The sequence below is a fragment of the Anolis sagrei genome, chromosome 9 (assembly GCF_037176765.1).
Source record: "Anolis sagrei isolate rAnoSag1 chromosome 9, rAnoSag1.mat, whole genome shotgun sequence".
NCBI classification, from domain to species: domain Eukaryota; kingdom Metazoa; phylum Chordata; class Lepidosauria; order Squamata; family Dactyloidae; genus Anolis; species Anolis sagrei.
In genome coordinates, this window is record NC_090029.1 from 26202983 (window position 1) to 26719677 (window position 516695).

The 516695-nt window shown below is 43.6% G+C and overlaps 5 protein-coding genes across 18 annotated transcripts; 2 read left to right on the forward strand and 3 right to left on the reverse strand.

Moving 5' to 3' along the window:
• Positions 1 to 6193: 6193 nt before the first annotated feature.
• PARP6 (poly(ADP-ribose) polymerase family member 6) lies at positions 6194 to 50705 on the forward strand. 3 transcript variants are annotated; one of them, XM_060755332.2, is made up of 23 exons: positions 6196 to 6581; positions 11698 to 11982; positions 12106 to 12183; positions 16169 to 16263; positions 17628 to 17688; positions 19607 to 19697; positions 19918 to 19984; positions 21479 to 21628; positions 23833 to 24010; positions 24983 to 25036; positions 28296 to 28391; positions 30350 to 30442; positions 31429 to 31554; positions 33407 to 33472; positions 33561 to 33628; positions 33902 to 33950; positions 35633 to 35745; positions 40595 to 40667; positions 42323 to 42392; positions 45407 to 45486; positions 45962 to 46025; positions 48201 to 48285; positions 50144 to 50705. In XM_060755332.2, the coding sequence occupies exons 2-23, from the start codon at positions 11980 to 11982 to the stop codon at positions 50244 to 50246; spliced, it is 1863 nt and encodes a 620-aa protein (XP_060611315.1). In that variant the 5' UTR covers positions 6196 to 6581; positions 11698 to 11979; the 3' UTR covers positions 50247 to 50705. The 3 variants fall into 3 exon arrangements, 2 of the variants coding, with proteins under 2 accessions (XP_060611315.1, XP_060611317.1); XM_060755334.2 differs by having other exon boundaries at positions 35636 to 35745; positions 50144 to 50704; XR_009630175.2 differs by lacking the exons at positions 42323 to 42392; positions 50144 to 50705 and having other exon boundaries at positions 6194 to 6581; positions 48201 to 48224.
• Positions 50706 to 53890: 3185 nt separating this feature from the next.
• On the reverse strand, positions 53891 to 249969 carry CELF6 (CUGBP Elav-like family member 6). Of its 11 annotated transcripts, none has more exons than XM_060755323.2 (13): positions 249708 to 249969; positions 233931 to 234013; positions 107762 to 107810; positions 96086 to 96211; positions 93542 to 93621; positions 93175 to 93318; positions 90006 to 90150; positions 88058 to 88207; positions 84459 to 84521; positions 82266 to 82346; positions 71267 to 71410; positions 68728 to 68883; positions 53891 to 61777 (listed from the first exon to the last, which is right to left on the reverse strand). In XM_060755323.2, exons 1-12 carry the CDS (start codon positions 249952 to 249954, stop codon positions 68756 to 68758), a joined length of 1440 nt encoding a protein of 479 aa, XP_060611306.2. In that variant the 5' UTR covers positions 249955 to 249969; the 3' UTR covers positions 53891 to 61777; positions 68728 to 68755. The 11 variants fall into 11 exon arrangements, with proteins under 11 accessions (XP_060611306.2, XP_060611308.2, XP_060611305.2 ...); XM_060755325.2 differs by having other exon boundaries at positions 90006 to 90141; positions 96086 to 96214; XM_060755322.2 differs by having other exon boundaries at positions 82266 to 82343; positions 96086 to 96214.
• A 76284-nt stretch (positions 249970 to 326253) lies between these two features.
• HEXA (hexosaminidase subunit alpha) lies at positions 326254 to 357647 on the reverse strand. Its single transcript, XM_060755319.2, has 14 exons — positions 357340 to 357647; positions 347646 to 347744; positions 346617 to 346682; positions 344886 to 344932; positions 342276 to 342386; positions 340413 to 340514; positions 340098 to 340230; positions 339765 to 339945; positions 338591 to 338677; positions 336692 to 336764; positions 333277 to 333457; positions 333099 to 333189; positions 330966 to 331070; positions 326254 to 330526 (listed from the first exon to the last, which is right to left on the reverse strand). The coding sequence occupies exons 1-14, from the start codon at positions 357596 to 357598 to the stop codon at positions 330463 to 330465; spliced, it is 1599 nt and encodes a 532-aa protein (XP_060611302.2). The 5' UTR covers positions 357599 to 357647; the 3' UTR covers positions 326254 to 330462.
• Positions 357648 to 372668: 15021 nt separating this feature from the next.
• On the forward strand, positions 372669 to 425645 carry ARIH1 (ariadne RBR E3 ubiquitin protein ligase 1). The gene is made up of 14 exons (XM_060755318.2): positions 372669 to 373368; positions 391536 to 391603; positions 392239 to 392383; positions 397747 to 397839; positions 400805 to 400860; positions 402910 to 402976; positions 403538 to 403644; positions 406008 to 406050; positions 408002 to 408073; positions 411234 to 411364; positions 413181 to 413238; positions 415135 to 415395; positions 418222 to 418334; positions 422109 to 425645. The coding sequence occupies exons 1-14, from the start codon at positions 372967 to 372969 to the stop codon at positions 422191 to 422193; spliced, it is 1701 nt and encodes a 566-aa protein (XP_060611301.2). The 5' UTR covers positions 372669 to 372966; the 3' UTR covers positions 422194 to 425645.
• Positions 425646 to 430354: 4709 nt separating this feature from the next.
• On the reverse strand, positions 430355 to 449478 carry AFG2B (AFG2 AAA ATPase homolog B). Of its 2 annotated transcripts, XM_060755317.2 has the most exons (9): positions 449341 to 449477; positions 444363 to 445469; positions 441874 to 442059; positions 440465 to 440620; positions 438971 to 439180; positions 435889 to 436116; positions 433124 to 433258; positions 431290 to 431415; positions 430355 to 431188 (listed from the first exon to the last, which is right to left on the reverse strand). In XM_060755317.2, the coding sequence occupies exons 2-9, from the start codon at positions 445434 to 445436 to the stop codon at positions 431042 to 431044; spliced, it is 2262 nt and encodes a 753-aa protein (XP_060611300.2). In that variant the 5' UTR covers positions 445437 to 445469; positions 449341 to 449477; the 3' UTR covers positions 430355 to 431041. The 2 variants fall into 2 exon arrangements, with proteins under 2 accessions (XP_060611300.2, XP_067327495.1); XM_067471394.1 differs by lacking the exon at positions 433124 to 433258 and having other exon boundaries at positions 449341 to 449478.
• Between the last annotated feature and the right edge of the window lie 67217 nt (positions 449479 to 516695).

Consider the following 516695-nt stretch of genomic DNA (forward strand, 5'->3'; position numbering starts at 1 on the left):
AAATATATACCCACACAAACACATATACAGACTGGGCCACAGCAGTGCATGGCAGGGGACAGCTAGTATATAAATAAAAATGTAATGTTAGTTTGTGGGATTAACATAACTCAAAAACTACTGGACGCATTAAGACCAAATTTGGACACAAGACACCTCTCAGGCCAACGAGTGACCATCACTCATAAAAACACTGAAAAACACAATGGAAGGGACTTCAAAAGCCCCCAAAATAAAACATTATTTATTTATTTATTTATTTGCTTTTCTTCTATACCGCATATATCAGCCTGATACGGCGACTCTATGCGGTTTACAGTGCGATTAATAACAATTACAATAAATAGGACATAACATACACAGACATACAACAAATAATCATCTACGCCTGGATGAAATCAGATCTCGTTCTCATAATCCATTAGCCATTCCTTGTTCAGTAATGCCGTCATTGTGAGTTCAATTGCATTGTTGACCGAATGCCTGTTCGTAGAGCCACGTCTTGGTCCTCCTCCGGAACGCTAGCAACGAAGGGGCCTGCCTGATGTCCACGGGTAGGGCATTCCATAGCCGAGGGGCCACCACCGAGAAGGCCCTGTCTCTCGTCCCCGCCAACCGCGCCTGTGACGCTGGCGGGACCGAGAGCAGGGCCTCCCCGGACGATCTTAATGTCCTTGCCGGCTCATAGGAGGAGATGCGTTCGGAGAGGTAGGTGGGGCCGGAACCGTTTAGGGCTTTATAGGCTAAAGCCAGCACCTTGAATTGTGCCCGGTAGCGAATTGGCAGCCAGTGGAGCTGGCTCAGCAGAGGAGTGGTGTGCTCCCTGAGAGCCGCTCCCGTTAACAACCTGGCTGCCGAACGTTGGACCATCTGAAGCTTCCGGGCAGTCTTCACGGGCAACCCCACGTAGAGCGCGTTGCAGTAATCTATGCGGGATGTGACAAGAGCGTGGACTACCGTGGCCAAGTCAGACTTCCCAAGATACGCATGTGCACAATGTTTGTTTGTGGGATTAACATAACTCGAAAACCACTGGACGAATTGACACCAAATGTGGACACAATAGACCTATCAGGCCAACAAGCGATAATCACCCCTAAAACCACTGAAAAACACGGGAAGAGACTTGAAAAGCCAATTAAAAAAACATTACAACACGTGCACAACTACATATATATACACATACAGAAATATATACACAAAACACATATATACAGACTGGGCCACAGCAATGCATGGCAGAGGACGGCTAGTCATAAATATCTGATATGCAGGATGGATTTTCATTCACTGGACCAAACCCTTGTCATGTTTCCAAAGCAAATAATTGGAGATTGTGTTGTTGAAGGGTTTCAGGGCTGGAAACACAGGGTTGCTGTGAGTTTTCCAGGCTGCCTGGCCATGTTCCAGAAGCATTCTCTCCTGGCGTTTCACCCACATCTATGGCAGGCATTCTCAGAGGTTGTGAAGTCTGTTGGAAACTAGGACAATGGGGTTTATATATCTGTGGAGTGATGTCCAGGTTGGGAAAAAACCTCTAGTCTGTGAATGTTGCCATTGGCCATCTTGCTTAGCATTTAATGGCCTTGCATCCATTAAATTCACAATTGCCTCCAGCAGACAAGAGGTCTTTCTCCCACCTTGGATATTCCACAGATATATAAACCCCATTTTCCTAGTTTCCAACAGACCTCACGACCTCTGAGGATGCCCGCCATAGATGTGGGCAAAACGTCAGAACAGAATGCTTCTGGAACATGGCCATACAGCCTGGAAAACACAGCAACCCAATGATTCCGGCCAACAGACCTCACGACCTCTGAGGTAAAGAGTGAATGTTGTAATTAGGCTTGATTAGCATTGAATGTTCTTGCAGCTTCAAGGCCTGGCTGCTTCCTGCCTGGAGGAATCCTTTCTTGGGAGGTGTTCGCTGGTCATTGAAATACACAAACATGCGGACAACTTCAACAGAAAGGAGGAAACCATGAAAATAAGCAAAATCTGGCTATTGGTATTTAATAAACACTAAAATCGGGGCAGTAAATAAAGACCAACACTCCGAAAACGGGAATTCCAGACAAGAAACAACCAGGGCCATCTAACAGCTTTCATTTTAACACCCATGGCTATGCAATCATGGGAGTTGTAGTTTTACAAGCTCTTTAGCTTTCTTTGCTGCACTGGTGCCACACCAAACTACAACGCCTATTTTTTTTTGTCATGTCAGGAGCGACCTGAGAAACTGCAAGTCGCTTCTGGTGTGAGAGAACTGGCCGTCTGCAAGGACGTTGCCCAGGGGACGCCTGGATGATTTCATGTTTTATCATCATTGTGGGAGGCTTCTCTCATGTCCCCACATGAGCTAGAGCTGATAGAGGGAGCTCATCCGCCACTCCCCGGATTCGAACCTGTGACTTGTCGGTCTTCAGTCCTGCCGGCACAGGGGTTTAACCCACTGCGCCACCGGGGGTAGTAAATAAAATCGGGGCAGTAAATAAGGACCAACACTCCAAAAACAAGGGAATTCCAGACAAGAAACAACCAGGGCCAGCTAACAGCTTTCATTTTAACTCCCATGGCTATGCAATCGTGGGAGTTGTAGTTTTACAAGCTCTTTAGCTTTCTTTGCTGCACTGGTGCCACACCAAACTACAATGCCTATGATGCCATCGCATTGAGCCATGACAGCTAAAAGTAGTGCCAAATGGCAGTGTAGTTGCACATAACATTTCTAGTCCATTGAGCAGCCTTGGTGGGGATGACGGGGTTTGCAGTCCCCTTGTTTTTGGAAGGGTGGCACATCAATGTGTGGGCGCTGGCTGCAAGGCACAGTGAGCCTGCTCTGCTCCGGCTGAGCCTTTCCTTTGAGGCAGGCAAGCAGCCAGTCCCTGTCACGATGCGGCCGCCTACCCGCTGGGATGTGGGGGCCGCGGAGAAGCTGTGAAGCCTTGGAAAGCCTGCCAGTGGTGCTGCCTAGGAAGGGAGAGGCAGGGATGCTTCCAAAGTGAATCATCATCCTGTGGACTGGCACAGAGGAGGACTGACTCTTTTGCTGGCTGCATAACAAGGGTGGGCAAGGGCCTGGATTCGGTTTCAGATGGGGAGGAGGGAAAGGCAAAGCCAAAAATAGCCACACATTTCAACTCCAAAGTTCTTGCTGCCAATAAGGCTCAGCGGAGGCACCGAATCCTTTTGGAATCGAGCCTTGGAAAACACCGAAAGCTTGGAAAACACCAGATGAAGGTATCAATAAGAGGAGGAGGTAGTTGTATGGGAAAGCCCAGAAGGATGGATTCCATCCCATAAGAGCCAGAGTGCATCTTCACTGGAGAACAGTGTTCCTCAACCTTCCCAATGCCGTGACCCCTAGATGCAGTTCCTCGTGTTGTGGTGACCCCCAACCACAATATTTTAATTGCTACTTCATAACTTAATTTTGCTTCTGTTATGGGTCTTTGTGCCGTGACCCCTTAATACAGTTCCTCATGTTGTCGTGACCCCCAACCATAACATTACTTTTGTTGCTACTTCACAACTGTAATTTTGCTATTGTTTTGTATCGTCATGTAAATATCTGATATGCAAGATGCATTTTCATTCACTGGACCAAATTTGGCACAAATACCCAATACGCCCAAATTAGAATACTGGTAGGGTTGGGGGGAATCGATTTTGTCATTTGGGAGTTATAGTTGATGGGATTTATAGTTCAGCTATAATCAAAGAACATTCTGAACTCCACCAATTTATTTTATTTATTTATTTAGTAGTTTTCTATACCAGTCTTCTGACCTCTATGAGGGACTCAGGCCAGTTTACAGCATATATGCAAATTACAATAATATACAAAAACAAAGTACATTAACATTACAGATTAAAATCGTACAGTAAAAACACCATCATCTCATTACCCAAGCCAAATCGTCATACAATCACAGTCATAGTCACAGTTCATCCTCCTCCTTCCATGTGGACGAAGATTATGAGATCAGTCCTTAAAAGCCACATTCCACAGCCAGGTCTTTATTAGTTTCCTGAAAGTCAGGAGGGAGGGAGCAGATCTAATCTCTAGTGGGAGGGAGTTCCAAAGCCGGGGAGCCACCACTGAGAAGGCCCTGTCCCTTGTTCCCACCAGACACGATTGCGAAAGAGGTGGGATCAAGAGCAGGGCCCCTCCGGAAGATCTTAATAATTTTGATGGTTCATAGGGGAGAATCCATTCGGACAGGTAGACTGGGCCGGAGTCGTTTAGGGCTTTATAGGTCAAAACCAGCACTTTGAATTGTGCCCGGAAGCTAATCGGCAGCCAGTGGAGCTGGCGTAACAGAGGGGTTGTATGATCTCTGTACCCAGCTCCTGTTAGCAGTCTGGCTGCTGCTCGTTGGACTAGTTGATGCTTCCGAACAGTCTTCAGAGGCAACCCGACATAGAGAGTGTTGCAGTAGTCTAGACGGGATGTAACCAGAGTGTGGACCATCGTGGCCAAGTCAGACGTCCCAAGGTACGGGCGCAGCTGGCTCACAAGTTTTAATTGTGCAAAAGCTCCCCTGACCACCGCCGAGACCTGGGGTTCCAGGCTCAGCAATGAATCTAGGAGAACTCCCAGACTGCGAACCTGCGCCTTTAGGAGGAGTGTGACCCTGTCCAGCACAGGCTGTAACCCCGTACCCTGTTCGGTCTTATGACTGACCAGGAGTACCTCTGTCTTGTCTGGATTTAGTTTCAATCTGTTGTCCCTCTCCCAGTCCGTTACAGCGGCTAAGCACCGGTTCAGGACCTGAACAGTCTCCTTAGTAGCAGGTGGAAAGGAGTAACAGAGTTGGACATCATCTGCATATAGATGACACCGAACCCCGAAACTCCGGGTGATCTCTCCCAACGGCTTCATGTATATGTTGAACAACATAGGGGACAGTACAGAGCCCTGCGGAACCCCATAGAACAAAGGCCATGGAGTCGAGCAGGAGTCCCCTAGTGACACCTTCTGGGAGCGAAACTCGAGGCAGGACTGGAGCCACTGCAGAGCAGTGCCCCCAAGGCCCATCCCTGCGAGACGTCCCAGAAGGAAGAGAGGTCCAGCAGAACCAACAGGGACACTCTCCCCCCCTGTCCAGTTCCCGGCAAAGATCATCCACTAAGGTGACCAAGGCTGTCTCGGTACCATGCCCCGGCCTAAAGCCAGACTGCACCAGATCCAGATAATCCGTGTCTACCAGGAACTCCTGGAGTTGCGAGGCCACCACACGTTCCAGGACTTTGCCCAAATAGGGGAGATTGGAAACTGGCCGATAGTTGACAAATTGAGTGGGATCCAGTGATGGCTCAACAATGGAATTGAACCAAACACGGCACACAGAACTCCCATGACCAACAGAAAATACCAAAAGGGTTTGGCGGGCATTGACCTTGAGTTTGGGAGTTGTAGTTCACCCGCATCCAGAGAGCACTATGGACGCAAACAAAGATGGATCTGGACCAAACTTGGCATAAGCAGTCAATATGCCCAAATATGAACATTGGTGGAGTTTGGGGGAAATAGACCTTGACATTTGGTAGTTGTAGTCACTGGGATTTACAGTTCACCTACAATCAAAAAGCATTCTGAACCCCATGAACGACAGAATCAGGGCAAACTTCCCACACAGAACCCCCGTGATCAACAGAAAATACTTAAGGCCATCGAGTCCAACTCCCTTCACCAGGGCAAGAAAACGTAATCAAAGCCCTCCTGACAAAGAGCCATCCAGCCATAAATATAGATAGATAGATATGATCCACACACACAGAGATATAGTATCATAGATTTGAAAGGGACCCTTAAAGAAGGACAATGATATGTTGCATGTTCCAGGGTGGGCAAACCAGACAATCTCCACATCAACACTGACAAAGAAACAACAAGGAAGACTGGGCCACAGCAATGCCTGGCAGGGGACGGCTAGTATACCTAAATATAGGTATAAATATCTATATTTCCAATATCTCCACATCAGGATGTCTACTTTTGTGCTTGACCCCTTTTTCTGGTGTTTGTGTAGAACATTGGGGTGCAATATGGGCCTTCCTAAACAGGCGTCCTCGCCATAGCCATTGTCCCATTTTCCAAAGTTGTGCGTACTGATGAGCGCATGTCATTGCAGATTGGTACTGCCTCTGTTCTTTCTCAGTAGCTGTGGCTGGAGGCTTGTTGTGCGACTGTGCGTCCGTCTGGCCAAAGGCCTGGCGGACAGTGCCTTGCATGCCCCCCGTGTGTGCGCCTCCATCCTCTATGGCTGCCTCTCGCAAGACCCATGCTGCAAGCAGGGAGGAATCACATGACGCCAGCCTGGCTCTGCACTGAGCATGGGCAAAGCCATCTGGGCCACAGTGCGCCTTGGTGAGAACAACAAAGCCAGCCGGAGGAGCCAGCCAACCGTCCAAGCCTGCCTTTTGTTTCCTTCCAGTCCACCGGCTTCAATGCTCTTTTTCATCTGCTTCCTTGGACATCAGCAGGCATCTCTTTCCTTCCTCGGCCTCTTGAGAGCAACACCACATCATCCGATCCATCGTCCACTTACCTGGGGCCTTCCATAGCAGTTAGTGTAAGTATTGCACAGTGAAAGCCTTTTGTGTTTTGGCCATTGATGAGAAATGTAGCATTGGGGGGAAAAGGCAGGGAGGGAGAAGGGTTGCATTTGCAGCCATTCACTTCTCTCCCTGACTCTGCATCCGTCAAACCTAGATTTAGCCATTCGTTTCTCTGTTTTGCACCCGCCAAGCCTAGAAATAAAAAAGCCTGCCTTTATATCTTGCCAGAGATTATTGCAGACAGGGGCTGGCTTCTGTAAAAATGCCACTAACAATTCTGTCGCTGTTATTTCTCTAGGATATTCATTGATCCTCGGGCCTGTAATGCTGCATTTGGAAATGTATGTCTGTGCTTGCAGTAGAGATGTTGAGAGAGAGCATATTCAGAGCTCTCTCGGTGTTCCCGAGAAGGCCTCGGTTCCCTGATGGGAAAGCTCTGAATGAAATCTAGGCTCTAGTTGAGAGCAAGGTGTTTTCCATGGCAATCTCTGCAACAGGTGCTTCCTGGAGGCCTCCATCCCCGTCTCGGCTTCGGCCAGGGGCCATCCAAGAGCTGGAACGCACCTCTCCGAATGGGAATTGCAGCAAAGCGCTCTATTTGAATTTTTCTTTGTCAGCTAGCTGTCCCCTGCCAGGCATTGCTGTGGCCCAATCTGGTGATCTGGAAAATAAAGTAATGAGAAAGTGTTGGTTTCTAATATATGTAATGTCTTGATGCTTCTGGGTAAACAGTATTTCTTGCTGTATCTTTGTCAGTGTTGATGTGGAGATTGTTTGGTTTGCTACTCTGGAACATACAACATATCATAGTCCTTCTTTAGGGGTCCCTTTCAAATCTAGGATACTACTAGCCGTCCCCTGCCACGCGTTGCTGTGGCCCAGGCTGTGTATATGTGTTTTGTGTTTACATATATATGTATAATATGTGTGTGCATATATTTGTGTATATGTGTATTTGTGTGGTTATGCACATGCATTGTAATGTATTTTTGTTTTGCTTTTTAAGTCCCTTATGCTATGTTTTTCAATATTTTTATGAGTGATGGTCACTCGTTGGCCTGACAGGTGTCTTGTGTCCAAATTTGGTGTCAATTTGCCCAGTAGTTTTTGAGTTATGTTAATCCCACAAATGAACATGACATTTTTATTTATATAGATAAGGTATCTGTGTGCGTGTGAATCATATCTATCTATCTATATCTATGGCTTGATGGCTCTTTGTCAGGAAGGCTTTGATTATATTTTCTTGACCTGGTGAAGGGAGTTGGACTGGATGACCTTTTCTGCTGGTCATGGGGGTTCTGTGCTTGGCCCAATTCTATCGTTGGTGGGGTTGAGAATGCTCTTTGATTGTAGGTAAACTATAAATCCCAGCAACTACAATTCCCAAATTTCAAGGTCTATTTTCCCCAAATTCCACCAGTGTTCACATTTGGGTGTATTGAGTATTCGTGCCAAGTTTGGTCCAGATCCATCATTGCTTGAGTTCACAGTGCTCTCTGGATGTAGGTGAACTACAACTCCCAAACTCAAGGTCAGTGCCCACCAAACCCCTCAAGTATTTTCTCTTGGTCATAGGAGTTCTGTGTGCCAAGGTTGGTTCAATTACAATCGTTGTTGGAATTCAGGATGTTCTTTGATTGTAGGTGAACTATAAATCCCAGTAACTACAACTCCCAAATGTCAAGGTCTAGATCCCCCAAACTCCACCAGTGTTCACATTTGGGTATATTGAGTATTCGTGCCAAGTTTGGTCCAGATCCATCATTGTTTGAGTCCACAGTGCTCTCTGGATGTAGGTGAACTACAACTCCCAAACTCAAGGTCAATGCCCACCAAACCCTTCTAGTGTTTTCTGTTGGTCATGGGAGTCCTGTGTGCCACATTTAGTTGAATAACATCATTGGTGGAGTTCAGAATGCTCTTCGATGGTAGGTGAACTATAAATTCCAGCAGCTACAACTCCCAAATGACAAGATCAGATTTTTAGTGATGGTCACTCCGTGGGTTAGGAGGTGTCTTGTGGCCAAATTTGGTGTCAATTCGTCCAGTGGTTTTTGAGTTATGTTAATCCCACAAACGAACATGACATTTTGATTTATATAGATGGAAAACCAGACAAGCATTTCCCTTCTCTGAAATTCTAACTGGACATTTACTCTGAAAGGGCCCTGATGACAAAGCAAAGAGGGATCTATCTCAGGGAGGCTGGGTGTCAGAGAAGAGCACTGCCTTCAAAGCGTGCCATTTAGTACGACTGTATTTTTATGGTCCAGGAGCTGGAAGAGGAAATTGTGAGAATTTTGGCTTGGGGTGCCGTAAATCTAGCTAGGATTGTGTTGTGGAGATTGTTTGGTTTGCTACTCTGGAACATGCAACATATCATTGTCCTTCTTTAGCGCTCCCTTTCGAATCTATGATACTACTATCATTTGGGGGTTTCCAGGAAGATTTAGCCCAGTGTTTCTCAACCTGGTAACGACGCTCCATGCAGTCATGCTGGCCACATGACCTGGAGGTGTCTACGGACAATGTTGGCTCTTCATCTTAGAAATGGAGATGAGCACCAACCCCCAGGTTGGTTACGACTGGACGTAATGTCAGGGGAAACCTTAACCTTTACCTTTCTCAGCCTGGGGGTCGCGAGGATGTTTCAGAGGGGTCGCCAAAGACCACCAGAAAACACATTTTTGATAGTCTTAGGAACTCCTTTGGGAGAGAAGATCTCTCTGCCTTTCTTTCTCTTCCTTTTTGGAAACAGATGGCAAATCCTAAATCCCTCCAGTATTTTCTGTTGGTCATGGGGGTTCTGTGTGGGAGGTTTGGCCCAATTCTATCTTTGGTGAGGTTCAGAATACTGGGTTGTTGTAGGTTTTTCCGGGCTATATGGCCATGTTCTAGAGGCATTTTCTCCTGACGTTTCGCCTGCATCTATGGCAAGCATCCTCAGAGGTAGTCAGGATGCTTGCCATAGATGCAGGTGAAACATCAGGAGAAAATGCCTCTAGAACATGGCCATATAGCCTGGAAAAACCTACAACAACCCAGTGATTCCAGCCATGAAAACCTTCGACAATACGTTCACAATACTCTTTGATTGTAGGTAAGCTATAAATCCCAGAAACTACAACTCCCAAATGACAAAATCACCCCACCCCACCAGTATTCAAATTTGGGCGTATTGGGTATTTGTGCCAAATTTGGTCCAGTGAATGAAAATACATCCTGCCTATCAGATATTTACATGACGATTCATAACAGTAGCAAAATTACAGTTATAAAGTAGCGACAAAAATAATTTTTATTTATACATACACTCATATACATATACACATACACACATACATACACACATGTATATATATACACCCAAGCACACACACATACATAAACACACACACACACATATACACATGCACACAGAAATATACATATACACACATACATGCACACACACACAAATATGCATATAGACAAGCACGCACATATACACAATATATATATATATATACACACACATAAACATCTACACACACACATGTGCACACACATATATACACCACACACACACACACACACACACATATACATGCAAACACACAAATATACAGATACACAAATATGTACAGACATATAAACACATATATACACACACAAACACATATATACAGACTAGGCCACAGCAACGCGTGGCAGGGGACGGCTAGTAATAATAATAATGATAGTAATAGTAATAATAATGATTTGTCTCTACCAGTTATCACACCACTGCAAGAGAGAGGTGATACTACTACTACTTAAATATAACGGCGTCACTATCTTATCCCTCCATAGTGACAATTTTGCATTTTGCACATTTCACACAAATATATACACACATATATGCACATCTACATATACACATATGCACACACACACATATATACACAAACACACATATATACACAGATACACACATATATACACACATATAAACACATATCCATATGGACAATTTTGCATTTTGCACATTTCACACAATATATATACACCTACACCTACACATATGCACACACATATATACACCCCCCACACACATATATACACATGGAAATACACATATATACATAGATACACAAATATATACACACATATAAACACATATCCATATGGACAATTTTGCATTTTGCACATTTCACACAAATTTATACACACCTGGAATATTGTGTCCAATTCTGGGCACCACAATTCAAGAGAGATGTTGATAAGCTGGAATGTGTCCAGAGGAGGGCGACTAAAATGATCAAGGGTCTGGAGAACAAGCCCTATGAGGAGCGGCTTAAAGAGCTGGGCATATTTAGCCTGAAGAAGAGAAGGCTGAGAGGAGATATGATAGCCATGTATAAATATGTGAGAGGAAGTCATAGGGAGGAGGAGGGAGCAAGCTTGTTTTCTGCTTCCTTGGAGACTAGGACACGAAACAATGGCTTCAAACTACAAGAGAGGAGATTCCATCTGAACATGAGGAAGAACTTCCTGACTGTGAGCGCTGTTCAGCAGTGGAACTCTCTGCCCCGGAGTGTGGTGGAGGCTCCTTCTTTGGAAGCTTTTAAACAGAGGTTGGATGGCCATCTGTCAGGGGTGATTTGAATGGAATATTCCTGCTTCTTGGCAGAATGGGGTTGGACTGGATGGTCCATGAGGTCTCTTCCAACTCTTTGATTCTTTGATTCTACATATATACACCCCCTATAAACACACACACACACAGACACACACAAATAGACACATATACACACATATAAACACACACAAAACACAGCAATGTGTGGCAGGGGACGGCTGATGATGATGATGATGATGATGATGATGATGATGATGAAGACTTGTCTATACCAGTTATTACACCACTGCAAGGGAAAGGTGATACTACTATGTAGTACTACTTAAATATAATGGTGTCACTACCCTATCCTTCCATATGGACAATTTTGCATTGTGCACATTTCAATAAGGGATGCTCTGTCTGTATCATCAAGGAAGATATAGGTTCCCCCCCCCCCCTCAATCTACCTAAACTATAGGAGTTTTCCACATCACCACAATGTCTCAGATTCGACCCCTCCTTTTTTCTTCCTTCCTTTCTTCCAGGAGGCAGCGTTTATTTTACAAAGGCCAATGAGAACGCCCTGACGTCAGCCATTGTTGCTCTCCATCTTCCTGGGTACCGCGAGTCGGTTGCCGGGGCAACGGGAGAACTTCCTCCCAGGCCAGCTCTCCATCCTGAGACCAAGGCCCGCCTCTTTCTCTCTTCTTCCTCTCTCTTTCTTGGGTGGGAAGGATGTCTGTCTGGCAGCTGCCTGTCTGTCTGGTGATGGCGTGGAGGGGGAAGGCCTAGCCCTGAGCAAGGAACGCCTCGGAAACGCCAAACAAATGGTAAGCCGTGAAAACTCCCCTTCCCCGCTCCTCGGCAGCATCCCACCCACATCTTCCCCATCCACATTTGGGAGCATTTCATCCACTGGACACAGACCTCTCAGCCTCTGCCTTGCCTTTCAGGACATCAAAGGCCAGTACTGGACCGACGATGATTCCGATGGAGAAAATGAGTCGGAGGAATTCCTATACGGAGTACAGGTAAGGCGCTCGGTAGCAAGCAGTCTACTGGCTGAGGCCCCATCTACACCATCTCCGAGTCCAGATTATCTGCTTTGAACTGGATTATAGGGCAGTGTAGACCAGGCATGGGCAAACTTGAGCCCAGCAGGTGTTTTGGACTTCAACCCCCACAATTCCCCTTCCTTTCCCCCCTCAGCCGCTTAATGACTTAATGTCATAATAATAATAATAATAATAATAATAATAATAATAATAATTTATTTATTTGACCAGTCATATGACCATTTCAAAATAGAACACGAATAACAGATGAGGCAAGAAGGAGAGGATTTAATATCCAGGGAAAACCCTTATCTTTACTTATTGATTGGGTAATGTGTTAACTTGTTAATTGTTGTTACATTATTGCATTGAATTATTGCTGTTTTTTATTGGTTGTGAACCGCTGTGAGTCGCCTTCGGACTGAGAACAGCGGTATATAAGCAAAGTAAATAAATAAATAAATAAATAAATCTTTACCTTTAATAATGGTATTAGTATTACTACCAGTGGTGCTAGCACACTAATACACTTTATTAGTAATGTTAATAATAATAATAATAATAATAATAATAATAATGATGGTGGTCTCACTGGTGATCGGCACACTGGGTGCAGTACCTAAAGACCTTGGCCTGCACTTAATCACAATCGGTGCTGACAAGATTACCATCTGCTGGTTGCAAAAGGGAACCTTATTGGGATCTGCATGCATTATTCGCTGATGCATCACATAGTCCTAGACACTTGGGAAGTGTCCGACATGTGATCCAATACAACAACCATCAGAGTGATCTTGTCTGTTGTGGACTCATCTTGTGTTTCGAATAATAATAATAATAATAATAATAATAATCGGCACACTGGGTGCAGTGCCTAAAGACTTTGGCCTGCACTTAAACACAATCGGCGCTGACAAAATTACCACCTGCCAGCTGCAGAAGGCCACCTTTCTGGGATCTGCATGCATTATTCGCCGATACATCCCACAGTCCTAGACACTTGGGAAGTGTCCAACTTCTGATCCAATTCAACAGCCAGCAGAGTGTCTGCTGTCAACTCATCTTGTTGTGTTTCAAATAATAATAATAATAATAATAATAATAATAATAATAATAATAATAGAAAATCAGGAGGCAGAGGGCTTCTGCAAGTGAAACTAATGGTAGAAGAACATGCACTGGCAGATTATGAGAAAGGCAGTCAAGAACCAACATTGAGGGAAATCAATACTAGTAATGTGCTGTCACGCCTGGGCCTATAGCAGTTGGCTTTAGAACAGGATGTGCTCTTTGTGCCCAGCGGGAAGCCGGGGTGCCTCAAGTGAGAGGCCCTAAGGATTTTCCTATACAGAGTCTTTAGAAGCTTGAAAGGTTTAACAAAGTCCTTTATTATTGCTTAAATCTTCAACAAACAATCAAATACTTCTTAGATCTTCAACAAATCAAACAAATGTTTCAAGGCCTTGAATCAACTGGTGGGCACCTTGCTTGGAGAACTATTTCTTTCTTTCACAAGGAAAACCCTTTTTGACCCCTCCCGGGCAATCTGTTTTCTAGGCTCTGCTGGTGTGGGCCCTATTCCCGGCTCCAATTGCTTCTGGTTACCCGAGTAGACCTACCAGCCAAGACTGTGTAGATTTTCCAGCTGGAGTCCTTTTGGATTTTCTCCACAAATGATATGGATCTGTATCTTTAACCCCAACAAGGGTTGTGCTGTAAAACTGTTTTCTTTAGAAGTTTTAGGGCTGTTTCCCCCGATGTTGTGAGAAACGAAGCTTCTCTACAGGTGGGGAAAGCTCACATCCTGTAATTGGGCTTCCAAAACTGAAAGACTGCCTGAAGTCTTTCTTTTCCCTCCCAGAGCCCTGGGGAAAGGGGCAGAACTAAAGAGCATAATGATGACTGACGAGTCATTGGCCCTATAATTGCAGAGCAAGGGAAACCACCTCATTGAAAAATGCATGGAACCTTGGAATACATGCAAACAATAAAAAGAAAATGAAGTACCAGCACAAGTAAACTGCTTAAAGTGCAAAAGACAAAGAGGGAATACCGTAAAAACACATTCCAAAGCAGAAGAGAAAACTGGCGAAAGAAGGCTCTCCATGGACAGTTCCTGGGAAAAATTGAGAGCCAAATTGACAAAGAAAAAAACATGGCTGTGGCTCACAAATGGAACTATGAAAAAGGAGACAAAGGAGGGCCTGATTCTGGCAGCCCAAGAACAAGCCATTCCAACCAAGGCCATCAAAGCCAGAATTGAAAAGTCGACGACAGATCCCGAGTGGAGACTCTGCAAGGAAGCAGGTGAAACAACAGATCACATCCTGAGCTGCTGCAAGAAGATCGCGCAGCGGCACAACACTGTGGCTCAGATGATTCATTGGAACTTGTACCACAAATACCATCGGCCTGCGACAAAGAACTGGTGGGATCACAAGCCAGAAAAAGTTACAGAGAATGAACACGCCAAACTCCTCTGGGACTTCCGGATTCAGACAGAGTTTTGGAGCATAATACTCCTGACCTAACATTTAAAAAACAAAGTATGGATTGTCGATGTTGCAATCCCAGAAGGTGACAGCAGGACTGAAGAGAAACAACTGGAAAAGCTGACACAATATAGGGATTTAAAGTTCGAACTGCATAAGCCAGTCAAGGTGGTCCCAGTGGTGATCGGCACACTGGGTGCAGTGCCTAAAGACCTTGGCCTGCACTTAAACACAATTGACGCTGACAAAATTACCTTCTGCCAGCAGCAGAAGGCCACCTTACTGGGATCTGCACGCATTATTTGCTGATACATCACACCATCCTAGACACTTGGGAAGTGTCCAACGTGTGATCCAATTCAACAGCTAGCAGAGTGATCTTGTTTGCTGTGGACACTTCTTGTGTTTATAATAATAATAATAATAATAATAATAATAGTAATAATAATAATAATACCCCATTACAAAAGCCAGCATGGCAAGCTTGTTTGCTGTGTACTAATCTTATTGTGTTTCAAATAATAATAATCATCATCCTAATCATGCTGCAAGTTCCTTCTGGTCTACAAGAAGCACTGCCTCAATACCAAAAAAGTGGGTGCTAGAAACACTATCATACGAAATCTGACTGGCACAACCTGGGGATCACAACCAGATACAGTGAAGACATCTGCCCTTGCGCTTGGCTACTCTGCTGCTGAGTATGCATGCCCAGTGTGTAACACATCTCTCCATGCCAAAAACAATGGATGTGGCTCTTAATGAGACATGCCGCATTATCACAGGAGGCCTACACCCTATGTTGCTGGAGAAATTATATTGTTTAGCCCATATTGCACCACTTGACATCCATCGGGAAGTAGCAGCCTGTAATGAAAGGACCAAGGCAGTGACATCTACAGCCCATGCTCTGTTCAGATATCAACCAGCACGCCAATGTCTTAAATCAAGAAATAGTTTTCTAAGTTCTACAGAGATATTTGAAGATCTACAGAGATATCTACAGAGATAATAATAATAATATTTGCTGGAACACCTCAGCAAGCAAGAGTCCAAAAGTGGCAGGCTCAAACCCAGAACCTCAATCCATGGCTGATACTAAATGAGAGACTCCCTCCTGAGCACACAGAAGACTGGGTGACTTGGAAGGCACACAACGGAGTGCACTCTGGCACCACGAGGTGCAGAGCCAACCTTAAGAAATGGGCCCACAAAGTGGAATCCACGACATGTGAGTGTGGAGAAGAGCAAACCACTGACCACCCGCTACAATCCAACCTGAGCCATGTCCCATGCACAGTGGAAGATCTTCTTATAGTAACACCAGAGGCACTCCAAGTGGACAGCTTCTGGTCAAAGGCCATTTAATAGAATGCCAAGTTTTTAAACTTTGGGTTTTCTCAAATGCATTGGTTCTCCCCTGATACGATAAACAAATCATAATCATTGTTTTGCATGTATTTCTGCAGGGAACCTGTGCGGCAGACCTGTACCGTCACCCGCAGCTGGATGCAGACATTGAAGCCGTGAAGGAGTTGTACAGTGAGAATTCTGTATCGGTCCGGTGAGTATTGTAGCCTCGATTGGTCCTAATTTAGAAATCCTAAATGAAGCTTGACTATATTTCAGTTGCCCATTTTCCTTGATGTTTAACTGCCACCCAGCTTTTGCCCTTTCTTCTTTCACCTTGATTAGAAAGCTCCTCAGCTCCTTCTTGCTTTCAGCCATCAAAGTAGTATCATCTGCATATCTGAAGTTGTGAATGTGTCTTCTTTCCCAGGTAGAAATACGTAAGATTTCTGGGGACAGGCAAATTTATGGAGGAGACCAGGGTTCGCCTCTTGGCCATGAAAATCCAGCGAGTGACCCTTTGCCCATTACAAAAAGGACAAAGTCCTTCATCTATTCCTCATTTAAAAACATCAGCATTTTGAAGGAGTAGATTTCTCACTCATTGTCTCTTGTATCAACCTCTTTCCAACTTTTTAAAAAAAAACATGTCAGAAGCGACTTGAGAAACTGCAAGTCACTTCTGGTGTGAGAGAATAGGCCATCTGCAGAGATGTTGCCCAGGGGATGCCTGGATGTGTTACCATCCTGTGGGAGGCTTCTCTCATGTCCCTACATGGAAAGCTGGAGCTGACAGACGAGAGCTCACCCCATCTCATGAATTCAACCTTCAGGTCAGCAGTTCAGCTGGCACAAGAATCATAGAATCCTAGAGTTGGAAGAGACCTCATGGGCCATCCTGTCCAACCCCATTCTGCCAAGAAGCAGGAAAATTGCATTCAAAGCACCCCCGACAGATGGCCATCCAGCCTCTGTTTCAAAGCCTCCAAAGAAGGAGCCTCACCACACTCTGAGGCAGAGAGTTCCACTGCTGAACAGCTCTCACAGTCAGGAAGTTCTTCCTAATGTTCAGGTGGGATCTCCTTTCTTGTAGTTTGGAGCCATTGCTCCATTGCATCCTAGTCTCCAGGGCAGCAGAAAACAAGCTTGCTCCCTCCTACCTGTGACTTCCCCTCACATATTTCTCCATGGCCCTCATCATGTCTTCTCTCAGCCTTCTCTTCTGAAGGCTAAACATGCCCAGCTCTTTAAGCCGCTCCTCATAGGGCTTGTTCTCCAGACCCTCGATCATTTTAGTCGCTCTCCTCTGGACACATTCCAGCTTGTCAACATCTCTCTTCAATTGCAATGCCCAGAATTGGACTCAATATTCCAGGTGTAACTTTATAAGGTCTTCAACTCTCGCTGCCAAAGAGTGCTGGTGCCCCACCAAACTACAGATGCCAGGATTCCTTAGGCTTGAATCATGGCGGTTCAAGTGGGGCCAAAATGCATTCATTCTACAGTGTCAGAGCACACTTTGGCTCCAACTAACCAAGCATTTTCTCCTAACTCCCATTTTCTTTTTTTCTTGCACAGAGAATATGGGACCATCGATGATGCCGACATTGACTTGCATATCAACATAGGCTTTCTAGATGTAAGTTGCAGGACGCATTCGTGCACGTGTTTCACAAAGGTGGTCTTGTTGGTCGGAAAGGGACTCTATGGATGCTTGTGGGATTTTGTTCTGCTTTGCATCCATCTTTGCTGTGTCCACGAGCCTGGAACCTGGCCCAAGCATCTCTAGGCTTGGAATAGTGTTGGTCAAGATTTGCTATGTATCGACAAGGCTGTTTTGGTAGCTACCGGCTCCTTAATATCCTTCCCCTCTGAAAAACCAAAAAAATCAATATTCCAAAACTAAAATGTTATGGATTTTGGATGAAACAAGGCAGATTTTTCCTGTTTTTTTTTTACTGGTTGCCAATGTGTTGTTGAAGAAGGAACTATTACAACGTACAGCTTTGATAACTTATATATATATATATATATATATATATATATATATATATATATATATTTACAGTATTTATATTCTATCCTTCTCACCCCACAGGGGACTCAGGGCGGATCACAATGCACATATACATGGCAAACATTCAATGGCATAGATACAACATATATAGACAGAGACACAGAGGCTATTTAATATTCCAGCTGCTTCATGAGGGTATTCTGGCCATCAGGGGAGCTGTCGCTTCACCGTCCATTTGAGACACTGATGGAGAACTTCCTCATTCTTTTGCTTGCTTGCTGGAGATTTTATGGTGTCATAAATTAGTTAAATTAGGCTCTCCGCATAAACATTACCTAAATTTCCTACTTGACAAATGCAACTTTTTGAATCCCGGTCACCAGGGGAGCTGTCGCTTCACCATCCACTTGTGACACCGATGGAGTACTTCCTCATTCTTTTGCATGCTGCTGGAGAGTTTTATGGTGTCATAATTTAGTTAAATTAGCCTCCCCGCATAAGCGGTACCTAAATTTCCTACTTGACAGATGCAATTGTCTTTTGGGCTGCAAAAGTCAACAGCAAGCTAGACAAAATTATTATTTATTTATTTACAGTATTTATATATACATGGCAAACATTCAATGCCATAGACACACTACATATATAGACAGACACAGAGGCAATTTAACATTCCAACTTTTCATGAGGGTATTCCAGCCACCAGGGGAGCTGTTGCTTCACCATCCATTTGTGACACTGATGAAGTACTTCCTCATTCTTTGAAGGCTTGCTAGAGATTTTTATGGCATTGTAAATTAGTTAAATTAGCTTCCCCACGTAGGTGGTACCTAAATTTCCTACTTGACAGATGTAACTGTCTTTCGGGCTACAAAGGTCGACAGCAAGCTAGACAAATAGCCGGAAGATCACTCCAACCCGAGCTGGCTTTGAACTCATGACCTCTCGGTCAGTAGTGATTTTAATGCAGCTGACTCCCAAGCAGCTGTGCTACAACCCAGTCCACTTTTTCTGTCCTAATGTTAAATATTGAATGTTTTGAAAATGAAAATTTCCATTCTGGATTTCCTTATGCCACTATCTCCCCATTTGGCACCCTGGCATAAGATCCTGTTCCAAATATAATGTAGTGTCTTATTAACTTTACCTTGGGCTTGGCCTCATGTTAGCCGCCCCAAGTCCCTTTTGGGGAGATGGTGGTGGGGTATAAATAAAGTTTGTTGTTGTTGTTATTGTTATTATGATCTCACATCAAGGCCTTTCTCCCACTGAGGCCCTCTCAGACTGAGAACTCTCTCAGACTGAGGCAAACTAACTCTGAGGCCTTCTCATACTGAGGCCTACTAACACTGAGGCCTTTCTCCCACAGAGATCTCTCACACTGAGGCCTACCTCAGACTGAGAGCTATTAGGCTACAAAGACACCTGATTATATTATATTGGGTATAAATAAAGATTATTTATTTGTTTATTTATTTATTTATTCTTTGGGTCCCTGGAGTGACTGTAATATCATATGAGTATGTGTTTGCCTTTTCAGGAGGAGGTGGCAACAGCCTGGAAGGTCCTACGGGCCGAACCCATTGTTCTGCGGCTGCGGTTCTCCCTTTCCCAGTATCTGGATGGCCCCGGTGAGTTGGTACCTTTGCTTATCACAAGGAGTGATGAACTGAAGAGGAATTAAAACGAATTCAATATCTGAGCCATCCTTCTCTAACCCTAACCATTGTCCTTGATGGTTGGAGATGGTGGGATGAGCCTTCCAATTCATCCCGAGAATTCCAGGTTGGGGAAGGTTTTCTTGCTATTTTCTGTGCACACTAACAAATGGCTCTGGTCTTTGATTTCCAGAACCGTCCATTGAAGTTTTCCAACCATCCAATAAGGAAGGATTTGGACTGGGGCTACAGCTGAAGAAGTGAGTAAGGTCTTCTGCTGGACCATGAAACTCAGCAATTTTTTTTCCAACCAGGACGGGCATCTATTGTGCGAGACTGATGCCACTTTAACTTCCGAGGCTCCATCCCAGAGACTCCCAGAAATTACAGACTGATTATAGGGCTTGGAAAACTATAGATCTCTCCTCACATAAATCACACAAACAACAACAACAACAACAACAACAACAACAACAACAGCCAGCAAAATTGCCAGCTGCAAAAGGCCACCTTACTGGGATCTGCACACATTATTTGCCGATACATCACACAGTCCTAGACACTTGGGAAGTGTCCGTCGTGTGATCCAATACAACAGCCAGCAGAGTGATCTTGTCTGCTGTGGACTCATCTTGTTGTGTTTCAAATAATAATAATAATAATAATAATAATAATAATAATAATAATAATAATGCCAGCTGCAAAAGGCCACCTTACTGGGATCTGCACACAGTATTCACCGATACATTATTATTATTATTATCATTATTATTATTAAACTTTATTTGTACCCCGCTAGCATCTCCCGAAGGACTCGATGCAGCTTACAAAGGCCAAGGCCTCAACACACAATACAACAATACAACAATACAAAACCTAATTAAAAACAATTAAAGCAATATAAACAACAGGCAATAACAATACACTAAGACACAATAAAACTGGGCCGGGCCAGAGTAATGGGTACAGGATTAAAAGTGCTGATGTGACGGGAGGTATATAAGGCATTATAGGGCAAGTGCAGTGTGCGGTGTGCAGCAATCTTAGTTCTAGTAAAGTGCTTCTGGGACTTGGTATTGGAGATTTCCTAATCCGGGAAGGCACATCGGAACAGCCAGGTCTTCAAGTTCTTTCTGAAGACTGCCAATGTAGGGGCCTGTCTAAGATCTTTGGGGAGGGTGTTCCAGAGTCAGGGGGCCACCACGGAAAAGGCCCTGTCTCGTGTCCCCACGAAACGCGCTTGCGACGCAGACGGGATCACGAGCAGGGCCTCTCCAGATGAACGCGTGGGTTCGTAGATGGAGATGGGGTCACACAGGTAGGATGGTCCCAAAACTGTTCAGGGCTTTGTAAGTAAGCACCCGCACCTTAAATTGGGCTCGGAAATTGGGCTACATCACACAGTCCTAGACAGTTGGGAAGTGTCCAATGTGTGATCCAATACAACAGCCAGAGAGTGTCTGTTGTGGACTCAACTTGTTGTGTTTCTAATAATAATAATAATAATAATAATAATAATAATAATAATAGAAAACTATAGAGCTCTCCAACTGAGAATTATGCATTCCAGGATTCTGTAGCAAGGAGCCATGACAGCTAAAGTGGTATCAAAGTGCTATAAGTGTGTTGTGTAGTTATTCTCCTTCTCTGCCCTTGGTGTGAACCCTACTAGATCAATGGAAAGCTGCAGAGGAAGTGAGCAACCCTTCAGGGTGGGTTTACCCTGCTAACCATGTTTGTGACCTTCCCCATAGGATCCTGAGCATGTTCACATCTCAGCAATGGAAACACCTCAGCAATGACTTCCTCAAGACTCAGCAAGAGAAGCGGCACAGCTGGTTCAAGGCCAGCGGCACCATCAAGAAGTTCCGCGCTGGCCTCAGCATCTTTTCACCCATCCCCAAGTACGGCCACAGTCTTCCCATCTACTTTCCCTTGAGGCTTTATTCCCCCCCCCCCCTTTCCCTTTACCTTGAACCCCAGCTTGGAGGAAAAGGCAGGACATAAATAAAGCAAGAGAGAAGTGGTAAACAAGAAGTATATATAAGGAATTCAGGGTCCAGTTTCCCCCTAGTCTCCGGTAGGCTGTGCATCTCAAGGAAACCCAATTAACTCCATGTATTTTCTGTTGACATTTTGAGAAGGACTGCAGAATGAAATGATTTGTTGTTGAAGGCTTTCATGGCCGAAATCAATGGGTTGGAATGAGTTTTCCGCGCTGTATGGCCATGTTCCAGAAGCATTCTCTCCTGATGTTTTGCCCACATCTATGGCAGGCATCCTCAGAGGTCGTGAGGTCTGTTGGTAACTAGGAAAATGGGGTTTATATATCTGTGGAATATACAGGGTGGGAGAAAGAAATAATAATAATAATAATCATCATCATCATCATCACCATCATCATCATCATCTTTATTTGTACCCCACCACCATCTCCTCCAACGGGGACTCGGGGCGGCTTACATGAGGCCAAGCCCAAACAACAAATTACAATAAAATAAAATACAAATTGCAATAAAATAAACAGCATCACAGTTGACTGCTGGAGGCAAGTGTGACTGTAATGACTGCAATCATAATATTTTGTATATTCATATAATATTATAATATTGTAATGTAATACAAAATAATAATAATAATAATAATAATAATAATACAATATAAAACAGTAAAGGTTTTCCCTTGACATTAAGCCTAGTTGTGTCCGACTCTGGGGGTTGGTGCTCATCTCCATTTCTAAGCCAAAGAGTCGGCGTTGTCCAAAGGCACCTCCAAAGTCATGTAGCCAGCATGACTGCGTGGGGTGCCGTTACCTTCCCGCCAGAAAGGTACTTATTGATCTACTCACACTTGCATGTTTTTGAACTGCTAGGTTGGCAGAAGCTGGGGCTAACAGCGGGAGCTCACCCCGCTCCCCGGATTTGAATTTTATATTTCATATTATAAGTAATATTACTAATAATATTACAATAAAGTGGTATAGTACGATATAGTAATATATAATAATTATATTGTGCTATGCCGATAATATAATATATTGTAAGCCGCTCTGAGTCCCCTTCGGGGTGAGAAGGGCAGCATATAAATGGCATAAATAGATAAATAAATAAATAAGGTGGCCAATTGCAACATTCACACCTGCCTCCAACAGACAAGAGTTCTTTCTCCCACCCTGGACATTCCACAGATATATAAACCTCACTTGCCTGGTTTCCAACAGCCCTCACAACCTCTGGGGATGCCTGCCATAGATGTGGGTGAAACGTCAGGAGGGAATGCTTCTAGAACATGGCCATACAGCCGGGAAAACTCACACAGCCAACCCATGAAAGCCTTTGACAACGTATCTCCATTTCCTTCTGTAGTCCCTTTTGTGGGGTCTGCACAAAAGGCTAAAACAAACACATTGAAAGGTCAAAAATGACAGCCACAAAAACAAAGTTGCTAGAGTATAACAACTACTTTCACAGTAAGTACCGCGAAACGAAACAGGAAATAACACTTTCAAACTAGGAACAGAAAACTTCAAATTTTGTTACGTAGTGTGATTGAACAGGATCAGGGATCTCAGGAGAAATGGCTACGTTGCTTTGCCCTAATCCTCTGCAACTGTAGCAAGGAGTTTCCTAATAGTAGAGACAGCTTTTCCTTTCCTACTAGGAGAAGGAATCTCTGGGTGTTTTTTGTGTGTGTCAGGAGTGACTTGAGAAACTGCAAGTCACTTCTGGTGTGAAAGAATTGGCCATCTGCAAGGACATTGCCCAGGGATGCCCGGATGTTTTACCATCCTGTGAGAGGCTTCTCTGCATGAGAATTGGCTGCCTGCAAGGATGTTGCCCAGGGGACACCTGGTTGTTTTACCATCCTGTGGGAGGCTTCTCTGCATGGAAATTGGATGTCTGCAAGGACGTTGCCCAGGAGACACCCGGATGTTTTGCCATCCTGTGAGAGGCTTCTCTGCATGAGAAGCTGGAGCTGACAGACAGGAGCTCACCCTGCTCCCCGGATTCGAACCTCCAACCTTTCGGTCAGCAGTCCTGCTTTCACAAGGGTTTAACCCATTGAGCCACTGGGGTCCATTTAGTAAAACCTGTTCTTTCACCTCCAGGTCTCCCAGCTTCCCCGTCATCCAAGACTCCATGCTGAAGGGCAAACTGGGCGTACCTGAGCTGCGGGTCAATCGGCTCATGAACCGCTCCATCTCCTGCACCATGAAGAACCCCAAGGTGGAGGTGTTTGGCTATCCGCCCAGCACCCAGGCAGGTGTTGCCCCATTCAACATCCTGGTGAGTTTCTTCTTTGTCCTTGTCTCCAGGTGTTTTGGACTCCAACTCCCACAATTCCTAACAATCTCAGGCCCCTTCCTTTTCCCCCTCGGCAGCTGATTGGTTGAGCATGCCAGGAGCCAGAATTCTGATTGGCTACTGCGTCTAGCTTGCTGTTAAGACTAACGGTTTTAACTGCCACTTTCACCTCGGAGAGTGAAGAGAGCGCTGACTGGAAACAGCCAGGAAAGAAATGGCTGCCAACTCTCTGAAGCCTAATAATTTCTGAGGCATGAAACATGACACTGTTTTAAAAGGACTCTTTATTCCCTCTATTCTCAGTGTGAATTCAGAGAGACTGCTGTATATATTGTAGCCCTGTTTGACTTTTGAGCTGAAGTAAAGTTACTGTTATTCGTTACACAAATCTGAATGATGCATTATTGTACTGCCAGGTATATTTTGGTTCAGATACAGTGGTAAAGCTTCTGTTTATTTACGTTTACAACCTACAACAAACTTGGACCCTCTAGGTGTTTTGGATTTCAACTCCCACCCTTCCTAACAGCCCCAGGCCCTTTCCTTTTCCCCCTCAGCTGCTTAAGCGGCTGAGGGGGAAAAGGAAGGGGCCTGAGGCTGTTAGGAAGGGTGGGAGTTGAAGCCCAAAACACCTGGAGGACCCAAGTTGGCCCAGGCCTGAGATAGACTAATATACACAGGGGATTTTGTTGGATTGGGTGGGCGGGGGGGAAGGTTGACATGGGAGCAATCTGTTATGAGTGTGGGTTCTCATAGAGATTGCCTTAGAATACCTTGAAAGGTAATAGCACAAAAGCTTGGAAAGGTTCCTTTTTTTGGATGACATATGTGTCTATAGGGCTGTGTTGTGAAATTTCTGAGTATGATAGTCCAGAAATAGAAGCTGTTTCAAGGACTGTAGCAGACGAGTTGCGAGTAGCTCTTAACCAGTAGACTCTTGTCTGGTCTCTGCAGGTTGGCGGCCACTGCAAAAACATCCCCACCTTGGAATATGGTTTTCTCGTCCAGGTGAGTACATTTCACTTGGCACATTCCATAATATCTGAGCACCAAAATACTTTAATCGATCATTTTTCTTCCATTTTTTAATTGTTTCAGCATTACAACATCTTATTTACATGCATTTTCCATTGGTGCTCAGACTTATGGACACCTCATTCACTTGTAGCATTTCCTTTATTTGCACCTTATCTTTTTTTAAAAAATATATCTTTATTGTAGTTTTACAAAAATAATTATGCAGAGGGAAGGGTGGGGCAGGGGAGGTTGTGGCTAGGGTGGGGGGGGGAGTGGGTGAGTTACGGGAAAGGGAAAAGAGGGAGGAAGGAGGGGGTGGTGTGTTGACTTCCCGAACGTCCTTTCGGCGTATCCCGTGTCTTTCTTGCTTATCGTTAACTTTGAGTTTTATGTCTCGGCTCTTACTCTTTGCATTCCTCTTTCTTCCATTGTGTTTTTAATTGCTTTTGTGGTTCCAAATGTCTATAAGGTTCTTAGTAATTCTTCATAAAGTCCTCGAATTGTTTCCAGTCTGTTCTTCTTGTTGGGATGCCTGAGTAGTCTTTTAGGTAATACGTTACCTTGTCCATGTTTTTTAAGTCACACAGTTTTAATAACCAGTCTTCCATTGTGCTGGAATCTTTTTGTTTCCATTTCCTGGCGTAAACGATTCTGGCAGCTGTTGAACAGTAGCTGAAGAGTATGTCTTGGTTTGAGTCAAGGTTGATGTCGCTATCTGTGATTCCCAGCAGGAAGTATTCCGGTTTCAACTGGATTTTTGTATTTAATATCTTCTGGATGGTTTCCTTAATTTTTTTCCAATAGTCTTGAGCTATTGGACAAGTCCACCAAAGGTGGTAAAAAGTTCCTACTTGGGATCTACACTTCCAACATTTGTTTGAGGTTTTATTATACATTAAGCTGAGCTTGTGCGGTGTTATATGCCATCTATATATCATTTTGTAATAGTTTTCCTTAAGATCCGTAGCATACATGTACTTCATCTTGTTGTTCCATAGTTGTTCCCATTCGTCATAGTTTATAGATCTTCCGATGTTGACAGCCCATTTTATCATACTTTCCTTTATAACTTCCTTTTCCGTTGCCCAATCCAACAGGATTAAATAGGTGTTTGTAATATTTTTCCTATCTCGTCTTACTACGGTTTCCCAGAATTTGTCCTTTTCGCAGAACCCTAAATCTTTATTTTTCTTGAAATATGCATTCAGCTGTGCATATTGAAACCAGGATATGTTATTGAAAAATGATGAAATTTCTTCTTGCGGTTTCAGGGTGAAAGTGCCGTTAGTTTTCTTCAAGATCTCTCTGTATTTGGGCCAGCATACCCCCCCCCCCCCAAGTAGTCTTCTCTGCTGGGCCTCCAAGGGAGTTTTTGGATATAGTCTATCTTTGTACTTGGCCCATATTTTTATCAAAGCAGATCTTACGAAGTGGTTTTTGAATTTTTTTTCAATTTTAACCTTCGAGTACCAAAGATAGGAGTGCCACCCAGATCTTAGGTCAAACCCCTCCAATGTGAGAATTTTGGTCTTGTCTAATCGTATCCAGTCCTTGATCCAAGTCAGACAACACGCCTCATAGTATAGTTGGAAGTCCGGAAAACCAAATCCACCTCTTCTCTTTCGATCAATCAAGTTTGTGAATTTAATTCTTGGTTTCCGTCCCTTCCAGATGTATTGTAAAAGGTCTTTTTTCCAGGTCTTAAATAGTTTGTTTGTTCTTATTACTGGCAAATTTTGAAAGAGGTATGTCATTTGAGGGAGGATATTCATTTTTACGGCTGCAATTCTCCCTAGCAGCGATAGATCTAGGTTCCTCCATCTCTTCATTTGCACCTTATCTTTATTTTGCACCTTATCTTTATTTTGTTGTAATTACTGGGATGTATAATTCACTTACAATCAAAGAGCATTCTGAACTCCACCAATGATGGAATTGAACCAAATATGGCACACAGAACTCCCACAACGAACAGAATATATATATCAGTGATTGGTTTGGGGGGGGGGGGGCGCGGCAAAATACTGTTTGCTTACTGTTGAAGATTACCTAGGACCACCTTGACAGCAGATACATATTATTCAATACAACCTACCATACTTTTGGCATCTAGTGTTATTTTTCTGCTTATATATATTTTCTAACCCTCACCGGTGTTCCATACTGCTCCAAATTGCTCAACATTGGGGTTTTTTCCCTTCATTTTTCCATCCCCAGGCTATCACTGCTTGTCTTGCTAGGAACATAATTTTGAACAGGTCTTGATCTTTTGTATTGATCTTACTATTCCATAACACTCCCATTAACATCCATTCTGCGCCCCCGGTGGCGCAGTGGGTTAAACCCCTGTGCCGGCAGGACTGAAGACCGACAGGTCACAGGTTCGAATCCAGGGAGAGGCGGATGAGCTCCCTCTATCAGCTCCAGCTCCTTATGCAGAGACATGAGAGAAGCCTCCCACAAGGATGATAAAAACATAAAATCATCCGGGCGTCCCCTGGGCAACGTCCTTGCAGACGGCCAATTCTCTCACACCAGAAGCGACTTGCAGTTTCTCAAGTCACTCCTGACATGACAACAAAACAAAACAAAAACAAACCATCCGTTCTACATTTACTTGGAGCGGTATTTTACGTGTTGTTGAAGACTTTCATGGTCAGAATCACTAGGTTGCTGTGAGTTTTTCAGACTGTATGGCCATTTTCCAGAAGCATTCACATCTGTCCCAGTATTTTAAAAAACTCTAAAATCAGAACAGTAAATAAAGAACAACACTCAGAAGACAGCGTAATTCCAGACAGGAAACAACGCCTCCTAATAAAGAATTCCCCCAGGCAGCAATCAGCCAGGCTTTGAAGCTACAAAACCATTAAATCCTAATCAAGGTGGCCAATTGCAACATTTGCAGACAAGAGTTCTTTCTCCAACCCTGAGCATTCCACAGATATATAAACCCCACTTGCCTAGTTTCCAACAGACCCCTCAAACTCTGAGGATGCCTGCCATAGATGTGGGTGAAATGCCAGGAGAGAATGCTTCTGGAACATGGCCAGACAACCTGGAAAACTCACAGCAACCCAGTGATTCCAGAAATGAAAGCCTTCGAGAACACGTGTCAGACATTTTCCTAAAAGATTAGTTTCAATTGCAGGATGCTTGACACAAAGACCTTTTGTGCGCAAAGCATGCGATGGACCTTTGGATTTAGGCCGGATTCCCAAAAGTCATCGTTTCACCTTTTCCCACTTAGATTATGAAGTATGCAGAGCAGAGGATCCCTACGCTCAACGAATACTGTGTGGTGTGTGATGAGCAGCATGTCTTCCAAAATGGGTCCATGCTGAAGGTACGACATTTACCTTTCTGTGAGTTGATGCAAGTGAGTAGAGAGCAGCAGATTTGAGGAAAGTTCTTCTTTTGGGGGGAATTCTGGGAGCTATAGTCCATAAAAAGCAATATTTTCAAGGTCCTGAGCCAGGGAAGGTGACATTTGGGACAGATTTTGATCACAATGTGAAAAATCCCTGAGCCAACAAGCAACAGACAATTGTGTTCCTTTCATTGGGAGACTTGGTAGGATCTGTATAGAATCTGGGGGTTAAGATCTTAAAGATCTTTTATTAAAGAAGGAGAAGGGTTGGGCTTAGCACAGTGGGTTAAACCGGTAAGTTGCAGAAAATCCTGCCAAGCAAAAGGCAGTTCAAGCCCGGGTTGGAGTGAGCCAACCCGGGCTCACTCCAGCTTCTTTTCACCTAGCAGATCGAAAACAGAAATGTGAGTAGATAAATGGGTACCGCTTTAAGTGGGGAGGTAATAAAGAGGCACCCATAGGATGTGCTGATGATTCAATTGGAAGGACATCTACAGACGACAGAAAACCCTGCTGATCGAAAGGTTGGCAGTTCAATGCTGGGATGAGGTGAGCGCCTGCTTGTCAGCCCCAGCTTCTGCTCAGTCAGAAGATCGAAAATAGAAAGATGAGTAGATAAATGGGTACCACTTTAAGCTGGGAGGTAATAGAAAGGTGCCCATAAGGACATGCATGCGATTTGATCAGGAGGACGTCTATGGACAACAAAGCTCCTCGGCATGGATGATGGAACGACCGCACCTCCCCGTGACTGGAGTTGAGCACAGCCTCCAGATGCTGGAAATGGAAAAAGATGGGGAAACCTTTGTTTATGTATTGTCTGTCCTTGTTAATTATATAACGGCACTGAGCCGAAGAGCCAGGGTTGTCCAGAGACACCTCCAAGGTCATGTGGCCAGCATGACTGCATGGAGCGCCATTACTTTCCCGCTGGAGTGGTACCTATTGGTCTACTCACATTTGCATGTTTTCGAACTGCTAGGTTGGCAGAAACTGGGACTCCCCCGATTCCCCGGATTCCAACCGCCAACCTTTTGGTCAATAAGTTCAGCAGCTCAGTGCTTTAACCCACTGTGCCACTGGTTCAACCTTCAAAAGCCTTTTATGTTGAGTCAGGCTCACCAGACAATATTTTCAAACCATGAAAGGCAATAGATCACCATAGCCATAGATATTAATTTTCATCTTGCTCATGTGGACCACAAAGCGGTTTTCTCTGAAAATCCATAGATTGCAAAGCTCATAGAATAATTGTCAGGAGTCAATTTCTGATGGCATGAAGACATCACAAATTCCCTCTTTGACATCCTGACTGAATCATTCTGGCTGCCTCAATTCTCTCTCTGTGACATTTTGAAGCCAGCAGAGGACGCTGGGAACCTTGTATTGGAACTTGTGAAGCAACCAGCTCTAATAAGGAAACTGAGAAGAGGGGGGAGTTGGGCAGGAAAGGTGTATAAAAGGAAGTGGTGGTGGGAAAAAGTCAGTAGTGTCTTTCTTTGCTGCAGAGATACAAGCAATATATCCATTTCAAAGCAAAACCGGCTTGTGAGTGGTCATTTAATATTGCTATATAGATTCTACAGTCTTACAATAATAGAGTTGGGAGAGACTAAATGGACCATTTTGTCCAAGCCCTTTCTGCTGTGCAGGAAGAGCACAAAGTATCCCTGACAGGTGGCTACCCAGCTTCTGTTTAAAAGCCTCCAAGGAAGGAGCTCCCACCAGACTCCCAAGCAGAGAGTTCCACTGTTGAACAGCTCATATGGTCAGGAAAGGAATCTCTTTTCCTGCCATTTGAACCCACTCCCTGTCTTATGAATTATGGTCCTTCCTTAGTTGGCCTATGATGATGTCAAGGGTAGGTTCTTCTGGCATTCTTGGCCCCCCTTCTCTCTTTCCCATTCACTTTGTGCCTTCTTTTCTTTTCGTAGCCCGCTGTATGCACCCGGGAACTGTGCGTCTTCTCCTTCTACACTCTGGGAGTGATGTCTGGTGCTGCCGAAGAAGTGGCCACAGGAGCAGAGGTAAGCATGATAGGATGTTTCCCTCGTTTTTGACTTTTGTGGATTTAATAATTCACCGATTTGATTAGCATGTAATATGGGGAATGGGATGGGAAAGTTATTTTCCAATATTTCACTGGACTACTGCAGTGCACTCTACGTGGGGCTACCCTTGAAGATGGCCCGGAAATTACAACTTGTCCAACATTCGGCAGCCAGATTAATGACTGGGGCTAATTATAGGGAGCGGTTGATTCCCATGTTTAAGGAGTTCCACTGGCTGCCGTTTATTTTCCGGTCCCAGTTCAAGGTACAGGTTATCACCTACAAAGCCTTAAACGGTTTGGGACCCGCCTACCTTCATGACCGCATCTCTCTCCAAGTACCAACCCATGCCCTTAGATCTTTGGGGGAGGCCCTCCTTTCACCCCTACCAATCTCACAAGCTTGTCTTGTGGGCGCAAGGGAGAGAGCCTTCTCCTCTGTGGCTCCCCGACTTTAGAACTCATTACCTGGAGAGATCAGGAAAGCCCCTTCTCTAGAAACGTTCAAAAAGAACCTTAAAACCTGGCTCTTCCGCTGCGCCTTTGGCGACATATGACACTATTGCACCCCTGAACGCTCTTCCCACTGGAATACACGCCCTCCAAATGGGAAGTTTAGCTTCACAACTCTGTGTGTTTTTATGAGTTCCCTGCAAATTCTTGCTCCTATTTTTATCTCATTAGAATCTTTTTAATCGTTTTATCCTGTACATGTGGCCCGCACATTGTTATTGTGATTGTGCTTATTGGAATGCTATTTTATGACTATGTTTCTTCTTTTATGTAATTTTGATGATGTTTGTTGTTTATGCTCTGGTTTTATTTTGCTGTAATGTTGTCCAGGCTTGGCCTCATGTAAGCTGCTCCAAGTCTCCATTGGGGAGATGGTGGTGGGGTATAAATAAAGATGATGATGATGATGATGATGATGATGATGATTATTATTGGTGGCCTCCCTTTCAGGTAGTAGACCTCCTGGTGGCCATGTGCCGAGCAGCCCTGGAGTCCCCACGGAAGAGCATCATCTTTGAGCCTTATCCCTCCGTTGTTGACCCCAGTGACCCGAAGACCCTTGCCTTCAACCCCAAGGTTGGTTTGAGTCTGAAGCCTATGGTAGGATTTGTCCAAATATTGGGAAAGTTCTCTCAAAACTACCCAACCAGCTGTAATACAACCTCTAACACGTGTTGCAGCTGCTGATCAATTTTTTTAACTCTATATTAATTAATCAATATATTAATTAATATATCAGTGAATGTATATTGTATATTAATTGATATTATATAATATTATATATTTTATTATATAACTAGCCATCCCCTGCCACACGTTGCTGTGGCCCAGTCTGTGTATATATGTTTTGTGTGTGTATATGTGAATATATGTGTGTGTATATGTTTGTGTATAAGTGTATATATGTTTGTGTATATATGTAGATTTGCGCATGCGTTGTAATGTAATTTTTGTTTTTTGGCTTTTTACGTCTCTTCTGCTGTGTTTTTCAGTGTTTATATGAGTGATGGTCACTCGTTGGCCTGATAGTGTCTTGTATCCAAATTTGATGTCAATTGGTCTTGTGGTTTTTGAGTTATGTTAATCCCACAAACGAACATTACATTTTTATTTATATAGACTAGCTGTCCCGTGCCACGCATTGCTGTGGCCCAGTCTGTGTACATGTGTTTTGTGTGTGTGTATATGTGGGTGTATATATTTGTGTATGTGTGTTTGCATATATATATATGTGGTTTTGTGCATGCGTTGTAACATAATTTTTATTTTTTGGTTTTTTAAGTCTCTTCTACTGTGTTTTTCAGTGTTTATGTGAGTGATGGTCACTTGTTGGCCTGAGAGGTGTCTTGTGTCCAAATTTGGCGTCAATTCATCCAATGGTTTTTGAGTTATGTTAATCCCACAAACAAACATTATGTTTTTTTATATGGATGTAATATATTACATATAATATATTAATTATTATATTAATTATTGATTAATTCATATGTTATTTAAGAACTATATGGCCATGTTCTAGAGGCATTATCTCCTGACGTTTTGCCTGCATCTGTGGCAAGCAACCTCAGATGTAGTGAGGCTACCTCTGAGGATGCTTGCCATAGATGCAGGCGAAACATCAGGAGATAATGCCTCTAGAACATGGCCATATAGCCCGAAAAAACCTACAACAACCCAGTGATTCCGGCCATGGAAGCCTTCAACAATACATATGTTATTTAAATTTGTTATCTGGTCCATGTTTATTGTGAATGCAGTAAATTAACTGAGCAGGGGAATTCCAGACAAGAATTAATCAGGGCCAGCTAACACCTCCCAACAAAGAATTCCCCCAGGCAGCAATCAGACAGGCTTTGCAGCTGCAAGACCATTAAATAGTAACCAAGGTGGTCAGTTGCAACATTCACACTTGCCTCCAGTGAACAAGAGTTCTTTCTCCCACCCTAGATATTGCACAGATATATAAACCCCACTGTGTTCAACAGACCTCATATTATCTGCCTGCCATAGATGTGGGCAAAACATCAGGAGAGAATGCTTCTAGAATATGGCCATATAGCCTGGAAAACTCACAGCAACCTAGTGATTCTGGCCATGAAAGCATACGACAACACATTTAACTGAGATCTCTGGTCAGCAAACAGAAACATTATATATCTGGCTGTCTTTGCCGGTATCTCTGAGTCACTGCTTGGAAAGTTACTTTTTGGAAGAACCGATATAATGATATGCTAAGCCATCCAAGACTGAGCAGTGGTGGGATACTGTCTGGAAACCAGACCTCTGATATATGCTAATATGGAAGGAAAATGAACTCCAGAGCATATTTTCCATGTGCTCAGCTCTTCCCCACAGGGGCCACGTGGCTTCCTGATAATGGATCAGTCATTAACCTGTTCACATCCACTTTCCTTCTATTGACCCACAGAAAAAAAATTACGAGAGGCTGCAGAAAGCTCTGGACAGTGTCATGTCCATCCGCGAAATGACTCAAGTAGGTACCAATACATTCATTCTCATTTCTGCTTCTGCTCATACTTTTGGACACAGCTGTAACGTCTTCTGCGGTTCTCTCCCCACAGGGTTCGTACCTGGAAATCAAGAAACAAATGGATAAGTTGGACCCTCTGGCTCACCCCCTCCTGCAATGGTAAGGCAGCAGGAGACGTAGTCATGCAGCGATTACTGGGAGGTTGTTGTTGAGGGCACAGAGCTTTCATTGCATTTGTTGTCAGAGCTTCTGTTGCATCCCAAATGCCACTGCATTCTCACACAGTTGGTCTAATAGTCTATTTCCCTGTATCGGGTAGTAGGATACTCACTCCTAGAAGCAAAGTCATCCTTCTTGTGTAGATTGCTGATGTCCAGGGGCTGCAGAGGCACATCTTCTCCAATGTTTAGATAATCTCTTCATTCTCCTTAGGATCATCTCCAGCAACCGGTCCCACATTGTCAAGCTACCTCTCAGCAGGGTAAGTGGCCACTCCTTCTTTTCCCTTCCCCTTAAACAGAGTGAGAAATTCCGGTAAAACGTCACTGCTCTGCTTAGTGCGCATAACTTAATCCACAGCATCTCGTCTCTGATGAAAAGGACTAAATGTGTCTACTAGGCATGGTTAGGTTCAGTCGGAACCTTCATAATTCGGAATAAATTCGGAAAAATTACCTTTTTGAAGCAATTTTGAACTTTTTTAGGAAACGGGAAGTCCCTTTGCCCTTCTGAAGCTTGTCTCGCCATTTTTCTTCTGACTCAGGAAGTGAGTTGGAAAAGATTCTGGTCCCTGGCCTTGGCTCAAGCCAGAGAAGCCAAGTTAAAACCAGGGAAGGATGAATTTCCTCCCTTTGCTTTCCCCGCTTCTGGCTCAAGCCAGACAAGCCAGTTTCAAACTGGGGAAGGATGAATTTCCTCCCTTTGCTTTCTCTCGCTTCTGACTCAATCCAGAGAAGCCGGTTTTAAACGAGGGAGGTATGAATTTCCTCCTTTTGCTTTCCCTGCTTCTGGCTCAAGCCAGAGAAGCCAGGTTTAAACCGGGGAAGGATGAATTTCCTCCGATTGCTTTTCCCCACTTCTGGTTCAAGCCAGAGAAGCCAGATATAAACCAGGGAAGGATGAATTTCCTCCGATTGCTTTTCCTGCTTCTGGCTCAAGCCAGAGAAGCCAGTTTTAAAGCCAGAGAAGCCAGACATAAACCAGGGAAGGGTGAATTTCCTCCCTTTGCTTTCCCCGCTTCTGGCTCAAGCCAGAGAACCCAGTTTTAAAGCCAGAGAAGCCAAGCCAGAGAAGCCAGTTTTAAAGCCAGGGAAGACAGATACAAACCAGGGAAGGATGAATTTCCTCCCTTTGCTTTCTCCCGCTTCTGGCTCAAGCCAGAGAAGCCGGTTTTAAACGAGGGAGGGATGAATTTCCTCCCTTTGCTTTTCCCCGCTTCTGGCTCAAGCCAGAGAAGCCAGTTTTAAACCGGGGAAGGATGAATTCCCTCCCTTTGCTTTCTCCCGCTTCTGGCTCAAGCCAGAGAAGCCGGTTTTAAACGAGGGAGGGATGAATTTCCTCCCTTTGCTTTTCCCCGCTTCTGGCTCAAGCCAGAGAAGCCAGTTTTAAACCGGGGAAGGATGAATTCCCTCCCTTTGCTTTCCCTGCTTCTGGCTCAAGCCAGAGAAGTCAGTTTTAAACCAGAGAAGAAAGGAATTTCCTCACCTTGCTTTCCCCCGCTCCTGGAGTAAAACAACTACTTTCGAAGTAAAGACCACCCAATGAAACAGGAAAGAACACTTTCAAACCATTAAACGAAAGGATTAGGACGTTTTGAAAGTTTCGAACATTTTTTCTGTGAAAATCGGTATTGACTTCAGAATTGAACCACCAGAGCCCTCTACATCCGAAACATGTTCTGAACCATTTTTTTTAATCAAACAAGCCTAGTGTCTACGTTATTGATTGTTTTTCACGTTCATGAGGGTCTTGTGCCCAGTGGATGTGGAAGGCACTCTGTATTAACACTATGAATAAAAAGGCAGAGTTGAAATGGTTTGTAACATAACTTCCTTGCATGATGGTCCTCTCCTTTCTTTCTTTCTCTCTCTTTCTCTCTCTGCTTTTCTTCCCTCTCTTGCCCCCCTGCCTTTCCCTTTCTTGCGGATCTGTTTCCTTTGGTAGCAGCTGAAATTTATGCACACCTCACATCAGTTCCTCCTGCTGAGCAGCCCTCCTGCCAAGGAGGCTCGCTTTCGAACAGCCAAGAAGTTGTACGGCAGCACTTTTGCTTTCCAGTAAGTCTTCACGGCCTTCGGCAGCCCTTCGTTCAAACAGCACCTCTTTTTTTTTAATGAATAAATTTTATTGAATTATCTACTAAATACAACGAAAGAGGGAGAACATTCAAAAGAAGATAGAACAGTACAGAAGAAAGAAAAATTATAAAAACTATAATAAAAATAAGAAAAAAAATAGAAAAAAAATACAATAATAAAAATAAAAAGGGTTGACTTCCATCTCCTCATCAGGTGTTGTGTCTCCAAAAACCAAATTGTTCTCTTTACCTTAAAATAAAACTCTTAATTACTTTCTTCTTTCTCGTAGTTGTCATAAAGTGTCCAATCTGTCCTCTTTATCGGATTTCCAGTATTTTTTTTCAACAAAAAAGTTAGTTCATCCATCTCTCTTATTTCTCTGATTTTTCCAAGCCATTCTTCCTTAGTAGGAATACTATTCTGTTTCCAAATTTTTGCTAGAGTAATTCTGGCTGCCGTCGTAATATAAGTAAAGAGTCTATCCTCATTTTCTTGTAATTGTAAATCCAAGTCTGTAAAACCTAACAGGTAATATTCTGGTTTCTTCTTAAAGATTCTTTTCAGAATTTTTTGTAATTCTTCATGTACCATAGACCAATACTTCCCTATTTCTTTGCATGTCCACCACATATGGTAAAAGGTACCAATCTGTTGGCAACCTTTCCAGCACTTATCAGAGGAGTTTTTATTCATTAAAGATAATTTCTTTGGAGTGGTGTACCATCTGTGGAACATTTTTATCCAATTTTCTCTTAGGTCTGTTGCATACACATATTTCAACTTTTTGTTCCGCATCTGTTCCCATTCTTTAAATTGTATAGGCCTTCTTATATTTTCTGCCCATTTTATCATACATGATTTCACTTGTTCACATTCCGTTAGCTAGTTCAAGAGTGTATTATAGATAACTGCAATTACTTTTTTCTTTAAATTCAGGATTTTATCCCAAATTGTTTCTTCCCACATAAAGCCTATCTTATTATCTTGCTTAATATATTCTTTCATCTGTAAATAGTGCAGCCATGTCAAGTTAACATTTTTTTCTTTTAAATGTTGATAAGATTTAATCTCCGCTGTCTTCTCTATCAAAATGTCTTTATATGTTAACCATGCTCTCCATCCCAATAGTCTTCTTTGATGTGCCTCCATTGGAGATACCCATAGAGGCGTTTTTATTATAAAAGTAATTCTTGTATTTCGTCCATACTCTTATCAAGGATGCCCTTACGAAATGATTTCCAAATTTTTTTTATTTTTTTTCTCTGTCATACCACGTATAGGCATGCCATCCTACTCGTAAGTCATGTCCTTCTAAATTCAAACCTTTTTCGTTTCCTAACAACATCCAATCTCTTATCCATAAGAGGGCGCATGCATCATGATATGCTTTTAGGTCTGGGAACCCTAGTCCACCTCTTGTTTTTTTATCGATTAAATTTAAATATTTAATTCTAGGTCTTTTTCCATTCCACACAAATTTCAGTAATTCTTTGTTCCAATTCTTAAAAATTACTTGATTTCTGATTACTGGTATGTTTTGAAATAAAAACAATAACTTTGGTAGTATATTCATTTTAACTAATGCTATTCTTCCTAAAAGGGATAGTTTCAGTGATTTCCATTTTTTAAGGTCTTTCTGTATCTTACTCCAAATAAATTCGTAGTTATTTTTCAACAATTGTCCATTCTTTGCAGTTATCCAGATTCCTAGATATCTTAATTTTTTAACAATCTCCATTCCTGTAGCTTTTATTATTTTCTCCTGATGTTCCACCTTTACATTTTTTGTTAAAATTTTGGTTTTTCCCTTGTTAATTTTGAAGCCTGCCACTCTTCCAAATTCATACAACTTCTTTATCCAGCTCTCCAAATTGTTTATTGGGTCTCCTACAATTCCTAGTAAATCATCCGCGAAGGCTTTAATCTTGTATTCATATTTTCCTACTTTTACACCTTTAAGTTCAAACAGCGCCTCTTGATTTTCGACCCTTGTCACTGTTAGGGAAAACTACCCTAAATATAGCAGAGCATCCAGAAAGATAAACAGGATACCAAAGTTTGAGCATCAGCTCAGAGCAAGCAAAGCGTGAATTGCTGTGTGATGCGGCTATAAAGAATTTAGAGCTTAGGCAGGCAAAGATGCAGAGTCTGATCTTAAAAAATCACAAAAGGTTTATTTACAATAATAAGAAACAGCTGCATTTCTTAATAGTAAAGAACTGGGTCCGAGCTACTCTGACACCCATGTCTTCTAAGGTTTGAAAGAGAGGGAAAAACTATCCAAGCACTATATCTCTCTGACACACATGCAGAGAGAGATCTCAAAGCACACAGCACATACAAAGATGTAAGAAACAGAAGTCAGATTAACAAAGGCTTGCTGTAGAAAAGTATCCATTCGACGAGGGTTGAATGAAAAGTAATGCCTCCACCTTCGTAACTTCTCAAGAGATGGAAGTACTGGTATGCGGCAGGTACTGGCTTGCTCAGTAGACTCTCCTCTACAGTTCCATTTTGGCAGGAAACCTTAGCATTGAACGGTTGTGTTGTTAAAGTGTAAAGTATGGAACCCTGCACAAACGGTCAGTCAATGTGACTTAAGCAAGTATGCGGCAGGTACTGGCTTGCTCAGTAGACTCTCCTCTACAGTTCCATTTTGGCAGGAAACCTTACCATGGAACAGTTGTGTTGTTGAAGTGCAAAGTATGGAATCCTGCACAGACAGTCAGTCAATGCGACTTAAGCAACATATGCGGCAGGTACTGGCTTGCTCAGTAGACTCTCTCTACAGTTCCATTTTGGCGGGAAACCTTACCATGGAACGGTTGTGTTGTTGAAGTGCAAAGAAGTGCAAAGCTTCTGTCAGAGTGCAACAGAAGCTTTGAAGCTTAGAAGAATGGACACTTTGAGACTTCAGTAAAAGCAAATGTATAGCTTTACTGAATAGAGCAAATATACAGCACATACTTGCGTTGACGCCCAACCAAGAAAAACAGAAACAAGACAAAAACATCGAAGTAAGAAGGACGAAAAAAAATCTTATCTCTGGATCCTCCCTAAGCATTTCAGGCATACTCAGGGTCACAACTTCACAGTTCATTAGAGGCTTGACTGATTAACCCTTTCAGAGTCAATACGCTCTCTGCTAATGCAATCAGGTTACGTTCACAGGCATTACACAAAATTATATTTAAATATTCACATTACACTAATCTTACATTAACAATATGGAACCCTGTGCAGACTGTTGGTCAATGCGACTTAAGCAACATGCAGTCATTGAATTCTTGACAGCAGAAGGTGTCACCCCAAAAGATTAATCAAAGAATGCAAGCTGTTGATGGTGATTGTGTTGAGTAAGTTTAAAGAGGTTGAGGTGGGAACATCTGACTTGCGTGACAAACAAAGAGTTGGATGTCCTGTGACAGCAACCACTGAGTTTCACAAGCAAAAGGTTGACAGATTGATTCAGGATGATCATCATATCACTCAGAGAGAAATTTCCGGCATAATAGGCATTTCACAAGAAAGTGTGGGTCACATTATTGCTTTGCTTGGCTATCGGAAGATCTGTGCACAATGGGTACCCAGGATGAGAGAACTGTGAGATGCTGGTTGCGGAAACAGAGTGTCAACATCTTATGTGACAGCTTCAGAAAACTTGTTCATTGTTGGCAGAAAGGTATCCAATTGTCTGGTGATTATATGGAAAAGTGAATCGTGGTTGTTCATCGTTGGCAGAAATGTATCCAATCGTCTGGTGATTATGTGGAAAAGTGAATAGTGGTAGTTAAAGAGCACATTCTAAGGATTATTTCTGCGATTGATTTATTAAAATATTCCCATCCAAACCCAAGTAACGAAGGTGGAGGCATTACTTTTCATTCAACACTTGTACACAAGCAATCAGAATGAGAGCAGAAACAGAGAGGAGAGAAGGAGTAGATACATTCCCAACTGTCATACAGGAGGCATGGGGAAAGGGAAACCCTTAGACTATACTAAACCAAGTGCTCCTCATTGAGGACTTAAGACTTGGGCAATGTGGGGTTGAATTCCAACAGTCACTACTGGAGCATTTTGAAATATAAACCATAAAAATGTTGCCATGAGAAGGCATCCCAACCAGTGAGACATGACCAGAACTTAAGGAAATCCCATTATTATTATTATTATTATTATTATTATTATTATTATTATTATTCACCTTGAATCCTCCAACCACTGATGTGGAAGATTCTGTAAGTTGTTGTCCAAAAAGAACAGGTTATTGTCACCTGTAAAGTAGGTCATGCTAAACAGAATGCCATTTAGCGTGTCCTACTTTACAGGTGACAATGTGCTTTTTGATGGGCTGCCAAAAGACAATCTTTTGTTTGAAACGGTTGCAATTTCAGTGGATTGATCCACTCAAGCCGCGCAGATCCATCTCTGAATCACGTAATTCAGAGATGGGCTTTTGAGAGACATATAACCCACCAATGAAGCTTTCTCCCACATACACACATAAAATAAAATATAATAAAATAAAATACAAAACAAAACAATGGGTTTTCTGGGGCTGAGAGTGTGTGACTTGCTCAATTACACTCAGCAAGTTAAATTTTGTTTTGTTTTGTATTTATTTTATTTTATTTTATTTTATTTTATGTGTGTATGTGGGAGAGGGCTTCACTGGTGAGTTATGTGTCTCTCAAAAGCTCATCTCTGAATTATGTGATTGTATAATGTAGGTATGGATTCTGCACATGGATGTGCCTGGTCTTGCACGCCATTCTGTGGTTGGGAACATGAGGGATAAGCTTGAATGATTTCTTTCTCCTTGCAGTGGCTCTCATATTGAGAACTGGCACTCCATCCTGCGCAACGGGCTGGTCAATGCATCCTACACTAAATTACAGGTAAGGAAACCTCCAAACTCCTACCTGTGCTTCAGTTAAAACAATCCGCCAAGGCGCCGAGCTTCCTGGACATTTTTTTAGGTTTCTCCCTGGCACCTCTTGCTCAGGCCAGATTCAGACAAATAAAGGCAAAGGCTTCTCCTTTCATTTCCAGCTTTAGAGCTCATTTTGGCCATGTTGGAGTGCAGCCAGCTTCCATGTAGGATGCCTTTGACATCTCTCTGTGAGCCGATGCCAATATGGTGATGCCCAAAGCCTGCTAATGACTGAACTACTGGCCAACCATATCAGAGACTCATATAATAATAAATACATATTTATATTCCGCCCTTCTCCCTGTGGGGACTCAGAGCGGATTACAGTGTAAACAGATACCTGCAAACATTCAGTGCCTTGTTACGATACAATGCGACACACAAAAACAAACAAAGCAAAGGCTTCTCCTTTCATTTCCGGCTTTGGAGGCAGTGCACATCTCTGACTCTGGGCGAGGTACTGTTCTCCATTTCCAAGCCGAGGAGCCTGTGTTGTCACCTCCTGGTCACGTGACCAGCATGACTGCTTGGAGCGTCTTATGCCTTTCCAGCAACACACAAACACAAACAAAGGCAAAGGCTTCTCCTTTCATTTCCGGCTTTGGAGGCGGTGCACCTCTCTGGCTCTGGCGAGGTGCTGTTCTCCATTTCCAAGCCAAGGAGTCTGTGTTGTCACCTACTGATCGTGTGACTGGCATGACTGCATGGAGTGTCTTATGCCTTTCCAGTGACATACAAACACAAAGGCAAAGGCTTCTCCCATCATTTTTGGCTTTGGAGGCGGTGCACCTCTCTGGCTCTGGGGAGGTGCTGTTCTCCATTTCCAAGCCGAGGAGCCTGTGTTGTCACCTACTGATCGTGTGACTGGCATGACTATTTGGAGCGTCTTATGCCTTTCCAGCAACACACAAACAAAGGCAAAGGCTTCTCCTATCATTTCTGGCTTTGGAGATGGTGCTCATCTTTGGTTCTGGGGGAGGTGCTATTCTCCATTTCCAAGCCAAGGAGACTGCGTTGTCACCTCCTGGACGTGTGACCGGCATGACTGCTTGGAGCATCTTATGCCTTTCCTGCCAAAGCAATACCTATTTATTTACTCACATTTTTATGTTTTTGAACTGCTAGGTTGGTAGGAGCTAGGGCTAACAATGGGAGCTCACCCCATCCCACAGATTCGAACTGCCAACCCTCAGGTCAGCAGTTCAGCAGCACAAGGGTTTAACCCACGGCTCCATAGAAGCATAGAGTTGGAAGAGACCACAGAGGCCGTCCAGTCCAGCCCCCTCCCATAGACAGTCAAAGCACCCTCGACAGATGGCCATTCAGCCTGTACTCCAGAGAGCACCAGTCAGCATTGTGCTCCTCATATTTGGAAGGCATCTCCATGCTTTGTGGGATTATTCTTTTGCACCAATTTGTATTGCCAACTTTCTGATGATCCTACTGACTGGTGATGATCGTATAGGCTGTGAGGGAGATCAGGCTGAAGGCTCAACATTCAGTCCCAACTGGGTAGATACTACAGATCTTGGGGTCAGCCTGTGTCTCCCACGGCCTGCCCTGGTCTTTTTTTTTTTTTTGTGGTTCACTTTGTGGCTCACATTGGTGTTTTTCTGCAAGCTGCATGGAGCAGCCTATGGCAAAGGCATCTATCTGAGCCCCATCTCCAGTATTTCCTTTGGATATTCAGGTAAGCGGCTCTCTCTTCGTCCCTCATCTGTCAGTGCACCCTTTGTCCTGCAGACATGCCTGCCTTGCATCCAAGAGCCGCTCCCACCCACTTCCATCTGTGTTTTTCATCCGGGTGAGCTTCTGACACTCTGTATGGGAAAAGGGGACCATGAATGCTATGTACCTGTCTATCTCATTTCCTGCTGCGGGTCCAAAAACATTGCAAATTGCTTCGATTCAGCTTACCTGGGCTTGTTCAACAGCAAGGATGACTTGTCTTGTTTACCCTCTGTGTACATCTCCATTCTATGGCGAGGGCTGCTTGCCGACATTCATCTTCAGCAAACTGGTGGCACTTGATGTTTCTTCCATCCCTATTATTATTATTATGATTATTATTGTTATTATTGTTATTATTGAGTACAAAAGCACAGTATGTCACAGCAAACGAGATCTATATGCTGGATTTCGTATCACAAAATCACAAGTCGAACACTTCCCAAGCATCTAAGACCATGTGATGTATTTTCGAATGATGCGTGCAGATCCAAGTCAGGTGGCCTTTTGCAGTTGACAGATCGTGATTTTGTCTATGTTTATTGTTTCCAAATGCCAACTGAGATCTTTTGGCACGGCACCCACTGTGCTGATGACCACTGCGACCACCTGGACTGGTTTATGCCAGAGGCCTTTGCAGTTCGGTTTTGAAGTCCTGATAACGGCTGAGTTATATTATTATTATTATTATTATTATTATTATTATTATTATTATTATAAACCTAACAAGATGAGTCCACAGCAGACAAGATCACTCTGCTGGCTGTATTATTATTATTATTATTATTATTATTATTATTATTATTATTATTATTATTATAATAATAAACCTAACAAGATTACTTCACAGCAAACAAGATCACTATGCTGGTTTTTGTATTGGATCACACGTCGGACACTTCCCAAGTGTCTAGGACTGTGTGATGTATAAATAGAATAAAACAATAAATGTAATAGTAACAATAATAAATAGAGTAAAATAATAAATGTAACAATAATAAATAGAGTAAAAAATGTAACAATAATAGAGTAAAATAATAACTGTAATAATAGTAATAGAGTAAAATAATAAATGTAATAATAATAATAATAGGGTAAAATATTAAATGTAATAATAATAGAGTAAAATATTAAATGTAATAATAATAATAGAGTAAAATAATAAATGCTATAAAATAATAATAGGGTAAAATATTAAATGTAATAATAATAGAGTAAAATATTAAATGTAATAATAATAATAGAGTAAAATAATAAATGCTATAAAATAATAATAATAATAATAATAATAATAGAGTAAAATAATGTAATTGTAATCTATATAAATAAAAATGTAATGTTCATTTGTGGGATTAACATAACCCAGGAACCACGGGACGAATTGACATTAAATTTTGACACAATACACCTAACAGTCCAATGAGTGTTCATCACCCCTAAAAATACAACCCCACCCAGCAGAACAGACTTAAAACCCCAAAAATCCACCATTTATACACACAAACACACTCATATACATAAACACATACACACATACATACACATACGTATATATATACCCAAACACACACAAATATACACTCACATACATCTGCATACACACATATATACATATATACATGCACACACAAATATACAAATGCACCCATACATACACACATATATAAACACAAATATGCATATAGACAAGTACATACATATACACAATATACATATACACATATAAACACACATATATATACACACATATATACACATCTACACACACACATATGCACACGCACACACATATATATACAAACACACATATATACACATATACACAAATATACACACACACATAAACACACACAAAAATACATATATGCAGACTGGGCTACAGCAACACGTGGCAGGGGATGGCTAGTCTAACTGTATAAATAAAAATGTAATGTTCATTTGTGGAATTAACATAACTCATAAACCCCTGGGCAAATTGACACCAAATTTGGACACAATATACCTTTAAGGCCAACGAGTGACCATCACGTATAAAAACACTGAAAAAACACAGTGGAAGAGATTAAAAAAAGCAAAAAAGAAAGAAAAATACATTACAACGCATGCACAAAACCACACATATATACGCAAACACACATATATACACAAAACACATATACACAAAGTGACCCGAAATTTGGACACGACACTCCTAACAGACCGATAAGTGTCCATCACTCATAAAAACCCCCCAAAAATGTAGTGGCAAGGACTTAAAATACCCCAAAAGCTAAATGACAATACAGGGCATGTGCAAAAATGACTCCCTTGGCCCCACCCCCTCCTTCACAAGGGTTAGGGTTAGGGTAAGGGTAATCATCCAGTCCAACCCCCTGCCAGGAAGCAGGAAAATTGCATTCAAAACACCCCCGACAGATAGCCATCCAGCCTCTGCTTAAACACTTCCATAGAAGGAGCCTCCACCACACTCTGTGGCAGAGAGTTCCATTGCTGAACAGCTCTCATAGCCAGGAAGTTCTTCCTAATGTTCAGATGGAATCTCTTTTCCTGTAGTTTGAAGCCATTGCGTCCTAGTCTCCAGGGCAGCAGAAAACAAGCTTGCTCCCTCCTCCCTATGACTTCCTCTCACATATTTATCCATGGCCCTCATCATGTCTCCTCTCAGCCTTCTCTTCCGAAGGCTAAACACACCCAGCTCTTTAAGCCGCTCCTCATAGGGCTTGTTCTCCACTTTCCCTTGCATCTCCAAAGTGTTGCCACCGATTGAAGCACCCGAAGATGGTGGGGCCATTTTTACGACTACTTCCGCATTGTTCTTGCTGGGATCTCATTGCTTTCCTTTTCTTCCTCTTTGCTCCTTACCTGCCAATCACACAATATCCCATTGCAAATGGGTAGAGAGCGCCTTGCCTTAAGGCTAGTGTGCCAACCTCACCCAGTCTCCACTTGTCTTATGCTCTTTATTTGTCAACTCAGGGATGGGGAAAGGGCAGCACAGGATGCCTTCGAAGGATGAGCTGGTGCAGAGGTATAATCGGATGAACACGATCCCTCAGGTAATTCTACCATTTCATTATATTTACTAAATTCCACTGAGTCCTTCCCAAGGTCCACGAACCTTCTCTGGGTGCATCTACACTGAAATGAATGCAGGTGGACCTTACTTTAAATACCATAGCTCCATACTATGCGGTTCCGGGAGTTATAGTTTTCCAAGGTCTGCACCCTTCCCTGCTTCAATGTGATGAAGTCCAGTGTATGTGTGGAAACAAATATTTGGGGTTTCCCTCTATTGACATTCAGTGGATGTGGAGGACTTCCTGTAATATTTTGGTTGCTGTGGTTCCAGATGATGGTGCTCTACCGCAGCTTTCCCTAACTTTCAACCCTTGGGATGTATTAGATCACAATTCCCATCATCCTCAGACAGCTCAGGGGAAGATGGGGATTGTAGCGCTAGGCATGGATGAGGTTCCTTCTTGTACTCACAGAAAAAAAGATATGATCCTGGGTTTTCTGATTTCCTTGCAGACTCGATCCATCCAATCCAGGTTCTTACAGAGTCGGAATTTGAATTGCATCGCACTTTGTGAAGGTGAGTGATGGGTGTGGGCATCTCTTCCTCTCTCTCTTTCTCTCACACACTCTTCTCTTGGAGTAATTGTTGCTTTAGACTCTACTTTGGCTTCTGTATTCATGTAAATACAGTGTTCCCTTGCTGTTTACTGGTTCGCTTTCTGCAGACTCGTTGTTTCGCGGTTAGGGCTTAAAATATTAATTCTAAACCCTAACCGTGAAGCATCAAGTCTGTGGAAAGTGAACCGCGAAACAGCAAGGGAACACTGTATTTTCCCGCAAAACAGCAAATCCGCAGGCTCCGTGGCAAGGTGGAGAAGCCAGCCCTGGTCGATGCAACCAGCGGATCAGCCAGGGCCGGCTTCCCCATCTTGCCCCAGCAGCCTTTGCAACACTGCCCTGGGCCTCCGTGGCTGCCAGGATGAGATAGGGAAGCCGGCCCTGGTCGATCCAGGGGCAGGGCGGGGCCTGCCACCAGTTGGCCAGCTGGCCAAGTGGCGGGAGACTTCCCACAGCGCAGGGGGCTTTTGGGAAGAAGAAGCCCCCTGCAAGCAACATGGCCAGAGGGGGCGGGGAGCCCACCGCCGCAATGGCCCTTGCCTGGGAAGTCGGGCAAGGCATTTCTTATAGATATCGATATATACCTACATCACGGTTTTTCACTTCTTGCGGGTGGTCCTGGAACGTAACGCTGGTTGGATCGGCCAGGGCCGGCTTCCTCACCTCGCCCCAGCAGCCATGGAGCCTGCAAAGGCTGTTTTGGTGGGGTGGGGAAGCTGGCCCTGGCCGATCCAGGGGTGGGACGGGGCCTGCTGCCAGTTGACCAGCTAGCCAAGTGGCAAGAGACTTCCTGCCACGCAAGGGGCTTCCAGGAAGAAGAAGCCCCCTGCAAGCAGCATGCCTGGCGATAGGGCGCCCACCACTGCAACAGCCCTTACCCGGTAAGTCAGGCGAGGCATATCATTCATATAGATAGATAGATAGATAGATAGATAGATAGATAGATACACACACACACAGAGAGAGCATCCCTACATCACGGTTTTTCACTTATCACGGGTGGTCTTGGAACTTAATGCTGGTTTGGCCAGGGCTGGCTTCCACACCTCACCCTAGCAGCCAGGGAGCCCTGCAAAGGCTGCTGGGACGAGGTGGGGAAGCCGGCCCTGGCTGATCCAGGGGCGGAGTGGGGCCTGCTGCAAGTTGACCAGCTGGCCAACCAGCAAGAGACCTCCCGCTGTGCAGGGGGCTTCTGGGAATGGCTGGCGAGAGGGCGCCAACCACCGCAACAGCCCTTGCCCGGTAAATCGGGCAAGGCATTTCTGCTATATATATAGTCCCTACATTGTGGTTTTTCCCTTATCGTGGCTGGTTCTGGAACATAACCCCTGTGATAAGTGAGGGAATACTGTAGTACTTTTAGGAAAAATGTCTTGGGGAAGGTATACCAATATAATGCCATTCTTTCCACATCAAGTCAAACACCCAGTTGGGTTTGATCCACAGTTTCCTTCCTACAGACGACAGCTGAATGCTTCAAAGTAAACTGAAATTAGGACAAAACTGGAATGTTAGTGATTGTTCCCAAGGCCTGGGTCCATTTCCGAGCACAATTCAAAGTGCTGGTCTTGGCCTATAAAGCCCTATACGACTCCAGCCCAGCTTACTTGTCCAAACATATCTCCCTCTACGTTCCGCCTCATAGTTTAAGATCCACTGGGGAGGCCCTGCTCTCGGTCCCAGCGGCCTCACAAGTGCATCTCGTGGGGACGAGAGACAGGGCCTTCTTGGTGGTGACCCCCCGCTTATGGAATTCGCTCCCCAGCGAGATTAGATTGGCGTCCTCCCTCCTTTCCTTTAGGAAAAAACTGAAATTGTGGTTTTGGAACCAGGCTTTTGGCAAGCAGGGACAACGGCACTTTGGACATTGAATTGGACCATACGATGATTGTTATGATAATGGAAACGGCTATATAATTAATGTTATTGTTTTAATTTATTGTGTATTTATGGTTTTTATATTATTGTATATTGTGATATTGTGGCATCGAATTGCTGCCAGTGTTAGCAGCTCGGAGTCCCCCCTCGGGGGCTGAGAAGGGCGGGGTAGGAATGTTGTCAATAAATAAATAAACAAACCCTGTCTCCACATATCTCCTTCTGCATTGCTCATTGGCCCTGGCTTCCCTTGCAGTGATCACGTCAAAGGATCTCCAGAAGCATGGCAACATCTGGGTTTGCCCTGTGTCGGACCACGTCTGCACCCGCTTTTTCTTTGTGTGAGTACCTGGCCGTCTTGCAGAGGGGAGAGGAGCTATTCTGTTTGTCAATATGGGCAGCGTTGGCATCACAAATGCCATACTCTCTTGAAAGGTTTGCAGAAAAAAATCAGACGGAAGACCTCCTTTGTCCTGCATCCCACCTACACAGTGGGCAAGCAGACCATGAAGACAAGATCTCCCTCATTCTACTGTTTCCTAGCCAAGGCTAATCCATGATATTTGCTTTCTATGACAGATTAGAGGACAATTATGTCAGAGATAGTAAATATTGAACTGCATAGAAGGAGCTGCAGTTCAATATAAGCAGGTGTGCCTATACCTTAGTGGCCCTTAGTCTGTGAGAGGTCTCTGTGGAAGAAGGGCCTTAATATGTTAGTAGGCCTCAGTATGAGTAGGCCTCAGTGTTAGTTCACCTCAGTGTGACACAGGTGTCAGTTTGAGGGAGCCCTCAGTGTTAGCAGACCTCAGTCTGTGGCAGGCTTTGGTGTGAGAAGGCCTCAGTGCTAGTTTGCCCTCAGTCTGTGAGAGGTCTCTGTGGGAGAAGGGCCTTAGTATGTTAGTAGGCCTCAATGTTAGTTCACCTCAGTGTGACACAGGTGTCAGTTTGAGGGAGCCCTCAGTGTTAGCAGACCTCAGTCTGTGACAGGCCTTGGTGTGAGAAGGCCTCAGTGCTAGTTCACCCTCAGTCTGTGAGAGAAAGGCCTCAGTGTGTTAGTAGGCCTCTGTGTTAATTTGCCTCAGTATATGAGAGGTGTCTGAGAGAGCCCTCAGTGTGAGAGGGCATCGGTAGGAGAAAGGCCTCAGTGTGAGGTAGGTCTCAGTGTTAGTTCACCTCAGTGTGACACAGGTATTAGTTTGAGGGAGCCCTCAGTGTTAGCAGACCTCAGTCTATGACAAGCCTTGCTGTGAGAAGGCCGCAGTGCTAGTTCGCCCTCAGTCTGTGAGAGGTCTCTGGGAGAAGGGCCTCAGTACACCTCAGGCTTAGTTTGCCTCAGTATATGAGAGGCGTCTGAGAGAGCCCTCAGTGTGAGAGGGCCTCAGTAGGAGAAACGCCTCAATGTGAGGTAGGTCTCAGTGTTAGTTCGCCTTAGTGTGACACAAGTGTTAGTTTGAGGGAGCCCTCAGTGTTAGCAGACCTCAGTCTGTGACAGGCCTTGCTGTGAGAAGGCTTCAGTGCTAGTTCGCCCTCAGCCTGTGAGAGGTCTCTGTGGGAGAAGGGCCTCAGTGTGTTAGTACGCCTCAGTGTTAGTTTGCCTCAGTATATGAGAGGCATCTGAGAGAGCCCTCAGTGTGAGAAGGCCTCAGTAGGTGAAAGGTCTCAATGTGAAGTAGGTCTCAGTGTTAGTAGGGATCGGTGTGAGTAGACCTGGTGTGTGAGAGAAGCTTCAGTGAGAGAAGCCTCAGGTTGAAGGCCATTGTGTATGAAGTGCGTACAGAAACAGAGAAGGGCGACTCAAAGGATCAAGGGTCTGGAGAACAAACCCTGTGAAGAGTGGCTTAAAGAGCTGCATGTGTTTAGCCTGCAGAAGAAAAGGCTGAGCGAAGTCACGATGAAGACCATGTATCAAGATGTGAGTGGAAGTCATAGGGAGGAGAGAGCAGGCTTGTTTTCTGCTGCCCTGGAGACTAGGATGGGGAAGAATGGCCTTCAAACTACAGGAAAGGAGATTCCACCTGAACATGAGGAAGAACTTCCCAACTGTGAGAGCTGTTCAGCAGTGGAACTCTCTGATCCCAGAGTTGTACTGGAGGGCCTAGTTATTCCCAGAGAGAGATATTGTCTCAAGTTTTTAAAAAATGGTGGCTTGTATTTATAAGCTCTCAGAATCTGAAATGGCTCTTCTCTCCCTCGCAGGTATGAAGACGGCCAAGTCGGAGATGCCAACATCAATACTCAGGACCCCAAAATCCAGAAGGAGATCATGCGTGTGATTGGCACTCAGGTCTATACAAACTGAGGGGGCGGAGGACCCTCCTTGTTCCAACACCTACCAGCATTGCCCCTCTCCCCTTCCCTGGGCCAAAGGGAGCCAGGTGTCGGAGGCTGCCCGCAAAGCAATGATCACCCTGGCTGGCTGGAGACCAAGAGCCCCAGATGGGCGCGGGGAGCAAGCGGGCAACCAGCGTCCCTTCTGAGTGGCCGAGGTCCGCGGGAGTGGCTCCGACGGGCCGGCGGCTTGTATGTAGAATATATGAGAGACACTCCAAAGAGGGAGGACTTGGACCATTTCCCCGTGAACACTTGGGACGGCTGACTTTGCACTCCCGCGTTTACATCGACGTCATTTTTAATAACGAAAACAAGCAAAAAAACTAAATAAAAAAAACCACACACGAGGGGAAAACACACACAAAAAAACGAGAGCGTGTGAGCAAACGGTTTTAGCATATTAAAATTCTGTTTTAAAAAATTCTCTTGTATTGTCGAAGGCTTTCATGGCAGGAATCACTGGGTTGTTGTAGGTTTTTCGGGCTGTATGGCCATGTTCTAGAAGCATTCTCTCCTGACGTTTCGCCTGCATCTATGGCAAGCATCCTCAGAGGTTGGGAGGTCACAAAATCTGGAATGGATTCAGTGACCCAATGGCATGGAGACGTTATCAGGCCATCACAGTGGGAGGAAGCAATTATAGTGATGGGGCTGTTCTGGGTGAACTTCCTGATCCATTCGCTTGTGTCGGAGGGCAGAGCTGAGTGTGTGGTATGGCATTGAATTAGGAGTGGATATTTTTTTTTTTTTTTTTTGGCCGGGGCTTAATATGGGAGTCACATATTAGCAAAGTAACTTGTTTTTTGCAAGTCAGAATAGAAGAGGAATGTTTTCCCATCGTGGTCAACTGTGAATACGCACATATGGTAGTTTCTGCGCCTGAGCAGACAGCTTCGGAACCTTCTAGATCAGTGGTTCTCAACCTTACTCATGCCGCGACCCCTTAGTACAGTTCCTCATGTTGTGGTGACCCCCAACCATAACATTATTTTCGTTGCTACTTCATAACTGTAATTTTGCTACGGCTATGAATCGTCATGTAAATATCTGATAAGCAGGATGCACAAATGCCCAATACACCCAAATTTGATTACTGGTGGGGTTGGGGGGATTGATTTTGTCATTTGGGAGTGTTGGAGTTGCTGGGATTTATAGTCCACCTAAAATAAAAGAGGCTTCTGAACTCCACCAGTGATGGAATTGAATCAAACTTGGCACACAGAATTCCCATGACCAACAGAAAATACTGGAAGGATTTGGTGGGCATTGACCTTGAGTTTTGGAGTTGTAGTTCACCTCCATCCAGAGAGCACTGTGGACTCAAACAATGATGGATCTGGATCAAACTTGGCACGAATACTCAATATTCCCAAATGTGAACACTGGAGGAGTTTGAGGAAAATAGACCTTGCCATTTGGGAGTTGTAGTTGTTGGGATTTATAGTTCACCCACAATGAAATAGCATTCTGAACCTCACCAACGATAGAATTGGACCAAACTTCCCACACAGAACCCCCATGACCAACAGAAAATACTATGTTTTCTGATGGTCTTTGGTGACCTCTCTGACACCCCATCGTGACCCCCGCAGGGGTCCCGACCCCCAGGTTGAGAAACACTGTTCTAGATAGATTTGAAAAACTTTGGCAGTTAGCCCCGCCCACTCTCCCTTGCGAGTATAAGTAGCAGGTGGGCGGTGCCATCGCCTCAGTTCTCTTCATCCGCCGCTCTGTCAGCAGCTGAGAACCTTTGTGTGACTAGCTTTTTTGGACTGCCTGACTGACTAAACCGGACTGTCTATCGCTCTCTGACTTCTCCACTCTGACCTGGTCTATTTGCTGGATTTCTGACTTTAAGTATTCTCCTTTCAACCGTCATAGCGGCCACTTCAGCCTTTAAGTGGCCGCCATGACGGTTCTTTAGGAGCAAAACATTTTGGGCAGATCAGCCACATTACTAGGAAACAAAGTGGCAATGGAATCGTAACTATACCAGATATGCGTTATGAAGTAGCAACAAAAATAATGTTATGGTTGGGGGTCACCACAACATGAGGACTGTAGTAAGGGGTCGCGGCATTAGGAAGGTTGAGAACCACTGTTCTAATGTAATATCTGCTCCAAATATTCAAGTCTTTTGCAGGAACTTCTAGGACCTACGGGTGAGTTGTCTCACACCAACTGAAGCATGAGAGTATAATCCAGGTATGGGCAAACTTCAGTCCTCCAGGTGTTTTGGACTTCAACTCCCACAATTCCTAACAGCCTTAGGCCCTTTCTTTTTCCCCCTCATACACAGACACACAAAGGATTATCACAAAGAAATCCACTGCCAGAAGGAACAGAGAGTTTCATCTACGCTGACGATTGCCCCATCACCGCTCAAGCAGAGAGCAGAGGGGAAAAAGGAAGGGGTCTGAGGTTATTAGGAATTGTGGGAGTTGAAGTCCAAAACTCCTGGAGGACTAAAATTTGCCCATACCTGGGTTATACTCTCATGCTTCAGTTGGCGTGAGACAACACACCCGTAGGTCCTAGAAGTTCCTGCAAAAGACTTGAATATTTGGAGCAGATATTACATTAGGACAGTGGTTCTCAACCTTAATGCCGCGACCCCTTAATACAGTCCTCATGTTGTGCTGACCCCCAACCATAACATTATTTTTGTTGCTACTTCATAACTGTAATTTTGCTATTGTTATGAATCGTAATGTAAATATCTGATATTCAGTATGTATTTTCATTCACTGGATCAAATTTCTTACAAATACCCGATACGCCCACATTTGGATACTGGTGGGGTTTGGGGGAGGGGGTTGATCGTGTCCATTGGGAGTTGTAGTTGCTGGGATTTATAGTTCATCAACAATCAAAGAGCATTCCAAACTCCACCAATGATAGAATGGAACCAAACTTGGCACGCAGAACTTCCATGTCCAACAGAAAATACTGGAAGGGTTTGGTGGGCACTGATCTTTAATTTTGGAATTGTAGTTCACCTACATCCAGGGAGCACTATGGACTCAAACAATGACGGATCTGGACCAAACCTGGCATGGATACTCAATATGCCCAAATGTAAACCCTGGTGGTGTTTGGGGAAAATAAACCTTGACATTTGGGAGTTGTGGATGTCGGGATTTATAGTTCACCTACAATGAAAGAGCATTCTGAACCCCACCAATGATAGAATTGGACCAAACTTCCCATACAGAACCCCCATGACCAACAGAAAATACTGTGTTTTCTGATGGTCTTTGGTGATCCCTCTGACACCACCTGGTGACCCCCCCAGGAGTCCCAATCCCTAGGTTGAGAAACGCTGGTCTAAGGAGAACAAAGCTCCTTGGCATGGAAGATGGAGGCCACAGCAAGGTGTGGCAGGGGACGGCTAGTAAAATATAAATAAACCCCCAGGTTGAGAAACACTGCATTAGGAGAAGACTTCCCCTCTTGGTACCGATGTAGCTGTTGGGACTTGTGGCTGAATTCTCCCTACTAAAAGGGAACGTTCTTTCTTATCAACTGCTGCAGCAGTAAAGATTAAGGATGGGAAAAAAATAAACCCAACTCCAGATAAACACGGTTAATAAGAAACTCAGGCGTGAACCATCTGGGCAAATTCCCACTGGACTGTGCTTTATTTCAGTCTAAGCAGAATATCATTAACTACAGAGCTACAGAGCTACAGAGATAACATTGTCCATTCGTCTTTCTTTATTATACTACAAGAAATCATAAGAAGGAATCAGTCAAAAAGAATTGTAAATCCACTGGAATGCCAAAACTGCCGCCCCGTCTTTGGGAGGCACAGTGTTCCTTTTGGAATGACGGAAACAGAAAGCCCATTCGGGGAAGGCAAGTGGCAGGGCGAGAGGACCTCCTTCCAAAAAGCCATTCGGGAGGAGGATTCGTTGGGGGGAAAGGAAACGAATGCTTGGTGGCTAGTGGAGCTTGTCCTCCTGAGAACCTAGCTGGGCATGAGCGGTCATCCTGCCTAGGACCAACGTGAGCAATGAGATCCCTCTCTGGCCGGGACAGGCGGAGAAGTGTTCTTTGGGGCTGAGGCTTTGCATGGAGAGCCAACAAGGAGGGAGCCATCAATCCAAGCCAGCAATAGCGTTTGTCCTATGACTTTGGCCATTTGAGTGGGTGGGAAATTGATGCAACAAGGTCTCATGCCCAACTCTTCATTGGAGGTTCCACTTCTTGCTGGGCCATACTTACTTACCTCTTGATAGCTTCCTATTTCTTCTATTGTTTAATATTAGCGAGGCACATATGACATTTTTAGCGACTTGGCGAAGTCCCCAGTTTTAGCTTGTGGTGGAAATGGTAGAAAGAGTCTGATTCAGTCTTTCAAGAGTCTGTTTTTGCTGTGAAGGAACTACCCTCTGTGCAACTGTTCTACACACAATGGCTTTCAAAAGTCACCTGTTGGGTGCAAGATGTTGGCATCTGGCCTCTTCTTCCTTGTCCCATTTGGCACCGTTGTATTTGAAGCGCTCTCCCTTTCTGATGTCCCATTGTCAGGACATGTCCTACTAATTGTACATATATTCTTTCAACACAAATCCTAGATTTGGCTACCAAGACAAAGAGTTTGATCACGTTTGGCATAACAGACAAGATGAGACCAGCTCAAAGTCCATCGGTTTAGAGGACAAGAAGGCTGTTGAGCTAAAAACCGGTTCTTTTGGACTGTCATTACACTCTTGGCTTGCTCTACTCAGGCAAAAGTTGGAGGAAACAGTAAGAAGATGAACATGATCAGTGGTGGTCTCCATGTTGAAGTGGTTCCTACTTCAACAGAAGTATGATGGCAATGATCAGTGGTGGTCTCCATGTTGAGATGGTTCCTACTTCAACAGATGCAGGATGGCAATGATCAATGGTGGTCTCCATGTTGAAGTGGTTCCTACTTTGACGGAAGCGGGATGGCAATGATCAATGGTGGTTTCCATGTTGAAGTGGTTCCTACTTTGATGGGAGCGGGATGGCAATGATCAATGGTGGTCTCCATGTTGAGGTGGATCCTACTTTGACAGAAGTGGATGGCAATGATCAGTGGTGATCTCCATGTTGAGGTGGATCCTACTTTGACAGAAGCGGGATGGCAATGATCAATGGTGGTCTCCATGTTGAGGTGGATCCTACTCTGACAGATGCAGGATGGCAATGATCAGTGGTGATCTCCATGTTGAAGTGGATCCTACTTTGACAGAAGCGGGATGGCAATGATCAATGGTGGTCTCCATGTTGAGGTGGATCCTACTCTGACAGATGCAGGATGGCAATGATCAGTGGTGGTCTCCATGTTGAGGTGGTTCCTACTTCGACAGAAGAAGGATGGCAATAATCAATGGTGGTCTCCGTGTTGCAATAACTCCAACTTTGATAGAAGAAGGATGGAAAAGCCATTGTTAACTGCAGTATTTCTGAACTAATGGAAGCTTTGACTAGATGGTTTCCTCTCTGGCTGATCTGGAACCTTTCGATCTACTGACAGCTATACAAGAAGTGTGGCTAGTGAGATGACCACTGCCCCAAAGCCATAAGAACCCACACATAGAATGGCTTGGAGGCCTCTGGAATGCATTTTTAGAAAACAACACAAGCAAACAGAACTAGGCAGGCACAGTCAATATCTGCATCAGAAGTTGGCATCTGGATTTTGACCATTTCCTCATCTAGGGCAGAGGCTCTTGGGAGAGCTGTGGTTGCTGACCCAGATGATCAAATCCGAAACCACAGAATGAGGGGAGACGTCCGTCGTAAGTGGTGAAGGGAAGGCACTCTTGCTCCTGTGGCCCTCTTTTGAACCATACTGCAGAGCAAAACAGTCCCAGCATACATAGCATTCATACCCCAGAGCCCCATGCTGCCTTTTCAAACCACTTGTAAGCGGTGGGTCTGACTCCAGCAGGTCCGAGCCCAAAATAAAAGCATTGTGGCTCCCCTTCCACCACCCACCATGCAATCCCATCCCAATAACTTACAAAATCATTTTGTTTCAACGGATACAGATTTTTCTCCTACAGAAAGCATTGTAAAAACACCACCAAGCCTTCGCAGATGATACTAAGGGCATCCCAGATTTCATGCCCAACGCAATGAGCGTCTAAGGTGGAGAACGGTCACCTCTTCCTCCCCTCTCCACCCACCCAGATCTCTTCTTTGGAACCTTTCCGCTTCCAGGAAGCCGTGAATGACAACAAAACACCTAAGCCAGTTCGAAGTGATGGCATGTGAGGAAGGGCGGGACAGGTCTGCTTATGACATCAGAGGTAGCTTTGCAAATAAGAACACTCCTACCATCTCCAACCCGTGCGTTCCCTTCGAAGGTAGCAAATAGACTATGGTAGCAAAAAGGTAGTAGCCCTTAGAGAGATGGCAGTTGCTTTGTAGCTGATTGTGCTCTGGGGAAGCCGGGAGTCGCGATGGGAGCAGCAGCCAATGAAGAGCAGGGTGGGACGCGGGGGAGAGACCCTCCATGGACATGGTTAAGTGAAGGCAGTTGGGGAGATGCCACCAAAGGGCTGGGGGCAACCTGGAAGCCTCTCTGCAGACATCTGGACCACAACGCCCATCACCCCTAGGGCTGATTGGGTGCTACAGTCCAAAACACCCAGAGGTACCAGATTGCCCAAGACCCACCTACCGTGTCCCTCCTCTTGTATAGCTCATGCAATGCAGGTAGGGCAAATGTAATCCTTGAACTGAGATGGTCTTCCATTCCTATGTCCTTGGCCTCATTCCTTCTAAACTGGAAAGGGATGTCATCTGTGGACTTGTCAGTTAAGGCTAAGCTCCAACCCTTTCATCTTGACAAGGTTATGGAGACATTAAGATCAGAAGTTTTCCCCCATCCTTTCCCTTGGTTGTTCTTAAAGAGCTGGGCCCTTGGTCTTCTGCTGAAAGCTACATTTACCAGGACATACTTTCTGAGGGTTGTAAAATCAATAGGGCAATCCATCCTTTCTACCAGCTCCCCTTTCCCTATGAACTCTAGGTCTCTCCCTCTCTCCCAGGGCTGGCTCAAGACATTTTGCTGCCTGATATATAAAAAAAGAGTGGCTGATGGGATTCTTAGTGTGTTTTCCCTCAATCATGGCTTTGGGGCAATGTCCTTCTTTCTCTACTCCTGCAGCAAGCTAACTTAAGGGAGTTTGGTGCAAACGGAATGGCTTTTAATACATCTGTCCTCCTTTTCCACTGAAATCCCCAGACTATGATATGAGGCTGAAGGCCAACCATGGTTCTCCTTAGCCCTAGGTTGACCACTCATGAGAAAGTGGGAAGGTAGCATTTGGTGGGATTCATCATCCACACCAGGCATGGGCAAACTTGGGTCCCCCAGGTGCTTTGGATTTCAACTCCCACAATTCCTACTTGGGTCCTTCAAGTGTTTTGGATTTCAACTCCCACAATTCCTACTTGGGTCCTCAAGAGCCGAACCCAACTTCATTCCCTCAACTGGAGTTGCCCCAACATCTTCCTGGGATTTAGGGAGGAGAGCCACATTGACATCTGCAGAAACGACCCCTTTGGATCTTGAGCAATGGGTTAATAATGGTAGCAGGGTGCATGGTCAAAGCTAGTTCCTAGCAAATGGCAAAGAAGGGAAATATCTCTGCAAGATCACGAGGGAAATGCAACAGGACACCCAGCCCTAAGTGAGATGGTTCTTGGTCTGGCTGGCAGACTTGCAAGAGAAAGACAACATTAGAAGGCGAGAAATTGCCTTGTACCAAATCACAGGAAACTGTGCCTCCCAGGTGGGCTAGAAAAGCCACGATCTAGAAGCCTTGTGGAGTTCTGTCATTTCTTGGCTTGTGCCCCACTTTTGTGAGGACATGGTTGTAGCGCCTACTTCTGGCGACATGGAAATGGGCCACATGACTGCTTGGACTGGTTGTCCTAAAGCAGGCATGGGCAAATTGGGCCCTCCAAGTGTTTTGGACTCCAATCACACAATTCCTAATAGCCTCAGGCTCTTTCCTTTCCCCCCTCAGCCACTTAAGCGGCGTGCTGGGCCCATAACCAAAGTTAAGCTGAGTGCTGGGCCCATAATCAATATTATGCTTTGCTGCTATGCGTAATGCAAGCATGCTTCCTCTAAAGCAGGCATGGGCAAACTTGGGCCCTCCACGTGTTTTGGACTCCAACTCCCACAATTCCTAACAGCCTCAGGCACTTTTCCCCCTCAGCCACTTAAGCGGAGTGCTGGGCCTATAACCAAAGTTAAGCTGAGTGATGAGCCCATAACCAATGTTATGCTCTGTTGCCTGTGCAGAATGCAAGGAAGCTTCTTCTACAGCAGGCATGGGCAAACTTGGGCCCTCCAGGTGTTTTGGACTCCAACTCCCACCATTCCTAACAGCCTCAGGCCCTTTCCTTTTCCCCCTCGGCCGCTTAAGCTGAGTGCTGGGCCCATAACCAATGCTAGGTTCGGTTGCCTGTGCGTAATGCAAGAAAGCTTCCTCTACAGCAGGCATGGGCAAACTTGGACCCTCCAGGTATTTTTGACTCTAACTCCCACGATTCCTAACAGCCTCAGACCCTTTCCTTTTCCCCCTCAGCCGCTTAAGTGGCTGAGGAAGGAAAGGAAGGGGCCTGAGGCTGTTAGGAATGGTGGGAGTTGGAGTCCAAAATACCTGGAAGGCCCAAGTTGATCTATTTCTTCCGTAGGGAGAATTTTGTCTATGCTGACGATTGTGCCATCACCACTCAAGCAGGGAGCTTAAGCAGCTGAGGGGAAAAAGGAAAGGGCCTGAGGCTGTAAGGAATTGTGAGAGGTGGAGTCCAAAACACTTAGAGGGTCCAGGTTGGCTCACACCTGTCCTAAAGCATGTAGTCCCCCCAACCCAATGTCTCTTCTTTCCTTGCCAAGAATGGTAAGAAGTGGAGCTCAGCTCCTAGCCCTCTTCCTACTTTGCCATCTCTGTAACTCCCGTATAGGTCTCTGTATGTATGCAGCTTTCCCTCCCTTGCATATAGATAGATATATATGCATATATATGTGTGTGTGCGCGCACATGCCTTTCTCTTTCGTCTTAAAAAAAGTCACTTTCACAAGGTCACTAAAGTCGATTGTCTTTTTTGTTTTTTGTTTTGTTTTGTTTAGGTTTCATCTGTTTCAAAGAGAGGGCTTCTTCTATGTTAAATGCTAACCACTCTACAAAAAGCATTCTGTTCTAAACCGCTAGGAAAATGTTAACAATGAAGCAGAATTTGAAAAGAAGGAAAAGGGAAAAAGAAGAAGAAGAAATCCAGTGGCCAAGCGACCGCATTAGGGAATGTAGACCACGAAGGAGGACAGGACGATTCCTGGTCCTTCATGTACCTTGACTTTCTGTCACATTTATTTGGCACTTTCTCTGATCCTGTTTCCCTTGGCTCTTTCTTGACCTCGTTCTCCCCATCAGATTCCTGAAAGTTATTCTCAAGTTTGGCAAAGATCACACCTGTGCAATGAGAGACACGGATCCAGGTCTGTAATAAACAGATGGATCTCTTTTTGTTGGGATCTGCTGGCAAGTTGACTTTGCCTAATGGAAACCCTATGAATGAAGGACTGCTCAAGTCATCAAGGGCCCTTGCATTGGAAATTTCAGTGGCTGATGCAATAATTTTGCATTGGAGATATCAGTGGCTGATGCAGTAATTTTGATTTAGAGATATCAGTGACTGATGCAAGAATTTTGCATTGGGGATTTCAGGGCTGATGCAATAATTTTGCATTGGGGATTTCAGGGCTGATGCAATATTTTTGCATTGGAGATTTCAGTGGCTGATGCAATAATTTTGCATTGGGGATTTCAGGGCTGATGCAATATTTTTGCATTGGAGATTTCAGTGGCTGATGCAATAATTTTGCATTGGAGATTTCAGTGGCTGATGTAATCATTTTTGAATTAGAAATTTCAGTGGCTGATGCAATCATGTTGCAGTTGAGATTTTAGGGCTGATGCAATCATTTTGCACATCATGACAGAGACATAGCCACTCTGCACAACTTACACTTCTGTAAGAGGGAAAATGGGACTGGGCATTAATTTTGAATGGATTTTGGATTGATCCTGAATGAAGACTAAGGAGGTTGCATCACTATGCATGCTTTCTTAGAAATGTGTCTCTCTTTACACCGGTGGATGTTCACTTTCAGCACATGGGAGAAGCAGATCTGGGACTGAAAATAGAAAAATCTCTCTATTAACCCCCCCCCCCCCCACATACCAATTTCATAACATAACTTTTGAAAAGCCAAGTTTCTGTCCGAAGAGAGGAGGAAAGAGCCGATCCCAAGAGTTTCTCTCCCTCCCCTAAAATTACCCAATTTTCTCCCTTTGTTTCAACCCGACAGCGTTCAATGCGGTCAACAGGCCACGGGCATTGGCTACACTGCTCACAAAGCAACATCTGCTCGTTGCATACTTGCGTCTGCTTCTTTTGGAGACAACTTGCAGCTTTGACATGAAGCTTCCCCCCCCCCCCCCCGTTTGCGTAATTTTTTTTAAAACTTCTTTTGAGTTTTCTTTTTTTCAACCTTTTGTTTTTGTTTTTTAAATTAATTCATTTATATATATATATATATATATATTTATATATTTTAAAAAAGCAATAGTCCTTTGGTCCCTAAACTCTAAGGAATGATATGACTTTGAAAGAAGTTAATCCCATCTCCTCGGACATAGGACTAAGTGGGGTAGAGAAAGCCCCAGCGCCCGATCCGTGGGAGTATAGATATATAGACCTATTTATATATATATCTTCTGTTAAGTTCAACATCCTTTTAGCAATCAATTAGTTTCCCTTTCCTATTCCAAACAGATGCGGAAAAAAACACCCCAAAACACCCACCTCTTTTTTACCCCTTTGGAAAACAAAAAGTGTTACCCAGGTGTAACAACACATAGGCCTGGTCCAAACCCACCGGCTTTGGTTTAGATCTATTTGGCCTCCCTCTTCCGAAATCGAGCATCGGACAAGTGCTTCAGAGAGAGATTGGTCCCACCAGCAGGCTTCGCGCCTGCAACCGTTCTTCTCGCAAAATCCCACTCCTTTTTGCCAGGAGGGATTTTTCCTTAACTTTGTTTGCAAAATAAAGAAAGAAGTCTTCTTCCGCGGCCTCTTCCCGCGTCATCGTCGTGGAGTTTTGCGTTGGGCAAACGTCAACGCCTCTTTCCCTCTTGTCCGATGTGGTCGCCGCAACTCTCTTCGCTTCCTTTTGCTTTCGAAAAGAGACAACTCCCACCCCTCCCAACCGATTTGAAGATTCCAAAGAGAAATGAAAAAGCAATTTAAAAAAATGAAGAAGGAAATCGCAACCAAACTGGCTCCCTGGATTTCGCCAGCGTCTCTCTCTCTCTCTTTTTCCTACTCTTCTGCTTCCACCTTCTCCTTGTCGGTGATATGTTGCAAAGAAAGAGAGTTACAAGTCTGGATACGGCAAATGGGACAAGGGGAATACTCTTCATACGCCGCTCGGCATCCCATCTGCAAGACACAACGGGGAAGTTAAGAAGAGATGAGGGCAGTTATCACCAAACTCAAAAACCAGACACAGTGAAGACATTTGCCCTTGCGCTATGCTACTCTGCTGCTGAGTATGCATGCCCATTACGGAACACATCTCACCACGATAAAACAGTGGATGTGGCTCTTAATGAGACATGCCACATTATCACAGGGTATCTGCGCCCTACACCACTGGAGAAATTACACTGCTTAGCCGGTATTGCACCACCTGACATCCACCGGGAAGTAGCAGCCAATAGTGAAAGGACCAAGGCAGAGACATCTCCAGCTCATCCCTTGTTTGGGTATCAGCCAGCACGTCAACGACTTAAATCAAGAAATAGTTTTCTAAGATCTACAGAGACACTCGTTGGAACACCCCAGCAAGCGAGAGTCCAAAAGTGGCAGGCTCAAGCCAAGAACTTCAATCAATGGCTGATACCAGATGAGAGACTCCCCCCTGGGCACACAGAAGACTGGGTGACTTGGAAGGCACTGAACAGACTGCGCTCTGGCACCACGGGATGCAGAGCCAATCTTAAGAAATGGAGCCACAAAGTGGAATCCACGACATGTGAGTGTGGAGAGGAGCAAACCACTGACCACCTGCTGCAATGCAACCTGAGCCCTGCCACATGCACAATGGAGGACCTTCTTGTGGCAACACCAGAGGCACTCCAAGTGGCCAGGTACTGGTCAAAGGACATTTAACCAGCTACCAAGCTTGCAAACTTTGTGTTTTGTCTGTTTGTTTGTTTGCATGTTTTGTAATACAAATGTCTGGTTGCTCCTGACACAATAAAAAAAAATATAACCAAAGTCAAGACCAAAACATGACTTAGCCTCATTAGCCAGAGCTGCTCAATCTGGGTTTCTCAGCCAAGCCAGTCTGGACCCCTTGAGCTCCCTAAGAGTTTTTCTGGCCAAAATTCAAATTCAAATTTCAACTGTATGCTTATTTGTTTTAATGAGCCTAACCAACTCCATCTTAGAATAATAGAATCCTAGAGTTGGAAGGGACTTCATGGGCCATCTGGTCCAACCCCATTCTGCCAAGAAGCAGGAAAATTGCATTCAAAGCACCCCCGACAGATGGCCATCCAGCTGCTGTTTAAAAGCTTCCAAAGAAGGAGCCTCCACCACACTCCGGGGCAGAGAGTTCCACTGCTGAACGGCTCTCAATCAGGAAGTTCTTCCTGATGTTCAATTGGAATCCCCCTTCTTGTAGTTTGAAGCCATTGTTCCATTGCGTCCTAGTCTCCAAGGAAGCAGAAAACAAGCTTGCTCCCTCCTCCCTGTGACTTCCTCTCACATATTTATACATGGCTATCATGTCTCCTCTCAGCCTTCTCTTCTTCAGGCTAAACATGCCCAGCTCTTTAAGCCACTCTTGTGCCTTCTAACCCTCCAGACCTTGATTTTAGTTGCCCTCCTCTGGACACATTCCAGCTTCTCAATATCTCTCTTCAATTGTGGTGTCCAGAATTGGACACAATATTCCAGGTGTGGTTTAACAAAGGCAGAATAGAGAGGTAGCATTATTTCCCTAGATCTAGACACTATGCTCCTATCAGGCCAAAATCCCATTGGCTTTTTTTGCCACCACATCACATTGTTGGCTCATGTTTAACTTGCTGTCTACAAGGACTCCAAGATCTTTTTCACACGTACTGCTCTCGAGCCAGGCATCATCGTCTCCCATTCTGTATCTTTGCATTTTGTTTTTTTCTGCCAAAGTGGAGTCTCTTGCATTTGTCCCTGTTGAACTTCATTTTGTTAGTTTTGGCATTCATCTCTCTAATCTGTCAAGATCATTTTGAATCCTGCTCCTGTCCTCTGGAGTATTGGCTCTCCCTCCCAATTTGGTCCCATCTGCAAACTTGGTGATCCTGCCTTCTAACCCTTCATCTAAGTCATTAATAAAGATGATGAACAGGACCGGGCCCAGGATGGAACCCTGCTGATGGCACTCCACTCGTCACTTCTTTCCAGGATGAAGAGGAAGCATTGGTGAGCACCCTCTGGGTTCGTCCACTTAACCAATTACAGATCCACCTCACTGTAGTTTTGCCTAGCCCACATTGGACTAGTTTGTTTGCCAGAAGGTCATGGGGACCTTGTTGAAGGCCTTACTGAAATCCAGGTACACTACATCCACGGCATTCCCTGCATCTTGATGCTAGTTGACATGAGGTTTGCCATTGTGTTACACTAGAAACACTGCCGATCCAATTCCGAGCACAATTCAAAGTGCTGGTCTTGACCTATAAAACCCTATACGGCTCCGATCCAGCGTACTTGTCCGAATGTATATCATTCTACGTTCCACCTCGGAGTTTCAGATCTTCTGGGGAGGCCCTGCTCTCGGCCCCGCTTGGCACCTGGAGGGCCAAAGTTTGTCCATGCCTTGTCTATTGACTAATGGCTGTCCCCAAGCCGTTGGCTACTGGTCCCATGTGCGTTTTCAGGAATTCAAAACAATGAGTTGGAGTCACAAATAAGGTACACCGTCTGCACAGGGTTCCATACTTCGCACTTTAACAATACAACTGTTCAATGCTAAGGCTTCCCGCCAAAATGGGCCTGTAGAGGAGAGTCTACTGAACATGCCAGTACCTGCTGCATACCAGGACTGCCATCTGTTGAGGAGTTACGAAGGTGGAGGCATTATTTTCACTCAACCCTTTACAGTTACATCATGGAACTGTAGAGGAGAGTCTACTGAACAAGCCAGTACCTGCCGCATACCTGTGCTGCCATCTGCTGAGGAGTTACGAAGGTGCTGGCATTATTTTTCATTCAACTCTTTACAGTTGCAGCATTTCTATTTATTTCGTTATTATTTATTTCGAACACTTTTACCCTGCCCAACTCCCACAATTCCTAACAGCCTCAGGCCTTTTCTGCTTAAGCGGCTGAGGGTGAGAAGGAAGGGGCCTGCGGCTGTTAGGAACTGTGGGAGTTGGAGTCCAAAACATCTGTAGGGCCAAAGTTTGCCCACATCTTTTCTACAGCGTAGATGTGTCCCAAGTCTTCAACTCAGAAATTGGTCCTGGGTACTATTTGAAATTGCCCACTCCTGCTTAAGCAGTGCAGTGATATACAGACTTATAAATTGGCTCGAAAATAAAACAATTGATAAGTCAATGTTGCTATTATCTGCAACGCCCAAAATCCACGCTCAGTTGCTATGTGGATGAAGGCTGATGGGCACAGCAGTCTCCCAATACCTTGCTCCTGGTTTTGAGAAGTTTCTTAAGGATGTTCCAACCCACTTCCTTCAGCTATGAGGATGCGACAGTCAATATAGAGGGCACACACATCATTGTCACACATCACAACAGAAAGGGAGAAAAAAAAGGAATAGAAGAAGATACAAAGAAGGACAAAGTGGAGTTCAGAAAATCCACAACTAGTAAAAGACTGACCAATCGGCACTCCAAAAACTATCCACCATGAGCATCAATATGGCACTGCACAACCGCCAGAGAGAGAAAGGAGGAAGAGGAGGAAAAGGAAGAGGGAAGGTGGAATCACGGGAGAAGAACCCATACAAAATAAAGTGTAGATATATAGATATATAGAGAGAAAGATCAACGTCAAGTTCATGCAACAAGGTTACAACCGGCCACATGGCGTCATCGAAAAGCACGATGACAACATGAGTTGAAGTCACTTACAGTTTCGGGCAATTTGGGAGGGAGAGCTTTTGTTTGGGCCTCCCATAACAGCGAGAGGTTTGCTAGGCAACTGGGGGTCATCCTTGGAGCTATGATTGGCCTGGTCGGGTTTAGAGACACGGAAGGGCAACGGGTCGGAGGGAAAGAAAAAAAATATAAAGAAAAAGAAATGAATCGGTTGGATGGAGTTGCTGGCTTGGTGGTTATTCCGGTTGGCACAGGACACATTGGCTGCTATGGGAGAGGAGAGAAGGACATGTCCCCTCGCCAACTCAGGACACATCGCACCCAAGACAGATGGAGTGATTTTATCATTTGGGACTTAAAAACAAAAGAGCACCTTTCCTTATCCCGAGTGGTGGAAAAGCAAAGAAAACACAGTCGTAAACACATGGAAATAATCTGCTGTCTTTCCATGGTGAGGTCCAATTGTAGGGCCGGCATGTAGTTGCTGCTTTTTCTGGTGATTCCAAAGCAGAACATTCGATATTTCAGACCTTGAATCAGACACACGGTCGCTTTCAAGGGACATTTATTGCATGAAGGAGGAGAACCAGCATTTTTGGAAATGGTCCCTATTGCACAACACTTTGTGCATAATAATCTATATGAATAAAAATGTAATGTTCGTTTGTGGGATTAACGGAACTCAAAAACCACTGGACGAATTGACACCAAATTTGGATACAAGACACCTAACAATCCAATGTATGTCCTTCACTCAAAAAAAAATGATTTTTGTCACTTGGGAGTTGTAGTTGCTGGGATTTATAGTTCACTTACAATCAAAGAGCATTCTGAACCCCAGAAAGAAAAGAAAGAGGGAGGGAGGGAAAGAAAGAAGGTAAGAGAGAAGGAAGCATGGAAGCAAAGAAGGAAGGAAGGAAGGAAGGAAGGAGGTAGAGAAGGAAGAAAGGAGAGTAAGAGGAAGGAAAAGAAAAAGGGGAGAGGAAGGAAAGAGGTAGGGAAGGAAGGAGAAGAGAGGAGGAAAGAAGAAAAAGGAAAGAAGGAGAGAAAGGGAGGGAAAGAAAGAAAGAAGAAAAGAGAAGAAAAGATGGAAGCAAATAGCAAAGGAAGGAAGGAAAGAGGTAGAAAAGGAAGAAAGAAGAGTAAGAGGAAGGAAAAAAAGGGAGGAAGGAAAGAGGTAGAGAAGGAAGGAAGGAAGGAGAGGAGGAAAGAAAAAAAGGGAAAGAAGGAAGGAAGGAAAGAGGAAGTGAAGGAAAGAGGGAGAGAAGGAGAGAAAGGGAGGGAAGGAAAGAAGGAAAGAGAAGGAAGGATGGAAGCAAAAAGCAAAGGAAGGAAGGAATGAAAGAGATAGAGAAGGAAGAAAGAAGAGTAAGGGGAAGGAAAAGAAAAAGGGGAAGGAAGGAAAGAAGTAGAGAAGGAAGGAAGGAGAGAAGGAAAGAAGAAAAGGGAAGGAAGGAGGGAAAGAAGGAGAGAAAGAGGGAAGGAATGTTGGCTACAGCAATGCGTGGCAGATACAGCTAGTAGTATCAATAATAATAATAATAATAATAATAATAATAATAATAATAATAATAGGTTCTTGTGGGTTTTTTGGGGCTATATGGCCATGTTCTCAAGGCATTCTCTCCTGACGTTTCGCCTGCATCTATGGCAAGCATCCTCAGAGATAGTGAGGTCTGTTGGAACTAGGAAAATGGGTTTATATATCTGTGGAATGACTGGGGTGGGGCAAAGAGCTCTTCTCTGCTGGAGCTAGGTGTGAATGTTTCAACTGACCACCTTCATTAGCATTTGAATGCCTGGCTGAGCCTGGGGGAATCTTTTGTTGAGAGGTGTTAAGATGTGCCTGGTTGTTTCCTCTCTGCTGTTTTGCTGTTGTAATTTTAGAGTTTTTTTAATACTGGTAGTCAGATTTTGTTCATTTTCATTAATAGAGTAAGGAGGTTTGAAATGCAATGAAGAGGATTGTTGGGTGGATAGGAGGGAAGGGTCTGGAGTGGTGGGCCAATACTGTTCTTATACATCGTATATACACACAGAGACATATATACATGTGTGGATATCTTCTCTCACACAGACAGATATGCACACTGTGAAAGTCTTAGGAATATGTCTCTTTCTCTCTAAATACACTTGAATCTGGTTAAAGGCAATGAAAGATGTGAACCTCAACTCACTGATATCCCTCCTGATCAAGCAGTTACGGACAATGTATTTGATGCATTTATTAATTTATTTATTTGATGCATTTATTAACCGCCATTCTCAGCCCCTTAGGGCGACTCATGTATTGCTTTAATAAGAATTGTGCGGTGGCACAATGTGTTAAATTCATGTGTTGCTGAATTTCTGACCTGAAGATTGGCAGTTTGAATCCGCAAGACAGGATGAGCTCCCGTCTGCCAGCTCCAGTTCCTGCCAACGTAGCAGTTCGAAAACATGTAAATGTGAGTAGATAAATAGGTACCGCTTGGGTGGGGAAAGGCAAAGAGACGCTCCAAGCAATCTTGCTGGTCACACAATCAGTTGGTGACAATGCAGGCTATTCAGCTTGAAAATTACTTGGAGTGCTTTACAATCAGATACAGTGCCAAAAATGAGCACCACCTCCAGAAGCTGGAAATGAAAGGAGAAGCCTCTCCCTTTGTTTGTGTTTGTGTGTCTCAATGTATCTGATTGTAAAGCACTCCAAGTAATCTTGCCAGCCACACAACCACACAACCAGGAGGTGACATTGCAGGCTATTCAGCTTGAAAATGGAGAAAGCACCTCCCTAGAGCAAGTGATGAGCACCGCCTCCAGAAGCTGGAAATGAAAGGAGAAGCCTCTGCCTTTGTGTTTGTGTGTCTGATCGTATATGATTGTAAAGCACTCCAAGTAATCTTGCCAGCCACACAACCAGGAGGTGACAACACAGGTTCCTCAGCTTGAAAATGGAGAAAGCACCTCTCCAGAGCCAGAGATGAGCACCACCTCCAGAAGCCGGAAATGAAAGGAGAAGCCTGTGCCTTTGTTTGCGTTTGTGTGTCTCATTGTACATGATTGTAAACACATTGAATGTTTGCCTATGTATATAAATGCTGTAATCTGCTCCGAGTCTAGGGGAAGAAGGACAGAATATAAATAAAGTATATTATTATTATTATTATTATTATTGGCACGCAAACCATGTGTTTTAATTCAGTCAAGTTTCTCATGAGTTGGAAGAGAGGATTTGTTTCATATCCCATTCCTCTGCTTGGACTCTACCTGGACCATCCATCTCCACCTGTGTCTCCTTACCTGTTTTCAGAGCCAAAGTGAACAGGGGTCAGTAGGGTCTGTTGGCATCTTTTGGCCGCTTTAACTGGACTTTTAGCCTCTTCATGCCGATCTGGAAGCCGTTCATGGCCTGAATGGCTGCCTGAGCACTAGTTGGATTGTCAAAACTGACGAAACCTGGAGACAAAAGAAAGTGGGAGGGCGACAGAACGGGGGCAGAAAAGGGAAAGCCATTATTCAATACCATAACCAATCACCGTTTCATTGCAACCATTTCATTGGAGGTAGCTCTTCCTAGACTTATAGGAATCTGCAAGATTAGTGGGTTATTTAAGGACATTATCTATATAAGTGGGGCATTGCTGTGTAACGTATATTCTTAATATAAATCCTAATATATTTTGGCTCTTTTGGAAAAGCTTGCAATGTTGGGTTTGGTACACGATCCAGTTTTTACTAATTCTATCTTCCTCACTTGCCGAGTTTCCAACAGACCTCACAATCTCTGAGGATGCCCACCATAGATGTGGGTGAAATGTCAGGAGAGAATGCTTCTGGAACGTGGCCAGACAGCGCAGAAAACTCACAGCAACCTAGTGTCTCCATGTTGACTCTGGTCTCTTCTATACTGTCATTTAATTCAGATCATCGAATCAGACAATCCACATTATCTGCTTTGGAGTGGATTATATGAGTCTACACCACCATACAATCCAGTTCAAAGCAGAAAAACTGGATTTAGGTTTCAGGTGGTTATCTTTGTTGTTATAGTAGTAGTAGTAGTAGTAGTAAGAAACATCTTTATTTATACCCTGCCACCATCTCCCCAAAAGGAGTCTCGGGGCAGCTCACATGAGGCCAAGCCCTTCTAAAATGTACAATACAACACAGTAAAATGCAAAATACAGGAGAAAACACAATAAAAAAAAGTAGCTGGAGAGATCAACTGTTTCGTAAATTGATATCCTTCAGTCATGGCAATCAAAGGGGTGACAAATTGTGTTATTTCTACAGTGTAGATGCACTCTATAAACTAGAGCAACCTATAAATATAATCATAAAATCATAGGATCCTAGAGCTGGAAGAGACGCCGTGGACCATCCAGTCCAACCCCATTCTGCCAAGAAGCAGGAAAATTGCCTTCAAAGCACCTCCAGCAGATGGCCATCCAGCCTCTGTTTAGAAGCGTCCAATGAAGGAGCCTCCATCACACTCCAGAGCAGAGAGTTCCACTGCTGAACAGCTCTCACAGTCAGGAAGTTCTTCCTAACATTCAGGTGGAATCTCCTTTCCTGTAATTTAAAGCCATTGTTCCGCATCCTAGTCTTCAGGGCAGCAGAAAACAAGCCTGCTCCTCCCTCCCTGTGACTTTCCCTCACATATGTATACATGGCCCTCATCATGTCTCCTGTCAGCCTTCTCATCTACGGGCTAAACATGCCCAGCTCTTTAAGCCGCTCCTCATAGGGCTTGTTCTCCAGACCCTTGATCATTTTAGTCGCCCTCCTCTGAACCCATTTCAACTTGTCAACATCTCCCTTCAAATGTGGTGCCCAGAATTTATTTATTTATTAATTATTTATTTCTCGCACTTCTACCCCTGCCCTTCTCAATCCCCGAGGGGGGACTCAGGGCGGCTTACAAAAAGGCACAATTTGATGCCGGCACAACAGCAAGATAAAAATAAAACATATAAACAGTAATTAAAACAATTAAAACAATCCATTATACATCACAATCCCTAAAACCATCTATTGCTCAACGTTTATCAGCCCAGAGTCCGAAAATTCAAATTCCACATTGTCCAATCCATCAATTCTAGTCGTCGCTTATCCTTTGTCTATTTGCCAGATTACCCGAAGACCTGGTCCAGGCATGTAGCCGGGGGGAGGGGGGCGGCTCGGGGGGCTTCAGCCCCCCCCCCCCGAAATTTTCATGGTGGTTCGCGAAAAGGCCTTATTGGTGCATTATTTAAACTGTTATGTTTATTCATATCATGATCTGATCACCATACTCAATATATCCCATATGCATGGGGGTATTGGGGTAATGATACAAAAGGTTTGCTAGGCTAGACCCTCTTTCACTCAGACTCAGCCCCCCCTGAAACTCAGCCCCCCCTGAAACCCCCCTGAAAAAAAATTCAGCCCCCCCCCCCTGAAACGATATCCTGGCTACGGGCCTGGTCCCAAATCCAGGAGGGATGTTGATGACCTAATTTCCCCGGGGAGTGAGTTTCACAGGTGAGGGGCCACCACCGAGAAGGCCCTGCTCCTCGTCCCCACCAATCTCACTTGTGCTAGAGGTGGGGCCGAGAGCAGTGCCTCCCCAGAAGATCTTAAACTCTGAGAAGGAGATACGTTCGGACAGATATGGACACAGAATTGGACACAATATTCCAGTTGCGGTCTGAAAGGGTTGAAGCAGAACTTATAAACATTACTTTTTCTGGACACGACAACTTCCCAAATCCTCCAGCCAGTTTTGGTATCTATATATTTTAAAAAGTGACATTTAAATGTCCTGTTGGCAAGAGAAGCGAGTGCGTTGGCTACTTACCAAAGCATTTACTTTGGTTGGTGGCACGGTCGACAAAGACTTTGGCAGAGATGACGTTGCCAAAAGGCAAGAACATCTGCATGAGCTCCGCATCCCCAAACTCCTGGGGCAGGTGATAAATGAAGAGGTTACAGCCTTCAGGACCTGGGTAACAGCCACAAACATGCACATACGGGAGGAAAGGGGGGAAAAAAGGACACGCATTATCTGCGGGGATGAACACACCTCTCTCTTAAATGTTTGCAAAGGGAGAACGAAAGCCATTCATATCCAAATGTAAATCAAACAAGATTCTCTTTAGCAGCAGAATCCAAGCATCATATATTTGTTTGCACAATGCATTGTATCTATACTTTCATTTATTTAGCAGCCATCTCATATATCTTTAAAATTATGGTTACCAACTATAGCTGGTAATTTCACTTTTTTTTTGTAAACATCATTAAAACAATAACAACAAATTGCCAAATAACCCAATTCCCCATGACACCGCTCGAGAAAATATCTAATCAAGCCCAGAAATGATATCACACGAGATCAAATATTGCAAGTCATAATAGATTCATTAAAATACAATCCCAGATATAGAATTCGTTATTTGGACTGCGGTATGTTAGAATACGTCAGGAGAGAGACAGAGAAACCTTACTAGAATAACAATGCCCAACTTCCTTCTTCAGTTGCATTCTCAATTTGTTTCCGAACCAACTGCTATTCTGCCAAAGGACTCAAACTCTCAGTTTGAATGTATAAGTCAATGGCAAGTTTTAGGTCAATATTTTGGATTTTGATCTGAGGTCCAGGGTCATTTCAAGGAGAGGGGAAAATACTAATGCTCTCGTGTCATACGAAAGCTGACTGGCACAACCTAGGGATCACAACCAGACACAGTGAAGACATCTGCCCTTGCGCTTGGCTACTCTGCTGCTGAGTATGCATGCCCAGTGTGGAACACATCTCACCACGCTAAAACAGTGGATGTGGCTCTTAATGAGACATGCCGCATTATCACGGGGTGTCTGCGCCCTACACCACTGGAGAAATTACACTGCTTAACCGGTATTGCACCACCTGACATCTGCCGGGAAGTAGCAGCCAAAAGTGAAAGGACCAAGGCAGTGACATCTCCAGCTCATCCCTTGTTTGGGTATCAACCAGCATGTCAACGACTTAAATCAAGAAATAGTTTTCTAAGATCTACAGAGACACTTGCTGGAACGCCCCAGCAAGCAAGAGTCCAAAAGTGGCAGGCTCAAACCCAGAACCTCAATCAATGGTCGGGGGTGTTTTGAAAGCAAATTTCCTGCTTCTTGGCAGAATGGGGTTGGACTGGATGGCCCACGAGGTCTAATCCAACTCAATGATTCTATGATCCCATGTTCCTTCTTTTGGGTTGGCTCTGGATGGAAAAAGCTCTGGCTTTTCATCACTCTGCTAAAATAAAGTTCCTTTTTTGGATAAGAGTTAATTTTGTTGTGATGTAATCTTTCTGTTGTGTTGTATTTTATTGATGTATTATTTTTGGGCTTGGCCTCACGTTAGCCGCCCCGAGTCCCCTTTGGGGAGATGGTGGTGGGCTATAAATTATTATATTATTATTAATTATCATGGCTCAATGCTATGGAATCATGCCACTTTGACTGCCATGGCTCAATGCTATGGAATTATGGAATATGCCATGTTACAAACTCTTTGGCCTTCTCTGCTTCTTGGTACTTCACCAAACTACAACTCCCAGAATTCCACAGTATTGAGTCATGGCAGTTAGAGTGGCATCAAAATGCATTCATTTTCCAGTGTAGATGCATCCTTGGTGTTGAATCCATCCATGGATTCAGGAGGCCTACTCCATCCAGTTGAGCATCTGGATGGAGTCCATTCGCCATTGGTGTTCTCCTAAATCAGTGGTTCTCAACCTTCCTAATGTTGCAACCCCTGAATACAGTTCCTCATGTTGTGGTGACCCCCAACTATAAAATTATTTTTGTTGTTACTTCATAACTGTAATTTTGCTACTGTTATGGATCGTAATGTAAATATCTGATATGCAGGATGTATTTTCATTCAATGGACCACATATGGCACAAATACCCCATACATCCAAATCTGAATACTGGTGGGGTTGGGGGGGGGGGGATTGATGTTTGTCATTTGGGAGTTGTAGTTGCTGGGATTTATAGTTCACTTACAATCAAAGAGCATTCTGAACTCCACCAATGATGGAATTGGACCAAAATTGGCACACAGAACTCCCATGACCAACAGAAAAGACAGGATGGGTTTGGTGGGCATTGACCTTGAGTTTAGGAGATATAGTTCACCTACATCCAGAGAGCATTGTGCATTCAAAAAATTATGGATCTAGACCAAACTTGGCACGAATCCTCAATATGCCCAAATATGAACACTGGTGGTGTTTAGGGAAAATAGACCTTGACATTTGTGAGTTGTAGTTGTTGGGATTTATAGTTCACCTACAATCAAAGAGCATTCTGAACCCCACCAATGATGGAATTGAACCAAACTTCCTACACAGGACCACCCTGATCAACAGGAAATACTGGAAGGGTCTGGTGGACATTGCCCTTGAGTTTGGGAGTTGTAGTTCACCTACATCCAGAGAGCACTGTGGATTCAAACAATGATGGATCTAGACCAAACTTGGGACGAATCCGCAATATGCCTAAATATGAACACTGGTGGAGTTTAGGGAAAATAGACCTTGTGACGGCGTGAGTGGCGCCACCTATATATAAAACTGTTAATTGTAAGATGTAAACTGTTGTATCATGTTTAATCCTGCCCCTTTTGCCATGTTTTTGTATATTTGTATGCATTGGTTACTTGTAGCTGTCAATCAGCACTGTTTGGCTCCACCTCTTCCTGCAAGAGGGGAGAACTTCCTCTTTCTTTTCATTCTACCAAGAGAGTTTCTGCAACATGGACGTGAGTAACAGACTTCATTTTTATAGGACCCTGTGAAGTTACCTCATAGCACCAATTCTGAGGTTTTACCCCTGGGACTCATGCTGTATGTCCAGATCATCCTGGACGACTACTGAGGAGACCCAGGCGCCTTCAAGCCAGTTCTTTTGGCATCAGAGGAAGATCCTGCATCTTCAAAATAGGCCATTTGAACTGGGGCTGTGATTTTGCTCCGGCATTGCCAGCCATTGAGGAAGAGGAAACCTGGTGAGGCTTCTCAGCTTCTAAACCCTTGGACCCAGGACTAAGAGAGACTATACAGTGTGTTTTCCTTCACCCCCCCCCTAGAGTTTCCAGTTTATTGCATTGAAGAAATGACTTTGTGACAAATAAAACTTGTTTTGAGTTATTTACATCGTTTTGGGTTCTTGGGAGTTACAGTTTCCTAAAGGAGGGCAAGAAGCACTCCCCTGGGGGAAAGAAGACACGTCCATCCCTCCTTTGTTGAGAATAATAGCCCCAGGCGCGACGGCACAGTGCTATGAGAAGCCTTCTTTTCCAGAAGTGCAAAAAGGGAAAAGAAGGAGCCAAAGGGTCTTATTTTTGCCAAGCTTATAGTTTTCTAAAGAAAAAATAGAATCAAAAGGAAGCCTGCCTTTGCCTTCAGAGGGGAAGCCCAGCTTTGCAAAGTGGATACACTTCCCTGGGGTTCCCGCCTTTTTTGCTTCTCAAGCAAGTCACAGCAATTGCAAAGCAACCAGCTTTTGCACCAGCCAGCAGCTCTGTGCAAAATTGATACTTTTGCAGAGTTTCCACCAGCTCCTTGCAAGCTTCTGCAGAAGTGGGTAAATTGTAACAACCTGCCTTTGCAGCTGCAGCAAACAAACCTGCAAAGCTACTGTTATTTCTGCACAGCCTCCAGCTCTCTGCAGGATTGATACTTTTGCAGGGTTTTTCCAGCCATCTTCTGCAAGCTACTGTTTCTTCTAAAGATTCCCGCCCCTTTCCAGAAGCAAGGCTTCTACAGTAATTGCAACATCCAGCCAGAAGCAAGCAAGCCTTTGCAAAGTCTCCAGCCTTCTGCACTTCCCGCCTTTTTTGCAGAGCCAGCCTTCAGCCCTCCAGGGTTGAGGGGTGGGAGGAGCCAGCCTTCACTTGAAGTCTGCCCAGCAACAGTTCCTGAGAGCCTTCAATAGGCTAAACAAAGCAAGGTTTACCTTTTAAAGAAAGCAACTATTGTAATTGTCTTTTCAAGAATTGCATTGCCTTTTTGTGTGCCTTTTTCATTGTATGCTTAAATTGTATTGCATTTGTACTGTTTAAAGTGTGGGTTAAGTTTCCTTTGAATTTTGCATTATGGCAAGTCAAAACTTTGAGGTCCCACAAGTTAGAGTCAAATCCCCCCACCCTGTCAGAGAAAGGCATCCCACAGAGAAGGCCATGTTTGGTTTTTTGCAGCAGGAAAGCCAACTTACACAAAGGTTTAAAAGGACTTGGCGAAACTTACCCACCTTATATGAGTCAATTAAGGCTTCTCTTTGCCCAAAGGAAAAAGAAGTTCTTAAACAAGAATTTTTGAAGGCCTTCAATGATGGAAGTGCTATTGCAGAGGAAATAATTTATGTACTGAACAAAATTAATACCCCAGAGTCTTTGGATAGAGCTAAAGAAATTTCTTTTACCCTACAGGAAGAGAGGAGGCGCTACAGCGCGGTTCTATTTGAACCAGAGCCTAGTTCCTTATCCAAAGGTGCAGAGGAAAGGGTTCAAGGCTCCCCATGTGTAAGCCTTAGATCCAGTATGCTTAAGCGTTCCTCTAAGGCTGCCAGCATTAAATCCAAACATTCATCTAGGCATAGCAGTTCCTCCCAATCTGCTCACTCATTTATTAGTACATCTTCCAAGGCAGCCTATTATAGCAGAGAGGCTATTCGTTTAGAAATTAGGAAGGAGGTTTTGGAAGCAGAGGCGTCTGCGGAGATGGCTAAGCAAGGCCTGGCCTTTGACGAGGAGGAGCTCCTCCTTCAACAGGCCAAAGCCCAGCAGGAACTGCAGAGAGAAATAGAGTTTGCAGTGGCAAAGGCCAAGCAGGATACGCTACAACGGGACCTAGCTCTGCTCCAAGCAAAAAGAGACACAGCACAAAAGATAGCCAGGGCCAACGTTTTAGCCAAAGCTCTATCACAGGAGCTAACACAAGAAAACCTTAGCCTCCTGCCATCACAAGAGCCCATAGCAAAGGTCTCAGCACACCTGCATCTTGAACCACCTGTAGTGCAGGGTCATGTTTCTTTTGACCATCCGGAAGATAGTTCACCTGTTCCAGTGTTCGCGGCTTCAAAGCCAGCCTATTCCCCCAAAGTGCGGCAAAGTATGGCCGGGAGGGTGCCATCGTCTCTGTCAGAGTCCATCCCTGCAATTAAGCCTCAAAAATACCACCTGTCCGCGTGGGAACCAAAGAATGACATCTTTCTACAGGATCCAGTGTCCATCGGATTCAATCCAGTCATCCCCTCAGATTGGCAGGGCATGGCCGGGAGTGAACCACCACATCCATCCCTACATGCCAAGCCAACTGTCCCTAGCAGGACGAAAGCTTCAGAGGTGTTGCCTGCCAGCAATCTTCTGAACCCAGCAACTCCTACCATCGTGACGAGACGTGTTCAACCAAAGAACATTGACTTTGTCACACCACAGCAGACTCCTCAGATGTACCCCTACACACCGGATTCACAATTGGGATCCCTCCTGCGGAATCCAAGAAGAGACATCAGAGACAAAGGGGTCCAGAAATTCACTGACCGGCCAGAAGACTACCTTCTGTGGAAAATTACCTTCAAGAGGGCCATCCGAGATTTCAAGCTAGAAGCTGACGAAGAATTGTCCCTTCTTATGGCGTGGCTTGGACCCAGCTCAGCCGAGCAAATAAAGAGACTTTATGCTGCTCATGTGGCAGACCCCCAAAGAGCATTGTCCACAGCGTGGTCTCGTTTGGACCAGCGCTATGGTGCGAGCACCGAAATAGAGGCATCTCTCATGGATCGACTCAACAGATTCCCGTCGCTAAAGATGAAAGATTGTAAACAGCTTTGGGACTTCAGTGATCTTTTGTTAGAGCTAGCTTCAGCCAAAGGAAATCCAGAGCTGCCAGGATTGGCATGTCTGGACCAGCACACGTCGCAAAGTCCCATTCTCTGCAAACTCCCCTTTCCCCTTCGAGAAGCTTGGGGGAAAGAGGTGTTCAAATACAAGGAGGCAAATGCAAATATATACCCGCCCTTCAACTTTTTAGTGGATTTCGTTACCAAAGCAGCTCGTGAGAGGAATGACCCTCAAACAGGTCTTCCTGCTTTGTACCAAGGCCTAAAGCCTGAAAAGACCTCCAAAGAAGACAAAGTGCAGGGCAAAGAACTTAAAAGGAATTTGAGTGTCAAGATGACGGACACTACTTCTCCAGCTTCTGCTCAACCAGTCAGCAACAACAGCATCACCTGTCCCATTCATCAACGGCCACACAGCCTAGCTGAATGTAGAGAGTTCGCGAAGAAGCCCTACAAAGAACGGCTCCAAATAGTCCAAAAGGCCAAGGTGTGCTATAGATGTTGCGGCTCCACTATTCACTTCTCCAAAGACTGCAAGGAGAAGGTGAAATGTCAACACTGTAATAGCATCAAGCATTGCTCTGCAATGCACAACTTCGACTCTACTCAATTCAAAGCAAAATCAAAGTCTTCTGTCAAAGAAGAAACTAAAGATGATCAAAGGCCCGCAGAACCTCAGGTAGCTCTCAAGGCTCCTGCTGTTGCCTGCACCAAGCTATGCCAAAATAGCAACAAGCCCAGGATTTGCCACCCAATCTGCCTGGCAGAGGTGTATCCAGACAAGCAGCCGTGGAACAGAAAAAAGGTCTACGTCGCCTTGGACGCCCAAAGTGATGCTTCTCTTGCAACCCCAGAGTTCTTTGACATGTTCGACCTTCACAGCAAGACAGTGGAGTACACCATATCCACTTGTTCAGGAAAGAATAAAATGTATGGCAGAGTTGCGACAAAGTTCAAAATTTCGCCTTTTGGACAAAAGGCCAGTTATGAACTTCCTGACCTCATAGAATGCAGCCTGATCCCCAGAAACAAAGAACAAATAGCCACAAAGGAGGTGGTACAAGCCCATCCTCATCTCAAAGGCATCCAAGATCTAATTCCAGCTTTAGACTTGGAAACAGACATCGTCATGCTCATCGGCGCAGACTGTCCCATGCTGTTCCGTGTTAGCAACCAGATTGAAGGTCCTAAGGGATCCCCCATAGCCCAGCAGTTGCCTTTAGGATGGACGGTGTTAGGTCCAGTCTGCCTGAACAAGATGTTCCAGCCTGTCACAAAAAGGCCTTCACTAATGCAAGGATGTGCCAGCCACATTTCAGTTTGTTGCCAGGGAGTAATGCCTGATTACTCTTCCATCTTCGAAGTCACAGAGAGAGATGAGCAAACAGCCTTCTCTAAAGATGAACAGAAGTTCCTTGAGATGATGAACAACCAAGTCACTCAAGACCCTCAAGGTAATTGGATTGCGCCTCTACCTTTCAAGCCAGAAAGACCGTCTCTACCCAACAACAGAGATGTTGCCCTTCATCGTCTTCTGTCCTTAAAAAGAAGGATGTTAAAGGATCCCAAGGTGAAAACCCAGATCACCCAGTTTGTGGAAGACCTCTTCAGCAGTAACTACGCTGAGCCAGCCAGTGCATGTGCGGAGGGAGAAGAGCAGTGGTTCCTGCCGTACCACAAAGTGACACATCCTCAGAAACCCGACAAAGTCCGCATTGTTTTTGATGCTAGTGCTGAATGTCAAGGCAAAGCTTTAAACCATGTTCTTCTTAAAGGCCCCGACTTGCTTAACAGCCTGCTTGGAGTTCTTTTAAGGTTCAGAGAAAAGAAGTATGCAGTAATAGCCGACATACACAAAATGTTTTATGCATTTTTAGTTTGCCCAGAACATCGAAAGTTCTTGAAGTTTTTATGGTTTAGAGATACTGAATCCCTCTCTGACGTGACCGAATACCAGATGAGGGTTCACGTGTTTGGTAACACTCCGTCTCCGGCAGTTGCCAATTATTGTTTAAAAAAGACTGCAGACAAATTTGGCCATTTGTTTAGCCAATCAACATCAGTGATTGTCAACCAGAACTTTTACGTCGATGATCTTCTTACGTCCTTTGATTCTGCGCAACAAGCTTCAAAGACAGTTAAAGAAATTCAAGAAATGCTGAGCAAGGCCAACATCCGTCTTCACAAGATAAATTCAAATAGTCCAGAGATACTTCAGGCCTTCCCACCAGAAGACTTGGTGGAAAAGGATGCATCAAAGTTGTTTCAAGACTTGAACACTCAAACCAGTCTAGGTTTGTTATGGAACGTAACTACAGACTGTTTTACTTTAAGAGCCCCCAAATTGGGCAGAGTCACCTCCAAAAGACTTATGTTGTCTGCCATCAATGGCATTTACGATCCATTGGGTATAGTGTCTCCAGTGGTCATCGCAGCCAAATTGCTTTTCAAACAAGCAATTCAGCGCAAGCTCACCTGGGACCAAGAGCTTCCCCAAGATCTCATGTCACAATGGAAAAATTGGACTTGCCAAGCACAAGGCTTAGAAAACATACAACTGCCAAGACAGTACATAGCAAACAGTTCCTCACCTTCAGAGATCATGGAACTGCACATATTCTGCGATGCATCCACCAAGGCCATCGCTGCAGTCGCATATGCCAGACAAAGAGGCATCAGTACCTGCTCTTCAGGATTTGTGATGTCAAAGGCTAAAATAGCACCCATGGACTCTACAGTACCCAGATTAGAACTCTGTGCCGCTGTCTTAGCCACTCAGTTGAGTCAAACCATCAGAGAAGAAACTGGACAATTGTTTCAAAGGGTATTCTTTCACACAGACAGCATGGTTGTGTTAGGTTACCTACAAAACACCACCAACAGATATAAAGTTTATGTTTCAAACAGGATCAACACCATCCTGAAGAGTTCCAACTACAATCAGTGGCATTACATATCCACTTCAGAAAATCCGGCAGATGTAGCGACTCGAGGAACATCAGCCTCAAAGTTGTCTAAGTCATCTTGGATCACCGGTCCCAAATGTCTTCAAAATCCTTCCTTTCCAGAAAGCATCGCAGTGCCCAAAGACACTGTGTTGCCAGAAATTCAGTCTTGCAAATCTACCATCGATGGCCAAGACTCACCAGGACAAGGTTTAAATCCAGCCAAATTTGAAAGATTCAGCAAATGGACTAGACTTCAGGCAGCCATTGCCAGGCTCATACATTACATCACTACCAGAAACAGTGGTGCAATTCAGCCCCAAGATCTTTCTAGAGCCTCAACAGTCATCTTGAGATCCACTCAAAGACATTGTTTTTCAGAAGAAATAGCCTGTTTAGAAAGTAAAACATCCTTGCCCAAAAATAGTTGTTTAAAGGACTTGAACCCCTTCCTGGATAATGAAGGTCTCCTTAGGGTTGGAGGTAGACTAAAAAGAGCAAAGATTAGATCCTGTGTTAAAAATCCTGTAATTTTTGCCACACCATAGCCACATAGCTCTGCTGTTAACACAGCATTTCCATGCAAAGGTTAAACACCAGGGAAGGACATTTACTGAGTCTGCCCTAAGAAACCATGGGTTTTGGATTGTTAATGCTCGTAAACTTGTTGGTAAAGTGATTTACAATTGTGTTAAATGTAGACATCTTAGGCGTGATTGTCAAAGTCAGCTTATGGCAGATTTACCACCAGATAGAACAGCTACAGACCCCCCATTCTCTCACATCGGTATTGATGTATTTGGACCCTGGGAGGTCACTGTAAGGAAAACTAGAGGTGGTAGCGCCAATTCCAAACGATGGGCGGTACTTTTCTCATGCCTTGTGATTAGAGCAGTACACATAGAGATAATTGAAAGCATGGATTCATCTTCCTTCCTCAATGCCCTTAAAAGGTTCATAGCAATCAGAGGCCCCGTTAAGACCATCAGATCTGACCGTGGTACCAACTTCATAGGCGCTACCAAAGAGCTCAATTGTCTGGCCCTATTTGAAAGGGATGAAACCATCCATGATTTCGCAAACCAAGAGCAAATAGTTTGGATGTTCAATGTCCCTCACGCGTCCCACATGGGCGGTGCCTGGGAGAGGATGATAGGTATTTGCAGGAGGATACTCAGCTCCATCCTAACAGAGCACAAGCATCTCACACACGAAATGTTTGTCACATTCATGGCTGAAATCTCAGCCATTATTAACAACAGACCACTTGCCCCGCTTACCAGTGACCCAGACAATCCACAGTTGTTAACTCCAGCTTTAATTTTGACTCAAAAGGTTCTGGGTTGGAATGATATCATGTTGCCTGTTGCAGAGGGGTCATATAGAGCCCAATGGAAACGCGTCCAATCCCTGGCTAACCAATTTTGGAAGCGTTGGAAGTCGGAATACTTGAGTTTACTACAGAAAAGAAAGATTTGGCAACATGAAACAGTCAACGTGAAGGTTGGAGATTTGGTGTTACTTAAACAAAAGGATGCTCCTAGACACCAATGGGCTAAGGGTATTGTGTCTAAAGTATATCCTAGCTCTGACAATAGAGTGCGCAAGGCCCAAGTTAAGGTCGTTTCAAATGAAAGGGTTTCCTTATTTGACAGGCCTATTAGCGATATGGTTGTGTTATTTTCTCAAGACCTACAGTCTTAGAGTTATAAAAGTTAAAGGTGTTTAACTTCATTTTTGTTGAGAATAATAGCCCCAGGCGCGACGGCACAGACCTTGACATTTGGGAGTTGTAGTTGCTGGGATTTATAGTTCACTCACAATCAAAAAGCATTCTGAATCCCACCAATGACAGAATTAGTCCAAAATTCCCACATCCCTATGACCAACAGAAAATACTGTGTTTTCTGATAGTCTTTGGTGACCCCTCTGACACCACTCTCAGGGATCCCGACCCCCAGGTTGAGAAACACTGTCCTAAATGGTGCCCCCTCCCTTCCACAAGTCTCAGCTTTGTTTTCATCTCACCTTCTCTTTGCTGTTGAGGGATGATGGGAGCTTGCTGGGGGAAGGCCTGGCTGATTGGTGCATAGGCGGCTGGATATGCTGCTGGAACACAAAAAAACAGAACGATCAGGGCACCCATAACACCTTGCTCGCTCTTGAGAAAAAGGAAACACAAAGGAAAGCCAATGGCTATGGGTAGGGTGCCCGGTGATGACTCTAGACTCAGATTCAATTGGGAAATTCATGCATCATATACAGAGGATCCTGCTGTGATGTGACGCATCTCAAGACAAATCTTTTACAGCAGCTTGTGGCTCCAGGTGACACCACACTCATCACTGTTTCCTGAAATTCCTCTTGGGATGTCAGTGTCCTGATGTCCTCCCTAAAACTCGCCTGCTTTCGAGGGGAAAGAGCTGTCCAGAAAATGTATTTCATTCTGGGCAATGGATTTCAAGGACCCCCAGTCATTCTGGACACAACAGGCAAGGAGATTCTGGGAATTGCAATCTAAAACTAACTTCCTCAACATCTATGGAGCCCTGTTACATTTTTCTACATCAGAGCTTGGAAGTGGTGCTTTTTGTCCAGAACCCTGGGATAACGGTGGACGTATGAGTTGATAAAAATATAATAATAATAATAATAATAATAATAATATTTCAAGAAAAGAAGCAGACAACTCTAGGTAGAGAAGATGCAGACCAGGGGGCATGGGCAAACTTTGGCCTTGGTTCCCCCCCCCCCCATAAATATTACAAAATTACTAGGTATTTTTAATTACAAAAATATGAGTCAAGCACTGAAAGGCCTAAATGGATGCAATGACTCAGCAAAAGCTGCAGTTCTATATAAGCAAGTGTGCCTTTAGCATAGTAGACCTCAGTGTGAGAAGGCCTCTGTGGGAGAAGGGCCTCAGTGTGTTAGTAGACCTCAGTGTGAGAAGGCCTCTGTGGGAGAGGGCCTCAGTGTGTTAGTAGACCTCAGTGTGAGCAGGCCTCAGTGTGAGAAGGCCTCAGTGGGAGAAAGGCCTCAGCTGAGGTAGGCCTCAATGTGAGTAGGCCTGGTGTGAGAAGCTCCGGTGAGAAGTAGCCCAGGTTGAAGGCCATCAGTTGAGTAGGCCTCAGTGTGAGAAGGCCTCAGTGGGAGAAAGGCCTCAGTTTGAGGTAGGCCTTAGTGTGAGTAGGCCTGGTGTGAGAAACTCAGGTGAAAAGAAGCTCCAGGTTGAAGGCCATCATGTGAGAGAAGTTCCAGTGTGAAGGCTGTCTTGTGCAAAGCTACTGTGTGAAACTCCTGTGTAACTTTGGTGTGAGAGAAGGCTCTGTGAGAGCAAAGCTGTTTATCTGCATGAGAAAGAAGCCCAGCATGGAAGCAAAGAAGGAAGTGTAAAGAACTTTATTTGTGTTATGGAAACCTTGTTCTTGTAAATAGTGCTACCGTATTATTTCGCTATAAAGGAAAACTTCCTATGGAAGAGATAACATTGGTCTGTGCATTTCTGTTCTTTTTATCATTTTGGGGTGATGGGTCAGGCTAATAATAATAATTTATTCTGCTGTACATTTATGGAGAGAGTCCTTTGGTAATAGGCCCACTTGCCCAACGGTTTTGGACTTTAACTCCCACAATTCCTAACAGCCTCATCTCCCTTCATTTTCCCCCTCAGTCGCTTAAGTGGCTGAGAGGGAAAAGGAAAGAACCTGAGTCTGATAGGAATGGTGGAAGTTGGAGTCCAAAACACCTGGAAGGCTGAAGTCTGCCGATGCCTGATGTAGACAGATGGTGGAAGCTCCTTCCTTGGAGGCATTTAAACAGAGGTTGGATGGGGTGCTTTGATTGTGCTTCTCCTGCATGGTAGGGGTTGGACTAGATGGCCCATGTGGTCACTGCCAACTCTATGATCCTATGCTCTTTCCCATATCATCCGGACACATACATAGCCCAGTAACGACTTATTTATTCATCCAGAAGATAGTAAATCCACCTTTAGAAGAACTAACCAAATGCCCCCAAAGGCACTTTAAAGGGCTTCTGGACCTTTAAAGACTGGGCAAAACCCTGGAATGGATCCACTCAATGGCCACCAATGTCATATCACAAAGATGCCGTGAGAAGATGTAAACAGTGGGAGAATGCAGAGAAAGAAGGGGAGATGGAGAGAGAAAAGGAAAGTGGAGGCAGGGGAGGAAGGACAGGCAAAGCAATGTTTGAGACCTGCATAGTGCTGCATGCCTGCGTAGGCTTGTTGGAGGGGATCGGCCACAGTGGGACTTTGAGCTGAGAAGAAAAAAAAAGAAGGAAGAAGAAGGGAGACAGTAAGCAAAGGCAACCAGAGGGGAACGGCTTTCAGTCAGGGGCCAGCATTGGAGGGTGGGAAGGGAACCATCGGAGAGGCCGGCCCTTTCTCCCCATTGCTCCTTGGAACTCACTTCTATGTTATGCCAAACCTTGCCATGGCAGCTAGCAAACATTACTGTATATACTCGAGTATAAACCTAGTTTTTCAGCCCTTTTTTAGACTGAAAAAGTCCCTCTCGGCTTATACTTGAGTCAAGATTATTTATTATTGAATTCTGTTGTTGTTGTTATTATTATTATTATTACATTTATCATTTCTCTTATTATTATTACATTATTTTACTTTATTATTCTTATTATTACATTTATCATGTCACTCTTATTATTATTACATTTATTATTTTACTTTATTATTGTTATTATTACATTTATCATTTTACTCTTATTATTATTACATTTATTATTATACTTTATTATTGTTGTTATTACATTTATCATTTTACTCTTATTATTATTACATTTATTATTATACTTTATTATTGCTATTACATTTATCATTTTACTCTTATTATTATTACATTTATTATTATACTTTATTATTGCTATTATTACATTTATTATTTCACTCTTATTATTATTACATTTATTTTACTTTATTATTCTTATTATTACATTTATTATTTCACTCTTATTATTACTACATTATTTTACTTTATTATTGTTATTATTACATTTATTATTTCACTCTCTTTATTATTATTGGAAGGATACATAAGCTCATTTCCACTGAAGAAGGTTAGAATAGTGGTTTAATCAGAGTTGGACAGTCTTGTCTTAAATTACACTTTTATGTAAATATTCAAAAACATTTAGCCTTCTGATGCCTCAATTAATGTAATTGTATTGGTATTGATTTATATTTTGAAACTGACCAGTAGCTGCTGCATTTCCTGCCCCTCGGCTTATGTATTTTCCCAGTTAAAATTAAGTGCCTCGGCTTATATTCGGGTCGGCTTATACTCAACTATATACGGTACTTATAATGTTATAAGCACTGGCATCAGGTGGCTTTCCAAGTCAATAGGGCAGTGTGTCCATGCTGGACTTCAGCTTTAGGAAAACACTCTGTAGTTCAGTATCTTCCCAAACTGTGGTCCATGGGCAACCAGTGGTCCACAAGAACTACAATATGGTCCGCGGGCTCACAGTTACTACACTCTATTGTCGAAGACTTTCGTGGCTGGAATCACTGGGTTGTTGCAGGTTTTTTGGGCTATATGGCCATGTTCTAGAAGCATTCTCTCCTGATGTTTCACCTGCATCTATGGCAAGCACACAACCTCTGAGGATGCTTGCCATAGATGCAGGCAAAATGTCAGGAGAGAATGCTTCTAGAACATGGCCATATAGCCTGAAAAACCTACAACAAGCCAGTTACTATGTTGCACAAGAGCAACTGTTCTCACAAAACTCTCTTACAGTACAGAGGCTTATTAAATATAGTTTTCTGTGGGCGAGCAGATGGCAACTACTGCATGGCATAAGTTCTGTATCAGAAACTAGAGCTGATGTTGTCTATCCAATGTTATTTCCTGAATCAGCACCCTGAAATAACCGAACTGAATCGAAAGTTGACCAAAAACTGATTTGTAAATCCTTTTGGTACTAATGTTGGAGAGTGGACCCTGGTTAAAGTGGTTACTAGTCAAGTGGTCCCTGGTCAAAGTGGTCCCTGGTCAAAGGGGTCCCTGGTCAAAGTGGTCCCTGGTCAAAGTGGTTCCTAGTCAAATGGTCCCTGGTCAAAGGGGTCCCTGGTCAAGAGGTCCGTGGTCAAAGGGGTCCCTCGTCAAAATGGTCCCTAGTCAAAGGGGTCCCTGGTCAAGTGGGTCCCTGGTCAAAGGGGTCTGTGGTCAAGTGGTCCCTGGTCAAAGGGGTCCCTGGTCAAGAGGTCCGTGGTCAAAGGGGTCCCTGGTCAAAATGGTCTCTAGTCAAAGGGGTCCCTGGTCAAGTGGTCCCTGGTCAAAGGGGTCCCTGGTCAAGTGGTCCCTGGTCAAAGTGGTCCCTGGTCAAGTGATCACTGGTCAAAGTGGTCCCTGTTCAAAGGCGTCCTTGGTCAAAAAAAATGTTGGGAACTGTCAGAAATATTAAAAATTAACTAGGCATTTTTTATTACAAAAGTATGAGTCAAGTACTGAAAGAGTTAAGAGGCTGCAGCTTGTTAGGGTCAGTGGGCCAAAGCTTGTCCCGTCCTGAAGAGTGTGAGGTAAACCTCTGTGTGAGAGAAGCTCCACTGTGAAGGCTACTTTGTGTAAAGCTACTATGTATTTGTTTATTTGTGTTATGGAAGCCTTGTTCTTGTAAATAGTGCAACCATATTATTTCACTACAAAGAAAAGCCTCCTAAGGAAGAGATAACATGGTTCTGTGTATTTTATTCTTTTTATCACTTTGGGCTACTGGTATGGATGGACCTTCTTGCAGCAACACTAGAGGCACTCCAAGTGGCCAACTACTGGTCAAAGGACATTTAATAGAATATCAAGTCTGCAAACTTTGTGTTTTGTTTGTTTGTTTGTTTTGTTTTTTTAATGCAATGCAACTGTTCTGGTTCACTCCTGACACGATAAATAAAATACTGGTATGGATCACGCTGCTGCTAATAAGTTACTCTGCTATACGTTTATGGGGAGGGTCTTTTGTTAATTATTATTGTTAATAATAATAACAGGAACCACTGTTCTTGAGTCACTGCTTTACGATTTGGATTGCAACCTGGAGCAGATTCGCTGCTCCGCTGACAATTTCCCAAATCCCCCCAAAAGCATGTCTGCTGGCTATATTCATCGAGGAAAGTGATACTCCCAGATTTAATTCACCCCCAAATAACTTTCCCATGTTTTGCCCATCGTTCCCTTCTCACATTGCATCCAACACTCGAGGGGAAAGAAATTGGAGACACAAATGAAAGGGTTGTCCCATTCCTCTTAAGTGTTCTAATAGAAGGAGGAAGAGCAAGGAAAACTAGCAAGATGTGAAGAGAAAAAGCAAGCAACAGAGAAAAGCAACTTGGAACTCTTCTGAGAGAATGATTTTATACATTCACCATCTAGGAGTTTGGAAAGTTCACATTTGAAAGGACAGACGGTCCTTCGCATTTATGAGTTTAACTTTTCTGGATCTGATTATGTATTTGCAGAATTAATACATTCCCTGTAGGAACATCTACATCCTCCAATGCTGGAGGACCTAGTGCTGGAGAACTTAGGGATTCCTGGAAAGAAGGCTTTCCATAACATTGTTAAGTTCTCCAGAACATCTCTGTGGGATCTTCCAGATGAAGCCTTAGAGATCCAGTTGCTTCATAGTTTTGGATGGTCTACCTTCTGTGCCAGCTGGGCATCTTGTCTTTCTAACATCTCAAAAGGAGTAGGTCTCCTCTTTTCCCCTCATCCAGCAACAAGGATTTTGGACAGTATGGCCATTGGTTGGGTCTGAACTCATGGCTTTTCTCTTACCTGGGTATGGATGAATTCCATTGGTATAAATGGTTTCTGATGCTGGCTGCCCATTGGTCTGGGGTGGGAGAGGGCTGAACCCATTCACTCCGATAGGCGTGGCTATGCTGGGGACGGGGGCTGTGCTGATCCCTGGAGGTGTGCTTGTACCTGAACCAGACAACACATAGAGAAGAATTACAAACGTGGACATTGCAAACAGCAAATCGAGGCCCATAGAACCAAAACAGAGACTGCAGATATGCATGTGAGACAGTGCATAATAATAATAATAATAATCATCATCATCATCAACATCATCATCTTACTTGGAACTGAGCACATCATTCAAAAAGACATCACGCAATCCTTAACACTTAGGAAGAGTTTGACTTGTGATTTTGTGATACGAAATCCGGCATATATATCTCATTTGCTGTGTCATACTATGTTTTTGGGTCAGAATAACAACAACAACAACAACAACAATACAGTGTTGCCTTGCTACTTCGTTGGCCAGGGGAGTATTCACACAATTAAAACTTGTGTGCCAGTTGCACCTGTACCTTGGGAAGTCAGATTTGGCTATGGTACTCTGGTCACATCCTGAATAGATTACTGCAATGGCCTCTATGTGGGGCTGCCTCTGGAGACTGTTTGGAAGGTGCAAATGGTCCAATGGGCAGCAGCCAGATTGCACACCGGAGTGGGGTACAGGAATCATACAAGCCCCCTGTTATGTCAGCTCCACTGGCTGCCAGTCTGCTGATGAGCACAATTCAAAGTGCTGGCTTTAACCTATAAAGCCCTAAACGGTTCTAGCCTAGCTTACCTGTCCGAACATATCTCCCCCTATGAACTAGCACAGAGATTAAGATCTTCTGGGGAGGCCCTGCTCTCGGTCCCACCTCTTTTGCAGCCGTGATTGGTGGGAATGAGAGACAGGGGCTTCTCAGTGGTGGCCCCTCAGCTGTGGAACTCCCTCCCTAGTGATGTTAGATCAGCCTTCTCCTTACTGAACTTCAGAAAGACTGTGGAAACATGGCTCTGGGATCAAGCCTTTGGAGAAAAACTATAATGCAATGGATGAACTGGAATTATGTGCAAAGACTATCAGAATGACTTGGATTATGTTTTGTCGAAGGCTTTCATGGCTGGAATAACTGGGTTGTTGCAGGTTTTTCGGGCTATATGGCCATATTCTAGAAGCATTCTCTCCTGATGTTTCACCTGCATCTATGGCAGGCATCCACAGAGGTTGTGAAGTCTATGGCAAGCATCAACCTCTGAGGATGCTGGCCATAGATGCAGGCGAAACATCAGGAGTGAATGCTTCTAGAGCATGGCCATATATTATGCTTTTAGTATTCTTGTTATGGTTTTATGTTATGTGTTAATGTTTTTAAATGTTTTATGGTGTTTTTGGGCATCAAATCGTTGCCATTGTAAACCACCCTGAGTCGCCTAAGGGCTGAGAAGGTAGTAAATAAATAAAATAATAAATACACAATACAGCCCGAAAAACCTACAACAACCCAGACCTGTATTATGTTTGTGGATAGAGTAGTTTTATAGTGATTGTAATGTTTTGTAAATGTTTTAATGTATTTCACTCTTGATCTTAATTTTTCATTCAAGTGTTTATTTTAATTGTGTACTGTTGTTAAGACATTGAATTATTCCCACGTTGAGTTCCCTTCAGGGTAGAGAAAGGCAGGATATAAATATAGTAAATACATCAATAAAGAAATAGTACTATACTTCCAGCACCTCATCACACTAAAAAATCCCAGGCTTCCATCCCAATATACATCAAAAGCATCAAATCATCCGGGCATCCCCTGGGCAACGTCCTCGCAGACAGCCAATTCTCTCACACCAGAAGCGACTTGCAATTTCTCAAGTCGCTCCTGACACGACAAAAAATATCTCAATATAGGTCCAACTAAAGACGGTGGCGTGACCATACCTGATGAGGGCGTCATGGGAGCCGCGACCAACCCGCTCACGTTAAAGGCGGCCATTTGCTGCATCTGGGCAGCCGCAATGGCCGCCATGGGGTTGAGGCAAGTTCCTTGTGCTGCAGCCATCAGAGCTGCCTGCTGCTGCATTATCTTAATGAAAGAAAGACAGGCGTGGGGAGAGAGAAAGGAAAAGAAGCCCACAGGGATGGGGATTTGGACAAAGAGAGGTGGGGAAGAAAAGGAAACGGAGGAAGGAGGGAAGGAGGAAGAAAGTACAAGTTAGTTTTGCTTTCATTAGTTTTTTTTTTATTAAACTGCAAAAACTTTGTTTTTGTGGCACTTCCTGCAGCACATCTTGCTCTCGTTTTTCAATGAGTCTCTCATCGAATCTCAACCAATCCAACATAATTGGTTGAAACAAAGTTTCTGGAGAATAATAACTGTTTGCAAAGTAGGTAAAAGGTAACCATTTCCCCTTGACATTGAGTCCAGTCGCGTCCAACTCTGAGGGTTGGTGCTCATCTCCATTTCTAAGCCGAAGAGCTGGCACTGTCCGTAGACACCTCCAAGGTTGGGTTGTTTTATGGCAAGCAGCCTCAGAGGTTGCACAAACTGAGGGGGCCAGGGGACAGTCCAATCTTGTCTCCTGCATATGTCATCAGTTGGGGACCCCTTCTCCCAAGCATGAACTGCTGCTCTGGGCCAGAGTGAAGAGAGAGGGGACTAGGGGACAGTTCCATCTTGCCTCCTGCATATGTCATCAGTGGGGACTCCTCCCCCCAGCACAAACTGCCGCTCTGGGCCAGAGTGAAGAGAGAGGGGGCCAGGGGACAGTTCCATCTTGCCTCCTGCATATGTCATCAGTGGGGACTCCTCCCCCCAGCACAAACTGCCGCTCAGGGCCAGAGTGAAGAGAGAGGGGGCCAGGGGACAGTTCCATCTTGCCTCCTGCATATGTCATCAGTGGGGACTCCTCCCCCCAGCACAAACTGCCGCTCAGGGCCAGAGTGAAGAGAGAGGGGGCCAGGGAACAGTTCCATCTTGCCTCCTGCATATGTCATCAGTGGGGACTCCTCTCCCCAGCACGAACTGCCGCTCAGGGCCAGAGTGAAGAGAGAGGGGGCCAGGGGACAGTTCCATCTTGCCTCCTGCATATGTCATCAGTGGGGACTCCTCCCCCCAGCACAAACTGCCGCTCTGGGCCAGAGTGAAGAGAGAGGGGGCCAGGGGACAGTTCCATCTTGCCTCCTGCATATGTCATCAGTGGGGACTCCTCCGCCCAGCACAAACTGCCGCTCAGGGCCAGAGTGAAAAGAGAGGGGGCCAGGGGACAGTTCCATCTTGCCTCCTGCATATGTCATCAGTGGGGACTCCTCCCCCCAGCACAAACTGCCGCTCTGGGCCAGAGTGAAGAGAGAGGGGGCCAGGGGACAGTTCCATCTTGCCTCCTGCATATGTCATCAGTGGGGACTCCTCCGCCCAGTACAAACTGCCGCTCAGGGCCAGAGTGAAAAGAGAGGGGGCCAGGGGACAGTTCCATCTTGCCTCCTGCATATGTCATCAGTGGGGACTCCTCCCCCCAGCACAAACTGCCGCTCAGGGCCAGAGTGAAGAGAGAGGGGGCCAGGGGACAGTTCCATCTTGCCTCCTGCATATGTCATCAGTGGGGACTCCTCTCCCCAGCACGAACTGCCGCTCAGGGCCAGAGTGAAGAGAGAGGGGGCCAGGGGACAGTTCCATCTTGCCTCCTGCATATGTCATCAGTGGAGACTCCTCCCCCCAGCACAAACTGCCGCTCAGGGCCAGAGTGAAGAGAGAGGGGGCCAGGGGACAGTTCCATCTTGCCTCCTGCATATGTCATCAGTGGGGACTCCTCCCCCCAGCACAAACTGCCGCTCAGGGCCATAGTGAAGAGAGAGGGGGCCAGGGGACAGTTCCATCTTGCCTCCTGCATATGTCATCAGTGGAGACTCCTCCCCCCAGCACAAACTGCCGCTCAGGGCCAGAGTGAAGAGAGAGGGGGCCAGGGGACAGTTCCATCTTGCCTCCTGCATATGTCATCAGTGGGGACTCCTCCCCCCAGCACAAACTGCCACTCAGGGCCAGAGTTAAGAGAGAGGGGGTCAGAGGACAGTTCCACCTTGTCTCTTCCATATGTCATCAGTGGGGACCCGTCCCCCCAGCACGAACTGCCGCTCTGGGCCAGAGTGAAGAGAGAGGGGGGTCCGAGAACAGCTACACCTTGTCTCCTGCATATGTCATCAGTTGGGGACCCCTCCCCCCAAGCATGAACTGCTGCTCTGGGCCAGAGTGAAGAGAGAGGGGGCCAGGGGACAGTTCCATCTTGCCTCCTGCATATGTCATCAGTGGGGACTCCTCCCCCCAGCACAAACTGCCACTCAGGGCCAGAGTTAAGAGAGAGGGGGTCAGAGGACAGTTCCACCTTGTCTCTTCCATATGTCATCAGTGGGGACCCGTCCCCCCAGCACGAACTGCCGCTCTGGGCCAGAGTGAAGAGAGAGGGGGGTCCGAGAACAGCTACACCTTGTCTCCTGCATATGTCATCAGTTGGGGACCTCTCCCCTCAAGCATGAACTGCTGCTCTGGGCCAGAGTGAAGAGAGAGGGGGCCAGGGGACAGTTCCATCTTGCCTCCTGCATATGTCATCAGTGGGGACTCCTCCCCCCAGCACGAACTGCCGCTCTGGGCCAGAGTGAAGAGAGAGGGGGCCAGGGGACAGTCCAATTTTGTCTCCTGTGCTATGCAATAATGCAATATAATATAATATGTTGTATATACATATATTTACAATATTATAATGTAATACACTATACTACTACTAATATATTATCATTATATATTTATATTACATGTAATATTACTAATAATATTACAATATAATGGTATATTACTATATAGTAATATTTAATACTGATATTGTACTATGCTAATAATATAATATATTGTATGTATATCTTGTGAGCTGCTCTGAGTCCCCTTCGGGGTGAGAAGGACAGCATATAAATGCCACAAATAAATAAATAAATAAATAATCAATAGGGTTGTCACCCCATCACTCCCACGCTGCTCCTGCCATGGGTTTGTTGCATTTGGCATGCCTCTGTCACATAGGGATGGGGGCTGTTTGCAGTCTGGCCTGGAAGCACCTCCTACCGCTTGCGTATATGCTCCGTAGGCTCCGAACTGGATGGTCATGGGATTAAAGATCCCCAGCTGTCCTGCCATCTGATGCATTCGCCGCAGGGTCCTCTCCTTGTCCGTGTCAGCAAACTTCACCACCAGACTGGAGGACGCTCCCTAGGAAGGGGAAGGGGGAAAGAGAGAAAGAAAGAGAGAGACAGAAACAGAGAGAGTCGGACAGAGTGTTCCCATTGTTTCGGCATGTGCCGTGATGGCCGCATGCACCAAAGACCATTCAGAACCCATGATGGGAAAAGCCATGTTTCATTACTTCAAAGGATGTCATATTAAACACATAAATCGTCTGCTGTGTTGAGTCAGGCTACTGCCTGGCACTTACCGGCATCGTCTGACTGCCGTGGAGGCTGCTGATAGCCGCTTGGGCCTCCGCATGGCTTCCGTATTTGACAAAGGCACATCCTATGGGGAGAGAAGGTTCCAGCAGTCAACACAGAGCTTCAAAAAAAGGTCCCTTTTCAACTACATCACTTAGAATCCCACCGGCAGCATAACCACTGATCAAGCAAGATGGAGGATCCTGAGAATCACATGATTATTTTGTTCATTTATTTATTTACAGCATTTATTTTCTGCCCTTCTCACCCCAGGGGGGACTCAGGGCGGATCACAATGCACACATACATGGCAAACATTCAATGCCATAGACACACAACATATATAGACAAAGACACATAGGCTATTTAACATTCCAGCTTCATGAGGGAATGCTTTTTGAATTCTGACCACCGGGGGAGCTGTTGCTTCACCATCCACTTGTTACTTTCTCATCCTTCTGCACACTGTTGGAGTGTTTTTATGGTGTCGTAAATTAGTCAAATTAGCCTCCCTGCATAAGCAGTACCTAAATTTCCTACTTGACAGATGCAACTGTCTTTCGGGCTGCATTTATTTATTATTTATTTATTTCGGTTTCTTCTACCCCGCCCTTCTCACCCCGGCTTACAAAGGCACAATTCGATGCCAGCATCACATAACATTAGTAAAACAAAATAACATCAATTAAACAGTTAATAGGTCAACAGCAAGCTAGGTCAACAGCAAGCTAGACAAATGGCTGGAAGCTTCCTCCGACCCGGGCTGGCTTCGAACTCATGACCTCTCGGTCAGTAGTGATTTTAATGCAGCTTTATTATTATTATAACTTTATTTGTACCCCGCTAGCATCTCCCGCAGGACTCGATGCGGCTTACACAGGCCGAAGCCTCAAGACAAATTACAGTAAAACATAACACAATAATAAACAAGCAAATCAAACAATTAAGCAAAAGGCAAATAAAACAGTGAATACATCAAGACACAATTAAAACTGGTTCGGCCGGCGCAATGGGGTCCAAGGTTAAAATGCTGAAAATGGCAGGAGGAACATGGATTAAAAGGTGCAGTGTGCAGTAACATCGGTTGTACTAAAGTGCTTCAAGGACTCGGAATGGGGGATTCTTAATCTGAAAAGGCACATCGGAACAGCCAGGTTTTTAGGTTCCTTCTGAAAGCTGCTAAAGTGGGGGCCTGTCGGAGATCTTTTGGAAGGGCATTCCAAAGTCGGGGGGCCGCCACAGAAAAGGCCCTGTCTCGTGTCGCCACCAAGCGCGCTTGCGACGTAGGTGGAATCACGAGCAGGGCCTCCCCGGATGATCGAAGTGAGCGTGTGGGTTCGTAGATGGAGATGCGGTCACGCAGGTAGGGTGGTCCCAAACCGTTCAGGGCTTTGTAGGTGAGCACCTGCACCTTGAATTGGGCTCGGAAAATAAATGACTCCAAACCTGCTGTGCCACAACCCGGTCCACTGGGTTGATGGAAACATGTATTATTTTAGCTATCAAAAATGTTTTTATTAAAGAAATCCAATAAAATATACAGACTGGTCCAAGATAGAGGAATATGAAAAAACGAGAAAATAATAATAAAAAATCAAAAGACAGAACTTTTTAATGAAGAAATAAGAAGAGCTGATTTTTCTCTACCATTATTATTATTATTATTATTGGTATTTTAATTAAAGATGACAAATTTTGTTCTTTTATCACCCTCAAATATAGAATATTCTAGTATAGACAAAGACAAAACCGCAAAGGACTGGATGGAAGTCACCAGAAGCTTATTAATTAAATTATTATTATTATTATTATTATTGGGTTGTTGTAGGTTTTTCGGGCTGTATGGCCATGGTCTAGAGGCATGGTCTAGAATGCCTCTAGACCATGGCCATACAGCCCGAAAAAACCTACAACAACCCAGTGATTCTGGCCATGAAAGCCTTCGACAATACATTATTATTATTTTCTCCCCCCCCCTTACCCATCTCTTACTATGCATTTCCTACTATCCTATTCCTTTTAATGTTCTCCCACTTTACATGTTATACACACACACACACACACACACACTTTCCTGACCTCTCCCCATTTACCCTTGTTACCCTTAATAAAAATCTATATTTTAAAAAATATATTTTCTGCCCACACTTATTAGTGTAGCCATTTTTGCTCAGTATCAGAAGCCTACTGCACCATTTCTCCAAAATTTGGGCATTTTTTGCTCGGTATCGGAAACCTACTGCACCATTTCACCAAAATTTGGTCGTAAAAACAATCCACATTTCAAGAGCAAACTACAAGAGCAAACACTGGCATGTACACATGTCTAAACAGCTGGAATCAATACTATGAAAACATGGGAGCCAATCTACTGTGTAGATGCACCTTCTGCATCTGCAACCTTGACCAAAGTGTTGAACTAATTCCAAAGACAGGACTGTTTCCAGTTGCACCTGAAAGGAGCAGTCCATGAGACTTCATCTAGACCTCTCCATCCCAGCTTTGACTGTTTCCTGCATCGATGAGGCCTCTCCGAAAGTCCTGCTCACCTTTGCTGGCTCCGTCGGGGCCTCTGAGGATGGTGCACTCTTCGATCTGACCGAAGGGCTCAAAAAGCCGCCGGACGTCGTCCTCGCTCTGCTGCTTCCCCAGCATGCCCACAAAGAGCTTCCTGTCTTCTAAAAACAAGCCATTTTTCATTAGTGGGGTGTGTGGGGTGTCAAGGGGCACCAAAAGCAAGCAGAGGACAATGGGAGCCTTGGTTGAGATGGACAACCAAAGCAACATATGACAGCCATGAGGGCGGAGAAGCTAAAGCCATTCTTATTTTGACCTTGTGGGTAAATAATTGAATTGATTGAATCTCCCTTGTCCAAAATGCTTGGGAACAGAAGTCTTTCGGATTTTGGAAAGCCTGCATTTTCATATCAATACATCATGAGATCTCTTGGAGATGAGATCCAGGTCTAATCACGGAGGACAAAGATAGTTGGCCCCTCTCATCTGCAGATTTTACTTTTTGATTGTTTGCGGGTTTGAAAAATATGTGATTGAAGTGGGCTACAACTTAGTTAAAATACACACACACATTGAGAGATTATATATATATAATTATATATAGTATATGTAATATATATACTATCCGTCCCCTGCCACATGTTGCCGTGGCCCAATCTGTGCATATGTGTTTTGTGTGTATATATTTGTGTTTTTGTAGTTTTGCACATGCGTTGTAATGTATTTTTATTTTTTGGTTTTTTAAATCCCTTCTACTGTGTTTTTCTGTGTTTTTTTTTTTTGAGTGATGGTCACTCATTGGCCTGATACGTGTCTTGTGTCCAAATTTGGTGTCAATTCACCGAGTGGTTTTTGAATTATGTCAATCCCACGAATGAACATTACATTTTCATTTATATAGATACTAGCCATCCCCTGCCATGCATTGCTGTGGCCCAGATTGTGTATATGTGTTTTGTGTGTGTGTATATGTGCATATATATTTGTGTATATGTGTATATATATGGTTTTGTGCATGCATTGTAAAGTAATTTTATTGTTTGGATTTTAAAGTCTCTTTTCCTGTGTTTTTGAGTGTTTTTATGAGTGATGGTCACTTGTTGGCCTGAGAGAGGTCTTGTGTTCAAATTTGGTATCCATTCGCCCAGTGGTTTTTGAGTTATGTTAATCCCACAAACAAACCTTACATTTTTATTTATATAGATATATATATGGAGCCCCTGGTGGTGCAGTGGGTTAAACCGCTGAGCTGCTGAACTTGCTGACCTAAAGTTTGGCATTCAGATCCTGGGAGTAGGGTGAGTTCCAGCTCTTAGTCCCAGCTTCTGCCAACCTAGCAGTTAAAAACATGCAAATGTGAGTAGATCAATAGATACTGCTCCGGCGGGAAGGTAATGGTGCTCCATGCAGTCATGCTGGCAATATGACCTTGGAGGTGTCTATGGACAATGCTGACTCTTTGGCTTAGAAATGGAGATGAGTACCACCCCCCCAGGACTGGACTTAATGTCGAGGGGAAAACCTTTACCTTGCATAAATTTGTGTGTGAACCTCAACTCACACCATGCCAGATTAACTCCGAAAAACTCCACGAGTACTTAAATTTTGTTATGTTGGGTAAATTTGCTCTAGATGCCTCATTGGTGGGGTTCAGTGTGCTTTCTGGATTCAGACTGCATTACTTCTAGGGTGTAGATGTACCCTGGAAAAAGGCACAGGTGGATGTCTGTCTGGGTTCTGGAAATATAAACTGTCATCTGAACATTAAGAAGAACTTCCTGACTGTGAAAGCTGTTCAGCAGTGGAACTCTCTGCCCCTTGTGGATTATGGTGGAGGCTCCTTCTTTGGAGGCTTTAAAACAGAGGCTGGATGGCCATCTGTTGGGGGTGCTTTGAATACAATTTTCCTGCTTCTTGGCCAAATGGGGTTCGACTGGATGGCCCATGATGTCTCTTCCAACTCTATGATTCTAGGTTGGAGGTTCGAATCCAGGGAGAGCACGGATGAGCTCCTTCTGTCAGCTCCAGCTCCCCACACAAGGGCATGAGAGAAGCCTCCCACAAGGATGGTAAAACATCAAAGCATCTGGGCATTCCCTGGGCAACGTCCTTGCAGACGGCCAATTCTCTCACACCAGAAGCGACTTGCAGTTTTTCAAGTAATTCCTGACATGAAGAAAAAAATTAAGTGGGTTTCAAACTGCATTAATTCTAGAGTGTAGATGTATCTGGGGGAAAAAGGCACAGGTGATTGTCTGTCTGGGTTCTGGAAATATAATCTGTCACCTGAAAATTAGGAAGAACTTCCTGACTGTGAGAGCTGTTCAGCAGTGGAACTCTCTGCCCCTGTGGAGTGTGGTGGAGGCTCCTTCTTTGGTAGCTTTTAAACAGAGGCTGGATGGCCATCTGTTGGAAGTGCTTTGAATACAATTTTCCTGTTTCTTGGCTGAATGGGGTTCGACTGGATGGCCCATGAGGTCTCTTCCAACTCTAGGATTCTATGATTTTAGGGTGGAGGTTCGAATCTAGGGAGAGGACAGATGAGCTCCCTATGTCAGCTCCAGCTCCCCATGCAGGGGCATGAGAGAAGCCTACCACAAGGATGGTAAAACATCCAAGCACCCGGGTGTTCCCTGGGCAACATCCTTACAGATGGCTGATTCTCTCACACCAGAAGCAACTTGCAGTTTCTCAAGTCAATCCTGACATGAAGAAAAAAATTAAATGGGTTTCAAACTGCATTAATTCTAGAGTGTAGATGTACCTGGGGGAAAAGGCGCAGGTGGTTGTCTGTCTGGGTTTTGGAAATATAAACTGCCATGTTTTATTGCAATTCTGACTATTAGGAGCAGCGAAAAGCGGGGACCAGGATTATTGGCTGCTTAAATTTGCGTTGACACCAAGACGGAGAGCAAGAAAGAGTCGGCTTGGAGGTCAAGGGAAATCAAAGCAGACACAGATGAGATGGAGAGAGAGACTGTTAAATAAAGTAACCAACAGCTGCATGGTTATGATTGACTACCCGAATAAGCGGCTGTTGTCAGATACGCCCGAGGGACATAAATAACTTAAACATCACTGGTGTGATGGTAAATAATGAGAGTTTCACGATTATTGCCAGCATCTGTCTTCGGCGGCCTGCATGCCAGCTTCGGGGCTGTCATGGCATTCGACAATCGGAAGAAAAGAGAGTTTTTTTCCGGGGGAAATAAATAAATAACAGCAAGGCACAACTTCAGACACAGAGAGAACAAATGGAAGGCCTTGGGTTCATGCTCCGCTTGCTTAAAGAGGAACTGTCTCCTTTCAAAGCAAAACCAATGGTGGCCTTAACACCTGCCCTTGATTGAGCCCCAGGCTTTGGGATGGCTTAAACGGAAGGTCCCAAACTCAATAATGCATGCCCTTCTGCCTCATGACTGGCTTAAGATGGGCTTTGAGTGGCCTGAGCTGCTTTGAAGCAAGTTGTTATGGATCCGTGTCCATAGGAAATGCAGTTTGACACCGCTTGAACTGTGGCTCAGTACCACTACAACTCCCAGGATTCCACAGCACTGAGCCATTGCAGTTAAAGTCCTCTAAAGCAGTATTTCTCAACCTGGGGGTTGGGACCCCTGGGGGGGTCGTGAGGGGTTGTCAGAGGGGTCCCCGAAGACCATCAGAATATACAATATTTTCTGTTGGTCATGGGGGTTCTGTGTGGGAGGTTTGACCTAATTCTATCATTGGTGGGGTTCAGAGTGCTCTTTGATTGTAGGTGAACTATAAATCCCAGCAACTACAACTCCCAAATGTTAAGGTCTATTTTCCCCAAACTCCACCAGAGTCCACATATCGAGTGTTCGTGCCAAGTTTAGTCCAGATTGATCATTGTTTGAGTCCACAGTGCTCTCTGGATTTAGGTGAACTACAATTCCTAAACTCAAGGTCAATGCCCACCAAGCCGTTCTAGCATTTTCTGTCGGTCATGGGATTTCTTTGTGGCCAGGTCTGATTCAATTCCATCATTGGTGGAATTCAGAAAGCTCTTTGATTGTAGGCAAACTATAAATCCCAGCAACTACAACTCCCAAATGACAACATCAATCTCCTCCAACCCCACCAGTATTCAAATTTGGGCATATCGGGTATTTGTGCCAAATTTGGTCCAGTGAATGAAAATCCATCCTGCATATCAGATATTTACATTACGATTCATAACAGTAGCAAAATATTAAGTAACAACAAAAATAATGTTATGGTTGGGGGTCACCACAACATAAGGAACTATATTAAGGGGTCGCAACATTAGGTAGGTTGAGAACCACTGCTCTAAAGGTTCATTCATTCTACAGTGCAGATGCATCCCTCTTCAGCGGCACATCCAATCTGTGTTTCAACCTGCAATGGAAAGGAGCTCTCCAAGGTTATGAACCCTGTTTTAAAGTCAGTAGCAAAATCAGAGGTGCACCTACACCAGGCATGGGCCAAGTTGGGCCCTCCAGGTGTTTTGGACTTCAACTCGCACCATTCTTAACAGCCTCAGGCCCTTTGCTTTTCCCCCTCAGCCACTTAAGTGGCCGGAAGTAAAGAGTGGCATCAAACTGTATTAATTCTACAACGTAGATCGGGCATGGGCCAACTTTAAGCTTAAGTGGCTGAGGGGGGAAAGGAAAGGGCCTGAGGCTGTTAGGAATGGTGGGAGTTGGAGTCCAAAACATGTGGAGAGAGGGCCAAAGTTGGCCCATGCCTGCTGTAGAGGAACGTTCCTTGCATTCCCCACAGGCAACAAATCCTAACATTGGTTATGGGTCCAGCACACACTTAAGCAGCTGAAGAGGAAAAGGAAAGGGCCTGAGGCTGTTAGGAATTGTGGGAGTTGGAGTCCAAAATACACGGAGGGCCCAAATTTGCCCATGCCTGATCTACACTGTAGAATTAATACAGTTTGACATCACTCCTAACTTCCATGACTCAATGCTAAGGCTTCATAGGAGTTGCAGTTTATTGAGATACCAGCACTTTTTGCCCTGAAATGACCTCTCCATATCCACGTCCCTCCCATGACAAGGAATGTGCAACATATCAAAGGTCCTTCTGCCATATTTGAAAGCTCAGAAGCCTTCTCTTGAATATATGAGGGTTAAATGAAAAGTAGTGCCTCCACCTTTGTTACTTGGGTTTGGATGGGAATATTTTAATAAGTCAAACACAGAAATAATCCTCAGAATGTGCTCTTTAACTACCACTATTCACTTTTCCACATAATCACCAGACAATTGGATACATTTCTGCCAATGATGAAGCCGTCATGGAAGAAGTCAACACTCTGTTTCCGCAACCAGCGTCTCACAGTTCTCTCATCCTGGGTACCCATCGTGCACAAATCTTCCAATAGCCAAGAAAAGCAATAATGTGACCCACACATTCTTGTGAAATGCCGGTTATGCCTGAAATTTCTCTCTGAGTGATACAACAATCATCCTGAATCAATCTGTCAACCTTTGGCTCTTGAAACTCGGTGGTTGCTGTCACAGAACGTCCAACTCTTTGTTTGTCACACAAGTCAGATGTTCCCACCTCAACATCTTTAAACTTACTCACCCAATGATGCACAGTACTCACATCAACACAATCACCCTAAACAGCTTGCCTTCTCTGAGGAATCTCCTTTGGGGTGACATCTTCTGCTGTCAAGAATTCAATGACTGCACGTTGCTTAAGTCGCATTGACCAACCGTCTGCGCTGGGTTCAATACTTCACATTTTAACAACACAACCATTAAATGCTAAGGCTTCCTGCCAAAATGGAACTGTAGAGGAGAGTCTACTGAACAAGCCAGTACCTGCCGCATACCAGTATTGCCATCTGTTGAGGAGTTACGAAGGTGGAGACATTACTTTTTCTGCTAAGGCTTCCTGCCAAAATTGAACTGTAGAGGAGAGTCTACTGAACAAGCCAGTACCTGCCACATACCAGTACTGCCATCTGTTGAGGAGTTACGAAGGTGGAGGCATTACTTTTTCTGCTAAGGCTTCCTGCCAAAATGGAATTGTACCTGCCGCATACCAGTATTGCTATCTGTTGAGGAGTTACGAAGGTGAAGGCATTACTTTTCATTCAACTCTCATAGGTTTGTAACACAGGCATTTGCAGATGAAGACATTTAGAGAAGCAGAAGGCAAATGAGCCGCTTCCTTGCAATGGGATCCCTCTTCTTTCTCCTCCTCCTCCTCCAGTCCTGGCCGAGACAACTTGCTTGTTCTTGCCTGTCTATTGATTTTTAATCCCTCACCAATTACATTCTGTAAGTGGGTAATTTATTTCCCGGTTCCCTTTGGGAAACGCAGAGCATTCGCTGGCACCAGCTGAGTCGTGTTTAATAACTACATCTCTCTCCGAACACACCGTTATTTACCCTGCTCAAGCAACGGAGGCCGGGGAATAAAGCGTCGCTGGGCTTAAAATACTGCTCCTGGTGTGCATTTGACTGTAGACAGCAGCCTTGGGGAACAAGCAGAAGGGAGTGAATCCAAAAATGAAAACACAATGGGCCTTCCGCATTCGTGGGCTTAACTTTTGTGGACTGGACCATTCACGTATTCAATTAACATGTTCTCTCTGGAAAAGTTCTTAAGTTTTCCAGCATGGCTTTATGATCAACTTCCACTAGAAGCTCACAATGACTCTATGGCCCTATCTATAATGCCATATAAGGCAGAATGAATTGCATTATAATTGTAAATGTAATAATAATATAGATGCAGGCGAAACATCAGGAGAAATGCCTCTAGAACATGGCCATATAGCCCGAAAAAACCCACAAGAACTGAATAATATACTTTATTTATATTTTACTAGCCATCCCCGGCCATGCGTTGCTGTGGCCCAGTCTGTGTATATGTGTTTTCTGTGTGTACATAAGTTCCATCTTGTCTCCTGCGTATATAATCATTTGGGAGTCCCCCCTCCCCACATCTCTGGCCAGAGTGAAGGGGGGGGGGGGCAGAAGACAGTTCAATCTTGTCTCCTGTGCTTTACTAATAATAATATAATATAATATAATATATTGTATATACATATAATATTTATAATATAATGTAATACAATATAATAATAATAATGCAAATAATATATATTTTATATTGCATGTAATATTGCTAATAATACTAGCTGTCCCCTGCCACGCATTGCTGTGGCCCACATGGGGGTTCTGTGTGGGAGGTTTGGCCCAATTCTATCGTTGGTGGGGTTCAGAATGCTCTGTGATTGTAGGTGAACTATAAATCCCAGCAACTACAACTCCCAAATGTCAAGATTCTATTTTCCCCAAACTCCACCAGTGTTCACATTTGGGCATATTGAGTATTCTTGTAAAGTTTGGTCCAGATCCATCATTGTTTGAGTCCACAGTGATCTCTGGATGTAGGTGAACTACAAATCCAAAACCAAAGGACATTGCCCACCAAAAAACCCTTCCAGTAATTTCTGTTGGACATGGGAGAACTGTGTACCAAGTTTGTTCAATTCCATCATTGGTGGGGTTCAGAATGTTCTTTGATTGTAGGTGAACTATAAATCCCAGCAACTACAACTGCCAAATGACAAAATCATTTTTTTGAATGAAGGACGTACATTGGGTTGTTAGGTGTCTTGTGTCCAAATTTGGTGTCAATTCGTCCAGTGGTTTTTGAGTTCTGTTAATCCCACAAATGAACATTACATTTTTATTTATATAGATTACAATATAATGGTATAGTACAATATAGTAATATATAATACTGACATTGTACTATGCTAATAATATAATATATTGTATGTACGGTATATATATCTTGTAAGCTGCTCCGAGTCCTCTTGAGGGTGAGAAGGGCAGCATATAAATATCGTAAATAAATGTGTTTATGTTTGTTTGCATATATGTATATGGTTTTGTGCATGCATTTATTTTTAATTATCAGTCTTTTCTGCTGTGTTTCCCAATATTTTTGAGTGATGGTCACTCCTTGGGTTGTTAGGTGTCTTGTGTCCAAATTTGGTGTCAATTCGTTCAGTGGTTTTTGAGTTATGTTAATCCCACAAACGAACATTACATTTTTATTTATATAGACTAGCCGTCCACTGCCATGCGTTGCTGTGGCGCAGTCTGTGTATATGTGTTTTGTGTGTGTGTGTATGTGTATATATGTGGTTTTGCGCATGTGTTGTAATGTAATTTTTGTTTTTTTGGCTTTTTAAGTCTCTTCTCCTGTGATTTTTTAGTGTTTTTATGAGTTGATGGTCACTTGTTGACCTGATAGGTGTATTGTGTCCAAATTTGGTGTCAATTTGTTCAGTGGTTTTTGAGTTATGTTAATCCCACAAACGAACATTACATTTTTATTTATATAGATTTAATTTATATTCTGCTCTATCTCCCTGAGGGGACTCAAGGTGGATTACAGTACACATATAGGGAAAACATTCAATGCCATTAAGAAGGACAGACAATACATAAACAGAGGCAAATGCTTCCTAACTATTTCCATCTCTGGCATCTAGAGGCTGTGCTTGACTCTGGCCACAGAGGGTGCTGTTGCTCCATCTTCCATGCCAAAGAGCTTTGTTGTCCTTAGACCAGTGTTTCTCAAACTAAGAATTGGGACTTCTGGATGGGTTGCAAGGGGTTGTCAGACGGGTCGCCAAAGACCATAAGAAAACACAGTATTTTCTGTTGGTCATGGGGGTTCTGTGTGGGAAGTTTGGCCCAATTCTATCATGGGTGGGGTCCAGAATGCTCTTTGATTGTAAGTGAACGATAAATCCCAGCAACTACAACTCCCAAATGTCAAGGTCCATTTTCCCAGTGTTCACATTTGGGCATATTGAGTATTCGTGCCAAGTTTGCTCCAGAGCCATCATTGTTTGAGTCCACAGAGTTCTCTGGATGTAGGTGAACTACAACTCCAAAACTCAAGGTCAATGCTCACTAACCCTTCCAGTATTTTCTGTTGGTCATTGGAGTTCTGTGTGCCAAGTTTGGTTCCATTCCATTGTTGGTGGATTCAGAATACTCTTTGATTGAAGGCGAACAATAAATCTAAGCAACTCCCAAATGACAAAATCAATCCCCCACAACCCCACCAGTATTTAAATTTGAGTGTATTGGGTATTTGTGCCAAAATTGGTCCAGTGAATGAAAATACATCCTGCATATCCTATATTTATTTACATTACAATTCATAATAGTAGCAAAATTACAGTTATGAAGTAGCAACGGGGAAAAATTTATGTTTGGGGGTCGCCACAGCATGAGAAACTGTATTAAGGGGTCGTGGCATTAGGAAGGTTGAGAACCACTGCTCTATGGCCCCATCTGCATTGCCATTTAATGCAGAATGAATTGCATTATAATTGTCAGTGCAATAATAATATACTTTATTTATATTTTTCTAGCCATCCCCTGCCACGTGTAGCTGTGGCCCAGTCTGTGCATATGTGTTTTGTGTGTGTACATATTTGTGTATATGTGTTTTGTGTGTGTACATATTTGTGTATATGTGTATATGTGTGTTTGCGTATATGTCTTGGCTATACTGTATTATGGGCAAAATTTCGAATAGTGGTGCATTGCTGCCCCTAGAGGGCACTAGTCACCCACTGGCAAAAATCTCAATTTCTTAAGGATGGAGATAAAGTAGTTCCACTAAAACTGAATGGCACATCCAAGCAATTACATCCATAAGCAAATAAAAATATATTTATTTACATCTCCACTAGGTCTTGGTAGTCAAGCTTTTACTTGTCGTTGGTGCATTTGTATCCACAGCCATTGCACCACCTGACATCTGCTGGGAAGTAGCAGCTAACAATGAAAGGACCAAAGCAGTGACATCTCCGGCCCATCTTATGTTCGGATATCAGCCAGCAAGCCAATGCTTTAAATCAAGAAATAGCTTCCTAAGATCTACATAGATACACCTCAGCAAGCAAGAGTCCAAAAGTGGCAGGCTAGAACCCAGAAACTCAATCAGCAGCTCAGACTGGATGAGAAACTCCTTCCTGGGCACACAGAAAACTGGGCAACTTGGAAGGCACTGAACAGGCACCATAAGAGGCAGAAATAGGGCCACAAAGTGAAGTCCACAACATGCGAGTGTGGAGAAGAGTAAACCACAGACCACTTACTACAATGCAACCTGAACCCTGCCACATGCACAAGGGATAACCTTCTCACAGCGACACCAGAAGGCTTGAAGTGGTCAAAGGAAATTTAGAATAATGACAAGCTTTTAATTTTGTTTGTGGTTTTTCTATACATTATAACTGTATTCCCAATTCGCTTCTGACACGGGAAATAAATACACTGGGTTGCTGTGGGGTGAGTTTTCCGGGCTGCATGGCTATGTTCCAGAAGCATTCCATACAGCCTGGAAAACTCCATGTTTCATACAGCCGATAAAACTCACAGTAACCCGGTGATTCTGGCCTTCAATCTATATAAATAAAAATGTAATGTTCGTTTGTGGGATTAGCATATCTCAAAAACCACTGGACGAAATGACACCAAAATTGGACACAAGACATCTCTCAGGTCAAGGTGACCATCACTCATAAAAACACTGAAGAACAGAGCGGAAGACACTTAAAAAGCCAAAAAACAAAAAATGCATTACAGCACATGTGCAAAACCACATATATACAAAAACACACACATATACACATATACACAAATATATACATACACAAAAAAACATATACAGAGACTGGGCCACAGCAATGCATGGCAGGGGACGGCTAGTACAAAAATAAATACAGTACAGATGCACCGTTGGCCTTTGTATTACTCTTGGGCCAGAGGCCAGTTCAGATGGGTATCATTTGCTCTAATGGGTCTGCTTCTGTATTTTTTACAAGATTTGCATATTCCTTGGCTTATAAAAAACCTTTGGAGATATATGTCTGCATAGATTTTATATCTATGCCTTTTCTTGCTATAGTGTAATCTAGCCTACTTTTTACAGTCTGGAAATAGCAGAAGCCAGCTTGTTGGTATGCCATCTGCTATATTTATTGAACACGTTATCATGTCTGCAATGGGGAGGGCAAATGAATGCTTGCAATCCTCCTTAGAGGAAAACTAGAACCTCAGACTCCCAGGTTTCTTTCTTTTTAGTGCGGATTACAACATACACAGAGAGGCAAACATTCAATGCCTTTAATGCAGCGGAGTAACAATGACACACAAATACACAGAGCAAAAGTAAAGGCTTCCCCTTTCATCTCCGGCTTCTGGAGACAGTGCTCAGCTCTGGCCATGAGGAGGTGCTCTTTGTCCATTTCCAAACCGAGGAATCTGTTGTCCATAGACACCTCCTGGTTGAGTTGCCGGCATGGATGCCTTAATTATCTTACCACTGAAGCAATATCTATTGATCTACTCATATTTGCATGTTTTTGAACTGCTAGGTTGGCAGGAACTAGGGCTAACAGCAGGAGCTCACCCCAACCCGCATCTTCGAATTGCCAATCTTTAGGTCAGCAAATTCAACAGTGCAACAGTTTAACCCGTTGTGCCACGGCGGCCTCTAGACATCCCTCCACATGGAGACATATATGCTCCTAACCCCACATGGACTGGGGTTAGGAGCATAGGTCCCACATGAAACATCTGGATGCCACAGGTTCCCCGGTCCTGCATTAAAGACATTCTCAGCATCAAAGGTGTTCAAACCAAAGAGTTACCTACCTCCTCTGCCTTCGCTGTCTGCCGGCTTCACTTGGATTGGGCGATTCATCTGTCAATCAAAACAAAAGAACATTCGGTTAGAATAATTGGTTCCCAAAGCAAAAAAATTCCAGAGGTTCAAGGAAAATAATGCTCCAGATTTAAAAAAAAATACAATTATTTTTAAACTCATCCTTATTTTTTACTATGAATGAGCAGGTCAAAAATGTGAACTTTAGACTAATATACAGTCAGTATATTATTATTATTATTATTATTATTATTAATAATAATAATAATAGAATCATAGATTCGTACAGTTGGAAGAGACCTCGTGGGCCATCCAGTCCAACCCCCTGCCAAGAAGCAGGAACATTGCATTCAAAGCACCCCCAACAGATGGCCATCCAGCCTCTGCTTAAAAGCCTCCAAAGAAGAAGCCTCCACCACACTCCGAGGCAGAGAGTTCCACTGCTGAACAGCTCTCACAGTCAGGAAGTTCTTCCTCATGTTCAGGTGGAATCTCCTTTCTTGTAGTTTGAAGCCATTGCTCCATTGCGTCCTAGTCTCCAGGGCAGCAGAAAACAAGCTTGCTCCCTCCTCTCTATGACTTCCCTCACATACTTATACATGGCCCTCATCATGTCTCCTCTCAGCCTTTTCTTCTTCAGGCGAAACATGCCCAGCTCTTCAAGCCGCTCCTCATAGGGCTTGTTCTCCAGACCCTTGATCATTTGAGTCTCCCTCCTCTGGACACCTTCCAGCTTGTCAACATCTCCCTTCAATTGTGGTGCCCAGAATTGGACACTGATTTCATGTGTGTTCTAACCAAGGCAGAATAGAGCATGGGGAGCATGACTTCCCTGGATCTAGGCACTAGACTCCTATAAACGCAGGCCAAAATCCCATTGGCTTTTTTTGCCATTGCATCACATTGTTGGCTCATGTTTAACTTGTTGTCCACGAGGATTCCAAGATCATTTTTACACATACTGCTCTCGAGAAGTACAAGCAATATGTTATAATAATAATAATAATAATAATAATGAATACATAACAAGATTAGTACACAGCAAACAAGATCACTAAGCTGGCTTTTGTTTTTGATTACATATTGGACACTTCCCAAGTGTGTAGGACTGTGTGATGTGTCAGCGAATAATGCAATAATGCAATAATATCTCATACACACACATATATAATTATTATTGGATTGTTTTGGTTTTTCAATCTGTATGGTCATATTCTAGAAGCATTCTCTACTGACGTTTCACCTGCATCTGTGGCAAACATCCTCAGAGGTTGTGAGGATGCTTGCCACAGATGCAGGCGAAACGTCAGGAGATAATACTTCTAGAGCATGGTCATACAGCCCGAAAAAAACCTAAAACAACCCAGTGATTCTGGACAAGAAAGCCTTTGACAATATATTATTATTATTATTATTATTATTATTATTATTATTCCTCCCTCTTTTTCGTTCCATGGTCCTTCCCAGAGACACCTAATCCCAGTCCTCCTGCCAATCACTTTTGCTAATTGATTTGCATATTAGTGGATGTCGTTGTCATTTGGTGGCTATTAAGGTCAATTAAAGCACTTCTGTCTAATTGGGGCGGGTGAGGCAAAGGATAAGGATGACACAAGGTGCATCAACGCTGCAGACCTAATGCAGTTTGGATACCAACTGCCATGGCTCAGTACTATGAAATTCTGGGAGCTGTAGTTTTACAAGTTCTTTAGCCTCCTTGGCAAAAAGTGCCAGTGTCTCAACAAATTGCTACTCCTATGATGCCGTAGCATTGAGCCATGGGCCCTTTCCTTTCCCCCCTCAGCCAATTAAGTTATGGGCCCAGCACTCAGCTTACGGAGCTGAGGGGCAAAAGGAAGGGGCCTGAGGCTGCTAGGAATTGTGGGAGTTGGAGTCCAAAACACCTGGAGGGAGGGTCCAAGTTTCCCCATGCCTACTGTAGAGGAAGCTTCCTTGCATTACGCACAGCAGCAAAGCATAATATTGGTTATGGGCCCAGCACTCAGCTTAAGTAGCTGAGGGGGGAAAGGAAAGGGCCTGAGGCTGTTAGGAATGGTGGGAGTTGGAGTCCAAAATACCTGGAGGATCGCCCAAGTTTGCCCACGGCTGCTGTAGAGGAAGCTTCCTTGCATTGCACGCAGGCAACAGAGCCTAATGTTGGTTATGGGCCCAGCATTCAGCTTAAGCGGCTGGGGGGGGGGGGAAGGAAGGGGCCTGAGGCTACTAGGAATTGTGGGAGTTGGAGTCCAAAACACCTGGAGGGAGGGCCCAAGTTTGCCCGTGCCTACTGTAGAGGAAGCTTCCTTGCATTACGCACAGCAGCAAAGCATAATATTGGTTATGGGCCCAGCACTCAGCTTAAGTAGCTGAGGGGGGAAAGGAAAGGGCCTGAGGCTGTTAGGAATGGTGGGAGTTGGAGTCCAAAATACCTGGAGGATCGCCCAAGTTTGCCCACGGCTGCTGTAGAGGAAGCTTCCTTGCATTGCACGCAGGCAACAGAGCCTAATGTTGGTTATGGGCCCAGCATTCAGCTTAAGCGGCTGGGGGGGGGGGGAAGGAAGGGGCCTGAGGCTACTAGGAATTGTGGGAGTTGGAGTCCAAAACACCTGGAGGGAGGGCCCAAGTTTGCCCGTGCCTACTGTAGAGGAAGCTTCCTTGCATTCCACAAAGGCAACAGAGCCTAACTCTGGTTATGGGCCCAGCCCTGCTTTAATCTATTGCAAAAGCCACTTGTCATGGACCTTGGAGATGCACAAGTGGGACCGTGTCTCTTGGGAGGACGCAGAGTCCCATCAACGGCAATGCCCTTCTGCCAACCCAAATGCCACCTCATTTGGCTGGCGGACAAAATGGACAGATTGGGGACACATGCGTTTTCGCCTAGGGATTGATTGATGTTGTAAAACAGGGAGGCCAACTGAACGTCCTCCTCCCTTTCCTATGTGCGTGGACTGCCATCACACTCTGAACCTTCCAGGGCCGCGGTGGCACCGAATGGGCAGGAGACAGGCTGGAGCCCGGCTTCGTCAACGTCCCCCCTCGGTGGGTGTCAGTTTGACTAATTTGTTAGTCTTATCGCTGGCAGGATCCGACGTGCCCATCATAGGCAGAAGGCCATAAAACTAATGTAGTGAGGAGGCAGCCGGCGAAATGATAGATACGGCCTGCCGCTTGGAACAAGCATTAGCTTTATGAACCGGGGGTAATTGAAAGGAAATATTTGTCATTGGTCTCCGGCGGACAAGAAGTTCACACTGCAAACTTTGCGGTTGCCCATATCGACATGGTGGGGACCGGGGGGGGGGGGGGGGCGTGTTTAACCAGCGGGCCTCCTTGGGTGGTATTTCGATCTTTCCTTAGCCACCCATATTTATTTATTGACGACATTTCTATGCCGCCCTTCTCACCCCGATGGGAACTCAGAGCAGCTTACAAGATATATATATACATACAATGTATTATATTATTAGCATAGTACAATATAGGTATTATATATTACTATATTGTACTATGCCATTATATTGTAATATTATTAGTAATATTACATGTAATATAAAATATATAATGACTAGCCGTCCCCTGCCACGCGTTGCTGTGGCCCACTGTGGTGGTCATGGGGGTTCTGTGTGGGAGGTTTGGCCCAATTCTATCGTTGGTGGGGTTCGGAGTGCTCTGTGATTGTAGGTGAACTGCAAATCCCAGCAACTACAACTCCCAATGTCAAGATTTATTTTCCCCAAACTCCACCACTGTTCACATTTGGGCATATTGAGTATTCATGGATGTAGGTGAACTACAACTCCAAAACCAAAGGACACTGCCCACCAAACCATTCCAGTATTTTCTGTTGGTCATGGGAGAACTGTGTGCCAAGTTTGATTCAATTCCATTGTTGGTGGAGTTCAGAATGCTCGTAATGTAAATATCTGATATGCAGATTGTATTCTCATTTACTGGACCAAAATTGGCACAAATATTCGATACACCCAAATTTGGGGTTGGGGGGGGGGTTATTGATTTGGTCATTTGGGAGTTGTAGTTGCTTGGAGTTATAGTTCACCTACAATCAAAGATCATTCTGAACTCCACCAATGATGAAATTGAACCAAACTCGGCACACAGAACCCAACAGAAATTACTGGAAGGGTTTGTTGAGCATTGACCTTGAGTTTGGGAGTTGTAGTTCACCTTCATCCAGAGAGCACTGTGGACACAAACAATGATGGATCTGGACCAAATTGGCACGAATATTCCATATGCCCACATGTGAACACTGGTGGAGTTTGGGGAAAATAAACCTTGACATTTGGGGATTGCAGTAGCTGGGATGTATAGTTCACTTACAATCAAAGAGCATTCTGAACTCCACCAATGATGGAATTGAACCAAACTTGGCACACAGACCCCCATCACCAACAGAAATTACTGGAAGGGTTTGGTGAGCATCAATCTTGAGTATAAGAGTTGTAGTTCACCTACATCCAGAGAGTATTTTGTGGAACTCATAGCAACCACTCAAAAAACACAAACCTTTTGGGGAACTCTGTCTGAGATAAACCTGAATTATGCTATTGGGAATACCAGTTGAGCATCCTTTATCCCGAGAGAGATGGAGAGGAATGGAATATTCTGATCGGTCTCGCTGGCTGGAGTTCTAAAACAAGAGCCTTTTCCTATTGCGATATTTTTACTTTATGGCCCAACACTATATTTCTATCCTTTTAACAAGTACCATAAGCCACCAGCCAAAGAAGCTTCGGACAACATAATCAATGTAGCACATAAATGAAATAACTCAATCAAGCTTTTTTCCCCCACCCCGTTCAGACCCATTTGTATCATCAACAGTTGTGGCAGTTACAGCCGTGGCAGCTCCCTAAAAACTGGCATTCAAAGGCAACCTGTAATCTAGTAGCCATTAATGTGGTGTCTAGCTGCATTAATCCCACAGTATAGATGCACCCTTTATCATAGTTGGAGTTTCCGGTGCTATTTCGATGCTACTCAGCGTTAATTTGTTACAGAATCCTGGGGATATCACAAACATTTCCAGTTGTTGTTTTATAAGCCTGAGGGATAGAATTATTTATTTATCGTGTCAAGAGCGAAGCAAACAGTTGTATTGCATTAAAAAACAAACAAACACAAAGTTTGCAAACTTGGCATTCTATTAAATGTCCTTTGACCAGTAGCTGGCCACTTGGAGTGTCTCTCGTGTTACTATAAGAAGGTCCTCCATTGTGAATGTGGCAGGGCTCAGGTTGCATTGCAGTACGTGGTCTGTGGTGTGCTCTTCTCCACACTCGCATGTCGTGGACTCCACTTTGTGGCCCCATTTCTTAAGGTTGACTCTGCATCTTGTGGTGCCAGAGCGCAGTCTGTTCAGCGCCTTCCAAGTTTTCTGTGTGCCCAGCGGGGAGTCTCTCATTTGGTATCAGCCATTGATTGAGGCTCTGGGTTTGAGCCTGCCAGTTCTGCACTCTCGCTTGCTGAGATGTTCCAGCGAGTGTCTCTGTAGATCTTAGAAAACTAATTCTTAATTTAAGGCATTGGCATGCTGGCTGATACCCAAACAGAGGAAGGGCCGGAGATGTCACTGCTTTGGTCTTTTCACTAGTGGTTGCTACTTCCCAGCGGATGGGAAGTATTACACCACCAGATTTGCAGGTGGTGCAATACCAGCTAAAAAGTGTAATTTCTCCAGTGGTGTAGGGCATAGACACCCTGTGATAATGCGGCATGTCTCGTTAAGAGTCACATCCACTGTTTTAGCATGGTGTGTTGTGTTCCACACTGGGCATGCTTTACTTTACTTACTTACTTAGGCGATCCCTCGTAGTCTGAGGATGATGGTCCTCCAAGTTCGGTGTCCTGGCGGTGGGCCCGTAGGTGACTATGGAGCCCTATTCTTGATCTGCATCGTCTACCGCAGTGAGGGCATTGGCTTCCAAGTGGAAGGCGGTCTCGATCAGGGTTGACTTCATGTATCTTCCTCTTGGCACATTTCTCTCTTTCACCCTCCATTCGTGCCTCTTCAAATTCTGCAGCACTGCTGGTCACAGCTGACCTCCAGCTGGAGCACTCAAGGGCCAGGGCTTCCCAGTTCTCAGTGTCTATGCCAGAGTTTTTGAGGTTGGCTTTGAGCCCATCTTTAAATGTCTTTTCCTGTCCTCCAACATTCCGTTTTCTGTTCTTGAGTTCAGAGTAGAGCAACTGCTTTGAGAGGCGGTGGTTGGGCATCTGGACAACGGGGCCGGTCCAGCGGAGTTGATGGCGGAGGACTATTGCTTTGATGCTGGTGGTCTTTGCTTCTTCCAGCATGCTGACGTTTGTCCGCCTGTCTTCCCAAGAGATTTTCAGGATTTTCCGGAGGCAACGCTGATGGAATCGTGGGTATGCATACTCAGCAGCAAAGTGCAAGGGCAGATGTCCTCACTGTGTTTGGTTGTGATCCCCAGGTTGTGCCAATCAGCTGAGGGATAGATGGCTACACTTGTAAAAGGCAGACTAGAAAAATAGTAAATAAAAATGTATATTTAAAGCCTTTCCTAATTTCCTCTGAATGCTGGGATTTGCTTCCACGTTCCCACAAATGGACTCTGTGCAGATCTACAGATCCATAGTTTCAGCCCATGGCTAAATTCCATTTCAGAGAAGATTGCAGAGGTCACATTCCAAATGAGAGAGGCCCGAAATGACCGCAGATCTTCGGGTGCATCTACATAGGCATGGGCAAATTTTGGCCTTCCAACACACGTGTTCTTTCTCCCATCATTCCACAGATAAATAAACCCTACTTGCCTAGTTTCCAACAGACCTCACAACCTCTGAGGATGCCTGCCATAGATGTGGGCGAAACATCAGGAGAGAATGCTTCTGGAACATGGCCAACTCAAAGCAACCCAGTGTAAAAGCAGTTTGCCCTTAATTAACTCGGTGATCTGGGAATTGCTGTAATTATGGGCTTGGCGTAAGTCAGTGGGAGAAGTGACAGAACTGTCATGAACACAAAGAGATCTTCAGTACACAAAGACAACATTTCAAGTTACAAATCCCACAATCCCATAGCATTAAAGTGGTGTCAAACTGCATCCATTCTACAGTGTAGACTTGTGTGGCCCCATGAAAACTCCTAGATTTATTGATTTTTTCTTGAACCAAGGCAAGTTTCCACAAAGGCTCTCTCACACATTTATTGGGAGCACCCGGTGGTGCCGTGGGTTAAACCCTTGTGCCGGCAGGACTGAAGACCAACAGGTTGCAGGTTCAAATCCGGGAAGAGTGCGGATGAGCTCCCTCTGTCAGCTCCAGCTCCCCCCACATGGACATGAGAGAAGCCTCCCGCAAGGATGGTAAAACATCAAAACATCCGGGCAATGTCCTTTTGGCAACGTCCTTGCAGACGACCAATTCTCTCACACCAGAAGCAACTTGCAGTTTCTCAAGTCGCTCCTGACACTACAACATTTTTTTCTTTATTCTAGCAAAGGGAGGAAAGAAAAGATTTGCAGGTGGAATGTGACACTCAAAGTAGATTACTCATTTTTTGTCAGCGTGGGACCAGAGCTGATGAAATTACCTAACAGTTCTGTCTACTAACTTTTCATATCTGTGTAATATTATCAGAACAGTCTCGAGCCCAAAGGACATCGCTGCGTGTTTTCTACCAGGCAGTCAAGCAAACACAAGAATAATTCAATTTCCTCTTCAGTTTCCATTTCTTGCTTTTAAACAAAAGAGAAGAGACAGAAACTATAGTTTTTGAAAAAACAACAGCAACAGGGTGCTGAGCAATACAAACAACTCATACATTAATAATAGCATCTTATATCAGAAGTCAGAGACAAGCCAACACCAGATTCTAACCACTCTAACCTGGGTGGGACTACAATTCCCATGACTCCTAGACACATTAGCTCAGCGTTTCTCAACCTGGGGTTCGGGACGCCTGGGGAGGGTGTCGCGAGGCAGTATCACAGGGATCATCAAAGACCATCGATAACACAGTATTTTCTGTGGGTCATGGGAGTTCTGTGTGCCAAGATTGGTTCAATTCCATCATTGGTGGAGTTCAGAATGCTCTTTGATTGTAGGCGAACTATAAATCCTAGCAACTACAATGACAAGGTCTATTTTCCCGCAAACACCACCAGTGTTTACATTTTGGCATATTGAGTATTTGTGCCAAGTTTGGTCCAGATCCATCATTGTTTGAGTCTGCAGTACTCTCTGGATGAAGGTGAACTACAGCTCCCAAACTCAATGTCAACGCTCAACAAACCCTTCCAGTAATTTCTGTTAGTGATGGGGGTTCTGTGTGCCAAGTTTGGCTAAATTCCTTCCTTTGTGGAGTTCAGAATGCTCTTTGATTGTAGGTAAACTATAAATCCTAGCAACTACAACTCCCAAATGTCAAGGTCTATTTTCTCCAAACTCCACCAGTGTTCGCATTTGGGCGTATTGAGTGCTTGTGCCAAGTTTGGTCCAGATCCATCATTAGTTTGAGTCCACAGTGCTTCCTGGATGTAAGTGAACTACAACTCCCAAACTCAAGGTCAATGCCCATCAAACCCTTCCAGTATTTTCTGTTAGTCATGGGAGTTCTGTGTGTCAAGTTTGTCCCAATTCCATTGTTGGTGGAGTTCAGAATGCTCTTTGATTGTAGGTGAACTATACATTCCAGCAACTACAACTCCTAAATGTGAATGTTGCAATTGGCCACCTTAATTAGGATTTGATGGCCTTGCACCTTCAAGGTCTGGCTGCTTCCTGCCCCTTGTTGGGAGAAGATTAGCTGGCCCTCATTGTTTCTTGTCTGGAAATCCCCTGTTTTTGAGCGTTGCTCTTTATTTACTCTCCTGATTTTAGAGTTTTTAAAATACTGGTAGCCAGATTTTGTTCATTTTCATGGTTTCATCCTTCGTGTTAGAATTGTCCACATGCTTGTGGATTTCAGTGGCTTCCCTGTGTAGTCTGACAAGGTAGTTGTTAGAGTGGTCCAGCATGTCTGTGTTTTCTAGCCAGACCTTGAAGCTGCAAGGCCATTAAATGCTAATCTAGGTGGCCAATTGCAACATTCACACCTGCCTCAAACAGACAAGAGTTCTTTCTCCCACCCTGGATGTTCCACAGATATATAAACCCTATTTTCCTAGTTTCGAACAGACCTCACCACCTATAGACCTCACCTGCCATAGATGCAGGCAAAGCGTCAGGAGAGAATGCTTCATGGAACATGACCATGCAGCCTGAAACAACCCAAAAGTCAAAGAGTTATAATATTTCAAAACTTCATACTGGGAGTGGAAAAAGATGTGTCTCTCCCACCCAGTTGTGCTTAACTCTTCCAGCAGAAGGAGCCGAAGGAACTGGATTATTCTGGGGGAGAAAAGCTAGGCTTAGGAGGGAGTCTTATGTGGGAGGGGGAAAAATCTTCTCCCCATTCTGTGGACTGAGAATGGACCCCGAGGGTTTGCAGCTAATAGTTAATCAGCAATATTAACTTCTCTCCGAGTGTTTGTTTCTCCAGCTCTCGTGTTCCCAAAGGAGGCTTCCAAAATCCTGTTGACAGAGATTACATTGGCAGCAAGCGCCAGTCCCCGGGGAGAGGAGGCCGCTTGGCAGCCTTCTACCAACACGAGGCAGCGCATGAACACACCGGGGAACTCAGGTCTCCAAATCGGAGGAGACCAGGAGGCGCCCTGCTGTTCCTTTACGTGGGAGACGTTCCCCTGGTTAGTTAGCCTCGGGTGGCTTCCTGGGGTGGGAAACACTCTTCTTGTGCTAAACCAGGGGTTGGGAAATGTGCTCTGTGGGCTTCCTGGGGTCCTAGAGACCACCAAAACCAATTGTTTGGGTTCAAAAGAGTTGATTAGAGGTCACCAACAGTCTCAATTTACCATGAGAACAAAGTCACCCCTCTGAATCCATGGATTCCACCATCCATCAACACTATCCACAGATTCCACCGTTTATGGATTCCACTATCCATGGATTCCACCATCCATCAACTTCACGAACAACACTATCCACAGATTCCACCATTTATGGGTTCCACTATCCATTAATTCCACCATCCATCAACTTCATGATCAACAGATTCCACCATTCATTGGTTCCATGATCCATAGATTCCACAATCCACTGATTCCAACATTCATAGAATCCACTATTCATGGATTCCACCATTCACCAATTCCACTATCCGTAGATTCCTGGATTCCATTATCCACCAATTTTACTATCAATAGATTCAACCATTCCTGGATTCCACTATTCACTAATTCCACCATCCATAGATTCTACCATTCATGGATTATACTATCCACCAATTCCATTATCCATAGGAAGGAGAGAAGGAAAGAAAAAAGGGAAGGAAGGAAGGAAGGAAGGAAGGAAGGAAGGAGAGGAGAGGAAGAAAAAGGATGGAGAAAGAAGGAAAGAGGTAGAGAAGGAAGGAAGGAAGGAAGAAAGGAAGGAAGGAAGGAAGGAAGGAAGGAAAGGGAAGGAGGGAGGGAGGGAGGGGAGAGAAGGAAAGAAAAAAGGGATGGAAGGAAGGAAGGAAGGAAGGAGAGAAAGAAAAAGGGAGGGGAAGGAAGGAAAGAGGTAGAGAAGGAAGGAAGGAAGGAAGGAAGGAAGGGAAGAAAAAGGGAGGGGAAGGAAGGAAAGAGGTAGGGAAGGAAGGAAGGAAGGAGAGAAGGAAAGAAAAAAGGGAAGGAAGGAAGGAGAGAAAGGAGAGAAAGAGGGAGGGAAGGTTGTCCACAGCATCGTGTGGCGGGTACAGCTAGTCAATTATAAATCACGATTTCCTGCTCTAAACCCTGTATTTTTCCTTGCACCTCGTGGCATATGGAGGGTGGGCGGATATGTTAAATCCCGAGTTCCGATTTTAGTTCTCCACCCAGGTGTTGGTAACATAACAGTTTTATTAGTAGGATTATGTACATCTCTTTAATAAGTTGCCACAAAAAAGACCTGCAGCAAGTTTTCTTTGGGAAAACCTCTGAACTGTAAGGTAAAGGTAAAGGTTTTCCCATGTCATGTCCGACTCTGGGGTTGGGTGCTCATCTCCATTTCTAAGCTGAAGAGCCGGCGTTGTCCATAGACACCTCCAAGGTCATGTGCCATTGGCATGACTGCATGGAGCGCCGTTACTTTCCCGCAGAAGCGGTGCCTATTGATCTACTCACATTTGCATCTTTTCAAACTGCTAGGTTGGCAGAAGCTGGGGCTGACAGCAGAAGCTCACCCTGCTCCCCGGATTCAAACCGCCAACCTTTTGGCCAGCAAGTTCAGTAGCTCGGCGGATTAACTCGCTGCACCACTAGAAGCCAGAGGTCCAATAAACAAATCCAGATATGAAATAATGAGAGAAAGGGGCAGAGTGGTCATACCTCACCAAACTACAAATCCCAGTATTGCATGCATTGAGCTACGGCAGCTGGAATGGTGTCAAACTGCATTCATTCTACAGTGTGGACACACTCTTGGGTATTGAAACACGACAGCATTTTTATTCCACTTTAACTGTCATGGTTGCATCCTATCGAATCCTGGGATTTGGAATCTGGTGGCGCATTTGAGCCCTCTTGCAGGAAATAAAAAATCCCTAAATCTATCTATACACATAATAAAAGTGAAAAAATTGTATGCTTGTGTTTGTTACACAAACAAGCTCCCACTCCCACAAATAGCTATAGCTCCACGACTCAGGAGAAACCAATGGCCCTCCCTCCAATGACATTGCAGGTTATAGAGAGTGCCGTAAACATCTCTAAGAGCCCTGCCAATGTCCTCCACAAACACCATCCTGTTTCCTCCACCACAGACATCCCAGTGTTTCTGACTCTCTCCATTGGTGTGGAATTTGCATGACCCCACCCACAGCCTCTCCCTTGACCCTTTCCTATTCTTTTCTATGGCACACAGCAAACAAAGGAATTGATCAGCAACTGAACATACTACAGAGGTTTGGGAAGAATTCACCATGATTTACCGGAGTTGTAAGTACTGGGATGTATAGTTCACCTGCAAGCTAAGAGCACTCTGAACTCCACCAACGATGGACCTGGGACTAACTCAACCCCCATGACCAACAAAAAATACTGGAGGTCTTTGGAGGGGTTTATAGGAGTTGTAGTTCACGTACATCCAAACAATGATGGATCTGGGCCAAACTTGGCATGCATACTTGGCATGGTGGGTTTCAAGGGGAACTGGCCCAGGCATTTTGGAGTTGGGATTTATGGTTCACCTGTAATCAATGAGCACTCTGAACTCCACCAAAGGTGGAATTGAACCAAACCCCATGACCAGAAAAAAAAGATTACTGGAGGGATTTGGGGGAAACTGATCTTCCTTTCTGGGAGTTGTAGTTCACCCATAACCAGAGAAACTGTGACCGCCACTGATGGTGGACCTGGACCAAACTTGGCACACAAAACCCCCATGACCAGCAAAAAAACAAACAAACACCTGGAGGTCTTTGGGGAAAATTAATCTTGGTTTAGGGAGTTGTAGTTCACCTACATCTAGAGAGCACTCAACCCAAACACCGATGGATCTGGACCAAACTTGGCACACAGAACCCCATTACTAACTCAACCTACTGGAGGGGTTTGAGGGGAGTTGTAGTTTACCTTACAACCCGAGAGCACACTGAACTCCACCAATGATGCATCCCAACATAACAACTTTAAGTACTGATGGAGTTTCTTGGGGTTAACCTGGCATGATGTGAGTTATAGTTCACCAACAACTTTATGCATTCTGGTATAAAGTTGTACAGTTTAAAAATGACTTTTTCGAATAACACAGGCAATGCCAGGGACCCAAGCTAGTATCTTATGCAACTACAAATCCCACAATTCTATAGGATATACAGCCATGGCAGTTAAAGTAGGAGCACAACAGTATAGTTACAAAGCATGTACAAAAAAAACAGAACAAAAACAGAACAGCGCAAGGAATGCAGATGAGAGATTAATCAAAGATCGATCCAAAGAAATGGATCCTTCCCATTCTATGAGTGACAGCCAGTGGTGTTGACAAAGCAAAGCTTTTGGATGATAAATCTCCTAATTCCCCAGGCAGCGTGGCCAGAGCTTGAAAGTTCTAGGAGCTGTAATCCTCCCAAAATAAAACACAGGATATGCACATAAATCCAGTCGTGGCAGAGCTTTTTCCTTCTCCTTTACACAGTTTTATTGGCAGCTGTCAAGCCAGTGCAAATCAGAAGCACCTGTCAATCATTTACAAAACACCGAGAAAGATCTAGAGTAGATCCTAGCCGCTGGCAATAAAGCACCATCCTCCCCCGTGAGCCAGGGAACAACGCGGCATTTTGATCTCCTGTCATTTTCATTCTGTTTGCAATGAGGAGACAAAACCAGGTTGTTATTTCGTGTAGCTCTCCCTCTTCTTGGAACAGTGGTTCTCAACCTTCCTAATGCCGTGACCACTTAATTCGGTTCCTCATGTTGTGGTGACCTCCAACCACAACATTATTTTTTTTGCTACTTCTCAACTGTAATTTTGCTATTGTTATGAATCGTTATGTAAATATCTGATCTGCAGGATGTATTTTCATTCACTGGATCAAATTGGCACAAATACCCAATATACCTCTATTTGAATACTGGTAGAGTTGGGGTGGTGTTTGACTGATTTTGTCATTTGGGAGTTGTAGATTTTGGAATTTATAGTTCACCTACAATCAAAAGCATGGAATTTAACCAAACTTGGTACACAGAACTCCCATGACAAACAGAAAATACTGGAAGGATTTGGTGGTTACTGACCTTGAGTTTTGGAGTTGTAGGTGCTGGGATTTATAGTTCAACTACAATCAAAGAGCATTCTGGACTCCACCAATGATGGAATCGAACCAAACTTGGTACACAGAACTCCCATGACCAACAGAAAATACTGGAAGGGTTTGGTGGTCATTGACCTTGAGTTTTGGAGTTGTAATTGCTGGGATTTATAGTTCATCCGCAATCAAAGAGTATTCTGAACCCCACCATTGATAGAATTGGGCCAAACTTCCCACACAGAACTCCCACGACCAACAGAAAATACTGGAAGGGTTTGGTGGTCATTGACCTTGAGTTTTGGAGTTGTAGTTCACTTACAACCAGAGAGCACTGCGGACTCAAACAATGATGGATCTGGACCAAACTTGGTACAAATCCTCAGTATGCCCAAATGTGAACTCTGGCGAAGTTTGGGGAAAATAGACCATGGCATTTGGGAGTTGTTGCTGCTGGGATTTATAGTTCACCTACAATCAAAGAGCATTCTGGATTCCACCAGTGATGGAAATGAACCAAATTTGCTACACAGAACTCTCACGACCTAGAGAAAATACTGGAAGGGTTTGGTGGGCACTGACCTTGAGTTTTGGAGTTGTAGTTCACCTACAACCAGAGAGCACTGCGGACTCAAACAATGATGGATCTGGACCAAACTTGGCATGGATATTTAATATGCCCAAATGTGAAAACTGGTGGAGTTTAGGGAAAATAGACCTTGACATTTTGGAATTGACATTGCTGGGATTTATAGTTCACCTACAATCAAGGAGCATTCTGGACTCCAGCAATGATGGAATTGAACCAAACTTGGCACACAGAACTCCCATAACCAACAGAAAATACTGGAAGGGTTTGGTGGTCACTGACCTTGAGTTTTGGAGTTGTAGTTCACCTATGACCAGAGAGCATTGCGGACTCAAACAATGATGAATCTGGACCAAACTTAGCACGAATCCTCAGTATGCCCAAATGTGAACACTAGTGGAATTTGTGGAAAGTAGACCATGGCATTTGGGAGTTGTTGTTGCTGGGATTTATAGTTCACCTACAATCAAGGAGCATTCTGAACCCCATCAATAGAATTGGGCAGACTTTCTACATAGAACCCCCATGCCTTGAAGGGACTCATGCAAGCCTCTCTCCAACCTTGCATGCTCTCCCTTGCTCACGCATACGCACCACGCTGCCATGCATCAAGCACGCCTGCTTTCCCCTCCCCGATTGGAGACTCAGAAACAGCCTTGCTCTTCTCTGCCAAAAAGTCCCAAAAGGCCAAAGTTTGCCCATTCCTGGTGTAGATGCACCCTTGGACTCACCCACTTACAATAAAAATGCTATGTTTAAGCTATGCAAATAATTTGGGTGAAAACCAAATTACAGCAAGATAAAAATAATTCAAAATCTTACTTTCAAACAAAGGTTGAAAGTAACACAGGTCTCCAAAAAGTTCAGTTCCCAAAGGCTGAATGAGAACAGTAAGGCCAACAGGACAGCTGAATAAGGCTCCATCCGGGCTTCCCTGGGGAAGGAGTTCCAAAAAATGGCAGCAGCTGCGGAGACGGTCTTCTCCCACGTTCCTGGAAGAGCGATGGGAGAGAGAGAGAAAATGCCTCCACTGCAGATTTTGAAGCTCAGGAAGGGTTGTATGAGAAGACACAGTCCTTAAATAGCCTCCTGCCTGAGCTGCAAAGCAAATTTAGTCACCTTGGGTGCATCTACACCAGCGTTTCTCAACTTGGGGGTTGGGACCCCTGGGGATCGCGAGGGGGATGTCAGAGGAGTTGCAGAAAACACAGTATTTTCTGTTAGTCATGGGGATTCTGTGTGGGAAGTTTGGCCCAATTTTATCATTGGTGGGGTTCAGGATGCTCTTTGATTGTAGGTGAACTATAAATCCCAGCAACTACAACTCTCAAATATCAAGATCTATTTTCCCCAAACTCCACATTTGGGCATATGGCGTATTTGCACCAAGTTTGGCCCAGATCCATCATTGTTTGAGTCCACAGTGCTTTCTGTATGTAGGTGAACTACAACTCCCAAACACAAGGTCAATGCCCACAAAACCCTTCTAGTATTTTCTGTTAGTCGTGGGAGTTCTGAGCCCCAAGTTTGGTTCAATTCCATCGTTGGTGGAGTTTAGAATGCTCTTTGATTGTAGGTGAACTATAAATTCCAGGAACTACAACTCCCAAATGTCAAGGTCTATTTTCCCCAGACTCCAACAGTGTTTACATTTGGGCATACTGAGAATGTGTGGTCCAGATCTATCATTGTTTGAGTCTACAGTGCTCTCTGGATGTAGGTGAACTACAACTTCCAAACACAAGGTCAATGCCCACCAAACCGTTCTGGAATTTTTGTTGGTCATGGGAGTTCTGTTTGCCATGTTTGGTTCAATTCAATCACTGGTGGCGTTCAAAATGGTCTTTGCTTGTAGGTGAACTACAACTCCCAAAGTGAAGGACAATGCCCACCACACCCTTCCAGTTTTTTCTGTTGGTCATGGGAGATCTGTGTGCCATGTTTGGTTCTCTGGATGTAGGTGAACTACATCTCCCAAACACAAGGTCAATGCCCACCAAACCCTTCTGGAATTTTTGTTGGTCATCGGAGTTCTGTTTGCCATGTTTGGTTCAATTCAATCACTGGTGGAGTTCAAAATGGTCCTTGCTTGTAGGTGAACTACAACCCCCAAACTGAAGGACAATGCCTACCACACCTTTCCAGTTTTTTCTGTTGGTCATGGGAGTTCCGTGTGCCATGTTTGGTTCAATTCCATCGCCGATGGAGTTCAGAATGAGCTTTAATTGTAGGTGAACTATAAATCCCAGCAACTAGAACTCCCAAATGACAAAATCAACCTCTCCCCCAACCCCACCAGTATCCAAATTTGGGCGTATCGGGTATTTGTGCCAGATGTGGTCCAGTGAATGAAAATACATCCTGCATATCCGATATTTACATGACGATTCAAAACAATAGCAAAATTCCAGTTATGACGTAGCAACGAAAATAATTTTACGGTTGGGGGGTCACCACAACAGGAGGAACTGTATTAAGGAGTCATGGCATTAGGAAGATTGAGAAACACTGGGTTAAGATCTCGTGAAACTACAACTCTTATGATTCCACGGTATGGAGTGGTACCAAACTGCATCCATCCTCCAGTGCAGATGTGCATGCTTCCTCCACAAGCAACATGGAGGCTTTCTCCCTTCCTTTTTCCTGCTTTGCGGCTTGCTTCCTTGCTTTCCCTGCCACGGCCACTTTGGCCTTCCCTCCCTTCTCCATCCCACAAGGCCTACAATTATATTTGTCATCGCCGGGGCAACCGCCAATGTGCTTCCCTGGCGTTGCCATGGGGACGGGTCCTGGGCTTGATAAGGGTAGCCATGGCAACACTGGGAGGCAGTCACAGATGAACAATTTATTTTGCAAAGAAGCAGCGCCTCATCACTTGGGTGCAGGGAAGGAGGGAGGCACTTTTGGGCGGGGAAAAGCCTGCCCGTTTTTCCGAGACGGTGCATTCAGAGAATGGAGGCTTGGGTGAAAATATCTGAGACCTGCACCTATATTGTACGTGCATCTGCACTGTAGAGCTAATGCAGTTTGACATCACTAGAACTACCATGGCTTGATGGGATCTGTAGCTTGGTGAGGCACCAGCACTCTTTGGCAGAGAAGGCTAAAGACCTTATAAAACTATAATTCCCAGGATTCCACATAATGGAGCCATGGGAGTTCAAAGTGGTATGAAACTGCTATAATTCTTCTGTGTAGATGCACCCTTAGATGTGCTTTGAGATTCAAAGAAAGCTCTATCACATTTCCACTTGTGTGCCCATCATATATACTATCACAGCATATGAAAGTAGCATTATTATTGTATTGTCGAAGGCTTTCATGGCTGGAATCTCTAAGTTCTTGTGGGGGTTTTTCGGGCTATATGGCCATGTTCTAGAGGCATTTCTCCTGACGTTTCGCCTGCATCTATGCCAAGCATCCTCAGAGGTGAGGTCTGTTGGAACTGGGAAAAAGGGTTTATATATCTGTGGAATGACCAGGGTGAGACAAAGGACTTCCCAGTTCCAACAGACCTCACTACCTCTGAGGATGCTTGCCATAGATGCAGGCGAAACGTCAGGAGAGAATGCCTCTAGAACATGGCCATATAGCCCGAAAAAACCCACAAGAACTTATTATTATTATTATTATTATTATTATTATTATTATTATAGTAGCATCATATTACTATTAACAATATTATTAATATATTAATATTGATATTATTGAAAATAATAATTATTTATTAATAATAATTATTAATATTTATTATATTATTATTATAATATTTCTATTATTGATCATTATCATTATCAAACTCCACCCTAGTCATATTTCACCTGTTCATGCTCAGCATTATTTTTAAAATTTTAATTATTACATTTGGCCCAGCCATAGGTTTTTAAACGTCGTTGTGTTACTGTTAATGTTTATTGCTTATCTTCTGTTATGAGTTTTATTTTATTGTTTTGTATTACTGTTGTTATTGCTTTTATTATTGATGTATTGTGGGCTCGGCCTCATGTAAGCCGCACCGAGTCCCTTGGGGAGATGGTAGCGGGGTATAAATAAAGTTTTTTAAATTATTATTATTAATTATTATTGTAATAATAATAATAATAATAATAATAAATATTAATATAATAATATCCACATGCTTCTCTTAACAATGTTCAGAGTGGCCCACAAAATTAAACACAGTTCAACATTAGAATAAACAATGAATTATTATTATTATTATTATTATTAAAATAACCATTATTAATAGTAATATTAATAATATTAAAATATTTTATATATTAATAATAGTATAATATTAATATTATTGATTATAATTATTAATTATTAACAATATTAATAGAATAATATCAAAATTATTATCTTAACAATGCTCAAAGTGGCCCACAAAAGTAAACACAGTACAAAATAAAAATAAATATCACATTATTATTATTATTAAAGTAACATCATTATTAATAATATGAAAATTAACAATATTAATATATTATTAATATAATAATACAATATTAATATAAATTAATAACATTAATATAATAATGTCCAAATTCTTCTCTTAACAATGCTCAAAGTGGCCCACAAAAGTAAACACAGTACAAAATAAAAATAAACATCACATTATTATTATTATTATTAAAGTAACATCATTATTAATAATATGAAAATTAACAATATTAATATATTAATATAATAATACAATATTAATATAAATTAATAACATTAATATAATAATGTCCAAATTCTTCTCTTAACAATGCTCAAAGTGGCCCACAAAAGTAAACACAGTACAAAATCAGAATAAACATTGCATTATTATTATTATTATTATTATTATTATTAAAGCAGCATTATTATTAATAATATTAATATTAACATAATATAATATGAATATTATTGATAATTATTAATTATTAATAATATTGCTATAATAATATTCAAATTCTTCTCTTAACATTGCTCAAAGTGGCCCACAAAACTGAATACAAAATCAGAACAAGCAACTGTCCAAACCAATTCACATGCATGAAGACAGTATATGACCGACAAAACATTACATAATCCAACCCATGTCCCAAAGGCACATGTCCTTTGTTTTATCATAGAGTTAATTATTAGAAGACAGGATAGCAAATGGAATGAGTAATACAGATCTCTAGTGCATCCAAACAGAGACAAACAGGGTGTAGCAATCAGATTTTGGAGCGCATGGATTGCTGCAAACAGCATGGCTTGGGATACGCATTGAGAGATTGACACAGGTGCGATGGGCAGCTTTGCGCAAGATTGGGATTGAGAGGGTGGGCCAGAAGCCTCAAGGAAGAGTGGACACACACAGCCTCGAGGTGGAGTCTCCCCCCTCCCCAAATAATGATGTCATTCTGGCACACTTCTCCATCCATTGATATCGGCGAGAGGAAACGAGAGTAAATCACTGCAGCGAATCCGTTGTTACTCACCTAGGAAACCAGGTTGGGGCTGGATATGGATTCTGCATTTCATTGAATTTACAACAATACACTTGAGTGTTACTTTGGGGGGAACAACAGATCCCAGCATCTCTCCTTCAGCACATACAGAGGCCATGCCTTTGTCCTTTAGGAGAGAACAGATTCCACACGATTCATTTGCAGGAGATCCTTGCAAATAAAAAGTGGAGAAAAAGCATTGGGAGGGATGCTGAATTCCAAAAAGGAAACGTGTGTGGTGAGCACATGACAGTTTCACGAGGTCTTGAGCCTTCTCTGCCAAAGGATGCTTCACTAAACTACAAATCCCAGGATTGCAAAGCACATTAAGTCATGTCAATTACATCAGAGGTGATGTCCCTCAAAGAAAAGCTCCAAGTGCGGTTCCCCTTTTGCTTTGGTTCAGCACTAAGGAAGTTTTCCCACCAGGGCTATAGAACGGAGACCATCCTCCCTGAACTACATGGTTCAGCACTAAGGACATTTTCCCACCAGCGTTATAAAACGGAAACTATCATCTGCCAATTGTCCCATCTGCTGATGCAGAATTCTGAGAAATGTAGTTTAGGGAAGTTGATGGAAGTTGAGCTGAGAATTCCAAAAGCTCTGCCCTGAACTACATGGTTCAGCACTAAAGACATTTTCCCATCAGCATTATAGAACGGAAACCATTGTCTGCCAATCATCTTATCTGCTAATGAAGAATTTTGGGAAATGTAGTTTAGGAAAGTTGAGTTGAGAATTCCAAAAGCTCCACCCTGAACTACATGATTCAGCACTAAGGACATTTTCCCACCAGCGTTATAGAACAGAAACCATCGTCTGCCAATTGTCCCATCTGCTGATGCAGAATTCTGGGGAATGTAGTTTAGGGAAGTTGAGGTGAGAATTCCAAAAGCTCCGCCCTGAACTACATGGTTCAGCACTAAGAACATTTTCCCACCAGCGTTATAGAACAGAAACCATTGTCTGCCAATTGTCTCATCTGCTAAAGCAGCATTCTGGAAAATGTAGTTTAGGGAAGTCAAGGAAGTTGAGCTGAGAATTCCAAAAGCTCTGCCCTGAACTACATGGTTCAGCACAGTGTTATAGAACGGAAACCATAATCTGCCAATCGTCCCATCTGCTAATGCAGAACTCTGTGAAATGTAGTTTAGGGAAATTGAGGACCCTTCTAGCTGAGAATTCCAAAAGCTCCACCCTGAACTACATTTCCCAGAATTTTTCAAAACCAACTCGGGCGATTGGCAGGCGATAGCCTCCATTTTATAACACTAATAGGGAAACGTTCAAAGATTACCGTGGGATGCGAATCTAATGTGCACCCCAATTTTGACAAAGTAATTTTGCCAAAAAAGGTGAGCATTTGATTAGAATAAATAGAGATGCATTACCAATGAAAGCGAATCTACATGGCTGCGTTGTTACTCTTTTTGCAAGGCGGGGAGGGGACCAGATGAGACCCGCCGCTGAGCTGCCAATCATCTTTCCCATCCGAATGGCTTTGGATGGATGGCATCTCTCTCTCCCCGGCCCCTTTGCTATATGCTTAACGAAATAAAACTCCAGTGAGTATGATTTAGAATAACATTTACTGAACAAGCCAATGTCATTTTGATGTGTCGCTTGGCTTTGCTCGCTGGTTATTAAACTCTATTGATTCTCCGGGACTGTCTGATGTTTATAAATGTCAAGCTGCCTTGTGTAAGCTGAACTTTGGGGGATGAGTAACCTCTGGACGAGATGGGGAAATGATCCGGGGGGGGGGGGGGGGCGTTGCCGAAAGGGTACAGAGCTCAGGAAAGTTACTCTCAGTATTTCAGCTTTTCAGCAGCTCCTGTCAAGAGCAATAATTCCAGCTACATTTCCAAAGACATAGAATCATAGAATCCTAGAGTTAGAAGAGACCGTGTGGGCCATCCAGTCCAACCCCATTCTACCAAGAAGCAGGAAAATTGCATTCAAAGCATCCCCAACAGATGGCCGTCCAGCCTCTGTTTCAAAGACTCCAAAGAAGGCGCCTCCACCACACTGTGTGGCAGAGAGTTCCACTGCTGAACAGCTCTCACAGTTAAGAAGTTTTTCCTAATGTTCAGATGGAATCTCCTTTCCTGTAGTTTGAACTCATTGTTCCATTGCGTCCTAGTCTCCGGGGCAACAGAAAACAAGCTTGCTCCCTCCTCCCTATGGCTTCCTCTCAAATACTTATACATGGCCCTCATCATGTCTCCTCTCCGCCTTCTCTTCTTCAGGCTAAACATGCCCAGCTCTTTAAGCCACTCCTCACAGGGCTTGTTCTCCAGACCCTTGATAATTTCAGTTAACCTCCTCTGGACACATTCCAGATTGTCAATATCTCTCTTCAAGAATTGGACACAGTGTGATGCCTATGTGCCAAGTTTGGTGCAATTCCATTGTTTGTGGAGTTCAGAATGATCTTTGATTGTAGGTGAACTATAAATCCCAGCAACTACAACTCCCAAATGTCAAGTTCTATTTTCCCCAAACTCTACCAGTGTTCACATTTGAGCATATTGAGTATTCCTGCCAGTGTGGTCTAGTTCCTTCATTGATTGAGTCCACGGTGCTCTCTGGATGTAGGTGAACTACAACTCCCAAACTCTAGGCCAATGCCTACCAAACCCTTCCAGTATTTTTTGTTGGTCATGGGAGGTCCGTGAGCGAAGTTTGGTTCAATTCCATCATTGGTGAAGTTCAGAATGATCTTTGATTGTAGGCAAACTATAAATCCCAGCAACTACAACTCTCAAATGTCAAGGTCTATTTTCCCCAAATTCCACCAGTGTTCACATTTGAGCATACTGAGTATTCCTGCCAAGTTTGGTCTAATTCCTTCATTGTTTGAGTCCGCAGTGCTCTCTGGATGTAGCTGAACTACAACTCCCAAATTCAAGGCCAATGCGCACCAAACCCTTCTAATATTTTTTGTTGGTCATGGGAGTTCTGTGAGCCAAGTTTGGTTCAATCCAATCATTGGTGGAGTTCAGAATGCTCTTTTAATGTAGGTGAACTATAAATCCCAGCAACTCCAACTCTCAAATGACAAAATCAACCCCCTCCCCACAACCCCGCCAGTATTCAAATTTGGGGATTTGGGGTATTTGTGCCAAATTTGGTCCAGTGAATGAAAATACATCCTGCATGTCGGATATTTACATTACAATTCAGTAGCAAAATGACAGTTGTGAAGTAGCAATGAAAATAATGTTATGGTTGGGGGTCATCACAACATGAGAAACTTGTATTAAGGGGTCGTGGCATTAGGAAGATTGAGAAACACTGTTTTAAGTCTGGGTTGTTGTAGGTTTTTCGGGCTATATGGCCATGTTCTAGAGGCATTCTCTCCTGACGTTTTGCCTGCATCTATGGCAAGCATCCTCAGATGTTGTGAGGTCTCACAACCTCTGAGGATGCTTGCCATAGATGCAGGCGAAACATCAGGAGAGAATGCCTCTAGAACATGGCCATATAGCCCAAAAAACCTACAACAACCCACTGTTTAAGTCCTTTGCTGTGAAGAAAGGGAGATGACTCCAACACTGCTGTCCCCAATGTTCAAATCTTTAGCACAACACTATGTTGGCTTGGATTTCTGCTGCTGTTGTGAAGGCTCCTCACTCTGCTGGGTCTTCCTTTCGTTTTCTCTGCCTTGGCACCACCTGGCGTTCACTATTCCTCCCGTTTCCCTCCTCGGTCCTTGCAGCGCCCACAGCAAAGTAGCCAGACACTTCTCTCTCCTTCCCCAGCGTCCTCCTTTGAATACAAATGGGCTGGATGCTGGGAACAGGCACGGCAACCGGTGCCAGTTTTCTCTCCTTCTCTTTTGTCTTTCTCAAACGGCATCACAGTGATGCCCACTGCTGTGCCCCCCAAAACACCCCCCTTCCCTCCTTTCTGATATTTCGCAGGCGGCAACAAGGGCATGTTTGTGTGACACCCTTATTTTCACACCCAGAGCCGCTCCTGGGCTTCTCGCCCCTTCCGTCCTGCTGGGATTGTTGGCGCTGCCGCAGCTTGTCTTCTTCTGGCAGGAAAAAGATGAGAAGTTGATTTAGGTAAAGGTGTAGCACTTGGGCATTTGGGTAGCGTCTCATCATCCGGCAATAGATCATCGACCGTTCTAAAGAGATGTGAAATATTGGGGAGCCTGGTAGCATCCAAGTAAAGGGGATGGGGAATCAACTTCAGGTTTTCAGGTTTGGTGACCCCCAAACAAAAAATTAGTTCTTGTTGCAACTGTAATTTTGCTATTGTTATGAATTGTCATGTAAATATCTGATATGCAAAATTTATTTTGTCGAAGGCTTCCATGGCTGGAATCACTGGGCTGTTGTAGTTTTTTCGGGCTATATGGCCATGTTCTAGAAGCATTCTCTCCTGATGTTTTGCCTGCATCTATGGCAGGCATCCTCAGAGGTTGTGAGGTCTCAGAGGTTGTGAGGTCTATGGCAGGCATCCTCTGCAGTTGTGAGACCTCACAACATCTGAGGATGCCTGCCATAGATGCAGGCAAAACGTCAGGAGAGAATGCTTCTAGAACATGGCTATATAGCCTGAAAAACCTACAGCAACCCAGAATTTATTTTCATGCACTGTACTAAATTTGGCACAAATACCTGCTATGCCCAAATTTGAATACTAGTGGGGTTTGGGTGCGTGTTTGACTGATTTTGCCATTTGGGAGTTGTAGTTGCTGGGATGTATATTTTACCTACAATCAAAGAGCATTTGGAACCCCACCAATGCTGGAATTGAACCAAATTTGGCACACAGAACTCCCATGACTGACAGAAAATACTGGAAGGGTTAAGTGGCCATTGACCTTGAGTTTGGGAGTTGTAGTTCACCTACATTCAGAGAGCACTGTGGACTCAATAATGGATCTGGACCAAACCTGGCATGAATACCCAATATACCCAAATGTGAACACTGGTGGTGTTTGGGGGAAATAGACCTTGACATTTGGGAGTTGTAGTTGCTGGGATTTATAATTCACCTACAATAAAAGAGCATTCTGAACTCTACAAACAATGGAATTGATCCAAACTTGGCACACAGAACTCCTATGACTGACAGAAAATACTGAAGGGTTAAATGGCCATTGACCTTGAGTTTTGGAGTTGTAGTTCACCTACATCCAGAGAGCACTGTGGACTCAATGATGGATTTGGACCAAACTTGACACGAATATTCAATACACCTAAATATGAACACTGGTGGTGTTTGGGGGAAAATAGACCTTTACATTTGGGAGCTGTAGTTGCTGGGATTTATAGTTCACCTACAATCAAAGAGCATTCCGAACTCCACCAACGATGGGATTGAACCAAACTTGGAACACAAACCTCCCATGGCCAACAGAAAATACTGGAAGGGTTTGGTGGGCTTTGACCTTGAGTTTTGGAGTGTTAGTTCACCTACATCCAGAGAGCAGGATAGAATTGGGCCAGACTTCCCACACTGAATCCCCAAGACCAACAGTAAACATTGTGTTTTCTGATGGTCTTTGGAGACCCCTCTGACACCCCCTCGCAACCCTTCCAGGGTTTGGTGATGACGGGATTCTCCCATTGATTTCAGGAGTATGTCTGGATCTGGATCTGAACCACAGCTTGCTTGCAGGGAGTAGACTGACGGCTGGCCCAGTTCCCAATGAAGCAAAGCAAGCTTTCTCTACCATCTAGGGTTGGAGCCCGGAGACTGTTTTCTCCACTGCAGTACTGAGACGCTGCAACTTTGAGTCATACCTTTGTGCAAGTCCCCCCTTCCTTCCCTCCTTCCCAAAGTCCTGACGGAGAAGTTGCAACCAGCTTACTTTTGCAGCCCGTCTACTTCAAGGAATAGGTCCATTCATTCCTCCCTTCTCATTCATTCTCACTCAGCTTCAGCGGCGGACAGTTCATAATACAGACGATGGACATTTGAAATCAGAATGAACACGCCCTTTCTTCCACGGACAGAAAAGCAGTGGACATTTCTCTTTGGGAAAAGCAGGAGTCAGGTGGCATCTGCAAAGGCTGACCTCGGGCGACACTTTGCCAATTCAAACCTGTTTCTCACTTTGCTTTCGCTCTTTCTCTCTTCCCCCTGAACTCCTCCTTACTGTGAGAAATAGATCGAGGCAGAGACCTTTCCAGAGCGCCCATTAGAGTCTAAATTTCTCCTGCAATACAAAGGCACCACTTTCCATAACACAGTCCCAGTTTGGAGCATAACATGAGCTTTCCTCCAATGCAAGGTGAGATTTTGTCAAGATCTGGGCAGCTAACGAGACGCAAACCTGTGCAAGACTCATAGGGAGAGAAAGCATCTGTCTAGACTGGGCATTGGCAAACTTGGGCCCTCTCTCCAGGTGTTTTGGACTTCAACTCCCACAATTCCTAACAGCCACGGGACCCTTCCTTTCCCCCTCAGCCACTTAAGCTGAGTGCTGGGCCCATAACCAACGTTAGGCTCTGTTGTCTGTGTGGAATGCAGGCATGGGCCAACTTGAGCCATCTCTTCAGGTCTCCAGGTGTTTTGGACTTCAACTCCCACAATTCCTAACAGCCTCAGGCCCTTTTCTTTCCCCCCTCAGCTGCTTAAGCTTAGTGCTAGGCCCATAACCAAAGTTAGGCTCTGTTGCCTTTGTGGAATGCAAAGAAGCTTCCTGTACAGCTGGAATGGGCCAACTTGGACCCTCCCTCCAGGTGTTTTGGACTTCAACTCCCACAATTCCTAACAGTCTCGGGCCCCTTCCTTTTCCCCCTCAGCCGCTTAAGGTCCCTGCTTGAGCGGTGATGGCACAATTGTCAGCATAGATGAAATTCTCCCTAAGGAATAAATAGATCAACCTGGGCCTTCCAGGTGTTTTTGGACTCCAACTCCCACAATTCCTAACAGCCTCAGGTCTTTTCCTTTTCCCCCTCGGCTACTTAAGCTGAGTGCTGGGCCCATAACCAACGTTAGGCTCTGTTGCCTGTGTGGAATGCAAGGAAGCTTCCACTATAGCAGGTATGGGCAAACATCAGCCCTCTCTCCAGGTGTTTTGGACTTCAACTCCTACAATTCCTAACAGCCTCAGGCCCTTCCCTCTCAGCAGCACAAGCTGAATGCTGGGCCCATTACCAACATTAGGCTCTGTTGCCTTTGTGGAATGCAAGGAAGCTTCCTGTACAGCAGGCACGGGCCAACTTGGACCCTCCCTCCAGGTGTTTTGGACTTCAACTCCCACAATTCCTAACAGTCCCAGCCCTTTCCTTTTCCCCCTCAGCCACTTAAGCTGAGGGCTGGGCGGGCCCATAACCAATGTTAGGCTCTGTTGACTGTGTGTAATGCAAGGATACTTCCTTTACAGCAGGCATGGGCAAAAGTGGACCCTCCAAATGTTTTGGACTTCAACTCCCACAATTCCTAAGAGTCTCAGGCCCTTTCCTTTTCCCCCTCAGATGCTTAAGCTGAGTGCTGGGCCCATAACTAACGTTAGGCTCTGTGTGGACTGCATGGAAGCTTCCTCTACAGTAGGCATGGGCAAACTTTGGCCCTCTCTCCAGCTTAAGCAACTGAGGGGGGAAAGGAAGGGGCCTGAGGTTGTTAAAAATTGTGGAAGTTGAAGTCCAAGACATCTGGAGAGCCCAAGTTCGCCCATGTCTGATCTAGATATTTCTAGATGCATTATTAATCAAGTGCATCAATAATCCAATAATCCAATAATTATTAATCAAGTGCATCAATAATCCAATCCGAAAAAGCCCAAATTGCAGATACCCTGTTTCCCCAAAAATAAGACCTACCCTGAAAATAAGACCTATCATGAATTTTCAGGATTTTTGAGCATGCTCAAAATATAAGCTCTATTTCAAAAATAAGCCCTAGCTACAGTTCATTAAAAAGTTAATTTTAAAAAATAAGACAGATCCTGATAAACAAGCCCTAACACATTTTTGGAGCAAAAATTCATGTAAGACCCTGTCTTATTTTTGGGGAAATAGGGTGTAGAGGGATTAGTGTAATAAAAAGTATCAAACCAAGTTCGTAATATAGGTAAATGCTTCTTCAAGGCCAAAATGTCTTACTTGCCTACTGGAAGAAGGTTTTATCAGTTTGAAGAAATGATGAGTAAGGCTGAGAAAGGCAGTAAATAAATATGGTAAATAAATAATAATAAATAAATTCAGCCACAAGTAGGAAATAACTTGAAGGCACAGAACAACAACAACAAAAAGCAATGAATGTTGACCATAGAGTCAAAGGGAGTTGCAGGGGCACAATGGGTTAAACCCTTGTGCTGCTGGACTGCTGACCTGAAGATAGGCTGAACTGCTGACCTAAAGGTTGGCAGTTTGAACCCGAGACAGGGTGAACTCTCATCTGTCAGCTCCAGCTCCTGTTAATCTAGCAGTTGAAAAGCATGTAAATGTGAGTAGGTAAATAGGTACGGAAAAGGCAAAGAGACACTCCAAGCAGTCTTGCTGGCCACACAACCAGGAGGTGACAACACAGGCTCTGCAGCGTGAAAATGGAGAAAAGCACCTTCCCAGAGGCAGAGATGAGCACCGCTTCCAGAAGCCGGCAATGAATGGAGAAGCCTGTGCCTTTGCTTGTGTTTGTGTGTCTTCATTGTATATGCCTGTAAAGGTATTGAATGTTTGCCTATGTGTATAAATGCTGTTATCCACACTAAGTCTCTTAGGGGAGAAGGGCAGAATATAAATAAAGTGTATTCTTTTATTACTAGCCGTCCCCTGCCATGCGTGCTGTGGCCCAGTCTGTGTATATGTTTTGTGTGTGTATATAGGTGTTTATGTGTGTGAATATTCGTGTATATGTGTGTTTGCGTATATATGTGTGTGTATGTGTATATATTTGTGTATTTGTGTGTTTATGTGTATGTATATTGTGTATATGTGTGTGCTTGTCTATATGCATATTTGTGTGTATAAATGTGTATGCATTTGTATATGTGTGTGCATGTGTATATGTATATGTGTATGTATATATAGGTAAAGGTAGTCCCCTGACATTAAGTCCAGTCATGTGTGACTCTGGGGTGTGGTGCTCATCTCCATTTCTAAGCCGAAGAGCCAGCGTTGTCCGTAGACACCTCCAAGGTCATGTGGCCGGCATGACTGCATGGAGTGCCATTACCTTCCCGGCGGAGCGGTACCTATTGATCTACTCACATTTGCATGTTTTTGAACTGCTAGGTTGGCAGAAGCTAGGGCTGACAGCGGAAGCTCACGCCGCTCCCCAGAATCGAACTTGCAACCTTTCGATCAACAAGCTCGGCAGCTCAGTGCTTTAACCCACTGCACCACTAGGGGCCATATATAAAATGTCAGATGATCTAGGGTGAATCTACACTGTAGAATTAATGCAGTTTGATACCACTTGAGCTGGCATGACTCAGTGCTATGGAATCTTGAAGGCGATAGTTTGGTGCAGGGAAGACTAAAACTACAATTCCCATGATTCCATCACATTGAGCCGTGGCAGTTAAAGTGCCGTCAAACTGCATTAATTCAACAGTGTAGATGCAGCCCGAGAAATTCCTCAAGGAGCATTCACTCTGGGTTTTTTTTTAAAGTATGTATTAAAAATCCATTTCTGTGTGAATCCTACAGCCAGGAAAATGGATGTAATTATGGATATCAAAAATCATATGAAAAGAAGCAGATAAAATAACACACTTTCTCCTCTTATAGTGACATATATATATTGTTCCAGGCAAGTAAGCTGTTAGAAGGGATTATTCTGGGATCAAACTCCCAACTGCCTCTGCGGGCAAAGCGAATAAAGCTGTGCCACGCCTCAATAAACTTCTCTTTGTATTCTCCTCTCTTTATTTTTCAGAGATTCTGCACCAACTTTTCAGCTTAGCTGCAATTTTCACAGTCGTTGAAGTGTGCGGGGGATGCATTTCCCCCCGGCAACAGCACATTGTTCAGTGAGCTGCTCTCACTGGAATGGGATGTTGGCCTGCATCAAGAGGAGTCTAGTGCCTAGATCCAGGGAAGTCATGCCACCCATGCTCTATTCTGCCTTGGTTACACCACACCTGGAATCACATTGTGTCCAATTCTAGGCACCACAATTGAAAGGAGATGTTGACAAGCTGGAATGTGTCCAGAGAAAGAGGGCGACTCAAATGATCAATGGTCTGGAGAACAAGCCTTATGAGGTGCGGCTTAAAGAGCTGGGAAATGTTGACAAGCTGGAATGTGTCCAGAGGAGGGTGACTAAAACCATCAGTGTCTGAAGAACAAGCCCTATGAGCAGTGGCTTAAAGAGCTGGGCATGTTTAGCCCAAAGAAGAGAAGTCGCAAAGTAGACATGATGGCCATGTATAAGTATGTGAGAAGTCACAGGGAGGAGGGAGCAAGCTTGTTTTCTGCTGTCCTGGAGACTAGGATGCAATGGAGCAATGGCTTCAAACTACAAGAAAGGAGATTCCATCTGAACATAAGGAAGAACTCTTGACACACAGACCCAACATGATCAACTATAAATACTGGCAGGGTTTGGGAGTGACTGCCCTTGGCATATGAGAGTTGTAGTTCACCCTTACCCAGAGATCACTGAACCCAGTCGATGACGGATCTGGACCACTCTTGACACACAGACCCAACATGACCAACTAAAAATACTGGCAGGGGTCGGAAGTGACTGCCCTTGGCATATGGGAGTTGTAGTTCACCCTTACCCAGCGAGCATTGAACCCAGTCGATGACAGATCTGGACCAAACTTGGCACACAGACCCAACATGACCAACTATAAATACTAGCAGGGTTTGGAGGTGACTGCCCTTGGCATATGGGAGTTGTAGTTCACCCTTACCTAGAGAGCACTGAATCCAGTCGACGACAGATCTGGACCACTCTTGATACACAGACCCAACATGCCCAGCTGTGCATGCAGGCTTGGTTTGGGAAGGATTGACCCATGAATCTGGGAATTGTAGTTCGCCCACATCGTTATGTATTTTCTAATGGGAACATTCATAAAAAGACTGGCATTTTCTCATAAAAACGTATTATTAATTAACTAAATTATATGACTTAACACCCAAAACCAAATAACCCGGGTACCACTAGGTACCCAAACTAATATGTATGCATGTATGTATGTATGTATGTATATATACACACACACACAATATTTAGCAAGTGAGTCCTGAGTTTGGTTCATGAAGAGCAGGAACATGACTTTGGATGTTTTGTCACTCTGTAGCCAAATAAATAAAAGGAATGGCTTCTGGAGAAAGGAGAAGGTAGTCTTTCTCAAGATGTTCCTCAGGCCTGTCATGGCGGTTCGTTCTGGCCCCACATGACGGGAGAACACCGAAAGTGTGCCCTTTTTTGCAAGGATAAAAGGAACAGGCGGAGATGTCCAACAAGCATCAAGCGCCTCGCCAAGATGGAGTGACAGGACCGACTCTGGCGTACGTCAGAGAGTGGCTTTTGGACACCAGCGGAGGAGGATCGTGTGAGAGACAGTCCTGGAATAAGACACGCCGGAGTGGGAGATGTGGAGCCACAGAAAGAACATAAAACATGGGTGGGCGGGGAGGGCACTTTCCTTTTCCCCAAAGTCTTTTTAACTCCAAAAATTAACATCTATCTATCTGAAAATATCTATCATCTATTTATTAATCTAATTGAAAATAGGTATCTGTATCTATCAATCATCTATCTATCTGAAAATATCTACTATCTATCTATCTATCTATCTAATTGAAAATGTGTATCTGTATCTCTCAATCTATCAATCAGTCAGTAATCTATCAATCATCTATCTATCTAACTGAAAATGTGTATCTGTATCTCTCAATCTCTCAATCAATAATCTATCTATCAATCATCTATCTATCTGAAAATATCTATTCTCTATTTATCCAATTGAAAGTATGTCTCTCTTTCTCTATCTATCTATCTATCTATCTATCTATCTATCATCTATCTATCTGAAAGTATTTATTATCTAACTAATAGAAAATGTGTACCTGTATCAATCGATCAATCAATCAGTCATTTAGCAATCAATCATTTATCTATCTGAAAACATCTATTATCTATCTAACTGAAATTATGTATCTGTTTCTGTATCTATCTATCTATCTATCTATCTATCTATCAGTCATCTATCAATCAATCATTTATCTATCTGAAAATATCTATTATCTATCTATCTATCTATCTATCTATCTATCTAATTGAAAATGTGTATGTACCTCTATCTATCTATCTATCTATCTATCTGAAAATATATATTATCTACCTAATTGAAAATGTGTACTTGTATCAATCAATCAATCAGTCATCTTACAATCAATCATTTATCTATCTGAAAATATCTATTATCTATGTACCTCTATCTATCTATCTATCTATCTATCTATCTATCTATCTGAAAATATCTATTATTTAACTAATTGAAAATGTGTACTTGTATCAATCAATCAATCAATCAATCAGTCATCTATCAATCAACTATCTATCTGAAAATATTTTCTATCTATCTATCTAATTGAAAATATGTATGTACCTCTATCTATCTATCTATCTATCTATCTATCTATCTATCTATCTATCTATCTATCTATCTATCTATCATCTATCTGAAAATATCTATTATCTATCTAATTGAAAATATGTATCTGTACCTATCTGTATCTGTATCTATCTTATCAATCAATCAGCCATCTAGCAATCACCTATGTATCTGAAAATATCTATTATCTATTATCTATTTAAATGAAAATATGTATCTGTATCAATCAATCAATCAGTCATCTCTATCAATCGTCTATCTTAAAATATATATTCTCTCTCTCTATCTATCATCTAATATAAATAATTGAAAATACGTATGTCTGTCTCTCTCTCTCTCTCTCTCTCTCTCTCTTTTCCAATATGGCTCCCACTCCCAGAGAGCACTGTGAAACTAAACTGGCGATGGATCTGGACCAAACTTGGCACAGAGATGACCCCCCTCCCCCATATGACCAACAACCCTGAATGATGGGAGTTACAGTGCACCCATATGCGGAGGACTATGAACCCTATCAACGATGGATCTGGACCAAACTTGGCACACAGACCCAGCATTGCCAACTTTACATACTGGTGGGTTTTGAGAGAATGACTCTGGATGATGGGAGTTGTAGTTCACCCTTACCCCCAATATAGGATTTCTGTATGGAGGTGCTATTCAATCCCGTGAGGCTCACACCTGCAGTCTAAAAGGGTAGAGTCTAAGAATAGAGCTTCTCCTCCTGTTTCTTAGAAACAAGAAAAAAAAGGAACAAAGGCTCAGCTTCGAAACATGCTATGCAACCTTTGTGTTGTTGAAGGCTTTCATGACCGGAATCACTGGGTTGCTGTGAGTTTTCCAGGCTGCCTCTCCATGTTCCAGAAGCATTCTCTCCTGATGTTTTGCCCACATCTATGGCAGGCATCCTCAGAGGTTGTGACAGCAACCCAGACAACAATGGATCTGGACCCAAACTTGGCACACAGCACCAACATGACCCACTGTGCATACTGGCATGGTTTGGGGGTGATTGCCCTGGGAATCTGGGAGTTGTAGTTCACCCTTATCTAGATATCACTGAGCCCAGCTAATGTCGGATCTGAACCAAATTTGGCACACAGACCCAACATGGCCAACTTTGAATAATGGCAGGTTTTAGGAAGGATTAACCCATAATTCTGGGAACTGTAGTTCACCCACATCCTTATGCATTTTCTAATGGGAGCATTCATAAAAAACAAAACAAAAGGAAAGCCTGGTTTTTTTCCCCTAATGCATAGTATTCCACATTACTAAACTGTTATTGCCAAACTTGGCAAAGCAAACAATGCCTTTCTCAAATAACCCGGGCACCACGGGGTCCCCAAGCTAGTCATTATATATAACACACATTAAAACGTGTTTCTGCAAAATACATATATTAAAATACACAGAACAAGGATTAAAATACAGCGAGTTTAAAATTCATGAAGAGAACTTTGGGTGAGAAGAGTTTCTCAAGCTACGATGGGCCTCTGAAGAGGCCAGCCACAGATGCAGGTGAAACGTCAGGAGAGAATGCTACTGAAACATGGCCATACAACCCAGAAAACTCCTGCATGGCAGGAGGTTAGACAGGGTAGCCCTTGGGGTCTCTTTGAACGCCATGATTCCACTGAAATAGTCTTTGCAGGCCGTCCATATGCCAGCAAATATGGAAAACACAAGAATGGCCATCAGACTGAAAAAAATCAACTTATATCCCCATACCAAAAAAGGGAAATGCTAAAGACTGCTCAAACTTCTGTACCGCGGCCCTTGTTTCTCCTGCCAGTAAGGTAATACTCAAGATCCTGCAAGGAAGACTCCAGCAAGACATGGAGAGAGAGTGGCCAGATGGACAAGCTGGGTTTAGAAAAGACAGAGGAACCGGAGACCCAATTGCCAATATCTGGATGCTAGATAATGGAGGAAGGCAGGGAGTGTCATAAAAACAACTATTTCTGTTTTATTGACTATTCTAACACCTTGGATTGTGTGGATCATAATATATTGTGGCAAGTTCTTGGTGGGATGGGGAGACCAAATCTCCTTGTCTCTCTCCTGAGGAATGTATATAAGGACCAAGTAGCAACAGGAAGAACTGACTATGGAACAACAGACTGGTTCAAAATTGGGAAAGACGTATGGAAGGGTTGTATACTCTCACCCAACCTGTTGAACTTGTATGCAGAACACATCATGCGACGTGTGAGGCTTGACAAATGCAAGGCTGGGGTGAAAATTTCTGGAAGAAACATTAACCACCTTAGATATGCAGATGATACCACTTTGATGGCCGAAAACGAGGAGGAGATGAGGAGCCTTATGACTAAGGTAAAAGAAGAAAGCTGGGTTGCAGTTAAACATAAAAAACCCAAGATTTTGGTAACAAGAATGATTGACACCTGGGAAATAGAGGGAGAAAACGTGGAGGCAGTGACAGACTTTGTATTTCTAGGTGCAAAGATGACTGCAGACGCAGACTGCAACCAGGAAATCAGGAGATGCTTCTTTCTTGGGAGGAGAGCAATGTCCAATCTCGATAAAATAGTGAAGAGTAGAGACATCACACTGGCAAAGAATATCCGCATAGTTAAAGCAATGGTATTTCCCATAGTCACCTATGGATGTGAGAGCTAGACCAGAAGGAAGGCTGAGCGAAGGAAGAGAGATGCTTTTGAACTGTGGTGCTGGAGGAAAGTCCTGAGAGTGCCTTGGACTGCGAGAAGATCCAGTCAGTCCATACTTCAGGAAATAAAGCCCGACTGCTCATTGGAGGGAAGAATAGTAGAGACCAAGAGGAAGGACATCATGGCCACATCATGAGGAGACAGGAAAGCTTGGAGAAGAGAATGATGCTGGGGAAAATGGAAGGAAAAAGGAAGAGGGGCCGACCAAGGGCAAGGTGGATGGAAGGCATCTTTGAAGTGACTGGATTGACCTTGAAGGAGCTGGAGGTGGTGACGGCCCAAAGGGAGCTCTGGCGGGAGCTGGTCCATGAGGTCACGAAGAGTCGGAAACGACTGAATGAATGAACAACAACAAAGTCCATCCATAAGTCTCAGCCTCGTTCTGTAATTCCATCCGTACCATCAGGCAGAGTGAAGGCAGCAGATTTGAAAGTAACACATGGTTAGTTATTTCGTGTGATATTTCACCGCCGACCAGAGTGAGAGGGAGGTGTGAGATTTCCTTTCTCTGATGCCAAAATATCTTGGCTGGCTTTGGTGAAGATGCGCCACCTCGATGTGGCTGAAGGAGGAGGCCATATGGTCCTCAGCCTCGGGCGGCAGAATGTCTTGACCTGTGGCAGCTCTCCAGGTGGCTGGAGATGGTCATGATGCCTCTTCTTCTCCAGGCAGTGTTTCCTTCGGAAGTCGTTTTCACACTCCTCACCGCCTTCATCACTTCCTCCAAACCAGTTCCAATTGCAGTGAACACAGGCTTGGGATCTGGGATCCATACCATGTTCTATTATATAAGTTCCCTCCACTCACAAAACGTTATTTATCATTAAGTCAACAGTGTAGAGTCAACATTAAGTCAACAGTGTAGAGCAGCCATGGCTGAGGGGGAAAAGGAAGGGGCCTGAGGCTATTAGGAATGGTGGGAGTTGGAGTCCAAAACACCTGGAGGGCTCAAGTTGGCCCATGCATGCTGTAGAGGAAGCTTCCTTGCATTCCACACAAGCAACAGACCATAACATTGGTTATGGGCCCAGCACTCAGCTTAAGCAGCTGAGGGGGGAAAGGAAAGGGTCTGAGGCCATTAGGAATGGTGGGAGTTGGAGTCCAAAACACCTGAAGGGCCCAAGTTTTCCCATGTCTGGTTTACACTGTAGAATGAATGCTGTTTGGGCCCTCTATAACTCCCATGGCTCAATGCCGTGGGATGATGGGAGTTGTAGTTTTACAAGGTCTTTAGCTGCCCCTGCCAAAGAGCACTGGTGTCTCACCAAACTACAACTCCCAAGATTTCATTAAGCGGCTGAGGGGGAAAAGGAAGGGACCTGAGGCTGTTAGGAATGGTGGGAGTTGGAGTCCAAAACACCCGGAGGGCCCAAGTTTGCCCATGTATGCTGTAGAGGAAGCTTCCTTGCATTGCACACAGGCAACAGACCATAACATTGGTTATGGGCCCAGCACTCAGCTTAAGCAGCTGAGGGGGGAAAGGAAAGGATCTGAGGACATTGGGAATGGTGGGAGTTGGAGTCCAAAACACCTGAAGTGCCCAAGTTTTCCCATGCCTGGTTTACACTGTAGAATGAATGCTGTTTGGGCCCTCTATAACTCCCATGGCTCAATGCTGTGAAATGATGGGAGTTGTAGTTTTACAAGGTCTTTAGCTGCCTCTGCCAAAGAGCACATGTCCCACCAAGCTACAACTCCCAAGATTCTACTAAGCGGCTGAGGAGGAAAAGGAAGTGGCTTGAGGCCATTAGGAATTGTGTGAGTTAAAGTGATCATGGGAGTTAAAGTGATGTCAAACTGCATTAAGTCAACAGTATAGATGCACCCTACACTAGGCATGGGCAAACTTGGGCCCTCCAGGTGTTTTGGACTCCAACACCTGGAGGGCCCATGTTTGCCCATGCCTAGTATAGGGTGCATCTACACTGTTGACTTAATGCAGTTTGACATCACTTTAACTGCCATGGCTCGAAACAATGGAATTCTAGGAGTTGTGTTTTGGTGAAGTACTGTACTCTTTGGCAAGTCACTTTCTCAGCCTTAGAAGGAGATAATGGCAAATCTCCCTTCTGAACGCATTGTGCCAAGAATTCCACTATGAGAGAGTCACCAAGAGTTGGTAACAACTCAAAGGCACACAACAACAATAAGAACAACAACAACAACAACAACAAGAAATGTGACTCCATGTTCTAATTCATCATTCTTCTTCCTCGCAGGCGATTCCACAATTAGGTTTGGCGATATCAAAATTCATTAAAATTGACTAGAGGGCTGGCCATGCATGCAAAGCAGAAAAACCCTTCAAGGCTGTGTATTGCAGAGGAACGTAGGCAAAGTCTTCCTGGGAATGGGAAGTCGTTTCAAACTGATCTTCGTCAGTGAGGCATATACGTAAATAAAATACCCAACTGAAATCCCAATGGTCACAGCCAGAATATTTGTGTACCAATTTCCAATTAGGTTGCTGTGTGTTTTCCGGGCTGTATGGCCGTGTTCCAGAAGCATTCTCTCCTGATGTTTCACCCACATCTATGGCAGGCATCCTCAGACTTTTCAAGGTTTAGAAACTAGGCAAGTGAGGTTTATATGTCTGTGGAATTTCAAGATTGGGAGAAAGAACTCTTGTCTGCTTAAGGCAAGTGTGAATGTTGCAACTGGCCACCTTGAATAGCATTGAATGGCCTTGCAGCTTCAAAGCCTGGCTGCTTCTTGCAGCCTCATTTGGGAGTTGTAGTTGCTGGGATTTAAAGTTCACCTACAATCAAAGAGCATTCGGAACCCCACCAATGATGGAATTGAACCAAACCTGGCACACAGAACTCCGATGACCAACAGAAAATACTGGAAGGGTTTGGTGGGCACTGACCTTGAGTTTTGGAGTTGTCGTTCTCCTACATCCAGAAAGCACTGTGGACTCAAACAATACGGATCTGGACCAAACTTGGCATGGATACTCAAGATGCCCAAATGCGAACACCGGTGGAGTTTGGGGAAAATAGACATTGACATTTGGGAGTTGTAGTTGCTGGGATTTAAAGTTCACCTACAATCAAAGAGCATTTGGAACCCCACCAATGATGGAATTGAACCAAACTTGGCACACAGAACTCCCATGACCAACAGAAAATAGTGGAAGGGTTTGGTGGGCATTGACTTTGAATTTTGGAGTTTTGGGTTTTGGACTTTGAGTTTTTGAGTTATTATTAATTAAACTTTATTTGTACCCCGCTAACATCTCCCGAAGGACTCGATGTGGCTTACACAGGCCGAAGCCTCAACACATAATAAAGTTGTAGTTCACCTACATCCAGAGAGCTAAGAAATGCTAAGAAAGCAAGGGTACCTGCATTAAAACGCTAGTCTGATAAAGCCCTTGGACACATGACACTTGTCAATAGTGTCCAGATCCATCAAACAATGATGGATCTGGACCAAACTTGGCACAAATATTCATTATTCCCAAATGTGAACACTGCTGGGGTTTGGGGAAAATAGACCTTGACCTTTGGGAGTTGTAGTTGCTGGGATTTATAGTTCACCTACAATCAAAGAGCATTCTGAACCCCACCAATGATAAAATATCGGCCAAACATCCCACACAAAACCCCCATGACCAACAGAAAAAAACTATGTTTTCTTATGGTCTTTGGCGACCCCTCTGACACCCTCTCGCGACCCCCCCCCCAGGGGTCCTGACCCACAGGTTGAGAAACACTGAGTTAAAGATCTCAGGATGCATCTACTACACTGGCCATCTGTCAGGGATATTTTGATTGTGCTTTTCCTGCATGACAAGAGGTTGGACTAGATGGCCCATGTGGTCTCTTCCAATTCTGTTATTTTATGATTCTAATTAATATAGTTTGATCCTACTTTAATTGCCCTGGCTCAGTGCTATGGAATCCGGAGAGCTGTAGTTTGGCGAGTCTTCCCTTCCAAAAAGTGCTGGCACCTTGCAAAACCGCAACTCCCGGAAATCCACAGAATGGAACCATCACAGTACTGTTAAACTGCATTAATTCTGCAGTGTAGATGCACGCTCAGGTTTGTCCCAGTCTTTCAGGAGAACTATCCAAGGTCCTGAAACCTATTTATCAGTATTGTACTTTCCAGAGACTCTCGATTTGCTGCAGCACTCATAAGGAATGCTGTGTTTCTTTTCTCCGTAGGGACATCCGTAGGGATACCAAGGTGCTTGTTGATAGAGCTATTGTCCTCCCGACCCTGCTATATTCCTGCGAACCATGGACAGTCTACAGACATCACATGCAACTTCTGGAACGATTCCATCAGTGTTGTCTCCAAAAAATCCTGCAAATTTCTTGGGAAGACAGGCGGACAAATGTCAGCATGCTGGAAGAAGCAAAGACCACCAGCATTGAAGCGATGGTCCTCCATCATCAACTCCACTGGACAGGCCACATTGTCCGAATGCCTGAGCACCATCTCCCAAAGCAGTTACTATACTCCGAACTCAAGAACAGAAAACAGAATGTTGGAGGACAGGAAAAGAGATTGAAAGATGGGCTCCAAGCCAACCTTAAAAACTGCAGCATAGACACTGAGAACTGGGAAGCCCTGGCCCTTAGCGCCCCAGCTGGAGGTCAGCTGTGACCAGCAGTGCTGTAGAATTTGAAGAGGCACAAATGGAAGGCAAAAGAAAGAAATGTGCCAAGAGGAAGGCACATTAAGCCAATCCCAACCGGGACCGCCTTCCACCTTCTCACTGCGGGAGAAGATGCAGGTCAAGAATCAGGCTCCACAGTCACCTACGGATCCACCGCCAGGACACCGAACTTGGAGGACAATCTTACCCGGACAACGAGAGATCGCCTAAGTAAAGTAAGTAAGTAAGTAAGTTCTATTGGGACATGCAAACATCTTTGGATTCCCCTTTCCTTTGAAGGCTGAATTTCCAAACGACCAACTGCCATTTTAAATTATTGCGATGTTAGAAATCAGGAAACGAAAGGAACATTTCATTGCAGGGGATGAATTCTTATCTGGGGGGCAGTGCCCTTATCTTGTCCTCTCCGGGAGCTATATCCCTGTAATGAGGCTGATTGAAAAAGTGGGCACGCCATCCCTCCCTCCCTCCCTCCTTTCCCTCCTTTCCTCGTCATCCTGCAATCTGTTGGAAGAAAGGCAGATTGCTCTTGCCAGAGGTCTAAACTGATCACAGATTCTCTCATTCCTTCCATTGGAAGAATACTGTAAACCTGAAGAAGCACGGCAGGAAGCGGAGTCTCACTCAATACAGGCTGCCCTCCACATTCCCTGGGGTTAGGGATACAAAACTCTCACAAGAGTGGAAAAAATGAATTTAAAAATCTGGGAGTACACTTTTCCAGAAATCTCTAGGTCCTCTAACACAGTGTTTCTCAACCTGGGGGTCGGGACCCCTGGGGAGGGGGAGGGTCACAATGGGGTGTTGGAGGGGTCACCAAAGACCATCAGGATACACAGTATTTTCTGCTGGTCATGGGAGTTCTGTGTGGGAAGTCTGGCCCAATTCTATCATTGGTGGGGTTCAGAATGCTCTCTAATTGTAGGTGAACTATAAATCCCAGCATCTACAACTCCCAAATGTCAAGGTCTATTTTCCCCAAACTCCCAACAGTGTTCACATTTGGGCATATTGAGTATTCGTGCCAAGTTTAGTCCAGATCTATCATTGTTTGAGTCCACAGTGCTTTCTGGAGATAGTTGAACTACAACTCCCAAACTCAAGGCCAATGCTCACCTAACCCTTTCATTATTTTTTGCTTGTCATGGGCGTTCTGTGTGCCAAGTTTGGGTCAATTCCATCTCTGGTGGAGTTCAGAATGTTCTCTGATTGTAGGTGAACTATAAATCCCAGCAACGACAACTCCCAAGGTCCGGAGAATGAAAATGCATCCTGCCTATCAGATATGTACATGACGATTCATAACAGTAACAAAATTCCAGTTATGAAGTAGCAACAAAAATAATTTTAGGTGGTCATCACAACATGAGGAATTATATAAAGGGGTCACGGCGTTAGGAAGGTTGAGAACCACTGCTCTAACATGATTCCCGGAGAGATGCTGTGAATCAGATCCATTTCTTTTTAATAGATTTTTAAATAGTTTTTAGAGTTTTTATGGATTTTATATGTATTTATGATGTGATTTCATTGCTTTTAAGTGATATATGTATATGTGTGTGTATATGTATATAATATATATGCCAACTGTTGCCGGTCTGTACGCTGCCCTGAGTCACCTTTGGGCTGAAATGGGCGGGATAAAAATGATGTAAACAAACAAACAAATAAATAAATCCACAAAAGTTAAGTCTGAAAAAGTGGGCGGCAACTGGAATTTCTTTTTGCGGAGTGATTCCAACCCTTTCATGAACAAACAAGAGTATTGCTGCAGGACTCCTTGATCCCATGTTATTTATTTATTGTATCAGAAGCAAATCGAGGGTACAGTTGTAATTTATTTAAAAACACAAGCAAAGTTTGCAAACTTGGCATTATGCTAAATGTCCTTTGACCACTAGCTGGCCACTTGGAGTGCCTCTGGTGTTGCTGTAAGAAGGACCTTCATTGTGCATGTGGCAGAGCTCAAGCTGCATTGTAATAGGTGGTCTGTGGTTTGCTCTTCTCCACACTCGCATGTTGTGGAGTCCACTTTGTGGCCCAATTTCTTAAGGTTGGCTCTGCATCTTGTGGTGCCAGAGCGTAGTCTGCTCAGCACCTTCCAAGTCACCCAGTCTTCTGTGTGCCCAGGAGGGAGTCTTTCCCTGGTTTTATCCTGCCACTTTTGGACTCCTGCTTGCTGAGTTCTCAACCTTCCTTAATGCTGCAACCCCTTAAGGGTGTGGTGACCCCCAGCCAGAAAATTGTTTTGTTGCTACTTCATAATGTAATGTTGCCACTGTTATGAATCATCATGTAAATATTTGATATGCAGGATGTATTTTCATTCCCTGGACCAAATTTGGCACAAATACTCAATTTGCAAATACTGGTGGGGTTGGGGCAGGGGGGTGGATTTTGTCATTTGGGAGTTGTAGTTGCTGGAAATTCATAGTTAACCTACAATCAAAGAGCCTTCTGAACCTCACCAACAATAGAATTGGGCCAGTCTTCCCACACAGAACCCCCACGATCAACAGAAAATATTGTGTTTCCTAATGGTCTTTGGTGACCCCTCTGATACCCCCCTCACAACCCCCCTCAGGGGTGCAGACCCCAAGGCTGAAGAACACTGGCTTAAAGAAAGATTGGATGTAAGATGTCATGTTTATTTAAGCTGCTCATTTTAAATTAGTTTGTTTTTGACTTGTTATATGGTATTCTTGGCATTGAATGTTTGCCATTGTGTCTTTTTTTTTGGTCAGGATTGATTGATTGATTATTGTGATCAGATCTGTGTATATGTAAGAACAAGCCAAGCCCCAATCGCTAAGCTGGAACATTTACATTCAGAGTTATAATAATGTTCCCTGAGAAGGTAGATTTGCCAAAACAATACAGCTGGTTAGGAATCTCAAGATAGGGGGAAAAATCAAATGAGATATTAACACAAATGGATGCATCTACACTGTAGAATCAATGTGATTTAATGCCACTCAGTGCAATGGAAAGCTGAGAGTTGTAGTTTTGTGCTTTCCCTGCCTTGGGCTTTATTCCTAGAATTCCATCATATTATTATAATTATTTACAGCATTTATATTCCACCCTTCTCCTCACCGCAGGGGACTCAGGGCGGATTACAGTGTACACATATATGGCAAACATTCAATGCCAATTTTTAACATACAACATATACAGATATACACAGAGGCTATTTTAACTTTTTCTGGCCGCCAGGGAAGCTGGCGCTTTAATCGTCCATCTGCGACGCTGATGAAGCACTTCCGCATTCCCCGCATGCTTCCCCGCTGGAATGCTTTTGCTGGAGTCTTCTTTATGGCCTCATAAATCAGTTAATTTAGCCTCCCCACACTTTAAGGTGGTACCTAATTTTCCTACTTGACAGATGCAACTGTCTTTCGGGTTGCAAAGGTCGACAACAGGCTACACACAATTGGTTGGAAACCCACTTCAATCCGGGCTGGCTTCGAACTCATGACCTTTTGGTCAGAGTGATCTTAATGCAGCTGACACTCAGCCAGCTGCGCCACAATCCCGGCTTGAAAGTGGTGTCAAACAGCATTTGTTCAACAGCCATTGTATCTTATATTGCTGGAAACCACCCTGAGACCATTCAGAAGATGGGTTACAAATAAAGCATATTATTATTATTATTATTATTATTATTATTATTGTGAACAAACCCTAAACTGTCATCTTTTGCATTCCACCTTAGTATTATAAAGGACAGTAGAATATAGTAAGTGAAGTCACCTTCTCTAGAGGTTTTTAAGCAGAGGCTGGATGGCCATCTGTTGGGAGGGCTTGCATTGTGTGTTCCTCCATTGCAGAATAGGGTTGGACTGGATGGCCCTTGAGTCTCTTCCATGTTTATGATGTAGTGCCCTTGCCATCCCATGCAACTCTGGCTGCCCATGTGCATTCGGTGGCTGCCCAGCGGAGGTTGGCGTTAGCTCGGGGCGCTCTCTTCCGAGGGAAGTGTCGCAGTCAGCTTGCCTCTTTGGATAAATCCACTGCTCTATTAATAGCTGCCTCTGCTGGCGGGGCGCTATGAGTAGGCCGAAGGGAAGGCAATGGGGGGAGAGGAGCATGATGGCCAACTTGGACCACCATAATGTAACAGATGCCCTACACCAGGAGGAGAAGGAACCTAAACACACCAAAGTGGGGCTGGATGGAAAGTATAAGCAGGGAGGGATAGACATGATTTGCAATGCCAACGATCATCTTTGACATGACCTTTGCCATGGCCAAAAACGAAGAGAGGGCCCAAGGCTTGAGAGAACAACAATTGAGTTGGAAATGTCCGCAAGCAGCAAGAGAAATTCCTCAAGAGGTTGCTTTGGGGAGAGCCCCCGGGTGGCCCTCCTCGGAGGGTTTCCCCATTTCCCTCGATGAGCGATCTCATGTCGAACAAAGCGCGGCCTTTTGTTTAAATGACTCATCTAGCCTTCCGTTTGTTTGATTGTCACATAATGATTACACTGACAATTTTATTTTTCCTTAACAGCACAAAATTGGGAACACCCACCAAGAGTTCGAGTCAAAGCCTGAGCTTAGGGACCGTAATCGTGTGGCGGTCTAAGTGGCGTTGGACTACAACTCCCAGCATTCCACAGCACAAACCAGACTGGTAAAGGTTAATGGGAGGTATGGTTGGGGACCCACAAGCTTCCCACCCAGCTCAAGGTGGGGTTGAGTGGAAATTTGCATGGAATGCGTAGATGCTAAGTGATGTGTGCAGATGCAAAAGCGAGAACTGTGGTGTGCCTTCAAGCTGTTTCCAGCGTATGGGGGGTTTCGTGACAAGATTTATTTGGAAAGGGTTTGCCATGGGCTTCCTTGGAGGCTGAGTGAGGATGAAGGGTCTTAGGTCTCACCGTGGGTTTCCATGACTGAACAGGGAAATTTTAATCTTAAGCATGATGACACCACACTATGCTGGGCTCTATATAGTGTGTGCCTTGAAGACACCAGTCAACTTATGTCGACCTTTGAAACTTCATATAGTTTTCTTAGGGAAGGAATACTCACTCGTGGTTCTAGTTCCTTTTTCTGAAATATAACATGTTTTTGGTAATCTCCCATTCAAGAGCTGACCAGAGATGAGTCTGCTTAGCTTCCAAAACCAGATGGGATTTGACACTACTTTCTTAGGCGATCCCTCGTTGTCCGAATAGGATTGTCTTCCAAGATTGGTGTTCTGGCAGTGGGTTCATAGGTGACTGTTGTGCATTCTTGACCTGCATGTTCTCCCACAGTGAGCGCATCAGTTTCCAGGTGGAAGGCGGTCCCGGTCAGGGTTGGCTTGATGTGCCTTCCTCTTGGCACATTTCTTTCTTTCACCCTCCAAATTCTACAGCACTGCTGGTCACAGCTGACCTCCAGCTGGAGCGCTCAAGGGCCAGGGCTTCCCAGTTCTCAGTGTCTCTACCAGAGTTTTAAAGCCTGGCTTTAAATCTCTTTTCCTGCCCAACAACATTCTGTTTTCAGTTCTTGAGTTCGGAATAGAGCAACTGCTTTGGGAGACGGTGACCAGGCATCCAGACAACATGGTCGATCCAGCGGAGTTGATGGCAGAGGGCCATTGCTTCAGTGCTGGTGGTCTTTACTTCTTCCAGCATGCTGACATTTGTCCACTTGTCTTCCCAAGAGATTTGCAGGATTTTTTTGGAGGCAACGTTGATGGAATCATTCTAGGAGTTGCATGTGACGTCTTCAGTTTGTTCCCATGTTCCTCAACATTTTTGGGGTGTTCTATGGGTAGATGGTCCTTGAGCGCTGTTTGGAGAAGGGCTCGTCTAGAGGGCTCCTGAAGGGCTTGGGTGTTCATTTGGCACCTTGTTTTCTTCCTTGGAGCCTGCGCTTGGGGGTGATTTGATAGCCATTGTGGATCGGATTAGCCTGCTGTCTGTCCAGCAGTGGTCAGCACCTGTACATTGAGGGTACAATAGAGTCTTGCTTATCCGACATAAACGGGTCAGCAGAACATTGGATAAACGAAAATGTCGGATAATATGGAGTCTCCTACTGTTACCCATCCAATGCGGCACTAGACACCTAGAATACTAACAACGGGACTCAAAGGGTTATGGCAAGGCAACATCTTGAGGCTAGAGCAGACCAGCAGGAAGTGCCCAGATGTGGAAGAGGAGCATGGAAATCACAGAGGGAAGGAGGGAGGACATTTCTGCTTCTGTTCTTGCCTCTTTCCTCCTATTCCTTCCTTCCTCCTCCTCCTCCTCCTTGTTTTGCCTTTGGGAATGGAGAGAGAATTGGAGATCGCTCCTTTAATTGAAGGGGAAATGCTGAAGGAAAAGGACGTCATCGGATAAGAGCGTTGGATAAGATGGAATGTCGGATAAGCGAAGGTCAGATAAGCAAGACTCTACTGTATTAGAACCATTGTGTGCATAATGTACCTTCAGGTTGCCTTTCGATGTTTTCTTGGATAAGGAATACTCCAAGGTAGTTTTGATTGCTCTTTCCTAGGAAATATAGCCTACAGCACCTGATATTCCCTGGTGGTCTCCCATCCAAGTACTGACCAGTGTTAATTCTGCTTTAGCTTCAAGATCAGATGGAATCTGGTACTTTGATGTAAATAGAAATGTCACTAGGGTGGACTCAATTGGCTTTATCAGTGACCACTGGTGACGGGTCACATTAGCTTGCTTAGCTTCTACCATTGTTTTTTTCTTTCAGCTGGAACTAAATTGGTCAGCTCTTCAAATATAGTAAGTAAACAAATTGCGGCCCTTCAAGTGCTGTTAGTCTCCAATAACCATTACCACAGCATTTCTCAACCTGGGGGTCAGGACCCTGGGAGGGCTTTGTGAGGGGGTGTCAGAGGAATCACCAAAAACACAGTATTTTCTGTTAGCCATGGGGCTTCTGTGTGGGAAGTTTGGCCCAATTCTCTCTTTGGTTGGGTTCAGAATGTTATATGATTATAGGTGAACTATAAATCCCAGCAACTACAACTCCCAAATGTCAAGATCTATTTCCCCCAAACTCCACCACTGTTCACATTTGGGCATATTGAGTATTCATGCCAAGTTTGGTCCAGATCCATAAAAGTGCTCTCTGGATGTAGGTGAACTACAACTCCAAAACTCAAGGTCAGTGCCCACCAAACCCTTCCAGTATTTTCTGTTGGTCATCTGAGTTCTCTGTGCCAAATTTGCTTCAATTCCATCATTGGTGGAGTTCAGAATGCTCTTTGATTGTAGATGAACTATAAATCCCAGCAACTACAACTCCTAAATAACAAAATCAATCCCCTCCCAACCCCACCAGTATTCAGACTTGGGTATATTGGGTATTTGTGCCCAATTTGATCCAGTGAAAGAAAATACATCCTGCATATCAGGTCAACGTCCACCAAACACTTCCAGTTAGTCATGGGAGTTCTGTGTGCCAAGACTGGTTCAATTCCATCATTGGTGGAGCTCAGAATGATCTTTGATTGTAGGTGAACTATAAATCCCAGCAACTACAACTCCCAAATGACAAAATCAATCCCCTCCCAACTCCACCAGTATTCAAATTTGGGCATATCGGGTATTTGTGCCAAATTTGATCGAGTGAATGAAAATATTTACATTATGATTCATAACAGTAGCAACATTACTGTGATGAAGTAGCAATGAAAATAATGTTCTGGTTGGGTGTCATCGCAACATCAGGAACTGTATTAAGGGGTCATGGCATTAGGAAGGTGGAGAAACACTAGATTAGCTCCAGGTGACAATAGCCTGATAGGCGATGATGGGATGGACAATCACTCACTTATCAAGGCCCACTTTGAAAAAAGTATAAAGTAGCCACTCCCTGCTCAGCCTACTATGCAGCACAAAACAAGATCTCCCTTGAAGATCACGGCGCTCAAATGAAGGTTGTTTCCTGCTTACATTCAGAGAATATCTCTCTCCCTCTACGAATGATGAATGCCCAACTAAGGTGTCCTCACCTCTTGGCAGCTGTTTTTCAAAAGGACCAGGAAAGATGTCACAGACCACGTCTGCAAGGCAGCCTTTGAAAAATGAGGCTTCAGAAGGCAATGCGCGTGGTCAGAATCACATTTCAGGTTTGAACCCTCGCCTGAACTCCTTACTCACATCCAAGCGGAAAGATGTAGCACAACAGCGTCCTACCATTCCCTTGAGGATGGAGCGCTTGCTGTGGAAATGAAGGTGAATGGCTGGGACTGTCTTCCGGATTTCACATTTAAAGTTCAGTCTGAACCTGTCTCTTTGCCGTGATGATTTCAAATGGGGTTGGCCAAAACATTTGACCGATGGATTGCAAAACTTCTCAAACTCTATGCTGACTAGTTGTATGGATTTCTAAGTGACTCTGTTCCCAGAATACAACATGGATAATATGAGAGTTATCCGGAAAATAAGGTTACAAGATTTTTTTAATACAAAGAATGAATATATTTTAATAAAACTTACATTGATTGTAGAATAGTTATTACATTATTTTCCCACATAATCACCATTCAGTTCAATACATTTCCCCCCTTGGTGGAAGTTTGGCCTCGTCTGTGAGCATTCAGAAGAAGACCTACAAGCCACTCTAAACACCGTTGCAGAAGCACACGAGAAGCTCGGCTTGTCATCGAACATCGAGAAAACCAAAGTGCTCTTCCAGCAGTCACCAGCCAATCCCTCTCCAATGCCAGAAATACAACTTAATTGTGGAACATTAGAAATTGTTGACCATTTCCACTCCCTTGGCAGCCACCTCTCCACAAAAGTCAACATTGACACTGAAATACAACACTGCCTGAGCTCTGCGAGTGCAGCATTTTCCCAAATGAAGCAGAGAGTGTTTGAGGACCGGGACACCGAGACCAATGTGCTTGTTTATAAAGCTATTGTCCTCCCAATCTCGCTGTGAAATGTGGTCTATCTACAGATGTCACATGCAACTCCTAGAATGATTCCATCAGCATTGTTTCCAAAAAATCCTGCAAATCTCTTGGGAAGACAGGCAGGGAAATGTCAGAGTGCTGGAAGGAGCAAAAACCACCAGCACTGAAGTGATGGTCCTCCGTCATCAACTCTGCTGGACCGACCACGTTGTCCGGATGCTCAAAGATCACCATCCCCCAAAGCAGTTGCTCTATTCTGAACTCAAGAATGGAAAACAGAATTTTGGAGGGCAGGAAAAGACATTTAAAGATGGTCTCTGAGCCAACCACAAAAACTCTGGCATATACACTGAGAACTGGGAAGCCCAATGACCATTGGGACAACCTGGACTGGTTGATGCCAGAGCCTTTGCAGTTCAATTTCGAGGCCTTGATAGCGGCTGAGTTTTTCTTGTTGTTTTTCCTCAATGCAACTGTCACCTGGAATGGCGACATCAATAATCCAGACTTTTTTCTTTTCCACAATCATGATGTCTGGTATATTGTGTTCCAAAACTTTGTCAGTCTGGATTTGAAAGTCCCACAGTATTTTTGCGTGTTCATTTTCCACAACCTTTGCGGGTTTATGACCCCACCAATTCTTGACTCCTGGCAGGTGGCCCTTGTGACATAAGTTCCAGTGAATCATTTGGGCCACAGAGTTGTGCCTCTGTTTGTAGTCTGCCTGTGCAATTTTCTTGCAACAGCTGAGGAGATGATCCATGGTTTCATCAGCTTCCTTGCACAGTCTGCATTTTGGGTCATCCGCTGATTTTTCAATCCTGGCCTTAATGGCATTTGTTCTGATGGCTTGCTCCTGGGCTGCAAGAACCAGGCCTTCTGCTGTCTCCTTCTTCAGGGTTCCATTCATGAGCCATCACCAGGTCTTCTCCTTGTCAACTTTTCCTTCAGTCTTCTCAAGGGACTGCCCATGCGAGGCTTTGTTGTGCCAGCTGTCAGCTCTGGTTTGGAGTGCAGTTTTCTTGTACTGACTCTTTGTCTGCTGTGCTTCGAGAAGTTTCCAATTATTGACTTCAATTAAAGCAGGTTCTCGGCTTTCCTTGACATATTCTGCCAGGGCATCGTGTTTTAATTCTTCGACTGCTTGTTTGACTTGTAAGAGTCCTCTGCCACCAGACTTTCTAGGCAGATAGAGCCGGTCAACATCACTGCGAGGATGTAATGAATTATGAATGGTCATGAGTTTTCTAGTTTTTCTGTCTAAATTGTCCAGTTCTGCCTGTGTCCAGTTTATGATGCCAGCAGTATATCTTATGACATTATTATTATTATTATTATTATTATTATTATTATTATTATCTGGCTCCACCCCTTTTTAATGTGCCTGTCATCTGGCTCTGCTTCGTCTACTGAGTCTCTGTAAGCGATGACCCTGCCAGCTGGCTCTGCAACCCCAGTGTCTGCCTGCCAGCTGGCCCCGCCCACTCTGACTTGGTCTCAGCCAGATGGCTCCGCCCTCTCCCTAAAATCTAGCTGTCTCTGCCCTGCCCACTCTTCTCCTGTCTCTCTTGTTGTCTGACACCTTGCTCCCCTCCATACGGTTGGGGTTGAACATCTGCACTGAGGAGCTTGCGATCTTTTGTGTAGGCCAGCTTTGTGTCAAGCAGATGCCAATTAGCAGCAATGGAAACACTCCGGCTGCTGCTCTCCAAACCCTTTTGACCAATGTTCTCTGCTGGAGAGCAAAGTTCTGAGCTGGCACCAGTTTCATGCACAAACTATCCAGACAGCCAGGCAAGCAACAATGGTGGGTCTGGGGGGCTCCTATTGTGCCCTACATTATATATTTACGACATTTATATGCTGCCCTTCTCATCCTGAAGGGGACTCATCTCGGTTTACAAGATATATATATACATACAATATATTATGTTATTAGCATAGTACAATATCAGTCTTACTGGCATAGACACTGAGAACTGGGAAGCCCTGGCCCTTGAGTGCTCCAGCTGGAGGTTAGCTGTGACCAGCAGTGCTGCAGAATTTGAAGAGGCACAAATGGAGGGCGAAAAAGAGAAACGTGCCAAGAGGAAGGCATGTCAAGCCAACCCTGACCGGGACCGCCTTCCACCTGGAAGCCAATGCCCTCACTGTGGGAGAAGATGCAGGTCAAGAACAGGGCTCCACAGTCACCTAAGGACCCACCAGAACACTGATCCTGAAAGACTATCCTACTCAGCCAATGAGGGATCACCTAATTGGCATTGGAATTGAATTGGAATTGGAATATCAGTCTTAAATATTACTATATTGTACTATACCACTATGGTGTAATATTATTAGTAATAGTACATGTAATATAAATATATAATTATAATATCATATTATTATTATTATTATTAGTAGTAGTAGTAGTAGTATTATATGGGGTATGGTGCTCATCTCCATTTCTAAGCCAGAGCCAGCGTTGTCCATAGACACCTCCAAGGTCACGTGGCCACTGGCATGACTGCAAGGAGCGCCGTTACCTTCCCGCCAGAGTGGTACCTATTGATCTACTCACATTTGCATGTTTTTGAACTGCTATGTTGGCAAAAGCTGGGGCTGACAGCAGAAGCTCACGCTGCTTCCTGGATTCGAATCTGCGACCTTTCGGTCAACAAGCTCAGCAGCCCATTGCGTCACCGGGGGCTCCTTATACTGCATTACATTATAATATTATTCATTATAATATTATACATTATAATATTATAAATATTATATGTATATATAATATATTACATTACATTACGTTATATTATATTATATTATATTATTAGCATATTATTAGCATAGCATATTTCCCCAGGAACCACACAGCCTGTCCAAAATGCCAAAGAATCAACAATATTATTGTTACTCTTGGGCAGTTCTAGGAAAGGCAGTTCACTTGGTCTTAGATGGCCAGGCAAAGAGAGAGCTTTCACTGCCTTGTCTTTGGAAGAAAAGAAGGATAGGCACAGCTCTATTGTGTCTGGGCCCGGAAACAGATGAAAGACCCTCCCTCCATCCCAAGTGCCACTGCCTTCATCCCAAAGGAAAATAAGAGGCTGACACTATGCCTTGGTCTGGACCAGATATGGGCAAACTTTGCCCATGCCTGGTTTAGAACTCCCAAATGTCAAGGTCTATTTTCCCCAAATTCCGCCAATGTTCACATTTGGGCATACTGAGTATTCATGCCAAGTCTGGTCCAGATCCACCATTGTTTGAATCCAAAATGCTCTCTGGATGTAGGCAAACTACAACTCCAAAATTCAAGGTCAATGCCCACCAAACCCTTGCAGTATTTCTCTTGGTCATCGGAGTTCTGTGTGCCAAATTTGCTTCAATTCCATCATTGGTAGTGTTCAGAATGCTCTTTGATTGTATGTGAACTATAAGTCCCAGCAACTACAACTCTGAAATGTCAAGGTCTATTTTCCCCAAACTCTACCAGTGTTCACATTTGGGCATATTAAGTATTCGTCCCGAGTTAAGTCCAGATCCATCATTGTTTGAGTCCACGGTGCTCTCTGGATGCAGGTGAACTACAACTCCCAAACTCAAGGTCAATGCCCATCAAACCCCTTTTCAGTATTTTCTGTTGGTCATGGGAGTTCTGTGTGCCAAGTTTGGTTCAGTTCTATCACTGGTGGAGTTCAGAATGCTCTTTGATTCTAAGTGAACTGTAAATCCCAGCAACTACAAAATGAATGTTCTCCCTCAACTACACCGTTATTCAAATTTGGGCATATTGGGTGTTTGGGCAAATTTGGTTCAGTGAATGAAAATCCACCTACATATCAGATATTTACATGATGATTCATAACAGTAGTAAATTACAGTTATGAAGTAGCAACGAAAATAATGTTATGGTTGGGGGCCACAACATGAGGAACTGTATTAAGGGGTTGCAGCATTAGGAAGTTTGAGAACCACTGTCTTAGAAGTATTTGAAAGTGATGGAATATATACTTGTGCATATCTCTTAAGTGGCTTAGGGGGGAAAGGAAAGGGTCTGAGGCTGTTAGGAATGGTGGGAGTTGAAGTCCAAAAAACCTGGAGGGCCAAAGTTTGCCCAAGCCTGGCATAGATGCCTCCCAAGGTTTTCGTATTCCATTGCTGGTTTTAAATTGCATTGTTTGGCTTTATTGTAAATGTCTATTTTATGGTATGTTTATGTTTTGCTATCAAATTGCTGCCTAATTTGTAACACCGCTGAGTCTCCTTCGGGGTAGAGAAGGGCGGGATATAAATGAAGTCAATAATAATAATATTAATAATCATAATAATAATAAGATGATGATGATGATGAGAGCTTTGGTATTCAAAATTACAAAGAAAGCACTTTTTGCTGCTGTGCATCACATTCAGCAACAAATGTTTCCTTTTGGTTTCAGGGTTTTGAAAATTGATGTGTGCATTAGATTTGATGGTGCATTAGACTCGAGTAAATACATTCATAAACGGGTGGGGAAGGATTGGGGACAATATCTCCCAAGTCCCTGGCCAGTGCTCCAGAATGTGCCCCTTGCTGAAAACCGACGTGAGCATTAGATTCGATGGTGCATTAGACTCGAGTAAAAACGGTCGTAAATGGGTGGGGAAGGGTTGGGGCAATATCTCCCAAGTCCCTTGCCAGCGCTCCAGAACATGCCTCTTGCCAAAATCTGATGTGTGCATTAAATTCAATGCTGCATTAGACTCGAGTAAATACTGTCGTTAATGGGTGAGGAAGGATTGCGAACAATATCTCCCAAGTCCCTTGTCAGCACAACAGAATGTGCCCCTTGCAGAAAACTGACATGCGCATTAGATTCGATTGTGCGTTAGATTTGAGTAAATACGGTCATAAATGAGTGGGGAAGGATTGGGGACAATATTTCCCAAGATCCTTGCCAGCGTTCCTGATCGTGCCCATTGCTGAAAACTGATGTGCGGATTAGATTCGAAGGTGCATTAGATTCAAGTAAATACGGTCGTAAATGGGTGGGGAAGGATTGGGGACAATGTCTCCCAAGTACATTGCCAGCGCTCCAGAATGTGTCCCTTGCCGAAAACTGGTGTGAGCATTAGATTCGATGGTGCGTTACACTCGATTCAATACTGTTGTAAAAGAGTGGGGAAGTATTGAGGACAATATCTCCCAAGTCCCTTGCCAGTGCAACAGAACTTGCTCCTTGCTGAAAACTGATGAGCGCATTAGATTCGAAGGTGCGTTAGATTTGAGTAAATACAGTCATAAATGGGTGGGGAAGGATTGGGGACAATATTTCCCAAGTACTTTGCTAGCGCTCCAAAACGTGCCCCTTGCCGAAAACTGATGAGCGCATTAGATTCACTGGTGCATTAGATTTGAGTAAATACAGTCGTAAATGGGTGGGGAAGGATTCAGGACAATATTTCCCAAGATCCTTGCCAGTGCTCCTGATCGTGCCCATTGCTGAAAACTGATGTGCAGATTAGATTCGATGGTGCATTAGATTTGAGTAAATACGGTCGTAAATGGGTGGGGAAGGGTTGGGGACAATGTCTCCCAAATACCTTGCCAGCGCTCCAGAACATGCCCCTTGCCACAAACTGACCTATGCATTAGATTCGATGGTGCGTTAGATTCGAGTAAATATGGTCGTAAATGGGTGGGGAAGGAATGGGGACAATGTCTCGCAAGTACCTTGCCAGTGCTCCAGAATGTGCCCCTTGCCAAAAACCGACATGTGCATTAGATTCGATGGCACATTAGACTTGAGGAAATATGGTAATAAGTAATAAGTGGGTGGGGAAGGATTGGGGACAATATCTCCCAAGTCCCTTGCCAGCGCTCCAGAATGTGCCCCTTGCTAATCCAGGAAAGCATTTCCTGTGTTGGCTGTATGTATTTCCTGCCCGTTGCTGCCCTCCCTCCATCCTCAGCCACACCTTCACCCCCGGCTTCCATCTTCCACGCCTGGCATATTGTGGAGCGTGGGATGGAGGCTGGGAACACGCCGCCAGATAAAGCGACGGCGGAAAGAGAGCTATTTCAGGCTTGCTGTGTTCTAGGAGAGAGAGCCTCGCTTGCTTTGGAGACGGTGGCAGCTCCTTGGCCCTCCATTTTGACTCTCGGGGGTCCTTAGCGCGTGCCAGCCACACCCACGCGGAGCACGCCTGTGCCAAGGGGGAGGGCTCATGCTCCTCTGGCACAAATGAGCCCCTCAAAGCCCCACCCTGCCAACTTCAATGCCAGCCCCCCGAAAGGACAGCACAAGGGGCATCCTTGTTATCACAGACACAACGAAAACGTGTGCGCCAACGAACAACTGGGCATCTCCCCCACTCACTCACCCACCCACCCATTGAGAAGGAAGGCTGCATCTCTATCTCTTTTCTTCCTATGCAGAAGGGAAAAATATATCAGCTCCACCCTCATACATTGCAAGATTTCTCCCCCATCTTACCCAAATTGTTTTCCCAAAACATACAACCGGTCATGGTCTTTCTCGTCCCTCCTTCCCCCATATATCTTCATACCAAGCTCCATACAAAAGACAAGGGAAGGTCCTCTAGGGAGGGGCTGTGCCATCTAGCCAGTCCAATGCTGACCAAAAAGGGATTGGCAGGGAGCTGAAGGGATGGACAGCGCCAAGAGCCCTGGAGAGGTGGGCCTGGGTTGGGGAAAGGATGGCTCTCCGCTTCCTCCCAGACAAAGGCCATGCCAGACAAAGGCAAAGGGAGGGAGGGAAGGGAAGGGAAGGAAAGAAGGAAGGATGACAGGGAGGAGACAAAGAGAAAAGGGAAGGAAGGAGAAAAAAGGAAGGAAGGAAGGGATAGATGAGTGTATGTGTGTCTGTCTGTCTCATGGGGAGGGGAAGGAAGATTGTGCCTACCTCGATGCAGAGGAACTTGGAGCCGGCTGGCATCCAAACCAGGGGGACCCGGCTGGCAGGGGGGCCCAAGAGTTGGGGCAGCTGCATGGTCCCCACCTCCTTCGCCTGCTTCCACTGCCGCTTTTCGGAGGAGGCTGAGGCACATAGAGACTCTCTCTCTCTCTCTCTCTCTCTCTCTCTCTTGTTCGCTGGCACACAGGCACACGAGAGAGCGCACACACATGCACAGCTACAGAGAGAAAGAGAGAGGGAGAGGGAGAAAGGAAGAAAGAGGGAGACACAGAGCAGGCTGTGCTGCTGAATTCATCACAGTGTCAGCCACTGGTAGGGATGGCTGGGGGAAGGGTGGGCGTGGGGAGGGGATCCCAGCCTTTGCCAAGGCCAATGCAGCTGGCTGCTTAGGGGAAGAAGGGGAAGGAGGAAGAGAAGTAGGAGGGAAAGAAGGAGAGAAGGAGAAGAAGGAAGAAGAGGAAAAGGAAGAGGAGGAGGAGAAAGAGAAAAAGAAGGAGGAGAAGGAGGAGGAGGAGGAGAACAAGAACTAGGATAAGAAGGAGAGGAGGAGGGGAATTAGAAGGAGAAGCAGGAGGAAGAGGAAAAGGAGATAAAAAGAAATAGAAGAAGCAGAAGGAGAATAGAAAGAAAGAGAAGAGGAGAGGGGGAGAAAAAGGAGAAGGAAGAGGAGGATGAGAAGGAGAAGAAGGAGAAGTAGGAGAAGAAGGAGAAAAGGAGGAGAATTAGAAGAACAAGGAGAAGAAGGAGGAAAAGGATGAGATGAAAAAGGAGGAGCAGGAGGAGAAAGAGAAGAATGTGGAGGAGAAAAAGAAGGAGAAAATGAGGAGAATGAGAAGGAGAGGAGGAGAAGGAGAAGGAGGGGATGAAAGAGAAGAGTAAGAACTAGGAGAAGAAGGAGAGGAGGAGGAGAATTAGAAGGAGGCGGAGGAAAAGGAGATGAAAAACAAGTAGAAGAAGCAGAAGGAGAAGAGGAAGGAGGAGGATGAGAAGGAGAAGAAGGAGAAAAATGAGAAGAACAAGAACTAGAAGAAGAAAGAGAGGAGGAGGAAAAATTAGAAGGAGGAGGAAGAGGAAGAGAAGGAGAAGGAAAAGTAAAAGGAGGAGGAGGAGGAGAAAAAGAAGAAGTACAAGGAGAAAGAGAAAGAGGAGGAGGAGAAGAAGGAGGAAGATGAGAAGGAGACTGGCCCTATATCCCAGGATCCGATCTCAGGTTTTCTGCTTTAAACTGCCAGATAATCTGGGATAAACCTAGAATCAGATCCTGGGATACAGGGCCTGTTTGGAAGATCCCTTAAATATCTATACATAAAAAGTGAAAATATATATGTGTGTGTATGTGGCTGGGATGTCCACTTCCACAGACAGGCTCTCACTTCCACAAACAGCTCTAGCTCCCACTACTCAGAAGACACCAATGGCCCTTCCTCCAATGATGTTTCAGGTTATAGTGAGTGCCATGAACATGTCCAAGAGCCCTGCCAATGTCCTCCACAAACACCCCACTGCCCACCATCTAAGTGAAGGCTTTCATACAGGGACAATTCCATCGTAGGTTTCATGTGTTTCCTCCACTACAGACATCCCAGTGTTTCTGATTCTCTCCATTGGTGTGGAATTTGCATGACCCCGCCCACTGCCTCTCCCTTAACCCTTTTCTATTCTTTTCTATGGTACACAGCAAACAGAGGAATTGATCAGCAACTGAACATACTAGAGAGGTTTGGGGAGAATTCACTATGATTTATAGGAGTCGGAAGTACTGGGATGTATACTTCACCTGCAATCTAAGAACTGCACTCAACTCCACCAACAATGGAACTGGAACTTACTTTGCACACAGAACCCCCATGATCAGCAAAAAATACTGGAGGTCTTTGGAGGGATTTAGAGGAGTTGTAGTTCACCTACATCCAGAACCCAAACAATGATGGATCTGGGCCAAACTTGGCATGCATACCTGATATGCCAGTGGTTCTCAACCAGCGGATCCCCAGATGTTTTGGCCTAGAAATCCCAGCCAATTTACCAGGTATTAGGATTTCTGGGAGTTGAAGACCAAAACATCTGGGGACCCACAGATTGAGAACCATGGCAATATGCCCAATATTGCTGGGTTTTGAGGGGGAATTGGCTTGAACATTTTGAAGTTGTAGGTACTGGGAGTTATAGTTCACTTGCATTTAATGAGTACTCTAGAACTCCGCCAAAAATAGACCAAACTTGGCACACAAAGCCCCCATGACCTACTGTATGTCTTGGTGCAGTTTGGGGGAGGACAGACCATGGATGATGGGATTTTCAGTACCATCACACACATCACTCACTTCCAGAGACCACTGCAACCCCCACACATGATGGACCTGAAACAAACTTGGTACACAGACTCTTCATGAACCACTTTGCGTCCTGGTACAGTGTGGGGAAGCATGGACCATGGATGATGGGATTTGAAGTACCTTCACCCACTTCCAGAAACCACCGTGACCCCCACGCATGATGGGCCTAAAACAATCTTGGCACACAGACTCTGCATTAAGCACTTTATGTCCTGGTGCAGTGTGGGGGAGAATGGACCATATATGATGGGATTTGCAGTACCGTCACTCCCTTCCAGAGACCACTGTGACCCCCACGCATGATGGACCTGAAACAAACTTGGCACACAGACTCTGCATTAAGCACTTTACATCCTGGGGGGGGGGGGGGAATGGACCATGTATGATGGGATTCGCAGTATCATCACTCACTTCCAGAGACCACTGCAACCCCCTTGCATGACAGATCCGAACCCACACGCATGACTGGACCTGAACTTGGTACACAGACCCTGCATAAGCCACTTTACGTCCTGGTGCAGTGTGGGGGAGAATGGACCATGTATGATGGGATTTGCAGTACCGTCACTCACTTCCAGAGACCACTGCGACCCCCACGCATGACGGACCTGAACCCTCACGCATAATCGGACCTGAACTTGGCACACAGACCCTGCATTAGCAACTTTACATCCTGGTGCAGTGTGGGGGAGAATGGACCATGGATGATGGGATTTGCAGTACCTTCACTCACTTCCAGAGACCACTGCGACCCCCCATGCATGACAGACCTGAATCCCCAAGCATGACCGAATCTGAACTTGGCACACAGACCCTGAATTAACCACTTTATGTCCAGGTGCAGTGTGGGGGAGAATGGACCATGATGATGGGATTTGCAGTACTTCCAATTTCTAATAAATCTGGAAAAGCCAAACCTGCAGGTCTGGAGGGATGACTGCAATAGATATCTCTCTTTCTCCCCAAAGTGCAAAGAGCAAGGTAGCTTTAAAACTACAGAAAGAGAATATTAAAGTGGAACGAAATTACTCACAATGTTTAAAAAAGGATTCCAAAACTCAAGTTTCTACATTTCAGTGTCTGAAGCTTCCCATCCTTTCCCACTTGGGCTACACAACAGACACGCTGCCGCTGCCCAAGATCTTTCAAATAAAGAATAAATCACCAGCAAAGCAATTACAGCGAAATGTATCAGGCCATCAAACATGCATTACAATGGGAGGGGGGGAGGCACCAGCATTCAAAACGACAACGTCTCTGCCAAAAATGAATAGAAGGCAACCACGTTGTTGTTGAAGAGGGGGTTTCCCGTCACACAAATCTTTCATTGGGCTTCTAGTTGGAAACGTGCCAGACTTTGCTGCTGCTGCTACTACTAGCATCATGACTACAGCTACCAAACCTCTGGATCACATTTCCATACATTATGGAGGTGTGGTCCAAGGGTTAGGAAGGAGAAGTAATGCACCGCACATCCATTGCGAGTTGGCAATATTTGTTGTTTCTGCTTACCTTCAAGCCACTTCCAGTGAATGGAAATCTTATGGTGAACCTATCACAGGGTTTTCTTGGCCAGATGTGTTCGGAGTGGATTTGCCTTTGCCTTCTTTGAGGCTGAGAGAGTGTGATTTGCCCAAGGGCACCCAATGGGCTTCCACATGTCAAAAACGAGATCAGTAAAGTTAAAGTTTTTCCCCTGACATTAAGTCTAGTCGTGTCTGACTCTGGGAGTTGGTGCTCATCTCTGTTTCTAAGCCGAAGAGCTGGCATTGTCCATAGACACCTTTAAGGTCATGTGGTTGGCATGACTGCACGGAGCGCTGTTATCTTTCCGCTGGAGCGGTACCTATTGATCTAGTCACATTTGCATGTTTTCAAACTGCTAGGTTGGCAGAAGCTTGGGGATGACAGCCATCCCCTCCCCAATGCCAGAGATACAGCTTAATGGTGTAACATTAGAAAATGTTGACCATTAGATTCTTGTGGGTTTTTTCGGGCTATAGGGCCATGTTCTAGAGGCATTTCTCCTGACGTTTCGCCTGCATCTATGGCAAGCATCCTGAGGTAAGGCATTTTGGAAAATGGCATTTATAACCTTTTGGAAAAACACCTTCTGGAGATCATACCTTTTTAAAGAAAAGCATGACCTTTCAGAAAAGACCCCAAACCCCTTTAGAGTAGAATCTTCTCATGTGGTATAAACCAGATATAATTATACAAGGCAATGGTTTCAGTTGTTAGACTGAATAACCTGTTACCTCTGATCTGTTAGGAAAATAGCGATTTAGAAGTGTTCTTAGTGCCTAAAATATATATATTCTCCCATAAAACAACTTGTTTTACATCATGCACTCAAGAGACAAAAATGAAGTAGACTTTGATTTAAAAAATTAGCATATTTGGTTTAATGACAAACTTCATGTGTTCAGCATATAAAAGTACAAAACGTATTAGTCCAGTTTCATATATGTTTGAGATGGTTCCTTGTGCCAGGGCATCTCTCTTGTAACAAAACAGCTATCAAGAGGTCACACAGTCAAAAGGAGAGAGCGAGCATGTGGTCTGCAGCCCCTTTTGTATTCTCACAAACCATAGAGTAAAGGAAGCTGCATAGCAGAACATACATACAGGAAACAGTAAGCAACCAGATCATAGATTAAACATTACTAGAGAAGGTTTGAAGAAGGGTTTCCTTTCCCAAATACTAGTGAAAGTAGCACCTGGGAGATAATAATAATAATAATAATAATAATAATAATAATAATAATAATAATTTATTTATATACTACTCCATCTCCTCGAGGGGACTCTGAGCGGTTCCCAAGTAACATCACAAAACATGCAAAGTAAAAAACAACATAACCATAAGATTAACAAAACAAAATATAAGCATAAAAATTGTTGCCATAACACACATATATTAAAAGAATCCTCCCTGTTCAAGGCAATTTAAATGTTTTAAAAGGCTGGGCCAAGATTTGCGCAAGCCCAAAAATTCTAGGGGGGCCAGGAATTAAATGAAATGCTATGGCAGGCAAACATATTAGGTATGGGTCTGTGGCTGTTCATTTTGGGCCCGATTAGAGGAAATGATTTGGGTAATTGGTAGGAAGAATAAGGCCGTATTCGACAATGTGTAGGGCTGATTTCAAACTTGTCTTTTTCAAAGGCTTGTTGAAACCACCAGGTCTTCAAACTCTTACAAAAGGAGGGGAGAGATGGGGCCTGTCTTATTTCCCTTGGAACGGTGTTCCAGAGGCAGGGGGCCACTACCGGGAAGGCCCTCCCTCTCATCCCCACCAACCTTGCTTGAGACGGAGGTGGGACCGAGAGGGGGGCCTCCCCGGAAGATCTTAGAGCTCGTGCCGGTTCATAGAAGGAGATGCAATCGCAGAGATAGACGGAGCCCGAACCGTTTAGGGCTTTATAGGTCATGACCTGCACCTTGAATTTGGCTTGGCAACTGTTTTAATAGGGGTGTTGTATGCTCCCTATAGTTTGTTCCAGTAAGGAGCCTGGCTGCCACCTGTTGTACCAGTTGAATTTCCATCTTCAAGGGCAGCCCCACGTAGAGCGCATTGCAATAGTCCAGTTTGGATGTAACCAAGGCATGGACTACCCTGGCCAAGTCAGACTTCACGAGGTATGGTCGCAGCTGGCGCACAAGTTTGAGTTGTGCAAAGGCCCTCCCGGCCACCACTGACACCTGAGCATCAAGCGACAGCATTGAGTCCAGGAGGACCCCCAAGCTACGGACCTACGCCTTCAGGCGGAGTGTAATCCCGTCGAGCACATATGGGAGTGTAACCCCGTCGAAGATATGGTGTATTTCTACAAAAAAAATTTGGGGTTACCAAATGGAAGACTTTTTTGTCTTTCCTGATCAAAGCTAATGTTAGCTGCAGACTGAAAGCGTGTCTGGTACCCAAAAATACCACAACAGTATAATAAACATAACAAAACATGGCCATACAGCCATAAATGCAATAAAACCCACTAACTGCCATCATAAAAGAGTGTTTGAAAGCACTAAAAGGACAGTAAGATGACTGACCAGCCAAAACATAAATACTCAGATAAACAGAAAAGTTTGAAACTAAAATCTGGGGGGCAGAGACACCAAGACACCACTTTAGCTACCAAGGCTCAGTGCTATAGGGTAAGGCTTGTGCATTCGGGGTAAACCTTGACACGGTTTGTGTCCTGGCTTTTGGTGGGGGGCCTGATCAGTTTTTGGGAGCCTCCCAAAATCAGGAGGACAGATCTCTGCTTTTGCGCTAGGGTACCGAAAGATCCATTTTCTATTGGCCCATTATGGGGGGGGGGGGGAGCATCCCAGGCTCCCCTTCTCGTCATTTTAGCCATTTAAGCTGTTTTACTCTAGAGGAGATGTGCTTGGCTGCAGGGAGGCATGCACACTTTCTCTCCTAGGCCTACATTCCACACATGCTCTCTTTCAAAGGCAAGGAGGCACATTCTGTTTCTTACTCTAGAGGAGGTGCTCAGATGCAGGCAGGTGCACATGCTTTCTGGGCCCACATGCCACACATGAACTCTTTCCAACATAAGGAGGCAAGTGCTGTTTCTTACTCTAGAAGAAACACTTGGATGCAGGCAGGTGTACACGCTTTCTCTGTCAGGCTTACATTCCACACACACTCTTTCCAAGGCAAGGAGGTCAGTTATGTTTCTTATTCTAGAGGAGATGCTCGGATGCAGGCAGCTGCATGCACTTTTGTGCACCTGCAGGCCACACACACTCTCTTTCCAAGGCAAAGAGGCAAGTTCTGTTTCTTACTCTAGAGGAGGTGCTTGGATGCAGGCAAGTGTGTGTGCTTTCTGGGCTTGCACACCACACATGCACTCTGTCCAAGGCAAGGAGGCAAGTTCTGTTTCTTACTCTCGAGGAGGCGCTTGGATGCAGGCAAGTGTGTGTGCTTTCTGGGCTTGCACACCACACATGCACTCTTTCCAACGCAAGGTGGCAAGTTCTATTTCTTACTCTAGAGGAGGTGCTCAAATGCAGGTGAGTGTGTGCACTTTCTGGCCCTGCACACCACACACACACTCTTTCCAAGGCAAGGAGGCAAGTTCTTGTTTCTTACTCTAGAGGAGGTGCTCAGATGCAGGCAGGTGCATGTACTTTCTGGCTCTGCACGCCACACATGCACTTTTTCCAAGGCAGGGAGGTAAGTTCTGTTTCTTACTCTAGAGGAGGCACTCGGATGCAGGCAAGTGTGTGCACTTTGTGGCCCTGCACACCACACATGCACTCTGTCCAAGGCAAGGAGGCAAGTTCTGTTTCTTACTCTCGAGGGGGTGCTCGGATGCAGGCAGTTGCATGCACTTTTGTGGGCCTGCATGCCAAACGCACACATTCTTTCCCGCAAGGAGGCAAGTTCTGTTTCTTGCTGTAGAGGAGGCACTTTGATGTAGGCAGGTGTGCGTGCTTTCTGGGCCTATATGCCACACATACACTCTTTCCAAGGCAAGGAGGCTTGGAGCACTACATGCTCATGAAAAGCAGGTAAGGAGCTGGTATCAGCTCCTGCTTGCTTTTGTGACAAGCTGATTTTTGTACCGAGAGGGGCCTTCCCATTATGTGATCCTGAAGGTGACATAAATAATGAAAGAATGGATGTACCAAAGGAAAACAGTTCCGTTCACAACTCTATTATGGAGTCCTGGGAGCTGTAGTTTGGTGAGGTACTAGAAATCTTTGTCAGAGAAAGATGAAACTACAATTCCCGCGACTGCATACCAATGAGCCACAGCAGTTAAAGTGGTGTCAAACTGCATTCATTCCACACCTTGTTATGAGGGAAGAAGGGTCATCTTAAAACAGGGTTTCAAAATATGTGCAGTAGACAAATTTGTTGCAACCAGCACTTTGCTCCTTTTTTTTTTCCTGGAGTAACCTCCGCTGTACTTAATAGGCTCTTTAAATTAGCATACCTAAACGAATTATGAAATGAATGCAGTTTAAAGGAATTGAGTTATGCAAATGAACAGTGGCCATCAGCACCCTTCCTGCGGCATTAAGAACCACAGCAATATCTTCAAAGCCGTGTCAGACCTCAGATGTTGGCAGCTGTAAATCCCACCTTTTCCCACTCTGGTCTATGTTGCCTAAGCCTGCTGGGATTTGCAGTCCAACAAAGTTTAGCACTTCTTTCAAGTTGCATTCTCCAATCAGTCCTAAGGTTTTGGTTTTCTTTTTTGGGAAGGAAACGATGACCAAAAGAGGTAATCAAGAATGTAGAGTTGCAAGCAAAGGTGCATCTACACTGTCGAACAGATGCAGTTCGAGAGCACAGGAACTGCTATGGCTCAAACTTATGGCATCCCGGGAGTTATACTTTTAGAAGGCCTTTGCTATCCAAATTTGGTGTCAATTTGCCCACTGGTTTTTGAGTTCTGTTAATCCCACAAACGAACATTACATTTTTATTTATATAGATTATTTTGGAGGGTGGTCAACGACACCACCCATCCCACTTTGAGGCCCCATCCACCAATTCAAGACTATTTGAAAGCACTTTTGAGTTGTTATTATAGAAACCTTCCAGTCTTCTCTGCAGGGTGAATATATATATTCATTCCCTGCAGATGGCAACAGGGCTTCAGGACCACAAATGAATGCCTTCTCCGTCTTGTCATGAAGGAACACTTTGCCCTGGGGATCCCTCTGGGGAGAGCAGCAAGGGGGAAGTGCTCACTCCTCTGGTCGCCCGCTGCCTGACTCCTTCCTTCTGGGGCCTGAAGCCAAGGCGTACTTAACATAATGATTAATCTGGGCTCGGAGGAGGAAGACAATGATTATGCATGTTCTCCGTTTCCTAGGATACTGCTGGGGAATTTCATTGGGATCTTTGATTTTAGAGGCTGCCTGGTTGACTTTTAGGGTGGTCTCCATCTCTGCAGAACGGTGCCATAGGAATCTAGTTCCTCCCCCCACTCTCTTTGTGTGGATTGGGGGCTCAACATCCATGTTGACCTTCCTGCATTTCACAAATGAAACCTGCAGGGCATCTACATTGCAAAATCAATGCAGTTTGAACCCCCTTTTTAGGGAGATGGGAAAAGGAACATCTCCACACCTGCTTGTAACTAGAAGATAACTGTACAACAGAGCAGAGGGCGAATCCTGGCTCCATAAAAATTGAGTGGGAAGAAGGAAGCAAACTAAGAGTGGATCTATTCCACACTGTAGAATTGATGCAGTTTGATACCACTTTGACACCCATGGCTCACTGCTGTGGAATCTTGGAAGTTGTAGTTTGGTGGGACACTCGTGCTGTTTTGGCAAGAGGGGTTGTTGGACTGAATGGTCCACGAGATCTCTTCCAACGCTATGATTCTATAGGCAGATCTCTTCCAACTCTATAGGAGACTAAAGACCTTGTAAAACTACAACTCCCATAATTCCAATGCATTGAGCCATGGGAGTTATACAGGGACCAAACTGCATTCATTCTACAGTGTAAACTCGGCTCGAGTTAAAACAGTTCAGTACAATTTAAGGACATAACACATACTAACAATGTTGTTAAACTACAACTTCCAAGATTCCCTAGCATTGAGCTTTTGCATTTTACAAGCAGTCAACAGTCAGTAGAGAAGAGCCAAAAATAAATTAATCCAAGAATTTGGGTTGACTTATCAAAGGGTCAATATAACCACAGTACGTAAACTCATATATATCTATATCTATATCTACCCCCAAATATACTTGAGTATGAGCCAAGCCAAATATAAGCCAAGGCGTGGGCTGAAAAACTAGGCTTATACTCAGGTATATACAGTATATGTGTGTGTATATACACATATATGTGTGTATGTATATGTATGTGTGTGTGTGTGTATACATACATACATATATATATATACACACACATACACATGCATATATATATATATATATATATATATATATATATATATATATATATATAATGTTAGTTTGTGAGATTAACATAACTCAAAAACCACTGGATGAATTGATGCCAAATTTGGACACAAGACACCTCTCAGGCCAACGAGTGACCATCACTCATAAAAACACTGAAAAACACAACCGAAGGGACTTAAAAAGCAAAAAAAAAATACATTACAGCACATGCGCAAAACCACATATAAACAAACACACATATATACACATATACACAAATATATACACACACATATATACACACAAAACACACATATACAAAGACTGGGCCACAGCAACACATGGCAGGGGATGGCTAGTATATATATCTATATCTATATAAATAAAAATGTAATGTTTGTTTGTGGGATTAATATAACTCAAAAACCACTGGACAAATTGACACTAAATTTGGACACAAGACACCTCTCAGGCTAACGAGTGACCATCACTCACAAAAACACTGGAAAGCACAACAGAAGAGACTTAAAAAGCCAGAAAACACAAAATATATTACAACACATGCGCAAAACCACATATATACACAAACACACATATATGCACATATACACACATATACGCATATATACACACAAAAAACATGTATACACAGACTGGGCCACAGCAACGTGTGGCAGGAGAAAGCTAGTAAATATGGAATCATCCCAATCTTTGAAGAGAGTGGCAAGAATTTAGTCCACATGTGTCAACTCAAGACCCGCAGGCTAAATCCAAATTATAATTGTCCCTCTGTATCCACAAATTCTCCACCCATGGATTCCTTTGAAGGCAACCAGAAGGCTCATGTGGCCCTTGAGGAAATGGGCTTGACAATCCTGACATAATTTTTCTTGGAGGACGTTAAGAAGAGCATTGACTCCCCTCCATGGTGCCATTTCTGACCTTTTCAGATGCCTCTCCGTGGAATGACCCTCGACTGATATCAAAATCACATCATTTTGCCCCTCGGCTTAAACAATGAGGTCGACTTATACACGAGTCTGTATGGTACGATGAAACAACGATGAAGCCACACTCTGATCTCTGCCGGTGCGCCAAGTTCAAGCAAAAGCTCCGAACCGCTAGGTTTCGGTGGAGAGTGATTACATAACAAAGTGAGCGAGGCTGTCCCAATAGATCATATGCACACGGAGGAAGCACATGTGTGGACATTTGCCTGTGGCAACGCGCGGGGCCTTCCCAGGCTCCGCTCCGGAATGCATCCGCGGCTGGGTTTTAGTAACGAGAGTGCCGTTGCCCTGTCCTTATGGAGCAGGTTGACATCCAAGGCTTTGCTTTCTCCGACATCCAGACCATAATTGGCTTTTAATGACTATATTTCAATATTAATATCAAGTCCATACAGAGCGGATAGCATAGGAAGGAGGTATAGTACAAGGCCTATTTTTAATTCTAACTCTCAAGCAACCAGGAACTGCATTTATCTGGCATCTCCCAATCCTCATGGGGAACCGAGAGTCTATTATACTTCTATAGAAGTGATGGGCTAACAAGACACCAGGCAGGAGAACTCCGGTCGGTAACAAATTAAAACGGCTTGTAGATATAAATGAGTTTTAAGCAGCCTTCCAGCCTCACAGCTCTCTTGACGGGAAATGAAAGTAAGAAGCAATTTATTGTCAAAGGCTTTTGTGGCTGGAATCACTGGGTTGGTGTAAGTTTTCCGGGCTGTATGGCCATGTTCCAGAAGCATTCCCTCCTGACATTTTGCCTGCATCTATGGCAAGCATCCCCAGAGGTTGTGAGGTATGTTGGAACTAGGAAAATTGGGTTTATATACCTGTGGAAGGTCCAGGGTGGGAGAAAGGACTCTTGTCCGTTGGAGCTAGGTGTGAATGTTTCAATTGGCCACCTTGGTTAGCATTTGATAGCCTGACAGTTTTTAGGTGTGGTTTCCTGCTGCCTGGGGGAATCCTTTGTTGAGAGGTGATTACGACAAGGAGGAATAGTAGTTGGTAATACTACCATTATACCTCTGATTAATAGTTGCCATCCGTATCGGTGCCCTGCTCACCCCACCAGCTCAATAGAGATCTTGAGCAATGATTAATCAGTTTGCCCCAAAGAACTGGGAAATTATTGTTTCCATTCGATGTTTGATGTTTTGTCTTATGTCTGTTATAACAGGCTGTGCTTTTTATTTAATTTTAGTTTGTTAAGTTATTATTCATGTTTATATGTTGGGTTGTATAAATTTTGTTAGTATGGATGTATTTTTGTATTTGGGCATTGAATGTTTGCCTTTTATGTTTGGAATCTGCCTGGGTCCCTTTGGGGAGATAGAGCGGAATATAAATAAATAAATAAATAATGGAGAGCCAAATGGACAAAGAAAAAACATGGCTGTGGTTCACAAATAGAACTCTGAAAAAGGAGACAAAAGAGGGCCTGATTCTGGCAATCCAAGAGGAAGCCATTCAAACCAAGGCCATCAAAGACAGAATTGAAAAGTCAACGACAGATCTCAAATGTAGACTCTGCAAGGAAGCAGATGAAACAATAGATCCCATCCTCAGATGCTGCAAGATCGCGCAGACAGACTCCAAGCAGAGGCACAACACCATTGCTCAGATGATTCATTGGAACATTGCTGTGAGTTTTCCGGGCTGTATGGCCATATTCCAGAAGCATTCTCTTCTGACATTTTTCCCACATCCTGGCTGCTTCCTGCCTGGGGGAATCCTTTGTTAACAACAACAACAACAACAACTTTATTTATATACCGCTCTATCTCCCATAGGGGATTCAGGGCGGTTTCCACAAAGCAAACACACAAAACAGAGTAGCCATTTAAAAATATCGACACAATCTATTAACGCAAACCTATACATTAAAACAAACCGATTCCAACATTATTCCATTGTGCAAAATAAGTTACCTATGGCCCAACTTTCAAGTGGGCCTAGGAGGTGTTATCTGGCCCTGATTGTTTCCATAGTTCTTTCTAAAAGCACTCACTCTTCAATGATTTATATCAAAAAGCGAATGTGCCTTTTTAAAGACTGGTTTATTGACTGTGTTTCTCTTTTTCATCTAGACTCAAAGAGCTGGAAAGGACCCAAGGGCCATTCCAGGCCAACCCCATTCTGCCATTCAGAAAGACACAATGCAAACTATCCCAAGAGATGGCCATCGATAGCAGGCATCCTCAGAGGTTGTGAGGTGTGCTAGAAACTAGGCAAGCGAGGTTTATATATTTGTGGAATAATGTCCAGGGAGGGAGAAAGAACTCTTGTCTGTTGGAAGCAAGCCTAGGCAGTAAATAAAGAGTACTTACTTACTTATTTACTTACTTAGGCGATTCCTTGTAGTCCGAGGATGATGGTCCTCCAAGTATAGTATCTTGGCGGTGGGTCCGTAGTCCTATTCTTGACCTGCATGTTCTCCCACAGTGAGGGCATCGGTTTCCAGGTGGAAGGCAGTCCCGGTCAGGGTTGGCTTGACATGCCTTCCTCTTGGCATGTTTCTCTCCATTCGTGCCTCTTCAAATTCTGCAGCACTGCTGGTCACAGCTGACCTCCAGATGGAGCGCTCAAGGGCCAGGGCTTCCCAGTTCTCAGTGTCTATGTCAGAGTTTTTAAGGTTGACTTTGAGCCCATCTTTTCCTGTCCTCCAACATTCCATTTTCCATTCTTGAGTTCAGAGTAGAGCAACTGCTTTGGGAGACGGTGGTCAGGCATCCAGACAACATGGCCAGTCCAGTGGAGTTGATGGCAGAGGACCATCGCTTCAGTGGTGGTGGTCTTTGCTTCTTCCAGCACGCTGACATTTGTCTGCTTGTCTTCCCAAGAGATTTGCAGGATTTTCCAGAGGCAGCGCTGATGGAATCGTTCCAGGAGTTGCATGTGACGCCTATATACAGTCCACGTTCCGCAGGCATACAGCAGGGTTGGAAGGACAATAGCTTTATAAACAAGCCCCTTGGTATCCCTACGGATGTCCCGGTCCTCAAACACTCTCTGCTTCAATCAGAAAAATGCTGCACTCGCAGAGCTCAGGTGGTGTTGTATTTCGGTATCGATGTTGACTTTGGTCCACGTCTCTCAGGCATATAGCAGGGTTGGGAGGACAATAGCTTTATAAACATGCACTTTGGAGTAATATAAAAAAACAGGGGAATTCCAGACAGGAAACAATCAGGGACATATAACACCTCCCAACAAAGGATTCCCCCAGGCAAGAAGCAGCCAGACTTTGAAGCTGCAAGGCTATTCAGTGCTAATCAAAGTGGCCAATTGCAACACTCAGACTTGCCTCCAACAGACAAGAGTTATTTCTTCCACCCTGGACATTCCACAGATATATAAATCCCACTTGCCTAGTTTCCAACACACCTCACAATCTCTGAGGATTTTTTTTGTCGTGTCAGGAGCAACTTGAGAAATTGCAAGTTGCTTCTGGTGTGAGAGAATTGGCCATCTTCAAGGACATTGCCCAGGGGACGCCCGGATGATTTGATGTTTTAATCATCCTTGTGGGAGGCTTCTCTCATGTCCCCGCATGAGGAGCTGGAGCTGATAGAGGGAGCTCATCCGCCTCTCCTCGGATTTGAACCCTCAACCTCTCGGTCTTCAGTCCTGCCGGCCCAGGGGTTTAACCCACTGCGCCACTGGGGGCTCCATCTCTGAGGATGCATGCTATAGATGTGGGTGAAATGTCAGAAGAGAATGCTTCTGGAACTTACAGCCCGGAAAACTTACAGCAACCCAATGATTCCAACCAGGAAAGGTCCTGAGGCTGTTAGGAATTGTGGAAGTTGGAACTGGAGGGAAGGTTGAAGTTTGCCCACGCCTGCTCTAGATCAAAATGATTTGAATCCCAAGGAAGCAATAGATTAAAACTCTACCTCACGAGGTCCAAGATACGTTTACACTGCCCAAAGTCACGGAAAATCGGGAACAATTGGCTCAAGTCCTGGAGCAATAAAACTAATGGGGAAACTCACCCTGGATGTCCTTTAAATCCTATTAAATATTTTGCATTTATAATCAGCAAACAATGGCTGGAGAGACATAATGTGGCCACTGCTCTAATTGTCACATTTTCCTCCGTGAAATAAGTGCGGCGGCACAGTTTGCACAAGGTGGGTTTTGATCGAAGCCAAGTGGCTTTGAAACTTGGGTGAATGCAAATCTTTTATTTCCAACCTCACACCTTACCATAATACAACTCCCAGCATTCCATAGTATTGAACCATGGCAATTAAAGTGGTGTGAAACTGCATTAATTCCACAACATGAATGCATCCTTAGGGCTGGATTAACTACATCCAAGAGTATTGACGGAACTAGCGGAAGTCATTTCGGAACCACTGGCAATCATCTTTGAGAGTTCCTGGAGAAGTCCTAGCAATGTGGTCCCTGTCTATCTTCAAGAAGGGAAACAAGGACGACCCAAACAACTGCCGTCTGGTCAGCCTCACATCAGAAGCCCCCAATGGTGCAATGGGTTAAACCCTTGTGCTAGCAGGAGGCTTTGAAACAGAAGTTGGATGGCCATCTGCTGGGGGTGCTTTGAATGCGATTTTCCCGCTTCTTGGCAGAATGGGGTTGGACTGGATGGCCCATGAGGTCTCTTCCAACTCAATGAGTCTATGATTCTGGGGAAGCCCCTACAATTTGATCCAAGATGAATAGTCCAAGCCCTTTAGGAGAGGATGATCCAAATGCACTGCTTACAAGATGCAAGCTTTCTTCTCCTTGGATTTCCAACTCCATGATTCTAGGATTAGGCCTAGGAACTGGTTAGCTTGACATGGCCAATTCCCAGTATACGAATAGAGCTGGCAAAGCACCCAATGCACATCTTTCCCATTCCATAACAAGGTTCTTTGCCACTCTTTGCAGTTCACTAAGAGTTTCTTAGTGCCTCTGTTTGCTTAGCTAAGTATACATAAAGTTACATTAAACAAAGGTTGATATAGGATTCCGGCATTTAATTGCAACTATAATTGTTGTCTCTATTTGGGGAGCCTGGAATGATAACCAGGCCTAATTGCTTTTACGAAGTAACTTTCCAAGCTCGAAGCATAAAACGTCAGCACTCGGGAATAAAGCAGGGCTGGAAAGGCAAGCAAAATGAACTCGCATTTCAAAGGCGCCTCCTTTGCAGAGATGTTTCCCCTCCTTGTTTCTTTTGAAACATTCCTGTACTCCAGCTCATTGGATTAGATTTCAGGATGTTGTACAAAGCACACAAATAATTCAATAAAAGCCAGGCCAGAGACAAATGCAATACATAAAACTGCAAAACAGACCAATAAAATGCCTAGAGACGATGACCTTAAAAAAACCACAATTGGTTTTGCCAGATGTCTGAAGATATATATATATATATATATATATATATATATATATATATATATACTAGCAGTCCCCTGCCACGTGTTGCTGTGGCCCAGTCTGGTGATCTGGAAAATAAAGTAATTAGAAAGTGCTGGTTTCTAATATATGTAATGTCTTTATGTTTGTGGGTAAACAGTATTTCTTGCTGTTTCTTTGACAGTGTTGATGTAGAGATTGTCTGGCTTGCCTACTCTGGAACATGCAACATATAATTGTCCATCTTTAGGAGTCCCTTTCACATCTATAATACTTTATCTCTGTGTGTGTGACTCATATCTATCTATCTATATCTATGCCTTGATGGCTCTCTGTCAGGAGGGCTTTGATTATGTTTTCTTGCCTTGGTGAAGAGAGTTGGACTGGATGGCCTTAAGTATTTTCTGTTGGTCATGGGAAGTAGAGTGTGGGAACTTTTCCCCAGTTCTGTCATTTGTGGGGTTCATTCAGAATGGTCTTTGATTGTAGGTGAACTATAAATCCCAGTAACTACAACTCCCAAATGTCAAGGTCTATTTTCCCCAAACTCCATCTGTGTTCATATTTGGGCATATGGAATATTTGTGCCAAGTTTGGTCCAGATCCATCATTGTTTGAGTCCACAGTGCTCTCTGGATGTAGGTGAACTACAACTCCCAAACTCAAGGTCAATGCCCACGAAATGCTGCTAGTATTTTCTGTTGGTCATGGGAGGCCTGTGTACCAAGTTTGATTCAATTCCATCATTGGTGGAGTTCAGAATGTTCTTTGATTATAGGTGAACTATAAATCCCAGCAACTACAACTCCCAAATGACAAAACCATAATTTTTTGAGTGATGGTCACTCCTTATGTAGTGAGACGTTTTGTTGCCAAATTTGGTGTGATTCCGTTCATTGGGTCTTTTGTTTTTAAGGAACTCATTATGCACAGAGCATTTATATATATATAGAAGATTGTACCAATGACTTTTCCACATCTCTCTCTCTCTGATAACACTCAAGACCATTTGTTTTGGTTGTCATTACGTCCTCAAGATCAGATTGCCCTGAGTTTTCCGGGCTCTATGCTCCAGTAGCATTCTCTCCTGACATTTTGTCCACACCTTTGGCAACCATCCTCAGACGTTGTGAGGTTTGTTGGAAATGCTGGACCACTGTAACAACCACCATGTCAGACTACACAGAAAAGCCACTGAAATCCACAAGAAGCATGTGGACAATTTCTAAAGTAAAGAGAAAACCATGAAAATGAACAAAATCTGGCTACTAGTATTTTTTCAAAAAACCTAAAATCATAACAGTAAATAAAGAGCAACTCTAAAAAAGGTGGGGGTGAATTCCAGACAAGAAACAATCAGGGCCAGCTAATCACTTCCCAACAAATAATCCCCCCCCCCAGGAAGAAGTAGCCAGGCTTTTAAGCTGCAAGGCTATTCAGCGCTAATGAAGGTGGCCAATTGCAACATTCACACCTACCTCAAGCAGACAAAGTTTCTTTCTCCTACCCTGGACATTATTCCACAGATATATAAACCCCATTTCCAACAGACCTCTAAGGATTATTTCTGCGTTTGATTTATTAAAATATTCCCATCCAAACCCAAATAACAAAGGTGGGGGCATTACTTTTCATTCAACCCTCATAATAATATACGAGCTGGATATTTCCTTGATCTTGGAATCTAATGAGCAAAACAACCATCCCCTTTGCTGGGCCATGTTGTGGTCAGTTATTTCCAGCCAAGGTATGCCCTCCTCCATCTTTCATGATCTTGTGTCAACAACCAATGGTTTTAATCAGGAGTCAAAAGTCCATCCCATTAACGTTGCTAACCAGGGATGACTTTTGACCATGTTACACTTGAGGAAAAAGGCTTTTAGAGGCCAACCCTTCCCTTTTTCCATTTTTTCACTGTGTTCTGAAACACAGGCAAGCGTGTCACCTCCAGACTGACTTTTCCTTCCAGAAATGACTGCTCCTGTCACTTCATGGTACGGCGAGTCCTGTTTCCAACTCATTAGTGTTGAGATGATCTGACCCAGGCTGCCTCGGATTGCCTGTGATTTCTGGAATTCAGTCAAACAGATTCCTAGGTGGAGTTGGGAAAACCAGGTGATCCGAATCCATCTCTCCTATATTCTCCAAAAAATCATGGCTTCCATCAGTTCAGAGTTCTTCCAGCATTTGGGCAGCTCTTCCTCATTCAAAAAGATTGCAAAATGCATCTCCCCTCAGGCACTAAGAAGGCAGGAGCATCAAGTTTGCAGATGGGACCAAACTGGAAGGGATCACCAATACTCCAGAAGACAGGAGTATCTTAAACGATTAGAGAGATGGTTGGCCAAAACTAACACAATGAAGACAAATGCAAGACCCTCCACTTAGGCAGAAAAAATGAAATGCAAAGATAAAGAATGGGGGACGATGCCTGGCTCGAGAGCAGGATGTGTAGAAAAGATCTTGGAGTCCTCATGGAGAGGAAGGTGAACATGAGCCAACAAACTGATGCGGTGGCAAAAAAAAAGCCAACGGGATTTTGGCCTGCATCAGTAGGAGCATAGTGTCTAGATCCAGGGAAGTCATGCTCCCCATGTTCTCTTGTACCTTAGTTAGACCACATCTGGAATCACACTGTGCCCAATTCTGGGCACCACAATTGAAGGGAGATGTTGTCAAGCTGGAATGTGTCCAGAGGAAGGTGACTAAAAGGATCAAGGTTCTGGAGAACAAGCCCTATGAGGAGCGGCTTAAAGAGCTGGGCATGTTTAGCCTGAAGAAGAGAAGGCTGAGAGGAGACATGATAGCCATGTATAAGTATGTGAGAGGAAGTCATAGGGAGGAGGGAGCAAGCTTGTTTTCTGCTGCCCTGGAGACTAGGACGCAATGGAACAATGGCTTCAAACTACAGGAAAGGAGATTCCATCTGAACATTAGGAAGAGCTTCCTAACTGTGAGATGTGTTCAGCAGTGGGACTCTCTGCCCCAGAGTGTGGTGGAGGCTCCTTCTTTGGAGGCTTTTAAGCAGAGGCTGGATGGCCATCTGTTGGGGGTGCTTTGAATACAATTTTCCTGCTTCTTGGCAGAATGGGGTTGGACTGGATGGCCCATTAGGTCTCTTCCAACTCTATTATTCTATTATTCTAATACTCGAAAGCCCACACGATTTCCACTCCTGCCTTAAATGAAAGCACACTTTTTCCAATGTCAGCTTGAGGCAGATGCCCCGAGTCTCTCGACAATCCCCAGATCAGCAAAGCTGGGAATTAAATTTAGTTTTCCATCTCTGCAGACAGAGAGCAGGCTGGCAGTTAGCAAGCTGTCCATTGCCTTTGCGCAGAGTGTGCCGGCTCCCATGTTGACTTGGAGGAGAGGCACAGTGCAATGTGACGGTCCCCATGTTTTCTAGTCACTCATGAAATCACAGGCGGCGTCTAAATGGCTCCCTTGACATGCTCCCAACTGCATTCCAGAAGGCTCTCATCACAGCAGTGGCCATGACTGCCTTAGGAAAGCTTTCATTTTCCTCATGGCAACACACGTCTTCTTTTGAGAGATGGGCAAAAAATGCAATTCCTCGCCAGAGACATTCCATGACCCACTCTACATCCTGATGCGGTTTGCAGGAGGATGGGCCATGGACAATGGGACTTGCATATGGGAGTTGTGTTCACACGCACCCACTGAACCCATCTGATATCGGATCTAGACTAAATTTGGAGCACAAACAATGCCTTTCTTAGGGGCTACCACTGAGAAGGTCCTGTCTCGCGTCCCCTCCAAACGTGCTTGTGACAAAGGCGGGACTGAGAACAGGGCGTCCCCAGATGATCTTAAAGTCCTCAGTGGGTTGTAAGGAGAGATACATTCGGACAGGTAAGTTGGGCCAGAACCGTTTAGGGCTTTATAGGCCAGAGCCAGCACTCTGAATTGGGCCCGGTAGCAAACTGGCAGCCAGTGGAGCTGGCGCAACAAGGGGGTTGTATGCTCCCTGAGCGCCGCTCCTGTTAACAACCTTTGACTTCACGCTTTGGCTTTTGCAGCTCAAGCCGAAGCCTAGAACGCACTTCGGGTCAGCAAACCAATGCATTTCATGGGAGCGGCTGTCCATGGTGCTGAAAGCAGCTAATCTGAGCCGAGAGGGAGGGTTGATGAGCTGCTCCTGAATGTTTGACCATTGGAACGATGCCTTTGGACACAAACACAGCAAATGAAGGCCGTGAAAGCAACACTGATTACAATATATTGCCAACTCTGTTTCTTCAATTATCCTCTCCCGGTTTTTAAGTCCTGGGCTCATTTGAAACGTTGGAAACAAAGCAAACATTTGCATTAATCTTAATCACAGTGCCGGCTCACACCAAATGACCATTTAGCCCAATATCCTGTTTGCCACCGCAACCAATCAAAGGCCTTTCAGCAGGGAAACTGGCCAACAGCTTTCTCTCTCGATTGCTCTTTGGAAAATAGGATTTAGCGAAATATTGCCATTCAATATGGAAACGCTATTAAGATATCTGGACTTATGGCTTCTCTAAAATTGGGATCATTGCTACATGTTGTAATTTAGGGATGGGAAAGGGTGGCCTTGTGGAATTCTATGATTCTATATCAGGCATGGGCCAACTTTGGTCCTCCCTCCAGGTGTTTTGGACTCCAACTCCCAAGTAGCAGTCCAAAACACCTGGAGGGAGGGCCAAAGTTGGCCCATGCCTGTTCTAGATTATATGACAGCAATAATGGATCCTTCTTCACACTTGGTTTAGAATCATAGATCTGCAAGAGACCCAAGGGACATCCAGTCCAATCCCATTCAGGAAGACACAATCAAAGCCCTCCCAACAGATGTCCATCCAACTCTAAAAAACCCCAGAGAAGGAAATGATTATGACCATAACAATAATAATAGAATCCTAGAGTTGGCCCTCCCTCCAGGTGTTTTGGACTCCAACTTCCACAATTCCTAACACTTGGAGGGAGGGACAAAGTTGGCCCATGACTGATCTAGATTATATGACAGCAATAATGGATCCTTCTTCACACTTGGTTTAGAATCATAGATCTGCAAGGGACCCAAGGGACATCCATTCCAACCCCATTCGGGAAGACACAATCAAAGCCCTCCCAACAGATGTCCATTCAACTCTTAAAAAAACCCAGGGAATGAAATGATTATGACAATAACAATAATAATAGAATCCTAGAGTTGGAGAAGACCTCAAGGGCCAACCAGTCCAACCCTCTGTTGCCATGCAGGAAGACACAATCAAAGCCCTCCCGACAGATGTCCATCCAACTCTATAAACCCCCAGAGAAGGAAATGATTATGACAATAACAATAATAATAGAATCCTAGAGTTGGCCCTCCCTCCAGGTGTTTTGGACTTCAACTCCCAGAGTCCAAAACACCTGGAGGGAGAGCCATATTTGGCCCATGCCTGTTCGAGATTATCTGACAGCAATAATAGATCCTTCTTCACAGAGCCATTCCCAGCTCTGCAAAGGACCTGAACAGATGCGTGCCCAAGATTTGGGCGGAGAGAGCGAGTTGTGCCTCTTCATTTGTGCACTCAAAGAGGCTCTTTATTCCGGCTGTAATCCCCGCACAGCTGCTCCCACTGTGCAGTTAGTGGAAGATTTTATGACCTCGCCCGACGTTATTAGAGAGAGGCCACCCTGCTGGCAGGCACTTCTGCCGCTTGTTAGCGTGAGCCGAGCTAATGAAGGGAACAAGGCCAGAGGAAGCTTTCCAGCAGGCCACCGAAACATTCGGAAGAACTTCCTGGCAGGCTATGGAACACGCTGCCTGGGCGTGTGGCCGAGGCTCCTTCTCTGGAGGCTTTGAAACAAAGTCTGGATGGCCATCTGTCAGGAGGGTTTTGATTGTGTCTTCCGGCATGGCAGAAGGGAGTTGGACTGGTTGGCCCATGAAGTCTTCTCCACCTCTAGGATTCTATTATTATTGTTATTAACATTTCCTTCTCTGGGGGTTTTTAGAGCTGGATGGACATCTGTCAGGGGGGCTTTGATTGAGTCTTCCTGCATGACAGCAGGGGGTTGGACTGTTTGGGTCTTGAGGTCTTCTCCAACTCTAGGATTCTATCATTATTGTTATTGTCATCATTATTTCATTCTCTAGGGGTTTTTTAAGAGTTGGATGAACATCTGTCAGGGGGGCTTTGATTGTGTCTTCCTGCATGGCAGCAGGGGGTTGGACTGGTTGGGTCTTGAGGTCTTCTCCAACTCTAGGATTCTGTTACTATTTTTATTGTCATCACCATTACCTTCTCTAGGGGTTTTTTAAGTCTGGATGGCAATCTGTCAGGAGGGTTTTGATTGTGTTTTCTGGCATGGCAGAAGGGAGTTGGACAGGTTGGCCCTTGAAGTCTTCTCCACCTCTAGGATTCTATTATTATTGTTATCAACATTTCCTTCTCTGGGGGGTTTTAGAGTTGGATGGACATCTGTCAGGGGGGCTTTGATTGTGTCTTTCTGCATGGCAGCAGGGGGTTGGACTGGTTGGCCCTTGAGGTCTTCTCCAACTCTAGGATTCTGTTACTATTTTTATTGTCATCACAATTTCCTTCGCTAGGGGTTTTTAGAGTTGGATGGACATCTGTTGGGAGGGCTTTGATTGTGTCTTCATGAATGAGGTTGGACTGGATGTACTCTGTATGTTTTGTGTGTTTCCTTTGTGGAAACCGCCCTGAATCCCCTAGGGGAGATAGAATAGTATATAAATAAAGTTGTTATTGTTGTTATTATTATTATTATTAACAAAGGATTCCCCAAGGCAGGAAGCAGCCAGGCTTTGAATCTGCAAGGCTATACAGTGCTAATCAAAGTGGCCAGTTGCAACGTTCACCCTTGTCTCCAACAGACAATAATTTTTTCTCCAACCCTGGACATTACACAGCTATATAAACCCCACTTGCTTAGTTTCCAACAGACCTCACAACCTCTGAGGATGCTTGCCATAGATGTGGGCAAAATGTCAGGAGAGAATGCTTCTAGAATATGGCTTTACAGCCTGGAAAACTCACAGCAAACCAGTGATTCTGGCCACAAAAGACTATGGTTTTTACTTGGCACCTCAATGAAGTCCATGCTTCAGCAGCCAGCGCTCAGTAGCCATGTTACTAACAGGAGCAGGACGCAGGGAGCACACAACGCCCTTGCTGTACCAGCTCCACTGGCTGCTGATTTGCTACCGGGCCCAATTCAAGGTGCTGGTGTTGGCCTACAAAGCCCTAAACGGTTCTGGCCCAAAATACCTGTCTGACCGCATCTCGGCCTATGAGCCCACGAGGACTTTGAGATCGTCCGGGGAGGCCCTTCTCTCGATCCCGCCCGCCTCTCAGGCACGCCTGGCGGGGACTAGGGATAGGGCCTTCTCGGTGGTGGCCCCCCGGCTGTGGAACACCCTCCCTGTGGACATCAGAGTGGCGCCCTCCCTTATGACATTCCGCAAGAGACTAAAGACGTGGTTCTTTGAGAAGGCGTTTGTGTAAGTGCTGCAACAATTGGCAATGACGATTAGAACGGAACATGGATAATGAGATTCGGATTATGATTCAACGATGAGACGTGGCGAATGATTTAGTGTAACTGTATTATTGATAGTGCTGTTGTTTATTGTTGATGTGTAATTGCTTTGTTGAAATTGTACCTGGTTTTTATATGTTGTACACCGCCGTGAGTCACCCTAGGGCTGAGAAGGGCGGTCTACAAATGTAGTAAATAATAAATAAATAAATAAATAAATAAATAAATAAATAAATAAATGCTTGGATATTCCCTTGTGTTGTATAACTGTCTCGGTGGATGCTTATTTTTATTTTATTTTATTTTATTTTTATTTTTTTCTGTTGTGTTCTTGTGTTATATTGTTTTACTGTATTGCTGAGCATGGCCTCATGTAAGCCGCCCTGAGTCCCCTTGGGGAGATGGTGGCGGGGTATAAATAAAGTATTATTATTATTATTATTATTATTATTATTATTATTATATGCTTATGCAATCCCAAAACGATATAGGACCTTGGCCAATCTGCGAAACTGTATGTGAATTTTTTCTCCTGGAGCATAATCAAATGTTGTCTTTTCAGTTTGAGTTATTAAGCCTAATTAAGGGAATCGTTATGTATTGTCGTCGAAAGCCGAACCTATTTTGATTGGGGATGTGAAATATTTAGTTCAATGAAAACACCATAAATTGTGCGATTGCTACCACTGGCTGCTGGGACACATATTGCAATGGTCTGGAAACACTTGTCCCAATGCCTTGATGTGATTCAAAAGATCTGGGAGGCAGCTGTTATGGAAAATTGTCTCTTTCTCTGGCCTTCCTCTCTCTCATATATATATATATATATATATATTCACATGAGAAAAAGAAGAATGCATATGGATAAATTTAGCAGCCTGACAACTGTTTGTCTTTGGAAGAAACGGCCATGAATACAGATCGGTAAATATAGATACAACTGGGGGAAAAGAACATTTGGCTGCATCTGATTTTTATTCTGTAAGAACTTGAGCAATAATATGGGTTCTTTACATCATTGGGCAATGATATGGCTTGTGCACACTTTCAAGATGTTTCCAACTTAATAGGGAGTCTAAGGCAAATCAATCCTGATGTTCGCTTGGCAAAATTGGTTCAGATAGGGTTTGCCTATCTGAAGAAAGGCTGAGAGAATGTGACTTGCCCAAGGTCATCCATGGCTGAGCAGGAATTTGAACTCTACTCATCAGAGTCATAGGTACCAACTACACTATGGTTTGGAATCGAATTCCAAGACCAGCGAGTGTTTGGGAGCAGAGTTCTGGGCTCTACTTGGCCTTCGCCTTGTGGCTCTCGGTCTTCTTGGGGAGGCGCATGGCCTGGATGTTGGGCAGAACGCCTCCCTGGGCATCATATGTTCCAACTACACAATTAATGCAGCTCAACACCACTTTAACTACCATTGCTCAATACTATGGAATTGTAGTTTTATAAGGTCCTGGAAACTGTAGTTTTATAAGGTCTTTCACCTTCTCTGCCTGGGGGTTCTGTGTGGGAAGTTTGGCTCAATTCTATTGTTGGTGGAGTTTAGAACGCTCTTTGATTGTAGGTGTACTATAATTCCCAGCAACTACAATTCTCAAATGTCAAGGTCTATTTCCCCCAGATTCCATCAGTGTTTACAATTGGGCATATTGAGCATTCATATTTGGGCATATTGACTATTTGGGGTATTAGGGCCCCCCTGGTGGTGCAGTGGGTTAAAGCACTGAGCTGCTGAGCTTGTTGACCAAAAGGTCGCAGGTTCGATTCCAGGGAGCTGCGTGAGCTTCTGCTGTCAGCCCTAGCTTCTGCCAACCTAACAGTTCGAAAACATGCAAATGTGAGTAGATCAATAGGTACTGCTCTGGCGGGAAGGTAACGGCGCTCCATGCAGTCATGCTAGCCACATGACCTTGGAGATGTCTATGGACAATGCTGGCTCTTCGGCTTAGAGGTGGAGATGAGCACCACACCCCAGAGTCAGACATGACTGGACTTAATGTCAGGGGACAACCTTTACTTTTACCTGAGTATTTGTGCCAAGTTTGGTCCAGATCCATCATTGTTTGAGTCCACAGTGCTCTTGGATGTAGGTGAACTACAACTCCAAAACTCAAGATCAATGCCCATTAAACCCTTCCTGTATACAATCAAAGACCATTCTGAACTACACCAATGATGGAATTGAACCAGTCTTGGCACACAGAATTCCCATGACCAACAAAATATATTCTGTTGGTCTTGGGAGTTCTGTGTGCCAAGACTGGTTCAATTCCATCATTGGTGGAATCCAGAATGGTCTTTGATTGTAGGTGAACTATAATTCCCAGCAACTACAACTCCAAAATGTCAAGGTCTCTTTTCCCCAAACTCCACCAGTGTTCACAATTGGGCATATTGAGCATTCGTGCCAAGTTTGGTCCAGATCAAGTCCACAGTGCTCTCTGGGTGTAGGTGAATTACAACTTCCAAACTCAAGGTCAATGCCTACCAAACTCTTCCAGTATTTTCTCTTGGTCATGAAAGTTATGTGTGCAAAATTTGGTCCAATTTCATCATTGGTGGAGTTCAGAATGATCTTTGATTGTAGGTGAACTATAAATCCCAGCAACTACAAATCCCAAATGACAAAATTCATTCCCCCCAAATCCACCAGTATTCAAATTTGGGTGTATCGGGTATTTGTGCCAAATTTGGTCTAGTGAAGGAAAATACACCCTGCATATCGGATATGTTGGGGGTCACCACAACATGAGAAACTGTATTAAGGGGTCACAACATTAGGAAGTTGAGAAACACTGGTGTAGATGTGCCCATAGTCTAACATTGAAACCATTATATGATCTTATACTATACTATACTATACTATACTATACTATACTATACTATACCACTCTTTGGCCCTATCTACACTGTCATATTATTATTTGAAACATAACATGATGAGTCTACAGCAGACAAGATCACTCTGCTAGCTGTTGTATTGGATCACACGTTGGACACTTCCCAAGTGCCTAGGACTGTGTGATGTATCGGCAAATAATGTGTGCAGATCCCAGTAAGGTGGCCTTCTGCAGCTGGCAAATGGTAATTTTGTCAGCGCTGATTGTGTTTAAGTGCAGGCCAAGGTCTTTAGGCACTGCACCCAGTGTGCCAATCACAACTGGGGCCACCTTGACTGGCTTGTGCCAGAGTCTTTGCAGTTCGATCTTTAAATCCTCATATCGCGTCAGCTTTTCCAGTTGTTTCTCTGCAGTCCTGCTGTCACCTGGGATTGTGACATCGACGATCCATACTTTGTTTGTGAGGTCAGGGGTGTTGTGCTCCAGAACTCTGTCTGTCTGAATTCGGAAGTCCCAGAGGAGTATGGCATGTTCATTCTCTGTAACTTTTTCCGGCTTGTGATCCCACCAGTTAGTTGTCGAAGGCAGATGGTCTTTGTGGCACAAGTTCCAATGAATCATCTGAGCAGTGGTGTTGTGCCTCTGCATGTAGTCTGTCTGCGCGATCTTCTTGCAGCAGCTGAGGATGTGATCTATTGTTTCATCTGCTTCCTTGCAGAGTCTACATTTGGGATCTGTCATTGGGTTTTCAATTCTGGCTTTGATGGCCATGGTTCTAATGGCTTGTTCTTGGGCTGCCAGAATCAGGCCCTCCTTTGTCTCCTTTTTCCGAGTCCCATTTGTGAGCCAGAGCCATGTTTTCTCTTTGTCAATTTGGCTCTCAATTTTTCCCAGGAACTGTCCATGGAGAGCCTTCTTTGGCCAGTTTTCTCTTCTGCTCTGGGTTGTGGTTTTTTTGTGATTATTATTATTATTATTATTATTATTATTATTATTATTATTAAGGAGGAAGTCTTCCATGACATGCCTGGGCTATTAAAGGTCCCTGGATGACTTTCCTGATTGGCTGCCTACATTTGCAACTTGTCCCATTGCTCGTAATGGTTCATATCCAAAATGAAGGTGAGGCCAGTGGGGAAATGGCAATGGAAACTTTTGGACAACCCCAGCTGACTATGCCACACAAGCAACAACCTCGAAATGAAATTACAAATGATGATTGAATCAGATTGGCAAGGTTTGCTCTCGGCGTGAACCTGAAAAATCCATTGACTATTCCTTCCTGTGCCAATAATGAGCAGCGGGTCCCATTCGATGAAACAGCCGGGATGGGAAATCTCATCTAGTTCTTTAAGTCAGAGTGTTAAGTGGGTTTGTATTGCCTGTTTCTATATAAGGTTGTGAAAGCTGAGCAGTGAAAAAAAGGCCGATAGGAGGAAAATCAACTCATTTGACATGTAAGAGAAGAGTTCTATGGATACCAAGGATTACTAAAAAGACAAATAAAAGGGTCCCAAAGCAAATCAGGACTGGACTCTTCCTAGAGGCCAAGATGGCAAGACTGGGGATGTTGTGTGTTGGCCAGATCATGAGAAGACAGGACTCAGCATAAAAAGACAACAATGCTAAAAAAAAAAGTGGAGGATAAGAGATGGCAACTGCATTCCAGATGAATAGAATCAATAGAATTTGCAGCAACACCTCTCTAGAAATCTCTATATCAGTGTTTCTCAACCTGGGAGTCGGGGCCCCTGGGGGGGTTGTGAGGGGTGTCAGACGGGTCGCCAAAGTCCATCAGAAAACACAGTATTTTCTGGGTTGTTGTAGGTTGTTGTAGGTTGTAGGAAGACCATAGAACATGGCCATACAGCCCGAAAAACCTACAACAACCAGGTGATTCTGGCCATGAAAGCCTTTGACAATACACAGTATTTTCTGTTGGTCATAGGAGTTCTGTGTGGGAAGTTTATCCCAATTCTATCGTTGGTAGGTTTCAGAATGCTCTTTGATTGTAGGTGAACTATTAATCCCAGCAATGACAACTTCCAAATGTCAAGATCTATGTTCCTCAAACTCCACCAGTGTTCACATTTGGGCATATTGAGTATTCGTGCCAAGTTTGGACTAGATCCATCATTGTTTGAGTTCACAGTGCTCTCTGGATATAGTTGAACTACAACTCCAAAACTCAAGGTCAATGCCCACCAAACCCTTCCAGTATTTTCTGTTGGTCATGGGAGTTCTGTGTGCCAAGATTGGTTTAATTCCATCATTGGTGGAGTTCAGAATGCTCTTTGATTGTAGGTGAACTATAAATCCCAACAACTGCAACTCCCAAATGTCAAGGTCTATTTTCTCCAAATTCCACCAGTATTCGCATTAGGGTATATTGAGTATTTAGGGCTGATTGAGTATTCAGGCGAAGTTTGGTCCAGATCAATCATTGTTTGAGTCCACAATGCTCTCTAGATGGAGGTGAACTACAACTTCAAAACTCAAGATCAATGTCCACCAAACCCTTCCAGTATTTTCTGTTCATCATGGGAGTTCTGTGTGCCAAGTTTGTTTCAATTGGTGGAGTCCAGAATGCTCTTTGATTGTAGGTGAACTATAAATCCCAGCAACTATAACTCCCAAATGACAATATCAATCCCCAACCCCACCAGTATTCAAATTTGGGCACATGGGGAATTTGTGCTAAATTTGGCCCAGTGAATGAAAATACATCCTGTATATCAGATGTTTACATTGTGATTCATAACAGTAGCAAAATGATAGCTATGAAGTAGCAACAAAAATAATGTTATGGTTGGGGGTCACCACAACATGAGGAACTGTATTAAGGGGTTGCGGCATTAGGAAGGTTGAGAATGACTGATCTGGAGGGTACTGGATTGCCAAGAGTCATGCTTGCCTTTTCCTCTCCAAGAGATGCCCATTGACTTGCCAACTGCGTGTGCTCTGCATCAGGTGTCTCTCTGCCTTCTCCCGAACATGGTCATTGTTCGTTGTATTTGCTCAGCGCCCTGACACAGGATATTGCTGAAGAAGGAGAAAGAAATTGACTTTCTCCCTCCCTCTTTCCTATTGAGAGAGAGAGAGAGAGAGAGAGAGAGAGAGGGGGGCAGCAGATAAAGGTATTCACAGATCTAATAACCGAGCCTCCACCTGAGTGCCTTCCTGTCACTCATGTCAACATCATGGGCAAATGTTATTAAAGGGAAGGTCAGAGCAATCTGGCACTTCACTTGTGTACTCTGTAGGGAGGGGGCAGGGAAGGGGGAGAGAAGCGGGGAGTGAGGATGGCACATGCCGTGTTAAGGATGCAGCAGGTTGTGGCAAAGTGAATAATACAAAGGGACGGCGAAGGCTTCAGGAAGGGCCTAAGTTTGGGTGGCACGCTTGAAAAAGCATCACAATCCACTAATGCAGAAGGTGAGGGGGATGAAGACTACATTCATCATTTCACTCTATTATTATTACATTTATTATTTTGCTTTATTATTGTTGCTATTATTACATGTGGTAGTTTACTCTATTATTGTTATTATTACATTTATTATTTTATTCTATTATTACTGTTATTATTACATGTCATTATTTTACATTATTATTATTATTATTATTATTATTATTATTATTATTATTATTTGAAACACAACAAGATGAGTCCACAGCAGACACTCTGCTGGCTGTTGAATTGGCTCACATGTCGGACACTTCCTAAGTATCTAGGACTATGTGTTGTATTATTATTATTATTATATTATTAACGGTTCTGGCCCAAGCTACCTATCTGACCGCATCTCTGCCTATGAACCCACCAGGACTTTGAGATCTTCCGGGGAGACCCTGCTCTCAATCCCGCCTGCTTCTCAAGCTCGGCTGGCGGGGACGAGAGATAGGGCCTTCTCGGTGGTGGCTCCTTGGCTGTGGAACGCCCTTCCTACGGACATTAGACTAGCACCATCTCTAATGGTATTCCGCAAAAAGGTGAAGACCTGGATGTTTGTGCAGGCGTTTGAGTAATTTAGTGCAATCTGGTAATGGAACATAGGAATGGAACAATGGACGACGAACCTGGACTACGCTTGGATGATGAGAAGATTGGGTACGGTTGTTTTTTGTAATAATTGTGCATTGTAATTGCTTATTGGTAATTTATGGATAATGTGTTAAGTCAATTGTTATATGTTGTATGGAACCACTGCTGTTTCTACTGTTTTTACTGTTTGTGAACCGCTGTGAGTCGCCTTCGGGCTTGAGATACAGCGGTATATAAGCAAAGTAAATAAATAAATAAATAAATTATTATTATTATTATTATTATTATTATTATTTGAAACACAACAAGATGAGTCCACAGCAGACACTCTACTGGCCGTTCAATTGGATCACATGTCAAATACTTCCCATGTGTCTACGAATGTGTGATGTATTGTTATTGTTGTTATTATTGTTGTTGTTGTTGTTGTTATTATTATTATTATTATTAGAAACACAACAAGATGAGTCCACAGCAGACACTCTGCTAGCTGTTGTATTGGATCACACGTCAGACACTTCCCAAGTGTCTAGGATTGTGTGATGTATCGACGAATAATGCATGCAGATCCCAGTAAGGTGGCCTTCTGCAGTTGGCAGATGATAATTTTGTCAGTGCCGATTGTGTTTAAGTGCAGGCCAAGGTCTTTAGGCACTGCACCCAGTGTGCCGATCACCACTGGGACCACCTTGACTGGCTTGTGCCAGAGTCTTTGCAGTTCGATTTTTAAATCCTCATATCGTGTCAGCTTTTCCAGTTGTTTCTCTTCAATCCTGCTGTTGTCTAGGATTGTAACATCGATGATCCATACTTGTTTTTTTAACATGATTGTGAGGTCAGGAGTATTATGCTCCAAAACTCTGTCTGTCTGAATCCGGAAGTCCCAGAGGAGTTTGGCATGTTCATTCTCGGTAACTTTTTCCGGCTTGTGATCCCACCAGTTCTTTGTCACAGGCAGATGATATTTGTGGCACAAGTTCCAATTACTCATCTGAGCAACGGCGTTGTGTCTCTGCTTGTAGTCTGTCTGCATGATCTTCTTGCAGCAGTTCAGGATGTGATCTATTATTTCATCTGCTTCCTTGCAGAGTCTACATTTGGGATCTGTTGTTGACTGTTCAATTCTGGCTTTGATGGCCTTGGTTCTGATAGCTTGTTCTTGGCCTGCCAGAATCAGGCCCTCCTTTGTCTCCTTCTTCAGAGTTCCATTTGTTAATAATAATAATAATAATAATAATTATTATTATTATTATTATTATTATTATTATTTTACTCTATTGTTAATGGAAGAATACCTAAGCACAGTCGGCTTATACTCAAGTATATATAGCATATTCTAGTGGATACTAAAGGCCTACTGTTTTTATTCAGTGTTATATTCTGGTATGAGATGATGAATATAGCAATGATGAAGATGAACACAAAGGAGGAGGAAAAGTGGAAAAGGAAGAGAGTTTGTCAATGCTCCCTAAAGCTGAGGAGGGAGCAACTCCTGCGGTGCAGGAAGACTCCTGTTTCCACCATGTTCTCTGCATTATCTCCCGTCGCCAGAGATTGAAACTCTGAACTTTTGCATGCAACACATGCGATCTGCCGCTGAGCTCCAGCGTCTCCTCTATTAGCAGCCTTGTGTTTCGTTTCAAAAGAAAAGCAGGGTAATTTTGTTTCCAAATAAGCCTCTGTAAACGCACGTCTCCAACACTCTCCCCTGTGAGCAAGCAAGGATGCACATGTACGACTCGTTCGCTTCCTGGTTTGTTGCTTGTACTCTGATGTGTGTTTTCAAAGATGCTCCTGGCAGTTGCAGGGAGCTGCTGTCCATGGTGCTGAATCTCATCCTTTGCTGAAAAGTATGCCGCATATCCCGTTTCCTAATGGTGTAAGAATAGTTGGCCCTCTCGGTATCCACCAAATCAAACAGCTACAGCAGGCATGGGCAAAATTGGGCCCTCTGGTGTTTTGGACTTCAACTCCCACAATTCCTAACAGTTAGGTATAGATCCCATACATCTAATATCACTTTATGATGGTTGCAAGAAAGGAAGTGTATGGACCATATGCAATTCAGCTTTCCCTTCTCCTACATATCCTGTCCCTCATTGCTTTTCAGATTTGTCACTCCTCTTTCACTTCTGCATGCAGCAGAGAACTTTCCGAGACTAAGTTTCGTGGCTCCGTTCCCAGCTGCTAGTCAGGTCACAGCCTGTCTAGGGTGAATGACAGGTAAGCGTGGCAGAGAACTTGGTGAGATTTATCCAACCCTGCTTAAGCTCCGTCAGTGTCAGATTTTGTGATCTAGAGAGAGTCAAGCAGACTTCAAGCTCCGAGGAATAGAGCTGCCATGTCACTGTTTGCTCAATAATTTCTCCCAGTTCGCAGCGATGGGATCATAGAATCATAGAATCAAAGAGTTGGAAGAGACCTCATGGGCCATCCAGTCCAACCCCCTGCCAAGAAGCAGGAATATTGCATTCAAATCACCCCTGACAGATGGCCATCCAGCCTCTGTTTAAAAGCTTCCAAAGAAGGAGCCTCCACCACACTCCGGGGCAGAGAGTTCCACTGCTGAACGGCTCTCACAGTCAGGAAGTTCTTCCTCATGTTCAGATGGAATCTCCTTTCTTGTAGTTTGAAGCCATTGTTTCATGTCCTATCTCCAGGGAAGCAGAAAACAAACTTGCTCCCTCCTCCCTGTGGCTTCCTCTCACATATTTATACATGGCTGTCATATCTCCTCTCAGCCTTCTCTTCTTCAGGCTAAACATGCCCAGCTCCTTAAGCCGCTCCTCATAGGGCTTGTTCTCGACCCTTGATCATTTTAGTCGCCCTCCATTCCAGCCTGTCAATATCTCTCTTGAATTGTGGTGGCCAGAATTGGACACAATATTCTAGGTGTGGTCTAACCAAAGCAAAATAGAGGGATAGCATTTCTTCCCTAGATCTAGACACAATGCTCCTATTGATGCAGACCAGTAGTGTTTCTCAGCATGGGGGTCAGGATCCAAGGGGGTGTCAGAAGGGTTGCCAAAGACCATCAGAAAACACAGCATTGTCTGTTGGTTATGGGGTTCTGTGTGGGAAGTTTGGCCCAATTCTATTGCTGGTGGGCTTCAAAATGCTCTTTGATTGTAGGGGAACTATAAATCCCAGAAACTGCAACCCCCAAATGTTATTTTCCCCAAACTCCACCAGTGTCCACATTTGGCATATTGAGTATTCGTGGCAAGTTTGGTCCAGATCCATCCTAGCTTAAGTCTGTGGATGTAGGTGAACTACAACTCCAAAACCCAAGGTCTATGCCCGCCAAAGCCTTCCAGTATTTTCTGTTGGTCATGGGAGTTCAGTGTGCCAAGATTGGTTCAATTCCATCATTGGTGGAGTTCAGAATGCTCTTTGATTGTAGGTGAACTATACATCCCAGCAACTACAACTCCGAAGTGACAAAATCAATCACCCTTCCCAACCCCACCAGTATTCAAATTTGGGCATATGGGGAATTTGTGCCAATTTTGGCCCATTGGATGAAAATATACTCTGCATATCAAATATTTACATTAAGATTCATAACAGTGGCAAAATTACAGTTATGAAGAAGCAACGAAAATAATGTTATGGTTGGGGGTCACCACAACATGAGGAACTGTATTAAGGGGTCGCGGCATTAGGAAGGTTGAGAACCACTGGCATAGAGGGAGAGAAATCAACTTCACCATGATAATTCTGGACTGAATTTGGATTTGGGGGATTTAGGCTCAAGAATGGATTTTGTGGAGTTGAGTAGACTCTTTCGTGGACCCTGGCCTTCCTGATTCCACCAGAAAACTGTTGGAGATGTAGTCCAACTTTCTGAAGCTCAGGATTTCTTTCAGACGATGGGGATGCTCAAGTCCTATTATATACAATGATATAGTTAAATAGGAGCCCCCGGGGCGCAGTGGGTTAAACCCCTGGGCTGGCAGGACTGAAGACCAACAGGTTGCAGGTTCAAATCTGGGTAGAGCGCAGATGAGCTCCATCTGTCAGCTCCAGCTCCTCATGCGGGGATATGAGAGAAGCCTCCCACAAGAATGATAAAACATCAAAACATCTGAACAATGTCCCCTGGGCAACATCCTTGCAGACTGCCAATTCTCTCAAACGAGAAGCAACTTGCAGTTTCTCAAGTCGCTCCTGACATGAATGAATATATATATATATATGGTAAAATGGTGTCCCTTATATAAAAGGGCCCCCGGTGGTACAGTGGGTTGAATCGTTGAGCTGCAGAACTTGCTGACCGAAAGGTTGGCGGTTTGAATCCAGGGAGCGGGGTGAGCTCCACTGTTAGCCCCAGCTTCTGCCAACCTAGCAGTTCGAAAACATGCAAATGTGAGTAGATCAATAGGCAGGTAATGGTGCTCCATGCAGTCATGCCAGCCACATGACCTTGGAGGCAGCTACGGACAACGCCGGCTCTTCGGCTTAGAAATGGAGATGAGCATCACTCTCCAGAGTCAGACACAATTAGACTCAATGTCAAGGGGAAACCTTTGCTTTACCTTTAAGCAGCTGAGGGGGGAAAGGAAGGGACAAATCTTTGGTTCCAGGAAAACAACCTTAATTTCCTATCGGAACACGATCACAAAAAGATGTAGGAAGTCGAAGGCTTTCATGGCCAGAATCACTGGGTTGCTATGTTCCAGAAGCATTATCTCCTGACGTTTTGCCCACTTCTGTGGCAGGCATCCTCAGAGGTTGAAGTATCTGTTGGAAACTAGGCAAGTGAGGTTTATATATCTGCGGAATGTCCAGGGTGGGAGAAAGGTTTTCATGGACAGAATCACTGGGTTGCTGTGAGTTTTCCGAGCTGTATGGCCATGTTCCAGAAGCATTCTCACCTGATGTTTCACACACATCTTTGGCTGGCATCCTCAGAGATAGTGAGGAGTTCTTTCTCTCACCCTGGACATTATTCCACAGATATATAAACCTCACTTGCCTCGTTTCCAACAGACCTCACAACCTCTGAGGATACCTGCCACAGATGTGGGCAAAACGTCAGGAGAGAATGCTTCTGGAACATGGCCATACTCACAGCAACCCAACATTTTTGTTTCAAACCATTAGCATTGAATGTCCTTTCAGCATCAAAGCTTGATTGTTTCCTGCCTGGGGGAATCCTTTGTTGGGAGGTGTTGGGGATGCAGTAAATAAAGAACAACACCCAAAAGATGGGTATTTCAGACAGGAAACATTCAGGGCCAGCTAACACAAAGGGCTGATAAAAGTGGTATATAAATGAAGTAAATAAATAAATAAATACCAGGCAGGAAGCAGCCAGGTTTTGAAGCTGCAAGGCCATTTAATGATAATCAATGTGGTCAATTGCAACATTCAGACTTGCCTCCAACAGATAAGAGTCCTTTCTCCTACCTTGGACATGATTCCATAGATATATAAACCCCACTTGCCTAGTTTTCAACAGACCTCACAACTTCTGAGGATGCCTGCCATAGATGTGGGCGAAACACCAGGAGAGAATGCTTCTGGAACATGGCTAGACAGCCTGGAGAACTCACAGCAACCCAGATGTAGGAAGATCTTTGCACTCCAAGGCCACTATCCAAAAGATTTGGCAGCACTTTAACCACTAAGACTCAATGCTATGGAATCACAGGAGTTGCAGTTTTACAAGGTCTTGATGCCTTCCCTGCTGTCTCGCTCAGGGATCCATAGCATTGATCTATGGCATTCAAAATGGTGTCAATTTGATTTCATTCTCCAATGTAAATCCAGCCCAAAATGTCCAGCAAGTTATTTTGACACAGATGAGTATGCGCTAAGATTCCGCTGTACTCAGCGTTGGTACAAAGAACGCAACATAATGTTCAACATACTGATGAGGAACATGTATATAAATACTACTAATCGGCATAGATTATATTCAAGACTGAAAATAGAGCTCTTTCTCTCACTCTCGCTGCAAAGACTAGCTCTCTTTGCTTTGTTACAGAATTCGAAATGTTGGCCCCACAGAGCCTGCGCATCCATCTGTATGCTTCTGTATGTATGCTTCCTCGCATGTGGAGATGGCAGTAGTTGTGTCTAGAGCTGCGGATTTATAAACACACCTGGATGAAGCTCTTCCCAAGTATCATTATCCACACTGCCAAGGACCAGGTTGTGGTGTAGCTAGCTGATAGCCAGCTGCATTAAATCACTACTGACCGAGAGCCAGTAGCCAGCCCAGGTCAGAGTAAGTTTCTGACCATTAGTCTAGCTTGCTGTCGACCTATGTTTTATTGTTTTAATGATTGTTTTATTGCTCATGGACATATTTTTAAATTTAATTTATGTCTAGTTGTAGTGTATAATTGTAATTGTTTGTACTGGCATTGAATTTTTGCCATTACTTATGTGTAAACCGCTTTGAGTCCCCCTCGGGGTGAGAAAAGGAGTATACAAATACTGTAAATAAATAAAATAAATAAATGCAGCCCGAAAGACAGTTGCATCTGTCAAGTAGGAAATTTAGGTACTGCTTTAAGCGGGGAGGCTAATTTAACTAATTTACAATGCCATAAAACCTTCCAGCAGTGTGCAGAAGAATGAGGAAGTACTCCATCAAAGGACTTGGTGTCACAAATGGACGGTGAAGCGGTAGCTCCCCTTGTGGCCAGAATTGAGCTGGAATCGAGCATACCCTCATGAAGCCGGAAAAAGCTGGAATGTTAAAATGTCTCTGTGTCTGTCTATATATGTTGTACATCTAATTGGCATTGAATGTTTGCCATGTATATGTGCATTGTAATCCGCCCTGAGTCCCCTGTTGGGTGAGAAAGGCGGAATATAAATACTGTAAATAAATAAATAAATATTTCAAACTAACTGTACCCGCCACATGTTGCTGTGGCCAACCTTCCTCTTCTTTTTCTCTCTCCTTCCCTCCTTCCTTCCTTCCTTCCTTCCTCCTCTGAACACATTCCAGCTTGTCAACATCTCTCTTCAATTGTGGTGCTCAGAATTGGACACAATATTCCAGGTGGGGTCTGACCAAGGCAGCATAGAGCATGGGTAGATCTAGACACTAGACTCCTATTGATGCAGGCCAAAATCCCATCGGCTTTTTTTGCCACCGCATCACATGGTTGGCTCTTGTTTAACTTGTTGTCCTAGATCCATCCCTATCTCCAAGAGCTTGTGTCCACTTTTGTGCTCTCAGTGGATGCAAATGATTTGACTTATGGGCATTTGGACTGTTTTGCATCCCTAATCCAAGATGCTATGGAGCCGGAGAGGGGAAAGGGGGTGAGAGAAACCGCCCGCAGCACGGCTCTGCTGCCCCCAGATACTCCAGCGTTTGACACACGGAGCTGTTCCCATTTGGCTCAGCGGATCCAAGAGGCTTAGGGAGGCTCTTTGATACAAATGTCAAATTTACATAAACTGACACAAATGGGATGTAAAAATGCACCAGATTATCAGAACCCCAGGGTTTACATGGCAGATGGGCACGTGGGCGGAATCCTAAAAAAGAGGGCTCCGGTGCAGCAAAAGCGGGAGCCGGCAGGAAGGCCGTCAACGTTGCAATGCGTCCTTGCATGGCTGCATTTGCACCCATGGAAGTGAACGAGAGACTCAGAAAGCCATGTGAACTCTTTGGGTGGGTCTCCAAACCTCTTTGCTTCCTGAAGAGTACGTAAGCAAAGGATGTCCGCCTTAATCTCATCTCCTACAAAGCTCTATTTAATTCCCTTCACTTTGCTGGCATCTAATTCTACACTGCCAGAATTAGTCCCTTTATGATCACAATGCAGCAAAACACCAAATCTTTAATTTTTGCTTGCAGATTAGACATCACCAAGAATGATGTTGGTTCTCCTTAAATCGAACATATTCCTCGTTTTGTATGCATCTACAGTCTAAATGCAGTTTGCCACCACTTTTGTCGCCATGGCTCAATGCTATTAAATACTAGGAATACTAGAAGACCCACAAGCCACTCTAAACACTTTCGCAGAAGCATACGAGAAGCTCGGCCTGTCATTGAACATCGAGAAAACCAAAGTGCTGTTCCAGCAGTCACCAGCCAATCCCTCTCCATTGCCAGAAATACAGCTTAATGGTGTAACATTAGAAAATGTGGACCATTTTGGCTCCGTTGGCAAATGATATGACTTATGGGTATCCCTTGGCAGCCACCTCTCCACCGAAGACAACATTGACACTGAAATATAACACTCCCTGAGCTCTGTGAGTGCAGCATTTTTCCAAATGAAGCAGAGAGTGTTTGAGGACCGGGACATCCATAGGGAGACCAAGGTGCTTGGTCTCCCTATGGCAGGCGAAACGTCAGGAGAGAATGCTTCTAGGACATGGCCATATAGTCTGAAAAACCTACAACAACCCAATACATTGATTCACTGTCGGATTTCAAAAAGAAAGAGAAGGACAGGCAGGGAGAACTTCAGCCATCTCTTCCAAAGGAGTTTCTAAGTCCATCAGAAATATGTGTTTTCTGATGGTCTTTGGTGACCCCTCTGACACCCCCCTTGCAATCCCACCCCCCCCCCCCAGGTTGAGAAACAAAGTCTCTAACCTTCTCTGATTTTATGTCTCCGATGGCTAAGGGTGCATTGACACTGCAGAATTAATGCAGTTCGACACCATTTTCATTGCTCAATGCTATTGATTCCTGATTGATTTATTAATAATATTGATTTATTATTATTATTATTATTATTATTATTATTATTGTAAAACGTATATTATTATATAAATAATTTTTGTAAAATAAATATATTATTATTATTATTATTATTATTATTATTATTATTATTATTTGAAACACAACATGATGAGTCCACAGTAGACACTCTGCTGGCTGTTGTATTGGATCACACGTCGGACACTTCCCAAGTATATTATTATTATTATTATTATTATTATTATTATTATTATTATTTGAAACACAACAAGATGAGTCCACAGCAGACACGCTGCTGGCTGTTGTATTGGATCACACGTCGGACACTTCCCAAGTGTCTAGGATTGTGTGATGTATCGGCGAATAATGCATGCAGATCCCAGTAAGGTGGCCTTCTGCAACTGGCAGATGGTAATCTTGCCAGCACCGATTGTGTTTAAGTGCAGGCTAAGGTCTTTGGGCACTGCACCCAGTGTGCCGATCACCACTGGGACCACCCTGACTGGTTTGTACCAGAGTCTTTGCAGTTCAATCTTTAAATCCTCATATTGTGTCAGCTTTTCTGCACTCCTGCTGTCACCCGCGATTGCGACATTGACGATCCATACTTTGTTTTTTAACATTATTATTATTATTATTATTATTATTATTATTATTAAACTGGAAAACTGGGGATTTAAAGATTCCTGGGAGATGTAGTTTCCTAAGATCTTTGCCTTCTCTGTCCAAGCTTTCCAGCACCCCAAAAAACTACAAATCCCAGGATCCTATTGAACTAAGTCATGGAAATTAAGGTGCATTAATTCAATAGCGTGGATGCATCCTCATCACCGTTTTGTCCTTCCTTGTTGCTGTTCTTTCCTCTTCCTCCCGAAACCAGCAAAGACAAACTCGAACAAGGCTGCTTCTGTCAACCATCTCCTTATCATCAGGAAAGCATTGATTTGGTGCAACCGAGATCCCGGGATATGGTTCGAAGAGACACAACACAGCGGCCTCGTTGAAGCCAAGCAGGAACTGGATCTATCTACGGACTGTAGGAAAACCCACCTGGGAATCCAATAGACATTTCTCCGAGTTTTATAGGCACAATGGGATTCGAGGCACAATAGAAACGTACGGAATAAATACAAATGGGCTGAGAGCAAACCAAGCGTGAATTCTCCCTAGCAGCCAAAGTGACTCAACTGAGGCTAATGTACTCTGGATATATCATGAGACGGCATGACTCATTGGGGAAGATGATAACGCTCCGCAAAATGGAAATCAGTAGGAAAAAGGCAGCCAGAGGAGTGTAATGATTTGAACATTGGGCTCGAGCTCGGGAGACCAGAGTCTGAATCAACCTGCTCTATGGCCTCGGAGACGTCACACTCTCTCGGCCTCAGAGGAAGGCAACCGCAAACCCTTTTGGGACAAAGCTTGCTAGGTTAGGTTTGCCTCGGGAGTCACCTTAAGCCCAAAATGCCCAACAACAACCTAGGAAAAGAAAAAGAACCAACTGCAATGTATTGATTTATTTAAGGAAATCCTAGCCTCAAATTTGCAATACATGAGCACGAATGGGGTTCAGCTTCCAATGTATAGAACCAGCATAATTGCAAGTAAACCATCGTGAGTCCCATTTGTGGGAGAAAAGGATAATAAAAGTAAACTAATAATATTAATAATAATAATAATAATTATTATTATTATTACTAGCTGTGCCCTGCCACGCGTTGCTGTGGCCCACATGGGGCTTCTGTGTGGGAGGTTTGGCCCAATTCTATCATTGGTGGGGTTCAGAATGCTCTGTGATTGTAGGTGAACTATAAATCCCACCAACTACAACTCCCAAATGTCAAGATTTTATGTTCACATTTGGGCATATTGAGTATTCGTGTAGAGTTTGGTCCATATCCATCATTGTTTGAATCCACAGTGATCTCTGGATGTAGGTGAACTACAACTCCAAAACCAAAGGACACTGCCCACCAGTACTTTCTGTTGGTCATGGGAGAACTGTGTGCCAAGTTTGGTTCAATTCCATTGTTGGTGGGGTTCAGAATGCTCTTTGATTGTAGGTGAACTATAAATCCAGCAACTACAACTCCCAAATGACAAAATCAATTTTTTTGAGTGAAGGCCGTACATTGGGTTGTTAGGTGTCTTGTGTCCAAATATGGTGTCAATTCGTCAGGTGGTTTTTGAGTTCTGTTAATCCCACAAACGAACATTACATTTTTATTTATATAGATTTGAAACACAACAAGATGAGTCCACAGCAGACACTCTGCTGGCTGTTGTATTGGATCACATGTCGGACACTTCCCAAGTGTCTAGGACTGTGTGATGTATCGGCGAACAATGCGTACAGATCCCAGTAAGGTGGCCTTTTGCAGCTGGCAAATAGTAATTTTGTCAGTGCCGATTGTGTTTAAGTGCAGGCCAAGGTCTTGAGGCACTGCACCCAGTGTGCCAATCACCACTGGGACCATCTTGACTGGTTTGTGCCAGAGTCTTTGCAGTTCAATTTTTAAATCCTCATATCATGTAAACTTTTCCAGTTTTATTATTATTATTATTATTATTATTATTTCATAATAATGATTTTTATAATAATAATATAAGTTTTGGGTTTCTGCAGTTTTGTCTTTAAATCCTCATATCATGTAAACCTTTCCAGTTTTATAATAATAATTATTATTATTTATTTATTTATTTTATAATAATGATTTTTATAATAATAATAATGTAAGTTTTGGGTAACATATGGCCATGTTCTAGATGTTTTATAATAATAATAATAACAACAACAACAACAACAACAACAACAAGTATGGACCGTTGATGTCGCAATCCCAGGTGACAGCAAGATTGAAGAGAAATAACTGGAAAAGCTGGCACAATATGAGGATTTAAAAATCGAACTGCAAAGGCTCTGGCACAAGCCAAGCAAGGTGGTCCCAGTGGTGATTAGCACTCTGGGTGTAGCTCCTAAAGACCCTGGCCTGCACTTAAAAGCAATCAGCGCTGACAAAGACCTTGGCCTGCACTTAAAAACAATAACCGCTGACAAAATTGCCACCTGTCAGCTGCAAAAGGCCACCCTACTGGTCATCAAGTTTGTAGATGACACCAAATTGGGACAGGGGAGGGAGGGATAGCTAATACCCCAGAAGACAGAGCAGAATTCAAAACGATCTTAACAGATTAGAGATATAATTGGCGAAAACTAACAAAATGAAGTTCAACAGGAACAAATGCAAGAAACTCCACTTAGGCAGAAAAAAGGAAAGACAAAGAGACAGATTGGGGGACGATGCCTGGGTCGAAAGCAGGGTGTGTAGAAAAGATCTTGGGAGTCCTCGTGGGGAGGAAGATGAACATGAGCCAACAATGTGACGTGGCAGCAAACAAAGCCAATGGGATTTTGGCCTGCATCATTAGGAGTCTAGGAGATCCAGGGAAGTCATGCTCCCCATGCTCTATTCTGCTGTGGTCAGACCACACTTGGAATCACACTGTGTCCAATTCTGGGCACTGGAATTGAAGGGAGATGTTGACAAACTGGAATGTGTCCAGAGGAAGAAGGAGACCAAAATGATCAAGGGTTTGGAGAACAAGCCCTATGAGGAGACAAGAGATGGGCAAGTTTAGCCTGAAGAAGAGAAGCCTGAGAGGAGACAGGATGAGGGCCATGTATATGTGAGAGGAAGTCATTGGGAGGAGAGAGCAAGCTTGTTTTCTGCTGCCCTGGAGACTAGGACGCAATGGAACAATGGCTTTAAACTACAGGAAAGGAGATTCCACCTGAACATGAGGAAGAACTTCCTGACTGTGAGAGCCGTTCAGCAGTGGAACTCTCTTCCCTGGATTGTGGTGAAGGCTCCTTCTTTGGAGGCTTTTAAGCAGAGGCTGGCTGGTCATCTGTCAGGGGTGCTTTGAACACAATTTTCCTGCTTCTTGGCGGAATGGGTTTGGATTGGATGGCCCACGAGGTCTCTCCCAACTCTAGGATTCAATGACTCTAGGATCTTCACACTTTATGTGCTGATACATCACACAGTCTTAGACACTTGGGAAGTCAGCATAGTGATCTTGTTTGCTGTGTGCTAATCTTGTTGTGTATCAAATAATAATAATAATAATAATAATAATAATAATAATAAACCATAAAATATATAGTTTCATGTAGTAAGTACTTAGAATTTTCTGCCAAAGAGACCTAATGCTCAAGAGAGTTTCCTAGGAAATCCCAAATCTGCACACTATAAATGCCAGCTTCCATAGGATGTTTTTAAATGTGTGTGTGTATATATAATCTGAGGTTCGAATTGCCATAATATGACAAATCTAAGATTTGGATTGTTTTTCTATTGTTAATAATTTCACACTATTTTCATGTTCACTTTCTGGATGTTTTCACTTGTGTTCTTCTTCAAATCTGCAATCTACTCTGAATCCCAATTTTGGGAAGTAAACAGGATGGAAATACATCTTTGGAGCTTTAACTTTTGCAGATGTGATCCTTCGTTGATTTGAGGAAGACGCTTTTCTCTAGGGATTTCTGGGTCTCTTCCAGCGTATTTCCATGGTCCACTTCCAATGGAACGGGTCCGATTTGGGTGTGAGCGATCAACATCAGCCTGAAGGGGAAAGCGTGTTTGTCACCAAGGGAGCATTGCGGTCAGGGGCATTTAAGGTGCCGCTGGTGCTCGGGGCTCATATAAATCAGATCACAGTATGCCATGAATATCAAGCAGCTTTTGACCCTGTTTGGCTTCTGTGAGATGAAAGTCCCTTCTTCGTTCAGCCGAGATTGGCTAAATTGCCATCGGATTTGGGAAATAGGATTTCTGGGAAGAAGATTCTGAGTCATGGATGGATGGATGGATGGATGGATGGACAGAAGGAAGGGAGGGAGGGAGGGAGGGAGGAAAGAAGTAAGTATGGAAGGAAGGAAATAAATAAAAAAGTAAAGCAGTAAGGAATCAAGGAAAGAAAAAAAGAAGGAAGGAATCAAAGATGGGAAAAAGGAAGGAATCAAGGAAGAAATCAAGGAAGGAAAGAAAGAAGTAAGTATGGAAGGAAGGGAGGAAGGAAATAAATAAAGAAAGAAGTAAAGCTGTAAGGAAACAAGGAAAGAAAAAAAGAAGGAAGGAATCAAAGATGAGAAAAAAGAAGGAAGGAATCAAGGAAGGAAAGAAAAGTAAGTATGGAAGGAAGGAAGGAAGTAAAGAAGTAAAGCAGTAAGGAATTAAGGAAAGAAAGAAGGAACGAAAGAATCAAAGATAGAAAAAAGAAGGAAGGAATCAAGGAAGGAAAGAAAGAAGTAAGTATGGAAGGAAGGAAGGAAGGAAGGAAGGAAGGAAGGAAAGAAGGAAGTAAATAAAGAAGTAAAGCAGTAAGGAATTAAGGAAAGAAAGAAGGAAGGTAGGAATCAAAGATAGAAAAAAGAAGGAAGGAATCAAGAAAGGAAAGAAAGAAAGAAGGAAGGAAGGAATCAAAGAAGGAAAGGAAGAAGTAAGTAAAGAAGGAAGGAAAGAAGGAAGGAAAGAAGGAAGGAAGGAAGGAATCAAGGAAGAAGAAGAAAAAGAAAGGAATAAGTAAAGCAGAAAGGAATGGAGGAAGGAAGGCAATAACGAAATAAGTACAGCAGAAAGGAATCAAGGAAAGAAGGAAGGAAGGAAGGAATCAAGGAAGAAATAAAAAAGTAAAGCAGGAAGTATTCAAAGAAGGAAAGACATAAGAAAGGAAGGAATCAAGGAAGGAAAGAAATAAGGAAGGAAGGAATCAAGGAAGGAAAGAAATAAGGAAGGAAGGAATCAAGGAAGGAAAGAAATAAGTTAGTAAAGAAGGAAGAAATCAAGGAAGGAAGGAAGGAAGGAAGGAATCAAGGAAGAAATAAAGAAGTAAAGCAGGAAGTATTGAAGGAAGGAAAAATTAAGAAGGAAGGAAAAAAGAAGTAAAGAAGGAAGGAAGGAATCAAGGAATGAAAGAATACGGAAGAAAGGAAGGAATCAAGGAAGAAATAAGGAAGGAAGGAAAGAAGGAAGGAAGGAAGGAAGGAAGGAAGGAAGGAAGGAAGGAAGGAAGGAAGGAAGGAAGAGTGAATCAGGAAGGAATCAAGGAAGGAAAGAAAGAAAGAAGGAAACTGAAAAGACAAAGGGTGCATTCACACTTTCCTGATGCCTCGCCAAACTATAACTCTCATGATTCCATAGCACTGAGCAGTGAAAGTGGTGGCAAACTGAATTCATTCTATAGTGTAGGTGTATCTAGAGATGGACAGTATTTTGAGCTTCAGCCGCGCATTTCCTCCCTCTGCCCTGCTTCCCTGTATTTTTAGTGATTGTTGTTTTTGTGCAGCATCTTTTGAAATGATCACGAAAAGAAGATGGTCATGGTTGCGCATGGGTGGGGGGTGGGAATAGAGGAATTTATGGGCCCCGCGATTTACTTAGCCAACCAGCAGCGGTATTGATTTTTATTTAGGAGAATAATTAAATATTTATTTTCACTTTGTTAAGTGCGGGAGGTCGAAGCCCACATAAAGCAGAACGGCTCACCAGCAAGAGGAGATCAATGGCCTGTGGCTTGGGGAGTGTTTGGCGGTGTGGATGGGGTAAGCTTCCGCTAGGATGCCATTTCTCCTTGCTGATGCTTCTATTTCAAAGGGATGGGGGTGGGAAACACAAAGGCCCCCAATGACTAAGGAGTCTGTGTGGGTTGACATCAGATTGACACGTCACATGGGCTCCTGAAAGGAGCTGTCAGAGGGCAAAATGACCGTATGGACCATCTCAAAGAATTCTTCCCCTGTGAAACTTTCCTCCATGCCCACAATTCTTAGCATTGCAGTAAATTAAAACCTCCATTTAGGAAGGAGACTACAACTTCCATGATCCCCATTGTGATCAATGGGAATCACAATCCCCAGAGTCACTTATCTAAGTTCTGGTTGACTATAGTCAACTCTCAATACTTGATTTGCTTAATTCTATTGTTGGTGGGGTTAAAAGGCCTCTGATTATAGGTGAACTATAAATCCCAGGAACTACAACTTCAAAATGACAAGGTTTATTTCCCCCCAAACTCTACCATGTTCACATTTGGGCATATTGAGTATCTGTGCCAAATTTGACCCAGATCCATCATTGCTTGAGTCCACAGTGGATGTAGATGAACTACAACTACAAAACTCAAGATCAATGCCCCCCAAACCTTTCCAATATTTTCTGTTGGTCATGGGAGTTCTGTGTCTAAATCCCAGCAACTACAACTCCCAATTCTATCATTGGTGGGATTCAGAATGTTCTTTGATTGGAAGCGAACTATAATTCTCAGCAACGACAACTCCCAAATGACAAGGTCTATTTTCCCCAAACTCCACCAGTGTTCACATTTGGGTATATTGAGTATTTGTGCCAAGTTTGGTCCAGATCTACCAGTGTTTGTCCACAGTGCTTTCTGGATGTTGGTGAACTACAACTCCAAAACTCGAGGTTAATGCCCACCAAACCCTTCCAGGATTGTCTGTTGGTCATGGGAGTTCTGTGTCTAAATCCCAGCAACTACAATCCCCAAATATCAAGGTCTATTTTCCCCAAACTCCACCAGTGTTCACATTTGGGTATATTGAGTATTCGTGCCAAGTTTGGTCCAGATCTACCATTGTTTGTCCACAGTGCTTTCTGGATGTTTGTGAATTACAACTCCAAAACTCAAGACCAATACCGACCAAACCTTGTGAACTATAAATCCCAGCAACTGCAACTACAACCAAGATTAATTCAATTCCATCATTGGTGGAGTTCAGAATGCTCTTTGATTGTAGGTGAACTATACATCCCAGCAACTACAACTCCCAAATGACAATATCAATCCTCCTTCCCAACTCCACCAGTATTCAGATTTGGGCATATTGTGTATTTGTGCCAAACTTGGTCCAATGAATGAAAAGACATCCTGCATATCAGATATTTACATGACGATTCCTAACAGTAGCAAAATGACAGTTATGAAGTAGCAACGAAAACAATTTTACATTTGAGGGTCACCACAGCATGAGGAACTGTATGAAGGGATTGCAGCATTAGGAAGGTTGTGAAACACTAATATAGATATACAAAGTCTTCCTTCTATCGTTATTCACTAAGGAAGTAATTCCACTGCTGTTGGTACCTCGGTGGGAAAATTAGCCTTGTTTGTATTCCCCTCCATAAAAGGTTCTCTGCTTTCCACCGGAAGCCAATATTCCAGAAGTTTACAAATTAAAACCAAAAAAGGCTTAGGTTAACGTTGAATCATCACTAGCGTTAAAGCATCCAATTAAAAATAATAGAAAGTAGTTTTAAAGCCGTCCAATTAAAAACAGTATAGTACCCTATTAAAAGCCTTTTTTAAAAAAAGAGTTCTCAAAAGCCTGTTGGAATAAACATTGCACTTAATGTGGTCGCGGTTTGCCCAGTTCATATACAACCCTTTCCTGTTTCTGTGGTTCTATCGTCCTTAAAGAGTGCTCCCAAGTTGATTGGACCAACCAATTTTTGCTAATGAATGAGCCCATGTCCTCATATACATCTAAACTAAGAGGGATCTTTGGGCCAGAGCAGAAAAGGTTAGTGTTTGCGACCACAGCTCCTGGATTTCTCTATAACCATTGGCAGAACCATTTTGGGGGGTGTTTGTGTGCAAAAGTAAATACTCCAGATTGGATACTCCAACCGGAATATTTATTTGTTTATTTATTTACGATATTTAAATGCCGCCCTTCTCACCCCAAAGGGGACTCAGAGCAGCTTACAAGTTACATGTACATACAATATATTATATTATTTGCACAGCACAATCCCATATTGTACGACACCACATTTTGTACGACACCACATTATAATATGAAAAATATAATTATATTGCATTATTATATTGTATTACATTATATTATAATCCATATTATATATGCATACAATATATTATATTATTAGCACAGTACAATATTCATATTATATATTACAATATTGTATGACACCACTATACCGTAATATTATTAGTAATATCATCTGTAATATGGAATATATAATAATATTGCATTATTCTTAATATTATATGGTATTACATTTTAATATTATAATCAATATTATATGTGTATACATTATATTATTACCACAGCACAATATTGGTATTATATATTACTATATTGTACTACACCACTATAATGTAAAATTATTAGTAATATCACATGTAATATGAAATATATAATTATATTGTATTATTAGTAGTATTATATTGTATTACATTATAATATTAAAATCCATATTATATGTGCATACAATATATTATATTATTAGCACAGTACAATATTCGTATTATATATTACAAATTGTACGACACCACTATACCGTAATATTATTAGTAATATCACCTGTAATATGGAATATATAATTATATTGTATTATTCTTAGTATTATATTGTATTACATTATAATATTATAATCCATATTATATGTGTATATAATATATTATATTAGTAGCACAGTACAATATTACTATTATATATTACTATATTGTACTACACCACTATAATGTAATATTATTAGTAATATCACATGTAATATGAAATATATAATTATATTGCTTTATTATTAGTATTATATTGTACTACATTATAATATTATAATCAATATTATATATGTATACAATACATTATATCATTGGTATTGTATATTACTATATTGCATTACACCACTATACTGTAATATTATTAGTAATATTACAAGTAATATAAAATATATAATTCTTATATTGTATTATTATTAGTATTACTAGCTGTACCTGCCATGCATTGTTGTGGCCAATCTTCCCTCCTCCTTTCTTTCTCTCCTTCCTTCCTTCCCTTTTTTTCTTTCCTTCTCTCCTTCCTTCCTTCCTTCCTTCCTTCTCTTCTCTTCCTTTGTCCCCCTTTTTCTTTCCTTTCCCCTTTCTCCTCTTCCTTCTCTACCTATTCTTAGACTGCAACTCCCAGCAGTCCTCCTGATCCATCTACCTACCTATCTATCTCTATCTAATCTATATATCTTATCTGTCTGGAAGATTGCTGGGAGTTGCAGTCCAGGAATAAGAAATTGGAAATACGCAGGGATTGGGCTGCTCTCAAAGAGATCCAAGAAGAAGAAAGCTTGCAGCTTGGAAGCAGTACATTTGGATCATCCTCCTCTCCTAAAGGGCCTGGTCAAGGGGGTGCTGGGAGTTGTAGTCCAAAACAGAGTGTGGATATGCTATTGTATGTTTTGTTTGCCAAGGGAGTTGGCAAACTGCGCTGTAGCATCTTTTTGCTTTTGGGGGGCTTTTTAAGTCCTTTCTGCTGTGTTTTTATGAGTGATGGTCACTCATTGGCCTGAAAGGTGTCTTGTGTCCAAATTTGGTGTCAATTCGTCCAGTAGTTTTTGAATATGTTAATCCCACAAACGAACCTTACATTTTTATTTATATAGATATAGTATCCCTGGACTGGAGCCTTTCTTAGGAATCCAGGGCGTAGGTTTGCTAGGGAGCCGCTTCCTCTCGGCATCTGCCACGCAGACACCCTCTCGGCTTCCAGAGACTCCTTTGGCTATTTCCAGGAGAGGAAGCCCGGAAGCAGCAAAGGGGAACAATTCCCAGCATGGATCCAGATACAGCTGCAGATGCTCCCTGCTTGGAGCCAGAGCCCCGAGGGACAGGGAGATGTTTTGGCAGTAATTTATGGGCCGTTCTCTCATTCCGTAAAGCAGCCATCTGTCAGCACGCGACATAAAATATCGGTAAAAGCCGGCAGATTTTTTTGGCCTCCGAGGCCCAAATGAAGCATGTGCACTGAAGCCACACCCCATAAACACATGAACACCGATATATATAAAGACACACACACACACACTAGCCGTCCCCTGCCACGCATTGCTGTGGCCCAGTCTGGTGATCTGGAAAATAAAATAATGACAAAGTGTTGGCTTCTAATATATGCAATTTATGCTTGTCGGCAAACAGCACTTCTTGCTGTTTCTTTGTCAATATTGATGTGAAGATTGTCTGGTTTGCCTACTCTGAAACATGCAACACATAATTGTCCTTCTTTAGGAGTCCCTTTCAAATCCATGATACTATATCTGTGTGTGTGTGAATCATATATAACTATCTACATCTATGGTTGGATGGCTCTTTGTCAGGAGGGCTTTGATTACGTTTTCTTGCCCTGGTGAAGGGAGTTGGACTGGGTGGGCTTAAGTATTTTCTGTTGGTCATGGGGGTTCTCTGTGGTAAGTTTGCCCCATTTCTGTCATTGGTGGGGTTCAGAATGCTCTTTGATTGTATGTAGGTGAATTATAAATCTCAATAACTACAACTCCCAAATGTCAAGATCTATTTTCCCCAAACTGCATCTGAGTTCACATTTGGGCATTTGGAGTATTCATGCCAAGTTTGATCCAGATCCATCCTTGTTTGAGTCCAGAGTGCTCTCTGGATGTAGGTGAACTACATCTCCCAAACTCAAGCCAATATCCACCAAAGCCTTCCAGACTTTTCTGTTGGTCATGGGGGTCCTATGTGCCACAATTGGTTCAATTCCATCATTGGTGGGTTTCAGACTGCTCTTTGATTGTAGGTGAACTGTAAATACCAGCAACTACAACTCCCAAATGACAGAATCAATTTTTTGAGTGATGATCACTCCTTGGGTTAGTAGGTGTCTTGTGGCCAAATTTGGCGGCAATTCATCCAGTGGTTTTTCAGTTATGTTAATCCCACAAATGAGCATTACATATATGTGTGTGAGAGAGAGGGGGGGAGGCGGACCAAGGATACTAGAAGTAAAATTGACAGAATTGATAAAAGCCTTGTCATGTGGCGGCAGCAAAAAAAAAAGCCAATTGGAGTTTGGCCTGCATCAACTGTGTCCAATTCTGGCCACTGCAATTGAAGGGACATGTTGACAAGCTGGAATGTGTCCAGAGGAGGGCAACTCAAATGATCAGGGGTCTGGAGAACAAACCCTATGAGGAGCGGCTTCAAGAGCTGGGCATGTTTAGCCTGAAGAAGAGAAGGCTGAGGGGAGACATGATAGCCATGTATAAATATGTGAAAGGAAGTCAAAGGGAGGAAAGAGCAAGCTTGTTTTCTGCTGTACTCGAGACTAGGACGCAATGGAACAATGGCTTCAAACTATAGGAAAGGAGATTACACCTGAACATGAGGAAGACCTTCTTAACTGTGAGAGCTGTTCAGCAGTGGAACTCTCTGCCCTGGAGTGTGGTGGAGGCTCCTTCTTTGGAGGCTTTTAAACAGGGCCTGGATGGCCATCTGTCAGAGGTGCTTTGAAGGCAATTTTCCAACTTCTTCACAGGGGTTTGGAATTGATGGCTCATGAGATCTCTTCCAACTCTATAGAAAGATAGAATCATAGAGTGGGAACTCAACTGCCATTTGAGCTCAGGCCCTGGCTTATATAGGTTAAATAGGAAGGAACCACTCACTCCCAGAGAGCTTCAAAGAATAGGAAACAATGAGTCACTAATTGCTGCCCTGCAACTGTCAATCACAGCTGGCTAAAGAATTTGGCCTCGGCTCTCAAAACAAACACTCAAAGCAGCTAATCTTAAACATTCACTCAGATTCCTAATGCACTCTAAGACAAGGCTTATCTGAAGCAGAGGGAACAAGATGGCTTCTTGCTTCCTCAACTTCTGTGGGAACTCAACTGCCACTTGAGCTCAGGCCCTGGCTTATATAGGGCTCAGGCCCTGGCTTATATGGGATTATATATGATTCTATGATTCTATGAAAGAGATCTTGTAGCTCCATTGAGCTCTTTCCAGCCTGGCTGTGCCCTGACCTCCTCTCTGCAAAAAAAGTATAGTGCAAAAGGAAAAGGATCTGCCCTTTTTGCCAGCTCCTGGAGGTAAAAAACAAGGCCGAGCATTATAGATCGGAGTGGCAGAAGCCACCCAGGTCCTACCAACCGAGGCAAGCTGAGCGAAAAGGGGAGGAATAGCTTCCCAATATGCCGACGAGTGCTGTCATGCGGATCACATTAGGAAAATGGCCCGATGGGACTCTCCAATGTTGTCGTGAGCCTGCCTTCGGGGAAACTCTCGTTCCTGGCCATCCCATCCTCCGGCAGCAGCTCAACGTGAAAGAAAGCCGCAGCGCTCTTTTCCTGGCACAGAGCGGAGGGTGGCTCTTCTTCCCCTCTGCCTTCCTCCCTCGTCCCTCCCAGTCATGCCTCATTCCTCCCACGCATCCACACAGGCATCAGGAAATGAAGGGCCCTCCAAATCGTGCTTGAAAGCTGCAGCGGGCGTTTAGACATTATTTTTTATTTGATATGCATTTTTGGAGGTGGTTGCAACCACTTCTATGTGCCGCCGCTGGTTGGATGAGTTTTGGAAGTTGCCAGTGGGGATGGTAATGCGATGATGAGGCAGTAGTGCTGAAGGACAGCTCCTCAGCACAGAATCATAGCATTGGAAAGGCTGACAAAAGCTACCCATTCCAACCCCATTCTGCCATGCAGGAATACACAAACAAACCCCCCCAACAGATGGTCATCAGCCTCAGCTGAAAGACCTCCAGAGAAGGAGATCCCAATGGAGTCCAAATCAGCAGCACATTCCACTGATAAACAACACTTACCATCAGGAACTTTTTTGAACGTTTCAGTGGAATCTCTTTTGTATTATCAAAGGCTTTCATTTCTGGAATCACTTGGTTGCTGTGAATATTCTGGGCTGTCTGGCCATGTTCCAGAAGCATTCTCTCCTGACGTTTCGCCTGCATTTATGGCAGACATCTTCAGAGGATGTGAAGACTGTTGGAAACTAGGAAAATGTGGAATAATGTCCAGGGTGGGAGAAAGAACTCTTGTTTGTTGGAGGCAAGTATGAATACTTCAATTAATCACCTTGATTAACACTGCAAAACCTTGCAGCTTCAAATCCTGGCAGATTTCTGCCTGGAGGTATCCTTTGTTGGGAGGTGTTAGCTGGCCCTGATTGTTTCTTCCAGCCATGAAAGCCTTCAGTAACACATCATTGGGTTGCTGTAAGTTTTCTGGGCAGTATGGACATGTTCCAGCAGCATTCTCTCCTGATGTTTTGCCCACATCTATGGCAGGCATCCTCAGAGGTTGTGAGGTCTGTTGGAGGAAAGTGGGGTTTCTATATTTGTGAAATTTCCAGGGTGGGAGAAAGAACTCTTGTTTGTTGGAGGTAAGTTTGAATGTTGCAATTGGCCAGCTTGATTACAATGAATGGCCTTGCAGCTTCAAAGCCTGGTTTCTTCCTGCCTGAAAGCATGCTTTGTGGGGAGGTGTTAGCTGGCCTTGATTTTTCCCTGCCATGAAAGCCTTTGACAACACATTATATAAATGGGTTTTATATATCTGTTAATTGATGTCCAGGGTGAAAGAAAGAACTCTTTTGTGTTGGAGGTAGGTGTGAATGTTTCAATTGGCCACCTTGATTAGCAGTTTCAAGGTGTAGCTTCTTACTATCTGGGGGAATCCTATGTTGGGAGGTGATTAGCTGGACTTGATTGTTTCTTGTCTGGAATTCCCCCCCCCTTTTTTTTAGTGTTGTTCTTTATTTACTGTTATGATTTTAGAATTTTTTTTAATACTGGTATCCAGATTTTGTTAATTTTTGTGGTTTCTTCCTTCCTATTGAAATTGTCCACATGCTTGTGGATTTCAATGGCTTCTCTCTGTAGTCTGACAAGGAACTCCAGACAAGAAACAATCAGGGCCAGCTAATCACCTCCCAACAAAGGATTCCCCCAAGCAGTAAGAAGCCACACCTTGAAACTGCCAGGCCATTAAATGCTAATCAAGGTGGCCAATTGAAACATTCACACCTACCTCAAACAGACAAGAGTTCTTTCTCCCACCCTGGACATCATTTAAACCTCATTTTCCTAGTTTCCAACAGACTTCACAACCTCTGAGGATACCTGCCATAGATGCAGGCGAAACGTCAGGAGAGAATGCTTCTTGAACATACAGCCCAGAAAACGTACAACAACCCAGGAATCTCTTTTCCTGCAATTTGGATATCACATTATGCAAGGCACTCACCCCATCATGAGTACAGTGAATTTCTTGTCTCCCGCTCTTCATATTTTATGAACAGGGGCCGGTCAGAAAAAGCAGAAGCGATGTCAATGTAGAGAGCAAGCGAACCAAAGACACCACCTCCTTTTGACAGAGCAAATTCCCTGGGACAGGAATAGTGAAGCAAGCCTACCCTAGAACGAGGGAGACTGCAACACCCGAGGTGCAAACTTCCCCACTAAATGGAAGAGAGGCATCACAATGCTTATCTCATGTCCCTGTTAAACCCTTGTGCTGACAGGACTGCTGACAGACAGGTCAGAAGTTCAAATCCGGGGAGAACGGGTTGAGCTCCCTCTGTCAGCTCCAGCTCCCCATATGCAGGGACATGAGAGAAGCCTCCCACAAGGATGATTAAAAAAAACAGCAAACATCCGCGCAACGTCCCTTGGGCAATGTCCTTGCAGACGGACAATTCCCTCACACCAGAAGCAACTTGCAGTTTTGCAAGTCGCTCCTGACACACACACACAATCACAATGTTTAAAAATAATCCACAGCCTCTGCTGCATGCATGTTCAGCCTCCTTAGCAAAGAAGGAACAGGCATCCGAGCTTTCATTTCAAACCCTGTGCATACAAGTTGCCGTCTCGCATCCCTACCTTTCTTCCTGCATCTCCATCACAACTAGATTGGAATGCATTTAGCCGGAGCATCAGGCTTCTGTGTCTTCTTCTACCCCATCATCACCATCACCATTCACTTGACTATGCACATGCTCACTTTGCACACACCCACACTTTAAGGGGAATGTATACAATCCGGATGCGCTCTTGAGAAAACAGATTGATCCAATCTCCGCAACTGGTAGAAGAAGTCGTTGCGGAGATGCTGGTGGGAATAGCCAATGTCAGCAAGGCAGGATCCAGTCCTTTCCCATGTATGTGTCTGCAAGAAAGGGAACCCTATGAAATTCATGGGGTCACCATCATTTCCCAGGTACCTATGGTGACCCCCTAAACTTCACAGGGTTTTCATAGGCAAGGAAAACTCAGAGATGGCTTTTCCAGCTCTTTCTTCTCAAACATAGCCTAGAGCACCTATCCTTCGTCAGTGGTCTTCCATCCAAATACTAACCAGACTGGCCCTGCTTCATTCCAAGATTATGGCAGATCTGGTGCTTTTAGAATATATAGAATATGGTTTATGTTCTCTCTCAGCCTTCTCTTCAAGCTAAACATACCCAGCTCCCTAAGATACTTCTTAAAGCAGGTATGGGCAAACCCAGGCCCAGAGACCGGATGCGGCCCCTTGGGCTCTCTTCTCAGGCCGTCCTCCCTCTCAATATCCTATCCTTCCTTCCCTCTCTCTTCCTCCTTCCCTCCATCTTTCTCCTTCCCTTCCACCCTTCCACCCTTGCTTCCTTCCTTTCTTTCCTTCCTCCTTCCCTCCTTCTTTTCCTTACCTACCTCTTTTTCCCTCCCTTCTTCCTTCCCTCTCTCCCTTTCTCCTTCATTCCTTCCTTCCTTCCACTCTTTCCTTCTTCCTTCCTTCTCTTCACCTCCCTCTTTCCCCCTCCTTCCTTCTCTTCAACCCTTTAAACCTTTCTTTCTTCCCTCTCTCCCTTTCTCCTTCCTTCCTTCCTTCCTTCCTTCCTTCCTTCCTTCCTTCCACTCTTTCCTTCCTCCTTCCTTCCTTCTCTTCACGTCCCTCTTTCCCCCTCCTTCCTTCCCTTCGACCCTTTAATCCTTCCTTTCTTCCCTCTCTCCCTTTCTCCTTCCTTCCTTCCTTCCTTCCTTCCTTCCTTCCTTCCACTCTTTCCTTCCTCCTTCCTCCCTTCTCTTAACCTCCCTCTTTCTCCCTCCCTTTCTCCTTCCTTCCTTCCTTCCATCCATCCAACCATTCATCCTTCCCCTCCACCCTTTCATACTTCCTTCCTTTTTGCCTTTCCTTCCTTCCTTCTTTCCTCCCTCTTTCCATCTTTCCCTCTTTCTCCTTCCTTCTCTCTTTCCTTTATCCTTCCTTCCATCCATCTTTCTCTTCCCCCCTTTCTTTCTTCTTTCTCTTTTTCCTTACACCTTCCCCTCCCTCCCTTCCTTCCTTCCTTCCTTCCTTCCTTCCTTCCTTCCTTCCTTCCTTCCTTCCTTCCTCCCTCCCTCCCTCCCTCCCTCCCTCCATCCATCCATCCCACCCTTTCATCCTTCCTTCCTTTTTGCCTTTTCTTCCTTTCTTTTCGCCCTCCTTCCATCTCTCCCTCTTTCTCCTTCCTGCTCTCTTTCCTTCCTTCCTCCTTCCCTTCCTCCCTCCCTTCACTCGGCAGCCAGTCCGCCTAGCAGGGAGTGCTAGCATACAGCCCCCAAGTTAGAAAGTTTGCCTATGGGTGTCCTAGAGGGATTCATAGTTTCCAGGCCTTTGACCATTTTAGTTGCCCTCCTTTGTCAAGCTACTAGTGTCAAGCTGCACTATCCAGCAACAGCCTACAATCCCAGAAATCGGAGTTTCCTGCAAGGAATTGCTGCAAGTCTCTGTGCATTTTGGCACACTCCACTTGCCACTATTTGCAGTGGGCAAAGGGTGTGGAACGCCACATAAATTCGGCACACAAACTTTGGTGCCGAATCATCCTCTTGCTTCCCTTGGAGTTGCATTGCCCAGAGGCCACGGTGCCACATGAGCATGCCATGTGGGGGGGGGGGGGGTTGCATGTCGACAACGACTGCCTTTCTCCACACATGGCACATGCCATGCGCCGGTGTGCGTTTCCACGGCAACAGAGGCAGCTCGCTGGCTCCCTGTATCAGGGATGCCTGTAATTAGATCCACCGCCACAGCTGTCAATCCTCGTTTAACAGCCTCCTATTTAACTCCTGGCTCCAGTAATTAGGGTTTACTAAACAGAATGTCAGGCAATTAGAACAGCGGGTCAATAGCTTTCCATGTCACCTCTTTTGAGAGAGGATGCAACGCCGCCTCCTCCTCCAATGGGGTCCCATCCAAAGGGGGCAAAGGCACCCTAGGGTGCCACGTGGGAGCAAGGAAACCCATAGGAACAGAACAAGTGCCACATTCCGCCAAGGATTGGCACATAACAGGCTGCAGCAGTCGTGACATTTTCGGGCTGCAGCAGTCGTGACATATGGAAATCTCAGTAATGCCATCCCAAAACAATCTACATGTGTCTACACCAGGCATGGGCAAACTTGGGCCCTGCCAGCTGTTAGGAATTGTGGGAGTTGAAGTCCAAAATACCTGGAGGGCCCAAATTTGCCCATGCCTGGTCTACACTGTTGAAAAGACATCACTTTAGCTGCCATGGCACAATTGGTGCATCTACACTAGGTCCTTCATCCTGACTTCATCCTGACGGAGAGTTTCATCTATGCTTACGATCATGCCATCACCGCTCAATTAAGGAGCTTTGAAATGGTTGAACAGAAGCTCTCCAAAGGATTTGGTCAGTGTTTCTCAATCTTCCTAATGCCACGACCCCTTCATACAGTTTCTCGTGTTGTGGTGACCCTCAACCATAACATTATTTTCGTTGCTACGCCATAACTGTAATGTTGCTCCTGTTATGAATCGTAATGTCAATATCTGATATGCAGGATGGATTTTCATTCACTGGACCAAATTTGGCACAAATACCTGATACACTCGAATTTGAATACTGTTGGGGTTGATGGGGGGATTGATTTTGTCATTTGGGAGTTGTAGTTGCTGGGATTTATAGTTCACCTATGATCAAAGAGCATTCTGAACTCCACCAATGAAACTGAACCAAAATTGGCACACAGAACTCCCATGGCCAAGAGAAGAAGGGTTTGGTGGGCATTAATCTTGAGTTTGGGAATTGTAGTTCACCTACATCCAGAGAGCACTGTGGACTCAACCAATGATGGATCTGAACCAAACTTGACATGAATACTCAATATGCCCAAATATGAACACTGGGGGAGTTTGGAGAAAATATACCTTGACATTTGGGGGTTGTAGTTACTGGGATTTATAGTTCACCTACAATCAAAGAGCATTCTGAACTCCACCAACGATGGAATTGGGCCAAACTTGGCACGCAGAACTCCCTTGATCAACAGAAAAGACCGAAAGGGTTTAGTGGGCATTGACCTTGAATGTTGGAGTTGTAGTTCACCTACATCCAGAGAGTCCTGTGGACTCAAACAATGATTGATCCAGACCAAACTTGGCATGAGTACTCAGTATGCCCACATGTGAACACTGGTGGAGTTTGAGGAAAATAGAAAAGGAAAAGGGGGGAAAGGAAAGGGCCTGGGGCTGTTAGGAATTGTGGGGGTTGAGGTCCAAAGCATCTGGAGGGCCCAAGTTCACCCATGCCAGGTGTAGATGCACTCTTTGTCTTTGCAGTTTCTACTCATTCTCCTTCCTTCCTCCTTTTGAAAAAACAAGAGGAGTCAAGGATAGGATGAAATAATAATAATAATAATAATAATAATAATAATAATCTTTATTTATACCCCGCTACCATCTCCCGAGGGACTCGGTGCGGCTTACATGAGGCTGAGCCCACAATTCATCAATGATAAAGCAATAACAACAATTAATACAGACAATAAAATAAAACTCATAACAAAAACTAAACAATAAACAATAGCAGTAACACAACAACGTTTAAAACCTATGATTGAACCAAATGTAATAATTAAAATTTAAGAATAATGCTGAGCATGAACAGATGAAATATGAACTAGGATAGAGTTTTCAGAGAGGGATGGGGCGTGCAGACATTCCTAGATCAATAGTAAAGAGCATTTCGAGGACATATTGCTGGGAGTTTCCTTATTCTGGGAAGGCACACTGGAACAACCACGTTTTCAGGCTCCTCCGAAGGACTGCCAGGGTTGGGGCATGCCTGATGTCCTTGGGGAGTGAGTTCCAGAGTTGAGGGGCCAGCACCGAGAAAGCCCTCTCCCTTGTCCCCACCAATCGTGCCTGCGATAGAGGTGGGAGCGTGAGCAGGGCCTCTCCAGGTTCGTACACAGAAATGCGGTCACGCAGGTAGGTGGGTCCCAAACTATTCAGGGCTTTGTCGGTAAGAACCTGCACCTTGAATTGGGACTGGAAAATGAACGGCAGCCAATGGAGCTCCTTAAACAGAAGGGTTGACCGCTCCCTGTAAAGACACCAGTTAACAACCTGGCCGCCGCCTGTTGAACCAATTGAAATTTCCGGGCCTTTTTCAAGGGCAGGCCCATGTAGAGTGTATTACAGTAATCCAATCTGGAGGTGACTAAGGCATGGAGCACCCTGGCCAGATCTGCCTTCATGAGGTATGGTCACAGCTGGTGCACGAGTCTTAATTGTGCAAAGGCCCTCCTGGCCACCGCCGACGCCTGAGCCTCAAGCGTAAGTGATGAGTCCAGGAGGACTCCCAAACTGCGGACCTGTGACTTCAGGGGGAGTGCAACCCCGTCCAACACAAGTTGCCACCCTATACCCCAATCCGGTTTGCGATCGACCAGGAGGACCTCTGTCTTGTCGGGATTGATCTTCAGCTTGTTCCTCCTCATCCAGACAGCCGGAGCGGTCAGACACTCGTCCAGCACCCAAGGAGCTTCCTTGGAATTGGGTGGAAAAGAGTGTCCCACCCTGGTCATTCCACAGATATATAAGCCCATTTTCCTACTTCCAACAGACCTCACTACTTCTGAGGATGCTTGCCATAGATGCAGGTGAAACGTCAGGAGAAAATGCCTCTAGAACATGGCCATAAAGCCCGGAAAAACCTACAACAACCCAGTAGTAGAGTTGCGCGTCATCTCCATAGAGATGGCGCCCAACTCCAAAACTCTGGGATGCCTGATGCAGAGAAATGCAACAGAGATGAGTCAGTGATCTCTTTCGCATCCCAGCAACAAAGAAATAGCTAGCTATCGAACCCATGACAAATGATGGACCGTTGTGGTGTTTGTGTACGGCGGTGTATGTGTCTGTGCACACGCATGCATTTACTTTTAGCGCAGTGACGATCCTTGATGCCTATTTGGCACGGGCTGACACTTGTCCACCTTAATAAATATCATAGACTACCAGATGGAATATAAAATAGAGATATTGGATTCTGACGGGTGCTGAGCACAACAGTAAATCAATCAGTGGCGTGCGGAGCAAAGTGACGTTGTAAGGTAAGCAATTTTGCCTTTAATCACCGCAATATCCTGAATGATGCCTTGAGAAGAAGGGGTTTTAATCTTTGGCTTCAGGGGGTCCACAGACCAGATCGAAAAACCACGGGCTGTTCTCATTTGATTTCGTTCCTGCTACTTTGGGAATAATATTCAAACACTGGGTGAGGTATGTCCATTGTTTTACCTCAATTCTCATTGGAGACTAAGGGTTTTGTGTTTTTTTAAAAAAAAGAAAAAGAAAATAATGTGTTGTCACAGGCTTTCATGGCCAGAAGAAACAATCAGGGCCAGCTAACACCTCCCAACAAAGGATTCCCCAAGGCATCAACCAGCCAGGCTTTGAATCTGCAAGGCCAATCAATGCTAATCAAGCTGGCCATTTGCACCATTCACACTTGCCTCCAACAAAAAAGAGTTCTTTCTTCCAACCTGGACATTCCACAAATATTGAAACCCCACTTTCCTCCAACAGACCTGCCATAGATGTGGGTGAAAAGTCAGGAGAGAATGCTGCTGGAACATGGCCATACAGCCCAGAAAACTCACAGCAACCCAATGATGTGTTGTCAAAGGCTTTCATGGCTGGAAGAAACAATCAGGGCTTGGATATTTCAGAGGAAGGAACTGGTGAAACTACTTCTGAGTATTCCCAGGAAAATTATTATTAGTAGTATATTTATTATTATTTATATTATTATTTCACTTGTGCGTCAGTTCGGACGAGCCATTGCCATCTTTTCAATTGAATGATGGCTTCATGGGGAATTTCTGGAATTGGGGTCAGATGATTCATGCCTTTAAGGTCTTCCTTCCTCCAAAGCCAGGTCTCTCCATCTTTTCCTGCACACAGAGCCTTCCTTAAGCGGCGTCCGAGTTGCGTCCAAGTTGCGTATTGCATGTAATTGGAAATCTCCCAAACAGTGGTTGCGTTGATCAAATTGGGGAGATGGCGATGATTTACAACCTTGCTGAGTAAGTGCAGCCAGGAAGAATATACAATGCGCGCGTGCATTTATATATGCGCCTGAGCGAAAAAGGGCCTATCGCTTCGGCTTATCGTCGGCGTGGAAAGCCCATCAAGCTTCCGAAGGCATTCCAATCAGAAACGGCGGCGTATATTTCTTCAGACAGCGATTCAGTTACATAACTTTCAGTTCCAACCTCTTTCAACAGATAGTTATCCTCTTTCTCCTCCAGCTTTTTCAAAGGAACCTGGCAGGAATGCATTAAAAGCAACTGCATTCCATATTTAGGGTTGGGGAAAATAATAAAGCTGGCAACAGTGCCCCTCTGTATCCATGGATTTTGCATCCACAGATTCGGTCATTCAAGGCTTGAAGATTATTTTTATAAAAACCACAAAAGCAAACTGTATCTTTGTCACTCTATGTAAGGGACACAATTTTCCACTCCCATTTAAGTTTTGCTTCAGAGAAGAAAGCTGGGTAACAACAACAACAAGAAGAAGAACAACAGCAACAAAACACAAGCATTCACAGTCAAGCATGACTTTTGATTTACATTCTATTGCTACCATATGCCAATTTTGTATCTGTGTTTGATGCAAGTTTTTTTTAAAAAAAATATGGGTTGTTGTAGATTTTTCAGGCTATATGGCCATGTTCTAGAAGCATTCTCTCCTGACGTTTGGCCTGCATCTATGGCAAGCATCCTCAGAGGTTATGAGACCTTACAACCTCTGAGGATGCTTGCCATAGATGCAGGCAAAACATCAGGAGAGAATGCTTCTAGAACATGGCCATATAGCCCGAAAAATCTACAACAACCCAATGATTCCAGCCATGAAAGCCTTCGACAATGTGTTTTTATCTGTGTAATTAATTGTAAATATTTTATATTCCTATGTTTTTGAATTTGTTGTCATCAGGAGAGGTTAGTAATACATACATTTTATTAATATTTTTACTACTACTACTACTACTATGGAACATCCGTAGGGATACCAAGGTGCTTGTTTATAAAGCTATTGTCCTCACAACCCTGTTACATGCCTGCGAAACGTGGACTGCCTACAGACATAACATTCAAATCTCTTGGGAAGACAAGCGGACAAATGTCAGCACGCTGGAAGAAGCAAAGATCACCAGCACTGAAGTGATGGTCTTCCACCATCAACTCTGCTGGACCGGCCACGTTGTCCAAATACCCGATCACCGTCTCCCAAACCAGCTACTCTGACAGACAGGAAAAGAGATTCAAAGATGGGCTCAAAGTCAACCTTAAAAACTGTGGCATAGACACCAAGAACTGGGAAGCCCTGGCCCTTGAGCACTCCAGCTGGAGGTCAGCTATGACCAGCAGTGCTGTAGAATTTGAAGAGGCATGAATGGAGGGTGAAATAGACAAACATGCCAAGAGGAAGGCATGTCAAGCCAAACCTGACCAGGACCGCCTTCCACCTGGAAACCGATGCCCTCACTGTAGAACATGCAGGTCAAGAAAAGGGCTCCACAGTCACCTAAGGACCCACTGCCAAGACACCACACTTGGAGGACAATCTTACTTAGACAATGAGTGTACCATTTTTCCCAATGTTGTAGAGAGTGTTTGAGGACCGGGACATCTGTAAGGAGATCAATGTGTTTGTTTATAAACCCATTGTCCTCCCAACCCTGCTCTACGCCTGCAAAATGTGGACTGTCTACAGATGTCACATGCAACTCCTGGAACGATTCCATCAGCGTTGCCTTCAAAAAAAATCCTGCAAATCTCTTAGGAAGACAGGCGGACAAATGTCAGCATGCTGGAAGAAGCAAACACCACCAGCACTGAAGCAATGCTCCTACGCTATCAACTCTGCTGGATCGGCCACATTGTCCGAATGCTCAATCAACCATCTCCCAGAGCAGCCACTATACTCTCAACTCAAGAATGGAAAACAGAATGTTGGTGGACAGGAAAAGAGACTCAAAGCTAATTTTAAGAACTGTGGAATAGACACCAAAAACTGGGAAGCGCTCTAACTGGAGGTCAGCTGTGACTAGCAGTGCTGTGGAGTTTAAAGAGGCACAAATAGAGGGCAAAAGAGAGAAATGTGCCAAGAGGAAGGTGCGTCAAGCGAACCCTGAACAGGACCACCTTTCATCTTGAAACTGATGCTCTCACTGTGGAAGAACATGTGGATCAAAAATAGGGCTCCACAGTCACCTACTTATCCATTGCCAAGACCCTACACTTGGAAGGCCACCATACTCGGACAACAAGGGATCACCTTAATTAGTAAATAAGTAAGATGCAAAACAAACTAGTATCACAAGGCATCCATCCCTTAATAAATAAATAAACAGATCCGAATAAAGTAGTAAATAGAGCATGCACTTTTTTTCTGTTCTTAATCATGACTCATTTCATTACCAGGAAAGACAGCATGAAGCATCCTTCGAGTTCGCCGTTTAGTAACAGCGAGAGAACAGTGTGTCCTTTTAAGAAGAGTTTCAGAGGAAGGCAAAGTCAAAAGTCACAGCTAAGTAGTGCTAGGGAAAAAAAACCAAACCCAGATGAAACCGGGTTGTTGTAGGTTTTTTGGGTTGTATGGACATGTTCTAGAAGCATTCTCTCCTGACGTTTTGCCTGCATCTGTGGCAAGCATCCTCAGAGGTTGTGAGGTTTGTTGAAACTAGGAAAATTGGGTTTATATATCTGTGGAAGGTCCCGGAGGGTGGAGAGAAAGAACCCACTCACAGCTCTGCAGGAGTCTCCCAGATACCATGAAACTGTGGGCAAGTCTACAGAGGGACCACCAAACGCAGCAGCATTGTCCAGACACGAATCAAGGAACATGAAAGGCACTCCAGATTAACTCAACCAGAGAAGTCAGCCATAGCAGAGCACCTGATGAACCAACCTGGACACAGCATATGATTTGAGAACACAGAAATGCTGGACCACACCAACAACCACCATGTCAGGCTACACAGAGAAGCCATTGAAATCCACAAGCAGGTGGACAATTTCAACAGAAAGGAGATGAAAATGAACAAAATCTGGCTACCAGGATTTTAAAAACTTTAAAATTATAATAGTAAATAAAAAACAAAACTCAAACACAGGGGAATAATAATAATAATCATCATCATCATCATCATCATCATCATCTTGATTTATACCCTGCCACTATCTCCCCAAAGTGTCTGCGCCCTACACCCAACATCTGCCGGGAAGTAGCAGACAATAGTAAAAGGACCAAGGCAGAGACATCTCCTCCTCATCCCTTGTTTGGCATCAGCCAGCACGTCAACGACTTAAATCAAGAAATAGTTTTCTAAGATCTACAGAGACACTCGCTGGAACACCTCAGCAAGCGAGAGTCCAAAAGTGGCAGGCTCAAACACAGAATCTCAACCAATGGCTGATACCAAATGAGAGACTCCCTCCAGGGCACACAGAAAACTGGGCGACTTGGAAGGCGCTGATCAGACTGCGCTCTGGCACCACGAGATGCAGAGCCAACCTCAAGAAATGGGGCCACAAAGTGGAATCCACGACATGCAATTGTGGAGAAGAGCAAGCCACAGACCACCTGCTGGAATGCAACCTGAGCCCTGCCACATGCACAATGGAGGATCTTCTTATAGTAACACCAGAGGCAGTCCAAGTGGCCAGATACTGGTCAAAGGACATTTAATCAACTACCAAGCTTGCAAACTTTGTGTTTTGTTTGTTTGTTTGTTTGTTTGTTTAAAATGTAATACAAGTGTCTGGTTGCTCCTGACACGATAAATAAATAAGTAAATCTCCCCAAAGGGGACTCAGGACAACAATACATTAAACCACAAAAATGATCACAGTGGGCAGGCCCAGTTCAAAGATTAAAATTTTAAAACACTGGGAGATAAGGCAGCGTAAAATATCAGAAACACTTTAATCGCCCCTCAACAAAGGATTCCCCCCAGGCCCTCTAGGTGTTTTGGACTTCAACTCCCACCATTGCTAACAGCCTCGGGTCCTTTCCTAGAACAGACAAGCATCTCAAGCTCTGAGGATGACCTGGGAAGGAATCCCACTGGAGCATTGCAGCACACCCAAATACCTGGGAGTCACTCTGGACCATTCTATGACCTACAAAAAGCACTGATTGAATATCAAGCAAAAATAAGAAATAATATCATATGAAAGCTGACAGGCACAACCTAGGGATCACAACCAGACACAGTGAAGACATCTGCCTTGCATTTGGTTACTCTGCTGCTGAGTATGCATGCCCAGTGTGGAACACATCTCACCACGCTAAAACCGTGGGTGTGGCTCTTAATGAAACATGCCACATAATCACGGAGTGTCTGTTCCCTATGCCACTGGAAAATTACACTGCCTAGCCGGTATTGCACCACCTGACATCCGCCGGGAAGTAGCAACCAAGAGTGAAAGGACCAAGGCAGTGACATCTCCGGCCCATCCACTGTTTGGATATCAGCCAGCACGCCAACGACTTAAATCAAGAAATAGTTTTCTAAGATCTTCAGAGACACTCACTGGAACACCTCAGCAAGCGAGAGTCCAAAAGTGGCAGGCTCAAACCCAGAACCTCAATCAATGGCTGAGAGACTCCTTCCAGGGCACATAGGTAACTGGGTGACTTGGAAGGCGCTGAACAGACTGAGCTCCGGCACCATGAGATGCAGAGCCAACCTTAAGAAATGGGGCCACAAAGTGGAATCTACAACATGCGAGTGTGGAGAAGACCACCAACTACAATGCAACCTGAACCTTGCCACATGCACAATGGAGGACCTTCTTAGAGCAACACCAGAGACACTCCAAGTGGCCAGATACTGGTCAAAGGACATTTAATAGAATGCCAAGTTTGCAAACTTGTGCTTTTAAAAAAATACAATACAACTGTTTGGTTTGCTCCTGACACGACAAATAGATAAATAAATAAATACCTGGAGGGCCAAAGTTTGCCCATGCCTGCTTTACAGACAAGGACAACATAATGCTAGTATGGGGGACAACTTTGCCAAGGTTTCTCATTGGTATCCAAAGCACGAACGCTTCATCCCGTTCCACAGATCAAACAACCAAGGGATCATTACAGGTCCAGTGCGTCCAGCATGAGGTGTGCTTTTTGGTCACCACCAGCCTCCTATGTGCCTTTCGAAAGAGGCCAACCCACCCACGTAAAACATATTCCTATCACATTTTGGAAACCAGAGCGCTGGAAGAGATACCCGCTAGCTGAGCACTCCACTCAAGCCCAGAACACAGAACAAGGCGCTGTTATGATTATATATTTTGATTTCCAGAATGACTTGGGGAGGAAATGGATGGCCCCCGAGGCGCAAACAAACAAGCCTGGCAGCTCCCTGCCGCTCGGCTGATGGGGCCCCGTGGAAAGCAATGAACCTGGGAAAACATTGCCGTCCTCAGGAACAATGTTGACTTTAGATAAGGAAGACGGTGCACATAACAAAGACTCCGAGATGGAAGGCTGGGGTGACTCAAAAACCATGACCAAAAAAAAGCCTACATTTCTGTTTAAGTTACACTTTGACGCCGCTAAATTTATGCCACACACCCTAGGGAAGAAAAATTAACATCCCTTTATGGATGCCATAATAATTTGTGAACTCGAGTCTACTGCAAATCAGATTGAATGGCTTTGTTTCAGGGCCCTTCCACACAGCCAGAATATCAAGACAGAAAATCCACAATATCTGCTAGAGGCTTTGAAACAAAGTCTGGATAGCCATCTGTCAGGAGGGTTTTGATTGTGTCTTCTGGCATAGCAGCAGAGAGTTGGACTGGTTGGCCCTTGAGGTCTTCTCCAACTCTAGGATTCTATTATTATTGATACTGTCATAAATATTTCCTTCTCTGGGGGGGTTTTAGAGTTGGATGGACATCTGTTGGGAGGGCTTTGATTGTGTCTTCTCCCATGGCAGCAGGAGGTTGGACTGGTTGGCCCTTGAGGTCTTCTCCAACTCTAGGATTCTGTTACTATTTTTATTGTCATAATCATTTCCTTCTCTAGGGGTTCTTTTAGAGTTGATGGACATCTGTCGGGAGGGCTTTGATTATGTCTTCCTGCACAGCGGCAGGGGGTTGGACTGGTTGGCTCTTGAGGTCTTCTCCAACTCTAGGATTCTGTTACTATTTTTATTGTCATCACCATTTCCTTCTCTAGGGATTTTTAGAGTTGAGTGGCCATCTGTCAGGAGAGCTTTGATTGAGTCTCCCTGCATAGCAGCAGGGTGTTTGACTGGTTGGCCCTTGAGGTCTTCTCCAACTCTAGGGTTTTATTATTATTGTTATTGTCATCATCATTTCCTTCCCTGGGGGTTTTTAGAGTTGGATGGACATCTGTCGGGAGGGCTTTGATTGTGTCTTCCCGAATGGGGTTGGACTGGATGTCCCTTGGGTCCCTTGTAGCTCTATGATTCTAAGCCAAGTGTGAAGAAGGATCCATTATTGCTGTCATATAATCTAAATCAGGGATGGGCCAACTTTGGCCCTCCCTCCAGGTGTTTTGGACTTCAACTCTCACAATTCCTAACAGCCTACCGGCTGTTAGGAATTGTGGAAGTTGCAGTCCAAATCACCTGGAGGGGGGCCAAAGTTGGCCCATGCCTGATCTAAAATCACAGAATCCCATAAGGCCAAACTTTACAATCCCTGAATGACAACGTGTAGCAATGTTCCTAGTTTTAGAGAACCCATAAATCCAGATTATCTTAATAGCGCTTCCATATTGAACGGCAACGTTCCGCTAAATCCTATTTTCCAAAGAGCAACAGAGAGAGGAAGCTGTTGGCCAGTTTCCCTTCTGAAAGGACTCTGATTGGTTGCTGTGGCAAACAGGATATTGGCCTAAATGGTCATTTGGTGCCCAAATTTGCCCAAACGTGGTGTAGATGCACCCTTAGTGAAACCCTGCTGAAGTTGTCTTGTACACACAACCATGAAGAGGCAAAGACGCAGGGTCAACCTTGGTTAGTTCTTGGATGGGAGACTACCAATGTATACCAAGAGCTGTAGGCCATATTTCAGAGGAAGGAACTGGTGAAACTACTTCTGAGTATTCCCAGGAAAACCATTATTATTAGTTATAGTAGTAGTAGTAGTAGTAGTAGCAGCAGCAGCAGCAGCAGCAGTAACAGTAGTTGTAGTATATTTATTATTATTTATATTATTATTATTATTATTATTATTATTATTATTATTATTATTTGAAATTATTATTATGTAAACATACAGGTGCCTCATCAAACTGTATGAGCCCCCGGTGGCGCAGTGGGTTAAACCCCTGTGCCGGCAGGACTGAAGACCGACAGGTCACAGGTTCGAATCTGGGGAGAGGCAGATGAGCTCCCTCTATCAGCTCCAGCTCCTCATGCGGGGACATGCAAGAAGCCTCCCACAAGGATGATAAAAACATAAAAAAATCCCCTGGGCAACTTCCTTGCAGACGGCCAATTCTCTCACACCAGGAGTCACTCCTGACACGACAAAAAAAAAAAATCAAACTGTATTTATTCTGCAGTATCAATCCCACCTGATCTTGGAAGCTAAGCAGAGTCCACCTTGGTTAGTACTTGGATGGGAGACCACCAATGTACACCAAGAGCTGTAGGCCATATTTCAGAGGAAGGAACTGGTGAAACTACTTCTGAGTATTCCCAGGAAAACCATATGAAATTAATGGGGTCACCCAAAATCAACAAGTGACATAGATATGCAGACATAACATTGGAAAGAAGCGGGACTTGTGCGTCAGTTCGGGCGAGCCATTGCCATCTTTTCAATTGAATGATGGCTTCATGGAGAATTTCAGGGATCGGGGTCAGATGATTCACCCCTTTGAGGTCTTCCTTCCTCCAAAGCCAGGTCTCTCCATCCTTGCCTGCACACAGAGCTTTCCTTAAGCAGCGTCCGAGTTACGTCTGAGTTGCGTATTGCATATAATTGGAAATCTCCCAAACAGCGGTTGCGTTGATCAAATTGGGGAGATGGTGATGATTTACAACCTTGCTGAGTAAGTGCAGCCAGGAAGAATATACAATGCGCGCGTGCATTTATATATGCGCCTGAGCGAAAAAGGGCCTATTGCTTCAGCTTATCGTTGGCATGGAAAGTCCATCAAGCTTCCGAAGGCATTCCAATCAGAAACGGCGGTGTATATTTATTATTATTATTATTATTATTATTATTTAAAATTATTATTATGTAAACATACAGGTGCCTCATCAAACTGTATTTATTCTGTAGTATCAATCCCACCTGATCTTGGAAGCTAAGCAGGGTCCACCTTGGTTAGGACTTGGATGGGAGACCACCAATGTATACCAAGAGCTGTAGGCCATATTTCAGAGGAAGGAACTGGTGAAACTACTTCTGAGTATTCCCAGGAAAACCATTATTATTATTAGTAGTAGTAGTAGTAGTAGTAGTAGTAGTAGTAGTAATATGGCCAACCTCACTGGAAATAAAACAAAATAGTAATACATCGCGGTCTGAGGCCACCACTGCACCAAACCACATGGCAAGGCATGCTCCAAGCATGACGTCACCACCAATATCTTCCAGAACAACACTCAAAACATGCTTAATCTCGGAGTCTTTAAAGCTCAAGGACCCCCTGTTTGGTTTGCTCTGAGTGCCAATCGAGCCACACTCCCTCGGAAAGATACGGCCCCATCGGAGGAGAAGGCCAAGCCTCACTTACCCCTGGCAACGTCTTCTGTTCGTGCAAAGCGCTCTGGGCTTTGAGGGCCGAGTCCCGGGCACAATACGTAAGGAAGGCACAACCTGGGCAGGAAAGAAATGGGGGGCGGGGGAGAGATGAACAACACATTAATCATATTCAATTGGTCACACCCAGCAAAGGGTCTGCGGTGGGAAAGAAGAAGCAAAGCGATGCGAAACAGCTGGAAACACAAGAGACGCAAGCTGCGACGGCGCTGCTGCTTTCGGGAGCCTCCCAAGAGCAGCTGCTCCCTTTCTGGGCAAACTGCATGTTTACAATCAAACCTTTGCAACCCAAGACAACCCAACCCCGGCAAGGATTCGACTGAAGGCAATTGGCATGGATTAGCAGGGCCCGGTTAATTGGGATCAGCAGGCAGAGGCAAACACACTGGGATTAGTCCCAAAGCCCTCCAGATTAGCACATCCGATCTCCATAGAGCCAGGCTGACGCTTGTTTTGAGGCTGGAGGAGAGGATTCGAGAAGGGGTTTTGTGTTGGATGCTCTAAGATCTTCTGGGGAGGCTCTCCTCTCAGTCCCACTATTGTCTCAAGCGCGGTTGGTGGGGATGAGAGAGAGGGCCTTCTCGGTGGTGGCCCCCTGCCTCTGGAACGCCCTGCCAAGGGAAATAAGACAGTCCCCATCCCTCCCCTCCTTTCGTAAGAGCTTGAAGACCTAGTGGTTTCAACAAGCCTTTGAAAATGACCAGTTCTAACTCAGTCTTACACATTGTCAAATACGGACTTATTCTTCCTACCAATTACCCAAATTCTTTCCTCTAATCGGCCCCGGAATGAACAGCCACAGACCCATTCCTAATATTATTGTTGCCTGCCATAGCATTGCACTTAATTCCCATGGCCTCTAGAATTTTTGGACTTGCACAAATCTTGGCCCGGCCTTTTACATTTTTTAATTGCCTTGAACAGGCAAGATTACTTTTAATATATGTGTGTTATGGCGACAATGTTTATGCTTATATTTTGTTTTGTTAATCTTATGGCTATGTTGTTTTTACTTTGTATGTTTTGTGATGTTACCTGGGAACCACTCTGAGTCCCCTCGGGGAGGTGGAGCAGTATATAAATAAATTATTATTATTATTATTATTATTATTATTGGATGCGGAAACTATGCAATTGCTATCATTACCATTACAAACTGGAGAGGTTTTTTGGTTTCCGCCCTGACATTAAATCTAGTTCTGTCTGACTCCGGAATGTGGTGCTCATCTCCATTTCTAAGCCGTAGACACCTCCAAGGTCATGTTGCCAGCACGACTGCATGGAGCACCGTTACCTTCCCGCCGGAGCAGTACCTATTGATCTACAAACATTTGCATGTTTTTGAACTGCTAGGTTGGCAGAAGCTGGGGCTGACAGCAGAAGCTCACGTCACTCCCCGGATTCGAACCTGAGACCTTTCGGTCAACAAGTTTAGCAGCTCAGTGGTTTAACCCACTGCGCCACCGGGGGCTCAAACTGGAGAAAGTAAATGTAAATACAAGGGAATTCAAGACAGGAAACAATCAGGGCCAGCTAACACCTCCCAACAAAGGATTCCCCCAGGCAGGAGTCAGCCAGGCTTTGAAGCTGTAAGGCCATTTAATGATAATCAAGCTGGCCAATGGTAACATTCACACTTCCCTCCAACAGACAAGAATTCTTTCTCCCACCTTGGACATCATTCCAGTTATATAAACTTCCCTTGCCTAGTTTTCATCAGGCCTCACAACCTCTGAGAATGCCTGCCATAGATGTGGGCAAAACGTCAGGAGAGAATACTTCTGGAACATGGCCATAAGGTAAAGTTAAGGTTTCCCCTTGACATTAAGTCTAGTTCTGAGGGCTAGTACTCTTCTCCATTTCTAAGTCGAAAAGCCGGCGTTGTGCGTAGACACCTCCAAGGTCATCTGGCCGGCATGACTGCATGGAGCACCGTTACCTTCCCGCTGGAGCGGTACCTATTGATCTACTCACATTTGCATGCTTTCGAGTTGCTAGATTGGCCGAAGCTGTGGGAGTTCACATATGGGTAAAACGTCAGGAGAGCATGCTCCAGGCTTTGAATATTTGTTGAAGGCTTTCATGGCCAGAATTCCCAGGATTCCACAGCACTTGAACCACCCTGGCTCAACGCTACAGAACTGTAGGAGCTATAGTTTCCCAAGAACCTTAACCCGACTTCATGAGATATACATTGTAAAACTACAATTCCCAGGTTTCCATAGCATCGAGCCACGGCAGTTCAAGTGGTGTCAAATTGCATTCATTCTACAGTGCAGATGCCCGCTGTGCGCTCTTCCTTTCTTCCCATCTTATCCTCACCACAACCCTGCAAGGTAGACCACGCTGAGGGAAAGTGACTGGTTCATTGTCTTGGACTTGGCACTCCTGATTCAATAGTCTCACAGGTATAACCATACTCACCCCTTACTCAATGAGTAACTCTGTAGGTCGTTTTGGGACTGCAGGGACTCTTTCTCGCCTCCCCCTCTGCCATGACATACAATTGGCTGAGAATCAAAAGGCACCAAGGGGAAGGAAAACTGCCGAGTACTGACTCACTCTCATGTGTTCTTACTCCCAGGAGAAGCTCAATTCAGGTTTTCTTCAGCTTGCACTATGATGAATAAGATCTGCATCCTCCCTCCCTTCCCGATTCATGCAGAGCAAAAGAAAAATACCATTTGGGACTACAGCTCCCAGAATCCACAGAACATGGGGCCAAGGAAGGGCTCAAGCCCTACAGGAATAGATGCCGGGGCTGACTCTCCCTTGAAACTATGTCCTATGTAATTGACCCACCTTTTGCAATAATGATGTATCAAGCATAAGTAAGGAGTACTAGCTGTACCCACCACGCATTGCTGTGGCCAACCTTCCTCTTTCTCTACTTCTTTCTTTCTCTCGTTCTTCTCCCCGCCCTCTCTTTACTTCCTTCCCTTTTTTTCTTTTCTTCTCTCCTTTCCTTCTTTCTCTTCCTCTTCCCTTCCTTCCCTTTTATTTCCCCTCCTCCCTCCTTCCCTCCCTTCCTTCCTTCCTTCCTTCCTTCCTTCCTTCCTTCCTTCCTTCTTTCTTTTCCTCTTCCCTTCCTTCCCTTTCCTTCTCTCCTTCCTTCCTTCCTTCCTTCCTTCTCCTCCTCTTCCCTTCCTTCCCTTTTCTTTCCCTCCCACCCTCTCTCCATCACTTCCTTCCTTCCCTCCCTCTTTTCTTTCCTTCTCTCCTTCCTTCCTTCCTTCTCTTCCGCTTCCCTTCATCCCCTTTTCTTTCCTTCCTTCCTTCCCTTTTTTCTTTCCTTCTCTTCCTCTTCCCTTCCTTCCCTTTTCTTTTCCTTCCTTCCCTTTTTTCTTTCCTTCTCTCCTTCTTTCCTTCTCTTCCTCTTCCCTTCCTTCCATTTTCTTCCCTTCCTTCCCTTTTTCTTTCCTTCTCTCCTTTCCTTCCTTCCTTCTCTTCCTCTTCCCTTTCTTCACTTTTCTTTCCCTTCCTTCCTTCCTTCCTTCCTTTTTTTCTTTCCTTCTTTCCTTCTTTCCTTCCTTCTCTTGCCTTCCTTCCCCCCTTTTCTTTCCCTTCCTCTTTCTCCCCGTTCTTCCTTCTCTACATATTCTTGGACTGCACTCTCAGCAGTCCTCCTGATCCATCTACCTACCTACCTCTCTGCATCTAATCTATCTATCTGGAGGATTGTTGGGAGTTGCACACCAGGATTGGGAAATGGGAAATATGCAGGGACGGGATGCTCTCAAAGAGATCCAAGGAGAAGAAATATTGCAGCTTGGAAGCAGTGCATTTGGATCATCCTCCTCTCCTAAAGGGCCTGGTCTAGGGGATGCTGGGAGATGTAGTCCGGAAGAGAATGCAGATATGCTATTGTGCGTTTTGTTTGCTGGGGGAGTCATTTTTGCGCATGCGCTGTAGCGTCATTTTGCTTTTTTTTTGGCTTTTTAAGTCCTTTCCGCTGTGTTTTTCAGTGTTTTTACAAGTGATGGTCACTTGTTTGCCTGATCCATGTCTTGTGTCCAAATTTGGTGTCAATTCATCCAGTGTTTTTTGAGTTATGTTAATCCCACAAACTAACATTACATTTTTATTTATATAGACTAGCCCTCCCCTGCCACGTGTTGCTGTGGCCCAGTCTGTGTACATGTGTTTTGTGTGTGTATATATGTGTGTATATATTTATGTATATGTGTATTTATGTGCATGCGTTGTAATGAATTCAATTCATCCAGTTGTTTTTTGAGTTATGTCAATCCCACAAACGAACATTACATTTTTATTTATATTAACTGTCATCGACCCCTCCTATGGAAAACATAGGTTGTTGTTTAGCTTATGCACATTGACTTGGGGGGATATACTCTAAACACATGGAGGACACTTGTCAGTATATATTCTGCTTAAAAGGGTTGATTAACAGGCATGAGCAACTTCAGCCCTCTCTCCAAGTGTTTTGGACTCCAACTCCCACAATTCCTAACAGCCTCAGGCCATTTCTTTCCCCCACTTAGCCGTTTACGACTGGCATGACTGCATGGAATGCCGTTACCTTCCCACCGGAGTGGTACCTACTGACCTACTCACATTTGCATGTTTTTGAACTGCTAGGTTGGCAGAAGCTGGGGTTAACAGTGGGAGCTCACCCCTCTGTTCAAAGTCAAACCTGCGAACTTTCGGTAAGCAAGTTCAGCAGCTCGGCACTTTAACCCACTGGGTGCTCCCAGTAAATAAAGAGCAACACCCTGAAAAAAGGGGAATTCCAGACAAGAATCAATCAGGGCCAGCTAACACCTCCCAACAAAGGAAGCAACCAGCCAGGCTTTGAACCTGCATTGAATGCTAATCAAGGTGGCCAATTGCAACATTCGCACTTGCCTCAAACAGACAAGAGTTCTTTTCCTCATCCTGGACATTCCACAGATATATAAACCCCACTTGCCTAGTTTCTCAACCTGTGAGAATGCCTGCCATAGATGTGGGCAAAACAACAGGAGAGAATGCTTCTGGAACATGGCCATGCAGCTTGGAAAATTCACAGCAACCCAGAAATAATGCAGTTTGATACCAATTTAATGGCCATGACTCAATGCTATGGCATCATGAGAGTTGTCGTTTGACAAGGTAACGATACTGTCAAGCTACAACTCCCAGAACTCCATAGTACTGAGCCATGACAGTTGAAGTAGTATAAAAAAGAAACCAATAATAACTGGCCTGACTCAATGCTATGGCATCATGAGAGTTGTCATTTGACAAGGTAATTATATTGTCAAACTACAACTCCCAGGACTCCGTAGTACTGAGCCACGACAGTTGAAGTAGCATCAAACCAATACCAATAATAACTGTCCTGACTCAATGCTATGGCATCATGACAGTTGCCGTTTGACAAGGTAACAATATTGTCAAACTACAACTCCCAGGACTCCATTGTACTGAGCCACGACAGTTGAAGTAGTATCAAACCGATACTAATAATAACTGTCCTGACTCAATGCTATGGTATCATAAGAGTTGTCGTTTGGCAAGTTAACGATATTGTCAAACTACAACTCCCAGGACTCCATAGTACTAAGCCACGACAATTGAAGTAGTATCAAACCGAAACCAATAATACCTGCCCTGACTCAAGGCTATGGCATCATAAGAGTTGTTCTTTGACAAGGTAACGATATTGTCAAACTACAACTCCCAGGACTCCGTAGTACTGAGCCACGACAGTTGAAGTAGTATCAAACCGATACCAATAATAACTGCCCTGACTCAAGGCTATGGCATCATAAGAGTTGATATTGTCAAACTACAACTCCCAGGACTCCATAGTACAGAGCCACGACAGTTGAAGTAGTATCAAACCGATACCAAAAATAACTGCCCTGACTCAATGATATGGCATCATGACAGTTGTCGTTTGACAAGTAACGATATTGTCAAACTACAACTCCCAGGACTCCATAGTACAGAGCCACGACAGTTGAAGTAGTATCAAACCGATACCAAAAATAACTGCCCTGACTCAATGATATGGCATCATGACAGTTGTCGTTTGACAAGTGACGATATTGTCAAACTACAACTCCCAGGACTCCATAGTACAGAGCCACAACAGTTGAAGTAGCATCAAACGGATACCAAAAATAACAGCCTTGACTCAATGCTATGGCATCATGACAGTTGCCGTTTGACAAGGTAACAATATAGTCAAACTTCAACTCCCCGGACTCCGTAGTACAGAGCCATGACAGTTGAAGTAGCATCAAACCAATACCAATAATAGCTGCCCTGACTCGATGCTATGGCATCATGAGGGTTGTCATTTGACAAGGTAACGATACTGTCAAGCTACAACTCCCAGAACTCCATAGTACTGAGCCACGACAGTTGAAGTAGTATCAAATCGATACCAAAAATAACTGCCCTGACTCAATGCTATGGCATCATGAGAGTTGTCGTTTCACAAGGTAACGATATTGCAAACGACAACTCCCAGGACTCCATAGTACTGAGCCACAATAGTTGAAGTCGTATCAAACCGATACCAATAATAACTGCCCTCACTCAATGCTATGGTATCATAAGAGTTGTCGTTTGACAAGGTAACGATATTGTCAAACTACAACTCCCAGGACTCCGTAGCATTGAGCCACGGCAGTTGGAAGTGATCTCAAACTGCATTAATTCCACTGTACAGATGCACCTTCTGCCCTACATTCACGTCACATCTGTCAAAACACTTCTGCTCAGCTTGGTGCCCGTGTTTTTATGAAGCCGAAAGGGAGTGGACCCACTTTGCTCGCCTTTCAACAAAACTGGCGCAACAACAACTACAACAACAAGTCCGTTTGGTTCGTCAGGCGCCGTCTACATCATTAGCAGCTTTTTAATAAAATAATAATAATAAACCCTCCATAAAGCTTTCTAAAAATGATATTAAAACAGCAGCAAAACAGTTTCCCTTTGAAAAGGTAAATATTTAATGAACGAAATTTGACATTGATGCATTTTTAATATTGGCACAATTAAATCTGCCAGATGATTAAGTATTAATAGCTCTTAATAAGTGCAGCGATCTCGAGTTTGAGTGGAAAAAGCTCCAGAACGGGGCGGGGGGGAAAACACAGCGAGAATGAGCCACCGATGGGCAGATGGACCACGGCTCTGGGCTGCGGCAGTTCGGCACGACTCAAAACAAGCCTCAAACAGCCATTTCGCGGAAGAGAGAAGAAGGGACCCAACGAAAAGGACATTTTTGGCGGGGCGGCCCCACATCAAGACTCATCTTAATTAGATGAACGATGGCATGGGTTGGATAACATATTGGAACGGAGTCATGAGCTGAATGTAATTTCAGGCTTGTACAGTTGCGGATCTTTGCCTGAGCAACACATGTTGTTGTGATGACGATGATAATGATGATAGCTTCCAAAACTTTGCAATTGCTATCCCAAAAGCTTTAGGACAGGTATGGGCAAACTTCGGCCCTCCAGGTGTTTTGGACTTCAACTCCCACCATTCCTAACAGCCGGTAAATGAATGCATTTTGACACCACTTGAATAGCCACGGCTTGATGCTATGGAATCCTGGGAATTGTAGTTTTACAATGTATATCTAATGAAGTCAGGTTAAGGTTCTTGGGAAACTATAGCTCCTGCAATTCCATAGCACTGAGCCAGGGCAGTTCAAATCCTGTGGAGTCCTGGGGATTGTAGTTTTACAGTGTATATCTAATGAAGTCAGGTTAAGCTTCTTGGGAAACTATAGCTCCTGCATTGAGCCAGGGCAGTTCAAATGCTGTGGAATCCTGGGAATTGTAGGTTTACAAAGTATATCTAAAGAACTCGGGTTAAGGTTCTTGGGAAACTATGGCTCCTGCAATTCCATAGCAGTGAGCCAGGGCAGTTCAAATGCTGTGGAGTCCTGGGGATTGTAGTTTTACAGTGTATATCTAATGAAGTCAGGTTAAGCTTCTTGGGAAACTATAGCTCCTGCATTGAGCCAGGGTAGTTCAAATGCTGTGGAATCCTGGGAATTGTAGGTTTACAAAGTATATCTAAAGAACTCGGGTTAAGGTTCTTGGGAAACTATAGCTCCTGTAATTCCATAGCATTGAGCCAGGGCAATTCAAGTGCTGTCAAACTGTGTGAATTATTTATTTTTATATTATTTTATTTTATGATTTCAGATTTATTTGTGTTTTGGCATTTGGAAATGCATTCATTGTGGGAGTTGAGGTCCAAAACACCTGGAGGGCCGAAGTTTGCCCATGCTTGCTTTCGGATAATTAAAAAGTGGTAAGAAATATGGATATGTGTGTGTTTATGGCAGTGGTTCTCGACATTCCAAAACTCATCCTTCCAAAACTCAAGGTCAATGCCACCAAACGCTTCCAGCATTTTTTGTTGGTCATGGGAGTTCTGTGTGCCAAGTTTGGTTCAATTCCATCATTGGTGGAGTTCAGAAAGCTCTTTGATTGGTGAACTATAAATCCCAAATGACAAAATCAATCTCCCCCAACCCCACCAGTATTCAAATTTGGGCATATTGGGAATTTGTACCAAATTTGGTCCAGTGAATGAAAATTCATCCTGTGTATCAGATATTTACATTATGATTCATAATAGTAGCAAAACTACCATTACGAAGTAGCAATGGAAATAATGTTATGGTTGGGGGTCACCACAACATGAAGGACTGTATTAAGTGGTCGCACCATTAGGAAGGTTGAGAACCACTGCTCTAGACTCGGTTAATCTTTGGTCCTCCAATGTTTTGGACTTTGGATCCCAGAATCCATGACCATTGGCCATCCTGGGTAGGGTTTCCAAAGTCCAAAAAGTCCAGAATACTAAAGCAGTGGACAACAATGGGAAAGGATGAAGGAAAGCGCCAAAATGTATACAGAAGGGGGAAGGAAACTATACTCAATTAATCTTTGATCTTCCAATGTTTTGGACTTTGAATCCCAGAATCCATCACCATCCTGGTTGGGATTTCCATAGTCCAAAAAGTCCAGAATACCAAAGCAATGGACAACAATGGGAAAGGATGAAGGAAAGTGCCAAAACATATACAGAAGAGGGAAGGAAACTATACTCAATTAATCTTTGGTCCTCCAAAGTTTCAGACTTTAGATCCCAGAATCCATGACCATTGGCCATCCTGGTTGGGGTTTCCAAAGTCCCAAAAGTCCAGAATACTAAAGCAGTGGACAACAATGGGAACGGATGAAGGAAAGTGCCAAAATACATACAGAAGAGGGAAGGAAACTATACACATTTAATCTTTGGTCCTCCAATGTTTTGGACTTTAGATTTCAGAATCCATGACCACTGGCTATCCTGGTTGGGGTTTCCAAAGTCCAAAAAGTCCAGAATACCAAAGCAGTGGACAACAATGGGAAAGGATGAAGGAAAGTGCCAAAATGTATACAGAAGAGGGAAGGAAATGCACTCTCTAGTGATGGCACCTGCTTTCTTATTTGTACTACCCAGTCTCTTAAACTGCTACGAGACATCGCCAACAGGTACACATCTAGGACATCTCCCGTCCCCTGTCGACACGCTCCTTCCTTGACAACCGGCTTTTATCCCTCGCCGAGATGAGCATTAGGATGCTTTATGAGCACTTTCGCTGTCTTTCTAACGGTGTGGTGGGAAATAATTGTATAAAACAATACCGGAGCAGATAAAACATTGTCCGAGTGAATCGGATTTGGAACCGACTAAGAACAAGTAGAATGACACTCCTTATGTGATTCTGCTTTAATGGCCACAGATCTATTCTATGGAATGGGTTCTGAGAGTTGTACTTTGGTGGGGCCATGGCAGTTAAGGCATGGGCAAACTTGGTCCCCCCGGGTGTTTTGGACTCCGACTCCCACAGTTCCTGACAGCCTCAGGACCTTTCCTTTTTCCCCTCAGCCGCTTAAGCTGAATGCTGGGCCCATAACCAAGATTAGGCTCTGTTGCCTGTGCGGAATGCAAGGAAGCTTCCTCTACAACAGGCATGGGCAAACATGGCCCTCTCTCCAGGTGTTTTGGACTTCAACTCCCACAATTCCTAACAGCCTCAGGCCCTTCCGTTTCTCCCTCAGCTGCTTAAGATGAGTGCTGGACCCACAACCAACATTAGGATCTGTTGCCTGTGTGGAGTGCAAGGAAGCTTCCTCTACAACAGGCATGGGCAAATTTCAGCCCTTTCTCCAGGTGTTTTGGACTTCAACTCCCACAATTCCTAACAGCCTCAGGCCCCTCCTTTTCTCCCTCAGCTGCTTAAGATGAGTGCAGGGCCCACAACCAACGTTAGGCTCTGTTGCCTGTGCGGAATGCAAGGAAGGTTCCTCTACAGCAGGCATGGGCAAACTTGGCCCTCTCTTCAGGTACTTTGGACTTCACCTCCCATAATTCCTGACAGCCTCAGGCCCTTTCTTTTTTTCCCCCTCAACCGCATAAGCTGAATGCTGGGCCCACAACCAACGTTAGGATCCATTGCCTGTGCCGAATGCAAGGAAGCTTCCTTTACAGCAGGTATGGGCCAACTTCAGTCCTCTCTCCAAGTGTTTTGGATTCTGACTCCCACAATTCCTAACAGCCTCAGGCTCTTTCCTTTTCCCCCTTAGATGCTTAAGCTCAGTGCTGGGCCCATAACCAACGTTAGGCTCTGTTGCCTGTGTGGAGTGCAAGGAAGGCTCCTCTACAGCAGGTATGGGCAAACTTCGTCACTCTCTCCAGGTGTTTTGGATTCCAACTCCCACAATTCCTAACAGCCTCAGGCCCTTTCCTTTTCCCCTTCTGCCGCTTAAGCTGAATGCTGGGCCCATAACCAATGTTAGGCTTTGTTGCCTGTGCAGAGTGTAAAGAAGCTTCCTCTACAGCAGGTATGGGCAAATTTTGGCCCTCTGTCCAGGTGTTTTGGACTCCAGCTCCCACCATTCCTAACACCCTCAGGCCCTTTCCTTTTCCCCCTCAGCTGCTTAAGATGAGTGCTGGGCCCACAACCAACGTTAGGCTCTGTTGCCTGTGCGGAATGCAAGGAAGCTTCCTCTACAGCAGGGATGGGAAGGGCCTGAGGCTGTTAGGAATTGTGGAGTCAGAGTCCAAAATACCCAGAGGGTCCAAGTTGTAGACCTCTAGATCCTATCTGTTTCGGAGTCGGCATTCTTGCCTCAACCGCCCTTCCCTTGGCACACAACACTCATTTATAAATATATCACAAGGGAGGAAACTTTCAAGGGGGCAAAAGACCCCTCCCTGCCATATCCACATCCTCCCCTCCATCCATTCTGTGTCTATTTGCAAATCCTTCCCCGCTTCCTCCCCTCCATTCGCCGTTTGCACATTTGTTTGCTCAACCATTCACTTTGCACTATTTTTCTCAACATTTCCAAACACTTACTTAGCGCATAGCCTTGTTTTTTATCCATTGGGGGGGGGGGGGGTGGAGGGAAAGACACCTCCAGACCACTAAGCAGATTCTTATGGGTTGTTGTAGGTTTTTCTGGCTACGAGCACTCTCTCCTGACATTTCGCCTGCATCTATGGCAGGCATCCTCAGAGATTGTGAGGTCCTTATGCATTCATACTTGCAGTTATGGTTTTCACAAGGCAAGAAAGACACATATTATTATTATTATTATTATTATTATTTCAGTTAAAGCTGCGAACTATGTGAAAACAATGACAAATGGTGAAAGAAGTATATTATTAATAATAATATAAATTATAGAAATAGTAATAAATTATAATATATATATAATAAATAATATGGGTTGTTGTAGGTTTTTCATGCTCTATGGCCATGTTCTAGAAGCGTTCTCTCCTGATGTTTCACCTGCATCTATGGCAGGCATCCTCAGAAGTCTAGAAGCATTCTCTCCTGACATTTCACCTGCATCTATGATGGGCATCCTTAGAGATCTAGAAGCATTCTCTCCTGATATTTCACCTGCATCTCTGGCAGGCATCCTCACAACCTCTGAGGATGCTTGCCACAGATGCAGATGAAACATCAGGAGAGAATGCTTCTAGAACATGGCCATACAGCCCAAAAAACCTACAACAACCCAGTGATTCTGGCCATGAAAGCCTGATTCTGGCCATGACAGCTTTCAACAATAAATAATAATAGTAATAATAATAATAATACTCCTGACCTCACAGTTGAGGATAAAAAACAAATATGAATTGTAGATGTTGCAATCCCAGGCAACAACAGCATTGATGAGAAGCAACTGGAAAAGCTTACACGATATGAGGATTTAAAGATCGAACTGCAATTTGTGTACCGCCTCTGGCTGAGAAAGGTGGTATACAAATGCAGTAGATAAATAAAGACTCTGGTACAAGCCAGAGGGTGGTCCCAATGGTAATTGGCACACTGGGTGCAGTTCCTCAAGACCCTGGCCTGCACTTAAAAATGATTGGCACCGACAAAATCACTATCTGTCAGCTGCAAAAGGCCACCCTACTCAGATCTGCACACATTATTTGCCGATACATCACACAGTCTTAGACACTTGGGAAGTGTTCAATGTGTGAAAAAATACATAAGATATCTTGTTTGCTGTGTATTAATCTTGTTATAAATTAACAATAATAAAATAATAATAATAATTATTATTATTATTATTTGAAACACAACAAGGTGAGTCCACAGCAGACACTCTGCTGGCTGTTGTATTGGATCCCACGTCGGACGCTTCTCAAGTGTCTAGGACTGTGTGATGTATCGGCAAATAATGCGTGCAGATCCCTGTAAGGTGGCCTTTTGCAGCTGGCAGATGGTAATTTTGTCAGCGCTGATTGTGTTTAAGTGCAGGCCAAGGTCTTTAGGCACTGCACCCAGTGTGCCAATCACCACTGGGACCACCTTTACTGGTTTGTGCCAAAGTCTTTGCAATAATAATTGTAATTATTATTATTATTTGATACACAACAAGATTAATACACAGAGGCTGGGCATCCCTATTACGGTTTGGAAGTGGGCTCCCTTCCAACTCAACTATTCCTTTGAGCTTTCAGAACAGAGGTTGGGCATCCCAATTACGGTTTGGAAGGCGGTTGGACTAGATGTCCTTTGGGGCTCCCTTCCAACTCAACGTTCTTTTGGAGCTTTTAAAACAGAGGTGGGCATCCCCATTATGGTTTGAAAGGGGGTGGAGCTAGACAGCACTTTGGGGCTCCCCGCCAACTCAGTGATTCCTTTGGAGGTTTCAAAAGGAGGTTGGGTGTGTCCATTACGCTTTGGAAGAGGGTTGGCCTAGACGGGCTTTGGGGTTCCCTTCCAACTTAAGGATTCCTTTCTGATTAGAAGGGGGTTGGACAAGATGTCCTTTGGGGCTCCCTTCCAACACAACTATTCTTTTGGAGCTTTTAAAACAGAGGCTAGGTGCCCATATTACAGTTTGGGAGTGAGTTGGACTAGATGTCCTTTGGGGCTCCCTTCTGACTCAATGAGTCCTTTGAAGCTTTCAAAGCAGAGGCTGGGCATCCCTATTACAGCTTGACAACAGAGGCTGGGTGGACATCTGTCAGGAGGGAGTTTTTAAAACAGAGGCTGTGTGTCTCTATTTGTTTGGAAGTGGGTTGGACTACATGGCCTTTGGGGCTCCCTTCCAACTCAAGGAGATTTGAAAACAGAGGCTGCGTGGCCATCTGTCAGGAGGGTTCAGATGGTGTATCCCTGCTTGGAAGAGGGTTGGACTAGATGGCACTTTGGGGCTTCCTTCCAACTCAAGGATTCCTTTGGAGATTTAAAACCAGAGGCTGGATGTCCCTATTAGGGTTTGGAAGGGGGTTGGACTAGATGGCCTTTGGGGCTTCCTTCCAACTCAAGGACTCCTGTGTAGTTTTTAACACAGGATGGATGGCCAACTGTTGGGAGGGCTCGGATGGTGCCATCCTGTTAGGAAGAGGGTTGGGCTAGGTGGCACTTTGGGGCTCCCTTCCAACTCAAGGATTCCTATGGAGTTTTTAACACAGGCTGGATGGCTATCTGTTGGGGTGGGGGTGGGGGGTGGGCTCGGCTGGTGCCATCCTGCTTGGAAGAGAGTTGGACTAAATGGCCTTTGGGACTCTTTCCAACACAACTATTCCTTTGGAGCTTTCAAAACAGAGGTTGTGTGTCCCTATTATGGTTTGGGAGTGGGTTGGGCTAGATGTCCTTTGGGGCTCTCTTCCAACTCAAGGATTCCTGTATAGTTTTTAACACAGGATGGATGGCCATCTGTCGGGAGGGCTCAGAGGGGGTATACCTGTTTGGAAGAGGATTGGACTAGATGGCACTTTGGGGCTCCCTCCCAACTCAAGGATTCCTATGGAGTTTTTAATACAGGCTGCATGGCCATCTGTCTGGAGGGCTTGGATGGTGCCATCCTGCTTGGAAGAGGATTGGACTAGATGGCACTTTGGGGCTCCCTCCCAACTCAAGGATTCCTATGGAGTTTTTAATACAGGCTGCATGGCCATCGGTTGGGAGGGTTTGAATGGTGCCATCCTCTTAGGAAGAGGGTTGGACTAGATGGCACTTTGGGGCTCCCTTCCAACTCAAGTATTCTCGTGGAGCTTTTCAAACAGAGGCTGGGTCCCATGTTCCAGTTTGGGAGTGGGTTGGACTAGCTGTCCTTTGAGGCTCCCTACAATCTTTCTCTGAACCTGGGCTGGCCGGCCATCTGTCAGTCTTTATGGGGAAGAAAATGTTTACCTGTTGGGAGGGCTCGGATGGTGCCATCCTCTTAGGAAGAGGGTTGGACTAGAGGTCCTTTGGGGCTCCCTTCCAACTCAAGGATTCCTGTGGAATTTTTAACATGGAACGGATGGCCATCTTTCGGGAGGGCTCGGATGGTGTATCCCTGCTTGGAAGAGGGTTGGACTAGATGTCCTTTGGGGCTCCCTTCCAACTCAAGGATTCCTGTGAAGTTTTTAACACAGGCTGGATGGCCATCTGTTGGGAGGGCTGAGATGGTGCCATCGTCTTAGGAAGAGGGTTGGACTAGATGTCCTTTGGGGCTCCCTTCCAACTCAAGGATTCCTGTGTTTTTAACACAGCACGGATGGCCATCTGTTGGGAGGGCTGAGATGGTGCCATCCTGTTAGGAAAAGGGTTGGACTAGATGTCCTTTGGGGCTCCCTTCCAACTCAAGGATTCCTGTGGAGTTTTTAACACAGCACGGATGGCCATCTGTTGGGAGGGCTCGGATGGTGTATCCCTGCTTGGAAGAGGGTTGGACTAGATGTCCTTTGTGGCTCCCTTCCAACTCAAGGATTCCCGTGGAGCTTTTCATACAGAGGCTGGGTCCCATGTTCCAGTTTGGGAGTGGGTTGGACTAGCTGTCCTTTGGGGCTCCCTACAATCTTTCTCTGAACCTGGGCTGGCTGGCCATCTGTCGGGAGGGCTCGGATGGTGTATCCCTGCTTGGAAGAGTGTTCGACTAGATGTCCTTGGGGGCTCCCTTCCAACTCATGGATTCCTATGGAGTTTTTAACACAGGCTGCATGGCCATCTTTTGGGAGGGCTCGGATGGTGTACCCCTGCTTGTAAGAGGGTTGGACTAGATGTCCTTTGGGGCTCCCTTCCAACTCAAGTATTCCCGTGGAGCTCTTCAAACAGAGGCTGGGTCCCATGTTCCAGTTTGGGAGTGGGTTGGACTAGCTGTCCTTGGGGGCTCCCTACAACCGGGTCTGCCTGGCCCTCTGCCGGGAGGGCTTTGCTGCTTCCTTCCTTCCCGGAGGAGCCTCCCTCCCTGCCTGCCTTGCCTACCTTTGTGCATGCCGGTGAAGCGGTCCTTGAGGACGGTGAGCTCGTAGATCTTGCCGAACTCCTCGAAGAGGGGCTTGAGGTCTCCCTCCTCGAGGTTGCGCGGGATCTGCCCCACGAAGAGCTTGATGGCATCGTGGTCCTTCATGGCGATGGCGGCGGCGGAGGCGGGGGCGGCGGGAGGCGTCGTCGCCGAGGCGGGCTGCGTCGTCGTCGTCGCCGGCGTCGTCGTCGTCAAGCCGCCGTTCATGCTGCCCGCCGCCGCCGCCGCCGCCGCCGAGGAGGAGCCGCTGTCCGCGGTGCTGAACCTGGGCGCGGAGGGGGGGGCGCCCGCCTGCAGGAACAGCAGCGCGGGCGGAGGCGGCAGCGGCGGGAAGGGCGGCGGAGGGGGGGGCGGCAAGGGCGGCGGGAAGAGCGGCAAGGGCGGGGGCCCCGCGGGGGGAGGAGGGGGAGGCGGAGGGGGAGGGGGCGGCGGAGGAGGGTGCGCATGGGCCAGCCCGTTGGCCACCGAAGCCATGATGGGCTCTGCCCCGCCCCACCAGGAGGAAGCAGGCCAGCCGGGGGAGGAGGAGGGGGAGGAGGAAGGAAGGGAGGGAGGAAAGGGGGGGATGGGGGGGGCCCAAGTCGCCCCCTCCCCCCTCCCTCCCTCCCTCCCTCTTGATTCCAGTGACGTCACTGGGCTGTTCCCCTCCCGCACACACCTCCCGCCCTCCCAATCCACCCAGGATATTTGCATAAAAAAAGATTCTCAACCAATAGGATGGGCGGGAATCAGAAGGGGCGGGGCCAAGTGTAGGGATAAGTACACCAGGAGCAGAGAACAGGGAGGCAGAAGGTGATGCTTACCTGTCCTCAGCATAGCACTGCCTAATACAATGTATTGTATACACATATAATATTGGTCATAGTATTATAATGACATACAATATAATAATAATAATAATAATAATAATAATAATACAATATAATAATTATATAGTGCAATCTAGTAATATATCATATTAATATTGTATTATGCTAATAATATAATATGGTATAGTGCAATCTAGTAATATATAATGTTAATATTGTGTTATGCTAATAATATAATATGGTATAGTGCAATCTAGTAATATATCATGTTAATATTCTGTTATGCTAATAATATAATATGGTATAGGACAATCTAGTAATATACAATACTAATACTGTGTTATACTAATAATATAATACAGTATAGTGCAATCTAGTAATATATAATGTTAATATTGTGTTATGCTAATAATATAATATGGTATAGTGCAATCTAGTAATATACAATACTAATTCTGCGTTATGCTAATAATATAATATGGTATAGTGTATACAATACTAATTATGGTATACAATACTAATTCTGCGTTATGCTAATAATATAATATGGTATAGTGCAATCTAGTAATATACAATACTAATACTGTGTTCTTCTGCCAACCTAGCAGTTCGAAAACATGCAAATGTGAGTAGATCAATAGGTACTGCTCCGGCGGGAAGGTAACGGCGCTCCATGCAGTCATGCCGGCCACATGACCTTGGAGGTGTCTACGGACAACGCTGGCTCTTCGGCTTAGAAATGGAGATGAGCACCACACCCCAGAGTCAGACATGACTGGACTTAATGTCAGGGGACTACCTTTACTTTATCTATAATATTAATATAGTGTTATGCTAATAATATAATACAGTATAGTGCAATCTAGTAATATACAATACTAATATTGTGTTATGCTAATAATACAATATGGTATAGTACAATCTAGTAATATATAATATTAATACTTTGTTATTCTAATAATATAATACGGTATAGTGCAATCTAGTAATATACAATACTAATTCTGTGTTATGCTAATAATATAACATGGTATAGTGCAATCTACTAATATATAATATTAATATTGTATTATGCTAATAATACAATACGGTATAGTGCAATCTAGTAATACATAATACTAATATTGTGCTATGCTAATAATTTCATATATTGGATACACATATGATATTGCTATTAATATAATGTAATACATTATACGAATAATAATAATAATAATAATAATAATAATATTGATATAATATCTGACTTGGCCACGGTAGTCCACGCTCTGGTTACATCCCGTTTAGACTACTGCAACGCTCTCTACGTGGGGTTGCCTTTGAAGACAGCTCGGAAGCTCCAACTAGTCCAACGCTCGGCAGCCATGATTTTAACAGGAGCGGAGCGCAGGGAGCATACAACCCCCCTGTTGCGCCAACTCCACTGGCTACCGATCTGCTACTGGGCTGAATTCAAAGTGCTGGCGTTGGCCTTTAAAGCCCTAAACGGTTCCGGCCCAAGCTACCTATCTGACCGCATCTCTGCCTATGAACCCACCAGGACTTTGAGATCTTCCGGGGAGACCCTGCTCTCGATCCCGCCTGCTTCTCAAGCTCGGCTGGCGGGGACGAGAGATAGGGCCTTCTCGGTGGTGGCTCCTCGGCTGTGGAACGCCCTTCCTACGGACATTAGACTAGCACCATCTCTAATGGTATTCCGCAAAAAGGTGAAGACCTGGATGTTTGTGCAGGCGTTTGAGTAATTTAGTGCAATCTGGTAATGGAACATAGGAATGGAACAATGGACGATGAACCTGGACTACGCTTGGATGATGAGTAGATTGGGTACGGTTGTTTTCTGTAATAATTGTGCATTGTAATTGCTTATTGGTAATTTATGGATAATGTGTTGTCAATTGTTATATGTTGTATGGAACCACTGCTGTTTCTACTGTTTTTACTGTTTGTGAACCGCTGTGAGTCGCCTTCGGGCTTGAGATACAGCGGTATATAAGCAAAGTAAATAAATAAATAATAAATAAATAATACAATATAATAATTATATAGGACAATCTAGTAATATATAATATTAATATTGTGTTATGCTAATAATATAATACGGTATAGTGCAATCTAGTAATATACAATACTAATACTGTGTTATACTAATAATATAATATGGTATAGTGCAATGTAGTAATACATAATACTAATATTGTGCTGTGCTAATAATCTCATATTGGATACACATATGATATTGCTATTAATATAATGTAATACAATATGATAATAAAATGATATAATAATTATATATTTTATATTACTTGTAATATTATTACTAATATTACAGTGTAGTGCTATAGTACAGTATAGTAATATATAATTCTAATAATAATACAATATAATAATTTTATATTTTCTATTGTAATATTACTAATAATGTTACAATATAATAGTGTAGTACAATATAGTAATATATAATACTAATAATACTACAATGTAATAATTATATAATTTATATTACTTGTAATATTACTACTGATATTACAATATAATAGTGTAGTACAATATAGTAATATATAATTCTAAGAATGATACAATGTAATAATTATATATTTTATATTACTTGTAATATTACTACTAATATTACAGTATAGTGGTATAGTATAATATACTAATGTATAATACTAATAATAATACAATATAATAATTATATATTTTATATTACTACTAATATTACTACTAATATTACAGAATACTGCTATAGTATAATATAGTAATATAATACTAATAATGATACAATATAGTAATTATATATTTTATATTACATGTAATATTACTAATAATATTACAGTATAGTGGTATAGGAATACATAATATTCATATTGTGTTGTGCTAATGATAAAATATATTGTATACACATATAATATTGATCATAATATTATAATGTAATACAATATAATACTAATAATAATAAAATACAATCATATATTTTACATTACATCTAATGTTACAGTATAGTGGTATAGTACAATATACAAATATATAATACTAATATTGTGTTGTCCTAATAATATAATATTGTATACATATATAATATTGATTATAATGTAATGCAATATAATTATAATTATGATACAATGTAATAATTATATACTTTATATTACATGTTATATTACTACTAATATTACAGTATAGTGCTATAGTACAGTATAGTGCTATAGTATAGACTAGAGAAGACAATTATGCTGGGGAAAGTAGAAGGTAAAAGGAAGAGGGGCCGACCAAGGGCAAGATGGATGGGTGGCATCCTTGAAGTGACTGGACTGACCTTGAAGGGGCTGGGGGTGGTGACGGCTGACAGGGAGCTCTGGTGTGGGCTGGTCTATGAGGTCACGAAGAGTCGGAGACAATTGAACGAATGAACAACAAAGCTATAGTATAATATAGTAATATAATACTAATAATGATACAATATATTAATTATATATTTTATATTATGTGTAATATTACTAATAATGTTACAGTATAGTGGTATAGTACAATATAGTAATATATAATACTAATATTGTGCTGTGGTAATGATATAATATATTGCATGCACATATAATATTGATAATAATATAATGTTTAGAATATTGTGTTGTGCTAATAATATAATATTGTATACACATATAATATTGATAATAATATTACACTGTAATACAGTATAATTCTAATAATGATACAATATAATAATTATTTATTTTACATCACATGTAATATTACTACCAATATTACAGTATAGTGGTATAGTACAACATAGGAATATAGAATACTAACATTGTGCTATGCTAATAATATCATATATTGTATGCACATATAATATTGATAATGTGATAATGTAATACAATATAATTTTATGTTTCTTATTGCATGTAATATTACTGATAATATTACAGTATAGTGGTATAGTACAATATAGTAAGATCCAACCAGTCCATCCTCCAGGAAATAAAGCCCGACTGCTCATTGGAGGGAAGGATACTAGAGACCAAGTTGAAGTACTTTGGCCACATCATGAGGAGACAGCAAAACCTGGAGAAGACAATTATGCTGGGGAAGGTGGAAGGTAAAAGGAAGAGGGGCCGACCAAGGGCAAGATGGATGGATGGCATCCTTGAAGTGACTGGACTGACCTTGAAGGAGCTGGGGGTAGTGACGGCCGACAGGGAGCTCTGGTGTGGGCTGGTCCGTGTGGTCACGAAGAGTCGGAGACGACTGAACGAATGAACAACAAATAATACTAATATTGTTCTATGCTGATAATATAATATATTGTGTGTATATATAACTTGTAAGCCTCTCTGAGTCCCCTTCGGGGTGAGAAGGACAGTATATAAATGTCATAAATAAATAAATAAATAACTCCAGTCTGTCCAATGGGAAGGCACCAACCAAAGCCCTCCTGACAGAGGCCCATCCAGCCCAGGCTTCAAAACCCACTGTTTTAAAATCTCCAGAGGAATCTTTGCGTTGGAAGGGAGCCCCAAAGGCTATCTAGTCCAACCCCCTTCCAAACAATAATAAGTGCACCCAGCCTCTGTTTTAAAATCTCCAAAGGATTCGGAAGGGAGCCCTAAAGATCATCTAGTCCAACCCCCTACCAGACAATAATATGGACACCCAGCCTCTGTTTTAAAATCTCCAAAGGAATCATTGAGTTGAAAGGGAGCCCCAAAGGTCATCTAGTCCAACTCCTTCCAGAGAGTAATATGGACACCCAGCCTATGTTTTAAAATCTCCAAAGGAATCTTAGAGTTGGGAAGGAGCCTTAAAGGCCATCTAGTCCAACTCCACCAAACGGCAATATGGACACCCAGCCTCTGTTTTAAAATCTCCAAAAGATTCGAAAGGGAGACCTCACAACCTCTGAGGATGCCTACCGTAAATGTGGGCAAAACATCAGGAACATGGCCATACAGTCCGGAAAACTCACAGCAACCCAATTACAACGAATGTTTATTGATATGGATAGTGACAGACTCTTTATCTGTCTTATCCACAATGAAGATGCCACCCAACAACTCCCATCATCCACAGCTCGCAGGGTGAATGGGCATGGATGATGGGCCCTGAGGAGCAACAACAGGTGGAAGGTTTCAGGTTAGGATTAGACATTTGGGTTAGGACATTTTGTTGGACTCCAACTCCCATCAGTTCTATCCAGCATGAGGATGATGGAAGCTGACACCCAACAACATCCAGAAGGCAAGGCATTCCCTTCCCCTATGTATGCTCTTTGCAACTATCTTTTCCCTTTTTTTGTAGCTCTCCAGTGACTAGAATAGATAAAAGCCGCTGCTCTGCATCCAATTTCCTGCAGGATATAAGACGCGCTCCGCCTTGTAAAATTAAGGGGAATGTGGGAAATGCAATCATGACATCTCCTATTAGTTGAAAAGAAAGGACAAATGCACAGGAGACTTCCAGGCCTCCAAGTACTCGCAGGAGGTCTCCAGGGCTGCACAATCTTCATCTTCTTTGGCAAGTCTAATAAAAGACATCATAATTACTCTACTCAAGACTTTGACAGCATTTTTTTGTCACTCACAATAATGAAAATGTACATGTGCGTGTGTGGATGCGCAGACACACACACACATCTCCAGTGTAACAGATTGTTTTTCCAGGGAAAAGGAAACTGCAGCAACCAGAAGATGAAAAATATGGTTGTTGTTGTTGTGTGCCTTCAGCTTGTTTTCATCTTATGGCAACCCTTCCATCAGGTTTTATGCAACTGCACTGTTGCAGTTGATGCGATGGCTCAATACTATGCAATCCTGGGAGTTGTAGTTTGGCAAGGACTTCTGCCTTCTTTGCCAAAGAGTGGTGGTGACTCACCACACTACAACTTGCACGATTCCATTCCACTATCAGGCATCAGTTCCCTTCATATCTGAGTCATAAGTCTGAATATTGCCAGGAATAGTGAAAAACAGGCTTGCAACTGGCACAGCCCCTTCCTGCGTAGGCCCAGAAGTAGAGGAAAGACCCTTGCTTCATCCCAAGTGCCACTGCCCATGGGGAGAAGAGGCAGGCGCTACTCCATCATGCCCTGGCCCAGAAGCAGATTGAAGACACTTCCACCATCCCAACTGCCATGGCTTGAGTGTGCCAGGAGAGAAAAGGGCACAATTCCACCTTTAAGTCCAAAAGAAGATTAAAGGCCCTTCTTTCCAACTGCCACTGCCCTAGCTTTGGAGGGAGAGAATAATAGGCAGGCACAGCTCCATCATGCTTGGCCCAGAAGAAGATTAAAGGCTCTCACTCCTTCCCAACTGCCATTGCCCCATCGTCGGAAGGCAGCACAACTCAATCATGTTAAGACCCAGAAGCAGATTATAGAACACCACCCCCATCCCAACTGCCATTGCCCTATCCTCAGAAGGAGAAAAGATAGCACAACTCAATCATGTAAGACCCAGAAGCAGATTATAGAACATCCCCCCCATCCCAACTGCCATTGCCCTATCCTCAGAAAGAAAAAGGCAGTGCAGCTCAATCACATAAGACCCAGAAGCAGATTATAAAACACCCCCATCCCAATTGCCATTGCCCTATCCTCAGAAGGAGCAAAGACAGAACAGCTCAATTATGTTAAGATCCAGAAGCAGATTAGAGAACACCCCCCCATCCCAACTGCCATTGCCCTATCCTCAGAAGGAGAAAAGACAGCACAGCTCAATTATGTTAAGATCCAGAAGCAGATTAGAGAACACCCCCCATCCCAACTGCCATTGCCCTATCCTCAGAAAGAAAAAGGCAGCACAGCTCCATCACGTAAGACCCAGAAGCAGATTAGAGAACACCCCCATCCCAACTGCCATTGCCCTATCCTCAGAAGGAGAAAAGGCAGCACAGCTCCATCACGTAAGACCCAAGCAGATTAGAGAACACCCCCCATCCCAACTGCCATTGCCCTATCCTCAGAAGGAGAAAAGGCAGCACAGCTCCATCACGTAAGACCCAGAAGCAGATTATAGAACATCCCCCATCCCAACTGCCATTGCCTTATCCTCAGAAGGAGAAAAGGCAGCACGGCTCCATCACATAAGACCCAGAAGCAGATTATAGAACACCCCCCATCCCACCTGCCATTGCCCTATCCTCAGAAGAAGAAAAGGCAGCACAGCTCCATCATGTGAGACCCAGAAACAGATTAGAGAACACCCCCATCCCAATTGCCATTGCCCTATCCTCAGAAGGAGAAAAGACAGCACAGCTCAATTATAGAATAGAATCATAGAATCAAAGAGTTGGAAGAGACCTCATGGGCCATCCAGTCCAACCCCCTGCCAAGAAGCAGGAATATTGCATTCAAATCATCCCTGACAGATGGCCATCCAGCCTCTGCTTAAAAGCTTCCAAAGAAGGAGCCTCCACCACACTCCGGGGCAGAGAGTTCCACTGCTGAACGGCTCTCACAGTCAGGAAGTTCTTCCTAATGTTCAGATGGAATCTCCTCTCTTGTAGTTTGAAGCCATTGTTCCGCGTCCTAGTCTCCAAGGAAGCAGAAAACAAGCTTGCTCCCTCCTCCCTGTGGCTTCCTCTCACATATTTATACATGGCTATCATATCTCCTCTCAGCCTTCTCTTCTTCAGGCTAAACATGCCCAGTTCCCTAAGCCGCTCCTCATAGGGCTTGTTCTCCAGACCCTTGATCATTTTAGTCGCCCTCCTCTGGACACATTCCAGCTTGTCAATATCTCTCTTGAATTGTGGTGCCCAGAATTGGACACAATATTCCAGGTGTGGTCTAACCAAAGCAGATTATGTTATGTTAAGATCCAGAAGCAGATTAGAGAACACCCCCATCCCAACTGCCATTGCCCTATCCTCAGAAGGAGAAAAGGCAGCACAGCTCAATTATGTTAAGATCCAGAAGCAGATTAGAGAACACCCCCCATCCCAACTGCCATTGCCCTATCCTCAGAAAGAAAAAGGCAGCACAGCTCCATCACGTAAGACCCAGAAGCAGATTAGAGAACACCCCCCATCCCAACTGCCATTGCCCTATCCTCAGAAAGAAAAAGGCAGCACAGCTCCATCACGTAAGACCCAGAAGCAGATTAGAGAACACCCCCATCCCAACTGCCATTGCCCTATCCTCAGAAAGAAAAAGGCAGCACAGCTCCATCACGTAAGACCCAGAAGCAGATTAGAGAACACCCCCCATCCCAACTGCCATTGCCCTATCCTCAGAAAGAAAAAGGCAGCACAGCTCCATCACGTAAGACCCAGAAGCAGATTAGAGAACACCCCCATCCCAACTGCCATTGCCCTATCCTCAGAAGGAGAAAAGGCAGCACAGCTCCATCACGTAAGACCCAGAAGCAGATTATAGAACAACTCCATCTCAATCGCCATTGCCTTAGCCTAGGAGGGAGAAAAGAAGAGGAAGCAAGCTTCATTGTGCTAGACCGAAAGAAGATTAAAAGCTCCCGCTCCTTCCCAACTGCCTTTGCCCTAGTCTTGGAAGAAGAGGCAGCATAGGTCCATCATACTTTACCTTTTCTACAATTCCCTATCTGTAGCCTTAAACTGAATGAAGATGTTTTGCTCTGGACAAAAATGACCACTCACTTCCATGGATGAACTGTTCTGAGCATGACAATCCAAGAAGATCCCAACCACTGAATTGTCCCCTGCTTTAAGCCCAAGAGCCGGCATTGTCCGTAGATACCTCCAAGGTCATGTGGCCGGCATGACTGCATGAAGTGCCCTTACCTTCCCGCAGAAGTGGTACCTATTGATCTATTCACATTTGCATGTTTTCAAACCACTAGGTTGGCAGAAGCTGGGGCTGACAGCAGAAGCTCACACCACTCCTCAGATTCGAACCTGCGACCTTTCGGTCAACAAGCTCAGCAGCTCAGTGGTTTAAAGCACTGTGAAAAGGGAGGCAGAAGGGAGGATGTTCTGTCTGCAGGTGATGCTTACCTGTCCTCATCATAGCACTGCCTAATACAATGTATTGTATACACATATAATATCAGTCATAGTATTATAATGTCATACAATATAATAATAAAATGATACAATAATTATATATTTTATATTACTTGTAATATTACTACTAAAATTACAGTATAGTGCTATAGTTTAATATAGTAATATAATACTAATAATAAAATGATATAATTATATATTTTATATTACTAGTAATATTACTACTAATATTACAGTATAGTGCAATTATATAGTACAATATAGTAATATATAATTCTAATAATAATACAGTATAATAATTATATACTTTAAATTACATGTAATATTACTAATAATATTACAGTATAGTGGTATAGTACAATACCACTATTGGTACCTTGGGAAGTCCGACTTGGCCACGGTAGTCCATGCTCTGGTTACATCCCGAATAGATTACTGTAACGCGCTCTATGTGGGGCTGCCTTTGAAGACAGTTCAGAAACTTCAGCTAGTACAGTGGTCAGCAGCCAGATTACTAACTGGGGCGACATACAGGGAGCATACCACCCCCCTGCTATGTCAGCTCCACTGGCTGCCGGTCCAGCTCTGAGCCCAATTCAAAGTGCTGGTTTTGACCTATAAAGCTCTATATGGTTCTGGCCCAGCTTACGTGTCTGAATGCATCCACCCCTATGTCCTACCGTGAAACCTAAGATCATCTGGGGAGGCCCTGCTCTCGCTCCCATCAACAGCACAAATGTGCCTGGCAGGGACGAGGGAAAGGGCCTTCTAGGCGGTGGCTCCCCGCCTATGGAACTCACTCCCAACCGAAGTAAGATCGGCCACCTCCCTCCTGGCTTTTCGAAAAAATTAAAGGCATGGTTTTGGGACCAGGCTTTTGGACAATAGACAGAAGCAGCACCTTAAAGAGATGGATTGGAATGACGACATGACTGACGAGACTGGTTTAATGTTTTAATGATGGCTTGTGTATTTTAACTATGTACTTTAATTATGATGTGTTCAACTGGTGATTTTATTGTAACTGTCTTGTAATAGCCTAATAACGGGGCCCACTGTAAGAGTCCCCCTTCGGGGGTTGAGAAGTGACAGGATAAAAATGCAGGAAATAAATAAATAAATAATACTAATATTGTGCTGTGGTTTTATTTATTTATTTCTCATGTCAGGGCAGCCAGCCAATTATATTACATTTCTAACAGAACAAAGCAAACAAACAGAGAAAATACAAAATGAGTGAGTTTGGTAGTTGATTAAATATCCTTTGACCAGTATCTGGCCACTTGGAGTGCTTCTGGTGTTGCTGCAAGGAGGTCCTCCATGGTGCATGTGGCAGGGCTCAGGTTGCATTGCAGCAGGTGGTCAGTGGTTTGCTCCTCTCCACGTTCGCATGTTGTGGATTCCACTTTGTAGCTCCATTTCTGAAGGTTGGCTCTGCATCTCGTGGTGCCAGAGCGCAGTCTGTTCAGCGCCTTCCAAGTCGCCCAGTCCTCTGTGTGCCCAGGGGGGAGTTTCTCATTTGGTATCAGCCATGGATTGAAGTTCTGGGTTTGAGCCTGCCACTTTTGGACTCTCGCTTGCTGAGGTGTTCCAGCGAGTGTCTCTGTAGATCTTAGAAAACTATGTCTGGATTTAAGTCGTTGACGTGCTGGCTGATACCCAGATACTGGTCAATGGATATTTAATCAACTACCAAACAAGGGATGAGCTGGGGATGTCTCTGCCTTGGTCCTTTCACTATTGGCTGCCACTTCCCGGCGGATGTCAGGTAATGCGATACCAGCTAGATAGTGTTATTTCTCCAGTGGTGTGGGGCTCAGACACCCCGTGATAATGCGGCATGTCTCATTAAGAGCCACATCCACTGTTTTAGTGTGGTGAGATGTGTTCCACACTGGGCATGCATACTCAGCAGCAGAGTAGCACAGCGCAAGGGCAGATGTCTTCACTGTATCTGGTTGTGAACCCCAGGTTGTGCCAGTCAGCTTTCGTACTGTGTGCTGTGGTAATGACATAATATATTGCATGCACAACCTAGCAGTTTGAAAACATGCAAATGTGAGAAGATCAATAGGTATCACTTCTGCGGGCAGGTTTTTATTTCTTGAGGGCAGGTAACGGCGCTTCATGCAGTCATGCTGGCCATATGGCCTGGGAGGTATCTATGGGCAATGATGGCTCTTCAGTGTAGAAATGGAGATGAGCACCAACCCCCAGGGTTGGATACAACTGGACTTAATGTCAGGGGAAAACCTTTACCTTTACCTCAGTTGGCAGAAGAATAAATAAACACGCTGTATATTATGGCTTAGATAACGTTGAAATAATATGATCAAGGTGATAGTTTGGCATCAACTAAGGAAGTTATGGTTATGGCTAAGTTGACCTACGGGATTTAACACAACAGGAGAACCCGTCTAGAGGTGCCTGCATTCCTCTTTCGGTATAGATCCAGCACAAAACGAATAGGCAAAGAAGTGCTCCGTGTCCTCAGCGGATGGAGGGGAGCAGGACACGCAGTTGCCTCCAGCAAAGCTGGTCAGCTCATTAAGTGAATCCGGGCAGTCGATAATTCAATAGGAGAGTTCGAAGTCCGCCCAAGAGCTCTGCAGAGAGATTTGTCTATCGCAAGCCCAAGACGAATTGACACCCTGTCATTCTGAGCTCCTGTTCTGAGATTCGTGACATCAGGGTCAGACTGGCCATGTGACCTTTGGGAGATTCAGGCGATTTTCAAAAACTGGGAACGTCCCTTATTTTCAAGATCTGGAAGAATGAGAAAGAGTCATATTGCTCATTCCAAGCAAATGGCATCTCCATATTAATAGCAGCTTGATACCACTTAAAACTGCCAGTATTTATTTATTTATCGTGTCAGGAGCAACCAGACAGTTGTATTACATTCTTAACAAAACAAACAGACAAACACACAAAACACAAAGTTTGCAAGCTTGGTGGTTGATTCAATGTTCTTTGACCATCCCAGCAGATGTTAGGTGGTGCAATACCGGCTAGACAGTGTAATTTCTCCAGTGGTGTAGAGCGCAGACACCCCGTGATAATGCGGCATGTCTCATTAAGAGCCACATCCCGCCTCATAGGAAACCTGCTACAAAACAGGAGCTTTTTTGTTGAGTTCCAGGGCCAGAGAAGCAGATGGCGGAAACAGAAGAACGGCCTGCCTCAGGGGAGTGTGCTTGCTCCATCCATGTTCAACATTTACACAAATGACCAGCCACGGCCAGAAGGGACAGAGAACTTCATCTATGCTGATGATCGTGCCATTACTGCTCAAGCAGGGAGCTTTGAGGTGGTAGAACAGAAGCTCTCTGAAGCTCTAGGTGCCCTTACCGCCTACTACAGGGAAAACCAGCTGATCCCCAACCCATCTAAAACACAGACATGTCCCTTTCACCTTAAGAACAGACAAGCATTCCAAGCTCTGAGGATTACCTGGGAAGGAATCCCACTGGAGCATTGCAGCACACCCAAATACCTGGGTGTCACTCTGGACCGTGCCTGAATATCAAGCAAAAAGTAGGCGCTAGAAACAATATCATACGAAAGCTGACTGGCACAACCTGGGGATCACAACCAGACACAGTGAAGACATCTGCCCTTGCGCTATGCTACTCTGCTGCTGAGAATGCATGCCCAGTGTGGAACACATCTCACCATGCTAAAACTGCCATGGCTCCACCCTATAGCATATTGGGATTTGTAGTTTACTGAGAAACCCAGGGCACAGCTACCTACACTGTTGAACCAATGCAGCTTGTAACTTTGCTATGGAGTCCTGAAACTTGTAACTTTGCAAGGCATTTTATCTTTCTGTGTCAAAGGTTCCTATTGTCTCAATAAACTACAATTCCCAGGATTCCATAACATTTAGCCATTGATAGTTATTCTCAGCAAACAGAGGAATTGATCACCAACTGAACATACTAGAGAACTTTGGGGAGAATTCACCATGATTTATAGGAATTGTAGGTCCTGGGATGTTCACCTGCAATCTAAGAACACTCTGAATGCCACCAATGATGTACCTGGAACTAACTTGGCATACATGACCAACAAAATGTACTGGCGGTCTTCGAAAGGATTTATAGTTGTAGATCACCTACATCCAGAGTGTACTATGAACACAAGCACTGATAGATGTGGACCAAACTTGGCATGCATACCTGATATGCCCACATTTGTATACTGGTGGGTCTTGGTGGGAATTGGTCTGGACATTTTGGAGTTGTAGGTACTGGGATTTATAGTTCCCCTCCAATCAATGAGCACTCTGAATTTCACCAAAGGTGGAATTGGACCAAACTTGGCACACAGAGCCCCCATGACCAGCAAAAAATACTGGAGGTGTTTGGGGAAAATTAACCTTGATTTGGGGGATTTGTAGTTCACCTACATCCAGAGAGCATTGTGGACTCAAACAATGATAGATCTGGACCAAACATGGCACAAATACTAAATTTACCCAAATGTGAACACTGGTGGAGTTTGGGGGAGATAGACCTTGTCAGTTGGGAGTTGTAGTTGCTGGGATTTGTAGCTACAATCAAAGAGTCCCTTGAACTCCACCAACAATAGAATTAGGCAAAACCCAAACACTGATGGATCTGCAGCAAACTTGGCACATATACAGTAATCAAACTTGATTACTGGAGGGGTTTGGGAGGAACTGACCTTCCTTTCTGGGATTTATAGTTCCCCTCCAATCAATGAGCACTCTGAATTTCACCAAAGGTGAAATTGGACCAAACTTGGCACACACAACTTCCATGACCAGCAAAAAATACTGCAGGCCTTTGGGGAAAATTAACCTTGATTTGGGGGATTTGTAGTTCACCTACATACAGAGAGCACTGTGAACCCAAACACTGATGAATCTGGACCAAACTTTGCACATATACTTGATATCCCAAAATTTGATTACTGAAGGGGTTTGGAAGGAACTGACCTTTCTTTCTGGGAGTTGTAGTTCACCCACAACCAGATAAACTGTGACCTCCACTGATGATAGAACTGGAACGAACTTGGCACACTAACCCCCATGACTAAGTCAACCTCGTGGAGGGGTTTGAAGAGATTGACTCGCTGTTGTGGGAGTTGTAGTTCACCCTACAGCCAGAGAGCACACTGAACCCCACCAATGATACATCTAGAGCAAATTTGCCCAATAACAAACTTGAAGTACTGATGGGATTTCTCAGGGTTAACCTGGCGTGATGTGAGTTGTAGTTCGTCCATAACCTTATGCATTGTGTACAATTAAAATTGATTTTTTTTTCAAATAGCCCGGGCAATACTGGTTACCCAAGCTAGTAAATAAATAAATAAGAGGCAGGTTTAGGGAAACGTGTGCCTTCCATAGTTTTAGGCCTACAACTCCCATCATCCCCACCCAGCATAATCAATAGTCAGGGTCTGTGAGGATGGATGGATGGATGCACGTGCATCCTGCTGCAAGATGCGTACTTGCAGCAAGAGAATGAACCGCTGGCGCAATCTTTGCTCTCCGAAGGTGCCTTGTGAAATAGGGCAGCAGGAAGGAGAACGTGAGCAGGCCTATTTCTTAAGACGCGCTATATCCATTATTTTTTAATTCCCTTCCAATTAAGCTTTATTAAACTTTAACTCGCTAAATATTTCATCTTCTATTGCAGTAATAAACCGTTGCTGACTCTTGTAATATTTGCCGGGGTTTAATATCCTGTTTAACAGTCGCACATTGTTGGCCCATATTTTGGAGAAAGAAAAATTTAAGAGCCTCCTTTCATGGAGCCCAAATGGTTGGACGGGCTTATCTTTAGCGCTGACGCTGGTCTTCCGATCTCATCTGTTTTGATTCCGACAAGGCTTGGGGATACGGAGGAGGGGATATTCCTTTTTTTTCTAATTTAACTTCTCAAACGGTGGTAGGAATTACACCCAAACGCAAGAGATCTAGGCCAAAAACTCTCTAAAGAAATCATTTCTCAAGACTTGAATGAAGAAGTGAGTAAAGTTGCCAGACCATAGGAATTAGTCTTGTGGCTCAAGGCAGGGTACAACAGGGTTAAAACAGAGATAAAGCATGCCACTATTAAAATATATATGAAGGTTGAATGAAAAGTAATGCCTCCAGCTTCGTAATTCCTCAACAGATGGCAGTACTGGTATGCGGCAGGTACTGGCTTGTTCAGTAGGCTCTCCTCTACAGTTTCATTTTGGCAAGAAGCCTTAGCAGAAAAAATAATGCATCCAGCTTCGTAACTCCTCAACAGTACTGGTATGCAGCAGGTACTGGCTTGTTCAGTAGACTCTCCCCTGTGAAAATATGTATGTGTGTGTGGCTGGGGTGTCCACTTACACAGGCAAGCTCCTGCCTCCAAAGATAGTTATAGCTCCCACTACTCAGAAGACACCAATGGGCCTCCCTCCAATGATATTGCAGGTTATAGAGAGTGTTGTAAACATGCACAAGAGCCCTGCCACTGTCCTTCACAAACACCATCCTGCTCACCACCCAAGTTAAGGCTTTCATACGGGGACCATTTCATCCTTGATTCTATGTGTTTCCTCCACCACAGGCATCCCAATGTTTCAATGAGTACTCTGAACTCCACCAAAGATGGATCTGGACCAAACATCCCAGGGTTCCTTGTGAGGGAATTTGCATGACTCGGCCCACTGACTCAAGGGATTTGGGGGACCGACAGCAGTATGATAAATGATATTACCTAACACTCCAAAGCAAACAAGGCCTTTTTCAAATAACCTGGGCACCGCCAGGTACCCAAGCTAGTCTATATAAATAAAAATGTAATGTTCATTTGTGGGATTAACATAACTCAAAAACCACTGGATGAACTGACACCACATTTGGACACAAGACACCTCTCAGGCCAACAAGTGACCATCACTCATGAAAACACTGAAAAACACAATGGAAGAGACTTAAAAAACAAAAAAACCCCACAAAAAGACGATACGGCGCATGTGCAAAAACGACTCCCCCTGGCAAATGAAACACACAATAGCATATCCACACTCTCTTCTGAACTACAGCTCCCAGCATCCCCTAGACCAGGCCCTTTAGGGGAGGATGATGATCCAAATGCACTGCTTCCAAGATGCAAGCTTTCTTCTCCTTGGATTTCTTTGAGAGCATCCCAATCGTTGCATGTTTCCAATTTCCTATTCCTGGACTGCAACTCCCAGCAATCCTCCAGATAGATAGATTAGATAGAGATAGATAGATAGGTAGATACATTGATCTGAGGACTGCTGGGAGTTGCAGTCCAAGAATAGGTAGAGAAGGAAGAAAGGAGAGAAAGAGGAAGGAAAGGGAAAGGGGGGAAGGAAGGGAAGAGAAGGAGGGAAGGAGAGAATAATAATAATAATAATAATAATAATAATTAATAAACTTTATTTATACCCCACCACCATCTCCCCAAAGAGGACTCGGAGCGGCTCACATGAGGCCAAGTGATACATTACAGAAAAATAAAATATAAACAACAAAATAACTTCACAATAAAATAAATAAGCGATTCAAGTAAAATAAAATAAACAGTGCAAAATAACATAATAGAAAATCAAACACATTGGGCGGGCCAAATGCACGGCATAAAATGATAAAACTCTGGATGAGATAGCAATGAAAAAGTGGGGAGAGCTCGTAGGGAAGAAAAGAAAGAAAGGGAAGGAAGGAGAGAAAGAAAGGAGAGAAAGAGGGAGGGAAGGATGGCCACAACAACGCGTGGCGGGTATAGCTTTTTGTCGTGTCAGGAGTGACTCCTGGTGTGAGAGAATTGGTCATCTGCAAGGACGTTGCCCAGGGGACGCCTGGATGATTTGATGTTTTTATCATCTTTGTGGGAGGCTTCTCTCATGTCCCCACATGAGGAGCTGGAGCTGATAGAGGGAGCTCATCCGCCTCTCCCCGGATTCGAACCTGCGACCTGTCGGTCTTCAGTCCTGCCGGCACAGGGGTTTAACCCACTGTGCCACTGGGGGCTCCGGCAGGTACAGCTAAATAAAACTAGAACTTTTAAGTACTATAGCTCCTCCAATCTCCTAGCCGACTTGACCACTAGCATTGGTTTATGGATATGTCACTAACACCCCTCCAAAATTGAAAAGGCTCATCCTTGAGCAGCTGTTGAGGCCTCCAGCCAAGGGGAGCAACGGAACTCCATCTTCTGGCCATCGGTCGTTTTTAATGGGTTCAATGTTCTGTGTAGGAACATTAAATTCCGACCAAGCCATGCATGGAGTTTCCAGGACGTGCACCTGGGCTGAGCACCTGAGAAATGAGCGTGCCCATTTGCCCAGCAAAAGTGAATGGAGGGAAGGAGAAAATAATAATATAATAATAAAACTTTATTTGTATACCACCCGATCTCCCCTAGGGGACTCAGAGTGGTTCCCACATATGCAAAATAATACAAAACTATCTATATAAATAAAAATGTAATGTTCGTTTGTGGGATTAACATAACTCAAAAACCACTGGACGCATTGAGACCAAATTTGGACACAAGACACCTCTCAGGCCACTGAGTGACCATCTCTCATAAAAACATGGAAAAACACAGCAGAAGGGACTTTAAAAGCCAAAAAAAAATTACATTACAGCACATGCTCAAAACCACATATATGTGTATATATGTGTGTTTGTTAATCCCACAAACACACATATATGCACATATACTCAAACATATACATACACATATACACACTGGAAACACAGCAGAAGAGACTTTAAAAGCCAATAAAAATAAAAAATACATTACAACACATGCACAAAACCACACACACATATACACAAACACACATATATACACAAATATATACACACATATACACATACACAAAACACATATACACAGACTGGGCCACAGCAACATGTGGCAGGGGACGGCTAGTCTATATAAATAAAAATGTAATGTTCGTTTGTGGGATTAACATCACTCAAAAACCACTGGACGAATTGACACCAAATTTGGACACAAGACACCTATCAGGCCAACGAGTCACTATCACTCATAAAACCTTGAAAAACACAGCAGAAGAGACTTAAAAAGCCAAAAAAACAAAAAAAAACATTGCAACACACGCTCAAAACCACATATATACACAAACACACATATATACACATATACTCAAATATATACACACACATATACACACATATATATACACACAAAACACATATACACAGCCTGGGCCACAGCAATGCGTGGCAGAGGATGGCTAATAATAATAATAATAATAATAATAATAATAATAACTCCTAGAATTCAAAGGGACCCCCCAAGGGTCATCTCGTCTATATAAATAAAAATATAATGTTCGTTTGTGGGATTAACATAACTCAAAAACCATTGGACGAATTGACACTAAATTTGGACACAAGGCACCTATCAGGACAACGGGTCACGATCACTCATAAAAACCTTGAAAAACGCAGCAGAAGAGACTTAAAAAGCCTAAAACAAACAAAAAAAAACCTTACAAAACACGGACTAAACTCAAATATATACACACACAAAACACATATACACAGACTGGGCCACAGCAACGTGTGGAAGGGGACGGCTAGTACAATATAAAACGAAAACATAGGCATAAACTGTTAACACAACATATACATTATAATCAATTTAAAACCAGTTCCGCTCTCTTCTTCATGCAAGGTAAGCTGCCAGGGGCCAAGGTTTCAATAAGGGGCCTGGACTATTTGGAACGGGCTGGGTCAAGGAGACGGAAAAATGGGGCTGGCTGAATGCTACAGCGCAAGGATCGGTCTCAGCAATGGCCCTACTAGGGGACCGGGGCCACTCAATTCCAGGGCCAATTAAAGGACTATAAAAAAGATCTGGGCTGGAAGAAAAAATGCCCCAGATGACAGGGGACTGGGAAACAGATGGGGTACAAGGCCAAGTCCTAACTGTTGGACCAAGGGCTTGAGACTTGAGACTAATCATTATCGAAGGCCTGATGAAGACTTGGTGGAAGGAGGTGAGGGATGGGGCCAGCCTTATCTCCTTGGGGAGGGCATTCCAGAGGCAGGGGGTCACCACTGAGAAGGCCCTCTCCCTCGTCCCCACCGACCGGGCTTGAGACGGTGGTGGGAGCGAGAGGCGGGCCTCGCCAGTGGATCTTAGTGTCCGCGCCGGTTCATAGAGGGAGATGCGATTGCGGAGATAGGCGGGACCCAAACCATTTAGGGCTTTATAGGTCATCACCTGCACTTTGAATTTGACTCGGCAACTTATCGGCAGCCAGTGGAGCTGTTTCAATAGGGGCGTTTTATGCTCCATATAGTTAGCTCCGGTTAGGAGCCTGGCTGCCACCCATTGTACTAGTTGGACTTTCCGGGCCGTCTTCAAGGGCAGCCCCACATAGAGCACATTGCAGTAGTCCATTCTGAATGTAACCAAGGTGTAGAAAAAGAGGAGGCGCAAGAGAAGTTCGCAGAGGGACCCCCATTGTGCAGATCCTTGGGTTCCTATCTGATGTTTGTGAATATTGTATTATTTGTTCAATGAAGATCAAAACATAAGACCGTTAAGATGCATATGCTCTGTGCATGCAATTTAATTTAGATCTCCTCTCCATGACACTTCCTTCTGCGTAAGCATGCATTTGCTTGTGCCGCACATATAAGAAAGTTCTCCCCGTGTGATAGATCCGAAGCTGTCGCACCTCTCCTACTTTCTTAACCCGTCTTTATTTCCCTCGAACATTACAGAAAATGTTTTTTTAAATGGCGGCAACACCTGGCACCATGGAAACTGCTGAACGCTTCGGTCCTATCCTACTTAAGTGGGAGTAGGTGCCACTGCATTCAGTGCTAGAACTTAATGTCTGCTCTGTGCATATGCATTCGGCATTGCACCGCTCTGTATATAAAGAAGGAATGGCAATCTGTGTTGCTTTTGCACAGTCAGGAAAGGCGAACATAACAGCACGCAGCGGCATTGGACCAGAGAACTATGGCTTTAGGGAAATAATGTTAGATGCTTTTAAGTGGAAACGTCATTTGCTTTGGGAATATTTTGCAACTGACTATTTTTTCTCAAGATCACTTTAATGCAGCATTTCTCAACCTGGGGGTCGGGGAGTTCTGTGTGCCAAGATTGGTTCAATTCCATCATTGGTGGAGTTCAGAATGCTCTTTGATTGTAGGTGAATAATAAATCCCAGCAACTACAACCCCCAAATGTCAATGTCTATTTTCCTCAAACTCCACCAGTATTCACATTTGGGCATATTTGAGTATTTGTGCCAAGCTTGGTCCAAATTCATCACTGTTTGAGTCCAGAGTACTCTCTGGATGTAGGTGAACGACAACTCCAAAAATCAAGGTCAATGCCCACCAAACCCTTCCAGTATTTTCTGTTGGTCATGGGAGATGTGTGTGCCAAGTTTAGCTCCATTCTATCATTGGTGGGGTTCAGAATGCTCTTTGATTGTAGGCGAACTATAAATCCCAGCAGGTGAACTCTAAATCCCAGCAACTACAACTCCCAAATGTCATGGTCTATTTTCCCAAACTCCATCAGTATTCACATTTGAGCATATTGAGTATGCATGCCAAGTTTGGTCCTGATTGAGTCCACAGTGCTCTTTGGATGTAGGTGAATTACAACCTCAAAACTTAAGGTCAATGCCCACCAAACCCTTCCAGTATTTTTTGTTGGTCATGGGAGATCCATGTGCCAAGTTTGGAAACCCTCCTTTCCAACTGCCACTGCCCTAGACTTGGAAGAAGAAGAGGAAGCACAGCCCCATCATGCTTGGCGTAGAACAGCATTTCTCAACCTGGGGGTCGGGACCCCTGGGGGGTTGCAAGGGGTGTCAGAGGGGTCACCAAAGACCATCAGAAAACACAGTATTTTCTGTTGGTCATGGGGGTTCTGTGTGGGAATTTTGGACCAATTCTATCATTGGTGGAGTTCAGAGTTCTTTCCTCTCCTGTTATTCAAAAGTAACTAAAGCCAGTAGTGACCGGGCTGTGGTGCAGCTAGTTAGTAGCCAGCTGCATTAAATCACTACTGGCTGAGAGTTCATGAGTTCGCCAGCCCGAGTCAGAGTGAGCTCCCAACCATTAATAGTCTAAGTTGCTGTTGACCCATGCAGCCCTAAAGACAGTTGCGTCTGCCAAGTAGGAAATTTAGGAACTGCTTTATACAGGGAGGCTAATTTGATTGTAGGTGAAGTATTAATTCCTGCAACTACAACTCCCAAATGTCAAGGTCTGTTTTCCCCAAACTCCATCAGTATTCACATTTGAGCATATTGAGTGTGCATGCCAAGTTTGGTCCAGATTCATCATTGCTTGAGTCCACGGTGCTCTTTGGATGTAGGTGAACTACAACTTCTAAACTCAAGGTAATGCCCACCAAAACCTTCCAGAATTTTTTTGTTGGTCATGGGAGATCCATGTGCCAAGTTTGGTTCAATTCCATCATTGATGGAGTTCAGAATGCTCTTTGATTGTAGATGAACTATAAATCCCAGCAACTACAACTCCCAAGTGTCAAGATCTATTTTCCCCACACTCCACCAGTGTTCACATTTGACATATTAAGTAGTACACATCCCTGGATCTGCCATGGAAATGCCAAACCATGGATAATAGCGAACCCTATTGAAATGAATCTCTTCCAGTGGAAGCATATCCTAGAATTGAGCTGGAGAACTTTGAAAATGCCTAGAAATGAGTGTTTTTTGGACATGGGCAAGTGACCCATGGCTACTGGCTCTGCAGATAAGAGGGTTGAACTGTAAACAGACTGCATATAAATGTCAGTATTGAGGGTCTTTAAGAGAGGCTGAGCATTACAAGGCAGTCACATTTCCCCTTGCTTCTCTGCTTGGCATTTAGAAATATGGCAGGTTAAGCCTTCATCTGGCATTATCGCTATGTCAAGCTAGGATGAGCTTTACCTGAGAGATACCTGGATGGAGCCTTCAACTGATCTTCAAGCAGGCTGTCTCCGCTGTCGCTGTGCTACAGGTAAGATAACTCCAAATCACTCGGCTCCATAAACGCAGGTGAGAGGCCAGGGATTATTTGGGGGTTGCACATTCCACATGGATACCCCAGAAGATGTAAAGACAGAGATGCCGGCCGTTTGCTTCTGACCGTCAGTCTGGGTCATTGGTTCTGCTTGAAAGGAAAGAAGGCAGCATTGCCAAATGAAAAGACAGCAAGCTTTTCACTAAAATGTTACGTCTGAACTAGATAGAGCTTGGAAACATTACACTGTCCATCTCACATTTTAGTACAACAAATGTTAGATCTGTTTCTGGGTCCCCCTGAAGACACAGATTTGCAGCTTGGATTCATCGCTGAGCCTGGAACCCCAAGAACCTGAATATCAAGCCTGAATATCAAGCAAAAAGTGGGCGCTGGAAACAATATCATACGAATGCTGACTGGCACAACCTGGGGATCACAACCAGACACAGTGAAGACATCTGCCCTTGCGCTTCGCTACTCTGCTGCTGAGTACGCATGCCCAGTGTGGAACACATCTCATCACACTAAAATATTAGATGTGGCTCTTAATGAGACATGTCGCATTATCCCGGGGTGTCTGTGCCCTACACCACTGGAGAAATTACACTGTTTAGCCGGTATTGCACCACCTGACATCCGCCAGGAAGTGGCAGCCAATAGTGAAAGGACCAAGGCAGTGACATCTCCAGCTCACCCCCTGTTTGGGTATCGGCCAGCATGTCAACAACTTAAATCAAGAAATAGTTTTCTAAGATCTACAGATACACTCACTGGAACACCTCAGCAAGCGAGAGTCCAAAAGTGGCAAGCTAAAACCCAGAACCTCAATCAATGGCTGGTACCAAATGGGAGACCCCCCCCCCCGGGCACACAGAAAACTGGGCAACTTGGAAGGCACTGAACAGACTGCGCTCTGGCACCACGAGATGCAGAGCCAGCCTTAAGAAATGGGGCCACAAAGTGGAATCCATGGCATGTGAGTGCGGAGAAGAGCAAACCACTGACCACCTGCTGCAATGCAACCTGAGCCCTGCTACATGCACACGGATAGTGAGATCTGGACCGCGGATAGCGAAACCCGAAGTGCAGATATTGAGTCCTGATATGCAGGCCGCCCTGTAGGTCCGTGCGCCTGGCAAGACCAAGAAGCTAAACCAATGTTCCCAAATAAATCTCACCAAGTTAAACATGAGCCAACAATGTGATGCGGTGGCAAAAAAAGCCAATGGCCTGCATTAAGAGGAGCCTAGTGTCTAGATCCAGGGAAATCATGCTCCCCATGCTCTATTTGGCCTTGGTTAGACCATACCTAGAATATTGTGTCCAATTCTGGGCACCACAATTGAAGGGAGATGTTGACAAGCTGGAATGTGTCCAGAGAAGGGTGACTAAAATGATCAAGGATCTGGAGAACAAGCCCTATGAGGACCAGCTTAAAGAGCTGGGCATATTTAGCCCGCAGAAGAGAAGGCTGAGAGGAGACATGATAGCCATGTATCAATATGTGAGAGGAAGAAGGGAGCAAGCTGGTTTTCAGCTGCCCTGGAGACTAGGACACAGAACAATGGCTTCAAACTACAAGGAGATTCCACCTGAACATTAGGAAGAACTTCCTGACCATGAGAGCTGTTCAGCAGTGGAACTCTCTGCTCCGGATTGTAGTGGAGGCTCCTGAACAGAGGCCAAGGGAGTGGCAGCATTTAAAAGGCCCAGTTGCAAAGCTTCCTTGTCTGGAGAAAAGAAGGAATGAAGTCTCCCGGTTGGAGGAGGCGCTTTGCAAACCACCACGGTGAGATGGTTTCTCCGTGGGTAATTGCCTCTTTAGCAGCCCCTCGTCGCCAGTTATCTGTACAATCCTAATTAACAAGCAAACAGATAATTAGGAATTTAATTATGAAAGAAGCCAGGCTCTCTCCAGAAATAGCTGGCATCTTTGGAAAAAGCTGGCTTGGATGGGAGTTTGGGTGGGTAGCAAACGGGTGCTTCGTTGTGACCATTTCCTAAGCAAGAGATCCAGTTCTGTTTTGAGGATGCTAGACCAAGTTATGAAAAGTTACCATCTTTTTTCCCTAGAGTTCCCAGAATAGCAGTGTTTATTTATGAGAATACACTGAGAATCACAATGGGAATCACCATAATCCACTGAAATTTCACCAGTAGTGTCTTCACCTGTTGGTATCGTTTCTGCTCACTCCACTCCTCTGAGATACAAAGTTCAGGTTTTGTTTTCTTTGGAATGAAGTTCTCTTTCAAATATGCAGGCTGAACACAGGTAGAAAGTCCATTGTTCCAAACTAGAGCTCTAGAAACGTAATACTGCACATCCAAAATGCTATTAGCATTACGATGCTCCAACATAGCTCCGCCTTTTTTGAATTTCTAAGCTGATGTCTCCACTACAAAATTACCACTTCAACTTACATATCTTCACTCTATACAATCCTGAGATCTATATTTTGTTGAGGCACCTAGAACTCTCAGGTTGAGAGTTCTAGAATGCTCAGGATGAGTGACAATCCTAGGGCTCTCCACCAGAAGATTTGAAGTGGTTCCCCAAACTAAATATCTCAGGACATCATAGAACGGAGTCATGTCAAAGTACATCTGTGGTTACAATCCTGAGATCTATATTTTGTTGAGGCACCTAGAACTCTCAAGGTGAGAGCTGTAGAATACTCAGGATGAGAACTCTAGTACCTTCCCTTGAGTGACAATCCTAGGGCTCTCCACCAGTTTGAAGTGGTCCCCCAAACTAAAAATCTCAGGACATCATAGAACAGAGTCATGCCAAAATACATCTGTGGTTACAATCCTGAGATCTATATTTTGTTGAGGCACCTAGAATTCTCAGGATGAGAGCTCTAGAATGCTCAGAATGAGAACTCTAGTACCTTCCCCTGAGTGACAATCCTAGGGCTCGCCACCAGATGATTTGAAGTGGTTTCCCAAACTAAAAATCTCAAGACATCATAGAATGGAGCCATGTCAAAGTGCATCTGCACTGTGGAACTACTAGAGTTAGGCACCACTTGAACTACCATGGCTCAGTGCTATGGAGTTATAAAGTTGTAGTTTTACAGGGTCTTTAGCCTTCTTTGCCAAAGAATGCTAGTGCCTCACCAAACTACAGCTTCCAGAATTCAATAGCATTGAGCAGTGGCAGTTCAAACGGTGTCAAACCGCATTCATCTTACAGTGTAAGTACACTCTATATAACCTGTTTGTGTGTGTGTATATCTCAGGAGCAACTTGAGAAACTGCAAGTCGCTTCTGGTGTGAGAGAATTGGCAATTTACAAGGATATTGTCTAGAAGATACCCAGATGTTTTACCATCCTGAGGCTTCTTTCATATCCTGGCATGAGAAGCTGGAGCTGACAGACAGGAGCTCACCCCGCTCCCAGGATTCAAACTGCCAACCTTTCAGGCAGCAGTCTTGCTGGCACAAGGATTTAACCCATTGCGCATCATTTATGTATTTATTTCCAGTATTTATATTCCGCCCTTCTCACCCTACAGGGGACTCAGGACGGATAACAATGTACATATACATGGCAAACATTCAATGCTATAGACACACAACATATATAGACAGACACACAGAGGCTATTTAACATTCCAGCTTCATGAGGGTATTCTGGCCACCAGGAGAGGTGTTGCTTCACTATCTATTAGTGACAATGATGGAGTACTTCCTCATTCTGTTGCATGCTGCTGGAGATTTTTATGGCATTGTAAATTAGCCTCTCTGCATAAGCGGTACCTAAAATTCCTACTTAACAGATGCAACTGTCTTTTGGGCTGCAAAGGTCGACAGCAAGCTACACAACATGAAGCTCCAAGTCCCAGCACAGAGTCAGGTTGACCCAAATCGGCTCAGTCCAACCTTATGGGATGAAGACCTCCCTGTGACCTTTTCCCAGGGGTCCACGAAATGTGTCTACAAGTTATTGTCGAAGGCTTTCATGGCTGGAATCACTGGGTTGTTGTAGGTTTTTTGGGCTATATGGCCATGCTTTAGAAGCATTCTCTCCTGACGTTTCGCCTGCATCTATGGCTTGCCATAGATGCAGGCGAAACGTCAGGAGAGAATGCTTCTAGAACATGGCCATATAGCCCAAAAAACCTACAACAACCCAATGTTTACAAGTTGCCTGTCAACTTATGATGACCCCATGGGTTTCTACCTCATTCCAAAATGGCACTTGACACTCGCCATTCTTTCCAGCCTCTGTCTTACAGAATAGGGACAGAAACAACTGTCGTGTCCTCAATAGATCTTGGCTGGACTATTTGTGGTCATTCAGGAAAGCTCTTTTTTTCATCCCATCCACCAGCAGGCTCTCAAAGAAGCTAGTAACAGAGGTCTAGCTCTACAGAAAAGCACAGGTACAGCATTGTTTGACGCGGGCTCCAGCTGACTCATGCGCTGCTCTTCCGGCAGTGGGATAGTGCCGTTTGGCATGTAGGAAATTAGCCTGTGAGGAGCCCCACTGTGCTCCAGGGAATGCAGAGAGGACAAGACCCAGGGAGTCCAATTAATCTAGCAAAAGGCCCACGCGAGGAGGCGTACAATTGTTCGCAAAAGGGTCTATTGAGAAGCTGGAAGTTGGGTTGGTCGTTGGAGGGGGGAACTTGGTGGCGTCAGTAGAAATTTTCCATTTCAAAGATGAGGTGGGTGTGAACCTGCTTCAGAAGCCACTAAGAACTTTGAGCTCCCTTAAGGACAGCAAAGCAACCTCATGACAACCTGAGCTTTCAAAGAATCCTAGAATCCTAGAGTTGGAAGAGACCTGGTGGGCCATCCAGTCCAACTCCCTGCCAAGAAGCAGGAAAATTGCATTCAAAGCACCCCTGACAGATGGCCATCCAGCCTCTGTTTAAAAGCCTCCAAAGACAGAGCCTCTACCACACTCCGGGGCAGAGAGTTCCACTGCTGAACAGCTCTCACAGTCAGGAAGTTCTTTCTAATGTTCAGATGGAATCTCCTTTCTTGTAGTTGGACGCCATTGTTCTGCGTCCTAGTCTCCAGGGCAGCAGAAAACAAGCTTGCTCCCTCCTCCCTAGGACTTCCTCTGACATATTTATACTTGGCCTTCATCATGTCTCCTCTCAGCCTTCTCTTCTTCAGGCTAAATATGCCCAGCTCCTTAAGCCGCTCCTCATAGGGCTTGTTCTCCAGACCCTTGATCATTTTAGTTGCCCTCCTCTGGACACATTCTAGCTTATCAACATCTCCCTTCAATTGTGGTGCCCAGAATTGGACACAATATTCCAGGTGTGGTCTGACCAAGGCAGAATAGAGCATGGGGAGCATGACTTCCCTGGATCTAGGCACTAGACTTCTCTTGATGCAGGCCAAAATCCCATTGGCTTTTTTTGCCAGCGCATCACATTGTTGGTTCATGTTTAACTTGTTGTCCACGGGAACTCCAAGATGTTTGATGGGTGCTCAGGCTTTCTTTGGATGCATGAAATGGCAGCCTTGAAAAATACCCCCATTTGCTGTTAACAGGACCAGTTAATGCCTTTACCATTGTTGTTGTGTGCTTTCGAGTCATCTCCAACTTATGGTGATCCTAGGTTTCTTGGGATCAGAGTATTTGACTTGTTGAGGTCACTCAGTGGGTTTTCATGGCTGAACAGGGATTAAAATCTTGGTATTTAGAGACATCATCCAACACTGGAACCACAATGCCATGATGACTCTCCCCTTTATTGTGCCCTCCATCATTTCAGAGATTTTTTTTCGTGCCAGGAGCAAATGGAGAAACTGCAAGTTGCTTCTGGTGTGAGAGAATTTGCCGTCTGCAAGGATGTTGCCCAGGGCACTACAACTGAAGAGAGATATTGACAAGCTGGAATGTGTCCAGAGGAGGACGACTCAAATGATCAAGGGTCTGGAGAACAAGCCCTATGAGGAGCGGCTTAAAGAGCTGGGCATGTTTAGCCTGAAGTAGAGAAGTCTGAGAGGAGACATGATGAGGGCCATGGATCAAGATATAAGGGGAAGTCATAAGGAGGAGGGAGCAAGCTTGTTTTCTGTTGCCCTGGAGACTAGGACGCAATGGAACAATGGCTTCAAACTACAAGAAAGGAGATTTCATCTGAACATTAGGAAGAACTTCCTAACTGTGAGATCTGTTAGCAGTGGAACTCTTTGCGTTTTTCTGAAGGAAGCAGAGAGTGTTTGAGGATCAGAACATCCACGGGGAGACCAAGGTGCTTGTTTATAATTGTCCTCCCAACCCTGCTATACGCCTGCAAAACATGGACTGTCTACAGATGTCACACTCAACTCCTGGAACGATTCCATCAGTGTTGCCTCTGAAAAATCCTGCAAATCTCTTGGGAAGACAGGCGGACAAATGTCAGCATGCTGGAAGAAGCAAAGACCACCAGCATTGAAATGATGCTGCTATGCCATCAACTGTGCTGGACTGAATGCCACATTGTGCGAGTGCCCAATCACCATCTCCCAAAGCTGTTATTTATTTATTTACTATTTATTTATTATATTTATATGCAGTCCCTCTCAGCCCGCAGGCGATTCAGGGCAGTTTACTATACTCCCAACTCAAGAACGGAAAACAGAATGTTGGTGGACAGGAAAAGAGATTGAAAGATGGGCTTAAAGCCAACCTTAAAAATTCTGGCATAGACACCGAGAACTGGGAAGCCCTGGCCCTTGAGCGCTCCAGCTGGAGGTCAGATGTGACCAGCAGTGCTGCAGAATTCGAAGAGGCACAAATGGAGGGCAAAAGGGAGAAAAGTGTCAAGAGGAAGGTACATCAAGCCAAACCTGCCTTCCACCTGGAAACCAATGTTCTCACTGTGGGAGAATATGAGGATCAAGAATGGGGCTCCACAGCCACCTACGCACCCACCACCAAGACATCATCTTTGGGCGATGAGGGATCACCTAAGAAAAAGAAGATAAATCCCAGCAACTACAACTCCCAAATGAGAAAATCAATTCCCTGCCCAACCAGTATTCAAATCTGGGCGTATTTGAGTATTTGTGCCAAGCTTGGTCCAGTGAATAAAAATACATCCTGCAAATCAGATATTTACATGACGATTCATAACAGTAACAAAATTACAGTTATGAAGTAGCAAGGGAAATAATGTTACGGTTCTGGGTCACCACAACATGAGGAACTGTATTAAGGAGTCACGGTATTAGGAAGATTGAGAAACACTGGTGTAGATGCATCTTCCAAAATAGAGTGCAGCATATTTCAAAATGGCCACTACCTTGTAATGTCTTCCAGGATCATCAATAAAGACTAAAGAAGTTGGATAGGTCTTTTGGATTAGTGAGTGATACAATCTTTTTTGTCCAAGGGCTCAAAGAGCATCCCACTGACATCCAAGTCAAGATGGCAATTGCAGTGCAGGGGCCTTGCAGTGGCAGAGATTGTTTACCTCTCGCCAGTTTTTCAAGGTGTCTCTTCTCCATCCCTATAGAAGCCCCCACTGCTGGATCCCTCTGCGAGCGTGCACTCTTTGATAGCGAGTAATAGGCCTGCATTGCCGGAAAATGTTGTCCAAGAGAACATATTTATCCCACTTAATTACAGTCCATGGGACTGCTTTGGGCAGCTGTGCCAAGCGGGGCCGGTGCCAAGCGCTCCAGTCAAGGGACGGCTTGTTTGACTGAATCTTCAGAACCGACCGGCCAACGGAGCAGATGGAGGCCTCGTTTCCTCTCCCCGGCTGAGTCATAATGCCTCCTGAGAAACTGGCACGGCTCCCTCCTTCAGTGGCCAGACGCCTTCCTCCTTGCTGGTTTGAGACAATGGCCCAGTTTAAGCTCCCTTCCTCACAAGATGGCATTTGGGAAGCTGGGTTCTTGGGCTGAGTCTGTCTGCCATGGTCCGGCTCAGCTTCTCTGCTGCAGATGCCCAAACCTTTCTTCCAGGATTATCAGAGTGGCAAGGCTGTTGGGTATCATGCCTATATGTTTTCGGTCTGACTTACCTATCCGAATGGTTTCGGTCCAACTTACCTATCCGAACATTTCTCTCCTTATGAAGCTTCTAGGATGTTAAGATCTTCTGGGGACGCTCTGCTCTCGTTCCCGCCTTCTCCACAGATGCATTTGGTGGGGATGAGAGACAGGGCCTTCTCAGTGGTGGCCCCTTATAACGGATCACACCACTGTACCACCAAATTATAAAGATCCGTACAGCAGCCTACCAAATTATAACAATGACACCACTACAGATTAGCTCACCAAATATAGAGGGAGTAATGGTTTATTTATTTATTTATTTATTTAAGTTACTTCTACCCTGCCCTTCTCACCCCCGAGGGGGGACTCAGGGTGGCTTACAAACGAAGGCACAATTCGATGCCTATGTCAATTATACAAACATACATAAAAGCAATTTAAACAATTAACAAATTAAAATCATCAGTACATAATATAATAGTAAACAATCTCATGCTCAGTGTTCAGAGTTCCGAATATCCATTCCGTTCCATCACTTTGTTGGTTGTTGAAACCAACTGTATATTTAGAAGTTAGGAACTGGGAACCACTGGAACTGACTTAAAATGATTCTTTAAAAGGTTTCTGCTGCCACCATATTACCAATGAACAGGCTGAGGTATTAATGAGAGGTTGTTCAGTAACACACTCTGTGTCACTCTAATTTTCTTAGAGGCTGACTTGAATAACACTTTTACCACAAAGGTATTCACACTGAGGCTGGTATAAGTTGGTAAAAATAACAAGAACTTTATTTGAACAGACTTGGATATTTCAGGTACAAATGCTTGATGGTTTCAGTAAAAATCTGGCATACAAAGCTTGTGGTTACATTTGAGAAGAGATCTTAAAAACTTCTGGGTTACAAGTCTTAAAGTTTCCACACAGAAAATTACTTCAGGAAAAGAAACTCTGAAAGTAACTCCCACAAAAAAATCCCTTAGGAATCTAGCCAAAACCTGAACTAGCCTTCCTTAAGGAAAAGACCACTGTCGGGATGCTGCTCCCTACAGTATTCTAGCTATATTTCTCTATAGCTATCCTAAATACTAAACAAAAGACTGACCCAAAGTCCTTCTTCAAAACCCCAAACTGCTCTCGCTAACACCCTTTCAAAGCTCCAACTCTCAACTGGCAAACTCAAGCCTCAGTTTAAAAGTCACTTTTTTCCTTCAGATCACTTAGGCTCCACCACCATCGTTCTAACCAGTCCTAGTGATCTAACTTTCCCTCCAAGACTGGAACGCGCCCCCTTAAGGCAAACCTAACCTCAGATGGCGTCTCCCTGTCTCCCTTCTCTAAAATGGATGCCGTGGCTTTGCCAGGCCCACCTCCTTAGGCCTAAGCTAGCTTGCCAAGGTAAAGGATCCATTACACCCCTCGACTTTGGAATGCTATAAGGGATTGGGGCTTGTTTGTTGTATAAATCCCTGCGCTTTCCGTCAATATAATAGATATGGACTTATTTGGCAATAAATCCTAACCGATGTACACCAAATGTAAAAGGTAGGGACTTATATAATTAAAAATAAAAAGCTGAATAAAGCTGGAACAATCTTCTGGCCGAAAAACCTTTCAAAATAACAGTGACCACCACCACACTCAAGAGAAATGCCAAGCCCTTGGCTCACTTGAAGTATTCTTTAGGCTAGAATGTGCTGGATTTGCACTCAGGCTTTGTTCTCTGAGGTAACACTGAAGAGATTCCTATTTTAAATAAATGCTGTGACCATTAGACTTTGATTTCCCCAATAAACTTGCTTTAAAACTTCGCACACAGAGGCACACGTGAGACAGATGATGTGAACAAATAACAATGTGGTTTATTTGAGATATTAAGTTTAGCTGTTTAAATGTTGAAAAAAGTGCGTGGTTTCTTTAAACAGTTCAAAACTTAGTTGCAATTAACACTCCTCTCTCCCTCCAGAAATTACTGACAAGATTCCTCTCTGCCCAGCAATCCCAAACTCCTCACAGACAGTCCTTTTCCCCTGCATCTGTCACTCTACTCCCCCAGCTATCCTTCCCAATAGCTGTAAATCTTCTCACTAACTATCTCTGCTGGCTAACTGACCAACTTCAGGCTTCCCTAACTTTCCTCTTCTTCAAACTCTAACTCTTTCTTCTCTGGCGCTCAGACCCAATCTGAGCTGTCAGGATTTTAAAACATCCCCTTAAAGCAGTGTTTCTCAAGCTGGGGGTTGGGTCACAAGGGGGTGTCAGAGGTCGCCAAAGACCACTAGAAAGCACAGTATTTTCTGTTGGTCATGGGGGTTCTGTGTGGGTAGTTTGGCTCAATTCTATTGTTAGTGGGGTTCAGAATGGTCTTTGACTGTAGGTGATGGGCTGGAGATGTCACTGCCTTAGCCCTTTCACTATTGGTTGCTACTTCCCGGCGGATGTCAGGTGGTGCAATGCCGGCTAAACAGTGTAATTTCTCCAATGGTGTAGGGCACAGACACCCCATGATAATGCGGCATGTCTCATTAAGAGCCACATGACCTTGGAGGCGCCTATGGACAACACTGGCTCTTCAGCTTAGAAATGGAGTTGAGCAGCAGAGTCCCAGAGTCGGGCATGACTGGACTTAATGTCGAGGAGAAACCTTTACCTTTTATACAATTCCATCACTTTTTGCTTGATATTCAAGCAGTACTTCTTGTAAGTGAGAGCATGGTCCAGAGTGACTTCCAGGTATTTGGGTGTGTTGCAATGCTCCAGTGGAATTCCTTCTCAGGTCATCCTCAGAGCTCGTCACAGGATAGTAACACATCTGGCTTAGTAACATAGTGGCTTAGGGGGGAAAGGAAGGGAGCAGAGGCTGTTAGGAATTGTGGGAGTTGAAGTCCTAAACACCCGGAGGATTCAAGTTTGCCTATAGTGTCCACTCAGGATATTAGGATTTTCTTCTCTATCCTCTTCATCATTGTATTGTCGAAGGCTTTCATGGCCGGGATCACTGGGTTGTTGTAGGTTTTTTCGGGCTATATGGCCAGGGTCTAGAGGCATTCTCTCCTGACATTTCGCCTGCATCTATGGCAAGCATCCTCACTACCTCTGAGGATGCTTGCCATCGATGCAGGCGAAACGTCAGGAGAGAATGCCTCTAGACCCTGGCCATATAGCCCGAAAAAACCTACAACAACCCACTCTTCATCATTGTTTGTATTTGCTCTTTTCCTCAAAACTCAGGCCAGGAAGACATGGAACCATTCGGCTACATTAAAACCCAATCACCTTTCTGTGGGTTTGTGTATGCGCATCCATGTGCAAACAGGACATAATAAATGTAAACAAGTAGGAGGACCGCTTGTCATGTTTTGTACAGAATCTCAAAAACAAGATTTAAAAAATGTAATGACCAAAGAGTGGAATGAAGGACAAATGTATTTCTTAGGGCAACAGGCAGCAGGAATCAATAATCCCCTGCTTAGCTTAAGATGATGAAAAATACACTCGGCCTTTGAGTTTCTCTGGGAATGAACGGCGGCATCGAGCTGCATCCATTCGTTTCTGCTCCTCCGTATTGAGTCATTGTTCCTGCTCTGGAAATAGCAAAGGGTCAAGCAGACCTGGACAAGTAGTGTCAACAACATCTTGAGTTTGGAGATGGAAAATTTGTACATTTATACATTCTGGAAAATGCTACTTTTTTTTTTTATACCCACTCATAGAATTTTCCCAGTGACCAGGTTTGTTCAGGAATTGTGGGAACTATGGTACAAAAGAGGATGGGTCCATTGCATGTTTACAAGAATGCCTCCAAACTTAAGAAGTTACTCTTTTGGATAACTTCTCCAGTTTGGAGGCATTCTTGTACACATGCAATGGACCCATTCTTATCTATATACCATATATACTCGAGTATAAGCCGACCCAAATATAAGCCGAGGCACTGCCCAACCCTCATTAAACGATTATTCTAACCTTCAATGTAAATGTGCTGATGTATCCTTCCAATAATAATAAAAAGAGTAAAATAATGGAAATATAGTAATAATAATAATAATAGAGTAAAATAGTGGAAATATAGTAATAATAATAAATAGAGTAAAATAATAAAGGTAATAACAATCGAGTAAAATAATATAATAATAATAATAATAAATAGAGTAAAATAATAGATTAAATAAAAATAATACTAATAACAGTGTAAAATAATAAACTTGACTTGAGGATAAGCCGAGGATAAGCATTTTCAGCCTAAAAAAAGGGCTGAAAAACTAGGCTTATACTCAAGTATGTACAGTAAATAAAAATGTAATGTTCATTTGTGGGATTAACATAACTCAAAAACCACTGGACGACTTGACACCAAATTTGGAGACAAGACACCTCTCAGGCCAACGAGTGACCATCACTCATAAAAACACTGAAAAACTCAGCAGAAGAGACTTAAAAAGCAAAAAAAAAATACATTACAACGAAACGCGCAAAACCACATATATATACACAAACACACATGTATGCACACATTTATGCATACACACACAAAACACATACACAGAAAGAAGGAAGGAAGGAAGGAAGGAAGGAAGGAAGGAAGGAAGGAAGGAGGGAGGGAGGGAGGGAGGGAGGGAGAGAAGGAAAGAAAGAAAGAAAGAAAGAAAGAAAGAAAGAAAGAAAGAAAGAAGGATAGAGAAGGAAGGAGGGAAAGAAGAAGGGAAAGAAGTGCTTGTGGCCACCTCCAAAAAGAAGACATCCAAGGTTGAGGCAATGGTTGCCGTCGGAGCGGAGTGTGTAATCCCTATTCTGCTACATCTGTCACTCACACAGATAGCTGCCCACCACCAAGCAAAGTCAGATCACATCAACCAGCCTTGTATCAAGCCCATACCGTTCGGGAACGCAGCAAAATCAATACTAGCTTCGGAACAGAACCTGAGATAAAACTCAGGTAGCGTGATTTTCTTTGCAACTGATAACCCCAAAAGTCAAGGCAAGGTCATCGCCAAGGGACCAAACTTCTAGTTTATTTATTTGCCCTGCAACCTACCACTGGCTATGCAGGTTTGGTGAATCCTGGGGAGTGTAGTCCTAAAACTTGTCTTTGATATAAACAAGGTGGAAAACGTTCGTCTGATGTACACATGTTCCCCGCTAAAAATTGGCTGCGGCATAGGATTGATGGCCTAAATTTAACCCAGCGTGTGCTGTCACGCGCTGGGCCTGTGAAAGTGTCTGTAGACAGGACGTGTTTTCTGAATGCCCAACGGGATGCCGGGGGTGCCTTGGCTGAGAGGCCTTTTGGATTTCCCCACACAAAGTTCTTTTAAAGACTAGGAAAGTTCAAAAAAGTTTTTATTGTTGCTTAAATCTTCAATAAATCAAACAAATACTTCAAGGCTTTGAATCAACTGGTGGCTTGCTTAAATCTTGTCCACAAGGGACAGGCAACTTTCTTCATAAACTCTTTCTTCCTCCTACAAGGGAAATCCTTCACCTCTCCTTGGGCAATCTGACTTAAGCTCTGCTGGTGTGGGCCCCTACACCCGGTCCAAATTGCGTTATGGTTGCCGCGAGTGGTCTTTACCAAACTGAGTCCTTTAGTAGATTTCCAAAGAGGAAAGAAGGCTTTCAATTCCCAGCAAAGGCTGTAGAGTTGTGGAACTGTATTTCTCCAGCAAAGGCTATGCTGTAGTTCTCTGTAGAGCTGTGGGACTGGATCCCCCCAGCAAAGCTGGAAAAGACGAAGCTTTCTACAGGTGGAACTGATTCACGTCCTGTACAAAAGGCTTCTCTGTGTGAACTGGAGGTCCCCCTTTTTCCCTCCTTAACTATGTCCTTAATCCTGACTTCATCCTGGCAGAGCGTTTCATCTATGCTGACGATCATGCCATCACTGCTCAAGCAAGAAGCTTTGAAATGGTTGAACAGAAACTCTCAGAAGGTTTAGGTCAGTTTTTCTCAACCTTCCTAATGCTGCGACCCTTTAATACAGTTCCTCCATAGATGCAGGCGAAACGTCAGGAGAGAATGCTGCTAGAACATGGCCATATAGCCTGAAAAACCTAAAACAACCTAATGATTCCAGCCATATAGAAAAGTAAATTTGCTCCCAAGAGCAGGCAGACCAGCTCCGGATCACAGTTGCTTCCCAGGCCGGCCTCCCTGTCTTTTATGCCTTGGTAGTCAGCGTTGGTCTAAGGAACTGGGGTCGCAGTCACTGGGCAGGAACGGTGGGCACGCTTCCGGGTACAATCCGTTGCACGGCAGCCGTTCCGTATCGCACTCCATAACCCTGCCTCTCCGTGATTGTGTCTCTTACCCAAATGTCTTTGCCCACGCCTCATTGGACAACCAACCACAGCCAAATTTGCTGCCTTTAAAAAGTCATTTTTAAGTTATTTGAGCGCAAAAGGAAGACATTTGCAATGAATGGCTTCCCCAGCGGCTGACCTTTCTCCATGGCTGGGAAGCTCCAGCATGGACAAACCGCGAGCACTGGGAAGTTCCTGCACTGGACCAAAGTTGGCACTAACACCTGATATGCCGAATTTGAATACTGGTGGACTTTGGGGGAAATAGACCTTAACATTTGGGAGTTGTCACTGCTGGGATTTATAGTTCACCTACAATCAAAGAGCATTCTGAACTCCACCAATGATGGAATTGAACCAAACTTGGCACACAGAAGTCCCATGACAAACAGAAAGTACTGGAAGGGTTTGGTGGGCATTGACCTTAAGTTTGAGAGTTGTGGTTCACCTACACCCAGAGAGCACTGTGTACTCAAACAATAGTGGATCTGGTCCAAACTTGGCACGGATACTCAATGTGCCCAAATGTGAACACTGGTGGAATTTGGGGAAAATAGACCTTGACATTTGGGAGTTCTTGCTGGGATTTATAGTTCACCTACAATCAAAGAACATTCTGAACTTCACCAACGATGGAATTGAACCAAATTTGGCACACAGAACTCTCATGACCAACAGGAAATACTGGGAGTGTTTGGTGGGCATTGACCTTGAGTTTGGGAGTCTACATGTAAAGAGCACTGTTGACTCAAACAATGATGGATCTGGACCGAAATTGGCACAAATACTTGATATGCCCAAATGTGAACACTGGTGGAGTTTGTGGAAAATAGACCTTGACATTTAGGAGGTGTAGTTGCTGGGATTTATAGTTCACCTACAATCAAAGAACATTCTGAATTCCACCAGTGATGGAATTGAACCAAACTTGGCACACAGAACTCTCATGACCAAGAGAAAAAACTGGAAGGGTTTGATGGGCATTGACCTTGAGTTTGGGAGTGTTAGTTTACCTACATCCAAAGATCAGAAAGAGGGCTTTTGGTGGGAGGATTTGTCATCTGTTTCCAAAAAGGAAGAGAAGAACCAGCAGAGAGATCTTGAGCCTTCTCTACCAAAGGGGTTTCTAAGGCCATCAGAAATGTGTGTTTTCTGATGGTCTTTGGTGACCCCTCTGAAACCCCCCCTCGTGACCCCCTCTCAGGGGTCCCGACCCCCAGGTTGAGACACACTGTTCTAGAGGAAGGACCTATGAAAACCACGTATGAGGATTCATTTTTAAGAGCACCCTATTGAATCTGTGGGATCTCCATAAATCAACAGGTGACTTGGAGTCGCCTGCACTGAAGTTGGAAGAACCTTTTCTTCTAAGGATCCAATGTGCAGCGAAAGGCAATTACAGAGACAGACAAAGCAGGGCAAGCTCAGGTTTGAAGGGAGGAGGGAAACTCAGGAATTCGACCAGCCCAGCTACAGGTGGTGGCCTGATCGCAATCTCCGATGCCGCAGCACGGAGGGCTCTCATTGGATGTTGCTATGGAGACATGCAACTGGTGCATTGCTCCTGTTGCTGTGAATGGCATCTCAGGTTTCTGTCTGCTGTTTCCAGGGTGGTTGGAGACCAAGGGAAGATGTTTGTCACTGCCCTATGGATGCCAGCATCCTAATTGCTGTGCGGCAAGGCGGGGCCGTTGGAGAGCATCTTGCCTTCGCAGCATCGTCCAAAAAATGTCTGCTTATATAAACACAGGCATGCACACGCACACCCAGAAGACATGCACTTGGAGCAGGCTGCCCCGTCTTTTGCTGTAGACACTCTCCGTAGTTCCTTTTCCCCTCCATCACGGAACTCCTCATTATGAGCCATGTCTCCTTGCATTTTGAACTGCTTAATTCAGCTGTTTATCCATTTACAGGCTGAAAAGTGTATCCATCCTGCCTTTCCATCACAGGCGCCACTGCTTAGAGCAGTGCTTCTCAACCTGGGGGTCGCAAAGGGTCACCAAAGACCATCAGAAAACACAGTATTTTCTGTTGGTCATGGGGGTTCTGTGTGGGAAGATGAAGGCTGCGATCCTCTTGATCAGAAATTGGCAACTACCTTGGGTCAAGGAGACATGGTTAAATTTCTGAAAGGACCCCGTATTGAGGAGCGGGCATGCTTGTTTTCTCCTGCTCTAGAGACTGGAAGCAATGGACTCATACAGCAGGAGAAGAGATTCCACGTAAATATTAGGTAGAACCTCCTAGCGGTAAGAGCTGTGGATTATGTCCAGTGGTCTCTTCTTCTCTGGAGGTTTTTAAGCTGGAACTGGATGATCATCTGTCAAGAGTGCTTTGATGGTGTATTCCTGCATGGAAGGATCGGGTGGAACTTGTGATTCCAGAATTCCATGATTCCAAGAGGTGAGGTTTGTTCCAATGGCAAAGACAAGCAACCAAACAGTGCCATCTGGTGCTTCAGGCTATAAAGCAACCCTTGGATGGCTGTAGTGACAATCCTAATTTGACAGCTTAAAGCAGGCATTGGCAAACTTCAGCCCTCCGGGTGTTTTGGACTTCAACTCCCACAATTCCCACAGTTGTGGGAGTTGAAGTCCAAAACACCCGGAGGGCTGAAGTTTGCCCATGCCTGCTTTAAAACCTAGTGGAGTGAAAACCGAAATAATAATAATAATAATAATAATAATAATAATAATACATATATCATATCCTCAGCTGTTGCAAGAAAATCGGTCAGACAGACTACAAACAGAGGCACAACTCTGTGGCCCAAATGATTCACTGGAACTTCTGTCACAAGTACCACCTGCCAACAGTATAGAATTGGTGGGATCATAAACCCGCAAAGGGAGTGGAAAATGAACACGCAAAAGTACTGTGGGACTTTTGAATCCAGACTGACAAAGTTTTGGAACACAATACACCAGACATCATGATTGTGGAAAAGAAAAAAGTCGCCATTCCAGGTGACAGTCGCAGAGAGGAAAAACAACAGGAAAAACTCAGCTGCTATCAAGACCTCAAAATCAAACTGCAAAAGCTGTGGTATCAACCAGTTTAGGTGGTCCTAGTGGTCCCAGTGGTCATTGGCGCACTGGATGCCGTGCCAAAAGATCTCAGTTAGCATTTGGAAACAATAAACATTGACAAAATCATGATCTGTCAACTGTGAAAGGCCACCTGACTTGGATCGGCACGCATCATTCGAAATACACCACACTGTCCTAGATGCTTGGGAGGTAAAATGATAAAACCCTGGATGAGGTAGGAAAAAATATGTAACTGAAGGGAACCCAAAAAGAATAAACAGTGGGGTAGGCTTTTGGTTTAGGACGGGGGAAAATGCATCATAGGGGCAACATTATAGATGGAGCAAGCAGAAATGGGATAAGTGGTCATTCTCCAAAGCCAAGTTTTCAAGTTTTTCTTGAAGGCTGCTAAGGCGGGGGCTTGCCTAATCTCACCAGTCAATGAGTTCCAAAGTCGGGAGGCCACAGTGGAGAAGGCCCTCTCCCTCATTCCCACAATTCTTGCCTGTGATAAAGGAAGGGGTGAAAGGAGGGCATCCCCAGAGGATTGGAGGGATAGTGTAGGTTGGTGGTAAGAGATGTGGTCACGAAGGTAGGCTGGTCCCAAACCGTTTGGGACTTTATAGGTAATAACCTGCACCTTGAATTGGACCAGAAGATGAATGGCAGCCAATGGAGCTCCTTAAACCCTTAGTTGGTGTGAAAGTCCACTTGTGGCCAGCTCCGCAGACGTGGTATCCGTCCTGAGTGGAAGGCGAGTGCAACAAAAGATAAGAGAGACCCAGGGACTGCGCCCCCGGTTGATAATTAATAAATGCATTAGCGAAACAGAAAAGGGGCACTTTAAAACTGATGTATGGTTATGGATTTTATGCCATGGTTACAAAGATATGGATTCACCTTCCCAGGGGCCTGTTAAGAGCCATAAACAGGCGGCTCGGCAAAGTCTTACGAAGCCGTCGTCGTTTCACTTTGCTCCGAATACAGCCCTCGGCGGGGCCATCGGACAACTTGGCTGTTTGCGTTCTTTTATACCCGTTGAACAAACCACAGGGCAGAGTGCCATTGGCAACAAATCACCCGCAGTCACTGGAAGGGTATATCTAGGGCAGTGTTTCTCAACCTTCCTAATGCCATGACCCCTTAATGCAGTTCCTTATGTTGTGGTGACTCCCAACAATAACATTATATTCATTGCTACTGTAATTCTGCTACTTATGAATCGTAATGTAAACATCTAATATGCATGATGTATTCTCATTCACTGGACCAAATTGGGCACACATCCCTGATACGCCCACATTTTGAATATTGGTGGGGTTGCGGGGGATTGATTTAGGAGTTGTAGTTGCTGAGATTTATAGATTTATAGTTCACCTACAAGCAAAGAGGATTCTGAACTCAACCATTGATGGAATTGAACCAAACTTGGCACACAGAACTTCCATGACAAACAGAAAATACTGGAAGAGTTTGGTGGGCATTGACCTTGCACTCTGGAGTTGTAGTTCACCCACATCCAGAGAGCACTGTGGACTCAAACAACAGCAAAGTGATCTTGTTTGCTGTGTTGTTGTGTAAATAATAATAATAATAATAATAATAATAATAATAATAATAAAAGTGAAACAAACAGTAGTAGAAGAGAAACCTGGACTGGCAGATTATGTGAAAGGCAGTCAAGAACCAACATTGAGGGAAGTCAATAGTAGTAAACTGCTTCAAGTGCAAAAGACAAAGAGTGAATGCTGTAAAAACACAATCCAGAGCAGAAGAGAAAACTGGCCAAAGAAAGAAGGCTCTCCATGGACAGTTCCTGGGAAAAATTGAGAGCCAAATTGACAAAGAGAAAACATGGCTGTGGCTCACAAATGGAACTTTAAAAAAGTAGACAAACAAGGGCCCGATTCTGACAGCCCAAGAACAAGCCATTAGAACCAAGGCCATCAAAGCCAGAATTGAAAAGTCGAAGACAGATCCTAAATGTAGACTCTGCAAGGAAGCAGATGAAACAATAGATCATATCCTCAGCTGCTGCAAGAAGATCGTGCAGACAGACTACAAGCAGAGGCATAACACCATTGCTCAGATGATTCATTGGACCTTGTGCCACAAATACCATCTGCTTGCGACAAAGAACTGGTGGGATCACAAGCCGGAAAAAGTTACAGAGAATGAACATGTCAAGCAACTCTGGAACTTCTGAACACAGACAGACAGAGTTTTGGAGCACAAGACTCCTGACCTCGCAATTGTGTTAAAAAACAAAGTATGGATTGTCGATGTTGCAGTCCCAGGTGACAGCAGAATTGAAGAGAAACAACTGGAAAGGCTGACACAATATGAGGATTTAAAGATTGAACTGCAAAGACTCTGGCACAAGCCAGTCAAGGTGGTCCCAGTGGTGATCGGTACATTGGGTGCAGTGCCTAAAGACCTTGGTCTGCACTTAAAAACAATCAGTGCTGACAAAATCATCATCTGTCAGCTGCCAAAGGCCACCCTTCTTGGATGTGCATGCATTATTCATCAATACATCACATAGGCCTAGACACTTGTGAAATGCTGTGTTGTTGTGTATCTCATCATCATCATCATCATCATCATCATCACCATCATCATTCACCTCTCTTTACGGCTCGAGGAGGGAGACAGGAGAGTTAAAACATACCATCATAAAAAACATTGAGATGAAAGGCATGCCTTTCATCTCAAGAACAGAGAAGCATCCCGACCTCTGAAGATCACCTGGGAAGGAACCCCACTGGAGCATTGCAGCGCACCAAAATACCTGGGAGTCACTCTGGACCGTGCTCTTACCTACAAGAAGCACTGCCTGAACATCAAGCAAAAAGTGGGTGCTAGAAACAATATCATACGAAAGCTGACTGGCACAACCTGGGGATCACAACCAGATACAGTGAAGACATCTGCCCTTGCGCTGTGCTACTCTGCTGCTGAGTATGCATTCCCAGTGTGGAACACATCTCACCACGCTAAAACAGTGGATGTGGCTCTTAATGAGACATGCCGCATTATCACGGGGTGTCTGCGCCCTACACCACTGGAGAAATTACACTGCTTAGCCGGTATTGCACCACCTGACATCCGCCGGGAAGTAGCAGCCAATAGTGAAAGGACCAAGGCAGAGACATCTCCAGCTCATCCCCTGTTTGGGTATCAGCCAGCACGTCAACGACTTAAATCAATAAATAGTTTTCTAAGATCTACAGAGACACTCGCTGGAACACCTCCGCAAGCGAGAGTCCAAAAGTGGCAGGCTCAAACCCAGAACCTCAACCAATGGCTGATACCAGATGAGAGACTCCCCCCTGGGCACACAGAGGACTGGGCGACTTGGAAGGCGCTGAACAGACTGCGCTCTGGCACCATGAGATGCAGAGCCAACCTCAAGAAATGGGGCCACAAAGTAGAATCCACAACATGTGAGTGTGGAGAAGAGCAAACCACTGACCACCTGCTGCAATGCAACCTGAGCCCTGCCACATGCACAATGGAGGACCTTCTTGCAGCAACACCAGAAGCACTCCAAGTGGCCAGATACTGGTCAAAGAACATTTAATCAACTACCAAACTCATAAATTTTGCATTCTGTATTTTGTATTTTTGTATCTTGTCTGTTTGTTTGCTTTGTTCTGTTAGAAATGTAATATAAATGACTGGTTGCTGATGACTCGATAAATAAATAAATAAAAAACATTCAGTAAACTGCATATATGAAAACATATGTCTGCAAAATACACATATATATAAAATATATGCTTGGGATTGGAAGGATTGGAAGTGTTTTTGATCTCATATCCCCTCCCCTAAGATCTTAAAGCCCCTCTATTTGCATATATTTGCATAATGAGCTCTCTTGGAGATGGGACCCAAATCCAAACACAGCCTTCATTTATATTTCATATGCACCTCATATGCTGAAAATAATGTTATTCAATATTTGTAGCAAAAGGCGAGCGGAAGGGTGTAATGACTCAGAAGTGGACCGCGTTTGCCATGTTGCCCATTAAGCGTCAGATGTTCCTTAATGAAGCCTCGTCTATTTTTAAGCACCTGGGCCCTGGGTGATTCACGCCGAGTGTGTTCGCACATTTATCCAGACAAGGCGGACATAAGCGAGGCAAATTAAAAATAGGCCTCCTCAAAGGAAACCAATGGATGGGGAGGAGCGGATAAGGAAGGACTCCTTTCCGATTCGGGGTTGCCAATGCTGAAAAGCAAGGCGGTTTCGGACATGGGCGACATCTGGAATGGAAAGACTCCTTCTCAAAAAGTTGTCATGAATAACTTTTCAAGTACTTTAAAGCAGTCTTTCTCAACTTTCCTAATGCCGAGACCCCCTTAATACATTTTGTCATATTATGGTGACCCCCAATCATAAAATTATTTTTGTTGCTACTTCATAACTGTCATTTTGCTACTGTTATGAATCTTCATGGAAATATCTGATATGCAGAAAGTATTTTCATATGCTGGACCAAATTTGGCACAAATACCCGATACATCCGAATTTGAATACTAGGCAGTCCGGCCCAGCGTCTCTGTCCGAACGGATCTCCCTCTACGTCCCACCTCGGAGCTTAAGATCTTCTGGGGAGGCCCTGCTCTCGGCCCCGCCTCTATCACAAGTGAGATTGGCGAGGACGAGGAGCAGGGCCTTCTCAGTGGTGGCCCCTCACCTATGGAACTCACTCCCTGGGGAAATTAGATGGGCGACATCCCTCCTTTCCTTCAGAAGGAAATTGAAGACATGGATGTGGGACCAGGCGTTTGGGCAATCTGGCAGATAAATAAATTACTATGACGATGGATAGGAACAGACAGTGTGGAATGAAGTATGGACTCTGAATTGGTGAACGCTGAGTATGACGTTGGTTATTGATTGTGATATATATTGATTGTTTTAATTGTTATAACTGTTTAATTGCTGTTTTTATGCGTTTTTGTATTACTGTGTAGGCATCGAATTGTGCCTGTCTGTAAGCCGCCCTGAGTCCCCCTTCGGGGGTTGAGAAGGGCGGGGTAGAAGTACACGAAATAAATAAATAAATAAATAAATACCTATTGATCTGCTTGCATTGCTCACTTTTGAACTCCTAGGTAGGCAGAAGCTAGGGCTGACAGTCGGGAGCTCAACCTGACTTGCGGCTTCGAAATGCCAACCCTCTGGTCAGCAGATTTCCTGCAGCTAGCGGTTTAGCCATGGTCCACAGTGGTTGACCAAACCCATATTATCTCTAGACAGAGACAAGAAGCCTAAAGCAGGGGGCAATTCAGTGGTTGGGATCCTCTTGGATGTTCATGCTCACATCAGTTCATCCATTGAAGTGGATGGTCGTTCAGTTTAAGGCCACAGAGATGGAACTGTGTAAAAGGACTAGACATTAAGTCTAGTCGTGTCCGACTCTGGGGGTTGGTGTTCATTTCCATTTCTAAGCTGAAGAACCAGCGTTGTCCATAGACACCTTCATGTGGTCGGCATGACTGCATGGAATGTTGTTACCTTCCCGCAGAAGCAGTACCTTTTGTCCTACTCACATCTGCATGTTTTCAAACTGCTAGGTTGACAGAAGCTGGGCCTAACAGTAGGAGCTCACCCCGCTCCCCGGATTCAAACTGCTAACCTTTCGGTCAGCAAGTTCAGCAGCTCAGTAGTTTAATCCGCTGCACCACCAGGGCCTTCCAAGGAATTGTATATCTGGTGGCAATTCCACATAGGCACAATGATCATTATTGTCCATAGCAAAATATCTCCATTTAGTTTAAGGCTACAGAGATGGAATTGTATAAAAGGTAAAAGGTTTCTCCTCGACATTAAGTCTAGTCGTGTCCGAGTCTGGGGGTTGGTGTTCATCTCCATTTCTAAGCTGAAGAGCTGGCGTTCATAGACACCTTCAAGGTCATGTGGTCACTGGCATGACTGCATGGAGCGCCCTTACCTTCCCGCAGAAGCAGTACCTATTGATCTACTTACATTTGCATGTTTTCAAACTGCTAAGTTGGCAGAAGCTGGGCCTAACAGTGGGAACTCACCCCACTCCCCGGATTCAAACTGCCAACCTTTCGGTCAGCAAGTCCAGCAACTCAGCAGTTTAACCCGCTGCACTACCAGGGCCTCCGAAGGAATTGTACATCTGGTGGCAATTGCACATAGGCACGATACCCAACAGCCTTGCCATTCTGATAACCCTGGAAGGAAGGTTTGGGCATCTGCACCAGAGATCAGAGAAGCTGAGCTGGACCATGGTAGACAGACTCAGCCCAAGAACCCAGCTTCCCAAATGCAGTCTTCTGAGGAAGGGAACTTAAACTGGGCCATTGTCTCAAATAATAATAATAATTATTATTATTATTATTTATTTATTTATTTATTTATTTGCTTCACTTGTATACTGCTCGTCTCAGCCCTCAGGCGACTCAGAGCGGTTAACAACCAGTATCAACAACACAGTACAAAATCATTAGTCATTTAAAACAGTAATATCAATTGTCGAAGGCTTTCCTGGCTGGAATCACTAGGTTCTTGTAGGTTTTTTCGGGCTATAGGGCCATGTTCTAGAGGCATAATATCAATTATGCCTCTATCAATTATGCCTCTGTCGTAATATCAATTAATTAACATCAAAACATCAATACAACAATACAGCAAAATTACAATCCATCACGTTTCATCAATAAAATCAGCATCCGATCTCGTTGTCCATTAATCCATATTCCAGTAATCAATCAATTGCACTGCTTAGTTGAAAGCCTGTTCGAAGAGCCAGGTCTTCACTCTCTTCCTGAATGCCAATAAGGAGGGGGCCGATCTGATGTCTGTAGGATGGGCGTTCCACAGCCGGGGGGCCACTACTGAGAAGGCCCTGTCTCTCGTCCCCACCAGGCATGCTTGTGAAGCTTGCGGGACCGAGAGCAGGGCCTCCCCAGACGATCTTAACGTCCTAACTGGTTCATAGGAGGAGATGCGTTCAGACAGATAGGTCGGGCCAGAACCGTTTAGGGCTTTAAAGGCTAAAGCCAGCACTTTGAATTGTGCCTGGTAGCAAATTGGCAGCCAGTGGAGCTAGAGCAACAGAGGAGTTGTATGCTCCCTGAGTGCCGCTCCTGCTAGCATCCTGGCTGCCGATCGTTGGACCATTTGAAGCTTCCGAGCAGTCTTCAGAGGCAACCCCACGTAGAGAGCATTGCAGTAGTCTATACGGAATGTAAACTAATAATAATAATAATAATCAACATAGTATGGATTGTTGGTACTGCAATTCCGGGTGACAGCAGGATTGAAGAGAAACAACAGGAAAAGCTGACACGATATGAGGATTTAAAGATCGAACTGCAAAGGCTGGCACAAGCCAGTCAAGGTGGTCCCAGTGGTGATCAGCACACTGGGTGCACTGCCTAAAGACCTTGGCCTGCACTTAAACACAATCGGCGCTGACAAGATTACCATCTGCCAGTAAGACCACCTTACTGGGATCTGCACGCATCATTCGCCGATACATCACACTGTCCTAGACACTTGGGAAGTGTCCAACGTGTGATCCAATTCAACAGCCAGCAGACTGTCTGCTGTGGACTCATCTTGTTGTGTTAATAATAATAATAATAATAATAATAATAATAATAATATGGAAGATGTCTGGCCACTGATGCGGCTGGGGGGGGAAAGGAAGGGTCCTGAGGCTGTTAGGAATTGTGGGAGTTGAAGTCCAAAACACCTGGAGGGAGGACCCAAGTTGGCCATGCCTGGTGTAGATGCACCCTGAGATAATAAGTCTGCGAAACAGTCATTCCCGATGCTAAGGAGGCCAAGCCGCAACGGAGAAGGCACTTCCCTGTTACGATTCACAATTGACCCGACAACGTTCTGGAAAAAGGAAAGGGCTGATAACAGAAGGCTGGATTGTTTGAACAAAGAGCCTGCAGATTCTAGACACATCGGGCATATTGGAAGGCAGAATACATTAAGCAAAAGAAGGACTCAGCCTCCTCTTTCTTTATTGTTCTTCACACAGCTGCTTGATATAATATTTGCATTGTCCCCAAGCTTTATTTCTGGTCCTTTTTTACAAGGCTGGGGATGGACCATTAGGAGGTCTTGATAAGGAAAGACATTGATCACAGCGTAGGATTGTCAGTTGCTAGAACAGTGGGATATGGATGTAGTTGATGAACTTTGGCCAAACCAATCAATGCACAGTTGGCCTCTCCATTTGCGGGTTTGGCTGCTTTGGATTTGATTATTTGCAGAATTGATTGCGCGGGAGCTGTCGTTTTACAAGACGTTTAGCCTTATCTGCCAAAGGAAACCGGTGCCTCATCAAACTATAAGTCCCACAATTCCATAACAGTTAAAGTGATGCATTAGCACTCTGGTATAGATGTACCACTGGAATGGAATCACAGGTAAGTATAGCCTCAGAGGAAAAACTCAACGGACCAGATTTCCAGTGCTTGGAACCATTCGCTTTGATGAACATAAAATCATTTTAGAACATTAATTTCTGCTCGCTGTTAAAAGGCTAAGAGTAAATTTATGAGGCCTATTTGCTATGTACATCATTACTAACTTGCTGGGTCATTTTTTTTTTTTTTTTTGTAAAATGGATCCAATTAAATTTATGGAAAACAGTTTAAAACGTCCTGCAAGCCTCACAAATTATCTTCCCCGGCAACAATTAGTGCAAAATGTTAATTGTTGCTCAAACGTTTGATGTTGTTGGCATTTATTAATTAGGAGAGCACCTTTTGAAATTGACGCAGAAATTGTTGGCAAATTGGGATTAGGAGGTTCACCTTAAATCAATTTATTACCAGGCTCTGGATATTTCTGAAGATCACACAGCTGGTAATACACAAAGGAGCCCTGGGTTTTGGCCTGGATCGCTGGGAGTTGTAGTCCGAAACCCTATATGTTCTGGCACGGCTGTGCCAAGGGTTTGAATTCCCTTTTTCTTTCTTTGCTTGTTTGCATGAATTCCTTTAGGGCAGGGGTCCTCAAACGTTTTAAACCGGGGGCCAGTTCACTGTCCCTCAGACCGTTGGAGGGCCGGACTATAGTTTTTTTAAAAAAAAAATCAATTAAAAAAATTCCTATTCACATTGCACATATCTTATTTTGCTGTGTGGAAGGGCCCTTAGAGGGGGTTCTTTCTAGCCCTCTTTAGGCAGTAATTCCAGGAGCAGAGAATGGGAAATCTTCCTATTTCTAGTCTGAACAAAATCTGGCTACCAGTATTAAAAAAAAACTCTAAAATTATAACTGTAAATAAAGAACAACACTCAAACACAGGGGAACTCCAGACAAGAAACAATCAGGGCCAGCTAATCACCTCTCAACAAAGGATTCTCCCTAAAAACTGTCAGGCTATGAAATGGTAATCAAGGTGGCCAATTGAAACATTCATACCTACCTCCAACAGACAAGAGTTCTTTCTCCCACCCTGGATCTTCCAAAATTTTCCTAGTTAAAGGTTTTCCTCTGACGTGAAGTCCAGTCATGTCTGACTTTGGGGTGTGGTGGTCATCTGCATTTCTAAGTCGAAGAGCCGGCGTTGTCCGTAGACACCTCAAAGGTCATGTGGCCGGCATGACTGCATGGAGCGCTGGGGCAGCCTTCCTTGGCTGGCTCACGCTGCCCATCGGGCCTGATGGATAGCGTGAGCCTGCCAAGGGAGGAGCAGCCCCGCACGGCCTACTTGCGCGTAAAGCACCTCACGAGGTGCTTCACGCACGAGTAGGCCACGTGGAGCAGCTGCCCTTGGCTGGCCCACGCTGACCATCGGGCCTGACGGATAGTGTAAGCCTGCCAAGGGAGGAGCAGCCCTACGTGGCCTACTCGTGCATAAATCACCTCGTGAGGTGCTTTACACACAAGTAGGCCACGTGGAGCAGCTGCCCTTGGCTGGCTCACGTTGCCCATCGGGCCTGACGGATAGCATGAGCCAGCCAAGGGAGGGGCACTGTGTGTGGGGGGGGCGCACCTCCTCCGCAGGCCGGATAAGTGCCCTTGGCGGGCAGGAAGTGGCCTGTGGGCCGTAGTTTGGGGACCCCTGCTTTAGGGAATTTCTCCCACCTGTAGAAAGCTTCGTTTCTCACAGCTTCTGGGGAAAACAGTCCTACACCTTTTGCTGGGGAATACAGTGTCGCAGCTCTTGCTGGGGGAATATAGTTCCACAGCTCTACAGCCAGCCTTGCTGGAAGGAAAAGGACTTCCTTAGTCTTGGAAAATCTAGACAGAGACTTGCCTGGTAAGGACCACTCGGGCTAGTCATAAAGCAAATTGGAACCGGAGTAGAGGCCCCACACCAGCAAAGCCTAAAAAGCAGATTGCCCAGGAAGGGGTCAAAGGATTTCCCTTATAGAAGAAAGAAACAGTTCATGAAGCAAATTGCCTGTCCTTTGTGGGCAAGTTAAGAAAACCACCAATTTTCCTGAGTTTTAAAGTGTTTAGTGTGTGTTGAAGATCTAAGAAGTATTGGATTGATTTGTTGAAGATTTAAGTGCCAATAAAGAACTTTGTTAAACTTTCTAAGCTTCTAAAGACTTTGTATAGGGAAATTCATAGGGCCTCTCAGCTGAGGCACCCCGGTGTCCCGCTGGGCATATAGAGAGCACGTCCTGTTAATAGACAATTGCCATGAGCCCAGCGTGTGGCAGCACACTATATTTTCCAAGTTTGACCATACATGGTGCCGCATTGCATTTTAAAATTTGACAGATGGCCAGGCCAGTCTCAGTTGCATGGAGAATGTTGGTGTGAACTAATTGAAAAAAAATGAACCAATTCCTATGCACACTGCACATATCTTGTTTGTAGTGCAAAAAAAAAAAACAAAAAAAAAACACCAATACAATGTTTGAAATGAAGAACAATTTTAACCAACATAAACTTAATGGACTCAAACAACGATGGATCTGGATCAAACTTTGCACAGATACTCAATATGCCCAAATGTGAACACTGGTGGAGTTTTGGGAAAATAGAATCTTGACATTTGGGAGTAGTAGTTACTGGGATTTGTAGTTCACCTGCAATCAAAGAACATTCTGAACTCCACCAGCGATGGAACTGAACCAAACTTGGCACACAGAACTTCCATGACCAATAGAAAATACTGGAAAGATTTGGTGGGCATTGGCCTTGAGTTTGGGAGTTGTCGTTCACCTACATCCAGGGAGCACTGTGGACTCAAACAAGGATGGATCTGGACCAAACTTGGCATGAATACTCAATAGAATTGGGCCAACCTTCCCACACAGAACCCCCATAACCAACAGAAAATACTATGTTTTGTGATGGTCTTTAGAGACCACTCTAACACCCCCAGGTTGAGAAAGACTGATCTACACTGTAGAATCAATGCAGTTTCGCACCACTTTAGATGCTATGGAATCGAGGGAGTTGTCATTTTATTAGATCTTGAGTCATCTCTGTCCCACCAAACTACAGCTCCCTTGAAAATAAGAAGCCTGCATGAAAGAACAATGGGATGGATGGTTGATAGAAATTTCAACAATGGTCCAGACTCCTTCTTCCTCTTGGCCAGGCCCTAAGATGGCCCCTTGCGAGCTCTGCACTCCGCATTGCCATTAAGCTAACAAGGGCAAATTCCCCCGCTGTTGACCTTTAAGACTGCAGTAATTTATCTGATGTTTACCCAGAGTGACATGCGATCCCTGCTGGGGATTTAATTATTAACCCAGATTGCTCCAATAAAGCTGCAGGGTGGCAATTAGTAGGTGGTATTTATGATCAGGTATGCACATCTCTCTCCCGCGCCCCATTTGTTTGCCTTATTTTACTCCTCCTCTTTCATCCCAGGCTTCTCTCCAGCTTCTTCAAGGCCAAGTGGGTTGGAGAACAAGGAGCCACTTTCTGGAGATAGGACAACCTGTCGGGATGAGGACTTCTCAATGGGGTTGCCAACCGACCTTCAAGTCGTTCCTATTTATTGAAACCTTAAGGTGGATCCTATCACTGGGTTTTCTGGGTCCGAGAGTGTGTGACTCACCCAATGGGTTTCCATTGCCAAGCGAGGAATCAAACTCTGGTCTCGAGTTATAGGCTGCATCTACACTGTAGAATTAACACAGTTTGGCACCACTTTAACTGCCTTGACGGAGCCCCTGGTGGTGCAGTGGGTCAAACCCTTGTGCCAACAGGACTGTTGACCGAAAGGTCGGCGATTCAAATCTGGGGAGTAGAGTGAGCACCTGTCTGTCAGCTCCAGCTTCCCATGTGGGGACATGAGATAAGCCTCCCACAGGATGGTAACACATCCGAGCATTCTCTGGCCAACATTCTTGCAGACAGCCAATTATCTCACACCAGAAGCTGTCAGGACTCGGTTTCCTGGCCTTGGATGGTGGCGCAAAAAACCAGATTCCTGACATGGAGGACTGATAAGGGTGGCAGCTGGTGGCCTTGGGAAGGGCAGTTGGTGAATTGGCGGGGAACATTGAGCGGGATCTTGGTCGGCGGGAAGAGGGGATTCGAATGTGGGGGAGGGTATATAAGGGCTGGCTTGTGTCTGTATGCCAATCCTGGCTTTCATTGTGTATATGCATCCAGTAGTAAAAGAATCCTGTTTGATCACGGATTGGCGTCCTGTGTCCTTTCTGGGAGCGGCTGCTGTGAGCTTACATTAAGCCAGGATTCTTCGGTGCCATCCCACGGCTGTGGTGAGGTACCCCTATGCAACAGGAGGAAGATCCAACGGAAGGGGGAGAACCAGCCTCCCCTTTCGAGAATGCGGAAGAGGAGCTGGAGAGAGTGAATGCCTTGGCTTCGTCGACTGCATACGCCCAGCCCAACGGAGTCACACAGAGGCGAGTGAAGGGGGCAGGGGCAGCAGCGAGAGAAAGCAGCGGGCTAGACTTTCCCTCCCCGCAGAGGTTGGATTTCCTGGAGGAAAAGATGGCATCCATGGAGACCACCCTCGCAATGATGTCAAAGGTGATGGAGCGGCTGGCCCCCCTGTTAGAGGAACCACCACCCCGAGGGGAATCGATGTGGAGCGCGGAGGAGAGGAGTGACCGGGGACCCGGGGCACGTCCTAAGATGCTGACGAGTTGGAGGGCCGCTGCGGAAAGCGATGAGGAGGAGGAACGACCCCGGGGACTGGCGTCCCAGCAGACGTTCCTGGTGCCCCCGGCCGGAGCCGGGCGCGGCACAGGGCGTCAGGAATTGCCCCCGGAGCAGCGAGGGCTCCAGGGAGGGCCACCGCGAGCGGAGAACCGGGAGAGACAGCCCCTTCTCTACCAACCTAGAAGGGAGGAGCTGAGGATCGAGTTCGGAGGAGAAGCCGGGAACCTCGCGTACTTCCTAACTATGGTGAGGGGATATCTAGAAGACAACGCCCTTACCTTCGGATCGGAGGCAAGCAGAGTGCGAGCAGTGGGCGCAGCACTGAGAGGGGGAGCAGCGGAGTGGTACGTCCAGCTCCACGCCAGGCACGACCCATGTTTGGGATCCACGAGGCGATTCCTGGCTGCGATGGAGGCACGCTTCAGGGATCCGCTCGAGAGGATCCGGGCGAGGGAAAAGCTGCAGACGATAACCCAAGGACATCGCTCCGTGTCCGAATACGTGGAGGAATTCCGGTTGAGGGCGGAGAAGGTCCCAGAGTGGTCCAACACCACCAAAGTCCAGATATTCAAAGAGGGCCTGCGGAAGGAAATCTTGACCTGGGCGCTGCACCGCGACGACCCGGAGGAGATAGGCGGATGGATTGAGCTGGCCGGCCGCGTCGAGACGACCTTGGCACAGGTCAAGAGGCATCAAGGAGCGGCGCCGCAGCAGACGAGAGCGAAGGAGGAGAGTCGGAGGACGGAGAGAGGCACGGTCGGGAAAGCCCCAACCGGAGGGCCCAAGGAGCAGAGGGGCGGTTGTTATGTATGCGGTCGCCTAGGCCATCGGGCCGCCGATTGCCGACAAAGGAAAGGGGGAGAGTCCCATTTCCCAAAGTTCAAACCGGCTGCAGGGAAGAGAGCGGAGGAGGACCCCCCTTCTAGGGCCCCAGTGGGAGATCTGGTGAGTCACAGCCCAGGAATGCTAGTATTCCCGATCAGGCTAGAAGGGGAGGGGAAGTGGGCCAGCTGCAAAGCTCTCATGGATTGCGGCTGCTCAAGGAACATTATGGCCCCAGAGTTAGCAGATGAACTGAAATGTGAGAAAACCCCCTTGCGGAGCCCCATAGCATTCTCGCAGCTAGATGGATCAGTGGCGGCTGGAGCCCCGGCGCGATTCGAAGTGGGAGAAGTGAGATGTAAAGTGGGGAGCTGGGAAGGAAGCATAACCTTTGTGGTATCCCCTATGGCTACTTACAATATAATACTGGGGATGCCATGGTTAAAGGAAGCCAACCCACAAATCAATTGGAGGGAAGGCAGCATAACATTCCAGAGCGAAGAAGGAGGGGAGTGTTGCAAGGGGGAGGAAGGCACGGCAGGCAATGTGCAGGAGATTCCCCCTGAGTACAGAGACTTCGGGGATGTATTTGACGAAAAGGAAGCAGATCAGCTTCCCCCTCCTAGGAGGGTCGAGGTGAAAATTGAACTCAATGAGGACGCTAAGCTGCCCAGGAGTAGATTATACCCCATGTCGGTCAAGGAGATGGAGGAACTGAGGAAATATATTGATAAAAACTTGGCCCGAGGGTTTATAAGGCCCTCCGAATCACCCTTGGGGGCCCCAGTGCTGTTTAGGCACAAAAAGGATGGCTCATTAAGACTGTGCGTGGACTATAGGGGGCTGAACGCAGTGAGCACCACCAACAACTACCCCATGCCACTGACTAAGGACTTGCTATCGAGACTGTCAGAAGCAAGGGTGTTCACGAAAATTGACTTGATCGAAGCTTATCATAAGCTGCGTATAAGGCCCGAGGACAGGTGGAAAACGGCGTTCACCTGTGCGCTCGGCCATTTTGAATTCTCCGTTTGTCCCTTCGGTTTAAAAGGCTCTGGATCAGCATTTATGCAAATGATCAATGAGGTGTTACATCCATTATTGTATCGCGGGGTGTTTTGCTTTGTGGACGATGTAATTGTATTTACCCGGGATAGGCGATCTCATGTCAAATTGGTGAGAGAGGTGCTCCAGAAATTGAGGGAGGCAAAATTGTTTGCAAAGCTGCCAAAATGTGAGTTCAATAGGGAGCAGATAGATTTCCTGGGATACCGAATCTCCAAGGGAGGGATAGCAATGGATCCGGCAAAGGTGGAGGATGTCAGGGGGTGGAGCCCTCCCCAAACGCGCAAACAGTTGCAATCTTTCCTCGGGTTTGCAAATTTCTACCGGGGTTTCATAGAGGAATTTGCTCAGATAACAGTGCCCTTAACCGATCTGCTAAAGACAAAGGGAAAGGGGGAAACGGTAAAGGTACGATCCCCGGGAGCAAAGTTAGATTGGTCAACTGAGTGCCAAAGGGCTTTTGAAGAACTGAAACGCAGATTCACTGAAGAACCAGTGTTAATCCACCCCGATTTAACCAAACCGTTCGTGATCCATTGTGACGCGTCAGATTGGGCTTACGGAGCGGCCCTGATGCAAAGGGACCCAGAAGGGAGGCTGCTGTGAGCTTACACCAGAAGCGACTTGCAGTTTGTCAAGTTGCTCCTGACACACACAAAAAGCAACTTTTAATTACAGTCCAGTAAGCAGGCATTGATTTAGTCATTTCAGGCCTCAATACTCATTGCAGGTGGATCCTATTACTGGGTTTACTGGGACAGAGAGTGTCTTACTCACTCAGTGGGTTTCCATTGCCAAGTGAGGAATCCAACTCTGGTCTTCTGAGTCTTAGACAATTGGATACATTTCTGCCAACCATGAATAAGTTTTCTGAAGCTGTAACGGAAGAAGTCGACACTCTGTTTCCGCAAGCAGCGTCTCACAGTTCTCTCATCCTCAGTACCCATCGTGCACAGATCTTCCGACAGCCAAGCAAAGCAATAATGTGACCCACACGTTCTTATGAAATGCCTATTAGGCTTGAAATTTCTCTCAGTGATACAGCGATCGTCCTGAATCAATCTGTCAACGTTTTGTTTGTGAAACTCAGTGGTTGCTCTCACAGGACATCCAACTCTTTGTTGTCACACAAGTCAGATGTTACCACTTCAACATCTTTAAATTTACTCACCCAACGATGCACAGTACTCACATTAACACAATCCCCATAAACAGCTTGCATTCTCTGATGAATCTCTTTTGGGTGACATCTTCTGCTGTCAAGAATTCAATGACTGCACATTGCTTAAGTCGCATTGAGCGATTGTCTGCACAGGGTTCCATACTTTGCGCTTTAACAACACAACTGTTCAATGCTAAGGCTTTCCACCCAAATGGAACTGTAGAGGAGAGTCTACTGAACAAGCCAGTACCTGCCGCATACCAGTACTGCCATCTGTTGAGTTACAAAGATGAAGATATTACTTTTTCTGCTAAGGCTTTCTGCCAAAATGGAACTGTGGAGGAGAGTCTACTGAACAAGCCAGTACCTGCCGCATACCAGTACTGCCATCTGTTAAGGAGTTACGAAGGTGGAGGCATTACTTTTCATTCAACCCTCGTATGTTGTCCTTAAGAAAGAACAAGCTGCTTTCTCTCCAAAACTGTTCCTGGCGAGATTTCATCTGACAGCAGAACATGTTTTATTGTGTGTAAGACTTCTTCTCAAAGTTGTAAAGAAACCGCAAATACATATTATACAAGGCACATATATAATCGTTGACCACTTCCTTCTTGGTTGTCGAAAAGGCATTAAAATGAAGCCGCTTGGAACTAATGGTACGTCCTTGGACAGACTGCTGTTTCCTCTGAATGGCTTTGGAAATTGTTTTGTACCCGCTGAATTATAATCCTGTTGTTTTGCATTTTCAAGATCCAGACGCAGTGTTGTTTAAGGGCGATTTTGTGTTTATCGCATTGTTTGCTGCCTTGGGCAGACTTTGCCTGACAGCAGGCGATCTATCCCCTTAATTTACCCTTAATCCTGTGGAAACTCCCTGTGGAGCTCGCAGTCGAAGGGAATCGGGGAGAAGGAGCTTCTTGAAATCACTTTTGCAGGTTGATTCGATCAAGAGTCCTGCATCAATAAGTTTGTCAATACGGCATGACCCCTGGATCCATGGCCTTCGCAATGGCTTCACGGAATCGTGGATAAGAGCAAGCCTCGTGATTTTTCATAGGAGGAATGATGGAGTGAGCGAGAAAAAGGTTTAGCCGGCACAGGGAGCAATAAGCTAAATGAATAGATGGAAAAGGATGCATCTACATTGTAGAATTAATTTATTTTGGCATCACTTTAACTGCCGTGGCTCCAAGCTATGAAATCACAGGTGTCTCATTGACAGAGAAGTCTATAAGCCTTGAAAAACTACAATTCTCATGATTCCATAACATAGTATGAGGTGGGGTTTTTTTTGTCTGAAAAGCAAGCTATTTTTCTATTAATGTTTCTTTCCTTCCTCTGTTCCCTCATACACTTTCCCCTCTTTTCTTTTCTTTCCTTTCCTTTCCTTTCTCCTTCCTTCCTTCCTTCCTTCCTTTCTTCCACCTTCTCCCTCTTCTTCCCTCCCTCCCTCCCTTATCTCCTTCCTTCCTTCCTTCCTTCCTTCCTTCCTTCCTTCCTTCCTTCCTTATCTCCTTCCTTCCTTTATTCCTTCCACCTTCCCCCCTCTTCTTCCCTTCCTTCCTTATCCCCTTCCTTTGCTTTTCCTCATGCACCTTCCTTCCTTCCACCTTCTGCCTCTTCTTCCCTTCCTTCCTTCCTTCCTTCCTTCCTTCCTTCCTTTCCTTCCTTCCTCTCCTTCCTTTGCTTTTCCTCATACACCTTCCTTCCTTCCTCCCTTGCTCTCCTTCATACACCTTCCCTAACTTCTTCCTTACCTTCCTTCCTTCCTCTCTCCCTTCTCTGTTCTCACAACTTTTTCCCCTTTTCTTTCCTTCCCTCCTTTCTTTTTTCTTTCTTCTCCCCCTCTTTCCCTTCTTTTTCCTCCCTGCTTCCCTTCCCCTCATACATATCACCTAACAGCAGCCCTCCTCCCCACCCCTTCTACACTGCCCTATAACCCAGATTATCAAAGCACACAATCCACATTATCTGTTTTGAACTGGATCATCTGAGTCTACACTGTCATACAATCCAGGTAAAGGTAAAGGTTTCCCCTGACGTTAAGTCTAGTCATGTCCAACTGGGCGGTAGTGCTCATCTCCATTTCCAAAGTGAAGAGCCAGCGTTGTCCGTAGACACCTCCAAGGTTCTGTGGCTGGTATCACTGCATGGAGTGCTGTTACCTTCCCACTGAAAGGGTACCTATTGATCTACTCACATTTGCATGTTTTTGAACTGCTAGGTTGGCAGAAGCTAGAGGTAACAGTGGGAGCTCACCCCGCTCCCCAGATTCTAACTGCCGACCTTTTGGTCAGCAAGCTCAGAGATTTAACCCTCTGTGCCACCCCGAGGGCCCTGCCCTTCACCTAACCACTTTGCTCCTTTTCTTCCCTTCTGGGCTCAAAAGAAAGGGGCTTTTTTGAGTTCACACCCCTAAATTATTTTAAGTTGGATAATGAAAGGTATGTGTTCCAAATCTGGTCCAGATCCATCAAGCCATGTAGGAATCTTTGTGATACAAACCAACCAACCAATGAAATAACAAACATAAATACTCATACATATGTACATAATACTGTAACTTTAGACAGATAGATGTTGGATGTTCTGGAAAACACATGTAAGCGCACTTTCCAAGGCAATTCTCCCACCCTGAGATTCCTTCCTTGGAAAATATGAATGTGTGATCTAGAACCCTATCCATCTCCTCTTAACATTAAAAACCTCTCTTAAGACAGATGTTTATGCTACAGCAGGCATGGGCAAACTTTGGCCCTCCTCCAGGTGTTTTGGACTTCAACTCCCACAATTCCTAACAGCCTACCGGCTGTTAGGAATTGTGGGAGTTGTAGTCCAAAACACCTGGAGGAGGGCCAAAGTTTGCCCATACCTGTGCTACAGTATAGATTTTTGGGGAGAACATATTAATCGAATAGGCAAAGGTGAAATCTGCAAATATGTAAGGCCGACTGTACTTTCTAACATAGGTCTGACTAGAGCTTTGCCTCCAGGTTGCAACCTGGCTGGGAAACAAAGGCTACACTGCAAAGGGTCTGCAAAGGACCCCCACTCCTCCTCCGCCTTGCCACTCCATCTGCCACCCTGCAAGATCTCAGCCTTTGCTGCCCAGACGCCCGTCTGCCTCCGAGAGCAGGTGCAATGCAGAAAGGTGTTTGCAAGGAGGAGGAGGCTTGCAATGACTCACTCCAGCAAGTCCCCAGCCAAGCCCAGCACTGCAGGGGAAAGGAAAGCAGCCAAGGCCTCCTGGCAACTCCAACAACAGATCCGTAGGTCTAATGCCATGTGCTTCAACGAAGAGTGGCAACTAGGTTGCTTATTGAGGCATGACCCCAAAAGAGAGAACATATCACCAAGTCGGGTGACGAGAACACTGATTGACGTAACGGATCCATACTTACTTAGGCGAGCCCTCATTGTCTGAGTAGGATAATCCTCCAGGGTAGGTCGGTAGTTGACTGTGGAACCCTATTCTTGATCTGCATCTTCTCCCGCAGTGAGGGCATTGACTTCCAGGTGGAAGGCGGTCCCGGTCGAGGTTGGCTTGATGCACCTTCCTCTTGGCAGCTTTCTCTCTTTCACCCTCCATTCGTGCCTCTTCAAATTCTGCAGCACTGCTGGTCACAGCTGACCTCCAGCTGGAGCACTCAAAGGCTAGGGCTTCCCAGTTCTCAGTGTCTATGCCAGAGTTTTTAAGGTTGGTTTTGAGCCCATCTTTCAATCTCTTTTTCTGCCCTCCAACATTCTGTTTTCCGTTCTTGAGTTCAGAGTAGAGCAACTGCTAATTTGATTGTAGATGAACTATTAATCCCAGCAACTACAACTCCCAAATGTCAAGGTCTGTTTCCCTCAAACTCTATCAGTGTTCACATTTGGGCATATTGAGTATTGGTGCCAAGTTTGGTCCTGATCCATCACTGTTTGAGTCCATAGTGCTCTCTGGGTGTAGGTGAACTACAACTCCCAAACACAAGGTCAAAGCCCACCAAATTCTTCCAGTATTTTCTGCTGGCCATGGAAGTTCTGTGTGCCAAGACTGGTTCAATTCCATCATTGGTGGAGTTCAGAATGCTCTTTGACTGTAGGTGAACTATACATCCCAGTAACTACAACTCCCAAATGTCAAGGTCTATTTTCCCCCAAGAGCACCTCAAGAGCTTTTTACAACCATTTCATATACACAGAAGAAGGCAACCAAGCTTATGAGGAATTCTTTAGAGAGAAGTGCTCTCTGGATGTAGGTGAACTACAATTCCCAAACTCAAGGTCAATACCCACCAAACCCTCCTGGGCAAAATCAACTATACTGCGAATGGAGTATAGTGGAGCCCTGTTCTTGATCCCCATCTTCTCCTGCAGTGAGGGCATTGGCTTCCAGGTGGAAGGCGGTCCCGGTCGGGGTTGGCTTGATGTGCCTTCCTCTTGGTACGTTTCTCTCTTTCGCCCTCCATTCGTGCTTCTTCAAATTCTGCAGCATTGCTGGTCACAGCTGACCTCCAGCTGGAGCACTCACAGGCCAGGGCTTCCCAGTTCTCAGTATCTATGCCAGAGTTTTTAAGGTTGGCTTTGAGCCCATCTTTCAATCTCTTTTCCTGCCCTCCAGCATTCCGTTTTCCATTCTTGAGTTCGGAGTAGAGCAACTGCTTTGGGAGACAGTGGTCAGGCATCAGGACAACATGGCCGGTCCAGCAGAGTTGATGGCGGAGGAGCATCGCTTCAATGCTAGTGGTCTTTGCTTCTTCCAGCATGATGATATTTGTCCACTTGTCTTTCCAAGAGATTTGCAGGCTTTTCCGTTGGCAGGCTGTTGGCAGGCCTCTCAGCCAAGGGGAGGGCTGTTTCTGAGACTCCAAGCAGGGAGGGGAGAGCAGGCATGTTCAGTGAATGGCAGCATGGAGGCGTGCAGGCGAGGGAGAGTGTGCAAGGCTGGAGGGAGGTTTGTGCCAGCATGTCCCTTCAAGGCATGGGAATGCTGTGTCGGAAGTTTGGCCCGGTTCTATCATTAGAGGGGTTCAGAATGTTCTCTGATTGTAGGTGAATTATAAATCCCATCAACTACAACTCTAAAATGTCAAGGTCTATTTTTCCCAAACTCTGGCAGTGTTCACGACAACCCGAAACAACTCCAATGATCTATTTGCTGCAGACGCTATATGGGTAGTCGTGAAAGACTCTCTGGCTACCTGTATAGCCACGGTATACACCTTAAGAGAGGCTTTAGCCCGTGCTTGATCAGACACGTCTCAAGATTTCCTCCATTTGCGCTCTAGCCCCCTTCTCGTGTGTTTCAACACAGTCAACTCCTCGGTGAACCAGGGAGATGGCCTGTCTCGACGCAACGAGATGGGGCATTCGGGAACGATCGTATCTATCGCCCTGGACATCTCCCTGTTATAGAGATCAACCAAGGCGTCGACAGGATCGCCAGGCTCCATGGAAGGAAAAACCCCAAGATTCCTCAGGAAACCATCCAGATCCATCAGTCTCCTGGGGTGGACCATCTTGATTTGTCCTCCACCCCTGCGGATGTTAAGGGTCGCAGAAAGTCTAAAACTGGTCAGATAGTGATCAGACCATGACAAAGGATGGATGTTTTGTTCTTCCACTCTGATCATTTCGTTGTCTGCCACAAAAAGGAGGCCCCTTGAGTGCTGGACGAGTGCCTGGCCGCTGTGGCTATCTGGATGAGGAAGAACAAGCTGAAGATCAATCCCGACAAGACAGAGGTCCTCCTGGTCAATCGTAAACCGGATCGGATTATAGGATGGCAACCTGTTCATACTCATCAGTCACCATGTGCCCACAAAGAGGGAACTCATCAACCTTCCCCTTCTTCCTGCCCAAGTCAAAAATCTTGATTTTGGGATCAGGAACACCTCTGCAGAAGCGGGACTTGGGATAAGGCTTATTCTTGCAATACCAATAGCAACGAGCGAGTCTTCAACAGTATTCAAATTTTAGCGTATCAGGTATTTCTGCCAAATTTGGTCCAGTGATATACATCCTGCATATCAGATATTTAAATTATGCTTCATAACAGTAGCAAAATGAGAGTTATGAAGTAGCAACCAAAATAATGTTATGGTTGGGGGTCTCCGCAACATGAGGAACTGTATTAAGGGGTTGTTGTGGCATTAGGAAGGTTGAGAACCATGGAACTAGAACTTCTTATGTGGAAAAGTAATTTCCAAGCTCTGTCCTCAGTTCCTTCCTTCCATTCATGCTGTGCTTCTTGGTTTTGAAGCAACTTCTCAACGAGAACCCATTTGGCTATTTTTATCTTCTCTTTGGTCATCCACCATCTGCAAGTCACAGATTTCCAGCACACCTGCTGCTTTAATTCTGTCCAGTCTCTATGTACTTGCTTCTTATTGCCGTTTCTTTCTCTTTTGGCCGGTCTCTGTGTTATTTTTACACCTACAACGCCGTACACCTTGAGGATACCGTCCAGGAGGGTGGCCATTGATGCCTTGCCAAAACGGATGAAATGCACCATCTGCCCCTGTCCCCAAAAGCAGACGAAAAGAAGGCACAGATTGGCATCGACTGGCATCGACTCTGTTAACAAAGCCTCTGACAAAGAAGTGGCTTTTTACAAAATCTTTCTCTGGGAGCCGGATTCCAGCCCTTCTGACTTTTCTCGTCCTTTGCCAAGCTGAAAGGTTTTTTATTTTTTTTTTCAGACTTGCTTTAGAGAAAATGCTGAAGGAGAATGGGAGCAAAACAGATTTCCGGTGCTGGGTTGGAGCAATGTATTTGCAGTAAATGATACAATATTGTATAGCTTCACCTAGGAAAGAAGGCAGCTATTTACACTTATATGTATCTTTTATAGAAATAATGTTTTTTACATTGTTTATGTGTTCTAATTATGCTGTAACCCGCCTTGAGCCACAATGAAAGGCAGGTAAGCAATATCATAATCATTATTATTTTACTGACACAAAAGCACAGTATGTCACAGCAAAAGAGATCTATATGCTGGGTTTTGTATCACAAAATCACAAGTCGAACACAAAGATGGTCGCTCTGCTGGCTGTTGTGTTGGATCACACATCGGACACTTCCCAAGTGTCTAGGACTGTATGATGTATCAGCAAATAATGCGTGCAGATGCCAGTAAGGTGGCCTTTTGCAGTTGGCAGATGGTAATTTTGTCAGCACCGATTGTTTTTAAGTGCAGGCCAAGGTCTTTAGGCACTGCACCCAGTGTGCCAACCATCACCTTGACTGGCTTGTACGAGAGTGTCTGCAATTATTATTTTTACAAAACCACAGTATGTCACAGCAAATGAGATCTATATGCTGGATTTCGTATCACAAAATCACAAGTCGAACACTTCCCAAGCGTCTAGGACTGTGTGATGTATTATTATTATTATTATTATTATTATTATTATTATTATTATTATTATTATTATTTGAAACACAGCAAGATGAGTCCACAGCAAAGAAGGTTGCTCTGCTGGCTGTTGTGTTGGATCACACATCGGAGACTTCCCAAGTGCCTAGGACTGTGTGATGTATCAGCGAATAATGTGTGCAGATCCCAGTAAGGTGGCCTTCTGCAGCTGGCAGATGGTAATTTTGTCAGTGCCAATTGTGTTGAAGTCCAGGCCAAGGTCTTGAGGCACTGCATCCAGTGTGCCGATTACCACTGGGATCACCTTTACTGGCTTGTGCCAGAGTCTTTGCAGTGAGATCTTTAAATTCTCGTATTGTATCAGCATTTCCAGTTGCTTCTCGTCAATCTTGATGTCACCTAGGATTGCAACATGGGCAATCCATAATTCCCACCCTCTCCCCCCCCCCCCCCCCCCCACAATCGTGAGGTCAGGAGTCTTGTGCTCCAAAACTCTTATCAGTCTGAATTCAGAAGTCCCAGAGTAGTTTGACGTGCTAATTTTCCATAACTTTTTCAGGCATGTGATCCCACGAAAGCTCATGGTGAAATAAAGCATTCTGAAAAACACCTTCCTAACAATGGATTCCCCCAGGCAGCAATGAGCCATGCCTTGAAACTGCAAGGCCATTAAATGCTAATCAAGGTGGCAAATTGCAAAACTCCCATGTGCCTCAAGCACCAGTATTTTTTTTTGAAGCCCTCTAAAATCAGGACAGTAAATAAAGAACAACAGTAAAAAAAACCAGGGGGTTTCCAGACAGAAAACAATCAGGGCCAGCTAACACCTCCCAACAAAGTATTGCCCCAGGCAGGAAGCAGCCAGGCTTTGAAGCTGCAAGGCCATTCAGTGCTAATTAAGATAGTCTATTGCAACATTCACACTTGCCTCAAGCAGACAAGAGTTCTTTTTCCCACCCTGGACATTCCACAGATATGAGGGTTAAATAAAAATTAATGCCTCCACCTTCGCAACTCCTCAACAGATGGCAGTACTGGTATGCGGCAGGTACTAGCTAGTTCAGTAGACTCTCCTCTACAGTTCCATTCTGGCAGAAAGCCTTAGCAGAAAAAGTAATGCCTCCAGCTTCGTAACTCCTCAACAGATGGTAGTACTGATATGTGGCAGGTACTAGCTAGTTCAGTAGACTCTCCTCTACAGTTCCATTTTGGCAGAAAGCCTTAGCAGAAAAAGTAATGCCTCCAGCTTCGTAACTCCTCAACAGATGGCAGTACTGGTATGCAGCAGGTACTGGCTTGTTCAGTAGACTCTCCTCTACAGTTCCAGTTGGGCGGAAAGCCTTAGCAGAAAAAGTAATGCCTCCTCAACAGAAAGCAGTACTGGTATGCGGCAGGTACTGGCTTGTTCAGTAGACTCTCCTCTACAGTTCTATTTTGGCGGGAAGCCTTAGCATTGAACGGTTGTGTTGTTAAAGTGCAAAGTATGGAACCCTGTGCAGACAGTCGGCCAATGCAACTTAAGCAACGTGCAGTCATTGAATTCTTGACAGCAGATGGTGTCACCTCAACATCTTTAAACTTACTCGCCCAACGACGCACAGTCCTCACATCAACACAATCACCATAAACAGCTTGCATTCTCGTATATATACCTCTCTTACTTAGCTTCCAACAGACCCCTCAACCTCTGAGGATGCCTGCCACAGATGTGTGCAAAATGTCAGGAGAGAATGTTTCTGGAACATGGCCAGACAGCCCGGAAAACTCACAACAACCTAGTGATTCCAGCCATGAAAGCCTTTGAAAACACAATCTGAAAGATGTGACTAGATTCTCCTCTTCCCAATAAGTTTCCTTTCTATACTGGGTTTCATGGGACCCCAGAACCCTATTTGGAGACCTGGAGCTTTCTCCGTTCCAGGCATCTACGTCCCTTTCGAGCATCTTCTCCTGGTTACAGCCCTCCTTGGCACCGAGTATTTTCCACTTTTCAGAGAGACATTTAAGCCAGGTGCTTGGAAATCCAATTCCTGCCTGTCAAAATCAGCCAAATGACCATCAGTTAAGAGTTAATGGGCTTCGGATGAGTACAGGGGTATTGACAGGTAGCTTGTGTCTCTTTAAAAGCCAGCTAATGAATTGGATTGTGGGTATTGATCCTGCATTTCCTCTTTGCACCTGTTATCCCTCCATTCTTCATTATAGGTCTGTCCAGCTTCATTAAAAGCGACTGCGCGTTTAATCTTGGCAAAAAAGGTGGAAAGGGAACGGAGCGCGATTTATTCGGAGGCGCCCTTCTCATCTGGGTAGGACCTGGGGCCAAAACTGGCATTTTGACATGGGTGAAGTAATGCATTTTGCCATCTCCATCTTGCTTCGCTCCCAAAATCAGATGCGACCAGAGCACTGGGGTTGACATTTTAAGGTGAACATTTGGTAAAAAGGAAATGTATTTATGGTTGGGTTGCTGTGAATTTTCCAGGCTGTATGGGCATGTTCCAGAAGCATTCTCTCCTGACGTTTTACCCACATCTATGGCAGGCATCCACAGAGCTTGTCTGTTGGAAACTATTTCAACAGAAAGGGGGAAATCATGTAAATGAAGAAAATCTGACTACTAGGATTAACCCCCCCCCCCCCACTAAAACCAGGACAGTAAATAAAGAGGAACACTCAAACAACAGGGGAAATCCAGACAAGAAACAACCAAGGCCAGCTAAAACCTCCCAACAAAAGATTCCTCCAGGCAAGAAGAGAGGCCGGATGGCCATCTGTTGGGGGTGCTTTGAATGCGATTTTTCTGCTTCTTGGCAGGGGGTTGGATTGGATGGCCAATGAGTTCTCTATGATTCTAAGAAGATGCCAGGCTTTGAAGCTGCAAGGCCATTAAATGCTAATCAAGCTGGCCAATGGCAACATTCAAACTTGCCTCCAACAGACAAGAGTTCTTTCTCTATGATTCTAAGAAGCAGCCAGGCTTTGAAGCTGCAAGGCCATTCAATGTTAAGTAAGGTGGCCAATGGCAACATTCACATTTGCCTCCAACAGACAAAAGAGTTCTTTCTCTATGATTCTAAGAAGCAGCCAGGCTTTGAAGCTGCTAGGCCATTAAATGCTAATCAAGGTAGCCAATGGCAACATTCACACTTTCTTCCATCAGACAAGAGTTCTTTCTCTATGATTCTAAGTAGTAGCCAGGCTTTGAAGCTGCAAGGCCATTCAATGGTAAGTAAAGTGGCCAATGGCAACATTCACATTTGCCTCCAACAGACAAAAGAGTTCTTTCTCTATGATTCTAAGAAGCAGCCAGGTTTTGAAGCTGCAAGGCCATTAAATGCTAATCAAGGTGGCCAATGGCAACATTCACACTTGCCTCCAACAGACAAGAGTTCTTTCTCCCACCCTGGACATTATTCCACAGATATATAACCCCCACTTGTCTAGTTTCCCACAGACCTCACAACCTCTGAGGATGCCTGCCGTAGATGTGGGTGAAATGTCAGGAGAGAATGCTTCTGGAACATGACCAGGCAGCCCAGAAAAGTCACAGCAACGCAGAGATTCTGGCCATCAAAGCAACATTGTATTTATGGATTTCCCAAAGACACAAAATAATTGGGATAGTAGCACAGGTTGCAAAAATTAGGCTGCAAAAGACTGCAACTAAAGCCAGAGCTGGAGGAAGGACTTCTTTGCTTTTGACAGAGTAGATAGGAAACAGTTTGAGAGATAGACCCATTGATTTACTCATCGATACCTTTGACGTTTTCCATTGACAAGAATCACCAAGCCGCTTGCCATCTCCGATTCCTTGAAATGGTCAAAGCGGAAAGGTTCAGCGAGTGAGAGAAAATGTGAGTCCTAGCTGAAAGGCAGCAGAATAAATCAATTTGAGGCCTGGACTGCCTTGAAGACTCCCAAGCGATAGCGCAACGTGTCTTTTGGATACCTTTGAAACAACAACAAAAAATAGTATTTCCAACCCAAGCGAAAAATGCAAACAATGAAAGCAAAGCTGGAAGTCAAAATCTAACTCAATAATCGGGTCTCCTTTGTAACTGAGTTAGTCACTAGCTGGCCAAATGTCAGGTGTCAATATAACCTAGTTGTTTTTTATATATATATCTTGGAGATGGCACTCAGGTGTAAACAGTAAACACAAAATTCATTTATGTTTCAAATCCACAACATAGCCCAAAGGTAATTTTATACACAAGGTTTTAAATAATTAGATGAATGAAACAAAGTTTTTCGAAGGGAAGTATCAGAAAACTATCTAAACTATGTGTTGTCAAATACTTTCATGGCTGGAATCACTAGGTTGCTGTGAATTTTCTGGGAATGTATGGCTATGTTCCAGAAGCATTCTCTCCTGACATTTTGCCCACATTTACTTAGAGGTTGTGAGGTCCTCCCTTAGATCCTTTGTTGGGAGGTGTTATATATCTGTGGAATAACATCCAGGGTGGGAGAAAGAACTCTTGTCTGTTGGAGGCAAGTGTGAATGTTACAATTGCCCAGTTGGAATGGCCTTACAGCTTCAGAGCCTGGCTGCTTCCTGCCTGGGGATCCTTTGTTGGGAGGTGTTATACATCTATGGAATGTCCAGGTGGGAGAAAGAACTCTTGTCTGTTGGAGGCAAGTGTGAATGTTGGAATTGCCCAGTTTGAATGGCCTTACAGCTTCACAGCCTGGCTGTTTCCTGCCTGGGGGATCCTTTGTTGGGAGGTGTTATATATCTGTGGAATGTCCATGGTGGGAGAAAGAACTCTTGTCTGTTGGAGGCAAGTGTGAATGTTGAAATTGCACAGCTTGAACTGCCTTGCAGCATCAAAGCCTGGTTGCTTCCTGCCGGGGGATCCTTTATTGGGAGGTGTTATATATCTGTGGAATGTCCATGGTGGGAGAAAGAACTCTTGTCTGTTGGAGGCAAGTGTGAATGTTGCAATTGCCCAGCTTGAATGGCCTGGCTGCTTCCTGTCTGGGGGAATCCTTTGTTGGGATGTGTTAGCTGGCCCTGATTGTTTTTTTTCCTGGAATTCCCATTTTTTGAGTGTTGTTCTTTATTTACTGTCCTGATTTTTTAGGGGTTTTTAAAATATTGGTAATCTGATTGTGTTCATTTTCATGGTTTCCTCCTTTCCGTTGAAATAGTCCACATCCCTGTGGATTTCAATGGCTTCTCTGTATAGTCTGACATGGTAGTTGTGAGAGTGGTGCAGCATTTCTGTGTTCTCAAATACTATGCTGGGTCCAGGTTGGTTCATCAGGTGTTCTGCTATGGCTGACTTCTCTGATCGAATTGTCTGCAGTGCCGGTCATGTTTCTTGATTCGTGTCTGGGCAATGCTGCATTTGGTGGTCCCTATGTAGACTTGTCCAGAAGATGAGCTAGACTTGCAAGCAGTGGTCTTTAAAATATATATAATCATGTCTTCTGGAGTTGTGTAGCATCACAAAGAGGAAGCGATCCTGCAGCGTGACCATAGCAACTAGTGGCTGGCCCACCTGCAGCAGCCTTGCTTCTTCCCTTCCGCTTCTCCTGGCCACCAGCACCCTCCCTCTCCATCTCAGGAAGAGCTGTATCATGGCAACGGTCCTTAGCAACCAGGAGAGTCCCCGCTAATCCGATGGGCAAACAGTTGCTAAGAGACCAGCTTGACCTTTCCTTCTTCCGGCTCTTGGTACCTGCATGGATGAGATATTATGGACACTTGGCGGAGTGGAGGCCGGAGAGCCTCTCTGGGTAGACCGAGAGATACGTCCACCAAGAAAGCAAGAGCAGGGCTCTTCTGGGTTCCCATTCTTAAATCCCTGCCTAGGCAAAGATTAACACCCCTGTCGCATTTGTTTTGCTGTCTGTGCCCCTCTTTGGAAGACTTCACCACTCTTTCTATCCCTGTGATAATTGGATTTTGAAAAAATTAGGAAGTTTGGGAAGTGGTCCACGCTCTGGTTACATCCCGTATAGACTACTGCAACACACTCTACGTGGGGTTGCCTTTGAAGACTATTCGGAAGCCTCAAATGGTCCAACGGGCAGCAGCCAGGTTGTTAACAGGAGCGGCACTCAGGGAGGGCACAACTCCTCTGTTGCACCAGCTCCACTGGCTGCCAATTTGCTACCAGGCACAATTCAAAGTGCTGGCTTTATTTATTTATTTATTTATTTATTTCTTGCATTTATTGACCGCCCCTCTCAGCCCGAGGGCGACTCGGGGCGGTGAACAACCACAAAAAAGACAGTGTACAGTGAGCCGTGACGATACAAACCAGACAAATACAACATAACATACACTTATACTAAAAATCCGCTTCGTCAAGTCCTGGGGTCATAGCCAAATTCGTAGTCCTAGTTCATTCCATTGTCATTCAATACACTCAGTTGAAGGCCTGCTCGAAGAGCCATGTTTTCAGGCCCCTACGAAAGGCCATCAAGGAGGGCGCCTGTCTAACTTCAGCAGGGAGGGTGTTCCACAGCCGGGGGGCCACCACCGAGAAGGCCCGCTCCCTCGTCCCCGCCAGACGTGCCTGTGAGGCAGGCGGGACCGAGAGAAGGGCCTCCCCGGATGATCTCAAGGCCCTCGTGGGCTCGTAGGCCGAGATGCGGTCTGCAAGGTATTTTGGGCCGGAACCGTTTAGGGCTTTGTAGGATAACACCAGCACCTTAAATTGGGCCCGGTAGCAGATCGGCAGCCAGTGGAGCTGGGACAGCAGGGGCGTTGTATGCTCTCTGCGTCCAGCTCCCGTTAACAACATGGCTGCCGCGCGCTGGACTAGCTGGAGCTTCCGGACCGTCTTCAAGGGCAGCCCCACGTAGAGAGCGTTGCAGTAGTCGAGGCGGGATGTGACCAAAGCGTGTACCACCGTGGCCAAGTCAGACTTCCCAAGATACGGGCGCAGCTGGCGCACGAGCCTAAGCTGTGCAAATGCTCCCCTGGTCACCGCTGAAACCTGGGGCTCCAGGCTCAGCGATGAGTCCAGGGTCACACCCAAGCTGCGAACCTGAGCCTTCAAGGGGAGTGCGACCCCGTCCAGCACAGGCTGTAACCCTATACCCTGTTCGGCCTTGCGACTGACCAGGAGTACCTCTGTCTTGTCTGGATTTAATTTCAGTTTGTTCGCCCTCATCCAGACCATTACAGCGGCCAGGCACCGGTTCAGGACTTCGACGGCCTCCTTAGTAGCAGGTGGAAAGGAGTGACAGAGTTGGACGTCATCTGCGTACAGGTGACACCGCACCCCGAAACTCCAGATGATCTCACCCAGCGGCTTCATGTAGATGTTAAACAACAAGGGGGACAAGATGGAACCCTGAGGAACGCCACAGGTCAACGGCTGCGGCGTTGAACAGGAGTCCCCCAGTAACACCTTCTGAGTACGACCCTCCAGAAATGACCGGAGCCACTGCAGGACAGTGCCCCCGAGGCCCATCTCTGCAAGGCGCCCCAGAAGAATACCGTGGTCGACGGTATCGAAGGCCGCTGAGAGGTCCAGGAGCACCAACAGGGACACACTCCCCCTGTCTAGCTCCCGGCGCAGATCATCCACTAAGGCGACCAAGACCGTCTCGGTACCATGTCCCGGTCTGAAACCAGACTGTGCCGGATCCAGATAATCCGTGTCTCTCAAGAATACCTGGAGTTGTGAGGCCACCACGCTTTCCATGACTTTGCCCAAGAAGGGAAGATTGGAAACAGGCCGAAAGTTGTCCAATTTAGTGGGGTCAAGTGATGGTTTCTTCAACAGCGGCTTTATAACAGCCTGTTTTAGGCTTGCTGGAATCTTGCCTTCCCGAAGGGAGGCGTTAACCACCACCGTTACCCACTCGGCCAATCCCCCTCTGGCCTCCTTAAGAAGCCAGGATGGGCAGGGGTCTAGGATGGACGTGGTGGGTCTCATTCCTCCAAGTACCTTGTCCACATCCTCGGGTTTCACAAACTGAAAAGAATCCAACAAAATCTGACAAGCAGGTGCTTGAGTCACATCCACGGAGACTGCATCTAATGTGGCGTCCAGCCCGGAACGGATCAAAGCGACTTTGTCTGCAAAGAACCGAGCAAATGCTTCACAGCGCGTTGCCGAGTTGTCAGGGCTCCCACCAGTAGGGGGAGTTAAAAGACCTCTGACAACCCGGAACAACTCCGCCGGACGGTTCTTTGCAGACGCAATAGTGGCCGCAAAGAAAGTTTTCTTTGCGGCTTTTATTGCCGCGGCATATGCCCTCAAAAAGGACACAAACCGTGCTCGGTTTGACTCGCTTGGGTCCGATCGCCACACGCTCTCTAGAACCCTCTTCCTTCGCTTCATCGCTGCCAGCTCCTCGGTGAACCAAGGGGCTGGTTTAGCTCGGTTACTTGAGAGGGGACGTTCCGGAGCGACCATGTCAATAGCCCTGGTCATCTCCCCATTCCAGAGAGCGACCAAGGCCTCGACATTGTCGCCTACCGCGGTGGCGGGAAACTCCCCAAGAGCCGTCAGGAATCCGTTCGGATCCATTAGCCTCCTGGGGCGGACCATCTTAATGGGTCCCCCACCCTTGCGGAGGTTAGGGGGCGCAGTGAGCCTAAATCTAATCAGGAAGTGGTCGGTCCACGGCAACGGAGAGATGGACAACTCCTCCACACCGCCACCCTGCTCCCATCCCTGGCAGAAAACCAAGTCCAATGTGTGTCCAGCACAGTGGGTGGGGCCAGTTATTTGTTGGGACAGCCCCATGGTTGCCATGGCGGACATGAAGTCCTGAGCCGCACCTGTGAGGGTTGCCTCGGCGTGGATGTTGAAGTCCCCCAGCACAAGAAGCCGTTGGGACTCCACCGCCAGACTCGAGACCACCCCCGCTAGCTCAGGTAGGGAGACTGTAGTGCAGCGAGGTGGACGGTACACTAGCAGAATCCCTATTCTGTCCCGGTCACCCACCCTCAGGTGGACGCATTCAAAATTTGTGGTCTGCGGGATGGGGCTCCTGGTTAGATGGATGGTATCTCTATAGACCACTGCGACCCCGCCTCCCCGTCCTCCGGCTCTCGGTTGGTGTTGCACGGAGAAACCTGGAGGACAAAGCTGGGAGAGATTTACGCCCCCCGCTTCATCCAACCAGGTCTCCGTGATGCACGCCAGATCTGCCCGCTCCTCCAGGATTAAGTCCTGAATCCAAGTTGTTTTCCCGTTGACAGACCTGGCGTTCAACAACACCACCTTCAAGCCAGAGGGCCCGCTCACCTGGTTACACCAAATTACCTTAGGAGACCTATTGGGAATAGTTAATTTGGAAAAGCGGTCCGAATCAAGCCGAATTCGAGGTCTCCTTCTAACGCATCTCCTCCTTCCCACCACGACCTCTATGGGGGCCCCTCGGCTAGTGGAACACCTCCCCCCACAATTTAGGGCCTATAAAGCCCTAAATTGTTCCAGTTCAGCTTACCTGTCCAAACATATCTCCTCCTATGAACCATCTAGGAGCTTAAGATCATCTGGGGAGGGTTGCAAGAACAATAGCTATATAAACAAGCACCTTATTCTCCCTACAGATGTCCCAGTCCTCAAACACTCTGCTTCATTGGGGAAAATGTTGCACTCGCAGAGCTCAGGCAGTGTTGTATTTCAATGTTGACTTTGACATGGAGTTACTTACTTACTTAGGTGATTCCTCGTTGTCCGAGTAGGATGGTCTTCCAAGATTGGTGTCCTGGCGGTGGGTCCGTGGGTGACTGTAGAGCCCTATTCTTGACCCGCATGTTCTCTGCCGCCACCACTATAACAGATCTTGGTATTATATCTCCTAATATATCCCACCTGCTGGCACCACTCTAACGAAACCAGGGGGTATAATAACTCATGAATAAGTCAAGCCAAGAGGAAAGCTTGATGCGCCTTCCTCTTGGCACATTTCTCTTTCACCCTCCATTTGTGCCTCTTCAAATTCTACAGCACTGCTGGTCACAGCTGACCTCCAGCTGGAGCGCTCAAGGGCCAGGGCTTCCCAGTTCTCGGTGTCTATGCCAGAGTTTTTAAGGTTGGCTTTGAGCCCATCTTTCAATCTCTTTTCCTGTCCTCCAACATTCCGTTTTCCATTCTTGAGTTCGGAATAGAGCAACTGCTTTGGGAGACGGTGATCAGGCAACCGGACAATGTGACCGGTCCAGCGGAGTTGATGGCAGAGGACCATCACTTCAATGCTGGTGGTCTTTGCTTCTTCCAGCACGCTGACATTTGTCTGCTTGTCTTCCCAAGAGATTTGCAGGATTTTCTGGAGGCAGCACTGATGGAATTGTTCCAGGAGTTGCATGTGATGTCTGTAGAACATCGTTGGGAGAGGAACAGCTTTATAAACAGGCATAGAACATCGTTGGCTTTATAAGCAGGTGTATAGCAGGGTTGGGAGGACAATGGCTTTATAAACAAGCTCCTTGGTAACGCTACGGATGTCCCGGTCCTCAAACACTCTCTGCTTCATTCAGAACAATGCTGCACTTGCAGAGCTCAGACGGTGTTGTATTTTGGTGTTGACTTTTGTGGAGAGGTAGCTGCCAAGGGAGCGGAAATGGTCAACATTTTCTAATGCTACACTATTAAGTGGCATTTCTGGCATTGGAGAGGGATTGGCTGGTGCCTTTTGCTGGAAAAGCACTTTAGTTTTCTCAAGGCATTATGCTAAATGTCCTTTGACATGGAGTGCCTCTGGTGTCACTGCGAGAACGTCCTCCCTTGTGCATGTGGCAGGGCTCAGACTGCATTGTAGTAAGTGGTCTGTGGTTTGCTCTTCTCCACACTCGCATGTTGTGGACTCCACTTTGTGGCCCCATTTCTTAAGATTGGCTCTGCATTTCTTGGCATTTAGTATAATGCCAAGTTTTTAACCTTGTGTTTTTAAATATAACTGTACCCTCAATTCACTTCTGATACAGTAAACAAATAAATAATTTTCCCGAAAGGGTATGATTTCTAACAAGGTCATGCCTTTCCAAAGATCATAACTCTCCAAAAATACAATTTTTAAAAAAGTGGAATACAGAAACAATTGGGAGGGGAGAAAACATTTTTGGAGCGAAGTGCTCAAAGCAGTGACCTGGGTGGCCATGTCTGTTTTGCCTTTCTGGCACATAATCAAATTCTTTATTTTGAAGATAAATCATGGAATCTTATGCATTTGTGGGATCCATGATTTCCAATTATCATCTGAGCATTGCATCCCATATTGGTCAATTCAAATGAAAGCAAATATCATGAAAAAGCAGACATGCAGTGTTCCAGATCTGAAGGAAAAAGAGGCCATTACCAGATCAGTGCTGCCACTTGCTGGCATTACAACCAACATGCATGCCGTTGATCTCAAGCAGCACTAAATAAACAAACAATAAGGAGAGTGTCTGGAAAGAGTTAGCAGAACAACTCCTGTAAAAGAATGGAAAGCTGAACATATGCCATTAACATATGCAATATACTACTACTACTACTAATAATAATAATAATAATAATAATATAATTATATATTTATATTACATGTAATATTACTAATAATATTACAATATAATAGTATAGTTCAATATAGTAATATTTAATACTGATATTGTACTATGCTAATAATATAATATATCGTATGTATATATATCTTGTAAGCCGCTCCGAGTCCCCTTCAGGGTAAGAAGGGCAATATATATAATACTACTACTTATAATAATATATTATAATATATAATAATAATATGATATTATAATTATATATTTATATTACATGTAATATTACTAACAATATTACTATATAATGGTATAGTACAATATAGTAATATAGTAGTGTGTGTGTGTGTATATATATATAGCAAGCCGCTCTGAGTCCCCTTTGGGAAATGTTGTAATTCTATATAAATAAAAATGTAATGTTCGTTTGTAGAATTAACATAACTCATAAAAACACTGAAAAACACAGCAGAAGGGACTTAGAAAGCCAAAAACCAAAAAAAATACATTACAACACATGCACAAAAGCACATATATACACAAACACACACATATATATACACATATACACAAACATATACACACACATACATATATATATATACACAAAATGCATATATATAGCCTCGGCCACAGCAACAGCTGGCAGGAGACGGCTAGTCTATATAAATAAAAAAGTAATTTTAGTTTGTGGGATTAACATAACTCAAAAACCACTAGATGAATTGACACCAAATTTGGACACAAGACACCTCTCAGGCCAACAAGTGACCACCACTCATAAAAACACTGAAAAACACAGCAGAAGAGGCTTAAAAAGCCAAAAAAGCAAAAAGACGCTACAGCGCATTCGCAAAATGACTCCCCCGGCAAACAAAACACACCATAGCATATCCGCACTCTCTTTCAGATTACAGCACCCAGCATGCCCTAGACCAGGCCCTTTAGGAGAGGAGGATGACTCAAATGCACTGCTTCCAAGATGCAAGCTTTCTTCTCCTTGGATCTCTTTGAGAGCATACCAATACCTGCATATTTCCTATTCCTGGACTGCAACTCCCAGCAATCATCCAGATAGACAGATTAGATATAGGTAGGTAGGTAGATAGCTCGATCAGAAGGACTGCTGGGAGTTGCAATCCAAGAATAGGTAGAGAAAGAAGAAAGGGGAGAAAGAGGAAGGGAAAGAAAAGGGGGAAGGAAGGGAAGAGGAAGAGAAGGAAGGAAGGAGAGAAGGAAAGGAAAGAAGGGAAGGAAGGAAGGAGAGGAAGGAAGGAGGAGAGAAAGAGGGAGAAAAGGTCGGCCACAGCAACGCATGGCGGGTACAGCTATTAAATAAACAAATAAATATGCTGACGGGCTACCATTTCACCTCTGCCAAGGTGCATTAAACTAACCAACTTTCCACTATTAGCATGAAAGAAAGTACAGACATGTGAACGTTCCAAAAAGTGTGCCAAGTTTTATTAAAGCAATCTTACAATCCCAATCTAACATTCATTATTATCTGTATTATTCATATGGCTGTAGATCCAGACAGATACATGGAACATATGAAAGGCACAGTGCAATATATCTCTTTCAGAGAAGTCTTAATATTCTTTGTCATTAGACAAGAGGAAAGGAGTAGGCTTATGTATTTGGAATGTTTTGAGAACTGCCCAACTGGCAATGCCCAAGGAGAGGAATATATGTGTGTGTGTGTGTGTGTAATGAAGTGATTGAAACCACAGGTTGAATAAGAAAAACAAATCTCAGCCAAAGTTCCATCGCAATATTTGAATGTTAACATCCAGAAGTCAAAGCAATCAAGAGAAACAAAGGTAAACATGATTCTATGATTCTATAAAATACACATTGAGAGCTGAAATCACCACTGGAAGAGAAGAGCCTTAGCCTGGCATCTTCTGAAATGGATTTTAGTAGATTGGAGGTCAATACAGAGTGAGCTATATTGATAGTGGCATTGGACAAAGCTCCTCAAAGTAGTTCTTATATCAGAAGCAGTGAATCTGTTCTGGGCTTCGTAGAGCAACGCAAAGCAATCCAAGGCCTCAAACAGTATTTCTCAACCTGGGGATTGGGACTCCTGGAGGGGTTGTAAGGGGGTTTCAGAGTGGTCACCGAAGACCATCAGAAAACATGTATTTCTCATGGTCTTAGGAGCCCCATTGGTAGAGCCAGGCCTTCTCTTCTTTTTGGAAACATAAGGCGAATCCTCGCACTAAATATTCTCCTTTGCTGTGATTGCGGAGGGCTATTTCAGAAACTCTAAGCAGGGAGGGGAGAGCAGGCATACTCAGAACATGGCAGCGTAGTGCCCGTGTGCGGGTGAGGGAGAGCATGAGACAGGAGGGAGGTTCGCACCAGGGTTCTGTGTGGGAAGTTTGGCCCAAATCTATCATTGCTGGGGTTCAGAATTCTCTTTGATTGTAGGTGAACTATAAATCCCAGTAACTACAAATCCCAAATGTCAAGGTCTATTTCCTCCAAACTCCATCTGTGTTCATATTTGGGCATATGAAATATTCGTGCCAAGTTTGGTCCAGATCCATCATTGTTTGAGTCCACAGTGCTCTCTGGATATAGGTACTACAACTCCCAAACTCAAGGTCAATGCCCACTAAACCCGTCTAGTGTTTTCTGTTAGTCATGGGAGTCCTGTATGCCACGTTTGATTCAATGCCATAATTGGTAGAGTTCAGAATGCTCTTTGATTGTAGGTGAACTATAAATCCTAGCAACTACAACTGCCAAATGAGAAAATCAAAATTTTTGAGTGAAGGACAAAATGTATGCTGTCCAAATTTGGTGTTAGTTGGTCCACTGGTTTTTGAGTTCTGTTAATCCCACAAACGAAAATTACATTTTTATTTATATAGATTGATGGGCACCAAACAGCTGGTAGCTGTCCTGAGTCCTTCTTTGGAGGCGAGAAGGATGGGATAGAAATGCTCTTAATAATAATAACAATCATAATAATACTAAAAGCACCAGTGTTCAACAGAACTTCAGGCTCCCAGGGACCCTCAAAACCCTTTTATTCTGTCAATGTGATTATTATTACAAATGTAGTGGCAAAAGAATGCGTTGTACTGCGTGCAAATATATTGAATTATCATTGATTATCCGTCATACCATTCAGAAAGCCCCAATCTAATGGATTCAAATGCTTAGGAGAAATCTCCCAGCAATAACGAGTCAAAATAGAGAAAATGTAAGACTACATCTAGATCCAGGTAAAGTAAACACCAAGAAGGGTAGGTAAGTATCCAATTATTAAGTATACTTTGGCTAAAGTAAGGCAGGGCATCGACCAACGAAGTTGCAATGGAAATAGAAGTTCATCAATGTTTAAGAGGCTGACTAAAGTATAGGGCAGAAGTAAACAAGTGATCTTCCAGATGTGGAAGTGGGAGTCCACCAATATTGACAAGGCCATGCATCCCCCACTCCCGACATACAGGATACACTAGAATGATCATTCAACACTTTCCCACCAAAGGAATTGCTGCATTACCCGTGTTATTTGATCCTTTGATGTAGCACCACTAAACACTTGATGACAAAGCCTAGAGACATGGATATGAGCCATGTGCAATCCATTAAAACATGGTTCAAAACTTGGAGGCCTTGGCGCTCCATTTCTAAAGTGTTTCTAAAGTTTCATTAGTTACTATAACAAGACTTTTGTTACTATAACAAGACTAATGAAATTTCGTTACTATTTCGTTCTACTAATTGCACATGCGCATTAATGCAGTAATTACTACCATCGGGGAAGGTTCAGTGACTCCGATCTCCCTCATTTTTAAAGCTATTGAGTTGAAACTTGCAAAAATAGTAGAACACACTTACCACTGTCAGCTCACCAAAAATCAGGACGTTTCGCTTATCCATTGATTTTTGGGGAATTGTCTAAGTTTTTATAAAAACATTTTTTTAATATTAAAGAAAATCTGTTCCTGGTTTGAAAGTGTTATTTCCTGTTTCATTGTGCGGTCTTTACTTTGAAAGTAGTTGTTCTACTCCAGAAACTTTGTTTTTGTGGCAGAAACTTTGTTAAATTGTTGGCAAAGGAAAATGTGCTATAGGACAATGTGCAAAGGGTTTTTGCAGCATAATAAACTTTCAGCATGTTTATTTTTACAGAACCAATTAGGAACTGCCATTTATAACCCAGGAACAGAAATCATAGTACAGACACCATAAAGGGGCATCTAGACTGACCCCCCTTCTTCCAGGCAGAAAGGCACCATTCAAACTCTCCTGACATCCAATTAAGAGCTTGTATTTTATTTTATTTTTGATATTTTATTGTTGTATTCTTATGTTGTACATTTGCATTGGTGTTCTGCTGGGCTTGGCCCCTTGGGGAGATGGTGGCGGGGTATAAATAAATTATTATTATTATTATACTTCCCTTATTGAGTTGGAGAGGACCCCCAAGACCTATCCATTTAGGTCATATTTTTTTCCAGCCCAGCACAAAGATTGGCTTACTTATTAGAGAGAGATGTATCTGTTAATCCTCCTTTTTGCAGATTGTGGCTGCTATTAGGGAGAGGCAGACCTCTCTCCCTGCTATCTTGATTGGTGCCTTCTGATGCTAATGCAGTCTGGGAAATGTAGTTTAGGGCAGGTACATAGCACCTCGCTTCCCAAACTACTTTTGCACATGTACATACTTAAATTACTATAATTTTGAAACTTCAGGGGCTCCTATCTCCCTCATTTTAAAAGCTATTGGGGTGAAACTTGCTACAGCGGTAGAACACATTTACCACTCTTTGCTCATCAAGTTTCATAACATTTCACTTATACACGGATATTTGAGGAATTTTCAAAGTTTTTATAAACAAGATTTTTTTTAAAAAAGTACTAGTTCCTTGAGTTTTCTACCCAATGACACAAGATAACAGAGGATCATTCCTCCCAAGTTTCAGAGATATTCATAAATCTATTCATTTTAGGGATTTTTTTTTAGTTTTGTTAAAAACCGACTGTTTAGGGAGGGACAAATATCTATCTCCTCTCCTGATTGGTGCTTTCTCATTCTGATGCATACTGGGAAATGTAGTTTAGGGCAGAGCCTTTTGAATTCTTTGGCATAGGGCTCCTCCCCTTCCCAAACTACATTTCCCAAGTTCTGTGAGGTTCCCAAAATGCAATGCTCCCTGTCTTTAAGCCGAGAGGCAAGTCATTAAGCCTTTACACGGAGAAGACATTAATTTGCAGGGAGATGAATGGCAAAGGAGGCAGGTACAGTAATTTACTATCTGTTCTTATGCTTCCTTTCGCTAGTTTAGATAGCTTTCTTGCCTTGCACGGAAGGAAACTCACTTTGGGTGCCTTCTGAGCTTTACAAAACAATAACAAAAAGTATTGGGGGGTAAGTTTCGAGTCTTAAGTCTTTGGTGCGGGCCACGCAGATACTTTGGAATGGCTTCCGACTTACAAAACTTACGATTTCCAATTCATCCAATTTTTTTGCACACCTCTAACAGATGTTACTTCTGAATCTATCAAACTAATGGTCCCTCATTTTCATAAAGTGCTTCTTTAAGAGAAAAATAAAATATCTGCAGTCACTGTGGACTCACTGCATTGAAACTTTTGATTTGTTAGGAACAGATTTTTCCATAAATCAAAATATGTTGTATTCGTGGTCACAGTATCCTGTGAAAAGTGGCTCAGCCCGGATTCCACGCCTGCAACAAGAGAAGAGAGGAATACAAGGGGTCAATAGATGACTATATGCAAAGAAACCTTTTTAAATAAAGTACAACACTTTTGAGCTGCTGCTTTGCAAAGTGTGCCTTGTGCCCTTTAACGCTACTCACGACTGCACAATTATGCAAGAGCCCAGATAAATCTATGGATTAGGATGGAGAAGTTCCAACAAATACAAGCTAGATGTGTTGACTTAAAGAAACCCAGTGCATACTGTCAAATTGGCCAATTGATTCTGCTTGCCATGGCTGATGGGTGTTGAAGTCAAAATACTTTTCAACTTGAGAACACCCGGATAATGAAAGATGCCGTAAAGCAGTGGTGTCCAACTTTTGGTCCTCCAGATGTTTTGGACTCCAACTCCCCAAAAGAGCATTTGTTTTTGTGTTCTATTTTGTTAAGAAAAGGTGACGTTACCTGAGCAGAAGGCACCGGAAGTCTGCCAGCCTCACATAGGCATCTTGCAAGTCCCTGACCGTTTGGTTGCTCCATAATCTCTCTGCTACGGCCCCAGCTCTAGGCCTTAAGGAAAATAAATATCTTTAAAACAGATTTTTATTATTTACTACCCATCCCCTGCTACACGTTGCTGTGGCCCAGTGTGTGTATATGTGTATATATGTGGTTTTGAACATGCGTTGTAATGTATTTTTTTAATTTATTGGCTTTTTATGTCTTTTCCGCTTTGTTTTTCAGTGTTTTTATGAGTGATGGTCACTTGTTGGCCTGATAGGTCTCTTGTGTCCAAATTTGGTCAATTCGCCAAGTGGTTTTAGAGTTATGTTAATCCTACAAACTAACATTACATTTTTATTTATATAGACTAGCTGTACCCGCCACGCGTTGGACACTAGGCAAGTGAGGTTTATATATCTGTGGAATAACGTCCAGGGTGGGAGAAAGGATTCTTGTCTGTTGGAGGCAAGTATGAATGTTGCAACAAATCACCTTGATTAGCATTGCAAAGCCCGGGGAAATCCTTTGTTGAGAGGTGATTAGCTGTCCCTGATTTTTTCTTGTCTGGAGTTCCCCTGTCTTTATTTACTGTTATGATTTTAGAGGTTTTTTTTAAATACTGGTAACCAGATTTTGGAGGCCCAAAAACCTTTCAGGGTGTCTCTCAGGATATTAAAAATGCAGCTCAAATGTTAAGGGCAATTAGACCTTGAAAACGGTTGCATTAATACCGAGATTTCAATGTAAGGCTGTTAAAGACGTTGTTAACTGATTTACTAAATCACCAAATTATAGGAAGGTTTTTTTTAAAATGGCAGAAATGACCAATCATGACTTGAACCGACAAGAAGTGGCAACCTTTACTCAAAATAACACCACAGGTGCCTCCATATTGAAATAATGAATTTTTTTAATTGTTGAAAAATTAATGAATTGGGGGGAAGGAAGCGAATTAATTTTTAATGAATGATTTCCAAGCCCTGTTCATAATTGGGATTATGAATATTAAAATTTAATAATAGGATCGCATATTGGTTCCTAAAAAAAGGAACTGCTGAACATTCTCATTCTTTTCCAGCTGGGACGGAAGACGTGAAATGGGAGAAATGTGTGCGTTGACCCGGCAGGAAATGGCGTCTCCCGAAGAATCTATCACGCAAACCAGACATTATCTGCCTACATATAGAAACATACTACGACCCCCATATCCATCGAAGATGCATTCCCAAAACCACAGATAATCGTGAACCATTTTTTAGGACTTCTGGCCTAAGAACTCCTAGAAAATGCTTAGGTAAAGGTAAATGTTTCTCCTGATATTAAGTCTAGTCGTGTCCGACTCTGGAGGGTGCTGCTCATTTCTATTTCTAAACTGAAGAGCCGGCGTTGTCCATAGACACCTCCAAGCTCATGTGGCCAGCATGACTGCATGGAGCACCATTACCTTCCCGCAGAAGCAGTACCTATTGATCTACTCACACTTGCAGGTTTTTGGACTGCTAGGTCGGCAAAAGCTGAGGCTAACAGTGGGAGCTCACCCTGCTCCCTGGATTCAAACCACCAACCTTTCAATCAGCAAGTCCAGCAGCTCAATGTTTTAACATGTTGTGCCACCGCAGCCCCTTCCATGTGGACTGAAACCTATTCCCAAGCCGGTTCAGCAACTTCTCGAGTTCCTTCAAAGTTGGACTACACCCCATAACAGATTCACTTTCACAGAACAACAAGCCTCCATGACGGCATGGAGTGCCATTACCTTCCCACAGAAACAGAAGAGGTTGGACTGGATGACCCATGAGATCTCTTCCAACTCTATGATTCTATTGATCTACTCACGTTTGCATGTTTTCGAACTGCTAGGTTGGCAGAAGCTGGGCTTAACGACGGGAGCTCAGCCCACTTCCCGGATTTGAACCGCCAACCTTTTGATTGGCAAGTGCAGCAGCTCAGAGGTTTAACCCACTGCACACTGAGAGCTCCCAACTACCTGATGCTCCCCTTACTAACTTTCAATGGTTAGGTTGTGTTATTACTGCTTCATTTGGAATATTATCTCACTACAGGGCAGCATAGTGCAATGGTCACTGATCTCACCAGAGTCTCGGGGTCAAGTTGGTCACATCCACGTATTCGCCCCACATACAGGCCTCCCCGCCGATTACCAGTTCCTTCTGCTCTGGGGTGCCTGTCCGGAAAAGTCAAAGATGTGTCGTTCAGTCAGTGAGTCTCATTTATATTGGCCACCCAGGTGAGCAAACACAAGCGAACGCACCTTCAAAGGCGAGAGGCTCCACCTGGTAAACCCCGACCCAGTCCTGGCCATAAGAGATGTGGTTTAGATACCAAGGCGCGGAGAGCAGAGCCCGGTAGCCGGCTTTGGTGACACGAGCCGTCTCCTCTTGGTATGATCCACCATTCTCCTTCCACACATGAATAACCGTCTCGGGCTTCACCTAGTCAAAAGAAGGAGTGCATGAGATATTGGACCTTTCTGGCATGTTTTAGATCCAGATTAGTCTGTTATTTTCCCAAACTATAAGGCTATAGTCCCTCCACATTTGCTGGGTACAGAAAGTGGGAAAATAGACTACTGCAATGCGCTCTATGTGGGGTTGCCTTTGAAGACTGTCCAGAAGCTCCAAATGGTCAGCAGCCAGATTATTAACAGGAGCGGCGCCCAAGGAGCATAGAACTCCCCTGTTGTGCCAGCTCCACTGGTTGCCAGTTTGCTACTGGGCACAATTCAAAGTGCTGGCTTTAGCCTATAAAGCCCTAAACGGTTCTGGCCCAATTTATCTGTCTGAACGCATCTCTCCTTATGAACCTTCCAGGGCTTTAAGATGGTCTAGGGAGGCCCTGCTCTTGGTCCCGCCTTCATCACAAGTACGTTTGGTGGGAATGAGAGACTGGGCCTTCTCAGTGGTGGCCCCTCAGCTATGGAACACCCTCCCCTAAGGATATCAGATTGGCCCCCTCCATTTTGACCTTTCGAAAAAGAGTCAAGACTTGGCTTTTCGAGCAGGCGTTTGCAAATTCAGTGTAACAGACTGTATTTGCAAATGGAATGGTTGACGATATGACTGGACAATGTTTTAACAAGGAGACCCGAATGATATGTGTTTTTAATTGACTTTGCTATGGTTTTATATTCTCTGATTGTTTTTATGGTATTGAAATTGTATTATATGGTCTTGGTACCAACTGTACACCGCCCGAGTCGCCTAGTAATTAAATAAATAAATAAAACAGTGACTCTGTGGCAGGCATGGGCAAACTTGGGCCCTCCAGGTGTTTCGGACTTCAATTCTCCCATTCCTTCCCCCCCCCCCCCTTTTATTTGATACATCCCAACAATCAACAAATTTTTGCCATACAGGACTTATTTCAATATACATTATTCCAAAAATAAATATTCCTAAAATGACATTCTATACATTCCTTAGTTATGTATCACCCAACAACCCCCCTTCCCCCCATTCCCCCCACCCCCCTGGAGCAGCAATTCTAAATCATGTCATTGCATCAATTTAACCATGTGGAAAGCCTGGTTCATAATGCTGTATCTGTTGTCTCCGTCTATTTTGTCAATTAACACAGACCATTTCCTAAAGCAGTCTTGTTCTATTTGTCTATTTATATACTTGTTTTTCCTTTGATTGATAAAATCATTAATTATATTTTCTGATAGATAGGTCCACCAGGTTTCCAAATCCCATTTTGTATCATCTCTCCATCCCCGGGCTATTGTGGCCTGTATTGCGGCTGTCATATTTTTTTTAATTTATTTATTAAATTATTGATTTATTTACTTTATTTATATACCTCTTTTCTCAGCCCTCAGGCGACTCATTTTAGGATTTCTGTCCAATTATTGTTATCTTCATTTACCTTTATGGTGAGGGACATGAACCTGGCTTTATCCCACATTAGTTCTTTCCCTATTATGTCTTCCATCACCATCCTTATTTTACCATAATAGTTCTGAATTTTGATACAATCCCACCACATGTGGGAGAATGAACCGAGCCCCCCACAGTTGTGCCAACATTTGTCTGAGACATTTACCATAATGTGTGCTAATTAAGTGGGGGTTCTATACCATTTGGAGATTATTTTCCTTTGGGTTTCTTTGATCCTCAAATGTTTAATTTTATGAATTCCCCCATGAATTCCTACCAGATTTTAGGAATTGTGGGAGTTGAACTCCAAAACACCAGGAGGGTCTAAGTTTGCCCATGCCTACTCTAGGGAGTGAAACCGCTTTCCGAAATCCCAGAGAGTGAAATCAGGCAATGGTAATTCTTTGGAATGTGGCACAAAGGTCTTCAATTTTCAAATCATTGTTAACGAAAAGATTTTTAGTTTTCGGAGGGCCTTTTTTGTGGAATTCCCGAAAACCAAAAGGGGAAGAGAAAGATGAAAAAAAACCAGCAAAACGAATTCAGAGAGGATATTTTCGGAAAGAGTTGAGTCCACAAAATACGTGAAACGGGGAATCTGTGATGTCTTTTTCTCGGAGCATGACCAGAGTTGAAGCTTTTCTGTGTGTCTCTCAGCCAATAAAAAGCCTGGTGGTGTCCGTGCTCTGATTGGCCGAGAATGGACACCGGCGGCAACTACAATGCCCAGAACCCTCTCTTGCGGTTTGTCTTATTTAAAAAATATATTATGTTTAAAACTTAAAATAATTCTAAAAAAATCAGAAGATTGGTGAATTGTTTTGAAACTTGGTGAGTCTACAGTTCCAAATGGGGTCTATAAACTGAGGGAGGTTCATGCAAATAGACCTTAAAATGGCTGAGGATTGAGCCTTTAAAATTTCCCATTGTAACCAATGAGCCAAATCTCTGCCAAATCAAACAGGAAACACCCCTCCCCTTTTGGGTAACTTTCTGATAAACGAAATGAAGAGTCAGATGAAAACAAATCTGAAAACAGCAGGCCTTTTGGCCTAAATGCACATGACTAATATTTTTTTCACATGTGGTGGATCTGTCATAAAGCCCATGCATATTGGAGAGCTGTTAAGGAAATAATCCAAAGGATTTTGCAACAAAATATATTGCTTTTACCAGAGATATTTTTTGTTGGGATTAGCAAAAGATGACATCAATAAGAAAAATATGGTTTTCTTTCAAAATGCTATAACAGCTGTATGAATAGGTTATGCCATACACTAGGAAACATATATTATATACCAACATATTCTATAAACTGAATTCTGCAAAATTTAGTAGTTTGCTCCACCATTCACTTACAGATGAAATAATAATCTGTAAGTGAATAGTGGAGCAAATTACTAAATTTTGCAGAATTCAGTATATAGAATATGTTGGTATATAATATGTATGCTTTGGAAATAATAATAATAATAATAATAATAATAATAATAATAATAATGAGGAATCTCAAGGTCCTCCAGTGTGACTATGAGGTGAAATAGCTTTCTGAAATCCCAGAGAGTAAAATGAGGCAATGGTAATCCTTTCTATTCTCCTCATGGACTAGTGTTTGGGAGATCAAGGTTCTAGTCCCAATGGAGCCATGACACTCACTAAGTGGCCTTGACACAGTGTGACCTACTTTAAAGGGTCTGTTGTAAGAATAAAGAGATGAGGAGGGTAGTCATATTTATGTACTGATATCAATACAGCAAGGGAGAAATAACAAGAACGCAACAAACCCACCTTCACTTCGTTATCAAAGACCTCCTGCCATACCACATAGCCCTTGTCATAGGAAGAGACAATATCCAGCAGCCTGAAATAAAGAGGATTTGCTAAATGCAAGGATTTGTTTCCCATTCATTCCAAATCCTGGGTTCTCCCCCTCATTGATTTCCCCTTGCCCTAACATTATTATTTTATTATTTATTATTATTTACAGTATTTATATTCTGCCCTTCTCACCCCGCAGGGGACTCAGGGCGGATTACAATGTACATATATACATGGCAAACATTCAACGCTATAGACACGCAACATATATAGACAGACACAAAGAGGCTATTTAACATTCCAGCTTTTTCATGAGGGTATTCTGGCCACCAGGGGGGCTGTCGCTTTGTGACACTGATGAAATACTTCCTCATTCTTTGCATGCTTGCTGGAGATTTTTATGGCGTCGTAAATTAGCCTCCCCGCATAAGCAGTACCTAAATTTCCTACTTGACAGATGCAACTGTCTTTCGGGCTGCAAAGGTTGACAGCAAGCTACACAAATTGGTCAGAAGCTCACTCCGACCCAGGTTAGCTTCAAACTCATGACCTTTTGGTCAGTAGTGATCTTAATGCAGCTGATTCCCAGCCAGCTGTGCCACAGTCCCAGTGCTGAAAGCTTTTAAACCAACCAGGAGCATCTCCTATGGAAATCAAGATTTACATATATCACCAGAAGTGGAGGACAACCAAGATGCAGAATGAGTCACCTAACAGCGCAACCTGATAAAAGATTATTTAGAAAAATATCCCAGTGACCTCAAGCCCCTATCTTTTCATACACAGTGAGAGCAACATTGCTTGGAAGACTGGCAGTGTCACTCTGGAAGATCTTGGAGCTAAAATCAAGCTCACAACAACAAAACACTGGAGACAAGTGGTTTATTCCTTCTTTCCACAATCCTGAAAAGACAGTTCTAAACTTTTCCTACTCAAACCCCCAACTCCCATCCACCCCCTAGTGGCCAAACACTGTGCCCACAGCCTGTTAATTGCAATTTCAATTTCCCTCACAAAACAGATGTTTTATCTCCTTCTATGAACCAACACAAACTCTAAGATCTTCCGGGGAGGCCCTCCTTTCGTTCCCACCACTGTCACAAGTACGGTTGGTGGGGACGAGAGAGAGGGCCTTCTCGGTGGTGGCCCCCCGCCTTTGGAATACCCTTCCAAGGGAAATTAGACAAGTCCCATCCCTCCCCTCCTTTCGTAAGAGCTTGACGAACTGGTGGTTTCAACAAGCCTTTGAGAATGACCAGTTCTAACATTGGTGAATATGGCCTTATACTTCCTACCTATTACCCCGGTCATGCCTCTAATAGGCCCTGGAAATGAGCAGTCACAGACCCGTACCGGCTATTGCCATTAGTCTGTTATAGCACGGTACTTAATACCCAGTCCCCTCATATTTTGAGTTTGCGCTAGCCTCGGCCCGGCCTTTTAATTGCTCTGAACAGGCAGGATTATTTTATATATATATGTGTGTTATTGTGATAATGTTATGCTTATGTTGTTTTGTTAATTTTATGTTATGCTGTTTACGCTGTATATTTTGGTGATGTTGCTTGAAAAACACCCTGAGTCCCGCTCAGGGAGATAGAGCGGTATATAAATAAAGTTTATTATTATTATCTACACTACCTTCCCTAACTGTATCCAGCCTCCCTTCCCCGCACCTCCCTTCTTTATGGCAGAGAACCAAAGCAGCCAGTCCCAGGCTGATACAATGATCCTTCCTCTAGAAGGCAGCTCCTCAGTTGCCCTAGGATGATGGGCATTGTAATCTAGCACCGATAGGGATAGTTTGGTTTGGGAGAGAAGGCTTTTGCAGCATGCACGCTCCTGGCAATTGGTAGGAAGGGCCATTACCTTTGGATGTAGAAGGACTCCAACATGGTGAAGTTTGTGCCAAACCCCATTTTCTGCATGAATTCCTGGATGTCTGGATTAGACTTCCTACATGATAAAGATCAAGGCAGAAATAGGCAATGAATAAACCCAAGCCCTTGCGCAACAAACCTTCTAAGGCCAAATCCTCCAATCCTAAGCACGAATGGCAGTTATGTAGACATTGAGTATTACATAAAGCAGAATTCCTCATGTTCACTTCCTCTTAGAGACCATGACATCAAAATCCACTTCTCAAGAGCACAAGGAGGAAACTACTAGCCACTGAGAAACAGGACAGTCAGCCCTTCACATTTGCTGGCGTTAAGGGTTTGGGACGCCCAACAAAAGTGGAAAAAGCACATATTTATAGGTAAAGGTAAAGGTTTTCGCTTGACATTAAGTCCAGCCATGCCCGATTCTGGGGGTTGGTGCTCATCATTTCTAAACCGAAGAGCGTGTCTCATCTGCACTAAATGTCATTACTAGAGGTGCACAACTCGACTAAAAGGCATGCCATTTCAGACTCTGGGGGTTGGTGCTCGTCTCCATTTCTAAGCTGAAGAGCTGGCGTTGTCCATAGACACCTCCAAGGTCATGTGGCCGGCATGACTGCATGGAGTGCCGTTACCTTCATGCTGAAGTGGTACCTATTGATCTACTCACATTTGCATGTTTTCGAACTACTAGGTTGGCAGAAGCTGGAGCTAACAGGGGAGCTCACCCTGCTCCCTGGATTCGAACTGCCGACCTTTCGGCCAGCAAGGTTAGCACCTCAGCGGTTTAGCCCACTGTGCCTCCGGGGGCTCAAATTTATAAGGGCTACTTATTTTAACTTGTGGTAACACCTTCCTAGGAATCTCTGGCTCCTTCAGCACAACGTGATGGTCAAGTTCTGGAAAAGTTACTCTGAAGGAGCTAGAGGTCCCTAAATACTTTATTAATTTTTTTATTTATTTACTTGCTGTATTTTTATACCGCCTTTCTCAGCCCGTAGGCGACTCAAGGCGGTTAACAGGGCAAAATTCAATAATAGAATATTCAAAATAAAATCAAAAATCAAAAATAAAACTATCCCTCGCTCTCCCTGCAGCCCCCAACACCTCATGTCTCCCCTCTTTCTTCTCCACATCCTTTCAAAAGAGGCAAAACCAACCAGCACGTGAAGTCAACCTCGTCTCCTCCCAGGTGTATGTAGAAGTCCGGAAACACTAGACTAACTTCGTCAAAAAACTTGGTCATGACCTCATATGTTGTATTGAGGATTGGGTTGACGGGCCCATAGGCTCCAGAGAGCTTCTGGCCTGCGTAGCAAGGAGTCAGCAAGCCAGGAACACCTGATAACAAAACAAAAACGCTGCGCTTCAGTTCTAGGCCCCAAAATCCAAGAAGAATATTGATAAACTATGAAATAAAGAGCATCAGAAAAGGGCCAGAGGGAGATTCTTGCAAAGTACGGAAAACATTCATTCACCTGATCATCTCTTACCTGGACCCCAAGACTGGGTATGGCCAGGAGTGTCAAATTCCGGGATCACCCTGATCCCACGCAGCCGGGCGTGCTCAAGCACGATTTTGACATCGGTAGGTGTGTACACATGGGTGGCAGGGTTGTAGGCCCCCTGAAAAAACACAGTGTCAATGGTGCCTTGTTTATTCTTAACTGCTGCTGACTCTGGTGCCCGGCGGGCAGAGTAGCGCCCCCAGGCGAGTGGCACTCTACGCAAATGCTTAATCTGCCTAATGGTTCAGCCACCCCTGCTGATGTTTCAGAGGGATCAGAGAGGAGAGATGTACAGTTTACCTTCCTACTGAGGTCCGGGAATGCCACACTCTCATAGGGAAAGGAGGGGTCGTCCACTATGTGCCAGTGAAACACATTGAACTTGTTGTAGGCCATGGCATCCTGGGGATTCGGAGAACAGCTGTAAGTCACTCCTGCCAGACTCAGAGGAGACATTTATTAACCATTTATTTACTGATTAGCAATTACTGCTGGAAGGTGTTGTTAAGGGACAGTCCTGCCAAGTTCACCTAGGGTTCAAAACAAACAGGCTGTATACAACCCGTTCTGTGCATACTGATGCTTTCACATCAGGCATGGGCAAACTTGGGCCCTCCAGGTGTTTTGGATTCCGACTCCCACAATTCCTAACAGTCTCAGGCACTTTCCTTTTCCCCCTCAGCCGCTTAAGCGGCTGAGGGGGAAAAGAAAAGGGCCTGAGGCTGTTAGGAATTGTGGGAGTCGGAGTCCAAAACACATGGAGGGCCTAAGTCTGCCCATGCCTGTCTAGATGATAAAAGTGAGTATGGATCGCTAGACATTCTATACAGGAAGTTCCCAAGTTATAAACAAGATAGGTTCTGTAGGTTTGTTCTTAAGTTGAATTTGTATGCAAATTGCTACAGGAATAATTTTTTTTAAGTGTAACTAATGTCACGTATGTATATATGTATAGTATATATAGAGTGAGAGAGAGAGTGAGAGAGAGAGAGAAGAGTGTGCTTTGGCTAGCATAGGGAGGGTTAACTCTCTTTCAGGAGTGAATTTTCTTTCTGAGGGATAGATTTCTCTCACTTCCAATGGTCTCGCCCCCATTCTTAACTATAAGTATCGTATATTTGAGTATAAGCCAAGTTTTTCAACCCTTTAGGTTGAAAAAGCCTCCCTTGGCTTATACTTGAGTCAATGTTATGAATTATTTTATTCTGTTTTTGTTGTTATTATTATTACATTTCTTACTTTACTCTATTTATTATTATTATTATTATTATTATTATTATTATTATTATTATTACATTTATTACTTTTCTCTATTATTATTACATTTATTATGGACCGGGCTGTGGCGCAGTTAGTTAGTAGCCAGCCACATTAAATCACAACCGAGAGATCATGATTTCGAAGCCAGTCCGGGTCGGAGTAAACTCCTGACCATTAATAGTCTAGCTTGCTGTTGACCTATGCAGCCCAAAAGACAGTTGCACCTGTCAAGTAGGAAATTTAGGTACCGCTTTATGCTGGGAGGCTAATTTAACTAATTTAGAACACCATAAAACCTTCCAGCAGCGTGTGTATGAATGAGGAAGTACTCCATGAAGGACTCCGTGTCACAAGTGGACGATGAAGCGGCAGCTCCCCCTGTGGCCGGAACTGAGCATATCCTCATAAAGCCGGAAATTAGGTGCCTTCACTTATATTTAGATTGGCTTATACTCAAGTATATACAGTAATTTGTAACTTGGGTACTGCCTGCACTTCATTCCCAATCACCAAAAGTACAACTTTCAGACTTCCTGTAGCCACAAGAGCCATTTTTGCAGCTCACAAATCCCACTGGAGGCCATACAGGACTATCATTATTGTTATTTTATTTATATTCTGCCTTTTTCCACCAATAATAATGGATTTTCTCTAAGTGGAGTTATACATTATTAAAACAAATACCAAAAAATCAGTAAAACAAAAGCATCAAAACATAATTTATATAGGAAAGTAATTTACAATTCATGATAGAGAGTACTTAAAAAAACCAAAAAAATAGAACACTACAATATCACATTATTTTCACTGCTCTTCCCATTCTCAGATTTCTGTTTGTGAACAATCAGAAGAATGAAATTCTTGACAAGGCCTTTGAGATGGGGCTACTGCCCTCTAACTTACCAGGGTCTCCAGAATGGCACTCAAAGGCAGGTAATGGCGAGACGTGTCCAGCAGAAGACCTCGGTGAGGAAAACGGGGGAAGTCCACAACATCGGTCTTGTTTACATAGAACTTGGCAGGGAAGAAGCAGAGAGTATTTATGAGCTCAAGGTGTTCCAACAGCAGATTAAACCAGATCTATAGCTGAAGTAGTTGTGAACCTGGAATCATCAAAGTTGAGTTTGCTTTCTGGTTTCAGAAAAGATACTGTGCTCAAGTGCATAAATATAGAAGACTGACAGTCAAGACAGGCAGGGTAGATCAGGCATGGGCAAACTTTGGCCTTCAAGGTGTTTTGGACTTCAATTCCCACAATTCCTAACACCCGGGGTAGATGATACATAGACAGTCACGGTCATGGAAAAATACTGTATCCCTCATCTCTAATGCACAGTATTTTGTAATGATACATAGGCATAAAAATAAAGGGAGCTGGACAGGGAGAGTGTGACTTTGCTGGTTCTCTTGGACAGCTCAGCGGCTTTCGATACCATCGATCATGGTATCCTTCTGGGACGACTCTCCGGGATGGGCCTTGGAGGTACGGCCTTGTCGCGGCTCCGGACCTTCCTGGAGGGTCGATCCCAGATGGTGAAGCTGGGTGACACCTGCTCGGACCCCTGGCCTTTGACCTGTGGGGTCCTGCAAGGCTCCATTCTGTCTCCCATGCTTTTTAACATCTACATGAAACCGTTGGGAGAGGTCATCCAGAGTTTTGGAGTTGGGTGCCATCTCTACGCAGATGACACACAACTCTACTATTCTTTTCCACTTAACTCCAAGGAAGCTCCTCGGGTGCTGGACCACCATCTCCCCAAGGGGACTCGGAGCGGCTTACATGAGGCCAAGCCCGACAACACATCAAAAAAACAAAAAGCAGTAAGCGTATAAAACAATACAATTAATATAAGTCACATATAAACAATAACACGCAAGGATTTAGAAAACCTATGGCTGGGCCAAATGTAATAATTTAAAATTTAAAAAGCACTGAAAGGGTTAAATGGATGCAATGACTCAGCAAAACCTGCAGTTCAATATAGGCAGGTGTGCCTGTAGCTTAGGACGCCTCAGTGTTAGTTGCCTTCAGTCTGAGAGAGACCTCAGTATGAGAAGTCTCCAGTGTTACGAGAGGCCTTGGTGAGAGAAAGGCCTCAGTGTGAGAGGCTTCAGTAAGAGAAGGCTCCAGTGTTAGTTTGCCTCAGTATGAGAACGTGTCAGTGTTAGATATTAGGCAAGCCCCCACGCTAGCAATCTTCAGGAGGAATCTGAAAACCTGGCTATTCCATTGTGCCTTCAGTAATTGAATGTAAGAAACTCCCTGGCCAAATTTTGCACTAAATGTCCTTAGAAGCACTTTATTTAAGGTTTGTGCAATTGGATCCTCCTTCATTCTCGGATCCTCATCCTGATAATTTACATTGCCCTGTCTCCCAGTGTTTTTAAATTTTTAGCCTTGAATGTGGCCCTGCCCAGTGAAATCCTCTGTTTTTAATTGCTTGTTTTATATTGTTTGTGTCATTTATTTTATTTCATTGCATTTTATGTATGTTATTTTCTGGTATTGTTTGTGTTTCTATTATAATGTATGTACTGTACTGACGGGCGTGGCCTAATGTAAGCCGCACCAAGTCCCCCTGGGGGAGATGGAGCGGGGTATAAATAAACGTTTATTATTATTTATTATTAGTTACCCTCAGTATGAGAGACGCCTCAGGATGAGGAGGTCTCAGTATGAGAAGGTTCCAATGTTAGTTTGCCTCAGTATGAGAATACCTCAGTATGAGAGAAGCCTCAGGATGAGAAGGTCTCAGTATTATTTTATTATTTACTGTATTTGTATACTGCCCTTCTCAGCCCTCAGGCGACTCAGGGCGGTTTACAATGGCAACAATTCGATGCCCAAAAACACCATAAAACATTTAAAAACATTAACACATAATATAAAACCATAACAAGAATATTAAAATATAGATCACTTGCGTATGAGAAGGCTCCAATGTTAGTTTGCCTCAGTATGAGACTGCCTCAGTGTGAGGTAAACCTCAGAGTTAGTAGGCTTTTAGTGTGTGAGAGGCCTGATAGAAGGCTTCAGTGAGAGAAGCGCCAGGTTGAAGACCTCGTGTGTGAAGCCCCAGTGTGAAGGCTGCTGTGTGTAAAAAGCTACTGTGTGAAGCTCCTGTGTAAGTTCGGTGTGAGAGGAAGCTCAGTGAGTGCAAGGATCTGCATGAGAAGTATCTGCATGAGAAAGAAGCCCAGCGTGGAAGCAAAGAAGAAAGTATAACGAACTTTGTTTGTGTTGTGTAAACCTTGTTCTTGTAAATAGTGCAACCATATTATTTTGCTATTTTAAAAAGCCTCCTATGTAAGAGATAACATTGGTCTGTGTGTTTTTGTTCTATTTATCAGTTTGGGCTACTGGTGATGGGTCACGGTGCTGCTAAGTTCTTCTGTTGTGCATTTATGAGGAGGGTCTTTTGTTAATAAGCCCACTCACCTCACAGATTGCAATGGAAAGTGTCCATGCAGGATTTTATCAGTATGCCACCAATATATAATGCATGTACTTACCGTCCCATACTCATCCCTCCATGGAAGCTGGGTGAAGGTCTCCAATCCTGTGGAACAAGGGCGAGTCCAATGTAATGCATTGTTGGGGTAGGAAAAGTAAGGTCTGAGAGATAACAAAAAAGGGCAACTCCCACTCTCAGTCCCAAGAGTCTGATTCAGAACATAAAGTTCAAAATTAGTTAGAAGTATTGTAAAATACAGTGTTTTTGCTCCCACAAGCCCACACTCCCATTCATCTGCACCATCCATCAGCACCAATGAAAAAAGTTGTGCTTGGTCTGGCAGGCCAGAGGATTGTGGACAGAAAATGTTCCGTGACCATTCTGATGTACCCGTATATATTTGAGAATAAGCCAACCTGAATATAAGCCGAGACAGCTAATTTTACCACAAAAAAGTGGGGAAACGTATTGACTGGAGTATAAGCCGAAGGTGGGAAATGCATCAGCTACTGGTCAATTGCAAAATAGAAATAGATACCAATAAAATTACATTAACTGAGGCATCACTAGGTTAAATGGTTTTTAATATTTACCATATTTCAAAGAAAAACCGTAAACTACCTCTGTAAGTGGAAAAGTAAGGTAAAAAAAACCAATATGGTATCAACAATAACATAATAATAATAATAATAATAATAATAATAATAATAATAATAATAATAATAATAGAACTTCATTTGTATCCTGCCCTATCTCCCCACGGGGACTCAGGTTGGCTTCCAACATAGTAACAGGCAAATATTCAATGCCTATATAAACAATACATAGCTAGATATAGATCTATAATTATATATACTAATTTCACATATGCATTTCCCCCTGAAATGTTTGCAGATCTTCTCTCTATATATGTGCATTTCCCCTGCAATATCTGAAAGCCCTAAATATCTATGTTTATATCTATGTAGACACTGCTCTCTCTATGTGTGTGTGTGTGTATGTATTTCCCCTGCAATATTTGGAAACCCTATATCTCTATATTAATCTTGATGTAGACATATCTATATATATTTGTGTGTATATTTCCCATTGTAATATTTGCAAGCCCTATATATATATTCATAACTATCTATCTAAATATCACTCTTTATATAGATAATTATATCTATATAGGATTTGCAAAGACTTGCAAACATGTGAAGGGAAGATTCATACATAAAATTATACATACATACAGAGAGAGAGAGAGAGAGAAATAGACAGATATATAGGTACTTAGATAGATGCAGATATATAATGTATTTAGATAGATGCAGATATATAGGTACATCGGGATTGCAAAGGCTTGCAGGGGAAATGGCTATATATCTGTAGGAGAGATTAACAAATATTTCAGGGGTAAGTGCTTTTACAGGAGTGATGGATATTCCTGACTTGCAAGGGCTTCTCTTCCTCTCCCTTTTCAAGAGATTCCCTTCTTCTCTCTCTCTTTTAAAAAAGTTTCCAAAATGGGCAACTCCAGCCTGGGAGGAGAAGCGGAGCGAGCGAGGCAGGCTTTGGAAAAGAAAACACACTGTTAAGGGAGGGGAAGAGGAGAGAGAACTATATCATATATTCCAAGCAATGGTCTCCAGATCCCACTGCATGGCTTGACCCCATTATAAGCCGAGGGAGGCTTTTTCAGCCCAAAAAAGGGGGCTGAAAAACTCGACTTATTTTCAAGTATATACGGTATGTATGTGTGCAAGCATTCGGAAGGTGAGACAGTGAGGAAACCCATCCATCTTACCTCGGAGGGCTCCCCAGACAGTATCTGCTGTTAGCAGCATCTGCGCCTCTGAAACTGTCAGCTTATCTGTAAAAAAGAAGCATCATATGATTTGCAGCAGGCCAGGAAGTACTTTGGACTCCCAGATGGTTGATGAATAGCAACAATATAAAAACTCCCCACCCACACAGACCCAAGAATTAAGACTCTCTGGTCTCTCTCAGGAGCTGGAGTTGTACTACGAACCTACACAATCCCTTTGCTCTTCCGGAGAGGCCCTTCTCTTGCTCCCGCCCCCTTCACAAGTGCGACTTGTGGGGATGAGGGAGAGGGCCTTCCCTGTGGTGGTCCCCCAGCTCTGGAACTTGCTCCCCAGAGAAATTAGGCAAGCCCCCACCCTGGCAGTCTTCAGGAAGAGCCTGAAAACTTGGTTGTTCCAGTGCGCCTTCAATGAATTAATGAATAATAATCCCCTGACCTGACCAATCTCTGCATAAATGCCCTAGGAAGCACTTTATTTTGCCTGTTAGTGCAATTAAACCCTACTTCATCCCTCGCTTCCCCCCTTTCCAGATACATTATACTTCTTTCTCACCCAGTGTTTTTAAACTTTTAATCCTTGCAACCAGCCCTGCCCACTATGATTAATTCTGTGCTCAAATATTGTGATTTTATATGGTTTGATCTGTTTATTTCTAATGCTCTATATGCTGGATTTCATATAAAAAATCACAAGTCGAACACTTCCCAAGCATCTAGGACTGTGTGATGTATTTTCGAATGATGCACACAGATCCAAGTAAGGTGGCCTTTTGCAGTTGAAAAATAATAATACTAATAATAGTAATAATAATAATAATAATAATAATAATAATATGCATGCATCCTATCCAGGGCCACCCAGATAGGATGCATGCACTTATTAATACGTCCACATGGTCACTCTTGTTCCCTCCTAGTATTCTAACACAGACGCAATTCTTGGACACTTCTATTGCGAAAGAACACAGCTACGCCAATACAGCATTGCAAAAGGAAAACTTTACTTACAATTCTCTCGGGAGTCCAGCGAAGGATAGCCATCGCAACCTGGCTCTGCAACAGAGACGAGAAGATTGGGGCAGACGGGGACGTCAGAGTGGTCCTTGCCTGCAAAACACAACTGGGAAATAAGCAAGGAAGTTCAAAGTATTGTCAAAGGCTTTCATGACTAGAATCACTGGGTTGTTGTAGGTTTTTGGGGCTGTAAGGAAGTTCAAAGTTTTCAATGTCCCCTCTTCTTTTGCCCAGTCAATATCTCAATTCAAAAGGGCTGTATCTGATCTTTAAAAGACCCGAAGAATTGCCTTCCATGCAATACATTTGCAACCTTGAACCCTCCAGATGTTTTGGCCATCTACTCTTCAAAAGTCAAAGTCATCTTCGGTCAATGATCAGGAGATTCTGGGAGTTGGAAATCCCAAATATTTGGAGGGACAAAGGGTGAGAACTATTGCTGCATGCATCATCTCAGACCTTGTTCTGCTTAATGATGGGATGGACACAAAGGAAGTAGTGTTCCCTCGTTGTTTCGTGGTTTGCTTTCCGCGGACTCGCTGTTTTGTGGTTAGGGTTTAGAATTAATATTCTAAATCCTAACTGCAAAACAGCGAGTTTGCGGACTCTGTGGCTGCCAAGTTGAGGTGGGGAAGCCGGCCCTGGTCGATACAGGGGGGAGCCTACAGGCTTCCACACATTGTCCCAGCAGCCATGGAACCCTGTGGAAGACCAGGGCAGCCCTGCCAAGGCTGCTGGTGCGAGATGGGGAAGCAGGCCCTGACCGATCCAGGGGCGGGGCAGGGCCTGTCGCCGGTTGGCCAGCTTGCCAAGTGGTGAGAGACTTCCTGCCGCACAGAGGTTTGTGGGAAGAAGCCCCCTGCAAGCAGCATGGGGGGAGGGGCATCCACCGGTGCAACAGCCCTTGCCCAGTAAGTCGGGCAAGGCATTTCATACACATACACACACACACACACACACACACACACACGACAGTTGAATGAAAAGTAATGCCTCCACTTCCGTAACTCAACAGATGACAGTACTGGTATGCGGCAGGTACTGGCTTGTTCAGTAGACTCTACTCTACAGTTCCATTTTGGTGGGAAGCCTTAGCATTGAACGGTTGTGTTGTCAAAGTGTGAAATATGGAACCCTGTGCAGACTGTTGGTCAATTCGACTTAAGCAGCCTGCAGTAATTGAATTCTTGACAGCAGAAGGTGTCACTCCAAAGGAGATCCATCAGAGAATGCAAGCTGTTTATGGTGATTGTGTTGATGTGAGTACTGTGCGTCATTGGGCAAGTAAGTTTAAAGATGTTGAGGTGGGAACATCAGACTTGTGTGACAAACAAAGAGTTGGACGCCCTGTGACAGCAACCACCGGGTTTCACAAGCAAAAGGTTGACAGATACGGTTGTCGTATCACTCAGAGAGAAATTTCAAGCATAATCGGCATTTCACAAGAACATGTGGGTCACATTATTGCTTCGCTTGGTTATCGGAAGATCTGTACACGATGGGTACCCAGGATGAGAGAATGGTGAGCCATTGCTTGCAGAAACAGAGCGTTGACTTCTTCTGTGTCGGCTTCAGAAAACTTATTCACCATTGGCAGAAATGTATCCAATTGTCTGGTGATTATGTCAAAGTGAATAATGGTAGTTAAAGAGCACATTCTAAGGATTGTTTCTGCGTTTGATTTATTAAAATATTCCCATCCAAACCCAAATAATGAAGGTGGAAGCATTACTTTTCATTCAACCCTCATAGCATAGTGTGTTTGTTTAAGTACTGGTTCAAATTCCTACTCAGTAGTGGAAGCCCACTGGATGACTTTTGGCAAGTCACACTCTCTCAGCTTCACGGGAAGGCAATAGCAAACCCTTTCTGGACAGATCTTGCCAGGAAAATCCTGTGAAAGGTTCACCTTAAGGTTACCATACGTTAGGAGCAATCTGATAGTTCAGAAAAACAAGAGAACGCTCCCGTCCCTTACTTCCCCACCCATTGTCCTCTATATAAACCTATTAGTCATTACTGGACTTTGGTTGAAACAGAAACTCTGTACAGCTGTTATGTTTGCAACAACAGCAAAATAATCCCAAACCACCCTGGCCAAGGCGATTCTTTTGCAATTAACAGGAAGCCATCCAGAATAAAATTCTTAAAATGCAATTTCAAAACAGACATCTGCATTTATCTGTTATTTGAAGTCAGCTTAGAATCAGAGTTGGAAGAGACCTCATGGACCATCCAGTCCAACCCCATTCTGCCAAGAAGCAGAAAAATCACATTCAAAGCACCCCCAGCAGATGGCCATCCAGCTTCTGTTTAAAAGCCCCCAAAGAAGGAGCCTCCACCACACTTCAGAGAAGAGAGTTCCATTGCTGAACGCCTCTCACAGTTAGGAAGTTCTTCCTCATGTTCAGATGGAATCTCCTTTCTTGTACTATGTATGACTATGTGCTAATTGTGTTGTGTTAAATCTTTTGATACGGCCAATAGGCCAATCAATAAAACGTATCTATCTATCCTTTCTTGTAGTTTGAAGCCATTGCTCCAAGTCCTAGTCTCCAAAGTAGCTTGCTCCCTCCTCCCTATGACTTCCTCTTACATATCTATGTGTTGTTCATTCGTTCAGTCGTCTCCGACTCTTCGTGACCTCATGGACCAGCCTACGCCAGAGCTCCCTGTCGGCCGTTACCACCCCCAGCTCCCTCAAGGTCAGTCCAGTCACTTCAAGGATGCCATCCATCCATCTTGCCCTTGGTCGGCCCCTCTTCCTTTTGCCTTCCACTTTCCCCAGCATAATTGTCTTCTCTAGGCTTTCCTGTCTCCTCATGATGTGGCCAAAGTACTTCAACTTTGTCTCTAGTATCTTTCCCTCCAGTGAGCAGTCGGGCTTTATTTCCTGGAGGATGGACTGGTTGGATCTTCTCGCAGTCCAAGGCACTCTCAGCACTTTCCTCCAACACCACAGCTCAAAAGCATCGATCTTCCTTCGCTCAGCCTTCCCTAAGGTCCAGCTCTCACATCCGTAGGTTACTACAGGGAATACCATGGCTTTGACTAGGCGGATCTTTGTTGCCAGTCTGATGTCTCTACTCTTCACTATTTTATCGAGACTGGACATTGCTCTCCTCCCAAGAAGTAAGCGTCTTCTGATTTCCTGGCTACAGTCTGCATCTGCAGTAATCTTTGCCCCTAGAAATACAAAGTCTGTCACGGCCTCCACGGTTTCTCCCTCTATTTTCCAGTTGTCAATCATTCTTGTTGCCATAATCTTGGTTTTTTTGACGTTTAGCTGCAACCCGGCTTTTGCGCTTTCTTCTTTCACCTTGATTAGAAGGCTCCTCAGCTCCTCCTCGCTTTCGGCCATCAGAGTGGTGTCATCTGCATATCTGAAGTTGTTAATGTTTCTTCCAGCAATTTTCACCCCAGCTTTGCATTCATCCAGCCCCGCACATCGCATGATGTGTTCTGCATACAAGTTAAAAAGGTTGGGTGAGAGGATGCAGCCTTGCCGTACGCCTTTCCCAATCTTGAACCAGTCTGTTGTTCCGTGGTCAGTTCTTACTGTTGCTACTTGGTCCTTGTACAGATTCCTCAGGAGAGAGACAAGGTGGCTTGGTATGCCCATCCCACCAAGAACTTGCCACAATTTATTATGATCCACACAGTCAAAGGCTTTAGAATAGTCAATGAAGCAGAAGTAGATGTTTTTCTGAAACTCCCTGCCTTTCTCCATTATCCAGCGGATATTGGCAATCTGGTCTCTCGTTCCTCTGCCTTTTCTAAACCCAGCTTGAATATCTAGCAACTCTTGCTCCATGTATTGCTGGAGTCTTCCTTGCAGGATCTTGAGCATTACCTTACTGGCATGAGAAATAAGGGCCACTGTACGGAAGTTTGAGCAGTCTTTCGCATTTCCCTTTTTTGGTATGGGGATATAAGTTGATTTTTTCCAGTCTGATGGCCATTCTTGTGTTTTCCATATTTGCTGGCAAATGGCATGCATCACCTTGACAGTATCATCTTTTAAGATTTTAAACAGTTCAGCTGGGATCCCGTCGTCTCCTGCTGCCTTGTTGTTAGCAATGCTTCTTAAGGCCCATTCAACTTCACTCCTCAGGATGTCTGGTTCTAATTCATTCACCACACCGTCATAACTATCCTCAATATTATTATCCTTCCTATACAGATCTTCTGTATAGTCTCGCCACCTTCTCTTGATCTCTTCAGCTTCTGTTAGGTCCCTGCCATCTTTGTTTTTTATCATACCAATTTTTGCCTGAAATTTACCTCCAATGTTTCTAATTTTCTGGAAGAGGTCTCTTGTCCTTCCTATTCTGTTGTCTTCCTCCACTTCCATGCATTGCTTATTTAAAAATAGTTCCTTATCTCTTCTGGCTAACCTCTGGAATTGCGCATTTAACTGGGCATATCTCCCCTTTTCACTGTTTCCTTTTGCTTTCCTCCTTTCTTGGGCTACTTCCAGTGTCTCAGCAGACAACCATTTTGCCTTCTTGGTTTTCTTTTTCTTTGGGACGTACTTTGTTGCCGCCTCCTGAACAATGTCGCGGACTTCTGTCCATAGTTCTTCTGGGACTCTGTTTACTAAATCTAGTCCTTCAAATCTGTTCTTCACTTCCACTGTATATTCGCTAGGAATGTTAGTGAGATCATATCTAACTGGTCTGTGTATTTTCCTTGATCTCTTTAGTTTTATTCTAAGTTTGGCAATAAGAAGTTCGTGATCTGAGCTACAGTCAGCCCCAGGTCTTGTTTTCACCGACTGGATGGATGTCCGCCACCTTTGGCTGCAAAGGATGTAGTCAATCTGATTTCGGTGTTGACCATCTGGTGAGGTCCATGTATAAAGCCGTCTTTTAGGTTGTTGGAAGAGAGTATTCGTTATACACAGCGAGTTTTCCTGGCAAAATTCTATCAGCCTGCGTCCCGCTTCATTTTGTTCTCCCAGACCATGCTTGCCTGTGATCCCAGTTGTCATTTGACTTTCCACCTTGGCATTCCAGTCTCCTGTAATGAGAATAATGTCTCTTTTTGGTGTATTATCCAGTAGGCCCTGCAGATCCTCATAGAACTGATCTACTTCTGCTTCTTCAGCAGCTGTGGTTGGGGCGTATATTTGGATCACTGTAATGTTGAAAGGCTTTCCTTGCACTCGAATTGAGATCATTCTGTCATTTTTTGGGTTGTATCCAAGCACCGCTTTAGCGAATTTCTTATTAATTATGAAGGCTACTCCATTTCTTCGATGTTCCTCTTGTCCGCAGTAGTAGATCTGGTGGTCATCTGATGTGAAGTGGCCCATTCCAGTCCATTTCAGTTCGCTGACCCCCAGAATGTCTATCTTTAGTTTTGACATCTCACCAGTAACAACATCCAATTTGCCCTGGCTCATAGATCTTACATTCCAGGTTCCTATGGTGTGTTGATCTTTAGAGCATCGGATTTGTCGTTCACCTCCAGTACCGTCGGCCGCTAGCCTTCCTTTCGGCTTTGAGCTAGCTGCGTCATCACGTCTGGGGCTAGTTGAACTTATCCTCTGCTCCTCCCCAGTAGCATTTTGGCCATCTTCCAACCTGGGAGTCCCATCTTCCAATGGCATACCGACATATCTCTGGTTGTACTGGTCCATTTAGTTTTCTTGGCAAGGATACTGGAGTGGTTTGCCATTGCCTTCCCCAGGGATCACGCTTGGTCTGACCTCTCTGCCACAACCGTCCCGTCTTGGGTGGCCCTTCACGGTTTCGCTCATGACATCATTGAGGTGCTCAAGCTCCAGCGCCCCGACAAGGCGGTGATCCTTTGCTGGAGTACATATCTATACATTTATTTATTTTATTTATTTATTTACAGTATTTATATTCCTGTAAATAAATAAATAAAATGTATAAATACATGGCTATCATGTCTCCTCTCAGCCTTCTCTTCTTCAGGCTAAACATGCCCAGCCCTTGAAGCCGCTCCTCATAGGGTTTGTTCTCCAGACCCCTGATCATTTGAGTCACCCTCTTGCTCTGGACATGTTCCAGCTTGTCAACATCTCTCTTCAATTGTGGTGCTCAGAACTGGACACAGTGTGATTCCAGGTGTGGTCCAACAAAGGGGAGCATGACTTCCCTGGATCTAGACACTAGACTCCTATTGATACAGCTTCTTAGACTGGACTGTGCTCCCTCCTCCCTACTTTCCCTTGACAATATGCCTGAAGCTGAAAGAGAGAGACATTGAGAAACAGAAGGATGAACTAATGTCAAATTAATACAGTATGGCATCACTTTCACTGCCATATCTCAATGCTACAAAATCATGGGAGTTGTATTTTTATAAGGCCTTTAACCTTTTTTGCCAAAGCGTGATGGAGCCTCACCAAACCATAACTCCTAGCATTCCATAGCAGTGAGCCACAGCAGTTGAAGTGCCATCAAACTGCATTAATTCAATAGTGGTGTCAGGATCTATGTTGTACACCGCAATGAGTCGCCCCTGGGCTGAGAATTGCGGTATATAAGCGCAGTAAAAAAAAAAAAAAAAGGATCAGCTTGAGAAACTGCAAGTCGCTTCTAGTGTGAAAGAATTGGTCCTTTGTAAGGATGTTGCCCAGGGAACACCAGGATGTTTTACCATCCTGTGTGAGGTTTCTCTCATGTCCACACATGAGAAGCTGGAGCTGACAGATGGGAACTCACTCCGCTCCCCAGATTCAAACCACCAATCCTTCGGTCAGAAGTCCTGCTGGCACAAGGGTTTAACCCAGTGGGCCACCGGGAGCTCCAAATTCAATAGTGTAGATGTGCCTCTACACATCTATATAAATAAAAATGTAATGTTTGTTTGTGGGATTAACATAACTGAAAAACCACTGGACGAATTGCCACCAAATTTGGCCACAAGACACCTACTAACCCAAGGAGTGACCGTCACTCAAAAAAATTCATTGTGTCATTTGGGAGTTGTAGTTGCTGGGATTTATAGTTTATTTACAATCAAAGAGCATTCTGAACTCCACCAATGATGGAATTAAACCAAACATGGCGCACAAGATTCCCATGAGCAACAGAAAACATTAGATGGGTTTGGTGGGCATTGACGTAGAGTTTGGGAGTTGTAGTTCACTTACATCCAGAGAGCACTGTGGACTTAAACAATGATGGATCTGCACCAAACTTGGCACGAATATTCCATATACCCAAATATGAACACAGATGGAGTTTGGGGAAAACAGACCTTGATATTTGGGAGTTGTAGTTACTGGGATTTATAGTTCACCTACAATCAAAGAGCATGCTGAACCCCATCAACGACAGAAGTGGGACAAACTTCTCACACAGAACCCCCATGACCAATAGAAAATACTTAAGGCCATCCAGTCCAACTCCCTTCACCAGGGCAAGACAACGTAATTAAAGGTCTCCTGACAAAGGGCCATCCAGCCATAGATATAAATAGATATGATTCACACACACACAGATAATAGATTTGAAATGCGCCCCTAAAGAAGGACAACTATATGTTGCATGTTCCAGAGAAGGCAAACCAGACAATCTCCACATCAACGCTGACAAAGAAACAGCAAGAAATACTGTTTACCCACAAGCATAAAAAAATTACATATATTAGAAACCAACACTTTCTCATTACTTTATTTTCCAGATCACCAGACTGGGCCACAGCAACGTGTGGCAGGGGACCACTAGCATGTATGTGTGTGTGTGTGTATCTGCCCCATAGTTTTCCTGGCAACGAAGTCTAATAGGTGAATGGAGACTGGAAAATCAACACTTTTTCATTGCTGAAGTAAAATGGAGCCATCTTGAGAAACTGAAATGCTTTGTCAGTGTCACCACCCAGAGCGAGATAGAACCTCATCTGGAAAAAGGGGAATGAGGAACTGTAACTAAGTTTAGCTGAAATAACTGCTCATCTCCCAGACCAACCTCTTGCCACATCCACACTTTTGTTGCTTGCATTATGTCCTCGGTTGCTTGTCAAACAAAGCTTTGTGTATTTTCTGGACTACAGTATCAAGAATCCTCCATAATCCATGGCCCATAAAAATATTTTTCCCCCAAGCCCTGGTACAAATCCCTTGAGGGCAATGTGATAAGGCAAGTACTTTTACCCATGCAACTGTGCAAAGTATCAAGGACACCAAGGGTGCAGTAAAAAGGTTATATAGAAGTTGAGTTGCTTTCCTCTGCAGCTGAGTAGAAGAATCTTTGAAAGGAAGGACGGCTCAAAGCTAAACAAAACACCTTGAGTAGGAATAGGGGCAATCTGAAACTTTATTGCAAGAGGTAAACAAACAGATTGCTCTGAGGAGGGTGCAATATATCAATAATAATTCATAATTGGAAGCTGTGAAGGATGGACACATATGGGGAGGGGAGGGAATGCAATATATATATACATACACATCTATCTACTTATTGATCTGTAGGGCTTATTTCCAAAAAGTACCAAATCCACTTGAACAGATTTCTCAGGAATTACAAACAAAATGTGCAGAAGATGATCATGCTTGGCTATAAAATGCATTTCTTCCTTCAAGCCCTGTCCCGAAGGGATTTGACATATTCTGAGAGCTCCGCACATAATATTCTACTCACTTGCCCACAATGTGCTGCCACCTATAACTCAATGCTCAGTTTCTACGGATCTGGTACCTTTCGGGAAACCAAACTCAACACACATGTCTACACAACACACACAAGCTATCCAGAATTAGTAGCTGTGAAGGGTGAGTGTGTATTTACATATATATATTGTATGTATGCATATTGTGTATATGTGTGTGGGTGTATATAGTATGCATATGTAGTGTGTGTATATACATATTGTAGTGTGTGCATATATATTGTATATGTGTATATATATTGTATTGTATTGTGTGCACACATATATATTGTGTATGCATATATAGTGTGTGTGTATATATATATAGCGTATGCATACATGTATGTGTATATATGTACGTATGCATATGTATTGTATATGTATGTGTGCATATATTGTATTTTTATATTGTGTATGCATATATAGTGTGTGTGTGTATATATATAGTGTATGCATACATGTGTATATATATTGATGCATGTATATATTGTATATATATTGTGTATGCATACATAGTGTGTGTATATATATAGCGTATCCATACATGTGTATATATATGTATATATATGCATGTATATATTGTATATATATATTGTGTATGCATACATAGTGTGTGCATATATATGTATTGTATATATATTGTGTCTGCATACATAGTGTGTGTGTAGATATATATAGTATATGCATGCATGTATGTGTGTATACATACTGTTTACATATGTATGTATATAGTGTGTGTATATATAGTATGTATATATGCATGTGTGTGTGTGTGTATATAGTGCATGCACACACGCTATTTCGTTTACATATATATATAGTGTGTGTGTGATATATATATATATATATACACACACACACACACACACTGAGTGGGACAAGCCTGTATAGAATGACAGAAGAGACCCCCAAGAGCCATCCAGTCCAACTCCATTGTGCCAGGCAAGAAATACACAATCAAAGCCCTCCCGAGAGATGGCCAGCCAGCCTCCAGAGGGGCAGACTCGTTCTTAAACTCCAAGGAAAGGTCTGGAGGAGGCGCCCCTGGCCCTGTCTTTCCTACCGGCCTGCCTGCGTCCGAAGGGGAAGAGGAGCTCCCAGTAGCGCAGGAAGGCCTGGTCCAGGACGGAGCAGCCGGGCCCCACCGCCGAGGCGCCGCCGTAGCCGAAGCGGAATCGTCCCGCGCTAAGTAGGCAGCCTCCCAGCGGAGCCACGCTCAGGAACTGCGGCTGGGGCCAGACCGACGCCCCGGAGCCCGAAACCCAGAGGAGGGAGACCAGGAGGAGGAGAGGCAGGCCAGGGAACGCTCCCAGTCCCGCCATGGCTGAGGAGAATGAGCACGAGCGGGAAGGGGGAAAAGGAAAACAGGCAGCGCCGGTCACATGACGCACAGGCTAGGTCATGTGACATTGGCAGCCCGGCAGCTCGGACCAATCAGCTGCCTCTGAATGGGGAGGGGGGAGAGGCAGTGACGTCACTCGTGCTGGAGTCACCCAGGGCAGTCATTCATAAAAGTTGCCCTATCTACCTATCTACCTATCTAGCTGTTGTTGTTCATTCGTTCAGTCGTCTCCGACTCTTCGTGACCTCATGGACCAGCCCACGCCAGAGCTCCCTGTCGGCCGTCACCACCCCCAGCTCCTTCAAGGTCAGTCCAGTCACTTCAAGGATGCCATCCATCCATCTTGTCCTTGGTCGGCCCCTCTTCCTTTTGCCTTCCACTTTCCCCAGCATAATTGTCTTCTCTAGGCTTTGCTGTCTCCTCATGATGTGGCATTCAAAGGACTTCAACTTTGTCTCTAGTCTCCTTCCTTCCAGTGAGCAGCCGGGCTTCATTTCCTGGAGGATGGACTGGTTGGATCTTCTCGCAGTCCAAGGCACTCTCAGCACTTTCCTCCAGCACCACAGCTCAAAAGCATCGATCTTCCTTCGCTCAGCCTTCCCTAAGGTCCAGCTCTCACATCCGTAAGTGACTACAGGGAAGACCATGGCTTTGACTAGGCAATGGATCTTTGTTGCCAGACTGATGTCTCTACTCTTGACTATTTTATCGAGACTGGACATTGCTCTCCTCCCAAGAAGGAAGCGTCTTCTGATTTCCTGGCCACAGTCTGCATCTGCAGTAATCTTTGCACCTAGAAATACAAAGTCTGTCACGGCCTCCACATTTTCTCCCTCTATTTCCCAGTTGTCAATCATTCTTGTTGCCATAATCTTGGTTTTCTTGATGTTTAGCTGCAACCCGGCTTTTGCGCTTTCTTCTTTCACCTTGATTAGAAGGCTCCTCAGCTCCTACCTATCTAGCTACCTACCTACCTATCTATCTCATCTATATATATAAATCTGTTAGGTTGGTTCAACGGGACAGCAAAACTCCACAGCCCCCCAACGAAACTTAACCAGAATTCCCATGCCCATAACACAACCCACAAGGTACAAACATATCTACTCAAAATGAAAAACAACATAACAACACACTCACAAAATGGCAAAACAACAAAACTCAAAAAAACCCAACAAAACTTAACCAAAATTCCCATGCCCATAACACAACCCACAAGGTACAAACATATCTACTCAAAATGAAAAACAACACAACAACACACTCACAAAATGGCAAAACAAAACTCAAAAAACCCCAACGAAACTTAACCAAAATTCCCATGCCCATAACACATCCCACAGGTACAAACATATCTACTCAAAATGAAAAACAACACAACAACACACTCACAAAATGGCAAAACAACAAAACTCAAAAAAACCCAACGAAACTTAACCAAAATTCCCATGCCCATAACACATCCCACAAGGTACAAACATATCTACTCAAAATGAAAAACAACACAACAACACACTCACAAAATGGCAAAACAACTGAGCATGCGCATTGGCGCCCAGCCGCAAGTTCCTGGCGCGCGCACACAGCCTTCCAGCCAACGTTCCCGCTGCGGAAGCCATGCCCACTCCAAGCCCCGCCGCACCGCTTCCTGCACACACACACACAACCCCACGCTCCATCACTCCCCCCACCGCCGCGCACACACACGCAACCCCACGCTCCATCACTCCCCCCGCCTCCGCACACACATACACAACCCCGCGCTCCATCACTCCCCTGCCGCAATCTTACCTCCTTTTACTTCACGCCACCTCCAAACCCCACCCCGCCCCTTCCCGCCCTGTCAAAATCCAGGAAAGACAGGAAAGAAGGAAAGAAGGAAGAAAGAGAAAGGGAGGTAAAGAAAAAGGGGGAAGGAAGGAAAGTTAGAGAAAGAAGGAAGAAGAAAAGGAAAGATGGAAGGAAAGAAAAGAGAGACAGCAGAAGAGAAAGAAAAAGGGGGAAAGAAGGAAAGAGGTAGAGAAGGATGAAATGAGAGACAGAGGGAGGGAAAGAAAAAGGGGGAGGGAAGGAAGGAGAGAAGGAAAGAAAAAAGGGAATGAAGGAAGGAAAGAGGGAGTGAAGGAAGGGCGAAGATGTAGAGAAAGAGGGAGGGAAGGAAAGAAGGAAAGAGAGAAGGAAGAAAAGAGACCAGAAGAGAAAGTAAAAGGGGGAAGGAAGGAAAGAGATAGAGAAGGAAGAGGAGAAGGAAAGATGGGAGGGAAGGAAGGAAGGAGGGAAAGAATGAGAGAAAGAGGGAAGGTTGGCCACAGTAACGCGTGGCGGGTAAAGGTTGTTATTTCTATTATTATTATTATTATTATTATTATTATGCTATTATTCCTATTAGACCCTTTTAGGGGGAATGGGAGAGGTGTCAGGTCCCGGAGGCAATGCATTGCATTATTGTTATTGTTATGATGGTGGTGAAATAAAAGGAAATAAAAAGAGAAAGAAGGAAGCAAACAGGGAGGGAAGAAAGGCAAAGGAAGAAAGGGGGAGGGAATGAAGGAAAGAGAGAAGGATGAAACTGATGCAGAGCATCTTCCCCCCCCCCCCCCAAGTATTTGTAGTTCACCAAGGGCCGGACAATGGATTCTGCTGCTTCCTGGCCCAGATGGGACATAACTGGGTTCCTGTTTCCTCTCTGTGAATTCTCTGGCTTATGCACTGGACCCTGGCCCCTGATCAGGGAAATGCAGTTCCCCAAAGGACATTGCCCCACTCTCCACTATTTGCAGATTCTTTTGCGGACCTTTTTTGCCCTTTCTGATTGACTTGGTGCCCTGGCATCACGGGCTTCCCCCATGAACTCAAAACCAAGCCGCTTGGGGAGAAGGAGCTCCCCGCCTGTGTGTGCATGCTCTTGTTGCAAGGATCAAACCTCAAGAACTCTGCTGGTTGCCCTTATCAAATTGCTGTGGTTTTCTAATAAACTATATGGGGATGGGACGGGGATCTTTTATATGAAATCTATGAGTTATAAGAATCTATAAAGAATATGTGCATGAAGTATATGATATGTAATGAAATGAAATGAGATGTACCCTCAACCCCTTTTCTTTGCCTTTCCCCCCTTGAACTTTACCCTATAAAAGAGTATGTGACCTGGGATTACAGTTAAGGAAATCCAATTTCCTTGGAAGAGACTCCATTCATATTTACATTGCATGGACAAATACTGGCAGATCTATGGCTTTGTTTTCAGAGTCAGACGAACAAAAGCCAGAAATCTGTCAGCCAAAAGGCCCGGAAAAACAGACTGATTAACCCAATCAAGGTGTTTTGTGTACGCTCCCCTGTGACAAAGGACTCCCTTCGCCACAGGGTTGAGATCCAGACACCACCCATAGCCACCCTTATTTTCCTATACACATCTTTTATCGGAACCCAGGAAATCCCTTGTCTCCCCTTCCGCCTCCCTGCCGTGCGAAGAACAAAGGGTGTTCAATCAGCTGGCGGACACCTCCAGGCAAATCCGCCCCTCTGCGCTGTCAAGATACATCCCGCCTCCTGGCCGCTGATTGGACAATCTCCGGAGGCGCTCCGAGGGCTCTGATTGGCCCCCTGGAGGCGACAGCGGCCGGCGATTGGAGGGAAGGCGGGACCAGCGGCCAAGCCTCCTCCCAGCTGTTCTGGAGCCGGCCAATCAGGACAGAGGGAACTGACAGGAGGCGGGCGGGAGATTCAAACCAGGATTTCTTTGTTTCTTCTGTATAAATATGCCTGAAATTCACTGTACTGTATGCTTATTGTGGATTCATCCCTTTAATGCATCCTTTTCAGCTGAATCGCAAAATAAACGCCTCGATCGCAGATCTCCTCTTCAGCCTCTGGTGAGATTGATTTTCAACGTTTTCGTGTCTTTTTGAATTGGCATCCGCTGGCAGCTCACCAAGGTCGGGACCCCTTTCGCGGTCCTTAGGGACTCTCCTCGCTGGGAGTACCCCCCAAGAGAGCTCGATATCAAAACCAAGTAGTGAAAGAAGGAAAGAAAGAGGTAGAGAAGGAAGAAAGGAGAGAAAGGGGGAGGAAAAGGGGGAAGGAATAGGTAGGTACCTCTCTTTCATAATAGTCCAGATATCTACCTCAACTTTGATAAGTTTTACTATAGGCCACAGCAACGCGTGGCAGGGCACAGCTAGTAAATAAATAAAGTTTGTTTGTGGGATTAACATAACTCAAAACCCACTGGAAGGATTGACACCAAATTTGGACACAAGACACCTATCAGGCCAACAAGTGACCATCACTCATAAAAACACTGAAAAACACAGCAGAAGAGACTTAAAAAGCCAAAAAAAAATTACATTTCAATGCATGGGCAAAACGACATATATACACATATACACATACATAAACACACAAAACGCACGTACACAGACTGCACCACAGCAACACATGGCAGAGGATGGCTAGTCTATATAAATAACGATATAACGTTCGTTTGTTGGATTGACATAACTCAAAACCCACTGGACAAATTGATTGTAGGTGAACTATAAATCCTGCAACTACAACTCCCAAATGATAAAATCATAATTTTTTTTTAGTGATGGGCACTCCTTGGGTTAGTAAGTGTCTTGTGGCCAAATTTGGGCACAATACACCTGTCAGGTCAACGAGTGACCATCACTCATAAAAACACAGCCAAAGGGACTTTAAAAGCTAAAAAATAAATAAATAATACATTACAACGCATGCACAAAACCACATATATAAATGCGAACTCACATATATACATAAACACAAATATACACACACACAAAATGCATATACACAGACTGGGCCACGGCAACGCGTGGCAACGCGTGGCTTGTCTATATAAATAAAAATGTAATATTAGTTTGTGGGATTAACGTAACTCAAAAAAACACTGGAAAAATTGACACCAAATTTTGACACAATACATCTATCAGGCCAACTAGTGACAATCACTCACGAAAACACTGAAAAACACAACAGAAGAGACCTTAAAAGCCAAAAACCAAAAATTACATTACAACGCATGCACAAAACCATATATAAACAAACACACATATATACACATATGCACAAATATATACACACATATATACACACACAAAACACATATACACAAACTGGGCCACAGCAACGTGTGGCAGGGGATAGCTTGTCTATATAAATAAAAATGAAAAGTTCGTTTGTGGGATTAACAAAACTCAAAAACCACTGGAAGAACTGACACCAAATTTGGACACAAGGCACTTCTCGGGCCAATGAGTGACTATCACTCATAAAAACACTTGAAAAGCACAGCAGAAGAGACTTAAAAAGCCAAAAAAAAATTACATTTCAATGCATGGGCAAAACCACATATATACACACACAAAACACACATACACAGACTGCGGCACAACAACACACGGCAGGGGATGGCTAGTCTATATAAATAAAAATGTAATGTTCATTTGTTGGATTGACATAACTCAAAAGCCACTGGACAAATTGCTGCCAAATTTGGCCACAAGACACTTACTAAGCGACCATCACTCAAAAAAAAATTAATTTTGTCATTTGGGAGTTGTAGTTGCTGGGATTTATAGTTCATCTACAATCAAAGAGAATTCTGAACTCCAACAATGATGGAATTGAACCAAACTTGGCATACAGAACTCCCATAACCAAGAGAAAGTACTGGAAGTGTTTGGTGGGGATTGACCTTGCGCTTTGGAGTTGTAGTTCATCCACATACAGAGAGCACTGTGGACTCAAACAATGACGGATCTGGACCAAACTTGGCACAAATACGCCATATGTCCAAATATGAATGCAGAGGGAGTTTGGGGAAAATAGACATTGACATTTGCGAGTTGTAGTTACTGGGATGTATCGTTCTCCTACAATCAAAAAGCATTCTGAACCCCACGAACAACAGAATTGGGCCAAACTTCCCACACAGAACCCCCATAACTAACAGAAAATACTGAAGGCCATCCAGTCCAACTCCCTTTATGAGGGCAAGAAAACGTAATCAAAGCCCTCCTGACAAAGAGCCATCCAGCCATAGATATAGATAGATATATATGATCCACAGAGAGAGAGAAAGAGAGATAGTATCATAGATTTAAAAGGCACCTCTAAAGAAGGACAATTAGCCAGTAATTATAATTGACAATGTTGACAATGGCTTGGAAATGGATTATGGATAAGTTATACTCAATCATAGTATACTGCTAGATAAATCACTACCAGACTAGTAATAGCTCAGTGGACTGTAAGTATATTGCTTTCATGTTTTATGTTGTAATGTTTTTATGCTTTTAACTATTATATTCATTGGTGTTTTGTATTTTATTATGAGGTATCGAATTGTTGTGAATTGGAAGCTGCCCTGAGTCCCCCCAGAGGTTGAGAAGGGCGGGGTCAGACATGTAGCTGGAGGGGGGGGCGCTTTGGGGGCTTCAGCCGCTCCCGCCCCCCTGAAATTCTCATGGTGGTCTGCGAAAAGGCCTTACTGGTACATTATTTAAACTGTGATGTTTATTCATATCATGATCTGTTCACCATGCTCAATATATCCCATATGCATGGGGCTATTGGGGTAACGATACAAAAGGTTTGCTAGGGTAGACCCTCTTTCACGCAAACTCAGCCCCCCCCCCCCCCCGAATCAAAATCCTGGCTACGGGCCTGGGCGGGGTAAAAGTGTTCAAAATAAATAAATAAAATTCTATGTTGCATATTCCAGAGTAGGCAAACCAGACAATCTCCACATCAACACTGACAAAGAAACAATAAGAAATACGGTTTACCCACAAGTAGAAAGAAATTACATATATTACTGTTCTGATTTTATAGTTTTTCTGGTAGCCAGATTTTGTTCATTTTCATGGTTTCCTCCTTTCTGTTGACGTTGTCCACATGCTTGTGGATTTCAATGGCTTCTCCGTGTAGTCTAACATGGTGGTTGTGAGAGTGGTCCAGCATTTCTGTGTTCTCTAATAAAATGCTGTGTCCAGGTTGGTTCATCGGGGCTCTTCTATGGCTGACTTTTCTGCTTGAAGTAGTCTGCAGTGCCTTTCATGTTCCTTGATTTGTGTTTGGGCAACGCTGCTGCGTTTGGCGAGTCTCTATGTAGACTTGTCCTCAGCTGCACGGTGTGTGGTAGACTCCTACAGATGTGAGAGGATCCCTCTTGTCCTTTGCTGAACATAGCATTTTCTGCTGTGGCTCCCCGACTCTGGAACTCACTGCCTGGAGAAATTAGGAAATCCCCTTCCCTTGAGGTCTTCAAAAGGAACCTTAAAACCTGGCTCTTCCGCTGCGCCTTTGATGAGTAGGTATATAATCCCACATGATTGCTCTGACTCAGGGTCCTGTCATTGGAGTATACGTCCCGTCCCGCCCCCCAATGAGAAAGCTTGCTTCCACAACTCCCGTTGGAAGGAGCCCTCCTCCGTAAATTACCTGCTTCCCTTTTTTTATCTCGCCCGACTTTTAAATTAGTTTTAATCAGTTTGTCTTCCTGGTTACTACATGTCGCCCGCCCATTATTATAGTGCCTGTGCATATTTTTTTATTTTAAATATTGTTATGTATTCATGTGTTTTATTTAACTATGATGTTGTTGTTTATTTTCCGCGTTTTAGATTTGTGTTTATTATTATTATATTATATTATAACTTTATTTGTACCCCGCTAGCATCTCCCGAAGGATTCGATGCGGCTTACAATAGGCTGAAGCCCAACACAATACAACAATACAACATCTAGCAAATAAAAACAGTTAAGCAGAAAAACAATAACAATGGCAATACAACAAGACATTATTAAAAACTGAGTCGGCCGAAGTAGGGGTACAAGATTAAAAGTGCTGATGTGTCGGAGGGATGTGAGATTATGATATAAGTGCGGTGTGCAGTGTGCGGTGATTTTGGTACTAAAGTGCTTCTGGGATTTGGTACTGGGAGAATTCCTAATCTGAAATTTAGATTTTCTTTATTGTAATGGTTGTTTGGGCTTGGCCTCATGTAAGCCGCTCCGAGTCCCCATTGGGGAGATGGTGGCGGGGTAACAAAGTTTATTATTATAATTGGATTTTCTTAGTTGGTCTGTAGATCGTTTGTATGCTGTGCATCTTCACCAGCTTCCCTCTGCGGTCAGTGGTTCCCTTGATGTATGGCAAGAACCCTTTTCCTCTGGGTGGATCTTTGTCTTGACTCTCGTGGCTTGTTCTTGGTTGTCTTGCAGCTCTTCTGATGTCTGTGGTGGAGTCTCCATTGGCCTGTAGAGCCCAGTTGAGGTGGTTCAGTTCACCTTGCAGAAGGTGGGGTTCGCAGATTCTTTTTGCACGGTCTGCCAGGGCTTTAATGGTGCTTCATGGACATGTGATAGGTTAAAAATCATAATTACCAGGAAGAAATCCACAACAGAGTAAATAGGCAAATAACAGCTGCATTGCCTCCTCCTTATATCAACGAAAACAATCATCCATTATTATAATTTGTTTAATCAATTTCCATGGTTGCTCCAGCCTAGCACACATTTTCTCTTCCTGGCTTGCTCTCATAATTGGACTTAATTTAATTAGAGCTGTGAAACAGCCTGATCTAATATATCATGTTGCCATTCCTGGAATTACACCAAATTTCTAGTACTTTGTGTAGACTATTCTAGCAGCCACAGACCAATTAAAAATGGAATCCAGATCTACATTGTCACCTAAACTGTGCCTTTTTGGGTGTGTCTGCACTGTGGAATGAATGCAGCTTGACACTACTTTAATTGCCATGCATGAATGTGATGGGATTATGGGTGTTGTAGTTGTCCAAGGTCTTTCACCATACAAAACGACTAATCCCAGAAACCCTTTGCATTGAGCCATGTAATTAAAGTGACATCAAACTGTATTAATTATCTGTGTAGTTGCACCCTAAGTTTCCTTTTGGGTCTTGTAGATGGTCTTATAAAAATAAATGTTTTTATAAAGTTAAATAAAAAGGCCTCAAAAGTCTGAAACTGCATTATTTATATATATATTATGTTTTTGTTTATTTTATTGATTCTGCTATGGTTTTATTATTCAATTGTTTTATAATAATAATAATAATAATAATAATCTTTATTTGTACCCCGCTACCATCTCCCCAAGGGACTCGGTGCGGCTTACATGAGGCCGAGCCCACAACACAGCAATAACAAAAGCAAAAACAACAATAATACAAGCAGTAAATAAAACTCATAACAGAAAATAAGCAATAAACATTAACAATAGCACGATGACATTTAAAAACGTATGGCTGGGACAAATGTAATAATTCAAATTTTAAAACATGCTGGACATGGCAGGTAAAATATGATTAGGGTAGGATTTTCGGAAAGTGATGGGCGTGCAAACAATCCTAGGTCATTAATAAAGTGCATTTAAGGACAGATTGCAGGGCACATTGGAATAACCACGTTTTCAGACTCCTCCTAAAGACTGCCAAAGTTGGGGCATGCCTAATGTCCTTAGGGAGTGAATTCCAAAGACGAGGGGCCACCACCGAGAAGGCCCTCTCCCTCGTCCCAAGTCGCACCTGTGACAGAGGTGGGAGCATGAGCAGGGCCTCTCCAGATGATCGGCAAGATCGTGTGGGTTTGTACACAGAAATGCGGTCATACAGGTAGGCGGGTCCCAAACCATTTAGGGCTTTGTAGGTAAGAACCTGCACCTTGAATTGGGTCTGGAAAATGAACGGCAGCCAGTGGAGCTCCTTAAACAGGAGGGTTGACCGCTCTCTGTATTGAAATGGTATTTTATGGTCTTGGTACCAAGTGTAAACCATCCTGAGTCGCCTGCGAGCTGTGAGGGATGGTATATATAGTAAATAAATAAATTATATGGTCAGTCTGTTGAATGCCATTCAATGCAGTTAAACTGCATTATGTGAAATGACACTGACCACATAATGCAGTTTCAACCTGTATTATATGGCAGTGCAGATGGGGCCAAAATCAGACAGTTTAATTGCTTCACATAGGCTGCTGCAATGTAGAACTGTTTTTAAGAGGCAGATAGATGTCTTATTAAGGACTAATGAAGCCTGCCTTGCTAAATGCATTTTCTATGGTGTGGACATCAGTAAACCACGTCAAGCATAGTCCTATTTCCTTCTCAGAAAATCTGCATCTATCGTTATAGAAATGACTCAGCTTCACCTTGCTCTCAAGACCCAATACAGTTCCTGCCAGTTATGAAATGGCTCAGAACCAGAAAGTGAGTGGAAGTGTATAGGGAATGCAAGAATATAATCACATGGTAGAAAATGCAAGAGCACAAAGGAAGCGGAGAATAATGGATGGGACGCTTCTGAGAATATTTTGGTATTTGGCTCCAATAAATTAGATATAAGTTAGATATAAGTTCCAGTTCCAGTTGTTTGTGTAATTGGTGACTAGTGATTTGACCGCTGGTCATCAAGGTACATACAGACTCGTTCTTTACTATCAAATCATGGTGGTCGTCTCTTTACATTCTAGAAAACAAATAAATCCCTCCATTATGGATCTAGTTGAGAGTTTTCCTTTCTTGAAAAGCAGTAGTCCTTGATCACCACCTTATTGCTGAATGTCTCTGCGAACACACACAAACACACACACACACACACACACACATGCATGTGTACTCAGTGTCCCAAAAGTCCCCATGCATAGGAAAAATTAACACTCAGATTACATATTTTAAGTATATTATATGTACTGGTGTGTGTGTGTATGTATATGTATATGTGTATGTGTATGTATATATATATATGTGTGTGTGTGTATATATATATAAAATTATTATACACATACTATTTATATACTTTGTATGTAAATACTATATGTATAATAGTAATATACATTTAGTAAATATATACTATATAAATATACATATAGCATTTATATAGCTTGTATTTATATATATATTATGTTGCATATCCTTTGATGCAAATATTAAAATAACTATATTTATATTAGCAAAAGACTGCAATCAATATTTTGTAAATTGACATTTTGCTACAATTTCCCATATGTATGTGAACTTTTGGGACTCACATACTATGTGTGTGTGTGAGCATATATATATATACATATATATATATAGAGAGAGAGAAAGCATCAAATAAATAATTGCAACACTCACAAAAATAGAAATATATATATATAGTTTTTCATACATATAGCTTTATATAAATATAAATATGCAATATATTATACATAAACACACATATATACTATACACAACACACACACATATACACATACACAACATATATAGTGCACTGCATATTTATGTCTATATATGTCTCTATATAGACATATATATGAAAAATAATGTGTTTGTGTGTATATATGAGGTGTGTGTTATATACAACATATATATGCATAGATTATGTGTATATATATATATGTATGGTATACTGCATATTTATATTTATATATAGACATATATGAATAACTATGTTTGGTGTTGTGTATGCATATATATATATATGTTGTGTGCATATATAGGTATGTATAGTATACTGTATATTTATATATAGACATAGATATAAATATAAATGTCTATATATAGACATATATATTAAAAACGATGTGTTGTGTGTTTATGTGTGGTATAGGTATGTATATATACACAAAACATATACATACATATACACATAACACAAATATCGTGCTTCTATATATATATAGAATACTGCACTTATATAGACATATATATGAAAAGCTATGTGTTGTGTGTATATGCATATATGTTGACTGTTTATATAGTTATGTATAGTATTTTGCATATTTATATATGTGTATATATGTGATATATGTGTTGTGTATATGTTGTGTGCTCAAGTATATATATCTATATACACAAACATATATACGCACATGAGAAACTAGGCCAACCCGAATTGCCTTCGGGCTGAGAGAGGCGGTATATTATATAGTTTTTCATATATGTCTATATATAAATATAAATATGCAGTATACCATATGTTGTTGTTCATTCGTTCAGTCGTCTCCGACTCTTCGTGATCTCATGGACCAGCCCACGCCAGAGCTCCCTGTTGGCCGTCACCACCCCCAGCTCCTTCAAGGTCAGTCCAGTCACTTCAAGGATGCCATCCATCCATCTTGCCCTTGGTGGGCCCCTCTTCCTTTTGCCTTCCACTTTCCCCAGCATCATTGTCTTCTCCAGGCTTTGCTGTCTCCTCATGATGTGGCCAAAGTACTTCAACTTTGTCTCTAGTATCCTTCCCTCCAGTGAGCAGTCGGGCTTTATTTCCTGGAGGATGGACTGGTTGGATCTTCTCGCAGTCCAAGGCACTCTCAGCACTTTCCTCCAACACCACAGCTCAAAAGCATCGATCTTCCTTCGCTCAGCCTTCCCTAAGGTCCAGCTCTCACATCCGTAGGTGACTACAGGGAATACCATGGCTTTGACTAGGCGGATCTTTGTTGCCAGTCTGATGTCTCTACTCTTTACTATGTTATCGAGACTGGACATTGCTCTCCTCCCAAGAAGTAAGCGTCTTCTGATTTCCTGGCCACAGTCTGCATCTGCAGTAATCTTTGCGCCTAGAAATGGAAAGTCTGTCACGGCCTCCACATTTTCTCCCTCTATTTTCCAGTTGTCAATCATTCTTGTTGCCATAATCTTGGTTTTTTTGATGTTTAGCTGCAACCCGGCTTTTGCGCTTTCTTCTTTCACCTCGATTAGAAGGCTCCTCAACTCCTCCTCGCTTTCGGCCATCAGAGTGGTGTCATCTGCATATCTGAGGTTGTTAATGTTTCTTCCAGCAATTTTCACCCCAGCCTTGCATTCATCAAGCCCCGCACATCGCATGATGTGTTCTGCATACAAGTTAAAAAGGTTGGGTGAGAGGATGCAGCCTTGCCGTACGCCTTTCCCAATCTTGAACCAGTCTGTTGTTCTGTGGTCAGTTCTGACTGTTGCTACTTGGTCCTTGTACAGATTCCTCAGGAGAGAGACAAGGTGGCTTGGGATGCCCATCCCACTAAGAACTTGCCACAATTTATTATGATCCACACAGTCAAAGGCTTTAGAATAGTCAATGAAGCAGAAGTAGATGTTTTTCTGAAACTCCCTGCCTTTCCCCATTATCCAGCGGATATTGGCAATCTGGTCTCTCGTTCCTCTGCCTTTTCTAAACCCAGCTTGAACATCTGGCAACTCTCGCTCCATGTATTGCTGGAGTCTTCCTTGCAGGATCTTGAGCATTACCTTACTGGCATGAGAGATCAGGGCCACTGTACGGAAGTTTGAGCAGTCTTTCGCATTTCCCTTTTTTTGGTATGGGGATATAAGTTGATTTTTTCCAGTCTGATGGCCATTCTTGTGTTTTCCATATTTGCCGGCATATGGCATGCATCACCTTGACAGCATCATCTTTTAAGATTTTAAACAGTTCAGCTGGGATCCCGTCGTCTCCTGCTGCCTTGTTGTTAGCAATGCTTCTTAAGGCCCTTTCAACCTCACTCCTCAGGATGTCTGGTTCTAATTCATTCACCACACCGTCAAAGCTATCCTCGATATTGTTATCCTTCCTATACAGATCTTCTGTATAGTCTCGCCACCTTCTCTTGATCTCTTCAGCTTCTGTTAGGTCCCTGCCATCTTTGTTTCTTATCATACCAATTTTTGCCTAAAATTTACCTCCAATGTTTCTAATTTTCTGGAAAAGAAATTGTCCTTCCTATTCTGTTGTCTTCTTCCACTTCCATGCATTGCTTATTTAAAAATAGTTCCTTATCTCTTCTGGCTAACCTCTGGAATTGCGCATTTAACTGGGCATATCTTCCCTTATCCCTGTTTCCTTTTGCTTTCCTCCTTTCTTGGGCTACTTCCAGTGTCTCAGCAGACAACCATTTTGCCTTCTTTGTTTTCTTTTTCTTTGGGACGTACTTTGTTGCCGCCTCCTGAACAATGTCTCGGACTTCTGTCCATAGTTCTTCTGGGACTCTGTTTACTAAATCTAGTCCTTCAAATCTGTTCTTCACTTCCACTGTATATTCGCTAAGAATGTTAGTAAGATCATATCTAACTGGTCTGTGTATTTTCCCTGATCTCTTTAGTTTTGTTCTAAATTGAGCAATAAGAAGTTCGTGATCTGAGCTACAGTCAGCCCCAGGTCTTGTTTTCACCGACTGGATGGATGTCCGCCACAGTGATCCAAATATACGCCCCAACCACAGCTGCTGAAGAAGCAGAAGTAGATCAGTTCTATGAGGATCTGCAGGACCTACTGGATAATACACCAAAAAGAGACATTACTTTCATTACAGGAGACTGGAATGCCAAGGTGGGAAGTCAAATGACAACAGGGATCACAGGCAAGCATGGTCTGGGAGAACAAAATGAAGCGGGACGCAGGCTGATAGAATTTTGCCAGGAAAACTCGCTGTGTATAACGAATACTCTCTTCCAACAACCTAAAAGACGGCTTTACACCTGGACTTCACCAGACGGTCAACACCGAAATCAGATTGACTACATCCTTTGCAGCCAAAGGTGGCGGACATCCATCTATATACATACAATAAGTATTATATAATATATTATATATATTATATATATGTTATTATATAATATAAAATAATATTATATATAAGTAATAAATATTGTATATACATACAATATATATGTATACACACACACACACACATATATGTATATGCATACAATATATATCTATATACATACAATAAGCCAACTCGGCTGGCCCTTCCCCCATGCCAATTTATAAATGTCATCCCCTTTCGCTGTGCCACACCCAAGATGGTGGGCCGCAGCCACTCCCTTCCTGAGAGTCGGTTGAAGAAGGCGCGCCCTCCGGCTCCACAAGATGGCGGCGGCAAGGCAGGCTGGTGGTTCCCTTTCGTGCCACACTCAAGATGGCTGCCGACGGACTGCGCTTGAGGAGGCGAAAGGGGGCGGGGCGTGTTGCGTTCCCTTCCCGCCCTTCGGCGCGGCGGCGGCGTCGTGACGCCACACGCGGCGTGGGGTTGCGTCCCCGTCCGCGCTGACGTGCGTGCGTGGAGGTGACGGAGCGGGCCGGACGCGTCCCTTTGTTGGCTCAGCGGCGCCTGGCAGAGGAGGAGGCGGCTTTGGGGAATCGCTCCGCCGAAGGAAGGCAGGCAGGCAGGCAGGCAGGAAGGAAGGCGGGCTAGGCCGCAGCCCTCCCTCGCGTCCCTCCCTCCCATCCTCCCGTCAGTCCCTCAGCCGGGGCCTGCCCGGCGCCTTCGCTCCTCCTCCTCGGCCTAGGCCTCAGCGGCCTCCTCCTCCTCCCCTTTCTCGCCGCCACCATGGACTCGGACGAGGGCTACAACTACGAGTTCGACGAGGACGAGGAGTGCAGCGAGGACAGCGGCGCTGAGGAGGACGACGACGACGACGACCCCGACGACGACCCCGACGACGGCAACCTGGACCTGGGCGAGGTGGAGCTGGTCGAGCCCGGCGTGGGCGGAGAGAGGGACGGCCTACTCGGCGGAGAGACCGGCGGGGGAGGCCTCGGGCCCGGAGGAGGGGGAGGCGGCGGCGGAGGAGGAGGAGGCCTCGGGGGAAGCAGCGGCCTGGGCGGGCCCGGCTCCGGAGGGGGACTAGGCCACGACCAGGAGGAGGACTACCGCTACGAGGTGCTCACGGCCGAGCAGATCCTGCAGCACATGGTGGAGTGCATCCGGGAGGTCAACGAGGTCATCCAGGTGCGCGCGCAGGGGCGGGCGGCGGGGGCGCGCTCCCTCGGCGGGAAGGAAGGAGGGATGGAGGGGTGGAAGGAAGGAGGGAGGCCTCCTCCTCCTCCAGGCATGCCTTTCTTCTCCCTCCAACCCTCCCTCCCTTGCTTTCTCTTCACCTTTTCCTGCATCTCTTTCCTATCCTTCTAATTCTTTCCATCCAACTCTTGAATCAGACTGATAGGAATTGTGGGAGTTGTGGTCCAAAACACTTGGTTCCTCCCCCTCCAGGCATGCCTTTCTTCTCCCTTGCTTTCTCAACTCTCCTCTTTCTGCATTCTTTTCCTATCCTTCTAATTCTTTATATCCAACTCTTGAACCAGATTGATAGGAATTGTGGGAGTTGTGACGCTCAACAATTCTTTATTGATTAGTCAATTTTGACCATATCAAAACATACAGAGAATTGTGGGAGTTGTAGTGCAAAACACATGGTACCTTCTCCTCCTGGCACACCTTTCTTCTCCCTCCCTTGCTTTCTCAACTCCCTTCTTTTCTCCTTTTCCTGCATCTCTTTCCTATCCTTCTAATTCTTTATATCCAACTCTTGAACCAGACTGATAGGAATTGTGGGAGTTGTAGTCCAAAACACTTTGTTCCTCCTCCTCCAGGCATTCCTTTCTTCTTCCTCAAACCCTCCCTTGGTTTCTCTACTCTCCTCCTTTTCCTGCATCTCTTTCCTATCCTTCTAATTCTTTATATCCAACTCTTGAACCAGACTGATAGGAATTGTGGGAGTTGTGACACTCAACAATTCTTTATTGATTAGTCAATTTTGACCATATCAAAACATACAGAGAGTTGTGGGAGTTGTAGTCCAAAACACTTGGTACCTCCTCCTGGCACACCTTTCTTCTCCCTCCCATCTTCCCTCACTTTCTCTACTCTCCTCTTTTCTCCTCCTCTTTCTTCATCTCTTTCCTATCCTTCTAATTCTTTATATCCAACTCTTGAACCAGATTGATAGGGTTTGTGGGAGTTGTAGTCCAAAACACTTGGTACCTCCGCCTCCTCCAGGCATGCCTTTCTTCTCCCTCCCACCCTCCCTTGCTTTCTCTACTCTCCGCTTTTCTCGACCTCTTTCTGTATCTCTTTCCTATCCTTCTAGTTCTTTATATCCAACTCTTGAACCAGTCTGATTAGAATTGTGGGAGTTGTAGTCCAAAACACATTTTTTAATTATTATTATTAACTTTATTTGTACCCCGCTAGCATCTCCCGAAGGACTTGATGCGGCTTACAAAGGCCAAGGCCTCAAAACACAACATAACAATACACAACCTAAAGCAAATTAAAAACAGTAAAGCAATATTCAACAACAAGCAATAAGACAATACACCAAGACACAATAAAACTGGGCCAGGCCAGAGTATTGGGTACAGATCAAAAGTGCTGATGTGACAGGTGATATGTAAGGATAATGGGGTAAGTGCAGTGTGCCAGCAATCTTAATTTCTAATAAAGTGCTTCTGGGACTTGTTGGAGGATTGCTATTCTGGAAAGGCACATCGGAACAGCCAGGTCTTCAAGTTCTTTCTAAAGACTGCCAACGTAGGGACCTGTCTAAGATCTTTGGGGAGGGTGTTCCAGAGTTGGGGGGCCACCACGGAAAAGGCCCTGTCTCGCATCCCCACCAGACGCGCCTGCAATGCAGGCGGAATTGCGAGCAGGGCCTCACCAGATGAATGAAGTGAGCGCGTGGGTTCATACACTGAGATGCGGTCACACAGGTAGGATGGTCCCAAACCGTTTAGGGCTTTGTAGGTAAGCACCTGCACCTTAGATTGGGCTCGGAAAATAAACAGCAGCCAGTGGAGCTCCTTGAACAGGAGGGTTGACATGGTACCTCCTCCTCCAGGCACACCTTTCTTCTCCCTCCCATCCTCCCTTGCTTTCTCTACTCTCCTCTTTCCTCCTGTTCTTCCTTCATCTCTTTCCTATAAATCATATAAATCTAATTATTTATATCCCACTCTTAGACCAGACTGATTGGAAATGTGGGAGTTTTAGTCCAAAACACTTGGGTGCCTGTTCGAACCTCTCCCTCACCACCTTCTGTTTCTTTCTCTCCTCCTCTCCTCCTCTTCCTTCATCTCTTTCCTATAAATAATAGAAATCTAATTATTTATATCCCACTCTTAGACCAGACTGATTGGAATTGTGGGAGTTGTAGTCCAAAACACTTGGTGCCTGTTTGAACCTCTCCCTCACCTCCTTCTGTTTCTTTCTCTCCTACTCTCCTCTTTTCTCCTCCTGTTCCCGCATCTCTTTGCTTTCCTTGTAATTATTTATATCCCACTCTTAGACCAGATTGATAGGAATTGTGGGAGTTGTATTCCAAAACATCTGGTGCCTTTTCTAACCTCTCCCTCAGCTTCTTCTGTTTATTTCTCTCCTACTCACCTCTTTTCTCGTCTTCCTGTTCCTGCATCTCTTTGCTCTCCTTGTAATTATTTATATCCTACTCTTAAACCATGTTGATAAGAATTGTGGGAGTTGTTGTCCAAAATACTTGGTGCACCTCAGCTCCTTCTGTTTATTTCTCTCCTACTCAGCTCTTTTCTCCTCTTCCTGTTCCTGCATCTCTTTGCTCTCCTTGTAATTATTTATATCCCACTCTTAAACCAGATTGATAGGAATTGTGGGAGTTGTTGTCCAAAATACCTGGTGCATCTCATCTCCTTCTGTTGTTTCCTTTTGTTCCTCTCTTCTTGTATTGTTCTTTCTTTGCATCTCTCCATTCAGCCTTCCTTCCCCTTTCACTCCCCTTTCTCTTTATCTGTGGTTCCCAAGCTGTGTTCCATGGACCACCAGTGGTCCTCAAGAACTGAAACATGGTTCGTGGCCTCACCATTACTACCCCGTTGCAACAAGAGCGACTAGTCTTGAAATGCCCTCTTATAGTACTGTAGTTTATTAAATATGGTTTTCTGTGGGCAAGCAGATGGCGAGTACTGTATGGTATATGTTTTGTATCAGCAACTAGAGCAACTGGTCTCGCGAAACCCTCTTATAGTTCCAAGGCAACAGTGTTTTTGTTTTTAGGCCTGTTCCTGGGGTTATTTGGGGTGCTGATTCAGAAAATTGCATTGGATAGACCACATCAGCTCTAGATTATTCCACAGTGAAAATAATAGGGGGAAATCAAAGAAGTCCATGTCAGACTTGGATTTTTCATTAGATAGATAGAAGATAGATAGATAGATAGATAGATACAGTTTTTTGTGGGTGAGCAGATAGCGACAACGGGATGGCTTACTTTTTGTATCAGGAACTCGAGCTGATGTAGTCTATTCAATTCAGTTTTCTGAATTAGCAACCCAAATAACCAAACCAAATCTAAAGTTGATCAAAAACTGATTCGTAACCCTTTTGGTACTAATGTTGAAGAGTGGTCCCTGTTCCAAAAAAAAGTTGGAAACCACTGCTCTTTATTCTGTTACTTCCTAACATGCTTTTTGCCTGTCCAGTCGTTCCCTTCTTTTCTTCTTCTTTCCTCTTTTTTCATCTCGTCCTTCCCCCCTCCCTCCCTTTTTTCTTTTCTTCTTTGGTCCCTTCTCATCATCTTTTCAATATAATTATCTATATAAATAAAATGTAATGTTCGTTTGTGGGATTAAGATAACTCAAAAACCACTGGATGAATTGACACCAAATTTGGACACAATACACCTCTCAGGCCAACAAGTGACCATCACTCATAAAAAAACTGGAAAACACAGCAAAAGGGACTTAAAAAGCAAAAAAAAATACATTACAATCATGTGTAAAACTACATATACACATACATACACATGTACACAAATATAAAAACACTGAAAAACACAACAGGAGACTTTACAAGCCAAAAAATAAAAGTACATTACATCGCATGAGCAAACCACATGTATATACACAAACACACATATAAACACAAATATATGCACACACATAAACACGCATATACAAGCACAAAACACATATACACAGACTGGGTCACAGCAACGCATGGCAGGGGACAGGTGGTAGTAGTAGTAGTAATAATAATAAATAATAATAATAATAATAATTTATTTATTTGTATACCACCCTATCTCCCTGAAGGGACTCAGGGCGGTTTCCAACATAAAAGGCAAAACATTCAATTGCCAAGAAGAAAATCATACAAACTGATTAAAACAAAATCATCAAAGACAACAAAAATCCTACTAGAACACAACAATAAAATTTAAACCAATTGCAATGATGCGTCCATCAGACAAGGTTCAATAAACATCAATGGTTAGGTCTAAAAAATGGGTATGATCAACTGAAAAAGGGCTGGGCAAAGGATTCTGCAAACAGTGTATTTTAGGGCTGGGGAAGTGGACAAAGTGCAGAACAGAGTACCTTGGGCCTGGGGACTAATCATTTTTTTTAAAACATTCAGGTTTTCAGGTCCCTACCCCCTTCTTCACTTCTCCCCTCCTTCTTGTTCCTCTCTCCTTTCCTTGGAATCTCTTCCTTCAGCCTCTGGGCCCTTCCATAGGGACAGATAATCCACAATATCTGCTTTGAATTGCATTATCTAAGTCCACACTGCCATATAATTCAGTTAAATGGATTTTATATATCTGTGTGGAAGGGGGCTCCATCTACCTCTCCCCCCCCCTCTTCAAGCTATCCCTTCCGTACATGTTTTCACTCCTCCACCCTTTCACCTCTCTCTCCCTTGTCTTTTTTATTATTCTCCTTTCCTTGTATCTTCTCACTTTGCCCCTATTTGCCTCTTCCTCCCCAGCTCTCCCTCTTGTTCTTCTTCTGCCCCTTCATCACCCCCTTTTTTAATGTTTCCTCTCTTTTCACACCTCCCTCCCCTCCTCCTTTTTCTTGCATCTTTTTGTTCTGGTCCCTCTCCTCTCTCTCTCTTGTTTTCTTTTACTCCACTCCTCTTTAGCACTTCGTTCTGTTTGCTCAAAAGGGGCGAGGCGAATGGGAAGCTGTTGCAAACCTTTGGCCAGGCCTGATTGCAGCAGAGATTCATGCGGCCTCCAAGTAGCCATGAGTGCAAGGAGGCATCTCCAGGGTTTAAGTTGGGGTGGGGGGCACTTTTCTTCTCCTGTTGCTGTACTGCAGCTCTCATCAGTCTTAGCCAAATGATCTATAACAGTGGTCCCCAGAGGTTTTGGCCTTCAGCTCCCAGAAATCCTAACAACTGGTAAACTGGCTGGGATTTCTGGGAGTTGTAGGCCAAAAACATCTGGGGACCCCAGGTTGAGAACCACTGTCCTAACAGATGGTAAACTGGCTGGGATTTCTGGGAGTTGTAGGCCAAAACACCCGGGGGCCCGCAGGTTGAGAACTACTGATCTATAGCGATGGGAGTTGCAGTAAAGGAGCACATGATCCTTGTTTTCGAACATTCCTGTGCAGCAACATGCCATTTGAATAGGATACCTTTTTTAGTCTCTTGTCAAGAATAAATAATAATAATTTGTGATACGAAATCCAGCATATAGATCTCGTTTGCTGTGACATACTGTGCTTTTGTGTCAGTACAATAATAATTTTTTTTTTGTCGTATCAGGAGCGACTGGAGAAACTGCAAGTCGCTTCTGGTGTGAGAGAATAATAATGAAAGCCTTCGACAGTAATAATCTTTATTTATACCCTGCCACTATCTCCCCAAAGGGGACTCAGAGTGGCTTACATGAGGCCAAGCCCAAATAATAAAAAACCCAGTGGTTTTGCCAACCAGTTGTTATTTTATATATATATATAGAGAGAGAGAGGTTTTCTTATATAAGTGAGAGAAAGGGGTACATAAAAGTAAGAGCATCAAGAACCAGGCAGCCATGAGATATTGGGCATATGACCTGTTTTATTTATATATATATATATATATATATATATATATATATATATATATATATATATATACACACACACACACACACACACACACACACACACACACACACACATACACACACACACATATACATACATACATACACACACACACACAAAACAAGAATGACACTTTACAACTGAAAGAAGCAGGGATAACGTTTAATGGAAATTTATTGTTATCCCTAGCCGTTAAAAGAAATTGCAGTCCAGTGGGAATTCGAAGTGGACTGGGTTGTGAGGCTAGCTCAGGCATGGGCAAGCTTCACCCCTCTGGGTGTTTTGGAGTTCAACTCCCACAATTCGTGGCCTCAGGCCCTTTCCTTTTCGCTCTCAGCTGCTTAAGCCTGGCCTCGGGCCCTTTTCCCTGGAAGGGCCGAAGTTTTCCCATGCCTGGGCTAGCTTGAACCCCAGCCTTTTTGTGTGTGATAATAAAACTCACATCGATTGTAAACTTGTGCATTTGATCTCTAAAATGCCATACCACACCAGGCCTTTGGATGTGTGTATATTTGTGTATAATAATAATAAATAATAATAAAACTTTATTTATATTCTGCTCTATCTCCCCAGAAGGATCCAAGGTGGATTCCAAACATAAAAGGCAAACATTCAATGCCTGAACACAACAACAATACATCCATACTAATAAAATTTATACAAGCCAACATATAAATACGAATTATAACAAACTAAAATTTAATAAAAAGCACAGCCTGTTATAACAGACATAAGACAAAACTGTATCTTTGCAAGTGCTATAGTTTTAGAGACACTGGAAGATGTCTTATTAGACACTGCATCCCTGCTTGTCCAATTAACTGAAAAAATTGTTCCAAATGTCGATAATACCTTAGGCAGGGCTTAAGTTTTATAGTGATAAAGGTCCTTTATGCTTACATGTTGTTTGGCTAACAAGGAATCCTTCTAAATGAAGGAATAGAATATTCAAGAAGCTTTTATTTTAAAAATATGCATTTGTTGTTTGCTTTATAGATTCAGACAGATCTTTAAGCAACATATACATGTGATGGGAATTAGAAGTCATTTTTAGCACAGGCGAAACACTCTTTGTTCAAGTCCTATTCCCTTTGGAAGCATATACTGCTCCCTGTTTCAGTCCTTTGCCACTAGGTTTTAGTGACCATATTTGGTAAACTGCTTTCTATTATTTGTTATTTGGGATTGGGGGGATATTCGGTGTACACACCAGGGCTTTGCCAAAGCTTAACCTGCAATAATAACAGTTCTGCACAAATTCAAGTTGGTGCATGAGCTAAAGAAAGCTTTGGCATTCAGGAAAGTTCAGAGCAGGTGAACATAACCCAGAAACATACCATATGTCTCTTCATTACTAAGGAAGGTTTTAAGGCAGGAGTAGGCAACTACAGAGGGGATGGGGAGCACTTCTCCCTTCCCCATTGTGGCCTTTGCATATTGCTCTGTAGGACTTTTCATTGCTTGTTGGCTTTTTTTCCCATTTAGATGTGGGATGGGGCAATTTTGAGTTGTGTGAAACAAGCAAATCATTTGTTTAGGTTTTGGGGAGGTAATTTTTAGTATTAAAAAAATCCCTAAATATTTCCAGAAATATTTAAACAATGTTTTAAGCATTTGGAGATTTATGAGGAGTGTTCTTTCCCCACCTCTGTTTTGTCTCTGTTTTCTTCCTAGTCTCCCGCAGAGGGCATTTTTAGGTAGTGTCCTGGGTTTCTTTTTGTGCTTTGAAAGACAGCTTTCCCCAGGAATAAGCAGGAATAAATTACTACCTCTTGTGACCTCTTCACACTAGAGAATAAATCCAATTTAAATCTGGCTGCTGTCTCCTGCAGAATTCTGGGGTTTTTAGTTTGTAGTTTAATATAATATAATATATTGTATATTCATATAATATAATGTAATACAATATAATACTAATACGAATATAATATTATTATTAGTAGTAATACATATATTACAATATAATGATATAGTATAATATAATACTGATATTGTACTATGCTAATAATATTATTTATTTATTTATTTATTTACTGTGCCTATCGGCAACTCAAGGCAGTTTCCAACAAAACAGTATACATAATATCATAGTACAAATTAGACATTAAAACAACATAAAACACAACAAGCAATAAAAACAACATAATTCGCGTCTCCTTATTGTCAAGCATTGTCCAGTTCCATCGTCAAATCTTGTGGACCACTGGTGGTCCATGGGCAACAGGTTGGGACCTACTGCTTTTAAGGATCTTCAGCATGGTGGTTAGAAGTAGGAATGGAAGAAGTAGTGAACTCAGGCCAATAAATGAGACTCTTGTCTTACTAGCTGTTCTTCCTTCTCTCACCCAGGCTGTTTGGAATTGATAATACTTGCAAACTCATAGTCATAAAGAAGACTGTTATAGATTCTGATGTTCAAAATGTTTTATTTTGAAGTGAGGGCCCATACAAAGACTCTTAGTTATTTGAAGCTTCTTTAACACAAGAGGATGGCCAAATTTTTATTTTCATACAGTAAGTTTGGGATATTAGTTCACAAAGTATGAATAATAGTGGGTGTGGATGAGCCGCATTTCTTCTTCCTTAGAAGCAGCTCGATATCATAAATATAATTTTTATCTGGTTGCTAGTGTGAAGACATGGTAAGGAATAGGCGTTTGGCACATTAACGTCCCAAAACTCCAAGGTAAAAACAAGATTGGTTAGCTATCTAAACAGTGTCTGGCCTGCCAGCTTCTGCCACAGCTTGGGAAAAGTTATATTGGACTACAGCTCCTAAATTCCAAGCTAACACGTTTACTGGCCTTGCTGCCTTGGGGGGAATTAAGAGAATTATAGTTGCAAAAGTAACTTTTCCTAGCCCTGGCTACTTGTTGTTGGGTTCTCTGATCAGTGTGTCCTTTTAATAAACTGGATTTTTTGAGGACTGACCTAGCTTGTTTTGTTTGGAACAGCTTTAACCTAGTTAACATAACTTGCAGTCAGGGAAAGGAAGTGATTTAAAATTAATGATGTTTTATGGTTGTTTTGCAAGTGACACCATAGTAAATTGTTCATCTTTGTTGACAATAGGTACTGGACTTACTTGCTTAGCACCAGGAACTGTGTCAGTGGTAGTGTATAATAAGTAAGAGGGGAGCCATTTAACTAATTTGCATGGGAGCATGTGTTCATGTTTAATTAGCACTTGAACACACAGCTTGGAGATGGCCATGCCACTGTTTAGTATTACAGAATTACTGAGACACCATTGTCTTCAGGTTTCTGGACTGAGTCATCCATTGAGAAATCTCGATCTGTAAAAAAGTGGACATTGGACATTTTTGGTTTATCTCTTGAGGTCGTCTTCCCATTAGATGAATCGGTAGATTTTTGTCCTTAAATACATTTATGGGGGTATGATTTGTTTCTAATTGATGCTTACTGTATATGTTTTTCAAATAATAGTAATCACATTCATAACAACAATAACAACAGTTTATTTATATCCCACCCACCCCCTCTCCCCAAAGGGACTCCGGGCAGCTCACAACAGAAAAAATACAGTATCATAATACAGGGAGAGGCAGCATAACTTCCTTTTTTCAAAACTTAATAAAACCCATTGTATGAATCAGATTTTTTTTTAAAAAAATGTAGGCGCATACCTAAAGTTTTGTTTTACGTAGTTTTGAAGATCAAATTAGGTAGGTGACGTCCCCTATTCTCCATACACTGAGTAAACTGATTTCTGGTGTTTGTCATAACTCTTGCCAGCATAGCAGGCATTATGTTGGCAATTTCTTCCTGGATGTTGGTCTTCAAATCTTGTAGGGTCCTTGGACGGTTCTCATAAACACGGGATTTCAAAAAACCCCATAGAAAAAAATCACAAGGGGCCAAATTTAGAGAGCGAACCAGCCATTCCAAATCCGCTCGAAAAGTAGGCCTCAACATCAAAAGCACGCTCCTCACTGTTCCAACGCATGATGGCAACTGAACTGTGCCAGGACAAAACTTTATACTCCCGCCTCTAGAACAAGACCACTCGCGCTCCGCTACGTCTTCAACCGACTGAATGGCGCGCATTTTAAAAAAGGAAGTTATGCTGCCTCACCCTGTAATACCCTACTAACAATGTCAACAAAATTCGTCAACCAGCAAGTCAGCAAATCATGATACATAAAATAAAACAGTAATAAACATATTAATTATAACAACAAAATGTCACAATAAGTATGAACTAAAGGATAGTACATGGAATGTTTCAAAATAATACATTTCCTCAATGTATTCAAATGTTCATACTCACATTAAACTCAAATACATATACAAATGCATATTTATATATCTTTGTAGCTCAGAAAACAGCCTTCCTGTTTGTGTAGATTCAACAATGAAAGAGGGCTAAGTTTTCATCATACCTTTTTAATAAAGCCTATTATTTCAAAGTGCAAATGTAAACAGTGAAAGAGAGCAAACCATGCTGATAAACTCAAGTAAAGGGAATGTTTTCTCTAACTCTTCCATGACACACCTTTAAATAAGTTGATTGTTCTGCAGATAATTAATTTCTCGTTTATACATTAAATGTTGAAGTCATTTCCCATATCATCCTTAGCCAAATTATATTGTAAAATCCTTTGTGAGATATTTGGAGCCTTGTGCTGCTAAACAGACTTTAAAATACACTTTAAGTGTGGATATTTCAATTACATACAAATTGTGGCAGGCATTCCAGAGACAGAGACTGTCAACCGAGACTGCAGCTTGCAGTGTGTATAAGCGACTTGTAAATCCTTGGTGTATTTTTATCTTCAGGAGGGTAGCCTGCAGGAGTGGGACAGCTGTGTTTTTTTGGGCCAGTCGCAGTCTTAGGGCAACAGGACACACATGCTATCACACTGGCAGGGACCTAAGTAGAAAGGTGTTACGTAACATGTTGCGCTCTCAGGGTTTAGAATAAGCTGCCTGGAGTTAACGTGGGTTTGGTTGTAGGCTGCAAATATTTTCAAAACATGCATAAAATTTCTCCTTTGCTTTCATTAACCCTTGCAGACCAGAATATTTTACTGTTTTGAGATTACTTGCATTATTTGTTCTGACATTTTTCAAGATTTTAGGCAGAATAATTTAATGGATTGACTTGCAATGAATCTTTTATTAAAATATCAATTTATGAGCAGTCTCTTTTAAAACATTTATTTATAAAATACATATTGTTCTGAATGGTACTGGATTAAAATTTGATCTACATATATATTGTAATTGACTCCCATTTTTTTTTTTGCATATAAAACCTAAAACAAACAAGTATTGGTATGTATTTTACAAGTAGACTATCTTGGAAGCGACCTCATATGAAGCCAGGCCTTTGGTCCATCTGCATTATACAGTATACTGATTTGATTTCAAACAGGGATTCGTGGTAGCCCTTAAATGCATATGGTCATCAAGTTTGCATAGGACGCCAAATTGGAAGGTAGAGATAATACTCCAGAAGACAGGAGCAGAATTCAAAACTATCTTAATAGATTAGAGAGATGGGCCAAAACTAACAAAATGAAGTTCAGCAGGGACACATGCAAGATACTCCACTTAGGCAGAAAAAAATGAATTACAGAATGTGGGATGCCTGGCTCAATAGCAGAACATGGGAAAAAGACCTTGGAGTCCTCACAGACAACAAGTTAAACATGAGCCAGTAATGTGATGCGGAGGCTAAAAAAGCCAATGGGATTTTGGCATGCATCAGTAGGAGTCTAGTGTTTAGATCCAGGGAAGTCATGCTCCCCATGCTCTATTCTGCCTTGGTTAGACCACACCTGGAATACTGTGTCCAATTCTGGGCACCACAATTCAAGAGAGATATTGACAAGCTGGAATTTAGTCGTCCAGAGGAGGGCGACTAAAAGGATCAAGGGTCTGTAGAACAAGCCCTATGAGGAGTGGCTTAAAGAGCTGGGCATATTTAGCCTTCAGTAGAGAAGGCTGAGATAGGAGACATGATAGTCATGTATAAATATGTGAGGGAAAGTCATAGGGAGGAGGGAGAAAGCTTGTTTTCTGCTGCCCTGGAGACAAGGACCCGGAGTAATGGCTTCAGATTCCACCTGAACATGAGGAAGATTTTCCTTACTGTGAGAGCTGTTCAGCAGTGGAACTCTGCTCCAGAGTGTGGTGGTGACTCCTCCTTTGGAGGCTTTTAAACAGAGGCTGGATAGCCATCTGTTGAGTGTGTTTTAAATGCAATATTCCTGCTTCGTGGCAGAATGGGGTTGGATTGGATGGCCCGTGAGGCCTCTTCCAACTCTAGGATTCTATGATTCTGAATATCATTTCCTAAATGGTCCTGTCATAAAAATATGGAAAAAAATTAAACTGCAAAAACGTGGTTTGTGCGGAAGGGACATCCTTCTATAGGACATTTTGCTAAAGTTTGTCAATGAATAAGATGTGGAACAATGGCTTCAAACTACAGGAAAGGAGATTCCACCTGAACATGAGTAAGAACTTCCTGACTGTGAGAGCTGTTCAGCAGTGGAACTCTCTGCCCCAGATTGTGGTGGAGGCTCCTTCTTTGGAGGCTTTGAAACAGAGGCTGGATGGCCATCTGTGGGTGTGTGTGTGCTTTGAACGCGATTGTCCTGCTTTTTGGCAGAATGGGGTTGGACCGGATGATGGCCCACCAGGTCTCTTCCAACTCTATGATTCTATGATTCTGTATGGATGTACCAAGAAAATATATTTGCATTTTCTCCGTGAAAATATATGCTGAACCACCATGTTGTGATCCTACAATAATGGCCAATAGTTAATATACTATTGTAATCAATAGTATGCAATTTAAAAATGAAATTATCGAATAATCGGTGCAGTGTTTGGACTGTATTATTTATTATTTATTATTTATTTATTTATTATTTGCATTTGTTGACCGCCACTCTCAGCCCGAAGGCGACTCGTGGCGGTGTACAGAACATAGAACATAAAGACAACAGTTACAATAGATTAGGACTATAACATACATCTTACTAACACACAGCTAATTAAGCTAAAAATCCGCTTCGTCTTGTTTGAATCATAATCAGTCTCGTAGTCAAAGTCCATTCCGGTGGTCATTCCAAGAAAACAAAGCACTTAATTGAAGGCCTTATCGAAGAGCCAGGTCTTCAGGCCCCTGCGGAAGGCCATGAGGGAAGGCGCCTGTCTGATTGCAGCAGGGAGGGAGTTCCACAGCCGGGGGGCCACCACCGAGAAGGCCCGTTCCCTAGTCCCCGCCAGGCGTGCCTGTGAGGCAGGCGGGACCGAGAGAAGGGCCTCCCCGGACGATCTCAAGGTCCTCGTGGGCTCGTAGGCCGAGATGCGGTACTCAAGGTATTTTGGGCCGGAACCGTTTAGGGCTTTGTAGGTTAGCACCAGCACCTTAAATTGGGCCCGGTAGCTGATCGGCAGCCAGTGGAGCTGGGACAGCAAGGGCGTTGTGCGCTCCCTGCGTCCCGCTCCGGTTAACAACATGGCTGCCGCGCGCTGGACTAGCTGAAGCTTCCGGGCCGTCTTCAAGGGCAGCCCCACGTAGAGAGCGTTGCAGTAGTCGAGGCGGGATGTGACCAAAGCGTGTACCACCGTGGCCAAGTCAGACTTCCCAAGATACGGGCGCAGCTGGCGCACGAGCCGAAGCTGTGCAAATGCTCCCCTGGTCACCGCTGAAACCTGGGGATCCAGGCTCAACGATGAGTCCAGGGTCACACCCAAGCTGCGAACCTGCGCCTTCAAGGGGAGTGCGACCCCGTCCAGCACAGGCTGTAACCCTATACCCTGTTCGGCCTTGCGACTGACCAGGAGTACCTCTGTCTTGTCTGGATTTAGTTTCAGTTTGTTCGCCCTCATCCAGACCGTCACAGCGGCCAGGCACCGGTTCAGGACTTCGACAGCCTCCTTAGTAGCAGGTGGGAAGGAGTGACAGAGTTGGACGTCATCTGCGTACAGGTGACACCGCACCCCGAAACTCCGGATGATCTCACCCAGCGGCTTCATGTAGATGTTAAACAGCATGGGGGACAGTATGGAGCCCTGAGGAACACCACAGGTCAAAGGCTGTGGTGTTGAACAGGAGTCCCCCAATAACACCTTCTGGGTACGACCCTCCAGAAATGACTGGAGCCACCGCAAAGCGGTGCCCCCAAGACCCATCTCTGCAAGGCGTCCCAGAAGAAGTATTGGCTGTAACACCTAGCAGATGTTGACAATAGATCTAAATCCTGTCTAGTTATTACATCAAAATATTTGTTCCCAAAAGAACAGAAGTTTCTATTTTCTCTGTTGTGTTTCAGGCTCAGGGTACAGCATATTTCACCCATCCTGTATTCCAGTGCTCTCCTAGAAAATTACTCTGGGCTTCAGACAACTGTTAAGAATTTTTAAACATGTTATGAATTTGGGGGCGAGGTAGCTGAGGAATGCCATGCGCCTTCCTCTTAAATCTTCGTCATCTCATGGGCTAACTCTAATCCCAGATAACATTGTGCTAAAAATTCCTGCGTCTGGCATTTGGGTGCTTGCTTATTCAAGTGTGTGTGTGAGAAAGAGACAAGACCCAACTAGCCTTTTTTGAATAATTCTTAAAAGATTGGTCATCATGAGCACTGTTGTCTGGTTGGACTTCCAGTTGAGCCTCTGCCCACAAATGCCAGGGCCTCTGATGTTGCAGTTTGGGTAGGGTGGGGTTTGGAAAAGCTTTTGTGAACTGAGCCAAAATACCTTTTGAATTTCATCCAGGCTCATAAATAAACTTGGGCCATTCCTAGCTGGCCTGCCCCATTTCATTCCCTCTCAGAAATATACTTTCCAGCAGCACACTGACAGAATCTGAGAACAATGACAAACTATAATTCCCAGAAACTTCCTGTAGATAAGTCTTCTGGCCTAATGAAGCACTGTTTCAGAAGGTATATCTGGAGGACAGGTAATGGGCTTGTGTGCTTACGTTAGGATGAGAAGAATCAGAAAAGAATCTGGAGACAGGCAAATTCCCAGCAGAGCTGTGAAACAGGTTTCAAATTTTGGAGAAAAAACAATGTGGAAAGAATGAGCTTGCTTTATTTGTTTATTTATTTAAAAGTTTTGTATACCGACCTTCTCACCTCTCTTGAGGGACTTTGAACTATGATAGACAATATATTGTCGAAGGCTTCCATGGCTGGAATCACTGTGTTGTTGTAGGTTTTTTGGGCTATATGGCCATGTTCTAGAAGTATCTCTCCTGACATTTCGCCTGCATCTATGGCAGGCTTCCTCAGAGGTTGTGAATTAAAGTAGACTAGATTTATATGAGCAAAAGATTGCAATCAATATTTTGTAAATTGACATTTTGATATATATATAAATATAAATATGCAGTATACTATACATAAACACACACATATACACAACATATATAGTGCACTGCATATTTATGTTTATATATGTCTCTATATAGACATACTTAGGAAATCCCTCATTGGCCGAGTAGGATAGTCTTCCAGGATCAGTGTTCTGGTGGGTCCGTAGGTGACTGTGGAGCCCTATTCTTGATCTGACATACATATGAAAAACTATGTGTTGTGTGTATTGTCGAAGGCTTTCATGGCTGGAATCACTGGTTTGTTGTAGGTTTTTAGGACTATATGGCCATGTTCTAGAAGCATTCTCTCCTGACATTTCACCTGCATCTATGGCAAGCAACCAAAGAGGTCATGAGGTCACGACCTCTAAGGATGCTTGCCATAGATGCAGGCAAAACATCAGGAAAGAATGCTTCTAGAACATGGCCATATAGCCCAAAAAACCTACAACAACCCTATGATAGATAAGTCTCTCTATATTCTGCTATAAAGTGTGTTAATGGTGGTATGTAAGAAGTCTGTTGCTGATAATGTTATTGCAGGATTACTTGAATAAAAATGCACATAGTTGATGTTAAAAGCAAAGCACACACAACCGGAGCTGATACTTGGAAATAGAACTGTGTTCTGGGAGGTCTTCAAATAATGCACAATCAGAAGGAATGAGTCTTCAGATGACTTCAGTCACTGGGCAGATAGTCAAGGGAGACTTTGTAGTCCCAAGTTAGGAGGGCTTTGTACAATACTGCCAAACCTTAAATCAAGTCTGGTAGCAAATATGAAGTCAGTATAATTTCTTCAGCAAAGATATTACATGATGATAAATTGCATTTTTAAACAATATTTGGGGTGGGTTGCTGTGAGTTTTCCGGGCTGTCTGGCCATGTTCCAGAGGCATTGTCTCCTGACGCTGCACCTACATCTATGGCAGGCATCCTCAGAGGTTGTGAGGTCTGTTGGAAACTAGGCAAGCAAGGTTTTTATATCTGGAATATCCAGGGTGGGAGAAAGAACTCTTGTCTGCTTGAAGCAAGTGTGGATGTTGCAAATTGATTAGCATTGAATGGCCTTGTAGCTTCAATGCTTGGCTGTTTGCTGCCTGGGGGAATCCTTTGTTGGGAGGTTGTTAGCTGGCCCTGATTTATTCTTGTCTGGAATTCCCCTGTGTTTTTTTTTAGTGTTGCTTTTTATTTACTGTCCTGATTTTAGAGTTTTTAAAATACTGGTAGCCAGATTTTGTTCATTTTCATGGTTTCCTCCTTTCTGTTGAAATTGTCCTCATGCTTATGGATTTCAGTGGCTTCTCTGTGTAGCCTGACATGGTGGTTGTGAGAGTGGTCCAGCATTTCTGTGTTCTCAAATAATGTGCTCTGTCCAGGTTGGTTCATCAGGTGTTCTGCTATGGCTGACTTCTCTAGTTGAAGTAATCTGTAGTGCCTTTCATGTTCCTTGATTCGTGTTTGGGCAACGCTGCTGCGTTTGGTGGTCCTTATGTAGACTTGTCCACAGCTGCATGGTATACGGAAGACTCCTGCAGAAGTGAGAGGATCCCTCTTGTTCTTTGCTGACTGTAGCATTTGTTGGATTTCTTAGTGGGTTTGTAGATTGATTGATTGTTGTGTTTCCTCATTAGCTTCCCAATGTGGTCAGTGGTTCCCTTGATGTATGGCAAGAACACTTTTCCTCTGGGAGGATCTTTGTCTTGACTCTCGTGGCTTGTTCTTGGCTTTGCAGCTCTTCTGATGTCTGTGGTGAAGTCTCCCTTGGCCTGTAGAGCCCAGTTTAGGTGGTTCAGTTAACCTCAGAGGAGGTGGGCTGCTCTTTTCTGCACTAGCTAAGTTTCAGAATAGTTTGAGCAGTTGTGCTTAGTTAACGTGAGAGTGTCCCATCGTACCTTACAGGGTTGTTTAGAACAGTGTTTCTCGACCTTCCTAATGCTGCGACCCCTTAATACAGTTCCTCATGTTGTGCTGACCCCCAACCATAAAATTATTTTGATTGCTACTTCATAACTGTAATTTTGCTTCTGTTATGAATCGTAATGTAAATATCTGATATGCAGGATGAATTCACTGGATCAAATTTTGCACAAATACCTGATATGCCCAAAATCTGAATACTGGTGGGGCTGTGGGGGATTAATTTTGTCATTTGGGAATTGTATTTGCTGGGATTTATAGTTCACCTACAATCAAAGAGCATTCCTGAATTCCATCAACGAGGGAATTGAACCATACTTAGCACACAGAACTCTCACAACCAACAACAAGTACTGGGAGTGTTTGGTGGGCATTGACCTTGAGTTTTGGAGTTGTAGTTCACCTACATCCAGGGAGCACTGTGGACTCAAACAATGATGGATTTGGACCAAACTTGGCACGACTACTCAATCTGCCCAAATGTGAACACCTGTGGAGTTTGGGGAAAATAGACCTTGAAATTTGGGAGTTGTAGTTACTGGAATGTATAGTTCACCTGTAGTCAAAGAGCATTCTGAAGCCCACCAATGATACAATTCAGCTCAAATATGAACACTGGTGGAGTTTGGGCAAAACAGACCTTGCCATTTGGGAGTTGTTGTTGCTGGGTTTTATAGTTCACCTACAATCAAAGAGCATTCTGAACCCCAGCAGTGATAGAATTGGGCCTAACTTTCCACACAGAAACCATCATGACCAACAGAAAATACTGTGTTTTCTGATGGTCTTTGGCGACCCCTCTGACACCCCCGACCCCCAGGTTGAGAAACGCTGGTTTAGAAGATGTAGTGATCATGGAACCCATGTTCAATTGTGCAAACTTCTCCAAGATCTTTAGCAATAGGGTAGGATAATAAGCTTCAATATCATCTTATATTTGCTGCTGCGGATATCTCCTTGACACTGGTATTTCCCTTCTTTTTTGTAGAATCCAGCAACTATTACCAGGATACTCCTTAGTCATTTCAACTGGGATAAAGAAAAGCTGATGGAGAGGTAAGCAACGTACACTGACTGACAAGTGTTCTTGGTCATCTATGATAATTTTGTATTCTAGTGGCATAAATGGCTGTACGTGAAAGAAATGCTGCGCTCCAGCTTCACAAGCTGTCCATGATAAGGGAAATCAGACAACAGGCTGGAAGATACACAAGGTTAAGATGAGGGCTAGGTTTTGAAAAGTCAAGGGGTGGGATTATGGGAAGCCTGCTGTTCCCAAGAGATTATGTATGCAGGGCACACGTACTACAAGAATGTATGTCTCTCTCGAGATTGGGTGGCTTCTGTATATTGATGTTATTTATCCAAGTGCTGGCTCTTCTGTGTACAAAAAGCACATTTATTGTATTCTTGAGACTCAGCTGTACATTCTGAACAGCATTAGCTAGTTTTTAAAGTGGTTTTAAAGCCATGGGAGGGGAAAACCTTCTGCTCCTGTGACTTCCTATACTTGCAAGTGTTTTGGTTTTTTTGCATTTAATTCCTACACTTGCAAGTGCTTTTTTGCATTTAATTGCTATACTTGCAAGTGCTTTTTTGCATTTTTTGCATTTAATTCCTACACTTGCACGTGCTTTTTTGCATTTTTTTGCATTTAATATATTTGCTCTCATTTGCCTTTAAAACAACAGGTACTTTGATGGCAACCTGGAGAAGCTCTTTGCAGAATGTCATGTAATTAATCCCAGTAAAAAGTCTCGAACACGTCAAATGAACACAAGGTCATCTGCGCAGGATATGCCTTGCCAGATCTGCTATCTGAACTATCCTAACTCGGTGAGTGCCTTCAGAATGGTAAATCGTCGTTTCTAATTCCAGTGCGATGGCTGTGTTGATTTTGGACATCAAAAATGTAGTTGCTGTGTGAGTTGGTATGGAAGATAATTGGTGATTTCACGGCTGGCGGTTTTCGTAGGCATCTGTTAGAATCAAAATAATGTGCTTGGCCTTTCTCTGTCAACAAATCAGAAGAGAATTGATGTCTAGCTACCTTTTCTCTTATGGATTTTCTGTATACAATGAATTAAAATCTAAATTGGGGTGGGAATCGTGTGATGCATAGGCTTATTTTCCCATAGTGAACATGATGCTTCCATCTCTTAATCCAATTTCTATTGATTGTGTACAATACACACAGGTATGTGTATTAAAAACTAATAGAAGACCTTTTAGAAACAAATTAACACCAAGACACTAAGTATGTGATACAGAACTAAGGGCCCTTCCACACTGCCCTATATCTATATAAATAAAAATGTAATGATCGTTTGTGGGATTAACATAACTCAAAAACCATTGGGCGAATTGACACCAAAGTTGGACACAATACACTTAGCAGGCCAACGAGTGACCATCACCCCTAAAAACATACACACACAAAAACCAGCAGAATGGACTTTAAAACCCCCAAAATAAACCATATATACATATACAAATACGTTCATACACATATACACAAGCATCCATACATACAGACACACACAAATATACACATATACATACCTACATATACATTATACACACACATACACACATATATGCATATACACAAGCACACATACATACAGATACACACATATACCTATACGCAAGCACACACAAATATACACACACATATACCCTTACATATACATACACACACATATGTATGCACATATATATTATGCATATATACAAGCACACACATATACACAATATACATATACACATATAAACATAAATACACAAATATATACAAACGTATAACACACACACACATATATACACACATTACAACGCATGTGTAAAACTATATATATATATACACGCACGCACACATATGCACACACAAAACACATATACCCAGAACGCGTGGCAGGGGACAGCTAGTCCCAGAATATCAAGACAGAAAATCCCACAGTATCTGCTTTGAACTGGGTTATCTGAGTCCACACTGACATATATTCCAGTCCAAAGCAGATAATGTGGGATTTTAACTAAGAAGCTATTGTAAAAAAAACAATTGTATAAACAGTATCCAGTTTTCATCGGAAGTGTCTATTTTTGTGTGTATCTGCCTTCAATTTGCCTGTTGGCTTGAAGCGAGGGTTGGCCAGCTAACTCTTGAATCTCAAATCATATGTTATTTTTGCACAAGCCTCAATTAATCACATTGTTGCATACCAGGATATTATGTCTAAATCCAGACACTTTTGAGTCACAACACGATGAGCAACTTAATATTTTTAATGAATCTACGTTCTAATCGTTTTACAAGCTAAGATTTCAGTTAATAAATGTCAGGAATATTTTCAATATGCATAAAGATATTTCAGTCTATACTTTAAAATGTCCCTGTTCCAACTTACATACAAATTCAACCTAAGAACAAACCTACAGAACCTATCTTGTTTGTAATATGGAATCTCCTTGTATTTTAAAATACCATAAAGTACCTGATCATAAGATTATACGTTTTAATTTGTTTTCTCTGTCACGTGTTCTCGCCCAGGCAAAGTCATTACTTTCTTTCTACCAATTTAGAAATGGGTTCTCTTTGTGCCTTTCTTTCTTTGCTTTTCATGGTATATCATCATATTGTAATCCGGTAGTCTTATGAGGAGCTAAAATTCACTTCCTCCCAACACAACATTAACAATGACTGTGCTATCTGGGGATTATCAGAATTGCAGTCCATCGCTTCTGAGTGATGCCAAGTTGAAGAAAGATGTCCTTACCTTTTAAGATTTTTGACTTAAGTATTCAGTCTGTTATTTTTATGTTCTGAGACAAGTTTGTCATTTAAAAGATCTACCTGAGCAGAATCTGATCAGAAATAAGCACCACTTCGTTTTGTCAGACTCACTTCCCAGAAGATTTGTCTAAAGTAGGACACTTCCCCCTTTCGTTTTGGCAGGAGCGTGAATTATATATCTGAATCTCTTTCCACTGAAGCCAGTTGTGCTTAAAGATGCTTAAGGCCATTGGACACTGTGAATTACACTCCAAGCATTTACAGTTTTTATTTCAATATGGTAACATTTAATTTAAGGCAGTGTTTCTCAATCTGGGGGTCGGGACCGGGGGGGGGGGGCGTGGGGCTGTCAGAGGGGGTCGCTAAAGACCCTGAGAAATCATAGTATTTTCTGTTGGTCCTGGGGGTTCTGTGTGGGTAGGTGAACTATAAATCCAAGCAACTACAACTCCCAAATGTCAAGTATATTTTCCCCATAATCCAACAGTGTTCACATTTGGGCATATGGAGTACTTGTGCCAAATTTGGTTCAGATCCATCGTTGCTTGAGTCTACAGTGCTCTCTGGATGTAGGGGAACTACAACTCCAAAACTCAAGGTCAATGCCCAACAAACCCTTCCAGTAATTTCTGTTGGTCTTGGGAGTTCTGTGTGCCAAGTTCGGTTCAATTCCATTGTTGGTAGAGTTCAGAATGCTCTTTGATTGTAGGTGAACTATAAATCCCAGCAACTACAACTCCCAAATGACAAAATCAGCCCCACCCCCCCAAACCCCACCAGTATTCAAATTTAGGCATATTGGGTATTTGTGCCAAATTTGGTCCAGTGAATGAAAATACATCCTGAATATCAGAGATTTACATTATGATTCATAACTGTAGCAAAATGACAGTTATGAAGTAGCAACAAAAATAATATTATGGTTGGGGGTTACCACAACATGAGGACGTGTATTAAGGGGTCGTGTCATTAGGAAGGTTAAGAAACACTGACTTAAGGTTAATATTTTGGAAAAATGAGGAAGAAAAATTATGGCAACTGAGCAATTGGAAATACCTATCCAAGCTTACATTTTCCTTCTGAAGTAGAGGAAAGCTTATGAATAGACAGTGATGCTTTGTTTTTCCCCCTCATTAAACATTTCCTAATTTCATTTCCCTCCCTTCTGTCTCTGTTTACTGTCTTGTGATCAGGCCTCTGCTGCTTGGAAACTTCTTAGGAAATGCTATGTATGCGGGTGCTGGCCAAACACAAGTAGAGCTGCTCATGTAGGATGGCATGGCTTTATGAATGTCACTTTGATGCTCAGCACATTGCTTGCAGAATAGAGAAAAGCTCAGCGCCAAAATGCTGATGCTACAGTCAACTTCAAAAGACTTGTAAAAAGCCAGCAATATTGTCTCCTTCAGAGAGTTCAGTGTTTTTGAGACGAAGCATAAGAACTTAACAATGGTCTTCCTTGATCAGGCTAAGATGCTTCTAGGATAATGTTTCTCAACCTTCCTAATGTCGTGGCACCTTAACACAGCTCCTCATGTTGTGGTAACCCCCCAATCATAAAATTATTTTTGTTGCTATGTTACAACTGTAATTTTGCTACTGTTATTAATCATAATATAAATAATCTGATATGCAGGATGTATTTTCATTCACTGGACCAAATTTGGCACAAATATTCAATACACCCGAATTTGAATACTGGTAGGATTGGGAAGGGGGATTAATTTTGTGATTTGGGAGTTGTAGTTCCTTGGATTTATAGTTCACCTATGATCAAAGAGCATTGTGAACTCCACCAACGATGGAATTGAACCAAACTTGGCACACAGAACTCCCATGACCAACAGAAAATACTGGAAGGGTTTGGTGGGCATTGATCTTGAGTTTTGGAGTTGTAGTTCACCGACATCCAGAGAGCACTATGGACTCAAACAGTGATGGATCTGGACCAAGCTTGGCACAAATACTCAAATATGTCCAAGAGTGTACACTCGTGGAGTTTGGGGAAAATAGACCTTGACATTTGGGAGTTGTAGTTGCTGGGATTTATAGTTCACCTACGATCAAAGAGCATTCTGAACTCCACCAATGATGGAATTGAACCAAACTTGGCACACAGAACTCCCATGACCAACAGAAAATACTGGAAGGGTTTGGTGGGCATTGATCTTGAGTTTTGGAGTTGTAGTTCACCGACATCCAGAGAGCACTATGGACTCAAACAGTGATGGATCTGGACCAAGCTTGGCACAAATACTCAAATATGTCCAAGAGTGTACACTCGTGGAGTTTGGGGAAAATAGACCTTGACATTTGGGAGTTGTAGTTGCTGGGATTTATAGTTCACCTACGATCAAAGAGCATTCTGAACTCCACCAATGATGGAAGTGAACCAAACTTGGCACACAGAACTCCCATGACCAACAGAAAATACTGGAAGGGTCTGGTGGGCATTGACCTTGAGTTTTGGAGTTATAGTTCACCTACAGCCAGGAAGTACTGTGGACTCAAACAATGATGGGTCTGGACCAAACTTAGCATGAGTACTCAATGTGCCCAAATGTGAATACTAGTGGAGTTTGGAGAAAATAAACCTTGACATTTGGGAGTTGTAGTTGCCGGGATTTATAGTTCACCTAGAACAAAAGAGTATTCTGAAACTCACCAATGATAGGATTGGACCAAAGCTCCCACACAGAACCTCCATGACCAACAGAAAATACTGTGCTTTCTGATGGTCTTTAGCAACACCTCTGACACCCCGTCGTGACCCCCCCAGGGGTCCCGACTCCCAGGATGAGAAACACTGTTCTAGGACGTATTTTGGTAGCATACAGGCTTTCTATGTTATTGTATCGCAGCTCCCATGTTATATGTTTTAGAAGGTATTTTAAATTGTTGTATTTTATTGTTTTTATTAAATTTATGATGTTGTGTATATTGTGTACTCATATGTTTTGTTTTGCACTTGCTGTATTTTGCATGTCACACCTTGAGTGTTTTGTGAGCCGCCTCGAGTCCCTCTGAGAGATGGTGGCGGGATATAAATCAAAGTTTATTATTATTAAGGTGGCTTGGTGCTGTTTTGGCATATTGTACTATTGTAACTTCTGGATTGGAGATCTATGTATCTTGTCCTTCTCTAATTCTAAACTGTGTTCTTTTATGTCATGGTCTATGATGGGTAGACTTTGGACTTAGAATCAAAACAGAAGCTAGATGTGGGAGGAGATAAGACTACTGGCTCAGGGAATAAATATGCCTAGATTCGTGGGTGCTTGAAAAGCTGCAAGAAAAGTGCTGAATCATTGATGATATACAGAGAAGGGGCTGGTATTTAGAGAAGTTGCTCACGCAGGAGCCAAGAATTATTTATAGCATTCTCTTTCCTTCCATTTCTTTGTAGTATTTCACTGGCTTGGAGTGTGGACATAAGTTTTGCATGCAGTGCTGGAGTGAATATTTAACTACCAAAATAATGGAGGAAGGCATGGGACAGGTAAAACACATTTCTTTCATTGTTTATCTATCTATCTATCTTTGGAGGAAAAGTGATTTAACATTGGGTTCACACATGTGGCTGTAAGCATTTCACTTTTGAATTTTAGACTTTCTCCCAGCTTCCTGCCTGGGTTTGGGTAATAATAATAATAAACAACAACAACTTTATTCTTGTATCCCACAACCATCTCCTCGAAAGGACTCGGGGCATCTTACACATCTTACAAAACAGAACATAAAATAAGACACAATCTAAAATACAATAAAATAAAACATATAGGAATATAAAACAACAACTTAAGACTTAATAAAACAGCACTCAATAACCAATGGCAATAAACTATTGTAAATGTGACTAGGCTGTAAACAATAGGACAAGGGAATGGGATAAATGCAAAGTTGAAACCATGGAACAAGGGCATGGGAAGAAGTGCAATGCTGCATAACTATTGCGTAGAACAACTAGAGACTAAACATTCTTGTAAGCTTGTTTGAACAGACAGGTTTTCAGGTCCCTACAGAAGGAGGACAGTGTGGGGGCCTGCCTAATCTCCCTGGGGAGGACGTTCCAAAGCTGGGGGGCCAACACCGAGAAGGCTCTCCCTCGTCCCCACCAACCGTGCTTGTGACGGTGCAGGACTTATACAGAAAATAGAAAATAATAGAATTCAGCGTATAATTGTATAAACTTGTTATACCGTTCAAATTCACAGTAATCACAAACCATATTATATGGATTTTTGTACAATCACTCACATTTCAATATACCGGGATTGTGGCGCAGCTGGCTGAGTGTCAGCTGCATTAAGATCACTCTGACCAAAAGGTCATGAGTTCGAAGCCAGCTCGGGTTGGAGTGGGTTTCCTACCAATTGTGTGTAGCCTGTTGTCGACCTTTGCAACCCGAAAGACAGTTGCTTCTGTCAAGTAGGAAAATAAGGTACCACTTTTAAGTGTGGGGAGGCTAAATTAACTGATTTATGAGGCCATAAAGAAGACCTCAGCAAAAGCATTCCAACGGGGAAGCATGCGGGGAATGCAGAAGTGCTTCATCAGTGTCGCAGATGGACGATGAAAGCGACAGCTCCCCTGGCGGCCAGAAAAAGTTAAATAGCCTGTATATGTTCGTATGTCAAAAATTGGCATTGAATGTTTGCCATATATGTGTACACTGTAATCCGCCCTGAGTCCCCTGTGGGGTGAGAAGGGCGGAATATAAAAGCTGTAAATAATAAATATACTTGCAAAGTTATAAACTTAACACTTATTATATACATCAACACTTGCTGTAAATATATCCATTGGACATCCTATGTTAACACACATTTAAAGGTACTTACAAAGTTATAAACTTGACACTTGTTCTCCTTAGAGATACAGGCTTTTTACTTAGTGGGATCTAAACCAAAGGAACAAAATGTGGCTGTAAACATTCAAAAGTTACATATACTAAAAATGAATTTTTGTCAAAATATAAATGTATTTTACAAAACAAGAGTGTACACGTTTATACAATTATACGCTGAATTCTATTATTTTCTAATTTTTTGTGTAAGTGGGATATTTGTTTAAACACAAATATTTGGCTCTGGCTAACCGAAACTCCTGAAGCCACAGTTAACATTTTATATTACAGTGGGTTTTCAAGTCATGGTCTAGGAAGCCACTTTCCACCTTCTGTTTGAGAATATTGTATATTTTCTGAGGAATATACTGGAAGATTTTCGTGATGAGGCAACCTTAGCTAGAGGGTCACTAGTTCCTGTGATAGATTAATGAAATATTCATTCTCTCTTCATTTGCCTCATCCACAAACTCTCTCTGCCTCGCCCTACCAAAAGAGGACTAGATAGTTATTGCTAAAAGTCTGAACTAATCAGTTGCAGAGAAGTTTTGAAATTAAGCCACTGTTTCTACCCCTGGGTTAGACTTTTCAGACCGAGCTCTTGGTTTGCTAAGGTGTTACAGCCATCTTGGGTGGTAGAAACTGTTTATTTTACTTGAATGACTTATTTATTCAGTTGTGATGTTATTTCTTGTTGATCTGTATTTTATTTTGCTGTAATGTACCGCCTCATGTAAGCCGCTTCGAGTCCCCTTTGGGGAGATGGTGACCGGGTATAAATAAAGATGATGATGATGATGATTATTATTATTATTGGATTGTAGGTTTTTTCGGGCTGTATGACCATGTTCTAGAGCAGGGGTCCTCAAACTAAGGCCCAGCCCTCCAAGGTCATTTACCCGGCCCTCGCTCAGGGTCAACCTAAGTCTGAAATGATTTGAAAGTACACAACAACAACAATCCTATCTCATCAGCCAAAACCAGGCCCACACTTCCCATTAAAATAAAAATAAGTTTATAGTTGTTAAATTTGTTCTTCATTTTAATTATTGTATTGTTTTAAAGTGTTTTTTGCACTACAAATATGATATGTGCAGTGGTCATAGGAATTCATTCATGAGTTTTTCAAACTATAATCCGGGCCTCCAACATTTTGAGGGACTGTGACCTGGCCCTCGGTTTAAAAAGTTTGAGGACCCCTGCTCTAGAGGGTATAAATAAAGATTGTTATTATTATTATTATTATTATTATTATTATTATTATTGGGTTGTTGTAGGTTTTTTCGGGCTATATGGCCATGTTCTAGAGGCCATGTTTGGGCTATATAGCCATGTTTTTTGGGTTATGTTCTAGAGGTCCTCACAACCTCTGAGGGTGCTTGCCATAGATGCAGGCGAAACATCAGGAGAGAATGCCTCTAGAACATGGCCAACAAACAAATAAAAAAACCTACAACAACCCAGTGATTTCGGCCATGAAAGCCTTCGACAATACATTATTATTATTATTATTATTATTATTATTGAGTATACACAGTTCTTTGGAGGTTCCTCTTTGATGACCAAAGTAATCCATTATCCTTCTGTTTTTCTCTGTCTCCTGCTCGATCCTCACCAGACAATTTCATGCCCTGCTCATGGCTGTGATATCTTGGTGGATGACAATACAGTTATGTAAGTATGACAGTTGAGATGTGTTTTCAGATCAAGCTTGCTTCCTCTTTTAAATCCTAATTACAAGCTTCTGCTCAAAGTTGCTTCAGCTTTTGTGTCGATCAAGGGCGCTTGCATCTGTGGGTGTCTCATCATCAATGGCCTCCTCCCATATTTGTGTAGTAGCAACTACAGTGTGGTTTTCACTGCCATCTCCTTCACCTCTGTGTTTGCAGTGTGTGCTCTAACACAAAGGAACAGGAATGTGGGTTACAAGATGTCAAAATCAAGGTCTTTCATGGCAGGGTATTGATATTAACAATACCTGATTGCCCAGAGGAAGTACATTTAGTTCCTTTGGTTTCAAGGAGTGGTAACGTTTATGAGCCATAGAAACATGAGCCACTGAGTCATGCTTTAAACAAACAAATAAAAAGTCTGCATTGTTGTGTGGCTTGCATACTTATTTGCCCCACTTTTTGGTCTGTAAGGACACCGTGCGTCAGAGAGCATCTGTTCCCATCTGGACGTTAATGGGCTGTTGGCCTTTAAAGCCTGTAAAGAGTCATGCATAAAGTTGCAGAACATTGAAGTTCTCAATAGCTACTTTCACAGGCTTGGAGCAAGAGGATTTTGAAGAGCAATTAGGTCACCCAATAAATCAAGTTCTTGGTCTCAACTCCCTTGTAGTACATGTATTAGTCAGTTACATTGTGTAATCCGTTTCAGGAATATAATGCCGGATGCTTCATTTCTTGATGTTAGCATTACTTTAAAACAGTGGTTCTCAACTTTCCTAACGCTGTGACCCCTTAATGCAGTTCCTCATGTTGTGGTGACCCCCAACCACAACATTATTTTTGTTGCAACTTCATAACTGTAATTTTGCTAATATTATAAATCATAATGTAAATATCTGATATGCAGGATGCATTTTCATTCACTGGACCAAATTTGGCACAAATACGCCCAAATTTGAATACTGGTGGGGTTGGGGGTGGGGATTGATTTTGTAATTTGGGAGTTGTAGTTGCTGGGATTTATAGCTCATTTAAATTCAAAGAGCATTCTGAACTCCACCAATGATGCAATTGAACCAGACTTGGCACACATAACTCTCATGACCAACAGAAAATACTGGAAGGGTTTAGTGGGCATTGACCTTGAGTTTGGGAGCTGTAGTTCACCTACATCCCGAGAGCACTGTGAACTCAAACAATGATATATCTGGACCAAACTTGGCACGGGTACTCAATATGCCCAAATGTGGACACTGGTGGAGTTCGGGGAAAATAGACCTTGACATTTGGGAGCTGTAGTTGCTGGAATGTATAGTTCACCTGCAATCAAAGAGCATTCTGAAGCCCACCAGTGATACAATTCAGCCAAATCCCCATGATCAACAGTAAATACTGTGTTTCTGATGGTCTTTGGCAACCCCTTTGACATCCCCTCGCGACCTCCCCAGAGGTCCCGACCCCCAGATTGAGAAACACTGCTTTAAAAGGTGCTTTGGTCTATTACCAACAGCTCTTTCCAACTTTTTGCTAGCCTTCTGTTAGTAAAGTTTGAGGACCCCTGGGTTCAACCTTTGTGCTGGCAGGATAGGTCAGCAGTTCGAATCCGGGGAGAGCTCCCTCTTATCAGCTCCAGCTCCCCATATGGGGACATGAGAGAAGCCTCCCTCAAGGATGGTAAAACTTCAAATATCTGGGCAACATCCCCTGGGCAACATTCTTGTAGACAGCCAATTCTCTCACACCAGAAATGACTTGTAGTTTATCAAGTCGCTCCTGGCATGAAAAAAAAATCGCTATCTTGATAGGTTTATGGTTACCAAACCTTTCAAAAGCCTTAAATGCGGTCATGAAATCAATCTGTAACCCGCCTTGAGTCGCCATATGGTTGAGAAAGGTGGACTATAAATGTAATGAAAAATAATAATGCCAACGCTTGGATCTCTTGTCACTCTGATTGTATGATCTATGAAATAAACACACGTGTGAAGCATTGACTTCTTCAGTGCCCAAATGTGTCTTCAGTGATTTCTCTCTCTCTCTCTCTTCGTAGGCGCCTGATCACAGATTCCAAAGTTAAATTAAAGTACCAGCATTTAATAACTAATAGTTTTGTAGAGGTAAGTATTTAGTTTAAAACTGTATATGGAAGAGTCTGACTGTTTGAGGAGTTGTCACTATTCCCGTCTATTGCAGCGTGTATTTAAATGCAGTCAATTAAGTTTGGGCAAATTTTGAGCAAAAGATATTAATTTTATCAAAAGCTCAGCTGAAGATTCTACGTACATTTATTAGTTTTAGTTTGCATTATTTGTAGTCAATGTGATGAGAGACTAAGTGGAATCGAAGTAGCTTCTGTTTGGTGAACATCCAGGACTCGCTAACTAATTCTGTGAAATGGTCTTTGTACTTTGCAGAATTTGGGTGGTAGTAAGAGGTGAGGCTGGCGATCTTCTCTTGTATCAGAATGGGAGATTGAAATGAAACTTTGGCCAACAGGAGACTGATGGACATATGGAAGGGAAGGGCTGTCCTATCATCCAGTATATTTTGTTGTTGCACTTAACACCTATTGACTCAAGTCCCGCTGCATAATAAGACTTAGCGGTTATGTGTGTGTAGGGCTGCATCTTTTCTTCTGGATGTCCTCCTTGTCAAGATCTCCCATTTTATCTCTTCAGTGCAATCGACTGTTAAAATGGTGTCCTGCTCCAGATTGCCACCATGTTGTTAAAGTTCAGTATCCTGATGCTAAGCCTGTTCGCTGTAAATGTGGCCGTCAGTTTTGGTAAGCAAAGCATTATGTCCATTGGTTGTTTCCGATTTCCAAAGTCAGTCTGCACTAACTATACTCATAGATCCTCTTGAAATTTTATTTCTTTATTTCTTTATTATATTTGTATATCGCCTTTCTCAGCCTTATCGGCAACTCAGTAGCGAACTACTTTCATTACTATAATTTTTAAGAAGACAGGCCCACACAGTTGTTTTCCATAAGCTGAATACAGTGGTCCCTCACTTATCACTGGGGTTACGTCCCAGGACCACCCGCAATAAGTGAAAAACCACGAAGTAGGGATGCCCCCTCCCCTCCTCACACTCTTTACCTTTCTCCTCCTCCTCCTCGTTGCTGCCTGGGCCTCTTGCCGCTGCTTGGGTCGTGCAGTTGAGGAGGTGGCGAAGGTGTTGCGGGGCCCAAGCAGTGGCAAGAGGCCCTGGCGGCAACGAGGAGCACGAAGAGGAAGGTAAAGGGTTCGAAGAGGGGAAAATACCTCTTCTTGCCCTCTTTACCTTCGTCTTCCTGCTCCTCGTCGCCCCGGCAGTGACGAGAATCAGGAAGATGAAGGTAAAGGGAGCGAGGAGGGAGAAAGACCATTGCCTTGCCCTGGCAGTGATGAGGAGCAGGAAGATGAAGGTAAAGGGAGCGAGGAGGGAAAAAGACCGCTGCCTTGCCCTAGCAGCGACGAGGAGTAGGAAGACAAAGGTAAATGGGGCGAGGGGGGAAAAAACCACCCCCTCACCCTCTTTACTTTCATCTTCCTGTTCCTTGTCGCCCCGGCAGCAACGAGGAGCAGAATAGACAAAGGTAAAGGGGGCGAGGAGGGAAAAAGACCATCCCTCGCCCTCTTTACCTTCGTCTTCCTGCTCCTGGCAGTGACAGCAGTCATGAGGATCAGGAAGACAAAGGTAAAGGGGGTGAGGAGGGAAAAAGACCGCCGCCACACCCTGGCAGTGACAAGGAGCAGGAAGACGAAGGTAAATGGGGTGAGGAGGGGAAAGGACCACCTCCTCACTCTCTTTACCTTTGTCTTCTTGCTCCTCATTGTCGCCAGCAGTGGCAACGCCGCCATGGCAGCAACGAGGAACAAGATAGATGAAGGTAAAGGTGGTGAGGAGGGAAAAAGACCGCCACCTCGCTCTCTTTACTTTTGTCTTCCGGCTCCTTATTGCCCCGGCAGCGACGAGGAGCAGGATAGACGAAGGTAAATGGGGCGAGGAGGGAAAAAGACCAACCCTCGCCCTCTTTACCTTCGTCTTCCTACTCTTTGTCGCCCCGACAGTAATGAGGATCAGGAAGATGAAGGTAAAGGGGGTGAGGAGGGAAAAAGACCGCCACCTCGCTCTCTTTACTTTCGTCTTCCTGCTCCTTATTGCCCCGGCAGCGATGAGGAGCAGGATAGACAAAGGTAAATGGGGCGAGGAGGGAAAAAGACCAACCCTCACCCTCTTTACCTTTGTCTTCCTACTCTTCGTCGCCCCGACAGTGATGAGGATCAGGAAGATGAAGGTAAAGGGGGTGAGGAGGAGAAAAGACCACCCCTCACCCTCTTTACCTTCGTCTTCCTGCTCCTCGTCACCGCCAGCAGCGCCAGTGCTGCCCTGGCAGTAACGAGGAGCAGAATAGATGAAGGCAAAGGGGGCAAGGAGGGGAAAAGACCGCCCCCTCACCCACTTTACTTTCCTCTTCTTCCTCCTCCTCATCGCTTCCTGGGATTCTCGCCGCTGCTTAGGCCCCGTGATTGAGGAGGTGGCAGAGGCGGCACGGGGGCCAAGCGGCACAAGCGGCGATGAGTAGAAGGAAGAGGAAGATAAAGAAGGTGAAGGGGCAGCTCTTCTTCCCTCCTTGCTACAGTGTTCCCTTGCTACTTTATTTTTTTTTTAAAAAAACACAAAATAGCTAATCCGTGGTAAGTGAACCGCGAAATAATGACAAAGCCATTCCTTCTTTGGTCCCTTCACTCCCCCCCCCCTTTTTTTTTTCCTTTTTGCTGCATTGCTTGGATTGCAAACATGGGAATTGTACAGTACATTACTTTATACCAGGTATTTGCAAACTTCGGTCCTCCAGGTGTTTTGGACTTCAATTGAAGTCCAAAACACCTGGAGGGCCATACTTTGCCCGTGCCTCCTTTATAGTTTACCCGTGCCTCCTTTATTTGATGGGTTCATAATGGAGGCATGCACTAGAGCAGTAGTTCTCAACCCGTGGGTTCCCAGGTATTTTGGCCTACAGAAATCCCAAGTTTAGCATTTTTGGGAGTTGAAGGCCAAAAGATCTGCAGAATCACTGCACTAGAGAATCTTCCAGGTTCTGGCGCTGCTTCCCTGTGGATTATGATATGCAACACTCACCCTTTTGTTTTTATACAGCTTTAACTGTGGTGAAAACTGGCATGATCCTGTTAAGTGCAAGGTGAGTACAATTGTCTTTCTGTCCCAATTGTATGTATGTCGAGAGTCAAAACAATATAATTTCCTGCTTAGCTATTTCAATGGCAATGCAGGAAGTCAAGAACATTTATGGACTGGAACAAAGTGCAATTTGATCTGACAGGATGCCACAAAATGTGAATGTATACTATTGTTGCATTGTTGAAGGCTTTTATAGCTGAAATCACTGGGGTGTTGTGAGTTTTCCGGGTTCTGTGCCCATGTTCCAGAAGCATTCCCTCCTGATGTTTTGCCCACATCTATGGCAGGTATCCTCAGAGTTTGTGAGGACTGTTGGAAACTAGGAAAATGAGATTTATATATCTCTGGAATGTCCAGAGTGGGAGAAAGTACTCTTTTCTGTTTGAGGTCGGTGTGAATGTTGAAATTAATCACCTTAATTAGCATTTCATGGCCTAGCAGTTTCAAGGTCTGGCTTCTTACTGCCTTGGGAATCGTTTGTTGGGAGGTGATTAGTTGTCCCTGATTGTTTCTTGTCTGGAATTCCTTTTTTTTTTTTTTTTAGTGTTGTCCTCTATTTACTGTTACGATTTTAGAGCTTTTTAATACTGGTAGCCAGATTTTATGCACAACCTTTGAGGATGCCTGCCATAAATGCAGGCGAAACATCAAGAGAGAATGTTTCTGCCACATTGCTTATACAGCCCGAAAAAGTCACAACAACCCTATATTATTGTTGTTGTAAATTGTTATTTTAGGATGTTCTATACTTATTATCAATGTATTTGGATTGTTGTTTACATGATTTTAATATGCGGTATGCTGCTTTGGGTCCTGTGAGGGAGAAAGCACAATATAAATATTATTATTATTATTATTAATAATAATAATAATTATTATTATTATTATTATTATTAATAATAATAATAATTATTATTATTATATTATACAACTCAACTCTCAGACTAGAGATCATATGAAAGTTGAATAAAAAGTAATGCCTCCACCTTCGTAACTACTCAACAGGTTGGTAGTACTAGTATGAGGCAGGTACTGGCTTGTTTAGTAGACTTTCCTCTATAGTTCCATTTTGGTGGGAAGCCTTAGCATTGAACGGTTGTGTTGTTAAAGTTTGAATATGGAACCCTGCGCAGATAGACGGTGAATGCGACTTAAGCAATGTGCAGTCATTGAATTCTTGACAGCAGAAGGTGTCACCTCAACATCTTTAAACTTACTCGCCCAACGACGCACAGTACTCACATCAACACAATCCCCATAAACAGCTTGCATTCTCTGATGAATCTCCTTTGGGTTGGCACCTTCTGCTGCCAACAATTCAATGACTGCACGTTGCTTAAGTCACATTGACTTACCATCTGCACAGGGTTCCATACTTCACACTTTAACAACACAACCATTCAATGCTAAGGCTTCCTGCCGAAATGGAACTGTAGAGGAGGGTCTACTGAACAAGCCAGTACTTGCCGCATACCAGTACTGCCATCTTTTGAGGAGTTACGAAGGTGGAGCCATTATTTTTTCTGCTAAGGCTTTCCTGCCAAAATGGAACTGTAGAGGAGTGTCTACTGAACAAGCCAGTACTTGCCGCATACCAGTACTGCCATCTGTTGAGTTACAAAGGTGGAGGCATTACTTTTCATTCAACCCTCGTATTACCTTGAGCAGATGTTTATTTATATCTGGAAGCCCTTTTATGGAATGACAGAATATTGCCAGTATTGGCTGCTCTGTAAAGAGTGATTAGACATTTCCTTTTCTATTGTGTTCACCTAGCTAATTGATTACTCAGCTTCCACCCAGTTTATTAGCAGTTGTTTGTCAGTTTCGGTATCTTGGTGGTGTTGTTGTTTTTCTTTTGTTTACATAGCCTATGAACTATGAAATATGCATCCATGTTTAGAGATAATCTATAATGGCTCTGGAACCATTCTACTCTTGTTTCTTCACAGTGGTTAAAGAAGTGGATTAAGAAGTGTGATGACGACAGTGAAACTTCTAATTGGATTGCAGCAAATACAAAGGTTGGGTGGTTAGAATTTCTCCCAAAAGTCATAGAAAAAAAAATTCACACTGAGAACTGCGAAGAAGTTCCCTGACAAATCTTACACAAAATTTTGTGAATAGTGAAGCATAGTTCCCCCATGTAAATAATGGAGATACAGTTTTCCCCCAATGTTTCTTATAGGTTCAATATTTCCTTTAGGTTTTCTCCTGCCTTTGGCCACTCAGAGAAGGGATCATAACCTTGCATTGATCCTTAGATAAGTCCAACCAGGTTTTTTGCATTGGTTTGTTGAGGCGACCTTATACATCTATATAAATAAAAATGTAATGTTCGTTTGTGGGATTAACATAACTCAAAAACCACTCGACAGATTGAGACCAAATTTGGACACAACACACCTATCAGATCAATGAGTAATCATCACTCATAAAAACACTGATAAACACAGCAGAAAAGACTTAAAAAGCCAAAAAATAAAAACTGCATTACAACTCATGTGCAAAACCACATATACACATACACACAAATATATACACACACATATATGCATATATAGACACACAAAATACATATACAGACTGGGCCACAGCAACGCGTGGCAGGGTACGGCTAGGGAGTATCTATAGTAGTACTTCCAAATGTGGTAGGAAACATACGCTCCTTTGTCAGGCCAGGCCAAGTGGTCCATCTAGTAATGTATTGTCTATGCCAGGTTTTGGGCCCACTGGTGGTGCGGCGGGTTAAACCGCTGAGCTGCTGAACTTGCTGATTGAAAGGCGGCAGGTTCAAATCCGAGGAGTGGGGTGAGCTCCTGCTGTTAGCCCCAGTTTCTGCTATCCTAGCAGTTCAAAAACATGCAAATGTGAGTAGATCAATAGGTACTGCTCAGGCTGGAAGGTAATAGTGCCCTATGCAATCATGCTGGCCACATGACCTTGGAGGTTTCTATGGACAACGCCGGCTCTTCGGCTTAGAAATGGAGATGAGAGTTGGACCCAACTAGACTTAATGTCAAGGGGAAACCTTTACCTTTTATACAATTCCATCTCTGTAGCCTTAAACTGAATGAAGATGTTTTGCTTTGGACAAAAAATGACAATCGTGCCTATGTGCAATTGCCACCAGATATACAATTCCTTGGGAGCCCCTGGTGGCGCAGCAGGTTAAACCGCTGAACTTGCTGACCGAAAGGTTGGCGTTGCAAATCCGGGGAGCGGGGTGAGCTCCTGCTGTTAGCCCCGGTTTCTGCCAACTTAGCAGTTTGAAAACATGCAAATGTGTGTAGATCAATAGGTATTGCTTCTGCGGGAAGGTAACAGCGCTCCATACAGTCATGCTGGCCACATGATCTTGGAGGTGTGTATGGACAACGCCGGCTCTTCAGCTTAGAAATGGAGATTAGCACCGCTCCCCAGAGTTGGGCACAGCTAGACTTAATGTCAGGGGAAGCCTTTATTATTACAGTTTTCGGGAAACATTGGGTCTTGTATTTTACAGCTCACAGTCCCTTATTATTAGCTATGCAACTTATGGTTTCAAGGAGTTCGAATTCAAAACATCTGGAGGGTTAAGGATCCTTATCCTTACTATGCAGTATCTATCTTCAGGATTTCTGAAAGGAGCATTTCCCTTCCCTATCTACAGATTTCAGGGATGTTTTGTGTGCAGAGCAGCTGAATTATAAGGATGAATTTTTGCACTTGATTGCTTAGGCCAGGGATGTCAAGCTTGTGGCCCTCCAGATGTTTCAGACTCCTAACTCCCAGAAGCCCTTGCCAGCTTGTCCAGAAATTTTGAGAGCTGAAGTCCAAAACATCCATAGGGCCATAATACAATGTAATGTAATGTAATATAATATATTGTAATATATTATAATGTAATGCAATATCATACTACTACTACTACTACTACTACTACTACTAATAATAATAATAATAATATGGTATTATAATTATATATGTATATTACATGTAACAATATTAATAATATTACAATATAATGGTATACCACAATATAGTAATATATAATACTGATATTGTGCTATGCTAATAATATAATATATTGTATATATATCTTGTAAGCCGCTCTGATTCCCCTTCGGGGTGAGAAGGGCAGCATATAAATGCTGCAAATAAATAAATAAATATTAGTGATAATAATAATATATTGAGTACATGTATAATATTGCTAATATTATAATATAATATAATGCTAATAATAAAATATAATAACTTTATATTTCATATTACATGTAATATTACTAAAATATTACAGTATAATGTATAATACAGTACAGTATAATAATATTACAGTGCAATATTGTAATATATAATACTGATATTGTGCTATGCTAATAATATAATATATTGTATATATATATCTTGTAAGCCACTCTGAGTCACTTTCGGGGTGAAAAGGGTGGCATATAAATGCCGCAAATAAATAACTAAATAATAAATTATTATTAGTATTAATAATATATTGAGTACATATATAATATTGCTAATATTATAATATAATGCTAATAATAATACAATATAATAATTTTATCTGTCATATTACATATAATATTACTAAAAATATTACAGTATGATGATATAGTACAATATAATATATAATACTAATATTGTGCTATGCTAATAATATAATATATTGTATATATATCTTATAAGCTGCTCTGAGTCCCCTTCGGGGTGAAAAGGGTGACATAAAAATGCTGTAAATAAATAATTAATAAATTATTATTATTAGTAATAATAATAATAATATATTGAGTACATATATAATATAGCTAATATTATAATATAATATAATGCTAATAATACAATATAATAATTGTATATTTCATATTACATGTAATATTACTAAAATATTACAGTATAATGGTATAGTACAATATAGTAATATATAATACTGATATTGTGCTATGCTAATAATATAATATATTGTATATATATCTTGTAAACCACTCTGAGTCCCCTTCGGCGTGAGAAGGGTGGCATATAAATGCCGTAAATAAATAAATAGATACATAAGTTTGTCAGTTCTGACTTAGCATAACAGCAGGGAATGTATCTTCGAAGAGCCCCTACTTCAAATGCATGAAGTGTCTGCACTTCCCCTGGCAGAGAGTTCCTTGCTGCATGCCTTCTTACCAGCCTTCTTGCCCTTTGCAGGAATGCCCTAAATGCCACGTGACCATCGAAAAGGATGGCGGCTGCAATCACATGGTCTGTCGGAATCAGAATTGTAAAGCAGAGTTTTGCTGGGTGTGTCTCGGCCCTTGGGAGCCACATGGGTCTGCCTGGTAGGTTTCAAAGTATGCTTTCTGAACTTGCCTTGGTGAGTCTGGTAGCACTTTATTTTATGCTTGTGACCTACATAAAAGATGTTCTGTAGAGGCAGAAGGACAAAGTAGTATATATTCTGTGAGCATGAAAGAGTTCCTCTGTCTGTATTAATTAGGGGCAGAAAGACTGGACTGTTCTGTTCCGCAATCATTCTCTGGTGAGATCCATGCCCTAGAGCAGTGCTTCTCAACCTTCCTTATGCCACAACCCCTTCATATAGTTCCTCATGTTGTGATGTCCTCACCCATAACACTATTTTAATTGCTACTTCATAACTAATTTTGCTACTGTTTTGAATTGTAATGTAAATATCATTTAATAATAAATGTTTACATTATTAGCATTATCGTAATGTAAATATTTATTATTAAATATCTGATATGCAGGATGTATTTTCATTCACTGTACCAAGTTTGGCACAAATATCCCATATGCCCAAATTCGAATACTGGTGGGGTTGGGATTGATTTTGTCATTTGGGAGTTGTAGTTGCTGGGATTTATAGTTAACTTACAATCAAACAGCATTCTGAACTCCACCAACAATGGAATTGAACCAAACTTGGCACACAGAACTCCATGACCAACAGAAAATACATGATGGGTTTGGTGGGCGTTGACCGTGAGTTTTAGAGTTGCAGTTCACCTACATCCGGAGAGTACTGTGGACTCAAACAGTGATGAATCTGGACCAAACTTGGCACGAATCCTCAATATGCCCAAGTGTGAACACTGGTGGAGTTTAGGGAAATAGAACTTGACATTTGGGAGTTGTAGTTGCTGGGATTTATAGTTCACCTACAATGAAAGAGGCTTGGTGGGCATTGACCTTGAGTTTGGGAATTGTAGTTCACCTACATCCAGAGAGCACTGGGGACTCAAAAAATGGTAAATCCGGAGCAAACTTGGCACGAATACTCAATATGCCCAAATGTGAACACCTGTGGAGTTTGGGGAAAATAGACCGTGAAATTTGGGCGTTGTTGTTGCTGGGATTTATAGTTCAGCTACAATGAAAGAGTATTCTGAACCCCACCAACGATAGAATATGGCCAAACTTCCCACACCACACTCCCATGCGGTGAAAGGACTCATTGGTGCAAGCCTCCCTCTAGCCTCACATGTTTTCCCTCACCTGCACATGCACACCACCCTGCTATGTGCCGAGCACGCCTGCTCTCTCCTTCCCACTTGGAGTCTCAGAAACAGCCCTCCCCTTGGCTGAGAGGTTGGCCAGACAGAGGATTCACCATCTGTATTGTCGAAGGCTTTCATGACTGGAATCACTGGGTTGTTGTAGGTTTTTTGGTCTATATGGCCATGTTTTAGAAGCATTCTCTCCTGACGTTTTCCCTGCATCTATGGCAAGCATCTTATGGATGCTTGCCATAGATGCAGGCGAAACATCAGGAGAGAATGCTTCTAAAACATGGCCATATAGCCCAAAAACCTACAACAACCCATAGTCACCACCTGTTTCCAAAAATGAAGAGGAAGACAGGCGGAGAGATCTCTTTAGTCTTCTCTGTTAAAGGGGTTCCTAAGGCCATCAGAAATAGGTGTTTTTGTTGGTCTTTGGCGACCCCTCTGAAACCCCCCTCATGACCCCCCCCCCCCCCCGGGGTCCTGACCCCCAGGTTGACAAACACTACCCTAGAGGCTGTTGTGATTAATTTTATGTTCTATACTGGGGAAAGAATAATATTTCAGTGGGATAAAAATGGAGCATGGCAACTCTAAAAAATCTATGTGTTGATCAAAAATACTTTTTCAGGTACAACTGTAACCGCTACAATGAGGATGATGCAAAGGCAGCAAGAGATGCCCAAGAGGTGAGTCCATAACTCTTGCTGACCAAGATCATGTGAAATTCTGTAAGACACTTTGAATTGTCTTTCCATCTGCATTGAACGTTGAGCACTATACTCAGCCCTCCATTTGCTGGGGTTAGCGCAAGACCACTGCAAGAGTGGAAAACCTCCAATAATTGAAATAAATAAATAAATAAAATTTCCCATCTATATTCCAGAGATGAAGCTTAGGTCATTTGACTCAATTATTGTCTGCCAGATTTTAATCGCAGCCATGCAGAACTCAGCAACGTTGTATGTCACAGCTGAGTTTGTGTCTGAGAGCAGCAGGGCTACGTAGAATTGTTCAGAGAGTCCTGGGTATTTAATTGCAAAATAATATGGTTGTAGTATTTCCAAACACAAGGTTTCCATAACACAAATAAAGTTCAACCTTCACACTGGTGCTTCACACGCAAGGCCTTCTAAATATTGACATACCTCACACTGTAAGGCTTAATAACACTAAGGCCTATTCTCCCACAGTGAGGCCTATGAGCACTAAGACTTTTTCTCCCACTAAGAGAGGCTTCTCTCACACCGAGAGCTCTCTCAGACTGAGGCATTACTAAGGAACAGGCACGCCTGCTTAAATTGCCTCCATTTAACCTTTACAATGCTTGACTCACATTTTTGTAATTAAAAATACCTAGTTAATTTGTAATATTCCTGACAGGTGGTGATGATGGTTGTTATTATTATTATTTAATAATTTTAACCTGCTCCTGGGCTACAAAGGTGCTCAGAGCAGCCTTCAAAATATGGTCTTCCAAACCAAATTCCACAAAATTCTTTTGAACTGGGATGAGGCCAACAGAGAAATGATTTGAGCGCACACAGCAGCAATTAGGCTCCAAGAGTAAATAAATACATGATGGCCCCTTCTCCACACTGTCTTCATAGAACCTTAGAGTTGGAAGAGACCTGGTGGACCATCCAGTCCAACCCCCTGTGAAGAAGCGGGAAAATTGCATTCAAAGCACCCCTGACAGATGGCCATCCAGCCTCTGTTTAAAAGCCTCCATAGAAGAAGGCTCTACTACACTCCGGGACAGAGAGTTCCACTGCTGAACAGCTCTTACAGTCAGGAAGTTCTTCCTAATGTTCAGGTGGAATCTTCTTTCCTGTCATTTGAAGCCATTGTTCTGTGTCCTAGTCTCCAGGGTAGCAGAAAACAAACCTGCTTCCTCCTCCCTAGGACTTCCTCTCACATATTCATACATGGCCTTCATCATGTCTCCTCTCAGCTTTCTCTTCTTCAGGCTAAAAATGCCCAGTTCCTTAAGCCGCCCCCCATAGGGCTTGTTCTCCAGACCCTTGGTCATTTTAGTTGTCCTCCTCTAGACACATTCCAGCTTGTCAACATCTCCCAGCTCTTGAAGCTCCTCATAGGGCTTGTTCTCCAGACCCTTGATCATTTTAGTCACCTTCTTCTGGACACATTCCAGCTTACAGTCAACATTTCCCTTCAATTGTGGTGCCCAGAATTGGACACAGTGTGATTCCAGGTGTGGTCTGACCAAAGCAGAATAGAGCATGGGGAGCATGACTTCCCTCAATCTATACACTAGATTCCTATTGATGCAGACCAACATCCCATTGGCTTCACAATAACATAGTCTAGATTGAGAGTGAGGTCAATAGAAGGTCACCAAGGAATTCCATGGCTTGAATCAGGATTCTCTCTTGGTCCCAATCTACATGTGGACTCTATATTGTTCTGAAAGGGGTGAAGTTCAGAGCAGACAGAATGACTTCTCGTTCCTGTATTGCGAGACCAATCTCTGCCTCGAGCATCTATCTGATGGTGCGGCCTGCCTGGTATTACTCTGTTTTAACTATTGATTTCCCTTTTCCCCCTAATGGGAATTAACGCAGCGATCCAGAGCAGCCCTGCAGAGGTACCTCTTCTACTGCAACCGTTACATGAACCACATGCAGAGCCTGCGTTTTGAGCACAAACTCTATGCCCAAGTCAAGCAGAAAATGGAGGAGATGCAGCAGCACAACATGTCCTGGATCGAGGTCCAGTTCCTGAAGAAAGCAGTCGATGTCCTCTGCCAGTGTCGTGCCACACTCATGTACACTTACGTCTTTGCCTTCTACCTCAAAAAGAATAACCAGTCCATTATCTTTGAGGTAAGGAGGGGCGGCCGAGCATCTTGGAACGCGTGTGCATTTATGTCTCTTCTTCCTATCCATCCAGGGTATACGTGACAGTGGTGGGACTCTGTTGGGTGAAGGGCAGAGGCACACGTTGTCATCCAAAGGCGGATTCTTCTTCAGATATGTTCTACAAGGTTCTTTTCCAGTAGGCTCAAATCCAATGTAAAATCATACTTTTGTAATTTTTTTGAACTAATTTTTTATTTTAGTATTGAAAGAGTAAGTAAATATATGAGATAATTCCAAGTAAAGAGGGGGAACAATTCTGTTTAAAGAAAAGTAGGAAACAATGAAATAAAAAAATGAAAAAGAAGAAATAGGAAAAAAAAAAAAGATTTGTGACTTCCTTCTGATTCTTCGCGAGTTCAACTTTATAGTCCATTAAATCTTCCAAGTTATAACAAATGAAAAGAGAAAATCATATCTAAGCCCGAGGTTTTGCCACTCTTGTATCCACTTATTATATAGTTCAGTATCAGTTTCCTCTATTTCTTTTTTCTATATATTTCTCCCTTTGTAACCAGTCTGTTTGTTTAATCGGGTTACCTGTTTTCCTCTTTAATAAGAAAGTTAATTTATCAATTTCTTTAATTTCATTTCTTTTTATTAGCCATTGCTCCCTTTCCGGTATTTCCTTCTGTTTCCAAACTTTCGCATATAGTATCCTAGCGGCTGTCGTTACATATATAAACAAAGTATCTTCATTCGAGTCTATTTTAATGTCCTCATCAGGAATTCCTAATAGAATAGTACTCCGGTTTTTATGGAATTTTTTTTAGAGGATTTGCTGGCAACCTTCGTGGATTGTTTTCCAGTATCTGAGCTTCCCTGCAAGTCCAACAAAGGTGGAAGAAGCTTCCTTCATGTTCATTACATTTCCAACAATTTTTAGAGGTGTTTTTATACATTTGGTTTAATTTTTTTGGTGTAATATACCACCGATGAAACATTTTTAGCCAATTTTCCTTTAAGTCAGATGCATATGTATAATTTATTTTTTTATTCCACATTAGTTCTCAATCTACTCAATCTACTATCGATCTTTTAAAGTTTTTGGACCACTTTAGCATACAATTTTTTTATTACTCCCCCTTCTGTCGACCATTCATACTACGTAATTTTGACATTAATACTGAAATCTGAAATATTTACAGAAAGTATATATCCGTTTGCATTCGACTGATTCCTAATGTTTAACATTTACACAAATGACCAGCCACTGCCAGAAGGGACAGAGAGTTTCATCTATGCCGACGATCGTGCCATCACCGCTCAAGCAGGGAGCTTTGAAATGGTTGAACAGAAACTCTCCAAAGCTTTAGGTACCCTTACTGCCTATTATAGGGAAAACCAACTGATTCCTAATATTTAATATTTATACAAATGACCTGCCAGATGGGACAGAGACTTTCATCTATGCTGAGGATCGTGCCATCACCACTCAAGCAGAGAGCTTTGAAATGGTTGAACAGAAGCTCTCTGAAGCTTTAGGTGCTCTTACTGCCTATTACAGGGAAAACCAACTGATTCCTAATCCATCTAAAACATAGACTTGTGCTTTTCATCTTAAGAACAGACAAGCATCTCGAACTGTGAGAATGATCTGGGAAGGAATCCCACTAGAGCATTGCAGCACACCCACATACATGGGAGTCACCCTGGACCATGCTCTAACTTATAAGAAGCACTGTTTGAATATTAAGCAAAAAGTGGTTGCTAGAAATAATATTGTACGAAAGCTGACTGGCACAACCTGGAGATCACAGGGAAGATATCTGTCCTTGCACTTGGCTACTCTGCTGCTGAATACGTATGCCCAGTGTGGAATACATCTCACCACATTAAAACAGTGGCATGCCATATTATTACAAGATGTCTATGTCCTATACCACTGGATAAATTATACTGTTTATCTAGTACTGCACCACCTGACATCCGTTGGGAAGTAGCAGCCTGTAATGAAAGTACCAAGGCAGTGGCATCTCTGACCCATCCTCTGCTTGGGTATCAGCCAGCATGCCAACGCCTTAAATCAAGAAATAGCTTCCTAAGATCTTTAGAGATACTCACAGGAACACCTCAGCAAGCAAGAGTCCAAAAGTGGTAGTCTGAAACCCGGTTACCAGATGAGAACACCCCCTGCCCCCCGGCACACAGAAGACTGGGTGACTTGGAAAGCTCTGAACAGACTGCACTCTTGCACCACGATGTGCAGAGCCACAAAGTAGAATCCACGACATGTGAGTGTGGAGGAGAGCAAACCACAGACCATCTGCTACAATGCCGCCTGAGCCCTGCCACATGCACAATGGAAGACCTTCTCAAAGCGACACCAGAGGCACTCCAAGTGGCCAGCTACTGGTCAAAGGACATTTAGTATAATACCAAGTTTTTAACTTTGTTTGTGTTTTAAATACATTTCAACTGTACCCACAATTGGCGTCTGATATGATAAATAGTAGCTGGAGGACATCAGGTCTACTATTTTTGCGGGAGATCAAATAACCACAAAAAAAAGTACAAATGAGACAAAACTGGACTAAAGTCTGTGCCTTGGCGTCCAGTTTTGGATCTACTGTAAAGGGTCTGAGTGTTGCCTGGAAGGGCAGAAAGGCCTGCAGTGGTGTCTCACCCACCCTGGATTTCTCTTCTCCTTGCATGTTCCTGGCTATCCAGTTTCAGACTATCGTGAAATGTGTTCCAGCTTTTCTTCCAGCATCATTATTTTCACCCTATTGTCTCTTGATTCAAAAATTGCCTAGTTTTTAGTGTTTGTCTTATTTTTTTTTCCCTTTCTAGAATAATCAGGCAGATTTGGAAAATGCTACCGAGGTCCTTTCTGGGTATCTGGAACGAGATATATCCCAAGATTCACTGCAAGACATAAAGCAGAAAGTGCAAGATAAGTACAGGTACACTCCTCTCTCAGATCGTGCTCTTCTGTTTCCAAAAAAGTCCCAAAAAGTACCATTGTAGTGGCAAGGCGTGACATGGGGCATTTTTGAGGACAAGGGCTTGGTTGGTTTGTATTGGTTGGGGGTGAGGGTATTATTATTATTAACTACAACTCCTACCATTTGCTCGGGCACCATAACCATGCTTATAGCTTCAACAGGTAATCATTTAAGCTGTTCTTATACAGCTTTTCCACATTTGCAGATTTTACTTTTGAGGATTAACAAGTTCTCCATGGAAATCTGTAGATCCTCTAGTGCAGTTAGGAATTGTGGGAGTTGAAGTGCAAAACACCTGGAGGTCCCAAGGTTTTGCTCATGCTTGCTCTAGTGTGACTCTATGGCAGGTCTGTATGACTTGCCTCCTTCCAGGTGTTTGGGACTCCAACTCCCAGAAGCCCTACCCAGTTTGTCCAATGGTCAGGAGTTCTGTGAGCTGAAGTCCAAAACACCTGATGAGCCCTGTTCTGTGGAAAATATCGGGCAGAGTTTGACCATTTTATTTATTTATTTGTTTGTTTGTTTGTTTACAAGGCTTATATGCCGCTCTTTTCACCTCGACGGGGACTCAGAGCGGCTTACAAGATATATATACATACAATATATTATATTATTAGCATTGTACAATATCAGTATTATATTTTACCCGTATTGCGGCGCACCTGGCTGAGTGTCAGCTGCATTAAGATCACTCTGACCAAAAGGTCATGAGTTCGAAGCCAGCCCGGGTTGGAGTGGGTTTCCAACCAATTGTGTGTAGCCTGTTGTCGACCTTTGCAATCTGAAAGACAGCAGCATCTGTCAAGTAGGAAAATTAGGTACCACTTTGTGTGGGGAGGCTAAATTAACTAATTTATGAGGCCATAAAAAAGACTCCAGCAAAAGCACTCCAGCAAAATCATGCGGGGAATGCGGAAGTACTTCATCAGTGTCGCAAATGGATGATGAAAGCGACAGCTCCCCTTGTGGCCAGAAAAAGTTAAATAGCCTCTGTGTATGTCTGTATACGTTGTATGTTAAATTGGCATTGAATGTTTGCCATATATGTGTACACTGTAATCTGCCCTGAGTCCCTTGCTGGGTGAGAAGGGAGGAATATAAATGCTGTAAACAAATAAATACATAACTAAATATTACTATATTGTACTATACCATTATATTGTAATATTAGTAATATTACATGTAATATAAATATATAATTATAATATTGTATTAATATTAGTAGTGTTATATTGTCTTACATTACAATATTATAAATACTATATATACAATATATTAGATAACATTATTTTATATTATATTATTAGTAAAGCACAGGAGACAAGATGGAACTGTCTTCTGCCCCCCTCTCTCTTCAAATTATGTTTGTTTCCCACCTCTCCTTATAGCTCAAGGCAGAGTAGAACTCAACTAAAATAAGCAGATCAAACACAACACTATTAAAGCCCATATACCAAAATACACCCAAGGCCAACACCAATACAATGCAGGTTAAAATTCACAGAATAATAATGCATTTATTCCTAGAGAGAATACCATATTTTGCCACATACCATATTTTGCGGAATGGGAATGGTGACTATTAAGCAATGAAATGCAGTATGCGTTGGTGACTATTAAGCAATGAAATGCAGTACAGCAGTAGGCATATGTAGATACTGCAGCGTGATCCTTTGCTCAACGTGTAGAAATGGGATTATAGGGTTATGCCAGGGGATTATTATTATTTATATTATTATTACTACTACTAGCCGTCCCCTGCCACGCATTGCTGCGGCCCACATGGGGGTTCTGTTTGGGAGGTTTAGCCCAATTCTATCGTTGGTGGGGTTCAGAATGCTCTGTGATTGTAGGTGAACTACAAATCCTAGCAACTACAACTCCCAAATGTCAAGATTCTATTTTCCCCAAACTCCACCAGTGTTCACATTTGGACATATTGAGTATTTGTGTAGAGTTTGGTCAAGATCCATCATTGTTTGAGTCCACAGTGATCTCTGGATGTAGATGAACTACAACTCCAAAACTAAAGGACACTGCCCACTAAACCCTTCCAGTATTTTCTGTTGGTCATGGGAGAACTGCGTGCCAAGTTTGGTTCAATTCCATCGTTGGTGGGGTTCGGAATGCTCTTTGATTGTAGGTGAACTATAAATCCCAGCTACTACAACTCCCAAATGGCAAAATCATTTTTTGAGTGAAGGACATACATTGGGTTGTTAAGTGTCTTGTGTCCAAATTTGGTGTCAATTCGTCCAGTGGTTTTTGAGTTCTGTTAATCCCACAAACATTACATTTTTATTTATATAGATTAAAATTTATTTATACCCTGCTACCATCTCCGCTCAGGGACTCAGGGCGGCTTACCTGAGGCCAAGCTCAACAGATACAGTAAACAAATAAGATACATACAGCAAATAATAATTAAAATTAAAATCAAAATAGAAAAAAGTACAACCATAAAACAATAACATAGAAACAATAAAAGGAGATAACACAATGGGATATAACACCGGGTATAAAGTAAAAATAAGTTTAGGGATACGGAGTTAATCAAAGTGGGCTGGGCCAAAGTGCGAAGATAAAAACAAGGGATATAGGACAAGATAGGATAACCTGAACAATTTAACTAGTGGGAGGTACAGGAGGGACAAGCTGTGGAGTTTAATTACTTGCTAGGAATAAGGTGATGTGCATCAAGAAGACGAGTATATACTGGGACGGTCATGGCATGGGGATTATTGTTCATTCATCAAAAGCAAGGCGGAACAGCCTGTTGGGCGAGTGGGCTTTTCATTATGTTATTTTGCACAGTTTTTGTTATCCTGTTACTTTATGTAATTTTTTGTGATGTAATTTTTAGTTGTTTTGCATTTTATTTTGCTGTATTGTATTTTCAGGCTCGGGCTCATGTTAGCTGCCCCGAGTCCCCTTTGGGGAGATGGTGGCCGGGTATTATTAATAATAATAATAATAATAATAATAATAATAATAATAATAATAATAATGTATTGTCGAAGGCTTTCATGGCCGGAATCACTGGGTTGTTGTAGGTTTTTCCGGGCTATATGGCCATGTTCTGGAGGCAATTTTTCTCCTGATGTTTCGCCTGCATCTATGGCAAGCATCCTCAGAGGTAGTGAGGTCTGTTGGAAGTAGGAATATATATATAAACCCATTTTTCCTACTTCCAACAGACCTCACTACCTCTGAGGATGCTTGCCATAGATGCAGGCAAAACGTCAGGAAAAAATTGCATCCAGAACATGGCCATATAGCCCGGAAAAACGTACAACAACCCAATAATAATAATAATAATAATAATAATAATAATTATTATTATTATTATTATTATTATTATTTGAAAAACAACAAGATGAGTCCACAGGAGATTCACTCTGCTGGCTGTTGAATTGGATCACATGTCGGACACTTCCCAAGTGTCTAGGACTGTGTGATGTATCGGCAAATAATGCGTGCAGATCCTTGTAAGGTGGCCTTCTGGAGCTAACAGATGGTAATTTTGTCAGCGCCGATTGTGTTTAAGTGCAGACCAAGGTCTGTAGGCACTGCAGCCAGTGCCTAAATAATAATTATTTATTATTATTTAGTGAGGCATTGTTGACTCTTCCGTTGTCTCCGCGTATTAGCCGTCCTGCATTGCCTTCAGAACTGCTTTGCAAAATACCATCTGACCTTCGGCTCTAACCCTCCTTTCCCCCCTTTTTGCAGATACTGTGAGAGCCGGCGGCGGGTCTTGTTGCAGCACGTGCACGAAGGCTATGAGAAGGACCTGTGGGAGTACATTGAGGACTGAAAGGGGCCTGCATAAAGCGAACTCTGAAAACCTTTTTTCCCATCTAGAGTGCTCATGCGATTAAAAAAAAAAAAAGCAAAACACACACACAAACAAACAAAAAAAGGGGGCACGACGCCTATTACACCGCTGGTCTGTAGTACCGGAATTCTGTTTTTGTTAAATGGAGAAAAGAATTTAAGTAAATTATATTGTAATAAAAAAAAGGTAGCTAAACCATTGTACAACAGTATTCTAGGTGGCCAGTTAAGTGTGACAGACGCACGAAGAGAAAACAAAACAAGAGTCAACCCTCCAACTTTAACTTGTAACGTAGCTTCATTCTCCAAGCTGACTTCCCCCTCTCCTCCTTTCTCCTATGCGTATTACAGATGAAATTTAAAACAGTTTTCTTGACACTGCTTTTCATGTCCAACCAGCCATTTTGATGTACTTTGGTATGAGATTTCCTCCCTCCCTTCCTTCCTCCCTCCCTCCCTCCCTTCCCCTTTTCACACATGCACCGGTTCATGGGTGAATGTCGTTTGGCTAATTGTAAAGAGGATTTTGTGGGATGATTGGGGGGGCGGGGGAGGAGGGGCACACGGCAAGGAAAAAAATAAATAAACTTTGTATATGACTTTTAAAATACAAACAAAGAGGACAACACAGTATTTTTCAAAATTGTAAATAGCGCATATGCATGGACAAAAAAAAGAGCAAGCGTGGCACGTGTTTGCATAATGTTTAATTACGAAAAAAATATTTATTCTTTAAAGATCTTCAAGATGTCTATTTGCTGTGCATTTTTCTTTCAGTTTGCTTTTGACCTCTCGATTTGGGGACGGGGAGGGCAGGGCGACGACGACCTGTGCCGCTGTATCGAGACTCTTTCCCTCTTTGTTCCTCTTTGCTCTTCCAAGGCGTTTTTGGGTTTCTTTCTCCTCTTAACTGCAGCTCCTTCGCAACCCTTTCATGGTTTGGGTGTGTTCCTTGCTGGCAACGGACACTGTCCCATTTGCACTTCCGGCTCCCCCCCCCCCCCCCCGGACGCAAACTCGATTGACTTTGGTGTGCGTTGAGCCTTTGGAAACGAAAATGTTGTGATTCCGGCTGCTTTTTGTCTTTCTCTTTTTTCCCCTTTTTGCTCAGAATAGCCATTCTTTCTTGCTCATCCTTCTTCCCATTTCCATGCATGTCAGGTATCCCTTAGGAAAGCGTTAGGACATTTTCTCTGTGGGTCGAAGTGCTCAAATGGAACATTCCTTGTCGCTTTTGTCTCGTCGGTTTCGTAACAACAAAAGATGGGGTTGTTTGTTTTGGAGGCTGGGAGTTGGGGCGGGGAGCCCTGGCGTTGCAAATTCTCCCATTGACTTGCAAGGACATGCAGTTGCTGAAGTCGTTGGGTATTTTCCTCCCATTGATGGGAAGAGGGACTGTGTTTCAAGCGTGTGTAGTGCTTTAGAGTCCAAAACAACAAAAGATGAGGCTGTTTGTTTCAAAGGCTGAGAGTCGGGGGGAAAGGCCTGGCGTTGCGAATGTTCCTATCTAGTTGCAAGGGCCTGCAGTTGCTGAAGTCGTTGGGTATTTCAATCCTGTTGATGGGAAGAGGGGCTGCGTTTCAAGCGTGTGTAGTCCTTTAGAGTCCAAAACAGCACAGGATCTTTTTGTGGTTTTCTTATTTTCCCACCGCAGCAGTGTTTATACTTTCGAGTTGAGAAAGAAAGAAAAAAGATCAGTTCAAGGAGTAGAAAAGGGAGAGGGAGAGAATGTGTTGGCGTTCAAGCCACTTTTTCATTACTTTTTCAAGATGGAGGGAGATCTATTCAGCCTATTCTAGGATTGAGTTGTTGTAGGTTTTTCGGGCTATACAGCTATGTTCTAGGAGCATTCTCTCCTGACGTTTTGCCTGCATCTATGGCAGGCATCCTTAGGGGTTGAGAGGTCACACAACCCCTGAGGATGCTTGCCATAGATGCAGGCGAAATGTCAGGAGGGAATGCTTCTAGAACATGGCCATATAGCCCGAAAACCCTACAACAGCCCAATGATTCCAGCAATGGAAGCCTTCGGCAATATATTCTAGGATTGCTTTGGATTGTCATTTTGGAACGTCGGCCGTTCTGTGCCGCCTGGCAAAGGCTTGCCAGAATTGAAGGGAATGGCTGAGAGTTGGTTACATGTTTGGAAAAGGAAAATAATATTTTACTGAATGAGTGCAGGCTCTTGAAGTAACTCTTGCTTTGTATAACGGAATGGTTAGGCAGATCATTTTTTGCATCTCTTTTTAATGCATGACAGGGCTTATTTCCTTGCTCGTAGGTCCCCTTTCAAAGCTTTTAGGAGGAAAAAGGTATTCCAGTAAAGCTGAGCATGAAGAAGAAATATTGCTTCCTTCAAAGGGATATATATGAGAATTCTGCTCTAAGTCGAGCACTCAAATACCATTCTTCAGATTTTCTTTTTGCCCAAGATTGACTGAAAACTTCCCGATCAGGTTTTCTAACTCGTCGCCGTTTCCTCTCTTCTTTTTTCCTTTTGTTTTGGCCTGGAACTGGGTTGATGGAACTGGTGGCCGTGCTGTGTTGGGTGTGTATCTCGGATGAATGCGTCCATGCTTTCCGCCCCTCCCTGCGAACCCCCATCTTTCCGAACACCTTGCTCTTGTCACCCCATTTTCCGTTTATAAACCAATCACACAAACCAAACTGTATATAAAATGTGCCGTATCTTCTCGCATTGAGGATGGCACACTTTGTCCTTTTTTTTGGAGGGGTGATTTAAAAAGGCTTTGCCAATTTGAGTGGATTTTGGACACTGAAACTCTTGCAAAGGCTTGCTTGTTGGTTCTGAACCCCCCCCCCCTTTCTTCTTTTCTACCCTTCAAGTAATCCCTAAAGCAAATACTTGGCAATGAAGATGCTACTCTCAAGCTTTGGTTGGTGCAATATGCGAAAAATAATGATTTCATGTTAGGTATCATGATTGAACGACAGGCGCAAAAGCGGGAGAGCGGCGCACAGTCTGCATTTTGCACCCGCTTTCTTCTGTTTCACATAATTCACCACAGCTTTTTTTTGTGGGGGGTGCGAGGAGTCCTCTGGTAGTGTATGTATCAGGCAGTCTTAATTTTTCAGTTCGAACCAGTTAACCCCGAAATGTTTTTTAGTACAATACTGCTGTATTAGAAACCAGTTATTGTGTGAGGCGAGAGCAGTGCTCTTTGGAGGACCTGGTTCAGGAGGACCCTGTGTATCCAGCGCTTTTTTGGAGTGGGGGTCGGAAGACAATCGGATGGCTGTGACTGACAGATGAACTTGTAATCCTCTCGTTTTCCTCTTCCATCTAGAGAGCACCTCATGCTGTGGACATAACTGTTCTTAGACTTCATTGTAACTGCTGGACTGTTCCGTGTTAAGGCTAAACAGAGGGAGAGAAAGTGTTCCTAATTCTAATAAACTTTTATTTTGTTATTTCATTAGTTTTTTTGTGTTTGCTTGCAGTAATTTGTGTTGCGCAGCAGCGGATTTTACCCAGCGCCCAAAGTCCAAATGCAATACACTCACAGACAACAACAACAATAATAACAATAACAATAGTAAACTTTATTTATACCCCACCACCATTTATTTTATTTTATTTTATTTACTATATTTGTATACCGCCCCTCTCAGCCCGAAGGCGACTCGAATCATAGAATCAAAGAGTTGGAAGAGACCTCATGGGCCATCCAGTTCAACCCCCTGCCAAGAAGTGGGAATGTTGCATTCAAATCACCCCTGACAGATGACCATCCTGCCTCTGTTTAAAAGCCTCCAAAGAAGGAGCATCCACCACACTTCGGGGCAGAGAGTTCCACTGCTGAACGGCGCTCACAGTCAGGAAGTTCTTCCTCATGTTCAGATGGAATCTCCTTCCTTGTAGTTTGAAGCCATTGTTCCATTGCGTCCTAGTATCCAGGGAAGCAGAAAACACACTTGCTCCTTCCTCCCTGTGGCTTCCTCACATATTTATACAAGGATATATATTTATATTATTTATATTTATACAAAGATATATATTTGTCGAGGCGGTTTACATTTGGCAATCAATGCCCCACAAAATAAAATAGTCAAAACAATTACATATAAAATAATCATGTAAAAACAATAAACAATTAAAACCATAAAATACAAATCTCAGCCTCTCATCATTAAAATCATTTTCCCTCGCATCGTCATGTCATTCCATGAGTCTCAATCAATCAGTTATACTGCGTCTGCAAATACCTGGTCAAATAACTCTCTTTCAAAATGTCAGGGGGGAGGGGGCCAATCTAATGTCCTTAGGGAGGGTGTTCCATAGCCGAGGGGCCACCGCTGAGAAGACGCTGTCTTTTGTTCCCGCCAACTCGATCTGCTAGGAAGGCGGGACCGAGAGCAGGGTGTCTCTGGACAATCTTAAAACACCTAGATGGTTCATAGGAAGAGGTGTGTTTGGACAGGCAAACCAGGCCAAAACCATTTAGGGCTTTAAAGGCTAAAGCCAGCACTTTGAATTGTGCCCGGTAGCAAAATGGCAGCCAGTGGATCTGGTGCAACGGGAGTCCTACGCTCCCTGAGTGCCACTCCTGTTAACAACCTGGCTGCTGTCCTTTGGGCCATTTGAAGCTTCCAAACAGTCTTCAAAGGCAGCCCCACATAGAGAGCATTGCAGTAGTCTATACAGGATGTAACCAGAGCGTGGACTTCCGTGGCCAAGTCAGACTTCCAAAGGTACGGGCGCAGCTGGCGCACAAGTTTTAACTGCAAATGCTCCCCTGGTCACCGCTGAAACAATCTCCCCAATGGGGGCTCAGGGCGGCTAACATGAGGCTGAGCCCAAAAATAATACAACAGAATAATATGCAAAACAATAGAGAATTAAACACAGCAAAATACATAATGCAACAAATGAAATAATGCAAAATGCATAATAAAAACAGAGGGCGGACCAGATGTGTAAGATAAAATGTTAAAAACGTTAAAATCCTGGGTGAGATGGGAAGTAGAGGAAGTGTATTTGTAAAGGAGGAGCCCGAGACGGGGGAGCAGTGGGGTTTTGGGCTTCTTTGGGGTGGAGGAGAGTGCATCGTGTAAACAAACTCTAGATGGAAACGAACAAAAAGGGTTGGGTGGTCACCCTCCATAGGGAAACATCGGAAAAGCCAAGTTTTTAACACTCTTAAAAGCTGCTAGGGTGGAGGCTTGCTTAATCTCACCTGGTAATGAGTTCCAGAGTCAGGGGGCCACAGCGGAGAAGGCTCTCTTCCTCGTACCCACAAGTCGTGCCTGTGAAAGGGGCAAGAGGAGAGCCTCTCCAGAGGATCGAAGAGATCGTGCAGGTTTATGGTAAGAGATACAGTTGCAAAGAACAAGAGGAGAAATAAACAGAGAAATCTTTACTCAGCAGAGATGAAACATAGTGTTGAATAAAAAAATCAAACAATGCAAGAAACTTACATAGTCTTTGTAAGTAACACAAAATAAGGCGTCTTCATCTTACGTCTATTGAGAGCAAAAATAAACCTTGAGTAAACAGTAGGCATGTGCAATCCATGGTTCTAAATGGTTCTAAAGTACTTACAAAACTAAATTTCTGGTAGTAAAAACTAGGAGACGCTGGTGCTTTGCTTCTACAGGATTGCTAAAGTTCTGGTGGTGAAAATTTCAGAACTGTAACAAAACTTGCGAAATTTCATTATAAATGGCAGTTCCTTTCTGTCATAAAAATCATCAATAATTAAATAATAATGTTCTGGTGGAATCTCCTTTCTTGTAGTTTGAAGCCATTGTTCCATTGCGTCCTAGGCTCCAGGGCAGCAGAAAACAAGGGCAGAGAGTTCCACTGCTGAACAGCTCTCACATTTGTCCTTCAGGTTGATGAAATGATTTATGTTTGTTTCCTTTTTCTCTTGATTGAAATGCAAAGCAATTCAGAACCGTAATTTAAAACCTATAAGAATGCACACGTTGTGTTGTCTCATTTTACATCCAGAAATGGAATTTTCCATAAGGAAATCACAACATACACAAGTTGCTGTGTCAGTATTCTAAACCAGGCATGGGCAAACTTGGGCCCTCCGGGCGTTTTCGATTTCAACTCCCAGCCGGTAGGGATTGTGGGAGTTGAAGTCCAAAACGCCTGGAGGGCCCAAGTTTGCCCATGCCTGCTCTAAATGGTCTCACTCTACTATTTAACTCTAAATTGTCAATACCGTCCTGCCTGAGATCTGTATGTATTTGGTCACAGTGGCGCCAATAAAAATATGTTTTATTTATGAGCTTAGATCTTTTATAGTGTCATAACCGATGCTGTAAACAGCTCATCTCGAGTACCTTCAGTGCCTCTTTGAGTAACCATGGAAAAGAAGGTAGGATGCAATGTGTTTGCCATTCAAGTTTTATATTTTTGTTTGCACAAGCTATTGTTTTTGCTGCCCTGGAAACAAACCGTGAGCCAACAATGCAGAAAACCACACTTGTTTCAAGGTTTAAGGCCGAGGTTGTGAGCCTTTGGTCTTTTCAGATGTTTCAAGAGTATCTGAAAAGACAAAAGCTCACCATCCCTGCCATTCAAAACTTTGAATAAAGGGTGTTTTTCCACATTGTTGGTTCAAAATTTGTTGCTAGGACAGTCAGTCCTGTATTATCACCTGCAATAAGTGGCACTGATGGGAACTGAAGGCCATAATAATAATAATAATAATAATAATAATAATAATAATAATAGAAATCCAGCAAGTAGATCTCATTTGCTGTTACATACTGTGTTTTTGTGTCAGAATAATAATAATAATAATAATAATAATAATAATAATAATAATAATAATGTGTCCTAGACACTTGGGAAGTGTCTGAATGTGTGATCCAATACAATAGCCAGTAGAGTGTCTGCTGTGGACTAATTTTGTGGTGTTTCAAATAATAATAATGATGATGATGATGATGATAATAATAATAATAAAAACATGGCTGTGGCTCACAAACTTTGAAAAAGGAGACGGAGGGCCTGATTCTCGCAGCTCAAGAACAAGCCATTCGAACCAATGCCATCAAAGCCAGAATTGAAAAGTCGACAACAGATCCCAAGTGTAGAGTCTGCAAGCAGATGAAACAATAGATCACATCCTCATCTGCTGCAAGATCACGCAGACAGACTACAAGCAGAGGCACAACACCGTTGCTCAGATGATTCATTGGAACTTGTGCCACAAACACCATCTGCCTGTGACAAAGAACTGGTGGGATCACAAGCCTGAAAAAGTTACAGAGAATGAACATGTCAAGCTACTCTGGGACTTCTGAATTCAGATAGACAAGAGTTTTGGAGCACAATACTCCTGACCTCACGATCGTGTTAGAAAACAAAGTATGGATTGTCGATGTTACAATTCCCAAGTGAAAGCAGGATTGAAGAGAAACAACTGGAAAAGCTGACACGATATGAGGATTTAAAGATCGAACTGCAAAGACTCTGGCACGAACCAGTAAAGGTGGTCCCAATTGAGAAATAGATAGAAAGATAAATTTAGTGATTGAGAACTAGGTAGGAAGATTGAGATGCTATAGATTGAGTTATTTAGATGGAGAAAGCTATTGAGTACTATAGAGATAGAAAGATAGAATAGGTATTGAGTTATATATTGAGCATTACTTCATCTCCAAAGCTAACCTTGAGCTATACATAGGGAAAAAACCCGCTTTTTTCTAAACCATAGCAGCTCAGGGTTAGGGTGAAAAGATCTCAGGATTTTCTTCTGCCTTTTGGGGGAAAAGTTATCTCAGTAACTAAAGGAAAGAAAGAACATCTCTATTGTTTCACCAATTGACTGTTTTGTTTGTAACTCTAACAAGCTGTGCCAAGTCTGCAAGGACTTTGAGAAATAAATATTCTGTTTTGTTGTTCCAAGCCTGTAGTAGGGAATCTCAAGCTTCTAAAGAAAGACCCCCGCTGTCTGCCCAGACAAAGAGAGAAGCACATCTTACTTGATTTTTATAGCGTCTGGGTGTGATGGCACAGTACCAGCCCTGAGAGTTGGACACGACTAGACTTAATGTCAAGGGGAAAGCTTTACCTTTATTATCTTTCATGTGACAGCCTGATTGCCAGTGAAGGCCAGGTTGCCCACTATTTCAGAGCTGAAAATTCAGTTCTTTTGCAGTCGTTTTAAAATTATATTTATTATTTATTTATTTAGAGCTTTTATAACCCAGTCTTCTCGACCTCCGAAGAGGGACTCAGGCCGGTTCACAGCAGACGATTCATACACAAATAGTATAAAAAACATAACACAGCAACATCATAATACATTAATACATAAAATATATTAAAATACTAATCATACAATTACAAAAGGCCAGTCGTCAGAGTAAAATCACAAATTCATCACCATCCACCTGTGTGGTCAGCAGTTATTGACTCAATCATCATACTGCAAATTCTATATTCCAAAGCCAAGATTTTACCAGCTTTCTGAAAGTCAGGAGGGAAGGGGCAGATCTGATTTCCAATGGGAGAGAGTTCCAGAGCCGAGGGGCCACCACCGAGAAGGCCCTGTCCCTCGTCCCCACCAGACGCGATTGCGAAGGTGGTGGGACCGAGAGCAGGGCCCCTCCAGAAGATCTTAACAACCTTGATGGTTTATAGGGGAGAATCCGTTTTGCGGATTCTCCCCTATGAACCATCAAGGTTCAAATTGCTGTGATAGATATTAGCTCCCTTGTCCAATTCTGAAGAAGTGACACAGACATTGATTAAAGAAATAAATATCACATTCTTTTTTCATTCCATTATCAGACTTTGGTTACGTCAACATCAATTTATTTCCCTCCTTCCTGTTTAACAAAGTTCATTCTCGGTTTTTAAACAAATTTTCATAAAATTCTATGTCTCTGAGGGTTAGCGATGGTTTCACAGCCTCCAATGCTTTTTCAAAATCCTGATGCTTCACGCTTGTTGCTTGAACATTATTCTCTTGCAATGCTAATAGAGCAGCCTGATAAATGGAAAATGGGGGAGAAGAAAAGAAGCAGTGTTGTTAACGTAATGTAAACACTTCTTAAATGAAAACTGAAATGCAATAAAGAAGGGCCTCACCTCCTTACAAAGATTTTCAATGTCAGCTCCAGAGAAGAGGTTCATTTGAGCTGCTAGATCCTCCAGGGACACATCCGGATCTACTGGGATCTTTTCTGTGCAGATTTTCAAAACAGAAAGCCTTCCCTGTTGCAGAATGCAAAATGTGAAAATGGTCATGCTGTTTGTGCATCCTTTACAAGGCCAAGACCTGCAAAATCATCCATATTTGGTACTCAGTTTGTTTTGAAACTAACCAGAGTTTCTGGTTTCAACATTCAACAATAGAAACCAGGATTTTGTGAAGCTCAATCCTGCTGAAGTACTTGCAACTACATGAGAGGATGAGAAAGTTTGGAGCATTGTTGAAGTCCATTCCATGGGTTAGTATCACATATGAATGTGGCCATTGGCTGCTGTCTCACATTATTCCACGGTGTGTAAAAACAGGCTGTAAACTATGGTTTGGAAAAGTTTGCAAAATGAGTATTTCAAATCATGGTTCAAAAACCACAGTTAGTGCTAATTTGGATTGTTAATACATCTATATACCTATATCTATATCTTCTATATATAAAATAAAAGTCTGTGTTTGTATGTATGTATGTGCAGTAGGAGGTGTATGTGACAGCTTTCTGATTGGCTGCCACTGTGGTACTATTTGCATATGGTCTCTGATTGGCCAGCCACAACATTCCAAGATTCTCAAGTGGCTAAGAGGAGAAAGGAAATTTGCATATGGTTTCTGATTGGCCAGCCTCAACAGGAGCCCCTGGTGGCACAGAGGGTTAAACCCCTCTGCGCAGGTTGCAGGTTCGAATCTGGGGAGAGTGCGGATGAGCTTCCTCTGTCAGCTCCAGCTCCTCATGCGGGGACATGAGAGAAGCCTCCCGCAAGGATGGTAAAAGATCAAAACATCCTGGCATCCCCTGGGCAACGTCCTTGCAGACGGCCAATTCTCTCACACCAGAAGAAACTTGCAGTTTCTCAAGTCGCTCCTGACACGACAAAAAATAAACAAACAAACAAACAACAACAAAAAACATTCTAACATTCTCAAGTGGATGAGAAGGGAAAGGAAAGGACCTGAGGGATTTGCAGTACCTTCACTCACTCTACATCCTACTGCAGTTTGGAGGAGGATGGACCATGGATGATGGGACTTGCAGTACCATCACTCACTTTCTGAGACTGCTGTGACCTTCATCCAATCACTGATCTAGACCAAACTTGGCACATAGACCTCTCAAGATTCATTTTATGCCCTGGTGTGGTTTGGCCGGGGATGGACCATGGATTACGGGACTTGCAGTACCTTCGCTCAATTCCTGAGACCACTGCAACCCTCATCCAATTACCGATAAAGACCAAACTTGGCACACTGAGTCTCCATGACACACTCTACATCCTGATACAGTTTGTAGGAGGGTGCACCATGGACGATGGGACTTGCAATACCTGCATTCCCTTCTTGAGACCATTACAACTGCCAACAATGATGGATCAGGATCATAATTCACACAGAGAGCCCGCGTGACCCACTCTACATCCTGGTGCAGTTTGGAAGAATTTGGAGATGGATGATGGGACCTGCAGTAACTTCACTCACTTCCTGAGACCACTGAGACTCTCGCCAATGATTGATCAAGACCAAACTCGCCTGCATCTATGGAAAGCATCCTCAGAGGTAGTGAGGTCACCTCACTACTTCTGAGGATGCTTGCCATAGATGCAGGTGAAACGTCAGGAGAGAATGCCTCTAGAACATGGCCATGTAGCCCAAAAAAACCTACAACAACCCAGTGATTCCGGCCATGAAAGCCTTCGACAATACACCTGTGAATTTATTCTATACCTTTTGATCAGGTGGTGGAACATAGATGATCTTGTCTAACCGCCCAGGACGCAACAAGGCATCGTCCAACATGTCTGGTCTATTTGTTGCAGCAACGACAACGACGTCTTTATTAAAGACCTCCTGAAATTCCAGCTAGTAAAATGGAAAGAAATAAATAGTAAAACATTAAATAATAATGGGGAAATTTTATATCCTACTTTCCCCCAAATGCCTCAGAATAACTTGCTATTACAGTGTATCCATCAACTAAGAAAAGAATTAAAGAAAAAAAATCTATTGCTGTTAAAAGAGGTAAAACTTCATGGTTATATTGAAAGGAAAATATACATTGGATTCATTGACTCATAGAGCCGGAAAGACCTTGTGGGCCATCCAGTCCAGGCCCTTCCAAGAAGCAGGAAAACTGTACTCAAAGAATCCCTGACAGATGGCCATTCAGCTTTTGTTTACAAGCCTCCAAAGAAGGAGCCTTCACCACACTCTGCGGCAAAGAGTTCCACTGGTAAACAGCTCTCACAACTAGGAAGCTCTTCCTAACGTTGAGGTGGAATGTCCTTTCCTGTAATTTGAAGCCATTGTTCCACTTCCTAGTCTCCAGGGCAGCAGAAAACAAGCTTGCTCCTTCCTCCCTATGACTGACTTCTCCTCACATATTTACACACGGCCATCGTGTCTCATAGATTCATAGAATCAAAGAGTTGGAAGAGACCTCATGGGCCATCCAGTCCAACCCCATTCTGCCAAGAAGCAGGAATATTGCATTCAAATCACCCCTGACAGATGGCCATCCAGCCTCTGTTTAAAAGCTTCCAAAGAAGGAGCCTCCACCACACTCCAGGGCAGAGAGTTCCACTGCTGAATGGCTGTCACAGTCAGGAAGTTCTTCCTCATGTTCAGATGGAATCTTCTTTCTTGTAGTTTGAAGCCATTGCTCCGTGTCCTAGTCTCCAAGGAAGCAGAAAACAAGTTTGCTCCCCCCTCCCTGTGGCTTCCTCTCACATATTTATACATGGCTATCATATCTCCTCTCAGCCTTCTCTTCTTCCGGTTAAACATGCCCAGCTCCTTAAGCCGCTCCTCATAGGGCTTGTTCTCCAGACCCTTGATCATTTTAGTCGCCCTCCTCTGGACACATTCCAGCTTGTCAATATCTCTCTTGAATTGTGGTGCCCTCTTGTCCTTTGCTGAACGCAGCATTTGTTGGATTTTCTTGGTGGGTCTGTAGACTGCATTGGGAAGCTGATGAGGAAACACAACATACAAACTATCTACAGACTCACCAAGAAAATCCAACCAATGTTACATTCAGCAAAGGACAAGAGGGATCCTCTCACTTCTGCAGGAGTCTACCGTGTACCATGCAGCTGTGGACAAGTCTACATAGGGACCACCAAATGCAGCAGCATTGCCCAGACACGCATCAAGGAACATGAAAGACACTGCAGACTACTTCAACCAGAGAAATCTGCCATAGCAGAGCACCTGATGAACCAACCTGGACACAGCATATGATTTGAGAACACAGAAATGCTGGACCACTCTCACAACCACCATGTCAGCCTACACAGAGAAGCCATCGAAATCCACAAGCATGAGGACAATTTCAACAGAAAGGAGGAAACCATGAAAATGAACAAAATCTGGCTACCAGTATTAAAAACTCTAAAATTACAACAGCACAACAACAGAGAGGAAACAAACAAGGACATCTAATCACCTCTCAACAAAAGATTGCTCCAGGCATTGCCAGGCAATCAAATGCTAATCAAGGTGGTCAGTTGAAACATTCACACCTAGCTCCAGCAGACAAGAGTCCTTTGTCCCACCCTGGTCATTCCACAGATATATAAAACCTTTTTCCTAGTTCCAACAGACCTCACTACTGGGTTGTTGTAGGTCTATGGCCATGGTCTAGAGCAGAGGTTCTCAAACGTTTTAAACAGAGGGCCAGGTCACAATCCCTCAAACTGTTGGAGGGCCGGATTATAATTTGAAAAAAAAAAACATGAATGAATTCCTATGCACACTGCACATATCTTATTTGTAGTGCAAAAAATGCTTAAAAACAATAGAATAATTAAAATGAAGAACAATTTTAACAAATATAAACTTATTACTATTTCAATGGAAAGTGTGGGCCTACTTTTGGCTGATGAGATAGGATTGTTGTTGTTGTTGTTGTGTGCTTTCAAGTAGTTTCAGACTTAGGTTGACCCTGAGGGAGGGCCGGGTAAATGACCTTGGAGGGCCGCATTCAGCCCCCGGGCCTGTTTGAGGACCCCTGGTCTAGAGGCATTCTCTCCTGACGTTTTGCCTGCATCTATGGGAAGCATCCTCGGAGGTACAGAGGTCTGTTGGAACTAGGAAAAAGGGTTTATATATCTGTGGAATGACCAGGGTGAGACAAAGGACTCTTGTCTGCTGGAGCTAGGTATGAATGTTTCAACTGATCACCTTGATTAGCATATAATGGCCTGACAGTGCCTGGAGCAAACTTTTGTTGAGAGGTGATTAGATGTCCTTGTTTGTTTCCTCTCTGTTGTTGTGCTGTTGCAATTTTAGAGTTTTTTAATACTGGTAGCCAGACCTCACTACCTCTGAGGATGCTTGCCATAGATGCAGGCGCAATGTCAGGAGAGAATGCCTCTAAACATGGCCATATAGCCCGAAAAAAACCTACAACAACCCAGTGATTCCAGCCATGAAAGCCTTCAACAATACATTGAACAGCAGTACTTCGACCTTGTCCTGGGAATAAATACCTCTTTTTCATTTTCAATTTGTTCACTGCTGCCACCTTCCAACTCTGCTTTATACCCTCTTCTCTCAGTTAATTTCAGGCCAACACCATCCATTTCATTGAGAAGGACAGAAAGAACTCTTTCCTGAACCTCGTGGTCAGTTTTACCGACTGATCGGGATCCCAATATGGCATCAATTTCATCCAGGAATACTATTGCTGGTGTATTTGCTCTTGCTTGTCGAAATACCTTGAGAAAGAGAAAAATGGAGAGAACACTTTCATACACACTAAATGCAAAGGTGAATATAAATAAAGGTGCTTGTATACGTTTTGACCTGTGCCAACATAATTTTCTAAACTTAGATGAACACTATTCTTTGCACTTATAGAAGCCACATTTTACCTGCATGACAGATCAACTCTTCAACTCCAAAAAAAAAAAATAATGCACAGAGAAGCTTGAAAATACTCTAATAAATTGAATTAGCACCAAATTGCAAGTTAGTTTAATTTATCATGCCACAATTAATATTATGACACTGACACATAGCTGTAGTTTTCAAAAATCAAAGTTTCAGAATAATTATATGGACATTGAATTGTACATAATAGTCCCTTTGAACATGCACCACATCCACTCCCCTCTTTGTGTCAGTAGGTATGGAGGAGTAGCATATTGTGATGCTATCACAATAATAAGGTAAAGGCTTTACCCTGACGTTAATTCTAGTCATGTCTGACTCTAGAGTTAGTGCTCATCTCCACAACAATTTTTTTTTTGCCGTGTCAGGAGCGACCTGAGAAACTGCAAATCGCTTCTGGTGTGAGAGAATTGGCAGTCTGCAAAGGACGTTGCCCAGGGGACGCCCGGATGATTTGATGTTTTTATCATCTTTGTGGGAGGCTTTTCTCATGTCCCCGCATGAGGAGCTGGAGCTGATAGAGGGAGCTCATCCGCCTCTCCCCGGATTTGAATCTGAGACCTGTCGGTCTTCAGTCCTGCTGGCACAGGGGTTTAACCCACTGCGCCACTGGGGGCTCCTAACAATAATAATGATAACATATTTGTATTTCCTCCAGCAAAGGATCACCGCCTTGTCGGGGCGCTGGAGCAAGTTAAGGGCCTAAACTAAGCTAAGCTAAGCTAAGGGCCTAAGCTAAACTAAACGGTTTAACCTATTGTGCCACTGGGGGCTCCCATAATAATAATAATAATAATAATAATAATAATAATATATTTGTATTCCACCCTAGCTAAGCTAAGCTAAGCTAAGGGCCTAAGCTAAGCTAAGCGGTTTAACCCATTGTGCCACTGGGTGCTCCAATAATAATAATAATAATAATAATAATAATAATAATAATAATAATATATTTGTATTCCACCCTAACTAAACTAAGGGCCTAAACTAAGCTAAGCTAAGCTAAGCTAAGGGCCTAAGCTAAGCTAAATGGTTTAACCCATTGTGCCACTGGGTGCTCCAATAATAATAATAATAATAATAATAATAATAATATTTGTATTCCACCCTAGCTAAGCTAAGGGCCTAAGCTAAGCTAAGCTAAGCTAAGGGTCTAAGCTAAGCTAAACGGTTTAACCCATTGTGCCACTGGGGACTCCAATAATAATAATAATAATAATAATAAAATATTTGTATTCCACCCTAGCTAAGCTAAGCTAAGCTAAGGGCCTAAGCTAAGCTAAATGGTTTAACCCATTGTGCCACTGGGTGCTCCAATAATAATAATAATAATAATAATAATAATATTTGTATTCCACCCTAGCTAAGCTAAGGGCCTAAGCTAAGCTAAGCTAAGCTAAGGGTCTAAGCTAAGCTAAACGGTTTAACCCATTGTGCCACTGGGGACTCCAATAATAATAATAATAATAATAATAATAATAATATATTTGTATTCCACCCTAGCTAAGCTAAGCTAAGCTAAGGGCCTAAGCTAAGCTAAGCGGTTTAACCCATTGTGCCACTGGGTGCTCCAATAATAATAATAATAATAATAATAATAATAATAATAATATATTTGTATTCCACCCTAACTAAACTAAGGGCCTAAACTAAGCTAAGCTAAGCTAAGCTAAGGGCCTAAGCTAAGCTAAATGGTTTAACCCATTGTGCCACTGGGTGCTCCAATAATAATAATAATAATAATAATAATAATAATAATAATAATATTTGTATTCCACCCTAGCTAAGCTAAGGGCCTAAGCTAAGCTAAGCTAAGCTAAGGGTCTAAGCTAAGCTAAACGGTTTAACCCATTGTGCCACTGGGGACTCCAATAATAATAATAATAATAATAATAATAATAATAATAATAAAATATTTGTATTCCACCCTAGCTAAGCTAAGGGCCTAAGCTAAGCTAAGCTAAGCTAAGCTAAGGGTCTAAGCTAAGCTAAACGGTTTAACCCATTGTGCCACTGGGGACTCCAATAATAATAATAATAATAATAATAATAATAATAATAATAAAATATTTGTATTCCACCCTAGCTAAGCTAAGGGCCTAAGCTAAGCTAAGCTAAGCTAAGCTAAGGGTCTAAGCTAAGCTAAACGGTTTAACCCATTGTGCCACTGGGGACTCCAATAATAATAATAATAATAATAATAATAATAATAATAAAATATTTGTATTCCACCCTAGCTAAGCTAAGGGCCTAAGCTAAGCTAAGCTAAGCTAAGGGTCTAAGCTAAGCTAAACGGTTTAACCCATTGTGCCACTGGGGACTCCAATAATAATAATAATAATAATAATAATAATAATAATAATAATAATAATATATTTGTATTTTGCCCTATCTCCTCGAGGGGACTCGGTGCGGATTCCAGCATATACAGACACAAAGGTAAACATTCAGTGCCTAAAAACAACAAAAAAGCCAAACAATGATAAAACTTCAACTTTGTTAAACCACATTTACCCTTTGCATCTAAACCAATGGAAATTATGTTTTCATCTTGGAAAACAGATCAAGATAAGAAATAAGAATTGGTTCATTGGTCAAATGAGACTTAAGTATGATTTGGCACAGTGATTAAGGTGCTCCTCTCTACCCAATGGCTATGGATTATGAAGTTCAAAACCAAACCTGAGACAAAATCTTCTCTGAATCTCCGACATAAGGTGAGAAAAGGTCTGCGCCACTCACAGACAGAAAGGAACAATGACAGCTTGTGGCCGCTGCTTTCACAAGTGTCGTTTTGGCACAACCTGATGGTCCGTACAAAAGGATACCCTTTGGACGGGGCAGTCCCATCCTAACAAAAGCCTCGGGAAATTTGATAGGCCATTCAATGCTCTGTAAATATACAAAGAAAAAGAATTGAGTGCACAGTCAATTACAGACACACATATTTTTGATTTTCACTTTAGAACCAACCATTGTGTACTTTAATTACCGTATATACTCGAGTATAAGCCGACCCGAATATAAGCTGAGGCACCTAATTTTACTACAAAAAACTGGGAAAACATATTGACTCGAGTATAAGCCAAGGGTGGGAAATGCAGCCACTACAGGTAAATTTCAAAATAAAAATAGATACCAATAAAATGACATTAATTGAGGCACCAGGAGGTGAATTTTTTTAAAATATTTACATAAAACTGTAATTTGAGTTAAGACTGCCCAACTCTGATTAAATCATTACATATCTTCAATGTAAATGTAATTACATATCCTTCCAACAATAATAAAGAGAGTAAAATAATAAATATAATAATAATAATAATAAAGTAAAATAATGGAAATGCAATAATAACAGTAATAATAGAGTAGAATAAATGCAATAATAATAAAGTAAAATAATGAATGTAATAATAATCATAAATAGTGTAAAATAATAAATGTAATAATAATAATAATAAAGAAAAATAATGGAAATGCAATAATAACAGTAATAATAGAGTAGAATAATAAATGTAATAATAGAGTAAAATAATACATGCAATAATAATAAAGTGAAATAATAAATGTAATAATAATCATAAATAGTGTAAAATAATAACTGTAATAATAATAATAGGGTAAAATACTGTAAATGTAATAATAATAATAAAGAGAGTAAAATAATACATGAAATAAAAATAATACTAATAACAGAGTAAAATAATAAATAACCTTGACTCGAGTATAAGCCGACGGGAGCTTTTTCAGCCTAAAAAAGGGGCTGAAAAACTAGGCTTATATTCGAGTATATACAGTAGTTAAAATAAGCCAGGATCAAACTATAGTTTCTGATCCTGATTTCTTGGCCCACTTTTGTTGAAATCAACCACACTTCTCTAGCTTCAGAAACAAAGCATTACTGATTTGTTCAATATAATATGAAATCAGTTGCTTTCATACTTCCCCTATCACGCGCAAAGAAGGAGAATGTGAATTAGAAGCTTACCAGAACTTAATTAGGACTACCTAAAGCATGGCTTATATGGTCACCTGGACTGCAGTACAATCACACAGGTTATCCTGTTTTATGGAGCTCATGCATTAAGGTATTATTTCTGAACACTTTGGAAGAAGAACTACAAAAAAGTAAGTGAAATAATAATTGAACATTTAAGATTTTCTGGAGAGTTCTACCTGTTTTAATTTTAATTTCACATCCTCAAGACCACCAATCTGATCCCAGGTGACAGGTTTGAAGTCCATCAGCCCAATTCCGCTTCGGAAAGAGGATGGCTGAATCTTTTTCAAAGCTTCATAGAAGTCGGACATATGAATTGTGTTAACTGAATCCTGAAGAAATACATATAAAATAGAAAAGTTGTGCTTGCTTTTAATGCTAAAACTCTTGAAATCATTAATTCATAAAAAAATTAGATCACGCTAGTGTGGACACCTCTAGAGTGTTCTGGGATGACTGGTTGGAATAACGTATCAATTAAAGCAATTGTATTCCCTATAGTCACCTATGGATGTGAGAGCTGGACCATAGGGAAGGCTAAGCAAAGGAAGAGAGATGCTTTTGAATTGTGGTGCTGGAGGAAAGTTCTGAGAGTGCCTTGGACCGTGAGAAGATCCAACCAGTCCATTCTCCAGGAAATAAAGCCCGGCTGCTCATTGGAGGGAATAATAATAATAATAACAATAATAATAACACTTTATTTGTACCCCGCTACCATCTCCCCAAGGGACTAAATGTGGTTTACATGAGGCCGAGCCCGAATACAACAATACAAGCAAAACAACAACAGTACAAGCAATTAAAATAAAACATAGACAATAAAATATACAACATTATCAATAAGACAACACGCAATTAAAAACAGTGGGAAGGCCAAATGTAAAGTTAAAATGGAAATAATGCTGGGACATGGAGGAAAGGTGATAGTGGCGTTTGTGGAAGGGCATACGAGCAGATCTAAAAAGTGTACAGTGCTTTAGAGGACAAAGTGCTATGGGATCATTATTCCGGGAAGGCACACTGGAACAACCACGTATTCAAGCTCCTCCTAAAGACTGCCAAGGTTGGGGCCTGTCTGATGTCTTTAGGGAGTGAATTCCAGAGTCGAGGGGCTACCACCAAAAAGGCCCTCTCTCTCGTCCCCACCAACCGCGCCTGCGATGCTGGTGGGATTGAGAGCAGGGCCTTCCCGGATGATCGGAGGGATCGTGTGGGTTCGCATACAGAGATGCGGTCACGCAGGTAGGGAAGGATAGTAGAAGCCAAGATGAAGTACTTTGGCCACATCATGAAAAGACAGGAAAGCTTAGAGAAGACAATGATGCTGGGGAAAATGGAAGGAAAAAGGAAGAGGGGACAACCAAGGGCAAGATGGATGGATGGCATCCTTGAAGTGACTGGCTTGACTCTGAAAGAGCTGGGGGAGGTGACGGCTGACAGGGAGCTCTGGTGTGGGCTGATCCAGGAGGTCATGAAAAGTCGGAAATGACTGAGCGAATGAACAACAGAAACTAATCCCCAGGAATCACAATCTTGATGGAAAAGTATAGACAGTTAGATCTCATACTTCAACGTGGATTCTTACTGAACAATCCCGAATCACAGCCTGCATCGCAGCCTCTCTGCAAAGTGCTGTCAGGTCAGCTCCGACATAACCAGTAGTTATTTCTGCAAGTTCAAGCAAGTTAACATCATTTGAGACCGGCATGCTTTCGGTAATCAGCTGCAGAATTGACTTCCTTTGTTTCAGGGTCGGAGTCCCAATGATAACCTAAGCCAACATCAAAAGAATGAAAATTTCTGGGTGTCTTTCCACACACCTGCAAGTTTGTATGTTGGGTTTGAATAGACTCTGATCTCCCCATTTAATTTATTGACATTTACTGCTTTATTATAATTATATGATTTAGATGCATGCTCATTCATCGCCCTGAAGGTCATCAGTCTCCCCTAAAGCTTTCTAATTTAGTATCAGAGTGTAAAAAAAACCTGAAAGTGTGAGCCATGATGGAGAAAACGTGAAGCGTAGTATTTATCAACCTATACTAGTACTAGCCGTCCCCTGCCACGCGTTGTGTGGCCCAGTCTGATGATCTGGAAAATTAATGAGAAAGTGTTGGTTTCTAATATATGTTATTTCTTTATTTTTGTGGGTAAATAATATTTCTTGCTGTTTCTTTGTCAGTGTTGATGTGGAGATTGTCTGGTTTGCCTACTCTGGAACAGGCAACATATAATTGTCCTTCTTTAGAGGTCCCTTTCAAATCTGTGATAATATATCTCTGTGTGTGAATCACATATGTCTATATATATCTATGGCTGGAAGGCCCTTTGTCAGGAGGGCTTTGATTATGTTTTTTTACCCTGGTGAAGGGAATTAGACTGGATGGCCTTAAGTATTTTCTGTTGATCATGGGGGTTCTGTGTGGGAAGTTTGTCCCAATTCCATTGTTGGTGTGGTTCAGAATGCTCTTTGATTGTAGGTGAACTATAAATCCCAGTAACGACCATTCCCAAATATCAAGGTCTATTTCCCCCAAACTCCATCTGTGTTCATATTTGGGCATATGGAATATTCATGCTAAGTTTGATCTAGATTCATCATTATTTTAGTCCACAGTGCTCTCTAGATATAGGTGAACTACAACTCCCAAACTCAAGGTCAATGCCCACCAAACCCTTCAAGTGTTTTTGTTGGTCATGGGAGTCCTGTGTGTCATGTTTGGTTCAGTTCCATCATTGGTGGAGTACAGAATGCTCTTTGATTGTACGTGAACTATAAATCCCAGCAACTACAACTTCCAAATGACAAAATCATTTTTTTTTAGTGATGGTCACTCCTTGGGTTAGTAGGTGTCTTGTCGCCAAATTTGGCGGCAATTTGTCCAGCGGTTTTTGAGTTATGTTAATCCCACAAACGAACATTACATTTTTATTTATATAGACTGCCTGCCCTGTCATGTGTTGCTGTGGCCAATCTTCCCTCTCTCTTTCTCTCCTTCCTTCCTTCCCTTTCTAATTTCCTTCTCTCTTTCCCTTCATCTTTCTTCCTTCTCTACCTGTTTCTTTCCTCCCTTCCTTTGCTATTTGGTTGTATCCTTCCTTCTCTCTTTCTTTCCTTCCTTCCCTCCCTTTTTCTCACTTTCGTCCCTTCTCTTTCCTTCCCTCTCTCTTTCCTTTCTTCTTTCACTTTTTTATTTCCTTCTCTCCTTCCTTCTCCACCTTTCTTTCTTTCCTTCTATCCTTCTTTCCCTCCCTCCTTCCTTCCTTCCTTCCTTCCTTCCTTCCTTCCTTCCTTCCTTCCTTCCTTCCTTCCTTCCTTCCCCCTTTCTGTGTATATGTGTTTTGTGTGTGTGTATATGCATATATGTATGTGTGTAGATATTTGTGTATGTGTGTTTGTGTATATGTGTGATTTTGAGCATGCGTTATAATGTATTTTTTGCTTTTTGGCTTTTTAAGTCTCTTATTTTTCCGTGTTTGTATGAGTGATGGACACTCATTGGCTTGATAGGTGTATTGTGTCCAAATTTGGTGTCAGTTCGTCCAGTCGTTTTTTAGTTGTGTTAATCCCACAAATGAACATTACATTTTTGGGTTGTTGTAGGCTTTTTCGGGCTATATGGCCATGGTCTAGAGGCATTCTCTCCTGACGTTTCGCCTGCATCTATGGCAAGCATCCTCTGAGGATGCTTGCCTTAGATGTCCTGTGGTTTTTGAGTTCTGTGAATCCCACAAACGAACATTACATTTTTATTTATTTAGACTAGCCGTCCCCTGCCACGTGTTGCTGTGGCCCACATGGGGGTTTCGTGTGGGAGGTTTGGCCCAATTCTATTGTTGGTGAGGTTCAGAATGCTCTGTGATTGTAGGTGAACTACAAATCCCAGCAACTACAACTCCCAAACGACAAAATCAATTTTTTTGAGTGAAGGACATATATTGGATTGTTAGGTGTCTTGTGTCCTAATTTGGTATCAATTTGTCCAGTGGTTTTGGAGTTCTGTTAATCCCACAAACGAACATTACATTAATCTATATTTTTATTTATATAGATTAATTAATTATAATCACCTCGCGGTCAAATCTGCCAGGCCTCCGGAGGGCAGGATCGAGGGCATCGGGCCTATTTGTTGCGGCGACGATCACCATGTCATTTTCTCCACCAATGCCATCGATAAGAGTTAACATCTGAGCTACCAGACGATTTTCAGGGGCGTTGCTTGAACTTCCACGTTTAGGACACAAGGAATCAATCTCGTCAATAAAAAGAACGGTTGGTCCTTCAGCGGACAAGTCTCTCGCTTCTTCAAACACGTGCCGCAGATTCTCTTCGCTTTCACCAGGCCTTGAGCCATAGATTACAGGGCCATTGATGCAAAGCAGGCAAGCCCCAACCTCCTTGGTGACTGCTTTCACCAAAAGGGTTTTGCCCACCCCGGGAGGTCCAACCAGGAGGATGCCTTTGGGGACAGAAAGACCCAGTTTCTGGAAGGTTTTTGGAAAGCGCAACGGCAGATCAATCATCTCTTTTAAGGAACTGCTGGCATCATCCATTCCCGCCACCTGGATTTTGGCACTATCCTCCATCAAATGGTTATACCAGTCTAGTGTGACCATCTCTTTAATGGTTATGTTGGTTTTGGGGGTTACTAAACCAGCTCCCTCTTGAGTATCAGGGTCCGTAGACAATATTTCAATGTATTCCACTGGATTGCCCAAAATTGGGGCAAATGTAACCACATGATGAAGGGTAACATAAGTATTTCTCAGCAAGTCTTTGACTACCTCCTGCATCATGGTTTCTGGAGTGGATTTTTTCAGAGAGCTGTTTTTGAAAACGACTTTGACTGTCACTCTTTTTAGTCTATGACATTCCAGTAACTTCAAGTCCTTGACGCTCATTGTGAGGTGGTGCATCTGGCTCTCCTTCAGGCCCCGGGTTCTGCATTTCAGGTCAAGCTGTATGTAGCCGTCGGCCAAATCATGCCTGGGCCAAGCGGTACACAAGCAACAACCATCAGGCAAGGGGATCCTAACTGGAGTTCCCAGCTTGGCAGCCAAGGCAGAAAAAGCAGCCGGTCCCAGTCTGCATCTCTGAGTGCCTTCATCTTTGGGATCTTGGGGAAGCAGCTTTAGTAGAGACATCCTCGGATACAAATCACAAAAGTGGGTATTGCCCTGAAAAGTTTAAAACAAAGCAAGAAGAAAGAAATATGTGGTTAACTTGGCAATGGCATCTGCAGGTAAACTGGGAGAAGAGAAGAAATGTATAGGGAAGGAAAGAATGAAGTTTTATCTCCGTGTTCAAAGGTTTCCTGTTAGAAGTATTCAAGGCTAATAAAACATTAGGACAGGGTTTCTCAACCTGGGGGTCACGAGGGTGTATTAAAGGGGTCGCCAAAGACCATTAGAAAACACAGTAATTTCTGTTGGTCATAGGGGTTCTGTGTGGGAAGTTTGGCACAATTTTATCACTGGTGGGGTTCAGAATGCACTTTGATTGTAGGTGAACTATAAATCCCAGCAACTACAGCTCCCATATGTCAAGGTCTATTTTTTCCCAAACTCCACTAGTGTTCACATTTGTGCATATTTATTTATTTATTTACTTTACTTCTATACTGCTGTTCTCAGCCCAGAGGCGACTCACAGCGGTTCACAACACACAAGAAACAGCAAAATTCAATGCACCATTATAAAAAACAGTTAACAACCTAATCTAATACACAATTAGTACACAATTACTATAATAACCATTCACTAGCATCTCATCACTAAAAAACATGATCCAGATTCGTCATCCATTGTTCCATTCCTATGTCATTACCATTCATTGCACTAATTATTCGAACACCTGCACAAATAACCAGGTCTTTACTTTTGTGCAGAATACCATTAGAGATGGTGCTAATCTAATGTCTGTGGGAAGGGCGTTCCACAGCTGGGGAGCCACCACCGAGAAGGCCCTATCTCTCGTCCCCGCCAGCCGTGCTTGAGAAGCAGGCGGGATCGAGAGCAGGGCCTCCCCGGAAGATCTCAAAGTCCTGGTGGGTTCATAGGCAGAGATGCGGTCGGATAGGTAGCTTGGGCCGGAAACATTTAGGGCTTTAAAGGCCAACGCCAGCACTTTGAATTGAGCCCGGTAGCAAATCGGTAGCCAGTGGAGTTGGCGCAACAGGGAGGTTGTATGCTCCCTGCGCTCCGCTCCTGTTAAAATCATGGCTGCCAAGCGTTGGACTAGTTGGAGCTTCCGAGCCGTCTTCAAAGGCAACCCCACGTAGAGAGCGTTGCAGTAATCTAGGCAGGATGTAACCAGAGCAAGGACCGATATGGAGTATCGGTGTCAAGTTTGGTCCAGATCCATCATTGTTTGAGTCCACAGTGATCTCTAGATGTAGGTGAACTACAACTCCAAAACTCAAGGTCAATGCCCACCAAACCCTTCCAGTATTTTCTGTTGGTCATGGGAGTTCTGTGTGCCAAATTTGGTTCAATTCCATCATTGGTGGAGTTTAGGATGCTCTTTGATTGTAGGTGAACTATAAATCTCAGCAGCTACAACTCCCAAATGACAAAATCTTCCAAAGAAGGAACCTCCACCACACTCCAGGGCAGAGAGTTCCACTGCCGAATGGCTCTCACAGTCAGGAAGTTCTTCCGTTCAGATGGAATCTCCTCTCTTGTAGTTTGAAGCCATTGCTCCATTGCGTCCTAGTCTCCAAGGAAGCAGAGAACAAGCTTGCTCCCTCCTCCCTGTGGCTTCCTCTCACATATCTATACATGGCTATCATATCTCCTCACAGCCTTCTCTTCTTCAGGCTAAACATGCCCATCTCCTTAAGCCGCTCCTCATAGGGCTTGTTCTCCAGACCCCTGATTTGCTCCCTCCTCCCTGTGACTCCCACTCACATATTTATACATGGCTATCATATTTCCTCTCAGCCTTCTCTTCTTCAGGCTAAACATGCCCATCTCCTTAAGCCGCTCCTCATAGGGCTTGTTCTCCAGACCCCTGATTTGCTCCCTCCTCCCTGTGACTCCCACTCACAAATTTATACATGGCTATCATATCTCCTCTCAGCCTTCTCTTCTTCAGGCTAAACATGCCCATCTCCTTAAGCCGCTCCTCATAGGGCTTGTTCTCCAGACCCCTGATCTGCTCCCTCCTCCCTGTGACTCCCACTCACATATTTATACATGGCTATCATATCTCCTCTCAGCCTTCTCTTCTTCAGGCTAAACATGCCCAGCTCCTTAAGCCGCTCCTCATGGGGCTTGTTCTCCAGACCCCTGATCTGCTCCCTCCTCCCTGTGACTCCCACTCATATATTTATACATGACTATTTATACATGACTATACAACTCCAGGTATTCTTGGTAGACACGGATTATCTAGACCCGGCACAGTCTGGCTTTAGGCCGGGACATGGTACCGAGACAGCCTTGGTCGCCTTAGTGGATGATCTGCGCCGGGAGCTCGACAGGGGGAGTGTGTCCCTGTTGGTGCTGCTCGACCTCTCAGCGGCCTTCGATACCGTCGACCACGGTATCCTTCTGGGACGCCTCGCAGGGATGGGTCTTGGAGGTACTGTTTTGCAGTGGCTCCGGTCATTCCTGGAGGGTCGATCTCAGAAGGTGTTGTTGGGGGACACCTGTTCAACCCCACAACCATTGTCTTGTGGGGTTCCTCAGGGCTCAATATTGTCTCCCATGTTGTTTAACATCTACATGAAGCCGCTGGGGGAGATCATCCGGAGTTTCGGGGTACGGTGTCATCTGTACGCGGATGATGTCCAACTCTGTCACTCCTTTCCACCTGCTACTAAGGAGGCTGTCCAGGTCCTGAACCGGTGCCTGGCCGCTGTGACGGTCTGGATGAGGGTGAACAAATTGAAATTGAATCCAGACAAGACAGAGGTACTCCTGGTCAGTCGCAAGGCCGAACAGGGCATAGGGTTACAGCCTGTGTTGGATGGGGCCACACTCCCCCTGAAGATGCAGGTTCGCAGCTTGGGTGTGATCCTGGACTCATCGCTGAGCCTGGAACCCCAGGTTTCGGCGGTGACCAGGGGAGCATTTGCACAGCTAAAGCTTGTGCGCCAGCTGCGCCCATACCTTGGGAAGTCTGACTTGGCCACGGTAGTCCACGCTCTGGTTACATCCCGTTTAGACTACTGCAACGCTCTCTACGTGGGGTTGCCTTTGAAGACAACTCGGAAGCTCCAACTAGTCCAACGCTCGGCAGCCATGATTTTAACAGGAGCGGAGCGCAGGGAGCATACAACCCCCCTGTTGCGCCAACTCCACTGGCTACCGATCTGCTACCGGGCTGAATTCAAAGTGCTGGCGTTGGCCTTTAAAGCCCTAAACGGTTCCGGCCCAAGCTACCTATCTGACTGCATCTCTGCCTATGAACCCACCAGGAGTTTGAGATCTTCCGGGGAGACCCTGCTCTCGATCCCGCCTGCTTCTCAAGCTCGGCTGGCGGGGACGAGAGATAGGGCCTTTTCTGTGGTGGCCCCCCGGCTTTGGAACACCCTCCCCATAGAGGTACGATCAGCCCCTTCGCTGATGGTGTTTCGGAAAAGATTGAAGACATGGATGTTTAAACAAGCATTCGGTTAATCCGTTGTAACGAATTGTGATGACTAAGGATTGGTTATACACGGACGATGAATTTTGGATTACGATTCCAGTTATGAGATGCATAGGATTGTTATTGGTGGCCCAATAATTTGTACTGTATATGTGTTTTATGCTTTTAACTGAATATTGTTTTTTAAATGTTGTAAACCGCAATGAGTCACCGATTTAGGCTGAGATATTAGCGGTATACAAGTGCATTAATAAATAAATAAATAAATACTATCACATCTCCTCTCCACCTTCTCTTCTTCAGGCTAAACATGCCCAGCTCCTTAAGCCGCTCCTCATAGGGCTTGTTCTCCAGACCCTTGATCATTTGAGTCTCCCTTTCTTCTTCTATATAACTTTATTTGCTTGGCCTTCATATACTTATAGTTATTATTGGATGTAGTCCCAGACTCACCTGAGATGAGAAGGGTAGTTGAAACACATCAAGGCTTTGCTGAATGTCAGGTGTGCATTTCCCTTTGGAAGCAGGAAAAAGGATGCAAACGTGCTCCTTTTCCAACAGAGCAGTGTGTTTCTAAAAAGCAAGGTGTTTAATTGGCTAGGAGGCTTGTCAATCAATGAACTGTTCGGGTTGATCCAATCAGAAGTGGGCGGAAAGAGTGCAACCGTAGGCTCGCTCAGAGAGAGGAGGTGGGACATAATGGAGGAGGAAGAGGCTGCTGATTGGATAGCATCCTGAAGTGGGCGGGCTAATGTTTCAGAAAGTGAAGGTGGGGAAGCTTGGCAAGGGCTGCAATGAGTGTCAATGTTATGCTTCTCTCTGCTGTGTTTTTGAGCTGTGATGTGTTCTCAACACTCACACAAAAGAGACCAGTGGCTATACATTAAGGCAGCTTTGCATGCCCATAGCCACTGATTCCAAACATGTGCAGAGTGCATCTCATAGCCATACTTTTATAAACACCCCTAAAACCCAAAATTATAAGATTGTAGAAACCACAGCAAGGATAGCTCTGCACTGTAGAAGTAACACAGACTGACTCAACTTTAATTGCAATGGTTTGATGCTATGGCAGTGTTTCTCAACCTGGGGGTCGGGACCCCTGAGGGGGTCGTGAAGGGGTGTCAGACGGGTCGCCAAATACCATCAGAAAACACAGTATTTTCTGATGGTCATGGGGATTCCATGTTGGAAGTCTGAACCAATTCTCTCGTTGGTGGAGTTCAGAATATTCTTTGATTGTAGTGAACTATAAATCCCAGCAACTACAACTCCCAAAAGTCAAGGTCTATTTTCCCCAGGCTCCACCAGTGTTCACATTTGCACATATTGAATATTTGTGCCAAGTTTGGTCCAGATCCACCATTGCGTGAGTCCACAGTGCTCTCTGGATATAGGTGAACTACAACTCCCAAACTCAAGGTCAATGCCCTCCAAACCCTTCAAGTGTTTTCCATAGGAGTTTTGGGTGGCAAATTAAGTTCAAATCCATCGCTGGTGGAGTTCAGAATGCTCTTTGATTATAGGTGAACTATAAATCCCAGCAACTACAAGTCCCAAATGACAAAATCAATCCTCCCCGAACTCCACTAGCATTTACATATCGGTGCATTGGGTATTTGTGCCCAGTTTGGTCCAGTGAATGAAAATACATCTTGCATATCTGATATTTACATTATGACTTATAACAATAGTAAAATGACTGTTATGAAGTAGCAACAAAAACAATGTTATGGTTGGAGGTCACCGCAACAGGAGGGACTGTATTAAGGGGTCACGGCATCAGGAAGGTTGAGAAACACTGCTCTAGGTGCTCTTACCGCCTATTACAGGGAAAACCAGCTGATCCCCAACCCATCCAAAACACAGACGTGCCTTTCATCTCAAGAACAGAGAAGCATCCCGAGCTCTGACGATTACCTGGGAAGGAATCCCACTGGAGCATTGCAGCGCACCCAAATACCTGGGAGTCACTCTGGACCGTGCTCTGACCTACAAGAAGCACTGCCTGAACATCAAGCAAAAAGTGGGTGCTAGAAACCATATCATATGAAAGCTGACTGGCACAACCTGGGGATCACAACCAGATACAGTGAAGACATCCACCCTTGTGCTATGCTACTCTGCTGCTGAGTATGCATGCCCAGTGTGGAACACATCTCGCCACACTAAAACAGTGGATGTGGCTCTTAATGAGACATGCCGCATTATCACGGGGTGTCTGCGCCCTACACCACTGGAGAAATTACACTGCTTAGTTGGTATCGCACCACCTGACATCCGCCAGGAAGTAGCAGCCAATAGTGAAAGGACCAAGGCAGAGACATCTCTGGCCCACCCCCTGTTTGGGTATCAGCCAGCACGCCAACGACTTCAATCAAGAAATAGTTTTCTAAGATGTACAGAGACACTCGCTGAAACACCTCAGCAAGCGAGAGTCCAAAAGTGGCAGGCTCCAACCCAGAACCTCAACCAATGGCTGATATCAAATGAGAGACTCCCCCCTGGGCACAGAGAAGACTGGGCGACTTGGAAGGCGCTGAACAGACTGCGCTCTGGCACCACGAGATGCACAGCTAACCTTCAGAAATGTGGCTACAAAGTGGAATCCACAACATGCGAGTGTGGAGAAGAGCAAACCACTGACCACCTGCTGCAATGCAACCTGAGCCCTGCCACATGCACAATGGAGGACCTCCTTGCGGCAACACCAGAAGCACTCCAAGTGGCCAGATACTGCTCAAAGGACATTTAATCAACTACCAAACTCACAAATTTTGTATTTTGTCTGTTTGTTTGCTTTGTTCTGTTAGAAATGTAATATAATTTGACTGGTTGTCCTGACACAACAAATAAAATAAATTAAAATAAAATAAATCTGTTCTCATCACTCACACAAAACAGACCAGTGGCTATACATTAAGGCAGCTTTGCATGCCCATAGCCACTGATTCCTAACATGTGCAGAGTGCATCTCATAGCCATACTTTTATAAACACCCCTAAAACTCAAAATTATAAGATTGTAGAAACCACAGCAAGGATAGCTCTGCACTGTAGAATTAACACAGATTGACTTCACTTTCATTGATGCTATGGAATCCCGGGAGCTGTAGTTTTGCAAAGTCTTGAGCCTTTTCTTTCAAAGTACTTACTTACTTAGGCAATTCTTCATTGCCTGAGTAGGATAGTCTTCCAGCATCAATGTGTTGGTGGTTCCGTAGGTGACTGTGGAGCCCTATTCTTGACCAGCATGTTCTCCTGCAGTGAGGGTACCGGTTTCCAACTGGAAGGCGGGCTCGGTCGGGGTTGGCTTGATGCACCTTCCTCCTGGCACGTTTCTTTTGCTCTCCATTCGTGCCTTTTCAAATTCTACAGCATTGCTGGTCACAGCTGACCTCCAGCTGGAGAGCTCAAGGGCCAGGGCTTCCCAGTCCTTGGTGTCTATTCCAGAGCCCATCTTTAAATCTCTTTTCCTGTCCTCCAATATTCCATTTTCCATTCTTGAGTTCAGAGTAGAGCAACTGCTTTGGGAGACGGTGGTCGGTCATCCAGACCACGTGGCCTATCCAGCAGAGTTTATGGCGAAGGACCATCGCTTCAATGCTGGTGGTCTTTGCTTCTTCTAGCACGCTGACATTTATCCGCTTGTCTTCCCAAGAGATTTGCAGGATTTTCCGGAGGCAGCGCTGATGGGATCGTTCCAGGAGTTGCATGTGATGTCTATAGACTGTCCACGTTTCGCAGGCATATACCAGGGTTGGGAGGACAATAGGTCTATAAACAAGCACCTTGGTATTCCTACGGATGTCCCGGTCCTCAAACACTCTCTGTTTCATTTGGAAAAAAGCTGCACTTGCAGAGCTCAGGCAGTGTTGTATTTCAGTGTCAATGTTGACTTTTGTGGAGAGGTGGCTGCCAAGGGAGCGGAAATTATCCACATTTTCTGATGTTACACCATTAAGCTGTATCTCTGGCATTGGAGAGGGATTGGCTGGGGACTGCTGGAACAGCACTTTGGTTTCGATGTTCAATGAGAGGCCGAGCTTCTCCTATGCTTCTGCGAAGGTGTTTAGAGTGGTTTGTAGGTCTTCTACTGAATGCGCACAGATGATGTTGTCATCAGCATATTGGAGTTCTATAACAGATGTTGTTGTGACCTTTGTTTTGGCTTTCATTCTGCTGAGATTAAACAGCTTGCCATTTGTCTGACAGATGATTTCCACTCCGCTGGGAAGCTTCCCATCAACAAGGTGAAGTATCATAGCAATGAAGATGGATAATAAAGTTGGGGCAATAACACATCCCTGTTTGACACCTGATTCCACCTTAAATGGGTCACTTTGGGAGCCATGACTGTCCAAGACTGTTGCTATCATGTCATCATGGAGGAGCCGTAGGATGTTAATAAATTTGTTTGGGCACCCGATTTTGTGGAGGATGGTCCAGAGAGCGTTGCGATTCACTGTGTCGAATGCCTTTGCAAGGTCAATGAATGCCATGTACAGAGATTGATTTTGTTCCCTGCCTTTTTCTTGGAGCTGTCGTGCAGTGAAGATCATGTCCACGGTTCCTCTGGAGGGGCGGAAGCTGTTCTGGGATTCTGGGAGGGTGTCTTCTGAGAGGGGCAGAAGGCGGTTTGCAAGGATTCTTGCGAGGATTGTGCTAGTGTGTTGCCAAACTACAAGTCCCGCTACAGCAAGGATAGCTCTGCACTGTAGAATTAACACAGATTGACTTAACTTTAATTGCAATGGTTTGATGCTATGGAATCACGGGAGCTGCAGTTTTGCAAAGTCTTGAGCCTTTTCTGCCAAAGAGTACTACTGTGTTGCCAAACTACAAATCCCAGGATTCTATAACCTTTTGTTAAAGTAGTGTTCATCTTCATTACTCTACACTAATCTTACATTGACATTATGTTGATTTTGGATTTTTTTCCCTTATGGATGACATTAATTAGTTTGTTTATAAAGATATTTCTCTTAAAAATGCATATGTTTACACACACACACATATGATTGGATCTTTTCATAAAACCCACTAGATGGCAGCTGAGCATCAGGGATGAATATATTTATTTCCTTGGCAAGAGGACTTTAAACAGAGCAGTTTTTGTTGAAACCAAACCCAATCCAATATTCTTCTAGGTCTTTGCAGAAAACTATATGTAAATGCGTCAAATGCCCTAGTTGTTGTATAAAATGCACTATTTTTTGCCTTTTGGGAGTCAAACTCACGTGCAGGGCAGTCCATTATAGTGGATCGGAAACAGCCCAAAACATACGCGGGTGGGTCAAAAAGTAATGCCTCCGTTGCTCTAACTTTTATTTCTTTCACAACTACTGGACTATCTATGCATTATATGAAAAAAGAAACCTTACACTACTGATAGAGTCTTTTCTTGTTCAGATTGACTGATTAGAACCATGAATCTGAAGCTAAAAGAAAGAGTTGTCATTGAATTTCTAGCAAAAGAAGGTTGTGGACCTAAGCAAATCCATACTCACTTGAAGAATGTTTATGATTTGGCCCCTTCTGACTTGTATCGCTTTGGACTTCTAGAAGACAATCTAGGTGGTTTCAGATTCAATGACTTGAATGACGTTAAAACAGCTTTAAAATCATGGGTCATGAAGCAAAACCCTGATTTTTTCCAAAATGGTTTTGATGCCTGTGAAGTTGATAGGAACTTTAGAAGGGTCTGCCCCAGGAGGAGAGACCCTGCAGCCCCAACAAAGAGGGATCACTACATTGGTGAGCAAAGAGAAGCCTAATTTTAAGCAATTTTATTTCCCCTAGGTTCCCAAAAAGAATCTCACCAATGTGGAAGAAAGCGCCACCAAGATGTTTATTAGTGATTCAGCTGAAAAGGATGCAAAGCAGCAATCATTCACCAAGCTAAGCATGCATGTACAGAAATAAATGCCATTTTTATAGAAAATACAGAGTTGTGTGGTTAAAAACTCCCGTTCCCCGCCCCTTGCCCAGCTCGATGGTGATTGGCAGGCACGCAAACAGCTGGGAGGAGGCTTGGCCATCCCCCGCGTGTCTGGGCCAATCACAGGGCTTCTGCGGTGCACCAGAGCCAATCAGAAGACTCCTGCGGCCTCGGCACTCCAGCAAATCAGAAGGGAGGGAGGTGGGACGAAGGAAAACAATGCATTCTTGAATGGATTATGGAGTCACAGGAAATGTCCAGGGGGCCTAATGAGTCCAAACCAGTTTTCAAGAAAAGCCAATCTATTATGTCATGGTTGATCTGAGATAAGCATCGATGTGAGCGATACTACTTAATCCGGGTTTTCCTCTTGCGGTCAGGCAGGGGCACAATGGGGGAGATTTTGGTGAATGTCTTTAATGGAAAGGCTTGAAAGGAAACGGGTTGGGAGGAAGAGGACTTTCCGAATGTCCTTTTTCCTCCCATTGTAATGTGATTAAAAAGTCTGCCAAGTGATTATCCTCTTGATGGCCAGCCTCCAAAGTCAAGGAGATATTTCTTTGTTATTTTTCCATGCAAGAGATGTCCTTAGATAAGGGTTTCCACAATTGCTAATTGCTTTTCTTTTCAGAGGCAAGGCAACTTCCTTATACATTTTTCCAACAAAGGGTATGGGGCAGAAAGGGTCAGGAGAAGGTTACATACACAGGAGAAAATATGAAAATATAGAAATCATAATACAGAGAGTAAACCCAACTACCCTCCCCCAGTGTCCATAGTTCATATTATTCATAGCAAGGTCCATAAAGGGAACTATATCCATGAGTCCCTTGTTTGTGAGATTGGCAACCATCAGGAGCGCAGGTGTGTCAAATACTTTTGTGGCATGATTTTCAGTAATAAATTGGTTACCTTCTGCTATAAAGATATGAAAATAGGGCATAAAGCCTTGATTAAATGATACACACCAAACTGACAAAGGCTTAACCCTTATTATCCAGCCTGGTATCCTTGCCCTTAGCAAAACTATAAGTTACTATCTCTAATGGGGGGTGGGGGGTCATGTTCGACTTCAATGGGATCTCCGGAAGTCCTAGAAATCTTGCTACAGCTACACTTGCAAAGCCTAGGTATATTATTTCCTTACCATTTCTTTAGCACCAGGTCTAGCACCTACACAAACAACAAAATTAACTGTGATTTCCCCTGCCGAACCCGCCACATTTTCTTAATTATTATGATGCTAACCATGCATACTCATTCTTGCAGTCTAAGTAAATAGGACCACCCCCTCTGCTTTTACAGTAGTGCTTCATAGAAACCATATGCTTGGCACTTTGTAGAATGAATTGCAAGCAAACAAAAAAACAAACAAACAGCGATTGTTAAGGCTGCCACCCTCTTTCTTGGCAAGGCAGCTTTGTGCCTTTTTCACAGCCGCATGGCAGTCGGACAGTCAGCAAGGGAAATATGCATGCATCTTGTGAGCCACAACAAAGTGTATAATTTATAGTGAGTTGCTGTGAGTTTTCCGGGCTGTATGGCCATGTTCCAGAAGCATTTTCCTACTTCCAACAGACTCACTACCTCTGAGGATGCTTGCCATAGATGTAGGCGAAACATCAGGAGAGAATGCCTCTAGAACATGGCCATATAGCCCGAAAAAACCTACAACAACCCAGTGATTCCGGCCATGAAAGCCTTCGACAATACATAAAAACATTATCGTGAACGTCTCCCTGTTAAATTGTTATTCAATTGCATCGTCAGGTTGTTCCATGATTTCGTATAATTAGGCTGGATTAGCAAAAGCCCGTTCTTCAAAAAGTCAGAAGGGAGGGAGCCACTCTTATATTCCTGGAAAAGGCATTCCACAGTCAAGGGGCCACCACTGAGAAGGCCCTGTCTCTCGTCCTCGCCAAACGCATCTGTGAGGAAGGCAGGACCAAGAGCAGGACCTCCCCAGAAGATCTTAGTGTCCTAGATTGTTCATAAGGAGAGATATGTTTGGATAGGTAAGCTGGTCCAGAGCCGTTTAGGACTTTATAGGCTAAAGCCAGCACTTTGAATTGTGCCCGGAAGCAAACTGGCAGCCAGTGGAGCTGACGCAACAGAGGAGTTGTGTGCTCCCTGAGCACCACTCCTGTAAACAGCCTGGTTGCCGCACATTGAATCATTTGAAGCTTCTGAACAGTCTTCAAAGGTAACCCTACGTAGAGTGCATTGCAGTAGTCTATACGTAATGTAACCAGAGCATGGACTACCGTGGCCAAGCCAGCCTTCCCAAGGTACGGGCACAGCCAAGTTTTTTTAAAAAAACTTTGTGTTTTTAAATGCATTTTGACTGTACCTTCAACTTGCTTCTGACATGACAAATAAATAAAGGCTACATGCATGAAAGGACAATATAGAATTATAAGAACAAGTAATATATTAGATCTTAGAAGGGAAGAAAGTGCTTTTTGTGTAGCCTGCATTTGCAAGCATCTAGCTAGGATGGGTATAGAATTGTGGGAGTTGAAGTCCAAAACACCTAGAGGGCCGAAGTTTGCCCATGCCTGGTATAGAGTGACCTGAGATGGGGAAAAAAGAAAAACAACATCTCTTTTTAAGTTCTGCCAGCCACTGTGAAAATAGGAAAAAGGTTCCTATATTGTTGAAGGCTTTCATGGCCGGAATCACTGGGTTGTTGTAGGTTTTTTCGGGCTATATGGCCATGTTCTAGAGGCATTCTCTCCTGACGTTTCACCTGCATCTATGGCAAGCATCCTCAGGGGTAGTGAGGTCTGTTGGAAGTAGGAAAATGGGTTTATATATCTGTGGAATGACCAGGGTGGGACAAAGGACTCTTGTCTGCTGGAGCTAGGTGTGAATGTTTCAACTGACCACCTTGATTAGCATTTGATAGCCAGGCAGTGCCTGGAGCAATCTTTTGTTGAGAGCTGATTAGCCCTCCCTGATTGTTTTCCCTCTGCTGTTTTGCTGTTTTAATTTTAGAGTTTTTTTTAATACTGGTAGCCAGATTTTGTTCATCTTCATGGTTTCCTCCTTTCTGTTGAAATTGTCCACATGCTTGTGGATTTCAAAAGAATCTGCAAAGCCCACCTCTTCCAAGATGAACTGAACCACCTAAACTGGGCTCTACAGGCCAATGGAGACTCCACCTCAGACATCAGAAGAGCTGCAAGACCAAGAACAAGCCACGAGAGAAAAGATGAAGATCACCCAGAGCAAAAGTGTTCCTGCCATACATCAAGGGAACCAATGACTGCACAGGGAAGCTGATGAGGAAACACAACATACAAACTATCTCCAGACCCACCAAGGAAATCCAACAAATGCTACGTTCAGCAAAGGACAAGAGGGATCCTCTCCCTTCTGCAGGAGTCTACCGTATACCATGCAGCTGTGGACAAGTCTCCATAGGGACCACCAAATGCAGCAGCATTGCCCAGACACGAATCAAGGAACATGAAAGGCACTGCAGACTAAGTCAACCAGAGAAATCAGCCATAGCAGAGCACCTGATGAACCAACCTGGACACAGCATATGATTTGAGAACACAGAAATGCTGGACCACTCTCACAACCACCATGTCAGACTACACAGAGAAGCCATTGAAATCCACAAGCATGTGGACAATTTCAACAGAAAGGAGGAGACCATGAAAATGAACAAAATCTGGCTACCAGTACTAAAAAAACTCTAAAATTAGGACAGCACAACAGCAGAGGGAAAACAATCAGGGACAGCTAATCAGCTCTCAACAAAAGATTGCTCCAGGCACTGCCAGGCTATCAAATGCTAATCAAGGTGGTCAGTTGAAACATTCACACCTAGCTCCAGCAGACAAGAGTCCTTTGTCTCACCCTGGTCTTTCCACAGATATATAAACCCATTTTCCTACTTCCAACAAACCTCATTACCTCTGAGGATGCTTGCCATAGATGCAGGCGAAACGTCAGGAGAGAATGCCTCTACAACATGGCCATATGGCCCAAAAAAACCTACAACAACCCAAGGTTCCTATACCTAGAATGGATGTATAAAAAGGGGAATGTCAGCCCATGTTGCTTGTGACCTGGTTGCATGGAAAGCCAATCTTGTTGAAATTCCTTCCTCTGTCCAACCATTAAAGGCACAGAAGCCCTCTCCAGTTTTTCCTCCGGCAATTCTTATCTGCCAGCATCACTGTTCTGTGTCTGTCTTCAGCTAGTGTTGCACATTTGTGAGGGATAATTTTGCCCTTGCCAGTTTCTAAGGCTCATTTGCTGGAAATAAGAGATGACAGAGCCTTGTCTGTTATTTTAACTGCTCTCTGTTTTTATGATTATGAACTCGTCAAGAAGGACATTTGGTATTTGGGCTGTTTATAAATTTTACAAACACGATCTCTAAAGGCATGCTCTCCAACCTTTCACAGATGAAAACCGGGCCAAGCAGCATCAGAGTGTGTGTTCAAGATGGTAAACAACATTATTGGTGAGAAAGAACAAATAAACCAGGGGAGCATGTAGCAGTTTGCTTTTGCCCGAGCCTACTGGGAAGGGCAACGTTTCACACCTTCCTCTTTTGTTACCCCTGCTAATCAAGGTATTTGTTTATTTATTTATCTGCAGTATTTATATCCCACCTTTCTCACCCCGCAGGGGACTCAGGGTGGATCGCAATGCACATATACATGGTAAACATTCAATGCCATAGACACACAACATATATAGACAGAGACACAGAGGCTATTTAACTTTCCAGCTACGTGAGAGTATGCATTTTGAATTCCAGCCACCGGGGGAGCTGTTGCTTCACCATCCACCTGTAACACCAACGGAGTACTTCCTCATTCTTTTGCATGCTGCTGGAGAATTTTATGGCGTCGTAGATTAGTTAAATTAGCCTCCCTGCAGTACCTAAATTTCCTACTTGACAGATGCAACTGTCTTTTGGGCTGGAAAGGTTGACAGCAAGCTAGACAAATGGCCGGAAGCTCACTCCAACCGAGGTTGGCTTTGAATTCATGACCTCTATCTGAAAGTTCAAACGTTTCGGTGGGATTTAGCAGAACTTAGCTGAAATAATATAATGGTCTGCTGTTGTCATGGTGATGTTTCAATATGAGGTTGGGAGTAGGATGGGATGAAGAAGACATTTAGGGTTGACTTTTTATCTTGTCAGCGTCTCCTATCTGGAATTTCAAATGTTTTGGTGGAACTTGGGTGAAACAATATAATGGTCTGCTGCCGTCATGGTGAAGCTTCAGTATGAGGTTGGAGGTAGGATGGGATAAAGAAGACATTTAGGGTTGACTTTTTATCTTGTCAACCTCTCCCATCTGGAAATTCAAATGTTTTGGTGGAACTTAGCTGAAATATTATAATGGTCTGCTGCTGTCATGGTGATGTTTCAATATGAGGTTGGGAGTAGGATGGAATGAAGAAGACATTTAGGGTTGACTTTTTATCTTGTCAGCCTCTCCTATTTGGAATTTCAAATGTTTTGGTGGAACTTGGGTGAAATAATATAATAGTCTGCTGCTGTCATGGTGATGTTTCAATATGAGGTTGGGAGTAGGATGGATGAAGAAGACATTTAGGGTTGACTTTTTATCTTGTCAACCTCTCCTATCTGGAAGTTCAAATGTTTTGGTGGAACTTAGCAGAACTTAGCTGAAATATTATAATGGTCAGCTACTGCCGTGGTGATGTTTCAATATGAGGTTGGGAGTAGGATGGATGAAAGGGTTGACTTTTTATCTTGTCAGCCTCTCCTATCTGGAAGTAATATCTCCTGATTTCATTTCAAAACTCTTAAACATTTTGATCATGTTCTCTGCAAGCATCTGAAAAAAAGTCATACAGAATATACCTCATAAATAACACATTCCTCTCATAACATTACTGTCAACAAACTGTCTTTTCATGCTGCATCCAACAGAATCTGCAGTTAATATGAGCCATCACAGTAAAGAGTTGGGTGTTGCTTGTGTCAGGGCTATATGTCCAGGAAGTAAAGATGTTTCACTTGGCTAATGTCCTCTCAACTGGCTAATTAAACATATTTTACTTAAACGTGGTTTTTCCCTTATTGGCAATGTCTCCGTTCTTGTATTTGAAGCAAGTGTCAGATCTTTGCAATGTCATAATCAAAAACCGATGCTCATTGCTAGAAAGAAAGGTCATATTTAATTCTTCTTCTTACTTCTTTTCTGTTTCTTATTACATCAGAATGCTACTTGGAGGACCTCATGTGGGAAAATGGAGCAGCTGTTTGGTGGAAGCAATATACTCTGCATCTACGTATCTTCGACTGGCCTTTAGTTGAAACGCATGGTAGATGTGCCGTCACACCCAGATCCTATAAAATTAAAACTAAGACGTGCTTCTCTCTTTGTCTGGGCAGACCGCGGGGGTCTTTCTTTAGGAGCTCAAAAATTCTCAGCAACTGAGGCCACTTCAGGTTTGGAACTTCAAAACAGAATATTTATTTTCAAAGTCCTTGGCAGACTTGGCGCAGCTTGAAAAGGTTACAATACAAACAGTCAATTTGGTAAACCACAGAGATGATCTTTCATTCTTTTCCTTCAGTTATTGAGGTAACTCTTTCCCAAATGGTAGAAAATATCCTGGGCTCCTTTCACCCTAACCCTGAGCTGCTATGGTTAGAAAAAACAGATTTTTCCTAGCTATAGCTCAAGGTTAGCTTTGGAGATGAAGTACTGCTCAATAATATTCAATAACTTTTCTATATCTCAATAGCTATCTATAACCCAATTGCTATCTATCTCAATTAGCTTCTTTACCTATATAACTCAATCACTCAATCAACCTTACAATTTTTTCAGAGCTATTAAGGCAGAAAATTCCATAATATCTGTTTTGAACTGGGCTATCTGAGTCCACACTGTCATATATTCCTGTTCAAAGCAGAAAATGTGGGATTTTGTTCAGCTGTGTGGAAGGGGCTCAAGACTCTACCTCTGGAAGACAATCAGACTTGGCCACGAGGGATCACCTATGATGATGACTCCTGCACATGTAATATTTCCACATTAGCCAAACACAAGGCAGAATCATATAGAGCATTGATTTCCAAGCTTTTTTTGACCAGGGACTACTTGACCAGAGACCACTTAGACCAGGGACCATTCTCCAACATTAGTACCCAAAGAGTTACCAATCAGTCTTTGGCTAACTTTAGATTTGGTTTGTTTATTTGGGGTGCTGTTTCAGAAAATTGCATTGGATAGACCACATCAGCTCTAGTTTCTGATACAGAACATATGCCATCCAGTAGTCGCCATCTGCTTGTTCCGTCTTCCAGGAGCATAGTTTGCATTACCTTTTAATTGCATGGGATAATGTTCTTTTGCATTTCCGCAGGGCTGCTACAGACCCAGCAGCACCCTGGAAGTTAAACAGTATCAGAGTCTGCAAAGCCAGCCTGCAGGCCTTCTGCAGTTATTGGTTTAGAAAAGTATCTCTTTTTGTGTAGGGACCGCCCTTTTTCCAGGGGATGAGATCGCCATTTTGGAATCTCCCCTGCCTCATTCAGTAGAGAAAGAAAGCTTCAGATGTGCTGTTGGTCAGCTAGGTAGCTCTGAAAAAAATCATTGTAACTATGATTGAGTTGATTGAGTGATTGAGTTATATAGGTAAAGAAGCTAATTGAGATAGATAGCAATTGAGTTATAGATAGCAATTGAGATATAGAAAAGTTATTGAATATTATTGGGCAGTACTTCATCTCCAAAGCTAACCTTGAGTTATAGATAGGGAAAAAACTTGTTTTTCTAACCATAGCAGCTCAGGGTTAGGATTAAAGGATCCCAGGATATTTTCTATCTTTTGGGGAAGAGTTACCTCAATAACGGAAGAAATAAGAAAGAAAGATCATCTCTATGGTTTCACCAATTGACTGTTTTGTTTGTAACTTTGACAAGCTGTGCCAAGTCTGCAAGGACTTTGAGAAATAAATATTCCGTTTTGATGTTCAAAACCTGTAGTAGCCTCAGTTGCTGGGAATCTCAAGCTTCTAAAGAAAGACCCCTGTGCTCCGCCCAGACAAAGAGAGAAGCACATCTTAGTTTATTTTTATAGGGTCTGGGTGTGACGGCACACTGCTCATCCACAGAAAACCATATTTCAGAAGCCTCAGCACTGTAAGAGGGTTTTGCGAGACCAGTCGCTCTCGTTGCAACAGTGTAGTAACACTGAGGCCATGGACCATATTTTAGTTCTTGCGGACCACTGGTGGTCCACGGACCACAGGTTGGGAACCACTGATATAGAGCATGGCAGGGTCTAAGCATTGGATTCTGGCACTCGTGCTGTCATAATTACAAACCAACATTGCAAAAATTATATGAGTCTCTGGTGATATTTTTTTTTCAAATAAGATTCATTTGAATAGTGCTGTTGGCTATAAAATATCCCAATATTCATCTAATTGAGACGTATAGAGCCATAAGAATATTTTTATGTGCCTGTGTGTGTGTATAAATACATGCACATGTGTGTATGCATGTGTGTATGCTTGTACATGTCCCATTTTGGACTGGTTTATGCATATTTATGTATGTATGTGTGTGTGTGAGTTTGTTTACATCAAGCATCTCACATCAATCCTAGTATATACTGTGATGTTACTCTTTTGGTATGGCCTTCATTCTACAAAACTGGGACCTAGATACAATTGCTGCCAGATGTAAAATACTCAGATTATTACTTCATATTATTGGCAGAGGCAAGCATTCGTTCTTTGCGCGGTCAATAAAAGTCGCATTATTGCCATTATTAAATTTGAATAAGAGAAAATTTCAGAAAGTATTTTGGAAAGCAAGTCTATTCTTTTTCCTTTGTCTGTGGTTGTATTGCCACATCGCGGTCTTTAAAGCAGCTCTCTTGAGTTCACTGGGGTTTACTCCCAAGTACGTATGTGCAGAATGGGAGCATAGATTGCAGGGCATACTGTACAATGCCCATTACTTACTTACTTACATAGGTAATCCCTCATAGCCTGAGGATGATGGTACTCCAAGTGCAGTATCTTGGCAGTGGGTCCATAGGTGGCTGTGGAGCCCTATTCTTTTTTAAAAACTTAATCATTTTTATTGCCAATGAAATCGACGAGGAATTTAAAAGGGTTTTGCCCTGAAGGAGAGACCCTGCGGACCCACCAAAGAGGGCTCGCTACAATGGTGAGCAAAGAGAATCTGCAATTGAAAATATTTTCCTAAATTCCCAAAAGAAATCTCACCAAAGTTGAAGGAAGTGCCACCGAGATGTTTTTATTGCGATCCAGCTGGAAAGGATACAAGCTGCAATAATTCGCCAAGCAAAGCATAACATGTACACAAATAAAAGCCTTTTTTATACAGAAACTGAGCTGTCAGATTTTAATTTCCTGCTCCCCGCCCCTTTGCCGGCTCGACGATGATTGGCTGGCGCGCTACAGCTGGGAGGAGGCTTGGCTGCCTCACGAGCGCCTGGGCCAATGGCCGAGCTTCTGCCACCTTGATTCCCTGATGAATCAGGAGAGAGGGAGGCAGGACAAGAGGGAAACAATGGATTCTTGAGAGGATTATGGAGATAGGAAATGTCCAAGCGACCAGCGAGTCCTGGGAGCCTGCGAGCCAGCTATTGTCTTTGATTGGCTGTAATAAACGTTGATGTCTGGCAAGCCTGCCAGATCTGGATTTTCTAGGTGCTGAGATTTAGAAACAATGAGGGAATTTTGGCTGAAGTTTCGGTGGAAGGAGATTTAAATGATCAGGACAAAGGGTGGCTTTCCGAAGGCTCCCTTTGTCCTATTGAGATATGATCATCTATGCCAAACGACCGCCTCCCCTGTGGTGACCAACTCCGAATCCCAAAGGTCACGATCCATTGTTATTGTCCATGCAAAAAGTGTCTTTTGATAAGGGTCTTTTCAACTGAGGATTTCCTTCTTTCCAGAGTCACGGAGGGTGGCTCCTTATATTTTTTTATACATTTTTCAATAAAGGGGAATTGGGCAAAAGGGTCAGGAAAAGGTCAGATACACAGGAGGAAACCATGAAAATGAACAAAATCTGGGTACCAGTATTAAAAAAAACTCTAAAATTATAACAGCAAAACAACAGAGAGTAAACAATCAGGCACATCTAATCATCTATTTAGGTTTTTTAAAAAAAAATATATATCCAAGACAGGTGGCTAGGAATTGCCCATCAATTACAGGAAAAATGTAAGGGGGTCTTTCCTCATTTTTCCTTCTTTTCAAGATCAATTTGTGAATCCTTTGGTATGCAAATTATTCTTAAAGACACAGGTTGCTTCCAGATGAGGTTTTATTGTGCGACCGCCTTGCCCTATGCATGAAATTTTTATGAATTGTGTGCAAAGAGAGATGATGGCTTCCAATGCAACTTTCTGGAGGTTTTCTTTTCTGTCTTTTATTCTTATCACAGAGATCCGCAAAGAAAAGAGAAGCCCTGCACAATATCTTTGGGCTGGTAGCTCCATGAGTCCTCTGCCTGGAAGCACCCCCAAGAAAACATCTGCTTCTTTTTATTGCATTTAAAGCATCCTTGAAGTCATCAACATATTTAAATACTTTGCCATCTTGAAGGAATGAGAGGAGTAGTAATACACTTGGGATTTATGGGGAGGATGAATTTGGCCTGGTTTGTTTCTAAAGCTGGGCACTTTGTAGTGAGCGAACGTATTATCTGAGAAGAGGTTTAAGCAGCGGGGAGAACTAACTTTGATCTTCAAGCCAGGGAATGATATTAAAGATCGCTCCTACAAAATCAGCTTACGGAGTGATTGCTGTCCTTCTTTACTTAAGAATGTTTTTTAGAAAAATGTTTCAAAGAGAAGTCGTGTTTAATTATTGAAACCATGGTGAAATTAGCCACTGACCCTGGAAGTCCATGTTGAGCAGGTATAGCCATCTCCTCACCTGGACAGTGGTAATCGTGGTACCTACAACTCCTCCCAAACCTGGTCATGGGGGTTCTGTGTGCCAAATGTGGTCCAGGTCCATAATTATCGAAGAGGGTCACGACGCTCTGTATCATGTATCATGTTCTGCAGTTGATGGTGGTTGGTGGTGGCAGGCCTAGCACTTGGTGATGGACGGGTTAATGTAAGTCTTAGTTCTAAAGGGTTGAGTAATCTGTAAGTAAGAGTTCTTGGATGAAATAAATTAAGGGTGGAGGTATGCAAGAGATAGGTTGCAACTGGTATTTCTGGATATAAGGAGCTAGCCTTGGGACTGATCTTCGGGAGAAAAGTATTTGTCTTACCTTGGTGGTAGATGCTGCTGGTTTCCCCCCAGGTTTGTGGATTTTCAGTATCTTGACCTATCTCCTGAACTCTTGGAATCCTGGAACCTTGAATCTCTGGACTGGCTTCTGACTACAGTATAGATTCTTGAGCCCTGGACTTGCTCATTGAACTCTCAGCGTTTGACCACTGGACTGGACCTTTTGACTACGGTGTTATCTCGAACCTGCAACAGTGTTTGCTGTCAGTTTGTGTTTTATATTCTGTGGCTGAGTACTATGTTTATGTTATATATTTTGGACTATTAAAACAGACTGAAAATAAGTGCTGTTTTAATTAAATTGTTTAGCACAAACTGGGAGTTTGTTTGGTTCATCTCTACCTGAACATGGCAGAGTCCTGGCATCATGACATTCTGTCTTGATGCAGGGTGAACTACAACTTCATGTTGAATCAGTCCTCCAAAACCCTCCAATCTGATCAGTTGTTGATCAATTCCGCTCTGTTATGCACCATAGAAAAGAGTAGGAAAGGATTAAGGGGGAGGCAGTAGGCGGGGTCATGCAAATTCCGCACCAATGGAGAGAGAAAGGAAAACTGGGCTCCTTGGTGGCGCAGTGGGTTAAACCGTTTGAAAACATACAAATGTGAGTAGATCAATAGGTACTGCTTTGGTGGTAAGGTAACGGCACGCCATGAAGTCAAGCCGGTCAGATGACCTTGGAGGTGTCTATGGACAATGCCAACTCTTTGGCTTAGAAGTGGAGTTGAGCACCACCTCCAGAGTCAGACACGACTAGACATAATGTCAGGGGAAACCTTTACCTTTAGTGGGTGGGATCATGCAAATTCCACACCAATGGAGAGAGAAAGGAGCACTGGGATGTGGAGCTCACTATAACCTGCAATATCATTGGAAGGAAGGCCATGTTTGTGGAGGAGGGAGTCTGTTAAACATGAGCCAACAATGTGATGTGAATGCGGACCAGTGACTTCAAACTACAGGAAAGGATATTCCACCTGAACATTAGGAAGAACGTCCTCACTGTGAGAGCTGTTCAGCAGTGGAACTCTCTGCCCCGGAGTGTGGTGGAGGCTCCTTCTTTGGAAGCTTTTAAGCAGAGGCTGGATGGCCATCTATTGGGATGTTTTGAATGTGATTTTCCTGCTTCTTGGCAGAATTGGGTTGGACTGGATGGCCCATGAGATCTCTTCCAACTCTATGATTCTTTTTTTTTTTTGTGGGTAGAGAATACTATAAGGTTTTGTATAGCTGTTGGCCCTTAAAATTAGAGATATCTACTCTATCTATTTTTGAAATTTTCTGATTTTAGAACTATTTTCAGGGAGAGGTTTAGATTGCTTTAAATGTGTTTTATTTATTTATTTCATGATTTGAAAGAGTTTTTTTTAATGTGTGCCGTCGCGCCTGGGGTCTATAGATCTTCGCGAAAGAAACATGGATGTGATATCTCTCTCCAGGGGATTGCTTCTTGCACTCCTTTAGGAAACTGGAACTCCCAAGGACCAAGACACAACAGATAACTCGAAATGGTCTTTATTGTTCACAATGAGTTATTTTTCTTAGGCATAAACTTGATGTTTCAACAGGGATAAAGAAAATATATGTTACAGTCTCTGAAGTCTTGGGTCCAAGGAGTTTGCAGCTGAGAAGCTTTCCAAGTTCCCTCTTTTCTCAATGGCTGTGAATGCCAAAGCATCCACAATTCCAATCCAAATGGCCTATATTTGAAGACACAAAGTCTTCATCTGGTGCCAAAGGACTGGTTTGAAGGTGCTTGAGACTCCTCAACATCATCCAGGAAGATCTGGGCATGAAGTGTGAGTCTCAAGGGTAAAAACCTGAGAATTGGTGATGAGAGATAGCTTAAACAAGGGCTTTAGAGCCAAGTCTTTCTCATGTCCATCTATAAAGCTGTCTGATGGTAGAATGAAAAGAAAGCCCTGCCCATTTCCCCAGGAAGGGGAGGAGCCAACAATTAAGCAGGGAAGGCAATTCAACAGATGCAAACAACATTGATAGAAAGCAGTAGATAGCCAAACAATTCAACTGTACATTCACATACAAGTGGGGCCTGACGCGCCGTCACATAATGACTGCATCATTTTGGGGGACCTGGTGGGTCAGAATGTATAAATAAATTCCTTAAGCAAAAGAATGAGTAAATAAATATACTAAATAATAGACCTGGGTCTGTTAGAAGAACAAGAAGGAAAAAATATGGCTTATTGCAGTAAGATGTATTTTGTAGGAAATGAGGCATTAATCAAATCAGAGTGGAAGTTTAGCAGGCAAATATTGATATTATTTCAGGGGAAACCACCAACCCTAAGTGTCCCTTGGAGGTTATTTAATCTGGTTATTCGTTTTCAAGTTGTGAAACATGGTTTTACTGCAAGAGGAGAATTATGATGACATTTTAAAAAATGTTCACAGCATGGCTTTTTCTTTTGGAGAATTCTTAAAGCACACTAAATTTCCATTGCCTGTTTCTTATTTATTCCCTTTATTTAAAACAGTATTTGTAAGAAAGTTCACTTTCAGTAAAATAAAGATTTTGGCTCTAAATGCAACTTTTACAGTGGCTTACTCTTTAGCTACCTGGATTTCGCAGGTACAGTCTCAACGAATCCTCCATTGTCCAGTTGATTTTAAAAGGGCCTAATTTCTCATATCTCCCACTGTCCTCCTTTGTCTTCAGCTTACTTCAAATGCTGGAAACTGGCTCAAGAAGCCCTTGTCTTTCCTATCCCACAGGGCAGATGTTAGTCTAAAATGAGATGAAAGAAACCCTGTTTGATTCATTGACTCTCTTGGGGCCGCGATTAGCACAGCAGGTTAAACCACCAGCTACAGAAAATCTTGCCAACCAGAAGGTCGGCAGTGTGCCGTCACACCCAGACCCTATAAAAATAAAACTAAGATGTGCTTCTCTCTTTGTGTGGGCGGAGCGCAGGGGTCTTTCTTTAGAAGCTTGAGATTTCCAGCAACTGAGGCTACTATAGGTTTTGAACACCAAAACAGAATATTTATTTCTCAAAGTCCTTGCAGACTTGGCACAGTTTGGCAAAGTTACAAACAAAACAGTCAATTGGTGAAACCATAGAGATGATCTTCCTTTCCTTTCCTTCAGTTACTGAGGTGACTTTTCCCCAAAAGGCAGAAGAAAATCCTGGGATCTTTTCACCTAACAGCCAGTAAACTGGCTGGGATTTCTGATAGTTGTAGGACAAAACACCTGGGGATCCACAGTTGAGAACCACTGCTGTAGATGAAAAAGAGGGAAGCTTTATCTCTGTCTATATACTGTCTGCCTGTGTTGCTAATTGTATAACAGCACTGAATGCTTGCCATATATATAGTCAGTAATCCACTCTGAGTTTCCTTATGACAGCTGGCGCTGCCGGTAGCCCAGCCTTTACATTGGTATGAACTGCAGCAGGGAGTTCCGCAGTTCCTGGGCCAAGCTTTGGGGCCAGCAGATGAAATGTGCCTCAGCCGCCAGCTCTAAGACCAGAAATGCCTGCAACCTAAGCTAACTTTCCCTCTCCCTTTACCTTGTATCACTCCCTAATAAAACACTTGAAACTTGAAACTTTTTATCTTTCCGCATGCTACTTTGTATCCCTTCCTGGCTCAGCATTCCGCGAACGTTTCCAAAGAACCCCTTTCTGGGCTCCGGAGGGCCGTGAGCCCGCGGGGGGCGCCTCCAGGTGCCCCCCGGACCTCGTATCTGCGTTGAAACAAATCGCGGTTACGGAAACCTCCACTACAAACCCCGCTATCCACCAAAAGCACATAACATGGCGGATCGCCGCCGTTCCAATTTTGCTTTGCTCTATGACTAATTCCAAGTCTATCTGCCATCTCCGTTTCCCTGTTTTGGGCTGCTCCTCCCGGGAGAAAATTAGTTTTGTTTCGAGAACTTCTGTCTTGCAGAGAAACAGCTGATTGTCAGTGGCTGGGTTCTTTCTCGCTTCCCCGCGGCAGCCGGCTGCAGCAGCCCCGAGGAAGGGGCCAGATGGCTCCCAGGTCTTGACTGGGAGATGCGGTTCACTGAAGGACATCGCTTCACTCTCCACCATTTGCAGATTCTTTTGCGGACCTGTCTGCCCTCTCTGATTGACTTGATGCCCTATTATCACGAACTTCCTCTACGAACTCAAAGCCAAGCCGCTTGGGGAGAATGGCCCCCGCCTGTGTGTGTGTCCTTGCCAAGCAGATCATATCTCAAGAACTCTGCTGACTGCCTTTATCAATTGCTGTGGTTTTCTAATAAACTTTACTGGGAAGGGATGGGGATCTTTCCTATGGAATCTATGAGTTATGAAAGCCTATGAAGTATATGATATGAGAAATATGAAATCTATGAAATGTACCCTGACCCTCTCCCCCACCTTTTCTCCCTCTGAACTTTACCCTACTAAAGTATGTGACCTGGGGTTACAGTTAAGGAATCCAATTTCCTTGGAAAAAAACTCCATTCATATTGACATTGCATGGACAAATACTGGTCACATCTGTGGCTTTGTTTTCAGAGTCAGACGAACAAAGCCAGAGATTTGCCAGCCGAAAACCCGGAAAAACAGACTGATTAAATCAATCAAGGTGTTTTGTGTACGCTCCTTTGTGACAAAGGACCCTTTTGCCCACAAGGTTGAGATCCAGGCACCACCCATAGCCACCCTTTTTGCCTATACACATCTTCTTATCGGAACCCAGGAAATCCCTTGTTCCCCCGTCTGCCTCCCCTGCCGTGAAACAACAAAGGGTGTTCAATCAGCTGGCGGATGCCTCCCAGGCATTCCGCCCCTCCACGCTGTCAAAATACATCCCGCCTCCTGGTCGCTGATTGGACAATCTCCGGAGGCGCTCCGAGGGCTCTGATTGGCCTCCTGGAGGCGACAGCGGCCGGCGATTGGAGGGAAGGCGGGACCAGCGGCCAAGCCTCCTCCCAGCTGTTCTGGAGCCGGCCAATCAGGACAGGGGGAACTGACAGGAGGCGGGCGGGAGATTCAAACCGGGATTTCTTTGTTTCTTCTGTATAAATATGCCTGAAATTTACTGTACTGTATGCTTATTGTGGATTCATCCCTTTAATGCATCCTTTTCAGCTGAATCGCTAAATAAACGCCTCGGTCGCAGATTTCCTCTTCAGCCTCTGGCGAGATTGATTTTCAACGTTTTTGCGTCTTTTTGAATTGGCATCCGCTGGCCGCTCGCCAAGGTCAGGACCCCATTCGCGGTCCTTAGGGACTCCCCTCTCAGGGAGTACCCCCAAAAGAGCTCGATATCACTTAGAATCATAGAATCCTAGAGTTGGAAGAGACCCCATGGGCCATCCGGTCCAACCCCATTCTGCCAAGAAGCAGGAATATTGCATTCAAATCACCCTTGACAGATGGCCATGCAGCCTCTGTTTAAAAGCTTCCAAAGAAGGAGCCTCCACCACACTCCAGGGCAGAGAGTTCCACTGCTGAACAGCTCTCACAGTCAGGAAGTTCTTCCTCATGTCCAGATGGAATCTCCTTTCTTGTAGTTTGAAGCCATTGTTCCGTGTCCTAGTCTCCAGGGAAGCAGAAAACAAGCTTGCTCCCTCCTCCCTGTGGCTTCCTCTCACATATTTATACATGGCTATTATATCTCCTCTCAGCCTTCTCTTCTTCAAGCTAAACATGCCCAGCTCCTTAAGCCGCTCCTCATAGGACTTGTTCTCCAGACCCTTGATCATTTTAGTCGCCCTCCTCTGGACACATTCCAGCTAAGAGTCAATATCTCTCTTGAACTGTGGTGCCCAGAATTGGACACAATATTCCAGGTGTGGTCTAACAAAAGTGGAATAGAGCATGGAGAGCATTACTTCCCTAGATCTAGACACTACGCTCCTATTGATGCAGGCCAAAATCCCATTGGCTTTTTTTGCCACCACATGACATTGTTGGCTCATGTTTAACTTGTTGTCCAAGAGGACTCCAAGATCTTTTTCACACGTACTGTTCTCGAGCCAGGCCTCATCGTCCTCCATTCTGTATCTTTGCATTTCGGTTTTTTTGCCTAAGTGGAGTATCTTGCATTTGTCACTGTTGAACTTCATTTTGTTAGTATTGGCCATTCATCTCTCTAATCTGTCAAGATTGTTTTGAATCCTGCTCCTGTCCTCTGGAGTATTGGCTCTCCCTCCCAATTTGGTGTCTTCTGCAAACTTGATGATCATGCCTTCTAACCCTTCATCCAAGTCATTAATGAAGGGTTAGAAGGCATGATCATCAAGTTTGCAGACAACACCAAATTGGGAGGGAGAGCCAATACTCCAGGGGACAGGGAAGATAGAGCTGAATATAAATAAAGTATATTATTATTATATTATTGGAGGAGAGGCAAAATATAACTTAAATAATAATGAAACAGTTTCATCCCCCTTATGTCTCAACAATCTGTTTGAGGATTTTATAGCTCTCCCCATTGCACACTAGGAAACCTCCGCAGTGAATTGTGAAGATGCATAACACAACACCAGTAAGTGTCCAAAGTGTTTTGATGCCCACTGCGTGTGATGCACATTGGTCCCCTTGCTGGTTCTTCGATGTAGTTAGATAACAAGAGCCCTCTACTGCATATAAACATTGTATATCTTACATTAACTATTGTTGCACCCCAGTCCTGGAGACACCTATGACCACACCACCACACAAGAGTCCAGAATATGGACTGAACTAACTGTTAATTAGTGTTAATATGGAGCCTGTTTTCTGCTCTGATCTATAAATGAGGAGTGGGCTGTTGTAGGTTTTTTGGGCCGTATGGCCATGTTCTGGAAGCATTCTCTCCTGATGTTTTGCCTGCATCTGTGGCAGGCATCCTCAGAGGTTGGGAGGTCACAACCTCTGAGGATGCTTGCCACAGATGCAGGCAAAACGTCAGGAGAGATTGCTTCTAGAACTTGGCCATACAGCCCAAAAAACCTACAACAACTCAGTGATTCTGGCCACAAAAGCCTTCAACAATACTGTGTAAATGAAGACTTTTGCTAATCTCTGTACTGCCAGGTACAGCTTTCCATTTCACTTTGCTCTTCGCTGGATTCCTTATCTAATGATGTTATTTCTGGCTCTGCTGACTGACCTTGAAGCTCTGCACTATCTGAACTAGTTTCATTTTCCTTGTCTGAATCATCTTCACTGTTCCATCTTCCAGGAGCATGGTTTACGTTGCCTTTTAGCTTCATGGGATAGCATTCCTTTGTATTTCCCCAGGGTTGATATAGACCCAGCAGAACCCTGGAAATTAAACAGTATCAGTGTTTGGAAAGCCAGGCTGCAGGCCCTCTGCAGTTATTGGTTTAGAAAGTATCTCTTTGGGTTAGGAGTCTGCCCTTTCTTCCTGGGGTTGAGATCTCCATTTTGAAATCTCCCCTGCCTCCTTCAGTAGAGAAAAAAAAGCCTCAGATGTGCTGTTGAGCAGGCAGGTAGCTCTGAAAAGCCATTGTGAGTACAATTGAGAAATTGAGATAGATAGATAGATAGATAGATAGATAGATAGAATAGCAATTGAATAATTAAGTTATTGAGTTATTGGGTTATTTAGACAGAGAAGCTGATTGAGTTATAGATAGATATAGAGATAAAGAGAAGCTTATTGAGAAATAGAGAGAAATAGTTATTGAGTACTATTGAGCATTACTTCATCTCCAAAGCTAACCTTGTGCTTTGGAGATGAAGACCTGTTTGGATGGGAAGACCTGTTCTTTCTAACCAAAGCAGCTCAGGGTTAGGGTGAAAGATACCAGGGTTTTTTCTACCATTTGGAGAAAAGCTACTTCAGTAATTGAAGAAAAGGGAAAGAAAGAACATCTCTATGGTTTCCCAAATTGACTGTTTGTGTTGTAACTTTATCAAGCTGTGCCAAGTCTGCCAAGGACTTTGGAAATAAATATTTTGTTGATGTTTACATCTTGACTGGCATCAGTTGCTGAAAGTATTGAGTTATTGCTTCAAAGAAAGACCCCCAGCGGTTCACCCAGATAAAGAGAAAAGCACATCTTAGTTTTAATTTTGCAGTGTCTGGGTGTGATGGCACATTCACTTTAAACCCCAGGAAATCCCACAATCCCTTCTGAATAAATGTTGTGACCCATAGCAGGAAACTGGACCCTCTTGACAACAATCCACCACACTTGACTGCAGGAATACAGTCCTTTTTATTGAAGAATGTTGAATGCAAAGCAGAGGAAGAATCAGGTGAATAAAAACCATAGCAAAATAGCAACAAGCAATGTCCATGAACAAGTCCATAAAAAACCACAGCAAACGATGAGTTACCCTTGATGAAATCTGCTAGCTCCCAGCTAGCTCCCAGCTAGCTCCCAGCTAATGGCACTTGGAACAACTTGAGAAACTACGAGAAACCCAGCCACTTGAATCAGGAGGCCTCCACAGGCTTGCACTTGGAACTGGAAGGATGCCTGGTCTGAAGGCAGCTTCAGACCCAGCACTCTTAAAGGAGAGAAATCTATTATGAGACACGCCTGAAGTTTTTGTTTGCATTTCTCTCAATCTTACTGACCTCCGTAAACTTTGTGCTTCTCCCCTGCTCTGCCGAATCTGCCCCCTCCTTCCCTCATTAGGCTGACCAGGTGTCAGATTCTCTGGGGAACTAAGGCTTGGAGAAAAAGAGAGTGAAACTTCTCCGCAAGGGAGTGAAACTTCTCCACTCGCTCGGTTCAGAATGAATGTTCTCATGGGAACTTTGACTTTCACTTTTCAAGGGTGTAGGATTTTCACTATTCAACCCATCATCAGTATTAACATCTACATTGGCCTCAGAATCAACATTGACATCTACATTGGCATCAGGAAATACAATCAAAGAATCAGGTACAGGGTCACGCAGAGGCTGAACCCCAATAATAATCAGTGAACCCATCAGCCCCTTGCTGTGCAACAACAGCTATTCTAAATTCATAATTTAAATAGGTAGTTTATTAACCCCCAGATCATATGACACTTACATATAGAGTGAATACATGATTCTATTCCAAATCAATACAGTAAATTGTCGAAGGCTTTCATGGCCGGAATCACTGGGTTGTTGTAGGGTTTTTCGGACTATATGGCCATGGTCTAGAGGCATTCTCTCCTGACGTTTCGCCTGCATCTATGGCAAGCACCTCATTACCTCTGAGGATGCAGGCGAAACGTCAGGAGAGAATGCCTCTAGACCATGGCCATATAGCCCGAAAAAACCTACAACAACCCAATACATTAAATAATTATTTATCACAATAGAAATCTAAGGCACTTTGCCATTTTAGATGGCACATTTTAGAACCAGCACCGTTGCGTTCACCTCTTCCTCAGTTTCTGAGATAGGCTGGGCTGAAAGAGAACAGAGCTATATACAAATATGAGCCCAGGGTTGGTGCATGATGCTGCTCTGGAGATTGTAAAAGTGCTCGAGCCACATCACTTTATTTGCATTAAAAGAACAGATGTCCTACATTCATTGTGTTCACTCCACAAGCAAGGGCAATCCTTTGCACGTATTGCATGTATTGCATTGTTTTCCCTAGTGTTGTCTCTGGAGCCAACGTGGGGGCTTAGTGTTCCTTCCATACAAATCCGAGACTCACAAAACGAATCTGTAGGACAAGTTATCCTGTGTACCCGGCTTGTCTAGACATATAGTTTAGCGGTGAGAGCTTTATCCTGCTGTAAGTACAACTGCTCATGATGCACCTACATAGCTATTTTAATTTGCTGAGAGAGCTTTGGAGTATTTAGACAAGAAACAGCATCAAGACAGGCAGAACTGTAATGAATGGCTGAACTGTGGTTTTGAATGTATTTTCCAGATAAATATATTATCAATTGCATTACTATGAAGTTCAGAGCACTTCATAATTGCACCAACTAACTATTCCTTTGGTTCAAATTACACTTGTTCAAAGACTCTGGAATAGTTGCCCAAACTTGCACCATTGTTGTGTTGCATTCTTTTCTCGTTCTCTATTCGTTCAGTCGCTTCCGACTCTTCATGACCTCATGGACCAGCCCACGCCAGAGCTCCCTGTCAGCCGTCACCACCCCCAGCTCCTTCAAGGTCAAGCCAGTCACTTCAAGGACACCATCCATCCATCTTCCCCTTGGTCAGCCCCTCTTCCTTTTTACATCCATTTTCCCCAGCATCATTGTGTTCTCTAGGTGACCTCATGGACCAGCCCACACCAGAGCTCCCTGTCAGCTGTCACCACCCCCAGCTCCTTCAAGGTCAAGCCAATCACTTCAAGGACATCATCCATCCATCATCCCCTTGGTCGGCCCCTCTTCTTTTTTCCTTCTATTTTCCCCGGCATCATTGTTTTTTCAAGGTGACCTCATGGACCAGCCCACGCCAGAGCTCCCTGTTGGCCATGGCCACCCCCAGCTCCTTCAGAGTCAAGCCAGTCACTTCAAGGTTACCATCCATCCATCTTCCCCTTGGTCAGCCCCTCTTCCTTTTTCCTTCTATTTTCCACAGCATCATTGTCTTCTCTAGGTGACCTTATGGACCAGCCCACGCCAGAGCTCTCTGTCAACCGTAGCCACCCCCAGCTCCTTCAAGGTCAAGCCAGTTACTTCAAGGACACCATCCATCCATCTTCCCCTTGGTTGGCCCCTCTTTCTTTTTCCTTCCATTTTCCCCAGCATCATTGTCTTCTTTAGTGACTTCAAGGGCCAGCCCATGTCAGAGCTCCCTGTCGGCCATGGCCACCTCCAGCTCCTTCAGAGTCAGTCGTCACTTCAAGGATACCCTCCATCCATCTTGCCCTTGATCGGCCCCTCTTCCTTTTTCCTTCCATTTTCCCCAGCATCATTATCTTCTCCAAGCTTTCCTTTCTTCTCACGATGTGGCCAAAGTACTTCATCTTTGCATCTAATACCTTTCCCTCCAGAGAGCAGCTAAGCATTACTTCCTGGAGTATGGAATGGTTTGATCTTGCGTTCAAAGGCACTCACAGCATTTTCCTCCAACACCAAAATCGTCTATTTTCCTTAGCTTAGCCTTCCTTATGGTCCAGCTCTCACATCCATAGGTTGCTATGGGAAATACCATTGCTTTAAGTATGCGGATCTTTGTTGCCAGTGTGATGTCACTACCCTTCACTATTTTATCAAAATTGGTCCTTGCTCTCCTCCCAAGAAGGAAACATCTTCTGATTTCCTGGCTGCAGTCTGCATCTGCAGTCATCTTTGTGCTGAGAAACACAAAGTCTGTCATTGCCTCCACGTTTTCTCCCTCTATTTGCCAGTTATCAATCAGTCTGGTTGCCGGAATCTTTGTTTTTTAGATGTTTAACTGCAACCCAGCTTTTGCACTTTCTCCTTTCATCTTATTAGAAGGCTCCCCGGCTCCTCCTCCCATTCAGACATCAAAGTGGCATCATCTACATATCTAAGATTGTTAATGCATTCATCTCTAATTATTCAATGACTACTTATTTCCATTAACCCACTGTTTTTTAAGGCTGTGCACAAGACCCCTGTCCCTCAAAAGCCTTTGTCAGCTTGAAAGAGGCAAAATAGTCAAAATCACAAAGTGTTTCAAGGCTCAAATAGGGTCAAGAACTTGAGTTTCAAAAATCCCAGTTGGATACATTTTGGTCATCTTGTGTTAATTTTTATTGCACTGAAAAGCTCACCCAACTTTAGGTACCACAAAAGGAAAAGGAGATAGGCCTCAGGATGCTGGAATGACTATATTTTATTAGCTAAAATTGTGTTTTCTTTGAAATTTCCATCTGCTTCTATTCCATCAACAAGACATGTGGAAATGTGTCTTCAGGGTATTACTTTTTGCACCAAATGTACTATTTGGAAGATCTTTAATGAACCACTTTCCTCCTCATTTGAAAACATTATTGCGGCATTAATTACTTATTTTAATCAGAACCAGTCTCTTACTTCAACAAGAGAAAATGTTGTCTCTGTGTCATTAATTTTCAAACATTTTTTAGTCATGGAAATGAAGCATGATTTAGGGTCCATTTCCCGGGACCATCTTTCCAAGAACAAAACTGAATGCGCCTGACCGAGTTAATAGATTTCTGATCAATGACTACTAAGATACAGAATGGGGGGCGCCTGGCTCAACATCTGTACATATGAAAAAGATCTTGAAGTCCTCGTGGACAACAACCTACACACGAGCCAACAATATGATGCTGCATCAATAGGAGTCTAGTGTCTAGATCCAGGGAAGTCATGCTACCCCTTGATTCCGTGTTGGTCAGAACACACCTGGAATACTGTGTCCAGTTCTGGGCACCGCAATTTCAGGGAGATGTTAACAAGCTGGAATGTGTCCAGAGGAGGGCGACTCAAAGGATCAAGGGTCTGGAGAACAAGCCCTATGAGGAGCGGCTTAAAGAGCTGGGCATGTTTAGCCTGCAGGAGAGAAGGCTGAGAGGAGACATGATGAGAGCCACGTATCGAGATATATGTGGTAGTTATAGGGAAGAGGGAGCAAGCTTGTTTTCTGTTACCTGGAAGACTAGGACACGGAACAATGGCTTCAAACTATGCTAAACAGCTCACACAGTTAGGAAGTTCTTCCTCATGTTCAGGTGGTAGATCATAAGTGAGCCAGTATAAGGAGCTGAACTTAAAGTAGGGACAGGAAAATTAATGGTGGTCTGCTTAAGTCTGCTTAATCAAAAACACACTGGAACATCCAGGTTTTCAGTTGACTCCGGAAAGAGGACAAAGTAGGAACCTTTCTGATTTCCCGGGAGAGGGAGTTCCAGAGCCGAGGAACCACCACCGAGAAGGTCCTCTCCCTCGTCCCCACCAGCCATGCTTGTAATGGCGGGGAAGCAGTGCCTCCCCAGAAGATTTCAAGGTATGAACTGGTTCATAGGGGAAGATGCGATCCATAGGGTCAATGTTCCCCATGGAGGCAGATTGTGTTACTTTCATGTGCAGCCTATTGAAATCATGGAGGAATTTAAAAGGGTCTGACCCTGTAGGAGAGACCCTGCGGACCCACCAAAGAGGGCTCTCTACAATGGTGAGCAAAGAGAAGCCCAATTTAAAAGATTTTTCCAAAAGAAATCTCACCAAAGTTGAAGGAAGCGCCACCGAGATGATTTATTGCGATTCAGCTGAAAAGGATGCAAAGCAGAAATATTTCGCCAAGCTGAGCATGCATGAGTACAAATAAATGCCAGTTTTATAGAAAAACAGAGTTGCCTGGTTTGAATCTCCTGTTCCCCGCCCTCCGCTTGGCTTGAAGGTGATTGGCTGGCGCTTCAACAGCTGGGAGGAGGCTCGGCCACACCCCTCAAGCACCTGGGCCAATCACAAGGCTTCTGCTGCGTGCCTGGGCCAATCACAGGGCTTTGGCCGCCTTGGCACTTCAGCGAATCAGGAGAGAGGGAGGCGGGACAAGGGAATACAATGCATTCTTGGGTGGATTATGGAAATTCAGGAAATGTCCAAGGGGCTGGCGAGTCCTAAAAAGGCCTTCAAGCTAGCCTTCTATTGTCCTTTGAGTGGTTGTAATAAACATTGATGTTGGCGATACCACCATAATCCAGATTTTATACCATACCAAGACAGAGGAACAATGGGGGAAACTTGGGTGGATGTTGTAGTGAGAGAGATTGAATAGGTGACAGGGCGGGAGGAGGTGCAGCTTTCTGAAGGCTCTCCTCATTCCCATTGTGATATAATCTAAGCTTGCCAATCAGCCGTTTCCTCTGGTGATCAAAACCTCCGAGGCCAGAGACCACGACCCTTTGTTATTGTCCATGCAAAGAGTGCCTTTTGATAAGGGTTATTCAACTGTTAATTTCTTCCTTTCCAGGGTCAGGGTGGCTTCCTTATATTTTTTATACATTTTTTTCCAAAAGGGTTATGGGGCAAAAAGGGTCAGGAAAAGGTCAGATACACAGGGAGAAAATATGAAAATATAGAAATCATGATACAGAGTATATACCCTCCTATCCCCCCACCAGAGTCCCATAGAAGTTCAAGAGAGTGCATAAGTGTAAAGGGAGGTGGTTTCTCAGTAATAAATGTGCTACCTTCTGCTATATATGAAACCTAGGGCATAAAACCTTGATTAAATGCACACACTATCTAACATGGGAGGGGTCCTTGTTGTTAATGTCTTGGCAAATTGACCAAGGCTTAACCCTTATTATCCACTGGCGTCCTTGTCCTTAGCAAAACTATAAGTTACTATCTTTTATGGGAAGGGGGGGTCGGTCATGTTCGACTTCATTTTGAGCTTCCCAGAATGGCGTTGGAAATATCATTCTGGTCTGGATGGGCTTGTGGTCTGGTGCAGTGGGGCTCCTCTGATGTCCTTGTTTTCACATTCAGCTAATTAATGCAGTGCTTCTCAACCTTCCTAATGCCGTGACCCCTTAATTGAGTTCCTCCTGTTGTGGTGACCCCCAAACATAACATTATTTTTGTTGCTACTTCATAAATGTCATTTTGCTACTGTTATGTAAATATCTGAGACGGTATTTTCATTCACTGGACCAAACTGAGCACAAATACCCAATACACAAATTTGGATACTGATGGGGTTTCGGGGGGTGGGTGTGATTTTGTCATTTGGGAGTTGTATTTGCTGGGATTTATAGTTCACCTGCAATTAAATAGCATTCTGAACTCCACCAACGATGGAATTGAACCAAACTTGGCACACAGAACTCCCATGACCAATAGAAAACCCATCCAGAGGAAGGGTTTGGTGGGCATTGACCTTGAGTTTTGGAGTTGTAGTTCACCTACATCCAGAGAGCACTGTGGACTCAAACAATGATGGATCTGGGCCAAATTTGGCCCACATACTCAATATACCCAAAAGCAAACACTAGTGGAGTTTTGGGAAAATAGACCTTGACATTTGGGAGTTGTGGTTGCTAGGATTTATAGTTCACCTACAATCAAAGAGCCTTCTGAACCCCACCGATGATAGAATTTGGCCAAACTTCCCACACAGAACCCCCATGACCAACAGAAAATGCTGTGTTTTCTGATGCTCTTTGGTGACCCCTCTGACACCCCCCTCGCGACCTCCCCAAGGGGTCCCAACTCCCAGGTTGAGAACCACTTAGCTAATGCATTATTGAGTATGAAAACAGTGGGTGATATATTAGACAATGCACACCATGTTCTAGAGCCCACAGAATATGAACAACAAATGTATTGGTAAATGGCAAATGCAACTTTAGCCAAAGACTCCCTTTCAGAACTCAACTCAAGAACGTCTTGGCATCTTGAGCTGCCACAACAGATTGTCATGTTGGGTTTCTTTGTTAATGACGCATTTAAATCGCACAAGGAGCAATAACGCCAAGCGGTTCATTTGTAACTTTCTTGTGTTGTCACAACTGCAATTATAATTTATGCCTCACACAAGTGAAATTTTGAAGGAATTGGATCCATGCTGGGAAGATCATGATGAGTAATCACCATTCTTGTACTTTTCCTTTCTTCTTTAGGAGCTGAAGCTTGTCCTACAAACATATTTCCCAGTAGGCCTGGCAAGGCACTGCGTTCTCCTTTTCATGAGCAATAGAAGGCATTATTACATTGTCTGGAAGCATGTAGGAACACCCAGGGACTGACTCCATTGCCCTTATATAGTAAACTATGAACATTATTTCCTATCCCTTCTACAGTTTTGTAGCTTGGTTACCTATATATATGATAGCAGCAGTCCCTTGCAACGCGTTGCTGTGGCCCAGTATGTTGGTAAACAGTATTTCTTGCTGTTTCTTTGCCAGTGTTGATGTCTGGTTTGCCTACTCTGGAACATGGAACATATCATTGTCCTTCTTTAAGAGCCCTTTCAGATCTATGTTACTGCATCTGTCATATACATTTATGTGTGTGTGTGTGAATGGCTGGATGGCCCTTTGTCAGGAGGGCTTTGATTATGTTTTCTTGCCCTGGGGAAGGGAGTTGGACTGGATGGCCTTCAGGCAGCATTTCTCAACCTGGGGTTTGGGACCCCTGAGGAGGGGTTGCAAGGGGGTGTCAGAAGGGTTACCAAAGACCACCAGAAAACACAGTATTTTCTGTTGGTCATGACGGTTCTGTGTGGGAAGTTTGCCCCAGTTCTGTCATTGGTGGGATTCAGAATGCTCCTTGATTGTAGGTGAACTATAAATCCCAGTAACTACAACTCCCTAATGTCAAGGTCTATTTTCCCCAAACTCCACCAGTGTTCACATTTGACCATTTTGAGTATTCATGCCAAGTTTGGTCCAGATTCATCATACTTTGAGTCCACAGTGCTCTCTAGATATAGGTGAACTACAACTCCAAAACTGAAGGAAAATGCCCACCAAACCCTTCTAGTGTTTTCTGTTGGTCATGGGAGCCCTGTGTGCCAAGTTTGGTTCAATTCCATCATTGGAGGAGTCCAGAATGCTCTTTGATTGTAGGTGAACTATAAAGCCCAGCAACTACAACTCCCAAAGGACAAAATCATAATATTTTGAGTGATGGTCACTCCTTGTGTTGTGAGACATCTTGTTGCCAAATTTGGTGAGATTTCGTTCATTTGTTCTTTTTTTTTTTTAGGGTACTCATTACGCACAGAGCATTTTATATATATATATTCTTATATATATATATATATATAGGAAGATAATGATGCCTATGTTTATGCACTCCTGTGTGCATGCCTGTGCATGTGTAAAGTGTGAATTGTGCTGTATGTGAATCTATAGCACAAAAGTAGGCTGCTGTATGCTTTAGAAAAGGCCATGGAAGTTAAGGTCATTGTTCTGAGTTTTGATTTTCATCTTCATAATCTTTCCTTAACCTGAACCCTGACCTTCTATTTTAGCTTGTTTTAAATAGAATGTTTAGCAATAAAGTGACCTGTCATTCTCTACGACTGCGTTTGTTTGTGATAGGATTTAGTATTATAAATAAAGCATTATAATACTCCAGCTGTGTAACGCAGCCATTAAAAAGTTCTATAAATGGCCCTCTATCCATCATTGTGCAATGTCCAGCATATCTGAAAGGCGCATGCTTGCCAAATATACATTCTTGTTGCTAAAACAGTGTCAGAGAGCCGGTCAATTCACAATCATGCTTTCTATGGATGACTTTTTGGGGGACAGACAGAAAAATGTCATGGGCGAATGAAGAAAAAACGAATTAGGAATCCAAGGTTCTTCTGCAGGTCATCTATATAAATAAAAATGTAATGTTTGTTTGTGGGATTAACAGAACTCAAAAACCACTGGACAAATTGACACCAAATTTGGACACAAGGCACTTAACAACCCAATGTATGTCCTTCACTCAAAAAAAATTGATTTTGTCATTTGGGAGTTGTAGTTGCTGGGATTTATAGTTCACCTACAATCAAAGAGAATTCTGAACCCCACCAACGATGGAATTGAACCAAACTTGGCACACAGTTCTCCCATGACCAACAAAATTCTGGAAGGGTTTGGTGGGCAGTGTCCTTTGGTTTTGGAGTTGTAGTTCACCTATATCCAGAGAGCACTGTGGACTTAAACAATGATGGAACTGGACCAAATTCTACACAAATACTCACTATGCCCAAATGTGAACACTCGTGGAGTTTGGGGGAAATAGAATCTTGACATTTGGGAGTTGTAGTTGCTGGGATTTGTAGTTCATTTAGAATCACAGAGCATTCTGAACCCCACTAATGATAGAATTGGGCCAAACCTCCCACACAGAACCCCCATGACCACCAGAGTGGGCCACAGCAACTCGTGGCATGGGACGGCTAGTCTATATAAATAAAAATGTAATGTTCATTTGTGGGATTAACATAACTGAAAAAACCACTGGATAAATTGACACCAAATTTGGACACAATACATCTATCAGGTCAACAAGTGTCCATCACTCATAAAAACACTGAAAAACAGAAGAAGAGACTTAAAAAGCAAAAAAAACCAAAACAAAAACAAAAATACATTACAACACGTGCAAAACCACTTATATACACACACACACACACACACATATACACAAATATATACACACATATATGCATACACACACACACACACAAAACACATATACACAGAAAGGGAGAAGAGAAGGAGGGAGGGAAAGAAGGAGGGAAAGAAAGAGAAGAGAGAAAGGAAGGAGAGAAGGAAATAAAAAAGTGAAAGGAAAGAGGGAGGGAAGGAAGGAAGGAGAGAAGGAACAAAAGAGAGAAAGAAGGAGAGAATGAAGGAAGGAAAGAGACATATCTCAGGATTTTTTTCTACCATTTGGAGAAATGTTACCTCAGTAATTGAAGAAAAAAGGAAAGAAAGAACATCTCTATGGTTTCTCAAATTGACTGTTTGTGTTGTAACTTTATCAAGCTGTGCCAAGTCTGCCAAGGACTTTGGAAATAAATATTTTGTTGATATTCATATTTTGACTGGCTTCAGTTGCTGAAAGTATTGAGTTATTGCTTCAAAGAAAGACCCCCAGCAGTTCACCTAGATAAAGAGAGAAGCACATCTTAGTTTTAATTTTACAGCGTCTGGGTGTGACGGCACATGGCATCCACCAGTTGCCATCTGCTTGTCCATAGAAAATAATGATAACCATATCTAAGAAACTAGAGCTGATGAGATCTATCTCATGCAATTTTCTGAATCAGTGCCTGTTGGAAATAGCAACCTTCATCAAGCCTTCATTAGTTATTTGTTAGGTATATAATTCAGATTGCTTACTGTTTTGCAACTAAAAGAACACTTCTGAAACTCTGCTATATGCATATATGTTTTTGTGCATTGGCATATCTTTATCCCTAACAGTTCAAACAGATATTAAGGATATCAGTTTAACAGCTAAGAAACCTAATTGTCTTGCATGAATGCCTTTCCCCAAAAGGTTATGACTCTAACAGGTCATGCTTTTTACCAAAAGGTTATAGCATCATTTTTTCAAAAGGTTATGCCTTTCCAAAGATCATAACATCTCCAAAAAGGTTATGGAGATTTCCATTTTCCAAAAGTGCCCCCAATAACTTCAGGAACAGGCTTAAAAACCAAGGCGAACAAGGTTTTTTTTGTTTGTTTGGGCTGTGTCTTACATAATGCAAAACAAATATCTGAGCCAAGCTGATGACTAGGTATTCTGACCCAAGATGAAAATATCATCACTGGACATGCTACCCCTTCTAGGTCAGTGTGTACTTGGATCAACAAGAAAGAGCGGAAATGTGCAAGGCATATGACTAGGTGGATGACGATGTAGGGCATTTCTTACAGCCGTGTAAACAATTCAGCCATTCCCACAGCTTATTCAATGAATTGATTCCAAAGCATGAACTAAAATAAATCAAGTTACTTTCCTTTTAATAGCTTTCGAAACAACAGTGTCCATTCTGATATTTTGAAATTGCTTATCGGCATTCACTCTCTGGACTGAGTAGCTATATACAGTGTTCCCTTGGTACTTTGTGGTTCGCTTCCCGCGGACTCACTGCTTTGCGGTTTTTCAAAAAAAAAGTAGTGAAGGAACACTATATGCTGGTACAGACTTGAGTTGCTGAGTTACTCACAGACAGGCGTGCATGTGGCTGGCGAAGAGCCCTGTAGTGGTGTCAGCGAGGGGTGCGGAAGGAGCCACCAAGGCAGCTTCCGCTGGGGCTTCTTCCTCTGGGGTCATGGCCAGCATCACTGAGTAGCTGTGAGTTTTCCGGGCTGTATGGCCATGTTCCAGAAGCATTCTCTCCTGACGTTTCACCCACATCTATGGCAGGCATATTGTGCTTCTTTTTAAGTTGTAGCAACTGCTACCATACCTTGTGAAGTCTGACGACCACAGTGGTCCATGCCTTAGCTACTTCTAGTTTGGACTACTGCAATGCACTCTACATGGGGCTCCCCTTGAAGACAGCCCAGAAACTACAACTGGTCCAAGGCTCTGCAGCTAGATTAATAACTGGGGCGAATTACGGGGAGCGGTCAACCCCTCTGTTTAAGGAGCTCCACTGGTTGCCGTTTATTTTCCAGTCCCAATTCAAGGCTCAGGTTATTACCTATAAAGCCCTTGACGGTTTGGGACCAGCCTACCTTCGTGACTGTATCTCCTTCACTGCCCAGAAGGTGAAACTGCCCGATTTCTTTGATCTTCGGGGGAGGCTTTCCTTTCGCCCTTGCTGCTATTATAGGCTCACCTTGTAGGAACAAGAGAGAGAGCCTTCTCCACTGTGCCCCCAACTTTGGAACTCATTGCCCGGCGAGATTTAGGCAAGCCCCCTATTTAGAAACATTAAAGAAGGATCTCAAAACGGGCTTTTCCGTTGTGCTTTTGGAGGGCAACTACACAACCATTTATTTATTTATTTATTTATTTATTTACAGCTTTTATATCCCACCCTTCTCACCATACAGTGTTGGTCCCCCTCAATGTTTATCCCTACAGTACACTCTCCCCCCCCCCCCACTTGTATGAAGGCCTGTTTCTACGACCCCATTTTTATGAGCTCTCCTCACAAATAATCTGCTCCATTCCTATCTCACCCTGAGTTTTTAGTATTTTATCTGCTCACTGTCACTGTGATTGTGTATGACTTTTTATTAAATTTTATATTGTTTAGTGTATTCACATGTTTTATGTAATTTATTGTGTTGTTGTTTTATGCCTTGGTTTATTTTATTTTATTTTATTTTATTTATTTTATTAATGCATTGTTGGACTTGGTCTCATGTAAGCTGCCCTGAGTCCCCATTGGGGAGGGGGTGGCGGGGTATAAATAAAGATGATGATGATTATTTCAAATTTGCATCTCTGTATACCAATTAAAGAATGCATATTTTATGCAAAAATTTATTCTTGAGTTTATCCTGGAGTGCTTCATATAGGACAGTTGGCAAATTTTGTTGATCACATGCGGACAATATCTATTTTCAGTCACTTTTCTAGAACCCTTTAATATTTCTGATAACTTTTTGTGAAGTGCTAATAAGGCCAGAGTTCGTATTCAGAAATTGAATTCTTCCAGACAGAGAAGGATTTAGATAGTTTAGGTCAGAGGAATCGCCAGGAAAGTTTCAATAGTTGGGCCAAGTGATATTTTGGTTTGGCTGCAACAAAGGATATTTTCCCCACACGATGCAGGTTTTTAAAATGCCCATAAAATCCCATATATTATCATTGTAAGTAAATAGTAAATGAAGCCAGGAGAGGTTTGTTTAAAATAAAGCCCAGAATATTTGTAAAGCCAATGTTCCGCAGCAAAAAGAAAACCCTGTAACAATGAGAATGCATCAAAGGATTTTCAAGTTATTTGCAATTCACCGGGGCATCATGAACCAGAATGGTTTAATGGTTCAAGTATTGGATTTAGGGCTCTTCCAGACAGGCACTTAATCCAGAATAAGAAAATGGGATTAAACACCCCCACCCCGAACTTTAAGGAGAGTGCTCACATTGAACCATTAGTCCTGGGAAATGGTCCCACGGCATCTGGAAAAGTTTGGATAATGCAAATTGAAGGGAACTGCAAAAGATATGGAATATCCACCGGAAGTTTTCTTTTCTTTTCTCATTGACACTCTGAGATGTGCTGCATCAGCATCAACGCTGATGTGGATATAACAAAGTGCACATAAACAGATTTGCTGTCATCATCTCTCCTTACTTTCCTGGTGCCTTTAAGGGCCCATCCAGACAGTACCTTTATCCTAGGAGCCTATCATCGTTGGGTTTTTTAGTTCCGCCCCTTTCCCCAGGGTTCAGGAAGGAAAGGGAGCCATTTTAGCTCAGTCTTACAGTTGAAAGCTTAGCTACAGGACGTGAATCAGCTCCACCTGTAGAGAAGCTTTGTTTCTCCAGCTGGAGAATCTACAAAGCCTTGACTGGTAGGTCTACTCGGGAACCAAGAAGCAGTTTTTTGAGCCAGGAGTAGAGCCCACACCAGCAAAGTTTAGAAAGTAGATTTCCCAAGGAGGGGTTAAAAAGGGTTTTCCTCTTAAAGAAAAGAAACAGTTCACAAAGCCAGTTGCCTGTCTCTTGTGGACAAGATTAAGAAAGTCACCAGTTGATTCAAAGTCTGTCACGGCCTCCACGTTTTCTCCCTCTATTTCCCAGTTGAAGTCTTTGTTTGACCTGTTGAAGATCTGAGAAGTATTTGATTGTTTTGTTGAAGACCCAAACAATAATAAAGGACTTTGTTAAACTTTTCAAGCTTTTAAAGACTCTGTATAGGAAAATTCTTAGGGCCTCTCACTCAAGGCACCCCGGCTTCCCGCTGGGCACAAAGAGCGCATCCAGTTCAAAAGCCAATTGCTATAGGCCCAGCGCGTGACAGCACACAGGATTTTTTTTTATCTCGGTTTGTTCCCAGGTGTTAGATGTTTGTTCCTGATTGGTTGTTTTCTAAAAAGAAGGTGACACTTGAGTAAACATGAAAATTTTGTTTGTGTGCCAGAAACTTCATGAAGTGTGTGTGGGGCACATTTTCTCCAGCCAGGACAAAGTTGTGCCCCCCTAGTCAATGTTGTACATCTTTTCACAAGAAGAGCAATCAGGAACAGCCACGTATAATCCAGGAACAGCACCCTATTGTTTGAAGTACACAACCAAATCTCTCTGGACAGATGGCCAGGCAGCCAGGCTCTAAGAAGTATCAACAATGACAAAGTTCTGTTCTTGCCTTGAAAATGTGTGTTCCTGTTTGATTGTGCAGTGCTGACTTGGGCAGAAGTGGTCCTACCCTGTAAACTTTGTGTGGCAGATACTTCATGAAACGTCTGGAGGGCACAGTGTCTCTGGCCAAGACAAAGAGCAGAACTTTTGCATTGATTCGCTGCAGTGATTTGCCGCATATCCGTATCTTGAGGTTTTTTTTTAAAAAAACACTGAAGTTCCTACTAAAAAAAAGTTTCAAACCCCTTCCCCCATTGTTTTCTGGCTATGGCTCTGTTGAAAGAGTATATACACACACGTACACACACACACACATGTATATGTGTGTGTGTATTATTTCCTGCCTTCCACCAAAAGAAGTGTGCAACATTTCAGAACTCCACATTTTACAGTTCTTTTGGTGGAAGGCAGGAAATTGTCCTTTTCTTTGCCAGTAGCAAACCATTATATAAATATATATATTGTGTGTGTATATATATATATGTATATGTATATTTAATGTGGAGTTCTGAAATGTTGCACACTTCTTTTGGTGGAAGGCAGGAAATAATGCAGTTATATGGTCCTTTTCTTCGCCAGTAGCAAACCACTATATATATATATATATATATATATATATATAGTTATATAGTGTGTGTGTGTGTGTGTGTATTCTTTTCAGCAGCATGATCCGCCATCCAAATGACCACAAGATACTGGATGTTTCCTATAAGGGCTCCTGTTACCAAACACTGTGCCACTATAAGGCTTAGCAGTCAGGGAAAATATGTAAACTTGTCAGTAGTAGCAAAATCCAGAGCACCACAACACTCAAAATCTGAACGCAAGGGGGGGGGGGGGACGGGACCCACAAAACCTAGCATAAGGAGAACAACACAGACTGTAATTTTTTGATCAACCGCAATCAGAATTGCAGCTGATTGAGATGCCTGGCTGATTTATGTTTTTGATCCCCTCTGGAAAATGAAAACCTTCAATGCCTATCAGTTGCTAAATAAAACATTAAAAATTACCACAAACTAAGCCTGAACATTTATTGCAACGTTAGATTTACAGGAATTGGATAACGTGAGAATGCCTTTCCTTCTTGCAATGGATGCACGTTTTCTTCAAGGTCAAAACTTGAGCTGTTCTACTATTACAGACAGAAGCTTTTCAATGGTCTATTGTAGCTAGTGCTGGCAACCTGTTGTCCATTCAAATCCCTAATTCTCTCTTCCATACACTTATATTTAAACTAGATTTGGCTGGATCAGTCTTTCAAGGAAATGATGCCACTAAAGATAGGTAGCCATTCAAAAATGGTTGTTCTGTGTTTATCAGGATGTGACGGCGCGAGTGGCGCCACCTATATGTAGAACTGTAAGTTGCAGGATTTGAACTGTTGTATCATGCCTGATTTTGCCTTTTTACCCTGTAAATGTATAGTTGGATAGATTGGTTATTTATAGCTGTCAATCAATGTTGTTTGCACCAGTTGAATTGCTCCTCCTGCTCAATTGTTTGACCCCACCTCTTCCTAGAGAGCAGGATAGTGTTTCCTTTTCCATTCCACCATCAAACTTTCTATCAGATGGACGTGAGAGAGAGACTTGGCTCTGAAGCCCTTGATTAAGTTACCTCTCAGCACCAATTCTGAGGTTCTTACCCTTGAGACTTATGCTTCATGTTCAGATCAACCTGGACGACGTTGAGAAGTCTCAAGCGCCTTCAAACCAGTTCTTTGACACTAGAGGAAGGCTTTGTGCCTTCAAAATATAGGCCATTGGAATTGGGGTTGTGATTATCTCGATATTCACAGCCATTGAGAAAGAGGGACCTGGAAAAGCTTCTCAGCTGCAAAACTCCTTGGACCCAAGACAACTAGAGACGGTAATGTATATTTTCCTTTACCTCTTTGAAACTTCCAGCTTATTGCCTTAAAGGGATAACTCTTTGTGAACAATAAAACCTATTTTGAGTTATCTACAATGTTTGGGTTCTTGGGAGTTCCAGTTTTCCTAAAGGAGGGCAAGAAGCAATCCCCTGAGGGAAAGATGTCACGTCCATGGCTCTTTCACTAAGAGTTATAGCCCCCAGACGCGGCAGCACACAGGACGCATGGCCTCCCTAGTATAACACTGGAATTTACTCTCTGTTTTCTTTAGCTCTAGATAGCAATGAACTCCATTATTGTATCCAAGAACATCCTGGGTTGAAGACAGAATCAACTGGGGGGAAAGCTGTCCCTTTAAAGAGAGTTTGTGTCAACACAGAGAATCTAAACACAACCAAAAATAACAGCAGTGAGCAAAATAGTACATAGAGTATTAACTTGGCAATGCCAGCCTGAAACAGCACCCTTAAAAGGCAACTCCAGAACATGAACATTAAAGTTGCTCCTTTGGTTACAAACCAGAATCAGATAGAAACCACAATTGGTTCAAAGCAGGGCATCTGCATTACGAGGCCTATGAGAGTGTGATTTGCCTAAATTCACCCAATGGGTTTCCATAACCATGCAGGCATTTGAACCTTTGTCTCCTGCATCTTAGAAGAGTGCAGTGCAATTAGGAGGGTTGAATGAAAAGTAATGCCTCCACCTTTGTAACTCCTCAACAGATGGCAGTACTGGTATGCAGCAGGTACTGGCTTGTTCAGTAGACTCTTCACTACAGTTCCATTTTGGTGGGAAGCCTCAGCACTGAAGAGTTACGTTGTTAAAGTGTGAAGTATGGAACTCTGCACAGACGGTTGGTCAATGCGACTTAAACAGTATGCAGTCATTGAATTCTTGACAGCAGCAGGCATCACCCCAAAGGAGATGCATCAGAGAATGCAAGCTGTTGATGGTGATTGTGTTGATGTGAGTACTGTGCGTCGTTGGGCGAGAAAGTTTAGAGATGTTGAGGTGGGAACATCTGATTTGCATGACAAACAAAGAGTTGGACGTCCTGTGACAGCAACCACCGAGTTTCACAAACAAGAGGGTTGACAGATTGATTCAGGACGATTGTGGTATCACTCTGAGAGAAATTTTAAGCATAATTGGCATTTCACAAGAATGTGTGGGTCACGTTATTGCTTAGCTTGGCTATCGGAGGATCTGTGCACGGATGGGTACCCAGGATGCTGACACCTGAAATGAAAGCGCACAGATTTGAAACTTCAGAGACTGGATCTCACCACCGTACAACATCCTCGTCCTTCTCAACCCCTGAAGGGGGACTCAGGACGGCTTGTGAAAAGCATAATCAGCATTTCAGAAGAACGTGTGGGTCACATTATTGCTTTGCTTGACTATTGGAAGATCTGTGCACAATGGGTACCCAGGATGCTGACGCCTGAAATGAAAGTGCACAGACTAGAAACTTCAGAGACTGGATCTCACCACCATATGACATCCTCCATATAGTCCAGATTTAGCACCGTCTGTCTTCCATCTGTTCCAGAAAATGAAAGAAGATCTACGGGGACATCATTATGCTTCTGATGAAGGCATTGAGAGAATTTTGAGACACTGGTTGCGGAAACAGAGTGTCGACTTCTTCCGTGACGGCTTCAGAAAACTTGTTCATCGTTGGCAGAAATTTATCCAATTGTCTGGTAATTATGTGAGAAAGTGAGTAGTGGTAGTTAAAGAGCACATTCTAAGGATTATTTCTGCATTTGATTAATTAAAATATTTCCATCCAAACCCAAGTAATGAAGGTGGAGGCATTATTTTTCATTCAACCCTTGTAGATCCAGGCCAGATATTTAGGTGAAATTTATATTGGGAGAACAAAACCATGCTAGATATGGAAAAGCGTTCATCAGATTACTGTGCTACCTGCTGTCCTGTACAAAACTACTCAAATATAATCCCTGCTGGGTTCAATTGGACTTCAAAGCAAGGTAAGTTCTATGTAGCAGAATAAATTCAGTTCATATAATTGTTATTGTTTCAGCTGAAAATTACTATCAAAGTTATCACTATGAGAGAAATTTGAAGCATAATCGGCATTTCACAAGAACAAGCCCTATGAGGAGCGGCTTAAGGAGCTGGGCATGTTTAGCCTGAAGAAGAGAAGGCTGAGAGGAGATATGATAGCCATGTATAAATATGTGAGAGGAAGCCACAGGGAGGAGGGAACAAACTACAAGAGAGGAGATTCCATCTGAACATGAGGAAGAACTTCCTGACTGTGAGAGCCGTTCAGCAGTGGAACTCTCTGCCCTGGAGTGTGGTGGAGGCTCCTTCTTTGGAAGCTTTTAAACAGAGGCTGGATGGCCATCTGTCAGGGGTGATTTGAATGCAATATTCCTGCTTCTTGGCAGAATGGGGTTGGACTGGATGGCCCATGAGGTCTCTTCCAACTCTTTGATTCTATGATTCTATGATTCTATAATTCCAATACACTCCAAGTAATTCATTATTTTAAAAAAGTGTTCAGGGACAAAACCTCCAAATGCAAACAGCCTTGTTTAATTGTGGAGCTAATGGAAGAAATTGACGCAACTTGTAAAATCGGGCTAAATGTTAAAAGGAAAAACAATCGCAAGCACTTGATCTTATTTGTCAAACAAAGTGCAATGACACATGGGCCAACACACAGCAGCCAGGACATCTGTGCTGATTAGTTTTCCTGGACATGCAGCAACACTGAAAAGAAATACCCCTTGCTCTTATTTCAAAATTACTGTAAATGTTCAGCTTCTTACTCAGAAACTCTCGGGCTGTGTGCCAGGAAAGAAATGCTGGTGTACAGTGAACTCTCTATAGCCATCCAAAAATAAAGCACTATTTTTATAAAAATGGAAGTAAGATGAACCAATTTGAACAAATAATACAAAATGGAAGGGCTGTAGAGGAGCATGAAAATTTGAAAGGAGTAACTAGTAAAGTATATAAGATAATAATTGAAATAAAGGAAGGAAAAACAAAAAACAACATCCTCAAGGAGGTCTGCGAAGAAGATTTAGGGATAAAAATAAATAAAACAGAATGGCCACAATTATGGAGACAAAGGCATCTAAAAATTTATCAGTACGGTTTAAAGACTGCTCATTGGAGGGAAGGATACTAGAGACAAAGTTGAAGTACTTTGGCCACATCATGAGGAGACAGGAAAGCCTAGAGAAGACAATTATGCTGGGGAAAGTGGAAGGCAAAAGGAAGAGGGGCCGACCAAGGGCAAGATGGATGGATGGCATCCTTGAAGTGACTGAACTGACCTTGAAGGAGCTGGGGGTGGTGACGGCCGACAGGGAGCTCTGGCGTGGGCTGGTCCATGAGGTCACGAAGAGTCGGAGACGACTGAACGAATGAACAATAACAACGGTTTAAAGAAAATTATTATAAGTTAAGATGGAAATGGTACTTAACACCAGTAAGAATAGCAAATATATATATATATAAAATTTCAAATGCGGTCATCGCTGATAGTCAACATGGATTTATCAAAAACAAGTCATGCCAGACTAATCTGATCTCTTTTTTCGATAGAGTTACAAGCTGGGTAGATGCAGGGAATGCCGTGGATGTAGCGTACCTGGATTTCAGGAAGGCCTTCGACAAGTTCCCCCATGACCTTCTGGCAAGGAAACTAGTCCAATGTGAGCTATGCAAAACTACGGTGAGGTTTATCTGTTATTGGTTAAATGGACGAACTCAGAGGGTGATTCTCCCCAAGGCTTCCTCTTCATCCTGGAAAGAAGTGATGAGCGGAGTGCCATCAGCAGGGTTCCGTCCTGGGCCCGGTCCTGGTCAGGATCTTTATTAATGACTTAGATGAAGTCATTAATAAATCATCAAGTTTGCAGATGACACCAAATTGGGAGGGAGAGCCAATACTCCAGAGGATAGGAGCAGGATTCAAAACGATCTTGACAGATTAGAGAGATGGGCGAAAACTAACAAAACGAAGTTCAACGGGCACAAATGCAAGATACTCTACTTAGGCAGAAAAAACAAAATGCAAAGATACAGAATGGGGGACACATGGCTCAAGAGCAGTACGTGTGAAAAAGATCTTGGAATCCTCATGGACAAGTTGAACATGAACCAACAATGTAATGTGGCGGCAAAAAAAGCCAATAGGATTTTGGCCTGCATCAATAGGAGCATCGTGTCTAGATCTAGGGAAGTAATGCTACCCCTCTATTCTGCCTTGGTTAGGCCACACCTGGAATATTGTGTCCAATTCTGCGCACCACAATTCAAGAGAGATATCGACTAAATGATCAAGGGTCTGGAGAACAAGCCCTATGAAGAGCAGCTTAAAGAGCTGTGCATGTTTAGCCTGAAGAAGAGAAGGCTGAGAGGAGACATGATAGCCATGTATAAATATGTGGGGGAAAGTCACAGGGAGGAGGGAGCAAGTTTGTTTTCTGCTTCCCTGGAGACTAGGACATGGAACAATGGCTCCAAACTTCAAAAAAGGAGATTCCATCTGAACATGAGGAAGAACTTCCTGACTGTGAGAGCTGTTCAGCAGTGGAACTCTCTGCACCGGAGTGTGGTGGAGGCTCCTTCTCTGGAGGCATTGAAACAGAGGTTGGATGGCCATCTGTTGGGGGTGCTTTGAATGTGATTTTCCTGCTTCTTGGTAGAATGGGGTTGGACTGGATGGCCCATGAGGTCTCTTCCGACTGTTTGATTCTATGATTCTATGAAAATCTACTCAAAAATTGCTAGAGTCAAGAATCAAGACCATATATACATATGTGGTGGCAATGTAAATATGTAAAGAATTTTTGGGGGAAAGTATTTAGAGAAATAGAGGATATAATGAACATTAAAATAGAAAGAAGTCTTAGTATAGCCGACCAAGGGCAAGATGGTTGGATGGGATCCTTGAAGTGGCTGGATTGACCTTGAAGGAGCTGGGGATAGTGACAGCCAACAGGGAGCGCTGGCTTGGGCTGGTCCATGAGGTCACAAAGAGTTGGAAACGACTTAATGAATGAACAACAACAATGATAAAATTATACACACACTCACACACACAGTGTTCTAATGGCCCTCGGTGTCCATAAAAATAATACCAATGTATCAGGACACTGAAAAATGAAGATAAGAGCACCATTTCAATTCCCCTGATCCGCATGGCATTAAAGGCATGTAGGTTCTTGTGGGTTTTTTTGGGCTATAGGGCCATGTTCTAGAGGCATTTCTCCTGACGTTTCGCCTGCATCTATGGCAAGCATCCTCAGAGGTAGTGAGGTCTGTTGGAGACCTCGCTACCTCTGAGGATGCTTGCCATAGATGCAGGCGAAACGTCAGGAGAAATGCCTCTAGAACATGGCCCTATAGTCCAAAAAAACTCACAAGAACCTAGTGATTCCAGCCATGAAAGCCTTCGACAATACATTAAAGGCATGTGTTGTTTATCACTTTGAATGCTGTCGCTTTGCCCCCACACATTCTGTAAGCTTAATATGGAAGTCTCCACTGCCATATAATCCAGATTATTAATGCAAATAATCCACATTATCTGCTTTGAACTGGATTATATGAGACTACACTGCCATATAATCCAGTTCAAATCAGATAACCTGGATTTTATATGGCGGCGGAGAAGGGGCCTTTATTAGCTTCCTATATGTCTTATTTCTCATTGGAGATGAGGATTGTTGTTGGGGTTGAAGTAAAGATGAATAATTTTGCAGCCCTACATTCTTCCCAAGCATACTTTATTTTGACTTGATCGCATAGCATTTAGTCATTGCTGTTTCAAACGTCAGAAGGAAGAAATGGCCCATGCTCTAATGATTAACTTCGAGGCAACCCATCTTGGCTAGCACTTGTCTGTATCTGGTTCGAGACATGATCTCATCATGTGTAATTGTCTTGCTTTGGTTTGTATGGATGCAGATTTTTCAACTTCAAACGGCGCACAATCTTCAATGGATGGTAAAACGTTTTGCTGCTGATCTGATGTTGATGGAAGTCGATGAATATGTTTGGCTACAAGGAAAAAAAGTTGGGGAAAGAATGGAGCAATTGTAAACATGTTGTGTTGGCGAGAATGATGCTAGCACTGATGCCTTCAAGGCATTTAAATTCTCCTCCTCCTCCATCCTGTAGTGTACACTTTCCCTCACCTGCTTCACATAAATACATGTCTTGCCTGTTAGATAGAAATGGCATGGCATTACTAGTCAAAGGAAAATACTGTTTGATGAACACATGGCATATTGATATACCTAGGTAATGACTCCAAATGCCATAATGCAATACCTCAGGGGATGTGGTATTGGTTGAGTCATAATCACATTAGGGTTATTGTAAAAACCTGTGTCCCTTACTGATGGCCCATCAGCAGGTGGTTATATAAGGAGGATGAAAGAATCCATCTTTCTCTCTCCTGTGTGATTCAGTGTGAGTATCTACCTATGTTGTATGTGACTATATGATGACTCCCATTGTTTACAAGGAAAGTGGATCTATGTATCGTGGTTGTATTTTTGTATAAATTGTTCATTTGCTCAGTCGTTTCCAACTCTTCGTGACCTCATGGACCAGCTCACGCCAGAGTTCCCTGTAGGCCGTCACTGCCCCCAGCTCCTTCAAGGTCAAGTCAGTCACTTCAAGGATGCCATCCATCCTTCTTGCCCTTGGTCGGCCCCTCTTCCTTTTTCCTTCCATTTTCCCCAGCATCATTGTCTTCTCTAAGCTTTCCTGTCTTTTCAGGATGTGGCCAAAGGACTTCATCTTGGCTTCTACTATCCTTCCCACCAATGAGCAGTCAGGCTTTATTTCCTGAAGTATGGACTGGTTGGATCTTCTGGCGGTCCAAGGCACTCTCAGAACTTTCCTCCAGCACCACAGCTCAAAAGCATCTATCTTCCTTCGCTAAGCCTTCCCTATGGTCCAGCTCTCATATCCGTAGGTGACTATGGGAAATACAATTGCTTTTACTATGTGGATCTTTGTTGCCAGTGTGATGTCTCTACTCTTTACTATTTTATCGAGATTGGACATTGCTCTCCTCCCAAGAAGGAAGCGTCTCCTGATTTCCTGGCTGCAGTCTGCATCTGCAATAATCTTCACGCCTAGAAATACAAAGTCTGTCATGGCCTCCACATTTTCTCCTTCTATTCCCCAGTTATCAATCATTCCTGTTGCCATAATCTTGTTTTTTATGTTTAGCTGCAACCCAGCTTCTGCACTTTCTTCTTTCACCTTGGTTAGAAGGCTCCTCAGTTCGTCCTTGCTTTTGACCATCAAAGTTGTATCATCTGCATATCTAAGGTTTTTAATGTTTCTTCCAGCAATTTTTACCCAGCCTTGGATTTGTTGAGCATTGCACATCATATGATGTGTTCTGCATACAAATTGAATAGGTTGGGTTAGAGTATACAATCCTGCCGTATGCCTTTCCCAATCTTGAACCAGTCTGTTGTTCCATGGTCAGTTCTTTCTGTTGCTACTTGGTCCTTATAGAGATTCCTCAGGGGAGAGACAAGGTGGCTTGGTATGCCCAAACCACCAATAACCTGCCACAATGTATTATGATCCACACAGTCAAAGGCTTTAGAATAGTCAATAAAACAGAAATAGATATATAGGTATAGATATATATTACAATATATGTTGTATATATTACAACGGTAATGATTAAAGCTTCTGGATATTTTGGACCCATGAGTTTACTAATTGTGTGTAGATAATACTACAGGGATAGCCAATACTCCAGAGGACAGGAGCAGGATTCAAAACGATCTTGACAGATTAGAGAGATGATTGGCCAAAACTAACAAAATGAAGTTAAACGGGGACAAATGCAGAATAATCAACTTTGGCAGAAAAAACGAAATGCAAAGATACAGAATAGGGGACGATGCCTGGCTCGAGAGCAGTATGTGTCAAAAAGATCTTGGAGTCCTTGTTAAACATGAGCCAACAATGTGATGTGGCGGCAAAAAAAGCCAATGGGATTTTGGCCTGCATCAATAGGAGCATACTGTCTAGATCTAGGGAGGTAATGCTACCCCTCTTTTCCGCTTTGGTTAGACCACACCTGGAATATTGTGTCCAATTCTGGGCACCACAATTCAAGAGAGATATTGACAAGATGGAATCTGTCCAGAGGAGGGAACTAAAATGATCAAGGGTCTGGAGAACAAGCCCTATGAGGAGTGGCTTAAAGAGCTGGGCATGTTTAGCCTGAAGAAGAGAAGGCTGAGGGGAGATATGATAACCATGTATAAATATGTGAGAGGAAGCCACAGGGAGGAGGGAGCAAGCTTGTTTCCTGCTTCCTTGGAGACTAGGACATGGAACAATGGTTTCAAACTACAAGAAAGGAGATTCCATCTGAACATGAGGAAGAACTTCCTGACTGTGAGAGCCGTTCAGCAGTGGAACTCTCTGGTGGAGGCTCCTTCTTTGGAAGCTTTTAAACAGAGGCTGGATGGCCATCTGTCAGGGGTGATTTGAATGCCATCTTCCTGCTTCTTGGCAGGGGGTTGGACTGGATGGCCCATGAGGTCTCTTCCGACTCTTTGATTCTATGATTCTATGATAAAGTCAGATGCTGGCAGACAATGTGTTTTTTGGATTTGTTTTCTCATGTTGACTCTCATAGTTGAAGTCTACCTATGATGTCAATTAAAGGCCTCTCTCATCTTTTTAAGTGGGAAAACTTGTACAATTGGTATCTGACTAAATACTCCTCCCCCTTCCCCCCCCCTCCCCCACTGTATCTGATCTTACCGGGCGACATTTTCTTCTCACTCAAAGAAATTCTCGGACTCCATGCTTGCAAGCAATGGGGAATCATCACTGTTGTGTTTGATATGTTACAAGAGTGAAATGAAACCCTGGCAAACATTGCAGAGTCCAAGTGTCGAGCCTTGACTTGAAATAATCCCTATTGCGGAGCCCGTAACATGAACATGCTTTAGAAGGACATTTTATATTACGATGACTAAACTTTGATACTGAGGAAATTACTCATTTTTATCTGTTTATTGGCTCGATCTCAGACAAAATCTCCTGACCTTTCCACACAGGCAGTTTTTCAGCCATAAAAGGATATCTTTTTATGCTTATTTACTGAATCCCTGGATTAGAACTGGAGTGTGTGGTTTCCAAACTCTTGTTCTCTGTCTTGCAAGACAAGCCTGATTGTCACCACGCTGGAAGGCACCCATTTGTGGGATTTGGCCCTATGCAAGTCCCTGCAATCTGTGTATCAAGAACAGGATCCTGGATAACCAGGAGAGATCAATTCAATAGCTCCCATTATGAATCACAGTTTAGACTGCTTTGAGGGTGAGAGGAAACTCTCACCGAAGACTGTGCCTTGGTATCAATGGAGATCCCAAGGGTAGAAGTTATTTACAATCTGGTTCTCAACCTTCCTAATGCCGTGACCCCTTAATGCAGTTCCTCATGTTGTGCTGACCCCCAACCATAACATTATTTTTGTTGCTACGTCATAGCTGTCATTTTGCTACTGTTATGAATCGTAAATATCTGATATGCAGGATGTATTGTCATTCACTGGACCAAATTTGGCACAAATACCAGATACGCCCAAATCTGAATACTGATGGGGTGTGATTCTGCCATTTATTATTATTATTAATAATTTTATTTGTACCCCGCTAGCATCTCCCAAAGGACTCGATGCGGCTTACAAAGGCCAAGGCCTCAACAAACAATAGCATAGCAAATACAACCAAAAGCAAAATCAAAAACATTAAAGCAAAACAACAAAACAACAAAACAATACACCATAACACAATAAAACTAGGGCCGGGCCAAGTAATAGGTACAGATTAAAAAAGTGCTGGGTGTGACGGGTGGTATGTCGGATTTCAGGGTAAGTGCAATGTGCAGAGAAACTTAAAACTCTAATAAAGTGCTTCTGGGACATAATGCTGGAGTTTCCTATTCTGGGAAGGCACATCGGAATAGCCAGGTCTTCAAGTTCTTCCTAAAGACTGCCAACATGGGGGCTAGACTGATATCTTTGGGGAGAGTGTTCCAAAGTCGGGGGGCAACCACAGAAAAGGCCCGGTCCTTCGTCCCCACCAAACGCGCCTGCGATGCAGGTGGGATTGCGAGCAGGGCCTCTCCGGATGAACGAAGGGAACGCGTGGGTTCGTAGACAGAGATGCGGTCACGCAGGTAGGCGGGTCCCAAACCATTTAGGGCTTTGTAGGTAAGCACCTGCACCTTGAATTGGGATCGGAAGGTAAATGGCAGCCAATGGAGCTCCTTAAACAGGAGGGTTGACCTCTCTCTGTAAGGAGTACCAGTTAACATCCTGTTAACTTGGGAGTTGTAGTTGCTGGGATTTATAGTTCACCTACAATGAAAGAGCACTCTGAACTCCACCAACGATGGAATTGAACCAAACTTGGCACACATGACCAAATACTGGAAGGGTTTGGTGGGCATTGCCCTTGAATTTTGGAGTTGTTGTTCACCTACATCCAGAGAGCACTGTGGTCTCAAACAATGATGGATCTGGACCAATCTTGGCACGAATACTCAATATACCCAAATGTGAACACCTGGAGGGCCAAAGTTTGCCCATGCCTGGTGTAGACCCATATAATGCAGTTCTCAGTGGCTATGCACATGGGTCTACACTGACAATATAGTGTGTTTGGAACTGGATTATAGGGCAGTGTAGATGCAGACTGTAGCCAGGAAATCAGAAGACGCTTACTTCTTGGGAGGAGAGCAATGTCCAATCTCGATAAAATAGTAAAGAGTAGAGACATCACTCTGGCAACAAAGATCCGCATAGTCAAAGCCATGGTTTTCCCTGTAGTAACCTACGGATATGAGAGCTGGACCTTAGAGAAGGCTGAGCGAAGGAAGATCGATGCTTTTGAGCTGTGGTGTTGGAGGAAAGTTCTGAGAGTGCCTTAGACTGTGAGAAGATCCAACCAGTCCATCCTCCAGGAAATAAAGCCCGACTGCTCATTGGAGGGAAGGAGACTACAGACAAAGCTGAAGTACTTTGGCCACATCATGAGGAGACAGGAAAGCCTGGAGAAGACAATTATGCTGGGGAAAGTGGAAGGAAAAAGGAAGAGGGGCCGACCAAGGGCAAGATGGATGGATGGCATCCTTGAAGTGACTGGACTGACCTTGAAGGAGCTGGGGGTGGTGACGGCCGACAGGGAGCTCTGGCGTGGGCTGGTCCATGAGGTCACGAAGAGTCGGAGACGACTGAACGAATGAACAACAACAACAAGATGAGGACTAAGCTACCGAAGCAGCAGGAGCAGACCAAGGCCTGAATTACATTGCTATATAATGCAGTTCCAGAATGTAGTTTATCTGGGTGAAATTACACTGCAGTCTGAAACTGCATTATATGGCTGTGTAGATGGGGCTCAAGACCTGTTGTTGCCTGGGTGTTACAAAGGTAGATGCTCCACAGACTGCAACTGTAGCCCCTGCTACATCATATAATCCATATTATAACAATAAATATACTTTATTTATATTCTGTTTTATCTCCTCGAGTTGACTCAGAGAGGATTGCAGAGTACATATATGGCAAACATTCAATGGCATTATTACTTTATTTACTTACTTACTCGTAGCTTGAGGACGATTGTCTTCCAGATGTGGTATCTTGGTGGTGGGTCCGTAGGTGGCTGTGGAGCCCTATTCTTGATCCGCATGTTCTCCTGCAATGAGGACACTGGTTTCTAGACAGAAGGCGATCCCGGTCAGGGTTGGCTTGACATTCCTTCCTCTTGGCATGTTTCCCTCTTTCACCCTCCATTCGTGCCTCTTTGAATTCTGCAGCACTGCTGGTCAGAGCTGACCTCCAGCTAGAGCGCTCAAGGGCCAGGGCTTCCCAGTTCTCGGTGTCTATGCCACAGTTTTTGGAGTTTGCTTTAAGCCTAGCTTTCAATCTCTTTTCCTGTCCGCCAACATTCCATTTTCTGTTCTTGAGTTCAGAGTAGAGTAACTGCTTTGGGAGACGGTGATTAGGTATTCAGACAATGTGGCCGGTCCAGCAGAGTTGATGGCAGAGGAGAATCGGTTCAATGCTGGTGGTCTTTGCTTCTTCCGGCACGCTGACATTTGTCCGCCTGTCTTCCCAAGAGATTTGCAGCATTTTTCGGAGGCAGCATTATATTTATTATTTATTTACTGTATTTGTATGCCACCTTTCTCAGCCAATTGGTGACTCAAGGCTATTTCCAACAAATCAGTATACATAAAACATAATAGATAAAAAACATTAAACAGTATAAGACATCACAAAAGCAATAAAAGCAACATCATCAGAGTCTTATTATTCTCAAGCATTGTCCAATTCCATTGTCATTCCATTCGATTTTCTATATTAGCTACTCTGTATTTGTAAACACTTGTTTGAATAGCCACGTTTTAACTTGCATCTGAAACATCAAGAGGGAGGGAGCAGATCTAGGGAGGGCGTTTCACAGCCGAGGGGCCACCACTGAGAAGGCCCTGTCTGTCGTCCCCGCCAACCATGCTTGTGATGAAGGCGGGACCAAGAGCAGGGCCTCTCCAGATGATCTTAAAGTCCTCAGTGGTTCGTAAGGGGAGATATGTTCAGACAGGTAAGTTGGGCCAGAACCAGGTAAGTAGGGCTTCATAGGCCAAAGCTGGCACTTTGAATTGGGCTCGGTAGCAAACTGGCAGCCAGTGGAGCTGGTGCAACAAGGGGGTCGTATGCTCCCTGAGCGCCACTCCTGTTAACAACCTGGCTGCTGTTTGTTGGACTAGTTGAAGCTTCTGGACCGTCTTCAAAGGCAACCCCACGTAGAGAGCATTGCAGTAGTCTATACGGGATGTAACTAGAGTGTGGACTACCATGGCCAAGTCAGACTTCCCATTATACAATTGATAACAAAGACAGACTGTACATAAACAGAGGCAAGACTTCCCTTTATTTTTCATCTCTGGCATCTGAGGCTGTGCTCGACTCAGCGATGGGGAGGTGCTGTTGTTCCATTTTTTCACGCCGAGAAGCCTGTTGTCCATGGACCCCTTTCCTGATCAAATTGCTGGCGTGTCTTCAGGGGCACTTTTACCTCCCATTTATCAACTCTCATTGCTGTTTTCGAACTGCTAGGTAAGCAGAAGCTAGGGCTGACAGCAGGAGCTCACTCTGATCCACAGTTTGATAATCTTCTTTGATAATCTGGATTATGTGGCAGTGTAAAAGAGGCCTTAGGCTCTCCATAGCCTGGTTTGGTATTAAAGCAAGATCTAAGAGCAGTATGCTGAAGCCAAGATTACTTATGGCGCATTTATTTATGTACTTACTCCCTTTCTGACAACTTAATAGTGGAAGCTTTTCATGGGCAACTCACAAAACAGAGATAAAAATGTCAAATACAAGTATTAACAAGTTTGTTTAAAATGAAAATTTGAACAGTGAATCATTTTTATAATACGCTTCAGACTGTCCTCACTCGCCGTTACAAGGCACAAAAGACTTTATGTTTTGGTTATGTAAGCATTGTTTACATGCTATTTCTCACTGAGGATTAAAAGATTTTTTTAAAAAACAACCCCACCAGTTTTGACTTTTTATAGCAATGTCTTGGAAGGTGTTTTTTTTTTCCACCTAGCAAATAAGTGGCAGCAATCCCTTACAACAAATAAATAACAGGGAAATAAAAGCATCAAAACAAAACAAAAAAAGCTTGGATAGTTATGCTAAGGATATAAACTACACAAAAGAGATGTCACGCTGAAAAATCGCCCTTTCAAAGTGATGGTTGATGGTGTTTAAAGAACGACGAGTAAAAATAGCATCTAAAGTGAAAACGGCGATACGGAGCCAGAAAGGGGACTCTTCTGTGTAAACTAACTACTGCTGTGTTTATTCTGTCAAAGGGGAAGCATCTTTTGCATTGACCTTGTTCAAAACATCCCCCGCCTGGGCTAATCTGGCTCTGGATTCCCGACTTCAACCCAGGGCAATGGCCTTAGTGCCTTGCAAGGGGACAGCGGGACATCCCAGGACATTGACCCTGAGCCCGGAATATTACTTTTTTTAACTATATATTACTATAATTTTATTGAGTTTCACAAGAAAAAACTGATCCCTAATCCATCTAAAACACAGACATGCGCCTTTCACCTTAAGAACAGACAAGCATCCCGAGCTCTGCGGATGACCTGGGAAGGAATCCCACTGGAGCATTGCAGCGCACCCAAATACCTGGGAGTCACTCTGGACCGTGCTCTGACCTACAAGAAGCACTGCCTGAACATCAAGCAAAAAGTGGGCGCTAGAAACAACATCATACGAAAGCTGACTGGCACAACCTGGGGATCAAAACCAGACACAGTGAAGACATCTGCCCTTGCGCTATGCTACTCTGCTGCTGAGTATGCATGCCCAGTGTGGAACACATCTCACCACACTAAAACAGTAGATGTGGCTCTTAATGAGACATGCCGCATTATCACAGGGTGTCTGCGCCCCACACCACTGGAGAAATTACACTGCTTAGCCGGTATTGCACCACCTGACATCTGCCAGGAAGTAGCAGCCAATAGTGAAAGGACCAAGGCAGAGACATCTCCAGCTCATCCCTTGTTTGGGTATCAGCTAGCACGTCAACGACTTAAATCAAGACATAGTTTCCTTAGATCTACAGAGACACTCGCTGGAACACCCCAGCAAGCGAGAGTCCAAAAGTGGCAGGCCCAAACCCAGCACCTCAATCCATGGGTGATACCAGAGAGACTCCCCCCTGGGCACACAGAAGACTGGGCGACTTGGAAGGCGCTGAACAGATTGCGCTCTGGCACCACGAGATGCAGAGCCAATCTTAAGAAATGGGGCTACAGGGTGGAATCCTCGGCATGCGAGTGCGGAGAAGAACAATCCACTGACCACCTGATGCAATGCACCCTGAGCCCTGCCACATGCACAATGGAGGACCTTCTTGCGGCAACACCAGAAGCACTCCAAGTGGACAGATACTGGTCAAGGGACATTTAACCAACTACCACATTTGCAAAATCAGTGTTTTTTTTCTTTTTCTTTTTAATCTGTGTGTTTGTTTTGTTCTGTTAGAATTGTAACACAATGGTATGGTTGCTGATGACACGATAAATAAATAAAAACAAGAAAAAACAAACACATCACCAAAAAGGACAAAGGAAAAGAACAAACATAAACCAAATAATAATAATCATCATCATCATCATCATCATCATCATCATCAAAGTATGGATTGTCAGTGTTGCAATCCCAGGTGACAGCAGGATTGAAAAGGAACAACTGGAAATGCTGACACAATTTGAGGATTTAAAGATCGAACTGCAAACACCGTGGCACAAGCCAGTCAAGGTGGTCCCAGTGGTGATCGGCACACTGGGTGCAATGCCTAAAGACCTTGGCCTGCACTTAAACACAATCGGCACTGACAAAATTACCATTTGCCAGCTGCAAAAGGCCACCTTACTGGGATCTGTACGCATTATTCGCCGATACATCATGTGCCGTCACACCCAGACCACATCAGCTCTAGATTCGTAAATATGGTTTTCTGGGAATGAGCAGATGGCCACAACTGGATGGCATAAGTTCTGTATCAGAAACTATAGCTGATGTGGTCTATCCAATGCAATTTTATGGATCAGCACCCCAAATAACCAAACCGATTCTGAAGTTGACCAAAAACTGAATCGTAACCCTTTTGGTACTAATGTTGGAGAGTGGTCCCTGGTCAAAGTGGTCCTGGTAAAGAAAAAAAAAGTTGGAAACCACTGGTTTAAAAGCCTCCAAGGAAGGAGCTTCCACAACACTTCCACATCACTTGAGAATTGTAACCAGCATTGGTTACAATAACAGATTGAGTAAAATAACAGATTGAGTAAAAGCCCAAGCTGGAAAAAGAGAGAATGTCCCGTCACAGCCAGATCCTATAAAAATAAAACTAAGATGTGCTTCTCTCTTTGTCTGGGCGGACTGTGGGGTTCTTTCTTTAGAAGCTTGAGATTCCCATCAACTGAGGCTACTACAGGCTTTGAACATCAAAACAGAATATTTAGTTCTCAAAGTCCTTGCAGACTTGGCACAGCTTGTTAAAGTTACAAACAAAACAGTCAATTGGTGAAACCACAGAGATGTTCTTTCTTTTCTTTTTCCTCTAGTCGCTGAGTTGCCTTCGTCCAAGTGGTAGAAAAAATCCTGAGATCTTTTTACCCCAACCCTGAACCACTATCTTTTAGAAAGTTTAGGCCTTCCCAAGGTTAGTTAGTTTTGGAGATGAAGCAAATAGTGCTCAATAACTATTTCTCAATATCTCAATATCTATCTATCACTCAATTGCTCAATTGCTATTCTATCTATCTGTCTCAATTAGCTTCTTTATCTATAGTATCCCAATCTCAATCTCCCTACCTAGTTCTCAATCAGTCTTATAATGGTTTTTCAGAGTTACCTGCCTGACCAACAGCACATCTGAAGTTTTCTTTCCTAATGAAGGAGGCAGGGGAGATTTCCAAAATGGAGATCTCAACCCAGGAAAAAGGGCGGCCCCTAGATCCAAAGAGATACTTTCTGAACCATCGCTCACAAAACACTGAAAAACAGAGTGGAAGACACTTAAAAAGCCAAAAATAAAAAATACATTACAACGCATGCACAAAACCACATATATATACGCAAACACATATATATACACACACAAAGCACATATGCACAGACTGGGCCAAAGCAACGTGTGGCAGGAGATGGCTAGTCTCTATATATAAAAGTCAAAGTAAGTATCCAAATATGTATATTTGTGTATGTGGTACTTTTTCATTATCTGGGTGCTATATAGGCATTTTGATTTCATTTAGTGCAGTTCCCTTTTTCCCCATCAAGACAGCTATGTAGGGTTCCCAAACAGTTTGCGACCCCGTCATTAACTCTCCCCAGATTGGCTTCGCTTCCATAAGGAGACCACGCCACATTCCCGCATGCGCTGTGGTTTTGAAGAACAAAATGATGAAGAGACGCGGTGAAGAAACTGAGCCGTGATTCAAGAGCTCTCTCATTCAGACCTTACCACAAACTCTCTCCCTTGGCAAGCCCCCCAGCCTCAAATCCCCTCCATAATCAACATGCGGATAAAAATACTGTTCTAGGGTTGCCAAATCCCAGGGCCTTGCCCTTCGCCTCCAGTTTTGTGGGTCATTGTCAGGCAGGAGATGACGGTGCACATTCTCCAGTTTTTGTCAGTTCAGCTCCAGGCAAGAAGAAAGGATGGGCTGGAAATCTCCAACTCAAGATGTAAAGCAGCAGCTTGCGACAATCTCCTGCCCAAGCAAATTAGCAGACAAAGGACATCGTCACACCAGGGATTTTGTCCATTTTGTGGCTTTTTTATCCGTGCAAGCTTATCCCACATTGTCGGTGCATATCAGTAGCATTCAAAGTTTAGTAAAAACATCCAGGTGTCCCCTGGGCAACATCCTTGCAGACGGCCAGTTCTCTCACACCAGAAGAAACTTGCAGTTTCTCAAGTCATTCCTGACACGAAAGAAAAATATTACTGAATGTATGCATAAACACTAGGAACGTCTTTAGTAAGGTAAAGGTTCCCCTGACATTACTTACTTACTTACTTAGGCAATCCCTCATTGTCTGAGTAAGATTGTCCTCCAAGATTGATATGCTGGTGGTGGATCTGTGGGTGTCTGTGGAGCCCTACTCTTGATCTTCATCTTCTCCCACAGTGAGGGCATCGGTTACCAGGTGGAAGGCGGTCCCGGTTGGGGTTGGCTTGGTGCGCCTTCCTCTTGGCACATTTTTCTCTTTCACTCTGTATTTGTGCCTCTGCAAATTCTACAGCACTGCCGGTCACAGCTGACCTCCAGCTAGAGCACTCAAGGGCCAGGGCTTCCCAGTTCTCGGTGTCTATGCCAGAGTTTTTGGTTGACTTTGAGCCCATCTTTATATCTCTTTTCCTGTCCTACAATATTCCATTTTCCATTCTTGAGTTCGAAGTAGAGCAACTGCTTTGGGAGACGGTGGTCCAGCGGAGTTGATGGCGGAGGAGCATCGCTTCAATGCTGGTGATCTTTGCTTCTTCCATCACTCTGACATTTGTCCATCTGTCTTCCCAAGAGATTTGCAGGATTTCTCGGAGGCAACGCTGATGGAATCGTTCCAGGAATCGTCCCTGATATTAAGTCCAGTTGTGTCTGACTCTGGGGGTTGGTGCTCATCTCCATTTCAAAGCTGAAAAGCCGGCGTTGTCCTTAGACACCTCCAAGGTCATGTGGCCGGTATGACTTCATGGAGTGTTGTTACCTTCCCATCTGAGTAGACGTATTGATCTACTCACATTTGCATGTTTTTGAACTGCTAGGTTGGCAGAAGCTGGATCTAACATCGGGAGCTCACCCCGCTCCCTGGATTTGAACCGCCAACCTTGTGGTCAGCAAGCTCAGCAGCTCTGTGGTTTAACGCCCTGCACCATGAGGGGCACCTAGGAACATCTTTACAACATCTTTACAACTCAAGAAATTTGTCTTTTACTATGAAAATTACAAACATGTTTGATTTCGACCTTTATAACACCCCCAGAGCTGTACCATTTTCAGTGGTAAACGAACATGCACGCGTTTCTACTTCAAGAATCCAAAGTTGTTCTAATTTAACGGCTTAAGAAGAAGCAGAACATGCGGAAGTTTCAAAAAAATGCAGAATCAAAATGCAGAATCAGTTGAGCTGACTAGCAAAATATGAGACGCTCAGAATAACCATGCGATTTTCAGATATAAATATAATATGCCTTTAATTTTACTGGGTAAGGAAATTCAAGGGCATTCTATTCGAATGGCAAAGTTCAAATGCTTGAGATTCTAACCATCTCTCAGAACTTCTGGAAAACATTAAAATAAAGTAAGGGAAGTTCTGTTACGAAAACAAAATAATTGTGTTTGCAACCAATATTTAGAAGCCATCACACTGTGTATACTAAATGTCAGAGGCGTATTTTTGTTATAGATTTATGTTCAATGTGGACACTATAACTTGGAGGTATTTCAGATTATATTAGACTTGTGGGTGAATTATATAGTTACCATATATACTGGTGTATAAGACCCCCTGAAGCAGCCGTAACACTGAGGTGTTTCATAACACTGAAATGGACCCTCTCCATCAGGGATGGCCCTAGGTAATTTTCAAGTGTAAGCAAACAGTATTTTGGTGCTCCTCCAACCAATCACTGAAAAATTCTTGTGATTTTGGCCTTCCAGGTATTATTTTGGAATTCCTACTAGCTATTTGGAATTGTGGGAGTTGAAGTCCAAAACACACGGAGGGCCGAAGTTGGCCCATGCCATCTATCTATCTATCTATCTATCTATCTATCTATCTATCTATCTATCTATCTATCTATCTATCTATCTATATGTATACACTAGCCATCCCCTGACAGGCGTTGCTGTGGCCCAGTCTGATGATCTGGAAAATAAAGTAATGAGAAAATGTTGGTTTCTAATCTATGTAATGTCTTTCTGCTTGTGGGTAAACAGTATTTCTTGTTGTTTCTTTGTCAGTGTTGATGTGGAGATTGTCTGGCTTGCCTACTCTGGAACGTGCAACGTATAGTTGTCCTTCTGTAAGGGTCCCTTTTTAAAAAATAATTTTTTATTAAACAGTATATAACATACATACATGGAAAGAGGGGGAATATTTAAAAAGAAGATAGAAAAGTAGGAAAACACTCATAACTCAACAAAGTAGCTACCTAAAAAAAAGCAAAAGGGAAAAGAGAGGGGAAAAAATACAAAAATGTAAGAAATACAAAAATGGAAAAATACGAACTACTGGAGGTCATTGGGGGAAAATTCACCTTGATTTGGGGGAGTTGTAGTTCACTGACATCCAGAGAGCACTGTGAACCTGAACACCAATGGATCTGGACCAAACTGGACACATATACCTGATATGTTGAAATTTGATTACTGGAGGGGGGGGAGGGGGCTGACCTTCCTTTCTGGGAGTTGTAGTTCACCCACAGCAAGAGAAACTGTGACCTCCACCAATGATGGACCTGGACCAAACTTGGCACACACACAACCTCCATGACTAACTTAACCTACTGGAGGGGTTTGAGGGCAAAAAAAGCCAATGAGATTTTGGCCTGCATCAATAGGAGCATAGTGTCTAGATCTAGGGAAGTCATGCTACCCCTCTATTCTGCCTTGGTTAGACCACACCTGGAATATTGTGTCCAATTCTGGGCACCACAATTGAAGAGAGATATTGACAAGCTGGAATGTGTCCAGAGGAGGGCGACTAAAATGATCAAGGGTCTGGAGAACAAGCCCTATGAGGAGCGGCTTAAGGAGCTGGGCATGTTTAGCCTGAAGAAGAGAAGGCTGAGAGGAGATATGATAGCCATGTATAAATATGTGAGAGGAAGCCACAGGGAAGAGGGAGCAAGCTTGTTTTCTTCTTCCCTGGAGATTAGGACACAGAACAATGGCTTCAAACTACAAAAGAGGAGATTCTATCTGAACATGAGGAAGAACTTTCTGACTGTGAGACCCGTTCAGCAGTGGAACTCACTGCCCCGGAGTGTGGTGGAGGCTCCTTCTTTAGAAGCTTTTAAACAGAGGCTGGATGGCCATCTGTCAGGGGTGATTTGAATGCAATATTCCTGCTTCTTGGCAGAATGGGGTTGGACTGGATGGCCCTTGAGGTCTCTTCCAACTCTTTGATTCTTTGATTCTATGACTGGCTCACCATAGTGGGAGTTGTAGTTTACCCCTTAGCCAGAGAGCACACAGAACCCCACCAATGATGCATCTTGAGCAAGCTTGCCCAACATAACAAACTTGAAGATGGAGTTTTTCAGAGTTAATCTGGCATGATGGGAGTTGTAGTTCACCCACAAGCTTATGCATTTTGTACAATTAAAAATGGACTTTATCAAATAACCCGAGCAACACCAGGTCCCCAAGCTAGTAGTATATTAAATTGAGATAACAAAATAGGTAAATCTAGGAAAAATGAACAAAAGCTTGTTTCCTACGATTATGCATTGATAATAGACATAGTCTTAAGAGCGCACTGTTCTGGATTTTTCCATTTATTCATCACTGCAACCATGTGCTTTTGATGCTCTAAATATAACAGATCCCCCCCCCCCCCCCCAGAGAACTATTTCATAATTAAACCCAAAGCCTGACCAAGCTGCAAGAATCAATTAGAAACGATACCTTGACTTTTGGATGGCTTTGGGATGGAAATCAAATTAGTTACTTTTGCGGGGCAGCTCTTTTCGCTCTTCAAACGATCTTAATTGGACGTTGACCACTGGTTTTGTTTAAGTGCGAGTATGAGAGAAATGTCACAAGTCATTGCCAATTCCTTTAAAAAGCAACAAGGCAGAGGCAAAAAGGCGTAATGCAGAATATATTCCCGATGTCTGCTATTTGAGAGCACAGCCTGACCTGAAAGTCATTACTGTACCAAATTAATGTCATTAAGATATCTCAAATGGTTTTTCTGAATATCAACTTTTACGGGGACACAGAAACACTTGGCTTTTGTTAAGAAAGCCTGGTTCTTGTCAAAATAGGAGGGGAAAAACTTACTTTTATAGATGTTCTTGCTTGCTGGGAACTTTCCAAATCTTGAAACAAGTAGGTGAGGTGCTCTTTTGAATTGCTAAGGCCATAAAAATACTTTGGTTGAACCTTGAGTTGACGGGTTCCCATTTCTCATTTCTACTTGCGAGATAAATGTTTCTTGAAGCATCTTTGGAGCGCTGACAGGTTATAACTTTGCTCTCTTGTAGCTTCCACGGTGCAATGGTTTCAGTACTGAGCCATGACTGTAGAAATCCACCAAGTGACCAAGTGGGGCTGGATCTACACTGCCATATCATCCAGATTCTGAATCCAGATTATCTGATTTGAAGCTTTAGGTGCTCTTACTGCCTATTACAGGCAAAACCAGCTGATTCTTAATCCATCTAAAATGCAGATGTGTGCTTGTTCTGGAACAGCTGTTCCAGGAGCTCCAATTTTATTTGCTTTGAATTAAATGTTTGTTTGCAATCCCAGGCTTAGGATTTTGCAGCAGGGTGGCTTCCTGTTATAGTTTGCAATCATAGGGCAAGCCACCTGTCAATTATCGTTAGGTTCCCTGGTCCCGCCCCTTTTTGAGTTTTGGAGGGAATAGGAGCCTTTTTGAGTCAGTTCTCACAGAGAAGCTTTTCGCACAGGACATAAAATGAAGAGCTCCTGTAGAAAGCTTCGTCTTCTACGGCTTGGCCAGGGAGATATACAGCCTACAGCTTGGCCGGGGAGATACAGCCCCACGGCTTGGCTGGGGTTATACAGCCCTACAGCTTGACCGGGGAGAAAAGGCCCCCAGCTTGGCTGAGGATTTTGCAGCCTTACAACTCCTTTGCTGAGGGACTTCAGTCAACCATCATTGAAACCTGAACTCCTTCTTTTCCCCTGGAAGTCTACAAAGCTCTGCTTGGTAAGGGTCGCTCCTGGAAGCCAGGCGCAGTTGGTACCGGGTGCAGGGGCTCCACGCCAACAGAGGCAAAGACAGACTGCCCAGGTTAGAAGTTAAGGATTTCCCCATTAGTTAGTATACAGTTATGAAGATAGTGCCTGTTCCCAGTGAACAAGATTGCAAGAGCCAATAGACTGTTAAGAAAGCTTTAAAGTACCTGTTTGTTTTCATCAATAAAGAACTTTGTTGGACTTACTTTAAGCCTCTACAGAACTTTGTTTTGGGGAGGTCCAAGGGCCTTTAATCTGAGGCAGCCCTGGCGTCCCGTTGGGCACACGGAATTTATGTCCTGTCTACAGTCATATGCACAGGCCCAGCGTGCGACAGCACAGTGCTTCTTGTCACAAAAATTTAATGTGCAGATTTGATAAATGTGCAATTAATATGATGTGTGGGAATGAATGGAATAATGGAAGGATGTGTGAATGGAGTTAGTAATTTGGGAGACATCAGTACAATATTAAGGCCTGTAATGGTAACAGGATTTTGGAGACACCAGTACAATATTGTGCTGTCACGCGCTGGGCCTATAGCAATTAGCTTTTGAACAGGATGTGCTCTTTGTGCTCAGCGGGAAGCCGGGGTGCCTCGAGTGAGAGGCCCTAAGGATTTTCCTATACAGAGTCTTTAAAAGCTTGAAAAGTTTAACAAAGTCCTTTATTATTGCTTAGGTCTTCAACAAAACAATTAAATACTTCTCAGATGTTCAACAGGTCAAACAAAGACTTCAAGGCTTTGAATCAACTGGTGGCTTTCTTAATCTTGTCCACAAGGGACAGGCAACTGGCTTCGTGAGCTGTTTCTTTTCTTTAAGAGGAAAACCCTTTTTAACCCCTCCTTGGGCAATCTACTTTCTAAACTTTGCTGGTGTGGGCTCTACTCCCGGCGCCAAACTGCTTCTTGGGTCCCGAGGAGACCTACCAGTCAAGGCTTTGTAGATTCTCCAGCTGGAGTCCTTTGGAACTGTTTCCCCCCGGAATTTCATAAGAAACTGAGCTTCTCTACAGGTGGAGCTGATTCACATCCTGTAGCTAAGCTTTCAACTGTAAGACAGAGCTAAAATGGCTCCCTTTCCTTCCTGAACCCTGGGGAAAGAGGCGGAACTAAAAAACCCAACGATGATAGGCAGGTGGCTGCAAACCAAGGGAAGCCACCTTATTGCAAAATGCATGGAACTTTGGAATACATGCAAATACTCAAAGAAAGAAAAGGAAGTTGGACCTCCTGGTACAGTCGTACCAGCACAAATATTAAGGCCTGCAGTGGTAACAGGATCGTCTATTTGCATATAAACATAATGGTTCTGGCTTGGGAAATGTCTGAAGGTGTAATAAGAAATTCAATGTGCAGATTTGATAAATGTGAATTTTATATGATGTATGGGAATTAATGGAAGGATGTGTGAATGGAATTGGTAATTTTGGAGACACCAGTACAATATTAAGGCCTGCAATGACTAACTAACTGCTTGCTGGACTGTAATTAAAAGTTGCTAATAAGAACTGAAAAGTAAACTGTGATAAGAACTGGACAGTGATAAGATAAATACTTACAAATGTTAAGAAGAAAGTCAACACAAGCCTTGTGTCTGTCAAAAAGAAGCAACATCTAGCCAGGAAACTGAGGTGGAGCCAGGATGGAAGGCATCTATAATTCATATACAACTTTGGGACTACATCAGCAGAATATTCCTATAAGAGACTCGGTCTAATAATGCTCAAAAGTGTGGCAGAGGAGTCTGGTTCACTCGCCATGCTCTGCTCCATGGGAAGGAGAGAGATGGTGTGTTTGGAGAGTGGCAGATCTGCACAATAGCAGTCTGGTCACTTTGTCTTTCTTTCTCAAGGGAAGAGGAAGACGTGCATGATTTCCTCCTCCAGCAAACTTTTTAAAGCAAAATAGTATTTTTGTAGGTTGCCTGTGATATTTTTGCAGCCATGGGCAAAGGCAAACTATTCTCTCTATTGATAGCAGAACAGTTTGGATGTTTGGTATGTTCTTTGTGGTATAGCTGTCACCAAAGAGAGTGAAGGCCAAGCCACATATCATGCTGGAGACTTATGATTGGATTTCCTTTAAAAAAAAAAATCAACTTTTAAACAGAATGATATATAATGCTTTCCAATATTTCATTTCCACAGCCTAAATCCTTTCCTGCAACCTTCTGTAAATCAAGAAAATTAAGATACCAAATTCTATCAAAACTGGATCCTCCTTTTAAAGTAAAAAGACCCAATCATCAATATCCCTGCATTAAACAGAGCCACGGTGGCACAATGGGTTAAACTCTTGTGCCTCTGAAGGTCAGAGGTTCGAGTCTGCGAGATGGGTTGAGCTCCTGTCTGTAAGCTCTAGCTTCCCAAGCTGGGACATGGGAGAAGACTCCTACAGGATGGGAAAACATCCGGGTGTCCCCTGGGTAATGTCCCCGCAGAAGGCCAATTCTCTCACACCAGAAGCGATTTGCAGTTTCTCAAATTGCTCCTGACATGATTTTAAAAAACTGTAAAGTGTAGCCTAGAGCCATTCCTCATAGGTCGTGGCCTTTAGATCTTGATCATTTCAGCTACATTCCATCTTAATAATAATAATAATAATAATAATAATAATAATAATAATAATAATAATGTTGCAATCCCAGGTGACAGCAGGATTGAAGAGAAACAACTGGAAAAGCTGACACAATATGAGAATTTAAAGATTGAACTGCAAAGAGTCTGGCACAAGCCAGTCAAGGTGGTCCCAGTGGTGATGGGCACACTGGGTGCAGTGCTTAAAGACCTTGGCCTGCACTTAAACACAATCGGTTCTGACAAGATTACCATCTGCCAGCTGCAAAAGGCCACCTTACTGGGATCTGCACGCATTATTTGCCAATACATCACACAGTCCTAGACACTTGGAAAGTGTCCGACGTGTGATCCAATACAATCGCCAGCAGAGTGATCTTGTTTGCTGTGGACTCATCTTGTTGTGTTTCAAATAATAATAACAACAACAACAACAACAACAACAACGATATTCACTGTTACTTATTCACTGGAACTTATGTCACAAGTACCACCTGCCAACAGTAAATCATTTTCCCGCAAAGGTCATGGAAAATGAACATGCAAAAATACTGTGGGACTTTCAAATCCAGACTGACAAAGTTTTGGAACACAATACACCAGACATCACGAGTGTGGAAAAGAAAAAAGTCTGGATTATTGATATCACCATACCAGGTGACAGTCACATTGAGGAAAAACAACAGGAAAAACTCATCTGCTATCAAGACCTCAAAGGCTCTGGCATCAACCAGTCCAGGTGGTCCCAGTGGTCATTGGCACACTGCGTGCCGTGCCAAAAGATCTCAGCCGGCATTTGGAAACAATAAACATCAACAAAATTACGATCTGTCAACTGCAAAAAGCCACCTTAATTGGATCTGCGTGTATCATTTGAAAATAC

Bases quoted from the DNA above. Each gene is read 5' to 3' on its own strand.
- CELF6 (XM_060755320.2), bottom strand. From the start codon at position 249,954: ATGAACGGCGGCTTGACGACGACGACGCCGGCGACGACGACGACGCAG. The intron at 93,622-96,085 runs GTGAGCAGGACT...CTCTCCCCATAG, and splicing joins CCCCGACGGAGCCAGCAAAG to GATGTGCCTTTGTCAAATAC. The intron at 88,208-90,005 runs GTATGGTCACGC...TGTCTGGTTCAG, and splicing joins TCCCATGACGCCCTCATCAG to GTACAAGCACACCTCCAGGG.
- PARP6 (XM_060755332.2), top strand. The intron at 33,951-35,632 runs GTAAGTGGCCAC...TTCCTTTGGTAG, and splicing joins TCAAGCTACCTCTCAGCAGG to CAGCTGAAATTTATGCACAC. The intron at 45,487-45,961 runs GTAATTCTACCA...ATTTCCTTGCAG, and splicing joins GGATGAACACGATCCCTCAG to ACTCGATCCATCCAATCCAG.
- HEXA (XM_060755319.2), bottom strand. From the start codon at position 357,598: ATGGCGGGACTGGGAGCGTTCCCTGGCCTGCCTCTCCTCCTCCTGGTC. The intron at 333,458-336,691 runs GTGGGTTTGTTG...TCTTTTGACTAG, and splicing joins TCTTTGATAACGAAGTGAAG to GTGAAGCCCGAGACGGTTAT. The intron at 330,527-330,965 runs GTAACGTCACCT...CTCTTGTTGCAG, and splicing joins TTCCGGTGCCTTCTGCTCAG to GCGTGGAATCCGGGCTGAGC.
- ARIH1 (XM_060755318.2), top strand. From the start codon at position 372,967: ATGGACTCGGACGAGGGCTACAACTACGAGTTCGACGAGGACGAGGAG. The intron at 373,369-391,535 runs GTGCGCGCGCAG...TCTTTTTTGTAG, and splicing joins AGGTCAACGAGGTCATCCAG to AATCCAGCAACTATTACCAG. The intron at 397,840-400,804 runs GTAAAACACATT...GATCCTCACCAG, and splicing joins TGGAGGAAGGCATGGGACAG to ACAATTTCATGCCCTGCTCA.
- AFG2B (XM_060755317.2), bottom strand. From the start codon at position 445,436: ATGTCTCTACTAAAGCTGCTTCCCCAAGATCCCAAAGATGAAGGCACT. The intron at 440,621-441,873 runs GTAAGAATCCAC...GTATTTCTTCAG, and splicing joins CTGTGATTCGGGATTGTTCA to GATTCAGTTAACACAATTCA. The intron at 439,181-440,464 runs GTAGAACTCTCC...GTATATTTACAG, and splicing joins TGAAATTAAAATTAAAACAG to AGCATTGAATGGCCTATCAA.